The sequence below is a fragment of the Mustelus asterias genome, chromosome 4 (assembly GCF_964213995.1).
Source record: "Mustelus asterias chromosome 4, sMusAst1.hap1.1, whole genome shotgun sequence".
Taxonomy (NCBI): Eukaryota; Metazoa; Chordata; class Chondrichthyes; order Carcharhiniformes; family Triakidae; genus Mustelus; species Mustelus asterias.
Window position 1 is genome coordinate 29565105 of NC_135804.1, and position 576716 is coordinate 30141820.

A 576716-nucleotide genomic window follows, 5' to 3' on the forward strand; every position below is an offset into this window, starting at 1 on the left:
ACTGCAAATTCTGGGAACCCACAATGAGTCAGCCATTTGAAAGCTTAATTCCCTGTTGCAGAACTGGCCAGTTGTGAATTCCAATATGGTTATGACAAGAATTTCATTTGACCAAATACAAGATCCTTCTGAATAACAGCTTAGCCATGATAATGATGAGGTGGGGGATAGCAGCAGAGAAAAAGTTTGCTCATATCTCCACTAAGTATTTAAAAGGCATTACATGGAATATACAGTACAAAAGCAATCAATTTAGCCCATCCAGTCTGAGATAGTACCTTGTGTACTAATGCATAATTACAGGACCAAGGCCATTTTACTATTCATGATTAAGAAGCAAAATCTTGCTGTTTTGTCCAGTATAATCCTTAGAATTTTAACCCTCCCCCAAAAAAATACCGCTTTAATGGGACCACGGTTTTTCCTTGACAGCAAAAAAAGAACCTTCCAATTCTGTGGACTTCATATCGTAAAATGTACAAAATCTAATTTGCTCAGAGTTAAGGTTTTCCAGCTTTTACATTTATTAAGATTCCCAGTTATAACCTTAATCCCACACAGGGTTTTATAAAAAGCAGTCATGCAGCTCCTTTTGAAAACAAGCTTCAGCCGGTCAACTACTGTAAGGAAATTACAGTAAAAATTGAGGGAAATGCAGAAAATACTAACTACAGACCAAGTGTCACATGATGATGTGGCTACTTAAAGTGTCACACTGTCGAACCACGGAAGCATGTAACAGCTGCTCAGAGTACTAAACTATTGTTGTTATAAGTCACTGGAAACTAGCATTTCTACAATTTCCAATATCTCTGTGAACATAAAAAAGCAGAGACTGACTAGATAAATTTGTTAACTCTGTTGATTAATTAATGTAATTAATCTACTTCTAACCATTTGCAGCAAACTCTACCCTTGTTCCAAAAACTATCAAGTTTTCAAGCATAGACAATTAACCCTTTTGGGAAAGAACCAGGATATGGTTCAAGGAATCTGTAGCCCCGTGCATAAAACAGTTTCGCAACCTATTGTGCAGGGACCAATTCTGACCATATGTAGTGGAATCTAGAGATCAATAAGTATTCCATATTTGAAGCAGATAATTACAATTAAACTAATTCTAAATAATATTTAAGCCTTGTTTCATTTTGTTGAAAAGATTAAATCTGCCCAGTTTATTCTTAATCTGCATCCCAAAAGGTAGGGACCAGTTTCAGTTTGAATTCCAAAACAAACTGGAGACAATTTGTACAGGAGACAATCACTGACAATTGAGCAGGGAAAACTGGCCATCATTCTGACTTTGAGAAGGGAATTCATGTACTGTTTGCAACTGGCCCACCCCCATATATTGCATTGTTAAAAGCACACAAATGTAGATCAGATTCAAAATAGCTGACAATTTAAAAAGAGTCCAAACGTAAGTCAAACTCAGGGCTCAACACACATAACTACACAAAGTGTGTCCAGCCAAATTTCCATTGCATGCGGGAGTCTTACTCTACTTCCCTGCAAATAAATTCTAGACTGTGAAAAATTATTGGTTTTGTGTAATGGCTTCAATCAGGCCATTGAGGTTGGCCTTTTGGAGTATGAACTCCCTGATTAAGGATCCAATTGATAGGCCAATCAGGGAGTTTTGCCTTGTACTTAACCGGGAGTGTCAGTTCCTCTGACACCCCCGAGGTAGACTGCTAACTGATAGCACTCTGTGTACTGCTGTTGCTAAGTGATAGCACTCTGTGTACTGCTGTTAGAGTTGTTAATAAAGGGATTTTGGTAAAGGGAATTTTGCCTCCGCAGTCTTATTACATATTGGCACAAATTAAGGTTAATGGGTATGATCATACAGCCATTAGAGACGTGGTTGAAGGAGATCAAAACTGAGAACTAAATACTCAGGGGTGTGAAATTTTTCGTAAGGGCAGGCGGGAAGGCAAGGATGATGTGATAGCTTTGTTAGTATGAGGTGGAATAAGTATGATAGAAAGAAATGATCTTGGATCGGAAGATGCAGAATCCATATGGGTAGAGGTAATAAATATTAAGGGGAAGAAGACGACACTGGTGGGAATAGTCTATAGGGCCCCTGACAGTAGCTATACTGTAGGGTGAATAATAAATCAGGAGATAATAAGGGCATGTTTTTTTTAAAAAGGCAGTACTTTAATCATGTGTGATTTTAATCTTCTTGTAGATTAGGAAAATTAAATTGCCAGAGGTAGCAATGAGGAAGATTTCAGAAAGTGTATTCGGAACAGTTTCCATGAACAATGTGTTGTTGATCCAACCAGGGAATCAAGCTATTTTGAATCTGGTATGTGCATTGAAGCAGGTTTAATAAACAATCTCAGAATACAAGATCCCTGAAACAGTGAACAAGCAAGCTAGCGGTGAACATAAAAACTAACTAAAAGTCTCTATAGACAGGTACATGGGTAAGATGGGTAAAGAGGGATATGGGCCAAACGCGGGCAATTGGGACTAGATTAGTGGTTAAAAAAAGGGCGGCATGGACAAGTTGGGCCGAAGGGCCTGTTTCCATGCTGTAAACCTCTATTACTCTAAATTAGCATTAAATTCGGAAGTGAAAAAGTTGGGTCAGAAACAAACTTAAATATGGGTAATTAAATTTGAAAGCGAGAAACTTGGGTCCGAAACAACTGTGCTAAACTTAAATAAGGGTAATTACAAAGGAATAAGGCAGATTTGGCTGGAGTGGACGGGGAAAGGAGTTTAGCAGGAAAGATGGCTGATCAGCAATGGCAGACATTTATGAAAACAGCTCATGACTCACAACAACGATAGATTCAAGTGAGGAAGAGGATCCTAGGAAGGGAATAAATCAAGCATGGTGAGCCAAGGAAGTTAAGGATAGTATTAAACTGAAAGAAAAAAAAACATACAATGTGGCAAAGGTTAGTCATAAGCCAGAGGAATTGGAAATTTTAAAAACCAAAGAAAAACCAGAAGGGTAATGAGGAAATACATATTCAGAATATTAAGATCGGAAATGCACTACCTGAAAGGGTGGTGGAAACAGATTTGGAGAAAATTGCAAAAGGCAATTGCACATAACTGAAGTGGACTAATTTGCAGAATTATGGGGAAGAGGGTGTGAGGGACTAAACTGGACAGCACCTTCAAAGAGCCGGCACACGCACAGCTGTTTGAATGGTCTTGCTTTGCACTGTAAAAATCTATGGCAGTATTGGTAGAAGTGATCACCACACAATCATTGGGCAAGGTTCCCATCTTCACAAGGGGAACACTCCATAGTGTTCTGCGGCACTACTGCCAAGCTAAATGGGATGGACTTAGAACAGATCTTTCCACTCAAACTTGGTCATCAGTAGCAGCAGAATTGTATTCAACTAATGTAAATGATCCACCTCAGTCTTCTCCCGAGATCCTCAGCATCACAGATTTCTGTCTTCAGCCAACTGGATTCACTTCACATATCAAGAAACTGCCAAAGGCATTGGATACTGCAAAGGTTACAAACCCTGACATCACTCCTGCTGTAGTGCTGAAGATCCTGCTCCAGAACTAGCTGTGCCTCTAGCCAAGCTGTTCCAGTATAATTGCAACACTGTCATCAACTGATATTGTGGAAAATTGTCCAGGTATGCTCTGTCCACAGAGATGAATACAAACCCAATCTGACCAAATATGGCCCCATCAGTCTACTTTCACTTATCAGCAAAGTAATGGAAGGTGTCGATAACAACGTTACAAGATGTACTTATCCAACAACAATCTGCTCACAAATGCTCAATTTAGATTTATCAAGGCACATGGTTCCTGACTTCTTTGCAGCCTTGGTCCACATATGGATACAGAGCTGAATTCCAGAGGTCAACTGAGCATGGCCACCCTTGCAGCATTTGACCAGGTGTGTTATCAAGAAGCCTTAGCAAAATTGGAGTCAGTGGGAGTCAAGAGGAAAATTCACCATGGAGTGGAGTGATACCTAGCAGAAAGGAAGAAGCTTGTGGTTGTTGAGGACAATCATTTCAGCTGCAGGACATCACTGCAGGCTCGTGTCCTAGGCCCAACCAGCTTCAGCTGATACATCTATGACCTTCACTCTATCACAATGTTCAGTACCATACACTCCTCAGATACTGCCAGCCTGCAGACCTGGACAAATTCAGGCTTGGGTGATATGTGCCAAAAAGCGATCTTCTCTAACAAGAGAGAACCTAACAAACAAAAATTGAAGTGGAATGCCATTGTAAGCCATTGTCGTGCAAAGAAAATATAAGTGTGTGGTTGTTTGAGCAGGGGTGCCAGCCTCTTCTAAACTGACTGGCATCTCATTTAAAAATGGAAAGTTCTGGGGCAGACATTTCCGAGAAAAATTCCAAGTGTCCAGCTAGCATGAAAATGGGAGAGTTGCAGATTTGTTTCTTGGCGTGTTTTTACTCCTAATCTTGTGCACATCGTGCATGAAAAAATGGGCTAGACTGTTTCTAGCAACTAGAGGCAGTGGGCGGGGCTTAATTCACCTGCCAGCAGCAGAGGGAACTATTGTGCAATTCCAACAGCAGAGGCCTGACAGAGAGAGAGAGCTGTCAGGCCTCTGCTGCTGCAGCCAGCCTGAACCCACACCATCCAAAAATGTAGCCCCTGGCATCCACCCCACCAAGAAGTCGTGTTAAACTTCTTACTGTGTTTACCCCAGTCCAACGCCGGCATCTCCACATCATGACTATCCACCCCACCAGCCAGATTGATCACTCCCCCCAACAATTGCAACTGCAGAGGGCCTCCCTCACCAATTGCAATGCAGAGTGCGCAGTAGGCCACCCCTCCCACTCTGATCAGGCTGCCCCAGCCTGGCCCCACCCTTCCTGGCATCGCCCCCCCATAGTTCCTGCCCATATGCCCTGCCCCCTCAGCCCCACCCCCTCCAGGCCCCCCTTCGGGCTCCAGGCATTGCCAGTGTGCCAGGCTCGCAGTGCCAAGATGCCAGGCTGGCACTGCCCAAGGGGCACTCCCCCTTGCCCTCAGCCTCCCCGGGGGGCCTCAATGGCCTCTGGTTCCACCAGCGAGGGCAAATGACTGTTCCCCATTGATGGGGAGCCAGTGTTTTCCTCGCCGGAGGGAACCTCTCCCGGCGAGGCCAAAGAGGCAAGTGAGCCCAGACGATTGAGCACCGGGCTGACGAAACAGATGCAAATTCACATTTAAATAGATTAAATAAATTATTCAGCCTCTCACCGGAAATGGGCGAGAGGCTGACCTTGCCGGAAATCCATTTCTGGTAAGGTCGCGAGAGTCGAGAAATCGGGCGTGATCCTGATTTCTTGGATCTCGCGCAATTTTACCGGTTCACCACGCTTATCAATAAAATTCCGCCCCTGAATTTAACCTGGGCACAGATTAAGCAAATTAAGCATGAAACATCAGACTATCATGTCCTGTCATAACAGATAAATATCAAAGTCCTGCTTTGAGTCAAAAACAATGTGCTGCAATATCATTCATAAAGCTCAGAAAAGGTAGATAGGAAAGGTCAACAAATCAGCAAAGAAGCACATTTCCCCAGGAAATCCTAATTGATATAAAAAGACTCTCTCATCACCTGTCACATCCAATTCCAGGAGCACCTTCATAATCCAAATAATCTTTTGGCTCCAAAGACACGTTTTAAAATCAGATTCAAGCCTCACATTATCTGTCTTGGGAAGCTAGAAATTACATCTCCGCAAAAGGTAGCACCATATTTGTTTTAGGATCTGATGAAAATCCACGTCAGGATAATGATAGATTATAGCATTCCCCAGCACACTAGGCAAGGAATTTATCATTAAGCCTTCTGCCATATCTTCTAATGATTAGTTAAGCAGGCTTAGAGTAGACAGGACTGACTTCCCCCAAAGTTTTCCTGAACAAGTTCACTGAAGAGAGCAAACCTGAGAGAAAACAGTTGGAGATTCACAATTAAAAGTGGCGGCAGGCAGTCAATGAGTGACAGGGCCAGCACATTCAAAAGGGGAAAACATCAGAGGATAAAAATGCAAATAACTGGTTTATATTTCTCCAAACTCAGGAATTATGTTTAAACTAGTTTCTGGAAAATTAAATATTTCAATCAGGGTTAATTATAACAGTAAGCGAATTAATATGATTTATGGGGAGCCTTTGGGGTGTGTGCCACTCTCAAACCAGAACATAGCACTTGAAGAACAGCGAGCTTGCGCACACCAGTGGGGGAGACAACGCCAGTGGGAGAGAGTCTGCAGCCGGAGTGAGATTCAGCCAGAGTGAGGGTATCGGAAACTTGGAGCTGAGGGGGAAAGAGGTGCTCATTTTCGGGAGAAGTGGAGAGGAGGACCCGCGAGGGAGACATAAGGGCAAGTGAGAGGTAGGAAGAAATCGAACCACGACATCACAGCCAGCAGGTAAGTGATTGGCTGGTGACTGGTAAGTAGTTTTTCTTTTCTTTCTTCTCTTGGCATTGTAGTTGCCGTTGCAAGTTAACTTAAGGGTTGAGTCATGGCCAGGAGATCCCAGACCCGTGTCATGCTCCTCTTGTGCGATGTAGGAATTCAGGGACCCTTCCAGTGTCCCTGGCCTCCTTCACGTGCAAGAAGTGTGTCCAACTGCAGCTCCTGTTAGACCGCTTGACGGCTCTGGAGCTGTGAATGGATTCACTTTGGAGCATCCGCGATGCTGAGGAAGCTGTGGATAGCGCGTTCAGAGTTGGTCACACCGCAGATAAAAATTACTGAGGGAGATAGGGAATGTGTGACCACCAGGCAGAGAAAGAGTAGGAAGGCAGCGCAGGGGTCCCCTGCGGTCATCTCCCTCCAAAATAGATACACCGTTTTGGATACTGTTGGGGGAGTTGGCTCACCAGGGGAATGTGCCAGAAGCCAGGTTCATGGCACCGTGGCTGGCTCTGCCGCACAGGAGGGCAGGAAAAAGAGTGCCAGAGCTATATTGAAACGGGATTCAATTATAAGGGGAATAGGTATTTCTGTGGAGGCAAACAAGACTCCAGGATAGTATGTTGCCTCCCTGGTGCAAGGGTCAAGGATGTCTCAGAACAGCTGCCGGGCACGCTGGCGGGGGAAGGTGAACAGACAGCTGTAATAGTGCATATAGGCACCAACAATATAGGTAAAAAACGGGATGAAGTCCTACAATTGAATTTAGGGAGTTAGGAGTTAAACTAAAAAGTAGGACCTCAAAAGGTAGTAATCTCAGATTTACTACCAGTGCCATGTGCTAGTCACAGTAGGAATGTCAGGATAGCTAAGATGAATACGTAGCCTGAGGTATGGTGCAAGAGGGCGAGATTCAAATTCCCGGGACATTGGAACGGGTTCTGGGGGAGGTGGGACCAGTACAAATCGATGGTTCCAGTCCTGCAGGTGCAGACCAATGTCCTTGGGGGAGTGTTTGCTAGTGCTGTTGAGGAGGGTTTAAACTAATGTGACAGGGACATGGGAACTGATGCAGGAAGTCAGAGGGAAGTAAGGTGGGGACAGACAGAAAAGGCAGTAAGGGGAAAAGTGGAAGGCAGAGAATCCAAAATGGCCACAGTACAGAGTATAGAGACTGTGGAGAACTCAGTGAATGGGTCCAGTAAGGCGAAGAGAAATGAAACACGGAGAGTGTACAAATCATGACAAGGTAAGGAGCATGACAGGCAAGGCAGATGAACTTAAAGCGTGGATCACTACATGGAACAATGATGTAGTGGCAATTATGGAGTTGGACGAAAGATGGACAGGACTGGTAACTTGATATTCCAGGATTTAGATGCTTCAGGTGATATAGAGAGGGTGGCAAAAGAGGTGGGTGTGTTGCTTTACTGATTAGGGAGAATGTCACAGCTAAACAAAGGGAGGACACCTTGGTGGGATCATGCAGTGAGGCCATATGGGTAGAACTCAGGAACAGGACCGGTGCAATCACACTGTTGGGGTTCTACTACAGATCTCCCAACAGCCAGCGTGAAGTGGAGGAACTGATATGTCGGCCGGTTATGGGAAGGTATAAAAACAGCAGGGTTGCTGTGATGGGCGATTTTAACTTCCCCCAACATAGACTGGGATTCCTTTAGTGCCAGGGGCTTGGACCGGGCAGGGTTTTTTCAGTGTGTCCAAGAGTGCTTCTTGAGGCAATATGTATATATCCCCTTCCTGAGTTGGACTATCTTAAGACCTGGTTCTGGGAAACAAGCCTGGACAGGTGATTGATGTCTCAGTGGGGGACCATTTTGAGAACAGTGATCTCAATTCTGTAAGCTTCAAGATACTTGTAGAAAAGGATAGTAGTCCCAGAGTGAAAGTACTGAACTGGGGGGAGGCTAACTACGACAGTACTAGGCAGGAGCTAGGGAATGTAGACAGGGGTGGCTGTTTGAGGGTAAATCCACATCTGACATTTGGAAGTCTTTTAAAAGTCAGTTGTTAACAATTCAGGATAAGTATGACCCTGTAAAAATGAAGGATAAAGATAATAAGATTTGGGAACACTGGATGGCAAGAGAGAATGGCAAGCTTAGTGAAAAAGGAGGAGGCGGCATACATAAATTTCAGGAAATTGAAAATGGATAAGGCTCTTGGGGAATACAAAGATAGCAGGAAAGAGCTTAAACAGGAAATTAGAGGGGGCAAAAAGGGGCCATGAAGTGCCCTTGGCAGGCAGGATTAAGAAGAATCCCAAGCCTTTTTACGATTTACATAAATGATTTGGAGTTGGGGACCAAGTGTAGTGTGTCAAAATTTGCAAATGACACCAAGATGGAACTTTAGGACTAGGTGGCACAGTGGTTAGCACTGCTGGCTCACAGCGCCAAGGACCTGGGTTCAATTCCCAGCTTGGGTCACTATCTGTGCGGAGTCTGCACGTTCTCCCTGTGTCTGTGTGGGTTTCCTCCAGGTGCTCCGGTTTCCTCCCACAGTCCAAAAGGCATGCTGATTAGATGCATTGGCCATGCTAAATTCTCCCTCAGTGTACCCAAACAGGTGCCGGACTGTGGCGACTAGGGGATTTTCACAGTAACTTCATTGCAGTGTTAATGTAAGCCTACTTGTGAGACTAATAAATAAACTTTAGTAAGCCATTCTGCACAGAAATCAGTACATTTTTAACTGAATTAGTGTTCCAACATCAATCTGCAATAACAATTCGCCTACCTCCAAGAAACTGGTGACCCTCAAATTTGTTAAGGAACTCACCTTTATATTGTGTTCTCCACAAGCTGTGCCCAGACAACAAGCCTTCTCAGGCCTTAAGGAAGAGCAGGCATCATATCAGCACACTTTTTTATGCAAAACATTCCACTCAACTATGATCTTAATTTGTTTTGTTCTCCATTTCCACTATTTTTAAACTTAGCTTTGACATTTTTTTGTAAATGCAACTCAATTTCTAAATAATAAGCTCTGTTTCCATGCCAATTACTTTGACTACACTGAAAACATTCCCCTGCTTCTGCAGTCCAGCTGTTTATGTTTGGTGTGAGAGGAGATAAACCACACCATAAAATATGCCTCCTGAATCCATTAAATCCAATTCAACAAACCATTTTTTTCAATCAGTGAAGGCTCAGAACAATAAATTCTGACCTGGACTTGTCAGTGACTCAACCAAGTCAAACGTTGCAACATTTTTAGAACATAAATCTTGACATTAACAGCATGCTAGGGGTTGGCTAACGTTGTTGGTAAGCTTCCAACATCCGCAGACTGCTCTGCAGCTTGGAGGGAAACACTGACAAAAAAATTGCACAAACAGCATATCAATATATCAATCCAAAGGCAATGTACAATTTTCATATCATAGATCCTTCCTCTCAAGTCCATGAACATGTTATGTTACTCCCCTATTCACTGCACATCTTTCCCACAATTCTGCGGTTGAATCCTGCTTAGCCAGGTTTCCATCCCTAATGATGTATTGAAACTACCCTAATCAAAGTAACATCTCAAAATAACATCCTGTGTGACAATGGTAGACTATCCCTCCTGATTCTTCTTGACCTGCTTGCCGCCTTTGGTATGATTGACCTAACATCCTCCTCCGTCATGTAGTTTTGTGGGACTGACCTCACCTGGTTCCATTCTTATCCATAACTGTAGCCAGAGAATCACCTGCAGTTATTTCTCTTCCTACTCCCCACTGTTACTTCTAGAATCTCCCAAGATTCTATCCATAGTTCCCTCCTATTTCTTATCTACATGCTGACTCTTGGCAACATCATCTAAAAATGCATCAGCTTCCATATATATATATATGCTGACAATACTTTACCATCACCTCTTGATCACTCCTCTGTCTCTGCTTTGTAACATTACTTTCTTGACATCCAGTCATGGATGAGCAGAAATTTTTGTCAACTGAACGTTGGGAAGTTCAAAGTCATCGACTTCTGTCACTACCACAAACATTTGTTCCCTTGCCATTAATTCCATCTCATTCCTAGCTGCCAACTGTCTGACACTAAACTAAACCATTTGCAACCTCGATGTCATAACTGACTCTGGGATGAGCTTCCAAACAGATCCGCTTTGTTATATCCCAAAAGTCAGTGGGTGAAGGATAGAACTGAAGGCAATCTTTAACACTTTATTAGCATCTGTTTACAATGACACAGTTGGAAAAGTAGGCTGAAATTTTCTGGCCATTCACATTGGCGGGAACTTCTGGTCTTGCTGACAGCACACCCCTGCCACGGGTTTCCCAGCAGTGAGGAGTGCATTCAATGGAAAATCCCATTGACAACAGCGGGACCAGAAGATCTCACTGCTGGCCAATGGTAGACACCTCCACTGCCAGAAATACATGGTGTGTTGTGCGGAAAATCCTGACCATGAAGTTAAGATTGTTATGTTTTGGACTCTAATTTGGAGAAAAATGGAGGAATGAAGGCAGGCACATGACCTGTTCTGAAATCTGCCCAATGACAAGCTTGAGTGGTGCGCTTATTGAAGGTTAAAGGGGAGCTGAGGTTATCTTGTTGGGTAGAAGGTTCTTCGCATCTGAAAATAATGACTAGGGCAAGTGTACTGACTGTGGATGGATTGGTAATCTCCAAGTCACAGGAAGATGTCAGGAATGTCAAGTTTTGTAAACAGTCATTCTTTAAGTTTTTTTTAGTTTCAAGATAGAATGGAGTTGGGGGTCTAAAGGAGAACTAATTTGCATGTTTACTTGTATTCAATGCCCATGTGATTCATATTGCCATGGAGATGGGCTTTGAGAGGGGAACGGGCAAGAGAAAACAATTGTACTAGCTGCTTACAGGGTTTTCTTTTTAAAAGGATATCCCTTATCCTCAGGAACAAGTCAATCTCCAAGAATCTGAAAGAGAACAAAAGGATACAGACAGCCAGTCTCCATTGTTCACCACATAGAATGCAGGTCAGAGCTCAATCTCAGTTTGAAGAGGCGATGCGCATCAATTGGACACGAGGCGTATATCGATTAATGGTCTGACTGTAATCAATGACCATCCGGGGTTTGTTCCCGCTCTTGACCACCACAACGTGTGCTCCCCACGGACTAACACTGGGCTGTATGATCCCTTCTTTGAGGAGTCGCTGAACCTCAGATCTAATGAAGAGCCGATCTTCAGTGCTGTAACGCCTACTTTTAGTAGCGATGGGCTTGCAGCCTGGTACCAGATTCTTGAATAAAGAGGGCGTGGTGATCTTTAATGTAGAAAGATTGCATGCGGGGCGCTTTGGACAATTTGGAGACTGCAGCTGTTCCCCTACTGTCAGCGAAGGGAGTGGCCCACCGTACTGTAGGATCACACTCTTCATGTGGACCATAAAGTTTAGTCCGAGGAGAATTGGTGCGCAAAGATGCGGCAACACAAGGAGCCTGAATCGCTCGTAAATTGTGCCTTGCACTTTCAAGGTTACCACACAACGTCCTAGCACAGCGACAGACCGGGACCTTGATGCCATAGAGATTGTCTGTTTGGCAGGTTGAATCTAGAGTCCACACCTCTTTACAGTGTCAGGGTGAATAAAGCTCTCAGTGCTCCCGCTGTCAAACAGACAATAAATTGCACGACCATTTACCTGTATATCCATCATCGAACAGTCAAGCCTGTGGTGCTTAGCCTGGTTCAGGGTGATCGACGCCACCGTTGGTCCGTGAACGTCACTGCAGGCAGCTGAGGTAGATGCTGAGGACCCCTGCTGGTCGCTCATGGTCATCGTTGACCAAAATGGCCGCCCCCATGAATCGCACATGGGTGAGGGCGTCAAACGTAGCGACTCCTGGTGGTCATCCTCCTCCGACTCCGTCGACCGCAATGGCGTCGTCCTGGACTCGCACGTGGACGAACCCCGTGAGTACTTCGATGACGATGGTGATGATCCCCGTTCTGAAGGGTCACAGGCCGCACTGCCGTTCTTGGGCTTCGATCTGCACACCTTCGCATAATGCCCCTTTTTACCGCATAGGTTACAGACTACCGCTTTAGCAGGACACTTTTGTCGTGGATGCTTGGCTCCTCCGCAGAAGTAGCGCCGCGGGCCGCATGGGGCTGCAGCCGTCGTCTGGTCCACATGGGAGCACGCCATAACACTGCACTTCAAGCCCGTGGGGCGAGGAGGGATTTGCGACTGCTCCTGCCACGTTGTCTCCACGTGGTCCTCCGGATACAGGACCAAGCTCTTCGAAGCCGCCTCAAGCATTTCAGCTAATTCCATAGCTTGGGTCAGGTTGAGATTTCCCTTTTCTAGCAGCTTGAGACGGATGTATGAAGACCCGACCCCGGCCACAAACGCATCTCGGGCGAGGTCATACATGTACTGCTCAGCTGACACAGCTTTGCAGTCACAGCCCCTGGCTAGCTGCAAGAGCTCATTGGCGTAATCCTCCATGGTTTCGCCCGACTGCCGACGTCGTGTAGCAAGGAGGTAACGAGCGTGGATCTCGTTGGGAGGTTTCGTATAGCTCTTTTTTAAAAGCTCGAGGGCCCTCGGGTAAGTGGTGGCCGCACAGATCGCGAGGTAGACTGTGTCGCTTACCCTCGCACGGAGGACCCGGAGTCTGTCATCATCTGTGGTGACCGCTGCGGAGGCTGCCAGGTAATCTTCAAAACACTTCAGCCAGTGGTCGAAGGTGTTAGAAGCGCCCACCGCACGTGGATCTAGCGTCAGACGTTCTGGCTTTAGGATTTGCTCCATACTCTCCTTTCTTTTTTTCTTCCGTCGAGAGTTTAATTTTAGTTAATAAAATTGATGCGCATCAATTGGACACGAGGCACAAAGCTTCGGTAAAAGAAGGCTTTTATTAACTAACAATGGAACTAACAGAACTTTAACACACTATCCCAGACTGAAGAGGTCCCGCCCGAGCAGGGGGTCTTATACCTCTCCCAGGAGGCGGAGCCCGACTGGGATGTGCCACAACAGTAACAACCACAGGTGTAACAATCCCACCCTAGCCCAACAACAACATTAGAACAACCCAACAACAACATTAGAACAATCCCACAGTGGGAACCAACGATGGTTCACCACAAGAGGTAACGTTTGTGAGGATTTAAATGAGGCTAGAAGATTTTCCTAACTTTGGCTAGAGGGAGGGATCTCCATAGTAACCCTCACCATTAAAGTTAGTTGGGGATAAGTTACCAGGCTGGAAAACGAGAAAGGAGGCAAGCCATTGGAAACTGAGAATAGATTTGGACTGGTTCCTGGAGAATGAAGTGTCCCCACTAAAGGGACAGAATTACATAGAAAATAGGAGCTGGAGTAGGCCATTTGCCCCGTGGAGCCTGCTCCGCCATTTATCATGGTCATGGCTGATCATCCAACTCAGTAACCTGTTACCGTTTTCCCCCATATCCTTTGATCCCTTTAGCCCCAAGAGCTAAATCCAACTCCTCCTTGAAAACAAACAATGTTTTTGTCTCAAATGCTTTCTGTAGTAGAACATTGCACAGGCTCACCACTCTCTGGGTGAAGAAATTTCTCCTTGTAGTCCTAAATGATCTACCCTATGTTCCTTAGACTATGACTCCTGGTTCTGGACTCCCCTGCCATCGGGAACGTCCTTTTTGCATCTACCCTGTCTAGTCCTGTTAGAATTTTATAGGCTTCTATGAGATCTTCCTCATTTTTCTAAATTCCAGCGAATATAATCCTAACCAACTCAATTGCTCCTCATACATCAGTCCCACCATCCCAGAAATCAGTCTGGTAAACCTTTGCTGCACTCTCTCCATGGCAAGAACTTCCTTCCTCAGATAACGAGACCAAAACTGCACATAATATTCCAGGTGTGGTCTTATCAATGCCTTCCTGCGGGAGACATCCCTGCTCCTGTACTTGAATCCTCCCGCTATGAAGGCAAACATACCATTTTTGCCTTCTTCACCACCTGCATCTTGTTCCCTCATCTAAATCATTAATATACATTGTGAATAGTTGGGTTCCTAGCACTGCTCACTGCGGTACCCCACTCGGCATGGCCTGCCACTTTGAAAAAGACCCATTTATTTCTACTCTTTTGTTTCCTAGGTCTGCCAACCAGTTTTCTATCCCTCTCATTATACTACCCTCAATCTCATCAGCTTTAATTTTACACACTAATCTCTAATGTCGGACCTTATCGAAAACCTTCTGAAAGTCCAACTAAATCTCATGCGCTGGCTCTCTCTCATCAACTCTACTAGTTAGAAACCCTACAGTACAGAAAGAGGCTATTCAGCCCATCGAGTCTGCACCGACCACAATCTCACCCAGGCCCTACCCCCATATCCCTACATATTTACCCACTAATCCCTCTAACCTATGCATCTCAGGACTCTAAGGGCAATTTTTTTTTAGCATGGCCAATCAACCTAACCTGCACATCTTTGGACTTACATCTGCAAAGAAGTCCAGTAGATTTGTCAAGCATGATTATCATTTCATAAATCCATGCTGACGCTGTCCGATCCTGCCACTGTTTTTCCAAGTGCTCTGCTAAATCTTTTATAATGGACTCTAGCACTTTCCCACTATTGATATCAGGGTGACTGGTCTATAATTCCCTTTTTTCTCCCTACCTCCTTTTTTAAAATAGTGGGGTTGCATTAGCTACCCACCAATCCAGAAGAACCGTTACAGAGTCTATCGAATCTTGGAAGATGATCACCAATGCATCCACTATTTCTGGGCCACTTTCTCAAGTGCTCTGGGATGTTGATCATCAGGTCCTGGAGATTAATCAGCTTTCAATCCTGTCAATTTTCTCAACATCATTTCCCTACAAATACTGATCACCTTCAGTTCCTTTCTATCACTCAACCCTCCAATATTTCTGCTATGTTATTTGTGTCCTCCTTTGTGAAGACAGAACCAAAGTATGTATTTGGCTGGTCAACCATTTATTTATTCTCCATTATAAATTTCCTTCTTTCTGGTTGTAAGGGGCCTACATTTGCCTTCACCAATTTTCTTCTCTTCACACACCTATAAAAACTTTTATAGTCAGTTTTTATGTTCGCCGCAAACTTACTCTTGTACTCTCATTTTCCCTTCCTTAACCAATCTCTTTGTCCTCCTTTGCTGAATTCTAAATTGCTCCCAATCCTCAGGTCTGCTGTTTTTTTCTGGCTAATTTGTAAATCTCTTCCTTCAATTTATTATCCCTAATTTCCCTTGTAAGCCATGGTTTTGTCACCAGTTTTATTTTAGTGCCAGACAGGAATGAATAATTGTTGCAGTTCACCCATGTGCTCTCTCAATGTTTGTCACTGCCTATCCATGCCATCCCTTTAAGTAATGTTCCCCAATCCATCATAGTTTCCTTTATTTAGATTCAAGACCCTTGTCTTAGAATCAATTATGTCACTCTCCAGCTTGATGAAGAATTCTATCATCTTATGGTTGCTGATCCCCAAGGGGCCTTGCACAACTAGATTGCTAATTATTCCTTTCTCGGATGGCCTGTTCTCTAGTTGGTTCCTCAGCATATTATCACAGAAAGCCATCCCGTACACACTCCAGGAATTCCTCCTCTATGGTATTGTTTGATTACCTCAGTCCACATGCAGATTAAAGTCACTCATAATTACAGATGTTTCTTTAACACATGCATCTCCAATTTCCGGGTTAATGCCATCCCCAATGCCACCACTACAGTTTGGGGGTCCATATACAGTCCCATTTAACTTTTTTGCCCCTTGGTGTTCCTCAACTCTACCCATACAGATTCCACATTGTCAGAGCTAATATCCTTCCTCAATATTGTGTAACAGTGGAGGGGGAGTTCAGTTAATTAAAAAAGTTAAATGGAGAAACTTACCTACTAAAATATTGTTTACCCATGTTGCATTTACATTGTACAGTAAAAGTCTTAACACTTGGAATTTTATTGTGCGACCTTTTTGGCTAGTCGTTGGAATTCAAATCTCTTTTTAAAAGGTATTGATCTCCATGGGGTTCAAAACAATATACTTTCGAAATATGTTCTTCCTGACCCAACACCCACAGCTTCAAACCGCTCCTAATTATAAGATCCCAAGTTTATCCCCACTAACTGTATACATTTAAATATAACTAATAAATAATTAATATGCTCCATCACCAATACTACCTACTTCCTACCTCAGTAGCATTGCCCAAATCTTTCTCTGCCTCAGCTCGTCAGCTATTAAACCTCAGGGATTAGAATTTCATTTCTAGACTTGGCAATTTTAATACTCTTCTAGGCGGTCTCTCATTTTCCACCATACATAAACTTAAGCTCAAACAGTAATCTGGTAACCATATCCTAATGCATGCCAAGTCCCCTTCACCCATCACCCCATGTTTGCTGATCTACACTGGCTCCCAGTCAGCCAAAACAATCTTAAAATTCTCATTGCTATTCCCAGAGAATGTCATCGATACCCAATGTTGTCCCTATAACCTCCCAATTCCATTCCTAATTACTTACTCATCTGCCTTCGCTCAACTGCATTTGTTGAAATCTTGAGAAAAGATTCTTGTAAACAAATATAATAAGATGATGATTTTTTGACTTGAATCCTTCAGTACCATACTGAGGAAACCTTATAGAGTCTTGATCTTTACAAAAGCCAGATAAATTCACATTCCTCTTAGTTCTGTGAAACTTCTACATACAGACTTGGCCTAGCAACAAGACTGCTGTCGGCTTTGATAGATAATTTTGATTATGAGAGAATACACATCATGTAAATATTCATGAAAGTGGCCAACTTTGAGGATATTCATATTATCTTGTTCTGACAAAGGGTCCATGTCTCAAAATGTTAGCTGCATTTCTCTACTGATAGATGCTGGCAGACCTGCTTAGTTTTTCAAACTTCCTCTAATCTTGTTTCAGATTCCAGCATCGGTGATATTTTGCTTATTATTAGTTATGTGTGTTTTGACAGAAGAGATCAATCTCAATAATAGACATTTTAAGTATATTATGTCTTCATCCAGAACATTACACAATATATCAAACCATTGTTCAGAAATAAGTTGCCATTTTCATACTATCCAGAATGGGTTGGGGTTGATATGCCCCTTCAATATATTGTTTAATCCTCTACTTGCAGCATAAACTGAATGGTAGCCTGGCTGTTACAGTAGTTGGACTCACTCAGGTTGCAAATTCAAATTCCTACCTTGCTACATGACCTGGCAGATATGTGACTACATGTGATTGATACTTAATGCCCTCCCACACACACGGTTTACAACTACAGCCTTGTCAATTTTGCCCAAATATCAGGACACAAAAAGTACATACACTACCTATGTTTGAAAAGGTGGGTCAGCTCACAGGACTTTGTCAATGTTATCCTGAAGCTGGCCACAGAGAGGTCTGCACAAGAGGCAATTTTTTTTTCCTGTATATTTTCCTTCCAGTAAGGAGTCTAACAACACCAGGTTAAAGTCCAACAGGTTTATTTGGTAGCAAACGCCACTAGCTTTCGGAGCGCTGCTCCTTCGTCAGGTGAGTGGGAGGTCTGCTCATAAACAGCAAACAGGGCATATAAAGACACAAACTCAATTTACAGAATAATGAATAATGATTGGAATGCGAGTCTTTACAGCTAATCAAGTCTTAAAGGTACAGACAATGTGAGTGGAGAGAGGGTTAAGCACAGGTTAAAGAGATGTGTATTGTCTCCAGACAGGACAGCTAGTGAGACTTTGCAAGTCCAGGCAAGTTGTGGGGGTTACAGATAGTGTGACATGAACCCAAGATCCCGGTTGAGGCTGACCTCATGTGATCATGTCACACTATCCGTAACCCCCACAACTTGCCTGGACTTGCAGAGTCTCACTGGCTGTCCTGTCTGGAGACAATACACATCTCTTTAACCTGTGCTAATGCTCTCTCCACTCACATTGTCTGTATCTTTAAGACTTGATTAGCTGTAAAGACTCGCATTCCAATCATTACTCATTATTCTGTAAATTGAGTTTGTGTCTTTATATGCCCTGTTTGCTGTTTATGAGCAGACCTCCCACTCACCTGACGAAGGAGCAGCGCTCCGAAAGCTAGTGGCGTTTGCTACCAAATAAACCTGTTGGACTTTAACCTGGTGTTGTTAGACTCCTTACTGTGTTTACCCCAGTCCAACGCCGGCATCTCCACATCATATTTTCCTTCCCCCATCCACTGCGACATGATTGAAAATCATGGCTCAGCATATCAAGAGTTAGAGGCTTGAGCTGTATCCCATCACGGGATACAATGAAGTAATTTCCCAAAACACTGCTGCCTTTAAAGATGGTTAACAGCATTGCCCCTCCAATCCACGCTTTGAAGAGTTTTGCGATACACATACCTACATATTGTAAGCTATTGCTGTGATAGTATTATTAATTTTAAAAAGGATGGAGTAAAAGCATAGCATGAACTGAGTCTTTACTGGTTCACTTACATAATGATGCTAGTGACAATTTGAAGCCTATGGGAACAATTAAATTAAATTTTCCACAGGGAAAACAGATCACTTTGTACTGTGCTGGATTAAAAGTTTGAGAAAATTATTTGCACTTGATGAAAGGGTTTTAAAAATGTGTACTTCCAATTAGCTACTTCAAAATGTATTTATTTAAAACCACAAAATTTAAAAAATAAAGTTTGGGTAATTGCACTTCTGCACAGGATAAAGGTCATGGAAAATTATTTTAAGGGAGAAAGAATGTTCTCTCTTTGCCACCCTTCCCATCGATTATGTATTAGAGCTAAAAAAAAACAAAGTCATAAAATTCACTAGATGCGACCTGGTGGTCACGCCCAAAGGTGTGCTCCAGAAATGACCCTAGTAGAGTTTGAGGGATCAATGAGAGGGCACCTTGCTTATGCAGGCCAGACAGGTACCATGATTATAATCCTGGTACAGACAAGCAAGTTCTTTTTGAAAAATAAAAAATCTGAAATCCCAGCTACTTATTAAAAGAAGGAAGCCACATGATTCCATAGTTTAAAACAAAATAAATTTTCCTAACAAGAGTTAAGCAAAGGAAAAATTAAACGTCATTTTCGCTGACTACATATCGCCAGCACCCAGAGTCAACCATGAATTAACAAGTGAATTGTGGTAATAAAAAAATATAAATTATGCATTGAATGGCAAATACAACTAAGGCAGATATTACAAATTGGTTCAGCAGTCTACTCAGCATAAAGGTTATCAAATTCAGTCACAAAGTCCTTCAAAGCTTTTATCTTCCTTACGAAGAATCACGGCTCCACTCCTTCTAGAAGCCAGCTTGATCCCCAGCCAACAGCAATGCACAACTAACCCAAATTCCTCATAACTGGTCTTCATCAAAAATGGCACACATTTGCAGCTTGGTCTGAATGGTGTAGATCCACCAATGTTACATTAAAGCAATGGACACAGCTGCATCAACTATGTATTAGCTTGTGTTCTGGCTCTGTCTTCAGCTTGCCTGCACTACACCACTGGACTCATCAACTTCAACTACTGAGCTTGGATGGCTCTGGACACCTTCATATATAGTGTCAATCAGTTTCAGTCTCCTCAGAAATTTTGTTTTCAACTTTGATTTCCTTTTAAATTGAGATCAGTTTCATTTCTCTGTTTTCCTCAATGGGCTATTTCAAAAAATACAAGCTTGGCAACAAGCTTGAAAGCTGTCCTGATGAGACCATGATGAAAAGCTTTGATATCATCTTGTTTCAGCAATACTCAAATTCTGTATTATCAAATGACTCTTAGTGGAGCAGAATATGACTTTAGCATTGTGGAAGGACCTACACAGGACAGAGCATGTTATGCCAACTACCCGAAAATTAGGCCCGGAGTCTCCTGGAATTGGCATCAATCTCCCAGTGGCTTTTAAAAGCAATCTGGGAGATTTTATGAAGCATATTGAAACCATGGGTTAATGATTTGGGATAACTGTTCATCAGAACTGGACGGTTGGAAATGGAAATGTCTGTTTTATAAGACTGAGAAAATGAAAAGGGAAAATAAATGGCAACCCAGGAAAGTATCAATGTCAAAAGAAATTGATGGAACTCCTAACAAGTGGGTATGTCAAGAACAGGTCTGACACGTCAAGACAGGTAGTTACTTTTGATTTTTAAACACAATATTCTTTAATTCTAAAATTTAAACACAATTACAGGTATCTACAGGACATACAACGCTCCTTGGATTGCTGTTCTCACTGATCCTGAGATCCACGCTCAGTGCCCTGCGCCGCCATATGCACGCCCTTGATATCTCTCTCCAGCAGCACTGACTCACTCTTTCTCAAAGCTGTCCTGGTCCCCAGTTTCACTTCATTCTTCGTCTTATCTGACGCATTAACAAGAAACTTTTTCTCTTCATTTTAGGCGTTAAGGCTTGCAAGCTCTAACAACTCATCGATACCAACACCCATCCAGGACCCTCCACCTCCTCCCATCCCTTGGATCCCATCCCTTGTCACTTATTCACCATACCCTCTGACCTTGCCCTCTCTGTGGCTGAGCGTTCTGTCCTCAGTAAAGGACTTAGCTTCGTACCCTTACGTCCTCACCTCAATTAATTTTGGGCTCGCCATGATGCTGAACTCTTCTTCTGCCGCCTTTGTCTGTGCTCACTTCTTTGGGCAGGAGTCCTGTCCCCGTTCAGCAGATCATTTCACCCACCTCCAGCATTCCCCCTCTACCTGGACCCCTCCCTCTAGCCTCTTACCTGCTCTGGATCTTTTCATCAAGAACTGTCAGCGTGACATCGGCTGTCTCAATTTCTCTACTCCTCCCCAACATCTGCTTTCTTTCCATTGTCTTTTTAAAGTTTTCTATTCCTCTCATATCTTGTCCAACCACCTACACTTCATTGAGCTTTGAATCTTTTCAACAACAAGGTACAAGAACAGAAATGTTTATTACAATGTCGGGCAAGCTGCTTAGGATTTCTGTCCATTTATTTTCATAGTTGGAAAAATAGTGAGCATCTTGTGCCCAACTCTCCCACCATCTCACTCTAACCATACTGAGACTTTTTTTCCTCCTTCCCTCTTCAATTCAACCAAGCATTCCTCTTTCCCTCTCCAACTCAGTATCATGGGCTTTCTCCTTACAATTCTCTCTCATCGTTCAAATTAGTATTTTTCCCTTCCTTCAGGATTTATCCTGGCACTTTTTGCCATGACCCCACATCCAATTTCCCTGTCACCCTCAGGTAATGCTGCACTCTCTTTTCCCACTACAAAGCACTATCAATGTCTCCCCTCTTGTTCCTGAAAATGCTTTACCAGCTTCTATTCCTTACTCCCTTCCTTTCACAGTCAGCTTCCTTCTTCTATTTATTCCCATTTGTTCCCCCATTTCACTCCCATCTTTCTTACTGACAAGCATTCTGATAAGTTGAAAATATCGGTCTCCGAAAAGGTAGCTTTCCACCATTTGTGAAAGGTAACATCAACTGATATGATTCTGTGTATAGGTTATTTTGATATGCAATTTCTTGGCTCTAGGAAGTTTAATTATATAGTTTATAACCAATGCTACATCTAACACTGTGTCGGTCAGTTCAATAACTACATGAATTTCAAACACTTATCCCACACCAAATTAATGACGAAAAGTTCACAAATTGAAGTATAAAGTTTCTGGGTTGTTTCTTTGATAATGGGGGCCCCACAAGACTGAAGGTCTGCAATGTTCTTCATCAAAATCTCTGATTTCTGGAGAGGGGAGTTTGAAGTTGTGATCAGGACAATATCATCATTGAGGCAGAAAGATTTCAGCTGTTACCACCTTGACAGCTGGTAATGAAAGAGTTTATTTTTCTGGTTGCTTGCTTCAAGTAGGACGCTCTACTAACATTCAAATCACAGTGGAGTGCTGATAACTGGATTCATCTGTCCAAACAAGTCCCATTAATTCAAGATAAAAATGACCGAATCTTTATACCACAGGCCAATTAACCATTCACTATAAAATTCAATCCAAAATGATTCTTTGAAATAGAATTTTTAGATAAAGCAGAGCCAACATGACTGTTTTCCTAAAAGAAAAAGCTAGATTTATCATCACTAAATGCTAATGAAGTGTGGGAACATATGGTTTTCAACTGTGTGACTTCATTTTACATTTGCCAAACAACTAGCAAGTCAGCCACTGGAACTGTTAAAAAGTTGAACAATGGAGAATAAAAATGTTGAGGGAGAATGAAAATGTTGAGGGAGAAGAATACGATGAAGTAACATCACAGGGAATACGTGCTAATGAAACAAACTATTCAGACCAAAAAATGATGCATTGTTAGTTCATATTAGCAAGGAAAGAGCATGTGTGGCATTCAAACTGAGTCATGCTACTTACAATATACATTGCATATTTCAGAACAGAATATACTGCAGGCATGAATTTCTGGGCACAGTAAGAAGAAGTTTCACAACACCAGGTTAAAGTCCAACAGATTTATTTGCTATCACAAAGCGCTGCTCCTTCATCAGGTGAGAGTGGAGAGTTGGGTTCACAAACAGAGCATATATAGACACAGACTCAATTGTAAGATAATGGTTGGAATGCGAGTCTTTACAGGTAATCAAGTCTTTACAAGTACAGACAATGCGAGTGGAAAGAGGGATAATCACAGGTTAAAGAGGTGTGAATTGTCTCAAGCCAGGACAGTTAGTAAGATTTTGCAAGCCCAGGTCAAATGGTGGAGGTTACATGTAGTGTGACATGAACCCAAGATCCCAGATGAGGCCATCCTCATGTGTGCAGAACTTGGCTATCATTACGTGGCACTACATGTAAACCCCACCATTTGGCCTGGGCTTGTTGAGGTCAATCAATGAGAAATTTATGAACTGATAAGAACATCACCCTTATCTTGCTGTAAAAACTCCTGAAAAGGAGTTGAATGTGATGGAATTGGGTTTTCAAACTGTGAACTAATTTCACAATTCTATCTTACTGCCCCCTCTGGTCCTGAAAAGCTGATTTTAAGATTTGTGGAATGTCAGAACAAACCAAACCATTCTCTCAAGTAAGTCTTAGATTTTTTTATCCAAGGCGATTCGAAAATGCTGAAGATGAATTATAGAAGCTGAGGTGAAGCTTCACAGTAATCCATGGCAACATGCCTATTTTTAATTTCAGAAACAGAAGCTAATTCAGAGAATACAAAACAAGAGGGAAAACATGAAAACCTGTGCTTAAAAAACTGGGATGTTCAATTTCATAACTAAAAATTGGCAATTAGTACAGCAAAACAACTTCCACATTAAAATGATTAACTCCACAAAACTCCAGGGCCTAGTTCGATGAAATTCAGTTTAATGAATCAAATCTGTCAGCTTAATTAACCCATAATTCCTCAGTGATCACAAATTTTATCAACTTTATGAACTTGGAGTTGAGGCGAGACTAAATAGCTCATAATTTACAAGGTTATTTCCGTTTAATAGTGGGAAAAGAGCCAAGATTTACTACCCTCCAGTTCTCCGTAAAAGGAACAAGCTAGAAAATTATGGTTCGTGCCTTTACTATTTTTGATGTCATAATCTTGATCAATCCTTCCTTTTAAATAATTATTTCTGCAATTGGCTGTTTTACGTTGAGTATTACAGATTACAGCGTATAAGTCAACCTTTGAAACTTTGAAAAGAAATGGTGCTCAACTATTACACCGAATGTAAAATGTGAACCACTGGTGTTGGTTACCATTTTGAAATGTGAGAAAAAAACACTAATTCAAATTAAATCAATGTGTCACACTTTATTTCAAGAAATGTTTCTACAAGATTAGTTCGAACCACGATCATAACGTTTCAGAAACTGTCAAATTCATCATTTTCAGCATCCGATGCAGAGATTTATCTTATGTCTACAACATCTTCATCAGGATCTCTTTCTGGATCAGTTGTGGTGCTTTCCATTTCATAATCATCCCTCCACAACAAATCCTCACCTCTCTATGCACTGAAATGGATCTTCCACACTTTTTGAATGATCCAATGACAGTTTCTACATTAATAGAATCCCACAATCTGTGACAAAACCACACAAAATATCAAGCGGGATAGCACGCACATTTCCATTTCTGTGAAAGATGTTTTCTCTATCAACCTTCACTTATTCACGTTGCCTTGTTGAGGCACTCATAAAAAGGTTGAACTACAGACATTAGACCACCCCCCAAATCCACCCCTGGGTTTAACTACAAAGAACAAACAAAGAACAAAGAACAATACAGCACAGGAACAGGCCCTTCGGCCTTCCAAGCCCGTGCCGCTCCCTGGTCCAAGCTAGACCATTCTTGTGTATCCCTCCATTCCCACTCCGTTCATATGGCTATCTAGATAAGTCTTAAACGTTCCCAGTGTGTCCGCCTCCACCACCTTGCCTGGCAGCGCATTCCAGGCTCCCACCACCCTCTGTGTAAAATATGTCCTTCTGATATCTGTGTTAAACCTCCCCCCCTTCACCTTGAACCTATGACCCCTCGTGAACGTCACCACTGACCTGGGGAAAAGCTTCCCTCCGTTCACCCTATCTATGCCTTTCATAATTTTATACACCTCTATTAAGTCTCCCCTCATCCTCCGTCTTTCCAGGGAGAACAACCCCAGTTTACCCAATCTCTCCTCATAACTAAGCCCCTCCATACTAGGCAACATCCTGGTAAACCTCCTCTGTACTCTCTCCAAAGCCTCCACGTCCTTCTGGTAGTGTGGCGACCAGAACTGGACGCAGTATTCCAAATGCGGCCGAACCAACGTTTTATACATCTGCAACATCAGACCCCAACTTTTATACTCTATGTCCCGTCCTATAAAGGCAAGCATGCCATATGCCTTCTTCACCACCTTCTCCACCTCTGACGTCACCTTCAAGGATCTGTGGACTTGCACACCCAGGTCCCTCTGCGTATCTACACCCTTTATGGTTCTGCCAGTTATCGTATAGCTCCTCCCTACAGTATTTCTACCAAAATACATCACTTCGCATTTATCTGGATTGAACTCCATCTGCCATTTCTTTGCCCAAATTTCCAGCCTATCTATATCCTTCTGTAGCCTCTGACAATACTCCTCACTATCTACAAGTCCTGCCAATATTGTGTCATCCGCAAACTTACTGATCACCCCAGTTACACCTTCTTCCAGATCGTTTATATAAATCACAAACAGCAGAGGTCCCAATACAGAGCCCTAGTCACAGGCCTCCAGCCGGAAAAAGACCCTTCCACTACCACCCTCTGTCTTCTATGACCAAGCCAGTTCTCCAGCCATCTAGCCACCTCCCCCTTTATCCCATGAGATCCAACCTTTTTCACCAGCCTACCATGAGGGACTTTGTCAAACGCTTTACTAAAGTCCATATAGACGACATCCACGGCCCTTCCCTCGTCAACCATTCTGGTCACTTCTTCAAAAAACTCCACCAGGTTAGTGAGGCATGATCTCCCTCTCACAAAACCATGCTGACTATTGTTAATGAGTTTATTCCTTTCTAAATGCGCATACATCCTATCTCTAAGAATCTTCTCCAACAACTTCCCCACCACGGACGTCAAGCTCACCGGCCTATAATTACCCGGGTTATCCTTCCTACCCTTTTTAAATAACGGGACCACATTAGCTATCCTCCAATCCTCTGGGATCTCACCTGCGTCCAGTGACGAGACAAAGATTTGCGTCAGAGGCCCAGCGATTTCATCTCTCGTCTCCCTGAGCAGCCTTGGATAGATTCCATCAGGCCCTGGGGATTTGTCAGTCTTTATATTCTCTAACAAACCTAACACTTCCTCCCTTGTAATGGAGATTTTCTCCAACGGTTCAACACTCCCCTCCGAGACACTCCCAGTCAACACAATTAAATTTGGGTGCTATTTCTTTTCAAGTGTCTCTTGATTATATGGGATCTGCACATGTCCCAAAGTAATAAGCTACATTCTGCCAAGGCCTCCAGGACAACTATTCCACACATGATTAATTCAAAGCTTCACTCCATCCTCATCCACCCAACCGGTGTCATGGGCACGCAATAAAGTGCCTGCAGGGAAGCTGATTTCCAGTATGGTATTATGTCTGAAAATTACCATAGAATGAAATTAAAGCTATCAGCCATGCAAGCTAATACAATCGTGAATCTCATCTTCTCCTGTCCTGTGGTTTTGTCTAGAACTGCTTCTGAATCTTTCCACTCCAGAGTTAGATGGTTGGGTATATTGAAATTCATGGGCTTTTCATCCATGCTGCTGATGTGCCGTAAGGCTACTTACGTTTTTGCCGCTGTCTGATGAAGAATCCATGGTAACCGGTAATTTTGGCATAGAAGTCCTTGGTAGTCTCAGCGATCAGAGTCATCTGTTGCCACACTAGATATTTTCATTCCATACAGCAGCTATGCCAACTAGCTATTGCTCCGAAATCCTTGCTGCGCTTGAGGGTTGGATTTGAGCCACCTGACGTGCAAATACATATACACATTGCATTTCTCATGATGATCTAACCATTCTGACTATTTTCACAGACCCATTCTAGAGATTCGGCCAGTGGCTGGTCCCTGTTCTCATCACATATTTGGTGTTGGGCATCTTCTTCAGTGCAGATTCCTTATTCTTCCATTCGCGCACCAGTCTTTCACGAACATAGAATTCCATTGCTGCAGCGAGTTGTTTCATGAGTTTGCAAACATATGACTTTTAGCTTGAAACCAGCTTTGTATTTCATTCATTTGGCAGGAGGGTTAATTTCAGTCACCATGCACAGTGTGGGCACGTCTTAAACTTCTTCTTGACAGCATGGCCCGTATCATCTGCTTGATCCCATGAGCCAATTTATAAGTAAAACTCTAAACATGTATTTGAGCTGAAAAATTGAGGCTAACTCCTAATGTGAGTATACATGCATATATCTGCTGAAAAGTGCAAGGTCTAACTGTATGCAGAGCTTAAATTTGCATTTTGGCATCAAAAAAAGGGATTTCTTTGGTCAAATACTAGGAGGCATAGGTTTAAGGTGCAAGGGGCAAGGTTTAAGGAAGATGTACGAGGCAAGTCTTTTTACCCAGAGGGTGGTGGCTGCCTGGAACTCGCTGCCGGGGGGAGGTAGTGGAAGCAGATACGATAGTGAGTTTTAAGGGGCAGCTGGACAAACACATGAATAGGATGGGAATAGAGGGATATGGTCCCTGGAAGGGTAGGGGATTTTAGTTCAGTCGGGCAGCATGGTCGGTACAGCGTTGGTGGGCCAAAGGGCCTGTTCCTGTGCTGCAATTTCCTTTGTTCTTTGTGTCAACCATGTACAATTCTGGTCCCTATTTGCATCTTCCTAAGCACCGCTACATTCTAAGATCTAGAATAATGAGACCAGAACTGGGAGTTCCTAAATATCAGGAGAGGGAATAACATGGGCTCTTTTCTCCGGAAAACAGAAGGTGTGGGGGTAACCTAATAGTGGTCTTTAAAATTATAATGGGGTTTGTTAGGGTAAACCTAGTGACGATGATTTACTTGTGGGGTAGTCCAAAACTAGGGACCATAATCACTAATAAATCTAAAAGGGGATTCAGGAGAAATTTCTTTACCTATGTAATAGTTTGAAGGTGGAACTTACTACCACAATTGAGGCAAACAGCATAGATGCCTTCAAGGAGAAACTAAATAAGAACATGAGGGAGAAAGGAACAGATGAGGTGTGCATAGGGTTAGATGAAGCAGGTAGAACACAGACCAGTTGAACCACTTGCCTATTTTATATATTCTCCTCAGGTATTCCTGTCCCATTTTCACCATCCTCTAAAGCAAAATCCTTTGAAGACTCTCTGGAATTCTGTCACAAACGTACAAGATGCCCCCTTTGTCTACAAGTGATCCCACTCCTTCTTTAGTAATCCTTTTACATCTGCTCATAAACACCCTTGCTTACGTCCCCTTTTTTGCTATTCAGGCATGCCCACATCTTTGGACATGCTCAACAAGCACAGATTCCTGCCCCTGCACCACTGGCCCACAAATTTCCATTTTATGTTAGTCTACCATAACATACTTAAAAAGTATTGTAATTCCATTCCTATTGAAAACATTTCTAAATGAATCCATTGTACAGTGGTCAGGGAGAGAAGCAGACAGACGAGTACTCTTCCCAGATACACAGGAAACTGCTACTGACTAATAGCAGGCGGGCAGAGAAGGAATAATAATGCATTCTCCTCATTTTATTTGAAATTACACATCTGAACACTCACCAACTGGCCATGTTTCTTTACACTTCAAGTAGATTACTACAGATAATTAAAGAAGCGGCCTTAACAAGTACTAGGAAGTAGTCAAGCATCAAATGTTGAAACTACAAAGTATATCTTACAATTTCACTCCTGATAGTTTCATCATCTGTCTAAGAAATTGTCTCCAAATGAGTCAGTAAGCTTATCTATTAAGCAGCTGAACACAGAAAAATAGAACTTCCTAGTCTTTACTGAATTTGCTGCTTGGTAGCAGAGTTGCTTCAATTGGCCTTGGTGCCACTGCAATAGGCAAGGTTCTTGTTCCTGCCTACACTCACTATGAAGCAATGGTTGCTGTACAAATACAAATGTCAGATAAGTAAAAGACAAGGCTCAATTGAGAAATACCAATCCTCCAATACAATGACCATCTCCAACAAGAGAGAATCTAACCATCACCCCTTGACATTCAATAATGGCATTATCATCACTGAACCCTCCTCTCCACCTCCCCAACTATCAGATAAATAGTATGGCTACAAGAGCAGGTCAGGGGGGAGGAATCCTGCGGTGTGTAATGCACCTCCTTACTCACCAAAGCCTGTCTACCATCTTCAAGGTACAGGTCAGGAGTGTGATGGAATACACTCCACTTGCTTGGATGAGTGCAGCTCCAACACAGTCAAGAAGATCGACATCGAGGACAAAGCAGTCCACTTGATTGACACCCCATCCACAAACATTCATTTCATCCATCACCAGTTCAATGGTAGCAGTGCATACCATCTACAAGATGTACTGCAGGAACTCACCATGGCTTCTTCGATAGCAGCTTCGAAACCCATGACCGCTACCATATTCAAGGATAAGGCAACTAACATGTGGAAACACCACCAACTGGAAGTTCCTTTGCAAGCCGCACACCAACCTAACTTGGAAAAATATTACTGTTCCTTCAGTGTTGCTGGATCAAAATCTATAAACTCCCTCTCTAGCACCACATGGACTGCTGCGGTTCAGGAAGGCAGCTTACCACCACCTTCTCAGGGACAATTGTGGATGGGCAATAACTGCTGGCCTAGCCAGTGACACACGCATCCTATGAATAAATAACTAAAAAAAACCTCTCTCCTCCATTTGATTAAGCCACTGGCTTTTGCTCTCAAGGCTTAAAAATTAATAGCAACTTGGATCAAACAAACTAATCACTGTAGAACTGCACCGAATTAAATAGCTGCAAGGATAATGGTCTACAATTTGCAGAGTTTACCAAAAGTTTGAGTTTTAGACATATGACCTCATCATCTCACTACTCATAGTCCAATGGTAAAGCTGCAAATTGTGAATTTACTTTATGTAAAATGCAAATTCAGTGAGAGTTTCTAGTTCTGTTAGATTGGCGCAAGAAGCCAATATGATGGTATAATTATAAGTACTACGCAACAACTTGAGTCATAGGTGTGAGACACTTCTTCCTTTCGTGGGAACACTCCAACAACCTGCATAAAGACCTAGAGCATTAACTTTGTTTCTCTCTCCACAGATGCTCCCAGACCTGCTGCGTATTTCCAGCACATTGTTCTTATCTTAGATTTCCAGCATCTGCAGAAATTTATTTTTATTCTCCAACCGAGATATTCAACTGAGGAAGACATCCATATGCTTGCTGACATGAAACAATGTGAGCAGCATTACAATGACAGAAAAGCTAAGCCAATTCACAAAATATTCTGGTGATGTGTGCAGACAAAACTCTGTGGCTAGAGTACCTGTGTGCCGGAACATGCACACATATGGTGGGTCTTAGAAGTTAAATGATATACAAGGCAGAGATCTCATCCTACTGCAGGAATCATCATCAGCTGATTTATGTTGATCAAATATCTGTAAACAAAATTCCTTAGTTTAAGGACTTTTCTGAAAGCAGGTCCCCAATAGTCCTCTTGTAAACTCCAAAAAAAAATTTACAACACCTGAAATGCATGGTAGTTAAGAACTATTCACCAAGTGCAGATCTGGAAGACAGCATCAGCCTCCGTCTCAACTCAAAGGACTGTTATCGTGCCTGTTTGAGTGGTTTAGGTTAAATTTTAGAGTTCCTATGTGCGTGTCTTCTTTTGAACTGCAATAGTCTTTGCTCTTCTTTGAGGGGTGTACATTTGTAAGATGTACATTGGTTGCAAGTGTGCGGTATCTGATTGATGGGAATTCTCATGCAATTTATCACATAATTCTTTGGTTATCTCTCTCTCACCTCAGATTTGTTAAGCAGCAAACAGTTATATCTCCTAGAAATTATTGTGTTTACTTCTTATTTTATATATGTAATAAATGTCGATACTTTTTACAACAACTTATGGCAATGTCAACTATCTGAAGAGGTATCAATATAATGGGCCATAATTTCTGAGCTCCAGGGCACTATATCTAGGGGGTACCACAAGGATACGCCGGGGAATCTCCTCCACCCCAGACGCTTCCAGGTAAGAATTGCAAGACAATTGGCCAGGCACTTCAAACTTGGAATGGGCTATTGCCTTGCATGTGACCCATTCAAAAATGTGTAATTGGATGGAGACCCAACTCTTATTCCCTACCCTTCCTCCACCAAGCTTGAGACCCAATGGCCACTTACCCCAACTCCCAACAAATGCTCCTCCTCCGCCAGATCCCGGCACGTGCCCGACACACGTCCCTGCCTCCACCAGATCTCCAACACGTCCCCATCTCTATCAGAACCCCAATATACGCCCCCGCCAGACGGCCCCTCCTCCGCCAGACCACCACGACACAGGCCCCCCCCCCTTCTCCACCACACCCGACACGCACCCCCTCCTCCACCACACCTCCGACAAACACCTTTATCCAACCTGTCGGAGTCCTGACACAGGCTCCCAGACTCAGGACACACCCATCTGACCCTCGACACACGACTCTCATACACCCACCCCTCCCCATGCCGCACCAGGCCCGACTCCTAACCCAATTATCTCAGCACTCCCTCAGGCCCACCTCCCAAAACCAACACCCCTGACCCAACTTCCTGCAATGCCCTGCAGCCCGAACTCCTTAAAGACCTTAGACTGAGCTACCCTCAACCATAGGCCCCGGGTGCACTAAACAGATCTCACTCAGCCCAAGTCAGGAAGTCGGACCAGATAGTATATTTTGGGATTTCCTGGTCAGTAATTTCGAGCAGAGTGACAATCTGACTCAATTGCCACCTCTTTGAAGTTGTGGCCTAATATTATAATGCTCACTTTCACTACAGGAAGCAAAATGCAGCAAATAAGTTAGGGGTAGTGAAGATTGAGGAGGGTGGGTGGGAATTTTTCTAGGACAGGAAAAAAGGCAACACTCAGAGTTCCCCCGCCAAATAAATATTTCCCTCTTCCACTCCATTCTCAGAATAATAAAGGAATATTACACATATCTGCACCTTATTCGTTATAAATACCCTGTACACTTTCAATATCTAGTTTTTTTCGCATTTACAGTTTTATATTCGAGGCTCTTTTTGACAGCCAGCTTACATAGGACTACAGAATTTAAAAGAATGAGGGGGGATCTTATAGAAACATATAAAATTATGAAGAGAATAGTTAAGATAGAAGCAGGGAAGTTGTTTCCACTGGCGGGTGAAATCAGAACGAGGGGGCATAACCTCAAAATAAGGAGGAGCAGATTTAGGACTGAGTTGAGGAGGAACTTCTTCACCTAAAGGGTTGTGAATCTGTGGAATTCCCTGCCCAGTGAAGGAGTTGAAGCTACCTTCTTGAATCTTTTTAAGGCAAAGATAGATAGATTTTTGAACAGTAAAGGAATTAAGGGTTATGGTGAGTGGGTGGATAAGTGGATCTGAGTCCACAAAAAGATCAACCATAATCTTGTTGATGGCGGAGCAGGCCCGAGGGGTCAAATGGTCTACTCCTGCTCCTAGTTCTTATGTTCTTATGTACATAGGATATGCAGTACACAAACAGCCATCCAGTTCATGCTCATGCTTGCGCTCCAGTCTTTTTCAGAAACTCAACTGGACTTGCCACATAAACACAGTGGCTTCAAGAGCAGGTCAGAGGCTAGGATGCGGCAAGTAATTCACCTCCTGACTCCCCAAAGCTGTCCACCATCTACAAGACACAAGTCAAGAGTGTGATGGAATACTCCCCACGTGCCTGGATGGATGCAGCTCTAACAACACTCAAGAAGCTTGACACCATCTAGGACAAAGTAGCCTGCTTCATTGGCAGCACATTCACAAACATCCACTCCCTCCACCACAGACGCTCAGTAGCAGCAGTGTGTACTACCTATAAGATGCACTGCAGCAATTCACAAAGATTCTTAGACAGCACCTTCCAAACACATGACCACTTCCATCTGGAAGGACAAGGACAGCAGACACATGGGAACACCACCTGCACGTTCCCCTCCAAGCCACTCATTATCCTGACTTGGAAATATATTGCTGTTCCTTCACAATCACTGGGTCAAAATCCTGGAATTCCCTACCGAACAGCATTGTGGGTCAACCCACAGCACATTGACTGCAGCGATTCAAGAAGGCAGCTCACCATCACCTTCTCAAGGGCAACTAGGGATGGGCAATAAATGCTGGCCAGCCAGCGAGGCCCATGAATAAAAAAAAGTCGAGACTCTTCCGATCTTTCCTGATCTAAATGTACCATCATAACCATCTATTTTCTCCTCTCTCACATGCTTGCATAGCTTCTACCATTCCCAGTGGTAGCATGTTCCACACTCAGGGTAAAGAATTTTCTTCTGAATTCCTTCTTCTGACTATCTTGTATTGATGATAAGTAGTTACATTCTTTTTTGATTTGATTTATTATTGTCACGTGTATTATTGAAAAGTATTGTTTCTTGCGCGCTATACAGACAAAGCATACCATTCATAGAGAAGAAAATGAGAGAGTGCAGAATGTAATGTTACAGTCATAGCTTGATGTAGAGAAAGATTAACTTAGTGTAAGGTAGGTCCATTCAAAAGTCTGATGGCAGCAGGAAAGAAGCTGTTCATGAGTCGGTTGGTATATGACCTCAGATTGTTGTATCTTCCCCCCCCTCCAAAGGAAGAAGGTGGAAAGTGAGGATGTTCAAGGTGCTTAATTATGCTGGCTGCTTTTCTGAGGCAGCGGGAAGTGTAGACAGTCAATGGATGGGAGGCTGGTTTGCGCGGTGGATGGGCTACATCCACGACCTTCTGTAGTTTCTTGCAGTCTTGGGCAGAACAGGTGCCATACCAAGCTGTGATACAACCAGAAAGAATGCTTTCTATGGTGCATCAGTAAAAGTTGGTGAGAGTCGTGGCTGACATGCCAAATTTCCTTGGTCTTCTGAGAAAGTAGAGGCATTGGTGGGATTTCTTAACTCAAGTGTCGGCATGGGGGGGACCAGGATGGTTGTTGGTGATCTGGACACCTTCAAACTTGAAGCTCTTGATGATTCCTACTTCATCCCCATTGATGTAGACAGGGGCATCTTTCCTACTATGCTTCCTGAAGTCAATGACAATCTCCTTAATTTTGTTCTCTCAGCATTCACTCTACCAAAACCTTTCATATTTTTACAAACCTCTTTTAGGGCACGCCTCAGCTTTATTGTTATTCAAGAGAAAAGAGACCTAGCCGGTCAATCCTTTCCTGAGAATGTATACCCATGCATTTTTGATATCATCCTTGTAAATATTCTCTGCATCCTCTCCAGTCCCTCTAGATGCTTTCAAAATATAAAGTTTATTTATTAGTCACAAGTAGGCTTACATTAACACTGCCATGAAGTTACTGCAAAAATCCCCTAATCCCCTTATTTATGAAGACCAGAGCTACGTGCAATACCCCAAATTTGGTCAAATCAAGGTTCAAGACAGGTTTGGGCATAACTTAGCTATTTTTAAATTAAAACCTAGTATTTTTAACAGCACAGCTTTTAGCAATTGGTATGTTTGTACTCCACAATCCATTTTTCCTTCTACCCCACCCAGACTTACCTCTTGCAAGAAATAAATGACCTCCCTATTCTTTCTACCTAAATGTACTTTTTTTTGTGTGAACTGTACTTGCCAATTGCCTATTCTAATTTGTAGTCCTCCTCAGTAATGGCCAACACCCCCATTTTAAAGTTTATTTATTAGTGTCATAAGTAGGCTTACGTTAACACTGCAAAGAAGTTACTGTGAAAATCCCCCACACTCCACAGCCTGTTCGGGTACACTGAGGGAGAATTTAGCACGGCCAATGCACCTAACCAGCACGTCTTTTGGACTGTGGGAGGAAATCGGGGCACCGGGAGGAAACCCACACAGACACGGGGAGAACATGCAGACTCCGCATAGACAGTGACCCGAGGCCGAGAATCTAACGCCGTCATTCACAAATTTAGTGAGCCCTCTTGATTCCAAAGTCGAAATCATTGATGTAACTTGTGAGCAGGGGTGAGATTTCAGCACTAATGCCTGTGGAGCAGGCGCCACTTCCCACCTTCTGCCACTGTGACCAAACTACCGTTTGCACACATCTAATTTTAACCAGTTTTTACTCGTTTTCGGCTGCCTGGCAATAGGGAGAATAGTTAGAAAATGCATCATGTTCACCTACCCCGCCATTAGTGTCTGAAAAAGTGATTCTAAGTCGGTAAAAATACATGAAAGTACTGCAGCTCTCTCTGCACAACGCCGGTCCGCTTTCCACCTCCTGCTCGCCACTGGCGCGTGACAGCACATGCACCATCCACCTGCTCCCTCCCAAAGGAAGATTTCGGTCTCAAACCTCAATTCCTCATCGCAGAATGGGAGTGGAATACGCTACGAGATGTATGCAACAGGATAAAAATTCTGCATTCATTCTCATGCTGCAACATTTAAGTTCTGAGCTTTAATCGAAGTTCAGACTTGCAGCATTTTGTGTCCCGTGGCTGCCAGCGCCAGGTGTCAAGGCAGGAGCCGTCAGGTGAGGTCGCCTCTCAATTTGCAGTCATAGGCGACTGACAAATTCCTCAGAGACCCACAAACTGACCATTGCTGATGTGATTGTAGCCAAGTTACTTGTAACGAATGCTCTTCGAAATAAAAACAATAAAAATCTTAAATAAAAAGTTCTGAAGAAAGGTCAATGGATTCGACGATATGGAAATCACCTTTGTAAATATTCTTTGCACCCTCTCCAATGCCTCTATGTGCTTTCTATAATCTTAGGAGCAGAGCTACATGCAGTGCTCCAAATGTGGTCGAACCAAGGTTCAAAACAGATTTGGCATAATTTACCTAATTTTCAATTAAAACCTAGTGTTTTTTTAATGGCACAGCTTTTAGTGATTGGTCTGCTTGTACTCCAAGATCCCTTTTTCCATCTACCCCACCTGGACTTCCATCTTCCAAGTAATAAAATATCTCCTATTCCTCCTAACTAAATGCACTGCCATGCACATTTCTCCCTCTGCAGGTGCTGCCAGACCTGATGAGTTCATCCAGCATTTTCTGTTTTTATTACAATAGAAATCTTGCAACTTTGAAACAAATGCATCCTTTTTCTCGATCCAATGCGATGGGGGGAGCGCTCAACAAAGCTTCATGCTCTCCTAATAAGTAACAGACACTGACTACTTCCAGCCATAGAAAAATATAGCTTTCTCAAAGCTCTCCAAGTTGCAATAATGGACTGCAAATGTTTAAAGACGTGCTGACAACAATTCGCTCCTTTTCTTCAAAACAATTCTCTATGTACCTACCGACTTATAACATTGTATATGTCTGACCAGTAACGATGCATTGAAATTAACAGATTAATTAGGATTGGTAGACACGTTTAATTGAAAATATTGCAGTCATGTGTAGACGTCTGAAGCAAATAATTGAAAATCGTGTTTCGTCTGAGCGTTAACAGCTCGCAAAATAGTGATGTGTCAACAGTGAACTTAGTATTGTAATCGTCCCAGTTCGAAAGACTTCCGTGCGAAAGTGTGTAAAATAAAACCTATGCTTTATTTAACTTTCCAAAGATTACGATCAGCAATTAACTAACTTTTCCCAATTCTAAGCCAAGCTTAGTTCGATTTCTGACATCTTATGAAATTGCACGGAACAGTAATTTTACATTAATTATCGATCACTCACCCTCTCGCACCTCAAAGCGGTTATAAGTGAAGAACGATTCGAGGGGTTAAAGTGATAAGGATAAATGTATCTGTATATTTTGTAAATTATCAGAAAGGATCCTACATTGCCGTTTTCCGCAGCAGCACTTCAGTGGGCTCAGAACATTCTCTCCGCCCTCACACTGCATTAACTCTCTGTGTACCAAAAGGCTTCTTTCCCGTCCTACTGTCAACTTCTGTTAAACGAGTCATTTATTCGAACCATTTATGCACCTGCAGTTTCTTGCATGTCATTATTTATTAAATATTGCCCGAACTATTTAAAGGTTCATATTCTTATGTTTCAATTTGGTTGAAATAGCCAACATCTCACATCCCGTTTCGAGTGGCTGTGTGCTACCTAAGCTATAATTACGGGTTTGATATTACGGTTCCGAAACTACAGGAAGCTATTCAGCCCGGTGTTGCACTGTAAGACGGGAGGACATCCACCATCATTGGTCCTCTGGCTTTGCTTTGGTGCAACTAACTCCCTGTAACGTCGCAGTAATGTAGCGGCAGAGGTGGGATCTGGTACTACAATCTCAAGACAAGTATGAGTTCGACACTGGGCAGAGGTTTCATTGCTGATGGTTTTGGGATGTCTTTGTCCAGCTCTCACCAGTTTGCCAATATCGCGGCTACAACTGAAGGGAGCCACCCACAAATGCACAGCGAAGACTAAACCCCTCCACCAACACTGCTCTGACCAAGGGTCATCTAGACTCGAAAGGTTGGCTCTACTCTCCACAGATACTGTCAAACCTGCTGAGATTTTCCAGCATTTTTCTGTTTTTGTTTCAGATTCCAGCATCCACAGTATTTTGCTTTTATCTTAGTATTTAACTCACTGCCACTTCTCTTCTAGGAATGCCTTCCCTAAAGAAGTGCTGCTCTTCTCTCCAAAGGGTCCTCTAGACTTGAAAGGTTGGCTCTACTCTCTCTCCACAGATGCTGTCAGACCTGCTGAAAATTTCCAGCATTTTTCTGTTTTTGTTAACTAAACCCCTCCAACTGGGAGTGCAGTGTAACTGACAATAATGGTAGTTTAAAGTTTTTTAAGTTTACTTATATAGCGTCACAAGTAGGCTTAACACAGCAATGAAGTTACTGTGAAAATCATATAGTCGCCACACTCTGGCGCTTGATTGGGTACACTGAGGGAGAATTTATCATGGCCAATGCACCTAACCAGCACATCTTTCGGACTGTGGGAGGAAACCGGAGCACCTGGCGAAAACCCACGCAGACACGGGAAGAATGTGCAGATTCCGTACAATGTCCCAAACTGGGAATTGAACCCAGGTCCCTGCACTGTGAGGCAGCAGTGCTAGCAACTGTGCCACCATGCTCAGTTGTCAGAAAGCTGGCAAATTTTTTTGTGAACACTCATTGCACCAGTAAGAAAGGAAGTCTGCACCTAATCCAGAACCACTTGCAGATTCAACCTTGCTGAGTCGATCACCTGATGCCATATGCTGATTTGAGCATCCTCACCCAAGAACATCGTCCTTGTCCTTCTCCTTCAGAATCCAAGGGTTTCTCTGAGTGTGTTGGGCACTGCATCTTCCACTCCACTCTGGGATGAAGACAACAGGGGATTTAGGGATTTCCAGCAGGCTGCAGGAACCCCAAGTGACCTTTCCAGCATAGCTGTCGTCTTGACTTTAGATGATGTATCTGAGATGATGGGGCAACACTGAATCCCCTGTGGATTTGAAAGCTGCCCATGCCCCTGCCTCTCTCACTCAGCCTTTTTTCTCCATTAGTACCCGAGGTGAGATGGGACGGACAAGACACCTGCAAATAGGACTCCCACTCCAGCCGACTGTTACAAATGAACATATGGAATAATCATATGTTATTTTTTAATGTTTTTGAGATTTTATAATCTCAAATTTTGTGGTATTAATAAATAAAAGTTGAAGTGTAAAAAAGAACCAAGGAATGATTGAAAGTTGCAAAGAAATTTAGGAAAGCCTTGGGTAAGTACAATGGTGAAAGTTTTGAGAGAGGATTGACTGTTATTGATAGCTTGTGAGATGTTATGGCACTTATGAAGAATATCTAACATTGGAGAAGTAGGAAGACGCATCCCAAAACAAGGAATACGGCATTGGAAAGATGCAGAAGAGCACAACATTTTAATAAGACAACCCTTCATTCGCTCCTGGATGAAATGGTCTATGCATTGGAAATGAGAGGTGATCTTCTTGAAACCTGTGGGATTCTGAAGTGGCTTGACAGGGTAAATGCTGTGAGGATGTTTCCCCTCGTGGGAGAGTCTAGGACTAGAGGGCATAGTCTCAGATTAAAGAGGTGCCAATTTAAGACTGAGATGAGGAGGAATTTCTTCTCTCAGAAGGTTGAGAGTACAACCTTGCCACAGAGAGCTGTGGAGGCAGAGTCCTTGTGAATATTTAAGGCTGAGATAGATTCTTCATCAGTAAGGGAATCGAAGGTTATGGGGAAAGGATAAAGTTAGAACCATAACTGTCAGGCACTGTCGTTGACTGTGGCATATGATCAAAGCAGACTGAAGAGCTTTTAAGTCTTCAAACTTTATCTTCTGACTTTTCTTCTAAAGACCTGAAATCACGAGGTCAGTGGTTCCCAAACTTTTTTCACTGGGCCGCACTTTCGGAATAAAAATTTGCTCGCGCCACACCGAATTTTTTATTGATAAGAAATACATTCAAAAACAAAAAAAAAACAACTCCTAGCAGTGCTTGATTCATACCATAGAACACAACTACTTTATAATATCATGGGACATCCAGAAAGTATAAAACAATGCAGCTACATAAAAATATGATTCATTCCCAAAATATACTTGTAGACGAGCCTCTTACATATGTAACCTTAAGTAAGTATACAAACTCAATGAGAGGTGTAAGCTTGTTTTTGTCCGGTAATCTCATTTATATTAGGTCTAATTTGAGACAAACAAACTCTCATCTCCTCATCAACACAAAGAAGCCTTTCTCTTTTCTGGTCTTTGATATTCGTCAGAGCTGAAAATCCCTGTTCACAACAATATGTCGTGGAGAACTGTAGAAGAATAGCTAATGCTCTTGAAGAGATGCGTGGATACTGTTTTTGGTTGTATATCCAAAAAGAGTCCAGTGGCATACTCCCGTGTTTCATTTTCAAGGTGCGATCACTCGAAATGCAGGCCATTTCCTCCTCCTCATCCAATGTCAGACCTGAACAGCTGGAATTCGCAAAGGGGTCTCTAACCCAGTCGAATTTTTCTGTAGACAACGATGGGAAGTAATGATCAATCTTTTCTACCAGTGTTGCAAGATGTTCCTGTATGAGGCCGTACAATTCATTGCTCTTTTAAAAACTTTTTACCAGTGGGAACATTTCGAGGTTATGTTGCATCGCTCTTCCGAGCCAGAGCTGAAGCTTTTTTTTTAATGCAGTTAGTTTGTCTGTAGTTGTGAGGATATTGTCATCGCGGCCTTGCACACTGGCATTGAGCACATTCAACCGGGAAAAGATATTGGCCAAATATGCCAGCTTTGCACACCAGTCATTGTCATCCAGTTGGTGGTACAATGGGTTCCCTTCTTCTTCCAAAAATTCTCTTAATTCGTTCTTCAGTTCCAACACCCGATTTAAAACTTTTCCGCGGGACATCCAGCGAACCTCCGAGTGCAGAATTAGGCATTGATGTTTTGATTCTATGTCTTTGCAGAGTTGAGCAAATAACCGCGCCTTTAGTGGTTTTGCTTTGATGAAGTTCACAATGCACACAGTCTGATCTAGAACCAACTTCAAATCAGCTACAAGGTCTTGGTGATTAATGCCTCTCTGTGTAAAAAACAGTGAGTTGATATTACATCTGGATTTTTCTGTTTGATGAGTGCCGCCAAGCCTCTCACATTCCCTCTCATACATGGTGCTCCATCCGTACAAATTCCAATACAAGAATCCCATGAAATCTCAACTTTTTCCAAATACTCAGACAAGGTTTGGAAAATATCTTGTCCTCTGGTATGTTTATCAAGTTCCTTGCAAAATAGAAACTGTGTGATTATTTCATCATTGTGAATGAATCTGATATAGGCAAGCAACTATGCTTTTCCACTAATGTCGGTCGATTCATCAACTTGAATGGCAAATTTAGAATTCTTCATACTTTCGGAAACACGCTTCTCAATATAAGCTGATATATCAACTATTCTTCTGCGAATTGTATTATCAGACAAAGGAATTTCCATAACTTCTTGCTCAGCATCATTACCAAACAAAGTTTTCACAATCAAGCTGCAGGCAGGCTGAATCAATTTTTCAGCTATTGTATGTGGTTTTGTCTGTTGAGCAATCAATTCAGCCACTTGGTAAGATACAATCTGCATCTTATCTGAGACTGTCATTCGTTTTTCAAAATATGATTGTTGGCATTTCTGCTGTTCCAAAAGCCTTCCAAAATATTGAACATCCTTGTTTGCCAGATTTCCATGTTCTGACAACAGATGTCTTTTCATCTTGCTTGGGACCATATTGGAATTGGAAAGCTTCTCACCACAGATCAAACACATAGGCCGAGATACGTTTTCATCTCCAGTCCATGTGAAACCGAGACTCAGATAGCTATCCATATTATTGTCGACAAACTTTCTTTTTTGGAGGTTGCTTGGGCCTGATACTGGTGCAGAATTAAACGACTCTTCTTCAGCACTCTGTTCGAACAGCGATTCTGGATCACAACGTGGACTCGGATCGTCCTCAGCATCACTTGATGCTCTTGCTCTCACTTTGGAAAAATATCTATCCATGTTTAAATGTTTCTTTGATTGTCCTTGAATCTTCCCGCCACACATGTTTAAATCACGGATAGATGGATTCCTGATTGGTAAGGGAATTAGGGTTATAGGGATCAGGTGGGTAAGTGGAACTGATCCACTTCAGATCAGCCATGATCTTATTGAATGACGGGGCAGGCTCGAGGGGCTAGATGGCCTACTCCTGCTCCTATTTATTATGTTATGTTCTTACTTGCCATCCTCTCTCGCCACACCAGTGTGGCGCGCCGCAACCTTTGGGAACCACTGCACTAGGTCATACGACCTAAAGTATTTCTGGACCCAATGCCTGCCCATCTCCTCCATCACCAGCAAGTAATCAGAGAAAATGAGCAACAGGAAGCATGTGACTGAAAATGCTAGAAATCTGAACAAAGAGAAAAATCTCTAAATACTCAACTAGGCAGGTTCACATCAATGGAGAAATGCAAGTCAATCAGTCAACAATCCAGGTCTAAGTTGCTTCTTTTAATTAATTACCACTTGCAGGAATGCCAAATTTAAAGTTCTGCACTTCTCATCAACATTCACCCAGTTTAACTTAATTACGTCTTTCACTCAACTCTCGAGTTCCATCAACTCTTATCTTTGTCTGCAATCCTTGGGAAGGATACTGACCCTGAATATCCAAGAACAGCTATGATTCTCCTTGGGCATTGCAATCGATGTTATTATTATGAAGGTGGAAGAACAGTACAGGTCAGAGGGTAGGAGACTCAGGCAGCATAGGAAATGAAAGCCACAATGACTCCCCACCCCCATACATGGAACACAGTTATCAGAGAACCTTTCTCAGAAGCTCTGCATCAGAAAATGTTGCTTCTCAAAAGTTGATATTGAGGATTTATTTATTTATTAGTCACAAGTAAGGCTTACATTAACACTGCAATGAAGTTATTGTGAAATTCCCCGAGTCGCCACATTCCAGTGCCTGTTTGGATCAATGCACCTAACCAGCATGTCTTTCAGACTGTGGGAGGAAACCGGAACACCCTGAAGAAACCCATGCAGACACGGGGAGAATGTGCAAACTCCACACAGACAGTGACGCAAGCCAGGAATCAAACCTGGGATCCTGGCGCTGTGAGGCAGCAGTGCTAACCACTGTGCCACCGTGCCGCCTCATCTGTACCTTTAAGAAATGTATTTGGATCATATTTCTTGTGTTTTTAAACTGTTTTAGCAGTTTGTTTTATTATCAGTGCTGTTTTCTGAGTCTGGCAGCCCCGATTGTTACTGCAGCAGCATAATGGATTTTAATTGCTAAAATATTTGTTTTAATCTGGGATGATGCTGGGTTGTTAATTTTGTGTTTTCCCTGGAGTTTTTCAGAGTGGGGCTTGATTAGGTTGATTGACAGGTAAGGTCATATGACTAGGTTGGATTAGGCTCACAGAGAGAAACCCAGTTCTGTTGCTTTTTGGGAGTTGTAGAAAGAAGGAATAGCTCTGAGTCTCTCTGAGGTTTGCCAGAAATTCTTTCTTAGAGATTCTGCTGTTTGAGGATATATCCTTCTCTGGAAATTGTCGCATGGGAGTCAGAAGGCCATCTTTCTGTAACCAGAGGGGTTAAAAAGCTGGAAATCTAGCATTCACGTGAGCATATCTGCTTTTGGTGTTAATTGGATCTGAAGTAGGATTTATGTTGATGGTGATATGACTTAAATTGGAACCATGTTTAAGGATAGCTATTAAGAATTATACTTTGTCATGTTTAAGAATTTTAATTGGTAAAAGATATGCTAATTATTTTTGCTATATTCTGTGTTCTTAAATAAAGTTTGTTTTAATAAAAGCTTCCTAGTGGGCCAATCGAATCATACCTGAAGAGAAACATGTTATGCTCGCCATACTGCTAAAATCAAATAAAGTTGGGGTCTAGACTAACTTCATAGCATACCTTGGAGTTTCTGATCTGGTCCCTAACAACTGCTACATGAAGTTCTCAGGCCATGTTCATCTTCAAGCACTACTTTTTCCCTCTGGAAATTATAGTCACCACAACACTGTCCTCAACTTTTAAGAATCAGGTTCCTTTGATACAGTCACAAGAAGTTTTTACAATTCAAGCCAGGGATAGTAAAGAAATGCATATGCCAGGTCACCAACACCCATTTAGCATGTACAGCCAAGTTACTAACACCCCATAGAACAGAACAGTCCACTTCATTAGCTTCAGCGTTACAGCTAGGCAGCAGGGAGAAAGCACCCCATCATTCTATTTGCTTGTTTCCAATGACATTCATATTGCATTTAAGGCATCCATCCAGCATCCCTCAACTAAGCATGCAATGAGCTGCATTTTTAATCTTGGGTGACGTGTTATTCCACTTTCTGTCATGGGTAATAATTCCAGCAACTGACCAAGCAGAGGTGCAGGTGCTACCAGGCAGGTGCTGGAGTAGATTCCTGCCTGGATAGGTTCTGTGCAGTTCTAGAGCATGTGCTAGAGAGGGTCTCCAGAAATATTATTACGGGCTCTGCATTTCACAATTGGTTATTCAGAAACAGCCACAGTCTGACATAGCTGAAGGATGCAATGGCTTTAATGGTTCTTGAGCTTTGGGGAGTAGAAAATCAGGACAACAAGCACACAGGGGAGTTTTCACTAGCAGCTGAAGAGGAATCAGAGGGCAGGTATTCTCAGGAATATCGAAGTGATTCAGGCTTTGAAATAATCATCAGCTAAGTTAATCAGCACAATTTTATCTTAATTACTAGGTGGAAAACACATTGACGAAGGAAGAGCGGTGGATGTGGTCTATATGGACTTCAGCAAGGCGTTCGATAAGGTCCCCCATGCAAGACTTGTTGAGAAAGTGAGAGGGCATGGGATCCAAGGGGCTGTTGCCTTGTGGATCCAGAACTGGCTTGCCTGCAGAAGGCAGAGAGTGGCTGTGGAGGGGTCTTTCTCTGCATGGAGGTCAGTGACCAGTGGAGTGCCCCAGGGATCTGTTCTGGGACCCTTGCTGTTTGTCATTTTCATAAATGACCTGGATGAGGAAGTGGAGGGATGGGTTGGTAAGTTTGCTGACGACACCAAGGTAGGTGGTGTTGTGGATAGTTTGGAGGGATGTCAGAAGTTGCAGCGAGACATAGATAGAATGCAAGACTGGGCGGAGAAGTGGCAGATGGACTTCAACCCAGATAAGTGTGTAGTGATCCATTTTGGCAGATCCAATGGGATGAAGCAGCAGTATAATATGAAGGGTACCATTCTTAGCAGTGTAGAGGATCAGAAGGACCTTGGGGTCCGGGTCCATAGGACTCTTAAATCGGCCTCGCAGGTGGAGGATGCGGTCAAGAAGGCGTACGGCGTACTAGCCTTCATTAATCGAGGGATTGAGTTTAGGAGTCGGGAGATAATGCTGCAGCTTTATAGGACCCTGGTTAGACCCCACTTGGAGTACTGCGCGCAGTTCTGGTCACCTCATTACAGGAAAGATGTTGAAGCCATTGAAAGGGTGCAGAGGAGATTTACAAGGATGTTGCCTGGATTGGGGGGCATGCCTTATGAGGATAGGTTGAGGGAGCTTGGTCTCTTCTCCCTGGAGAGACGAAGGATGAGAGGTGACCTGATAGAGGTTTACAAGATGTTGAGAGGTCTGGATAGGGTAGACTCTCAGAGGCTATTTCCAAGGGCTGAAATGGTTGCTACGAGAGGACACAGGTTTAAGGTGCTGGGGGGTAGGTACAGAGGAGATGTCAGGGGTAAGTTTTTCACTCAGAGGGTGGTGGGTGAGTGGAATCGGCTGACATCGGTGGTGGTGGAGGCAAACTCGTTGGGGTCTTTTAAGAGACTTCTGGATGAGTACATGGGATTTAATGGGATTGAGGGCTATAGATAGGCCTAGAGGTAGGGATATGATCGGCGCAACTTGTGGGCCGAAGGGCCTGTTTGTGCTGTGGCTTTCTATGTTCTAAAACCTGGTGGACGGGGTGGGGTTGGTATTGGGATTGTTTTTATTTTGATCTTATTTCATTTATTATTATTGTCACATGCATTAGCATACGGTGAAAAGTATTGTTTCTTGTGCGCTATACAGACAAAGCATACCGTTCGTAGAGAAAGAAACGAGAGAGTGCAGAATGCAGTGTTACAGTCATAGCTAGGGTGCAGCAAAAGATCAACTTAATGCAAGGTAGGTCCAATCAAAAGTCTGACGGCAGCAGGGAAGAAGCTGTTCTTGAGTCGGTTGGTACGTGACCTCAGATTTTTGTATCTTTTTCCCGACGGAAGAAGGTGGAAGAGAGAACGTCCAGGGTGTGTGCGGTCCTTAATTATGCTGGCTGCTTTGCCAAGGCAGCGGGAAGTGTAGACAGAGTCAATGGATGGGAGGCTGGTTTGCATGATGGATTGGGCTACATTCACGATCTTTTGTAGTTTCTTGAGGTCTTGAGCAGAGCAGGAGCTATACCAAGCTGTGATACAACCAGAAAGAATGCTGTCTATGATTTATATCATGATCAATGTTACTCCCTATTGACTTAGCGGAGAGTAAAATCAGGTGATATGGAAAATTATCATTCGCACTGCTGCTTCACAGCGCCAGTGACCCGGGTTCAAATCCGGCCTTGAATGACTGTCTGTGTGGAGTTTGCATGTTCTCCCAGTGTCTGCATAGGTTTCCTCTGGGTGCTCTGGTTTCCTCACACGGTCCAAAGATGTGCAGGTTAGGTGGATTGGCAATGCTAAATTGCCCCTTAGTGTCAGGGGATTAGCAAGGTAAATACATGGGATTACGAGGATAGGGCCTGGGTGGGATTGTTGTGAGTGCAGGCTTGATGGGCTGAACGGCATTCTTCTGCACTGTAGGGATTCAATGATTCTATAATGAAGAATATCAATACTTCCAAGGTGGCCATTGTCTCTGTAGACTCTCTGGGGGTGATGTTATCAAAAACATTCTAAGTGTTGAACGAGCGTGAAAATGGAAGAAAATCGCGCTGATTTTTTGGAAAGTTAAAAATCCAATCTTACCAAACGTTGAGGAAAAAAATGAAGCAAAGTCTGCTTCCTGCCAGCTGTGAGGGGCGGGGCCTAAGATCACCTGAAAGCTGGCAGATTAGAGCAGAGGGCGCAATTGTGCATGCACAGATCTCTCTGTTCTGTGCAACAGATCACACAGGCCAGTGGATCGACCCCGCACGAACTGTCTGATTTCTCCCCCGACCCACAAGGGCTGGCCGTATGCCCCCCCATGTGGGCTGGCCAATACCCCCCTTCCCCGAACGGACCAATTGATCACCGCCAGTTGCAGTGTGAGCAGCATTCCCCTGCAGATTCCAGTTGCTCCACTCTAGTTCAGGCCTCACCCCCTTGCTGCTGCCCGGTGAGCACTGCCAGTGTACCAGGCTGGCAGTGCCAGGCTGGCAATGGTGACCCCGCCCATGACCTCCCAGGGGCCTCAACAGCCTCTGGTCCTACTGGCAAGACCATCACGACAGGTCCCCATTGATTGGGACCATACATGATGCTCCCCGATGAAGTCGTTAAGGCAAGCAAGCCCAGACAATTCTGTCCCGGGCTCACTTGTAATATTTAAATTCTATTTACCCTAGAATTTAAATATTGAGATGAGCCTCATGCCATTTTCAGGTGTGAAACTGATCTCACTGGATATCCGTGTTGGTAAGATTGTGAGAGGTGTGAAATTGGTAATGAACCCGATTTTCTGCCCCTCTCGTGATCTTACCAGCTTGCCCCGCCCAGCAGCTGGTGGGATGAGAAGGTAAGATTTCCACCCCCCCCCTCCCTCCCTCCCTCCCCCGTCTCCAGCCTGATGGAATTAAAATGTAGCTATTATAATGATTCAAATGGTAACAGCCATTTTAAGTTTCAGTCCTACTTTAAAGTAATCCTTGACATCAGCAGGTGTGAAATTCCACAGGAGGGCTGTCTCAACATGTTTTAGTTGTAATTCACATTGGAAACGTACACAAGCTTGATCAACTTGCAGTTGCAGACATGTCAGGTTACCTCTGGCAGCCATCTTTATTTTAACAGTTGTGTCTTTATTTTAACAGTTGAAACTACTCTTTTTAAAATAAATGGAGAAACTGAAATTTAATACTGTCTGTAATATGTTACAAATATGTGGTTTATAAGATTATTTTGAGGCTGTACCTTTAAATTTAGGGCAAATGAAGGGGGTCATGCGACCTGTTCCGAAGTCTGCCAAATAGTAAACCTGGGTGATTTGATTATTTGAGATCAAAGAAAGGTTTAGATATTTTTTGCTGGAAACAAGATATATGGTATTTATGCTTGGAGACAATGGCAGTAGTCTCGGAGTTTACCATCAGGCTCTACTTTGAGCCTCCCAAAGTCCCAGAAAGTGTTGTAGGTATTGGCTGAAATTCTGCAGCCCTTCCCGCCAGTGGAATCATTCGGTCCCGCCGATGGCAACCACCCCTGTGAAGCCAGAGGGTGCGGGACATGCATTACTCCATTGACATCAGTGGGACCGAAGATCCCATTACCAGCCAATGGTGGGCTGCCTAAGTCATTGGAAAATACGCTCTGAGGGGAGGCCAAAGAATCCTGCTCAGTGAGTTATAACCAGTTGTGCGATAAAAAGGGAGTTGAGTCAAGGCTTTCTAACCAGCATTACTTTCTAAGATACTAAGTTGATGTGTTCCATGTTGCCATGGGAAAGAAGGCAGAGGAAGCCTTTTTTGAAATCAGGTTACAGTCTTCTCTTCAAATCAATACATTTCGCAGAGGCAGCAGTTCTGTGTGGCCATCAGAGGGGAAAAAACTGCTTTGATCTTGTGCACTCCCACAACTGGATGTTGGATGGAATTGGATCCTGCAGCCTTCTATGGATTCTGAGAGATTTGATCTGGCATGACAAGGGGGAAGAAGAACCACCAGAGTAAGATTTACTGCTAGCGGTGGATTAAAAAAAAACTCTGAAAACTGAGGAAAATGCTTGGAGATGGTCCCTTAAGTTACTATTTAATGAAAGGGGGATATGTAACCCATTGGAAGCTCAGAGTAATTGTGGAATGTTTGCTACAAAGTCTATTATTGCTAGGAGAGTACATTGAATGATAAGTATAAAAGGGAATGTAATTTTTTGTAAATTATCAGTCGTCTATAAATTGAAGATGGTATTTAGTCAATTGTATTTTTTTAGTCATTCGTATAGTAAAAGTTTCAAAATGTGAAATCTTGTCAGGCAATTCTTTCAGCTAGTAAAGTTTTTTTAAAAGTTCAATTATCAATCTCTACACAGATCGTAACAAGTAGCCCAGCATCTAATCCTCTTGTTTGATGGTTGCTGAAGCGAAAGTGGTACTCTTCAGGTGCTTGCAAAGAAAATGCTCTCTATGCCCCTCCATTTCATCATGACAGCATGTCAACAAGGAGGTGTATTTAAAATTTCAGGTCACAGATAATCATCATTGTCCTTCCTTTGCAAACCCAATGTGTATGTCAAGGCACATCTCTGTTGATTCAGAACATATGAAGTGTAATCTCCATAGTCATTACCTGGTAGGTGGGACAAGGTCTATAGAAAGCATTGGGCCATCTTGGTGGATATAGCTGGTTTTTGACTGTTCTGGTATGTGGTCTTTCATGTAATTCCATGTAAAGCATAACAGGCTGTGATTAAGGAGCTTCTAAAGAAGCATCCATGAAATTGCTAATCAGCCCTACACATACTATTGAAACAAATATCAAGGGTCTGTTAGCACATGTTTTGTTAGAAAGAGCAGCCACCACAAGCACTGGGCAGATACTTGTGTACAGATATTAAATGGATGGTGCAGCACATCTCTTGGGTAGCCTGTCTATCATCTCAGTCACCCTGTATAATTTGACTGCAAAAGGTTAGGGAACTTGGAAAATCCATTGCTGCCATGGTTCAAAAACAAAGGACAACTGGCAGAAAGGGCTACAGACACCTAAATGCCAGCAGGAAGAAAACCCCAGAAATGCTCCAAAGACATTAAATTATGAATAACAATGGACCCAGCATTGATCCTTGTGGAATACCACTTACTACTATCCTCCAAAATGAATAATTATTTTGAAGATTGGGCACCATTTTTAAAGATCACCCCAGTTTACAAAGGTTAACCAGGAATCCCAACACAAACCCTCCTGCCCTCCCAGCACTGCCCAGGCACTGGATAGTGCCAGGTGACAGTACACAGGCATGATCCTTTCCCATCTGAGCGATGCGCTCATCTTATCTGCCCTGGGAGGTCTGCGAGCCAGCTACATGCCTTGGAAGGCCAGTTGTGAATCCCGTTGGTCTGCCCTCATGCCGATATGAATGGCCTTTCATACAGGGGGGATGACGATTCAGTAGTACAGGCTGGATAATGAGATGCTAATGTATGGAAATAATGTTCTTGACATTGAATGGCAGGAATCCATTACATCACTGGTGGGTGGCGGGGACAATCGCGTCATGCTATTACATCGGCATGCAACGTGATTTGGGTCTCCAAAAGTATTCTGCTCCCATCATTAAACCAGCCCAAAAAAAATTGGAGCAGAAAATCCCAGCCCATGAGTTTTGAATAAACAAAAATAAATCTTGCAGTCAGAAAAATGAAACAAATTACAACAATCACTTTATACTCTAATTTCATTGTTAATATAAGTTAAAATGTAAATTAACAGGAAAACTGTGGTCAAATACACTATACTGCACAATCATTGGCAGATGCAACCAAGACAGCTTCCATGGATTTCTCAACAACTCATTAGTAAACACAGAGTCAACCAATCTCATTTAAACTATAACTCTCTTATGAGGGATTCCACTCTTCACCTTCAAAGATCTTGCCTTGGAATTATCTTCAAAAGTCGCTCCAACTCGAGCGGCCTTACTGACAGCCCACATCATAGTATTCAGTCTCGTCTCCTGAGATGCTGTTCCCCTGGATGTCCAGGTCTGCACTCCAGTAACAACTCACAAGCAAAACTTCAGCTCTTTAGCCATGGGAAACAGCTCGTTCCTGCTCCAAATGATTATCTCAGCTCCAATGGCCTGCAGCACAAAATCCCTTATGTTCACTACCATCCTCAATCTCCAGGGCTTCTCCCAAGCCCCACAACATAAAGCCTGTTTACTGTAGCCCTTTAAATGCTTGGGGCTTCTTTTCCTTCCCCTGCCTAGGTCTCTTCTCCAATTACAACATTCCTTCCCAGGTCACACGATTGGGTTTTTGCTCCATTTAATTTTTTGCTCTTGAAACATGCACTCAAAACTCCAAAACACTGTGCAGCTGATGTGCAGTCTGTTCCTGGTTCCACATATGTGGAAACTCTCAAGGCATGCTGGGAATTGTCGTCTACAGCCTCCAAGTGATGAGGTAAGTCAGCATCTCATGACACAAGTATCAGACAATGACCATCTCCAACAAGAAAGAATCTAAACTCCCCATGACATTCAGTTGTATTACCATTACTGAATCCCCCACTACCAACATCTTGAGGGCTATCATTCAGAACTGAATTGGACTAGCCATTTAAATGGTGTGGCTACAAGAGCAGGTCTGAGGTTAGGAATTCTGTGGCAAGTAAAAGCCTGTTCACCATCTACAAGGCACAAGGCACTTGCCTGAATGAGTGCAGCTCCAACAATGAAGAAAGTTGACACCATCCAGAATAATGCAGCCCACTTGACTTGCACACTATCCACCACCATAAATATTCTGTCCCTCCACCACGGACACAGTGACAGCAAGTATGTACCATCTACAAGATGCGCTGCAGCAACTCACCAAGGCTCCTTTACAGCATCTTTGCAACCCATGTCTTCTAACAACGAGAAAGACATGAACAATAGATGAATGGGAACACCACTACCTGGAGATTCCCCTTCAAGCCACACACCATCCTGACTTGGAAAAATATCACCTTTCCTTCACTGTCACTGAGTCAAAGTTTGGAACTCACTTCCTAATTGCACAGTAGGTGTACCTATAACACATGGCCTCCAGCAGTTCAATGTATCTCACCACCACCTTCTCAAGGACAATTAGGAATAGGCAATAAATGCTGGCCTAGCCAATGAATTAATAAAAATATCATACATTATTTCCAGATATACATTCTGAAATTTTGCATAGTTCAACACATTTCAATAGATTTATGTATTCAGAATTGGTAGGTAATAAAGACTTGAAGACAGGTAAGGGACAATAGGTCAGTTTTCTCAGTGCCCACTGATTATGAGTGACATTTGGACAGCATGTACTCTTTGGTGTAGTGGTAGTATGGTATCAAGCCTCCCCACCTTATAACAGAACCATGACCTACTCAAACAAAGGAAAGTCGGGTGGAGGAAAAGATTTTGGATGTATTCTCTTGTTATTAGAAATGGAAATTGAATTAGCTTCCACAATGATCAGAATGCAACTCTCCAACTACTTATGGACAACTTTCATATGGAGTAGCGCATGTTGTGCCATATCTCAAGATCCAATGTTATCTCCCTTTAAAATGCACAAAAGCTCACTCACTGACACATCTTCCAGCTACTTTATATAATCTTCCATCAGAACAGCAAACACCGAGACCCTACCTAATTTCTCGGAGTATCGAAGACCACCCACGAAGAAGAAGACTGGAGCTTGCAAGCTCAAGTCACAATCTTTATCTGCTGTAGAATGAAAGTGGACCAACTGAAAATATATTTTTGATAATTAGTTTGCCATTCATGAACTAAGTCCTTAACTGTTCCAAATTATTATGCTGACATCGGTAGTACTATTACAGAAATTGATATCTTCACTAAAATGCTCAGAAAGTTTGAATTTTCCTGACAGGTTTAAACCACAGAAATTTGCTTCCCAATATTGGGGTCAAATTTACAGTGTGGTGAAAAAATAAAGAAGTTAGAGAATTTATAGAGATCTAAATTTAAGTTAATTTGAATGTCAACTTTGGTTTGCTTATATTTCTTCTACGTTGTAAGACTGGCGGAAGTATTTCCATCAATTATTGCTATTAGCAAGGGAGCACTTAGCTAATGTCAGTCATTCAATGGCTACATGACAAAATAGTGAAGGTGTAGGAGCAGCAGAGAGGAATGAATCTGGATGTTGATGGAGTGTTGAGTCCAGTTAACTTTAGAACTTAATGATCACTGTAGCTTTTTTAACACCTACAGATTTGGAAGATTTAAGGATTATGACTGCGTTGTTATTTTGAGATTTCCCTTTTGGAGCAGATCTTGACGATCAGAGCTGTAAACATGTTTTTTTTGTAAATGAGACCAGTGAGGTTCAGTAAATTTAGGAAAACATATATTGCACATTTTTATTAAGCCTATTGGCCTAAGAACATTATAAAATTTTGAACTTTGGATGATATTAACAAACTGCATTTTTAAAAGCTATAAAAGGATTTTTATTTGCACTGCTGTCTAAAAAGTAATCAGAGTTCAGATTACAAGTCATCTTCATCCCTCTTCTGATTTATACAGCTTTGAAGTAAGGCAAATATAGGAAGAGATAAAGTGGTGCAAAGTATTATCCTCATGAAGTTTGAATGTCGATATTGTCGAATAAAATATGAACAGGCGAAATGGCAAAATTCAATGTATTCCGTTTAAATTTTGTAGTCAGTGGCAAAACAACATGTTTGCCTCTAACCAACAAGAAAGCTGCTTGCAAAGATACCTCTATCTCTGTGGCAAAGTCTCCCCTTTTTGCGACATCAGTTTGAATCTGCTGTGAAGTCAAAGGTATCTACAGGCTTGCAAAAGCAGCGATATCATCACGCAAGGTAGGCAGCCAGTCACAATGAGGTATTCTAACAGACATCAAACTAAGAAGTAACAGCCACTGAATCACACTTTTAATTCTTAAATTTTACAGACAGTGAAATGAACGATTGGGACTTAAACATGGAATTAAGTTAAAATACCAAAAACAAACTTAGAAGAAATACTTTAAAACATATAGAAATCTATTACCATAATGGAGATTTTTGACATTCAACAAGTATACAATTATTTTGTCAGGACCAATAAGACCGTTTAGCATTAATTATGAATGAAGTAACTCATTCAACAAGGTGTAATATTTTCAAGTGTTTCTACAGCAACACAAAAGGGATAATGATGGATTTTCTTAGCAGTTCAATGATTTTTAATTGGTTGCAATATATGGGGATGGCACATCCTTTGGAGAAGCATACCATCAATGACACAAACTCCTTAATTTCCCTGTTTAACTGTGCACATCTAGACACTAGAAGCTGCTATCAGTTTCAAAGGAGTATTGACAGCGAATGCTAACAGTTTCGCCATCATTACTACCACAAATTCCTGATCAAAATTTTAGACAAGAATGGAGAGGGAATAGAATTGAGGCAGAACCCATTTTCACTGGACTTCAGCCCCTTTCTGGTCCTAATGAAAAATTCCAATCGGAGGGGAGAACATTTTCCACCCATCTCCTTCCGTGTGAGGTCATACTTGGATGCAGGCCTGGCAGAGCTTTAGGTTGTCCCTAGAATTCTGACTAGCTCTGCCCACTGTACAGCAACTGCACTTGCCAAACAGGTGATGTAAATGGGCATCACCGTACCATATCGAAACATCAATGTCAATAAGATCTATTTCTGTTCTGAGAGTGAACCAACAAGGGCAAATTTCAGGCAATTATTATTTTATTAGTGTCATAAGTAGGCTTATATTAACATTGCGGTGAAGTTGAAAATCCCCTAGCCGCCATACTCTGGCGCCTGTTCTGGTACACTGAGGAAGAATTTAGCATGGCCAATGCACCTAACCAGCACGTCTTTCAGACTGTGGGAGAAAACCGAAGCACCTGGAGGAAAGCCACGCAGACAGAGGGAGAACGTGCAGACTCCGCACACTGACCCAAGCCGGCAACACTTAGACCAAATTGCTTGCATTGCCCTGACAAATCTGTACAGTTGTTATGGTTCAGGTCAGAAACTCCAAAGTGTTTTATGGGGCCCACTTGGATCATATGTTTTGCATCTTGAATTTGGCTAGGATAAGCATGATAGATTTCTTTTCAGATATGATTCAAATGACCCACGAGGGAGCTTTTATCAAACAAAGTTCATTTAAGAATATAGTTAACATGTATAGCAAGAAAGTTAGCAAGAACTCTTGTTAATTGCAAACAAGAAACAAAACAACCACTATAATGTATAACCCTTAACAAATATATCTAATGTATTCCAATTAAACCAATCCCGTAGATAAAAGACCCTTTTCACATGTTTAACACAGCAAAGACTAATGCTCATGTGACATTAGACTTGAGAGCTTTGGATGAAGTTTGCAGTTTTCTGGATAGACTCAGAACAGTCTGAAGTCAGAACAGCTTCCCAAAACACCAGGGACTCTGGGCTAGCGAGTAACAGTCGATACCCCCTTCAGAAAGGCACGACCTTGCTTTCAGCTAACCAGCAGAATTTCCAAAACCAGGGATGGAGAGAGAGAGAGACTTCTTTTCAGATTGATGCCCCTTTAAAACTAAAACAGCAGCTCAAACTGAAAATAAAAGAACTTCTGTCACCTGATCTACCAACCAGGTTTTCTCCTACCAATGCAGTCATAACCGTCCCAGTAAAAATAAACAAACCCCCATTTAAGCAGCAATAAAAACTCTTGTAGACAGTCTGGCAAAAATGAGAAAAAATGAAAAAGTTTGCTTACAGCTGCAGAGTACATGATTTAAAAAAAACATTTCTTAAAGGTACACAGTGCTGTTCTGAAATCAGTCTACTTCTACAGGTGTTCTTGTCGTAATATTACCAGTGTGGGCGCCAACCTGGCCCACTATCCATTTCCGGGATAAATACCGCAGGATGATGGTATGACTTTGGAATATTGCTGCAGAGCCATAGATAGGAATATTTAAACAGTACTAGTGTACAAAATATAGATGGCTTACCTTTCCGCATTGCACTCCACAGGCTTGAAATTCATTTCATGTGCCAAGTAACAAAACACGATGAAATGGTATTCAGCAGCATGAAATGTTCAGAATCCCAGCAAATCTCTTGCTCCACCAAGTTGCTCATCTTGCCTTTAGCACTGCAGTAGGAGGAAAGGAAATGCAAAGAGACCACCTTTTTTTTGTGGCTCTTCTGGCATCAGATGCAAATAACACAGGTGACACAGACAAAAAGCATGTCACCTACTTCTCAACTGCAATAAACAGCACAAGGAGATGAGGATAAAAGCGGAGTGAAAAGTAGGTGACTTTTTGAGCTACAGCAATCACTGCAATTTTTTGAATACATTTGTTAATATTCTTTGAGGACAAGATTCTTTCAGGCAACTTGCATAACAAGTTCAGTGAGATATCCAAATAAGATCTTCTGTGGCTCTGCACCCTGGTAGCTGGTTATCAACAGGAAAGTCTGCTTCTCTCATATATTACCATTTTATTACCAGTTTGATTTCCTGGGTTTTCTGCTCCCCTTTCTCCTCCAACAAATACATTTTAAAGAGGGGAATTCTCAGGAGAAAGAACATTTTGCATTTTGCTCTTCATTTAGGGAAAATCCCCTAACAAGAACATCTCAAAATACTTCATAATTAAGCTGGCCCTTCCAAAATGAACAAAGACAAAGCAAAAAAAGCAATCAGAGGTACTTTCATAACTTTAGCTACAGCACAATGAAGTATGGCAATTAATTCACCTCTAAGACCATGCAAGAGTCATTCCCTGCTGCTGTTCCGAACTAGCCTAGTAGTGACATAGGTTAAACTGATGCATCCTGGAATGTAAATGATAGAATTTAATGCTTGTCTATACATGCTTTTGTCACCACCAGATTCAACAATTCCCAATGTTTTTGCTTTGATTTGATTTATTATTGTCACATGTATTAGCATACATTGCGCACTTTACAAAGTATACCGTTCACTGAGACGGAAAGGAGAGGGTGCAGAATGTAGTGTGAAAATACTTCCTCGTAAAAGGATCTTATTGCAGGGAATGAGCTCACCAGTGTGAAAAAGAATGTAAACTGCAGCATTAGATGGCAAGGGGCCATTTAAGGATTAGAACTAGCCTGAAAGCTGCATCAAAGATCCCACAGGGTGAGAACAGATCCTTCAGCCCGTAACTGCTAAACAAAAACAGAAGGGAGGAAATCTCCACATTGCCCTCTTATTCCACTTAGGATGTTAATTTGGTGGTCCTGAAAGTAGTAGTAAGTGTTGATCGATGTTGATCCAGACTTCACCTCTGCTGCTACTTGCATATGTTCCAATGAGGCTACAAAAATCCTAATCACAGCATGAAGGAGGCAGTAAGCTTCATTGCTTGAATTTACTTGGTTCTACCCATTCAAATTATCGTAATTTTGGGCCAAAGGACGTTTTGCTATCTTTTTAAAAAATCTAATACTCCAATCATAAGGAATAACTTCCAGGTTAAGTATAATATTTTGTGGCTACTTGTTCAGTATTACTGATGTAGAAAATTCTAGGTTTGGAATACTTGGATAAACAGAGTAGCGATACTCAGACAGGAATGTACCTTTGCAAATAACAGGAAAATACTTAATTAGAAAAAAATTTTCTCTGCATGATTTCATCAGAAAACACTGGTTTTTAATGTGTTTTTTTTGGTCAACTAGACACAAAGAAAAATGATCAGAAAAGTTATTAAACTTATGTTTCCATGACTAGTGTTTTGACTATGTTCCTGTTCGACACTATCCATGTTAAAAACACAATGACCATGGTTTCTCATTGATTTAATAAGCTCTTTACAAGAATATTTCTTTAGCGCACGAGTCTTTATCAAGACTGCAGAAAGTGCAAAAACACTATTTGCTGTTTATGACGTGAGTTAAAAGTAACACCATATTGCTACACCTAAACTAAGCAGTAAAATGTTAATTCACTTCGGGCTGAAAGAACTGGCAGTGCTTCACTATTCCTTTTCATAATAATTGGAACAAATTGCCTTAATTGACTGCCATATTTTCCAACCGAAATTAGTTACAAAAAGCTCACTGGTTCTGCCTCCGAAGAGTTAGCAACTATAAATGATAACAACAAAAATAAACTCCCTGAATTCTAGTTATAATGTATACAATTCATAAATACATTTCTTCAAAGTATCTATATAATTCAGTTTTCAAACCAAATAGTTCAGTAGCAATAAAGACACAACTGCAGTTAAACCAGACCCTGTAAAATTACAATGAGTAATACAGATATATATATTTTCCTTGTTTCACACATGGTTAACAGTTGATCCCAATGTCCACAATAGTTAAATTGATGTAGAAAACAAATTCTTCAAATGATTTCAAAGTCTGTTTATATTTCCCAACAGAGCACAGAAATGCTTTATTATTTTGCAATGCGAGGAGCGTCAGGTTTGGCTGCTATAATGTGCGATCGGCAACTTGGCCATAGCTTGTTTTGCACAGGATTTGTTTCTTCTCCCTGCTATTATAGTTCTGTTCATTTAGTTTTAACTGCTGACAGTATTGACTGGCATTTGGATTTGAACAACTTCTCCATTTTCTCCTTGTTGAATCTGAATCGCTCCATGTTCAATTTGCATTTCAGGCTGAATTGTGGCTGCAAGAGTTTCTGTTCCCTAAATCAAAGCAAAGAAAATGCGAATTATGATGTTGAATTCTCAATGAAAACAATTCCTAAAAATATGAATTCTTGTTACTTTTTTTAAAAATTGTACATATATTTTCTATTTTTATATATTTTACACATTTTCTTTTTGTGAACTGTAGTTACATTTCCTTACTCTTTCCCTTCTTTTTTTAACATTTAAAGACATTGACATGTTCACAACAGGGAAATTCATTAAGAATCAAAAGTTATAAAATAGCAAGAAAATAGAACGTTCTCATTTTTTAACATAAAGCATAAATTAGGTCTGAACTTCTGTGCAGAGGCAGAGTTGAATTGCCACTCCTTCCCCAGTTACCCACCTAAAAATCCAGTTGGTCTTTTATCACCAAACTTTCCGACTTAAGTGGTGTGAGAACTGAGAATCCTGCTGTAGCATGTGTAAAGTGTAGCTAACTCAAATCAGAAAGCATTATTTATGTAATGTGTACAGAGAAAATTTGTACTATAAATTCCAGAGGAGTAACACATAGAATTGAGACATGCCGAAGTGAGATTACATTTCAGAAGGTCAATTCCTGAGTGTTCAAGAATGCATTTTGCAGATTCAAACGCAAGGTTGATATTGTTGAGAAATTTGTTCAAATTCACAAAATAGTTAAATATGCAATCCTAAGCATATTGGCTGCGCAATGTTGTTTTAGGTCCCGAACCACTTAAAAAGACACTGGATTAAAATTTTACAAACGGCTTAGCCATGATCCAAGCATACCCATTATTGGTCTTCAGTGCTAATCATGCCGGAATATGTGGAAGTATCTGAAATGGAGTTATAGAGTCATAGAGGTTTCCAACATGGAAACAGGTCCTTTGGCCCAACGTGTCCATGCTGCCCTTTTTTTTAAACCCCGAAGCTAATTCCAATTGCCCACATTTGGCCCATATCCCTCTATACCATCTTACCCATGTAACTGTCTAAATGCCTTTTAAAAGACAAAATTGTACCCGCCTCTACTACGACCTCTGGCAACTTGTTCCAGACACTCACCACCCTCTGTGTGAAAAAATTGCCCCTCTGGACACTTTTGTATCTCTCCCCTCTCACCTTAAACCTATGCCCTCTAGTTTTAGACTCCCCTATCTTTGGGAAAAGATATTGACTATCTAACTAATTTATGCCCCTCATTATTTTATAGCCCTCTATATGATCACCCCTCAGCCTTCTACGCTCCAGAGAAAAAAGTCCCAGTCTAGCCAGCCTCTCATAACTCAAACCATCAAGTCCCGGTAGCATCCTAGGAAATCTTTTCTGCATTCTTTCTAGTTTAATAATATTCTTTCTATAATAGGCTGACCAGAACAGTACACAGTATTCCAAGTGTGGTCTTGTACAACTTCAACAAGACGTCCCAACTCCTGTATTCAATGTTCTGACCAATGAAACCAAGCATGCTGAATGCCTTCTTCACCACTCTGTCCATTTGTGACTCCATTTTCAAAGAGCTATGAACCTGTACCCCTAGATCTCTTTGTTCTGTAACTCTCCCCAACGCCCTACCATTAACTGAGTAAGTCCTGCCCTGGTTCAATCTCCCAAAATGCATCACCTCACATATATCTAAATTAAACTCCATCTGCCATTCGTCAGCTCACTGGCCCAATTGATCAAGATCCCGTTGCAATTGGAGATAACTTTCTTCACTGTCCACTATGCCACCAGTCATGGTGTCATCAGCAAACTTACTAACCATGCCTCCTATGTTCTCATCCAAATTATTAATATAAATGACAAATAACAGTGGACCCAGCACTGATCCCCGAGGCATACCGCTGGTCACAGGCCTCCAGTTTGAAAAACAACCCTCCACAACCACCCTCTGGCTTCTGTCAAGAAGCTAATTTTGTATCCAGTTAGTGGACATCTATGTTTTAAAGACAAATCTTAGAGATGCACTGCTGAATACACGACCTGCTGTCAATCAAAATGTCACTCACTTCAAGATTTATGAGCATTTAGAGAGGTTTAGTATGCTCAAGAATACTCAGCATGGCTTTGTCAAAGGCAGATCGTGCCTTACGAGCCTGGTGGAGTTCTTCGAAAATGTGACGAAACACATTGACGAAGGGAAAGCGGTAGATGTGGCTTATATGGATTTTAGCAAGGCGTTCGATAAGGTCCCCCATGCAAGGCTTCTCGAAAAAGTGAGAGGGCATGGGATCCAAGGGGCTGCTGCCCTGTGGATCCAGAACTAGCTTGCCCAAAGAAGGCAGAGTGTGTGTATAGATGGGTCTTTTTCTAAATGGAGGTCGGAGACCAGTGGTGTGCCCCAGGGATCTGTTCTGGGACCCTTGCTGTTTGTCATTTTCATAAATGACCTGGATGAGGAAGTGGAGGGATGGGTTGGTAAGTTTGCTGACGACACGAAGGTTGGTGGGGTTGTGGATAGTCTGGAGGGATGTCAGAAGTTACAGAGGGACACAGATAGGATGCAAGACTGGGCAGAGAAGTGGCAGATGGACTTCAACCCAGATAAATGCGTAGTGGTCCATTTTGGCATGTCAAATGGGATGAAGGAGTACAATATAAAGGAAAAGACTCTTAGTACTGTAGAGGATCAGAAGGACCTTGGGGTCCGGGTCCATAGGACTCTAAAATCGGCCCCGCAGGTGGAGGAGGTGGTTAAGAAGGCGTATGGTGTGCTGGCCTTTATCAATCGAGGGATTGAGTTTAGGAGTCCGGGGATAATGATGCAGCTATATAGGACCCTCATCAGACCCCACTTGGAGTACTGTGCTCAGTTCTGGTCGCTTCAATACAGGAAGGATGTGGAAAAGATTGAAAGGGTGCAGAGGAGATTTACAAGGATGTTGCCTGGATTGAGTGGCATGCCTTATGAGGATAGGCTGAGGGAGCTCGGTCTTTTCTCCTTGGAGAGACTTAGGATGAGAGGAGACCTAATAGAGGTATATAAGATGTTGAAAGGCATAGATCGGGTGGACTCTCAGAGGCTTTTTCCCAGGGTGGAAATGGCTGCTACGAGAGGACACAGGTTTAAGGTGCTGGGGGGTAGGAACAGGGGAAATGTTAGGGGCACGTTTTTCACACAGAGGGTGGTGGCCGAGTGGAATCGGCTGCCGTCAGTGGTGGTGGAGGCAAACTCAATAGGGTCTTTTAAGAGACTCCTGGATGAGTACATGGGACTTAATAGGATGGAGGGTTATAGGTAGGCCTAAAAGGTAGGGATATGTTCGGCACAACTTGTGGGGCCGAAGGGCCTGTTTTGTGCTGTAGTTTTCTGTTTCTATGTTTCAGCCTCCTGAGAAACAAGGTCTGGGCCTCCCTTGGTCCTGTTTCAATGCTGTTCTAACGCGGGCTGATAATGGCAAACATTTCATGGAATCTTGTTGGGCACTCGATGGGACCCACTTGTATTCTTCTGAAAGCCAGTCAAATCTTGGCATACCAGGCTTCAAACATAAAACAGGTCCCACCGAGCCTTGAAAAAATGGGAAAGTCCAGCATTTGGCTCATCAGCCATCAACTTTGTTCCAAACAAAGAACAAAGAAAACTACAGTACAGGAACAGGCTCTTCGGCCCTCCAAGCCTGCACCAACCATGCTGCCCAGTTGAACTAAAACCCCCTACCTTTCGGGGACCATATCCCTCCATTCCCATCATATCCATGTATTTGTCCAGATGCCCCTTAAAACTCAGGGGCGTTCCAGGCACCCTCTGGGTAAAAAACTTGCCTCGCACATCTCCTTTAAACCTTGCCCCTCACACCTTAAACCTATGCCCCCTAGTAATTGACTCTTCCACCCTGGGAAAAAGCTTCTGATTATCCACTCTGTCCATGCCCCTCATAATCTTGTAGACTTCTATCAGGTCGCCCCTTAACCTCCATCGTTCCAGTGAGAACAAACCAAGTTTCTCCAACTCTCCTCATAGTTAATGCCCTCCATACCAGGCAACATCCTGCTAAATCTTTTCTCTCCAAAGCCTCCACATCCTTCTGGTAGTGTGGCGACCAGAATTGAACACTACATTCCAAGTGCGGCCTAACTGAGGTTCTATAAAGCTGCAACATGACTTGCCAATTTTTAAACTTAATGCCCTGACCGATGAAGGCAAGCATGCCATATGCCTTCTTGATTACCTTCTCCACCTGCGTTGCCACTTTCAGTGACCTGTGTACCTGTACACCCAGATCCTCTGCCTATCAATACTCTTAAGGGTTCTGCCATTTACTGTATATTTCCTATCTGTATTAGACCTTCCAAAATGCATTACCTCACATTTGTCCGGATTAAACTCCATCTGCCATCTCTCCGCCCAAGCCTCCAACCGATCTATATCCTGCTGTATCCTCTGATGGTCCTCATCACTATCCGTAAATCCACCAACCTTTGTGTCGTCCGCAAACTTACTAATCAAACCAGTTACATTTTCCTCCAAATCATTTATATATATTACAAACAGCAAAGGTCCCAGCACTGATCCCTGAGGAACGCCCCTTGTCACAGCCCTCCATTCAGAAATGCACCCTTCCACTGCTACCCTCTGTCTTCTATGACTGATGTGGAGATGCCGGTGTTGGACTGGGGTAAACACAGTAAGAAGTCTCACAACACCAGGTTAAAGTCCAACCTTGGTCTTTAACCTGGTGTTGTGAGACTTCTTTCTATGACTGAGCCAGTTCTGTATCCACCTTTCCAGCTCACCTCTGATCCCACGTGACTTCACTTTCTGCACCAGTCTGCCATGAGGGACTTTGTCAAAGATCTTACTGAAGTCCATGTAGATAACATGCACTGCCCCACCTACCCTCATCAATCATCTTCGTCACTTCCCCGAAAAACCCGATCAAGTTAGTGAGACATGACCTCCCCAACAAAACCATGTTGCCTCTCGCTAATATGTTCACTTATTTCCAAGTGGAAATATGAAGTTCCCTCCATATCTTGTTTCAGTTGGCTTGAAGCAATGACTGTAAACTAAACCAATCAAAACTTTGTAAGGCTGGGAGCTAGAGTATCTGTTTTATGACCTGTTTTATGTTTGGGGCACACCCAGTCAGCGTGGGTGGGAGAGGATGTGAAACTGGTTATTAACGCAATATTAGGCTGGCTGGCCAATTAACAGCTAGAAGTTTAACAACACCAGGTTAAACTCCAACAGGTTTATTTGGTAGCAAAAGCCACACAAGCTTTCGGAGCTCCAAGCCCCTTCTTCAGGTGAGGTTCAGGTTTGTTCACAAACAGGGCATATAAAGACACAGACTCAATTTACATGAATAATGGTTGGAATGCGAATACTTACAGCTAATCAAGTCTTTAAGATACAAACAATGTGAGTGGAGAGAGCATCAAGACAGGCTAAAAATGTGTATTGTCTTCAGACAAGACAGCCAGTGAAACTCTGCAGGACACACGACGGCGCAGTCGCTGAGCAGAAACTGATAGCCAAGTTCCGCACACACGAGGACGACCTCAACCGGGATATTGGGTTCATGTCACACTATTTGTAACCCCCATAGCTTGCCTGGACCTGCATGAAATGCGTTCTGTAAAAGACTGAGCACTGCCAGGGAGGGTAGGCACCAAGGAAAGGAAGCACGTAGACTGGCACTTTCAATGTGCTCCTTCAGGGATCCAGCCACTTGCGGAGCTATCTGAGGGAGATGCTGACTTGTAAAAAATAAATATCAGTGGAAAAACTATGCACAGACCACAGTCCCCAGATATATTTCTTAATTTTATTTGAGCCCCGACTCTCATCCCGCCCTGGCTCAGGTTGAAGCTTAAACATAAAGGCAGCCTTGTCAATCAGCTACCCACCAAACATAAAGGCAGACAGGCAACATAAAATTCCAGTCATTTTCTGTTTAATTAATTTAAATTGGTTTCTTGATTGTCAACAGACATATTTCCAACTTGCACATACACCCGCCAACCGAAATATTGCATGAGGACGCAATGACGTCAGGATGTGCACCCGACGTCTTCTTGCATGATTCTGGGCTAGGCATGCATCCAAACCTTGTGTGTAAGATTCTGGGCCTGTATATCCTGATCCTGAGGGAGTTTTTGGTTATTTGCCTAAACTCTTTCTGGAGTTATGGAAGGGGCCTGGAATAATGGTTGAATCAATACAGGATCACCATCTTTTCATTTGTATATTATTTCTAAACTGATCTGATAGGAATGATTTGTGTATTGTTGGTCTGCAAAGAGTTCTCCTTTGAATAAAAGTGAAAGATTAGGAAAATGGAAATATATTTATTGAGGCAATCATCTGCTTAAGATTGTAATATCAAGGTTCATATATACTCGAAGAACTACTTGGCTGACATCTCAAGGAGTAGGAAAGACCAGTTGATAGATAGACAGATAGATAGATAGATACCCTACAGTGCAGAAAGAGGCCCTTTGGCCCATCGAGTCTGCACCGACCACAATCCCACCCAGGCCCTATCCCCATATCCCACCCACTAATCCCTCTAACCTAGACATCTCAGGGCTTGAAGGGGCAATTTTAGCATGGCCAATCAACCTAACCTGCACATCTTTGGACGGTGGGAGGAAACCGGAGCACCCGGAGGAAACCCACGCAGACACGAGGAGAATGTGCAAACTCCACACAGACAGTGACCCAAGCCAGGAATCGAACCCAGGTCCCTGGAGCTGTGAAGCAGCAGTGCTAACCACTGTGCTACCGTGCCGCCCAAAAGTAAAGTTCAAGTTTATTTATTAGTCACAAGTAAGGCTTACATTAACACTGCAATGAAGTTACTGTGAAATTCCCTAGTCGCCACACTCCGGCGTCCGTTCGGGTCACTGCACCTAACCAGCACGTCTTTCAGGCTGTGGGAGGAAACCGAAGCACCCAGGGAGAACATGCAAATTCCACACAGAGAGTGATCCAAGCCGGGAATTGAACCCGGGTCCCTGGCGCTGTGAGGCAGTAGTGCTAACCACTGTACCACCATGACCACCATGAATTCAGGATTTATCTACAACAGAAGAAAATTAAAAACAACTGAAATTTTACTTACTGAATTATAGTCGAACTTTCTTCATTTTAACTTCATTATTAAAAATCAGTTAAACTTGCCTATGTTGTGCCTGACATGTGGGCTGACATGAATCATTAATAGGCAATTCACTTATTAAGCAAGTGGCATGATTACCTTTTCTCAGATTGACAGGTGATGATCCTAAATCTGGGATTCATCTTTCTAACAATAACACTTTTCTCCTTTATGATGAATAAATTTTAAAGAAACAGATGTTATGCTCTTAACTAATTATTTGTAAAACATTTTATCTTAAATTAACCATTGTCTCAGAGATACATAAGACTTTTTAATGTAAAAAAAATAAACTGATATTAAATTGTGAGGAGGCATTTGTTTCTCCAGTTCAATGTCAGTAGACGGAATCAATTCTTTCAGGCCCTTTCAACACCAATTCATCAGCCCCGTTGGTTGTATATTGAGCCAAACTAAATTGTATATGACACTGACATTCTCTTTGATTTTGTAATTCTCAGTGTATGCCCTATACGTCATCATTTAATTTCACTGTTACAACATTGCTATTTTCCTGCATCAGCTTCTCCTCAACCACGCTGAAACTTTATCTACACCTTTGTCATCCCCATACTTATTTCTTAACTGTCCTCTTGAATGCCACTTGGCATAGGGGGCGATTCTTCCAAAAAAATTCCAAGTGCCGAATTCACATGAAAACTGGAGTAACTCCCGCTGATTTTTTTTTGCGTGATTTTCAGAATGAATCTCCCACACTCTGAGCACTGCAGAGTGCCTAGTGTGATTCACACTGAAAATCAGGGGGTGGGGCCTATTCCTGCAGCACTGAGCAGGCCACTGTCCATGTGCTGATCTGTCAATGCCGAGATTGGCGCAGTGGCCCGCACTGCCAGCCCCGCGACTCCGCATCACTGCCACTCCTACTCCCCCCCCCCAGCCCCTGAACCTCTCTAGGCCAGCCCCGATGTGTCCCCCACCCCCCCCTTCCCAGCCAGCCCCAATATCACCCCTCCCCCACCCCCAATATCTCCTCCCCCCACCCGGATGGTCAGACACGATTACTCCCATCCTTCCTCTCCCATCGATCCCGAATTGCAGAGTGGCAGTGGGACACCCCCACCCACGTGGGCAGTACCAAGGTGCCCCTAGGGTATTGCCAGTTTGCCCCTTCGACAGTGCTAGGGGGCCAGGCACGGGTCTCTAGTGTTTTGAGTTGCTGTGATGACTGAGGGCACCATTTAAAGTGCCCAACATGCCCACATAATGGACTTCAGAGCCATTCCTTCGTTAGGTTTAGACACTGAATTCCCATTAGAGATGAGAGTCCATTTGAAAAACATATGGGGGTTGGGGGAAGGGGGTGGCGATTCTCCCAGCTGGGAGACATAAGCAGGCTTCCTGCTGGGTGCCACAGCCTCCGGCCGCCGGAATTCCACTGGCAGCCTGGCCCCCGGCACTGCCCAAGGGGCAAAGAGGCATTGCCCAGGTGACACCTTGGCACTGCCCACCGGGCATTGGGCAGTGTCAAGGGCGAGGCCTCTGGGGGGCTGATCGGTTTGGATGGAGGGTCCTGCTGCCACTCTGCGCTTTGGGTTAGTGAGAGGGAGGGAAGGGCTGATTGGGGCTGGCCATCGGGGTGGGTGTCAGGGAGATCGGGAGAGCCGAGCAACAGGGGGGCGGGGGGGATCGAGGCGGGCCAGTCCAGTCCAGACACGTCCGGGAGGCCAGCAATCGGGGCGTTGGGTTTCGGCAAGGGCAGCGTTGCGGGGCGCAGGGCTGGTCAGCGATCAGGAGACTGGCAGTGCGGGCTGCTGCACATGCGCCAATCACCACTATGTCAGATCGGCGCATGCGCAGTGTTCCACTCAGCACCATGTCTCCAGCCTCTCCAGCGAAAATAGGCCCCGCGCTCAGATTTTTTATGAGATTCACGCCAGGGCACTCTGTGATGCACAGAGTATGGGAGCTTCATTCGGAAAATCCAGCTGAAAAAAGGAGCCAGGGTCAAGGGTGCAATTCGTACAAGAGAGGGAAACCTCACCTCTCCAAAAGCTGTGGATTCCAGAAAAGCAGAGAACTGTATCTGGTACAAGCAGAATACTGCAGCAACATGGTTATAAAATCAACAAACTTAAAATAATAAATACATTTTTTAAAAAAGTATATAACAATGAGTTAGCTGCAAATCTCTTTATCACGGTCACTTTCCTGTCAGGATAACATGAACTCGGTCTTCTGCTTTAATGGCAGGAGTAATGCTTTCAAGTCTAATGACTTTCTGCTCTTTGGGAATTTGGAGGAACTACTCATTTTCCATGCACTTTACCATTAGATCTCCCAGGGGCTGCATCATCAGCTCATATACATTCTATTTCTGAGTGTGAGTTGGCTTCTCCCCATAAAATCATTTCATACAGTAAAAAAAGCATATTAATTATTTTAAACTTTTGAGCAAAGTATCCTAATTGGTTGCTTAAAAAAGAAATAAAGATAATTGAAGAACCTATGAATTACTTATACTTTCTTGTATTAAACACTATCAGCAACAGTGGAAACATTCTAATATTTCAATATAAATCTGCTTGATCAGATTTCACAATATCTATGCTTCATTCAGGTGTGTCCCAAAAATCTATATATTTATACCTCAATCAATACCACAAAAAACAGATCAATCACTCTTTGGTCTTTTTTTGCTGATTGGGACCTAACTCTGTGCAAACTGACTGTACAGAACTTTGAGACATCCTGAGGACATGAAAGGAATTATAAAAACGTAAGTTACTTCTTTCCACCACATTCTGTTTTATGTAAAATTGTTGGTGTATGGGATGAGACAGAAAGTGTTTCCTAAATTTCCAGCAAAATGAAAACAATAGATGGATATTATAGTTTCATAACTTGTGTAAAATAAGAATTTGTACTTGAATTCTACAAGTCTAGAAAACTACTGTAGATGTATGTCTTCAAGTAACAACGCATTTTTAAAATGTGAAACCAAGCAGCAAATAATAGCTACACATCAAAAAAAAGCAAATCACTCAGTATTAAGAGTAGATTTTTCTGGCAAATGCTGAAAGAAAATAATAGCATTGCACAATATTTAAATTAAATTAAATGGATATTTACTCCAGTGTCAGTTTCACCCATAAAATAGGGCCTGGGGAAAAAAGACGAACTTTAAAGGTAGTGGTTTTGACCAAATTGTTTTGTTTCCTTTTGCATTATGTGCCTTTTGATGGATTTTTCTTAGTGAATTAGTGTTTGTAACTTGTCGATCCCAACTTTTGGGAGTTTTCCCCACCAATATGTGCATCATCTTTCACTGTTTGCTTTGATATTGCACCACAAAGGGGAAGCATTGAAGTTCCTGCCACACAAAGGCATGGCTATATCTTATTCTGATGTTGGTTTGCAATGTACTTAAGTGCACATTATATTTGCCCTCAGGAACAATACGTTAGTTTCTTCTCTGATACACCTATACATTGCATATTCATTGACAGTAACTTGAAAGGGACCAGATTAATAAAAAAAATCAGGATGACAATCATTGCTGTCTCAGCTCAAACTGCAGCAGGCGGGGAAAGTCTTGTTATTGGAACATAAGAGGAGTAGGTCATTTAGTCCTTCGAGGCTGCTCCACCACTCAATAAGATTGTGGGTGGTTTGGTTATCTCCCTCGTTAATTGTATATTAATTATGATTAATTGTATTCAAGTGGTGGGCATTAATTCAAGGTTCACTTGTGCTTAAATATAGCAAGAGGCTGAAAGTTTGGTTGTTGATTGAAGGTGCACAATATGCAATGTGTGTGTCGGTAAGTGAAAACTTGTGTGTAGATAAAATAAAGTTGAGTAAAATCATTTGAGACCTTGGGTATGATAGAATCATAGAAACCCTACAGTGCAGAAGGAGGCCATTCGGCCCATCGAGTCTACACCGACCACAATCCCACCCAGGCCCTACCCCCACATATTTTACCCGCTAATCCCGCTAACCTATGCATCTCAGGACTCTAAGGGGCAATTTTTAACCTGGCCAATCAACCTAACCCGCACATCTTTGGACTGTGGGAGGAAACCGGAGCACCCGGAGGAAACCCACGCAGACACGAGGAGAATGTGCAAACTCCACACAGACAGTGACCCGAGCCGGGAATCGAACCCGGGACCCTGGAGCTGTGAAGCAGCAGTGCTAACCACTGTGCTACCGTGCCGCCCCGTGATCATCCCTTTCCTTTTGCAAGTCACCCCAGGTCCATGCTCAGAGTTACAAGCCATGGCCAGCAGTGGAACGAACAAATTGTTGATGGGGATGGCAGATGAGCTAGAACCTCAAGGCAAACGTCTTGCAGGATCCTTCAGAAAGGTGACTTGACTTTCTTTTAAGAATGCAAAGAAGGCAACAAAACAGCAAAAGTATTTTTTCTCAGAGTCAAACTCAAAATGAGAGGCTCTAAATGAGCAAATGAAGAGGAAAATGCAAGTCAGGGAAGTATGGAGAAATTAGTAGAGAAGCCGCCGTTTAGCAGACCATTATTACAAGTGTATAAACATTAGGCTCCAGTTCTATCCCTCATCACCCGGCACTCTTGTGTTTTAACATCCATCCCTTGTGAATATTTATCATCGGGTGTTGATACTTTCCAAATATGCCCAGACATGGACATATGGGTGAAGTTGCAAAGCTAATTATCGGTGTGGGCAGTCTGTCTCTGATGTCTGTGCACCTCTTTGGCATCCTTCCCTACATCTTCTATGGATGCATCTCCAAAAAATCAAACAAAAAAGTACAGTAATTAACCTACCCATTTAAGCAATTTTTTTGGGAGCAACCAAATATCTCCATCCACTTTAAGAAATCAGCTCTTATTACACAGAACTTATTACACAGGGCAAGTTCAACAAGAGTCCAGAGAAATGGATCCTTGTCTAATTTCTCAGCCCTACCCTTCTGTATTTAGTTCTTATGACCCATTCAATCATTATTTTTGAAACTGAGATAATTTGAAGGAAAACTATTATTAGGAACTTCTTAAAAATCAGTGCCATATTATAACAAATCTTTATAGAAGCAGGCAAGTAACAAATGCAATCAATATGCTAACCACACGGTTTCTATTGTTTAAAAATCTATTAAACCTAATTTATCTTCAATTTTCATTGCAAGTCCATGATTTTTTGGAAGGTAATTAAAGCACAAGACCAGGGAGTCTGGGAGAAGCATTACGTAATTCTTGAAGACAAATTTCAGCCAAGATTTGCACAGACTTTAATCATAATTTAGATTTTCACCCCTGGGATTTCTGATTTAAGTGACATGCGATGATGTGGTTTATGTGCAGTTCTGGGCCCGTGGCAGAGAAAAAAGGCTTGTGCAGAAAGTGTCTTAGTTTGCAGCTGAAGCCTGGTTGAAGTTAGAAGAATTTTGCAGGCTTCTGGCTCTGTTTGAAAGCTCTAAGACTCTTAACAAATGTTAATGCGCAAATGTCTAGGTTTGCTAACTATTTATTTAAAAGTGGATTTGATTTATTCATGAATGGGGCTTATTTGGAACTGGGACAGACAAAAAATAGAAAGTAAAGTTGCTTCCCTTCATTTTTAAATATTGTTCAACTGTTAATGGTCAAACTGCTTCATTTGTTAGAGTTATATTTAAACTGTATTAATAAATAAAGTTTGTTTCATTATAAAAGATCCCTACTTTGTCAGTAGAATCGTTCCTGGAAGTATCCTTTCCTCACAATAATGCCAAAATAGAAAAATTGTTGGGGTCTAGTCTGATGGCCTAAAATATCTTGGGGTTCTGGTCTGGGACCCTAACATATTCTTACAACCAAAGTGAAAACTCTCATTTGTCCACAATGTACTCCACCTGTCACCTTTTTAAGTTCAGAAAGTTTATTTATTAGTGTGACAAGTAGGTTTAAATTAACACTGCAATGAAGTTACTGTGAAAATCCCCTAGTCTCCACACTCCGCCACCTGTTTGGGTGCACTGAGAGAGAATTTAGGATGGTCAATCCACCTAACCAGCACGTCTTTCAGACTGTGGGAGAAAACCAGAGCACCCGGAAGTAACCCACGCAGACTCGGGGAGAATGTGCAGACTCAGCAGAGACAGAGACCCAAGTCGGGAATCAAACCTGGGTCCTGGCGCTGTGAGGCAGCAGTGCTAACCACTGTGCCACCTTGTTGCCCACCCACCCAACCTGTTTATGTCTCTTTGTGTCCTCGCAGTGTTGGTGACTAAAATAGAATGCTTGGCATGCAATCAATCAGTGCTCCATTTACTTTCAAGCATGAATGCATTGATTCTTGTTGACTGAATTACATTTTCCATCATGGAAAGATTGTGCACCCTTCTTGGCTCTGGGCATTTATTTTGCATGCATGATGGGGGAGTTTCTAGAAGTTAATTTACTCTTTAGAAGCTTCCATTAATACCAGCAAACCAATTCAATAATTTTTCATGAAGAAGTGACAGCACATATATGCAAATTGTACTGCATCGCTCAGTTTAGGGGGGAATCATGGGGCTCAGAGCCTTCCCAGTCATCGAAGGCCGCAAACAATTGGGAGCTCAGTGCTGGCAATCTCTGGCAGATATCATGAGAACCACATCATAGATATCATGAGAACCAGCATGGCATGCCAGGAATGTTGCAGCAGCACGGACACTGCTAAATAAACACAGATATGAGGTGAAAAGGTGGCAGTTGAACACAACTGGTTGACTCTTAACTGCCCTCTGTAATGGCATAGCCATTAAGAAACATATTTGGAATCAACACAGGATTAAGGAGTGAAGGAGAATTGTGGAAAGGAAGCAGTTTGTCACAAATATGATTTTAAAAAGTGTTCGATGGTGGAAAACAAGGACTGAAATGGACGATATTACTGCCATGTTTGCATGTTTTGATTTTGTAAAATGTATGTATATTTATTGTAGAGTACTAGTGGTGTGAAACTGAAAGGGTTTGGAAAATGAAATCATCCTTGAACGTTCATGGGACTTTTCTTTTAAAAGGGAGGGAGGTGTGAAGCTTGTGCACCTTTAAGAAATGTTTTTTTAAAAATCATGTCCTCTGCAGCTATAAGCAGCTTTGGGTTTCTTCATTGTTGCTGGGCTGTCTGCTAAAACTCATTTTATTACTGCTTCAATGGTTTAAATGGAGTTTTGTTCATTTGTAAACTAGGTCTCATGCACTGACTTGGAATTTACAACTGGGTGGCAGGTCATGTGTTTTGAACATATTGTTTTTGTGAAATCAAGGTTTCACTTTCAGTTTTGCTGCTAGCTGCTGTTTTAGTTTAGAAGGTGTTTGGACATCAGACTGAAAAGCAGTGTTTCTCTCTCTCTCTCCCTGGGTGTTTTAAATTCTGCTGGCTAGCTGGAAGTCCCCTGGCCATCCTGGAGTGAAAATTCTGTTGTTGGTGGCTTGCTAGCTAGTAACATGAGTCTCTCTCTCTCTCCCTGGTATTTTGAGAAGCTATTCTGACTTCAAGCTTGTCTGTGTGCGTATCAAGAGAACTGCAGCATCCAACCAAAGGACTAAGTTCCAGCATCACATGAGCATTTGGATTTTCTGTGCTAAATCTGTGGCAAGGGTTTTGTTTGGTTGGAACGATATTTAGCTGTTAAGGTTTATACAATATCATGGTTGTCTTTTTTTTCTTGTTTGTAATTGGTAAAAATTATTGCTAATTTTAACTGAAAAGTTAACTTCAATGTTAACTGTATTCTTAAATAAACTTTGATTGATAAAAGCTCCCTAGTGGGTCAGTTGAATCACATCTGAAGTGAAACATCTCATGCTTACCCTAGCCAAATTCAAAGTGCAAAACTTATGATCTAGGCAGACTTCATAAAACACTTTGGAGTTTCTGACCTGAATTATAACACAAGCCACTCAGTTTAAGGGATGGGCAACAATTGCTGGCCTTGCCAGTGAAGCCATATTCCATGCAGGAATAAACTAAAAAGATATGGGGAACTGGCTAAATAGACCAGATGTTGTTTTTATCTGCCCCTCATTGTTTATATGATTATAATAAAAAAGGACAACCAAATGCAATGAAAATTAATTTATATTCTTAATCTTCAGAGACTGATTTAAATTTAAACATGGACTTCATTTACAACGATCCCGTCACAGTCTTTCAGAATTTAACAATGATATACAATAATACATACTTTATGGTCTGAAATGATGCATTATATACATTATACACAGTTTATAAACTGTGACCAATGCCATACTCAAAACCCTTCATTTGAGAAAGTAAAAGTCAGCTTTGACATGAAATATAATGATATCATAATTTAATTATTTTTCTGATAGACTGTCACAGAAACAATGGGTAAAATAGGATAGCACAAAACCATGATTCTTACATATTAATGAGGGTAAGAAATTAACAAAATTACCCTATACTTTGGTCTGTACTTTGGTATATACTATTTTCTTAAGTATTAAAAGGACTGCATTTCAATAATTTCACAGTGGGTAACAGGACTAGTTTATCATATATAAATGAAGAACTGTATAAAATACAGAAGCTCTTTGGCTCCAGATTGAGAGGAAAATAAATATTTTTCTTATGATAGTGTAAACGTTTGGATTGTATTTGTACTACTCGAGTGCTGTAATGATATAAGCTTTAGATTCTTATGGGCGGAGTTCTGCTATACAAAAAGCAAGCCAGTGTCAGAAATACTAGTCGTGCAAATATCAATGGCATACTGCTAAAACTAAGCTATTTTACTTTAAAGATAATAATTGATTCTTGGACTGTAGTCAAATTACAGGCAAAAGTTTCTCAAGAGATGGTCCCTTATAACATGTTCTAGTCTTTTCAAGTAAACTAAAATTAATTAAACATTAAGTGCATTAAACCATGTGTTTTATGCCCGATTTCTGAGTAAGTAGAATAATTTTCAGAATTCCTCCCAAGAGATGAGAAAATATGTTGCTTAATCTATCCACAGATCAGTAGAATAATTGTTGTTTCATCATGGGGTGCACTGTCCTAAACTCTATATGTGAAACAAATGTTAAATTGCAAGTTAATGCATTTCTTGATTTAGGGAAATAAAATAAATGAATGCTGTGACCAACAATGCATTGCTCCAAATTGTAATAAGATGCTGATTTGCTCCTTCATTCCACCAAATTCTTTAGCTAAGCTATGTTGCTGCAGGCATCATGAATAGCGGGCAGGTGCTTCTACCTGTGGAGGGGTGAGGGGAGAGAAATCAGATGAACAAATCTCCACCAAGTTGTTCTCATGCACAGTACTTCGCGTGCATCAATGCTGGAGATAATTTGGAACAGGGTGTTTACTATACTGCCTGGTCACTGGAGGCTTACGGAAGGGTCTATAAACATGGAGCGAGAAGTGGTGGAAGAGAGCTATCTAGAAGATCTGGCCAAGGTGACTAAAGACTCTGGGTGAAAAATTCACAAAATGCCAGATTTGGAGAACCAAAGGTGATAGAAGAGATAAGGTTGGAGCAAATGCAGTGATAGGACAGGCTAAGGAGTGATTGAAGTCAGAGTTGGTGAGATTGTTGCATTACTGGGGGCAGCAAACACAGATTGATATAGTTTCACATAATCTGGAAGTCAAAAATATCCAGAACTGTATACCAGGTGCATAACTGTAAAGCAACTAAATTTTAATGAAACCAAGGAACAACTAACCCAAATGAATTCTGAACTGAATGAGCTGTTCAACACACTTCAGCAAGCTGGGATCTCTTTAAAGGTATAATGTTGATCTGGATAAATACATCATAAAAAACTAAAAAATCAACAAGATCAGTCTAAGCAAATATGATTCAAATGGATTAAAAACTAAACTAAAATGAGATGAAGATGGAAAATGACCAGTACAAATCTGGCAAAGTGATAGGAAACGTGGCCCACTGAAATGTATATAAAGAATGCAGCAACTTGCCAAGTAGGTGATCAGGGGGAGAGGGGGGCATTTTCCACTCAGATTTCCAACAGACGGGTTCAGCGACAGAAGCAGAAAATCTAACATTATGTCCAAATTATGGTGGCACAGTGGTTAGCACTGCTGCCTTACAGCGCCAGGGATCCTGGTTTGAATCCTGGTTTGACTCCACACAGACACAGACATTAGCATGAAATGTAATTTTTTTAAAGTTTATTTATTAGTGTCACAAATAGGCTTACGTTAACACTGCAATGAAGTTACTGTGAAAATCCTGTAGTTGCCACACTCTGGTGCCTGTTCGGGTCCACTGAGGGAGAATTTAGCATGGATGATGCACCTAATCAGCAAGTCTTTCGGACTGTGGGAGGAAACCGGCTTGGGTCACTGTCTGTGTGGAGTCTGCACGTTCTCCCTGTGTCTGCGAGGGTTTCCTCCGGGTGCTCCGGTTTCCTCCCACAGTCCGAAAGACTTGCTGATTAGGTGCATCATCCATGCTAAATTCTCCCTCAGTGGACCCGAACAGGCACCAGAGTGTGGCGGCTACAGGATTTTCACAGTAACTTCATTGCAGTGTTAACATAAGCCTACTTGTGACACTAATAAATAAACTTTTAAAAAATTACATTTCATGCTAATGTCCCCTCCCTCTACCAGCGATGTAATGGGGTGATCTGGGGAGTGAATCCATTTGATATTAAAATTTATATTTAGATTACATTTTACAGCTTTGGAAATAGGCGAATGTAATTTGAATTGTAATAGTTTAAAGTTAGCTATGAGAACTTTCAGGCATGTGGATAAACTGTAGCATAAGACATTGTGTTTATGCTTTAAGTGATTTAGTTAACTTTCTTAAATTGTATTTGTAAAGACATTGTATTTATGCTTTAACTGATTTTGTTACCTTAGATACAAATTGTGCTGCAAACCCTTATACTGGGTAAGAAGTCATCGGAAGAACAGCAGAGGATTGATCTGCCAATACATGTGCCTGCCTGCACCACCCCCCCGCTCACCCACCCACCACTGGACACACGCGCGCACACACACCATACACACACAGAAGAAAGTCAATTCACATTGGCATGAGGGCAGACTGGCGTGAATCCCAACTGGTCTCCAAGATGTGCACCTGGTGACCAGACCTCCGAGGAGCTCAGTTAAGTGTATCGCTTTGGTGGGGGGGGGGGGGGGGGGTTGCTATATTTTTAAAATTATGTCTTGAACGATACGGCAGAGAAAGCTACCAATGGTGCCGGCGGCTCCAACTCCGTTTTTCCTGCCCCCATTGGTCTTTGCTGATATTCAGGAAAATTTCACCCAGAGTCTTGAAATAGGGTGTAGCCGCTGAGCATAATGCTTAATGTAATGCTTAGCATTACAGGGAAAGATTTTTTCAGTACTGAAACAGCAGAAGGGCAATAAAAAAAAGGGTAAAAGATACAAACAAACTTAAACTGAGGTTGAGCATAAAGTAAATATGCTAAATGGTGATTTTGTCCCTAGTATTCACAAGTGATGGCATGAGCAATATGCCTATGCCAAAGATACATTCAGTTAAATCCAATATTTTATTGCCTATCTTATGGAATTCTTAGGTAGGATAAATGGGCTCAAAAAAATAAATCACATGTTTACAAAATCACAAAACCAAATCAATCGGTGATATATATCCATCCTAATGTGATAGGAGAGATTAGAAGATGATCCTTGGGGCATTAATAATAATTTGAAGGAGTTAACTTGTAGAGAGATACCAGTAGCTTGGCAAAACAATTACTGATAATGATAGACTCATTAAACGTGATTTTATTAAACTAAAACAATGAAGATAGTTATCAGGAGCAGACTTGAGGATCATCTGCAAACAATGGTTAATGGCAGTCAGCACCAACTCGGAAGAAAATATCTCACCTGACTAACCTTCCCAACATAAAGTTAAAGTTTATTTATTAGTCACAAGTAGGCTTACATTAACACTGCAATAAAGTTACTGTGAAAATCCCCGAGTCGCCATGCTCCTGTTCGGGTACACTGAGGGAGAATTTAGCATGGTCAATGCACCTAACCAGCACGTCTTTGGGACTGTGGGAGGAAACCGGAGCACCCGGAGGAAACCCACGCAGACACGGGGAGAACGTGCAGACGTGTGACCCATACCGGGAATCGGGTCCCTGGCGCTGTGCGGCAGCAGTGCTAACCACTGTTAAATCCAATATTTTGTTACATATCTTATGGAATTCTTCGGTAGGATAAATGGGCTCAAAGAAATAAATCACGTGTTTACAAAATCACAAAACCAAATCAATCGGTGATATATATCTATCCTAACGTCTCCCACCGTGCCACCCCAAAATATTTGAGGAATTGATAAATATATCTTGTTTATCAAACTTAAAGCAATGGGGATTAGAGCAAACAATGGGAATTGATAAGAAACTGGTGCCGGGTAAGAAGCAATTAGTATTTATTAAATGAGTTATGTTGGAGTGTAATGGAATACTGAGTGAGGTGAGCTAGATTTAGAAATCAAAGACAATGTAGGTTGCTGCTGCAGTGGAACCCTAAACCTCTGCAATTGTAACCCTCCATCCCAGTTCCTGCAACTTTGCTTGTGACAACTCTGGCCCAATTTCCAACAACCCTGTTGTTCACTCGCTATACGATAAGGACAGAGTCTCAAATGATGGTGGCCTCTTTGATGCAAAAATATACCCCAGTGACTTTTAAGCAGATAGTTTTAAAGCACCAAGCAATGTTAAATCTAGTTTGCCCTGGCTACAGAGAAAACCTACGGGGAGAAATCTTATTGAAACTTCAAAAATTCTGACAGGCTTAGACACAGTAGATTCAGAAAGAATGTTCCTGATGGTGGGGGAGTCCAGAACTAAGGGTTATAGTTTGAGGATAAGGGGTAAATCTTTTAGAACTGAGGTGAGGAGAAATTTCTTCACCCAGAGGGTGGTGAATGTGTGGAATTCACTACCACAGAAAGTAGTTGAGACCAAAACGTTGTCTGATTTCAAGAAGAAATTAGATATAGCTCTAAGGGTATATGGTGGGGAAGGGGGATCAGGATACTGAATTTGCTGATCAGCCATGATCAAAATGAATGGCGGAGCAGGCTCGAAGGGCCATATAGCCTAGTTCTGCTTCTAGTTTCTATGTGTTTGAACACCCTTCAAAAGCAGAACTGTGACAGTAATATTTCTACTCCTTTGTGTTAGGTCTTCCAAACATAGAGCTAGAAACTTTTTTTGCCCTCTTTTTAGGTGAAAGGATCACAATTTGTGATCTGCCTGCACCTGGACGTGAGCAGCATGTAAACTTGCTGTTCCTGCCTCATTTATCTGACTGTAGTATGGGGCTACGTGGATCCTTCATTGCTGAAGACCTCTTGACATCCCTGTACTTTGTACTCAGTCGGAGTCTGATCAGCATTATTATTATTTAAAGTTTATTTATTATAAATATTCCAGATACTTTACAATAAAGTTCTTAAAGATCAGTTTAGGTAATTTCAGTGCCTGGCCCTTTAATGATGCCACTGGAGGTCCTATTTATAGCAGAATGCTTGTAGGTGCAGGTGGCTTATGAATATTTGCCTGGATCTGTGTCCAGGTTTGCTATCCTGCTTTCACATTCGCTAGTTCGGCTGTATGACACTCTCAGCATTCTGGCACACATTGGGTTGTAGGAAGTAGCCAATGCTACACTGCACCTATGTGAAGTGGCGCTTGGTTTCCCATCACTGTAGCAATTAGTTTCATGTCCATAAATCTTTGAGACTTCCTCGTCAATATTGACTCTAGAAATGGTGGTGAAGGCTAATAAGGTAAATAGAGAAGACAACCAAAGTAGTGCTAAACATATCAAGTATGCTAGTGAAACATTTGCACATTTAGCAGTAAAGGAACATTCATTAAAGCGCTACATTCCTCATAGATAATTGCTCTCTAAGAATAAACCCAAAAAATACTGATTTTTAAAAAAGCAGGAAATCCTCAGCTGGTCTAGCAGCATCTGTAGAGATAGAAACAAATTTAATGTTTCAGGTCTATGACCTTTCATTAGAACTGAGAAAAGTCAGTCACGTAATAAGTTTTGAGGAAGCCGGGGGGTGGGAAGATGAATAAAATGGAAGATCTGCAATAGGATGGAGGGCAGGAGGTTAAAAGGTTTCATGGTACAAAAGAAGTGGTAATTGGACAGCTTAAGAAACAAAATATGTGTCTAAAGTTTTTGTCACATTATCTCTTCAGCCCCCTTATCCTATAACAAATCTTCCATTTTGTTTTTCTTCCCATTGTTCCCCTTTTTAGTTGTTCAAAACCTATAGCATTATTAACTCTTCTCAGTTCAAATGAAAGGTATTTAGTTCAAGAACATTATTCTCTCCAGAGATGATGCCAGCTCTGCAGAATATTTTCAGTATTTTCTGCTTTCATCTCAGATTTCCAACATCTGCAGTATTTTGCTTTCATAACTATTGCTTTTAAGCTGTTAGCCAAATAAGACTCAGGATAGGGGCAGGTACAGACAGTCTACTCATTGGGACCCCAACTCATTAGCCAGGCGATCTGTCAATCTGGATGGTTAGTGCCCAAAGCAGGCAAGCCGGCACGTAGGCTATCCTGATTTACAGGCTAATCGACCAATGAGTGCTGTTGTTTGAACAACAGCAATGATCAGTTGAGTAGTAGAACGTGTCAGCTTCCTTTCGCACCTCGTGGATTTCTCTTTGTGCCTGGTCATCATGGAGTGCTGTTTCTTTAATCTTGGCTGGAGTACAAGCAGGTTGGTGACAGCTGTTTCAAAGCAAATACTCCTGATTTGATTTCATTTATTATTGTCACATGTATTGGTATACAGTGAAAAGTATTATTTCTTGCGCAATATACAGACAAAGCATGCCATTCATAGAGCAGGAAAGGACAGAATGCAGAATGTAGTGTTTCTGTCATAGCTAGGATGTAGAGAGAAAGATCAACTTAATGCGAGGTAGGTCCATTCAAAGGTCTGATGGCAGTAGGGAAGAAGCTGTTTTTGAATCGATTGGTACATGATCTCAGACTTTTGTATCTTTTTCCCAACGGAAGAAGGTGGAAGAGAGTATGTCCGGGGTGTGTGGGGTCCTTGATTATGCTGGCTGCTTTCCCGAGGCAGCGGGAACTGTAGACAGTGTCAATGGATGATAGCCTAGTTTGCGTGATGGACTGGACTTTGTTCACCACCCTTTGCAGTCTTTTGCAGTCTTGGGGAAAGCAGGAGACATACCAAGCTGTGATACAACCAGAAACAATGCTTTCTATGTGCATCTGTAGAAGCTGGTGAGAGTTGTATCAGACATGCCAAATTTCCTTAGTCTCTTGAGAAAGTAGAGGCGTTGGTGGGCTTTCTTAATGAAAGCATCCACATGGAGGAACCAGGACACGTTGTTGGTGATCTGGACACCTAAAAACTTGAAGCTCTCGACCATTTCTACTTCGTCCCCATTGATGTAGACAGGAACATGCCCTGCACTACGCTTCCTGAAGTCGATGACTATCTCCTTCGTTTTGTTGACATTGAGGGAGAGATTATTGTCATCACACCAGTTCACCAAATTCTCTATCTCTTTCCTGTGCTCACATTTCCCCTCCTCACACATCTCTGCAATCCGCCACTTCTTTCCCCTGTATAATGCTGGCAAGTGGATTCCGCTTCAGGCTCAAATTATCCATTTCAAATCCTCCATTCACTGGAACCAACTCCTGGACCCTGAGCCATTTTGAGATTTAAAACTGGTTCCCTCTGCCTCTCCAATTGGCTCCAAGCATCTGTTGCCATCAAAACCAGCTAGATGTCGGGTTAGGAAGCACCAGATAAGACAGCAATGGTGGTGTGAAGTAGCTGGGCAGGCACCTGTTTTGGCCATAAATGGAATTTGAGTCTACCTTCAAGTTCCTTCCAGTTACCTGGAGCAAAAGGTGGTAAATTGAGATCTGGAAGTCTGATCACCTTTGAGAGCTTTTCCTACCAGGATGTATCATCCTTGTTGTGTGCAGGCTCCATTAGCAAATGCTTCTACCAGATGTCTAATGACAATTTGATTTGGCACAGCATCTACTGCAGATATTTTGCATTCAAGAGAACGACCTAACAGCCCAAGGCTGTAGACATACCTACTGAGAAGCTGAGTAGAATTTCAATACTGTACAAAATAGTCCAGCAGATTTTGTATATAAGAGTACATAAGCAAATATGCAGGCCTGGGCACAATGGCAGTTGTTAAAACTCATTAAAAGATTGCCATCAATGTTCAAAAAAGCTGTGAAAGCTCTTGGAATTATTTGGGTGGTTGTTTTGCAAAGTAAAAATGGGAAAGAACACATATAGAATCCCTACAGTGTAGAAAGATCAGCCTATCGACCCTGCACCAACAACAATCGCCCTCCCCAGGCCCAATCCCCATAATCCCATGTATTTACCCTGCTATTCTCCCTGACACTAAGGGGTATTGAGCATGAACAATCAACCTAACCCGCACATCTTTTGACACAACATGTCAGGGAGCAATAAGGCCTAGGATTCTATCAGACGCAAAGCACCTCGTGCCTCATGTCTCCAGCCCTTCCGGACTTTCCTGCCTCATTGGTACGTGGGTTCTGGGCCCTCAAGCCTTCCCAACTCACTCCAGCCACTTCACTTGATGTTAATAAGGAATTCCACCACATGTTCTGTACCCTATGAAAAATTCTTTCAGCTCCAACTCATCAACATAATGTGGCAAGTACCCAGATCAGTTCAACCCCATTGTGACAACGGTTCCCAATCTAGAGGAACCTAGAGGATGTTTGGTGAGGGTTAAAGACGGATTGGGGTAGGTGGTTGCGGAATTAGGGTCCTGAAAACAGGACAAGCACCAGGATCCATGATTTCTGTCTCTGGCCCTGAAGACAAGATTACAACTATACTGGTCAATGAATTTACCTCATAATAATGAGGAAATAAATTATCTAAGTCTGAATTCTGTTACTCACTTGAGCTGCTGTGGTATGATCTGTTACTGGTGCAAGTTGTACATATTGCACCTGGATGTCACTTCCCTGTAGAGGTGATCCATCTACTCCACTGGTTGGATGTTCAGCAGAAGCCACTGCAATTAACTGTGCGCCTTGCAACACCTACAAAATACAAAAATAATGCTTAAGCACAAGTATATTCAATGTATTTGTTTAATATACTTTCTGGCCAGTGTTTTATTTAAACATCCTTGCCAAAACAGTCGATGAATAAAAGTATGCCATAAACAAAAGTACATGAATGAAAGGTTACTTTCAATATTTTAAGATGCTGATATTCATACATTTGCAAAACATAGCTCATGTCAATGACTGGTTTTGGCTGAGATACATCTTGAATGTGCAGATAGCTACTTTATAAGATAAATAAATTAAAATTAATTTATTAATGTTAACTTGAAACATGAAAATCTTTGTTCAAAGGCTGATTGTGGTTCATAATCATTACAGCACAGGAGGAGGCAATTCAGCCCATCTTGTCTAAGCCAGAAAGTTCCATCGCCTCAATCACATTGCCATGGCACCACAAAGTCCACAGGTCACAAAAGACTATCACAAGGACTGTTATATGGATCATCTATAATTACATGGTTTATTAGCCATAAGAAAAGAAAATCTAGTGTAATTGTTTGAAGAAACAGAAAGAGATAAATATTAATAAAATCCTGTGAGAAACTTGAAACTACGACAAACAACACTAGAGAGACTTCATCATTATGATAATCTGCTTTTCAAGACTGGTTAACAAGTTGTATCTGACATAAAAAAGTTAAATATATAGAATTGGAATCTATTCCTGTTCCTTTTGTGAATCTTGTTCAATAGTTGGAAAATGAAGCGTTTCCAAAAGTTACCATTATACCTGAGTTTAAGCTTGATTTGCCCAGCACTAAAGCACTCATTGCATAAATAGGTACTAGAATAGAACACACTGCCTAAGCAGGGTAGAACAGAAATAAAGCTTCATGTAACTTTACCATCCTGATTACAAAGCAATATTGGCAGAGATCTTAAAAATTACCGAGATAATAGATATGTCGCTTGAGGAGGGATTAAGAGGGAATGGAAAGAAGTTGAGGGAATTTGCAAATCTACTGTTGAAGTACATGAGGTAACTTGCTTATCAATATTTCACAATTTAACCTGGACTTAATACATCATATTTAGAATTTCTTTTACTGGAAAGAGCTGGGAGGCTGAAACTGTGTTACGGTTATATCTAGGTATTCAATTTGGTATAAATATCCTGTGGAAATCTACATTCCCTTCCCAAAACTTGATCTACTCTGTGATGTCCCCTGTTGTTATAGAAGCTTTCCATTGCACATCCAGGTGCCACAACAGGCTCAGGAAACTATAATAAATTAATATTTTATATATATTTCAGCCAGGTTGTTGATGTATTAACAAAAGCTGAGATTTGCAGCAGAGTTCAAATTAAGGATCTATTAAATTATTTTAAGTAAAGTATTCATTTACCTACCTTTAATATAACTTGCTTCTTATATCAATGTTTTATGAGCAAACATGTTTATAAAAAAGCACTTAACTCAAATCCAAATGTTCATAATACAATGGGTATTGGGTAAAGTAATTAAATGCTACAAGCTTCTCGTAGTTCTATTTCCAGACAGGTAGAGGGAGTGGTGAAGCTGAACAATAACCATAACTGATGGCATTAATGTAAAAAGAATGGAAATAAATATGAAAAGAGATGGCCGCGAAAATGAACAAAGCGATCTACAGGATTGATGTCCCAACTGCAGAACCAAACTGGCGCAGTGAGATCAAAATGATGGTAAACCAGCCTTGCACCATCTATTGTCATTTATTCTCTCCTGTCTTCCACATTATCACACCCCTTCCCTTATTTTTTGGTCCTGCCCAGTCTCCTTTTCTGGCTCTATATTTGCTACAAAGCTGTTATATCTCTAGCTTTTTCCAATTCTGATTAAATGCCATTGACCTGAAATGCTAATTTTGTTTCTCTTCGCAGATGTTGTCACATTGTCTGACATTTCTGACATTTTTTTCTTTTTATTTCAGGTTTCCAGCATTTCAGGTTTCAAGTGCTATTTTTCTGTCATTCTATTACAATTAATCTGTTTGGAATTAGGAGTACAGCAGCTTTTAAGGAGCATAAGAAAAAGGAGCAGGAATAGGCTATTCAACCTTTCAAGCTATTCAATGAGATCATCTTGAACATACTCATCAACTGAGCCTCCACATCCGTCTAGGACAGAGAATTCCACAAAGTCACCACCTTCTAAGTGACAAAACTCCTCCTCACCTCAGTCCTTAATGGCCCACCTCTTATTCTGATACTGTTATCCCAGGTTCTGGATCCCCCAGCCAAGTAAAATATTTTTCCTGTATTACCCTGTTGAGTCCTGTAAGAATTATTTTAATGTTTCTTCTAAACTCCAGATGATAAAGGCCCAGTCCATTTAATCTTTTCTCATATGACAATGTGTCCATCCCAGGAATTAATTTTGTGAATCTTCATTGCACTCCCTCTATGACCAGTATAACTTTCCTTAGGTAAGACCACCAAAACTGCACACAATACTCCAGGGGGGCCTCACCAAGGCTCTATGTAATTGCAGTAAGACATATTTAGTCCTATAGTCAAATCCACTTGTAATAAAAGCCAACACAACACTTGCTTTCTTGATTGCTTGCTGTACCTGCATGTTGACTTTCAAGGACTCATGAACAAGGACACCCAAGTCCCTTTGAAGTTCAACACTGCCCAGCCTCTCACCTTTAAGAAATACTCTGTATTTCTGTTTTTCCTACTGAAGTTTACAACCTCACAATTCTCTACATTGTATTCCATCTGCCAAATTTTTGCCCACTCAATTAGTGTCTCCATATCACCTTGAAGTATCTTTGCATCCTCCTCACAACTCACTCTTCCATCTAGTTTCGAGTCATTTGCAAACTTGAAAATATTACATTTAATTCCAACATCCAATTCATTGATATAGATTGTCAATAGCTGGGGCCCAAGTACTGGCCCTTGCGGTAGTCTACTAGTCACAGCTTGCCAATCTGAAAATGTCATTAATTTCAACTCTCTGTTTGCTGTCCATTAAACAGTTCTCAATCCATGCCATGTGCTCTAATTTTGTTTCCTAACGTCATGTGTGGGACATTATCAAAAGTTTTCTGCAAATCGAAATATATCACATCCGCCAGTTCCTCCTCATCTATTCTGTTACTTACATTCTCAAAAAGCTCCAACAGATTGATTAGTGTGGGTGGGGAAGGGGGGCGGGGGGTGGTGTGAGGAGTTCCTTGGAAAGTTGGGATGTGGGGGGTTCCCTGAGCCTGAGGTGGTGCTCTGGATCTTTACAATACAATCATTAACTAGAGGTTAGAAGTTTTGACTATTCTAACTTTTCCTGAGTGACTGTCACTGCAACTTATCGGAACCATCTGAACTTTGCGAGTTAAATCGCATTTTTGATGGTTCACTGAGCAGGGCAATTGCCCAGAGGAAGTTTGCACTTCTGGGCAGTTGCCGTGCAAATACTTACCTGTGAAGTTCCAAGAGGGATTTCCCAGTGCAGCTTTGGGCTACTGCCCAACTCAGATGCTAAGGAGCTCGGAGGTTATGGCCCAGAACTTTTAAAGAAGGCAGCACATAACCATTGAGAAAGAAGGTATACTAATAGCAGACATGAAACCTTTGAATATGAAGGATATTAAAACACCAGCTGGTCAATGAAGGCTGTCCCATTTGGCCATGGTACATTACAACCTCCAATATAAGCTCCCTGCCTCCAACCAACCAGTCACATAATCTCCTTAGAAAAGAGCAAGGTGATGGGGAGTAACATACCCCAAAATCCATCTACTTATAATGTGCTTTGTTGGCCACACTAAGGAACTCATCCAGCTTGCTTCTGAATCTCTGCAGTGAATCCCCAGTCAATGCAAGTTGTCTCATAGTCAATGGATGGGGACTGCAATGCACGGCATTGCAGAGGTGGGGTGGAGCAGGGTTTGAAATGTGTATACTTCAATGCCAGGAGTATTCGCAATAAAGTGGGTGAACTTGCAGCGTGGATCAGTACCTGGGACTTCGATGTTGTGGCTATTTGAGAGACATGGATAGAGCAGGGGCAGGAATGGATGCTGCAGGTCCCGGGGTTCAAATGTTTTAGTCGAAGTAGGGAAGGAGGTAGAAGAGGGGGAGGGGTAGCATTATTGGTCAGAGATTGTATCACAGTGTCAGAGAGGAGGTTTGATGAGGACTTATCTGTTGAGGTAGTATGGGCGGAGATTAGAAATAGGAGAGGAGAGGTCACCCTGTTGGGAGTCTTTTATAGACCTCCTAAAAGTTCTAGAGAGGTTGAGGAAAGGATTGCGGAGTCAATCCTGCTTAGGAGTGAAAGTAATAGGGCAATTGTTATGGGGGATTTTAACTTGACTAATATTGACTGGAATTGTTATAGCTCTAGCTCGTTAGAGGGGTCAGTTTTTGTTCAAAGCGTGCAGGAAGGTTTTTTGACTCAGTATGTAGACAGGCCAACTAGAGGTGAGGCTATATTGGATCTGGTGCTGGGAAATGAGCCAGACCAGGTGCTAGACTTGGAAGTTGGTGTGCATTTTGGTGATAGTGACCACAATTCGGTTACGTTCACCTTAGTGATGGAAAGGGATAGGCATGAACCTCGGGCCAGTGGTTTTAGCTGGGGGAAGGGTAATTATGAGGCTATTAGGAGAAAATTAGGAAACATAGGTTGGACTAGGAGATTACAGGGACTGGGAACGTCCGACATGTGGAGTTTTTTCAAGGAGCAGCTACTGCGAGTCTGTGATAGGTATGTCCCTGTCAGGCAAGGAGGAATTGGTAGGGCTAGGGAACCGTGGTGCACCAAAAAAGTTTCTTTGTTGGTTAAAAAGAAAAAGGAGGCTTATGTTCGGATGAGACGTGAGCACTCGGGTAGTGCACTAGAAAGCTTTAGATTGGCTAAGAGGGAGTTGAAGAGCGAGCTTAGAAGGGCTAAAAGGGGACATGAGAAGACTTTGGCGGATAGGGTTAAAGAGAATCCTAAGGCGTTCTATAGGTATGTCAAGAACAGAAGGTTGGTTAGGGCAAGTTTAGGGCCAGTTATAGATGGCAGAGGGAAGTTATGTGTGGAACCGGAGGAGATTGGTGAAGCATTGAACCAATATTTCTCTTCGGTGTTCACGCAAGGGGACATGAATATAGCTGAGGAGGACACTGGGTTGCAAGGGAGTAGAATAGACAGTATTACAGTTGATAAGGAGGATGTGCAGGATATTCTGGAGGGTCTGAAAATAGATAAATCCCCTGGTCCGGATGGGATTTATCCAAGGATTCTCTGGGAGGCAAGAGAAGTGATTGCAGAGCCTCTGGCTCTGATCTTCAGGTCGTCGTTGGCCTCTGGTATAGTACCAGAAGATTGGAGGTTAGCGAATGTTGTCCCATTGTTTAAGAAGGGGAACAGAGACTTCCCCGGGAATTATAGACCGGTGAGTCTCACTTCTGTTGTCGGCAAGATGTTGGAAAAAATTATAAGGGATAGGATTTATAGTTATTTGGAGAGTAATGAATTGATAGGTGATAGTCAGCATGGTTTTGTGGCAGGTAGGTCGTGCCTTACTAACCTTATTGAGTTTTTTGAGAAAGTGACCAAGGAGGTGGATGGGGGCAAGGCAGTGGACGTGGTATATATGGATTTTAGTAAGGCGTTTGATAAGGTTCACCATGGTAGGCTTCTGCAGAAAATGCAGATGTATGGGATTGGGGGTGATCTAGGAAATTGGATCAGGAATTGGCTAGCGGATAGGAAACAGAGGGTGGTGGTTGATAGTAAATATTCATCATGGAGTGCGGTTACAAGTGGTGTACCTCAGGGATCTGTTTTGGGGCCACTGCTGTTTGTAATATTTATTAATGATCTGGATGAGGGTATAGTTGGGTGGATTAGCAAATTTGCTGATGACACCAAAGTCGGTGGTGTGGTAGACAGTGAGGAAGGGTGTCGTAGTTTGCAGGAAGACTTAGACAGGTTGCAAAGTTGGGCCGAGAGGTGGCGGATGGAGTTTAATGCGGAGAAGTGTGAGGTAATTCACTTTGGTAGGAATAACAGATGTGTTGAGTATAGGGCTAACGGGAGGACTTTGAATAGTGTGGAGGAGCAGAGGGATCTAGGTGTATGTGTGCATAGATCCCTGAAAGTTGGGAATCAAGTAGATAAGGTTGTTAAGAAGGCATATGGTGTCTTGGCGTTTATTGGTAGGGGGATTGAATTTAGGAGTCGTAGCGTTATGTTGCAACTGTACACAACTCTGGTGCGGCCGCACTTGGAGTACTGTGTGCAGTTCTGGTCCCCACATTACAGGAAGGATGTGGAGGCTTTGGAGAGGGTGCAGAGGAGGTTTACCAGGATGTTGCCTGGTATGGAGGGGAGATCCTATGAGGAGAGGCTGAGGGATTTGGGATTGTTTTCGCTGGAAAGGCGGCGGCTAAGAGGGGATCTTATTGAAACATATAAGATGATTAGAGGTTTAGATAGGGTGGATAGTGATAGCCTTTTTCCTCTGATGGAGAAATCCAGCACGAGGGGGCATGGCTTTAAATTGAGGGGGGGTAGTTATAGAACCGATGTCAGGGGTAGGTTCTTTACCCAGAGGGTGGTGAGGGATTGGAATGCCCTGCCAGCATCAGTAGTAAATGCGCCTAGTTTGGGGGCGTTTAAGAGATCCGTAGATAGGTTCATGGACGAAAAGAAATTGGTTTAGGTTGGAGGGTCACAGTTTTTTTTTAACTGGTCGGTGCAACATCGTGGGCCGAAGGGCCTGTTCTGCGCTGTAATGTTCTAATGGCCCTCTGTGAAAAATACCTTGTGAATTCTAAACAAGTTCAGTGTTTAGCTAACTTAGAACATAGAATATTACAGCGCAGTACAGGCCCTTCGGCCCTCAATGTTGCGCCGGCCAGTGAAACCAATCTAAAGCCCCTCTAATCTACACTATTCCAATATCATCCATATGTTTATCCAATAACCATTTGAATGCTCTTAATGATGACGAGTCCACTACTGCAGCAGGCAGGGCATTCCACGCCCTGACTACTCGCTGCGTAAAGAACCTACCTCGAACATCTGTCCTATATCTCTCATCCCTCAATTTAAAGCTATGTCCCCTCGTGTTAGCCAACACCATCCGAGGAAAAAGGCTCTCACTATCCACCCTATCTAATCCTCTGATCATCTTGTATGCCTCTATTAAGTCACCTCTTAACCTTCTTCTCTCTAACGAAAACAACCTCAAGTCCCTCAGCCTTTCCTCATACCATCTTCCCACCATACCAGGCAACATCCTGGTAAATCTCCTCTGCACCCTTTCCAGTGCTTCCATATCTTTCCTATAATGCGGCGACCAGAACTGTACGCAATACTCCAAGTGCAGCCACACCAGAGTTTTGTACAGCTGCAGCATGACCTCATGGCTCCGAAACTCAATCCCTCTACCAATAAAAGCTAACACATCGTATGCCTTCTTAACAACCCTATCAACCTGGGTGACAACTTTCAGGGATCTATGCACATGGACAACCAGATCCCTCTGTTCATCCACACTACCAAGTATCTTACCATTAGCCCAGTACTCTGTATTCCTGTTACTCCTTCCAAAGTGAATCACCTCACACTGTTCCGCATTAAACTCCATTTGCCACCTCTCAGCCCAGCTCTGCAGCTTATCTATGTCCCTCTGTAACCTGCCACTTCCCTCCGCACTGTCTATAACTCCACCGACTTTAGTGTCATCCGCAAATTTACTAACCCATCCTTCTACGCCCTCATCCAGGTCATTTATAAAAATGACAAATAGCAGTGGCCCCAAAACAGATCCTTGCGGTCCACCACTAGTAACTGAACTCCAGGATGAATATTTCTCATCAACCACCACCCTCTGTTTTCTTACAGCTAGCCAATTCCTGATCTAAACCACTAAATCACCCTCAATCCCATGTGTCCGTATTTTCTGCAATAGCTTACCATGGGGAACCTTATCAAACGCTTTACTGAAATCCATATACACCACATCAACCGCTTTACCCTCATCCACCTCTTTGGTCACCTTCTCAAAGAACTCAATAAGGTTCGTCAGGCACGACCTACCCTTCACAAAACCGTGCTGACTATCCCTAATCAAATTATTCCTTTCTAGATGATTATAAATCCTTTCCAAAACTTTGCCCACAACAGAAGTAAGGCTCACTGGTCTATAATTACCAGGGTTGTCCCTACTCCCCTTCTTGAACAAGGGGACAACATTTGCTGTCCCCCAGTCTTCTGGCACTGTTCCTGTAGACAATGACGACACAAAGATCAACGCCAAAGGCTCTGCAATCTCCTCTCTAGCCTCCCAGAGAATCCTAGGATAAATCCCATCCGGCCCAGGGTACTTATCTATTTTTACCCTTTCCAGAATTGCTAACACCTCCTTCTTATGAACCTCAATCCCGTCCAGTCCAACAGCCTGCATCTCAGTACTCCCCTCGACAACACTGTCCCTCTCCTGTGTGAATACCGACGAAAAATATTCATTTAGTGCTTCTCCTATCTCTTCAGACTCCACGCACAACTTCCCACTCCTGTCCTTGACTGGCCCTAATCTTACCCTAGTCATTCTTTTACTCCTGACATACCTATAGAAAGCTTTAGGGTTTTCCTTGATCCTACCTGCCAAAGACTTCTCATGTCCCCTCCTGGCTCTTCTTAACTCTTTCTTTAGGTCCTTCCTGGCTAACTTGTAACTCTCAAGCGCCCTAACTGAGCCTTCACGTCTCATCTTAACATAAATCTCCTTCTTCCTCTTCACAAGAGATTCAACCTCTTTAGTAAACCACGGGTCCCTCACACGACTGCTTCCTCCCTGCCTGACAGGTACATATTTATCGAGGATGTGTAGTAGCTGTTCCTTGAACAAGCTCCACATTACAATTGTGCCCATCCCCTGCAGTTTCCTTCCCCAACCTATGCCACCTAAATCTCGCCTAATCGCATCATAATTTCCTTTCCCCCAGCTATAACTGTTGCCCTTCGGTATATACCTATCCCTTTCCATTGCTAAGGTAAACGTAATCGAATTGTGGTCACTATCACCAAAGTGTTCACCTACCTCCAAATCTAACACCTGGCCTGGTTCATTACCCAGTACCAAATCCAATGTGGCCTCGCCTCGTGTTGGTCTATCTACATACTGTGTCAGGAAGCCTTCCTGCATACATTGGACAAAAACTGACCCCTCTAAAGTACTCGAACTATAGCTTTTCCAGTCAATATTTGTAAAGTTAAATTCCCCATAACAACTACCCTGTTACTTTCGCTCCTATCCAGAATCATCTTTGCAATCCTTTCCTCTACATCTCTGGAACTTTTCGGGGGGCTATAAAAAACTCCCAACAGGGTGACCTCTTCTTTCCTGTTTCTAACCTCAGCCCAAACTACCTCAGTAGACGAGTCCTCATCAAATGTCCTTTCTGCCACCGTAATACTGTCCTTGACTAACAATGCCGCACCTCCCCCTCTTTTACCACCTTCCCTGCACTTACTGAAACATCTAAACCCTGGAACCTGCAACAACCATTCCTGTTCCTGCTCTATCCGTGTCTCCGAGATGGCCACAACATCGAAATCCCAGGTACCAACCCATGCTGCAAGCTCACCCACCTTATTCCGGATGCTCCTGGCGTTGAAGTATACACACTTCAAACCACCTTCCTGCCTGCCAGTACATTCCTGCGGCCCTGAAACCTCATCCATGACCTCACTACTCTCAACCTCCTGTACACTGGAGCTACAATTCAGGTACCCACCCCCCTGCTGAATTAGTTTAAACCCTCCCAAAGAGCATTAGCAAATTTCTCCCCCAAGATATTGGTACCCCTCTGGTTCAGGTGCAGACCATCCTGTTTGTAGAGGTCCCACCTACCCCAGAAAGAGCCCCAATTGTCCAGGTATCTCAAACCCTCCCTCCTGCACCATCCCTGTAACCACGTGTTCAACTGCTCTCTCTCCCTATTCCTTTCCTCACTATCACGTGGCACAGGTAACAAACCAGAGATAACAGCTTTGTTTGTTCTAGCCCTAAGCTTTCACCCTAACTCCCTGAATTTCTGCCATATATCCCCATCCCTTTTCCTACCTATGCCTTGAGTGCCTATGTGAACCACAACTTGGGGCTGGTCCCCCTTCCCCTTAAGGATTTCGAAAACACGATCCGAGACATCATGGACTCTGGCTCCTGGGAGGCAACACACCAACCGTGAGTCTCTCTTGTTCCCGCAGAATCTCCTATCCGTCCCTTTAACTATGGAGTCCCCAATGACTAATCCTCTACTCCTCTCCCCCCTTCCCTTCTGAGCAACAAGGACAGACTCTGAGCCAGTGACCTGTACACCATGGCTTGCCCCTGCTAAGTCGTCCCCCCCAACAGCATCCAAAAGTGTACTATCCCCAATTTCTACAACATTTCTTCTTTCTCCCCCCACTTGAACGGCTCCCTGTACCATGGTGCTGTGGTCAGTTTGCTCATCCTCCCTTTCCCTACCCTTCTGAGCTGCAGGGCCGGACTCTGCGCCGGAGGCACGGCCACTGTTCCTTCCCCCAGGTAGGTTGCTCCCCCCAACAGCACTCAAACAGGAGTACTTATTTTTAAGGGGCACAGCCACCGGGGTACTCTCTAGTACCTGACCTTTCCCCTTCCTAACTGTGACCTACGTGTCTTCCTCCCGTGGCCCCGGTGTGACCACCTGCCTGTAACTCCTATCTATCAGCTCCTCATTTTCCCTGACCAGACGAAGGTCATTGAGCCACAGCTCCAGTACCGTAACGCAGTCCCTTAGGAACTGCAGTTCGATGCAACCAGTGCAGATATGGACGTCCGGGAGGCTAGCTGACTCCAGGAACTCCCACATCCGACAACGAAAACAACAAACTGGACTTTCAATCATAATTCCCCTTTCTTCAAGTACACTGCTAAAACTACGAGATGAACCTAACATGCCTCATAAGAACATAAGAAATAGGAGCAGGAGTAGGCCATCTAGCCCCTCGAGCCTCCCCGCCATTCAATAAGATCATGGCTGATCTGAAGTGGATCAGTTCCACTATAACCCCTAATTCCCTTACTGATCAGGAATCCATCTATCCGTGATTTAAACATGTGTGGCGGGAAGATTCAAGGACAATCAAGGACCCCAGGTCCCTCTGCACAGCAGCATGTTGTAATTTCCTTCCATTTAGATAATAATCCATTATCCAATAATCCATTATCGCCCATTTCCAAGTAAGCCCGTTGAGCCAAAGCCCTTCAGCCCTCACTCTGCTACCTGCTCACTCCGCTGCCTGCTAACGACGCTACCCGCTGGGTAGTGCGGCCTGCTCTTAACCCTCCCGCGCTGAAAAAAAAAACCTACACCCTTCCCACAATACCCCACGGCTACTTCCCGTTTGTACTTTAAAGTTTTAAAACATAAAGCCCGCAAAAAAATGTTAAAAGTCGATCTCTTACCCCAGACTCCTGCAACAAATCACTCCTCTTTGCCTCGCTATGGATGAACAATGGATGAACTTATACTCATGTTTCCCAGTTCTCCCTGACCCATTCATTTCAAATAGTCAAACCACATTGACTAAATCTAATTTTGTCAATATTTTCAACAAATCAAACAAAGATCATTAAAATAATGATTTTATTGGAGGTTTTTGTCATCTATCATGTGAGGAGTCAACATATGAAATAGGAGCAGACGTAAGCCATTCATCCGCTCAAGATAAGATCATGGTTGATCTGTTTGCTTCAAATTCCACATTCCCATTTACCCCCAATAACCTTTGATTCCCGAACAAGAACCCATCTACCTCCACCTTAAATATATTCAATGACCCCGCATCTCCTAGCTTCTGAGGCAGAGAGTTCCAAAGTTGCACAACCCTCAGAGAATAAAAATTCTCCTCATGTCTGTCCTAAAAGGGCGACACCTAACTTTAAAACAGTTCTGGACTCACCCACAAAAGGAAACATTCTTTCCACGTCCACCTTGTCAAGACCATTTAGGATCTTATGTACTTCAATCTAATTCCAAAACTGGACACAGCATTTATAAGTGAGGTTGAACCCAGGTCGTCTGTATTAGTCATCATGGCAGTACATTCTAGCACACTGTTTGTTTTTACAATATCATTTTAGGGTCACAGCCAGACATAACTTAAGTCATTTTAAAAGGTCATTGTCCAGTTTTAATTTTTTAGAAATTAACCCTGAAGATATACTTATTATAAAAATATAGTGTGAGGTCATGGCACCATTAACAACTGCTTCACTTATATCCTTTTTAAAATATATAGTAGAAAATAAAAAACAAAACGTCTTTCTATTGATGGATAGGTGATGAGAGAAGAAACCAGGGTTATTTAAATTAAAAAGTCCTCCTGTTTATAACACAGTTCAGAGAAGTTTCAATTGTCTGATACCTGGGATGGAGGGGTTATCACTTGAGGAAAGGTTGGATAAACTGGATCTGTATGCATTGGAGCTGGAAAGAATGAGAGGTGATCTTATTCATACATAAGAGCCTGAGGGGACTTGACAGGGTTGACTGTGAAAGGATGTTTCCCCTTCTGATAGGAATTAGAACTAGGAGGCACAGTTTAAAAATATTTCTTCTTGGAGTGTCACGAATCTTCTGAATTCTCTCTCCCAGGGATTGGTGAAGACAGGGTTAATGAACATTTTTAAGGCAAAGGTAGATTAATTCTTGACTAACAAGGGAGTCAAAAGGCTGCATGGGGAATGTGGAGTTGAGACTTGAATTGGATCCGCCATGATCTTGTTGAATGGTGGTGCATGCTCAAGGAGCCAAATGGCTCCTAATTTCTACATTTGTATGCATGAATAATTACAGAATTACATGTACTTTTTCCCCTTTGTAGTACCCATGTGTGTTTTTACTCCAGTTGTTTCCACTATTCAGATTGTTTGAAAGCCTATTTTTTCACTTTAAGCATGCTTCAGTTTAGGTCTTATCAAACGAAAATGTGTTTATCTTTTAAAAACATTCTGAGCTATCTATTCTGCCTTAACTAGTCATTCACTGATGGCCATGCACGATATCTTTAGTACCTTTCAGAAGATGAAATTTGTAGAAAATTTGCTTAGCTTCCAAACAAGGATAAAAATGAAACACCCCAATAGCTTTCATTCATCATCCTAATTGAGGCAGAGATAAGGAAAGGCAGATAATTAATCTAGCTAAAGAAACCACATGTCTTCTCTTCTTCCAGAAACAAAATATACATAAAAAACGACTTTGCTTAAGACACAAAAAGACAATTTAGTTTAATGTTAAGGACCATCTCTGTTCAATCCTCTGAGCAAATTCACCAAGATCACAACTAAACTGAACTCAATCTCAGCACACTTGAAATTTCTCCCCTCTAAATCTACAACAATGCAAGTTTATTCCAAGGCGAAGACTACAATTGTTTATTTTTCAAATAAGGAGATCAAAACTGTACACAGTATTCCAGATGTGGTCTCATCAATGTTCTATACATCTCTAGCAATTTTTTCCAACTTTTATATTGCATTCTGTTTGCAATAAAGGCCAACATTGCATTTGCCTTCTTATTCGCTTGCTGTACCCGCATATTAACTTTTTGTGATTCATGCACCAGGTCGCTCTATACCACCAAGTTCTGCATTCTTTCTCCATTTAAATAGTATGCTGCCTTTCTATTCTTCTGTCAAAGTGAACAAGTTCGCATTTCCCACATTACAAACCATCTGCCATCTTTGTGGCCACTCACTTATCCCTTTGCAGACATTCTACCTTTTCTTGACAACTTACTTTCTTACCTATTTTTGTGTCAACAGCAAATTTAGCTACCATTCAGCATTCTTCCAGATTCTCATAAATGGAAATCCTTACTGCCCCTAACTTCCTTTCATTGAGCAATATAGAAGTGTTAAAAATTCAAGGCTGGTTTCACCTAATCACTTGGTGCCACCAGTTTTGAACATGAAGGTGATGCACCTGCAATGTGTGGATGGAGACAGGTCCAAAATTAAACTCACAGCTCATTAATTTGGTCCTTTGTGTGATCAAGGAATGGATTGGCAGGGTTCTGGGGTAGCATGTGATCCCAGGCCATAGTTTGGGCATCGCTGCTACGAGATGAACAAGAGTAGTATAAATAAAATGGAGAAAAGAAAACTTGCAATGAAATTATATAAGTTAGAAGCTAGAGATGAAATGAACAATTCACCAGCAAACAAGATTTATTTTGCAAAGAAAGAATTTGCATACAGTAATATACATATTACATATTCACAATTCTAGGGGAGGCAATGGCCTAGTGGTATTATCACTAGACTCTTAATCCAGAAACCCAGCTAATGTCCTGGGGACCCGAGTTCGAATCCCACCATGGCAGATGGTGGAATTTGAATTCAATAAAAACATTTGGAATTAAGAATCTACTGATGACCATGAAACTATTATCGATTATCAGAAAACCCACCTGGATCACTAATGTCCTTTAGGGAAGGAAATCTGCCTTCCTTACCTGATCTGGCTTACCTGTGACTCCAACGCCACAACTCTCAAGCTCAACTACGGATGGGCAATAAATGCTGGCCAGCCAGCGGCGCCCATATCCCATGAATGAATTAAAAATTACCTTTCAAGTGCAGTCACTTTTCATATGTGAGTAATACTGCAGGAAATTTGTAAAGGTCCTAAAAAGCACAAATGAGATAGGCGGTGCTGCTCTGAGATTGAGTAGTGACAAAATTTCCTTCTATTTATTGATAGTATTATGGGCTCACATTCATTGGAACAGTTTGGACTTTTGTCTAACATCGCACCAGAAATAACATAATACCAAAACTGTAACTGTAACTCAGCAGCGAGACCATTTGTATACTCCAATGTAGATACGTATGCCTTGTTTTACAGCCATCTGGAGAGAGGAAACCGCAGATCTTTCGCAATGCTTGATGCTTCTCCAGTAATACGGGTAGAATAGGGATGGTGGGTTCCCTGTCAATAGATTGGCTACAGGTGATTATTAATTATGGGGAAGGAAATTTTACCTGATATGTTAGCCTCGGCATTGTAGAAGTATTCCCACCTCTGCATCGAAATGTCATGAGCTCAAATGCTATCCAAAGGACTTGAGGACATCTTTGTCAATACTTCAGTGTAGTAATGAGAGAGTGCCACAGAATTGGAGGCACTGTCCCTCAACTGAGACACTAAACTGAAGCTTCATCTGCTCTCTCGGGTGGATGTAAAAGATTGCAAGACACAATTTGAATAAAATCAATGGTGTTCTCCAGGTGTCCTGCCCAACATCACCAAAACAGATGATCTAGTCATGTACCTATTTGCTATTTGATGAATCTTGCTGTCATTTTTACCCACATTATAACAGTGACTGAAACAGCAATTCTTTAAGCATTTGTAAAAATCTAATAGTCATCTAAGTTCATTAATATAAATAGTTCAACAACTTTAATTTATATAGTGCCTTTAAAGCAGCAAGGTAGAGGTAGGTGGCAATGCTCAACAGATCAGAATCAGAAAACCAGTGTTTGAGGAGTATCGTAGAGATATAGGATGCTACAAAGATATGGAGGGACAAAGTCACAAAGAAATTTAAATTTAAGGATAAGAAATTAAAATTTGAGATGTCAGGGACCAATAAGGAACCATTATAACTCTGATGTGGAGTTGCTAGCATTGGACTGGGGTAGGCACAGTAAGTAGTCTCACAACAGCAGGTTAAAGTCCAACAGGTTTATTTGGCAGCACGAGCTTTCGGCGCACCACTCCTTCATCAGGTGAGTGCCTTCATCAGGCACTCACCTGATGAAGAAGCGGCGCTCCGAAAGCTCGTGCTATCAAATAAACCCGTTGGACTTTAACCTGGTATTATAACTCAGCAGTGAGGTGATCAGTGAGTGGGACTTGGTGTGGGATAAGATATGGACAGCATAGTGTAGGAAACAAATTTCAGTACTAGATGAACTATCACAGGCAGGTAATTTTTATGAAGGTAGTCACACGCTGTTCTTATGATGGAGATGGAGTCAGAAAGTCATCTGAAGAGTTGAACAGCATGATGAATTTGCAAAAGGTCTGAGACAATGAACAGGAAGGGAGATGGATTTGGTGGTAAAGTACAAAGTTTGTCTTGAGCATTAAATTAATTAATTTTACCAACCACAAATTATTTTCTCATACTGCCTTATCAATAACGAACAGAAAGTCCTTTAACATGCTAAAACAAACAGAAGCAATCCGCTTTGTTTACATATTTGAAGAAAGCCATGAATAAAATTATAGCAGTAGGTTACACTTGGTTGGATTCTCTGCAAAAGGGAAAGACCAAATCTTTATCTATATATTTTATCACCTTTCAAAAACATCCCAAAGCACAATACAATAAATTATTCTGAACTTCAATCTCTTACGTAGAAAATTGCAGAGTCAAACCAGAATATCATTTCTCAAATGTTTGTGTGACAACCCCCCTGGAATTGCCCACATACCTATCTATGGTTCTATGAACATTAATAAGCTTATAAATATTTTTAAAGCATTTGAAACATCAAGCCTATGCATGACTATCTCAGTCACAAACTCCCACATAATCCCATCCAATATTATAGGAACTTAGGAACAGCATTGGCCATTCAGCTCTTCGAGTCGGTTCCACCATTCAATGAAATCATGGCTGATCTGTGGCCTAGCTCTATTTATCTGCCTTTGGCCTATATCCCCTAACAACTTTGCTTATAATATTACTGGAGACTGTTATTTTTTATATATATCAATAGATATAACAGTTATTATCCACATAACTTTTGATCTCCTTTATGAGGATTTTAGAAATAGAATCTGGAGCCCCACTATGCTTGATTGTGGAAAGAGATATCCAGTGAAACCAACTCCGCTGAAATAAAGTACTGGACACTTTGACTTGGGGACTTGGTGGGGGGCTGGTTTAGGGATTTCTGGATGCTTTTTATAGAACTGATTTGCATTGCTTTAATTATGATTCAGTTTTGTCTATTTCCACTGGAGTTTTGCAAAATAAAAATGCCCAGAAAGAAATATTTTGAAGTCTAATGAAGTCCATTTGAATTGTCACATTCCTTGGCTGGTGTCTGAAAGGAGTCACAGCCTGAGACAGAGAAGGACAGAAAGAGACTCTCACTCTCACACAGAGTTGAAACTCCCTTTCCCAAGTCTTTTCCTTGAGTCGCTAGAATTAACAAACACCCCTCCTTTGCTGTCCCAGTATTAGTTTCATTTTAGCCTTAGGATTCTGTTATTGATATTAGTTGAGTCTTGCACTAATCTATAGATTTCAACTGTTATCGATTTCTTACTGTTTTCCCCGCCACTGATTTTAGTCAATTGCCTTGATAGAATGAAGAACATGAATGGCTTTACTGGTACTATATTTAAATAAATTCATGCCTCATACTGACATTAGAGCAGCTGAAGACTCAGTTTGCACTCACTTTTTGCGGCGTTCTGGACGTTTCCATTATTTACAAGATTGTATAAAATGTCCTTGCTTATGTATGTCCATTCAAAGGGATACTGTGTAAAAGCCCTCAGCGTATAAACATCTGCTATTGTTTAACATCAGTATTACAAAGGTCAGAGAGTCCAAGTATGTAACAGTAGTATTTGAGCAAATAAATGATCAATTTCAACTCTTTTAAAACATTGATTATCTTATAGGGTTTAAGCTGAAACTCCCAATCGTTAAAACAATACAAACAATGACAGACATTAAATAAAACATCTGGACCATATAGCGGGTTGCACAAAATTGCGATACCTTGCATGTCATGTTGTAAACACTCCACTTCTCCCAAAGCTATGTGATGTTTTATGAGAGATGTAAAAACAGCTAAAGCCTCAGTTAATTTGGTTAAAAGAACTAGGATATTCCTCTCCTCCCGCACTCCTTCACTGCCCCAGATAATCAAAGGCAGTCCAGGAAAATGTTACACTACTTTTCCTTTGTATGAGGGGCTTTCTGCCACAGCCAGAAACGGGTCCAGTTCTCACTTGAATCTAATTGGAACCATTTTATTTTGCAAAGTAATGTAAGATGACTCATATGAGTGGCCATTTCTGAAACTTGAACCTATTTTCCCTTCCAGATGTTGACTGACTTGCACTTCCAATATTTTAATTTTTTTGGCTGAAATGCAGCAGCAAAAGCAGACATATACTACAAAACAACACAAATTGATTGAAAGCACTGTAGCACTTTCTACCCTCATCAAGGCCATCACTTACAACATGGGCTGGCTGAGCAGACCTTTCTAGTACTTTCCTGGCCACCTGCAGTTTATATCTACGCCTTAGATCCCCAGTTTCCAAGTGTGTCTCAGACAAGAGCCAATTTTCTGTGGTATCTGATATGGATAGCAACTGATATGGATTGATTAGGTTAGGAGTGTACAGCTGTGTATCTGATAAAAATGCAATATGTTTCTGTTTTCTTGTGGTCTCTCTTGCCCTTGTTGAGTCATGCACTTTGTTCAGAATGATCTATCCACTCACCCCAGCCCTTACAGAGAGGCCAATCTGTGCCGTTCATCACTCTTGTCTACGTAACAGCTAGGTACTGTCTGTCACCCTTCATAAATTTAAGTAATCCAAAACTCTATCCCCATTTCCTAACTCACACATTACCACATTCACCCGTCACCCCTATGCAAGCTGATCAAAATTGGCTCCTTAGACAACATTTAGATTTTCAAAATTCTCATTTTTTGTATTCAAATTTCTCCATGGCCTCACTATTCCTCATCTTTGTAACTTCCTCTAGCCCTACCACTCTGACTTTCTCCCCTCCTTCTAACCCCAAGATATTTGCACTTTTGCTTTCTTTTAAAATCAATACTACTGGCCATATCTTAAGCTGCCTGGCTTAAATTGTGTTGCTTCTCTACATCTCTTTCTGCCTTTAACATTCTCCTTAAAATCTCTCTTTGACCAAGCTTTTGGTCGTCTGTCATAAAAGTCTCCTTATTTGTCTTGGTCTGAAATTCACTGAATCACAATGGTCACAGCTAAACCTTTTGTTTTTTCGTGCCTGTACTGCAATCATGAGTAACAAATCACCTCATGCCAATCACCTGCCTTTCCCCACACCCGCATATTATCCTTTTTTATACAAGAATCCAATTCCCTCTTGAATGGAACCTGCCTACATCACACTTTCAGGCAGTGCATTCCAGACTTTAACCACTTATTGCGTAAAAAGGTTTTTCACGGAGCCCTTTCAAATGCCTCGACTGAATCTGCCTCCACCACTTCCAGGGACTGCATTCCAACCACTCGTTATGTGAAAAAGTCTTCTCGCACATCATTTTTTTTCAACTTGCCAATTAATCAGCACACTTTTTTCTTGGAGCATAATCTCTTGTAATAGTTCAGATTTGGCATTCTTTCGTTTGTCCTGATGAATGCAAGAAACATGCATCAGCAACACGTCCCTTCAGCAGTATTAAAACTCTGTACTATCTAGCAACTGTTTGAATGTTGGCAAGTAGATTGGTACCCAGGCATCGGCTTAGCAACCAAGATTACTTAATGTCTTGGAGATACTTGTCACTTAAATCTATCTGCTGGGAAGAGAAAATTATTGAGGCTACAAATTAAAGTGCCTTGTAAACTCACAAGTTCCATTCTAGTAGATAAAGGAAACTGCTATTTTCCATCTCGCCACTTTATAATCACACATTACCTATTCATGGAATATGATGTAGTGGAGTGAATATTATTTTGGAGCAAAAGATCCATTGAATTCAATAGCAGAGGAAATGCAGGAGGAATTAACTTCTTTTGCAATATCTCATTTACAAATTTCTGCAGAAATCCACGAGTCACTTATGTTTGATAAGTATTTGCATTTACTGAGTACCTATTGCACTACATAAGAAATGAAATAGATTCTGTAAGCTGACCACACATGCTCATGATGCACCTGGTTGGTATCAAAATATTTAATAACTTCCAGAAGATCTGTGTAACAGTAAGAAACAGAAATCTTGCCCAATTTATTCCTCCTGAACTTTCAATATGGGCTCAGCACAAATCAGAGATTGAACCTGAAAGCTCTGTGGTCTGTGCAGCTCAGTGTGATCCATGCAGTATGTAGCTATCATGCTACTGGGTACAAATTAATTTCATTTCATTTTCACCAAAAGCCAATTTTGTACTTACAATATTTTCTCCTCACTTAAAACTTGCTGAGATTTTTGGTCAGATTTATAGATGTACATTTTGTGCACACAAAGTTAATTATAAATGGGGCAATAAAATTTCATTCAGCCACTGTGAGCTTTTAGCCTCCTAAGTCCAAGAAAGCGCACCATCAATTTTATAAAGGTGTTGCAGGTGGGACAATTTTCCATCAAAATCAATAACAAGTAACACAAACAGAAAGTACTAACTGGAAAGTAAAGAGTTATGATAATCATAAAAATTCTGAAATACAATTTGTAATAAATGCTACTAGATCGCTATATTATATTCTGATGCTTTAACGGTTGACTAGGATGCAAAGCCAGACAAAAATATGCCAATTTCTATCCAGCAAGATTAATTTTATAAATTATGCATAACAAACATCCTCCAATACTATTTTCACCATATACATGACAATATAAATTAAAGTGTTAAATCAACCAGTCATTAGATTCTATTTTGCACTATTATTACAACTGCATGTTGCGTATTGTAATTACATTCATGTCTCTTTACATTTGTACATGTAGGTGAACATGGAATCGTAATTTTAATGTGCAACTTTCTCAAATTCTATAGCTTTCCTCAGGTCTGAAAACATGGCATCTATTGAATTTCATTCAGGCATGAAGGTAAATCAAACTACAAATGAATGTTGAAAATTAGAAAAAAAAATACATAGACATGGAACAAATATATCGAAGCAACATAGTTAAAAATGGGAAAAAGAGACAAAAGTCAATGATACAAGTGAAGAGAAATATATTAAAAGAAATGTGATGAAGAAGAACACAACCCAAATCACAGTGAAGTTTAAAGTACATTATTTTGTGTTCCTTGGAAAATACTATTGCTTTATAATCTGAAAGATATACATTGTTATGATGTAAATGAATTGTACATAGAAAATAAACAATTTTTAGATAAAATAATAAATATTTTAAAATGTGAAAATAAAATGTTAATGATATTATAATGACAAGTCATTTCCATCCCGTGTTTGAATTATATCATTGCCATTATCTTGCTGCAGACAAAATTGTTGCACTCCAAAATATAATGTGAACCACTCTAAGACACGATAAAATGCTATATTAATGCGAACCTCATTAAGTAATGATAAACATATTTGCAAAACTTGGTATTCAATGAGGACAATACAAAAAAGAAATGACAAAGATCTTTAACAAAATAATTCAATTTCTAATAGCTTTTCTCCCTGCAAGAAAAAGATCTAGATGCAGAAATAAAATGAGCACCCAAATGAGGCAAATTATATTAATCAACTTAAATTCATGGACATTATTTGGCTCACTAGCCTCAAACTGTTGTTGAGATTTCTACTGGAAGGGAGCTGGGATAAATGTCTCCTTGCTATAATTAAAACATGAAGGCATCTCACTACATCATCTCTGTTCTTTACACAACTGTAGTTTTATTGCAGCTGATAAATACAGTACGCTGTTCCCAGTGGTTCTGCACTGCTTAAAAGATCTACATCAAAGAAATTTGGTAGTATTATAGCTGAACTACAGTTGTTTCAGACATTTTGCTTTAATATACCACAAGTTCATTTCACACTGCTGCCAGACATGCTGCATGGAATTGCAGTAGTCTGCATGAATCGATCTGTAGGCTAAATACATGGATTCTGAGACTTGTTAATAATGCTTGGCTCCTACTCTGAAATGTAAAATATTTGCAAGTGAAAATGGTTTAAGTTCAAATGTACTATTTCAACTGCCTTCATTCCAATTTGCCTGCCGAGTTGTAACAGTGTGGGTGGGTTAAAATGGCAGTTAAACAGTACCTCTTTTTTCCTGATATCCTTCTGTCATTGTTAAAACCATTGTTTTAACTCCCATCTACTGGGAATGTCAAGATCATCCACTGCAAGAAGGTCAGGCCATTACTAACACTGAAATGTTAATGTTTGATGATGTAACTTGATACATTTTTAAACTGTATTGAAATTGTGGTAATGCTGGCAACAAACACAAACCCGAAGCAAATTTTAAAAACATTCTGGGCAAGGAGGAGCAAGGCTACACAAAGGAACCTTGGGCCCAGTGCAACGTGCACAGATTTACCAATACTAGAGCTGAGAGGCTTGCTGCTGACATCCTGAACCACTTCTAGCCATGCCTCGTTGGTCTGGCTCGCTGGAGCACTCTTCCAGGTGGAGGGAAAAATACAGCTCTCCCGTCCAGTACAATCATCGTGAGTGCACACAACTTTGTTCATTTCAGCTGGGATTAGGCAAGCCAGAAAGCAAAAGTAAGGGATTTGTGCAGATTTCTGGTCTTCCACAAGTGTAGGGTGCCAATGACTGCATGCATGTGGCACTCTGAGCTCCATGGCATCAAACTGTCAACTATATGAACTGCAAGGGCTTCCACTCACTGACTGTTCAGCTGGTCTGTGACCACACCTGCAGGTGTGTGTGCAATTCCCAGAGTGTGCGCATAACTCATACATTCCCAGCTACTCTCAGGTCCCTAATCTTTCAAATTTACAGAGGCTGCAGGGTTGGATCCTTGGGGACAAATGCTATCCACTGAAGATGTGGCAGAATGAAGGAGATCATTCATTCTCTTTCGGCACTCGTTATTCTATTCTGAATGGCATTAGTACTCACCACCATTCATGCTGGATTTGTTACCTTGCTGACAGGTTTTCACCCAGAGCACAGGTGGATGACATCATGGCGGGCCTCCACTGTATTGAGCAATTGCTCCAGGCAGGTGTCCAAGAACTTTGGTGCAGAGATTTTCCTGGCAGCCATCATTTCCCCGTAAACCCAGAAGTGTGGCTTGTGTGTTCTGGGGCTGTCTTTAAATATGGTATCCGAGTCATTGAAATGCTGAGGTGATGATGGGTGGGCGAATCAAAGGCAATACGACATGGGAGCTGTGCCTGCAAATTTCTTAAAAGCCGTTGGTGGGCTACATGCCGTGTTTCCTGCCCAACATGATATTTTTCTAATATTTGAGATGATTCCGTTCAGCTCTAAAGGGAATAATCCGAAAAATGTGGGGTTTCCTAGGGCTGGCTGCCCCAATCGCCGTTGGTCCCTTGCTGCTCCCCCTACTATTCCATTTCAAAAGGCAACAGCAAATCTTTTAAATGATCCCTCTGTGGACCTGGGTCTAGCTCCCACCTCTTTCCCATGCCATAGGCCCCTAATTGGGCACCAAACCCAGCTCTGCGTTAATTAACGACTGACGCTTGGAAACTTGTTTTGCATCACTGACACAGTGCGAGGCTAGGTCCAGAAATGTTCCAGAGATCATGTTCCCATCCCAGGAATGAAAATGAACTCCTATGTATCTTAGTTCTGGGCCTATTCACTTGGGTCCACGGTGATCACCTCTTACCAACTGAGATCCCAGTCATCGTTGGATTCTATGCTACTCCTGCGGTTTGGGCAGGCGTCAACGTGACAACATTTAATGAGGCATGGACGTTTTGCATGGGCCTCAATGCTGGTACTGCTATGGGCACTTCTTTCTCATTCACATCCTACATTCCCGCCCAAGGCTAAATCGGTTCTTATATTTCTCAGCAGACCAGACACCACACAATACATTTAATCCAGTTTAAATTCACATTTTGATTTCAATCTGAAAGATATGAATGTTTTCAGCTATTCCAGGAAACCTGATTCTTTTTTTCCCTAATTGCATTTCAATCAAACACTTTGGAATCATGTTATGAAACTAGGTATGTATTCAAAAGGATTTAGTTTTCTGATTACTGACAGCTGAAATCCTGTAGCTTTAACAGTTGGAGAGGCCCCACTTACGAAACATATTTTGATATTATTGTACACAGTGTTCAAACTCTCAAAAACAGATTTTTAAGAAGGATAGCATTTTCAGGCAGGAGAACTGAACTCTAGACCTCGACATTACTGAGCACGTCATTCCATATTCGGAATAAAGCAAACCCCAAATCTCAGTTGTGAAATAGCTGGAAAAGGAAATGGTCTAGTTTCTTGACTTCTCCCCGACTCTTGTCCCCCCTCTCCTGTTCCTCCCCATCCACTCCGCCATTAACTCTTCCTCCAAAGAATGCTCCAGTGGCAACTTTCCTTCCTGCTTTATGGATTGTTAGGGAATGATGAGCCAGTATTAATCTGCCAATCAAATCATCCATGCTTGTAACAATATTCCACATAATTTCAGAGTACATTTAGACTTTTTGAAGCAGTCTAACAAGCTCAAATTTCAACATGGTTTCAAAACATTTTGCAAAGGAAATTGTCCTATCAAGAGAGACTAAATAGTCTGGGTCTGAATTCCTTGAAGTTTAGAAGAGTTAGGGGTGACCTTATTCAAATATGTAAGATCCTGATGAGGCCTGACAGGGTAGATGATGAGATGTTTTCATGAATGGAAGAGTCTTGAAAAGGGGGACATAGCTACAAAATAAAGGGCCGGTCATTTAAAACTGATGTGGATCAAAATTTCTTCTCGCAAAGGGTGGTGAATCTCTGGAATTCTCTGCCCCAGAGGGTAGTGGAGGTTGGATCATTGGAAGTACTGAAAGTGGAAGTGGTTAAATATTTGATGGAACGAGGAATAGAGGGCTATGCGGAAATGGCACAGAAAAGGAGTTGAGACCAGGACAGATCAGCCATGATCGCATTGAATGGCGGTGGCAGGATTGAAGGGCATAGTGGCCTACTCCTGCTTCTATTTCTTCTGTGTTCTTGTGTGTATATCAATGCACCCTTTCTCAAGCCTGAAAGAAACTAAGTGGGATCCAAATTCAAGTTGAAATCACCCATACCTTATTGACCCTGAAAGTGTAACTGATGTGAAATTGAATCAGTGGCTTTTAGTTATTTGATTTGATTTGGTTTATTATTGTCACGTATTAACATTCAGTGAAAAGTATTGCTTCTTGCGTGCCATACAGGCAAAACATAGCGTTCATAGAGAAAGAAATGAGAGAGTGCAGAATGTGGTGTTACAGTCATAACTAGGGTGTAGAGAAAGATCAACTTAATGCAAGGTAAGTCCATTCAAAAGTCTGACAGCAGCAGGGAAGAAGCTGTTCTAGCAGTTATAGGAGCTCAATTTGAAATTGGGCATCAACTAGGGGAAGCTTGGAACTAATTATTCTTGGTCTAGAGCAACTTATCTTGTGGTCCTTAAAGGAGTCAATGAAAAAAGGCACAACAATTTTGAAAATGTATTTGTCGAGTCAGAAGGGGTAGGAATGCTCCTCCTGGCTTCATAAAGCAACTGGCCTCCACTGGTTTGGTTTTTCTCCACTCTTAATTTTGCTTTACTCTCTTATAGACCTCCTTGGGGATTGCTGACCCAAATTAATGCCATCAGTACCACTGAGGGGCTTCTGGGTGCACTTTTGGTGCCTGCAGTTCATTGATTAAATACAAATAATGCCTGGATCCTCAGAAAAAGTTTGGCAATTGTCTGTGCTGATTTGCTATCTGTTTCAGCCTCAAATCCAATTTCTATGCATTAGAAACATACATAGAAAATAGAAGGAGGAGCAGGCCATTCAACCCTTTGAGCCTGAGGGGTTATGTAGTCATTGCCTACTAAATGTTCACGATAGCGATTATATCTACCCTGCTTTAACTGAGGTACCAAATGTTAATTTCAATGCTGAAAAAAGCCCACATCACACAAAGTGATAATACCATTCCTGAAATTTAAGGCATGAATTTTAGGACTGATTCCAACAATGGGCTTCACTAGATGAAACTAGAGTTGAGGAAATCAGGCCTACAATGTTTAAATGTATCCCGACTCACGTTCCTTTGTAATGACCAAATGGGCATATAGGATTGGAAAATCATCCCGTTTGAGAGCAATTGGTAATACCTGCCATGAACTCCCTCTGATGGCTCAATTTATAAACATTACAGTGTAGTATCGAGTAATAAGAGCCAATCATGTGATGGCAGGTGTCATATAAGTATTATGTCTCAAGGTAAAAAGCCAAGGACATGTCTAATGGGCCTGGAACAGTTGAATGTTACCAGCCAGCACAAAGGCCCTGACATTTTATAGAAAGACAAGGAGGGAGATGAGAACTTTTGACATTGTGCCCTGTAACCAAGATAAGGGTAAATTACTGCAGATGACCAGGCTCTGACGAAGAGTCATCCAGATTTGAAAAGTTAGCTCTGTTTTCTCTCCACAGATGCTATCAACCTGCTGAGATTTTCCAGCATTTTCTGTTGCCCTGTAACCAAGCTTGGTTGGGAAGGTGATATTAGTCAATCACAGGCCAACCTGTTGAATATACAACACAGAACTACATATCCAGAATGGAAGTGAATAATTAAACAACTAATGGGAGGAGATGGTTTCAACAACATCCTCATTCTCAATGATGGAAGAGCTCAACACATTAGTGCTTATAAGTCAAGACTGAAATATTTACAACCATTGGCAGTCAAAAGTGTTGAGTCGATGCTTATCTTTGCATCCTCCCACGGTTCTAATCATCACAGATGCCAGTCTTCAGCCAACTCAATTTCTTCAATGTTACAGGGAAACAGATAAGTGAAGAATCTTGGAAGATAACCACCAATGGATCTCTATTTCCAGGGCTATTTCCTTAAGTACTCTTACTCCTTGCAGCTGAAGGACTCTGGGGCTTGACCTGTACACTGTCGCCACTGGATGGCACTTTATGCATATTGTAAATAAAGTGTGATGGTAACAGAAGACTGGCCTCAGCGAGATTATTACATTGGCAATGAGGAGTAAAACAAGTTTTTTTTCTCCCTGCCCGACAATCTTTGCTGTCGAGATAAATAATCCTCCAGTAAGAAAAATGCCTCTTTGGTAAACTTGAAGCCTACAATGCGAGCATAGAAGACAATTCCCAATACGCAGAGCACATGCGGTTTTTTTGGGGCCAACAATATCGAGAAGCAGAAAGTAACCCTGCGGGGTCCCAACCTTCAGTGTAATAAAAAGTCTGACCTATTTGGATGCCCCGACTCCAAAACCTTTAATTAATTGGTAGACTTGGTTAAAGGCTATTATGACCCTAAACCTTCCATAATACTCCAGCGAAACCTATAACATGCCAAGGCGAACTCCTGGGAAATCCACCAAGCGACGGAAAAGGCACTCCCGTGGCGGAGGTGTTAGGGACAAAACAGACTTGAGGTGGGAGAGATGTTATGATGGACACGGGCTATCTTCCCGTGGGCCTCGTAGAGTACGAACTCCCCTATCAGGCGAGTGGAAGCTCAGCCAATAGGGAAGGAGCTGTGGGGGTTTAAAACCAGCTGACTCCACTTAGGCCAGCAGTTGAAGCACTCTGGGGCTTAACTTATACACTGTAGCCACCAGACAGCACTTTATGCATATTGTAAATAAAGGGTGATGGTGACAGAAGAATGACTTCAGCGAGATTATACAGAGTTATTGCCCGATTCAGGAATAGTCAATGGATATCCCTTGTTTGTTCTTACAAAAAATGAAAGTGACATATTTCAGCCCAAAGTGTTTCTGGGAGAATATGAGAAATTTGTAAATGATGCATGGTTTTCCACATCTATAGCTGGTGTTGGTGACGGCATTAATGAGAGTAATACGAATGGTGAAAAGGAAAAGGTTTCTATTGTGAAAGTCTCATTAATTGCTCTCGCAGCTGCTACAGATCCCTGGAGGACTATTCTCAACTTCCTTTGTATTCTGATCATCTACATCTGATATCTCACATTCACCATCTTGAGATGGATAGTTCTTTCAATGACTCCAAAACAACTGAACTTATGCAGCACCTTTGACACAGTTAAAATACCCTAAGGCACTTCACAGAAATGTTATCAGATGCAATCTGACACTGAGCGACATAAGGAGGTATTAAGACGGGTGACTAAAAGCTTGTTCAAAAAGGTATCTTTTAAGGAGTATCTTAGAAGAGCAGAGAGAGGGAGAAAGGTATAGGAAGGGAATTCCAGAGATTAAGATCAAGAAAACTGAAAGTACCCGGCAACTGGGGGAGTAATTAAAATCAGAAGATGCATAAAAGACCAAAATTGAAAGAGAGCAGTGATCTTGGAGGCTTCATGGAGAAGGGTAAAAAAGATAGGGAAGACTTTTAAAACAAGAATAAGAATTTTAAAATCAAGGCCTTGCCTGACAAAGAGCCAAATAGGTCAGCAAGCATATTGCGATGGGCGAGTTAGTCACCAGGGAAGTGGGACTGAGTAAATTGTTGAAGCTGTGGGCTGACAAGAGCCCGTGTCCTGATGGATTTCATCCTAGGGTCTTAAAAGAAGTGGCTAGTAAGATAGTTGATACATTGGTTTTAATTTTCCAAAACTCCCTAGCTTCGCGGAAGGTCCCATTACACTGAAAGATAGCAATTTTAACTCATTTATTCAAAAAGGGAGGGAGACAGAAAGTTGAAAATTACAGACCAGTTAGCTTAACATCTGTTGTAGGGAAAATGTTAGCAGCTATTAGTAAAATAGCACTTGGATGAGATCAAGGTAATGAGGCAGAGTCAACATGGTTTTGTGAAAGGGAAATCATGTTTAACCAACTTATTGGAGTTTTTTGAGGAAGAAACATGTGCTGTGGATAAAGGGGAACCAGTGGATGTACTGTACTTCAATTTCCAGAAGACATTTGATAAAATGTCACATCAGGGGTTATTGCGGAAAATAAAAGCTCATGGTATAGGGGATAATATATTGGCATGGGTAGAAAATTGGCTAGCTAACAGGAAACAAAGAGTAGGCATAAATATTTTTTTTCAGGTTGGCAAGTGGTATTTCACAGGGATCAGTGCTGGGACCTCAACTGTTTATAATTTATATAAATGACTTGGATGATGAACTTGACAGGATGGTTTTCAGATTTGCTGATGACACAATGATAGGGAGGAAAGTAAGTTGTGAAGAGGACATAAAAAGATATAGATAGGTTGAGTGGGTAAAGATCTGGCAAATGGAGTATGATGTGAGAAAATATGAAATTGACCATTTTGACAGGAAGAATGAAAGAGAATATTAGGGGCGGGACGGTGTCACAGTGGTTAGCACTACTGCCTCACAGCGCCAGGGGCTGGGTTCAATTCCGGCCTCGGGTGAATGTGTGGAGTATGCACATTCTCCCAGTGTCTGCGTGGGTTTCCTCCAAGTTCCTCCCACAGTCCAAAAACGTGCAGGTTAGGTTGACTGGCCATGCTAAGTTTCCCCTTAGTGTCAGGGTAAATACATGGGGTTATGGAGATTGGGCCTGGGTGGGATTGTTGTCAGTGTAGTCTCGATGGGCCGAATGGCCTCTTTCTGTAGGGGTTCTACGATTCTATCTAAATGGTGAGAAATTGCAGAGCTCTGAGACTTAAAGGCATCTGGGTGTCCCAAGGCATGAATCACAAAAAGCTAGTATGCTGATGAGGCATGTAATTAGGGTAGTTAATAGAAAGTTATCATTTACTGCAAGGACAATTGAATATAAAATTTGGGAAGCTATGCTTCAGTTATACAGGAACAGTGAGACCACATTTGGAGTACTGTATATAGTATTGGTCACCTTATTTAACGAAGGATGTAAATGCATTGGAAACAGTTCAGAGAAGGTTTATCAGACTAATACCTGGAATGGGTGGATTGTCTTATGAGGAAAGGTTGGACAGGCTAGGCTTGTATCTGCTGGATTTCAGAAAAGTAAGCGGTGACTTCTTTGACAAGATTCTGAGGGCTCTTGACAGGGTGGATGTGGAAAGGATGTTTCTTCTTATGGGAGAATCTAGAACTTGGGGTCACTGTTTTAAATAAGAGGTTGCCCACTTAAAACGAAGATGAGGTGAATTTTTTTCTCTCAGAGGGTCATGAGTCTTTGGGACACTTCCTGAAAAGATGGTGGAACCAGAGTCTTTGAATATTTTTAAGGCAGAGATGGATAAGACTCGTGATAAGCAAGGGGGTGATAGGTCCTTGGGGGTAGGTGGGATGCAGATTTGAGATTACTATCTGATCAGCCATGATCTTATTAAATGGTGGAGCAAGCTCGAGGAGCTGAGTGGCCTACTCCTGCTCCATGCTTGTATGTTCGGATAGGATTTCTTACAAGTTAGGGAACAGGCAACAAAATTATGGATGAGTTCAAGTTTATGGAGTGGAATTCAGGAGGCAGGCCAGCCAAGGACTGGCGTAGGCTGGTTTCAAGTAAAAAGAGCAGGGACGATGTTTTCAGTAGCAGTTGAAAATCAGAGTTGGATGATGTTACACAGGTAGAAATAGGCATCCTTAGTGATGGAGTAGACATCTGATTGGAAGTTCATCTCAGGGTCAATAAGACTAAGTTGTTAAGAAGGACATAGAAAACAACTATTACAGCAGACAGTTTCAGGCTGATCTGACTTATTCAATCAATGGAAGCGCTGCTCCAGAATGCCTATTGTGTTTCCTATCTACATTTAAATATATTTGCCAGCTCAAACTCAAATCCCACAAGCAAAGTTAACAAAAAATGTAACAATGTAGGAGTTTGCACAAAATCAATAATGCATAAAATGAAATTAAGTTGATTAACCAGAAAATACAAACAAAACATTTATTTTGATGAAAATTTTACATACTTTTAAAGGACTGCTTGAGCATTCCAGGCCGCCAAGTATCTGGTGTGCTCATGTAAAAAATGCGCAGCTTGTGTAACTATATACAAGTTGATTTTCAATGGTATTACGATCCCTGAATCTCTCACTGTCTACATCTGCGGGTCACATTTGCCAGACACTGAACTGGACTAGCCATATAAATACTGTGGCTACAAGAGCCAGTCAGAGGATAGAGATTCTGCAGAGTAACTCACCTCTTGACTCCCCAAAGCCTGCCCATGGCACAAATCAGGAGAGTGAAGGAATACTCTCAAATTGTCTGGATAAGTGCAACTCCAAAAACATTCAAGAAGCTCAACACCATTCAAAACAAAGCAGCCTGCTGGATTTCCACTCCATCCATCTCCTTAAACATTCACTCCCTCCACCACTGACAGTGACAGCAGTGTGTACAAGCAAAACTGCAGCAACTCACCAAAATATCTTCAACAATACCTTCCAAACCTCCGACCTCTACCCCTACCACCTAGAAGGACAAGGGCAGCAGAACAATGTGAACCTGCAATCTCCCCACCAAGCCACACAACATCCTGATCTGGAATTATATCATCATTGCCTCACTGCCGCTGGATCAAAATCCTGGAATTCCCTCCTTAACAGCACAATGGGTACACCTACACCACATGGACTACAGCGTTTTAAGAAGACTGCTCACCACCACCTTCTCAAGGACAATTCAGTATGCTCAATAAATGCTATCCCCGCCACCAACGTTTGCATCCCATGAAATAATAAATTGTGGCAAAAATGGAGTGTGGTCATCCTACTTCACAAATGCAAAATGTAGCCTCTTGTAGTCCAGATGTATTCTGTTCAAAATGAATTTTACTTTGGAGAACATCTGCTGGTAAAGCAGATGGTTAAGGGTTAAATAAGATCAAGGCTTGATATATGAAGTATTCATTTTCTGTCTCAAACTCTTTGTGTGGTACAGCAACCACAGCCAATAGATCCTTGTGTTGTTAATTATCAAGGAAGAGAATAGTCCACTTTGCCAAAAGATGAATCATACCTACTCAATATACAATTACCAGTGTTGCAGTGCTGCCCTCTAATGAACTACAGAATAAAAATAAATCCTGAAAGAAGATACCTTTAAATGTTTTCACAATCAATATCCAATTTTACTTTGCTATTATCCAAACAAAAATAATTCTTAATACATTGGGGTAAATTCATCAATCCTGCACGTTCGATAGGTATCACACTAAAACAAAACAGATCGGAAAATTGTCACAACAGGGCTGCAGCCTCTGACCCTTCCTTCCGATACACTATTTATTGTTAAAATGTTTATGCTCAGGAGGATTCTTCTCTGTTAGAAAATTTATCAGTCCATCTGCATTAGTCATAAAATCCAAATGAAAATAACAGATTGGAAGATGACTATTGTGAAATTAACTGTATTATGGTACAATTGTATAATTAACTCCATATAATTAAAAACAGCAATTGATTCTTAATGTATCTTTTTGTCAGTTGGGGGAATGAGGAATGTGGATGTGGGAGAGCGATTGTTTAGTTAGGTATTGTGCAAATTGTGATTTAATTGTTATATTAAAAATCAAAATGTTAATTTCTGTTTTTAAAATCAAAGTTGCTACTCTCGTTCTTTGCAATTTTCTTGGTGCTGTTGGCTTTGAATGCTACCTGTGTACACTGAAAGTGGAAATTCTACTACGGGTTCTTATTTTCAGTATACAGCAACAACATTCTGCACCATTAACACTGGGCTTTGCGTGTACAGTTGTCTGGCACATTAAATGTTAACCTTGGGAGGCGCAGGATGGGAGGTAGGAATAACAAGCAGGACGAGAGAATTGCTTTGTGTCAGCCAGCACTTACAATGCTGACTGACCCTAAAAATGTTAGAAGCAACTTACAATGCTGATAATTGTCATGCATGAAGTACCATATACGCTCCCTTGTAATGGTCAACCTTGCATAAAAGCCAACCGCTGACTATTGGCCAGAGGACAATTCATTTTTCATATTTATCATGTATAAGTTAAGCCCTGGCCTTTAGCTAAAATATCCAAATTCTTAGTATTTACCACCCGCACTCTGATGGAGCCCAACTTGTCCTGGTGGAAGCCTATTCATTGAAAGAATTAGAGAATAGCACACCACTGAAGGCTCCTCATAACTGCGCACATCAACCTGTGGTTCAAGGATACCACTTCACTGGTGCGTACTGCGTTTCTGCCAATCCTGCCCTCTAATATGGCAGCACGGTATCAGCAGGTACACAGCCCAGTTCCAACTTAAAGTCATTCAGATTACACAGCAAGCAAATAATTCTCGAGCAGCAGCTAGAAAATTCAACATACTGAAGAATAACTTGAGATTGAAGGAAACTCTCTCCACAGTTTAGGCAGATGCCTAAGAATAAAGGTGCAAACAGAAGAAAACCTAGCATGTGGTTGTGTTGGGAAAGAAAGCTGCAAAATACAATGACAATTGCCAGAATGGACTCAGTTTCTCAAGGACCTAACTGAATCTTCGCCCTGAAGCAAGCAAAAAACTTAGCATTGCAGATTTCAAACTGAGCATGGATGGTGAACCAGGTTTACAAAGAGAAACAATTTTGTACTGTGGCAGAGACTAAGATTTCACAGCATCTCTCAACAGAGCTTGATGACAGGCTTACTGTATTTCAGAAGATGAGACTCCCAAGAACTTTGACATGCCAGCCAGTCAAATGGTAAGCAACATTGGAGAGAAAAGAGTGCTGGTGAAGATAACTGGCCATGTAAAGTGTTGATTCAACATTCTGCTGTTGTATATGTCTGATAAGACAAAGCTTAAGCCAATGGCGATAATCGATAGAAAAAGCCTCTCAAAACAGCAATTTCCAAAAGAAGAATTCATCCAAATTCATGATAAAGGATGGCTGGACAAAGGTGGCTTGATAATATGGCTAAGGAAAGTTTAGAGTTTCTGACCAAGAGTATTACGTAAGGAAAAATGTCTTCCCCCTAACAGTACTGTGGGTGTACCTACACCTCATGAACTGCTGCAGTTCAAAAAGGCAGCTCACGACCAACTTGTCAAGGGCAATTAGGGATGGGTAATAAGTGCTGGCCTAGTTAGCAAAGTCCAGGTCCTCTGAATGAATACACATCCAGGACCTGGTCAGATCACACCTTGTCGATGTGCTGTTGACGTTAAGTTGCATAACAGGTTTGACCAGCCTCAATACCTTCAAGGATAGCATGAGAAAAAGTGGAATTACTTTATGATTGAAAGAGAGAAGACATTCATCAAGAGAGGCATTCAGGCTCCAACATTAGCAACCCTGTATGAATGGGTTGTGGTAACCTGGAATGAAATCAAAATGTAGATGGTCATCTGGGCAGTTAGTGGGAACAGAGTCCAACCTGGAAATTCTGTGAGAGCAAGAAAATGGAGAGGGTAGATTTCAACCCCTCATGTAAAAGCTGAATTTCTAAGACTAAATGCTTGCCAAAATGTAGGGGACCAACTTTTACATGAGTATACACAATAATGCCATTGTAACAATTGTAACAAAACTGCAAATCCATTAGTTTCCTTAGATAAAATATTTCTGTTAAGAAATAAACTTTTATAGGGCATTTTCAAGATAAACAAAATGCAGCTAAAATTTCATTGCAAACAATTAAGCAGAATGCACAACGTAAATTACAGCCATTGGCATTTTATAATAACTTCTAAAATACCTAGATTATCCTTGAAAATTAGGTTTAGTACAGGATAAAATAACTGCATAATCAATTCATCTCTGTTAGAGGGGGTTTAGAATAACATAGAACATAGAAACATAGAAACCCTACAGTGCAGAAGGAGGCCATTCGGCCCATCGAGTCTGCACCGACCACAATCCCACCCAGGCCCTCCCCCCACATATTTTACCCACTAATCCCTCTAACCTACGCATCCCAGGACTCTAAGGGACAATTTTTAACCTGGCCAATCAACCTAACCCGCACATCTTTGGACTAAAAGTGATTGAAAGAGAGAAGACATTCATCAAAATCACAAACTTTCCTTAGCCATATTATCAAGCCACCTTTGTCCAGCCATCCTTTATCATGAATTTGGATGAATTCTTCTTTTGGAAATTGCTGTTTTGAGAGGCTTTTTCTATATTTTCTATCTTTGGACTAAAACCTGGGACTAAAAGGCTAATAGACTAGAATAGATTAATTTAGAGTGAATATGATATAGATAAATCACAAAGTATCTGGAGTTACAAAGGTACTGTTTGCATAGAAACACATATAACCACTGTTAGAGAATTTAAGCATGTATTTTTGAAACTATATTACATTCCGCATTATAAAATACACCTTGGCCAACTACACACTTCCCCAAGGCATAATGGGATATAGCTGAGTCAAAAGAACCACATTCTTTGAAAAACAAACAGCTATTGAGTGAAGCAAAAGAAAACTCTCCTATCAGCATGGGTCTCAGATAGTACAAGCAATCCCAGAGAGTCAAATGAATAGAGCAATACAACTTCCCAACAAAGAGTTGCTAGGATACAAAGAGAAAGAACTTCATTAACGTATTTCCATGCCATCAGAGAGTAGTGAGTTATTGGTCAAGGCAAATGAAATATACTAATAATGATTGGTTCCTGTCCGTCAGGATGAGCAGAGGGGGTGGGCAAATGATTTTTGAAAATCGTATAATTATAATACCAAAGGCAATGTAATTTAGAATAATTTAGGCTGCCTCAAATTGTTCTCCTATGCGTGCGGACCAGGCCTGGGCAATAAAGTACGTCTTCAACCAAAATTACTGTCTCCAAGAGTTCTTTGTATTTGCTGAGCCGTAATTAAGAAGAGAAATCTCTCATATGAAAGCCAGTATAATACATAGCTCTCTGAAAAAACTCCTACAATCTCACACTTATGTTCTGTTATATATTATTGAGTAACTGAGATACATTAAAAGAATGCAATGCCAGAAAAAATACATCTGGAAATCATTTCAATCAAATATTTATGAAGCTTACGATGAGATTAACGAACATTACATTGATATGCCATTAACCATGATAATAATCTGATTTCCTTGTTGAAAACTGCCATTAATTACAGCCTTTCAAAAATCGTGGCAATCCACCAAATTCACTACAAAGTTATTAAAGACCATCTAATTTGCCAGAAGTGCTCTAAAGTAGCAAATACACATGTGGGAATATGTAAATCAAAAAGTAATAAATAAGTAAATCAAAATCATCTCATAAAACCACTTACCTGACCATCTTGACTAACATGCACCTGGTGTATTTGAAGATTGCCCTATATGTAAAGGAATGAATAAAAAATATACATTAATTAATTTAACAGTATTCATCTTGCAGTTTAGCCCATTCATCAACTTGGTGTTTGTTTTCTCCTTCAGAAACAAATTTGAAGGTACATTCAATGACTGGATAAATGCATTTGGTATATAGGCAGCAAATTAGTCAAGTGATAATGCATCCATTGTTGGACCATATCAATGGTTGCATTTGCATTGAAATTAGCTCAGCAGATTCAACTTTCCCAGGATTTAAGACACTGGTGAGTTAACTGTAATCCAGAGCAGAGAAGCAACCTGCCCGAATTCATCAACAAAATAAAAATTGAAAATGCTGGAAATATACTGTAGGTCAATCAGCATCTGTAAAAGGAAAAGATAAGTTGTTATGCTTTGGGTGTATATCCCTCAACAGAGTTTTCCTTTCCATTATGAAGTTCAGCAAGACCCTGTCCCAAACAAAACATTTCTGAGATAAATTATGAATAATATCATGTTACTTATGTAAGATACTGAAAGGCCAGCCATGGAACTGTCACCCAGCAAAGAGTCTATACATGGAAGAAAGAAAACTGATGAGGAAAATTAAAATTATCTTGCATCACCGGTACAAAGCAAATTGTCTTCTGAGTGAATATATCAATGAAGCCAAGATCCAAGAATAAAATTGCACTTTGTGATTGAACATTCCAGAAACTGTAAAAGCTTAATCAGAAAATGTGATTTGATTTATTATTGTCACATGTATTAACATAGTGAAAAGTATCAAAAATGAAACTTCACTGATGTTCAAAATAAGTTAGTATTAAGTAATAATTAATAATTAAGCAAAAACTAAGTCAATATACCATTGTAAAATCTTGTTGTAAACATCTGACTTCATAAATCATCTGTTTTAGGAAATAACTTTCAGTTAGGAATTGAATTTCAATGCAGATAAATGGAATACTGTTGAGAAACTGGGATGTGGAGATGCCGGCGTTGGACTGGGGTAAACACAGTAAGAAGTTTAACAACACCAGGTTAAAGTCCAACAGGTTTATTTGGTAGCAAAAGCCACACAAGCTTTCGAGGCTCTGAGCCCCTTCTTCAGGTGAGTGGGAATTCTGTTCACAAACAGAACTTATAAGACACAGACTCAATTTACATGAATAATGGTTGGAATGCGAATACTTACAACTAATACCCGAGGCATGGTACATTGGGGAAACTATGCAGACGCTGCGACAACGGATGAATGAACACCGCTCGACAATCACCAGGCAAGACTGTTCTCTTCCTGTTGGGGAGCACTTCAGCGGTCACGGGCATTCGGCCTCTGATATTCGGGTAAGCGTTCTCCAAGGCGGCCTTCGCGACACACGACAGCGCAGAGTCGCTGAGCAGAAACTGATAGCCAGGTTCCGCACACACAAGGACGGCCTCAACCGGGATATTGGGTTTATGTCACACTATTTCACATAAATATTTCTGCTTTTTTCCTCCTGAGTCTTTATCATGCGATCCTAGAATCAGAATTTATGTCACACTATTTGTAACTCCCACAGTTGCGTGGACCTGCAGAGTTTCACTGGCTGTCTTGTCTGGAGACAATACACATCTTTTTAGCCTGTCTTGATGCTCTCTCCACTCCCATTGTTTTGTTTCTTAAAGACTGGATTAGTTGTAAGTATTCGCATTCCAACCATTATTCATGTAAATTGAGTCTGTGTCTTATAAGTTCTGTTTGTGAACAGAATTCCCACTCACCTGAAGAAGGGGCTCAGAGCCTCGAAAGCTTGTGTGGCTTTTGCTACCAAATAAACCTGTTGGACTTTAACCTGGTGTTGTTAAACTTCTTACTGTGAGAAACTGGGAAGCAGACCAAGGATAGTTCCAGTTCAAAGGATAACCTGTGTTTATTTATTTAATAGGGCCAGAGTCAGAAGAGAGAAACCAATAGATGACCCACCTCCGGGCACTTGGTAGAGATAGTATGTTTAAAGTTATTCCAATAATAGATTTGGATTGTTCATGTAGTTTCCAGACCAAAGAAACTTTGTAAACAAGGGGATTCCTTAATGGAATCAGAAAGTTTGGAAAGAGGGCCATTAACTACATTCAAAATAGAAATTGTTCATTGATCATCAATTGTTCGTAGACTCAATGGGCTGTTTTGAAATATGGAAGGCAAATCAGTGCCTGCACCTCATGGTAAGGGATTCAAAAAATGAATTCCCCCAACTTCCTTCAAATTAGAAAGTTTTAAGAAGTTTACAAAACTAATTTGCAATCCAACACAACACAGAAAGAAACATGGGCAATAAAATCAAAAAAGGTTTGATATGAATATGAACCAACTTAGAAATGCAAACAAATCACTTAATTGATCACAGTCTTTAGCCATAAATTAATTATGTGTCAGCATGATGTGATATGGCCTGGAGTGGGAGGAAGTACAGTGAAATGAAGGATAGTGGAAAACATCAAACAACACTGGTACAGTGATCTTGACAATTAGCATCATGGAAAATTCTTGTGATGTAAATGGAAAAGTTTATGTTTGGCTGGATTGGTGTCAGTTTAGCAAGCATCAATCTCAAAACATATAGGCAGCAGTGGGAACATTTCATTATTATCATTTCCAAAGAGAAATTGTACAGGAACATCGGGTGTTTGGGTGATAGAAAATATGTCATCACTGGCAGTACAGTCATGCAAATCAACAGAAACAGTCGTAAAATATACTTCTCTTTAGTCTTATTTTAAGTACTTTGAAGGCATTGGATGATCATGTTTATGCAATATGCTTATTATTTTGCTTGGCAATGTGAAAATGGAATCCAGATCCAATGAATTTAAACAATGCATTTGCCACCTGACAAACTCACAACAAAGACATCAGTGATAATGAGCTGAGTCTTTTTTAAGGCTTGCATGAAAAAACAGATTTGGAAATAAAATATGAAAACAACAAAATTATATATAATCAATAAAATGTTTGCTATAGAAATACTTCAGTTTGTATAAAATCCAGGGCATAATGAAATAAAATTCAATTCTCAAATTTGGCAAATAACCAGAGAAGTAGTTCTGGGAAAAAGAGATGAATAACAATTATTCATAGCTACATGGTCAGATGGAGAACTTCCATCAAACTCAACAGATCTGAAATTGATGGCAAACATCAACAATGTCAATTAAAAGCAAAATACTGCAGAAATTGGAAAACTGAAATAAAGCGGTCTCCTCTAGATTGGGGAGACTAAACGGAGACTGGGTGACTGCTTTGCGGAACACCTTTGTTCCTTCCTCAAGCATGATCCCAATCTCCCGGTCGCTTACTATTTCAACTCGGCATCTTGCTCCGATGCCGTAGGCCTGCTGTGATGCTCCTGCAGTGTCCAACGCAAACTGGGAGAACACACCTCATCTTGCAATTAGGCACATTACAGATTTCTGGACTCAACATTGTGTTCAACAACTTTAGACAGTAAACTTATCCTTCCATCTTACATTCCCCCCCTTTGTAGTTTGTTGTTATTTTTCAGCTCCCTGGCCTGCCTACATGGCCACTTGACCCCTGCTGCTCAGCTGTTCCCATTAACACATTCGGCTATCTTACCTTTTGGCATTATTAGCACTCTTCATCCCTTCATGGCATCATTAACATTCCCTTTTGTCATATGATCATGACATATTTGTCAATCCCTCCTTTGCCCTGACCTATCCCTGTTTTTATCTTCTGCCCCATCTCTACCCCCTTTCTAACTATATAATTCTTTACATTCCTGGCTTTTTCAGTTCCGTAGAAGGGTCATTTAGACCTGAAAAGTTAACTCTCTTTCTCTCCACAGACGCTGCCAGACCGTTATCCAACATTTTCTGTCCATATTTCAACTTACTGTAAACAATACACTCAAATAAATGACTTAAGAGCGGAATATTAGTACTTTGATGTATTTTCTGCTAAACAGCACAATAATAAAATAGGGCAAAATTAATATCGGCCAATTTTGCATAATTCCTATTAATTACATGATTCAGGTAGCACAATAACAAAACACAATATTGTCATTGTGTCTAGTTAAGGAGGAATATAGTTGTATTACATAGATTTATAATAATATGGCAATCTGAAATGCAATAGTGACTGCTGATAATGCACTGCAAGATTAAAGAGAAAAAGAAATCATAGAAACCCTACAGTGCAGAAAGAGGCCATTTGGCCCATCGAGTCTGCACCGACCACAATCCCACCCAGGCCCTACCCCCATATCCCTACATATTTTACCCGCTAATTCCTCTAATCGACGCATCTCATGACACGAAGGGGCAATTTTAGCATGGCCAATCAACCTAACCTGCACATCTTTGGACTGTGGGAGGAAACCGGAGCACCCGGAGGAAACCCACGTAGACACGAGGAGAATGTGCAAACTCCGCACAGACAGTGACCCAAGCCGGGAATCGAACCCAGGTCCCTGGAGCTGTGAAGCAGCAGTGCTAACCACTGTGCTACCATGCTGCCCCTTAGAAGTTACCTAATTAGTTACCGTGAGAAGTGAGAATTCAGGGCAGGGGCCTCAAGCGAGAGAAGATCAGAAAGTTTGGCCATCAAGCAATGAGGATTGTAAGGGTTGCCACCGAATAGGTGATGGCAAGGAACAGCCACCGACAAGTTACCGAATTAGAAGCTACCTAATTGTGAATCAAGATACACTAAAGCTGATATTAAGAGCCACTGTGAAATAGGAATAGCTGAGAACAGTCCCCAACAACAATACCAGTAATAAATTTCTGACTTGGACTTGGATCTTTCTTAAAAACAAAACTGGATGCTGGAAACTGAAACAAAAACAGAAAATGCTGGAAAAATGAGGCAGGTCCAGCAGCATTGTGGAGAGAGATTTCAAGTCCACTTGACCCTCCTTCAGAGCTAGAGAGGGGGAAAAATGTGTCAAAGTATATACTGCAAAAGAGTGGGTGCAGCAGCTGGAGCAGAGTAGAAGGTCAGTGATTGGTGGGAGCTAGCAGAGATTGCAACAAAGATGTGTAGGTCACGAGATAAAGGAGGCATTTCCAGCATTTTCTGTTTTTGTGTTGAATCTTTCTTAGATTATCTGCCCATCAGTAGTATTTTCAGGTAATCCTGAAGGATGTCTGAAAGAGTTAATAATCACACAAGTTTTAAAATCACATTTTCTGCAAGCTGTAAAACTCAGTAACACAGGGAAAGCTATGAAAAAAATCACCGGTTTTGATTAAGGCAGACCCAGTCCATATAACTCCATTATAAGGGAGGCCTCAGTCTCACAGCATATGCACAAGACCTTCATTGAATTATGTGCAGTTGCAATTTGTCAGTGTCTGTTTTAACAAGGGACAATGGGACATGGGAGTTGATGTATCACTGGTTAGAAATAGATAAGTAGAAAGAAATACATGCTTGGTGATATCACCATTAGGTAGATGTGCACAAGTTGTAATTGGACAACTATACTTCTTGTTATGCATGATATAAACCTAATCGACTGCGAGTAGAAATAGATAACTTTTGTGCAAATGTACATCTTTGATTGATATATGCTAAGTTCTTGTAACTGGATTTTAACTATAAATGTCTGTACAATTCCTGGATCAGGGCTCTCCCCAGTGAAGCACTAGTTGGTGCATTGGGGCCAGCCCATACAGTAGCTCATAATAAAAGCCCTGTCTGAAACTCCAAAAGTCTTCGACTGGCTTTCTTGAGAGCGATGATGTGGAGATGCCGGCGTTGGACTGGGGTAAACACAGTAAGAAGTTTAACAACACCAGGTTAAAGTCCAACAGGTTTATTTGGTAGCAAAAGCCACACAAGCTTTCGAGGCTCTGAGCCCCTTCTTCAGGTGAGTGGGAATTCTGTTCACAAACAGAACTTATAAGACACAGACTCAATTTACATGAATAATGGTTGGAATGCGAATACTTACAACTAATCCAGTTAACTAACACAAGGACGGCCTCAACCGGGATATTGGGTTTATGTCACACTATTTCACATAAATATTTCTGCTTTTTTCCTCCTGAGTCTTTATCATGCGATCCTAGAATCAGAATTTATGTCACATTATTTGTAACTCCCACAGTTGCGTGGACCTGCAGAGTTTCACTGGCTGTCTTGTCTGGAGACAATACACATCTTTTTAGCCTGTCTTGATGCTCTCTCCACTCCCATTGTTTTGTTTCTTAAAGACTGGATTAGTTGTAAGTATTCGCATTCCAACCATTATTCATGTAAATTGCGTCTGTGTCTTATAAGTTCTGTTTGTGAACAGAATTCCCACTCACCTGAAGAAGGGGCTCAGAGCCTCGAAAGCTTGTGTGGCTTTTGCTACCAAATAAACCTGTTGGACTTTAACCTGGTGTTGTTAAACTTCTTACTGTTTCTTGAGAGCCAGAGAGTGAAGTACATTATAGCTGAATAGCTATATTTTCCTCCTTGACAATGTCATTATAAACAATTTCCATAAAATAAGTTTAGTGCATTTATCAGTGGTATCAAGTTAGTCATGGATTCACTGGTATTCATGAAGGATGGATCAGGAAATCAAAATGAAGTATTGTTTCAACTTTACCTCGCTATCCTGAGTAATTTGTACTTGTTCTCCCTGTGGTACCTGTGCGATATGCAGATGTCCCTGTACAGCCAGTAGGCAGAAAAGGCATGGAGAAGGAAGAAAAAAAGTATTACTAACTGAAACAAATTCAAGGATCTAAAGGGCTTGCTTGCAAACAATTCAAATTAAAAGTTACATAGAATTTCCTACTATTTAACTTCATTGGTATATAGACAAGGTACATTGGTTATCACCAGTAAATAAAATCCTTGCGTTATAGTTTTCAGTAGGAAATTGCAGGCACATGCTACTGATAAGCCCTTTTAACTTAACCATGGCTAACATTTACCTAGACAGCCACTCAATAGCCAAACTTCCTTATTTCCTCCTGCTCGACAGCTAAGCTTCCTGACCTCCTCAAGGTTAACAGCCAAGCTTCCCAACTTCCTTTCACTTGATGGCAGACCACAATCACCTCCTCCTGCTTGATGCCCCTCTCCTGAGCCCTTAGGAGTGAGAATTCAGGGCAGGGGTCTCAAGCGAGAGAAGATCAGAAAGCTTGGCCATCAAGCAATGAGGATTGTAAGGGTTGCCACCGAATAGGTGATGGCAAGGAATAGCCACCGACAATTCGGAGGAGGCTAGGAAGCTTAGTCGTTGAGGGGGTGATGGTTATGAAGGGCTGCCATTGAAAGGGTGGAGATTGGGAAGCTTGGCCATGGAGCGGGAGGAGGTCAAGAAGGGCCACCATCAAGTAAGAGGAAGCCAAGAAGCTTGGTCACCAAGCAAGGAGGTTGGGAAGGGCCACCATCAAGCAAGAGGGGGTCAGAAAGGGCTACCATTGATTGGGAGGAGTTGTAGAAGGGCCACTATTGAGTGGTAGGAGGCTACTAAGCTTGGCCAAAGAGTAGGAGGAGATCAAGATGGGCCATCATCAAGCAGCAGGAGGTAAGGAAGCTCGGCCATTGAGCATGGGATTGGCTAGGACTTAAGTGCTGGAATCCCTCAGGATGACCAATCCTATCAGAGTGTTAATAAGTTTATATGCAGGAAACCACAATGGTACATACATTATTGTAACAGGCCAACTTGTTCTGGATCACTGAGAAGAAAACCATGCTGTAAATTTCCCAGAGGTTTCTATATGCAAAAATATTTCCAGTTATGGCAGAAAGTTTACGTTCGAGACAAAAATCAGTGATATACATATCATCACAATATACTCATTGTAAATTAAGGCCATATCATGTTCTTGTGACAATGTGCCGTGGCGACCAATTAACGAAATGGTTCCCCTACAGCATGGGCAGTTTTCTTTTAAGCTGCTCAAATCAAGCTATCATTTTTGACTTGAGTCAATCCAGTTGGCTTCAATTAGTACCGTTTCCAATTCAAAGAATCGTTGAAGCAGCTAGATGTTAACTGGCTCCACTTGATTCAGCAGGAGAGTTAAGGGATTGGGGATGGGAGTGAATAAAGGGCTCGAAACAAACACCAATTTCACAAAGCTACATCGATAGCAGAGAAACATAAAAGATTTATTGCACAAAAGGAGGCCGTTAAGTTAATACTGATGTCTGTGCTGGGAAGAAAGAGGCTTCCAATGTAATGCCACTTTCCAGCTCCTGATCTTATAGCACTTTAGGTTATGCCACTTCAAGTGCGCAGCCAAATTTTCTTTAAACAAAAAGGAGATTTAATTGCTGCTTGTGGCAGTTTTCTCTGTGCAAGTTGTTGTTTTTGCATTCTTTTCAGTGGACTGAGTGTGTGGCCAGACTGGTAACGGCAACTGCTACAGCAATGGTAACAGTCGCAATGAGAATCACGCATGCTGGAAATTTTAGCCACGTTGTGTTAAACACAGATGCAGGTCTGAGAAGGCTGCATAAAATCATGACCGGTCCTGTGAGATGTGACCTGACACTTCCTGTGTTGACCAAATAAGGAAAGCTGTTTGGACAAGTACTTGACATCCCAGAACCATTGATTCCACATATGGTGACACTTTGTAACTTACATGCATAAACATGGTATAAACATTTGGGAATTGTTTACGAGTAATTCCATTGGCTATAATTGAACATTGTGATCAGTTTCCAGAAATATCATCAGCTGAGGGCCAGAGAACTTTCTGGAAGAGTGTGCAAAGTTTAGGATAAAAGAAGTACTTTGAGTCTTTGTTCTCAGCAGAACCTTGAGAATCACATTCACAATGAAGATCATCTTCAGAGAAGGACAAAGGAAGATCCATACCCAAGGCAAACCTGGCCAGTTTGCTCAAACAGGAGGTATTTGTTTTCAATCAAAACTTAAAGTCAAAAGAGTTAAAGTTAGAGTTAAAAGTTAAACTAGAGTTAAAAGGGTAAGAGTTAAATGAGTTAAAGTTAAGGTTGAAGTTAAATGAATTATGTTGAGTGAGTTAATATCTGAGGAAAAGGTCTAAGTATTCCAGTTAGATAACAAGAGCATCGATGTCAAGACCAGCATTTATTTCCCAACTCTAATTATTGTTGTGAAGGTGGTAACGAGGAACCTTCTCGGACCACTGCAGTCCATATGGTGTAGGAATACTGGGGAGATAATGGCCCAGTGGTATTATTGCTAGACTATTAATCCAGAAACTCAGCTAACGTTCTGGGGACCTGGCAGATGGTGGAATTTGAATTCAATAAAAAATATCTGGAATTAAGAATATATTGATGACCGTGAAACCATCGTCAATTGTCAGAAAAACCCATCTGGTTCACTGATGTCCTTTAGGGAAGGAAATCTACAGTATTTACTTGGTCTAGCGTACATGTGACTCCAGAGCCACAGAAATGTTGCTGACTCTCAACTGCCCTCGGGCAACTAAGAATGGGCAATAAATGTGATGTGGAGATGCCGGTGTTGGACTGGGGTGAACACAGTAAGAGTTTTAACAACACCAGGTTAAAGTCCAGCAGGTTTATTTGGTAGCAAATACCATTAGTTTTCGGAGCGCTGCTCCTTCGTCAGATGGAGTAGAAATGTGCTCTCAAACAGGGCACAGAGACACAAAATCAAGTTACAGAATACTGATTAGAACGCGAATCCCTACAGCCAACCAGATCTTAAAGATACAGACAATGTGAGTGGAGGGAGCATTAAGCACAGGTTAAAGAGATGTGTATTGTCTCCAGACAGGACAGCCAGCAAGTCCAGGAGGCAAGCTGTGGGGGTTACTGATAATGTGACATAAATGGTGTTGGATTTATGTCACATTATCAGTAACCTCCACAGCTTGCCTCCTGGACTTGCAGGCTGTCCTGTCTGGAGACAATACACATCTCTTCAACCTGTGCTTAATGCTCCCTCCACTCACATTGTCTGCATCTTTAAGATCTGGTTGGCTGTAGGGATTCGCATTCTAATCAATATTCTGGAACTTGATTTTGTGTCTCTGTGCCCTGTTTGAGAGCAGATTTCCACTCCATCTGACGAAGGAGCAGCGCTCCAAAAGCTAATGGTATTTGCTACCAAATAAACCTGTTCGACTTTAACCTGGTGTTGTTAAAACTCTTACAATAAATGTTGGCCAGCCAGCCACGACCATGTCCCACGAATGAATATTAAAAAATCATAATGCTACTAGGAGCTCCAGGATTTTGAACCAGTGGCAGTGAAGCAACGGTGATATAATTCCAATTCAGGATAGGGTGTGGCTTGGAGGGGTACTTGCAAGTGCTGGTGTTCCATGCAACTGCTGCCCTTGTTCCTTTAGGTGTTAAGAGATCACAGGTTTGGAAGGTGCCGTAGAAGCTGTCTTGCTGAGTTACTGGAGTGCATCTTGTAGATGATATATACTGCTGTCACTGTGCATCAGTGGTGGAAGTAGCGAATGTGGTCGATGGAGGACATTCATGCGGACTGCTTTGTTCTGGATGGTGTCAAGCTTCGTGTTGTTGGAGCTGCACTCATCCAGACAATTTGAGAATTCCATCACATTCTTGACTTGTACCATGGATAGGCTTTTGGGAGTCAAGAGGTAAGAAGTCCTAGCTTCTGACCCGCTCTTTGCGCCTCAGCGTTTATATGGCTAGTCCAGTTCAGTGCCTGGTCAATTGTGAGCGATTCAGGGGTCGTAAGGCAATTGGAGAGCAGTCCAAAACACTCCTGACCTGTGCCTTGTAGACAATTGTCAGGCTTTGAACAAAGAACAAAGAACAGTACAGCACAGGAAACAGGCCCTTCGGCCCTCCAAGCCTGTGCCACTCCTTGGTCCAACTAGACCAATCGTTTGTATCCCTCCATTCCCAAGCTGCTCATGTGATTATCCAGGTAAGTCTTAAACGATGTCAGCGTGCCTGCCTCCACCACCCTACTTGGCAGCGCATTCCAGGCCCCCACCACCCTCTGTGTAAAAAACATCCCTCTAATATCTGAGTTATACTTCGCCCCTCTCATCTTTGGGAAGACAGGCGAGTTACTCATCACAGAATTCCCAGCCTCTGATTTGTTCTTGAAGCCACAATATTTATATGGTTGGTCCAGTTCAGCTTCTGGTCAATGCTAACCTCGCAGGATGTTGAGAGTAGGCAATTCAGCAATGGTAATGCCATTAAACACGATGGGGAGATAGTTGCACTGATTCTTGTTGGAGATGGACAATGCCTGGCCACTTCTGTGGCATGAATGTTACTTGCCACTCATCAGCTTAAGCCAGAATGTTATCCTGATTTTTCTGCATATAGGCACAGACTATTTGAGTGCCTGAGAAGTCACAAATGATGCTGAATATTGTGCCAGCAAACATCTCCACTTTTGACCTATGATGGAGGGAAGGTTATTGATGAAGCAGTTGAAGATGGTTGGGCCTCGGACACTATCCTGAAGAACTCCTGTACTGATATCCTGGGATTGAGATGCTTGACCTCCAAAACACACACCATCTTCTTTTGTACCAATCAGAGGAGAGAATCCAACCTCCCTTCCTTCCCCCCACAACTTGCTTCCATTGATTTCACTGATTTACTCGGGCTCCATGGTGCCACACTCGGTCAACTGCTGCCTATAGTTCAAGGGCAGTTCTCTCCTCACCTTTGGAGTTCAGCCTTTTTGGCCATGTTTGGCCATATTTGTGGAGCCTCCTCCAGTGCCCATCACCTTGTGGCAGGGCTGCAGTGCTAGGATCTGAAATGTTGTTTGTGGGATTGCTTGGCCCTGTCTATCACATCCTGCTTCCATTGTATGGCATGCAAGTAGTCCTGTGTTATAGCTTAAACACATTGACACCTTATTTTTAACTATGCCTGGTGCTGCTCTTGCTAATCGTATACAGTGCCTTATGTGTGCCCAGTTGAAATCTATCTGAAATCTATCTCATTTAGCCTGATAGTTGTGGCACACAGCACGACGAAGGGTATCCTCAAAGGGAAGATGGGACTTGGTCTCCACAAGGACTGTGTGGTGGTCACTCCTACCAATACTGTCATTGACAGATGCATCTGCAAGAGACTAATTGAAAAGGACAAGGTCAAGTCGTTATTTCCCTTGTTGATTCTCTCACCACCTGCCACAGAGCCAGTCCAGCAGCTTTGTCCTTTAGGACTCAGCGAGCTTTATCTATAATGGTGTTATCGAGCCACTCTTGGTGATGGACATTGAAGTCCACCACCCAGAGTACATTATGTATTTTTATCTCACTCAGTGCTTCTTCCAAGTGATGTTCAACATGGACAAGTACTGATTCATCAGCAGATGGAAGGTGGTAAGTAGTAACTGGCAGGAGTTTTCTTGCCATTGTTAAATCTGATACCATGAGACCTCATGGGGTCCGGAGCTGATGCTGAAGACTCCCAGGGTCCCTGCCAACTGTCTATCATTGTGCCGCCCGGCACCTCTGGTGGGTCTGTCGTGTCGGTGGGACAAACTCAGGGTGATTCTGGGCCCTGTGAATTCCAGACATGTGACAATGTCAGGTTGTTGCTAGACTACTCAATGGACAGCTCTCCCAATTTTGGCACAAACCCCCAGATGTTAGTAAGGAGGACTTTGCAGGGTTGACATGGCTGCCATTGTCATTTCCATGCCTAAGTTGACACCAGGTGGTCTATTTGGTTTCATTCCTTTTAGATCTTGTAGCAGCTTGATACAAGCAAATGGCTTGCTAGGTGATTTCACAGAGCAGTTAAGAGTCAACCACTTTGCTCTGGGTAATCACATGCAGGCCATACCAGAGAAGGATGGCAGATTTTCTTTCCTAAACGAAATTAGTGAACCAGATTTTTTTTATGACAATCGGCAATGGTTTCATGGTGACTGTTCCTGAGACTAGCTTTTAATTCCAGATTTTATTGATTGAATTTAAATTCCAGCAGCTGCTGTAGTGTGATTTGAACCTGTGCCCCCAAGAATTTCCTATAGTAAAACAGTGGCTGCATTTCAAGAAGTAGCTCACCAGCTGTAAAGTGTTTTAGGGCATCAAAGGCACTGATTCCTTCTTTCAAAGAGGCTTCTACAGAGGACTAAGTGCAGGGAATTTGGTGAGCAAGGGAATTTTGTGTTGTAGGGGAAGAGGTGCTGTTCTGGCATTTAAGAAAAGACAAGCAGCAATCGGAGAGTGGAAACAGTAGATAGTGAGCACTGAGAATTGAGGTCATGAGGGAATTATTAAAATTAATTGTTTAAACGTTGTACTAATTGGATTCTAAGAGAGGGAGTAGTTTTTCTCCCCCAAGGTTATGTATGTGCAGCTGAGAACTGTTGCTTGCAATGAGTCATGGGGTACCACATGTGTAGGAAGAATCTCCAGCTGATCAAGCTCAGTGTTTCCAATCTTAATAGGCAGCTGCTGTCACTGCAGAGCATCAGGGAGCCTGAGGTTCCCCTGGATCATACATTCCAGGGGGTCACCACTCCACAGGGAGCAAGAGATCATGACAGGAGATGGATGGTCTTCCAGAAGAGCAGGAAAAGGCAGAAAGCAAAGGAGTTTTCAGACGTGTGCCATTTCCAAACCTATACTCAACAGGAGAGAATGCTGAGAGTCAAAGAGTACAGACCAGAAACGCAGTTGCTATAGGAGATTCTATCAATAATAGGACAGACACGCATTTCTACAACCATCCATCATGAGTCCCACATGGTGTGTTGTCTCTGTGATACCTGGACATCACAGAGAAGGGGCAAAATATTCTGCAGGGGGAAGGGAATGAATCAGAAGCTGCGCTACAAATCAGGACCGATGACATAGAGAAGGCAAGATATTGCGATATTTTGGTTAGACTTTCAGTAACTGGGGAAGAAGTTAAGAAGTAGGGCCTTGAAGGTAGCAATCTCTGTATTACTCCCTGTGCCACTTACTTTAAAGTAGATCCTTGAATGACGAGAGACAGAGAATACAATGAAACAAAAAACGTGGGGGAAGGTGAGCACATAATGCACATCAGGTGAATTCTTCACATGAGAGCCAGGCCAAATACAATAACTGAGAAGGAAAGTAAAGAGGAAAATATGACTGGTAGAGTGAAAATATGAGTACAAAATGCAGTTAATATTAAAGGAACCTAAAAATCATCTACCGGCATGTTTAAGTGGGTAGTAAGAGGTAGAGCGGGACCTATTAGGGTCAAAGAAGGTTGGACGCGATTTTCTCGGCCCGCTGCACTGCTCAAGTAGCACAGCGGGTGGGAAGTGTCAGCTGGGGGGTTGTAGCAGGGTTCACGACTGGCATCCAGCCAATCACGACTTTCCTGGGCCATTTTTTATTGTAATCAGCCTCACGCCGGAAAACGAGACTGATATTTCAATATCACTAGCATGCCCGGGACGGACCGTCTGGGAGAGGTTCCCACCAGTGGGGATTAAAGCTGGTCCCCAACAACAGGGACCAGGTGTGATGACCTTGCTGGTGGAGGCGGAGGCCATTGAGGCTCCCCTGCGAAGTCGTGAGCGGGGCGGTTCCCCCATAGGTATCCTGGTACTGCCTACTGGCCACTGCGCCTATCAATGGGGGTGGACAGTGGATCGCTGTGCACTGCACTCTTTATTAGGGAATGGTGGGGTTAGGAAGGCCGGGATAAGTCGCCTGGTACAGTTAGCTTGAATTCCACCTTGGTAGGGGAAGCAGAGCTGGAGATTCCCAAAATACAGGGAAGTGCCAGTGGATTGGAAAGTAAGAGATGTAACACCCTTGTTCAAGAAAGAGAATAAGGGCATTCCTTGTCGCTGATGGATTCTCCTGTCACTCCAACAAATGAATGTTCATCAAATTAAAAGAAAAATAACTGGTTTACAGACTAAGTTGGTGTTGTGTCATGTCTGACATTAAGCCAAGTCTCAATTTACTTCACCAATTGTAAATACTGCATACTCGCATTGGGATGCTGCAAGACCCGAGGTTGGTTTTTCAATTGTCTTTGCATACGAGTTTGGGGCACCCTGTGGTGCAAGTTCCCATGCTCAGCTAGCTATAGAGTATACAAGAATCCTCAATGCAGATTACATGACCAACCCAGTGAAATGGAGCTCTGATGAGCATACTCTCAATGCCAGATATGCAGCACTTTGCAAGAACCTCGATGTTTGGGATTTTGCAATTAGATCTCAGGTGGATAAAATGGAATGCTTTAGTTAATAAAAATAAAATACTGCAGATGCTGGAAATCTGAAATAAAGACAGAAAGTGCTGGACCTCAGGTCTGATAGCATCTGTGGAGAGAAAAGGAGTTTCGAGTCCGTTTGACTCTTCTTCAAGGCTCTGAAGAATCATATGGACTGGAATATTTCAAGTTGTTTTGTGTGATGCCGGTACCTTGCCCAAGATCTCGCACCAATAAAGAAGTGATCTAAGAATCATGACCGCCTGGTAGACTTTGATCATTGTTCTGAGATAAATCTAGCCACTTTCCAAAGTCTGGGAGTGAGCCTGCTAAATTCTGAGCTTGTTTTTGTCAAGCGATGTTTGATTTCATCATCCAGCATAATGCCATTGGAGAGGATACTCCCAAGATAGCAAAGTTCTGTACTGGGCAGAGCAGTGTTGTTGGTGATAGGTCTCAGAGTACATGGCATGGGGTAGGTTAATTCAAGATCTCTGTCTTCTTCAGACGGCCAAAGTATTTTGAGGCTGCAAAGTGGTCAACAAACAGCCATATGTCATCAGGAGTCTGTGATATGAGAGCAGTCATATGTGAACAAGAGTTCACTCAGTAGCTGTCCAGTAACCTTTGTGCAAGCCTTGAACTATTGCAAGCTGAAGAGGTTGCCGTCTGTCCTGAATTGAATGTGTATTCCTGAGTCAAGATTTTTGAGTGCATACTGGAGCATGGCTGAGAAACAGAGCTAGGACCAATACACAGCCTTGCTTGGTGCTGTTAGTGATAGGAAAGGCATCTGATAATGCAACACATTGCTCATGCTATCATGAAATGAAAAAATGACACTCATTATCTCTTCAGGACAGCCATTTTGTACAAAACCTTCCACAGGCTTTCCCAATTTACTGCATCAAAAACCTTGGTCAGGTTGACGAACACCATGTCGAGGTTCAGAACTGTTCTTGAATTTGAATTGATGTCAAGATAATGTCTACTGTTCCCTGTCCTGCACACAAGCCACAATATGATTCTGGGTGCAGAATCATCCATGAGGTGAGTGGCAATCCAATTAAGAATAACCCTTGCAAGAATTTTTCCTTCTGTTGAAAGAAGTGTTATTCCACGATGATTGCCACTGATGTACTTGCTCCCTTTTCTATTTATAGATGTGAGTTATGGCAGCATCCTTACAGTCTAGGGGCACAGCGCTTTGGTTACAGATTAGGCAGAAAAGGCTGGCGAATGTGCTAACCATGCAAGTCCCCCTGGACTTGAATATTGCGGGTGGAATGTCAACTCCGTGAAAGCTGCCTGTAAAAAAGCTGCTTTATGGTGTCTTTGACTTCTCCTTGAGAAGGATCAAGAGCAAGTTATTCCAGAGTGTGGTGCTGTGAAAGTGGCAATGGTTTCATTGCAGACTATGGATTGTTGATTTAGGAGATTGCTAAAGTGCACTACCCAGAAAGAGAGAGAGAATCTCTTACCTATTTGTTAGGAGTTGATTGCCATCTGCAGAAAGTATGGGTGCCATACCCTTGGTTTTGGGGCCAAAGACTGATTGCAAGCCTTCATATAGAGCCTACAGGTCATTTTTATCACTAGCTGCTTGAAGCACATCAGCCTTACTTTCCCACCATCGGTTTTTCATTTCTCTTTATTTGGCCTGCATCATGCGTTTTGCATGATGGAATCTGGTTTTCGTTGCTGGTGATTTCTTGTCAGTTACACAAGAGCCATAAGCATTGTGCACTTTGTCTAGAAAATTACCCATGTCTTGGTCGTTCCTGTTGAACCAGTCTTAGTGCTTCCGTTTAACGAATTCTAGGATCTCAGTTGTCGTACTGGAAGTAACATCTTTTAAACTTTTACTTCTGACAAGCAGATAGTCAGACCGGCATTCTGCACTTCGAATGAAGTGGGTAGTGCACACATCCTTGAGATCACTCTGTCATATGGTAACATAGTCCAACATGTGCCAATATTTGGATCTAGAGTGCATCCACATTGATTTCAGTTTGTCTGTTTGCTCGAATACTGCATTTGTGATTAGATCAAACTTGCTGCACTTAGGAAGTAGGAACTGGCCACTGGGGTTTCCTCTCCCAATACATGGTGTCCAGGTACTCTTTTTCATGTATTACAATCTCCAAGCATAATGAGTCTTGGAGTCTTTGTCTTGGTGGGGTACTCTTACTGAGTCTTGCTCAGGTCAGCATAAAATGTTTCTTTGACTTTGTTTGTATATATCACTGTTGGAGCAGAAGCAATAATGAGCGCTGCATGCTGGTTAATGGCAATACTTCCAAAGAACCTATGAATTAATCATTGATCCCCGTAGGAAGTGAGTAAAGCTTGTGTGTCAGTCAAGCCCAAGCTTGACTGTCAAGTCTGGTCCTTTGACTTGTCAGTCCAGTAAAATGTGTAGCCTGCACCAATTTCAACGTGAGATTCCTCAGTGAGCTTTGTTCTGTTTCAGGAAGCTATGTTGATGTTGCACCTGCCCAGCATTTTGGCCACGAGGGCTGTTCTGTGCTCTGATCTCATATTGTTGTCTAGAAGTGTTCTGACATTCCATGACCGAGCTTTATGCAAAGAATTGCAAGATCAAGGATTAGCCTCGACAGTCACAAATCAGTTTTGCCATTCAATTAGAAATGGCGTGCAAGTTGACTCATTTCCTACGATGGTCAGCGATAGACTCATGATTCTTCATTGAAGTCTTGCCGGTAACCAGCATGCAACAATCATTGGTGTCTATGCTCCAACAATGACATATATAGGTGAGGTAAAAGAAGCTTTCTTGATTACCTCAGCAAGATAGTCACAAAAGTACCCCATCAGGACAAACTCATTATACTTAGTGATTTCAGCGCAAAAATGAGCACAGACTGTAATACATGTAATACCTGCAATAATATACACGAGCTGTTCTACATTCTGATCTCATATTGTTGTCTAGAAGTGTTTTGACATTCTATGAACCGAGCTTCATACATTGACTAGTAGTCTTGTTCTTTACACTTTGATCGCCCAAGTGGATGACCAGCCAGCAGTGATAACCTGGCAGGTATAGGGAGAGCACACTGTGTTTAGGGTTCCTTTTCTTCTCTTTAGCTGGATTGTAACTAGACTTTAATGTCAATGGTAGGTAAGGTTTTAGAAACAATAATCAGGGAAAAAATTAACAGGCACACAGAGCGGTTTGAGTTAATTAAGGAGAGCCCGCATGGACTTGTAAAAGGCAGGTCATATTCAATGAATCTAAGTGAAATTTTTGTAGAAGTAATGGATAAGGTTGATGAATTAATGCAGTGGATGTCACTGACATGGATTTTAAGAAAGCGGTCAACAAAATACTACATATAAACTGATTAACAAAATTAAAGCTCATGAAATAGGAAGGCCATTGTCAGCTTGGATAGGAATGAGTTGTGGTAAATGCTTGTTTTTCAGACTGGAAGATGGTTGACAGTGATGTTCCCCATGGGGAAGTCCCAGGATCATTGTTTTTATACAAGTATAAATGTCTTGGACATAATACAGCAAAAGTTTCAAAATTAACCAGTCATACCAAACTTGGAGGTGTGCCAGAGTGAGTATGATACCATTCAACTGCAACTGGATATAAAAAGATTAGCAGAATGCGCAACAAGTGGCAGACAAAATTTAATGGGAATAGAGGTGTACAAGAGTTTTGGGCAAGAGAAACATGCAGAATGCAAGGAAGAACTATTTTACACAGAGAGTGACAATGAACTGGAACTGTCTACAGGGTGGTGCATGCGAAGATTATCTATGATTTCAAAAGTAAATTGGATAGGTACTTGAGGGAAATAAACTGGCAGGGCTATATGGGTACAGCAGGAGAATGGGACTTACTGGATCGCTATACCAAAAATCAACATGGGCTCAAATGTTCAAAATGCCACAATGACTTTATGACATAAGCTCTATGTTATTGTGAGCACAGGTAAATTCTTCAATCTCACATTTGTCAGCAGGAAATCTGAATTCAAAGGGAGCATGAACTAAATGTATGGCTACAACACTGGACTATCAATCTCTGACTCATGGGTTGATGGAATCTACCTTATGATTTATAAATTTTCCTGAGGTATGATCGGGTGTGGTCTGCTGATGCTGCACTTGGTTGAGGTCATTGGGTTGCATTTAAGCTTCATTTTTATATGAAGCAATTTTTAAAAGCGGCATCTCGGCCTTTTGGCTAAGATGCAAATGAGATCAAGCCTTGGAGGAGGAAACCTCCGCCTACTCCAATCAGCTTGGCTCATGTAGATCAGGCCCAATATAGGGTAGGGGTTGCATACCCTGTCTTGTCAGCTTGGATCAGAAATGTCTCAACTTATTGAGACTCTGAATTGGACTTGATTTGATTGAATTGGAAAAGTAAAAAAAAATCTTGAAAATACTCACTACTTGTTGAACTTGTCCATCCTCTCCTATGCGATGAATATGAACTTGCTGAGCATTTGCCAATGCATAATGGAGTGTTTGTGCCTGATTCTGCTGTAAATCTCCAGATGATGACACTGATCCTTGCATTCCCCCTTCAACAAAGAGAAACACAAATAAAAATGCATGTAAGGAAAGTGTTCAGATCTATTGTGGATTAAATCAAAAGTATTTAATGTTATTATATCAGATCAAATTTATTTTGTTTATATCCCTGACGTTTTGTCTTTTGCAAATTTTCAAGTACAGGCTAACTCCTATACTTTATCCATGGTTTTCCTAAATTACCTTCTCCAGCAAGAAAACAAATGGGCATGTGACACAAAAACAAAAAAATACTGGAAAATCTCAGCAGGCCTGACAGCATCTGTGGTCAGAGAATAGAGCTAACATTTCGAGTCTAGATGACCCTTCACCAGGCTCCCCATAGATGCTGTCAGGCCTGCTAAGACTTTCTAGTATTTTCTGTTTTTGTTTAAGATTCCAACATCTGCAGTATTATCCCATGTCCCAGCCAAATCCACTCTGAATCCAATGCTAAAAGGTGCATGAGAACTGTTCATGGGTGACCATCATCTAGTTTCTGTCCCTTGGTGAGAAACTATCTGACCATCCACGAGACCTTAAATGTTATCATTCCTCAGAAGGTGACAAATAAAAATCCTGCTCCCATAAACATTGAAATTTAAAACCATTATCATTTCCTCTAAACAACTTATTTCCCTATAAATTAGAAATATACATGTTTTTCGTAACATCATCTGCCCATCTATTCCATTTATAAATATTGTTGGCTCCTGGTTATGTGCGAGGTTATTCACTTTGGTGGAAAGAATTGCAAAACCGAATATTTTTTAAAAGACATGGAACTTGCAAATATGGCTGATCAAAAGGAATCGGATGTACACATACACGGAATGGTAATGACCTGAAACTCATTGTCTACGAGGGTGATGGAAGCAGAGATTACTGTGATTTCAAAAGAAAATTGGATAGGTACTTGATAAAAAATAAACTTGAGGGAGTCCAGAGTTATCGTGGCGACGACAAAATGGAATTGAGACCACAAGCATGGCAGAGCAGGCTTGAGGAAAGAATGGCCTACTCCAGCTCCTGAGTACTATGTTCCTATGAATGCAGCAAGTAAGAATGCCGGTACAATTAGCAATTAGGAAGGCAAGTTACATGTTGGCCTTTATTGCAAGGGGATTGGAGTACAGTAACAAGGAAAGCCATGCTCCAACTTTGCAGGGCTTTGGTGAGACCATACCTTGAGCACCGTACCGAGTTTTGGTCTTCATATTTATGGAAGGCTTTATTTGACTTGGATGTGGTACAGTGAAGACTCATTAGAATGAGGGGTTGAGAAAATTTGGCCTGTACTCTAAGAATGAATGGTGATCTCATTAAAACATGCAAGATTCTGAAGGGCCTTAGCGCAGAAGACACAGAAATTGTTTCCCCTGGCTGGGGAACCTAGAACATGGGAGCGCAATATCAGGACAAGAGGTTGACTGTTTAGGACTGAGATGAGGCTTCACTCATGGGGTTTGGAATCTTTAGAATTCTCAATACCAAAGGTTGTGGATGCACCATTGTTGGATATACTTAAGGCTGAGATAGACAGATATTTTGATTCTGCATGGAACCAAGAGATATGGAAGTGGACAAGGAGGTGGAGTTCAGGGAAAAGATCAACTATTGCTTTATTAATTGGTTGGGCAGGCTTGACAGGCCTTGTGGTCTTTTCCTTTCTATTTCTTATGCTGTTTATCAAATTCATGATCTATTGCCACCCCCACTGTCAATTTAATTTTTACTTCTTCCCTCTTAATTCCAGAGTATTTTATTGTAGCTATAAAAGATGACTAACACTTTGCATGTTAGTCAACATATTGCACAACACAAGCAAATTTTGCTCACGTTTTATCTTCTTAACATTTATGTTTTCTCTATACCTTTATTTAAACCTCACTGATGCCACTATATTCGGTCCACACTCTAAACTCCATTCTCTAGTTACAGGCTTCGTTGTGAGAATAAATCAGTCGTTTCACAACATTAACGTATTACCACCTATTTCGACCTACTTAACAGCACCTGACCATGTCAGCTCATCTGCTGCTGAACTCCTCAGTCTTGCCTTCATTACTTCCAATTTTGGCTAGTTTAAGGCTGCCCTCAATAAACTTGATGTTATCCAAAACTCTGCTGCGTTTGTCTTAACTTGCACCATCCTGTTCACCTTTTGCCCCGTGCTTGTGACCTAAGTCAGGCGCAATAGCTCATCAATTGGCATGCTTACCCAATGGGGCATTTACAATGGCTACTTAATTACTTATACTTCCATAAATACTCTGCAATGCCTGAATAGCAACACTCAACATTTGCTAATGTTTAAAAGCTGTAAAGTTAAGATTCCAAGATTTTTCCAATCTCCCATTATTTTACATCTTGTTTCTGCAAGAGATCCCTCACTCTTTTCTACGAGCCTCAAGATTTCATTTTGTCAAACCTAAAATTCATGCAGTATATAATCTTGCTGTTTATAAAGCAATTTTCCTGGATTACTTCATCATCAGCTTTTTAATGTTGGCTTTTCTATTTTTCCAATCTGCCTCTTGCCAATTACATGAAATCCATTAAAAACATTTGTATTTTTTTTATTTAGCTTATTTGTAATATATTTATTTAATTGCACTTTGAATATAAAGTAAAGGCATCTAATATTTAATTAAATGCAGATGTTTACAAAAACCAGCTAAAGAAAACAGAGACTGCGAACATATCAGCTAAAAGGTCATAGACAATTATGGAAGTAATGGGATAAGCTTTTGCAGCAATGCAAAAGTTCCGAGAACTGCAACAAATACATTGGGCTACTGAAAGATTGGTCACAAAAGGTTTACTGATAGAGATATTAAATGAGTACTTCATATTAGTCTTCACTCCCCAAGATGATGTTTGACTATTAGAATTGAATCATTTTATGAACAAATCAAATAATATTAAAATAGATGAACAAGTGTTGCTGGCTGCCTGTAAGGTTTCTTCATGTGGCCAGCTCTTCAGTATTTTCAACGTACAACTGGACTACTGCTCAGGTACCACAGTTACTTAATGCAGAGGCTTCCTAATTTAAATAGAATGTGGGACATTAAAATGAGCCTGGCCAAGTTTTTGCAAAGATATCCTATCTAATAGATCTTGGATAACATACTGGACACGCTGGCTTCAAACTACTCATTAGTGCAAACAATACATCATATGTCATACATCAGCCTCGTTAAATTGCCCATCTATTGTAAGGAAATTTCAGGAATGATCCTCAATGCTAATTGAGTGATCCTCAATCCTAAATCCTCGATTTAGCTGATCTTGACTTGTGATAGGGCACAATGTCTGTAGTTGACTGCAGCTCCATAGAAGGCTGAGAAAATTGGCCAGGGTTAAAAAATGTTTTATGTTTCCTGTAGGAGGACATTTTCCATACTATTTTCCCAGGCTCCAGCTGAACTTACACTGAGGGGGCGATCTTACCATCGCGCCCCGCCAGCCGATGGATGGGGCAACCCAGTAAGATTGCCAGAGAACTGAGAAATCAGGTTCGCACTCAATTTCTCGCCTCTCGCGATCTTACCGGCACCGGATACCTGGCGAGATCAGCCTTGTGCCCGAAAAGGGCACAAGTCTGATCTCAATATTTAATTCGTATTTAAATACAATTTAAATATTATTAGTGAGCATGGGATGCTATCCTCTGGGCTCACTTGTCTCTGTGGCCTCGCTGGGGAAGGTTCTCTCTGGCACAATTGCACTATCTGCTGCTGTCAGTGGTTTTTGGGTGATTTGGGCCCCTCCCACTCCCCCTGTTGGTGGATTTCATGTTTTGCCTAATTTTGCAGACTAAATTAGAAAAGATTTGATTTTTAAGTTGCTCAAAAATGCAGTGCGATTGTCTCCTGTTTTCACACTCGTTTGGCACTTAGAATATTTTTGGTAATGCCTCCTGCATTTTTTTCATAGAAACCCTACAGTGCAGAAGGAGGCCATTCGGCCCATCGAGTCTGCACCGACCACAATCCCACCTAGGCCCTACCCCCACATATTTACCCACTAATCCCTCTAACCTATGCATCTCAGGACACTAAGGGGCAATTTTAGCATGGCCAATCAACCTAACCCGCACATCTTTGGACTGTGGGACGCAAAGACAACCCCTGGTTCCGACATCAACACTGATGACATCAGTGCGAAGACAAGAACGGCAGTGGTTCCCACCAGTGTGAAAAAGAAGATGCCAGAGGTTTACCATCATGCGTTTCTAGAGTGAACACCTCCAGACCACCTGACTTACTAATAGTGACTGATTCAATGACTGTTGTTCATGTTGAACTTGTTTTGGGAACGTTTAGATTAAGGGGGGGGGAATTTTATGTATTTGTCTTTGTTTCTATTGGCTCATTGTGGAGCCCTTCTGTAGTAATTTGCATACAAATGTGATGTCATAAGATGTTAGAGCGGGAAAGAGAGAGAAGCAGCAGCCATGGAAGTGATCACAGACTACTCTGAAAGAACTGAAAAGCCTGTTGCCAGAGAAGACTCAGGAATGTTCTATTTTCTGGGAAGAAGCTGAGAGATACAAGGGACTGCAGCACTGAAGAAAACAGTTGCATGGTTGGAAGAAATCTTGGAAATTATTATATTTCCAAAGAAATTTACAAACAGATGAAAACCAAAAACATTGAATGCCAAGCAAAGGTAGAAGTTCTCACTAAAGAGCATGAGTTCTTTCAAAAACAATTGGCAGAAGTGCAAGTACAGAGAAATTATACTCTGCCAAGGAAAGACTGATGAGTGCAACGAATCAGCTTTCATGTACGATTGACAAATTTGTTAAGGAAAGGTGAGAACTGATGAGAACATTGAGGTGTCACTCACAGGAAGCTGAACACTTAAAAAAAGGACTTGAAACGCTTACTTAAATGATGAACTTGTGTAAAAAATACAACAAAAATAGGCCTTCAATTAAAACTTCATGAACTTCAAGCATCAGACACCTCTAGTAAACATTGTGGGAAATACCTGGAACAAGAGATGGAATCTCTAAATAATCAGAACATTTGCTTGAATATGGAATTAATACCCAAAATTGACAAAGTTGTTGAAATCCAATCCAACCTGAACAACATGATGGATAAGGTGTACAGTAGGGAAGAGCAAATCCAAAGAAGAGATTCAAATCCAGAGAAGGAGAATCCTAAGAAATGCATTGAGGATCTAACAAATGGCCTGAAAGGGTCTAAACAGCAGTCAGTGACCAGGCAAGAAACATTCCGAACAGAACTGAATACCCAGGAGAAGTTGTCAAACTTTTTTTATGAACTCCACAGATAACTCTGAAACAAAGACAACTCAACTTACCAGAGTAGTTACCAAGCTGAATGAAAAGACTCAGAAGTTCCAAAAACAACTTTTAAAAAAGCAGTATTTAAAAAACTAGCTAAAATTGTGAAATAGGTGTGAATTAAGGTTCCATTGTTGAAACCTGAACATCCATATATATCGAGATGGTGCACAGGACGAAAGAAGAGAAAGAAGCATCAAGGAAGCAACAAGCACTGATCAAAGCAACCGCCAAACCGACAAACTGTGGTTCACCATGAAGCAACAGAAGAGGTGAAAGCTTACCCAAACTTCAAGCCAACCAAAAGAACCAGAACCAATAGAGCTGCCTTCTCCTCCAACAGAACGTCAAACCAGATATGGAAATGTTACAAGGCCTATAGAGCTCCTGAACCCGCAAATTCAAGGATTTGAAGAGGGAAATGGAGTGCTAATAATACTATAGTAGTGATAAAGTAGTAATAGCAATAATGTGGTAACAGCAATGTAAATACATGAGATTAAAAACAATGTAAGACATGAAGTAAACTTGAAATCCAATCCAACCTGAACAACATGATGGATAAGGTGTACAGTAGGGAAGAGCAAATCCAAAGAAGAGATTCAAATCCAGAGAAGGAGAATCCTAAGAATAGGATATACATTGGTTAATCTCTTGGAGGGAGGTGTAGTGTAAGGGTCTGGCACATACAAGGTTAATATAGGACTGAGTATAGTACTGCCTACACAATAATGTAAGAAGGCATATGACCCAGACCTCGGGCCAGTGTGGTGTTAAGCAGAGATGAGCAAAAACCTAGATATGGAGATAGCTCCTTGTCTGTACTCTTTACTGTATATAGTTACAAGTAGTGAATGAACACTTGCTGTTAGAAGATTATGAAGGCTTCTTTAAGAGACACTGTTTTCCCAATAAATTTAGCCTGCCACTGTGGCTTGTTAAATTTCTGCTCAGCTTCACTCAGGGGTTTTATCCTCATTATAATTCCAAGCAAAAATAAGATTGCGGTATGTGAAAATTTGCAAAGGCCATTTTTGTTAATGCTTTATTTACAAAAACAAATAAAGTGTGTCTGGGAGCAGAACTATTTGGCTGGTCATTTTTTTATTAGATCATCATTATCTAAATAATTTCCTAAACACTAGCAGAAAACAGATCTTTACATTCAAACTTTGTAAAGACAACTAGGCCACCAGTAAGCGATCAAAGTACCTTAATGAGTGTCTCTATTTCTATTTCTGTGAGCTGCAGCCATGCAGTTTTTATGAAAGATTTTTTTTCACTTGTCGGGTAAGCATGCATAAAAGTCAGTATTTCAAGAAATACATAATATGACTCATAATATGTCACTGCAGTCCAATTATTTTGCAGAAGATAGATTATGGACTCAAGTCCCTGAAGCAAGACTAAATCTATGAACCTCTCTCCCCCAACCCCCGCAACTGAGAAGCTATGATACCACCAACTGGGCCAAATATGAACTTAAGTAATGTTGGTGATTCAGAAACATGTGGATTTCAATAGCTCAGGGTTGAACAGAACACAAACCTTTTGTTTTCTCCACAAATCATCTGTTTCAGCCTGAATATTTAGGTAAGGGATGGAATTGGAGACAATGTATGAAATTTTGGCAAGATCCAAATGAGATAGCTATAGTCTTCCCAAAGTTCAAATAAGGAAAATTCTTACATATCCATGTTCAGACAGAAATAGTTGGAAGTTCAGTGCTGCAGAGGGAAAACAAGAATGTTGTAAACTGATATGTAAATGAGGGAAAGAGATCAAAGATGGAAACTTTGTGTTCCAGATCTGATGTTAAAGGACAGCAGGTGAAGCCATTGCTGGAGATGGGCTGACTCGGTTACGACAAGAAAAACAATCACTTGAGGAGGGGTCCAGAGGAGATGGACTTGGATGAAAGAAAGAAAAAGAGCGCAGAGATTGCCCATATTGAAGTACACAAAGATAATAAGAATGACTGCCAACCATGTTGCTGATTGTGACTAAAGCAGTGCTATGGATAGTGTAGAAACCAAACTGAAGCATTTTAAAGGAATAAAAGGTGAAATGCGAGTTAGGTGGCAATGATATGTTCAACTCTATCTTTTAATCCCAATTTAATAAATGCTACCTCAAACCCATTACAGTTCAATTTATATAGTATAATTTATATGGAATAAAGTCAGCAAAGCAACACAAGAAAACTTACCTTTTGCACATTTTTGCAAGGTCCAAAATATGTGATTAATATAAATATGTAAAAATTGACTAAATAATTGCTTTATTGGATTAACACATATATTCTGCTTAAGTATGTTTTAAAAATTCAAAAATTAAACAAATAATTAGGAAATGTGAAATCTCTTTCTTTGATAATGTTTATGTGTTATATTTAGGTACCTGTTCCACTCATAACAGAAGATGAGGGTGTCCTTCGGGCAAAACCTTTTACTGCCAAGCTTTGACCACGCTGCTTTCTGCGCCATGCTGTTCGACATTTAGAGTCTATGCTCTGTTTAATTCTGTACCAGTCCGATTCAGTGATTCCAAATTTGTGGAAAAGGTGACCTGCAAGTATTAAAAGTCGGTTAAAAAATATAATTTTGTACGAGATGCACATGATTACAGGTCAATTTGTATGAAACATATCACTGCATAGAATCATCCACCAGTGGTACCAAACTATATGGCAAAGTCCTAAACTGGTGCACAAGTTCAGGTAGATCTCACCCAACTTGCCTCCCAAACCCCTCCAAGTCCCTACTTCAAATTTCGCTGAATGCCATGGGCCTGAAAATCCAGCATGAGTGCACAAAACAGGCAGTGACTTCTGTCCCTGGCCCTACCAGAATATCGAAGATGAAGGCACTGTCTGAAAATTTTCACATCTTCAGTAGTGGACAGTTGCACCAGCCTGGTCACATTTTTGATGCCTGCTTAAACCAGGAGGGAAGAAAGAGTGGTGGAAACATGACACATGACACTGGCATGCCACATGGGTTCCAGCAGCTCCAAAGTGTTTTATTAAACTTTTGGTCAATCAATCCCCTTACAGATTGTGCTGGCAGTGGCATCAAGGCTAGGTATGTTTCAGATTTGAACACAAAGATGTTCCAAACCCACAGAATGAAGCTATTAGCAACAAAAGAGCCCAGCAAAAATTACACCAAGACCATCAATCTTTGTTTTCACAGGAAAATATAAATAGAATTGCAAAGTGTGACCGCTAAACACCTGCAAATAGGTAGGAAATTAACACTAACTACATCAACTAACAATGGCCCGAATTGTAAATGAATGGAATGAGTAACAGAATCCCATACCCAAAACACTGACAAAAGATCCTGGCATTTCATGTCATAAACAAGTTTTGACTTATTCAATAACTACAAAACAGTGGACTTGGTCATTTTTATTATTTATTTTCTTGACAGTCTTCACCAAGGTAATTGAAAAATTCAATAATTGTAGCAATCTGAATTCTCTCAATGACATGTGATATAGTTAGTGGTTAAAATGTAGTATACATCTACAGCAACTTGATATTGGCAACAACAAAGAAATGTACAACAGGCTTATTCAGTTAACAGCATTGTGTTGGCTTAGTCTAGTCATGGTCATGCTGACAAAGACGAAAATATGGGCTATATTAGTCAGATGACCTGCTCCAAGGATCATCCAAATAATAGTCAGACATCCTCTATCATGAGAGCTGAAACGGGTCCAAAGCCTCAAGTCAGAAACTGATCTACATTTCTTCACTAGTCTTTCTCCTTAATGGAAAGTCTATGGAGCATTCCTTGCCAGTTCGAATAAAAGTGGGAGCCAAGTACAATTTCTTCAACTCATGGTTGCACAAGTCAGAAATACTTCCTCTAAAGTCAAGAGAGAGACAGCAGATTGTTGAGCTTGATTTATTGCTGAAAGAATGTCTTAAGGTGTTCACTTTCCTTAGGGAATTAACCATAACTCAGTACATTCACAAAGATGCTATTCCATCATGTACATAAAACCATGCCATATGTTTCTCAGCAACTGTTATGAATTTGATATTTTTCTGTGATCAAATGGTATGAAAGGTGCATGGAACACCTCACTCCCCAACAAGTAAATTTATTGCTTAAGTTACACCACCCAATAAACCAGATGAGAACTAACATAGCTGTGTTTTAAGCGGAAATTAAATAAACGTACAAGGGAGACGGGAATAGAAAATTGAGAGGTTATAGTTTTCTTTTAAATCCCTGTCCTGGTCCCTCCACGCTGATGCTATTGTTAAGAAAGCCCACCAACCCCTCTACTTTCTCAGGAAGCTAAGGAAATTTGGCATGTCCACTATGACTCTCACCAACTTTTACAGGTGCACCACAGAAATCATTCTTTCTGGTTGTATCACAGCTTGGTATGGCTCCTGCTCTGTCCAAGACCGCAAGAAACGACAAAAGGTCATGAAAGAAACCCAGTCCATCACGCAAACCAACTTCCCATACAGTGACACTGTCTACACTTCCCGCTGCCTCAGAAAAGCACCCAGCATTATTAAAGATCCCACGCACCCCGAACATACTCTCTTCCATCCTCTTCCGTTGGGAAAAAGATACTAAAGTGTGAGGTCACGTACCAACTGACTCAATAACAGCTTCTTCCCTGCTGCCATTAGACGTTTGAATGGACCTACCTCATATTAAGTTGATCTTTCTCTACACCTTAGCTATGACTGTAACTCTACATTCTGCACCTACATTTCCTTTCCTGCTCTATGTATGGTATGCTTTGCCCATATAGCGCGCAAGAAACAATACTTCTCACTGTATACGAATACATGTGACAATAATAAATCAAATCAAAGATGGGAGAAGTCTCATGTGGAGTATTAAAATCACCTTGGGTCGAATGGCTTATTTCTGTATTGTACATTCTGTGTAATTCTACGCAACATGGATCATATTGTGATAACTAGAGTATTGGCAGCACCAGATTTGAACTCTATTAATTTTACTGAAAGATTGCTCTGAAACGGTTTGCTTTTCACAGAATCATAAAATCCTTACAGTGCAGAAGGAGGCCATTTGGCCCATCGAGTCTGCACTGACCACAATCCCACCCAGGCCTTATCCAATTACCCCATGCATTTACCCTTGCTAGTCCCCTGGCACTAAGGGGCAATTTAGCATGGCCAATCTACCTAAACCACACATCTTTGGATTGTGGGAGGAAATCAGAGCACCCGGAGGAAACCCATGCAGACACGGGGAGAATGTGCAAACTCCACACGGACAGTGACCCAAGCCAGGAATCGAACCCAGGTCCCTGGCGCTCTGAGGCAGCAGTGCTAACCTCTGTGCCACCGTGCCGCCATCTTTTATGCCCATGTGAAATTAGTCTATAACTTTACTAATATGGTTCATCATAAAATAGTTTTCTTTTAAATGCTGCGACATTCTGCTCAAATGTCAAAATGCTCATTATCATAAATCCATTCATAGTAAGCCTAATTCTAAAATGGCTGATAATCATCTACAATGCATCAGATACCTCCAAATTTAAAACTACCTATGCATTTAATCTTAAATTGACCTGATACCATGAAACAATTTGCAATTAAACACACCATTATTTATGGTAAATTGGACAGTAAATTCTGGGGAATATACATGGGCAGTTAAAAACAAAAATCTGGAAGTTGTTATTCAAGATGCCTAAGTTTCCCAATGATTTCTTGTCATCTGGCTATCACTCAAAAGTATTGAGCAGCATGAAGTTCCTCAACTAAAGTCACAGATTCAGACTAAATTTGCCACAGAAAGTTAGGTCAAATCACACTAGTTTATGTATTCTTTTAATGGAGGTGAGTGGGGGAAGATGATGAAAAGGCATGTAAGAGTATCCTGAATTATAAAGTAATAGGGTTTTTATTATGAATGTAATAGCAACGTTATTATTAATGCACAAGTATCTTGGTTAATGTCATAGGACTCTAGGATTCATAGTTAATGAAAATGTATCTGGGCTCTGATTATTAGTGTAATAGCAACCTGATTATTAATTTTAGAGGATAATTATTGACACAATTGGTAAATGACTTTAAAGAAATAGGATCCTGATTATTGATGCAATTAGACTCTGATTATTAATTGAAATAATTATAATTCTTAAAGTATTAGCATCCTGGAAGCAATAAGCAACTGATAATTAATGCAATAGGAACTGTGTTATTTATGTAATTAGAATCTGATTATTAATGTAATAGAATCCTGACTATTAATTTAATAGGATGCTGATTATGTAATAAAATCCTGATCATTGATGAATTAGGCTATTAATGTAATAGTATCTTGATTCTTAAGCAGCAGTGTCCGAAATCTTAAGTAACATGACCCTATTATAATAGGAACCTTGATTATTAATGCAATAGAGTATTGAGGTAATGAGTATTGAGTATTGAGATAATGGGATTCTCTTTATTACTGCAATAGGATTACGATTTTTAATGTGTACAATCATGATTAATGTATCATCCTGATTATTGAAGAAGTAAGTTTTCAACAAAAAAAACATCTTTTTGCAAGCTTTTTTTTGCAGCAATAAGGCCACCGAGATTGGTCCAACAGACATTTCCCACCAACAAAGAAAACTGCTGTCAAAGATCACTGAACTCCACAGCTGCCATTGCTGTGTGAAGTTCACAATGGCAAAATCTCATCTCGTGACCCCCGCTAGGAGTTGCAACAGTTGGGAAGCTCTGTTGTGGGGGGCCCCATGTCATTTGACTGTCCTCTGACAGCAACTTGTCATGCTAAGTCTCATGGAAAATTTATGGACAAATGCCCAGTCTAACGAACAGCTGGCAATGTGCCTTCGACATTCGCAGCAAAATTCAACCCAATAATTTGTTTTTCTAAACTGTCATATTAAGGACTCAACAGTAATGTACAAATCTCTTCGTAGTTTTAACAAAATAGATGGGACATCATTGTATCTGTGACACTGCCATCGATTCCAGGCGTGAATTGTATATTTTTCCCAGCCTGATGGAGACAGGCTATGGGTTGCATGCAGTGGGGAGGGGAAATCCCGGAAACTGACAGTGGATTGGGATGCCCTATTCCGGTTTTCTCCCGGGCAGAATCAAATGCAAGCAGGGAGCACCACTGTATCTGTCGATGAGTAATTGAGAAGTGGCTGAGGTTGTTAAAAAGGGAATTAGGATGTGCTTAAACCCTGAATCAATGATTACCCAGCCAGGGGGCCCGGTTCCAATGTGTCAGCAATGAGACAAATGCACAGCTTTTTTCAAGGAAACTGACAGGCTGGCAAAGTTTTGATCAGTTGCAATGAGAGGTTGCTGTTCAAAGCACTTCTCTCAGAGAGTGCTTTCACTGCTTGACAGATGATGACCAACAATGTTTCATCTGTCTTGACTTCCTCACCATTAACTGCACTTCCTTGCTGCCAGCCTTCAACATACTGTGTTTACCCCAGTCCAACGCCGGCATCTCCACATCAAGCCTTCAACATGGCATGGGAGAAGACATGGAGTTTCATCTTCCATCTCTGCTGAGAGGCAAGAGAAGAGGCCACACACTGCCAACTGCTCCAGCAGCTCCAGCTGAAGCAACACCAGCTACCTTCTTCTCAATTGAATGCCTTTCCACACGACAAATACCATGGACCCCAAGATCCACAAGAACAACAACTAGGGGAGGAGCAGGCCATTTGATCCCTTGAGCCTACTCCACCATTCAAAAGATCATAGTCAATCTAATTGTGCCTTCAAATCCACTTTCCTATTTACCCCACTAACCCTTGATTCCCTTTTCAATCAAAAATCTAGCTTCAAAAATCACACTTGTTAACTGTACATTTAAATGGTGTTAATAGTAAACAGTCTACATTTATGATCGCAGAGAAGCTGATGAGTAGTGTGGCCACCATGGAAAATGTTATATTTCATATTATGGAAGAATACTTGCTATTGAAAATCAACAGGTCAAAATTTATACCAAAAAAATTTGAAATCATCTGTGGCCCACTGAATTTCTCTCCTTGCAGGAATGATTTTGGAGATAAGTTACTACAACAAAACTGAGGAAATGGCGAAATATTGGTTGAACAATAAACAAATAAATATCCTGGTGCTTACATCGAATTCCGTAGATCATTAAAGGATCCAGCTGCTTTTTGCCATGTTTTCCTTGCCCTGAAAGATTGGATACAGCTTGTATTTCACGATGGAACAGGTAGTCTAAGAGCGTCAATGCCATTTTTTCAGCTGTTCTGCAATTTGTGGCAACATGCAGCATATCGGCAGGAGTGATAGGACATCTGACACGCATCTCAGCATTATTCTCATCCCCAAGCCAGGTTCCATTAGGGAAATCCTCTGGAAAAAATTATAGAATTCAAAATTCAGAAATAGTAGGCAAACAACACAAATTATCAGCAATTCTGAAATTGTCAGATCTTAATTTAAAGTACATTTGTAATTTTTTGGGGACAACAAAAGCCTGTCATCACAATTTCACATATGTCAACTTAGAAAATTTATTAAAAAGCTAGAACTGCACAATTGTTAACTCAATCCCCATTAAAATGGTCAACTCAAGTAACAACCAGCAACTCAAAAATGTCCTTGACCATAGGCTCTGACTAGGACCACTGTTTTAATATGAATCACATGTAGGTGTTATACTTGAATGATGTAATAACATAAACAGTAAGTGAACCTTGATTTTCCAAGTAAGTTGAAGGTAGTTGATCCATCACCTCTAAGTTCTCAACTACGAAGAAGCAGTGTTTCAACCTGCCTTATACATTACAACTTAATATGCCTTGCAAGGAAGAAGTTCTACGAGAAAGATGCACCATTCGTGCCCAACTAAGGAAGTTAAGGGTGAAATCAAATTGAAAGGAAAAGCGTACAATGGCCTAATTCTGCTCCTGTCTTATGGTCTATTGCTAAGAAGACTGGGAAAGGTTTGGAAACCAGCAAAGGATGACTAAAAAAAAGTTAGAATGAGAGAAAACTAGAAAAATATATCAACAGTCAAAGCTTCAAGTACATAAAAAGAAACTATAGTTAAAGTGAGCATTAAGAGGGTGAGAAAAAAAATTAATAATGGGAAATGAAGAAATGACAGAGGTTTTGAACAAGTATTTTATATCTGTCTTCACAGTAGAAGACATAAAAAGAATAGTTGAAAATCAAGAGATAAAGGGGGAGGAATTTAAACAGTCACGTGAAAGGACACTTTCCACTTGCCCGGATGAGTGCAGTTCCTACAACACTTAAGAAGCTCAACACCATCCAGGACAAAGCAGCCTGCCCGATTGGTATCACTTGCACAAACATTCACTCCCTCCACCCCTGACGAACAGTGGTAGCTGTGTGTACCATCTACAAGGTGCACTGCAGAAACTCACCAAGCCTCCTCAAGTAGCACCTTCCAAACCCATGACCACTACCATCTCGAAGGAGAAGAGCAGCAGATACTTGGGAACACCACCAGCTGGAGGTTCCCCTCCAAGTCATTTAGCATCCATGGAAATGTACCACCATTCCTTCACTGAGTCAAAATCCTGGAACTCCCTCCCTAACAGCACTGAGGCTGTACCTATACTTCAGGGACTGCAGCAGTTCAAGAAAGCAGCTCACTACACTTTCTCATGGGCAACTAGGGATGGGCAATAAATGCTCGCATAGACAGCGATGCCCACATCCCATAAATGAATTTTTAAAAAGTACTAATAATCTTCAGCCTCAAATTTACTAATACTTTTCACAATTCTCTTATTTCAGGCCACTGCCAAGGTCCATTGACTTCGTGCGAGGAACTTAAGAGTTTTATATCCTCTATCTCTATTCTTTCCCAAGAGAAAATGCCTGTATAAAAATGTCCAAAATAATATCTTATCCTTCATTCCAATTACAGCGTTAAATTCATCACTGAGTTGCAGCAGATAATTAAAGATTTCAACATTCAGGAAACACTGACCAGCTGAAATAATGCTCTGAAATCTACTTTTAGACTTCCAGCTGAAATTCTACCGTAATGGTAAAGCAACATCTTTCGGATGTTGTATATATTGGACCATATTTCCTCAGCTTACTACATACACATTGATTTGCAACAAAATACTAAAAGTGACAAAAAAGTTTGATTTTTCAGTTTTATTGACGGCAGTACATATTTGCTGCATTGGGTACTTTCAATGAATAAGCTTATTCAGAGATCTTTAATTACCCATGTAAATATTTAATTACATGTTCTGCTGTGTTTTTTTGTTAAGTGTCTCATATTCGCAATTTATTTGTCAGTAGGTGAATTCAGTGGGGGAATGATTCTCCAAGCCCGCTACCTCCAATCGCGAATCGCAATGGCCAGGAGAATCAGGAGTCCGCAGAAAAGCAGGTTTTGCGCCTGCGATGCTCCCAGGCTTTGCTGTCAGCCCCGATCAGGTTCCTGCCCATAGCAGGAAACCACCAATTTAAATATAATTAGCGGTCTTGGAATCCGAGTCAAATCGCTATTCATCTGCTTCCCAATGGGAATTGCAGCAGCCGGGTTTTCGTACAGGTCCTCACAAGCAAGGACTTGGGAGTGCTGGACCCCAAGGGTCAAGGAAGCACCACCAACCCCTTAGCAATGATAGGCATCTTCCCCCACCCCACACACACAGGCATGAGGTTTATCTGACCTGACTCGACCCCCCCCCCCCCCCCCCCCCCCCAACTCAGGCTCCCTTATCCCCCTCACACAGCCTCCTTTTCCCCTGAGACCCTTCACCCAGCTTTCCCTTCTCTTTCAGATCCCCCCACTCAACTTCCCTTCAGGTCAAGCATCTTGGCAGTGCCAACAGTGCACTGCCCCCTGGCACCAATACCCTGGCAGAGGCGGCTTGAGGAGGTAGGTCCAGTGACCATTTTCACCTTTGCTGCTACCAAACTACAAAGAAAGGATCCCTCAAGGGTTCTTGGGGTTGGATGGTCTTGGGCTGGGGGAAAGGGTTAATGTGTTCAGCATGCAGTGCTTCGCAAAAGATTCAGCTGCCATATTAATGGATTTCCATCATCCTTCAATCATCTGTGTTTATTTTGATTTCTCTTCATGGTTGACTGCACTTCAAGTGCCCCATTGATCCTGACTGCTATGTAGACAGAGTGTAATCTTGATTGACAGACTGTGCTTTCGCTTGCTTTTTGAGGCACCGCATGTTGAATGTGAAAGGCTTCAAATGCAATGGAGGGGCTTTCAACGATTTCTGCCTGTTGGGAAGCCTCGGCAACTTCAAATCAAAGTATACATTGGGACTCAGTGCACAGCTAGGCAGACTGGAACACGCCCGCCCATGCCCCCCCCCCCCCCACACACAACCGTAAAAGTGACATCTCCTCTCTGTCAGAGGACTTCAAACGGGTCTGCTGTCACCTGCAGTTTCTGACAGTGAGAATGGAAAATCTCTGCTGCAGAATGGAGTGCTGCGATGATTTAAAATCCTGCCAGGTGACCCAGGGGCATGGAGGTTAAAGTGACCGGACCACTTCAGAATTTGCACAGCTGACAGGCAGGAATGCAGATGTTGATCATAGGGTTGCCTGAAATCATCATGCCAGGGGTGATCTTCAGGTTTGCTAGGGATAGGAGGGGCAGTCCAGCCACGATACCCCCATCCCAGTGGAGAGGTCAACCCCTTGCTCCCAGCCCAAGACCACCCAAACCCCAGGACCCTGGAGGAACCCTTCTTCTGCAGCCTCACAGCAGCAGGAGGGGCAAATGACCACTGGGCCTACCTCCTCGAGTCTCAGCAGGGCCCAATGCGCCAGGGTAGAGTGTCAGTGCCAGAGTGCCGGGGCAGTGCACTGATGTCACTGCCAAGGCACGTGGCCCTAAGAGTTTGGAGGGGTCTGAGGATGAAGAGGGAATCTAACAGGGAAAGGAGGCCTGAGTGGGGGTCTGAAGGAAAAAGGGGGGACTGAGTGGGGCATCTGACGGAAAAGGAGGTCTGAGTGAGGGTCCTGGGTGGGGGGAGAGGGGGGGGTCAGGTAGGTTCACCCTTTTGCCTGCATGTTGTGGCAGGGGTGTTATCCATTATTAATGGTTGGGGGACGTGGAGGATGCCCATTTGTAGTGCTCCCCAGATCAGCATGGGGGCCAGTCTCTGAGCATGGCGACTGGGTCGCGATTTAAAAATGGTGGCCTGGTCTCGGATCAGCGGGGCTGGCCAGCAGATTGTCCATTATTCATAAATTAACATCTATCAGGTGGAAAACCTTCCAGGTTTCCCGCTGGCATAGGCACTTAGTCCCAAATTGGGAGAATCACGGGCAACATTTTACATCTCTCCAGCCATATCACCATTTAAATTAGATTGTTTGCTAGCTTTGTCAAATAACATGCTTTAATAATTTAGGAAAACATCCCAAAGATGAATTCTCACTCAAAGGCTTTGCAAAAAAAAATTAATAACAGCTGTGATCTGACTGTTGTAATACAACTGAAATTTGTCATCGCAGTAACAGCTTGCATTATGGCATGAAAATAACAGCTTTTGAAATAAAGAATAAAACAAAATGTATTTAGATGTTATATGCAAGTCAGTGCAAAATCAGCCACATTTTTTTTCAGCAGTGTGAGATATTATACTCCCTCCATCCAACAACAGGAATAAGGAAAGAGGGAAGGGGAGAAGTTCAAGCATTATTTATATAGTCTGCAATTTTAGAGAAAAAAAATCAAAGATTAGCTCTTGCTTCAATCAGTAAGGATATGAACCAACATTGTGATATTGAACTTTTGATGTCAGCAAATATAATTTTATATTATATCAACATCAAAGATGCAGTGTTATACAACAACAATGCATCTTACAGTTGAAGTCACTGCCTTCAGTTAATTTTCTTGGTTGTCCCTATCAGGACAGGAATCAGCCTGTTTCATCAGATTTTGAGGTACTTCTTGCTGAGTTTTAAAACAACTTATATAAGCCATAATCACTCTACTAAAATAAAAGCCCTGCAATGTAATACATTTCCACAGAAATTCTCATTGAATTAAAATATCAACCAATTTAATCAGGATAGGTTCTTCACACTTCATAGAATCATAGAAACCCTACAGTGCAGAAAGAGGCCATTTGGCCCATCGAGTCTGCATCGACCACAATCCCACCCAGGCCCTACCCCCATATCCCTACATATTTACCCGCTAATCCCTCAAACCTATGCATCTCGGGACTCTAAGGGGCAATTTTTAGCATAGCCAATCAACCTTAACCCGCACATCTTTGGATTGTGGGAGGAAACCAGAACACCTGGAGGAATCCCATGCAGACACGAGGAGAATGTGCAAACTCCACACAGACAGTGACCCAAGCCGGGAATTGAACTCAGGTCCCTGGAGCTGTGAAGCAGCAGTGCTAACCATTGTGCTACCATGCTGCCCAATTGTACAATATGCCCACTATTCAAAATGATACCTTGCACAGATTTGAAAGATTATTTGGATGACAACAAATAGAAATCACTCTGGTGATTTTAATGGGGAAATTCCATTGTGTCAATGCAGCAATGACACAACCTTATTATGAGATAAAATACAAAACAAATGTCTGCAGTCACAAAGTCTATAATCAACATTTTTTTAAGTTTCAAAGAGGACAAAAGATGCTTGAACAAGACAAATTATTGTTCAGCTATCTCTATTAATAACAATTAATGTAATTATATGAATACTGGGCCGATAGTTAAGGAAAAAGAAAATGCCTGCATAACACTTGCCAAAGCCATTTCTTATAGGCTTGAAATTACGACTTTGTTTCTTTACCATTATTTCCACACAATCTTAAAAATATTTGGAAGTCAAACAGGAACTTGGTAGCGTATCTGTCATTGATGTGTTCACTTTTATGCCCTGATGCATTTGTGGAACAAAGTCAAATCAACATACAAAATGAACGTTAAATTAACAAATATTTTATCTCTCCATTTTGATTCTTGCTGACTCTACACATTATGATAATCTTGTGTACCTGTATAATTCCAGTATCATTGTTTCGACAGCAATTTCAAACAAATTACATGGTAATTTAAGATTTGACCTTAGTGAACATAATACAGGTATGGTGTCTCAAAACAAGCAACCTCAGGATTGAGGCTGTGCCAGATTTCAGGTTGGGTGGTTTGAGCCATGGCAGTTCATGTCAAGCCAGATCGAGTGGTGTCAAGGGTCACTCGCAGCAAGGGAATAGGTCAACACACCAGTGTCAAAAGAGTAAATTAGTCAGACGCCAATGCAGCACCTAGTCAAATTATTCAGGTACTTTTTAAAAAATTTTACTCAATTAAATTTGATGCATGTGTCATGGTTGCGATGTGAAGAAAAAAAAATATATAGAATTATCAATCTGGTGAAATGATGTGACGACAATAATCTTTCCCTCAATGTCAGTAAAACTAAGGAGATAGTCATCGACTTGAAGAAGCACAGTGGAGGACACGCCCCTGTCCACATCAATGGTGATGAAATCAAAATGGTCGAGAGTTTCAAGTTTCGAGGTGTCCAGATCACCAATAACCTGCTCTGGTCACTCCACACCGGTCCTGTGGTTAAGAAAGCCCACCAACACCTCTACTTTCGCAGGAGGATAAGGAAATTCGGCATGTCCACTACGACGCTCACCAACTTTTAAAGATGTGCCACAGAAAGCATCCTTTGCGGATGTATCACAGCTTAGTATGGCTCCTGCTCTGGCCAAGACCACAAGAAACTCCAAAGGGTTGTGAATGTAGCCCATCACACAAACCAGCTTCCCATCTATTGATTCCATCTACACTTCCTGCTGCTGCGGAAAAGCAGCCAGCATAATCAAGGACCTCACACCCTGGACTTACTCTCTTCCACCTTCTTCCATTGGGAAAAAGATACAAAAGTCTGAGGTCATGTATCAACCAACTCAAAAACAGCTTCCCTGCGGCCATCAGACTTTCATAGAAACATAGAAACATAGAAACCCTACAGTGCAGAAGGAGGCCATTCGGCCCATCGAGTCTGCACCGACCACAATCCCACCCAGGCCCTCCCCCCACATATTTTACCCGCTAATCCCTCTAACCTACGCATCCCAGGACTCTAAGGGACAATTTTTAACCTGGCCAATCAACCTAACCCGCACATCTTTGGACTGTGGGAGGAAACCGGAGCACCCGGAGGAAACCCACGCAGACACGAGGAGAATGTGCAAACTCCACACAGACAGTGACCCGAGCCGGGAATCGAACCCGGGATCCTGGAGCTGTGAAGCAGCAGTGCTAACCACTGTGCTACCGTGCCGCCCCTTTCGAATGGAACTACCTTATATTAAGTTGATCTTTTTCTGCATACACATAATACACACTATACATTCATCAGCTGGACTATTTTATAAAGGGCCCGATTTTGCCAAAACTTCGCGCCCGTTTTCGGGTGCAAAATCGCGGTAAAGTTGGGCGTCGGGCCTATACCGCGATCTGCACCCGATTCCAAGCAGATCGCGGCTTTACCGACACCAGATTCGGGCGCGGGTCTGGCCCACGCCCGAATCAGGCTGCCCGACGATTCAAATGCATTTGCATGCATTTAAATTGACTTAATGAACCGCGCGCCCAACTCTACCGCCAAATCCCACTTTACCGTCTTCTGGCCCGTTCCGAATCCGTGCTTTTAGCAACCTGCAGAATAAAAGTCCGAAGCGGATTTCTATTCTGCAGGGGAACCTCCGAAGCCCTCTCTGCCCTTGTGAAGTCACCATCCTCCTCGACCATCCTTCGCGGACCCCCCGCTAACCACCCCGGCAGACCACCCCCCCCCCCCCCCCCCCAACCCATGGTCAGGCCCCCCTGGGATCCGACCCCCCGGGGAAGCAGGCCCCCCCCCCCGGCAGAGCACACCCCCAACCTACCTCGATCGCTGGTCTCCCTCCACCATCCTTCCGTTAGCAAGATAAGCTGTCTGTATGTTCCTCAGCTAGATCCACTTTGGTCAAGACAAAGATGGTCCTTCTGCCTTGTGGGTCCATCTGGCTCACCAAGTCAGTTACAATACTGCGTTCAGCATCTACTGAACCATCTTGGATACAAAGGATAATGAATTGTACTGGTCGATCTTCCTGGTGTTATCAGTACTGTAACAGGAATGGCTGCTGACACCAAGGATATAATTTTTAGCATAAGCAAGGCTTACATGCAGAACCCTAATGCCATTATCCTTTGTATCCAAGACGGTTCAGTAGATGCTGAACGCAGTATTGTAACTGACTTGGTGAGCCAGATGGACCCGTCACACCCCCCCCACCAAGAGGGTGATCTGGGTCAGAGAGCCGCTCTCTCTGCTTTTTTCTCCCTGCCTGGGCGCGCTGCTTCGGATTTTTTTTCGAATTGCGCATGCACAGTTCAGAGCTCCGATCATTCCAGCAGCGCTAAGCCCCGCCCACAGCGCGAATCGGACCAGAGCCGGCAAAAAGCGTATGGGCGCGCTGGAAAGAGGATTCCAGGCTCGGATCTATTTGACGCCCAAATTCGGCACTTACACTCAAAATGGTAAAATCAGGCCCAAAGTCTTTTTTTGTACTTTCCCCTATGGACAATTGCTGAGCTGACAAGCTGGTCACATGCTGGCTTCCAGATGTTTCTGAGCCGTTTCAAAAGTGCACAGAGGCAAACCCCTCCAACGTCTGGAATGTAACCCTCTTTGTATCAGATAAACATTCTAGCCAAGCTAACACAATGGCCAAATATGCGGTCTGTCTGCTCTAGCCTGCTTCAAACAAAGACTGCCATTCGCACGTACTAATCTCCAATAGCGGTGCTAATGACCTAAGCATTAACTGTTTTAATACAATGGTTTCAACAAAAGGACCTTGTCTAATACCCCAAAACCGGTATCACCTGACCGAGACTTGGGCAATCTGAATTCTATTAATTGTACAGACACGGGGAGAACATGCAAACTCCACACAGGCAGTGGTCAAAGACAGGAATCGAACCCAGGTCCCTGGCGCTGTGAGGTAGCAGTGCGAACCACTGTGCCACCATGCCACCCTTAACGTTACACCAAGCTAGCCAGGAAGTCAGCCAGATTTGAGACACTTGGTATTGTGTTAAATTTTTGCATTGATTTTGACTATGAGACATTTCAGTACCAACAGCAACATACGGATATTGGTGGGATAAACCAAGGGTTAAAAATTACAGGGTTATAATCTAATAATAAAGGACAGATTTACATTATCCCATCCATCTTGATACTAAAGGATTGTGTGCAATGTGGACATATGTTCATTCATAAAAACAGATTATCTGGTCTTTATCATATTCCTGTACATGGGAGTTTGCTGAATACAAATACAGGCAGCATGGTGGCACTGCTGCCTCACAACACTAGAGACCCAGGTTCGATTCCACCCTTGGGTGACTGCCTGTGTGGAGTTTGCACATTCGCCCCCTGCCTGCATGGGTTTCCTCCCAGTCCTCCAGTTTCCTCCCATAGTCCAAAGATGTGCAGGTTAGGTGGATTGGTCATGGTAAACGTGCAGGTTACAGAGATTGGGCAGAGGGGAGGGCCTGAGTGGGATGCTCTTTCGGATAGTCGGTGCAGACTCTAACAGCCAGATGGCCTCTTCCTGCACTATAAGAATTCTATGGCTCTATGGTTGCCACATACAAGTGATTACACTTCAGAAAGGCGCTATATAAATGCAAGTTTTTCTTGATTCAGAGACCACCAGGACCAAAAGATTTTTAGGATAGGGTCAGAAGATAATTGAACAGGGTGGGTTTGATGTAGTACATAGCATTATTTACAAGTCGGCAGAAGTGAGGAAAAAGGAGGTTTATGATGAGTCGGTAAACAGAGAAAATACATTGTTAATATCCAGAGATCAATTGGAACACAGTTACTTTCTTGCCCTGCAATTCACTGCAATGGTGAGACTGGCGATTGACATGATAATCTTCCAACATCATTTGGTGGAAAGTAAGTAAAATACACCACTGAGTCGAGCAGTGACTCAGAAGCAGCACAACCTAGGACCTTCTCTGCTGTTACATGAAGGAATAAAGATATTGGAATATTCTCTCCCAAAATAGTTCATGACCAAGCTGTAGTAAAAGTAAGTGGTTTATGTAACACATAGTAACTCTACTGTATTCTACTTGCGATGTAATAAAAGTTACCCAATAAAACAGGCATTGCATTACTGTACTCTTTAAATTTGAAGCCTGCCAGGTCTATCGAGACAAGCAAGACACCCAGGAGCAACGGTTTATCAACTGAGCTGTATTCGATTTGATTAGCCCAGGCCTGCAGGAAGTGTACAAGAGCATGCTTCTGGTTGGCAGCATGCCAGCATCCATTAGGAAAGGCATCATTACCCTCATTCACAAGCAGAAGAGTGAGAGGGAGGATATCAGAAATTTCACTGCTTAATATGGACTACAAAATTCTGCCTAAGATCAGCACCAATTGGGTCAAGTCTTCTCTTGAGTTGCTGATCCACCCTGATCAGACCTACGCTGTAACCTGACAGCCTTACACTTCACGAGAACTTTAAAACAAGTGCCAAGATGTGGCTTGATTGGTGGGGAAGAAGGCTGTCCATGTCACAGTGGTAAGCACTGCTGCCTCACACAGGACCTGAGTTCAATTCCTGGCTTGGGTCACTGTCTGTGCGGAGTCTGCATGTTCTCCCCGTTTCTGTGTGGGTTTCCTCCGGGTGCTCCGGCTTCCTCCCACACTCTGAAAGACGTGCTGGTTAGGTGGATTGGTCGTACTAAATTCTCCCTCAGTGTACCCGAACAGGCGCCGGAGTGTGGCGGCTAGGGGATTTTCACAGTAACTTTACTGCAGTGTTGATGTAAGCCTACTTGTGACACTAATAAATAAACTAGAAAAAAAAAAGTAACAAGACAGGCAGGACTAAATAAAAAAGAGCAAAAAGGTAATGGAAAAACAATTATTAGAATCAAGAAAGAGAAGATTCAGAGAATAAAGATCAAGAATTTAAAAACTGAAAGCAATATCACAATGGAACAATAAGTGAGAAAAATCGTACTGAGAATACAGAACCAGAAACCAGCTATGCTCAAAAAAAACATGAAAAATGACAAAGTAGAACAGTAAACCAGGAAAATAAGCAAAACCTTCTCTTAAAGGACCATTTCCATATCAAGACAAAACAGTTCAAGTGCACGAGTGTGAAATTGGCCATTTAACTCAACTAACTGGAATTCAGAATGTACGAAAACCTAGCACTCCCAACCTTTCAGTTTAGCACCAACCAGGCTCCGCGGATACAATATTTTATTTGTTGATCACCTGTCAGTATTTTTTCTTCTTCATTTATTAATACACTAGAAAATGGCATTTAAGTGGATGTACAATGAGGATATTGTTTTAGATTGGGGACAGAAAAGGAAAGAACTTGCAGTCTAACCATATCAAAAATCAGAAACAATTAAGGACCCGGATTAACATTGAACAATACTTCATGGCAAATCTCCTAGCATATATTTTGGAATATTTCTCCTTGTCCTTCAAAGACTATTTTCTAACAGTAAAGGTGAATTTGTGGAACTCGCTGCCCCATAGCGTGGTGGAATCTGAATCATTAAATGGTTTCAAGAAGGAGTTCTCTAATAAAAAACAGGTTGAAGGGATTTGGGAACAGGTAGTGAGGTGGATTTCAGGCCAGGGGAGAGATCTTATTGAATGGCGGAACAGGCTCAAAGGTTCTAAATTTGCCTACTTCTGCTCCTAATTCCTACGTTTCTTAATTCCTTTTTTGAAATTAACTAAATTTTGCTTTGCTTGCCCTCACAACAATGCTATTGTACACTGCAGAAAATATTTTACGCACTTTAGCATTAATGCAAAGCATAGGCATTGTACTTGATTTTGTTGGAGCAGCTGGGGACCAGACAATTGGCCAAAAGACTCAGGACATCCCACTCCAGCCATTTGGAACCCCAACCATATTTTAGACCCATTCAGCAACGACTTAGTTGCATGTCTTAAAAAGGCTGGAACCCACCTCCAAAAGCTAATGGCCAATCGGAGAGCTGGCAGTGCCACTGGGAGCATGGCCATAGCTGGAACTGCATCTGGCCCAGAGGGCCCAGTGATGGGACTGTCCTCAGAGGAAAGTGAGTCAAGGATTGCCAGGAGCCAGTCAGGCAGGTGCCAGAGGATAGGGGTGGGGGGGTATCAGTGAGGGAACGGGGAGGTGTTCTGGCAGGTGCAGCTAACAAGTATCATTAGAAGGACGCCCCCAGAAGGAAGAGGCCCTTGCCATGTAAGTGACACAATTGGCTTCTGAATGCTGTCCTTCACCTTCCTTTCAGCTTGCAAAATGCCATGGCAGTAGACACTCCACCCCCCAATCTTCCCACATAATTTTATTGAATCTCCCTGCCTCCCAGGCCATTATGCCTGTAAGGGTCCAGTAGATTACTGCATATGAACCAACCTGACAAAACAACATCTGCAGGATTCAAAAATTCCTTTGAGCTTCAAAGGTTCTATTCTCATTCTATTTGGCCAGAGATGAATTAAGTAAACTAAATGTTGCCAGTTAGACTTGTGACTTCCAGGAAAGGAATCCATACAATAAAAGGAAGTCCAAACTGTTCAGGAAGGTAGTACAGAAAAATCACCATGTGAGCATATTGCTACTAGTAAATGAAATTTTAATAGGTAAGCTCATTAACCAATTTCAAAACATTTAACTTTTCTGCTGTATGACATTTGAACATTTCTTCATATTTTTTGTCATTTTCATTCCCTATCTTCTTTATGTTGATCCCTGCTAAATAGCATTTCACAAAGAGAGGCAGGCATTTGTATGACAAATTGTCCAGAAGGATCAAATAATACCTTAGCATCATTTAAAGTCCATGTAATGAATGCAGTTTGTCATATTTAATTGTATTTAAATTTTGGGGGTGAGGCATTGTTGCAAATATACAGTTAGCACCTGAAAAATTCTGCACCCATTTTATACATTCAATATGAACAGGTTTGTGCATGCGCACATTTGTGTGCGTCCATAGACATACACTCATATGACACAAATAGTACTAAACATAACACACGATCACACAATGTTTTTGACAGACAAACAGACAGAGAGATCCTTCTCAGTGGGAGAAACTGGGGCAGAATTTTATGCTCCCTGGCCAACAGTTTGCAGGCGGAAGGCTTGTAAAATTAATCAGATGGTCTTTTCATTACCCTCCCTGACTTGACAGTGGGACAGGTGAGATCTAGGCCTATGCACTTGACCATACTGCAATTAGGACCTTAAATAGGGAATTACTGACGAATTAAAGACCCTTTCTTGCCTGGTCTCAATTTTGAGATAAAAGTGGGAGAAGTTCAAAAGCGGGGTGGGGGGAGCAGAAAGTCAACCTGCTCAGGCATCGAGTTAGAAGGAGGGGGCACCTCCCTCTGTGGCCTCCATTCTACAATGGGTGTGCCACACCCCTGCACAAGGTTTTTATAACAAATGGCTAATCCACAAAGCCAGCTTTACACACAGGCAGCTAGTTGTAATCAACTCTGATGTCTCTTTGTTAGGTACTTCAGTGGAAGAGACAGGGAGCTAATGTTAAACTTCATCTTACAAGCAGTGGACAAAAATAGAGAAAGCAGTGGGTTAATATTTTCCTTTGTAGAATCCAATGAAGCAGAGATCAGGAAATGAAACTCAGGCTATGTTCCAACTCCCACATCTGGCTAACTAGTTCTGTATCCAAGTGTGTAAATAATGTTGGAGACTGAGATACCCAGACAGTCCTGTACATTACAGCAGTACAAAAAAAAAACACCTGGCTGGATTTGAGCTCCATCAGATGTACATTCCAGCTGAACTGCAATGCATTACCACTTGCCACTGTCGTAACTATGTATTTTGCATTTAATATTTTGAAGATGCATTCTCAGAAGATACTGTGGTTGTCTGGTTAGGATGTTTGATCAATCAAAATTCTTCAGACTTAAATCCTGCACTGATTGTGTTTGCCAGTTGTTTTTGCTTCGTAAATTTAATTCAATTTACACCGTGACACTGATAAACAAGAATGATGTGAAGCAAATGTTTGGAACCTATCATAATCCCTGAAACTAAGAAAATAAACATGAGCTGCCATCAGTGTAGCTATGATAGCAAGAAATCTCATTGTGTAGTTCCTTGCATGTAAAAAAAATGCCATTCAAGATTCAAGAAATGTGAAAAACTAGATAGACGACCACAAACAGTTCAAGAACAAAGAAAAAGATTGTACGTACACAGTTTTCTGGAAACTTCAGTTTAAAGTACCAACATGAAAATAGCATGGCTTTACGAGCTATAGGCAGGACCTTGTTTCCTACTATTTCATGCCATCCTACCTTCCAACTGCTTGCCTTTATTTGAGCAATTCTAGCTGAATCAAGCAACAAAATTACAAAGTGGATTACCAATAGCACAAAAATTCAAAATTACAAATTGTTACAAACAGGATGGGAGAAGTGCATTGTGACTAGCCCGCTCCACAAGTCACACCATTAGTTTAAAGGTTTGTTTACCTTCGCTACTGTTACCCAGAATAAAACAGGCTTTAACATAGAAAATAGGTGTAGGAGTAGGCCATTCGGCCCTTCGAGCCTGCACCACCATTCAGGCTTCTTTCAGTAAACAACAAATTTATTAGTTTATTATAAAATCAGTCTTGTCAAATAGAAAGGCAAAGCTTATTAACTTACAGTGTGAAATATGGAAGTATAGTAATGACTTTTTTGCAATACCCCAAGTCGCACAAAACACATGCACAAACACCCAAAGAGGCAATAAAATAATAAGAGGAATTCTGCCAAAGGTCAAAAGTCAATGGCTCAAGGGAAAAGGAAAGATGGTGGAGTCCTTGAAATGGTGTCTGGGTTATACGGTTATAGCACCAAGCACAGATACTCAGTGCTAATTTGTGAAACAATTGATAACTCTAGCATTACTTTCTAGGCAGCCTCGAAGAACATTTGCAGGTACTCTACACTAGCACGCAGAATAACTTTAGAGAACTTGTATTTACTTCTGGTTGTGGACTGTCTCTGGACTGCAAAAAGGCTGTTGTCTTCTTTTCACAAGCAGTTGGTCCTTCTTGTAATCAAAGCTAAACCAAAGACCAACGTTTAAACACATTTTTCTAAGCATGTTTTTTTTCCCTCGAGCCAATAATGTACATAGTCCACCAGGGTCAAGAGTTTTCCAGCTTCTTTAAAATTGCTAAATTGCCTTTCCTTGGAAAGGATATTTTTTCCATTATAAGTAATCAGAGTCCTGCATTACATCATTGGCAGAGTGTGTCAAATGAAAAAGACGTGTAACATTACAGAAAACTTCCTGTATTAATTTCTGTGCTACTGGGCCCTTAACAGGTGGAGTGTTCTTGAGATGGATGTGACAGAGAGGTCTGAGACAACAAGAGGTCAATGTGTTATGCATGCCTTGACCTGATGTCATGACAAGCCCAATGAGATAAAAAGGGCATGCGAGGACAGGTCAGCAGAGTGATAGGAGCAACAAGACTCAATTGTTTACAATTGAGAAAGACTCAGGAGAAAGGCATCTGTATGAATGACTGTTAAGTCCCCCTGGCACATGTGTCATTCAATCATGTCTGCAATTCCTCAGGTTCTTTGCCTGGTCTGCAGCCCCTCCAAATCTTCCTCCCTGGAGGAGTAAGCTTCACACCTAAGGGGTTTCTTGCCCTCTCTCCCTCACCCTCCCTCTTTCGGTCATTCTCTCTGCAATCGCTCAGCATTTAGATAATATGCTTCTTTTTTATTCTTCCTGCCAAAATGGACAATTTCACATATTATAGACCATTTACCAGATCTTTGCCCACTCAGCAAACCTGTCTGTATCCTTTTGTAGCCTCCTTTTGTCCTTTTCACAACTTACTTTTCAACCTTTGTGTCATCAGCAAATTTAACATGGTCCTATTTAACATGGTCCCTTCATCCAAATAATTTATGTAAATTGTAAAGAGTGAGGCCCCAGCACTGAATCCTGTGGCACACACCAGTCATATCTTGCCAAACAGTATTTATGCTGCTTCACAGCACCAGGAACCTGGGTTCGATTCTGGCATTGGGTGGCTGTGTGGAGTTTGCACGTTCTCCCAGTGTATGTGTGAATTTCGTCTGGGAGCTCCGGTTTCCTCCGACAATCCAAAGATGTTCAGGTTGTGTGGATTGGCCATGCTAAATTGTCCCAAGATGTGTAGGTTAGGGGGATTAGCAGGGTAATTAAGTGGGGTCACGGGGATACGGCAGTAGAGGGGGCCTGGGTTGGATGCTCTTTTGGGGATCCAGTGCATACTTGATGGGCTGGTTGACCTCTTTCTGCACTGAAGGGATTCTATGGTTCTATTCTATGGTTTGTGTTAGCTAGCCAATCTCCTATCCATGCCAATATGTTATCCCTGTACCATGAGCTTTTATTTTGCGCAATAACCTTTGGTGTGACACCTTATCAAATGCCTTCTGGAAATCTAAATATATCAACTTTTAAACACAGCACATGGTACTTCAAAGAACTCCAATAAATTGGTTAAACATGATTTCCCTTTTACAAAACCACACTGAATCTGTCTGAATATATTGAATTTATCAAAGTGCCTTGCAATAATGTCTTTAATAATAGCTTCTAACATTTCCCATGAAAGATGTTAAGCTAACTGGCTTTTTGATTCCTGCTTTCCCAATCTAATGGAACTTTCCCCGAATCTAGTGAATTATGGAAAATTAAAACCAACGCATCAACAGTCTCACTAGCCACTTCTTTTAAGATCCTGGGATGAAATCTACCAGACCTTGGGATTTGTCAACCTGCATTTCCAATTATTTGCTAAGTACCACTTCCCTGGTGATTGTATTTCCTTGAGGTCCTCCCTCTTTTCCATTTCCTGGTTTACAGCAATTTCTGGAATGTTACTTGTGTCCTCTATAGTGAAGACTGATGCAAAATATTGGCTCGATTCATTTGCCATCTCCTTATTTTCCATTATTAATCCCCCAGACTCACTTTGTTAACTCTTGACTTTTCAAAATATCTATAGAAATTCTCTCTTTTCTTTATATTTCTAGCTAGCTTTCTCTCGCATTCAAATTTTTTCCTTGTACTAATCTTTTAGTATTCTTTGCTGCTTTTTATATTCTGTCCAAACTTCTGACCTGCCAGCTATCTCTTCACAATTAAATGATTTTCTTTAAATCTGATACTAGCATTAACATTTCTGGTTAACTACGGATGGTGGGTTCCTCCACCCACCTTGGAATTTTTCCTTCTCATTGGAATGTACCTGTGTATTCTGAAATATTCCCTTAAATGTCTGCCATTCTCTCTTCGGAAATCCCTCAGAATCGAGTTGACTTGACACTAAAAATGAGTCCCATACGCAACCTACAATGGGGCAGATGATGGTTGGAGGAGCAGGTGGATGGGGTGCCTGGATTTGAAGGCCGGGGTGGGAGGGAGAGGGGCTCCTGGTTGAGGTTGCCTGCTTTCTGTCTGTAAGAAGTCTAACAACACCAGGTTAAAGTCCAACAGGTTTATTTGGTAGCAAACGCCACTAGCTTTCAGAGCGCTGCTCCTTCGTCAGGTGACCACGGCACCACACAACCCTGCCACAGCAACCTCTGCAAGACATGCCGGATCATCGACATGGATGCCACCATCTCACGTGAGAACACCATCCACCAGGTACACGGTACATACTCTTGCAACTCGGCCAACATTGTCTACCTGATACGCTGCAGGAAAGAATGTCCCGAGGCATGGTACATTGGGGAAACCATGCAGACGCTACGACAACGGATGAATGAACACCGCTCGATAATCACCAGGCAAGACTGTTCTCTTCCTGTTGGGGAGCACTTCAGCGGTCACGGGCATTCGGCCTCTGATCTTCGGGTAAGTGTTCTCCAAGGCAGCCTTCACGACACACGACAACACAGAGTCGCTGAGCAGAAACTGATAGCCAAGTTCTACACACATGAGGATGGCCTCAACCGGGATCTTGGGTTCATGTCACACTATCTGTAATCCCCACAACTTGCCTGGACTTGCAAAATCTCACTAGCTGTCCTGTCTGGAGACAATACACATCTCTTTAACCTGTGCTTAATGCTCTCTCCACTCACATTGTCTGTACCGTTAAGACTTGATTACCTGTAAAGACTCGCATTCCAACCATTATTCTGTAAATTGAGTTTGTGTCTCTGTATGCCCTGTTTGTGAGCAGATCTCCCACTCCACCTGACGAAGGAGCAACACGCTCTGAAAGCTAGTAGCGTTTGCTACCAAATAAACCTGCTGGACTTTAACCTGGTGCTGTTAGACTTCTTACTGTGTTTACCCCAGTCCAACGCCGGCATCTCCACATCATGACTACCATTCTCTCTGTCTGCCAGGCCCCTGCTGCTGAAAATGCGCATGTGCGGCATCAGAGGACTGCACATGCACAGTAGTTCCCTCTACATGCTGGCTAGCAAATTAAGCCCAGCTCACTGCCTGCAGCAGCAAGAAATAGTCTAGCCCATATTTTCAATGACTAAGTGCATAAGATTGGATTTGAAAACTTGGCCAAAAAAACGAATCAGGAACTGTCCCATTTTCACACTAGGCGGACGCTTCGAATCATTCTTGTAAAATTCCACCCAAAATGTTCAGTCCCTTCCTCGATGCTTTTCCTCCAATTCAGGTGGTCTTGGGCCAGGGATCCCAGGTGTCGGTTATAATGTTGCACTTCTTCAAGGAGGCTTTGATGGTGTCTTTGAAGGGTTTCCTGTACCCTTGCTGTGTCAAAGCTCAGAGTAGAACGCTTGTTTCAGAAGTCTTGTGTCAAGCATACGGACAATGTGGCCCATCCAGCGGAGGTGATCGAGAGTGGTCAATGCTACGATGCTAGGATGTTGGCCTAAGCCAAAACACAGATGCTGATATATCGTCCACATCTCTGAGCCATAGAGGAGGGCAGGTATCACTACTGCACTGTATACCATAAACTTGGTGCTAGGTCTGAGGTCCTGGCCTTCAAAAACTCTCTTCCTCAGGTGAGCAAAGGCTGTGCTAGCACACTGAAGGCAGTGTGGAATCTCATTGCCGATGTTAACAGTAGGATCCCAAGGTATGGAAAGTGGTCCACATTGTCATTGTGGATTTTGGATTTCCCTACTCCCCCCTCTGCCAATTACACCTCCCAGAGGTCTGTGTCATTTCCAACCCTAGCGTTGAAATCGCCAAAGAGGATCAGCTTGTTCTCTGTTGGGACTCAGGCCAAGGATTATTCAAGGCTGGAGTAAATTTCTCTTTAGACTCAACGGTAAATTCCAGTATTGGGATGTACACCCTGAGGACTATAGTGCACAGGTTCTGGGCTAGAGTGAGCTAAAGGATCATGAGGCATTCGCTTATCCAGCAAGGGGAGTCTCTGAGATGGCCAACTAGATTGTTTTTAATGGTAAACCGAACCCCATTGAGGAGGGGATCTTCTTCTAGTTTGCCTTTCAGAAGAAAGAGTCACCACCAACTTGTTCCTTGAGCTGGCCTTCCCCTACTCCCCGTGTCTCGCTTCGGGTGGTGCTGTCAATGTCAAAAGGCCTGAGCTTCTGGGCAATGTTAGCAATATGACATTCCTGTCTGTCGCTGTTGGGGTTGTCCATGAGGATCTTGACAGTTCCTGCTCCTGAACATCTGCCACTGCATTTCTATTAACCTATCCTGTAACCTAAACTGCCAGGTCACTTTTGCTAACTCTGCTTTCATGCCCTCATAATTAACTTTATTTAAGTTCAAAATACTACTCTTAGGTCTACTCATCTGTATCTTGAACTGAATGTAAAATTTAATTCTATTATGATCTATGTTATGAAGGGCGCCTACTATTAAGTCATTAATTAATCCCATCTTGTTGCCAGGTCTAGTAAAGCCTGTTCCCTGGTTGACTTCAAAATGTTCCATTCTAATAAATTATCCTAAAGATATTCCATGAATGTCATCTATGCTATCTTTGCCCATCTAATTTTTCCAATCTATATATAGGTTAAAATCCCCCATGATAATCGCCATATCTTTCTGACAACCGCCCATTATTTCTTCTTCGATATCCTATCCTACTATATGATTACCGTTAATATGCTTCTATATCCTGATTTCCTGAATTTGGGTCATCCCTCACTATTGTGAGAATATCGTCTATAAATAACAGAGCCACCCCTTCACCTTTTTCTAACTTCTTATCCTCCCAGAATGTCACATACACTTCAATATTTGGGTCCTAATCTATGCCATCCTGCAGCCAGTCTCTGTAATTGCCATTAGAATATACTCATTTGCCTCTATTGGCACAATCAGTTCATCTGCTTTGTTTCAAATGCTACTTACATTCACATACTAAGACTTCACACACTGAGACTTAAGTTTTGTCTTTTTATTATTTTTGTAAACTCCAGCCTTATGTTTTCATTTACTCTTAGATTTACACTCTCTGTCCCCTCCTGTCATGGTCTGTTTATCATTTCCCATATCTATACCTTCCTCCCATACCATGTCTCTACTCTCTTTGATATACCACATCTTCGCACATTTACACTTGATCCCTTAGTTTTAAACCCTCTCTGCTTCTTATTTATGCAGTTCGCAAGAAACTGATTCCAGTATAGTTCAGGTGTAGAGCATCCCAACGGTATAGCTCCCACTTCCCCCAGTACTGGTGCCAGTGTCCCATGAACTAGAACTCACTTCTCCCACACCAGTCTCTGAGCTATACATTCATCTCTCCAATCTTACTTGCTGCATTAATTTGGTGCCTAGCTCCTCAGACAGGCTGTACAGAACCTTTCTCCTGGTCTTGCCTATATTGTTGGTACCTACACTGGATCCTTCCCCTCTCCTTCTAAGCTCCTCTCCAGCCTTCAGCAGATATCTCAAACCTGGCACTGGACAAACAACATGGGCGAGATTCTCCGGCTTCCCAGCCAAATATTTCCCGCTGGCAGGAGGTGACACGTTGTTTGCTAGCAGCAAGATTCTCTGATCCTGCCACTGTCAATGGGAATTCCCATTGACGTCACCCCACACGGATGGGAGAACTGCCAGTGGGACTGCGCTGCCACATAGCTTTCTGGACTCTCACTTGTTGTTGCAGAGAACAATGTCAATACCTCTCACTAAGGGCAGCAGGGTGGTACAGTGGTTAGCACTGCTGCCTCACAGCGGCAGGAACCCGGGTTCAATTCTGGCCTCGGATTACTGTCTGCGTGGAGTTTGCACATTCTCCCCGTGTCTGCATGGGTTTCCTCTGGTGCTCCAGTTTCCTCCCACAAAACAAAGATAAGTTAGGTGGATTGGCTATGCTAAATTGCCCCTTAGTGTCAGGTATGCTAGCAGGGTAAATATGTGGGGTTACGGGAATAGGGCCTGAGTGGGATTGTTGCTGGTACAGGCGCGCTGGGCCAAATGGCCTCCTTCTGCACAGTATGAATTCTATGGTTCTATAGCTATCATGTCGTCTACCACCAGTACATTTTTTTTTGATCTACCCACTTGAACAGCTTTGTGTTCCATGGTGCCAGGCCAGTCTGCTCATCTATCCTGCAGACCTTGCTTTCATCCACACAGGTTGCAAGAACCTCAAACCTGTTGGACAATTGTAAAGTCTGAGTCGCTCATTCCCATCTGCTCAGTCCCTTTACCTGCCTCAACCATGATCACATCCTCCTGTGCCTCACCACTATCCAAAACAGACATCCTTCCACATCTCCTGAAACAAGGTGTCCAGGTATTTCACAGGAGGGGCTGATTACCAATCCTAGGCCTAATTTGATTGTTCATATGTTCACTGTAGTTTGATTTATTTCCTTGAAATGCACATTGAATTTCGAAAGTAAACAAATGCCTTGAGGGAAACAAAGTGAAGGATGCATGGGAGAGCTAGGAAGGATAGAAACAGCATGCAAATAAGTACGTTTCTGGCCTCACAGTACTTGACCAGATAGCAAATACGAACAATGAAGAGTGGAAAGAGGGCTACGATTGAATGAGTAACATCGCAGCAAGGGAGAAGTGAAGAGACAAAATTAAGCACTTTGTTCTAGGTGTAAAAGATGGGGAATGGTGAAATCAAGGAGATAGGAGGAGAATGCAGTGGGAAATCAAGACATTGGGAACCCATTGGGCACAAAAGTGGTCAGGCATGAGGTCCCCCGCTCCCACTCCAAATGCAGCCTGCAACTCTTGATAGCTCCTTTCTCCATCATAGAACACACCAACTTCCAAACGGATGGGAAGAAGAAAATAAAGAAACATGCAAAAGAGAAAAAGAGCAAACATGTAGACATCAGACACTGTCAGAAAGTGACTACTGAAAGCTCTCAGACCTGCAATATTAATTCTGTTTTTCTCACAAATGTGGCCAGACCTGCTGAGTATTTTCAGTATTTTCTGTGTTTATTTCAGAAAGTGACTATCTTGAAATTTACTGTGGTCACTGCTACCAGGGATTCAAGTTTTTTTGTATTTTCCTCATGCACATGTAACAAAACATTAACAATTCATGACATGGGAAATATGTACTTTATTTACACAAACTGCGTTATTTTCAAAGATGATTTTTCTTCCCCAGTTTAGACAAAGTTATGCCTACCTTCAGAGTTCAACGTGATGAGCGTAACATTTGGTGCCAAGTTCTGACCACCTGACTGACCACTATTCGAAATGGTGTCACTTGTTTCAGATCCACTTTCAACATCTTCAGTGTGACTATCTTCATGGCCAGGAACCTTCACAATTATTGTGTTCTGTCTCCTCCCTGGCATTGAACTTTGTTGTCCCAAAATAGGAAAAAATACACAAAGTAATAAAGCAACTTATTAGACTACATGTTACTGACATATGAAAAGATTAAAAATAATGTTTGGGACTCTATAGTTAATCCTGTAACCCAGTTTGCAACTTATTAGCAACATGCTAAGATAGCTCGTTATTTGTCAGTAGGTAAGTACAGTAAACCTGATAGAATATTTTATAAAAGTACATATAAAAAATCTGCTACTTGGTAGATGTATTTATTTTTCAATTACATGGAAACATGCCATTTTAATTCTCTCCTCACACCAGAGATCACAGTAGCCACATATGTTATTATAAAGGGAATATTAATTAAATGAATTTAAAATAACTTAACTTGCATGCGATACACAAGAGAATGGTGAAAATATTGTGCTATTAATGTTTTAAGAGCACCTTAAGTATTGTGAGTTATGATGTCCATGTCACAAATCAAATACTTTTCATAAATCATGCTCTTTGGCTTTGCACTCTACTTAGTCAGTACACATGTTTTACTTTAAATCTTTTTTTCGGCATTAAAAATGTTTGTGAAAACAGCATTATATGGTAATAGAATTCGATCAGACTGTTACATTGTGAAACACAATATATAGAAGCATTAAAAAATTACCATTTAATAATAATAAAGGCAAACCAAGTTTCAACTTCATAACGCATTAGGAGCTAAAATACTAATATTAAGTGTGAATGACCTGGCTTCATAATGTGTGTAGGAAGACTAAAAAAGCTATTTCTAAAAATAAGTTACAACTGGTCTGGAAATTAATAACCAAGGATCAAAGAAAACCTATTTAAACTGACATCTCTTCCAGTTCTTTTAAATTATGGGTAGAAACTTCCGTTCTGGAGTCTAATTTGGTGGTGGGTGGGCAAGTGAGAGATTTCCCCTAGGGATAAGGGATCTTGCATTGTTCAATTCATTACATATGCATTCACAAAGGGCTTGACAATTCTCGAGGTGGGGGCAGGCACCACTGCCCATCACTGCCTCATGGCGTTGAAGATCCATATTTAAAAGGGCACCCAGACAGCCATTATTTCAATTGAGGGACCGAGTGGCTTATTTCTGCAGCTATTTCCTATGTTCCAATGCTTCAGAGCAGGAGCATTGGTCTGGCTGTGATTCAAGATTTCACAAGACCAGAATATCACAGAGAAAAAAATCATGTGGCCCTATCAGGCTGTTCCAACAAAGGTGAGAGGTGCTCTTTGCTGGTAATGACAACTGGAGGCCCTTCCATTTTATACCGTGGCGGACTGGCTGGAGGTCACTGCAGAGGTTAACGGCTGGGACACACACATGAGAACTGCTCAGTAGTGCAGCCAGGTTAGGTGGCATAGTTTACTCACTGCAAAGTGATACCCAAAAGAGCAACTAAAATGCCTACTCCTGCTCCTGTCTTTCCATCTTCCTATCAAGCACAGTAAATGTGCAAATGCACAGGGACATCATACAGGAGTTTGGGTTGCAGGACCCAGCAACAGATGGGGCATGTGCACTGAATTTGTGCTAGTCGCTGCATGTTCGCAATGTTCTGTGAGTTGCAGGGCATCCTGCTTGTTAATCCCTTGCTGGGGAGGGCTCAGGAGCTGACATTGGCATGATAATGGAAATGGTGGCAGCAGGTCCAGCCGAATGCACAGTGGCTGCCAGATATGCACTCAGATCTGCACTCCATCACTAGTTGCACAATGCAATGCACCAGTGGCTAGGTGAGGGGGGATGGGGCAACTTCCACTCCCTTCTCTTCAAGAAGGCATGGAGGTGCCATCAACCACGCACATAGAGGAGTGATGCCAGCCATGCAGCCTAGGAGCTTCAGCCCAGGGCACTGCAAAGGTGCCCTGCTACTCCATCTCCCCTCTACCAGTGACCCCATCGCCTTCAGCAGGTCAGATTGAGGAGGACACACGTAAATCGGAGCAGGAGATCCTTAGCAGGCCAGGACCCTCGAGGTCTTGGGTCACCAGAGGACACTCGTCTAAGTCATCACATTCAACAGGGCACAGCAGTCAGTAGGCTGCCTCGACCTCCACTGTGGATGTCAGGCTGCATCAAGAGACAGTAATAGAAAAATAAAGAAATTTTGAAGACACAAAGGTGTACAAACTTTGTATATACTTCAGGCACTTTTAAATCTAAGTTCACTCACAGAATTTGGAAGCGTCCTGGATTCCACCTTGCTGCTAGTTGCTACAGTGGTCATGGCCATTTAAGGATATGGAATGTGAGCTCCCATCAAAGTCTGATAACAAACTCCCATAGATTCATTTCTCTCACATTCTCAACAGAATAATTACTCAATAATCCCACATGTGTATGATTAATCTCTGCTTATCATTTACGAGTGTGCGGCCTGGGCAGGTATCATGTAAGCTATTACTTGCAGCTCACCATGTTCTGACATCTGAAAATGATGTCTGTGTAGGATATTCAATAAGGTCTTTGCAACGCCTGCTGCTGTTGCCCCGGTGTGAGACGTGGGTGAATGCCACGAGTACTCAAGGGGAGTTAAACATGCTATGCGAGTGGCAAAGAACACTGTAGATCAATGGTCGCCAAATAGTCCTGGTGTGTTGAAAAGTCAATTGCCATTGGCTGCCAAAAATGCATAGGATTTGGGCTTCTTGTGACAACAAGCGAGTCAGCTCGCAGATGCTAAAGCATGAATCAAACTGGATGAAGACATAATGAGGAACAAGGAACCAGAGACCTCCAAGAGGGCAAAGCCTATCATTTCCACCAGGAATGAACAAAGAACAAAGAACAAAGAACAATACAGCACAGGAACAGGCCCTTCGGCCCTCCAAGCCCGCGCCACTCCCCGGTCCAGGATTGAATCCTGAATCCAGGATCCCCGCCCAATTTTCCAGCCTATCTACATACCAATATCCTATCCACCGAGCTGTCCCTCACAGCTACGATGCTTTGTTCATTACAACCTATTAACTTACCCCCACCCCCCCATTCCAGACCATGTGATCTCCAGGGAGAGGCGAAAACCCAGAGTGAAAAACCCCAGGGCCAATATGGGGAAAAAAAATCTGGGAAATTCCTCTCCGACCCCCTGAGGCGATCGAAACGAGTCCAGGAGATCACAATGGCCCCGATCGGAAAATGCTTCCCAACCCTAGTCATTTCCACTTCCACGAACACCATATGAATTCCCTGCCCCCGAGACAGGTTCCCAACTATCCGCAGTCTCACTCTGTACTGGCACCAGCAAGATATTCATAGAATGAAGCCTTGAAACGAGAAACCAGGAACAATTAGCCCGCGCCGCTCCCTGGTCCAAACTAGACCACTCTTTTGTATCCCTCCATTCCCACTCCGTTCATATAGCTGTCTAGATAAGTCTTAAACGTTCCCAGTGTGTCCGCCTCCACCACCTTGCCCGGCAACACATTCCAGGGCCCCACGACCCTCTGTGTAAAATATGTCCTTCTGATATCTGTGTTAAACCTCCCCCCCTTCACCTTGAACCTATGACCCCTCGTGAACGTCACCACCGACCCGGGGAAAAGCTTCCCACCGTTCACCCTATCTATGCCTTTCATAATTTTATACACCTCTATTAAGTCTCCCCTCATCCTCCGTCTTTCCAAGGAGAACAACCCCAGTTTCCCCAATCTCTCCTCATAACCAAGCCCCTCCATACCAGGCAACATCCTGGTAAACCTCCTCTGTACTCTCTCCAAAGCCTCCACGTCCTTCTGGTAGTGTGGCGACCAGAACTGGACGCAGTATTCCAAATGCGGACGAACCAACGTTCTATACATCTGCAACATCAGACCCCAACTCTTATACTCTATGCCCCGTCCTATAAAGGCAAGCATGCCATATGCCTTCTTCACCACCTTCTCCACCTGTGACGTCACCTTCAAAGATCTGTGGACTTGCACACCCAGGTCCCTCTGCGTCTCTACACCCTTTATGGTTCTTCCATTTATCGTGTAGCTCCTCCCTACATTATTCCCACCAAAATGCATCACTTCGCATTTATCAGGATTGAACTCCATCTGCCATTTCCTTGCCCAAATTTCCAGCCTATCTATATCCTTCTGTAGCCTCTGACAATGTTCCTCACTATCTGCAAGTCCTGCCAGTTTTGTGTCGTCCGCAAACTTACTGATCACCCCAGTTACTCCTTCTTCCAGATCATTTATATAAATCACAAACAGCAGAGGTCCCAATACAGAGCCCAGCGGTACACCACTAGTCACAGGCCTCCAGCCGGAAAAAGACCCTTCCACTACCACCCTCTGTCTTCTATGACCAAGCCAGTTCTCCACCCATCTAGCCACCTCCCCCTTTATCCCATGGGATCCAACCTTTTTCACTAGCCTACCATGAGGGACTTTGTCAAATGCTTTACTAAAGTCCATATAGACAACATCCACGGCCCTTCCTTCGTCAACCATTTTGGTCACTTCTTCAAAAAACACCACCAGGTTAGTGAGGCATGACCTCCCTCTCACAAAACCATGTTGACTATCGTTAATGAGTTTATTCCTTTCTAAATGCCCATACATCCTATCTTTAAGAATCTTCTCCAACAACTTCCCCACCACGGACGTCAAGCTCACCGGCCTATAATTACCCGGGTTATCCTTCCTACCCTTCTTAAATAACGGGACCACATTGGCTATCCTCCAATCCTCTGGGACCTCACCTGTGTCCAGTGACGAGACAAAGATTTGCGTCAGAGGCCCAACGATTTCACCTCTCGTCTCCCTGAGCAGCCTTGGATAGATTCCATCAGGCCCTGGGGATTTGTCAGTCTTTATATTCTCTAACAAACCTAACACTTCCTCCCTTGTAATGGAGATTTTCTCCAACGGTTCAACACTCCCCTCCGAGACACTCCCAGTCAACACATCCCTCTCCTTTGTGAATACCGACGCAAAGTATTCATTTAGGATCTCCCCTACCTCTTTGGGCTCCAAGCATAAGTCCCCACTTTTGTCTCTGAGAGGTCCGATTTTTTCCCTAACAACCCTTTTGTTCCTAACGTATGAATAAAATGCCTTGGGATTCTCCTTAATCCTGTCTGCCAAGAACATTTCGTGACCCCTTTTTGCTCTTCTAATTCCCCGTTTGAGTATTTTCCTACTTTCATTATACTCCTCCAGAGCTCCCTCCGTTTTTAGCTGCTTGGACCTAACATACGCCTCTCTTTTCCTTTTGACCAGTCCCTCAATTTCCCTGGTTATCCACGGTTCTCTAATCCTACCCTTCCTATCCTTCTTTTTTACAGGCACATGCTTGTCCTGTAGCCCTAACAACCGTTCCTTAAAAGACTGCCACATACCAGATGTGGATTTACCCTCAAACAGCCTCTCCCAATCAAGAGCTGCCAATTTCTGCCTGATCCCAATAAAGTTAGCCTTCCCCCAATCCAACACCTTACCCTTGGGACACCACTCATCCTTTTCCATCACTATCCTAAAGCTAACAAAATTGTGGTCACTATTTGCCACATGTTCCCCAACCAAAACTTTGAAGACCTGACCGGGCTCATTCCCCAGCACCAGGTCCAGTATAGCCCCCTCTCTAGTTGGGCTGTCCACATATTGTTCCAACGAACCCTCCTGTACACATTTTACAAATGCCTCACCATCCAGAGTCCCTGCCCTCAGCGATTTCCAGTCTATACCAGGGAAATTGAAGTCTCCCACTACAACAACCCTATATTTCCTGCACCTATCCAGTATCTCCTGACATATCCATTCTTCCACTTGCCTTGGGCTGTTGGGGGGCCTGTAGTACACCCCCAACATAGTGACTGCGCCTTTCCTGTTTCTAAGCTCCACCCAGAGTGACTCGCTACACGACTCCTCCGAATTGTCCTCCCTCTGCACCGCTGTAATATGCTCTCTAACCAATACCGCTACTCCCCCACCTCTTTTGGCCCCTCCTCTGTCTCGCCTAAAACACTTGTACCCTGGAATATTCAGCTGCCAGTCCTGTCCCTCTTTCAACCAAGTCTCTGTCACCGCAACCACATCCAAATTCCTCGTGCGCATTAAGGCCCCAAGTTCGTCTGTTTTACCTGCTACGCTCCTTGCATTGAAGTATAAGCACTCCAGACCCCCAGGCTCAGTGAGGTCGTCCTCCCCCAGAGTGCTCTTCTTCTTTGCCAGCCTTGTCCCAGCCCCAAGCTCATCCCCAGCCACCACACTTATAGACCTAATAGTTTGATCCCCACCCCCCTGCCATACTAGTTTAAACCCCCCCGAACTGCATTAGCAAAGCTCCCAGCCAGGATATTTGTGCCCTTCCAACTTAGTTGTGACCCCTCCCTCTTGTACAGGTGCCATCCTCTCCTGAAAACCTCCCATTGGTCTATGAAAATAAAGCCCTCCCTCCTGGACCAGTCCTTTAGCCAGGCATTCATTTGAACCAACTCCCTATTCTTAGCCTCACTGGCACGAGGCATTGGGAGCAGCCCAGAGATGGCCACCCTAGTGACCCTACTTTTTAACCTATTTCCCAACTCCCTGAATTGCTCTCTTAGGACCCCCCTACTCTTCCTATCTACGTCATTTCCACCAATGTGTATAATGACATCCGTTTCTTTATCTTCCCCTTTTAAAATGCCTCCTATCCGCTCGGAGACATCCGTGACCCCAGCACCAGGTAGGCAGACTACCATCCTGGAGTCCCGTTCGCCCCCACAGAATCGCCCGTCTGTCCCTCTAACTGACGCATCCCCCACCACTATCGCTCTCCTAACCCCTCTCTTCCCTTTCCGGGCCACAGAGCCTGACTGTGTGCCAGTGACCTGGTCACTGTGTCTTACCCCTGGAGAGGCACACTCCTCCACACTATCTAAAACAATGTACCTGTTTTGGAGTGGGACAACCACAGGTGACCCTTCTTCTAACTGTCCACTCCCCTCCCCTCTCACACCTGTCACCAAGCCCTTCCTATTTTGAGACCCCTCTGGAGACCTCCCTTGTACTTTACCCTTCTGCCCTTTACTCCTCCTAACTGTGACCCACGTGTCATTCTCCCGATGCCCCGGTGTAACTAGTTGCCTATAACTGCTGTCAATTTTTCTCCCATTTTCCCTGACTAGGCTAAGGTCAGCGATCTGCAGCTCCAGTTCCCTAACACGGTCCCTCAAGAGCTGCAGTTCCACGCACCTGGCACATATGTGAACCTCTGGGAAGCTCGGTGTTTGCAGGAACTCCCACATCGGAAGCACTGAACTGGCCGATCACTCATACCTGCCCTTATCCTTTATAGGGTTGGGTAAAAAATAACTAGCCTTGCCTTGCCCTTTTAGCCCAAGCCCTGTGAGCCAAAGCCCTTATAATGTACACTCTGCTACCCACTCACTCCACTGCCCGCTCCCGACGCTGCCCGCTGTATAGTGCAGACGGCTTTTTATGCTCCCGACAAACCCCCCAAGTAACGGCCTTTTATACTAAGACTCAACCTCCCAGAATCCCCTTCAGCTGACCTCATTTCCTCAATTCAAAACCCTGAAAAAAGCCCGCGAAATATACTAGGAATACCCTTAAATGAATAAATGAATAATTAAATGGGAATGTGAATTTCTTTTTAAGAATGTCAAAGGCAAGACTATGGCCAAAGATTTCCCGTTCCATCCGCCAGGGGAATCATAGCGGATGAGACAGAAAATTTGGTGCTCCATTTAAAGGTCCATTGAACTCAGATGGGAATTTCCAGTTTTGGGGCGCACGCAGCCAGAAAATCCCACTCCATTTGTTTAATTTGTCAACAGAGGGTAGCCTCGAGTAAAAGAGGTAATCTGGAACTGCATCACAAGACAATGCATGTAAAATTTCAAGAAAATTTCCCTTTACACAATGCCATCTGGCAAAAATAGTTGGGTTAAAGTTATCGCCCTCAGCTAAGACACCCCCAACTTATAGTGTTGGATTATACAGGGCACAGCAAACAATGATAGTGCAGACACACTCTGTGGGGAGTATTGGTATTGGAGAGCCCCACCTGAGCAATCCAAACATCTGAATATCGAAGGCGATTGACATCAGTGGAGGCCGTTAAGTGGGCCCCCACTGGGCGCCACAGCCTCTGCGAGTCTCCGACTGCTGTATTGCCGGCACCGTCAGCACTGCGCCAATGATCTCCATATTTAAATCACAATCCCCCCCCCACCCTCCCCGCCAGGAGTGTTTCATTCTAACTGGGTTTACAACAGCTCCCCACTAGTGGGCAGCCTGACCCCACTGGAGAGAACAGAGGCCATAGAGACTCCCAGGAAGTCAGGCCCCCTGGGGGGGGGGGGGGGGGGAATGCCGAGAGAGAGGATGCTGGGATGCCGAGCAAGTCAGCAATGCAGGGTTACCACGCACGCACCGATCTGACAGATCGGCACATGCACAGTGGCCCACTCAGTGCTATGCTGCCGGCCTCTCCAGTAGGGAAAGGCTCTGCCCTGGGATTTTTAGTGTGATTCATGCTGAGGAACTCTGGGAGATTCATTTTGAAAGCCCCACTAAAAAAACCAGCAGGATTTACTCCAGTTTTTACGCGAATGCGACACTAAGAATCTTTTTGGGAGAATCCCAGCCAGCATCTTTCAGAGGTCTATCGTCTGCTCAAACATGAACCTTGCAGAGGCATGTGCAGCATTGTACTCTTCCTCTGTGGCACCCTGAGGGTGGCAAAATGGTGCCATCAGCTGAAATTTCCAGGGACGCATCTTATCTCCAAGGAGCCGGCCCTGCAATCGCTGAAGTCCTTCAAAACCTGTGACACCTAGGAGTGGTTCAGAATGTAAACAGAGGCCTTTCCGATTGATGTATGCGACTGATTGTTGCCAAGGAGCTCTCAAGGTCACATCTGTACAGTCAATCGCCTGTGGCACATGCAAGAAACTTGCATTTTCTGCAAAAACAAATGCTGTTGCAGCCTGGCCTTTGGGATGCAGACAAAACTGGGGACAGATTGGTGCACTCTCCTGAACAGGGCATCTGTCCCAGATGCACTTGTATGTCACTGACCAGGACTTGCCACACAGGGCCCTAGTGGAGCCCTGGAAGGAACCACTGGCCAAGGAAAGGTGGCGGTGACTGTTAGGGACCAGATCAGAAACTCCAAGGCATATTGTGAAGTTAACCTAGACCCTACCTTTTCATGATTTTGGCATTGGGGTGAGCATAAGGTATTTCACTCCAAGTATGATTCATTTGATCCACCAGGAAGCTTGTATCAAAACAAACTTTATTTTTAACAACACAGTTAAAATATATCAAAAAGAATTAGCATAACGTTTACCAATTGGTAACACTTAAACATGGCAAGGCATAATTTTTAATAACGAGCTATCGCTAAAGTTCCATTATAAGCAGTACCCCATAGATATAAATCCCTTTATAAATCAGCACAAAAGCAGATATGTTTATCTGGTGCTAGATTTCCAGCGTTGTAACACCTCTGGACAGAGATCCAGACAGGCTCCTGTCATCTGACTCTCACACAGCAGAATCTTAGAGAAAGAGATTTATTTGCCGTCAGATCCCAGTCTCAAAGCTCAGAGAGGAAATGAGAGGCACTGCTCTCCAACAACTCCAAACAGCATCTAAGCTTGATTTTTCTGTGTAAGCCTAGCTCCACCCAGTCACCTGACTTTCCTGTAGATTAACCTAATCAAGTCCTACTCTGCAAAAACCTCAGAAGAACACTAAAATAACAGAACATCATTAGTCCAGGTTAAAACAAACATTCCAGCAATTATGCTGCTGCAGTAACAACACGGAATGCTGGACACAGACTCAGCTGCACCGGTTAGAACAGACTGTTTAAAAAAAAATCCTGCACAGAAACATGACTCAAATATATTTCTTAAAGGCACAGTATTGTCACAGTGGCTTTTAATGCCACCGGCAGGATTGTGTCCAAATATTTGCGTTGCAGATCGTCATGGAGAAGCTGGCAAATGTGAGCAAACACGTTCGGGGACGTCCTATGCCGCTTGTGGCATTGCCTTTCACTCATCTGCACGGATAGACCCGTGCTTGAGCTAATGCTTGCTGGCGCACTGACACCTGGTTGCCAGCATCCTGAACTTTTTAAGGCCCCGCTGCCTCTTGCTGTTCAGGCCATTGCTGCTCCTGGCCTTCTGCCAATCTGCACTGGGCCCTCTTCCTCACCTGGATGAGAGTCAGTAGAAAGACAGGGTTGCCTGGAGCCTGCAACATCTAGGCTTCTGTGGATCTATGAATGAATTGAAAAATCAATGTAGTGAGGATATTCTTTGCAGATTTGCCTCTATTTCAGTGCCACCAAGCCAGTGCTAGCCCTGCGCCTGGCTTCCATCTAGACAGAGAGTCCCCTCCACACCTCTTTCAGGTGAATGACATTCTGGAGGGATAGAGATGCGTGTTGCTTTCGTTCTTACATGACTGTGCATGAAGTCATTGCTCTTTGACCAGGGTGATGATTGCTTTGTGCAAGAAACTTCCCTTAGACGCTATTCGGCTTGCCTCCATTATGTTCAAGATTCCATAAAAAAGCCTTGACAGCATAGAAAGACTTCCACATGAACCCTTGTCAGCAATGACCATTTACTGGGTAAAAAGAAGGCTTGGGGTCAGAGGTTTGCTGCCATCCACTAGGCATGCCCCTTCAGGGCACTCACCTCTCCTCCCTTCATCCCAGCCTCTGGCAACAGCAGATGGAAAACTGCACAGAATGAACACTGGTTGCTCCAGATATCGTTGGGATCTCGATGTTATAAGATTCAAGAGTCAAGGAGGAAAACCTGCTGCCGTTTGGGCTTTACCATTGAGATGAGAACACAACCGAGTATGTTTCTCATCCAGTTACCTGAGGATCATAAGAGTGCCCCTTTTGAGCTCCACCCAACTGTAAAGACCCTCTTCCCACTCCGAGGATTCAAGGAGATATTTAAGAATGGCATACATCACAGATCAAACATACTGCACCACCCTGTAGCCTCCTAGTCACCTGCCAACCTCACCCCTCCCCCACCCCTCTCTCACCACCAGCCTTGAACTTGCAACTAGCATCCTTTATATGCCTTCCCTTCGAACTCAAGTCCATTATGGTTCCCACGCCTACACTGACATCTCCCATTATTTGAGCCACATGTTTTATGTGTTTCCGCCCCCTCCCCCACATTAAACTTTCAGCTATCCAACTGTTACCCTTAACCTGCCACCCTTCTGCACCCCACTCCCCCTATCACTGTAACTATTCCCTCCACTGCCCGGTCCCCTAAGTTTAACCACCATAGATAGCATCAAACCCATCCTCATCCATCAGGCAGCAGAAAATCCAGTCTTGGGGATTTCACACCGTGAGAAACAGGAATGCAATTTTTTAAAATATCTGTAAGGAGCACTGGAAGGAAGAGAATCAGATGTTTCTCTGATGAGGCCAAAGAACTTTTTCTACAGGAAGCCAAGATTATTTCAGCAACCCTCTTCAGCAATGAGCACAAGATTATGGTATTATTTTGCAGACTGGACACATCGCTACATTCATGAATATACACCAAAAAGGACCATCCCTCTCCAACCAACCCTGCCTGGAAATGCTCTCTCCCATCCAACCACATGACCCCCAAGACCCAAAAAGCAAAGTCTTTCTTTCCATCCACGTCCCTGCACCTTCGGCATTCCCTAGCAGCTTCCCTCTCTGCCCCAGATGGCCTTCCTTCCTGCCCCTGGGTTTTCCAGCACCCAATCTCAATAGATGCCGTCTACAGTGGGGTCCTTGGAGTTAAACTGAGGGAACTGGGTAGTGCAGGCTGACGTGTGTAAGCAGTATCAAGCAGGTAAAAGCATGGTTACACATTTCAAAGTAGTGAATAAACACAACCTCGCCAGGCATATAGCAATGATATGCAATTGTAAATGTAAACATTTAAATTTCTGACTGCCGGGGAACTTAATTTGGAAGGGGAGCCTAATTCTGTCAGGCTGGCCTTTTAAAGAGCGTGCATGACTTGCTAATACACAAGAACACTACACAAGATATAGAAACATGAGTAGGCCACTAGGCCCTTTAGGTCTGTCCTGCCATTCAATACGATCATGGCTGATCTATGCCGGCCTCTACTCCTTTTCTATGCCATTTTTCATTTGAATACATGCAAAAGGGCTTCACAACTTTGTTCATCGGGAAGCGCAACCTGCCTTTAAAGAGAACATAACTGCAAAAGTTCATCCCGCCATCAGTAAACTGACTTTTGGCCTCACGCCAAATTAGGTTCCCTGTCTGTCAAGCTTCCCGCTGTTGGTGAGCCTGGAAGATGCCACACTATGATTTTATAGCATGTCCTATTTGGAGTCAAAAAGAATAAAAGAAGAAACCATCTCAAGTTTGATTTACAATGCCTTAAGGCCTTCTAACATCAAAGTAAATTTCCACCATACCTCTAAGGTTAATAATTTCATATTTAGGCAGCTACGAGTCCATCAGTAATGCACTACCAGCCAAACTATAATATTATTTGCCAACAATCCTGTTATCCAGTGTACTTACACAATCTCTATCCATGATAAATGTTCAAAGCACAAAATGCCTGCTAATGATGTCATTCCACTGATGAAGAATATCACCAATGTGCGAAATTCCAGGTTTTTTTGCCTGATTATGACTCTGTAAGATCTCACTGCCCACTTTATATAAATGCTATACAGATTTTGAAAAAGGTTGCTCAGAGTTGCAACAATCATCCAGATCAAAAAAAACCATATTCCACTGTTAACTAAAATAACTTTCCAACCAAGATCTCAGAATTAGTAAGAATATTTAATTTTTTGCATGTATCTCAAGTGAACAAACAGTGACCATAATTGCCCTGATGGCATATCCTCAGACAAAAGTCAGGAAATGCAAGAAGATTATTTGCCCAATTTTTAACACAGTGGCTCCAGCCGAATGTTTGGGGAGAGCCTCATCATCATGTTCCAGGTTCCTGATGTAAAAATGCAATAAATTCATCCATCAGACAGCAGAAAATCCAGTGTTGGTGATTTCACACCGTGAGAAACAGGAATGCAATTTTAGAAAATATCTGTAAGGAGCACTGGAAGGAAGAGAATCAGATGTTTCTCTGATGAGGCCAAAGAACTTTTTCTACAGGAAGCCAAGATTATTTCAGCAACCCTCTTCAGCAATGAGCACAAGATTATGGTATTATTTTGCAGACTGGACACATCGCTACATTCATGAATATACACCAAAAAGCATGAAAGGGCAGGTTGTTCCTACAGCTGTGGAAAGGGTCAAAATATATAGGTGTTGTTGTATTTTAGAATTTAGCCATTTTATTATACAAGTCAACAATGTAAATTATTTTAAGTTACATGTATTTTAAAGTTATTTTCTTTCCCAATCACTATTTCCTTTGGCCCTGTAAGTCTAATACTTCTGTCATTCAATCTCTCCCATCTTCCAGCCTATCACAGACATCCTTTTATGTCCTTGTCCCAGCCACCCCTTGCTCAACATATCTAACTTTTCCCAGCTCTGATGAAAGGTAACAGACCTGAAATTTGATTCTCTCTCCACAAACGCTGCCTGCCCTGCTGGGTACTTCCAGCATTTTCTGTTTTCATCTTATAACTAATAACTATATAGGGAGCCAAAAATCCTTGGGGTGTGCAACTAAGTGGACCAGTAAGTTATGGTTATTGCTAATTAATCTTGATACAACAAGAAAATGAAGTGGAATTTCTAAATTTCACTAACTTGCTGAGAATATTGTCCATGGTGTCTGTTCCTCTAGATGAAGGTTCTTCCTGTCCAACAACCTTGGAACCAATTGGGTTTTGACGATCACTATTTAATATTACAGTAGTCTGTGGTACCGTGCTGCAAGAAATAATGTCAAGTGAAAAAATAATATACTTGAACACAGTCATACATAAAAAGATCATAATGAAATAAAGTGAAGATAGAGTGTATTTAATTCCATATATACACAGATCAACATTTTGAGAAATATGTTCACTCATTAAAAATAAAATATATTGAGTTGCTGAACTGCTTCAATACTGATATTTCACATTTCTCTCCCCTCTAAACCTCTGCCACTATAACAATGCAGACATTTGTTTTGCCAGCCAGAACTACTTCAGACCTCCTTGACCAGGTTTCAGATAATACTTTTCACAACTTGCAATTTTACAGTTTACCGGACATTCACTAAAAAGTAATTTTGTTATTTAATTTTCATCAGGAATTCATTTGAGGATCATAACAGGTGATGAACTGATTGTTTATTTAAACTTTTAAGATAGCACAAAACATAAGAACACCATGGGGAGTTGCATTGTGAAGAATTCAGAGAAGTAATATACCAACCCACAATCCACCCAGCCAATGGCAGGCAGGAGTGGACCTGGGGGCTTTAAAGGGTGAAAAAGTTATGAAACCCAACCACAAGCCTAAAAACACGGTCTATTTCCAGTTTAACTACAGCAGGTTTCGAGTCAGTCAAGTAACTTGCTCTGGAGAGGCAAACCAGTAATTAAATGAGGCTCAATGCCTCAGAACCTGGGAACCATTTGAATCTAATAGCTACGAGCCAACTTGCCCAAGGGTCAGGAAACCCAGCAGCCAAAACGTAGGAGGTGCTAGATGCAGAGGATGTGCTTTTCCAGTCCTTCTTGTGGGCCAGGAGGAGTACTTTCCTCAGCCCCTCAAGCAAACATGCCACAATTCCTCCCCTCCATACAATTGGCTCAACTCTACCGTGTGTGGCAGTGGGGAGGGGAGGCGTGGGAGGTGGGGGGATGATGGTCAGAGAAACCCAGGAGTTGCAGAGACAGCCAACGCAAGACATTTGGTTGTACTCTCCATTCAAAGATCACAGCCAGTGGAAAATATAGATCTGTGTAAAGAATAGTTGTAGAAACAATTCAATTTGAAAGTTGATGAAGCCAGGGAGTAATGTGACATTTTACAAAAAGACTCTTTGTACGATGATTGTACAGTCATACAGCACCTCTTGGATAAATACAAGGAGACAATTGGCTCAATTAAGGGAGTTTAAGTGAAACTCAAGACTAAGCCTAATAGTCAACCAAAAAGTCTCAAAGCAAGGGCGGTGCCATTTGTAATTTATTCCAAGGCCGAAGAAGAATTAGTACGACTTGTTAACAACAATATGTTAGAATGAGTGACTGGGCTATCCGTATTGTACCTGTCGTGAAGCCAGATGGTTCAGTTCATATTTGTGGTGGTTTTAAAACAACCATCAATCTAGTGTTGTATCCTGATCGATATGAAGATTTGGTTGCTAAGTTATCAGGTGGGCAGAAATTCAGAAAGATTGATTTTTCATAAGCATAGTTACAGATTAATGTAGCTGCTGAATCTCAACCATTGCTTACCATCTTAACTCATAAAGGTCTTTTGTATTACAAAAGATTGCCTTTTACAATAACATCTGCACCACCCCATTCCAAAGATCAATTGATCAGATTTTAAGTGGTCAAATTATAGATGGTAAAGGCCAACATAAAGTATCTAAATAGATGGACGCTCTTTTGGAAGCACCACGACCGATGAATGTGACGCAATTGAGGTCCTTTCTCGGATTAATAAATTATAATGGCAAATTTATTCCAAACTTAACCATATTATTGAAGCCATTGCATAATTTGTGAAACAGTCATGGGACTGGATGACAGAATGTGAGAAAGCATTCAAGGATGTCAAAGATGCTTTGCAGAAATCTGAAGTATTGGTTCATTTTAATCCAAAGCTACCATTTGCCTGTGACGCTTCACCTTATGGAGTAGCAGCAGTAGTTTCACATATTATGCCTTTGGAAGGAGAGCAACCAATTGCTTTTGCTTTGCGTACTCTAACTAGTGCTGAATCTAGCTATGCTCAGCTAGAAAAAGAAGGATTGAATATAAAAGGTACAAAGAATATATGAAGAGATTAACATAAAAGAGGGAACTAAAAAGCCTTTAATAAACATGGAAATAATAAAAAAGGAAAAATGAGGTCAATTTAACACCATGGAGGAGATATTTTCGCCGAGGCAGAGGGTACGGTTGAAGTACTAAATAAGTAACTTACCTGGAAGGGGAGGCTATCAATGTAGCAGTAAAGGAGGGGTTGAAGCAATATTGGATTAAATAAAAATAGATAAAGAGGCATTTAAAAGGTTGAAAAGCTTCCAAGTAAGAAAATGACTTTATCCAAATGAGAGCCATCCTAGGCAAAGGGTGGATATTGTGGAAGTTCTAGCCACAATCTTCCAATCCTGTTTTGACACGAGGTGGTACCAGAGGACTGGAGGATTACAAATGTTATACAACTGCTTTAAAAGGGGGGAGATAAACCTGGCAACTACAGGCCCATCAACATAACATCTGTCATTGGAAAACTTTATATGTAATAACCTGGGGCAGAATTAACTTTTATTTGGAACAGTATAGGCTAATAGATCAAAGTTATAATGAATATGTTGAAGCCAAAACGTGTTTGGCTAACTTAATCAAGTTATTTTGTTAAGTAACAGAGAGTGTTGATGGAAGTAGTGCTGCAGTTGATATTGTGTAGATGGACATTCAAAAGGTGTTTGACACAGTACTGCATAATAGGCTTATGAGCAAAATGAAAACTTGCAACATTAAAAGGACTGTGGCAATGAGCATATTAAATTGGCTAAGTGCCCAAGAGCAGAGGGAAGTGAAGTAGAAAATGTAGAGAGTAATAAAGTTATTTTTTTCAGCTATTTCCAAGTATGATGGCCACTACCTTTTTGATGCATATATTAATGACTTATGGGCACACAGGGCATAATTTCAAAGTTTGCAGCTGACACCAAACTCAAATACAGTCAACTATGAGAAGGACAGTAGCATACATCAAGTGGTCATATACAGAATGGTGAAATGGACAGACAAAACATGTTTTAGTGATGTGTGAAGTGACACATTTTGGTAGGAAGAAGAAGTAAAAGTAGTCCAAACTGACGGGTACAATTTTAAGGAGGCGTGCAGCAACAGAGTTACCTGGGACTACATGTACACAAATCTTAGACGGTGATAGTACATGTTGAAAATGTTATTAGAAACACAATGGGATACTTAGCATTATTATTGAGGAATAGATTATAACAATTCATGTTCGCCAGTTAAGGGAAAAACAACACATTATTTTCAGATAAAAGCTATAACAGAGGTTTGCAGCCTCATGGTTGTAATCAGCTCCCTGGAAGGTTCAATAACAGAAACCCAAGCCCTCCAGAGCGATCCATCAACCTGCTCCCTAACTGGTTCCCCAAGTCATGTGATCCTTACTCTGTAAATTGATTCTTAAAGGGACAATCATCACATCCCTCCCCTTCTAAGTCCTTTTATACAATTTACACAGTCCAAGATAAGTAAACATTTAGTACATGAATTTAGTCAATTGTAAATTCTGAATCCTTGTGGAGCAGCATAATTTCTTTGTCTGGGGCACTTCCACAGGATTGCTGTCAGCCGAAACCTGTATTTAACTTGATCAAAGATCACAAAGTGTTTCTTTAAATTTTCAGCAAGGATTACAAATCAGGTGATTAAAGACTCTGGTGCTAAAAGTTGGTCCTCAAAATAATTCATACTATGTGCAAAGTGAAGAAAATGCAATTAAAATTGCTGTGACAGATTGTCTTTTATGCTAATTGGCTCTTTATATCTTTGTCCTTTGGAATCCTTTTTGAGTCCTTTCTGATCACCATCAGTTTCAATCAAATAATCGTAGCAGTAACTGATCTAATACAGTTTATAACTACAGTTGTAGAAATTATGCTTTAGATACCAAATGACATTGTTTATTAGTAACAAAAATGGGATATCAGAAAAAAAGACAAAATTCACAGCAAGCCTGTAGCACATATTCAACCTTATATAGACACTCCATGTGTGGTTTAAAAACTCCCACCTTTCACACTCTCATGAAGACAGTTAATAACTATCTGGATTTCGCTGCTGTACAGCAGTCAGCTGCTTCAAAACAATAACGCACTTCTGTGTTGCATACAAGTTGCGTGCAATACATTTTCCTGAATACTTGTTTCCATAGCACAAGGTTTACCTGCGAACTTTGTTCCATGTCTGTGTTGCACCCAGAGGAGATCCTGCCACCATGGGGACCTGGATAGGACTATTTTGTTTATTAAGAACCAAGTCTATTTTTTCTTCGATAGCTTTACAAGTTGCTTCCACAGCCTGGATTTTAGCTTCAATACTATCCAGACGCAAACAAATGGCCTGATTAATATCAAAGAGAATGGACTGTAAAAAAAAGAAGAAAAATCATTTTGTAAAACACTGAGAAGATTGTAATTTGTGACTTCCACTTTGGTTTTATGAATAAATATTTGAAAAAGGATAATTTTATATCCTTGTCGAATTACCAACTTTTTAAGTGGGTTTGCATTTTATCTGTTCACTTTCAATTACGACACTGACTTTCAATTATGACAGTGTATCAGTTTATTTTGTTTAAATGGACAAATCCATACTAAACTTTTACTTTTGACATTTTTACAATAGCCTTAAGTGCGGAATGCTCAACATCTATGAAAGGAATATTTGAAAAGTTGGAAACCTTTCACAAACCAGGCCAAGAACTGAATAAATGAGAATTTAATTCCCAAGTAGAAAGCATGTATAAATTATAAACATTTCATGACAAATTCTCAATATTATTTTCAATAATGTGAAAATATTACAATTAGTACACACAATTAAGCTAATTGAAAACCTGAAGTTCACAAATGTACACTATAGGATTAAAGAATAAATAAAATTGTCCAAACATTTCACTGCCTTAAAGTAAAAATATAATGCTCAAATGCCCCATAAGGCCGAATAACCTATATGAAATATCTATACATTGGAAATTTTTTAAAAACATAGAATCCATAACCATCAGGTTTTTATTTAGTTTTAAAACAAATGCATCAGATATTAGTACTTTAATCATAGAAATCTGCAATTATTTCACCAAAAATATTTTGGAAGATTATTAATTAAGCAAGACAAACAGCTTTTCTGTACTCGACACTTACAAGTGTCCCTCTTTGCTGGATATGCAGCAACATCACCATCTAGTGGTTACAATTGAGTATGGCACTAGTTATGAAAGCAATACCAATATGACTGACCCAGAATTTGCTGGGAAAGTAATGTGTATTTCCTGGCATTTGCCATTATTAGAGCATAAAATGTACAGTAGTTGTGCAAAAAAAGAGAAACAGTATGAATCGCTGGACACCGCTCTGCCATTAAAAACAAAAGAACATGATAAATAGGAGGAGGCCACTCAGTCCTTCAAACCCACTCTGCCATTCAATTAGATCATTGCTGCACTTCAACTTCAACATCATTTTCTTGCAATATCCCTTGACGTTTTTAATATATAGAAACTTATCGATCTCAGTCATGCACATACTCAGCGACTGAGCCGCCGGAGCCCTCTGGGGCAATGAATTCCAAAAATCTACCACCAACTGAGTGAAAACAATTTCTCCTCATCTGAGACTATGCCCCCCTGATTCTGGACCCGCCCCCCCCCCCCCCACCCCCCTACATCTACCTTGTCAAGCCATGTAATAATTTTGTATGTTTGAATGAGATCACCTCTCATTCTTCTAAACTCCAAAGAATAAAAGCCCAGTTTATTTATCAGGCTAGCCCTCTCTCCCACGAATTAATTAATTTAGTGAACCAAGGCCCACAGAAACAGGGGCTCACTGTCAACCTTAAACTACTGGATTTGCACGGCAAATATGCATTAAGTTCACTTACTCAAAATTATGATAGGTATTTAATAACATCATGACCTTTTTATGTTGGGATTTATGTTCCTGTAATGCCATTCAACATTTGAGGTCAAGAAAAGGAAAAGTGAAACGAGGAAGTCTCACTCCTACCAGTAGTGAATTGTTGCTGGACAACTTTTACATCATTACTTTTCTGATGTCTATTTGTCTTTCTGGCTCAATAAATAGTCTTTCCCTCTATTTATTTGTCTTTCTACATATAATTAAAACAAATTTCATCTTATTTCCTTTTCCATTGTTTCTCCATTTCTTTCTCTATTGATGATTTGGATTAAGGAAATTCACTGGTGGTCCCATCATTCACCAAAGTCCCAGATGCTCAATTATCAAATTTCACTTCCAGGAAAGTGCACAAAAGGGTTTTGCGTTGGAGAGTGAGGAAATTAATTTAGTTCATATGACAAGCCATGAGTGCCCCGATTCTAGAAAGTTTTTGGGCTCCTGAAACATTATGAGAACACAATACAACATAGACAATGGTGTTAGCTATGGCTCAGTGGTGGTGCTCTCATCTGAGCCGACATGTTGTGGGAGTTCAGCCCTGATTCTAGAGACTTGAGCAAGTAGCCTACAGGATAACTGAAGGTTCTGTTTTTTGAGTTCAAATTTTATCTATTCTGAACTGGATAAAGTCCATATATCTACCAATGGGGTAGACGATGTTCACAGTATGTTCAGTGCATGATCAAGGGCAAGGATACACAGGTAAAGGGCATTGATTGATTATCTAAAAAAAGACTCTGGGACACTGAGTGTTGGTGATGGAGGAGACAGATATACGTGATGCTGTATTCTGTAAATAAATGTAGAATTAAGTAAAGATTGGTTTCTGATTTTCTACTTTACCATTTAGCTTCAAAATGAATTAACAGAAAAATCATTCTACCTATTGCCCAAAATGGCATTGACAATGATTTGGGAACAATATTAACTTCATCTTTTTGACATGTAAGTAAGTAGTCAATCCCAAAACCTAACATAATTAGAACTAATTCAAGCTACACTGTTCATTTTAACTGAACATCTTAACATTTTCACGGAATTAGCAGAATGCAGACTTAAGCTTCTGATTCCCAAAGCAGTTCTGTGTTTCATCTGGGCCATCAATTTATTCAGGAGTGTAAGAAATATTTCGCTACAAGGAGGAAAGGACTTGGTGAAGTATTACCAGAGACCACTCGGTGAAGCTCAAAACAATAATGCAGAGCCATTCTCTCTTCAGGTAATGATGTGTAAGCCAAATAAGAGGTGATTAAGTTATTTGTATATTTTATTCCAAATCAGGTCCCAACTTTTTGCAGACTCCTGACTGCAGAGATGAGTTGCAGTTAACGGTCTCCAAACAGTAATGCTGTACCAACTTCAAACTTCAGAAAATGGTGCTCACTTCCAAAATATATTTTTTCACAGATTTAAACATTTGAAATGTAATTCAATAATAACTTTCAAACAGTAATTCTGCAGAATCTAAATTTGACAAAAGTATACCCTTTTCTGACATTACCTTTATTGTTGCATCTTGGATTGGCTGCCCATTTGAAATATCTACACGTTGGCGTTTAAGAGCTGGTTGTTCAATCCCATCCTCAGACTGATGATTCTCCAAAACTTCTGAAACTGATTAAATCAATTGTACATGTTCAGTATTAAGTTTCTTTGCCTTCTGTATCACATAGGCACATATTGTGGAGTCTTGAAAGCTGTATATAAAATTTGTTGCTCTCGTTAATTTGCACAAATATTGGCAACAGAACTAGTGCAGGAGTATCCTCTGGGCCCCACAAAGAAAGTTCAAGTTTGCCACTTCCACAGACATGCCGTTAACCTGTCCCTCCTGCCACTTTCCACAAATCATATGATTCATGCAGGTGCGCCTGGCAAGCAACAGAGCCATTTACATAGCCTTAGCAGGTAGCCTCCAGACAGTATGATTTTCTATCACTTCCTGCTCATCTCCCACCATACAGCAGATGGAAAATCAACAAGAGAATTTAAATGCAAACTAGGAGTAGTATATTCTCTTATTTCGGGTGCAGCCAGTGAATTTCTAACTGATATAGCTGCTCACACATTTACAACAGGCTCAGAATTAAATTCATAACCACCGATTCATCATTGTGTGAAAGTATGAAAACAAATCTGACCCCAAATGACCAGACACACTGTGGTATGAAAAAATTGTCACTGTTAAGGACATCAATCTTAGCAGTGTACGATGAATTGGTTTATACAGGGATAAAATTTATGTAGTGCAGGGATATTTCATCACAGCACAATTATTATTAATTCTGTTGCTGCAGCGTGATTTAACATTCAATGTAATTTCAATATTTTAACAATAATAGAAATAGATTTTTGACTCAGCATTCAGGTTATATTTTCTGTGTAGGACCTCATGTTCTGTTACAAAAAATGAGTTATATTTTTCTCCGTGTATGTAGTCGAGGAAAACATTTCACAGAATAATTGGAAACCAATAGCAGTTTAGTGTTTTTTTACTGACAGGAGGTCAGTATGACCACGAATGACACATTGCCAGGCACTTTACCTAATGACAGGGAAGAAAATAACTGCAGATAAACCAGGCTGCTGTTCTGTACCTTCTAAGTTCAGATCCAGCTATGTTTGTTGGATCTGAACTTAATGAAGCAATGATAATTAAAGTGATCATTGTTCAGCAATGATTCATTGTAGTCCGGACCTGTTACAAATTAAATTCCTTCCTTTGCCCATGTTATAGTGCAAGTGCTCTGTTGTCAAAATAAAGCTACAAGAAAGGTTTTGGTAACATTTTGATAAATTATGATAGCTATTGTTTTCTTTTTAATAGGCAAACATATTTTTCTACAGAAGTTAATGACCAGGATGTATTTGCTACTGGTCTGTGTTTGATCCTTTCAAAACAATGGCTCTCAATCCATGAGACATCTACTATCATAGTGATACACTTTGGCAGAATTCGTATAATAAAAGTTAAAACCAAAATTCATTTTCATTGTTCTACATTCACTTGTCTAATCCTATGATATATATTTTAAAACAATCTGTTTGAAATTACTACCTGTGACTGAAAAATTCAGAATAAACATTCCACAGAAATTCACTATTTCAAAGAAAGGCTGTAGTTCAATCACATTTTCAGGTGGAGATACTTTCAAATTTCCTTCAATCTCCTCCACTAACACTTGCTGGCAAGCCTGTAAAAGGTCCGTTCTTCAAAATGTTTGTCCACCATTTAATTAAACAGAGATTCACAGGTTTATGGAACTGCTACATTCCAATCTATTATATAATCTCAAATACTAATATTCTGATTCAATATTAGCAGGGGACATGGGGTACATCCTATTTAGTTAACTCTACAATAATCTAACCCTTTATCGTCTAGTATCATCATTTCAGCAGAATTATTTTTAATTAGAGGAAAATATTGAGCCGATGTTGCAGAATCCATTTCTTATATTTAATTTAGCCTTCCAAGGCACAAACAGCTCTTCAGGGTTCAAATACAATCTACTTATTTAATTCCACAGGTCACTGTCCTTTTTTTCAACCGTGACTTTTCCAGCTGTTTAACGGCACAGAAGACAATAAGCTAATCTCTTTACATCAATAATATATCTGGACTTCAAAGATCACAGATGCATCAACTTTTATGGTGGCAGGCACCACCTTTCCAGAACAAGCAACGCCTGTATCCTAGATATTTTCACAATTTCAAGAGAAACAACAAAACAGCTGTGTGATAAAGAAGGTTGGGTGAGGGGATAAATAAAATGAATTGGATGAATTATTGTATCAGGGCAAGAGTTTTCAGTATGTTTCCGGTCCAATGAGGAAGAAAGAACTGCTCGATCCAGTTCTAGGGAAAAAAATAGGTTAAGTCAATCAAGTGTCAGTAGCAGAAGATTTATAGTATTATTTATATTAGCTAAGGAAGAAGAAAAGGAGAAATCCAGAGTAAAACATATTTAATTTGAAAAGGACCAATTTCAGGGGGGGAGAGAATGGATCTCGTTTGAGCAAACTGGAATTGAAGGTTTGCAGTCAAAACAATCAGCTGTCTTTAAAGAGGAGGTGGTTGGCTAGTCGAGGTACATTCTCACAAGTGGGAAAGCCAGGACTAACCAAACCAGAGCTCCCTGGATGATGAAAGAGATAGAGAAACGAATCAGAAAAAGGGTGCATATGACAGATATTAGATTGGAAATACAAGTGAGAACCAGCCTGAATACATAAAGTTCAGAGAGGATGTGAAAAAATATTGAACAGAGTATAAGAAGACACTGGCAGTCAATAGAAAGGAGGACACAAAGGTCTTCTTTAGGCATATAAATAGTAAAAGTGTGGTAAAAAGAAAAAGTGGAGTTGATAAAGAACCAAAAAGGAGGCTTACACATGTAAACACAAACATGGCTGAGGTATCAAATGAATAATTTGCATGTGTCTTTATCATGGAAAATGGTGCTGCCAACTGAACCGCAAACTCAGCTTTTTATAGTTCAGATGTTTGAGAGGTCAGCTATTTTCCCATCATGCTTTGAAGAAGTCTTGCTGTTAGCCATGTGCTTACACCACAGAATCCTTACAGTGGAGAAGGAGACCATTTGGTCCATCAAGTCTGCACCGACTCTCCGAAAGAGCATCTCTGAAAGGCCCAACATCCCTGCCCTATCCCTATAACCCTGCACATTTACCATGGCTAATCCACCTAACCTACACATCTTTGGACACTAAGGAGCAATTTAGCAAGGGCCATCGACCGAACCTGCACATCTTTGGACTAAATTTGGTAGACTCATTTGGTGCATCCCCAATCACAAATAATAAAAATGAAATCCCTTTGTCCCAATCATGAGGGTAATCTTGGCTATAAGCTCTCACCTTGGTTTTCAAAGTCTATTGCCACCTCTCTAGTGCTCTCTGGGACTCTGGTGATAGGCTGATGATGTGGACTATCTGATCGCCAGACTATTCATGATTTCTTTAGTCCTGACATAAAATTTGACCCTTGGTCTGATCGGATTTCCTTTGATAAGCCATATCTTGTAAAGAATTTGGTTGACTTCTCTTCTACTCTCCAAGCGGTAATGGTTCTTAAGGATATGGCTTCAGAGAATCAGGTGGATATATCCACAATAGTTAGCAAATATTGATTCCCACTTCTTATTCTCAGTAATGGCCCTATGCAGTTGATTAAGACCCTTGTAAAAGGTTCTTCAAATGCTGATGTAGGGATCAAGGTGCTGGCTTGATAACTGATTATGGCTTCCCTATTACAGGACAGAGGTGACAGGTTCGACAAAAGGTGACTACATCCTTGTGTAGTTGGACCAATAAAACTGTCTTCAGATTTTGTCTTCTGTTTTCTTTATTCCGTGGTGTCCCCCTACTACAATCTTATGAGCTATCCTCAGAATCTCTTTCCTGTACTCGGAAATACAATTTGGCGTGCTTTTGCCCCATTGGTGCTCTGCACTAACATATGGCGATCGCCATTTTCTCATTAATGTGCTCTCCTCAGATGATTGTCTGTGTAGAGTTTGCACGTTCTCGACGGGTCTGTGTGGCTTTCCTCCGGGTGCTCCGGTTACCTCCCACAATCCAATGATGCGCAGGTTAGGTTGATTGGTCATGCTAAATTGCCCCTTAGTGTCAGGGAGATTAGCAGGGCAAATATGTGGGGTTACAGGGATAGGGCCTGGGTGGAATTGTTGTTAGCGCAGGCTCGATGGGCAAAATTACTTCCTCCTGCACTGCAGTGATTCTATGATGCTATGATTCTAACCTGATCTCATTGGCCTCACAACTCTTTTATTTTAGCTTATGAATGTCACTACGTAATCCAGAAAAAAAACTCAGAATGGTCTGTCTGTAATTTTTCTGTGGCTAGATTCTCTATTGGCTGTTCGACTGGCATAAACATCTGTGATCCCTGCTCTACCATTTCCCAGAATGAATTGAATGTCTGCAATGGGCAAGGTTTCTACCATGCCTATCACTACTTTCCCCTGTCTTCAAGCTACTCTTTAAGCTTATTTTTACGAAAGGAATTTATTTTGTTTCCCCATGAATGCTGCTGACCAAAACCTTCTCCTTCAATGTCCATTTTGGACAACAAATATCTTTATCCCACAACATTAGGGATTATGCCTGTATCACATAAACTTTTAATCTCTTTTCCCATTCTGTCCTGTCCATTGCACACAAAATCTTTAAGTACATCCACCACCTGCTACTCACCTTGCCTCTACAAGCTCTGCACACATTTTTGTCCCTAGTGTTTGCCCGTTCTCTTTGTGTACCAATCCGATTGGCTTCTCTTATTCTCCAGTGTCTAGATTCATTTTTCCCTGTTTAAGACTGATAACCTCAATTTCTCGAATGTTTAATCTCCAGCATAGTGAATTTGTGTGGCCCAGTTTATTACAGTGAAAACACCTCACCTTTTTCACCGTGGCGGTACGATGGCACAGTGGATAGCACTGCTGCCTCACATCGCCAGGGACCCGGGTTCGATTCCCAGCTTGGGTCACTGTCTGTGCGGAATCTACACGTTCTCCCCGTGTCTGTGTGGGTTTCCTCTGGGCGCTCTTGTTTCCTCCCACAGTCCACAGTGCAGGTTAGGTGGATTGGCTGTGCTAAATTACCCCTTATTGTTAGGGGGACCAGCTAGGGTAAATGCATGGGGTTATGGGGATAGGGCCTGGGTGGGATTGTGGTCGGTGCACACTCAATGGGCCGAATGGCCTCCTTCTGCACTGTAGGGATTCTATGATTCTATTTTCAGATCTCTCACCCCTCCTTAGAGTTTCCGACCACTCCCTCTTGCTGGCCTGTCTTTTCTTGTACCTTCCCAGTTTCTAGCTTTCTCCGATTTAGATGTGGGTCTAAAGGAAAGCTTTGGTCTATGAACCAACTCAGTCATCCGCAAGCTATAAGGCCTCCTTGGCAATTCTAACTTTCTGTTCCACAACATGAATTTCAATCATTGTAGGCAACAAATCTTTAAATTCCTCCAACAGAATTATTTCTCTTAGGGCTTCATAAATTTCTTCTATTTTTAGTGCTCACACCCACCTATCAAAATAACTTTGCTTAACCCTTTCAAATTCAATGCAAGTCTGTCCAAACTGTTTTCTTATAGCTCAAAACTTTTGTCTGTAAGCCTACAACCCCAGCTCATAAGCACCCAATATAGCTTTCTTCACCGTCTCATAGTCCCTAGACCTTTCCTCGGACAGAGATGCAGACTTCACTATCCCTACCTACAAGTTTAGTCTGTAAGAGTAGGGTCTAAATGTTTTGTGGCCATTTCATTCTGGAGCAGAATCGATGGGATGAATCGTCTATTCTGCTCCTATGTCTTATGGTCAGTCGCTTATTTCCCCAAAAGATATGACACACAGGATCCACTTCTCAGCCAGGTCTCAACATTGATGGAGCTTGCATTATTCATCCTATCATAATATTAAGTGCACTTGTATAGCATTGTGATTTAGGAAATTTAGAAAGTGACAAAACTGTGAAAGGGGATAGTATAAATGGAAATTAAATTATCAACCACAGTTAACAAGGGATAAACAATACAGTATAAAAACCAGGATGGCATTTTTTATTTGTTCAGAGGATGTGGACACCGCTGGCTAGGCCAGTATTTATTGCGCCCCCCCCCCCAAATGCCCTTGAGAAGATGGTGATGTGCTGCCTTCTATATAATGTTATTATTCTATTATTGTTTAGTTTATTTATTAGTGTCACAAGTAGGCTTACATTAACTCTGCAATTAAGTTACTGTGAAAATCTCCTTGTTGCCACACTCCAGTGCCTGTTCATATACGCCGAGGGAGAATTTAGCATGGCCAATGCACCTAACCAGCATGTCTTTCAGACTGTGGTAGGAAACTAGAGCACCCGGAGGAAACCCATGTGGACACAGGGAGAACGTGCAGATTCCACACAGACAGTGAGCCATGCCAGGAATCGAACCCGGATTCCTGGCGTTGTGAGGCAGCTACTGGTGCTAACCACTGTTCCACCGATTGGTCTGGAAACTGGATCAAGAGAAAATTATTTAAGGTTTGAGATCATAGTGTGAAAAATACACAGCTGGCTGCTTTTAGTTAATTCAGAATGCTGAATGGTTTAATCAAGAACATTTTGAAACCAATTTGCTTGGAAATCTTTAATTTGCACATTAGTGTCATAGTCAACTATCTTAATTATAGCATATTCAAATAACACCTGGATCGCGTTAATGAAATTGTTTTAAGAATCAAAGCTTCAAGGAACATACCTAATCTCAAAGTTTGATAATATTTCTTAGTTTTCTTGACTACTATCATAACTTTTCTTCAATAAAATTTATATTTTTCAATTTATTCATGGAATGTTAACCTTTTCATTCCTGCAAAATTTAACACTCTTAGAGATCACAGCAGGTGATGAAAATATGTTCTATGAAAAGATAATTTAGTACTTGAAGCATTTAAACCCCAATCCAGGATTATTTTTTGCATGTTTGGTTAAGATAAACATTATCCTATAGTTTACCTGCTTGATCTTCTGTTAGGTCATCAACTGCAATCTGAACCACATCTGTCAAATCGTGTTCTGACATCATCTAGTTACAACGCAGCATCAACCTCCACTCTCGAGACCCACTAAAGTCTGCAATCTGTAGCAGATTAAAAACAATGATAATTGTCAAATTAACATGAACATTGTCTAACCTTTATTTCTGAGACCAATTGTTGCATTTCAATTATAATACTTTTAATACATGTCTTCCACCATGAGCAATGCACTGCATCATCTGCTGGTCAGTCAGGCTGAAAGACCAGCACCAGCAGCAATGTTCAAAGTCAGCATTAATGCTTTTTATAAACATTCTCTTTGGCCAGTATCCCTAAAGAGCACAAAAATACTTCATGCTAAATATCTGTGTAATGAGACAGGAATAATTAATGATCTTGCAGTTAGGGATCCTCACGGAAGAAGTGATCACAGTATGGTTGAATTTAAAACACAGATGGAGTGTGAGAAGATAAAATCCAATACCAGTGTCTTGTGCTTAAACAAAGGAGATTACAAAGGGATGAGGGAAGCGTTGGCTAAGGTAGACTGGGAGCAAACACTTTATGGTGGGACCATTGAGGAACAGTGGAGGACTTTCAAAGCGATCTTTCACAGTGCTGAGCAAAAGTATATACCAGTGATAAGGAAGGACTGTAGAAAAAGAGATAATCAGCCATGGATATCTAAGGAAATAAAGGAGGGTATCAAATTGAAAGAAAACACATACAAACTAGAAAAGATTAGTGGGAACCTAGAGGATTGGGAAATCTTTAAAGGTCAACAGAAAGCCATGAAAAAAGCTATAAAGAAAAGTAAGATGGATGATGAAAGTAAAACTAGCTCGGAATACAAAAACAGATAGCAAAAGTTTCTACAAATATATAAAACAAAAAAGTGTGGTTGAAGTAAACATTGGTCCTTTAGAGGATTAGAAGAGGGATGTAATAACTGGAAATGAGAAAATGGCTGAGGCATTGAACAGGTATTTTATGTCGGTCTTCACAGTGGAAGATACAAATAACATGCCAAAAATTGGTGACAGGAAGGCTATGGCAGGTGAGGACCTTTAAACTATTATCGCAAAAGAGGTAGTGTTCGGCAAGTTAATGGGGCTAAAGGTAGACAAGTCTCCTGGTCCTGATGGAATGCATCCCAGGGTACTAAAAGAGATGGCGGGAGAAATAGCAAATGCACTGGTGGTAATTTACAAAAATTCGCTGGACTCTGGGGTGGTTCTCGCAGATTGGAAAACAGCAAATGTGATGACACTGTTTAAAAAAGGAGGTAGACAAAAGGCAGGTAACTATAGGCCGGTTAGCTTAGCTTCTGTGATAGGGAAAATGCTTGAATCTATCAAGGAAGAAATAGTGAGACATCTGGATATAAATTGTCCCACTAGTAAGACGCAGCATGGATTCATGAAGGGAAGGTCATGTTTGACTAATTTGGTGGAATTCTTTGAGAACATTACATGAGCAGAGGCCAATGGGGAACCTGTGGATGTGGTGTATCTGGGTTTCCAGAAGGCATTTGACAAGGTGCTGCACCAAAGACTGTTACATAAGATAAAGGTACATGGTGTTACAGGTAATGTATCAGCATGGATAGAGGATTGGTTAACTAATAGAAAGCAAAGAGTGGGTTAAATGGGTGTATTTCTGGTTGGCGATCAGTGACTAGTGGTGTGCCTCAGGGGTCAGTGTTGGGACCGCAGTTGTTCATGATTTACATAGATGATTTGGAGTTGGGGACCAAGTGTAATGTGTCAAAATTTGCAGATGACACTAACCTGAATGGCAAAGCAAAGTGTGCAGAGGATGCTGAAAGTCTGCAAAGAGATATAGATAGTTTAAGTGAGTGGGCAAGGGTCTGGCAGATGGAGTACAATATTGGTAAATGCGAGTCATCCATTTTGGTCGGAATAACAGCAAAATGGACTATTATTTAAATGGTAAACAATTGCAGCATGCTGCTGTGCAGAGGGACTGGATGTCCTTGTGCAAGAATCACAAGGAATTGGTTTGCAGCTGCAGCAGGTAATTAAGAAGGCAAATGGAACTTAGTCCTTCATTGCTAGAGGGATGGAGTTTAAAAACAGCGAGTTATGTTGCAGCTGTATAAGGTGCTGGTGAGGCCACACCTGGAGTACTGTGCACAGTTTAGGTCTCCTTACTTGAGAAAGGATATACTGGCACTGGAAGGGGTGCAGTGAAGATTCACTAGGTTGATTCCGGAGTTGATTTATGAGGAGAGACTGAGTAGACTGGGACTATACTTATTGGAATTCAGAAGAATGAGGGGCGATCTTATAGAAACATATAAGATTATGAAAGGAATAGATAAGATAGAAGCAGGGAAGTTGTTTCCACTGGCAGGTGAAACTAGAACTAGAGGGCATGGCCTCAAAATAAGGGGAAGCAGATTTAGGACTGAGTTGAGGAGAAACTTCTTCACACAAAGGGTTGTGAATCTGTGGAATTCCCTGCCCAATGAAGCAGTTGAGGCTACCTCATTGAATGTTTTTAAGGCAAGGATAGATAAATTTTTGAACGGTAAAGGAATAAAGGGTAAGTGAGTTGAGTCAATGAAAAGATCAGCCATGATCTTATTGAATGGCGGAGCAGGCTCGAGGGGCCAGATGGCCTACTCCTGCTCCTAATTCTTATGTTCTTATAAATACAACCCACTCACGTGACGAAGGAGCAGCGCTCCGAAAGCTAGTGGCATTTGCTACCAAATAAACCTGTTGGGACTTTAACCTGGTGTTGTTAGACTCCTTACTGTGTTTGCCCCAGTCCAACGCCAGCATCTCCACATTGTGACTATGTCACCCATTGAAATAGAGTAAAAGACTGCTGAGCAGGCTTTCTTTGGATTGCTTCTAAAGAGAAGTTTGCATTTTTGTCGTTACAGAGCACCTTTTTGAGTTGAGAGCATCTTGCAAATATTACGCCTGGAACATCTTGCAAATATTCACACTTATACCCCAGTTACGAAATTTTACAGAAATCTGCATTTTGCAAAGCTACAATTTCTTGGTTTCCGAAATCACGATATAATACAAATCACCAAATATTATGACAGGTTGAACTGGTGCATTAATGTTGAGACTAGGATGAGAAATGGATTCCGTGTAACGTATGTTTCTAGGCAAAAGGCAAATGCTCAAAAGAGGGAGTATTTATAGTTCTCTAAAAATCTGCATTGACTTGTTCAACCACGTCTTTAATTGATGAAAGGGCGTAATCCTTCACTGCACTTGATATAGTAAGAATTGCAAATGCTGGGGTAGCTTCATTCGTATTGCTCCTCACCATCATAAAGTCATGAAGGAATTTTCAGTTTTGTTAAGTTGCTGTTTGGCCAGATATTGCCAGCTAATCTGGCCAAACAGTGACTTGACTCACTTTTCAAATGAAAGGGAGGGACTTGATTCACAGTTTGACTACGAAAGCCTTACTATTGGAGGTGTGTCCTTACCACAAGTTTAAAGTTTATTTATTAGTGTCAAAAGTAGGCTTACAATAACACTGCAATGAAGTTAGTGTGAAAATCCCCTAGTCGCCACACTCCAGGGCCTATTCGGGTACACTGAGGGAGAATTTAGCATGTCCAATGCACCTGACCAGCGTGTCGTTCAGACTGTTGGAGGAAACCGGAGCACCCAGAGGAAACCCACGCAGACACAGGAGAACATACAGACTTCCCAGACACTGACACAAGCTGGGAATTGAATCCAGGTCCCTGACGCTGTGAGGCAGCAGTGCTAACCACTGTGCCATCGTGCCGCCCTAAGCAAGTACAGTCCCCATATTGATATCTTGCAAAAATAGAGTTAGCCGATGGAATTGAATATTGTGTACAATTTAGTTTTTCATGTCATATTGACATAAGTTACATTAAATCTAAAATCTATGCAAAATTTAAAGATAATGATATTATGTTACTGCATTTACAAAGCTCAGTTTACAGAACATTTCCAGCAACGGTTCATCTTCCATATCCATTACCCCGGAGACCCCCAGTGGTCAATCCTTGATTCCATTCTTTCCATTATCTTTAAGTTACTCCCTTGGTGGCATTATCCAGAGACAGAGAATCTGGTTCCATATGTATGCCGCAAACATGCAACTCCATCACTACATCATCTCTCGTAACCCTTCCAGTTCCTGTTCTCAGAGCAGCTTATCCAACATGCAGTTTTGAAAGAGGCACAATTCCCTCCGGTTGACAATGGGAAGGCCAAAGCAATCATTTTGGCCACTCTATCAACGACATTCCTTGCTACCAATTCCATACCCCTCCCCAGTTATTATCTCAGACTAAATCAGACTTTGCAACCTCAGCATCCTATTTAACCTGAAGTTTAGTATAACATTGAATGTACCCTTATCTCAGTCTATCTGCTGAAACATTCAGCCACTACCATGCCCCATTCAAAACGCTGCTGCATGTGTCATATCCTGAACAAAATCTCACTCACGCAGCACTTGCCCTCATTAACCTACATTAGCAATTCCCAGAGTGTTTCGAATTTAAACTCTCAACCTTATTTATCTCTACCCTACTCTTAGTCCTTAAAAAAACTCAAACTCTGAATCCTTCCTCCCCTTAAGTTACTATATGTTGTCTCCAACCACCTAGATCCTACATAATGGAATTGTCTCCATAATGTGAGAATGGATTTTTAATGGAGAATATTGTGCTATTTTGTAAAGAAGGATATGTGTGTGTGTAAATGTGTGTGCGTGTAAATTATTTAATTAAGCTGGAAAAAGATTAGTGATTAAACTTTCCTGGTCAAGTGGTTTATAAGTAAATAAGCTAAGTTTAGAAATGTGCATTAGGAGAAACATAGGGATCTGTTGTTTTCAGCTGTAAGTTTCAAAGCAAAGTAAAATGCTTTTATAGCTTGCAAAGATTTCGTAAGTGAACAAGGTTATTCAATTGTATTTGACCTGACAGTAGAGGCCATAAAAAAACATGAAAGATTTTTATATTTTGGTGAAAGCTAAGTTCAAAGAAGTGTTGCGGACAATGGAATCATAGATGAAAGGTAAAAACAATATTTAAGGAAAGATGTTGAGATCTTGGATGTTGGCTGTCTGAGGGAGACTTGCAAGAAACAGCTCTTGGAAAAGAGGTTCAGTTTGAATCAACCATCCAATCAAGCCAGTAAAGTCTTGTTCTGATGTCTTAGTTTTCCACAGTAGAGCAGGAGATTTGAGAGATTGTGAGGCATTCCTTATTGCTTTGACTTAGCGTAATATCACTGGATTTTTGTAGTTAAACATCTGTAAGGGATTGTTTCCTGGAGGATGTTTACTTGCGGTCTGAATAAGTAGGGGCAATTTTTGGAGTCAAATTTTAACTGTGTAACTGTAATCTTATATGCTTACTTTTTATTTTCTTTTTGGTGATTAGTCTTCTAATTTTAATAACCCAGGAGTGTTACTAGATTTTGTGCTTTTCGGAATACATGAAAAAGGGTATGGCCCAGTAAGCCAAGTTTCCTTTTGGAATTTGGTTTGCTCAGTAATTAATATCCGTTGTGGTCATAACACACTAAACCCTTCTGACTCAACACCTTCCTTTCCTTCATGGTAACCTAGCTCTTTGGTCATGCCTTATATTTCCTTATTAATCTTGCTATCCATTTTTAAATAGGTCTCTGTGAAGAATCCTTATTTATTCATAAATTAAATTTTGCAAAATTACTGTATCAGAAAGCAAGTGAGAACTATAGGATCCCTATGTTCCCTAACAATTCAAAAAAGGCACAAGCCTTTTGTTCCTTTTGTTTGCAGAGAACTGGGCCCTGCGTATGAATGTATGCCGATTGTAGTAAGCATAAGTGAGCTATGTTATGAGATTGACTGATTATTTTAAATTGTTAGTGTAACCAGTCTAGACTGATTGTAGTAGTCTAGGCCGATTGTAGTAAGCACCAGTTTAGACTGGTTACACTAACAAACAACTTAAAATAATCAGTCAATCTCATAACATAGCTCACTTATGCTTACTACAATCGGCATACATTCATACGCAGTTCAGTGAACAGGCTATCTCAAATTATCCTGGAAAAGCAAGGAATCTCAAAAATATAAAGAGGTTAAGGAAGCTGCTTCACAATATTGCTATGTAGTGACTAAACAAATGGCATTTTCCATCAACGGGATGCTGCCATCAGTCCAAAAAGACACACAATTGAGCAATGGCATGCGTGAATTTCAGTGCCGATGCAATGCCAGATCTTTATGCCAACGCAATGCCAGATCCTTAGACATATTCCCAGCAATTGGCTGATCAAATCCAACGGAATGTTCCTTCAGGCAAAGTAAAGATCCTACTCAACCAGCCCTTGCTTACAAAACTCAAAACAAAACATCTGTTGCTGGATTTGATTCTATAATTGAACAACACTTGCTCAACAATCCTGATTGCACTAACAGCTGTATTAACAAACAATTTAAGATAATCAATTGAGTTTGAAACATGGTTCATTTAGACTTGCTAGAAGCAACATACATTCATACACAGGGATTTGTTCTCTGCAAATAAGAGAAATATGTTCAAGCCTTGTGCCTTTAAATTACCAAGAAGCTTAGGGTGTACATGGTTCCCCACTGTTTCCTCCATGGCAATGCCTCAGCGAATCAGAGTTGAATTGCCAATCAGCACCTTTTTTTTCCTGTAATATAAATTGTGACCATCTGAAATTTGGCATTTTTGCATTTGCCCTTGTGTCACTCTTTTCAATAAATTGTTCACTTAACTGCAGTTAAATGAGAAGTGGATGCAGATGGCAAAAAATAGAGACAAAACAGGGCATTATGGACAGCGTGATGTCAGCAGTTGGGCAAATGGTAGAGTCCATTATGAAAGGTTCAACAGCAGAGCGCTTGGAATCCAGTGGCAGGATCAGACAAAGTCAGCATGGATTTATGAAAGAGCTAATGCTTGTCAAATCTCCTGGAGTGAACGAGGGGGAGCCAGTGGATACGGTTTGTTTGGACTTTCAGAAGGATTTCAACAAGGTCCCACATGAGAGATTAGTAGGACTGGCATATGTGGAGAGATTGAGTCAGTTAGAATTATATCTGCTGGTGTTTAGAAGAATGAGGGCAATCTCATGGAAACCTATAAAATTCTAACAGGACTAGACAGAGTATATGCAGGATGTTTCCAATGGCAGGGGAGTCCAGATCTAGGGGTCACAGTCTAAGGATATAGGGTAGACTATTTCTCCATGAGGAGAAATTTCTTCACTCAGAGTGGTGAGCCTGTGAAAGCAGTTGAGGCCAAAACATTGTATATTTTCAATGAGTTGGATATAGCTCTTGGGGCTATAGGGATCAAATGATATGCGATGAAAGAGGGAATAGGTTACTGATTGGATGATCAGCCATGATCATCTTGAATGGTGGAGCAGACTCAGAGGCCTCCTGCTCCTATTCTCTATGTTTCTATGTAAATGAAGTTATTTTTAAAAGGACATTTAAAAAATTAAAAATCCCTATGAAAAGGAAAATATATCTTCAGAAAAAACATTAGTTAAACGTGAACTTAATTAACTTACCAACTGACACAAGAAGCACTATAGAGTTATAGACCAATATTCATTAATATGGTGAACAATTCAAGAAGCAGTTAAGGATGACAAAGTAGGATAGTAAAACGCTAGGATGAATCTAGATGGTAGCAGAACAAATTCAGGACTATTTGTTTTTAACTATCAAAAGATTAGAACTGTTCCTTGCTCAGCAAGCAGCCCGAACACCCAATAGTTTTCATGAAGATAATTGGATGTGGTGCTGGGCAACTAAAAGGGGTCAAGATTGAAAATCCAGCAGGGCCCAATGATCCCAGCATGGTTAAAGGTCAGAAATCTTCTGTGATGCGTGGATGGATATTTTCAACAGCTGCAAATTGGCACAGAGAGAGATGATTTATTCAAAGCCAGGATTGGTCGAGGACTGGGCACTATACAACACACAACAAAAACAGGAATCTCAGACTAGTGTTTTAAACTTAAATAAGGGCACTTACGAGGACATGAGACAGAGCTGGCTAAGGTGAACTGGGAAATTAGGTTATGGAAGAGGTGCAGTGGCAGATAATTATGGAGATATTTCAGAATTATCAAAAAAGATACATGCCAGTGAGAAAGAAAGACTTCTTTTCATTAATATGGTGAACAATTCAAGCAGTTAAGGATGACAAAGTAGGATAGTAAAACGCTAGAATGAATCTAAAGCCTAAGGGAAGGACACACCATCAGTGGCAAACTAAGATGTTAAAGATAGTACCAAATTGAAAGAAAAAGTGTATAATTTCACAAAGATGAGTGGCAGGTCAGAAGATTGGACAGAATATAAAGAACAGCAAAGAATGACTAAAAGATTTATGAAGCGGCACAGTAGCACAGTGGTTAGCACTGCTGCTTCACAGCTCCAGGGTCCTGGGTTCGATTCCCGGCTCGGGTCACTGTCTGTGTGGAGTTTGCACATTCTCCTCGTGTCTGCGTGGGTTTCCTCCGGGTGCTCCGGTTTCCTCCCACAGTCCAAAGATGTGCGGGTTAGGTTGATTGGCCAGGTTAAAAATTGCCCCTTATAGAGTCCTGAGATGTAGAAAGTTCCCGAGGTTGTAGAAAGGTCCCATCAGATTGGAAAAAAAATTAACGTGACTTTATTAAAGAAAGACGGGAGACAGAAACAGAAAACTACAGACAATTTGGCTTAACATCTGTCATAGGAAAATTGCTAAAATCTACAATTAAGGAGTTTATAGCAGGAAGTTAGAAAATCTCAATGCAATCAGGCAGTCAACATGGAAAGTTTGAGGAAATAACAATCAATATGAACATATTTTATTCATTTACAGGATGTGGATGTCACTGGCGAGGCCAGCATTTGTAGGCCACCCCTAATTGCCCTTCAGAAGGTGACAGTGAGCTGCCTTCTTGAACCGCTGCAATCCCCGAGATGTAGGTACAGCCACAGTGCTGTAAGGGAAGAAATTCAAGGATTTTCACCAAGCGGGAGTGAAGTGATGCATTTTCAAATCAGAATGGCAAGCGACTTCGAGGGGAACCTCCAGGTGATGTTGTTCCCAAGTATCTGCTACTCTTGTCCTAGATGGTAGTGGTCGTGGGTTTGGAAGGTGCTGTCTAAGGAACCTTGATGAGTTCTTGCAGTGCATCTTGTAGATGGTACACAGGGCTGCCACTGTTTGTTAGTGGTGGAGGGATTGAATGTTTGTGGAAGAGGTAACAATCAAGCAGACTGCTTTGAATTGGATGGTGTCGTGCTTGAGTGCTGCTGGTGCAAGTGGAGAGTATTCCAGTACACTCCTGACTTGAGCCTTGTAGATTGTGGACAGACTTTGCGGGGGGGTCATGAGATGAGTTACTAGTTCCAGGATTCCTAGCCTGCTCTGGTAGTCACAGTATTTATATGATTAGTCCAGTTCAGTTTCTGGTCAATGGTAACCCCCATGATGTTGATAATGAGGGATTCAGCAATGGTAATGCCATTGAATGTCATGGGCTAATGGCAAGATTCTCTCTTATTGGAGATGGTCATTGCCTGGTACTTGTGTGGTACAATGTCACTTATCACATGTCAGCCAATGCCTGGATATTGCCCAGGTTTTTCTGCATTTGGACATGAACTGCTTCAGTATCTGAGGAGTCGCAATTAGTGCTAAACACTGCACAGTCATCAGCGAACATCCCCACTTCTGACCTTATGATGGAAGGAAGACCACTGGTGAAACAGTTGGATGGTTGGGCCTCAGACACTAACCTGATGAACTCCTGGGGTTATGTCCTGGAACTGAGATGATTGATATCCAACCACCACACCCATCTTCCTTTGTACCATGAAGGGTTTGCCCCGACTCCCATTGACTTCAATTTTGCTAAGTGTTCCTGATGCCATATTCAGTTAGATGCTGCCTTGATGTCAAAAGCAGTCACTCCCACCTCACCTCTGACATTCAGTTCTTATGTCCATGTTTAAAACAAGGTTGTAATGAGGTCAGGAGCCAAGTAAGCCTGACGGAAACCAAACTGACCATCCGTGAGCAGGTTGTTGCAGAGTAAGTGCCGCTTGATTGTGCTGTTGCTGACCACTTCCATCACTTTGCAGATAATCGAAAGTACGCTGATGGGGTGGTAACTGGCTGAGTCAGGTTTATCCTGTTTCTTGTGTACAGTGCATACCTGGGCAATTTTCCACATTGCCGGTTAGATCCCAGTGTTGTAGCTGTACTGGAACAGCTTGGCTAATGGTATGGCAAGTTCTGGAGCACAGGTCGACAGGACAATTGCCAGAATATTGTCATAGCCTTTGCAGTATCCAGTGCCTTCAGCCTTTCCTTGATATTAAATGGAGTGGATCAAATTGGTTGAAGACTGGCATCTGTGATGTTGGGGTAACCCTAAAGGAGGCCAAGACAGATCATCCGCTTGGCACTTTTGGCTGAGGATTGTAACAAATGCTTCAGCCTTATCTTTTGTGCTCATCCATCATTAAGGATGGGCATATTTGTGGAGTCTCCTACTCGAGTGAGTTGTTTAATTGACCACCACCATTCACTTGCCCCCCTCAGTGCTTCCTCCAAGTGGTGTTCAGCATGGAGGAGTGCTGATTCATCAGCTGGGAGTGGATGGTACATGGCAATCAGCAGCAGATTACGACTGGGGCCAGAATGGATTTTGAGGACTCCGAGGGCAAATCCCTCCCAACTGTGCCACCACCTCTGCTGTCCTCCCAGTAGGATATACCCAGTCTGGGACATTATCTTTCTCAGACGGTTGCTTGACTAGTCCATGAGTCAGCTCTCCCACTTTTGGCACAAGCCCCAGGAGAACTCTGCAGGATCGACAGGCTAGGTTTGCTACTGCCGCTTCCGGTGCCTAGGCCGATTGCAGGTGTCTTGTCCGGTTTCATTCTTTTTGTATACAACGGAGTGGCTTTCTGGGGCATTTAAGAGTAAGAGTTTTAACAACACCAGGTTAAAGTCCAACAGGTGTATTTGGTAGCAATGCCATTAGCTTTCGGAGCCCTGCTCCTTCATCAGATGAGCAGGGCTCCGAAAGCTAATGGCATTTGCTACCAAATAAACCTGTTGGACTTTAACCTGGTGTTGTTAAAACTCTTACTGTGTTTACCCCAGTCCAACGCCGGCATCTCCACAGCATTTAAGAGTCACATGTCACCAGACAAGATAAGGATGGCAGTGTCCTATTACGATAACCGTTTCATGGTGAGATTCGAACCCAGGTCTCTAAAACCCTGGGTTTCTGGATTACTAGTCGAGCAATAATACCACTGCGCTACCACCTTCCCAGGGAACTTGTGGATATGCTGTACTTAGAATTCCAGAAGATATTTTGCAAGATGCCACAAAGGTTACAACATAAAATAAGAACTGGGCGGGAAATGTGCTATACATAGTGCCAAAGTGATGGGAGTAAATAAAAATTTTGCTTAAATTTTCACAAAACAGGTGTGCATCATAGAACCACCAGGAATAGATATATAACTTATAGTTGTAATTGTTATAGAAAATTGGAATGACATTATTCAAATTTAAGGTACACACATCACAGGATTAAATCATTTGTGGATTAAAGGATTCTAAGGGAAGCTATTAAAGACATAATGGAGATTTAGAAAGTATTATTCCAAAGTTCTCTGTAAAAGCAAATGATAAACATGACAACCTACTTCAAGAAAGGAAGCAGGAAATAATAAGCCAGACTAATTATTTTTAGAAAGCAGGTAATGCTTGACCAATCTTACAGAATGGTTTAAATAAATGATAAAATAATGAAAATGCAGTAAAGATGTTTTTATGGATTTTTTAAACAAAACTAAGGTACCACACTAAACTAAGGGGGACATGGTCAAATGAATATAGAGAGGGGTGGAGCATAAAACTAAAGACTAAAGATAAATGTAAGTTTTTCAGACAGGCAAAATCTGATGAGAGGTATGATATGGGAATCTCTTATGGTGGCTCTTATTTACCATTCGTGTATATGATATATGTATAAACAATCTAAGTTGAGTATGAGAATAAAAATCTCAATGACATTGAATCATCAGCATATGGAGGCTAAAGTGAATGTCTATTAGAGGCTATAAAGTGTAATAAGTCGACTGTTTTAAAATGAATGCTTGAATAATCACAAATCGACCTGTTATTGGGGTGGAGAGGTTGACCTACCATTAAGATATGGATAGGCAACTAAATATTAGTCCAGAGGCAAAACATCCAATTATGCTGTGCAGTGAAAAATGTAGATTCATGCCTGCCGTTCTTCATAATGGTTTTATCCCCTTAGTTAGTCTGCCAGGAAGTACTGGTGGAGACAAGACATGTCCCCAAGAAGACAGGCCTAAAAACAGGAACAAAGTAATTAGAAAAAAAGGATAATAAAATGAAAGTTTGGTTTGATCACAAATAACTCACAAAAAGACAAAATCAACAATTTAAAATTTATTGTTAGTTTTGCAATGTCAACAATAATTCACAGAACACTCTTGGAAGTGGACACTGAAACAAAACTGCAAAGTATTCTTTCAAGAGTGAGGAGGTCCTAAAGAGTGAGTACAAAGAGCTTGGAAGGAAGTTAAAAAGCAGGACCCCAAGGGTAGTATTCTCAGGATTGCTACCTGAGCCACATGCCAGTGAGGGCAGGAGTAGGATACTTGGGCAGATGAACACGTGGCTGAGGAACTGGTGCAGGGGGCAGGGTTTCCAATTCTTGGATCATTGGGACCTCTTCTGGGGCAGGTGGGACCTGTACAAGAGAGACGGGTTACACCTAAACTACAAGGGGACCAATATACTTGCAGGGAGATTTGCTAGTGTTATTGGGGAGCGTTTAAACTAGATTTGCAGGGGGATGGGAACCAGAGTGCCAGAGCAGATAGTGGAGCAGGGGTAAAAAGACAGGTTAGTTCAAGCAAAATCACAAATGGAAGGGTTGAGTGTGGTGGAAATAATCTTTTGAGGTGTGTCTATTTCAATGCCAGGAGTATTGTGGGGAAGGCAGATGAGCTGAAGGCGTGGATCGACACATGGAAATATGACATTATAGCCATTAGTGAAACTTGGCTACAGGAGGGGCAGGACTGGCAGCTCAATGTTCCAGGGTTCCAATGTTTCAGGCGGGGTAGAGGCAGAGGGATAAAAGGTGGGGGGGGTGGCATTGTTGGTCAGGGAAAATGTTACAGCGGTACTCAGGCAGGATAGATTAGGGAGCTTGTCTACAGAGGCCCTATGGGTGGAGCTGAGAAACAGGAAAGGTATGACCACATTAATGGGGTTGTATTATAGACCACCCAATAGTCAGCGAGAATTGGAGGAGCAAATCAACGGAGAGATAGCTGACAACTGCAAGAAACACAAATTTGTGATAGTAGGGGATTTTAATTTTACACATATAGATTGGGACTCGCATACTGTTAAAGGTTTAGACGGGGTAGAGTTTGTAAAACGTGTTCAGGAGAATCTTCTACATCAGGATGTAGAGGTGCCAACTAGAGAGGATGCGATATTGGATCTCCTATTGGGAAATGAGTTAGGGCAGGTGATGGATGTGAGTGTGAGGGAACACTTTGGATCCAGTGATCATAATGCCATTAGTTTCAACCTGATCGTGGATAAGGATAGATCTGGTCCTCGGGTTGAAGTTCTGAACTGGAAAAAGGCCAAATTTGATTAAATGAGAAGGGATCTGGGAAGTGTGGATTGGCACAGGCTGTTCTCTGGTAAGGATGTAAATGGAAAGTGGGAAGCCTTCAAAGGAGAAATTTTGAGAGTGGAGTTTGTATGTTCCTGTCAGGATTAAAGGCAAAGTAAATAGGAATAAGGAACCTTGGTTCTCAAGGGAGATTGTAACACTGATTAAGAGGAAGAGAGAGTTGTATGAAATGTACAGGCAGCAAGGAACACATCAGATGCTCGAGGAGTATAAAAAGTGCAAGAAGCTACTTAAGAGGGAAATCAGGAGGGCTAAAAGAAGACATGAGGTTGCTTTGGAAGACAAAGTGAAGGAAAATCCAAAGAGCTTCTATAGGTATGTGAGGAGCAAAAGGATAGTGAGGGATAAAATTGGTCTTCTTGAAGACCAGAGTGGTAGACTGTGTATGGAATCAAAAGAGATGGGGGAGATACTAAATGGTTGTTTTGCATCCGTATTTATTGAGGAAACGGGCATGGAGTCTACGGAAATAGGGAAAACAGGTAGGGAGGTCATGGGACCTTTACAGATTAAAGGGGAGGAGGTGCTCGCTGTCTTGAGGCAAATCAGAGTGGATAAATCCCCAGGACCGGACAGGGTATTCCCACAGACCTTGAGGGAAGCTAGTGTTGAACTTGCAGGGGCCCTGGCAGACATATTTAAAATGTCAGTATTCACGGGGGAGGTGCTGGATGATTGGAGGGTGGCTCATGTTGTTCCGTTGTTTAAAAAAGGTTCCAAAAGAAATCCGGGAAATTATAGGCCAATAAGTTTGACGTCGGTGGTGGGCAAGTTATTGGAAGGTGTGATAAGGGATAGGATCTACAAATATTTGGATAGACAGGGACTTATTAGGGAAAGTCAACATGGCTTTGTGCGTGGTAGGTCATGTTTGACCAATCTATTAGAGTTTTTCAAGGAGGTTACCAGGAAAGTGGATGAAGGGAAGGCGGTGGATGTTGTCTACCTGGATTTCAGCAAGGCCTTTGACAAGGTCCCTCATGGGAGGTTAGTTAGGAAGGTTCAGTCGCTGGGTATACATGGGGAGGTAGTAAATTGGATTTGACATTGGCTCAATGGAAGAAGCCAGAGAGTGGTTGTGGAGGATTGCTTCTCTGAGTGGAAGCCTGTGACTAGTGGTGTGCCGCAGGGATCGGTGTTGGGTCCACTGTTGTTTGTCATCTATATCAATGATCTGGATGATAATGTGGTAAATTGGATCAGCAAGTTTGCTGATGATACAAAGATTGGAGGTGTAGTGGACAGTGAGGAAGGTTTTCAAAGCTTGCAGAGGGATTTGGACCAACTAGAAAAATGGGCTGAAAAATGGCAAATGGAATTTAACGCAGACAAGTGTGAGGTATTGCACATTGGAAGGACAAACCAAAGTAGAACGTACAGGGTAAATGGTAGGACTCTGAAGAGTGTAGTTGAACAGAGGGATCTGGGAATACAGGTCCAGAATTCCCTAAAAGTGACGTCACAGGTGGATAAGGTCGTAAAGAGTGCCTTTGGTACATTGGCCTTTATAAATCGGAGTATCGAGTATAAAAGTTGGAGTGTTATGGTAAGGTTATATAAGGCATTGGTGAGGCCGAATTTGGAGTATTGTGTACAGTTTTGGTCACCTAGTTACAGGAAGGATGTAAATAAGGTTGAAAGAGTGCAGAGAAGGTTCACAAGGATGTTGCCGGGACTTGAGAAGCTGAGTTACAGAGAGAGATTGAATAGGTTGGGACTTTATTCCCTGGAGCACAGAAGATTGAGGGGAGGTTTGATAAGAGGTGTATAAGATTTTGATGGGGATAGATAGAGTGAATGCAAGCAGGCTTTTTCCGCTGAGGCTAGGGGAGAAAAAAACCAGAGGGCATGGGTTAAGGGTGAAAAGAGAAAAGTTTAAAGGGAATATTAAGGGGGGCTTCTTCACGCAGAGAGTGGTGGGAGTGTGGAATGAGCTGCCGGATAAAGTGGTAAATGCGGGGTCACTTTTAACATTTAAGAAAAACTTGGACGGGTTCATGGATGAGAGGGGTGTGGAGGGATATGGTCCAAGTGCAGGTCAGTGGGACTAGGCAAAAAATGGTTCGGCACAGACAAGAAGGGCCGAAAGGCCTGTTTCTGAGCTGTAATTTTCTATGATTTTCTATGGTTCTAAATATCAGTATTTCAAATGATTTAGAGGCATAATAATCAACAGGACTTCTTTTTTTTAAATTTAAATCATTATTCAGAATATTTTTCTAGTTTTAGTCGATTTTCAAAATATTATTGTTTGAATTGGGTTCTGGCTGTCATCATAGAAATCATAGAATCCTACAGTGCAGAAGGAGGCCATTCGGCCCATCGAGTCTGCACCAACCACGATCCCACCCCATGCTCTCTCCCCTTAATCCCACATATTTACCCTGCTAATCCCCCTGTCACTAGGGTCAATTTAGCATGGCCAATCAACCTAACCCGCACATCTTTGGACTGTGGGAGGAAACCGGAGCACCCGAAGGAAAGCCACGCAGACACGGGGAGAATGTGCAAACTCCACACAGACAGTGACCCGAGCCCGGAATTGGACCCGGGTCCCTGGCGCTGTGAGGCAGTAGTGCTAACACTGTGCCATCGTGCCGGCCACTGGAGGGTACTCATTAGGAAGGGTTACCGATGGTCAACTTTTATTTTTCAACTTCAATTAGGTCAGATGTCCACTCTGCCTGTCCATGCTGTCAATCAGAAGGCCTTTTCAGATACAAATGATATTAAAAGCCAGCCAGTTAAATGAATCTGCTCATTGACCGGAAAGCCAAAATATCCAGTCGGGTATTTGCTACTGAAAAGCAGCCAGCAGTCCCAGGAATGGGTTTAGTTTTCAAAGATAAGCAATGGTACCCTGTGCATGTGAAACTGATGTGGAGATGCCGGCGTTGGACTGGGGTAAACACAGTAAGAAGTCTGACAACACCAGGTTAAAGTCCAACAGGTTTATTTGGCAGCAAAAGCCACCAGCTTTCGGAGCGCTCGCTGCTCCTTCGTCAGGTGAGTGGGAGTTCTATTCACAAACAGGGCAAATAAAGACACAAACTCAATTTACAAAATAATGGTTGGAATGAGAGTCTTTACAGGTAATCAAGTCTTAAAGGTACAGACAATGTGAGTGGAGAGGGCGTTAAGCACAGGTTAAAGAGATGTGTATTGTCTCCAGACAGGACAGTTAGTGAGATTTTACAAGCCCAGGCAAGTCATGGGGGTTACAGATAGTGTGACATGAACCCAAGATCCCGGTTGAGGCCGTCCTCATGTGTGCGGATCTTGGCTATCAGTCTCTGCTCAGCGACTCTGCGCTGTCGTGTGTCGTGAAGGCCGCCTTGGAGAACGCTTACCCGAAGATCAGAGGCTGAATGCCCGTGACCGCTGAAGTGTTCCCCAACAGGAAGGGAACACTCTTGCCTGGTGATTGTTGAGCGATGTTCATTCATCCGCTGTCATAGCGTCTGCATGGTCTCCCCAATGTACCATGCCTCGGGGCATCCTTTCCTGCAGCGTATCAGGTAGACAACGTTGGCAGAGTTGCAAGAGTATGTACCGTGTACCTGGTGAATGGTTTTCTCACGTGAGATGATGGCATCCATGTCGAAGATCCGGCACACCTTGCAGAGGTTGCTGTGGCAGGGTTGTGTGGTGTCGTGGTCACTGTTCTCCTGAAGGCTGGGTAGTTTGCTGCGGACAATGGTCTGTTTGAAGTTGTGCGGTTGTTTGAAGGCGAGAAGTGGGAGTATGGGGATGGCCTTGGCGAGATGTTCGTCTTCATCAATGACATGTTGAAGGCTCCGGAGAAGATGTCGTAGCTTCTCCGCTCCGGGGAAGTACTGGACGACGAAAGGTACTCTGTCCGCCGTCTCCCGCGTTTGTCTTCTGAGGAGGTCGGTGCGGTTTTTCGCTGTGGCGCATCGGAACTGTCGATCGATGAGTCGAGCGCCATATCCTGTTCTTATGAGGGCATCTTTCAGCATCTGGAGGTGTCTGTTGCGATCCTCCTCATCTGAGCAGATCCTGTGTATACAGAGGACTTGTCCATTGGGGATGGCTTCTTTAACGTGTTTAGGGTGGAAGCTGGAGAAGTGGAGCATCGTGACGTTATCCGTGGGCTTCCGGTACAGTGAAGAGCTGAGGTGACTGTCCTTGATGGAGTTGCGCATGTCCAAGAATGCAACCGATTCCAGAGAGTAGTCCATGGTGAGTCTGATGGTGGGATGGAACTTGTTGATGTCATCAAATAGTTGTTTCAATGATTGTTCACCATGAGTCCAAAGGAAGAAAATGTCATCGATGTATCTAGTGTATACCATCAGTTGAAGGTCCTATGCGGTGAAGAGGTCTTGTTCAAACCTGTGCATGAAGATGTTGGCATATTGAGGAGCGAATTTGGTCCCCATGGCTGTTCCGTGTGTCTGGATGAAGAACTGGTTGTTGAAGGTGAAGACATTGTGGTCCAGGATGAAGCAGATGAGTTGTAAAATTGCATCTGGAGACTGGCAGTTGTCGGCGTTGAGTACTGAGGCAGTTGCACCAACGCCATCGTCTGATAGCAAAGTTCCGCACACGTGAGGACAGCCTCAACTGGGATCTTGGGTTCATGTCACACTATCTGTAACCCCCATGACTTGCCTGGGCTTGCAAAATCTCACTAACTATCCTGTCTGGAGACAATACACATCCCTTTAACCTGTGCTTAACGCTCTCTCCACTCACATTGTCTGTACCTTTGAGACTTGATTACCTGTAAAGACTCGCATTCCAACCATTATTTTGTAAATTGAGTTTGTGTCTTTATATGCCCTGTTTGTGAATAGAACTCCCATTCACCTGACGAAGGAGCAGCAAGCGCTCTGAAAGCTAGTGGCTTTTGCTACCAAATAAACCTGTTGGACTTTAACCTGGTGTTGTCAGACTTCTTACCATGAGAAACCGCTCAGACTGTCAGGAAATTTCCACAATACATCAGAGTTTGTCAAAGAGTACAATACTACTTTGTCTATAGTTCTCAGGCATAGCATAGGCATTCTGCAATCAGCTGTACGTTGAATCACTAGAATCACTGCAGTGCAGAAGGAGGCCATTCGGCCCATCGGGTATGCATAGAACCACCTTTTTAAATCGTACTGAGGCTCTAACCTAGATACCTTGGGACACTAAGGGGCAATTTAACATGGCCAATTCACCTAACCTGCACATCTTTGGAGTGTGGGAGGAAACCCACACAGACACAGGGAGAATATGCAAACTCCACACAGACAGTGACCCAAGGCCGAAATCCAACCTGGGTTTCTGGTGCTGTGAGGCAGCAGTGCTAACTACTATGCCACCGTGCCACTGGACCTTCTTATAGTTTGTGACAACAGTAGTAGCATCTCTCAGGAATGTTCACATTTAGGCCATGTGGGCTCTCTGTGTTCAGCATGTCCTCCAAACTAGGCAAAAATTAGTAACAAAATGATGATTTCAATTGGTATGTTTCCGTTAATCTGCTTTGCACAGCTCAGTGGTAGTACTGGGTCACAGTCTGGTAGCAATAGCATTCACACTGTGGGATTAGAGTATGTTGCCATATCAGAGGATGACATCACATCTGCACATTTGCCACCCCATTAACCAATGCCTACCTTAATGCCAGAAAGGCAGCTAAGCCAGACTGCCATAGCAGCAGTTGAGCCCTTGAGTCTGAAGCTATGCACTGAGACTGTTCCTGTAGCTGGTGATCCTCCAGTGTTAGTTGAAATGAATAGCAATGCTCATGCTTGGGCAGAAGCAGTTTATTAAAGGATGGGAGAACTGGAACAGATGTTGGGTATGACAGCAAATGCAGTGTTTTTTCAGATGAGGCACTTTCCCATGAGCTCCTGTCAAATAGCTCTGGACGCAGGCATCTATGAGCACCATCTTCTTCCTTGTCTGCCACTGTGCCATCAACATCCTCAATCACATCATGCTAAGAGGAGCTACTTGATATCCTCGGTGCAGAACAATGTCATATAGCAGAGATGATGAATATCTGCTTCAGGGTTCATGTTTGCCTGTTTATTCATATTTACTTCATTTTAATTGAATGTTCAAGTAGAATATAGATGCTGTATATTATTTTAGTTTTAAGACTTGTAGGGAGAAGAAATTAGCTAAGGCAGATATATAGAAGAGAACAGTTACAGAACAGGCTAGGGGGAATTGGAATTGTAAGCACAGCAAAGCACTGGCACATTGCCACAGGTTCTGATTGATTTAAGGATTGAGGCCTGATCAATTTGCGAACCCGATTAATCCAGGTTTTGGACTGGATTAGGTTAAAGGTTAAAAATTTGATTAGTTTAAACACAGTTCTCACAAGTCCTTTGTCATATAACAGAGAATAAGTGGGTACTGGCACCCAGGCATGGTTATAAGAGTGTATAAAAATGTGAAGCGACCATCAACCATTCTCTTTAAAGCTGTATCCCCTGTATGCAATCCTTTATGGAATAAATCTTTGTCTTGTTTGTATCTTCTGCTGTCTGTGTCATGTGTCTTTTAATACTTCACTGTAATTAGCGTAGTCGGTGGGATAATCTGTGACCAGACACATCAAGCAGGTGAGTACCATTTATTTGCCACCCAAAGTTAGGGGGCAGGTTTGATGACTGGACAAACAGACCACTAAGATTGAAATGGGAGGTGGCAGGGTGAAACAAATCATTTCAAACAGAGCCGATGCCACCAGGGGAGATCAGATTTGTTGCAGAACAGAAGTCAAGATCACTGTGGGGCTGAGGCTGAAGACAAAACCAAGAGCAATCGAGAACTTGAAGTTTCTATGCGTCCAAGTCACCAACAACCTGTCTTGGTTCCTCCATGCCGACACTATAGTTAGGAAAGCCCAGCAACACCTCTACTTTCTCAGGAACAAAGAACAAAGAACAGTACAGCACAGGAAACAGGCCCATCGGCCCTCCAAGCCTGTGCCGCTCATTGGTCCAACTAGACCATTTGTTTGTATCCCTCCATTCCCAGACTGCTCATGTGACTATCCAGGTAAGTCTTAAACTATGCCAGCGTGTCTGCCTCCACCACCCTACTTGGCAGCGCATTCCAGGCCCCCACCACTCTGTGTGTAAAGAACGTCCCTCTGATATCTGAGTTATACCTCGCCCCTCTCACCTTGAGCCCGTGACCCCTCGTGATCGTCACCTCCGACCTGGGAAAAAGCTTCCCACTGTTCACCCTATCTATACCCTTCATAATTTTGTACACCTCTATCAGGTCTCCCCTCATTCTCCGTCTTTCCAGGGAGAACAAGCCCAGTTTACCCAATCTCTCCTCATAGCTAAGACCCTCCATACCAGGCAACATCCTGGTAAACCTTCTCTGCACTCTCTCTAAAGCCTCCACGTCCTTCTGGTAGTGCGGCGACCAGAACTGGACGCAGTACTCCAAATGTGGCCTAACCAGCGTTCTATACAGCTGTAACATCAGACTCCAGCTTTTATCCTCTATATCCTGTTCTATAAAGGCAAGCATACCATATGCCTTCTTCACCACCTTCTCCACCTGTGCTGCCACCTTCAAGGATTTGTGGACTTGCACACCTAGGTCCCTCTGTGTTTCTATACTCTTGATGGCTCTGCCATTTATTGTATAACTCCCCCCTACGTTAGTTCTTCCAAAATGCATCACTTCGCATTTATCTGGATTAAATTCCATCTGCCATTTCTCCGCCCAATTTTCCAGCCTATCTGTATCCTGCTGTATTGTCCGACAACATTCATCGCTATCCGCAAGTCCAGCCATCTTCGTGTCATCCGCAAACTTGCTGATAACACCGGTTACACCTTCTTCCAAATCATTTATATATATCACAAATAACAGAGGTCCCAGTACAGAGCCCTGCGGAACACCACTGGTGTGGAGATGCCGGCGTTGGACTGGGCGGTGTCTATCACTGGTCACAGACCTCCAACCGGAAAAAGACCCTTTGACTGCTACCCTCTGTCTCCTGTGGCCAAGCCAGTTTTCTACCCATCTAGCCACCTCTCCTTGTATCCCATGAGCCTTAACCTTCTTAACCAACCTGCCATGTGGGACTTTGTCAAATGCCTTACTGAAATCCATATAGGCGACATCCACGGCCCTTCCTTCGTCAACCGTTTTTGTCACTTCCTCAAAAAACTCCACCAAATTTGTACGGCACGACCTCCCTCTTACAAAACCATGCTGTCTGTCACTAATGAGATTGTTCCGTTCTAAATGCGCATACATCCTGTCTCTAAGAATTCTCTCCAACAACTTCCCTACCATGGACGTCAAGCTCACTGGCCTATAATTACCCAGGTTATCCCTGCTACCCTTCTTAAATAACGGTACCACATTCGCTATCCTCCAATCCTCAGGGACCTCACCTGTGTCCAATGAAGAGACAAAGATTTCTGTCAGAGGCCCAGCAATTACATCTCTTGTCTCCCTGAGCAGTCTAGGATAGATGCCATCAGGCCCTGGGGATTTGTCAGTTTTAATGTTACCTAAAAAACCTAACACTTCTTCCCTTGTAATGGAGATTCTCTCTAACGGGTCAACACCTCCCTCTGAGACACTCCCAGTCAACAAGTCCCTCTCCTTTGTGAATACCGATGCAAAGTATTCATTTAGGATCTCCTCTATTCCCTTGGGTTCTAAGCATAATTCCCCTTCTTTGTCCCTGAGAGGTCCAACTTTTTCCCTGACAACTCTTTTGTTCCGAACATATGAATAAAATGCCTTAGAATTCTCCTTAATCCTGTCTGCCAAGAACATTTCGTGACCTCTTTTTGCCCTTCTAACTCCCCATTTGAGTTCTTTCCTACTCTCTCTGTATTCCTCCAGAGCTCCATCTGTTTTCAGTTGCCTGGACCTAACGTACGCCTCTCTTTTCTTTGTGATCAGATCCTCAATTTCCCTGGTTATCCACGGCTCTTGAATCCTACCTTTCCTATCCTTCCTTTTTACAGGCACATGCCTGTCCTGCAGCCTTATCAACTGTTCCTTAAAAGACTCCCACATGCCAGACGTGGACTTACCCCCAAACAGCCTCTCCCAATCAACGGCCACCAATTCCTGCCTAATCCGGCTATAGTTAGCCTTCCCCCAACTTAGCACCCTACCCTTAGGACAACACTCGTCCTTGTCCATTACTATCCTAAAGTTACTATTTGCCACATGTTCCCCTACCGAAACTTTGACGACCTGACCGGGCTCATTTCCCAGAACTTGATCCAGTTTAGCCCCCTCTCTAGTTGAGCTATCTACATACTATTCCAAAGAACCTTCCAGTACGCATTTTACAAATTCCTCCCCGTCCAGACCCCCAGCCCTAAGCACTTTCCAGTCTAAAGCAGGGAAATTGAAGTTTACCACTACAACAACCCTATTTTTTCTGCACATATCCAGAATCTCCTGACATATCCGTTCCTCCACTTCCCGTGGGCTGTTGGGTGGCCTGTAGTATACCCCCAGCACAGTGATTGCACCTTTCCTGTTTCTGAGCTCCACCCACAGCGACTCATTACATGACCCCTCTAAATTGTCCACCCTCTGCACTGCTGTAATATGCTCCCGAACTAACACCGCTACTCCCCCACCTTTTTTAGCCCCTCCTCTGTCTCGCCTAAAACACTTATATCCCGGAATATTCAGCTGCCAGTCCTGTCCTTCTTTTAACCATGTCTCCGTCACCGCAACCACATCCAAATTCCACGTAAGCATTAAGGCCCTAAGTTCGTCTGTCTTACCCGTTACGCTCCTCGCATTGAAGCAGATGCACTCCAGACCTCCAGGCCCACTCAGGTCATCCTGCTCCAGAATGCTCTTCTTCTTAGCGAGCCTTGCCCTGGCCCCCAGCTCGACCCCAGCCTCTTACTGACCTACTGTTTTGATCCCCACCCTCCGCCACACTAGTTTAAACCCTGCCGAAACACTCTAGCAAAACTCCCAGCCAGGATATCTGTGCCCTTCCAGTTAAGGTGTAGCCCATCCTTTCTGTACAGGTGCCATCCTCTCTTGAAGACTTCCCAATGATCTATGAATTTGAAACCCTCCCTCTTGCACCAGTCCTTTAGCCACGTGTTCAATTGTAGAATCTCCCTGTTCCTGGCCTCACTAGCACTAGGCACTGGGAGCAGTCCAGAGATTGCTATCCTAGAGGCCTTATTTTTTAGCCTAGCACCCATCTCCCTGAATTGCTCTCGTATGACCCCCCTGCTCTTTCTACCTACGCCATTTTCACCAATGTGTACAATTACATCTGTTTGATTACCTTCCCTTCTTAATATGCTTCCTACCCTCTCGGAGACATCCAGTACCCCGGCACCAGGGAGGCAGACTACTATCCTGGAGTCTCGTTCGCGCCCACAGAACCGCCTGTCCGTGCCTCTAATCATCGCATCCCCCACCACTATTTCTCTCCTAATCCCCTTCTTTCCCTTCTGGGCCTCTGAGCCTGTCTCTGTGCAGGCGATCTGGTCCTCGTGGCTTATCCCTGGAGGGTCATCCCCCTCCACAGAATCCAAAACAATATACCTATTTTGGAGGGCAACCACAGGGCATCCCTCCACTGACTGCTCACTCCCTTCCCCTCTCCCATCTGTTGCCCAGCCCTTACTATTATGGGAGACTGCCACTGGGGTACTTTCTGGTACATCACCCTTATGACTTTTACCCTTCCTAACTGTGACCCAGGTGTGACTACCTGCTTATAACTTCTATCTATTATTTTCTCATTTTCCCTGACTGAACTGAGGTCATCGAGCCGCAGCTCCAGCTCCCTTACACGGTCCCTCAGGAGTTGCAGTTCCATGCATCTGGCACAGATATGGACCTCTGGGAGGCAAGTCGTCTCTAGGAACTCCCACATACCACACCGAATGCAGCAAACTGGCCTCTCACTCATACCTGCCATTTACTTTATAGTTTTGGAAAAAAAAACAACCTTCCTTGCCTCCGCCTGTTTTCACCGAAGGAGGCTAAGGAAATGCGGCATGTACGGTACAACTCTCACCAATTTTTACAGATGCACCATAGAAAGCATCCTTTCCGGATGTATCACAGCTTCCTATGGCGCCAACTCTGACCATGACTGCAAGAAACCACAAAGGGTTGTGAACGTAGCCCAGTCCATCACGCAAACCATTGACTCCATTTACACCTCCCATTGCCTCAGAAAAGCGGCCAGCATAATCAAGGAGCCTACACACCCCAGACATTCTGTCTTCCACCTTCTTCCATCAAAAAACAAGATACAAAAGTCTGGGAACACGTACCAACCGACTCAAGAACAGCTTCTTCCCTTCTACCATCAGACTTTTGAATGGACCTACCATACATTAAATTTGGGGGGGGGGGTTTCTGCGATCTACCACATACGTCATCATCTCCTTGATGTGTCCAGCAAAGAAACCTCATAGGTTGGACCAGTTCACTGTTGAGTATACCTTCGTCAATGAACTAACATTAAAAGATTTCTGCATTGCAGTTATTCTCACAATTACCTTTAATGAGCTGGCACCTAAATATCAGATAGTCACAGTAATGGACATAGATAATGGGTTCTGGGTGATATCCCTTGTCAAAAAATCTCAAGGGAAATTGGAGTTTACCTTAGGCAACTAACAACATACTTGGACACAGATGCCACAAGTAATCCACAACAGCCCAACGATATTTCACCAGGTCATGAGTGGTGTCCGAGAGTACTAGATTTAAACACTGTATGATAATATAATCCTACAATACCTAGACGATTTACTTATAGCCTCTATCACACAGAAAGGACATGTTGGAGCTACTACAGTTACTTTGGAGGCTCTGGCAAAAGCTGGCTTTAAGGCAAACCCTATGAAAGGCCAGGCGAAAGTTCAGATTTGGGATACAACATAGAATAGGGAAAACAACCGATGCCCAGAGATCAGAAGGAGGTCATCGACAAAATGTCCCGACCGACTAATTTGCGAGGAGGAATGAAGGCCCTGGACTCTAACTTTGTCGCAATTATATCAAGGGCTTGTCACAGGTGGCCAATCCAATGCAGAACCTGGTGAAAGCAGCCCTGGACCCTGTTGAGTGGAGAAAGCAGCAAGAGTTTTAACAACACCACGTTAAAGTCCAACAGGTTTATTTGGTAGCAAATACCATTAGCTTTCGGAGCGCTGCTCCTTCGTCAGATGGAGTGGAAATGTCCACAGGGAAATGATGGAGTGGAAAAGATGGAGAGAAAGGCCATGATGTGGAGCTATCAGCATTGGACTGGGGTAAGCACAGTAAGAAGTCTCACAACACCAGGTTAAAGTCCAACAGGTTTATTTGGTAGCACGAGCTTTCGGAGTGTCGCTCCTTCTTCAGGTGAGTGAAGAGTTGTGTTCACAAACAGGGCATACATAGACACAAACTCAGTTTACAAGATAATGGTTGGCATGCGAGTCCTTACAGGTAATCAAGTCTTAAAGGTACAGACAATGTGAGTGGAGAGAGGGTTAAGCACAGGTTAAAGAGGTATGTATTGTCTCCAGCCAGGACAGTTAGTGAGATTTTGCAAGCCCAGGCAACCCAAGATCCCAGTTGAGGCCGTCCTCATGTGTGCGGAACTTGGCTATCAGTTTCTGCCCAGCGATTCTGCGTCATCGTGTGTCGTGAAGGCCGCCTTGAAGAATGCTTACCCAAAGATCAGTGGCTGAATGCCCGGGACTGCTGGAAAAAGGAACAGGAAGGGGCGTATTCTCACCTAAAACAAGCCCACGATATTTCACCAGGTCATGAGTGGTGTCCTCGAGTACTAGATTTAAACACTGTATGATAATATAATCCTACAATACGTAGACGATTTACTTATAGCCTCCTATCACACAGAAAGGACATGTGTCACCCACTCTCGGACTACCTGATTTTGGGAAGCCATTCCATCAATTTGCCAATAACAGGGACTACAATAGTGCAGTCGTAGCCCTGGAACATGGTGTCAAGGTGAGGCTGGTAGCATATTCCTCAACAATGCAATCACCAGTAATTTCCATAATGCCACAGTGTGTTGCAGCTATTGACTGTGCTACATGTGCAGTCTGAGTGAGTGAAGCATTGTAATGGGAAAATTATCTTAAATAAAAGTATAGAACTGCTAAACACTGGAAGGTTGAAGACTGTCTCAGACGGAAAGGCGGCCACTTGGGAAGCGGTATTATTGTCCAGAGAGAAACTAGTGCAGATAATTCAGAATATGGGTCATAATCGTGCTGAAGGTATCCCAGATATTGGGAAATTGCATGAGTGACCCAGGGTACACTTCCCGCTGCCTCTGCAAAGCAGCCAGCATAATTAAGGACCCCACGCACCCCAGACATTCTCTCTTCCACCTTCTTCCTTCGGGAAAAAGATACAAAAATCTGAGGTCACGTACCAACCGACCCAAGAACAACTTCTTCCCTGCTGCTGTCAGACTTTTGAATGGATTTACCTTGCATTAAGTTGATCTTTCTCTACACCCTAGCTATGACTGTAACACTACATTCCGCACTCTCTCGTTTCCTTCTCTATGAAGGATATGTTTTGTCTGTATAGCGTGCAAGAAACAATACTTTTCACTGTATGTTAATACATGTGACAATAATAAATCAAATCAAATGGTGAAGTTCCATGCAGGATAACTAAGCATCCTTTGGATAACATGGACCTCTCCTTGTTTGTGGACAGGTCATGTCAATACGTGGAAGGGCTCCCCAGGAGAGGATGGGCCATGGTAGATACAAAAGTAGGAGGCTGAGTCAAAGGAAGCCTTCCCAGGAAATTGTCCACCAAGTGGCAGAGTTGATAGCATTCACTGAAGTCTTGAAGTTAGGGGAGGGCAAGCCAGTGACTATATACATTGATAGGTGTTATGCATTTGGGGTAATCCATGATTACATGGCAGCATGGACTAGATGGAGACTATGCAATTTTCAGTGGCAGACACGTACAACACTAGGAAGTGATCAGACAATCAGGTCAGGCAGCCCAACTGCCCAAACAAGCCAAAGTGGTCAAGGATAAGGCCCATGAAAAGATACAGGGTGAGGTACAAAGGCAAAACACTGGCAGAACCTGCCACCAAAGCCGCTGCTGATGAAAATTTGCAACCAGCTGAGGAAAATTTGCAATCAACTGAGGTGGCAGCATGCAAGATAAAAACAGAGAAAGGGAGCGCAAAGGCAGTATAGGCAGAAAGCAGTCCACAGGAGAGGTAACGGTGTGAAAAAACAGGTACAATTGAAGAAAAGTATAGCATATGGAGGAAGCAGCATCCCAGTGCATACAATGGAATCTACTCCAGCTAGATCACAGAAATCGGCACTCAGGGCACACTACTTTGCTAGCATGCCTTGAGTGATGTTGGTCGTCGTCAAGTACGGGACAAGGTTGTAAGACAGTGCCAAAGATGTCTTGCATGTGTTCAGCATAATGAAGGAAAACCCGTAACAGTGAAATTATCCCATCAGCTGTGGCCTCTCTGAACACCTGTAATTGGGCTTCAGAGGACCACTGCCTCCGAGGCAAGGCTTACTGTCTACTCATAACAGACCACTTCACAAGGTGGCTCGAGGCTTTTGCTACTAAGAATAGCATAGCTAATACCATGGCATGAATATTTGCTGAGGAAATAATACCTATGTGTGATGTCCCCTTGCAAATAGACTCTGACCAGGGAACACATTTCATGAGAAAAGTTAACAGATAGCTACATGGATGGGTATAAAACAGAAATTTCACATCCTATACCACCCTCAGAGTTCAGGCAGGGAGAAAGGATGAACCATATTCTCAAAAAATCATTGGCAAAGGCCATAATTGAGACTGGGCAGATGTGCTAGCCAGCATCCTGATGAAGCAAAAGGCAAAGCTTTTTGAACTAATGACACCATTTGAACTAATGAAAAGATTGGCAATGGGATTTCCAGAAAGGTTGATGTGTGAATTGGATGGGAACGTCTAAGTGGCATTGTTCCCATGTATCTCCTCCCCTTGTCCTTCTAGATGGTAGTGGCCGTGGGTTTAGAAGGTGCTAAGGAATCTTGGTGAGTTCCTGTCAGTGCATCTTGTAGATGACATACATGCTTCAACTGTGCGTCAGTGGTGGAAGGAGTAAATGTTTGTGGATGGTGTACCAATCAGCGGATTCTTTTGTCCTGGATGATATCCAGGCTTTTCAGTGTTGGAGCTGCACTCATCCAGGCAAGGGCAGAGTATTCCACCACACTCCTGAATTCTATCTTGTAGATTATGGACAGGTTTTTGGGAGTCACGAGGTGAGTTACTCGCTGCAGGATTCCTAGCCTCTGACTTCCTCTTGTAGCCACAGAAACAAGAACAGATGATGCTGGAAAATCTCAGCAAATCTTGCAGCATCTGTAAGGAGAGAAAGCAGAGTTAAAGTTGAGTTCTTTTGGCTCTTCGTCAGAACTGGAGGGAGAGTGTGTCAGATATTAAAATGTAGCTGAGAGAGATTGCAACAAAAAGTAGCAACTTAACAAGAGAGCAAGATGTGAGTTAAAATGGCAAGCAACAGGAAGGTTGGAGTCATGCTTGGGAACCAGGTGAAGGTGTTCCTTGCACCTTGCTCTCATGCCCACATGTCTGTCCTTGGTCTGCTGCAATGCTCCAGGGAAGCCTGGCACAAGTTGGAGCAGCATCTCATCTTCCGATTGGGCATATTGCAGCCCTTGGGACTGAATGTTGAGTTTGTCAGCTTTAGATTGTGACCTTTCTCCTCCATCTTAAACATCCCATATATGTTTTGACTTAATGCAAACACACACACACGTACATTAACTCTGCTTTCACTTCTTTCAGATGCTGCCAGACCTGCTCAGTTTTCCAATATCCTCTGTTCTTGTTTCAGATTCTAGCATCTGCAGTATTTGGCTCATTTATTGCAGCCACTATATGGCTAGTCCAGTTCAGTTTCTCACAACTGATAATGATAGTGGGGGATTCAGCAATGGTAATGCCATAGAATGTCAAGGTGCCATTCGGAGGTTCGGAGAATGGCAGGAATGGACTAAGAGAAAAAAACCAAACAAATGCACATAGAATCAAGACTAGATGTTACAAAGAGACAGAAAAACACTAAATTAAAGGCTCAGTATCTAAATGCGCACAGCATTCATAACAAAGTAAACAAACCGATAGCACACATTTAAGTATGATCTGATAGCCATTATGGAGACCTGGCTGGAGGGCAAGGATTGGGACCTGAACACTGAGGGGTATGTGACATAGTAACCTAGGTAAAAGTAGTGAGGTAGCACTGTTGATCAAGGATGGCATTGGTGCAATCGCTAGCGATGATCTTAGTTCAGGAGATCTTGATGTGGATTTTGTTTGAGTGGAGAAGAATAGTAAGGGAAGGAAGTTCCTAGTGTGGGTTGTCCCCTAACAGTTACCACAATGTGGGGCAAAGTATACAATAAGTAATATTGAGTGCAATAATCATGGGTGACTTTAATCTACATATAAACTGGAAAGATCAGATTGGCAGTAGTAGCCTGGATGGGTTCTTAGAATGCTTTTGAGATAGATTCTTAGAACAGCAGATTCTGGAATCAACCCGAGAACAGGCTATTTCAGATTTAGTATGGTATAATGTGACAGGATTAACGAATGACCTCAGAGTAAAGGCACCCCCAGATACCAGCAACCACAATATAATTGAATTTTACGTAAGTTTTGAAAAGGAGAAGAGTGCGTCTAAGACAAATATTTTAAACTTAAATAGGGCAATAAGGGCAGCTATACACGCATGAAAGCTGATTTAGGTGAAGTGAACTGGGATAGACAAATAGATATGCAGTGACAAACATTTAAAGAGAAGACTGATTTAAACATCCATAGAATTTTATCAGGAGAAATAAATATTATGGACCGGGTATCAGGCACTGGAACTCCGAAGAATTCTAAGAATGACAGAGAGCTAATGATGATGGAAAAATTCCACAACAGCACCCCAATACCTATCAGGTCACACTTCGAAGACCATAAAGTTTCTAATGCAAGGCAAGTGGCAGTTCTTCCAGATGGGTCTGATACTACTTAAGTGGTTAGGAGCAGCAGATCTCCAGTTGTAAAACCACAGGGAAACGGGAGGAAAAGAATCTAGCTTTGGGGACGAGAAGGTAGAAGTTATTTCAGTTAATGAAAATGATAGTAAAGGATAAAATTGCAAAGAAACCAGTATGCTTTTGAGAGATATTTTATCTCTCAAAGGTTGCTACATGTGGCCAAAGACAGGGCATATAAAAGAAAATTGTTGAAGCAGAACACCTTAGGGATGCTTAAGGAATCTCCAGAAAAGGAAATGGGTGTTAAATCACTGGCATTGATGCAAATAACAGAAATTTCCATTAAAAAAGCTGCACCAGAAAGTGAAGATTGTGGGAAATCCATTGCAGTTAAAGTTTTGACCTTCGGAATAGATAGGGATGCAAAGCATTGTAAATGGGAATTCACTCAATCTTTGTCCAAGAAAAAGCGTAGGAAAATTATCCTGAGATAATCATCCTGAGGTTTGACTGTTATTGTTCGCGAAGGATTGCGACCTTTCTTCATTCAATTTCTGTACAACTCCTGTACCCAAATCCTCTCACTATGAAGACCAACATATCGTTTGCCTTCTTTACTGTCTGCTGCATCTGCATGCTTACCTTCATTGGCTGACATACAAAGACACCCAGGTCTGGTTGCACATTCCCCTCTCTCAATTTATAGCCATTGAGATAAAAATCTGCCTACCAGTTTTTGCTACCAAAATGAATAACCTCACAATTTTCCACATTAAAGTACATCTGCCATGCATTTGCCCACTCACTCAGCTTGTCCAAATCACACCGAAGCATCTCTGCACCCACATTTGAAGATATTACATTTAATTTCCTCATTTAAATCATTATTACATATTGTAAATAGCTGGGGTCCTAGCACAACTCTGTGCAGTACCCCATTAGTCACTGCCTGCCATTTGGAAAAAGACCCATTTATTCCTACTCTTTGTTTGTCTGCCAACCAGTTTTCTAAGTCGAAGAAAAACAAGACTCATCCAAACAGGAGTCATTAAACCAGTTAGTACAAGTGATTGGGCTACACCCATAGTGCTTGGACTAAAGCCTGAGAGTTCAGTAAGGATTTGTGGAGATCTCAAGATGATGATTGACCCAGCATTGTACGCTAATCAAAGACTCATTGGCTCCACAATCTGAAGACCAGAAATTCAGTAAAATAGATCTATCACAGGTATACTTACAAATGAATGTGGCTGAAAGTTCACAATCGTTACTCATTATTATGGCACTCAAAGGTCTGTTTCGATACCTGAGATTGCTATTCGGGATAACATTCCTGCTCTATTCCTGAGATGTGGAGATGCCGGCGTTGGACTGGGGTAAGCACAGTAAGAAGTCTCACAACACCAGGTTAAAGTCCAACAGGTTTATTTGGTAGCAAATACCATAAGCTTTCGGAGCAATGCTCCTTCGTCAGATGGAGTGGTCTCTGTGTCTGTGCCCTGTTTGAGAACAGAGACCACTCCATCTGACGAAGGAGCATTGCTCCGAAAGCTTATGGTATTTGCTACCAAATAAACCTGTTGGACTTTAACCTGGTGTCGTGAGACTTCTTACTGTGCTATTCCTGAGATCCATTGATCAAATTCTGCATGGGCTAAATGGTGTACAGTGCTATCTCGATGATATCCTCATCAGAGGTTCAAATGAACAAGAGTTCTTGAGGAACTTGAAAGCTACATTAGAACATCTGCAAAAACAATCTCCGGATCAAAAAGGAAAAAGTATGACTTTTTCCAAGACATCCGTAAACTACTTGGGTCACATCATTGATAAAGATGGCTTCCACAAGGAACCAAAAAAATGATGGCAATTTTAGAAGCACCATGTACTCAAAATGTGACGCAACTGAAATAGTTTCTAGGATTGATTCATTACTACGGTGAATTTGTTACAAATTTAGCAATGCTATTGAAGCCATTACACACTTTGCTATGTGTCAAATAGGCATAGGACTGGACAGAAGGTGGTGAAAATATTACTAAGAGGTAAAAGAAACCTTAAAAGACGTCTGAGCTACTGGTCCATGTCAATTCCAAGCTGATGTTACAACTTGCTTGCAATGCATCACCCTATGAGGTAGTTGCAGTCATCTCGCACATAATGCCCCCAGGAGAAAAGCAATTGATAGACTTTACTTCATGAACCTTTACGAGTGCAGAAGCGAATCATACTCAGCTGGAAAAAAGAAGCTTTGAGCATCATTTTCGAAGTTCAACGAATACTTGAAAGGAAATGCTTTGCAACACATCACGTTGGCTCCACACCATCCATCCACAAATTGGTTGGCTGAACGATTTGTACAAACACTCAATCAAGGCATCAAAAGGATCAAAGTGCATTGTCAAGATGGGTAAATAAATTCTTGATATCATGCAGAAACACTGCACACGCAATGAAACAATTCACCAGCAATGCTGCTTTTTAAAAAAAGTTCAGAACAAAGTTTGATCGTTTGATAACACTTGGTACTTCAGCGATTGTCAAATGACAAGAAAAACACATTGCTAAGAGGGAACAGAACTCTAAAAAGAGGGTATTAACTCGAGGAGAACGAGTACTAGCAAGAAGCTACACTACCAATGAAAATTGGGTACCTGTCATTATCCTAGCAAAAACAGGTCCAATATTTTACACCATACAGATGATGAGAGTTTGGCGACGTCATACTAACCAGAATCTAGCTCACAAAGTCAAATCACTGAAGTTTTACAAGAAGTACTTTATCAGAAATGTTATAGTGATACCTCTGAACAGAAACAAATCAAGATTCTGATGCTGAAAGACATGCGACACCAATGGAAACTAACACCAAAATAGTTGCACAAGAGTCAGAAGAAAAAGAGGATATTTGAAAAGATCTCAAGTAGCAAAATTCCAGAGTGTCAAGTACAACCCAAAAGGAATAGACATCCAACTGAGAAACTGTCTTATTAATCATATATATCAGAAATAATGATGCAAAATAATGTATTCTACCGTTTAATTCGATCTGTTGTTGAAACGTTAAAAATTGTTATAGAGTCATAGATATATACAGCACGGTATCTGGGGACTAAAGAAGTAAAAGGGGAGAGGTGTTATGTGCTTAAAGTGGCTGCATCTCTGCTGGTATAACATCACATGGTCTGTCGTGGCATAAGTAGACGGATTCGCAGACTTTTAGGGTTCTTCCATCTTGGACCTGGAACAAGCAACATCTCCTAAATAAACCTGCATCGTGTTTAACTGAAACTCTCAAACCTCATTACTTTTGTTTTTTTGTGGTAACTCCCAGTTGATACATAACAATTTTCGTCACAGAAAGGACTGAGACCTCAAGTCTGATCCTAAAGGGTTAAATGACAGTTCACACTGAATTAAATATCCTCCCAGTGCTAAGATAGCACAAGAATTAACCATGCCTATCAGTGTTGAGATACAGGAGACAGCTGAAAAAATCCAGGCAATTGGACTGAATTCAAAAGACCAGTTACCTCAAAATGATTGGAATAAAGTAATTTGTGTGGAAGGCTCAGAAGTCTTAGAAAGAAAATTCAAGATCCAAAATGAGGAGTGTGTTGATATTGCTTTGAAATAATTAAATGATATTCAATCTGAATGAAATCAGGAAAAACAAAAGATCAGACCAAACAAGAACATCAAACCTTTCTGCTTGGGCATAAAAAGCATATGAAAGATGTTCTTTAAATGGCCAAGGAAGATTTTATCAAAAAAGGAACAGGTTGTTGGCACAAAGCCATTTTTAAACTTATCTCAAAGAGAGAACTTAAATACTTTGAGTCCAGAAAATGAAATGAAAAATGAAGATATGATTACAACTAACGAAGAGGGCGATAATGTAACTATGAACTTAACTCAGGCATTCTTTGTGGAGTTTAATGATGAGAAAGCTACAGACTAGGACACCAAGGTTCGAAAGCTGAAACTGTTTAAAAGATGGAACTTGAAAATTCACTTGTGTGTGACAATGAGGAATTGGATTCTGCAGGTGGAGTGTGGACTATAATTGTCAGAAAATCTTCCAACAATATTGTAAAAATATGTTTCACCTTAAACTGAGAAGAGAATTAAGCAGTGCTGATGGACTTGAGAAATTCATTGGCTAATGGGAGAGACTATTATTGCGTGTAATACTCTTCACTTGGAGGGTTTAGCCTTTGAATTCCTTCAAAAGCCACCTTGATTTGGACTGCCTCAATGATTGCTCTCTTCCTGATGGTTCAATCTCCTCTCCTGAGGTTGCCTTCTACAGGATTCTCAAAGGTACACTTCTGCCACTCACTACAGGTACATTTCCAACTCTTTTGCAAACCACTAGCTTAATCTAGCTGTCATTGACCCAGGGTTTCTCCGGATGCCAGTTTCCTGGCTGCACCAAACTTAGGATGTTTAAGATGTACAACATATTACATAGGTTGTTGTATCCCAAATGGCAAATTAGAAAACATATGGTGATGCGTCTTCATTTTTGCTGGCAGGGAGTTGTGACAAATATCTAGTTCATGGAACATTCTAACATTTTAGAGATGTTTACTTTGAGGAAAATTGTTGTGAAGGTACAGTAACTAAAATGCTGGGCTTTAGAGACTGCCAGTTCCCAAGATGATCCGGTTTTTTTCCTAGTCAAGAAAAAATTTAGTCATAAAACAGCAGGGGGCTTATTTAGCTGGAGAACTGGAGGTGTGTTGTCTGCAATGGTTGCATATACGCACACTCGGACCAGAGGTATTTTGTTTTAGGGGTTAGAGCTAAATTGGGTTAAAAACATTCAGTAAACCCTGAAAGGCAATGTCGTCATGGAGATGGATGAAACTTAATAAGACTCTCTGTGCATTTGTTAGGAGAGGGGGTCAGTGAAAGTTTGGACCTTGTGTGATTTGCTGTTCACAGAGAAGCCATGGGAACCGCCAGCATGTTCCAGTCAGTTAGGGCTCTGGGGAGCTCAAGAATATGGTCGAAGGTCACTGATTCTGTGCTGGAGACAGTTTAGGCTCAGAGGTGCTCTGAAGCCACTTTTTGCTCAGTGCAGCCAGGAACGCGTTCAGAGAAACCCTGGGGCAGTGACAGCTCAGTGAAGCTAGTGGTCTGCAAAAAAGAGTTGGAAGTGTGCCCGTAGATAGAGGCAGGAGTGTAGCTTACTGAATTCCATGGAAGGCAACCTCAGAAGAGATGGAACCATCAGGAAATGAGGCCGTCCGAATCAATTTGGCTTTTGAGGAAATTTAGAGGCTAGATCTTCCAAAGTGAAGAGTTCAATCTTTCATGAGGGAAACAGATTTTTAACAATAATTGGTGACTCATGGTGGGTATTGACATCTGGGTAGTTGCTGAGAAATTCATGAATGCTGCATCTGCCATGTAATATGGTCAACCACTGTTTGCCTGTAAGGGGTGAAAATCATCTAGTTCATCTAGTGGGGGAGCATCTTGGGGATAGTGATCATAACTCTATCTCCTTTACGCTAGCATTGGAAAGAGATAGGATCAGGCAAGCTAGGAAAGTGTTTATCTGGAGTAAGGGGACATATGAAGCCATCAGGCAAGAGATTAGAGGCGTAAATTGGAAGGAGGCATTCTCGAGGAAAAGTACTGAATGAAGTAAGGTGGCAGATTTTCAAGGAATGTTTGTCTGGAGTTCTGCATGACAACGTTCCAATTAGACAGGGAGGTGTTGGTAGGTTACCGGAACCGTGGTGCACGAAAGCTGCGCTGAACCTAGTGAGAAAGAAAAGGAAAGCGTACAAAAGGTTCAGAGAGCTAGGTGATGATAGGGATCTAGATGAGTATACGGTTTGTAGGAAGGGACTTAAGAAAATTAGGAGAGCCAGAAGGGGTCACGAGAAGGCCTTGGCTGGTAAGATTAAGGAGAACCCTAAGGCGTTCTATAAATATGTGAAGAGTAAAAGGATGGGATGTGAAGGAATAGACCTATAAAAGGTGAAGGTGAGAAAGTCTGTACAGAACCGGAAGAAATAGCAGAGGTGCTTAATGAATATATTCACGGTGGAAAAATACCTGGGTGGTTGTACTACAGGATTGAGGTGGACTGAAAAGATTGAGTATGTGGACATTAAGAAAGAGGATGTGTTGGAAATTTTGAATAGCATCAAGATAGATAAGTCACCGGGACCAGATGGGATGTACCCCAGGTTACTGTGGGAGGCGAGGGAAGAGATTGCAGAGCCTCTGGCGATGATCTTTGCGTCATCGATGGAGACGGGAGAGGTTCCGGAGGATTGGAGGATTGCGGATGTGGTTCCTATATTCAAGAAAGGGAATAGGGATAGCCCAGGAAATTACCGACCAGTGAGTCTAACCTCAGTGGTTGGTAAGTTGATGGAGAAGATCCTGAGGGACAGGATTTATGAACATTTAGAGAAGTTTAGTATGCTCAAAAGTAGTCAGCACGGCTTTGTCAAAGGCAAATCGTGCCTTACGAGCCTGGTGGAGTTCTTTGAAAATGTGACTAAACACATTGACGAAGGAAAAGCGGTAGATGTGGTTTACATGGACTTCAGCAAGGCGTTCGATAAGGTCCCCCTTGCAAGACTTCTCAAGAAAGTGAGAGAGCATGGGATCCAAGGGCCTGTTGCCTTGCGGATTCAGAACTGGCTTGCCTGCAGAAGGCAGAGAGTGGTTGTAGACGGGTCTTTTTCTGAATGGAGGTCGATCACCAGTGGAGTGCCCCAGGGATCTGTTCTGAGACCCTTGCTGTTTGTCATTTTTATAAATGACCTGGATGAGGAAGTGGAGGGATGGGTTGGTAAGTTTGCAGACGACACGAAGGCTGGTGGGGTTGTGGATAGGTTGGAGGGATGTCAGAAGCTGCAGCGTGACATAGATAGGATGCAAGACTGGGCGAAGAAGTGGCAGATGGACTTCAACCCGGATAAATGTGTACTGGTTCATTTTGGCAGGTCAAATGGGATGAAGGAGTATAATATCAAGGGAAAGACTCTTAGCAGTGTAGAGGATCAGAAGGACCTTGGGATCCGGGTCCATAGGAATCTTAAATTGGCCTCGCAGGTAGAGGAGGTGGTTAAGAAGGCGTATGGTGTGCTGGCCTTTATCAATCAAGGGATTGAGTTTAGGAGTCGGGAGATAATGATGCAGCTTTATAAGACCCTCATCAGACCCCACTTGGAGTACTGTGCTCAGTTCTGGTCGCCTCATTACAGGAGGGATGTGGAAATGATTGAAAGGGTGCAGAGAAGATTTGCAAGGATGTTGCCTGGATTGGTTGGCATGCCTTATGAGGATAGGCTGAGGAAGCTCGGTCTTTTCTCCTTGGAGAGATGAAGGATGAGAGGTGACCTGACAGAGGTGTACGAGATGTTGAGAGGTATAGATCGGGTGGATTCTTGGAGCCTTTTTCCCAGGGCTGAAATAGCTGCTACGAGAGGACACAGGTTTAAGGTGCTGGGGAGTAGGTAGAGAGGAGATGTCAGGAGTAAGTTTTTCACTTAGAGGGTGGTGGGTGAGTGGAATCGGCTGCCATCGGTGGTGGTGGAAGCAAACTCGATAGGGTCTTTTAAGAGACTTCTGGGTGAGTACATGGGACTTGTTAGGATTGAGGGTTATAGGTAAGCCTATATATAAGCCTAGGTAGGTAGGGACATGACCGGCACAACTTGTGGGCCGAAGGGCCTGTTTGTGCTGTATTTTTTCTATGTTCCACAGTTTTTATCTCACAAAGTGCCCAGTTTATTGGTGTCCTCAGGTATTTGCTTAAGGAACTCTCTTTTGCCTCCCATGAAATAGGAAACTTTTCATAGTCCTGGTCAGTTTGGCTTTCTTCAGTACTTCATCAATATGCTTTTGATGAATTATAACTTCAGTACAGTGGATCATATACATTATGCAACTTTTATCTCTTTCCTTTCTCCCTCAATCTGACAGTAAAAAATCCAATCCTAATATAGGATCCATGCCACATTAACTAAAAGCCTATAATCAAAAGTACAAGCTAAAACTAAACATTTGTGCAAGGTCATATAATGCATTTGAAAAGTCAAGTCCAAGACTGCAATTTAATACCAAGATTCCAATGACAAGTGAATATCATTTGAACACCAAGATTAAGTTACAGCTGCTATTTTCAACAGTAGAACTGCAAGGAATGTTCAGAAACTGCACACGAGAACTAAATAATTCATACCATTGGGTAGACCAGAATATTCCACTGCATCTGATGCCCCAAATATTTAACAAAGAAACACAGAAAATGCTGGGAGTAGGGGAAGCATCTTTCAGTCCATTCTTTACAAGATACTGACGCTTGTATTTGCTTTCAGCAGATTGCATACATTATGCAGACTGTTACAGTACAAACTTAATGGAAAAAAATGTAATTTCCAATTGATCGCCAATAGCATTATCATGGGATGCTCTCCCTACTCAGCAGCAGGCGCGCGAATGTCATTTGTTAATCTACCAACTATGCATGTCCAATATGGACACCAACGCAGACATGCGAAAGAAAACGCCCTTAACCCGCAAGCGTAGATACAAGATTGTCCAAGGTTCTGTTCACAATTTACACGTTTTACATGGGAAACATTTGATACTGGGTTTGTCTAACTTACCTTCGTTTTTCGTGAAGTTATAATAATCCTGTGATCATACAAGGGCTATGCTTTACACTAGGAAAACGGAGAAAACCCTGCATGACCGTTTGTTACAATATTGCAATTACTAGCAAGAACAGCCTCTACATTTCGAAGCTCTAGTAATACTACCATACATTAAGTGTAAGACTCTATTGTCCCATTTATGCCGAACTTGTAGCAGTATCAATCGGGTACTTCGAGTACCTAACTGTACTGTTGTTTTAGTTACAGCTAAGTTAACCGATTTGGTTACAACTAAATAAAACAGATTCACAATTAGCTAAATCCAATATGCAACATCAGACGAAGTTATTCTTAAATTTTGCATACGTGAATTTCATGCTATATTTGCGTTTATTATCAAAATAAACTGAAGGACTGATCTGGATGCCAGTAAAAGCGTCAGGAATTATGACACTTATTTCCAGGCCTACACATAATTAGGTCTGTCAGCTACATAAAGCAATTCAGTGTTTTATTTATATCATCGCTGAATCTTTTGACGTCTGTGTTGTTCTATCAATGTAATATCGGCGTGTAACTGAACATTGCCGGTGTGGGAAAGGCAAAATATATTTATTTTCCGAAATAAGAATTGAATCCGCGCTGCCGAAAAGAATTGTTCACACAAAACACATGATAGGTAGAAAAATAATATAATTATGCTCAACCTTCGTGATATAGGCCTCCTCATAAATAAACCAAGCGACTCTGAATACTTCAACACGTTTACTCAACAAAGAAATAACTGGTAATGGGTACAAGCAAAATGAACATCTAAATTCTCAGGCGGCCCTGTCCCTGTCGCCACCACCCTCAATTTATAACCACTTTGCTGGAGGACAAATAAACGAGAATTAAAAAGTCAGGCGGATCTACTGTAGGCCTCTCCACCCTCGTGGTCCGACTCTCATTTATGAGGGAAAAAATGTAATCGGCATTTTTTTTCTCTCCGTAGTCATTGCGCTTGACAAAGTAGCAGGCCAGCGGAACCGAGTAAGAATTTACAGACGAGAGCCGCACTATCGCGGTGGTTATTACCGTTCAGTTCTCGTTGCTTGTTTGTTAAGATCCGATAATGGCGTCCTTCCTCGCGAGAGAATCCCTTCCACACAGCAACGGCCGCGCCGGGGAGGAGGAGGGGGGAACACAAAATGGCGGCGGGCCGCGCGGGCGCGACAACTGCTGCCTCGCGCAGCTGCTCGCTCCTTCTGCCCAACCGTCCACTAACCGCCATCAGCGAGAGGTTTTGGGGGGGGGGGGAGGCGAGGGACAGTGAGTGAGAGGGGTTGTCGACAGTCAGTCAGTCCCTCGCTAAACTCCTTCCTCATCACACACTTAATGTCGTCCTGAATTTATTCACCATATATATCCTTGATAACCTTATCGTCAGAAGATAGTTTGCCTCCCTCCCATTTTTACATTTTTTATAAATTATCTCCAGGAAAAGAAGCAGCCCCGCCGCGCTAAAACAAAAGAAGTCTGGATTCCTATACTGACACGTTTAACGGGTGAAAATTGGCATTTGCTGTTTTATTACGTTTGTTTTTAATCGCGCGTTGTGTATGCAATTGAACGTCTCAACGGAGCGGACCAAAGTGAACAGGGCAATCCATTAATATTCACAGCTAAATATAATTTTATTTAATGTTTACACTTTTGGTAAATTTCGAAGTTTTCCCCGTCAGATTCTGAAAAAAACAGAAAATTAAAATTTTGATTGGGCGAATTTTTTTTTTGCTGCCTATCATCAAACTGAATTTTCTCACGAGTTCAGTTCGGTAACAGTTGTTTTCAGTACTTTCAGCGCTCGTAGTTAACATCAGATAACCCATAGGTGTTCATTGAAACCATAGAAAAGTTACGGAGCAGAAAGAGGCCATTCAGCCCATCCTGTGCGCCAGCCAGGAAGAAAAGAACTAGCTGCTCATTTTATCCCCACTTTGCAGCACCTGGTCTGTAGCTTTGCAGCACTTTAGGTGCAGATCCAGGAACCTTTCAAATGAGTTGAACGTTTCTGCCCCAAGCAAAGTTTTAAAGTTTATTAGTCATAAGTAGTCTTACATTAACACTGCAATGAAGTTACTGTGAAAATCTCCTAGTCCACACTCCAGCACCTGTTCAGGTACACTGAGGGAAAATTTAGCATGGCCAATGAACCTAACCAGCACGTCTTTCAGACTGGAGGAAAACCGGAGCACCCGGAGGAAACCCACATAGACACAGGGAGAATGTGCAGACTCCACACAGACAGTGACCCAAATCGGGAATCGATCCCGCATCCATGGTGCCGTGAGACAGTAGTGCTAGCCACTGTGCCACCCGCCACAAATTTAGGAAGTAAATTGGAGAATACCACCATCACCCTCTGGGTGAATGTTTTCCCTCATAAACATAAGGAACAGGAGTATGCCATCTCGCCTCTCGAGCCTGTTTTGCCATTCAATAAGATTATGGCTGATCTTTTTGTGGACTGAGTTCCACTTATCCGCCTGCTCACCCTTAATTCCTTTACTGTTCAAAAATATATCTATCTTTGCCTTAAAAAGATTCAATGAGGTAGCCTCAACTCCTTCACTGGACAGGGAATTCCACAGATTTACAACCCTTTGGTTGAAGAAGTTCCTCCTCAACTCAGTCCTAAATCTGCTCTCCCTTATTTTGAGGCTATGCCCCCTAGTTCTAGTTTCACCTGCCAGTGGAAACAATCGCCCTGCTTCTATCTTATCTATTCCCTTCACAATCTTATATGTTTCTATAAGATCTCTCCTAATTCTTCTGAATTCCAAAGAGTATAGTCCTAGTCTACTCAATCTCTCCTCATAGGCCAACCCTCTCGACTCTGGAATCAACCTAGTGAATCTCCTTTGCACCCTCTCCAGTGCCATAATATCCTTTCTCAAGTAAGGAGACCAAAACTGTACACAGTACTCCAGGTGTGGCCTCACCAGCACCTTATACAGCTGCAACATAACCTCCCTGTTTTTAAACTCCATCCCTCTAGCAATAAAGGACAAAATTCCATTTGCCTTCTTAATTACCTGCAAACCAACTTTTTGTGATTCATGCACAAGGACACCCAGGTCCCTCTGCACAGCAGCATGCTGCAAGTTTTTACAATTTAAATAATAGTCCATTTTGCTGTTATTCCTACCAAAGTGGATGACCTCACATTTACCAACATTGTACTCCATCTGCCAGACTCTTGCCCACTCACTTGGACAGTCTATATCCCTTTACAGATATATAAATGTCCTCTGCACACTTTGCTCCGCCCCTCATAGAACATAGAACATTACAGCGCAGTACAGGCCCTTCGGCCCTCGATGTTGCGCCGACCAGTGAAACCAATCTAAAGCCCATCTAACCTACACTATTCCAATATCATCCATATGTTTATCCAATAACCATTTGAATGCTCTTAATGTTGACGAGTCCACTACTGCTGCAGGCAGGGCATTCCACGCCCTTACTACTCTCTGAGTAAAGAACCTACCTCTAACGTCTGTCCTATATCTATCACCCCTCAATTTAAAGCTATGTCCCCTCGTGTTAACCATCACCATCCGAGGAAAAAGGCTCTCACGATCCACCCTATCTAATCCTCTGATCATCTTGTAAGCCTCTATTAAGTCACCTCTCAACCTTCTCTCTAACGAAAACAACCTCAAGCCCCTCAACCTTTTCACCATACAATTTTCCCACCATACCAGGCAACATCCTGGTAAATCTCTGCACCCTTTCCAACACTTCCACATCCTTCCTATAATGCAGTGACCAGAACTGTACGCAATACTCCAAGTGAGAGGCTCGGAAGTCTGCAGAAAGTAATTCACCTCCCGACTCCCCAAAGCCTGATCACTCAACAAGGCACAGGTCAGGAATGTAATGGAATACTCTCCACTTGCCTGGAATGACACCAACCAGGACAAAGCAGCCTGGTTGAGTAGCACCCCATTCCTCAACTTAAACATTCACTGCCTCTACTACCGGGGCACAGTGGCAGCAATGTGCATCATCTACAAGATGCACTGCAGCTACTCAGTAAGGTTCCTTTGACAGCACCTTCCAAACCCATGCCCTCTACCACCGAAAAGGACAAGGCCAGCAGATGCATGGAAGCATGACCGTCTGTAAGTTCTCATCCAATTCACACACCATTCTGACTTTGAGTCACAGAGTCAGAGGTTTACATAATGGAAACAGACCCTTTGGCCCAACTTGTCCATGCCGCCCAGTTTTTACCACTAAGCTGGTCCCAATTGTCCGCGTGTACCCCATACCCCTCGATACCTATCTTACCCATGTAACTGTCTAAATGCTTTCTAAAAGACAAAATTGTACCCGCCTCTACTACCACCTCTGGCAGCTTGTTCCAGACACTCACCTGTGTGTAGAAAAATGTCCCCACTGGAACCTTTTGTATCTCTCCTCTCTTACCTTAAACCTTTGCCCTCTAATTTTAGACTCCCCTACCTTCAGGAAAGTTGTTGATCAATCTTATCTATGCCCCTCATTATTTTTTAGACCTCTATAAGATCACCCCTAAGCCTCTTACGCTCCAGGGAAAAAATCCTAGTCTATCTAGCCTCTCCTTATAACTCAAACCATCAAGTCCTGGTAGCATCCTAGTAAATCTTTTCTGCACTCTTTCTAGTTTAATAATATCCTTTCTATAATAGGGTGACCAGAACTGTACACAGTATTCCATGTGTGGCTTTTCCAAGTGTGGTTTTATCAATGTCTTGTACAACTTCAACAAGACGTCCCAACTCCTGTATTCAATGTTCTGACCAATGAAACCAAGCATGCTGAATGCCTTCTTCACTACTCTGTCCACCAGTAACTCCACTTTCAAGGAGCTGTACCCCTAGATCTCTTTGTTCTATAGCTCTCCCCTACGCCCCACCATTAACTGAGTAAGCACTGCCCTGGTTCGATCTACCAAAATGCATCATCTGGTATTTAACTAAATTAAACTCCATCTGCCACTCATCAGCCCACTGGCCCAATTGATCAAGATCCCTTTGCAATCCTAGATAACCTTCGTCACTATCCACTGTGCCACCAATCTTGGTGTCATCTGCAAACTTACTAACCATGCCCGATAAATTCTCATACAAATCATTCATATAAATAACAAATAACAGTGGACCCAGCACAGATCCTTGAGGCACACCCGCTGGTCACAGTCTTCCAGTTTGAAAAACATGTCCTCTCTAATCCTACCAATCATCTTAAATCGTGCCCCTTGATAATTGACCCCTCTGCTAGGGGAAACAAGTTTTCCCTGTCTACCCTAGCAAGGCCCCTCATCATTTTGTACACCTCAATTAGATCACCACTTAGCCTCTTCTGTTCTCAGAAAAACAGCCCGAGATGTACAAGAACCTGTTTCCACCTGTGGGAGGGGAAGCCTGCTCCCACTGGGGTTTGTGAATACATGATGTGGAGATGCCGGCGTTGGACTGGGGTAAACACAGTAAGAGTTTTAACAACACCAGGTTAAAGTCCAACAGGTTTATTTGGTAGCAAATGCCATTAGCTTTCGGAGCGCTGCTCCTTCATCAAACAGGGCATACAGAGACACAAAATCAAGTTACAGAATACTGATTAGAATGCGAATCTCTACAGCCAACCAGGTCTTAAAGATACAGACAATGTGAGTGGAGGGAGCATTAAGCACAGGTTAAAGAGATGTGTATTGTCTCCAGACAGGACAGCCAGTGAGATTCTGCAAGTCCAGGAGGCAAGCTGTGGGGGTTACCGATAGTGTGACATGAACCCAGGATCCCGGTTTAGGCCGTCCTCATGTGTGCGGAACTTGGCTATCAGTTTCTGCTCAGCGATGCTGCGCTGTCGTGTGTCGTGAAGGCCACCTTGGAGAACGCTTACCCGAAGATCAGAGGCTGAGTGCCCGTGACCGTTGAAGTGCTCCCCCACAGGAAGAGAACACTGTTGCCTGGTGATTGTTGAGCGGTGTTCATTCATTCGTTGTCATAGCGTCTGCATGGTTTCCCCAATGTACCATGCCTCGGGACATCCTTTCCTGCGGCGTATCAGGTAGACAACGTTGGCCGAGTTGCAAGAGTAGGTACTGTGTACCTGGTAGGTGGTGTTCTCACGTGAGATGATGGCATCCGTGTCGATGATCCGGCACGTCTTGCAGAGGTTGTTGTGGCAGGGTTGTGTGGTGTCGTGGTCACTGTTCTCCTGAAGGCTGGGTAGTTTGCTGTGGACAATGGTCTGTTTGAGGTTGTGCGGTTGTTTGAAGGCAAGAAGTGGGGGTGTGGGGATGGCCTTGGCGAGATGTTCGTCTTCATCAATGACATCTTGAAGGCTCCGGAGGAGATGCCGTAACTTCTCCGCTCCGGGGAAGTACTGGACGACGAAGGGTACTCTGTCCACCATGTCCCGTGTTTGTCTTCTGAGGAGGTCGGTGCAGTTTTTCGCTGTGGCGCGTTGGAACTGTCGATTGATGAGTCGAGCGCCATATCCTGTTCTTATGAGGGCATCTTTCAGTGTCTGGAGGTGTCTCTTGCGATCCTCCTCATCCGAGCAGATCCTGTGTATACGGAGGGGATAGATCCTTGTCCGTAGGGGATAGTTTCTTTAACGTGTTTTGGGTGGAAGCTGGAGAAGTGGAGCATCGTGAGCTTATGTCACACTATCAGTAACCCCCACAGCTTGCCTCCTGGACTTGCAGAATTTCACTGGCTGTCCTGTCTGGAGACAATACACATCTCTTTAACTTGTGCTTAATGCTCCCTCCACTCACATTGTCTGTATCTTTAAGACCTGGTTGGCTGTAGAGATTCGCATTCTAATCAGTATTCTGTAACTTGATTTTGTGTCTCTGTGCCCTGTTTGAGAGCAGATATCCACTCCATCTGACGAAGGAGCAGCGCACCGAAAGCTAATGGCATTTGCTACCAAATAAGCTTGTTGGACTTTAACCTGGTGTTGTTAAAACTCTTACTGTGTTTGTGAATACACCCAGCTTCAGGAAAGACTGGGACATCGAAGGGACATAGAAACTCGACAGTGCAGAAAGAGGCCATCTGGCCTATCAAGTCTGCACCGACCACAATTTCACCCAGGCCCTACCCCCATATCCGGACACATTTACCCGCTAATCCCTCTAGCCTACGCATCTCAGGACACTAAGGGGCAATTTTAGCATGGCCAATCAACCTAACCCGCACATCTTTGGACTGGCTCTCCAATCATTTCTAATGGCTGCGATTTTCAAGTCTTGGCAACATTCTTATAAATCTCCGCTCCATTCTCTCCAGAACAATTATGTCCTTTCTGTAATGTGACCATTTGTAAATTGGACAACAACATCCTTGCACTTCAAAATATACTCAAGACCTACACACTTGTTCGGATAAATACATTGTGCACTTTGACTTGTCATACGCATGTATAAGATATGGTTTGATCTCCAGTATCACTGCATGCAAATAAAGGCTTACAAATTTCAAGTACCACATATTACATGGTGTTAGAAGTGAATTGTCATGATTTTACAGGATTTTAACACTCTTTGGATTGGGGCATGTCAGTTGTAAGACTGACAACAAATGTACAAAACATTTAAGGATAATTATGCCAGGTGGAGTACCAGCAGGAATATATGAGTGCAATTTTGAGTGGAAGTTTGACCTGGTAGGGCTTGGCCATGCTCCCACAGATGAGTTGGATAACCATATTAAGAAGCCACGGAAGTCCTCCCTTACCCAAATGCTCATTTCACACAGGAGCCAAGTCACAAAACTGTTAACTACAACTTTGCACAGGACATCACAACTGTAGCTTTGTATGTTATTACGCCATTGAATTATCCAATACCTGCTCTTGTGTACATGAAGGGAGATTTGGAAGGGAACCCGCAATTCTTCCAGTCTCAATGGCTGAATTATGAGATTGCCACAGTATTGGACGGGGAACACAAACAGGTAAGAGTAGCAACTGTTATTAATGGTTGGGGTAGGAGTGTTACATGCTGTATAGAACTTTAGATCTCACTGAGAAGAAAAGCAAGACATGAGATTTTGGAGGCCGTGAGGTCCCACTTTCAACCTTCTGTGTCATTTATGAAGGCCATGTCTTTAATACTGGACCTCAAGGAGAATATTGATTAGTACGCTTGTACTGAGACATCTAGCTGAGTTTGAACAAATGATGAATGATCTGATAAGAGACAGGATTGTCATAGGAACAAACATGAACAAAAAAATTTGGTGCAAAAGGAGGTCATTTGGCTCCTCAAGCCTGCTTCACCATTCAAAGAGATCATGGCTAATCTGATTGTACCCTCTACTCCATATTCTGCTTACTCCCCAATCCTGCTGTGAAAGCAGAACTGCTGAGAGGAGAAGCTTTCTCAAGAAAGCTATTGAGATATATAGAAGTTCTAAGGTAGCTAATCATCAGCTGAAATGTATTGATGGGAGGAGAACTGATGAGGTTTTGCACTATACAGAGAGGCAATCTATGTCTGCCAAGCACAAATCAATTATGAAAAGGAAGAACAATTTCCAGAAAGGCCAGCAGAAAGATTAAGGTCAGAGTAATATTGTGAATGACACAACAAGGAGAAAAGGAAGCATGCTCAGCAGGGGGGAAGGCTGCTGTAACTGCAAGATGCTCAACCATTTTGCACATGTGTTTTGCTATAAAGGAGAAAAAAAAACCTGTAATGATGCCTGCTGGAGACATGTTGGACAATATATCATTTACACTCGAGAGCAGGTTGGTGCCATCAAACCGTGAGGTAGAAAGTGGTTTGTGACTGTTGGAATGATGATTACAGAAGGAGAGCATCAAGTTGATGTGGTGTTAGAAAGTCATCGCTTTAATGTGCAATATCGTGAGCTTTGCAGACAAACATGAAGTTGCTCAAGGTGGTGACCCAAATATGTAGCCATTGAAAGTAAAGTTTGAGGCTCTATGATGGAACGATACTAAGCCCTAGAGGACAAACTAAACTGAGAGACCAATGCAACAGGAAGAAAGAAGAACTTCAATTCAGATAATAATTATGTAGCAAACTCTGCTGAAACATGCCAAAAGCTTGGATTGGTAATCTTCCATGTACAAGAAGAAATTTTCAGTATTTTGCCTGGCAGTAGACCATTGACTGCTGATCAGATTACAAAGATATGTTCACTGGTCTTGAATGCCTTCCTGGTGAATATCAACTTGAATTGGATGAGACTGAGACCAACTCAACTCCTTCCATGGATATTTCCAACCATCCTCGAGTCTAGCCTGGAAGATAAGATAGAGGAACTTGAAAAGGTGGGACTAATTAAGAAAGTGCAATTCCAACAGACTAGATTAGCAGCATGGTTGCAGTGAAAAAATCTGGAAAGCTGAGAGTGCAAAGGACCTCATTAAACCTTTGAAGAGATCTCACTATCTTCTATCAACCATTGAAAAGATTCTGCCTCAGTTTCCTAAGGCCAAAGGTCTTTACTACCTGGGGTACTAAGGATGGATACTGACAAGTGAAGTTGGCTGAAAGCAGCAACTTTCTGACTACATTCTGGATGCCATTTGGGAGGTTCAGATGGTTGTGCATGCCATTTGGCATTTTTAATTTTCCAAAAGAGTGCCAACATGGACAGGATGAGATAGCAGTCTACCAAGACTGGAAGTCCAAAGATGTGTGGGTTAGGTTGATTGGCCAGGTTAAAAAATTGCCCCTTAGAGTCCTGGGATGTGTAGGTTAGAGGGATTAGCGGGTAAAATATGTGGGGGTAGGGCCTGGGTGGGATTGTGGTCGGTGCAGACTCGATGGGCCGAATGGCCTCCTTCTGCACTGTAGGGTTTCTATGATTTCTATGATTTCTATGATTGTTGATGATCTTCTATAGATATGAAGATACAATGGAACACGTCATTACAGATCATGATTGGAATCTATTTAGACAACTATACAGAGCTCTCCAGATGGATCTGAGCAAGAACAAGTTGCACCTGAAGATGACTGAAGTCAAATACATAGATCAGGACTGTTAAATCACCTTGTCTTATTCCTGATAAGGTGCAAACAGTAGCAGAAATGTAATCGCCAATAGATAGGAATGCAGTTTAATACTTTGTTGGATTTTTGAACAACTTAGCTAAGTTCTTGCCAATTTGTTGTCAGAATGTGAATGTCTACATAAGCTCACTGCATAGGTTATTTTGTGATATTGGGACATAGAAGAAGAAACAGCCTTCACTTGTGTCAAGCAACATACTGTCAAGATCTGCACTCCCTTTGAAGCAAGTTGATGCTAATACAGTGTTAAATCTTCCAGATTCAACAGCATGACATGCTCTAGAAATTATCAACTCAGCAGGGACATTGAAGTTGACAAACAAGGGTCATGCTCAAATCAAGCAAACTTGTAATGAACATCAAGCTGAGCAACCTAAAGAGTTGCTCATGACATTCCAGACAGACCATGGATGAAGCTGGAGTAGGCCTCTTCACTCTGAATTGAACTGGTCAAAATCAACTATTTTCAAGCTATTATGAATAAGACCAGCTGGTGTCAACAACTTCTGGTGAGATCATAGAATGCACACTTCAATCATCATGGAATTCCTAACATTGTGATGAGTGGCAGTGACCTTTAGTTCACAAGCGAAGATCTCAGACAAATTCAGCACTAAACATCATGTCCCACTATCCCCAGTCAATTGGAAGGCTGAGTCAGCAGTGAAAATTGCCAAAAGCATTATCAAAAAATCTACTAGATCCAGCACAGATGTGTACAGTGAATGTTAGAGTGGAGAACCACACTCACTGGACGCAGGAAAATAGTCTGTCCAGCGACTAGTGACTCAGATAGCTCTTCCAATAATTAAAAATTACTGAAGTCAAAAATAGTTGCAGGAGTAAAAGATAATATCATAGGGAAACAGCAGCTATATGTCACTTTGATAATACTGCCAAATTGTTGACAGATCTTAAAATTGGAGAGCCAGAAAGAGTGCAAACTTTGAATGCCCTGAAGAAAAATCAGCCTGTTTTGCATTTGTATGGAGAAGTTGTCACCCTGATTGTGCATGGTGAAGGTGCACACCCAAATCTCATCACAACTGCAAATATCTACATTCAACTGGAGACACTGTTTCTTCACAGCAAACAGCTGAAGGGAGAGATCGGATTTTGCCAACTAAACAAGGAACCAAACAACCATCAGCCCCAGAGGTCAACTGTATTCAAATGAATGCAATAAATCACTAGTAACACTCACCATAGTAACAACACTAGAGAATCAACATCAATGAAGGAAACACCAGAAACCCAACAAAAATGAATAGCAACTATTGTGTAGCAGAAAGCATTCTGGTTTCTTTAAGGATCATGTGTGAAACTCTCATGTAGGGTTATCACTTTTTTAGAAAACAGGAAGTTACAAAACTTAGCTTTCAAACAAAATAAAACTCACAAAATAAAACTCCTGGTTTACCACGATGCTGCCGAGATTATAGGGTGAGAGCTATAAAGAGAGGCTGAATAAACTAGGGGTTTTTTTTCTGGAGCGGCGGTGACTGAGGGGAGACCTAATAGAAGTGTATAAAATTATGAGAGGCATAGATAGGGTTGAGAGTCAGAATCTTTTTACCAGAGTTGAAATGTCTAATACTAGGGGGCATGCACTTAAAGTGAGAGGGGGAAAGTTCAAAGGAGATGTGAGGGGCAAGTTTTTTACACAGAGAGCGGTAGGTGTCCAGAACACGCTGCCAGGGCTGGTAGTGGAGGCAGATATGATAGGGGCATTTAAGGGGCTTTTAGGTAAGCACATGAATATGGAAGAAATAGAGGGATATGGACCAAGGGCAGACAGAAGGGATTAGTTTAATTTGACGTCATGTTTGGCACAACGTCATGGGCTGAAGGGGCTGTTCCTGTGCTGTAATGTTCTATATGTGGATTAATTTGCAAACCATTTTGCATGGAATTTTTTATGAAAATGGGGTGTTTGGATTAATATCTTTGTACATTTTGGCTTGACATACACATAGGAGATGCTAAGATTTGAACTCTGACATCAAGTATGGAACTAAGGGCTCTTGCCACTTTCATGTACCACATGGAACAGTGTATGTATTTTGGTTGTGGGGTATAGCTTCTGGTTTTCAATACTGTCAGACCTTGGACACAAGAAAATCATATTTTAAGTTGTGCAAGTATAATTTTTATTAATTTAGCTTTAACTTTTGGTTTGGGGAAGAGTGGCAGTATTGATCAAAGGAACTGTGTACTGGAGACGAGTGAATAGTTGAGGGGTGAAATAATTTAATTAAACAATAGAGGAGCAAAGTTACAGGTGTATTACAAAAAGATGCAAGAATTACAGAGTAATTATGATGTAGGTCTTTAAATATCCTAACATGGATTGGAGTAGTAACAGCATGAAAAACAAAGAGGTGCATTTTAGGACCTTGTCTTGCCCATTGTTAGGCAAGGCGAGGTGGTGAGATTGCGTGAGAGGCAAAAAATCTGGTTTGTGCCTGTTTTCTTGCTTCAATCTTACCGGCCCTATTTTGTCAGCGAAATTGGTTTCATGCCCAGAAAGGGTGCAATATTAATGACACGTTTTACATGTCATTCGCAAGTCCTGGTTCACTTACACTTGCCTCCTTTCCGGTCAAGCCTCACACCAGCGAGAATCACATTGGTCTCCATCAACGGAGACCAGACATGATGGCCTCGTCAGGGGCATCAAAGGCCATTGACACACACCTGGAGGTCAGGGTTATGGGTGGACAGTGCCCATGGGGCACTGTTAGGGTGCCCAGTGGGCACCAGGCACTCTAGTACTGCCCTCTGGGCACCATAGCTGTGCTGGGGGGAGGGAGGGGTTAGTGTCGGTGGGGCACTGCCGCGAGAGGCACGGGGAGGGCTCTGCAGGGGTGGTGATCAGCAGGGGTGTGGAACTTTGCAGACGGGGAGGAGATTGGCGGAATGGGCTAGCTCTGAATGGGTGGTCTTCGGCAGGGGAAGGGGAGCTCTGCAGGGGTGGTGATCGATGGGTAGTGGGAAAATCTCTGCAGCTTGCGCATGATGGTGGGGAGGGGAGAATCAGTGGGGTGGGGGGGAACCCTGCAGGAGTGGTGAATGATGGGGGAGCCTCTGCAGGTATGGTGATCGGTGGGAGAGTGACTCTGCATACAGTGGGTGATCGGTGCAGGGAGGAGCTCTGCAGACAGGATTGATCGGAAGGGTGAGGGGAACTCTGCAAGAGTGGTGATAGGCGGGGGGAGTCTCTGCAGGGGTGGTGATCGTTGGGGGGGTATCTCTGCAGGGGTGATAATTGGTGGGGTGGATCTCTACAGAAGGGGGTTGATGGGCGGGAGGGGAATCTCTGCAGGGGTGGTGATTGGCAGGAGGGGAGCTCCACAGGGGTAGCGATCAGCAGGGGGAGGGGATCTCTTTATACAGTGAATTGGAGTGAACAGCAGGGCCTTATATTACCTGCTGCTTACAAGGTGGAAAGCCTCCCTTTGGACCTCCAGCTTTGAGAGCCTGTTAAGGCTTTATGCAGGGAGCTAACAGCCTCGGTAGCTCAGTTGGTTGATAACTGAACATTGTTTTAAATCCTACATGAGGTAATTCAATTTCTTCTTCAGTATTTTTTCAAAATGCTGTTTAATGGATTTTTAACAAAAGAATTGCAACATTGCTCCACACTCTGAATTCATTGTGTTCTCAGCACCCTACTCTGCACCTTGTACACCTCTGACTGTGTGGCCAAATTCCTCTCCAACTCAATTTTCAAGTTTGCTGATGACACCACCATAGTGGGTCAGATCTCAAACAATGATGAGACAGAGTACAGGAATGAGATAGAGAATCTGGTGGACTGGTGTGGCAACAATAATCTCCTTCAATGTCAACAAAATGAAGGAGAATGTCATCAACTTCAGGAAGCATCGAGGAGAACATGCCCCTGTCTACATCAACAGGGACGAAGTAGAAAGGGTCGAGAGCTTCAAGTTTTTAGGTGTCCAGATCACCAACTACCTGTCCTGATCCCCCATGCCGACACTATAGATAAGAAAGCCCACCAACGCCTCTACTTTCTCAGAAGACTAAGGAAATTTGGCATGTCAGCTGCGACTCTCACCAACTTTTACAGACGCACCATAGAAAGCATTCTTTCTGGTTATATCACAGCTTGGTATGGCTCCTGCTCTGCACAAGACCACAAGAAACTACAGAAGGTCGTGAATGTAGCCCAATCCATCATGCAAACCAGCCTCCCATCCATTGACTCTGTTTACACTTCCCGCTGCCTCGGCAAAGCAATCAGCATAATTAAGAACCCCACACACCCCAGATATTCTCTCTTCCACCTTCTTCTGTCAGGAAAAAAATACAAAAGTCTGAGGTCATGTACCACCAACACAAGAATAGCTTCTTCCTTGCGTCCATCAGACTTTTGAATGGACCTATCTTACATTAAGTTGATCTTTCTCTACACCCTAGCTATAATTGTAACACTATATTCTGCATTTTCTTGTTTCCTTCTCTATGAACAGTCTGCTTTGTATAGCGCGCAAGAAACAATACTTTTCACTGTATGCTAATACATGTGACAATAATAAATCAAATCAAAATCATTGGAAGCTGGGAACCTCATTTACTGAAATTTCCAGATTGTTTATCTTCATTATTCACTAGATCAGGGGAAGCATGATTTACAGAAGGAACCATTGATAAATTATAGGTAAAGTGGATACAAGAACTTTTAATTCGTTAAGGACTACACAGATGCACAAAATGGATAACTTTAACCTTTAGGGCGGCATGGTGGCACAATGGTTAGCACTGCTGCCTCAGTGCCAGGGGCTTGGGTTCGATTCCCGTCTTGGGTCATTGTGCAGAGTCTGCACGTTCTCCTCGTGTCTGGGTTTCCTCTGGGTGCTCTGGTTTACTCCCACAGTCCAAAAGACGTGCTGATTAGGTGCATTGGCTATGATAAATTCTCCCTCAGTATAGGGTTAAGTTGATTAGCCATGCTGAATTGCCCCTTAGTGTCAGGGGGACTGGCAGGGTAAATGTGTGGGGTTTATGGCAGATCGGGCCTGGATGGGATTGTTGTTGGTGCAGGCTCGATGGGCCAAATGGCCTCCTTCTGCACTGTAAGAATTCTAGGTACCAAAACAGGTACCAGAGTGTGGCAACTAAGGGATTTTCACAGTAACTTCATTATCGTTAGTGTTAATGTAAGCCTTCTTGCGACACTAGGAAATAAACTTTTAAAGCTTTATTGTTAGTCTGTATCAATCCAACTTCTTGGTTTAAATGCAGCAGCTGAACTCTGAGACTGCATTTAATTAGTTGTAAAGCAATTTAGGATGCCACCAAACTTGAGAGATTCGAGAAACTGGATTGTTCTGCATAAAGCAGATAAAGTTTAAAGTTTATTAGTGTCACAAGTAGGCTTACATTAACACTGCAATGAAGTTACTGTGAAAATCCCCTAGTTGCCACACTCGGCATTTGTTCGGCTACACTGAGGAAGAATTTAGCATGGCCAATGCACCTAACCAGCATGTCTTTCAGACTGTGGGAGGAAACCAGAGCACCCGGAGGAAACCCACACAGACACGGGGAGAACATGCAATGACCCAAGCTGAGAATCGAACTTGGGTCCCTGGTGCTGTGAGGCAGTGCAAACCACTGTGCCACCGTGATATGGGTTAAGAGGAGATTTGGTGGAGGTGTTCAAAATCACAAGTGATAACCAAAGAACACAGATGTTCAGTGATTGGCAAAAGAACCAGAAGAGACTTAAATAAACATTTTTTACATGTTGAGCTGTTGTGATCTGGAATGCATGGCCTGAAAGATCTTGGGTTAGGTCAAATCTTGAATACTAAAAGGAAAGGAAAACCTGCTTTTATATAGTATATTTCCCAACTTCATGGCATTTCAAATCATTTTACAACCAATTAATTCGGGAAGAGTAGCGAAGTGTTTATGTTACCGCATGAGTAACTGCAGGAACCTTGACCAATGCTCTGCAGATGTGAGTTCAACTACCTCCATTACAGGTCAAATTCAATTAATTAAATAAATCTGGAATAAAAATCTAGTATCAGCAAAAGTGACCAAGAAACTGCAGGATTGTCATTAATATCCTTTAGGGGATGAAACCTATCATTCTTACCCCGTATAGCTTACAAGTGATTCCAGACAGCAATTTTGTTGACTTTTAGCTGGCCTCTAAAATGGCCAAGCAAGCCATTCACTTGTATTAAGGCACTATGAAAATATTGGATAAGAATAAAACTAGATGAACCACCTGGCATTATCCTAACCATGGGGGATGACAAAGTCACACACAAATCAGTAAGCCCTGTAAACTCCTCCTCACTAGCATCTGGGGCTGGTGCTAAATTTGAGGAAGCTGTCCCATAGATTAGTCAAGCAACAGCTGAACATGACAATGTAAAAAATAGGAGCAGGTGTAGACAATTGAGCCCATGGAGTCTGCTCTATCATTCAATAAGATCACGGCTGATTTGATTGTGGTCTCAACTCCACTTCCCTGCCTGCATCGCATCACCCCTCCCCACCACCCCATAACCCTTGATTCCCTTGTAAATCAAAAATGTGTCCAACTGAGCCTTGAATATATTCAATGACCCACCTCCACTGCTCTGTGAGGCAGAGAATTTCAAAGATTAACAATCCTCTGAGAGAAAAAGATCCTCATCTCTGTCAAATGAGAGACCATTTGATCTGAGGTTATACTCCATGGTTCTTTATTCCCCCACAAGAGGAATATCTTTTCAGCATCTACCCTGACATGCTTCTTCAGAGTCTTATCTGTTTCAATAACCTGAGAACATAGTTTCCCCTTGCTGGGTGAATGGAGCACCAACACCACTGAAGCAGCTCAACACCATACAGGACAAAATATTTTACATCACTTTGCTGATGATTGAGAATAGATTGATTGGACAGTAATTGCCAGCATTAGATTTATCTTGCTATTCTGGACAGGAGGACAGGGCATATCTGGGTAATTTTCCACATTGTCAGGCAGATGCCAGTGTTGAAGCTATACTGAACAGCTTGGCTACTTTTGAAGCACAAGTCTTTGGTACTATTGTTGGGATGTTGTCAGGACCCATAGCCTTTGCAGTATCCAGTGCCTTCAGCCATTTCTTAATAACACGTGGAGTGAATCAAATTGGCTGCAGACTGGCATTTGTGATGGTGGAAACCTCAGGAAGAGGCTGAGATGGATCATCCACTCACGTACGTCTTGCTAAAGATGATTGTATTGCATTGAATGGTATTCTGTGAGGAGTGACTCACATGACTGCCCAAAGTTCTGCCATCACCTGCGAGGCACAAATCAAGAGGCGCTCACCACTTGCCTCACTGACTACAGCTACACAACATACAAGGAGCTCAACACTATCCAGGACAAATCAATCTGCTTGATCGGTACCCAATCCACCATTTTAAATATTCACTCCCCCCACCATTGATGCAATATGGCTGCAGCCTGTAACAACTGCAAGATGCACCACAACAACTCATAAGGCCTCTTCGACAGCATCTACAAACCCACAACATTTGCTACTCAGGAGGGCATAGGCACATGGGAACACGTCACAAACCATTCTGATTTGAAAATATACTGCCATTTCTTCATTAACGCTGCATCAGAATCCTGCATTGTGGGAACATGGTTTGCACAGTTGAAGAAGGTGAGTCACCACCGTTTTTCTCTGTATTCCTCACAACAAAATGAATCATTTCCAACTTCTCTGCATTATATTTTAACTGCCACCCACCTGCTGCCAATTTGAATAACTTATGTTGTTTTGAAGTTTTACACTGTCTTCTTCACAGTTCACAATACTTCCAATTTTCATGTTGCCCTGTACAGCAAGATCTAGGTCATTAATATATTTCTGGAAGAGCTGGAATCCTAACACTGATCCCTGGGAAAGTCTACTTTATACTTTCCTCTAGTCTGAGAAACAACCATTCACCACTACTCTGTTTCCTGCTTCTCAACCAATTTTGTATCCATACTGGCACATTGCTGGTGCGCATTCACTGCCCAATACTCAATCATATAGATTAAAAATACAGGATAAATGTTTCATTATATCTAAATTAAACAACATTGAACTGAATATTAATATTATATCATGATATTAGTCAGCAGGATTCCATCCTGCTCTGCCCAAGACTGCAAGGATCTACAAAAGGTCGTGAATGTAGTCCAATCCATCACACAAACCAGCCTCCCATCCACTGACTCTGTCTATACTTCCCGCTGCCTCAGTAAAGCAGCCAGCATAATTAAGGACCCCACGCACCCTGGACATTCTCTCTTCCACCTTCTTCCTTCGGGAAAAAAATACAAAAGTTTGAGGTCACGTACCAACCGACCCAAGAACAGCGTCTTCCCTGCTGCTCTCAGACTTTTGAATGGACTTACTTTGCATTAAGTTGATCTTTCTCTACACCCTAGCAATGAATGTAACACTACATTCTGCACTCTCTCGTTTCCTTCTCTATGAATGGTATGTTTGTCTGTATAGCGCACAAGAAACAATACTTTTCACTGTATGTTAATACATGTGACAATAATAAATAAAATCAAAATATAAGAATAATCAAAAATGGTGGAATTTAGCAAATTGTATAAGGCAGAATTGGCTGTACTTTGCCACAAATGTTATTTACTTAGTGAATTTATTGGTCAACAACACCCTAGCATTAATAATTTCTTCCAATTCTACTGCAAACACTCTGTATAGTAGCATGAGATTAAGATTTTTCTGAAACAGTAGGATTGTCTCAGTTGGTTCAGTAGTAATGCATCTCTGAATCCGAAAGATGTGTGTTTAAGTTTCACTCCAGGTACATGACCACATTAACTGGTACATCAGTGGAATACTGAGGGAGTGCAGCACTGTTAGTGGTGTTGTCTTTCAGACAAGACATTGGCCTGGTAAGAGGCACAGCAACTTCTGGAACATGCATTGCAGCACCATCCTGCACTGCTCCGCTGCACTCACTAGCCTCAAGATTAAAACATAAGAAATATGCTGATTGCTCAATAATAAAAAAAGCTAAGTTCCCTTCAATATTTTAGAGTTGGTGTTTCCAGTCAGGAAAACCCTCCACAGTCAGTTTGTCAATACTTAATGAGGACACCAGCACTGCTTTCAACTTCAAAACAACCATTAGACACAGATTTTTCAACTCTCCTCAAATTTATCTGAACATGTAACATGGTCTAACTTTTTAAATGTTTCAAAGTATGTGACTTTCCCAAAAGATTTATCAGACATTTTACATGTATCTGCCCTTTTAACATAATTTATCTGACTTTTAAAATATTTTTCAAATTATTCTTATCAAAGTTATTTGACCTTTTAAAATAATTTTAATTTATCATTTTTTGAAATGATTCTTTATCAAATTTATCTAGTTCCAATGACTTTACATGACAAACAGTGGAGCTCCAACAACACTCAAGTAGCATAATATTATCCAGGACAAAGCATCCTGCTTGATTGGCATTCCAACTGCAAACATTCACTCTCTCCTTCACCAATGTACAGTAGCAGCAGTGTGTACCACCCACAAGATGAACTCACCATGCCTCCTTACACAGCGCTTTCCAATCCCACGACCACCACCATTTAGAAGGAAAAGCACATGAGATGTAAAGTGAGCTGATAAGGCGGATGCATAATTTGCTTAGCGGTAGGAAACAGAGGGTAATGACAGACAGCTGCTTCAGTGACTGGGGGCCAGTGACCAGTGGTGACCTGTAGGGATCCATGCTGGGCCCCCTATTGTTCGTCATTTATATAAATAACATAGATTACTATGTGGGGGGTAGGATCAGTAAATTTGCCTATAACACAAATATTGGTTGGGTGTTAACAGTGAGGTCTTGGGTTATAGGAAGACACAGACGAGATTGTCAAATAGGCAGATAAGTGGCAGATGGAATTTAACCCTGAAAAGTGTGAGGTGATATATTTTGGAAGAAGTAATTTGACAAGGAAGTATACTATGAAAAGTCTGACACTGGGAAGTTCCTTTGGAATATTGTGAGCAGTTTTGGGCCCCATATAGAACATAGAACAGTACAGCACAGAACAGGCCCTTCGGCCCACGATGTTGTGCCGAGCTTTATCTGAAACCAAGATCAAGCTATCCCACTCCCTATCATCCTGGTGTGCTCCATGTGCCTATCCAATAACCGCTTAAATGTTCCTAAAGTGTCTGGACTCCACTATCACTGCAGGCAGTCCATTCCACACCCCAACCACTCTCTGCGTAAAGAACCTACCTCTGATATCCTTCCTATATCTCCCACCATGAACCCTATAGTTATGCCCCCTTGTAATAGCTCCATCCACCCGAGGAAATTGTCTTTGAATGTTCACACTATCTATCCCCTTCATCATTTTACAAACCTCTTATAGAAACATATAAGATTATGAAGGGAATAGATAATATAGAAGCAGGGAGGTTGTTTCCACTGGCGGGTGAAACTAGAACTAGGGGACATAGCCTCAAAATAAGGGGAAGCAGATTTAGGACCGAGTTGAGGAGGAACTTCTTCACACAAAGGGTTGTGAATCTGTGGAATTCCCTGTCCAGTGAAGCAGTTGAGGCTACCTCATTGAATGTTTTCAAGGCAAGGATAGATAGATTTTTGAACAGTAAAGGAATTAAGGGTTATGGTGAGCGGGCGGATAAGTGGAGCTGAGTCCACAAAAAGATCTTATTGAATGGCGGAGCAGACTCGAGGGGCCAGATGGCCTCCTCCTGCTCCTAGTTCTTATGTTCTTATAGAATATACATAGGTGTGTGTGTGTATGGCTGTGTGTAATATATCTCCAATCTCCTGAAGCAAAACGCGGAGGGCAGCTTGAGGTGACAGAGCTACTTTAATGAATGAATCTCCCCTCGACATTCCCTCATTCCCGATCCCTGGGCCGGATTCATTTACGAACTCTGGGAATCTTGTCTCCCAGGGGAATCCCGAAGATGATCTGCAGCAGCTACGGAAGGATGTGCTGGCCTTGGAAAGGGTCCAGCGGAGGTTCATAAGAATGATCCCTGGAATGAAGAGCTTGTCATATGAGGAATGGTTGAGGACTCTGGGTCTGTACTCATTGGAGTTTAGAAGAATGGGGGGGATCTTATTGAAACTTACAGGATACTGCGAGGCCTGGATAGAGTGGACGTGGAGAGGATGTTTTCACTTTTAGCAAAAACTAGAATCAGAGGGCACAACCTCAGGCTAAAGGGACGATCCTTTAAAACAGCGATGAGGAGGAATTTCTTCAGCCAGAGAGTGATGAATCTGTGGAACTCTTTGCCGTAGAAGGCTGTGGAGGCCAGGTCATTGAGTGTCTTTAAGACAGAGACAGATAGGTTCTCGATTAATAAGGGGATCAGGGGTTATGCGGAAAAGGCAGGAAAATGGGGATGAGAAAAATATCAGCCATGATTGAATGGCGGAGCAAACTCAATAGGCCGAGTGGCCTAATTCTGCTCCTATGTCTTATGGTCTTATCGTCTTAAGTTCCAAAGAACAAAGGGATCTTGGCATGTTTGTCCATAGATCTCTGAAAGTGGAAAGGCAGGTTAATAGGGAGGTGAAAAAGGCAAATGGCAAACTCGTCTTTATCAATTGCGGTATAGATTATAAAAGCATAGAGAACATTTTGGTGAGGCCAAGTTGCAGTACTGATCGCCACATTAGAATCATAGAAACCCTACAGTGCAGAAAGAGGCCATTTGGCCCATCGAGTCTGTACCGACCACAATCCCACCCAGGCCCTACCCCCATATTCCTACATATTTACCCGCTAATCCCTGTAACCTGTGCATCTCAGGACACTAAGGGGTAATTTTAGCACCCTCAATCAACCAACCCGCACATCTTTGGACTGTGGGAGGAAACCGGAGCACCTGGAGGAAACCTACGCAGACACGGGGAGAATGTGCAAACTCCACACAGACAGTGACCCAAGCCGGGAATCGAACCCAGGTCCCTGGAGCTGTGAAGCAGCAGTGCTAACCACTGTGCTACTGTGCCGCCCATTATAGGAAGGATGTGATTGCACTGGAAGTGGTGCAGAGGAGATTCACCAGGATGTTGCCTGGGATGGAACATTTAAGTTATAAAAAGAGGTTGGCAAGGCTTGGGTTGTTTTCTCTGGAGCAGAGAAGACGGGGGGGGACATAATTAAGATTATGAGGGGCATGGACAGGTTGGATAGGGAGCAGCTGTTCCCCTTAGTTGAAGGGTCAGTTTCGAGAGGACACAAGTTAAAAATGTGGGGTAGGAGGTTTAGGGGGGATTTGAGAAAAAACCTCTTTACCCAGAGGGTGGTGACAATGTGTAATGCACTGCCTGGGAGGGTGGTGGAGGCGGGGTGCCTCACATCCTTTAAAAAGTATCTGGATGAGTATTTGGCATGCCATAACATTCAAGGCTATGGGCCAAGTGCTGGCAAATGGAATGAGGTGGGCAGATCAGGACCTTTCATGCGTCGATGCAGATTCGATGGGCCAAAGGACCTCTTCTGCACTGTAATATTCTGTGATTCTGTAACAAGGACACATGGGGCCACCACCACCTAGAAGTTCTGCTTGGAAACCACTCACCATCCTGATTTGGAAATATATTGCCATTCCTTCATCTTCAATGGATTAAGATCCTGGAACTCTCTCCCTAGCAGCACAGTGGATGTACTTACACCACATGGACCACAACGGTTCAAGATGGCAAGTCACCACCACCATTTAGGAATGGGTAATAAATGCTGGCTGGGCCAATGATACCCACACCCCCATGAATTCATTTTAAAAAGCTTAATCTTGACAGATAGTATGAATGTGACTTATATTCACTACAAACAATGATCTGTCCTTTTCACCGAATTTAAGTAACAAAGCAGGGTCAGTCGGACTAGCTAAATTGCTATATAGAAGCGGAACATGACAGGCCGAATGGCTGTGCTGTAACCATTCTATGATTTTCCCTGTGACAACACATATTTATGTTGATGTTTGAATGTCTCTGGTCCTGACTCATTGACTTTGGAACGCATGCGCGGTTCATTTGAATGGGTGGGTTTTTGCAGGATCCACGCATTTTGCCGAAAGATAAGGAAGATCAAATCGAAGCGCACAACATTTTGCAGTAGATGTATTCTTACATAAACTGGTTGCACCAGTTGCAATTAGGGTTTGATTGTTTCGAATCAGGTTGCGACACGACGATCGAGAATCCGAAAGCAGTCTCAGCTTCCGAGTGAAACCAACATGGTGTTTTCATTAAAGGCGATTCTGGCTTTTCCGAAACGTTTCCCAATAAGGGATCACTGGATCCCGGTGAGAAATTGCAATCTTGCCTCTTGCACTCAAAACATCAATATAACAAGTAAGTGATCACGAGACATTTCGTCGATTTTCTTGTTCTGAACAGACTATCTTTTCAAATTTACATTGGGTGAACATATTTTAAGTACACATTCATTTGCAACTTTTAAAAAAAATCTGAAATGTTTTTTTTCTAATTTAAATCAACTCCGTGTCCAAAACGTAAATTTCAAACATTTATTTTAAGACTTCATATTTTGCTTTTGTGGTAACATCTGTAAGCGTGACATGCATTTTTGTTTGATGATACGTTTATTCCAGGAACGTTTCTTCTGTGAAATGCAGATGTTAACTTTTTGGTTAAATGTTTTTATTCGTCTTTGCTTCCAGAACAGCAAGAATGTCAGAATCCTGTGCCTGTCCCAAGTGGAGCCCGACAGTCTCCCATTGACATAAACACTGCTGTTAGTGTGTACGATCCGCAACTGAAACCACTAAAAATCTCGTATGATCCGAGTAATTGTCTTCTACTCAGGAACAACGGCTATTTTTTCCAGGTGGAATTTGAAGACTCCAAAGACAGCTCAGGTTTGGAAAATGAACCGATTTGTCTTCTGAAAGTTTTAATGTTTAAACACATGTGTGATCAAGGCGCCTCAGAGCAACGTTGTAATTGGTGTATTTCCACTCAGTCCTTCCGACTGGACTCAAAACAGACAGCGTTCTGTTTACTAAGCAAGAGTGAAACTTGCTTCGGTGATAGTTCAGTGTTTGCATGCAAGCTCAGAGGGCCACCTTCAGCAGTAAAGTTTAAATATTTAACTGGTCCAAGGAAAGTGAGTGGATACATTCTTTAAAAAATGATCTCTGATATGATTCATAACTTCGGAAATTATAAGCTATCTTGCACACCTTTTGTGCATAGAAACATGGAAAATTTAGGGCACTGGTTGCCATTCAGCCCATCGTGTCTGCTGACAAAGAAGAGCTAATCCCACTTTCCAGCCCTTTTTCCATAGCTCTGTAGATTACAGCGCGTCAAGTGCACATCCAAGTATTTTTAAAATGTGATGAGGTTTTCTTCCTTTCAGGCAATGGTTTCCAGACTACATCATATGGGTGTAAAAATCTTTCTTCAACTCAGTCTTATTCTGCCCACCTATTACACCTATTTGGAGTGGCACAATGGCACACTGGTTAGCACTGCTGCCTCACAGCTCCAGGGACCTGGGTTCGATTCCTGGCTTGGGTCACTGTCTGTGCAGAGTCTGCACATCCTCCCCGTGTCTGCATGGGTTTCCTCCAGGTGCTCCGGTTTCCTCCCACAGTCCAAAGGTGTGCGGGTTAGGTGCATTGGCCATGCTAAAATGCCCTTTAGTGTCCTGGGATACGTAGTTAGAGGGATTAATGGGGTAAATATGTGGGGTTATGGGATAGAGCCTGGATGGGATTGCTGTTGGTGCAGGCTCAATGGGCTGATTGGCCTCCTTCTGAATTGTAGGGATTCTGTGATTCTTTACTTTAAATCAATATCCATTCCATCATTCCCAAAACGACATGTTTGAATCCCAATTAAGTTTCCACCCCGACATAGAACCAATGGAGAGGCATTAGAGGAAGATGGTGTGGGTAACTGTGTCAAAGGCTGCAAACAGGTGGAGAAGCACAAAGAAATCAAGTTTATTTTTGTCACACCATCATTCTCTAACATCTGCACTGTCATCCAGCTTGCTAGGACTCACCTGGTTGCATTCTCATCTATCTAATCATAGCCAAATACTCCCACACCTTTACCTTTGGTGTTCCCTAAGGATGTATCCTTTGTCTCCTATTTCTTAAATACGTGCTGCCCCTCAGTGACATCATCTGAAAGCACAGCATTAGTTTTTGCATGAATAGTATTTTGAATAGTATTTTATACTATTCTATAATAACCACCTTTCACAGCGTCGGCCAATAAAGCAAAATATCCGTTCTGCTTTCTTAAACAGTTTATCCACCTATCCTACCTTTAGAAATTTGATGACATGCAATCCAAGGTTCCTTTATTCCTCTGCAATTTTCTGAATTAGGGACTGGTGAATGGGTGAGGGCAAGATCAAGTAGGCTTTCCCTCTTGCTGGTTCTCTCACTACCTGCTGCAGGCCTTATCTTGCAGATTTTGTTCAGGACTCTGCCAGCTCAGTCACTGATGGTGCTACCAGGCTAATGTTAGGAATCAACATTGAAGTTCCCACCTGGAGTATATTTTGTGCTCTTGCTACCCTCAATGCTTCTTCTTGAATTTCTGTCTACATCTCCCTATCAGATTTTTGTGAGGAAGAATATGAGGAGGAAATGAGAGATCATAATGAGAGAGGCATGATCATAATGCCTACACTGATCTTTATTCATCCAGTAATGCTGACAAACCTGAACACATGACAATTTCTGCATTTGTTGCTTGTGTTTCAGGAAATAACTACAAATTATATAATTCCCTTCAACTAGATCTGAAAAATTCCATGAAGAGAGAGATTCTCCTTGTTGCCATTAAGGTGATCAATGCCTTAAACCTTTATGTGACCAGATCCTTTCATGCAGCCTAACAGCATATTAGCCAAATACGTTAACTAAAGATGCACTCATACATCAACCTTTGGCAGGGTAAATTCTCTCATCACTTTCTCTATTGAAAGCAGCTAACACCATGATATAGTTCTACACTCTTTCAGAATGGTAGCCATTCCCAAAGTGTAGTTCATTGACAATTGCATCACTGTGCTATAAAGTGTTATATATTCCCCAATTTCTGAATGAAATAATGTTTCCAAGTTAAAGTTTGAATTTACGCCTTTCAAACACAGGCTACTTCTTGGAAAGGTACAGCAACTAGTCATGTTCTATATTCCCTGGTCGCTTTAGAATTTTAAAACAGACTGTAATTGGCTAGATCTTCATTTGTGTGCCAATACCATGCACAGCTCAATCAGTCCTGTCCGTAGTGAATATACATGACAGATGCTTGTCACTGTTGCAGAGTGTGATACAGCATGCTTCCAAGTCCTTGAAGCCAATACTCAAGTATCCTTTACACAATTGTCCTTTGTTTTATCTTAACCACTATCAAGACCAAGATATTCCTTCATAATCTTATTTCACCACATTCTAAGTGAGCTCAGCTGAAATAAAATTAACCAATAATATGAGGATCCCACCTGCATATGGAGTGAACCAGCTTCACCCATACCAGGCGGTGGTGTGAGCATGGACCAGTTGCATGGAAGCCACCAGAGCGCTGGAGACGTGTGCCCAAGAATTCTAAAGGCAAGTTGATCTGGACCTTCTGCAGACCTTATGAAAGTGAAAACACTGGAATCAAGGTGGAGATTTTGTTGGACATCCACCAAATCTTGAGAGCCAACCAGGTTCCTCAACTTCTCAATTATTGCACAATGGTTTAGAGTACCAGAGTGATCCCTCACCTAAAGTTGAAAGTACAGTTGAAATTCACAACCAAGAACTGTCAATGGAGCGAAGATGAGTGAACACTTCTGAAAACAAACATCGGTGTATACCAGTCTGTGGAAGCATGCACATTCATGAGGTGAAGCAGCACATCACCGGCAGATGATAAGGTGAAATAAGTGGCCTGGCACAGGCTTCTTGACTCTGCCACCACCACGCACACACACACTAATGTTGATGTTGAGGCGGCTCTGGTTGTCTTCATGGCCTGAGTGTTGTGCACCCACCACATAAACCTACTTTGGGAGGTAAAATGCAAGATAGATTCTACATTGTAACTTGGAAAGGCAGCATGATAAGCTAATTGGTCTTAATTGTTTGCTGTTTAATCAAATTTCGTTAACTTTGTTGTCAACTGAAAGTTTTAACCAAGAAAAGTAATATTTTTCTCACCGTTTAAAACAGCCTTTCCTTGGTTCAATATAGTTTCTGCATTTAATTTTAATTTTAATCTTGTCCGGCAATGGAGGGGTATGTTGTTATGTTAATAGTCACTTGGAATTCTTATTGATTAACCAGGCCTTGTGCAATGGCAAGTTGACATAACACGGAATGATCTCTGGTTACAAATATTGAGTTAAACTTTCAACAATTTGGTAGAGTCATCAGTTCCATAATTAGCTAGTAGGCAAATTCCTAATTGTTTTTGATTGTCTCTTGCCATTATTATAAAGTTATGTTGGCAGTTCAGACACCAATACGAGATTGATGATCTGTAGTATTGATTATTTTTACTTTAAAAATAATTTGTGCTGCCTTTTCCTTTTTCCTAACTTGCATCTGTGTTTACTTGTATCTGGCTGCACTAGTTATGCAATATATGTGGTTAGTTTAGATCAGCAGAATAAGTCTTAGCCAACAGAACTCTCTGTTGCAGGGGTTGCGAAACCAGAGAAGAGCCGAGGCTAGGTGGGGGTGGCCCAAGAAGAGCCAAAGCCGGGCAGGAAGGCTGGGGGGTCATTGGGCTCAAGATGAGCTGGGGGGCTGTCGAGATGAGCTGAGGCAGGTGCTGGGGGAGGGGTCCAACAAGAGTCTGGGCGGCGGAGCAGGAAGAACCAAGGGGGCCGAGAAGAGTCGAGGGTGGTGCTGGGGGGGGGGGGCACAGAAAGGTTGGGGCTGGCACAGAGCCTGAGAAGAGCCAGGGCTAGAGAGGTTCTGAAGCCATGTGGGCCCAAGAGGAAGGTGAGAATTGGTGGGTGAGAGTGGATGATTGTGTGTGAGAGTGGGTGAGGGTAAAGGAGTGAGTGTGTGCTCCCATTAAAAGTGACAAAAAAAGGTAAGACTTGGAAGTACTTGTTAAATAACAAAACATTTTTATTACAATAAATGTATAAATGTAAGACATAGAAACACCTTCTAACTTTGTTTTTGTATGAACATAAGAGCAATTTAGCCCCTCGAGCCCGCTCTGCCATTCAATACAATCATGGCTGATCCCATCTCAGCCTCAATTCCACTTTCCTGCCCGTTCTTCATAACCCTTCAACCCATTAGTAATTAAAAATCTGTCTATCTCCTTAAATTTTCTCAGTGTCCTGGCATCCACCACGCCCTGGACTAGTGAATTCCACAGATTCTTTGAGAGAAGTAGTTTCTCTTCATCTCCATTTTAAATCTGCTACTCCTAATCCTAGAACTATAATCTCTTGTTCCAGATTGCCCCACAAGAGGAAGCATCCGCTCTATTCTACTTTGTTAATACTTTTTATCATCTTATATACCTCAATTAAATCTCTTTCTTCTAAATTCTAGAGAGTATAGGCCTAAACTACCCAATCTCTCTCAGAATAGAATAAAAGTGTCATAGAATCCCTGTAGTGCAGAAGGAAGCCATTCGGCCTATTGAGGCTACACCAACAACAATCCCACCCAGGCCCTATCCCCATAACTCTACATTTTAACCCTACTAATCCTCCTGACACTAAGGGGCAATTTAACAAGGCTGATCAACCTAACCCACCCATCTTTTGACTGTGGGAGGAAACCGGGGCACCCGGAGGAAACCCACATAGACACAGGGAGAACGTGCAAACTCCACACAGTCACCCAAGACTGGAATTGAATCCAAGTCGCTGGTGCTGTGAGGCAGCATTGCTAACCACCCTCTTCATACGACTCTTCATCTCTGGAATCAATCTAGTGAACCTTCTCTAAACGGCCTCGAGTGCCACTATATCCTTCCTCAAATAAGGGGACCAAAACTGTATGCAGTACACCTGGTGCAGTCTCACCAATGCCTTGTATAGTTTCAGCAGCACTTCCTTACTTTTATACTCTATTCCTTTAGCTATAAATGCCAAAATTCCATTTGCTTGCCTCATTATCTGCTGTACCTGCTTACCAGTTTTCTGCGACTCATGCACGAGGACACCCAGATCCCTTTGCACCGAAGCATCCCAAAGTCTCTCTCCATTAAGATAATAAGTTGGTTTGCCATTTTTACGGCCAAAATGGATAACCTCGCACTTAACCACGTTAAACTCCATCTACCACATTTTGGTCCATTCACCCTATCTTTCTATATCCATTTGTAAATTTCTTATTTCCCCATTGCAACTTATTATCCTACCTATTTTAGTGCCATCTGCAAATTTGGTTATAGTACCTTTATTCCCTGTATCCAAGTCATTAATATAGAATGGAACAGTTGGCGCCTGAGGACCGAACCCTGTGACATCCCACTGGTTATCTTGCCAACCAGAAAAAAGACCCACTCTCCCGACTCTCTGTCTTCTGCCAGTTAGCTAGTCTTCTATCTAAGCTAATAAATTATCCCTAACCATACATTTTCTTACCTTGTGAATTAACCTTCTGTGCAGCACCTTAACAAACACCTTCCTGAAGTCCAGGTATCTACAGGATCCCCATTATCCACTTGGCTTGTTATATCTTTGAAGCGCTTTAGCAAATGAGTCAAATGTGATTTACCCTTCATAAAAACATGCTAACTCTGATGGGTCACATTATGACTTTCCAAATGTCCTGTTATTACTTCAATAATAATGGATTCTAACAATTTCCCAGCAACAGATGTTAAACTAACTGGTCTAAAGTTTCCTACTTTCTACCTCCCTCCCACCCTTTTTGAATAGAGACATTACATTGGCATTTTTTCCAATCCACTGGAACCTTTCCTGCATCCAGCAAATTTTGGAATATTATAACCAATGGATCCACTATCTCCGTTGGCACTTTCTTTAATACCCTCGGGACTTGTCTGCCTTCAATCCGAATAATTTGTTGAATACTATTGCCCCATTGATGATGATTGTTCTGAGTTCCTCCCTTTCTATTACCTCTGCATTATCTGTTACTATTGGGATGGTACTAATGTCCTCCACTGTGAAAATTAAGGTAAAATATTTATTTAGCGTTTGTGCCATTTCTATGTTCACACTAACTCCCCCGTGTTCATCCTCCAATGGGACCGACATTCACTTTAGATATTTATAGAAGTTTTTGCTTTTTTGAAAATATATTTTGTGCTAGTTTTCTTTCATAATTTACCTTTGCTCTTTTTATTACTTTTTTAGTTCCCTTTAGAACATAAGAAATAGGAGCAGGAGTAGGCCATCTAGCCCTCGAGCCTGCCCTGCCATTCAATAAGATCATGGCTGATCTGAAGTGGATCAGTTCCACTTACCTGCCTGATCCCTATAACTCCTAATTCCCTTACCGATCAGGAATCCATCTATCCGTGATTTAAACATATTCAACGAGGTAGCCTCCACCACTTCAGTGGGCAGAGAATTCCAGAGATTCACCACCCTCTGAGAGAAGAAGTTCCTCCTCAACTCTGTCCTAAACTGACCCCCCTTTATTTTGAGGCTGTCATTAATTTGAGGTCATTTTGAGGTTGTCATTAATTTTCTCACTTAGCCATGGATGAAATTTTCCCCTCTTACAATCTTTCTTCCTCTCTGAAATAGTTGGGAGGAATTGAATATCTCCTTAAACAACTGCCACTGCTCATCAACTGTCCTATCTTTCAGCCTTCCCGCCCAGTCCACTAGGGCCAAGTTTGTCCTCATGCCTATGTAATTACCTTTGTTTAACTCCAGGATGCGAGTGTGGGACTCCAGATTCTCACTCTCAAAAGAATGTTGAATTCTTCCATACAATGATCACCCTTCCTTAAAAGATCCTTAACTATGAGGCCACTAATTAATCCCTCTTGTTACACTGTACCAAGTCCAGAATAGCCTGCTTTCTGTTGGTTCCACAATAATTGCTCCAAGAAACAATCTCTAATAGATTGAATGAACTATCCCTTGAGACTACCCTAGCCAATTTGATTAATTCAGTCTATGTGCATATTAAAATAACCCTGATTATTGCTCCCAGTATTTCCTGGTTTATTCCTTGCCCCAGTGTAGAACAACTGTTTGGGGATGTTTGGATTACTCCCACCCAGGGATCTCCTTCCTTTGCTATTTTTCATTTCTACCCAGACTGATTCCACATCTTGACCTCCAGTGACTATATCATTTCTCACTACTGCACTGATCCTTTCCTTCGCTAGCAAAGCTACACTACTTCCTTTTCCTTTCTGTCCAGGCGCAAACCGGATTTTTGGCCTTGCACACCATCTTACCGGCTCACATTGTAACATCCACACACTGTGATGTAAGTGTTTATTGAATTTTGCATTTTGTTTTTGCTTGACTTGTGTTAGTGTCCATTTATCCATAAATAATTAAACCACTTGTGTTCTGAATAACCTTTTTTGACCCAGCTTGATAAACACATCCATGTTATCAGATCATATGACTGTGTGCCTTTAAGACTGTGTCCTTGAACATTTAACTTTGTGGGGGTCTTTGATGAGAATAACATCTTAAAAATCTCTTCATAGATTTCAAACAAACTTTAAATCTCCTCAGTCCCTGTGAAATGCTGGCTAAGATCTTTCAGATCCCTGTGGACTTGTTTCCACAGTTATTCACATACTATCACTGACAGAGTGCACTCATACCATTTAGGCCACTTTGCATTTTTCATTTCAAATTTGTAAATCTGATAATGTAAATTATTTCATTTTTCTTCTGTAAGGGCTTTAAAACTGAATAGGGGGATGGTTCTGGAGGGGGATACATAGACTTACCAAGCAAAAGGATATGGTAGCATTGCAAGTCAGCTGTTCAGGTAATGATACCCAGAGTGTGACAGGAAGGGACAGAGTGTACAAACATTTTAAAAAGCAGCAAATAGGGTCAAAGGGGGGAAAAAATGATAGAAAGGCAAAATTAATGGCTCTTTCCCTAAATACACATCATATTCGGTACAAAATAAATGAATTAACAGCACAAATTTAGAGTAATGGGTATGATCCTATAGCCATTACTGATACGTGATTACAAGTAGAATAAAACTGGCAACCAAATATTCAGTGGTATGTGACTTTTCGTAAAGACAGACAATAAGGAAAGGCTGGTGGGCTAGCTTTGTTAGTACGAGTTAGAATAAGTAAGCTAGCAAGGGAAGATCATGGAACTAAGGAATAACAATGGAAAGAAAGCACTGGCGGAAGTAGTCAGTAGCCTCCCTAACATCAGCTATACTATAGGATGGAGAATAAATCAGGAGATGAGGGCATGTTAAGAAGGCAGTACATTAATCATGGCTGACTTTAATCTCCACGTGAATTGGGAAATTCAAATTAGCAGAGGTAGCCATGGGAAAGAATTCATAGTGTGTATTTGGACAGTTTCCAAGAACAATATGTTGTGGATCCAACCAGGGATCAGGCTGTTTTGTATCTGGTAATATGTAATGATCATGTGGAGATGCCGGCGTTGGACTGGGGTAAACACAGTAAGAAGTTTAACAACACCAGGTTAAAGTCCAACAGGTTTATTTGGTAGCAAAAGACACACAAGCTTTCGGAGCTCTAAGCCCCTTCTTCAGGTGAGTGGGAATTCTGTTCACAAACAGAGCATATAAAGACACAGACTCAATTTACATGAATAATGGTTGGAATGCAAATAATTACAACTAATCAAGTCTTTAAGAAACAAAACAATGTGAGTGGAGAGAGCATCAAGACAGGCTAAAAAGATGTGTATTGTCTCCAGACAAGACAGCCAGTGAAACTCTGCAGGTCCACGCAACTGTGGGGGTTACAGATAGTGTGACATGAACCCAATATCCCGGTTGAGGCCGTCCTCGTGTGTGCGGAACTTGGCTATCAGTTTCTGCTCAGCGACTCTGCGACAATGACTCTGTCATTGATGAAGACGAACATCTCGCCAAGGCCATCCCCACACCCCCACTTCTTGCCTTCAAACAACCGCACAACCTCAAACAGACCATTGTCCGCAGCAAACTACCCAGCCTTCAGGAGAACAGTGACCATGACACCACACAACCCTGCCACAGCAACCTCTGCAAGACGTGCCGGATCATCGACACAGATGCCATCATCTCACGTGAGAACACCATCCACCAGGTACACGGTACATACTCTTGCAACTCGGCCAACGTTGTCTACCTGATACGCTGCAAGAAAGGATGTCCCGAGGCATGGTACATTGGGGAAACTATGCAGACGCTGCGACAACGGATGAATGAACACCGCTCGACAATCACCAGGCAAGACTGTTCTCTTCCTGTTGGGGAGCACTTCAGCGGTCACGGGCATTCGGGCTCTGATATTCGGGTAAGCGTTCTCCAAGGCGGCCTTCGCGACACACGACAGCGCAGAGTCGCTGAGCAGAAACTGATAGCCAAGTTCCGCACACACGAGGACGGCCTCAACCGGGATATTGGGTTCATGTCACACTATCTGTAACCCCCACAGTTGCGTGGACCTGCAGAGTTTCACTGGCTGTCTTGTCTGGAGACAATACACATCTTTTTAGCCTGTCTTGATGCTCTCTCCACTCACATTGTTTTGTTTCTTAAAGACTTGATTAGTTGTAATTACTCGCATTCCAACCATTATTCATGTAAATTGAGTCTGTGTCTTTATATGCTCTGTTTGTGAACAGAATTCCCACTCACCTGAAGAAGGGGCTTAGAGCTCCGAAAGCTTGTGTGTCTTTTGCTACCAAATAAACCTGTTGGACTTTAACCTGGTGTTGTTAAACTTCTTAATATGTAATGAGGCAGGTTTAATAAACAATCTCAGAGTAAAAGATCCCTGAAGAAACAGTGACTGTGGTAAAATTTAACATTCAGTTTGAGAGTAAAAAACCTGGGTCACAAACAACTGTGCTACACTTAAATAAGGGTGATCACAAAGGAATGAAGGCAGAGATGGCTGAAGTGGACAGGAAAGGAGTTGAACAGAAAAGACAGTTGATCAGCAATGGCAGACATTTATGAAAATAGTTCATGACTCACACAAAGATAGATCCCAGTGAGAGAGGAGAATTCTAAGAAGGGGATAAATCAACCTTGGTTAACCAAGGAAGTTAAGGATAGTATTAAACTGAAAGAAAAAAAACATACAATGTGGCAAAGATTAACGGTAAGCCAGAGGATTGGAAAAATTTTAAAAAACAACAAAAGATGACCAAAAAATTAAAGTGGAAGAAGATAAACTAGGAAGGTAAACTGGCAAGTAATATAAAACCGGACAGTAAGAGCTTTTTAAAGATATAAAAAGGACGAGAGAGGCTAAAGTGAACATAGGCCCCTTTGCGAATGAGACTGGGGAAATAATAAGAACCAAGAAATGGCAGTGGAATTAAATAAATACTTTGCATCAGTCTTCATAGTAGAAGACACTAATAGCATTCCAAAAAATTCTAAATAATCAAAATGCAAAAGGGGGTGGGGAGGAAATAAATACAATGACAATTACCCGAGAAAAAGTACTCGAGAAAGTGGGGCTAAAGGCCAATAAGTCCCCTGGACCTGATGAGTTGCATCCTTGGGTATTAAAGGAAGTAGTTACAGAGATAGTGGATGCGCTGGTAGTAATCATCCCAGAATCCTTAAATCCTGAAAAGTCCCAGATGATTAGAAAACTGATAATGTAAAACCCTTAACCAAAAATGGAGGATGACAAAAAACAGGTAATTATAGGCCAGTTAGCTTAACATCTGTCATTGAGAAAATGATTGAGTCCATTGTAAAGGATACAATAACAGATCATTTAGGTGTACGAAGTATAATCAAGCAGTCAGCATGGCTTCATGAAGGGGAAATCATGCCTGACAAAGTTATTAGAATTATTTGAGGTGCTAATGAGCAGCATAGATTAAGGGTAACCAGTAGATATAATATTATTGGTTTTCCAAAATGCATTTGATTTGGTACCGCACAAAAGATTAGTTAATAAGATAGGAGCCCACAGTTGGAGTAGTATATTCGCAAGGATAGAGGATTGGCTAACGAATTGAAGTCAAAGAGTTGGGATAAGAGGATGGCAATCTGTAACTAGTGGAGTGCCACAGGGATCAGTGCTGAGGCCGCAATTATTTACAATATATATTAATGAATTGGAGGAGGGAAGTGAATGTTTTATTGCAAAGTTTGAGGATGACACAAAGATAGGTGGGAAGGCAAGTGGTGAGGATGAGACAGAGTCTACCGAGGGATATAGACAGGCTAAATGAGGGCTCAATGGGCAAAAGCCTGGCAGATGTAATATGATATAGGAAAATATGAAGTAATGCAATTTGGTAGGAAGAATAAAGAAGCTGAATATTATTTAAATGGAGAAAGACTGTCAAAAGCTACAGCTCAGGGACTCGGGGGTCTGCATGTAAAAATCACAAAATCTAGCATCCAAGTTCAGCAGGTAATTGGGAAATCAAATGGAATGTTGGCCTTCATTTTAAAGGGAACAGATGATGAAAATGGAAGTCTTGCTAAAACTATACAAGACCATGGGCCTGATGTTACCAAAACTTTGCGCGAAATCACAGTAAAATTGGGCTTCGGGCCTATACCGTGATCTGCACCCAATTCCGAGCTTTACCGACACCCGATTCGGGCGCGGGTCCGGCCCGCACCCGAATCGGGTGGCCTGACGATTTAAATGCATTTGCATGCATTTAAATCGACTTAATGAACCGCGCGCCCAACCCTACCGCCAAATCCCACTTTACTGTCTTCTGGCCCGTTCCGCATCCGCGCTGTAAGCGACCTGCAAAATAAAAGTCTGAAGTCGTCGCTGCAGCTTCTGAAGAGCGGGGTCAGAGCCTCCAACGACTCTTTGACCCAGGTCATCCTCTGGTTGGGGGGGTGGGGTGGGGGTGGGAGGAGGAGGGGGGCGGGACCCAGATCATCCTCTGTTCGGGGGGCGGTTCCACTGCCAGTCTGCGGCCGATCGGTAGGGAGGGAGGGGGCAGGGGGTTCCGCCACCACTCTGCGGGCGATCCCTCCTCCCCACCGGAGGAACGAATCCCTCCTGCCCGAGTGGACGTGCGGCCATGCCATCCCACAAAACCTTCAGGATGAAGCGATTCCTCGCTAAGAAGATGGAGCAGAACCGGCCGATTCCACAGTGGACCCGCATGAAAACCGGCTACAAGATCAGTATGAGTCTAAGAGGAGACACTGGAGAAAGACCAAGCTGGACCTGTAAAGGGACACACCATCACTGGTACACTACCAGCCACAGCCATCTCTCCCGCTCTCTTGCAGGGAAGAGTAATCTTTTTTTTCTTTCGCGCCCAGGCGTGCTCTGTCAGATTTTTTTCAAACTGCGCATCCGCAATTCAGAGCTCCGATCCGTCCGCCAGCGCTAAGCCCCGCCCACAGCGCGAATCGGACCGGAGCCGGCAAAACGCGTATGGGCGCGCTGCAAAGAGGATTCCAGGCGCGGATCTACTTGACAGCCAGTTACCTATCCAATCGGCCAACTTTCCCTCTATCCCACACCTCCTCACTTTCATCATAAGCCGACCATGGGGGACCTTATCAAACGCCTTACTAAAATCCATGTATATGACATCAACTGCCCTATCTTCATCAGCACACTTAGTTACCTCCTCAAAAAATTCAATCAAATTTGTGAGGCACGACTTGCCCTTCACGAATCCGTGCTGACTATCCCGGATTATTCCGCATCTTTCTAAATGGTCGTAAATCCCAACCCTAAGGACCTTTTCCCTCAATTTACCAACCACTGAAGTAAGACTAACCGGTCTATAATTACCAGGGTTATTTCTATTCCCTTTCTTAAACAGAGGAACAACATTTGCCATTCTCCAGTCCTCTGGCACCATCCCCGTGGACAGTGAGGACCCAAAGATCAAAGCCAAAGGCTCTGCAATCTTATCCCTTGCCTCCCAAAGAATCCTAGGATATATATCATCAGGCCCAGGGGACTTATCGACCTTCAGTTTATTCAAAACTGCCAGGACATCCTCCCTCCGAACAACTATTTCCTCCAGCCTATTAGCCTGTAACACCTTCTCTTCCTCAAAAACATGGCCCCTCTCCTTGGTGAACACTGAAGAAAAGTATTCATTCATCACCTCGCCTATCTCTACTGACTCCATACACAAGTTCCCACTACTGTCCTTGACCGGCCCTAACCTCACCCTGGTCATTCTTTTATTCCTCACATAAGAGTAAAAAGCCTTGGGGTTTTCCTTGATCCGACCCGCCAAGGACTTCTCATGTCCCCTCCTAGCTCTCCTAAGCCCCTTTTTCAGCTCATTCCTTGCTAACTTGTAACCCTCAATCGAGCCATCCGGACCTTGTTTCCTCATCCCTACATAAGCTTCCCTCTTCCTTTTCACAAGACATTCCACCTCTTTCGTGAACCATGGTTCCCTCACTCGGCCATTTCCTCCCTGCCTGTCAGGGACATTCCTATCAAGGACACCCAGTATTTGTTCCTTGAAAAAGTTCCACTTTTCATTAGTTCCTTTCCCTGACAGTTTCTGTTCCCATCTTATGCCCCCTCATTCTTGCCTAATCGCATCATAATTACCTCTCCCCCAATTGTAAACCTTGCCCTGCCGTACGGCCCTATCCCTCTCCATTGCAATAACAAAAGACACCAAATTGTGGTCACTATCTCCAAAGTGCTCTCCCACAACCAAATCTAACACTTGGCCTGGTTCATTTCCCAGTACCAAATCCAATGTGGCTTCACCTCTTGTCGGCCTATCCACATATTGTGTCAGGAAACCCTCCTGCACACACTGCACAAAAACTGCCCCATCCGAATTATTTGACTACAAAGGTTCCAATCAATATTTGGAAAGTTAAAGTCCCCCAAGACAACTACCCTGTGACCCCCACACATATCCATAATCTGCTTAGCAATTTCTTCCTCCACATCTCTATTACTATTTGGGGGCCTATAGTAAACTCCTAACAACGTGACCGCTCCTTTCCTATTTCTAACTTCAGCCCATATTACCTCAGTGTGCAGATCCCCCTCGAAGTGCCTTTCCGCAGCCGTTAGACTATCCTTGATTAACAATGCCACTCCTCCACCTCTTTTACCAGCTTCCCTACACTTAGCGAAACATCTATACCCCGGAATGTCCAACAACCATCCCTGTCCTTGTTCTACCCACGTCTCCGTAATGGCCACAACATCGTAGTCATTCAAGGCTGAAAAAGACAGATTTCTAATCAGTAATCAAGGATTATGGGAATAAGGCAGAAAATGGAGTTGAGGATAATCAGTTATGATCTCATTGAATGGTGTAGCAAATTTGATGGGCCAAATAGTCTACTTCTGCCCCTGTGTCTTATGGTCTTAGGGTTACAGACAATGTATAGGTTTTGAGAGCCAATTACCTTCTGTCATCAAAGGATTGAAGAACTGAAATAATGGCCTTTCAACTCTTATGGACTATTGAAGATTTCTGTACTGTAGTAGAAAATCTTATCTAAGGAAAGATATACTTGCATTAGAGGTGGGAAAGTGGAGTGGAGGATTAACATATCAAATCAGTCATGATCTCATTGAATGATGGAGCAGACATGATGGACCAAATGGTCAACTTCTCCTGCTATGTCTTATGGGTTCCAGACAATTACCTCTGTCTTCAAAAGATTGAAGAAATGAAATTGTGGCTTTTCAAATTTTGTGGACTGTTGAAAATTTCTGTACTGTTGTAGAAAAACCACTTAAACCCATTATCAGATAAAACTGAAATTCACATACACTTTCAACACCAACACGGTCATTTGCCATCAATTTCAGTCAGGCAGGAATGAAGGTGGGGTCCGGGGGGGGGGGGGGGGGGGGGGTGGGGGGGCGGGGGGGAGGATGTGGGGATGTGGAAGCCTCCAGGGACACAGATAGTGGATAGCAATCGAATCACAACTCCAAACCTCCATCTTCCCAGGTGATTGGTCCTGGCTGACGCAGGCTCATCTGATGTCTTTCTGTGCTGCCAAGCTAATAGTCTCTATATAGAGTCTCAAGGGTAGTGGAGACAAGTGGTATAGTGTCAGAGGGAGGCTTCTTGCACATGACTCTCATTACCTGAGTCAAAGAACAGTCTGTCCATATACAGTCATGTATGAATAGGAGAAGCATCCATTTCTGGTCTTTCTGGAATATCTGACATCTGGAAGTAGTGTGGTCAGATTGCCATGTCTAGACGGAGGCTATGTGAAGGGCATGCTGAGGCACTGCAGGTTAGCAGGTTAACTGCATCATCAATGCAGTTTATGTTGTTGTGTAATCTTCTTTTGAAAAGAGAAGATACCATTTGAGCATTCATTCAAATGGCATGATGGAAATGTGAACCATTTCCTTGGCCCAATTACATATTTGATAGCACATCCCAAACCACCCATGGTCTTGAAAAGACTGCAATCTGGAAACTTTAAAGCCCTCTTCTGCTGATTCTCATTGTCCATATGAAAAGTTATGATAGTGTGAAGATTCCTGTGAACTTGCCCCCTTCTATATGGCCTCCTAGAACCTCTGTATGCTTCTTCATCATGTTAATGGAAAAATCCAAGTTCAGGGTACACAAGTGTACTTCGAATGGAGATGAGAATAAAAGAAGCAAAAACAATCCTGGCTCAAGCCTCCCCAGAGATATCTGTTCAGGCAAAGAAACACCAATCTTCATTAGCAAAGCACAAAATACCTCCCTCAGTGCAGTAGTTGCCTCAGGGACACTTTGCAGCTTCTCTTTTTGTTATTGATGTAATGACAAATGTTATTTAAGACAGGCATGTAGAATAAGAGAAAGGTTAGCCACATTTTTTAAAATCTCAATTTAAATGTTACCAAGCTGGTTTGAGAAGGCATTCTTGTGTGCCTTGAGGAAAGAGTAGATTTTTGGGGAGATAATTTAGGTGCAGATTCATTTTTGTGGCAGATTTGAGATGGTAATCTTTAACAATGCATCATCCTCTCCTTTAATTTTCCAAAATCAAATGGAGTTCCAGGTCTAATTCGCTATTGTTTACTTTTTGAATGTATTGGAACATTTTTTTAAAAAACAAGTGATTTTATAACATCAACTTGCATTACAAGATTGTAATTCATATTGTAAGTGAGTTAGCTCATTCAAGTGTTAGTTTATCATTTCAAGTTTGGCAGAACAATGAGCAATGATGCTGGAGAAAATAAGAAATGCATGTCAGTACTGGTTGTTAGTGGCATTCAGAAAGGATACAGCCAGTGAGATACACTATTCCCATAGAGACCAACCTCCATGGATTTTATCTGTTTCCTTTCTGTGCATCTGTGCTCCAGGTCCCAGATTACCCAAGAGCAAAAGCAAAGAGCAAAATCTACCAATATACATAGGCTATATATAAAATATGGTGTGTTAACTCAATATGCATTTGCTTTTAGTTAAATGTTTGCTTTAAAAATTACGATAGCAACATAGCCTAAAATAGAAACCTAACTTGAAATGTTATGTCGCTGTTTTCACTTGCAGTTATTAGCAGTGGACCACTGAAGAACCAATACCGATTGAAGCAATTTCATTTCCACTGGGGTTCAAAAAGTGACCGTGGATCAGAGCATACTGTCAACAATCAGGTGTATCCTGCAGAGGTATGGTGATTTAATTCTGCATTTGTTTCCTAAAATTCTTTTCCAAAACACAATTCAAAATAGCCCAGAATATTCAGAATTGAGAATTTGGTTAATATAGTGATTTCCCCTCCTTATTGGTGCCAAGGTCCAAATGGTAGGGCAAACTAGAGTGCAGGTTCCTCCACTGTTACTGCATACTATAGGCAACCTAGAAAGGCCATTGTCACAGGATGAGACACAGGTTAACGCTAAAAGCAGATAAAATAATTGCAGAATTTTGACCTGAAGCAAGAGGTGGTAGCTTACTGATAATGTCACTGGACTAGCAATCCAGAGTAATTGTCTGGATATCAGTGTTCGAATCCCACCACAGTAGATGGTAAAATTTGAGTCAGATTAAAAATCTGGCATTAAAATTCCAATGATGACCATGAAAACATTGTGAATTGTCGTAAAGACTCACCTGGTTTACTAATATCCTTTAGGGAAACAAACCTGTCATCCTGACCTGGTCTGGCCTACATGTGACTCCAGATCCACAGCGATGTTATTGACTCTTAAAATGTCCTCTCATTCAGTTCAAGGGAAAATAAGTCTGGGCAATTATCAACTTTCTTAAGATGCCCACATCCCACAAATGAATCGGAAAAAAGAATTTATTGCAGAATGCCAGTGGAGAAAATTATTTCCTTTCAATGGAAATATATAAAGATTTGTGGACCAGAATTTATCTCATTATATTCATACCAGCTGAAGAAGAGCTATCCTGTCTAACCCAACTCTTGGTTCATAGCCCTGTAGATGCCTATATTAAGTTTTTCTGTCTCTATTACTCTTTCATGGCATTGAATTCCAGATCCGTATAATAACTATGGATGAAAAATTGTTTTCCACTACTCCCCTCTAAACTTTCCGCCAGTTATTTTAAATCTATGTCCCCTGATTCTGCCAACAGAAATGTCCTTTCTACCAACTCTCTTAACACCCATCTCGCTACCTACTCTCTAGGCCTCTTATAATTTTATATCTCAACTAAATCTCATATCAAGTTTGTTCCAGAGAAAACAAATTCATCCTATCTAATTTTTGCTCATAGCTAAAATTCTTAATTCTTGGCAACATCCTCATAAATCTCTTCTGTACTCTCTCTCCATTGTGATCACACCCTTTCTGTAATATGCTCAATTGTACTCTAGCTTCAGTCTGTCTAGTGTTTTATCTATCAACCACACAGTCAATTTTCATATTATCTGAAGACTTCTTAATTATGCTCCCTACATTTAAGTCTAAATCATTGATATAAATCATGAATAGCAAAGGACCTAGTGAGCCTGCAGAAACCCACTGGAAACAACATTCCAGTCACAGAAACATCTGTCGACTATAACCCTTTGCTTTCTGCCACTGAGTCAATTATGGATATAATTTGCCACCTCTTATTGAATCCCATGGGCTTTTATTAAGTCTACCATTTGGGACCTTGCCAAAAATCTTGCTAACATTTATGCAGATTGCAGCAAACACACTACCATCATCAACTGTTCTTGTTATCTCCTCAAAAAATTCAGTAAATCTAGTCAGACACAACCTTCCCCCAACAAATCTATGTTGACTGTCCTTGACCAATCATTGACTCTCTAAATGGCAATTTATACCAGGCGGTATTTAATGGAGGTAACGCCAGATTTTCCTGCAAGCTAGAGATCAGGCAAAAGCCCTGTGTCACCTCTTTTTAGGAAAGGTCAGCCATACTAAGTGTCACTCAGGCATTTAACTGGATGCAGTAGGCCTTGCCCTGGATCAAGGACCCTGTGGAAATGTAGCCCAGTGAAAGCTGCTGATCAATCAGAGGCTGGCAGCTCTGTTGAATGTCAGCACCACTGTTGAGGTGGTGGCTGCAGCTGGTATGACACTCACTCTATGCAAAGATATCATCACTGGCTTCAAGGTGAATGATGGCAGGCAGGGGGTCATGAGGGAAACAGGAGTCAGAAGCAAGGTCAGAGGAGTAGCTCTCAATGGTCTCCTCCCTTTCTCAATGCCAAGTCTGTGCATCGGGCACTGAGTGCCTTTGAACGAGGAATAGTCCCCACACCTCCCGAGAGCCTGCAAGCAACCCTGCATCGGTTTGCTTGTTGTGTTCCACACATAGCGAGCCACCACCCGGTTAATTCAAGTGGTAGGATGAGATTGACAGTGGGGAATGAAAGCGTCCCATTTATTGTGCTGCTATGGATTTAATCAGAGTGGAGTCAGGAAGACAGCATGGGTCCCTCCTGCTATGTACCCCGCCATCACCAAAATGGCATTAAATTCTGCCAACCATCACTTAGATTTTGTTTTAACAATTTTCCCAGCACTGACTGGCCTGTAATTATTTGGGCTACCCCTTCCTCTTTAAACAATGGTACAAGGTCAGTAATCCTCTGCTGTAGCCAAAGAGGAGTGGAAAATGATGATTAGAACCTCTACTATTTCTCCTTTCAGCATCATAGTATGCATTTCATTCTAACTCTGTTTCCCATTCGTCCATCATCCATTTTCTCACTGATCTACATTTGCTCTAAGTCTGACAATGAATTCATTTCAATATTCTCATTCTTTTTTGCAAATCCCTCTATGTCTTTACTCTTCCCTATCCCTGTAACCTCCTCCAGCCGCCAATCCTCTGAGCTCTTTACACTCCTACAATTATGTCCATTTGCGCATCTCCCACTCCACTTGCAGTGCCTTCAGCCTAAGCTCTGAAAGTCCCCTTTGAACTTTCTGTCTGTTCATTTCCTTCTTTTAAGACCTTGCTCTTTGACCAAGCTATTGGTGACCTGTTGTAACATTTCCTTCAGTTCCTTTCTGCTGATTTTTATTAGTACTCATGTAGAGTGCCTTGGGACATACTACTACTTTAAAAGTGTTATATGAATGTAAGTTCTTGTATTTATTGATTTGTACCTTTTATAATAAGTAATATGCCTGTCAGCCAACTTGGGTTGTTACCGTACATGAAACAGAAGTATTTTCCCGTTGTGCAGGATGAAACTTGCTGAAACAAACTTCATTATTACCAAATTCAATTTCAATACCGAATATGTACATCACTACATCAAACTATTGGAAGAGGAAAATAAGTATAACTTTGTGATGTGAATAGATCTTTAAGCTTTATTTGTTTTTAAAATGTCTTAATTGGTGACTCTTCTGTTACCTGTAATGTGTGATGCATTAAAATACACAACTAGACAATGAAGGGTGGCACAGTGCCGCCCTTCACGGTGGCCAGGGACCCGGGTTCAATTCTCGGCTTGGGTCACTGTCTGTGCAGGGTCTGCACGTTCTCCCCGTGTCTGCGTGGGTTTCCTTCGGGTGTTCTGGTTTCCCCCCACAGTCTGAAAGACATGCTGGTTAGGTGGATTTGCCACACTAAATTCTCCCTCAGTGTATCCGAACAGGTGTCGGAGTGTGGCGACTAGGGGATTTTCACAGTAATTTCATTGCAGTGTAAGCTTACAAGTAAGCTTACGTGACACTGATAAATAAACTTGATTTAACAAACTTTTGTTCTTGCTATTTTAGCTTCATTTGGTTCACTGGAATCCAGTAAAATGCAACAACAGTGATGAAGCCATTCTGTCTGAAAATGGCCTTGCAGTTATAGGAGTATTTCTAAAGGTAAAACTGAGCACTTACTTGTGATTTAGATTATTACTCATCTGGAATTATAACAATAGATTTTTCTCTGTGGACACTCAGTGATCACCTCACAGTCCTGTGCCTGTAAAGTTATAACTTGCACTGTGTAGCCTAGACACACTCCAGACACAGGCTTGCCCTTTGTCTCGGCTATGTGGTTACAAATCAGGCTAAAAGTCCTATCAGAGCTGCAGACCTGAGATTTGTGCTCCTGGCTGTCAATATCAGAGCCTACGGAGAGCAATGGCAACAAGAACCCAAGTGCTTCCAATCTTTTGGAAGTGGAGAAGGTCTTAAGTTTCAAACCCATTTGCCAACCTTTACTTCAGCCTGGCACTAGGAACCCAGTTCCCCTATCTTCCACTCTGCATGTGTCTAGGAGTAGGGCCTTGTGCCATGATTCTTTGGCTGTCCAAGGATTATAATTGGAAAAAGAATGATAATAGCAATATTGGACTTACACCTACCATAGGATAATCCTCAGAAAATCCCAGTGTAGAGAATGCTAGCAGACTTGATGCAAACGCCTTGTATCTGTATCCCATTTCATTCTTTCCTGTGCCAGGGATTTGCCAACTGCCATAGTGCAGGAAAGAAGAAAGTCTACCCTGTGCAAACAATCTCAATAATAAAAGAAACTGTGCTCCAACAGAGTATCAACATGCAAAAGAATTGTGTAAGAGATATATTTTTGATTGGTACATAATGAAGTTTTTATTGATATTTTCTTTTATTAAAAGCTTGGAAAAAGGCATGATAATCTACAGAAACTTGTGGATGCATTGCCAGCTGTTAAACATAAGGTAGGTGGATGACTAGGTTCAGTTAGTTTTTCTTTCTTTCACTTGCAATTATTCCCCCTTTATGTTATTGACGTTCTCCCCAGTTGAAAAAGCAGGGGTGGTTCTGACTGGACAGTTGGATAGGGTATATTCAAACAGTTTAATTCAAGTATATTATTGCTAAGGAATCACAGTCACAGTCTTAATTCTTCCAGTTTCTAAAGTGAAAATTTAATACTGGCGCCAAATATTGGCGGCTATCAAAAAACTTTATTTTATCATGTAGATTTTCTTGTGCATTCACCTAAGGTGGGGACATCAGTGCAGGATAATTTTCCACTATTCACAAGTATTTTTACTATCCAACACTCTCAGTTATATCCCATAAAGTCCCTTCTGCAATGTCCCAACAGGATTACTTAATTTCAACTTCACCTGATTAACTATTTTTTTGAAATATTCCACTCTCATTCAATTGCAGTAATGGGGCTTTTTTTAGTAAAATCTTAAAAGTGCCCAACAATCGCTGCACACCAGGTACTGACTTCTCCCAAGGGCTGCTCAGCAGCTATACATTTAGCATGCATTACCTAATCTAATCTAGTGATGAAAGCTTGCATTCCTGTTGTGTACAAGGTTTATTTAGGGCCTTAAAAAACATGTAAATTTGATTGCATCATATGGCTGAAATGTTTGAATAGCACTTCATGACTCGGAGCATGTTTAAAGTGACTGCTGAAAGGAAGACCCTTCCCTGATGCTGTTTTTGTGGCCTGATTTGTTATGTCCTTAACTGGGATTTTCCAGTCCCACCCGAAATAAACGGGCTTTTGTCTGGTTTGTCAAATTTTCTGTCCCACCCACAATGATTCCTAATAAGGTGGAACTGGAAAATCCTGGCCCTTCTGTTTATTTTTCATCTATTTTAGTGTGTCTTTGCTGTTGAGCGGTTTAACCCTACCTCTTAAAGCTGCATTCTATCTGCCAACTTTGCCAATTTTCCAAGGAATCTTGCATATTGCCAAATCCAGGTTTTTGTGTGTTTCCATGTTATTTAGGAAGAAGAAAATTGTCAGGGAGGGCATGCAACACCATTATATTTTCACCTTCATAATTTAGTTAGGATTGGCCCAGATGCTCCCTCCTATCTGTACAGCATGAGACAATCCTCTGCTTGGGCATATCCAAAGAGAGTCTGTATGTATGCGGAAATTGTGATTCCCAAAAAGGCTGTCACCAATTTATCTGACCTGTTCTTAAATATTGGCATGATCTCTGCTTCAATCACTCACTCAAAACATTCCAAAGCCACACAACCCAATGCAGGTTTTTCCTGTTCTCTGTCTGAAACCGCTTATGTTTAATCCTGTATCTTTGTACCCTATCAATGTATCCCTTCAGAGGAAGGGCCTCCATTCCATGTATGTGCTGCTGGTATATTGCCATTGCACGTAAATGCTTACAACCATAATTCCTTCATTTTATACCAATTTACAGTGCCACAATTATTTTGAGTGCCAGAAAGACCATGAGGGAACCATGGATATCACTTAAAGCCATAATTGCTTACTTCTTTAAGATGTCCAACAACAAGACCTGAATGTGATGCAACAAGACAACATGCCAACAGGATTCTGGTGAGACACTTGATCTGCTTGCACTGATCAAGGCTATTACAATACAAGCCAGCCAAGGTGTCCAAAGTTATTGTCGTCTGCTGTGTGTTGCACAACTTTGCTCCACAAAAGACCTTTGCCATGGAACAAACATGAATACAGGTAGCAGCAACCAAAGGAAGAAAACCCTGGCCAGAAGACAAAATTCATGACTCAACAAGAATTTCATAGCAGAATCAGCTAAGCACCTGAAGTACCATTATGCAACAATAATCTGCATGTGTCCAATACAATAGCCAAATAAAGCATTGCCTCCATTGCCTCATTCATACATCAACATCCTGAAATACCTTTGTATTACACTACAGCTTAAGGTGCCCCATCCCAACTCAACTTTCTTATAGCATTCAAGTGTAATTCCAAAATTATGGACTACCTATCTATTCACTTTGATTTCCCCTTCATGAGCACACCATTAACTTTATTTTAAGGCCAAACTATGTGCTACTTCATGTATAACTGGGTGATTATACAGTCATTTAAGGAGAAAGATGCAACAACAGAAAATGCTGGGAATACACAGCAAGTCCAACAGCATCCGTGGAAATAGAAACAGAATTAGCATTTCAGTTCAAAGATCTTTTAATGATTGGACTTCAGTAAGAAACATTAACCGTAATTCCGTCTAAAACAGGGAATGGAGGGAAGGAAATGACCCCAATAGAAAATACAACAGCCGCTACATTGAAGGCAAGACGCTACAAAGGACAAAAGAAGGGGAGAAGGGCCAAAAAGAAAAGAAAGGGAATAGAAGGAAAGCGGAACACACCCGCCCTCCACTCAACAGTAGATTGGGGGGACACCTCACCTGCTTTCAACGTTCCAAAGCCAAAAAAAAGGGATAAGGGAAGAAGGGCGAGAATCCAAAGCAAAGCAACCGGCTCCCCATCTGGAATGCAACCCCCGTCCAACCTCTATGAATGGAGGGACCTTCCTCCACCCTCCAGACACCAACACAACCAACTCGGACATACAAACTCCTCTCCTCGACTGACCCCTAAGAACCATGTAGACCCGAAACAACTCCCCAAACCCACTGAAAAGCCTCCCACCCTATAAAAAAGAAACCCTCCAACCCCCTACCCACCTATCAACACCCCTGTCAAGGAACCTCCAGGTGCTCTCCCCACCTCCCCACCTAGCCTTCCCCCAACAACCCACCTACTACCTCCCAGGAAAAGCGTCCTCAATCCAGAGATTTACTGAGCAACATGCACACAAAATCTCCCCAGCTCAAAAAAACAAACAAAAAGGAATCCCTTTCCACAGAACCATTCTCCAACACATACACCATCTTGATATCCACCCCAACCCCCGGGAACACAAGACAAGTCCCCAACCTAACAGCCCTCTCCCCTTAATACACACCACCTCAACAACCACCCCTCTCCAACTACCTAACATACAGCAAGACCCATGCACCCAGTACCCTCGTCCACCAGGGACCCCACCAACACCCCCCCTTTTTTTCCTTGTCCCCCTGACCCATCATCTCTCCCACATGTACAACAAAAACACCCCTACATACCTGACAAACAAAAGAACCCCCACTTTCCTATTCCACCCCCCCGTCCACCACCCCCGTCCACCACCAAAAGACTAAAATGAATAAAAAGGAAAAGCTCCAGGGGACAAGACGACAATAAGTCACATATAAGGGCAAGGCACCTCAAGGGGCAACAAGGGTTGGACGTCAGCCAAACGAAAAATGGCAAAACAAGTAGAAAAGACAACATGTCCTCTCTCAGTCCGATCCCAAAAACCTGACTATATATGTGACATGCCACACCCACCCCCAATGATACAAAGCCAACAAAATAAGAGAGAAAAAGACCGAGAAACAAAGAATATAAGAAAAAGAATCCAGAGAAAGACCAACACATCCCACTCCCCAACTAAACCTTCCCAACTCAATATCCTGGTGCCCCCCCAGCCACATGCCACCCTCTAACAAAAGGACCACTAGACCACACCCTCCAGACCAGACTACCCCAAGCAGAAAAGGGAACTTGTCCTATCTCTGTCCGACCCCAAAATTCAGAAATGCTGCCAGACTTTGTGAACGTTTCCAGCATTTTCTATTTGTATCTCAGATTTGCAGCATCCACAGTATTTTACTTTATATTAATGAGAGATATATCGAATATCTCTACACAAGCTAATAGAAATCGCGGGGGCCGGGGCGGGGGGGGGGGGGGGGGGAGGGGGGAGTGGTGGCAGGGTGGTGCTCTTAAATGCTGTTCACGCCACGCTCCCGCTACAACGAAGTTGGAAAATTTGGCAGCCAGCCAAATCTCTGTTCACTGCCACCGGCGTGAAAGTGGTCATATTCTGATCTAAGTCTTTGGAAAACATTTGAAATCCAGAATTCAGTATTCAATTAGTGGGCATTTAGCGATGGATGGATTAACAGAGGATTGCCATTCTGAATTTGTTGAAAACAAGTTTAATATAGCACATTGAACAAATGACTGAATAGGTAAAGGAAATGGAGTGAACAAAGTGTTTATGAATTTTCAGAAGTCTTTTCATAAAATGTTTCACAGACATGTGCAGCTGAATAATGCGCTCCATGATCGGGAGCATTTCCCACTTTGTGGAGCGTATTTTGGGACATAATGATGTTAGGATTTCTTTTGTGAGAGAATCTAGAATTAGGGGTCATTTTTGAAAGTAAAGGGTCGCCCATTTAAAACAAAGTTGAGGTGAAATTCTTTCTCTGAGGGTTATGAATGTTTGGAGCTATCTTACTGAAAAGGCTGTGAAGCAGAGTGTTTGACTATTTTTGAGGCAGTGGTGGATATATCCTCAGTAAGCAAGGGGTGATAGGTTCTCAAGGTGGGGGTGGGGGATTGGGGGGGTGCAGATTTAATCCTATCGGATCAGCTATGATCTTATTGAATGGCGGAGCAAGCTAAAGGGCCAAATGGCCTACTGCTCCTTGTTTGTATGTCCATTCATGATATCATTGCACTGATTTACAATAGTACCATACGCAGGTGGGTCAAAAAGCTGGTAATCTGACCGTGTTATTTAAATGGCAATTTCAAACCCAGTGGAGTCAATTAGCTACCTATCTCACTGGAATAATAAGGCCTGAGAACAATAATACACCATTTTTTAAGGGCAAGCTTGTCTGGATGGGTTTGGAAACTGCAGCTGAAAGCAGAGTCTCAGCTTTGGAGTTCAAACTCTGCTGACTCTAGGGGTGGCTCATTTCAGTGGGTAGTTATGTACTGGATATTTTGTCATTAGACTTTCTCATTCAGCGGGCTCTTTTGATTGTTCATTGAATATCCTCCTGCACGTAATCCATGGGATGAGGTGAAAACTCTGAGACAGATGGGTATTGTGGTCTTTGTTGGAGATACAACCTCCAGTGAAGAGGAGGAAGAGAAGCAGGGTGAGAGGAATGAGGGATCACAAGGAGGCTTCAAATGCTGTGGGTCCTCAGGCAGGGGACAGAGTAATGCCATACCCCAGTGTTCAGGAAGAGCCCAAAAAACCATTTAGGAGAGACCTTTTGCTGTCCCAATAGTATACAGGCAGCAATGAAGCTATCTGCAACTGAGTGAGATTCAGTGCAGAAGACAACTCAGGCTTTGAAGAACAATAATGGGTTTAGTAAAATATATTCTCTCCAACTCCCAGTTGCAATATATGAGAGTGCTAAAGCCATTATGTCCATAGCATCTTCATCATTACACATATTTATGCAATTCTTCCTATCCTCGCTTAATCTTTGATTTCTTACCTCAACCTTCAAACACAAGTCACACAGCTACAACTACCAATAAGAACATAAGCATGGGGGAATGTGAGTTTTGTGTTTATTCCCAAGTCTTCAAGGCATATCAACACCATTAAAGAAACATGTCATCCATATGCCCCTATCTGTGACTAATGTGGAAATTTACAAACATGTTTACGAGTGTGCTGGCTCAGTGATGCCCCTCTCTCCTGCAGCTGCATTTGGGAGAGGCATCTGATCTACCACCTGTATGATTATGGCTGGCATTCTCTGTGCGGCAGTGGCCTTGACCAGCCAGCCACTCCAGGACACTCTTGCTGAGACACGTGCGAGTCCTGAGTCACTGCAGCAATGATCATGGCCAGTGTCAGTGACTGATGAATGGAGAAGATGTTGCCCCCATCAATAGTGCCTTGAGAAGAACTTCCAGATGGAGGCAACTGCAGTTCATTCCCTGCCACAAGGACTGACTGGTCTTCCCTGCCAATCGGAGGGAGCTGGGTGGCTGACCATGTTTCCATACTCCCAATCCTGCTCCAGGGCCAGGAGCACATCCCAACGATTGCATCTGCAGCGTGCTCAATTTGCCTGTCCAGGACAGTCACTAGTCTGTCTATGGAGGAAGCTTGGCGATCCGAAGAATGGTGATCGTTGCCCTCATGGCATTGGTAGACATCTTCACAGTCTGCGCCACAGCACACAACCCCTCTGCAAAATCTTCACGAACTTCCTACTGAACATCTAGCATTTGCCACCGTATGGATGACTCCAGAGGTTCATATCCAACTTGGAATCAGTCTCTGGATCACCTTGGATACTCCTCCGATTGCCTGTGGCCTGCTCCACCACACTCCAATAGCTGCATGTGTGAATGAAGTGCCATCATCAGTGTGTTCATAACCCCTGACTGATGCAATGAACCCTACCCACGTGCTAATATCTGCAATAGGGCTGGATGCAGAGAAAAGATGTTGCACCTCCTGAGGCTTCCTTGAGGTTTGTTGCACTGCTTCACCTGTAACAGAAATCAGTCAGGGAGTAATTGAGTATCAGATTATTTAACCCCCTCTCCATCACATGGTTCACATAAACCTTTTCACGGCCTGACATGCATAAATGAACTCTGAAGACCCTGCGAAACCTTGGACAATGATTTGAAGCTTCTGATCGTGAAGCTTTTTAAGGTTCCAATGTATGAATTCTATTCACCAAACACATTGCATATTTCCTAACCTCCTTTCAACCAACATTAGCCATCTCCTCTTATCATGCAGTCTGATACTTTTTGACATCCCAATAGAACCAAACCTCCTTCTAATCACGTCACTGTCTATACTCCAGGAAATGTTTGGCTCTGGCAGGGCAAACATTTCCTCCTCAAGGGACTTACATGTTGGGTATAACCCCGCCTGTACGGGCTCGCTCTTGGGTATTGTGGGCTTGCTTCTCTTCCCAGTACTCAGAATTAGCTGATCATGTCTGCCCTCAGCTGCACGCAGGAGGGCACCACTTTGCCCCTTTTGGCTCACCTCTCTCTATACTGCAATGGTGCAGGCATCTATCCATGGAAATTAGTTATTAATGTACAACTCTTCCATGTCAAAAGGTGGGAGGCTTGCCGATATATAAAAATGTTGCCACCTATGAAGCTTGAAATAGTTAGCAAACCTAAGCTCAAATTACAATAGACTTGCCTGGAAAGACTGCAAAACTCTGAAATTTTCACAATTTTTCCTCTTCAATGAGCATATGCTAGGATACCTGACACTGACCTGTGCCATGGGGCCCTTTATAAAGCTGGCTATGACCTTGTTCCTGGTCAAGACCTGCAGCCTCTCAGACTAGACATCCCTCTCCATGCAGCACACATTGGGTGGGCTGATGATTTGTAATCCGCTCTTGCCACTAATTGGCAGCAAAAAGTATTATCAGGCTTGAAACAACCAGAAGTTGGAATTTCTGGGTGCAGAACCCGCTATCAGCGCAGGACCGTTTTATTCAGCCCATGATGTGAAGAAATGTCCTAAAAAACTTTGACACAGAAATTTTTTCAACAATTTCAAACCTACCACATGTCACATCTCATTATCGGATTAGCATGTGCCTGACAGACCTGGGGTCATATCCTGCCAATTACATGCCATTTAACTAGGTCAGTACTTGGAATGAACAATGACATGATAGAAAATTATTTAATGATGAACAGGAAATGAAGGAATGGGTCTAATGGATGTTGCTTGGATTGGAGAAAGGTAGAAAGTAGTGTCCACCAGAAGTCATGCTGTGGTCAGTTTTGTTTTTGAGAGGTGTTCACCTGTGAGTTTGTGTTTGAAATTTGAGTGTAAGCAGCAAAATATCAAAATTTGCTGATGATGCCAATGATGTGCATGTTAGGTGGATTGGCCATGGTAAATTGCACCTTCGTGTCCAAAGATATGTAGGTTAGGTAGAATAGCCGTGGTAAATGTGCGGGGTTACAGGGATAGGGCGGAGGGTAGGGCCTGGGTGAGATACTCTTTCGGTGAATCAGTGCAGACTTGATGGGCCAGATGGCCTCCCTCTGCACCATAGGAATTCTATGGTTCTTTGGACACAAAAGTGAGGTTTGGCAAATAGCCAATAGGACATAGGCTAATGGACAGTCAGGTGGCAGGTGTAATTTAAAGCAGAGAAATATGGCAATATATTTTGGAAGGAAAATGAGGAATGGAAGCATAAACTCTATGGAAAGATACCAAAGGGTGTGGAGATTTAATACATTTTCTTTGGAAGTGTGAGAGAAAACTAATCCATTCATAGAAAAGGCCAATGGCAATTACAGGTTTTTGCATTAAAAGCATAAAATATAAGCATTTTGCACAACGTTTGACTATATTTAAAGTATTATGCACAATTTTAAGCACCCTACTAGAGAAAGCAAAGACTTTTTCCTTTCCTAGCAAAGTAATTGATGAGTATTCATAACTTTAAATTACTGCCTAAAAAATTGAAGAAGGTTAGGAGAAATTTATTCAGGAACTATCTTAGTTAAGCATTTAGTCTTTTGCGAAAGAGTTACTGAGGTAATGCATTTGAATCTATACCTTTTTGCGCAAAATAAATTAATGTTAAATGTAACAAGCAACTCACCAAAGCTTCTTCAATAGCAGGTCCCAAACCTGTGGCATCTGAGGACAGGGGTAGCAAGCACATAGGAATGCCATCACCTGTAAATCACACACCATCCTGACATGGAATTAATTCTTGGAATATGGGCATTGCTAACAAGGCCATAATTTATTTCCAATCTGTAGTTGCCCCTAAAGATGAGCCTCCTCTTTGAACTTTTTCAGTCTGTGTGGTGAAGATATTCCACCATGTTATTTGGATCTTGACCCGGAGACAATGAAGGAACATTGATAGATGTCTATGCCAGAATGGTATCCGACTTGGAAATGCTGGTATTCTTATGTGCCTGCTACTCTTGTATTTTTAAGTAGGAAAGATTATGGGTTTGGGAGGTTCTGTTGAAGAAGCCTTGGCTAGTTGTGACGAAACATCCTGTAGATAATATACACCGCAGTCAAGGTGCGCAGGTGGTGAACGAATGGATACGAGGCAGCAGAATGTGTAGATTGGAGTCAATGGATGGGAGGCTGGTTTGCATAATGGACAGGGGTACATTCACAACCCTTTGTAGTTTCTTACCGTCTTGGTCAGAGCTGGAGCCAAGCTGTGATACATCAGAAAGGATGCTTTCTATGGTGCGTCTGTAAAAATTGGTGAGAGTCATAGCGAACATGCCGAATTTCCTTAGCCTCCTGAGAAAGTAGAGGCATTGGTGGGCTTGCTTAATTATAGCGTCGGCGTGGAGGGAGCAGGACAGGCTGTTGGTGATCTGGACAGATAGAAACTTGAAGCTCTCGACCATTTCCACTTCATCACCGTTGATGTAGACAGGGGCATGTCTCCACTATGCTTCCTGACGTCGATGACTATCTCCACCATTTTACTGACATTGAGGGAGTAATTATTGTCGTCGCACCATTTCACCAGATTCTCTATCTCTTTCCTGTACTCCGTCTCATCATTGTTCAAGATCCAACCCACTACGGTGGTGTCACCAGCAAACTTGAAAATTGAGTGAGTGGAATTTGGCCACACAGTCATAACTGTATAAGGAGTATAATAAAGGCCTGAGGACACAGCCTTGCAGGGCACTGGTGTTGAGGATAATCATGGAGAAGGTGTAATTTTCCTGGACATTGCTGAGCATCTTGAGTGTTGTTGGAGCTGAAACCATTGAGGGAAGTATATTGCATCACACTCATGACATATGCTTTGAGGAAAGTCTTTGGGAAGCCAGTTGCAGCAGAATATTTGGCTTATAAATACTTTGTTATCCTGAGTATTTATGGGTTTGTCCAGTTAGAATTTTGGTTAATGGTACAGCTGCAGGATGTTGATGATGGGAGAGTTTGGCAACGATGTTGTGATGTTGAGAACCATGGGGAAGTGGTTATTCTCTCACTGATCATTACCTGGTGGTTGTGTGGTGCATATGTAACTTGCCACTTATCAGTCCATGCCTAAAGGTTGTCCAGATCTTGCTGCGTATGGTCATTGATTCTGTCATTATCTGAGGAATTGCAAATGCAGCTGAACACAATGCAATCATCAGCAAACAACCCCATTTCTGACCTTGTGGAGGGAAGGTCATTGATGATGGAATTGAAGATAGTTAGGCCTTGGATAATGCCATAATATCCTGAGAGTGAAATGATCGGCCTCTAACAACCACAACCATCTTCCTGTCCACTAGGTATAACTTGAGCCACTGGAGAATTTTCCCTATGGAGTCCATTGTCTTCAGTTTTACTATGGCTCGTTCCTAGAGTCCTTGGATGACACTTTCGATAGAATGCTGCATTAATTTCAAAGGCCGTCAATCTCATCCAGACCTCTACCAGATTGATGTTCCATGCTAGTTAATTGATACTTTTAAGCTCTACCAGCATGAGCAATTTCTTCATAAACTTTCTGTCCACTTCCAAAAGCCTCTCACAGATGCATCTCCACTCTATTAACCTACTCATCTCCCAGGATGAGAGAGAAGCTCCGGAATAATCTCGGAACAAGTCTCAGGATAACCATCCCCCCTCCCCAACCCCTTCTAGTGCCTGATGCTGCACTAAATTCTTTTTTAAAAAATGAAACAGCATCTGAAGCAGAGAGAATTATGGAACTGTTGGATCAATAAAGAGGGGTACACATACAATGGCCTCCTTCTATGCTGCAAGGTTGTGTGGAAAAGGTGAAACCTGCATTCTTCTAATTCTGGCCTTTTGAACATTTCCTATTTTTAATTGCTCTGCCATTGTAGCCATACCTTTAGCTTCTTTTGGTCCAAAACCATGGAATTCCCTCCTTTAACCTCTCTACCTCTTTTTCCTCCTTTATGATGCTTCTTAAAGCCAATTATTTTGACTAAGCTTCTGGCTATCTGCCTTATGATTGCATTATATGGCTCAGTATCTAATTCTACTTTATAAAACATACTTCACAGGAGAATTATATTGTGCATTTAATGTAAATACAAGTTGCTGATGGTGATGATTATTATTAAGAAATACTTCCAGTGGGATCAATCCTGCAGTATAAATAGGGTAAATAAATTCTGCTTCCATTTAATGACCTCAGTTTTAATGAGGATGTTGTTGGAATGCCATGTCAATTGTTGCAAAGTTGTGTTTGAGAAGTTGGAATTTGATGTTGATAAAGATGTAAAAAATTGTAAAAATGTTAGAGGGGAAAAAACATTATGTGGTCCCTTTAAAACCTGGTGTTTGCTTCAGTGCTGGGAAGTTTAAAATGCAAAGTACACACAGAATTCAAGCTGAAACCTTTGTATCAAAAAGTCAAAATAGTCTTGACAAGAGAACCTGTTTTTTTTTAAGGTTTTGCCCAATCAATTTAAAGCATTATCAGGAACCTGTAACATTTGAATTTGATGGTGTTGACAAAACCAGACTAATCCTATTGTAGGAAAATTGATAGGTCATCACAGGCATAAAAGAGTGCAAAAGGGAAAAATGAGAGATAGCAACTGCCACTTCTCAATCTCGAGGGGGAAAGAGCAGCTCTCCACTCTGTCAGCTTCAGATATCTTTTAAGAGAACGCACCACCTAACCAGCAAAAGGTACCAAATCAGAAACTTAGAGACAGAGAAATCAACCAGGAAACTCCAGAAGGTTCCGAAAGACACAAAACCTGGTTGTATATTTTTTGAGTGACTAAATTCTATTATTTTTTGTTAATGAATGGGCATTGCATTTATTTGAACAACATTCCATTAGAATCTTATTTTATTCGGTATGTTACATGTTTAGTTAAATAAATAAATTGCAAAGTGTTCCTTTTAAAGTGAGTGTCAAGTATTTCTGTTAGTTGCCCACTAAATGTTACTGAAGAACAGTTCACAACTTCCCACACACTTAACAGATTACAAGGCTAGGCATTCCTCTTTGGGGGAATTCGGTGTTACGTCTCAAAAGGGGACAACCTTCGCATCGTAGCACAATGCATTGAATATAAAGAGTTGTAAAGACACATGTCCATTTCACCTCGTCAGGGCCAATTATAGGGAGAAGAAACCCAAAACAAAATATATATGCATCCCTAAAATTACTTTTCACTTAATAAATAATTTTCAGAAACATCTGGAACAGAAGAAATAACCTGATGTCATAAATAATCAAGAAATCATAACATGAAAATGGTTATCTTTCTTTGCCCAAAATGTAGTTAATTTGTGTACCAACAGGACGCAGCAGTTGATTTCTTTAACTTTGATCCCGCCTGCTTGATTCCACGTTGTTCAGATTACTGGACATACCCTGGTTCTCTGACCTCGCCACCTCGAACTGAATGTGTCACCTGGGTTATTATGAAGGACCCCATCGAAGTTAGTCTGGAACAGGTAACATTTTTAACTGCTTCTTAATTGCAACATACATGCGTTCCGAAGACGTTGTAGAACACCATCCTAAGGCCACAATTGGAGTAATCAGTGCAGTTTTGGGCAGCTACATAGAAACATGATGTGGAGATAGATGTGTGACATAGAAACGTACATAGAAAATAGAAACATTTGGCCCTCCAGGCTTGCTCTGTCATTCATTATGATCATTGCTGATCTTCAAATTCAATACCCTGAACCTGCCTTCTCCCATATTCTTTCAGCCAAAAGAGCTATATCTAATTCCTCCTTGAAATCACACTAAATTTTGGCCTCAACTACTTTCTGTGGTAGTGAATTCCACAGATTCACTGCCTGCCAATTACTCCAAGGACTTCCCTGTGAGCTTTTTTATTCATTCGTGGGACATGGGCATCACTGGCTGGCCAGCATTTATTGCCCATCCCTAGATACCCAAGGGCAGTTGAGAGTCAACCATATTGCCATGGCTCTGGGGTCACATGTAGGCCAGACCGGGTAAAGATGGCAGATTTCCTTCCCTAAAGGACATTAGTGAACCAGATTGGTTTTTCCGACAATCGACAATGGTTTCACGGTCACCAGTAAATTCGTAATTCCAGATGTTTTTTGTGGAATTCAAACCCAGGTCCCCCCAACATTCTGGATTAATAGTCTAGCGATCATACCACTAGGCCATCGCCTCCCCTAGTTACAAACCAGACATGGTCCAAACTGCAATCAGCAGATGCACCAATGGCTCGCAGGGCTTCTTTGAGCCCTAACTGCCTGGAGCCTGCCAACAGCTCCAAAGGTTTCCCTATCAACTGCCAACCAGATGAAGTCCAAACTGCAACCAACAGCTGCATCAGTAGCCTGCAAGGCTTCTTACAGCCGTAACTGCCTTGAGCCTACTAACAGCATCACCCTTTTGGTATCCAGCCTCTTCCCCTGCTGCTGAACACTTGCACTCTTAGTAAATACACAGGTAAATTGAAACCAGAGAAACTCCTGAAGCTCCAGTCATCTTCATGATGACAAAGCTTGCTCTGGTCTATCCTCAAACTGACTTCCAAGCCAATTATCCCTCCTTTAGTTTCTCTAACTAAGAAAGCCCATCTCCTGTTTTATGGCTCTGAAATAACTTCTCAGAGGCTAGGACCCCTTTACCAGATTCCTTTTATTTACAAACTCAATTCCACTCCTAAAAGTGCTTCAGATGTAAAGTCAGAATCTAGAGTGTCAGTAGCCCTGACACTCCTCAATATATACACACAGGTGGGACTCCCTGATTGGGCAGGTGATCAATACCAATCTTTTTGGTGCAGGTGATCATTACCTCAAACAGGGAAAGAGTTACTCCAAGAGGCCAACCTCATGGGTCATTACAGGCCTCCGAGTGTATCGTTAACACCTTCCGTGCCTGCTGGGCACCGCAGGGACTGGGGTGCATTATTGACCCCTTTATCACATTTTGATTTGATGTTTTAAGTTTCCTTTCCACTTTGTCTTTTGTTTCGGGCAGTTCCCCTTCTTTGGGGAGCTGCCCATTTTAATTTGTCCCCTCGTTAATTTGATTTAGTTTATTTAGTTGGCCCAAAAAGATTGGTCATTACAGGCTCCATCTCATCTAATTGTTAACTCCTTGTGAACAGGGCCACAAGCTTTTAAGTGTAATAGACTCTGTGGCACTTTAGTTGCATTTATCCCATTTTCTACGGTTAAACTTTCCAGAACTAAACATTATCTCTAACATGAACCAGGAACTAGATATTTGTCACGTGCGTTTAAATGACGAGTGATGAGAGGAGGTTTGTGTGGAATATAAACACCAACGTGGACATGTTGTGCTGAGTGGTCTGTTTCTGATTGTAAATACTTTGTAATTAATACAAATTAGACCATCTCACAGAGACCATCACAGTTAGCAAGCTACATTCCACACTGGTCTCTTCACAAACATTAAATGTGTTTCTTATTTGTGCATACTAGAAGTACAGTTAGTGGGATGGATGCACTACTTGTTGATATCCGGTTCCATGAAATCTGTTGCATGAGAAACCACAACAGACAGGAAATGAGCTGGACGTGAAATGCATAGCAATCTTTTGATACGATCCCAGCTCATGTTACTACTGGACAGTCATGGCCCAGAGTGGAACCCCAGCTCAATAGATCATAACTTTTATTTTTTGCTTAGAGATGTGGATGTATAGAGTTATAGGTTTGCCAATTAACTTCTAACAAAGAATGGGACATTTAATAAACAAGAAAGGATTTACTATAATACACCACTTCTTCACCCAGCTATACCTTTACAGGTATATACAGATTTCTATGGATTGCACAAGTTAAAAAAATACATCTTATATTCTAATATTCTCCATAAGTCCACAGCCCATGTAAACTAATGGGCGAAATGTGGTCATACGCACCAAATGACAGATGCCAGCCAAAACAACTTTTGTGTATTTCCCATCAAATCCTCTCCAGATGCTCGCTACACTGTGAACCAACTGGTCTCACTAAAACTCTGGATGCAACAGGAGGGTTTCTAATCTCCACTTGCGAAAACCATACTTTGAAATCTTCTCCCAAACAAGCTTTCTCACAGATACCTTCACCAAGGATCTACATCCAGGATTTCACCTCTCCTTCCAGTATTTCTCTGCCTTGGATTGTCATGTACATTCAAGCTTCCATGCAATCTCTCAGGTACCCACCCATGCCACAGAATGCCACTGCCTCACAGGCTGTATTAAGATGTCACCAACCTTAGGATTACTTCATATGTCTGGCTTCTCACAAGCTGAATTCTCCAGGTTTGCATTTTGCAGCTGTCTTTGACTAGGAGCCTCTCTCTATCCTTCTCTTTAACTTCAGTGAATAGTACCTTGTTTAGATTCCGGTTATTTGTCTCCTTTACCTCAGTCTTCCTGGGACCTCTCTGTTCATTACCTGGTTTTTGGAACTATCTGTTCCTTAGCTTCTGGGACTTGCTTTCTGCCCTTGACTCAATGGTCAGCCTCTGTTAACAGTGTCTTTGATTGCCTATTTCCAAGTGAACCCAAAAATGCTTTTGCTGTTCAATATGAGCCTGTGGCTGCTAAGCACCAGCCTAGTTCCCTTTTTAAACCCTGTTTACTTTCATGTTATAAAACCTCAATTACAATGCACGCAAAGTTTAAAGTAAAACTAAAAGCCATAGACTTGAAGGTACCTGTTTTAACATGAAACTAACTGAAGTTTTAACCATTTCTTAACACACAAGTACAGAAATACATTGGATGTATTGGATGTAATTTTTCCGTCCCGCCTGCCACAGTGGATGGGATATGGACCATGCTAAGGTCCATTGACCTCGGGCAGGATTTTCCGGCTTTTAAGCGAACACAGCTGGAAAATCTCGCCCATTATTTCTAATATCCAGAAAGCAAATATAAATTGTTTAAATCAGCTATATTTCTTAACAATCTGTTGTTTTGAAATTTACGTAGCTATTAAACTCTGTACAGTAAGCAGCAAATCCTGAGTTCTAAGTACTGTTCTTTGCCATGTAAGATTATACGATTTGTTTTAAAGTTATGATTGCACACATAGCACCTATAGCATTATTAGTTGCAGTGATGGAATTCAGGTCTCACAACCAAAATGCAGACTTGTTTGTAAAAAAAAACTGCTGGTTACCTGAGAATATCAGATGATTAATGAAGATTTAAAGAACTCACAGTATTTCTAATTTTGGCATTCAGAATCTTCCTGTTTGTTATCTTCGTATATATGGTAAGGCTGGGAGAATTAGATGGGCTTTTTGTGCTGGGAAAAATACCTATAATATCACCAACTAGACATCAGCAAGGCTTATTGGCTGACAGACTCACTCAGGATCTCATGCTGATTGTGATTTCTTTACGTCAGTTCAAAGCATTTTTGTCACAAGTTTCATGCTTATCTTAGAACCTAATGTAACTTTAGTTACTCAGGTGAACCTTTATGAATTATGCATGGGAAGCAATTCCTGGAGAAGATTTAGAGGAGCACCAATGGAATGATACCTAATTTTAAAGCCCTTGGTTACCATGACTATCTGAAAAGGGAGTAAAATCAGAAACTGTCATTGCATTTAAAAAGTACTGGAATATGCATTTGAAGAGTCTACGAAACTGTGGACCAAGAGCTAGAAAATTACATTAGGCTGGGTAGCTCTTTTTTTTGACCAGCACAGACAGAATGAGCCACATAGCCTCTTTCATTCTTCTCAATTCCTGTGAGGCTATAACAAGCATAGCGAACTGAAGCTTTTAGTTCAAGAAAAGCAAAAGTGAAGATTTCAATGCAATTTAATAAAAGCCTTCAAATTAACAAAACGATTACTTTAGTGTTGATACCCTATTCTAATTCTGTAAGCACAGGAGGAGGTGGTACTTTTCCCAAATACACATTGTTCATTACCCATTCAGCATCCTGTGATACCCTGGTCTACTCCTCAGTCACCCACGATACCCTGTTCCCTTCCCACAGTAACTTTCCACATGAGTTCAGGAGATGTAACACCTGCTTTTACCTCTTCTTCACAATCGAAGGCCCTAAACACTCCTTCCAAGTTGAAGCGGTGATTTACAGGTACTTCTTTCAATCTAGTCCTCCACTGTGTTCGCGACATACACTGTAGCCTCCTTCAAACTGGGAAGACCAAACACAGAATGGCTGATCGCTTTGCAGAACATCTCTGTTCAGACCGTGAGTATGACCCTGAACTTCTGGTGGCCTGTCATTTTAATTCTCCGCCTGGCTCTCGCGCTGATATTTCCATCCTCGGCCTACTGCACTGTTCCAGTGAAGCTCGACATAAGCTTTAGGAATAGTACCTCATCTTTCACTTAGACACAAAAGAACTTTCTGGACTCAACATCAGTTCAACAATTCCAGATTGTAAACTCTGCCTCCATTATTTCTTTTTCTTTGTTTCAGTTTTTTTTTCTTTTGGCCAGCAGCACAACTGTTCCAGGCACATCTATTGTTTCTTTGTTTCTTTTCTTGCCCCATCTCCATTTATTTGTCCCTGTAGGACATTTTTTTTCTGTCACTAGTCTTTTGCCTTATCATATTTTTGTACTCGTCCTACCCATCCATGCTCAAAACCTGTTACATTTTTAACTTTTTCCAGTTCTGATGAAAGGTCAGAGACGTGAACTGTTTCGCTCTCTGCACAGATGCTACCTAAGTTGCTGAGTTTTTCCAGTATTTTCTGTTTCTATTTCAGATTTCCAGCGTATTTTATTGCAACATACAAGATTCTGAGGGGTCTTGACAGGGAGAAGTCCACAATTCCTCTTCTGGGAGAATTTAGAACTGGAGGTCACTGTTTCAAAATAAGGGGTCACTTGTTTAAGACAGAAATGAGGAGAAATTGTTTCTCTCAGAGGATCGTGAGTCTTTGGATCTCTTCTCCACAAAAGATTGTGGAAGCAGCCTTTCAAAATTTTTAACAGAGGTAGATTCTTGACAAGTAAGGGGGTGAAAGGTTACCAGGGGTTCACAAGAATGTGGGGTTGCGGTTACAATAAGATCAGCCATGGTATTACTGAATGGTAGAGCAGGCATGATTTCCAAGTAGAATAAAATCCTGTCACAAGAAGTAAATATGATAAAACATTCTATTTATATAGAGCTATCAACATAGTGAAATATTCCAAGGTACTGAACATAAAAATTGATATTGAAGGACATTTTTGATCTGATGGCTATTAGCTTGACTAAAGAGGTTACATTTTAGGAACTGGCGTAAAGGAGGCGAGAGGGTGTCACGGTGGTTAGTACTGCTGTCTCACAGCACCAGGGATCCGGGTATGACTCTAGCCTAGGGTGACTGTGTGGAGTTTGCACATTCTTCTCGTGTCTGCGAGGGTTCCCTCCAGATATTCTGGTTCTCCCACGATCTAAAGATGTACAGGTTAGGGTGATTGGCCATAATAAATTGCCCCTTAGTGTCCAAAGATGCGTAGGTAAGGTGGATTAGCCATGGTAAATGCAAAGAGTTATGAGGATAGGGCATGGGTGGTGGACCAGGGTCAGATGCTCTTTTGGAGAGTCGGTACAGACTTCTTGGGCTGAATGGCCTCTTTCTGCACTGTAGGGATCCTATGGATTCTATGGAAAGTCCTAATGAGGGAATTGCAGAGCTTAGGAGGTAGATGGCTGAAGGCATAGCTTCCAATGGTGGAGTAAAGCAGGAAGGTGGGTACAAAAGCATCCTGAATTGAAGGATTGCAAAGTGCATGGAGGGCTGGAGGAGGTTACAGAGATTGGGATGGTAGGGACCATAGAGGAATTTCAATACAAGGAATAGAATTTTAAAATTGAGCCTCTGATGGACCAGAAGCCAATGTAAGTCAATGAGCATAATATTGAAACAAACTTTGTGCAGGTTAGGATAATGGACAGCAGAATTTTGGATGTACAAATTTATGGATAGTGGAAGATGGGACATCAGTCAAACCACCATTGGAATAATTAGGACTAAAGATAACAAAAGCATGGGAAGGTTTCTGGAGATGGACAGTTTATGGTAGTGGGTTTTTATGGTGGGAGAGACTACAGGGTTGGTATGTAAGTTTGGTTGAATTATCCAGACAGCCTTCCCATCAACTTCCTGCCCACCCCTGACCTGACCTCACTTTTATGGGAGGTGGACGAGGCCCAGGGTAGCCCACACACCCTTACTCCAATTGAGGCTTGAACAGCCAATTAATCGTCACTTCCCACCCAACCTCAATTTTGAGCTGACAAGAGGAGGTCAGGTGGTGGTCAAGCAAGTTACCCTATTCGAGTCTCAGGCAGGAAAGGGAGCGCACTTCCCTAAAGACCTCCTTTCCACATCAGGTGCCCCTCCCGACAAGTTCTGGAAACCCTCCAGTTGCTTCTTCCACCCCCAGTCTTTCTGTTAAGGTGCCCACTCTTCCACCCCTTCCAGGTCTCATCGCACCTCTCCCCACCTCCTTCCCCCCATCTTTAGCTGGTCGAGGACTCTGAGACTGTTTGTAGTCCCAGGTGGCACTACTAGGACTATGGAACTGTTGGCCAGTCAGATGATCCAGCAGCTCTGTGAAACTGGGAGGGGCAAAAATCTTGTGGAGCATTAAATGGCATGGGGCATCCCTATCAACACTGACCCTGCCACCCATTAAATTCTGTCCTTGGAGATTAATCACACAACACGAATGCAGTAAATCTGACTAGATTGTAAGAGCATGTGGTATCAATCAATATCTGCAGCAATAAATATTCTCAATGTAAACGTTTCTAGGTAAAGTAATTATAGGCATCTCTCTCCAACAGAGAGAGACAATTGATTATATAACCTTAGGGGAGATAGGCCTCCTGTTGACATCATTAACACCACACTAGCCATCTAGCCAACAGAGCTAATCAATCCCCAAACATTTATTAATATCTAAATATAGATCATATATCTTCTCAGTGCTTCCATAATTGTGTATTTAATCAAGACTTGTGCAATTTGGATTTTCACCATTGCTAACAGGGTTAACATGGTGCTGTACCTTGTTATATATGTACACAACCACTGATATACGGAGACTGAAAAATTAAGTTTTTTTCTGTTGCATGATACTTTAGTAGATGTCTTGCAAATTGCATTCTGTGATTCTGTCCTTTCTTTCATGAACTCCACAAATTGCTCTGCTTGTGTTGTCTTAAGAGGAGGCCACTTTCTTGTAACTTTAAAAAAATTATTTTACAGCTGGCTATGTTTCGCAGTTTGCTTTACACATCTGCTGGGGAAAAGCAAAAGAATATGGTGGACAACTATCGACCAGTGCAACCTTTACTGAAACGGACCATATATTCAACAATCCCATCTTTCAGAAACAGTATTTCCCAATAGAATTTGGAAAATTGTTTGAGCGAACATACCTACAAGCCTTACTTAAATTTTAAGGATACTAATTTACTTTTATATCTGGGTAAACTAGAAAAAGAAATCACTTAATTTTTTTTTGACACATACATATAGAAATTTCAACTGTCCTTTAAAATGCGTAATAGACATGTATAGCAGTGTTTTTTTATCATTCAGTATGGTTAGAAATTATTGGGCTATTTCTTATTATCCTGTATAGTTAAACTTTATACAGTCATTAGGCATTTTTTAGTCATTCAATAAGCATAAACAATGTTTGTTTATGTAAAGAACACTAAGTTAAACTGCTCTGGTTGTTTACTTTTTGTTGAAAGATGGTAAACAGTATGTTTTCTGGAACACTTGGGGTTTACTACAACGATCTCTGATTTTCAACCTCAACTGCTTAAAGGCAGATGTAATGTGTAAGTTTATGATGCTTATTATTGAAAATTGAAGCATACCTTATAAAAATGAGACCAAATGGAGTAAAATAATTGGTAGTTAAAATAATATATACACAGTGGTGATGTTTTGGTGCTACAAACTACTATGCAACAAGATAACAGCCTGAATAGTAATAATCTACTCAAATTGTTCTTTCCTGATCTCGTTTATATTTTGCAACAGGGTAAGTGCCTAATCTCAACTGTGCAATTTTAGAGGGATGATTGAAGATCAATATATGATTGACACTTTTATGCAGCTTCTGGCCGCCATCTCAAAAGTTATATTGACTGTTCTACAGGACCAGGAAAATTGAAAGATGGTGGAGAAAACAATATATGTACAATTTATGCATCCCTAATAAAATTCTGAGGTGTTTATCCACATGCAGAATATTATTCTAGTCTGAGTTGGTGCAAAAGTGTGACACTAAAGATAGCTCACATCTTGAGATGTGGGCTGGGATTTTCCGCTCCTCTTAGTGTTGGGAGGCTTTGGCAATGGGAGCGGAAAATATCAAAAAAGTAAAAGTTGCGTTTTACATCAACGTGAAAGTTTGACTCAGTTGTGGCCTGCCCTCTCAGTCCCTTTCCTGCCATTCAGTGACGAGAATATCATTTTAATACATTTTGCATCTCATTATCGGGCCCATAAGCCGGAATCGTTTTCAGGCCATCAAAAAATACATCCACAGCGGTGTGATATCAGAACAGTGCAAATTATGGCTGGCTTCAAAAGGCCTGCACTGGCAAACACCTTCTGACGGGAACTCGGAGGTAAGCGCAGTACTTGCAAAGTGGCTCTGCGTATTAAGGGGGTTGACTCAGGGGTACTGGCCCTGACTTGAGTGCCAACTGTGACTCAGGGATGCTGGCTCTGACTCAGAAGGTGTCCAGCTTTTGACTCAAGGGTGACCAGGCTTTGATTCGGGGGTGAACGGGTGTGATTCGGTGACCAGGCTTGATGCAGGGTGACCGGACTAGCACTAGAGGGAGACAGGGGTAACACTGGAAGGGAACTGGGGGATTGACTCCAGGATACAGGGGCAGAAGACTCCAGGTTTAAAGTTTATTTATTAGTGTCACAAGTAGGCTTACATTAACACTGCAGTGAAGTTACTGTGAAAATCCCCTAGTCGCCACACACCGGTGCCTGTTTGGGTACAGTGAGGGAGTATTTAGCGTGGTCAATGCAGCTAACCAGCACATCTTTTGGACTGAGGCAGGAAACCGGAGCACCCAAAGGAAACCCACCAGAAATAGGGAGAACATGTAGACTCCATACAGACAGTGACCCAAGCTGAGAATCGAACTCGAGTCCCTCGTGCTATGAGGCAGCAATGCTAACCGCTGTGCTACTGGGGAGGAAGACTCCAGGTTACAGGGGGCCTCGTCAAGAGAAACTGGGAGGAAGGTTCCAGGGTACCTGGGGAGGATGAAAGACTCAAGGGTACTGGGGGGAGAGGGGGATGGCATAGGGGTGGCAAGGGGGGCTGAACGGGGGGGGGGGGGGGGGGGAAGGGTAGCAGGATGTTAACTCTGGGAAGACCAAAGGGGTGTTTGGGGAGGGGGGGTACTGGATGGAAGATAGTCAAGTGTAAAAACCTGTTCCTGAGGATGGCTTCTGCTGCCTGGCCACAGATTTCTTGAAGGAACCTCACCGAGGGAAGAGAAGCCTGGGGCAGTTTGATAGGTGAGTGTGGAATCATCATGGACTTTCAGTTCCATTCAAATCTTGGGGGGGTAAAGGGACTTCTGGAGGCAAGGCTTATGGAAGAACATGTCAGTGATATGCCATTGCAGCTAAGACCATTCAGCTGTAACTCAATTGACAAGTCTGGTATCAAGCTAGTCATACTATTAGTACCACTTCCCTGGTGATTGTAATTTTCTTGGTTACTCCTTCCCTCCCAATTCTTAGCTTACAACCATTTCTGGGATGTTACTTGTGTCCTCTATAGTGATGACCAATGCAAAATATCAGTTCAATTCATCTGCCATTTCCTTATTTCCATTATTAACTCCCCAGGCTCATTTTCTATAGGACTAACACTGACTTTGTTCATTCTTTTTAAAATATCTATACCACAGTGGTTAGCACTGCTGCCTCACAGCGCCAGGGACCCAGGTTCAATTCCAGCCTCGGGTCACTGTCTGTGTGGAGTTTGCACATACTCTCCGTGTCTGCGTGGGTTTCCTCCGGGTACTCCGGTTTCCTCCCACTTTCCAAAGATGTGCAGGTTAGGTGGATTGGCCATGCTAAATTGCCCCTTAGTGTCAGGGGGATCAGCAGGGTAAATCCATGGGGTTACGAGGAGGGGGCTTGGGTGGGATTGAAATTTGAATTTCTATTTGATTAGCGGGCTGGGGACAGTAGCATTTCCCCCCCACCGGGAGCGGTTCCCACCAGCAGGGTTTACAACTGCTCCCCAATAACAGGGAACAGGCATCCTCTCCCCGCTGGCGGGAACAGAGGCCACTAAGGCTCCTCAGGAGGCCAGTGCCAAGGGGGGGGGGCATATTGTGGGGTGATTGGTGGGATAGGGAGGAAGGAGGCGATCAGGACTTGTCATCAGGGGGATGGGGGTCAAGGCTGGCCATGGGGTGGGGGAGATCTGGGCTGGCAAAGGGGGTTCTGGTAGGCCAACAATCTGGGGGGGGTCCAGCGATTGAGTGGTTCCGGGGAAGGCCAGTGATCAGGAGGCTGGTCATTGGGGGAGGGGGGGGGCAGTGTTGTACCTGTTAATTCTCAGATACTTTCAACCAGTTTGCTTACTCTAAGGTTTCACCCCGGTGTCCTTATTTGCGGGATGGACAAAGGACAAACACAAGTAAAGGTTCAACAAGTTTATTAATAATAACACTATTAACCCTTAAATTACCCACATAAAACAAGAGGATACCCCAGATTCAAGTATGCTACCCGGAAAGATGGTTTGGTTAAAACTGCAGGCTCAATATTCTGAGTCCCTCTGGTCCTTCGTCACGAAGGTGAGTCTCGATGGCAGCTTCTTCCTTCCTTCCTTCTCTGGTCAGTCTTCCGAATGGTCAAGGCCGCCTCCTTCATCGCGTCTTCGCTGCTGTGTGTCTGAAAATGTGTCCCTTTATCCCCCTGCCTGCTTGCCTTTCCAGAAACTTCTCTGGCTTCTGGCCAATGAGGTCCCAGGAGGGGGTTCCAATACCCAGTGGGTTTCTTGATGTCTGCTTGACAGGACACCAGGGTCCGCCCCCAGGTGTCCCATCTCAATGCTGTTGCTTACATGTAACTGCAGGAACTTCCGGTGACAGAAAGTCTGGCCGGATCTGCGCTTCTAACAATAGGCCAGTGCATTTCAATGAGGTGCAATGATCTCCTGCTAAGTATCAGTAGAGTGCAACGACCTTTGATGGGTGGTTGATGGGTCAGGCCCAGACACGTTTGTGTACTTGTACAATTGGCCTGCCTGGAGGATTGACTGTGTTTGATTTTAATATGCCCAATTCTTTAGGATATCCAATTTTATCAGCCTTAAAACTAGGCCCTGTTTATATCACCACAGCGGGAGGCAGTGCACATGCACAGGTCTCTGTACTGACAGATCAGCGCATGCTCAGTGGCCCACTCAGCACTATGCTATCGACCTCTCGGGTGGGATGAGGCCCGCCCCCCATTTTCCAGTGTGAATCAGTCTATGGCCCTCTGCATTGATGTGGAGATGCCGGCGTTGGACTGGGGTAAGCACAGTAAGAAGTCTCAGAACACCAGGTTAAAGTCCAACAGGTTTATTTGGTAGCACAAGTCACAAGCTTTTGGAGTGCTGCCCCTTCAAAGAACAAAGAACAATACAGCACAGGAACAGGCCCTTCGGCCCTCCAAGCCCGTGCCGCTCCCTGGTCCAAACTAGACCATTCTTTTGTATCCCTCCATTCCCACTCAGTTCATATGGCTATCTAGATAAGTCTTAAACTTTCCCAGTGTGTCCGCCTCCACCACCTTGCCTGGCAGCGCATTCCAGGCCCCCACCACCCTCTGTGTAAAATATGTCCTTCTGATGTCTGTGTTAAACCTCCCCCCCCTTCACCTTGAACCTAAGACCCCTCGTGAACGTCACCACCGACCTGGGGAAAAGCTTCCCAGCGTTCATCCTATCTATGCCTTTCATAATTTTATACACCTCTATTAAGTCTCCCCTCATCCTCCGTCTTTCCAGGGAGAACAACCCCAGTTTACCCAATCTCTCCTCATAACTCAGCCCCTCCATACCAGGCAACATCCTGATAAACCTCCTCTGTACTCTCTCCAAAGCCTCCACATCCTTCTGGTAGTGTGGCGACCAGAACTGGACGCAGTATTCCAAATGCGGCCGAACCAACGTTCTATACATCTGCAACATCAGACCCCAACTTTTATACTCTATGCCCCGTCCTATAAAGGCAAGCATGCCATATGCCTTCTTCACCACCTTCTCCACCTGTGATGTCACCTTCAAGGATCTGTGGACTTGCACACCCAGGTCCCTCTACGTATCTACACCCTTTATGGTTCTGCCATTTATCGTATTGCTCCTCCCTACATTATTTCTACCAAAATGCATCACTTCGCATTTATCAGGATTGAACTCCATCTGCCATTTCTTTGCCCAAATTTCCAGCCTATCTATATCCTTCTGTAGCTTCTGACAATGCTCCTCACTATCTGCAAGTCCTGCCAATTTTGTGTCGTCTGCAAACTTACTGATCACCCCAGTTACACCTTCTTCCAGATCGTTTATATAAATCACAAACAGCAGAGGTCCCAATACAGAGCCCTGCGGAACACCACTAGTCACAGGCCTCCAGCCGGAAAAAGACCCTTCCACTACCACCCTCAGTCTTCTGTGACCAAGCCAGTTCTCCACCCATCTAGCCACCTCCCCCTTTATCCCATGAGATCCAACCTTTTTCACCAGCCTACCATGAGGGACTTTGTCAAACGCTTTACTAAAGTCCATATAGACGACATCCACGGCCCTTCCCTCGTCAACCATTCTAGTCACTTCTTCAAAAAACTCCACCAGGTTAGTGAGGCATGACCTCCCTCTCACAAAACCATGCTGACTATCGTTAATGAGTTTATTCCTTTCTAAATGCGCATACATCCTATCTCTAAGAATCTTCTCCAACAACTTCCCCACCACAGACATCAAGCTCACCGGTCTATAATTAACTGGGTTATCCTTCCTACCCTTCTTAAATAACGGGACCACATTAGCTATCCTCCAATCCTCTGGGACCTCACCTGCGTCCAGTGACGAGACAAAGATTTGCGTCAGAGGCCCAGCGATTTCATCTCTCGTCTCCCTGAGCAGCCTTGGATAGATTCCATCAGGCCCTGGGGATTTGTCAGTCTTTATATTCTCTAACAAACCTAACACTTCCTCCCTTGTAATGGAGATTTTCTCCAACGGTTCAACACTCCCCTCCGAGACACTCCCAGTCAACACAACCCTCTCCTTTGTGAATACCGACACAAAGTATTCATTTAGGATCTCCCCTACTTCTTTGGGCTCCAAGCATAATTCCCCACTTTTGTCCCCGAGAGGTCCGATTTTTTCCCTGACAACCTTTTTGTTCCTAACGTATGAATAAAATGCCTTGGGATTCTCCTTAATCCTGTCTGCCAAGGACATTTCATGACCCCTTTTTGCCCTTCTAATTCCCCGTTTGAGTTCTTTCCTACTTTCTTTGTACTCCTCCAGAGCTCCCTCCATTTTTAGCTGCCTGGACCTAACATACGCCTCTCTTTTCTTTTTGACCAGTCCCTCAATTTCCCTGGTTATCCACGGTTCTCGAATCCTACCCTTCCTATCCATCTTTTTTACAGGCACATGCCTGTCCTGCAGCTCTAACAACTGTTCCTTAAAAGACTCCCACATGCCAGATGTGGATTTACCCTCAAACAGCCTCTCCCAATCAAGTGCTGCCAATTTCTGCCCAATCCCACTAAAGTTAGCCTTCCCCCAATCCAACACCTTACCCTTGGGACACCACTCATCCTTTTCCATCACTATCCTAAAGCTAACAGAACTGTGGTCACTATTTGCCACATGTTCCCCTACCAAAACTTTGAAGACCTGACTGGGCTCATTCCCCAGTACTAGGTCCAGTATAGCCCCCTCTCTAGTCGGGCTATCTACATATTGTTCCAAAGAACCCTCCTGTACGCATTTTACAAATTCCTCCCCATTCAGAGTCCCAGCTCTCAGCGATTTCCAGTCTATACCAGGGAAATTGAAGTCTCCCACGACAACAACCCTATTTTTCCTGCACCTATCCAGTATCTCCTGACATATCCGTTCTTCCACTTCCCTTGGGCTTTTGGGGGGCCTGTAGTATACCCCCAACATAGTGACTGCACCCTTCCTGTTTCTAAGCTCCACCCAGAGTGACTCGTTACACGACCCCTCTGAAATGTCCTCCCTCTGCACTGCTGTAATATGCTCTCCAATTAATACTGCTCCTCCCCCACCTCTTTTGGCCCCTCCTCTGTCTCGCCTAAAACACTTGTACCCCGGAATATTCAGCTGCCAGTCCTGTCCCTCTTTCAACCAAGTCTCTGTCACCACAACCACATCCAAATTCCTCGTGAGCATTAAGGCCTAAGTTCGTCTGTCTTACCTGCTACGCTCCTTGCATTGAAGTATAAGCACTCCAGGCCCAGTGAGGTCATCCTCCCCCAGAGTGCTCTTCTTCTTTGCCAGCCTTGTCCCAGTCCCAAGCTCGTCCCCAGCCTCTACACTCGTAGACCTAATAGACCTTCATCAGGTGAGTGGGAGTTCTGTTCACAATCAGGGTATATAAAGACAAACTCAATTTACAAAATAATGGTTGGAATGCGAGTCTTTACAGGAAATCAAGTCTTAAAGGTACAGACAATGTGAGTGGAGAGAGGGTTAAGCACAGGTTAAAGAGATGTGTATTGTCTCCAGCCAGGACAGTTAATGAGATTTTGCAAGCCCTGGCAAGTCGTGGGTGTTACAGATAGTGTGACATGAACCCAAGATCCCGGTTGAGGCCGTCCTCATGTGTGCGGAACTTGGCTATCAGTCTGCTCAGCGACTCTGCGCTGTCGTGTGTCGTGAAGGCCGCCTTGGAGAATGCTTACCCGAAGATCAGAGGTCATATGCCCTGTGACCGCTGAAGTGTTCCCCAACAGGAAGAAAACACTCTTGCCTGGTGATTGTTGAGCGGTGTTCATTCATTCGTTATTGTAGCATCTGCATGGGTTCCCCAATGTACCATGCCTCGGGACATCCTTTCCTGCAGCGTTTCAGATAGACAACGTTGGCCGAGTTGCAAGTGTATGTATCGTGTACCTGGTGGATGGTGTTCTCACGTGAGATGATGGTATCTATGTCGATGATCCGGCACGTCTTGCAGAGGTTGCTGTGGCAGGGTTGTGAGGTGTCGTGGTCACTGTTCTGAAGGCTGGGTAGTTTGATCTGGACAATGGTCTGTTTGAGGTTGTGCGGTTGTTTGAACGCAAGAAGTGGGGGTGTGGGGATGGCCTTGGCGAGATGTTCATCTTCATCAATGACATGTTGAAGGCTCCGGAGAAGATGTCGTAGCTTCTTCGCTCCGGGGAAGTACTGGAATGGACACAGACATCAAGTTTCTACAAAGATGCAAGAAAGCAGACAAGATATCGAAAGGACTACAGATCATGAACCCACTCAGGTCAACCTATAACACAGACTATGCTGAGAGACTTTGGCGTCGCACCTCTCTCACACTCCTCAACCATCTCATTCACCAGCTCGACAGCAAACGCTGCATCCTGGGAAACCCAGATAGAGTCCATATTCTCAACTTGCGCTCAGGACGCAGACCAGCTGCGAAACTCTGCCAAGCAGACGAGCTGCGAAACTCTGCCAAGCAGACGAGACAAAGAAACTACACCATCTACATGCACACCGAGAACAGGAAACTTGAGAAACTCGACATCACCACCAGCAGCAACCAAGCCTCCCCTGGTACCACAGTAGAAAACAGTACCACTGCAGGAAAGTCCATTGTCAACTTGTCGGACTACACACTTCAACCAGATGAAATCGAAGTTCTCAGCCAAGGGCTCAATTTCTGCCCCACCACCAAAATAGACCCCATCAGTCTTGCAGCGGACAAAGAGACTTCATCAGGCGAATGAGGTTCCGGGAGTTCTTCCACAAACCCCAAGAGGGCAACAGCGAACACAATGAGACAGCCAATGAACCGGAACAGCCGACAGAGAGATCCGCAGTGCAGCAACCGAAGAGGAAAGAGTCGAATTGGACTCCTCCGGAAGGCCGCTGCCCTCAACTCGACATGCATGCCCAAGCCGTCAGGAGGTGCGTCAATGTCAGATTCATCAGGCGCACTCCCAAGACAGCCCTGAACGTCACCCAAGCACAACGCAACGCCATCCATGCTCGCAAGACCAACTGCAACATTGTCATCAAACCAGCAGACAAAGGAGGGGCCATCGTCATACTGAACAGAACGGATTACTGCAAAGAAGTGTACCAACAACTGAATAACGAGGAACATTACAGACAGTTACCCACAGATCCGACCAAAGAACACACCCGTCAACTCAACAGACTGATCAAGACCTTTGATCCGGATTTTCAGAACACCTTTCGTGCGCTCATCCCACGTTGGAGATCTCTACTGCCTCCCGAAGATACACAAGGCCAACACACCCGGCCGTCCCATCGTATCGAGCAATGGGACCCTGTGCGAGAACCTCTCCGGCTACGTCGAGGGCATCCTGAAACCCATTGTACAAAGAACCCCCAGCTTTTGTCGCGACACTACGGACTTCCTACAGAAGCTCAGCACACATGGAGCAGTTGAACCAGGAGCACTCCTCGTCACAATGGATGTCTCAGCACTCTACACCAGCATCCCCCACGGCGATGGCATTGCTGCAACTGCCTCAGTACTCAACGCCAATAACTGCCAATCTCCAGATGCAATTTTACAATTCATCCGCTTCATCCTGGACCACAGTGTCTTCACCTTCAACAACCAGTTCTTCATCCAGACACATGGAACAGCCATGGGGACCAAATTCACACCTCAATATGCCAACATCTTCATGCACAGGTTCGAACAAGATCTCTTCACCGCACAGGACCTTCAACCGATGCTATACACTAGATACATCGATGACATTTTCTTCTTTTGAACTCATGGTGAACAATCACTGAAACAACTATATGATGACATCAACAAGTTCCATCCCAACATCAGACTCACCATGGACTACTCTCTGGAATCGGTTGCATTCTTGGACACACGCATCCCCATCAAGGATGGTCACCTCAGCACTTCACTGTACCGGAAGCCCACGGATAACGTCACGATGCTCCACTTCTCCAGCTTTCACCCTAAACACGTTAAAGAAGCCATCCCCTACGGACAAGCCCTCCATATACACAGGATCTGCTCAGATGAGGAGGATCGCAACAAACACCTCCAGACGCTGAAAGATGCCCTCATAAGAACAGGATATGGCGCTCAACTCATCGATCGACAGTTCCAATGCGCCACAGCGAAAAAGAGCACCGACCTACTCAGAAGACAAACACGGGGCATGGTGGACAGAATTCCCTTCGTCGTCCAGTACTTCCCCGGAGCGGAGAAGCTACGACATCTTCTCCAGAGCCTTCAACATGTCATCGATGAAGACAAACATCTCATCAAGGCCATCCCCACACCCCCACTGCTTGCCTTCAAACAACCATACAACCTCAAACAGACCATTGTCCAGATCAAACTACCCAGCCTTCAGGAGAACAGTGACCACAACACCTCACAACCCTACCACATCAACCTCTGCAAGACGTGCCGGATCATCGACACAGATGCCATCATCTCACGTGAGAACACCATCCACCAGGTACACGTTACATACACTTGCAACCCGGCCAACGTTGCCTACCTGATACGCTGCAGGAAAGGATGTCCCGAGGCATGGTACATTGGGGAATCCATGCAGACGCTACAACAACGGATGAATGAACACTGCTCGACAATCACCAGGCAAGAGTGTTCTCTTCCTGTTGGGGAACACTTCAGCGGTCACGGGCATTCGGCCTCTGATCTTCGGGTAAGCGTTCTCCAAGGCGGCCTTCACGACACACGACAACACAGAGTCGCTGAGTAGAGACTGATAGCCAAGTTCCGCACACATAAGGACGGACTCAACCGGGATCTTGGGTTCATGTCACACTATCTGTAACACCCACGACTTGCCTGGGCTTGCAAAATCTCATTAACTGTCCTGGCTGGAGACAATACACATCTCTTTAACCTGTGCTTAACCTTCTCTCCACTCACATTGTCTGTACCTTTAAGACTTGATTACCTGTAAAGATTCGCATTCCAACCATTATTTTGTAAATTGAGTTTGTGTCTTTATATTATTGAACTAGAAAGAGTGCAGAAAAGATTTACTAGGATGCTACCGGGACTTGATGGTTTGAGTTATAAGGAGAGGCTGGATAGACTGGGACTTTTTTCTCTGGAGCCTAGGAGGCTGAGGGGTGATCTTATAGAGGTCTATAAAATACTGAGGGGCACAGATCAGCTGGGTAGTCAATATCTTTTCCCAAAGGCCGACCTATAACCCTCCATCCTATTAAGTCCCATGTAGGGGAGTCTAAAACTAGAGGCCATAGGTTTAAGGTGAGAGGGGAGAAATACAAAAGTGTCCAGAGGGGCAATTTTTTCACACGGAGGGTGGTGAGTGTCTGGAACAAGCTGCCAGAGGTAGTAGTAGAGGCGGGTACAATTTTGTCTTTTAAAAAGCATTTAGATAGTTACATGGGTACAATGGGTATAGAGGGATATGGGCAAAATGCGGGCAATTGGGATTATCATAGATAGAATCATAGAAACCCTACAGTGCAGAAGGAGGCCATTCGGCCCATCGAGTCTGCACCGACCACAATCCCACCCAGGCCCTACCCCCACATATTTACCCGCTAATCCCACTAACCTACGTATCTCAGGACTCTAAGGGGCAATTTTTAACCTGGCCAATCAACCTAACCCGCACATCTTTGGACTGTGGGAGGAAACCGGAGCACCCGGAGGAAACCCACGCAGACACGAGGAGAATGTGCAAACTCCACACAGACAGTGACCCGAGCCGGGAATCGAACCCAGGACCCTGGAGCTGTGAAGCAGCAGTGCTAACCACTGTGCTACCGTGCCGCCCAGTTTAAGTGTTTAAAAAAAAGGGCAGCATGGACAAGTTGGGCCGAAGGGCCTGTTTCCATATTATAAACCTCTATGACTCTGACTCCATATGCCCTGTTTGAGAACAGAACTCCCACTCATCTGATGAAGGGGCAGCGCTTTGAAAGCTTGTGGCTTGTGCTACTAAATAAACCTGTTGGACTTTAACCTGGTGTTCTGAGACTTCTTACTCTGCATTGCACAGTGTTGGAGATTATTTCAGGTAAGTACACTCAAAAAATGAGTGGAAAACTCTCCTGTGTCCCCACCATTGGGCACTTAGTTTTATTTTGGGAGATTCCTAGCCCTGGTCTCCAGAAGTTGGTTACCAAGTGCCCTTGGCACCCCAGGACTTTAAAGAGAATTGTTTTTGCAATTAAATTTTTACATCTTTTTTTCTATTTTAACCTCTCCACTTTTTCCTACCTTATTCTGAAGATGTCGGGAAAAGAAAAAAACTTGCATTTATATAGCACCATTCAGCACTGCTGGGCAACCCAGAGTGCTTTACAGCCAATTCAAGGAACAAAATGACGCAAACTATAATACAGTTCACTGGGTGTTGGATGTCCTTCAGTACTCTGTCAAAGTTATTCAAGCCTTCGTCAGAGGGGCTATTTGATCTTGCTGCAAACCCAATTGAGCCCAATTCTAGTTTCAACTGGTGTCCACACTCTTGCATTTTCCAGTATGGAGCACTAGATGGCAGCTTTCCACTTTCTCCAGTGCAGTGGTACAGTCGGCAATTGTACAGCTGCTGCTCATTCTAAATGTTATTAGCCTGCTAGTTTATGATTGGTGCCATTTTAAAAATGAAGCATTTGTTAATTCTTTCACCAATTTGCGTCTATGTAAACTTGTTAAGTTAATAGTTCTTTATTAGGGGCAACTTTTATTTGATGTGAAGCATTGGGTACTCAAATTCCAATCTATATTAAAACAGCATGTGAATAAATCCTATTCTGACCTGTAGTAGACATGATTGGGAATGTTGAACAGCTCATCATACAGCATCAAACTCTAGATAGTGTAATTGCTATATAAACTTAAGTTCTTTAACATTTTATTCATAGAAAACATAGAAAACAGCACAAAACAGGCCCTTCGGCCCCACAAGTTGTGCCGAACATATCCCTACCTTTTAGGTCGACCTATAACCCTTCATTCTATTAAGTCCCATGTACTCATCCAGGAGTCTCTTAAAAGACCCTATTGAGTTTGCCTCCACCACCACTGATGGCAGCCGATTCCACTCGCCCACCACCCTCTGTGTGAAAAACTTCCCCCTAACATCTCCTCTGTACCTACCCCCCAGCACCTTAAACCTGTGTCCTCTCGTAGCAGCCATTTCCACCCTGGGAAAAAGCCTCTGCGAGTCCACCCGATCTATGCCTCTCAACATCTTATATACCTCTATTAGGTCTCCTCTCATCCTAAGTCTCTCCAAGAAGAAAAGACCGAACTCCCTCAGCCTATCCTCATAAGGCATGCCACTCAATCCAGGCAACATCCTTGTAAATCTCCTCTGCACCCTTTCAATCTTTTCCACATCCTTCCTGTAATGAGGCGACCAGAACTGAGCACAGTACTCCAAGTGGGGTCTGACGAGGGTCTTATATAGCTGCATCATTATCCCCGGACTCCTAAACTCAATCCCTCGATTGATAAAGGACAGCACACCATACGCCTTCTTAACCACCTCCTCTACCTGCGGGGCCGATTTTAGAGTCCTATAGACCCGGACCCCAAGGTCCTTCTGATCCTCTACCGTACTAAGAGTCTTTCCCTTTATATTGTACTCCTTCATCCCATTCGACCTGCCAAAATGGACCACTACGCATTTATCTGGATTGAAGTCCATCTGCCACTTCTCCGCCCAGTCTTGCATCCTATCTATGTCCCTCTGTAACTTCTGACATCCCTCCAGACTATCCACAACTCCACCAACCTTCGTGTCGTCAGCAAACTTACCAACCCATCCCTCCACTTCCTCATCCAGGTCATTTATGAAAATGACAAACAGCAAGGGTCCCAGAACAGATCTCTGGGGCACACCACTGGTGACCGACCTCCATATAGAAAAAGACCCATCTATACACACTCTCTGCCTCCTTTGGGCAAGCCAGTTCTGGATCCACAGGGCAGCAGCCCCTTGGATCCCATGCCCTCTCACTTTTTCGAGAAGCCTTGCATGGGGGACCTTATCGAACGCCTTGCTAAAATCCATATAAACCACATCTACCGCTTTCCCTTCGTCAATGTGTTTAGTCACATTTTCGAAGAACTCCACCAGGCTCGTAAGGCACGATCTGCCTTTGACAAAGCCATGCTGAGTGTTCTTGAGCATACTAAACCTCTCTAAATGCTCATAAAACTTGTCCCTCAGGATCTTCTCCATCAGCTTACCAACCACTGAGGTTAGACTCACTGGTCGGTAATTTCCTGGGCTATCCCTATTCCCCTTCTTGAAAATAGGAACCACATCCGCACTCCTCCAATCCTCCGGCACCTCTCTCGTCTCCATCGACGACGCAAAGATCATCGCCAGAGGCTCTGCAATCTCTTCCCTCGCCTCCCACAGTAACCTGGGGTACATCCCATCCAGACCCGGCGACTTATCTATCTTGATGCCATTCAAAGATTCCAGCACAACCTCTTTGTTAAAGTCCACATACTCAATCTTTTCAGTCCACCGCAAGCCCACAGTACATCCACCCATGTCCTTCTCCTCTGTGAAAACCGAGGCAAAATACTCATTAAGCACCTCTGCCATTTCTACTGGTTCCGTACTGATTTTCCCACCTTCACCTTTTATAGGCCCTATTCCTTCCCGTCTCATCCTTTTACTCTTCATATATTTATAGAACGCCTTCGGGTTTTCCTTAATTCTACTTGCCAAGGCCTTCTCATGACCCCTTCTGGCTCTCCTAATTTCCTTCTTTAGTCCCTTCCTACAAGCTGTATACTCATCTAGATCCCTATCTTCGCCAAGCTCTCTGAACCTTTTGTACGCTTTCCTTTTCTTCTCGACTAGGTCCCGCACAGCTTTCGTGCACCACGGTTCCTTTAACCTACCAACCCCTCCCTGTCTGCTCAGAACATTGTCCTGAAGAACCCTAGACAGACATTGTAAGCTAAAGTTTATTTTACCAAGTGTGAGACTACAAGATCTGGACAATATCCAAGTTTGAACTGACAAATGGAAAGTAACATTCACACAAGTGTTAGGCAATGACCATCAACAACAAGAGGATCTAACCATCGCCTCTTGACATTAAATGCCATTACCATCGCTGAAACCCCCACTATCAACATCTGAGAGTTACCATTGACCAGAAACTGAACTGGACTAGCCATATAAATATTGTGGTTACCAGAGCAGGTCAAAATCCTGTGTCGAGTAACTCTCCTCTTGACTCCCCAAAGCTATCCACTGTCCACAATTCACAAGTCAGGAGTGTAATGGAATAATCTGCACTTGTTCAGATGAATGCAGCTCCAACAACACTCAAGAATCTTGACACCATCCAGGACAAAGCAGCTCACTTGACCGCTACCCTTCCACAAACATTCAATCCCTTCATCACTGATGAACAGTGGCAGCCGTGTGTATGATCTACAAGATATACTGCAGGAACTCACCAAGGCTTCTTAGGCAGCACCTTCCAAACTCATGGCTATTACCATTTAAAAGGACAAGAGCAGCAGATACCTGGGTGCACCGTCACCTGGAGGTTCCCCTAAAGTCACTCACCATCCTGACTTGGAAATATTTTGCTGTTCCTTTACTGTCACTGGATCAAAACCATGGGACTCCCTCCCTAACAGCACCTACAGTATCTACATCTCAGGGACTGCAGCAGTTCAAGAAGGCAGCTCACCACCACCTTCTGAAGGGTAAACTAGGGATGGGCAACAAATGCTGATCTAGCCAACGATACCCACATCCCATAAAATGACAGTTTTGCTCTGATTAGCACTGCAACATTCAGGCCATTAATTACTGGTCCTTAATGGTTAGAGTCGGTTTATATAGAGGAAACAGTCCCTTTGACCCAACTTGTCCATGCCACCCAGTTTTTAGCCATTTTTAGTTCCAATTTCCCATGTTTGGCCACCAATCTTACCCGTGTAACTAAATTCTTTTCAAAAGACAAAATTGTACCCGCCTCTACTACTATCTCTGGCAGCTCATTCCAGACACTCACCCCCTCTGTGTGAAAACATTGTCCCTCTAGACCCTTTTGTATCTCTCCCCTCTGACCTTAAACCTATGCCCTCTAGTTTTAGACTCCCCTATCTTTGGGAAAAGATGTTGACTATCTACCTTATCTATGCCTCTCATTATTTTATAGACCTCTATAAAATCACCCCTAAGCCTCCTACACTGCAGGGAGAGAAATCCCAGCCTATCCAGCCTCTCGTTATAACTCCAACCATGAAGTCCTGGTAGCATCCTAGTAAATCTTTTCTGCACTCTTTCTAGTTTAATAATATCCTTTCTATAATAAGGTGACCAGAATCGTGACACCATTTCATTTGTTATAACTGCATAAACCCAGGAGTTTCACAATTAGTATTAATTTGCAAAGATTGGACAATCACAGAATAGCTATTTTAATCTGGAAATTTGTGTGGTTTTGTTTTGCAAATAGTGGTGAATGCCAGTAATGTGTCATTCGAATGATGCAATATCTCAATGATTTCAGGCCCTCTATATACGTATATTTGTGGCTCAAAGTCAATTATTTTCATTTTTATGCACATAATTGTACTTTCCTTTTGCATTTTCATAGAATCATAGAATCCCTTTGGCCCATCAAGTCCATACCGACCACAGTTCCACCCAGAACCTATCCCAGTGACCCCACACATTTACCCTGCCAATCCCCCGACACAGTAAGAAGTCTCACAACACCAGGTTAAAGTCCAACAGGTTTATTTGGACCTCACCTGACGAAGGGGCAGCGCTCTGAAAGCCAGTGGCTTTTGCTACCAAATAAACCCGTTGGACTTTAACATGGTGTTGTGAGACTTCTTACTGTGTTTACCCCAGTCCAACGCCGGCATCTCCACATCATCCCCCTGACATCAGGGTCAATTTAGCATGACAACCCACCTAACCCGCACATCTTTGTGCATTTTCTTCAGAGCTAGCCAACTTTGAAAAGAACTGAAGTAACTGACAGTGGAAATGTTGTTTGTTCTGTTTTCTCTTGCCACAAGCATAGGCTGAGAGAAAGTACTTGGATTTCCTATAGAGCGACTCCTAGCGAAGCGCAGGATGATGATTAAATGTTGCATCATTCAGGACCTGGTGCTGAGGTGAATGGAGTATGACGCTTTGAGGAGGAGGGGGAACACTGAATTTTTCCCCCGAATTGGGCTGTTAAAAGCGAGCAGCGAAGGAGATCGCGGTTGTTATGCGAATAGAGGCGGCAGCTGTGGACAGAAAGAGCAGCAAATGAAGAGGGAGTGAACGCAGCTCCAGTGATAGCATTTCTCCAGAGGCTGCCGGCACTGAGCTCAGCTCCACACATGTCTAACCTCAAGAAGAGGGGCTCGGCGCGGGAGGCGGGGGAAGAGGATGGCCAGGTGAAGGAGAGCATATTAGGGGAGAGTGTGAACGGGGAGCCGGGCCAGCCGGGGAACGGGGACAGCGAACCCGCAGAGCCCGGGGACGTGGCCCTGAAGCGGACCATCACCCTGCGGAGCGGCGTGGCCATCATCGTGGGCACCATCATCGGCTCGGGCATCTTCATCACCCCCACCGGGGTGGTGCGGCAGGCGGGCTCGGTGGGCTTCTCCCTCATCATCTGGTCCATGTGCGGCGTCTTCTCCACCATCGGGGCGCTCTGCTACGCCGAGCTGGGCACCACCATTATCAAGTCGGGCGGCGACTATGCCTACATCCTGGAGGTGTACGGCTCGGTCGTGGCTTTCCTCAAACTCTGGATTGAGCTGCTCATCATCCGACCCAGCTCGCAGTACATCGTGGCGCTGGTCTTCGCCACTTATATCATCAAACCCGCCTTCCCCGACTGCAGTGTGCCCGAGGACGGAGCCAAGCTGGTGGCTTGTCTGTGCATTCGTGAGTACAGCAACAGCAGCACACACTTCATTCATACACATTTAACACACACACTAAACCCTGCCACCCGGCTGGGCATGCTTTCTAAACTCTTCACAATGCTTTTTTAAACTCGTTACTCAATGCTTTCTGAACTCGTTACACAATGTTTTAACTCTTTACAAAATATTTTCTTAATTCTTTACACGTTTTCTTAACTCTTTACACATGTTTTCTTAACTCTTTACACAATGTTTTCTTAACTCTATACTCAATGCCTTCTTAACTATTCCTAAGAGCTTGCAAATTTAATTTGACTTTGTCAAAAATCAGCATTGAACATTTTCACTGACTTGTAATTTTGATTGACGTACCTAAAATAGCACACACGTTGCTAAGTTGCACAATTACAAGTTACTAAAACCCCATTATGTTTACTGCGCGTTGTTGTGTGGATTTTCTGTACAAAACGTTTCCTTTCTGAAGTGTAGGCATGTTTGAATTTTAAGCTGATTTTATTCTGGTCTTTCCTTTATTGGTTCATATTGCTACACTGGACCACGTGCTGACTGCCCGCTTTCTGCTTCATTTCCGCCATTCAAACATATGTTTCCACATTTGTTCAGTCTCCTTATTTAAAACTACAAACATCAAATGAATCCCACCGGGCCAGTGTTTGATTTTCTGATGTGATCTGTTGCTCTTTGCCAGTGTGCGCTGTGACAACACATACCAGGTTACACTCGCCCTTCTATTGTTTTTCCATCTGACCCAGCTCACCACACCAATGTTCTGGGGACTCTGGTTCGAATCCTGCCACGGCCAAAAAAATCTGGAATTAAGAATATACTGACAATCATGAAACCATTGTTGATTGTTGGAAAAACCCATCTGGTTCACTAATGTCCTTTAGGGAAGGAAATCTGCAGTCCTTGCCTGTTCTGGTCTACATGTGACTCCAGACCGACAGCAATGCGATTGACTCTCAACTGCCCTCTGAAATGGTCTAGCCAAGGGCAACTAGGGATGGACAATAAATTCTGGCTGGCAACGACACCCATGTCCCACAAATGAATAAAAAAAACACATGCTTTGGTTTGCCAGCTACACTTGAGGCCTTCACTGACCAGGGGGTACTGCATGATCTATACAGAGGGATTGATTTTGATACTATCCAGGAGAGGGAGAGCTTGTGGCACAGTGGGTAGTGTCTCTGAGCCAGAAGCTGTGGATTCACAGAAGGAAAGGTGCATTCATAATGTGGATGAACAAGTTAAGTATCAAGTTCTAAATCCGTCCAGATTACCAGAATCTGCAGAGGACAACAGCAAGCACTGCTTTACGTTGCCAAGCACAACCATGGACCAATACATGGAAGCCCATGGTTGCCAATGGCCTCTAAGAGCGTGGTACCTGAAGAGAGAGAAAGTATCCAAGAACATTGTTAGATTATAGTCACATTAATAGTCAGTCACATATGGATTCAGAACAGGTACAAATTATGCTCTGATTAAGATAATTTAAAATCAGTTTTGAAAAATGTGGTCTCAATCTCAGCAAATTATTAAGCTGCTGGAGCAGCAAATAGGATGGAAATAAGGACAGTTAAAGTCATTTATGTAAATTGTGCCCTTAAGCTTTGTGGGCCAAAAATCCCTTGACCACTAGGAATCTCCAGAATCTTTGCCAAGTGTCATTGTGAGTTTAAGCAATTAAAATTGGTAGGTTATTGGGTTGGGGACTAGAGGGAGGAATCACAGATATTTTTTAGTGGAAGATGTACATTCTAGTTACACCAGCAAAGACTTTTTTATTGTCAAGTAGTACATAGCAAAATAAGTAAACTAATATGTTATTTGATGTGAAGCCATCTTAATCCTGCTTTGAAGTTGCCGTGCAAGTAACTCCCAGGACAGGAAACCATCAGGGATTTTTCTGTATTTCAAGCCCTGGCCTTGAACTTGGTTATGCAGCAACTGTTACAATGCTTCAATTCTATATCAATGCAGCTCCACACTAGAGTGCTTTACATCCTTGGTTTAATATGGTGGGACCTGATATCCATTTAGTAGTTGAACTTTTGCTGTAGCCTACTTCACTTTTTTCTGTTCATTAAATTCTGACAACTTCTCTAAATTTATCAAGTTCTTTGGTACTTTAACATAGTTTTCATTTTATTTATAGTATAGCTAGCTTCTCTTTTACATTACTTACTAATGCCTCATCTAGATTACATACCTTAGTTTGGTGGAGTCTTTGAACTGGTGAGTTGTCCAGTATCCCACATGGTGCATTGTCTCAGTTTAGAGTATCAGATAACTACTTCTCATTGGAAGGAAAGGAAGCAAGATAATTTTATTGTTTCTTGCATGTTTGAAAGTAATAGGAAAAAATAAAATCATCAGTATGCTCCAATATTTGGCAAAAGGCAGAATCTGGATTTGCAGCTTGGAGAACCTTGTCATGGCTGTGCTGTGTTAAGTCAGTAAGAAGTCTAACAACACCAGGTTAAAGTCCAACAGGTTTATTTGGTAGCAAACGGCACTAGCTTTCTGTGTAAAGTCAGCCATATATGGACTTCGACCCCAAACCACCAGCTCTTTAACCATAACTCTATCCTTGCATGTCAGTTTAATTCTAAATTGTAGCGGTCAGTGATATATATCACTTCCAAATCAGAGTGAACCTTTTGGACTGCAAAGTTTCAATTCAATATCAATACCAAGGATGACAAATAAAAACCTGTGTTTTTAAATGTATAGTTGCCCGGAAATAAAGGCAAAATGTCAAGGACATCATGTTTCTTTTTTTTTTAAACCAATTTTCTCTTCTCAATTGAAGGAAAGACCAGTATATGGATACCAACAGATCTGTTCTTAATCCCAGGTTATCAATGATGAATCCCCAGGGTCTGATAATCTACATCCCAGAGTACTTAAGGAAGTGGTTCTAGAAATAGGGGATGCATCTTCCAGGATCTATAGATTCTGGAACAGTCCCTACAGATTGGAGGGTAGCTAATGTCAGTCCAATATTCAAAAAGGGAGGTAGAGAGAAAACAGGGAATTATAGAACAGTAAGCCTAACATCGGTAGTGGGGAAAATTCTCGAATCCATTATCCAGGACTTTATAGCAGAGCATTTAGAAAGCAGTGGCAGGATCAGACAGAGTCAGCATGGATTTATGAAGGGGAAATCATGCTTGACAAATCTGTTGGAATTCTTTGAAGATGTAACTAGTAGAATTGACAAGGAGGAGCCAGTCGATGTGGTATATTTGGACTTTCAGAAAGCATTTGACAAAGTCCCGCATAAAAGATTATCGTGCAAGATTAAAGTGCAAGGGATTGGGGGAAGTGTATTGAGATGGATAGAAAACCGGTTGGCGGAGAGGAAACAAAGAATAGGAATTAATAGGTCTTTTTCAAATTGGCAGGCAGTAATTAGTGGGGTGCCACAGGGATCGGTGCTGGGACCCCAGCTATTCACAATATATATTACTGATTTGGATGAGGGAACAAAATGTAACATCTCAAAGTTTGCAGTTGATACCAAGTTGGGTGGGAGGGTGAACTGTGACGAGGATGCAGAGATCCTTTAGCAATTCAATGGCAGATGCAGTACAAATTTGGATAAATATGAGGTTATTCACTTTGGAAGCAAAAACAAAAAAGCAGATTACTACCTGAATGGCTGTAAATTGGGAGAGGGGAGTGTGCAATGGGACCTAGGTTTCCTTGTGCACCAGTCGCTGAAGGTAAGCACGCAGGTGCAGCAGGCGGTAAAGATGGCAAATGGCATGTTGGCCTTTATTGCGAGAGGTTTCGAGTACAGGAGCAGGGATATGTTGTTGCAATTATACAGGGCCTTGGTGAGGCCACACCTAGAGTATTGTGTGCAGTTTTGGTCTCCTTTTCTGAGGAAAGATGTTCTTGCTCTCGAGGGAGTGCAGCGAAGGTTTACCAGGCTGATTCCGGGGACTGATGTATGAGGAGAGATTAACTAGATTAGGAATGTTTACACTAGATTTCAAACGAATGAGAGGGGATCTCATAGAGACTTATAAAATTCTAACAGGACTAGACAGGAAAGGTAGATGCAGGGAGGTTATTCCCGATACTGGGAGTGTCCAGAACCAGGTGTCACAGTCTGAGGATCCGGGGTTCACCATTTAGGACGGAGATGAGGAGAAATTGCTTCACCTAAAGAGTGGTGAGCCTGTGGAATTCAGTACCACAGGAAGTAGTTGATGCCAAAACATTGAATGTATTCAAGAGGCGGCTGGATACAGCACTTGGGGCGAATGGGTTCAAAAGTTATGGGGAAAAAGCAGGATTAGGCTATTGAGTTGGACGATCAGCCATGATCATGATGAATGGCGGAGCAGGCTCGAAGGGCCAAATGGCCTCCTCCTGTTCCTATCTACTATGTTTCTATGAAGTGTTTATTATGATTCTTTCACATGTGACTGATACTCAACTGAGAATGCAGTCTGGCAACAATGTTGAATACAAATATTAATGCAGGACTTTGAGGCAAAGTACTACATATGATCTTTAAAATTATCATTTCTAAGTAGTGGAATAGCATACATATGTGAGACAAATAGGTTGCAATCATGTACATTCAGTTAAGTGAAACTAACAAATCACTATTTATGGATGCTGGTGTGCAATGATTTGAACCTGGTCAGCATTGTGGATTACTGCATAATTTTTGAGGACTTTACAAGGATTGTGTTAGTGTTCCTGATAACTGAACGATGTCCTTTCTTAAAGCCTTGCACAGAGGCAACAATGGTTCACCACATTTCTACTGTCGACCTTAAGTGGACTGGGACTGTGTAGATAAATTAGTAAAATAACAAGACCATCTATAAGTGAAACTTAAAGCATGTATCTTTATGTTTTCCATATTGCTGCATAATATGCTTGAGCTGGAAGTTCAGATTGGAATTGTAAATTATGTTATTATAGATGAACTGCAGAGGCCAAAAATGACTATACTCCTTCACGTATCTTCATTAAGTTGAGTCCACAAAAATTAAGGCAAATATATATAGATTATACAATTCGATGAATAACTTCTCATAAAACCATGAGTTGCAGTACAAGTATATTTTTTGCAAAACAAATTAAGCAGGAAGTTTCACTAGTTCTATATGATTAACCCCTTCAAATAGCAAAAATACAGGATTGCTGTGCTGATTAATTTGGAGAAACACATGAGCCAGATTTTAACCCATTCTACCAAATTGCACAATGGTTCAAATTGGGCCCACAATTTTAATTCACATTTTCCCATGTAATTTTCTTAATTTCCCTTGCTGCATAAAACAAGACAGCAGGAGACACTCTCAATGCCGTACACAATCACAGCTATTTCTGGTTATAGTAGATGCATTATAAAGGTCAAGGAACCAAAATGTGCAAAGATGAAATACCGTTGAATATTTATTTTGAAGCTGTACACTTTGGGTTAGAGTCATAAGAACTCAGTTTACAAGATATTAAGCAACCACATTGATAACATGGAACAAAGATTAAATGTATAACATTTCAATTTTGATTGACATCTTTAGAAATGGACCAATTTTAAATAGGAGTGGCACAGTGGTTATCCCACTGGGTGGATGCTGTTTCGGAGAGTCAGTGCAGACTCAGTGGGCTGAATGGCCTCTTTCTGCACTGTGGGGATTCTACAGTTCAAAGGCACAGCACTACTTTAAAATAGCCATTTTAAGTATTTAAAGTTTGAAGGAGAGTAGCTTTAACAGACACAAGGATTAATATATTTGAAATTCAGTGAATTCAGATGTTTCTACAAGTGGCCAAGATTGCTTTCACTTGTAACAAATCAGCTTGAGGTGAATTTGCATTGCCATTGTAGACATTAAAATTTGAGGATAAAAGTACCCTAGTTAGTGCAAGTTTAGTCAGTATTCTCAGTCTTTTATGAAACCTTTTTTATCTGCAGCCTTCTAAGCTGTTTATGGGACAGCAGAATGCATAGGTGATTAATAATACTAACTGATGCACCATCAATCGAGCAAAGACTAGTTCGTATGCAAGAACAAATAGGCTTTTATTAGCAAAAGACTTGGAGCACACCCATGCCAATGAACTGGTCCAGACTGAGGCAGGGGGGTGGGGAGCAGTCGCCTTTATACCTGGACCAGGGGGGGAGGAGTCTTGGGTAGGGCCGGCAGGGCTGTGTCCAGGCATGTCACATATACAGGTAATAAGCTAACAGTGGTTTACCACACTAACATAAAAAAAAACTTTGTTTTAGCAAGAACACATTTGTTTCCATTTTAGTGGATATCACAACCTTGTTCAATATTTTTCTTAGTTTGTTATTAATGATGCAGACTTGTCAATAGGTTGAAAATTCAACCTTCATTCAATTCATTGGGTGTGTGTAAGGCGGAGCTCTCTGAGTCTGATGCAAGCGTGACCCTGTCTTGCACAACAGCATAGAATTACTCATGTAGATCAAAGTAAAATAGTACGTTGCAGTTGTAGTTAACACAATCAACATATACAATGAGTAGTTGGTATGAGCTTTAAGTCTACTGCAACTATATGCATCAGTAAACTTTTTCACAAGACTGCATTTTCTTCTATTTCTTTGGAATTTGAATTTTAGTAGAAAAGGTCACATGTTCCTTCTCTTCATTTTTTATTCATTAGAAGGCCTGTACTTTGGTTCTCTATCCACTAAACAGATATATATTTCTAAATAAATAGGGTGTAACACCATGTATTTTACCATGATGTTACTATAAATCTAAGTATGAATTCAGAATTATATGTTTTAAAACTTATTTGTTTTTGAAATGTGGGCATCAGTGGCAAGACCAGCACTTTTTAAAAATATAATTATTTTTCATATAAATTGGTCACCTAAGACCATAAGATACAGGAGCAGAATTAGGCCATTTGGCCCATTAAGTCAGGTCCGCCATTCAATCATGGCTGATATGATACTCATCTCCATTCTCCTGCCTTCTCCCTGTAACCCTTGATCCCCTTATTGATCAAGAACCTATCTATCTCTGTCTTAAAGACACTCATGACCTGGCCTCCACAGCCCTCTGTGGCAATGAGTTCCACAGATTCAGTGAGGCGGAAGAAATCCCTCCTCATCTCAGTTTTAAAGGAGCGTTCCTTCGCTCTGAGGTTGTGCCCTCGAGTTCTACACTCTCCCAGTAGTGGAAACATCCTCTCCACGTCCACTCTATCTAGGCCTCTCAGTATTCTGTAAGTTTCAATCAGATCCCCCCTCATTCTTCTCAACTCCATCGAGTATAGACCCAGATTTCTCAACTGATACTCATATGACAAACCCTACATTCCTGGGATCATTCTTGTGAACCTCCTCTGGACCCTAGAAGATTATCTCAGATTGCAACAGGATCTTGATCAATTGGGCCAGTGGGCTGATGAATGGCAGATGGAGTTTTATTTAGATAAATGCGGAGTGATGCATTTTGGTAGATCGAACCAGGGCAGGACTTACTCAGTTAATGGTAGGTGTTAGAGAGAGTTATAGAACAAAGAGATCTAAGGGTACAGGTACATAGCTCTTTGAAAGTGGAGTCACAGATGGATAGAGTGGTGAAGAAGCTATTTGGCATGCGTGGTTTCATTGGTCAGAACATTGAATACAGAAGTTGGGATGACTTCTTGGAGTTATACAGGACATTGGTAAGGCCATACTTGGAATACCTTGTACAATTCTGGTCACCCTATTATAGAAAGGATATTATTAAACTAGAAAGAGTGCAGAAAAGATTCACTAGGATGCTACCAGGACTTGATGGTTTGAGTTATAAGGAGAAGCTGGATAGATTGCGACCTTTTTCCCTGGAGCGTAGGAGACTTAGGGGTGATCTTATAGAGGTCTATAAAATAATGAGGGGCACAGATCAGCTAGATAGTCAACATCTTTTCCCAAAGGTAGGGGGGTCTAAAACTCGAGGGCATAGGTTTAAGATGAGAGGGGAGAGATACAATCGGGTCCAGAGGGGCAATTCTTTCACACACAGGATGGCGAGTGTCTGGAACAAGCTGCCAGAGGTAGTAGTAGAAACAATTTTGTTTTTTAAAATGCATTTAGACAGTTACATGGGTAAGATGGGTATGGAGGGATATGGGCCAAACGCGGGCAATTGGGACGAGCTTAGTGATTAAAAAAGGCAGCGTTGACAAATTGGGCTGAAAGGCCAGTTTCCATGCTGTAAATCTCTATGACTCTATCACTCCCTCCAAGGCCAGCACGTCCTTCCTTAGGTATGGGGCCCAGAACTGCTGACAATATTCCAAATGGGATCTGACCAGAGCCTTATACGGCCTCAGCAGAACATAGCTGCTGCTCTTGTATTCAAGCCCTCTAGAAATCAATGCTAACATTGAATTTGCCTTCCTAACTGCCAACTGAACCTGCATGTTAACCTTAAGAGAGTCCTGAACCAGGACTCCCAAGTCCTTTTGCTCAGTTAATTGCATCAAACCTTTCGATGAAATGAACTGTACCTTTATTTCTACTCTTTATTTCATAGCTATACATATAGAATCCAATATGTTAAACATGTTGCCATAATACCAGACAGTAAGTAAAATTGGAGTGCAATAATTTGGAAGAGCTTTGAAGATTTACATTGTTTTCTGGGTAATTGTCTAATGAAGATTTTTTTTTGTATTCAGAATACAGAGAATCTGACATTAAGTCTGAAATGTTGGTGACAGTGCATTAACAGTGCTACTTTAAAATTGTGTATGGTGTGGCCTCATTCTTACCCATTGTTTTTACTCCTGGTTATGAGCTTCTTAACTACTTACCTCTGCAACACTTCAACTGATGGCCTACTTAAAAGGTATTAAATCTCACCTTACAGCAATCTTGATTCACAGGCAAGAATGCTGCTGTTGAGCCAAATTTTCAACAATTAAAGAAGTGTAATCTTACAAAGATGCAGGAATTTAGAATTTTTTAACTGAACTTTGGTTGGGCAGCGCAGTGGCACAATGGTTAACACTGCTGCCTCACAGGGCCAGGAACCCAGGTTCGATTCCCGCTTGGGTCACTGTCTGTGTGGAGTTTGCACATTCTCACCGTATCTGTGTGTGTTTCCTCCGGGTGCTTCGGTTTCCTCCCACAGTCCAAAGATGTGCGGGTTAGGTTGATTGGCCGTGCTAAATTGCCCCTTAGTGTCAGGGGGACTAGCTAGGGTAAATGCATGGGGTTATGGGGATAGGGCCTGGGTGGGATTGTGGTCGGTGCAGACTCAATGGGCCGATTGGCCTCTTTCTGCGCTGTAGGATTCTATGACTTCAAAACAAAGCAATGGCATTGCACCCAGGAGTCGAGACCAGTTGCAATCCTTAGGTGAAGCAAAGTTGAATGATAATGGATATTTCCATTTGAAATTATGGCAAAATGCTTAAAATATTGGATTCTAAATGTGAAATGTGTTTGATTTGATTTATTATTGTCACATATATTGGTATACAGTGAAAAGTATTGTGTATACTGTTGAATGTGTAGCTGTGAAATCAAGAGTAGAAACAAAGATTCACTTCATTTTATTAAAATATGTGATGCAATTAACCGATCAAGATGGCCAATTTATTTGAAAAATAATTATTTTTAAAAATGCTGGCCTTGCCACTGATGCCCATATTCCAGAAACAGATAAATGTGCAAAATTAATTCAGTTTCTATTTTATAAATCTTACTTTTAGATTTTGATTACAAATTTATATTTAAATATGTCATACTGTGATTATACACTGGCACAGTGTTACATGTTGTAGTATAGGGCCTTGATATAATGTATTGAACAAGTTACATTAGGAATTTCATTACAAAATTTGACACAATTTAAAAAGACAATTTTGATAGGGAATGCAGGCAAAAATAACATTTTAATATAAAAGATAAATGATTAAATATAAAAAATAAGGACGTAATGACTTAAAAGGAGAGTTTGAATTAACTTGTGCCCCTTGGGAAGTTGACCTAAATGCCATCTTTCACCTGATGACTGCACGTGATTCTTGGTTTCCCATGTGCAACATCACACAAGATCAGCTTGTTAGTTATGTGCATTATGAAATGCTGTCCCAGAATCACTATTAACTTTCAGAAAATAATAGTGGTGGACAGTAACAAACAGTAGTCATAAAACAAGCAACCTAAATACAAAGTGAATACCAATTTAAAAAAAATTTTTTTTAAATATTTTTCCAATTCAATCAAATCAAATGCAATTCAGAGTCTCAACAAGTTGAGACATTTCAGATCCAGGCTGACAAGACAGGACGGGAGACCAAAACCACCCTGTCCTGGGCCTGATCTACATGAGTCAAACCGATTGGAGAAGGGGGAGGATCCTCCTCCAAGACTTGAGCTCATTTGCATCTTAGCCAAAAGGCCGAGATGCCGCCTATAAAAATTGCTTCATATGAAACATATGAAGCCTCAGCGTAACCTAATGACCTCAACCAAGTGCAGGCGATCCATACTACACTTGATCTTAGCCAAAAGGCCAAGAAGCGATACCAATTGATCCAGAAGAGTTTCTGCCCTACACTTTCCAATGATGTTCAGTGTAAGCTCGGAACTGTACCTCACCTCTTGATTAGGCACTTTACACTTTCGTCGGAACTGAACATTGACTTCAATAATTTTTGTGTTCAATGGCAGCTGTTAATGTTGATTGTGTTTACCCACAATCACATTTGCCCACCCTCCAGACTTTACTTATGTGTTAACCACAGCTGCACCTTGCTATCTTACTTTGATCTATATGAGTAATTCTATGCTGTTGTGCAAGACAGGGCCATGCTTGCATCAGACAGGTCCGCCTTACGCACAACCAGTGAATTGAATGAAGACTGATTCTTACAACCTATTGCCAAGTCTGCATGTTTCTTGTCCTGTTATCTCCCTTTTTGCCATGCCCAGTCACCACTTTTGCCATTTTGATTTGTCTTCCCCTTTCTACCTGCCCCCTTTTGCATGCTTTGCATAAAACCTGTTACATCTCTAAGTACTCCCAGTTCTGATGAAGGATCATCAATTGAAACTGTAACTCTTTTTCTCTCTCTCCAAAGATGCTGTCAGATCTGCAAAATATATTTCCAGTGTTTTTTGTTACTCAGATTTCCACCATCCAGAGTTTTTTTCTTGTGCTCTGGTATTTATTTAGCCTGGCATAAATTTTGCATGACTTAGATCTCCCTTACTTGAAGCAATACTGAGGCACTTGTGTAGCCAAGGTTTTGTACTCCAAATGCAGTTGTTTGTATCGAAGCATACTTTGCTTCACTTCAGTCCCTGATCCAGCTAACTTGAAACCAAGTCCACATGGAGTGGTTTAAAATTGATATTTTACGATTTCTTATGACAACTTCTCCAAAGATATAAGATGTTAGCTCAAGTAACAATCAAACTTCCAACTTGCATAAATTTAACACAAAGCTTGTTTCTTGAAGAGAGAATTGGCTCCTGGAAGGATTGGAGTAACATGTAGACTAATATCTGGTGCATTTCCATTAAAATGATTACACAGGTAGCACATAATCTGATAACATGCCCAACAAAAATAAAAGCAGAGAGAGTAAATAAACGCCTGGGTGTACATTTCTTTTGTAAATGGCTTAATCACAGGTTTCATCCTCCTCTTTTCCCTTAGTTCCTTGCCCTTCTACAGATGTATTCATTGAAGTTCTGCAAATCGGAGAATAACTACAGGACAGAAAGAGGCCAATTGGCTGGTCAGGTCTGCGCCACCTCTCTGAAAGAGCAGTTGGCCATTCCCAAGCCCTTTGCAGATTTTGGATTTTTCAATTTTTCAATACCCTTTTGAAAGCCACCATTGAATCTGCCTCCACCACCCCTTCAGGCAATGCTTTCTGGATCTCAACCACTCGCTACATTAAAAACATTTTACTTCTTGTCGTCGCAGTTGATTCTTTAGCCAAGCATCTTTCTCCTCTGGTTCATGACACTTCAGCCAATGCGAACTGTTTCCCTATCTACTGTGTCTCAGCCTCTCATAATTTTGAATTTTCTAAAAATCATACTTCGTTTCTATCAATTCAACCTTCTCTTTAAAGAGATCAATCTGTGTTTCTCCAATCTGTCTACATAACTGAAGTCCCTCACCCTGGAATCATCCTTGTAAATCATTTCTACATCCTCTCCAAAGCCTTCATATCCTTCCCAAAGTTGAACACAATTGTCCACTTGAGGCCAAATCAATGTTTCATAAAGTTTAATCAAAATTCCTTGCTTTTGCACTCTAAGGGCTGGATTTTATGCCCCACAAAACTGGGTGTGTTTTTGGTGGGAGAGTATGTGAATACGAGGAGTGGCTGGCCTACCTCTTTCTCCCATCCCCAAGCTATCCATGACAACATAGGGGGTAGGCCAGGGCCACATTTGATAGCTCACCCACCATATATAAATAAATAACTACAGGTCAGCTGAGCTTGTTTACAAGCTAATTGACCCCAATATTACACTGTCTCTGCCAAAACATGGTTGGCGTGGGCAGGCAAGTGGGTGTGAGTAGCCATTTCTTTCAAAAGCGTTTCAGTGCAGGGAGGATGAGGGGTTTTATCTTCAGGGAGTGCCCTTAATGCATTGGGGGCAACCCCCAAATCCCCAACCCACTCCCTAAGGTGCCTGATCCCTCCCCACCCAATACCCCTGACTTATCTGAGTATAGGTTCCACTGGGGACTTCATACTGGTGGGCCTGCCTGCAGTCTGAATGGCTGGCAACTCTCGAGGAGGTGAGTTCCTCCCATTGAGGGGGGCAAGTCCCACATTTCCCTTGTTGATGCCACTTGCTACAGGATGGACTTTTATTTTATTGGTTGGCTGGTTCCCAACTGATCTTTTATTTGGGCTAGGATGCTCAGCAGTATGTCAGCCCTGCAATTTCATCCCTATATTTGTGTTTACAAAGTCCAAAATCTAGCCATTTGCTTCCTGTCACTCAGTCAACTTTATATCCTGTTCGGACTGGTTAAGGACTGATGCCAGAACTTGCCTTTTCCCTCCTCAGTTGATTGCATCAGGATTTTTTGTAACTTGTAAGGGTGAAGGAATTAATTAGGTGTCTGTATTTAACTGTTTACATGCTGATTTGCAAAGAGCGCAAGTCTGACAGGATTTCTTGAGTTGGAAAAAAAGGACTAGTTTTTATTGAACTAAAAATCCACCCAGATAAAGAATTAAAAATATTTGAAAAGGTAACCAACGTGTCCCGACCTTCACAGCACACACCCAGTGGCACAAGTATGCAAAATTGCAAGTTGTACAGCTGAGGGGGTTAACTTTTGGCTAAATTAAGATTCAATGAAAAAAGGCAAAAAAAGGAAAATTCACAGTTTATGAGTCCTACACTGTCGTTCATAGTTGAGGCCATTTCTTTTACAATGGTCCTGGTTTTTTCCCTGGAAATGGTGTTTTGGGATTTTGAGTGTTAACCTCTGTATGCCAGGTGTGTCAGGTAACCTGTGGCAGCCATCTCAATTCAGCATCTTTGCTTGCTTCAAAAGTCCTTTTAAAGAAGTTTATACATATATCTTAGCAGCCGATGAAATGGAAGGTTAACATTCCACATGCACGCATTACATTGCCATGACAATCCATGATATCAATGTCCATTTTATTCCACAGGCTTCAACTTTGCTGAAAAGATATTATATGGCACTATATCAGATTGGAAGACCACAATGTCACACCAACCATATTACTCTCATCAATTCTCTTTGTTATCTTATCAAAAAACACAATCCAGTTATTTCATCATGGTTTGCCTTCAACAAATTTAGTTGTGCTTTCCAATCTTTGATTCTGGTTGTCCTGCTTCACGTCTGAGTGCCTTCCTTCATTTAAATAGTCTTGCTCTAGATTGCTCCTTTGTCCTTTTCCATTGCTAATCTAAATCTTATGACTCTGTGATCACTGTTTCCCTACTGACCCATCTCATTCCCAGGAACCAGATCCAGCAATATCTCTTGTTTTGAGCTGGAAACCTACTGATCAAGAAAATTCTCCTAAATATACTTCAGAAATTATGTTCCCTCCCTGCCATTAACACTGTCAATATCCTGTTCTGTATTATTCTTGTCCAGTGAATTTATTCATTGACTGCCTGAGCCATACAGTTCAAGAAGATCCCATTGCACTTGGTAAGAGCACAAACTTAAGACAGATGGCCAGGCATCTATTTCTTATCATAGAATGATAAACTCAATATTCAACAGCAGGATTTTGCGAAGAAATAGATGCCTGGCCATCTGTCTCTATTGATACAGTTCCCAGATGACCTCATTTTGAATGCTTGACTGAGCTTCAAGACTCACAAATAGGTTACGTCAGCGAGGGTTCTGTTTTGATAGGTGGAAATGGAGTGTTTGGTTAATGGCTCTGTCTGATTGGCATTTTTATAGGGTTGTAGGAGCTGCAAGTTTTTTTTAAAAGCAGATTTCTAAAAGGGTGTTTCTTCTCCTTCAGCATTATTATTATATGGCTGATTGGTTCTGTACATACTCCATACTCGGTGAGTGTTCATGGAGGGGGGCATAGAAGGACCGTGCAGGGTACATGGTGAGGGGGCTGAGGGCTAGTGGGCCCAACAGCTTTTAAAACAGCTGGGACCCGGCTCCCATGAACTGGCCCTTCGGATCAGCCGTCCTTGATGCTCACAGTCCATATGACTGCCTTCAGTCTGCTTCGGGTTGGACGGGGCCCACTTCAATCCCACCCCAGCTTCCTGGAGTGAAAACGGTGTGTGAGGGGATCCTTTATATCAAGGTGGGTCTGCTGAGTTGGGAAATTTTCCGATTCAAGCCTGGTAGCAAAAATCCAACCCATTTGTAGTATGTATGAACAAATATCACATCATTCGGTTTAATTTATCTAGTGAGTCTTCATTGGAGCAATGTCAGTGTGTAGATTGATCGTGAATGTGTGTCTTGTTCAATGGGTATCTATTGTATTTAAATAAAAATCTTAACAATTAATGTATTGACAACCTTTTCCTCTTCCTTCCAGTGTTTCTAACAGCAGTGAACTGTTACAGTGTCAAGGCAGCGACGAGAGTACAGGACATCTTTGCTGCAGCCAAGTTGTTGGCCCTAACTGTTATCATTATTTTGGGCTTTGTCCAGATTTTTAAAGGTAGGTCTGACACAAATTGTAATTGTACTCTCAGTCTGTTCCAGTTACACCTTATCCCAAATAAAATTGGACTGTGCTTATCCTGAGCAAGTTATTTTGAAAAATATAATTCAACCTACTTTAAACTAGCATTCTGGATGAATCAAACAATTGTTTGTTGACTGTAGTAAATAGGAAGTCCCGCTTTAAAAGTGCTCACATCTTTCCTAGTTTCTCTCCAAACTCCTCTCATGCCCTCTTAGGTCACTTAGACAACATGTGCTCAGTCTCCTTCTCCCTCGATCCTGCTGCCAATAAACTACTGAGCATCCCTCCTGATCTCCATGTTAGATGAAACTGTTACTGCTTCTCTATCTTCAGGCTTCACCCCTCTCTTCAAACCAATTTGCCGGAATTTTACCACCTCGCCCGCCCAAGGCTCGTAACACCCCTCCTGAGACCAATGGAGAATGCCGTTCTGTTAACCTCGCCCATCCCGATTCCGGTAAAATTCCGGCTATTGTCGTCACTCCTCCTCAAAAAAAAACCCTTGACCCTTTTTGCACATTGTTGCAAATGCCGCCCTATCACCAAGCTCCTTTTACATTACAAAGTCCTTGAACATGTTGCTGACTCCTAAATCCATGCCCATCTTCCCTGGAACTCACGTTTGAGCCCCTCCAATAAGGTTTTCACCTCTGCTTCAATGCTGAAATTACTATCAAAGTCAGCAGTGACATCTTATGCAACCGTCAAAGCTAAACTTCCCTCGTCATCTTTCATGACCTGTCTGCAGCCTCTGCCATGGTTGACTGCATCATTCTCCTCCAACAGCTCTCCACTGTTGCCCAGCTGGGTGGGATTGTTCTTGCCTGGTTCCATTCTTATCTATTCTAATTATAGTCAGAGGACCAACTGCATTGGTTTCTCTTCCTGCTCCCACACTGTGAACTTTGACATCCCCCAAAGATCCATTCATGGCCCTCCCCCTTCCTGTATCTCAACTACTTGCTGCCCCTCGGCAACATCATATGTAAGGTGTTAGTTTTCACATGTATGGTGACGATTTCCTGCTCTTCCTCAATACCACCTTTCCCCTTACTACATTATCAGACAGCTTATCTGACATTCAATAGGGGGTCGGTTTAGCTCAGTTGGCTGGACAGCTGGTTGGTGATGCAGAGCGATGCCAACAGCATGGGTTCAATTCACGTATCGACTGAGGCTATTCATGAAAGTTCTGCCTTCTCAACCTTGCCCCTCACTCGAGATGTGGTGATCCTTGGGTTAAATCGCCACCAGTCAGCTCTCCCCCTCAAAGGGAAGAGCAGCCTGTGGTCATCTGGGATTATGGCAACTTTACCTTTACTGAATGAACAGAAATTTCCTCCATTTAAAAATTGGGAAGACTGATACCATTGTTTTCAGTCACCGATCTAAACTCTATTGCCAAGTTGCCAACTCTATCCCTCTCCTTGCAATACTCTGAGACTAAACCAGTCTATTTTCAACCTTGGTCATGCCACCAATAAGACCTCATGTTTCCACTTCTGTTATAGAGTCATACAGTACAGAAGAGGCCCTTTAGCCCATCAAGGCTGCACCTACAAAATTAGTGTAAATCTACGCTAATCCCAATTTCTAGCACTTGGCCCATAGCCTTGAATGTTGTGGCACTTCACACACTCATCCATGGACTTGTTAAAGATTTTGAGGTTCTCCACCTCTACGACCCTCCCAGGCATTCCAGACTCCTACAGACAAAGTCTTAGTCCTGGGTGGCTAAGATTTTCCTCAAATCCCCTTGAAACCTCTTATCCCTCACCTTAAAATTATCCCCCTCATTATTGAATCTTCAACTAAGGGGAACAGCTGCTTCCTATCTAGCCTGTCCATGTCCTTCATAATCTTATACACCTCAATCAGTTTCCCCCCTCAGCCTTCTGTGCTGTAAAGAAAACAACCTGAGCCAATGCAGCTTCTCTTCATAGCTCAAATGCCCCAGGCAACATCCTGGTGAATCTCCTCTGCACCCTCCAGTACAATCACATCCTTCCTATAGTGAGGCGACCAGAACTGCACCAGCTATAATGTAACCAACATTTTGTACAGCACCATAATCTCTCTGTTCTTATAATCTATGCCACGACTGATAAAGGAAAGTGTCCCGCCTTTTTAACTGCCCTATTAACCTGTCCTTCCGCCTTCAGGGATCTGTGGACAACCCCCCCCCAAATCCCTCTGTTTCTCTGAGTTTCCTAGTGCCCTGCCTTGTCTTGTTACTCCTTCCAAAGTGTATCACCTCACACCTTTCAGGGCTAAATTCTATCTGCCACTGATCTGCCCAGGTGACCGACCCGTCTATATCTTCCTGCAACCTAAGATCTTCTTCCTCACTATTAACCACCCTGCCAACCCTCCATGGCATCGCTTGATTTTGTCCCTGTCTCAGCTCATCTGTTGCTGAGAGGGGGATCGTTCATACCTTTGTTACCTCTAGACTTGACAATTCCAGTGCAGTCCTGGCTGGTCTCCCACATTCTATCATCTGTAAACTCGCAGCATGTTTAGTTCCCTTACCCCTCCATCTGTTTGCTGACTTACATTGGCTCTTGGTTGAGCAACATCTTAATTTTTAAATTCTCATCCTCCATGGCCTTGTCCCCATCCTGCTTCTGTAATCGTCTCAAGCCCCACAACTCTCCAAGATATTTGTGCTCATTTAATTCCGGTTTCTTGCACATCCCCTATTTGAATTGCTGTTACAGGTGCCTCAACCCCAAGATTTGGAATTCCCTCCCAAACCTTTTCCACCTTTCTAATGTACTTTCCTCCTTGAAGACACCCTCTAAACATACCTCTTTGACCACAATTTTGGCCATGTTCTTTAATATATTACGTGACTCGGTGTTATATTTTGTTTCATAATGCTCCTGTGAAGTGTCTTAAGTTGTTCGATTATGTTAAAGGTGCAATATAAAAGTAAGTTGTTGTATATTAGTTGCCTATATGTTTAATTCAACTTTCTTAAGACCAGTAACAAACAAAATAATAGAATTTCATAATTTATGTTTGCATTTGCTCTTGTAAATGAAAACTGACTTCCACTCCACCACTTTGAGAAGCCTGAACTGAGTTCACTTGTCTTAAAAATGTGACTTCACAAAGGACCACTGTGTGTTAAAACTCAAAACAGTGTGAGTGTAGACATCTTGGATGAAGTCTTACATTAAGGGCGGCACGGTGGCACAATGGTTAGCACTGCTGCCTCACGGCGCCAGGGACACCGGTTCAATTCCTGCCTTGGGTCACTGTCTGTGTGGAGTTTACACGTTCTCCCCGTGTCTGCGTGGGTTTCCTCCGGTTTCCTCCCACAGTCCAAAGATGTGCGGGTTAGGTTGACCGGCTGTGCTAACTTGACCCTAGCCTCAGGGGGATTAGCATGGTAAATGTGTGGGGTTATGGGAATAGGGCCTGGGTGGGACTGTGGTTGGTGCAGACTCAATGGGCCGAATGGCCTCCTTCTGTATTGTAGGAATTCTATTTTATCTCCTTGATATTCAGTGCGTTGCTGAAGAACTGTTTTGCATGATCCCAGATGGTGTTTCACATGATTCATTCTGTGACACTGGAACATTGTGCAGCAGTAAAGAAATATGAATGATTTCAGGGGCATGTGACTTTAGTGGCATTATATGCCTGTAGCAGAGTTTTGGAACGACTGCTTGGAGCTGTTAATTCATTGCAGCTAACTTCTGCGATGAACAGATGAATGTTCTTAGTGGAGGAAGTTTTGGAAATAATAACAGGTTTCAAAAAATAAGCCCCAGTTGTCAACATATTGTTTTCAAATGCTTCTTTCGTTCCTATTGTACTTTAAAACTGAGAATATTAAATTATTTCAGTTTACTTGACAAAGAATCACCTAATGTTTGCGATCTAATATAAAATAGCAATAGTAACAGCCACTTAGGACTCAGTTTCACGCTCCTCTGCTGGCAGGCTGCGGCTGAAGGGGCAAAACATTGAAGGAACTGGGTTCCCACCCTCTGCAACCTCGCAGCGATTTTATGCTGGGATGGGCAAGGCCTCGGATGGGACTCCCAGCCTTGTTCCAATCCCACTTTGAAAATCTGGCCCATGGGATCAAAACTGGTTTCGTCTGGCCTAGACACATTGGCACGACTCTATAGAGCGTATTTACTTAGTATTGGGTTACTGAGGGAACATTGTCAGCTGTTCCTCTTATCTACATCAGTTCTCTGCTGTACATTCATTTCCCTGATCAGTGAAAAATATGTTTGATACATTTGTACGTGGATCATTATATTGCTACAAACTGCAACCAAAGCTTGTTATCACAGAAGTACTGGGAGTTACATTTTAATCAAACATTTCAGGCACGGTCTCGGGCAAGCTAGCAGTTAGCTGAATGCTCTCATTACAGTTAATATTTGCTGCAGATTTTTTAAAAAAGTAAGGTAGGGACAATGTTGTCAGAATAGCTGGTGTCATGAATGATGATGTTTACCAGGCTCTGTCATTGCCACGGAGACTCATCGACGGCCAGAGTTGCCACCCACCAAGAGGTGACATTGCAGCAGGATGATGAGGCCAATGGGATTTCAGACTCTCAGGAATAGAAAGGGGTTGTAGCTGAAGTACAGGCCGGCATTGGTGTGAACATTCCTGTGTCAGAGAACATTAGTAAGAGTTTTAACAACACCAGGTTGAAGTCCAACAGGTTTATTTGGTAGCAGAGGTATTTGCTACCAAATAAACCTGTTGGACTTTAACCTGGTGTTGTTAAAACTCTTACTGTGTTCACCCCAGTCCAACGCCGGCATCTCCACATCAGAGAACATTACCCAGGAATTTTTGCGAGATGCCATTGGAAAAGTTGTACACCAAAGAACACGCTCTGCAGTGGTTGCATTGGAGTCCCCTCCCAGCACCTGATAACTTTCTTCGGTATTCCTCGACCAACACTGTCTGCTCCAAAGATGAATAAAAATATGAATATTTAGTGGTCTAATAAGGGCTCTAATTCTAATCACCGTGCTTCAGTTTGGTGGCTGATTCTATAATTTACAGGTTTGTCTAAAGAGCACCGGTGCCACATTTTAATCAGATAATGTAAGCACACCCTCAGCCACGCTAACATTTCACTGACTGCCGCCATTGCACTTGGTATTTGCTTCAACTATTTAATATTGAAAACTGAACCTGAAATGGTCCAGGCGTCTTTGTGATCTGCTCAGGTAGGAGTAGGGGATACACACCATCTTCATGCTGGACCTGGAGATTTGTCCACTTTTAAGCCTGCCAACACCTCCAATACTTTGTCACTGCCTATGTCAATTTGCTCAAGAACCTCGCAGTCTCCCTGAGTTTCATGCCTTCATCCTCATCCTCTTGGGTGAAGACACTCTACCAATATCCCCTGGCTCCACCCATAAATTGCCCCTTGATCCCTTGCGTGACTGGCGACCCATCCATCGCCTTCAACATTCACTCTCTCCCCCAGGACATTGTGGCTGCAGTGCGTACTATCTACAAAGATCATTGCAGGCATGCTGAGGATTCTTCAGCACTTTGCAAACTCATGGCTGTTACCACCTAGGGCAGCAGGTGCATGGGAACACCACCACTTTCAAGATCTCCTCCAAGCCATATATCATCCTGACTGGGAACTATATTGTCGAGTGTGTCGCTGGGTCAAAATCCTGTAACTTCCTCTCTAACTGCAGTGTGGGTGTATCTGCATAACATGGATTGCAGCAGTTCAAGCAACCAGTTCACCATCACCTTATTGAATGCAATTAGGAATAGGCAATAAATTCTGGCCGAGACCGTGATGCCCACATCTCATGAATGAATAAAAAAAGAACGTTGATCCGTGTGACTCTGTTTTGGGGTTTCACTGCAGAGCGATGTGAAGATATTCTCTCCTTTTTACAGTCCATGTGAATAAGTTAAATAATTGCAGTGTTAGCAAAAGTTATCCTCCAGTTGCTTGGTCTGCTGGTACAGCATAAAAGGATTTGCATTGATCTTTTACACCTTGAGCAAGTACTCTCCTAAGAGAGCATTGCCTCCAGCAGGGAAATGATGTGATATCTTTGGTCGACCTATTTTTCACTATACACATCGTGCTACTTGTTCCTCCGAACACGAATAGTGAATCACCCAGCCTGTGCAAAATTCGCTGCCTATAGTAACTGAAGTGCTAGAATATGAACTGTTGTTTGTGGAGTGTTTGACACAAGCTGTATTATTATCTGCTGCCCTCATCTTGAGAAGAACCTGTACAATTACGAAAAATAGGAGGAACGGTGTTAGATTCCCCATACAGTGCCTGAAAAGAGAGATTTAAATCTTTGTTCCTTGTACTGCTTCTGTTGTACCTACTGTGATGAGAGAGTTTTCTAGGAGTAAGCATAAAAAAAGGAGGATTCTTGGGACTTGGCGACACCATGCCTCTAAACCTGCCAAAATCCTTAAGGCCGAGGCCTTTTTGTCTTGCTTCCTTCTGTGATTGTTTGCTACATTCACTTGGCAGTACTCACGACCCCAAACACCAGTGCTTTGTCTTCCCTCTCGCTGTGAGGGTGTTGCAAATGTAGCAATTATTGTGACAGTAATTTTTTGATCAGATATTAGAATTGCGGTGCACCCTGCCAAAACTATGCCCTTCAGCTTTTCCCCAAAGTAGCATTGTTGCGAAAAGGGGATAGAAGTCATAACCATGCTTTGCATTTGCATATTTAGATTTGTTCCATGCATGCTTGGAATAAATATTCATGTTGAGTACATCTAACATTCCTTGATCCTGCTGAGGCACTTTTGTATTTGCAAACTGTATTACCTTGCATTGCAATTCCTATCCATCTATATTGAAATTGTGATTCAATTGGTGGGTGAGGTTCAACGTCCGAACATTCCTTCATTCACTACTGCTACCAGAACCTATGCCAACTTGTCTGAAAGGCAGCATTTTTTCCATTGCCTGCATTGCGCACATTTTCAATGCTGATAATACTCACACATTTATCATTACTCTTCTGCAACTAGATTTTTTAACGAAAAGGCAGTGATGAACAAGCATTCTTTAAGAGCTGCTGCAGTTCGCTAAAATTATGGCCACCAAACAATGGTCTCCGCCCTCCATCCCACCCTTATGAAATTTAGGGCGATGGACGTATTGCACAAAATTTGGTGAGGCCAGTCCTGTACTAAGAATAGATTCTCTTCTCGGGATTCCTTTCTTTCTTCAATGGAAGTTTCCTATACCTGCATTGTAATATTTGTGACTTGCACCCTCAGATCTCACCTAATAAATGTTGAAGTCTGTTAGCCTTATGTAACAGTTACCCATGAGGATCGTTAACTTTGGAATGTTAATTGTCGGGTGGTTGGATATGCAGCCAAGCTACCAGAGGAGCATACTTTTTGTAGGAAGGATTAAAATGTATCTCGAGTTTGGTTGGGCACTTGATCATCTGCTAACCTTGTGATTCAGTTTTCTCTCAATTGGCCCTAAATCATATGGACATTGTTCAGTCAGACTTTTGGTTGAATTGATCAATGTTTGAGGAACTATTAAGCATGTGATGCGCTGAATACAATACAGATTTGAAAAATGTAAAAAAAATTATTAATCACTTTGTTCTTTTTTTCTTGATGCCTTTTTCATGCCAAGAGGAGATTTTTCATTGATTCTGCTATGAAAGTTCATCCTTTTTTGTTTGAAGAATAAAGGATTAATTCCGATTGTAATTGGATTCACAAGCATTTATCATAACTACTCTTGCAAAAGTATAAGTCGATCCCATGATTTTTGGCCAAAGGAAACCATAGTTTTTAATTTACCTCAAGTAAAAGCCAATCCTTGTTTCTCAGGGATCAAAGCCCAAACATTTTAGAAACAAAGTATAGTCCTGGAGATGTTAATGATTCCATTTCTGTGTCAATGTATAAATATTAATGAAAACAAGTACCAGTAACTTTTTAAGTTTTATATGATTTATTCAAATGATTAAAGTATTAAGTTATGATTGATAATTAATATGAATTCTTTAGTGTTGCTGATTTTTACTTTATTCCATTGCAACAGTCTTTTTTGTGTCCAAATCAAACAAGCATGTCAACCTGTCAAAAATATTACCAATTTAAATTTGACCCCGATGATCTTTGGCTGAAAAGATTGGTTTCAAAACTCTAACTTTTCTGTGAGTATATAGGGTACTGTAACTGTGTTCAGTAGCAATTTTGTTGTTTTTTTTTCATGGGATCAAGTTTGATCTCTCCCAGCTACTCACATTGCTCTTGTAATTATTCTCCTTGAATTGTTACATTTAGTGAGTGATTTTAAATTATATTTTTGTTCTCATCACGTCTTCCTGTTGAAATCACTGAAATCACATCAGCCAAGCATAATGTGAGAGTTAGGAGAATGTGATTCAGGGTCCATTTTCTAGTAGTTTCAGGGACAATTTATTGGTAACAGGTTTCGTAGAATCATAGAATCCCTACAGTGCACGAGGAGGCCATTCGGCCCATCGAGCCCCCTGCACCAACAACAATCCGACCCAGGCCCATCCCTGTAACCCCATGTATTTACCCTGCTAATCTCCCTGACACTAAGGGGCAATTGAGCATGGCCAGTCAACCTAACCCGCATATCTTTGGAATGTGGGAGGAAACCGGAGCATCCGGGGGGGGGGGCAGGGGGGCAATGTAAGAATACGGTGCCAGTTATTCATATCTGCCTTTTGTCTCATAAAACTATTGCAAAGTGTTTGTAGAGTTGCAGAAAAATTGGAAATGCGGGCTCCATTTAAAATACAGTGCGGCGATTGTTCTGGTAGAGTTTCTCATAACCTCTGTCATGACCTTTGTGCCGGGGTTGTTGGAGGGGGTGGCGGCACTGAAATCTTTTGTTAACTGTGTTGAACTTGCGAATAGTTTGTACTGGTGAAACAAAGTGCAAACTGGGCTCTAATGAGTTCTTTTAAAATGTGTTTACAGCAATCATGCCCATTTGAGAGCAAGAAACATGTTTGCTGAAGGACCCACTGTTAAAATGACCCACTTCTTACACTGGAAATCTTCAGCAGTAGCTCGTAGTAACGGACAATTGTCTGTACTTGGAGTCAGGATGGTTCATTCTGAAGGACCAGTAAATTCTTTCACTTGGCCTACTCTGCTTTGCCAATACAAATTGGGCTGAGCTGGTAATTTGGTAACATTTCTAGCTGATTTTGATTTTTTTTTAGGAATGAACAGGTTAGCTTTTTGTATGTTGATAATTGTTTTCTTCATAGCATATTAAACGTTTTACGGACACCTGATTTTAAAAAAAATTGTTGGTGTTCACAGGACGAGACAGCACCAATGTTCCACACATTCGTGAGTTTCTGATGAGCATTTCTGGTAGGGACATGTTCGGCACAACCTTGTGGGCTGAAAGGCCTGTACTGTGCTGTAGTTTTTCTACGTTTTTCTATTACTCTATTGGACACGATTCAAATTGAGTTTTTAAGTGCGACGCTGTCAGTTTTATTGCACTTTTCAGTTGTTCAGGACAGACCTCAGATCATTGTTTTTCTAAACATTCTCAAACACAGTCATCTAAATTTACATAGCACCTTTTAACATAGAAGATTGCTTCACTGATTACAATTGGGGATACTGGGGCAAAATGCTACGGCGGAAATCAAAAGGTGAAGAAACCCCAGCCAAAGAGAAGAGTTTTGTGATGAATGTTAAAGATAGATGGAGGGTCGAGAGAAAGAGCTCTGGGGAGTACGATCAGTATATCAAAGCCCTAACATCCGTGATGGGATGAAGGGAGAGGGACTGTACACAAAGCTTAAAGTTAAGTAGTCAATGGGGTATTATAGGGCTGAGGAGTTTGCAGAATTAGGCTGGGGCAGAACTGATCAGTAATTTATAGATGTGAACAATGTCTCGAACCTGAGTGGTGGCATTTTAGACAAGTCAGAGCAAATAAAGGGAGGGAATTGGGAGGCCAGTGAATAGGATATCAATATAGTTGAATTTAAAAGCGACAGATGCACTCAAGGATTTCAGTGGTGGAGGAGGGTTTGAGATTGTAGCAGATAAAGGCATTATTGCAGATTTGGAATTGAGCAATCTCGATTGAATATAGTGGGGGTGATTCTCTGATCTCGCCACGCCGTTAGTAGGTCACACCAAACGGTTTGCGATTCGCTTGGCCCCTTCCTCATGGTGCAAATTGGATCTGATTAGCATATTTAAAATAGTATTTAAATATGGGTAGTCCTTTCAAATCCCAGCGCACGGAATTCACCGGCCTTCGGGCGCGGTGCGATAACGGCAAGAATCACTACTTGTCTTCACTAGCGGAGACCTGGCGCGTTGATCACACTCGGGGGCTTGGAGGCCATTGAAGCCCCCGAGAAGCTGGGGGCACGGCTGGGCAGGGCCCAGCTGGCACACTGACGGTGCCCAGCAGTGGTCACCAGAATTTCACCCGCTATGTGTGGTTTTAAAACCACTCAGGGTGGTCAGAGATGAAGATCGAGGCAGTGATAAAGGAGAATTATGTTGGGGATTTCACTGTGAAGCTAATGGAGGTGTGCTAATCAGGGTTTGATGTTAAAGAAGCAAACTGACAATACAGAGACAGTCAAAGGCAGTGATGGAGAGTTGGAGAGGCAGATTTAGAATCCAACAGTGCAGAAGGAGGCCATTTGGCTCATCAAGTCTGCACTGACCACAATCCCACCCAGGCTCTATCCCCATAACCCCACGTATTTACCCTGCTAGTGCCCCTGACACTAAGGGCATGGTCAATCAACCTAACCAACACATCTTTGGACTGTGGGAGGAAACCGGAGCACCCGGAGGAAACCCATGCAGACACGGGGAGAATGTGCAAACTCCACACAGACAGTGACCCAAGCTGGGAATCAAACCCGGGTCCCTGGCGCTGTGAGGCAACAGTGCTAACCACTATGCCACCGTTGTGTCGGCATAGATCTGTATGTTAACACTCGGTGAATGATGCAATCAAGGGATGGTATGAATTTTAATCAGTCAGGCTTTCAATATAGTTCACTTATTCTTGCTAGAAGCTACAAATATTCATATGCAGGAATCTGTCCTCTGCAGGCAAAAGGAATATGTCCAGGCATTGCGCTGTTTTTGGAAGGTTTGCAGCAGAAACTGTTATTCTCTTTGAAATCTGGCATTCTTGCATCTGGCCTCAGCAGGAACCATAACTTCCTTGGAAACATAGTCAGCATCAGATTGCCACTCCGTACCCACTTACATATGTTACATTTCTTCAGTGCCTGTCTTACCCGACCTTCTTAACTCGGGCTGGATGAGATCCAGGCAGCGCAGGAGTCTCTGGGTCCAGCATCAGAATCTAAAAGAATCAGAGCGAGGGTGGACTTGCCTCCTTTTGTTTACGGCACTGGCTGCCATAAAGCAGGGGTGGGGACTACTATTGGGGTTGGTGGAGGTGGAGCCCCTTGTGGGGTCAGCTGTGTGGGGGAAGGCCCTGGCAGGGATCGATCCAGGTGTTTAAAATAGTCACGCTAAAATTAGAAGTGGTTTTATTTCTTTTTTCAGAGTAACTATAAGCATAACACTGGCAGAACCATCCAAAGTTAATGATTTAAATCACTTTGTTGGATGGTTCTCAGCGCAGTGCAGTTGCTCAGGGGAAGTTAGTGCTTTTGGACAATCACCACATAAACCCTTACCTGGGAACCTCCAAGAGAGATTCCACAGCATATCTTTGGGTTACTCCCCAAATCCGATGCTATGGAGCCAGGAAAGTACGGACCTTTGTCATTTTTTTTCCTGTACTACTAAACAACTATTTATTAATTTAAAAATTCTATTATGTGCAAGGAATCAACAGTGCTAATGTATAGACTCATTTTCCAGATGGTAAGGAAAAGATCCTGATCCAATTTAGGCTCAACAAATATCCAAATGAATGTTATGTAATTAAAGAAAATATTGTATTGGCTAGAGAACAAAAGTTAAGAGTTGTGTTGTAGTACAATTAGCTAAAGAAAATAATTGGAGAATTGAATAGAGGTGGGTACCTCATGTCATTTTCTCACACTTGCTTCCCATTAACTGATCCTATCTCCTGTGATTAGAATTTTTTTTTTGTAACCAATGAGCTGCATACTCAGCGGAGCACTGATTGCCCTGCTTGTATTCATTCATTTAACGCCTTCAGCAAATTTGGCACCAAACTCCAATTCTATTTAGCAAAGCTGGAACTGCATTATAACTACAAATCTCGGGTCAACAGTTAAACAAGCATGACCCAAATGAATTAATCAAACAATTAAAAGCGAACTAAAGAAGTAAAATGACCTTTAGAAAACTTGTTGAGGAAAGGTGGCACAGTGGTCAGCACTGCTCTCTCGCAGCGCCAGGGACCTGGGTTCAAATCTAGCCTTGGGTTTCCTCTGGCTGCACCGGTTTCTTCCTGTGGTCCAAAGATGTGCAGATTAGGCGGATTGGCCATGTTAAATTGCCCCTTCGTGTCCCAGTCTGTGTACAATCACTTTTAAGCAAACTGTCTAAATAGACTTGCAACGCAGTCTCAAGAAGACATGGGCCAGAACTTTACCATCCTGCCCGCCACAGGAATTGGAGCAGGGCAGGGGCGAACCATGGAACGGTCCGTTAATCTCAAAATTAATTTAAATTAAGTCTGTCTCCTGAAATCTGCATAATTTAACAATGGGTAGGTGAAAATTTGAGTACTGCTATTTTCGGGACCGACAGAATGTATTCCAGTGTCATGCACAGTGCGCTGTACTTTATACACAGGTGAACATTTTCTGCAGGCTAATAAACTAATGCATGTTTTTTCAAATGGTGGGGCAGTGATTCTTTTCTTTAATTGCTCCTGGGATCTGGGAGTCATTAGCAAATTCATCCCAAATTTCTCTGGCAAAACTGCCACTTGACCGGCTGTGGACTTTGGGGTGTAGGTACAACTACAGTGCTGTTGGGGAGGGAGTTCCAGAGTTTTGAACCACTAACAGCGAAGGAACAGCGATATAATTCCAAGTCAGAATGGTGTGTGGCTTGAGGACGAATTTACAGATGATGGTATTCCCATGCACAGTTGCCCTTGATTTACTAGGTAGTAGAGGTCGCTGGTTTGGAAGTTGAAGCATTGGTGAGTTGCTGCAGTGCATGTTGTAGATGACGCTACTGCTACTACTGCTGACAGCGTGTGCTGGTGGTAGAAGGATTGAATGTTTAAGGTGGTGGATAGATTTCCATTCAAATGGGGGCTACTTTGTCCTGGATGGTGTAGAGTTTCTTGAGTGTTGTTGGAGCTGCATTCATCCAGGCAGGTGGAGAGTATTCCATCCAAACTCTTGACTTATGGCCTACATAAGACTTTGGAAACTCAGGAGGTGAGTTACTTGATGCAGAATTTCCAGCCTTTGCCCTGCTCTTGTAGCCACAGTATTTATATATTTACCTGGATGATACAGTTAAGTTTCTGGTCGATACTGACCATACCCCCCTCCCCCAAGGCAAGGATGTTAATGTGGGACATTTCAGAAATGATAATGCTGTTGAATGTCAAGGAGTGGTGTCTAATCTCTCTCTGGTTGGAGATTGTCATTGTCAGGCACGTGTGTGGCCAGAAGAGGCACTGCAGCTAGCTGCCTGGAACTAGAAGGTGTAGGGAAGACCGGGCTCTCAAGGGATAGATGTGTGGGGGGGAGGGGGGACATCTGGGGGTCAACAGGCCCTATTGGGAGGGCACCTGCAGTCACAAAGGGGGCCTCTGATGGAGGCTGTCCCGCACCTTCTCACCCAAGGTTAAATTTTGTTCGATTTCGGGTTTCCTGCACCCAATCGATCATCCATCTGACAGCCTAAAAATCGAGGCTGGGAGCGAAAAGGCCCTTAAGCGGTTGTTAGGTGGCCACATATGACCTTAACTGGGGTAAAGACAGGTTTCCCATCCAGAGCCCTGCCTGTCCTGATATAAAATCGCAATCAGGTCGGAATGGGAATCCCGGGGAGAATCTTATCCATGTCCACCGGAAAGGAGCATAAAATTCACACTAACAAAACTGGCTGAGGACTGGCATCTGTGATGCTGGGGACTTCAGGAGGAGGCCCGGATAGATCATCCACTTAGCACTCCTGGCTGAAGATGGTTACAGACCCTTCAGCCTTGCCTTCACACAGATGTGCTGGACTCTGCCAGCAATGAGGGTGGGAATATTCTGGGAGCTTTCATTCCTTAATTGACAGAACTCTCACCATTATTCTGACTGGTTATAGCGCAACGACATCTGATCAGTTGGTTGTGGGATCACTTAACTTTATCTATAGCATGCTGCATCTGCTGTTGAGCATGCATATAGCCCTGCATTGTAGCTTCACCAGGTTAGCACCTAGTTTTTTAGATATGACTGGAACTGTCCCTGGCATGCTGTCCCACACTCCTCATTGAACCAGGGTTAGTCCCATGGTTTGATGGTAATAGTAAAGTGAAGGATTAGCCAGGCCATGGGGTTCTAGATTGCAGTTATGTTGTGGGCGCGAAGCCAACCCTGTCGGCAAAACAGGGCCGGGAAGGGGATTTCCAACCTCGCGCACTATCTTCCTGGCCTACCACACTGATGGACTGGCACAGTGGGCCAGTAAGATCGTGCCCCACAGTTATCTGTTTCCACGATTGTTGAACTTTTCTCTTTTTGATGCCATTTCACGAAGCCAGGAATAAGTTTGTTTCGCAGGCACCTCCGTTTTAAACATTTTAGCCAAATACAATGGCTTTCCTGTTCCCAGTGAAGACATACGGGGATCCGATTAGTGCAACTCTGATCTTGCAGACATGGCTGGAAAATTAAACAAAGGAAATTGCCGAGTCATCACTACTCATGTTCTTGTGTGGATGTGAACAAGATGTTTTAAGCAGTATTATCTTACACCCATGGCAAACATTCTTGAAATGTCTGTAAAGTCACACTGCTCCATGAACTTCAGAGAAATCTATTAAAAAAAGCATTAAATCTACAGCTTGTGATAGAATTATTAGACGTCAGCTATCATCTAATGGTCATTGCAGCATTGCTTCAACACCGAGAGATTTGAGCAGATGCCAATCATAAAGCAGCAAATACTCACAAATGTGCTCTGGCTGCTCTATGCTCATTTCATTCCGAATTTTACATCATCTTAAAACAGGGAGGAAGAACTACCCGTGGTGAGATTAATTTATAACTAAATCAAACTTGACTGCTATGTTTATCTCCTGGGAAACATGAGACACATTTAATGAGATGGTATCTGCTGTTAAGAAGCTTTTGGAAGAGTTCAGTGGGTGTGATATTGGGCTTGGTTGTACTTGTTTTTTTGGGTGCTTCGAGTGCTCCTAACAATTCCAAAATGGAGTCTGCGGCACATACATGTGCTTGTACACACACCATGAGGTTGCTATGCTGCCTACATTACACTGGACGGGCGCAGGGTAATCACACATTGTAATTTCTGTGCCAAGTCTATCCAACTTAGTCTCCTTAGGCCACCCTCCGAAGCGTGGGGGGGACGACGACATAAAATTTAGATTTTAAACTGCTGGGCCACATTATCCTTTGATTGATGGGGCTGCTTACCTGATTGTGGCAGTGAGGGGCAATACATACTTATAGGGAAGAATTTCCTGAATTCTAATTAGAAAATGCACTCTTTGGAAATTATAGCTTAAAATTAGACTGCTCTCGAGACTTCTCATGTTCCACTGATCAGGGTTGAATTTGCAAGAATACCAATTACAAGGAGAACAATAATTTATACTGCTCGAGAAGTGAGTACTGATTGGTTGGCAAATGGACTCTGTTAGGTGGAGGAGTTGCCATGGAGAATGTGCCAGACAGCATTTGACTATCAAGCACTCATTTCAATTCAAACCAGGCAGGCTGACTCTGGTCACATCATTGCCATGGGGAATGGACTGGGAAATGGCTGTTCTCCAGGTTTTTATTAAGTTGAAAAAGGCACAATACATGGCCATGCTCCTTCTGTCTGCAAAAGACCAGGCCTCATGTACACATGTATGTAGCTTCTAACATGCTAGCAAATTTCTAGATTCTAAGACACTTCTATAGAGGCCTTCTTTGAGGAGATGGAAGAATGCCTGATAGAAAGAAGCTGCCACACTGACTCTGTGGCACACTGGGAAAAAAATTGCAGTGGTAGTGAACTCTTGGAGTATTGCAATGCACTAGGACCACAATTTGATGCAGGAAATACTTCCATAACTGACCAGAGCAGCGAGGTTGAATACAGGTTTCCGTCTCTTGATTTCTCCACAGCCCGCCTGGCTACTGCACAAACCTGCCCAGCACTTTGTCTGCCCGGCCATTCCAAACATTTCCATCCTCTCCTCCAAATGCAAATAGACCTTCTGCTACTATTCCTTTCTTTCAACTCGCATACATTCTCCTGTGACTCACTGCCTTCGCAACAGGCAGTGACAGCATGCTGTTCTCACCAGATAACAAACGAGAAACACTAATCTGCTGCTTGCACTTCTTCAACCCAGCCCTACACTTCCAATTGAATAGCATTCTATCCTGCTTGTAACTCACTCTCCTTCTGCGTGTCCACACTAAATAAAGTATCACCACGTATGGACATCTCTTTTCAAGAGCCATTCACAAACTCTCACCTCTCCCCACGAGGAATGAATTAGCTCATAATGCAAGGGAAGTTAGCTAGTATTTGGGCTCCTTCACAGATGAAACAGGCAGCTCTGGAGATGATAAGGCCACCCAGAGCAAAAAGCATCAGATTAGATGAGGCTTGGATGGTGGGGTGACACTGAGTAAGGTGTCTGCCTATCATTTTAACCTCATATCGACCTCTAGCAATCCAGTTCAGGCAACTTTTCAACTTAAAGCTGCATAGTGAAGCTATCATCGCCTCTGACTGTCCAGCCTGTTGGTACACCTAACTCCTATCCCTTCCAACGTTCTAGAGGTTCTTCCCAGCAGCTCGACCCTGTAGAAGAAAACCTCCAGAAAAGGCACGTTCACACATTTCATCCCTCGCAAGCACCAGCACAGAGACTAATGAGTCCCTCAAATGGGGGAAGGGTTTTAAAGTTTATTTATTAGTGTCACAAGTAGGCTTACATTAACACTGCAGTGAAGTTACTGTGAAAATCCCCTAGTCACCACTATGCGGCGCCGGTTTGGGTACACTGAGGGGCAATTTAGCATGGCCAATGCACCTAACCTGCACATCTTTCAGACTGTGGGAGGAAACCAGAGCACCCGGAGGAAACCCATGTAGACACATGGAGAACATGCAGACTCCGCACAGACAGTGACCCAAGCCGGGAATCAAACCCAGCTCCCTGGCGTTATGAGGCAGCAGTGCTAATTACTGTGCCACCATGCTGCTCAGGTTATAAATGGAATATCAGATTGTCATTATCAGTAAAGTGAGGTCAAGATGAAAGATCAGCCATGATCTTATTGAATGACTGAGCAGACCTAGAGACAGCTGCTGCTCCTGCTTTCATTTTCTTATCGATGATACGGTTCTACGTAAATGTCAGTTTAATGATGTGCCATGTTAAAAACAAACACATTAAGGGACAAGACAAAAGTAATTGTTCTGTCATGGAAAAGTTAGAAAATGCATTAACACTTATGGACTGGAGGAATTTATTTTTTGTGTATTCATTCACGGGATGTGGGTGATACTGGCTAGGCCATTTATTGCCTGTCCCGAATTGAGAAGGTGTTGGTGAGCTGCCTTCTTGAAACACCACAGTCTATGTGATATGGGTACACTCACAGCACTGTTAGGAAGGGGGTTCCAGGCTTTTGACAGAGTGACAGTGAAGGAATGATAACATATTTCCAAGTCAGGATGCAATGTGACTTGGAGGGAAACTTGCTGGTGGCGTTTCCATGCATCTGCTGTCTTTGTCCTTCTAGGTGGTGGTGGCTATGTGTTTGGAAGATGCAGTCGAAGTTTCAGTTGATGTTAGCCCTGAAGAGATTTTAGTGCCAGAATTTAGTGCTTAAAGTTGTATTGCTATTTTCATTTTTTTTTTGTTTTGGACAACTTAGTTTGATCTCTGTTTTTTAAATCCAAATGTTTTTCACCCTGGTTTTCTTGACCCTCCATTGATTGCAGTGGCTCACGTTGGCAAAGGAGTGTATTTGTACCCTGTTGCCTGAGCCACTGAAAAAAAACTCCACTCCCCTGGATCTGATTGAAGCCTGTTTTACAGCAAGTCCACTCTGTGTGAGAGACTTCTCTGGCGATACAGATCCAGCTCTTCACTAAAGCATTGTTTTAAAAGCAAACTTATCAGCAGCAAGGCAAATAGTTCAAGTCTTACGACTCTTGATACTGGAGTGTAAATGTGAAGCAAATAATATTGTGAACATGCTTTTCCCATCAGTATTCGTTCATTGCCATTTAGGGTGAGGTATGATAAAATGATTCTGCTGCCTGTGAAGCTAATTAACACATTTAAGAAAGGGGGTGGAAAATAGAGAGCATTTAGGAAGGAATGGGAAGTGGAAAGTTAAAAAACTACATAAAGGCACCACCAGCTTAGCGCATTACTTTATGCAAAGATAATGATGAATTGATCCTGCCTTTTCATTCATTCATTCATCAGTAAGTTCAAAGTACAGTTAACAGAAATATTTCTATTTAAAAGTTTATTTATTAGTGTCGCAAGTAGGCTTACATTAACACTGCAATGAAGTTACTGTGAAAATCCCCTAATCGCCACATTCCAGCGCCTGTTTGGGTACACTGAGGGAGAATTTAACATGACCAATGCACCTAACCAGCGCGTCTTTTGGACTTGTGGGAGGAAACCGGAGCACCCGAAGGAAACCCACGCAGACATGGGGAAGTCACTGTTACGAATTGATTAACTTGTATTACAACAGGGTTTTTATTGTTTGTTAATTTGTTATTTTCTCGGGGATTTCCTCAGAAATTTATCAGAACCAGGTTGCAAAATGTTGGATTAATTATCTGTACTTGGTGACCTCCCAAACCACAGCTAACATCAGCCAGAGGATTCTGCTGGTTCCTCAATTTGTGTATTTAATTTCTTCACCTTTTTAAGAGTGCAAAATCTGTCGCAAAAATATTACTCAAGATGCTCCAGGTTAAAGGGAGGTACCTGGAATTTGCCATTTAAGGTGAGGTATGATAAAACGATTCTGCTGGAATCTAACTATCTTGTAATTGAGTTTGTGTCTATATACACCCTGTTTGTGAAACAAATCCTACACTTACCTGATGAAGGAGCGACACTCCGAAAGCTCGTGCTACCAAATAAACCTGTTGGACTTTAACCTGATGTTGTGAGACTACTTACTGGAATTTAAGACCCTGGAGGAAGGGTTCATGATTAATCAAAACTGGCAAGCCTGGGAGTTGGCAGACCTTGGCTGGAATCTTACTACAGTCCACGCCGGCGGGATTTTCCCATCCCACTGCAGTGAACCGAGATTTGGCTGGCTGCCAATTTCTCCAACCTTGTTGCAGCGGGAGAGTGGTGTGAAGGGCAGCTAAGATCGTGCCCCTTGTGTTTGGGGAACAAGGTGGAAGTACACAGCTTTTGCAGGACGGAAAACGGCCTGGTCTTTGGCAAGATAAATTTATGGGCATTAGAAGGTTAGCACTGTGAGGAAGATCCTGCGGTTTGCCACTAATATTGGGTGGGGTGACTGCTGAGATCTGCTGCCCACAAAAGATAGGAGAGAAGATAGCATCCTGGAAATTGGGGATAGGGGGACATGACTTGCCAGCCCTGTTCCATCAGCAACATGGCCAAAGCTGTATCTTCCAAAGGCCCCCTGATGAATGGCTGGAGCATCTCGCTGAGTCAGATGATGGGACATTTTAATTTGGTGCATAATGGAACCCAGTGCAGTTTCCAGTTGGCTGTCCAGCTGTAGAGGTGCCCAGAGGGTAGGTTTTTACCATCCAGTTTTGTGGGTAGCAGTGTTGCTCTGGGCTCCCAAAAGAAAGAACCTGGGCCACTGTTGCATTGGAATCACCCGACCATTGCCCCCAACAGCCCTGCTAACCAAGGCAAACCTTTTCTCAAGCCTGAAAGTTGACAATGTACTGCTGTAATGTACTTATTCAACACTGCTGGTCCTCAAGATGCTCCAGGTTAAAGGGAGGTACCTGGAATTTGCCACTTAAGGTGAGATATGATAAAATGATTCCGCTGGAATCTAATTATCTTGTAATTGAGTTTGTGTCTATATACGTCCTGTTTGTGAAACAAATCGTGTACTCACCTGATGAAGGAGTGGCGCTCCAAAAGCTCATGCTACCAAATAAACCTGTTGGACTTTAACCTGATGTTGTGAGACTACTTACTGGAATTTAAGACCCTGGAGGAAGGATTCATGATTAATCAAAAATGGCAAGCCTGTCTGCTTCCTAGACCTGCCACTCCTAAACCATACAAAAGTGGAAATCAACCGTGGTATGGGTGCTGGGGCCTTGCAGCACTGGAGGGAAACTGTCTAGTTTTACAGTAAGAATGGAGGGCAATTAGTTATGGCAACTTCATATTGCGATAATAAGATTTCGGCTTCCTGTTCATTATCCAAATCCTTTGGGTCAGGCGTTAATAGTTTAAAAATCGGAACCTGACTTTTACCCACCCACTTCTGGGTCTTACGGAGGTGGGGCAAAGGAGTCTGCTCCCAGGAACTGGGTTGGTAATTTAACAACAACAGTCTGTGTTCATATACCACTTTTAAAGAGCAAAGCATCCCAAGGTGCTTCAAGGGATCATTATCAAACAAAGCTTTCCTTCGTGCCACATAAGCAGATAGGAGGACGGGTGACCAAAGAGGTAGGATTTCTGAGGAACCCGGTGGCTGAAATGAGGTGAGGACAGCTTTAAGGAGAAGGTAAGTATTTTTACAGCATATCTTGTGGACCATGAAGTGAAGGTCTCCCAACTCCTAAGATCCACCTGTCAACCATCACCCCGCCCTGGATTCGTGGATCAGTCTGACCTGCTCCAGAGTGCTTCCTGTCTGACTGGAAGTCTAGCCTGTCAATCAGGCTGACCTTTGGCAGGGAACCTTTCGGTAACAGAAGAAGCATGTTATAGGTTAAACCACCCAAGCCATGTCAAACGTCCTCTGAATAGCAGCTTAATATAATTGTTATGTTAGCAGAGGCATCAGTTGATTTAAAGTAAATCCCCTCTCTAAAACAATAGAGGAATGTTGGATCTCTTACGTAACTTTGTTGTTTTTGACAAGTTTCTTATCTTCTTAACTATATTGTTCAAAAGTAATCCTAGACATGTTTTTTCCAAACAGGAAATACTCCGTATTTGAAACCCGACCGGGCCTTTGAAGGGACAACAACAGATGTCGGAAAAGCAGTGTTGGCAGTGTACAGCGGCCTTTTTGCATATGGTGGCTGGTGAGGCTGTTTGATGTGATATGTAGTTAGTCTTTTACGCAAATGTCGCTTTGGTCCGAGCTGATCAGGCCATAAGCAAGTTTACTGCATTCAGATTACATGTAAATCTTAACATTTCTCACCAGTCCTTTAACTTCTCCAACGAGTTTAACCAATAGAAAATGATGGGATTTATTTATTTATTGGTCACAAGTAAGGCTTACATTAACACTGCAATGAAATTACTGTGAAATTCCCCTAGTCGCCACATTCTGGTGCCTGTTTGGCAGGCACCTAACCAGCACGTCTTTCAGACTGTGGGAGGAAACCGGAGCACTCAGAGGAAATACACGCAAACACGGGAAGAATGTGCAAACTCCACACAGACAGTGACCCGAGCTGGGAATCGAACCCGGGTCCCTCGCGCTGTGAGGCAACAGTGCCAACCACTGTGCCACCCCAACCTCAGAATTTTCAATCTCAGAAATGTTAAAAGTGGCATCTTTTGTAACAGTACTGAAAGAGGAATGCTTGCAGGTTCAAAGAGGTTTTGGAGCTTTAACTGCCACGTGGCAGCTCCCCAGCAATCGTACCCAAACCTTACGAAGGCGCACCTGCTGCACATTGATGGAATGAAAAACCATGCAGTTTGCAAATACTCCTGGTTGAACTGGGAGTGAATGGATTGCTATGTCTATTCAGTTTGATGGACCCCTGCATCTGTCAGCCAGTTGGAGAGGCAAACTTGAGCACTCACTCATTTTGACTGACACCATCACAGGCAAAGTTCAAATAATTCCTTTATGTCCCATACTCTGTATTTGTGGGCCATTCACGGAGAGATCCTGGAAGTGCCTCCAGCAAGGAGCTACCTGACATGATACCCTGAGCCTCCTGAAACATTGCTGTTCTGACAAGTTGAGGGAACTCAGCCTCTACCTATACAAGCTGTGTCGACGACGTTACCTCGCGTGAGCTGCATCCCTCTGCACCTCTCCTCCCTCAAGTGCAGCTGGTCACATTGCTGCGTGTCTGGAGTTCAATCCAAGGCAGCCAAGCTGCCACCTGTGCTGATGTGATTCAGAAAACCTTCCAAGTGTAGAGAGTAAACTCTTAGTAGTAGCAATGTGAGCAAACCATTTCCTACTCGTAGGCAGGAGACCAGCTGAGGGAGAGCAGATGGAGGAGAGACGATGGTTTTGTGGTAATATCTCACAGTGACCCAGGCTAATGCTGTGGGATATGGTTTCAAATCCCACCGTGGCAGCTGGTGGAGTTTAAATTGGATTGATAAAATCCAGAATTAAAGCCAATATTAGTGATGGTGACAATTAAACCACCGTTGATTGTTATAAAATTCCATCTGTTTCACCAATGTCCTTTAGGGGAAGGAAATCTGTTGCCCATACCTGGTCTGGCCTACACGTGACTCCAGACCCACGGCAATGTGGTTGACTACCAACTGCCCTCTGAAATGGCCTAACAAGCCACTCAGTTTAATGGCAATTAGGGATGGACAACAGATTCTGGCTTTGTCAGTGATGACCATGTCCCATGAAAGAATAAAGAAAGAAAAATGTATTGTGTGTTTATTGTAGTATTTCCAGTAGTTTTCATTAACTCCCTCAATCGCCATTGTGTTCTCGTCTTGCTTTAGTGGCAATTTTTCAGGAAGCCCAGCTCAGGAAATCCGTGAATACAGTGTTAAACCTAAAACTTTGTTGAGGCTTTGCAATGTGCTCTTTGTGACCTTGGGACTGCAAATTTGTAAAACTTGCCCTGTTTTGCACGTAATTTTGTTCTGATTTTATCTTGGCCTGAATTATGTTTGTTAAAATTTAATGTAACTTTCTCTTCATTGTAGGAATTACTTGAATTTTGTCACGGAAGAAATGATTGAACCATTTAAGTGAGTGCAGCAACATTTCTGGATTAAACATGATGTTACTCTTTAGCCACATTACATCTTAGATGAAGTTGTTGCCCATCTTCTCACTCTTGAGTATCTCTCTCGCCACATTGTCAAAGTAGAACTTAAACAAAAAACAGTGAAGTCTGTGTCTGACCATTGTTTCACAGTCCTGTCAAAAAGAGAAGGATTAAGTCAAATTGTTAGTCGAAATGGAATACAATTAACCTCTATCCTGGCAAAACACAACTGATGTCAACTTTTTGCAATAATTGGTATTGATAATGAGTAACATTTTGAGTCTAAGAAATAATTTTGCAGCAGTAGTTTGCGCAGCATTGAGTTTACGGTCTAGGGAACCATATTTTGATTAAGATTTTAAAGTTTATTCCCCTGATTAGGTAATACGTTGATCCAGACTGGAAACAGATAGGTACCTCCTTCATGTGAGAACTTTTTTCTACTTGTCATATGTACTGTTACAAACATCAATGCTTCAGGTTTTCAAGGATAGAGTAGACATGATCACATCTATTCCTTGAGCAGATTAATCTTTTGAATAAATTGACTGGCACTGAACTTAATTACACCTCCTTAAAAATTTGGAATGCAACTTTGGCCTGGAATTTGTGGTCAGTGAAAGCAAAAGTGCTTGCCCCACTGACCTCAATGAAAGCAGCCCACAAAGATGTAGCAATCTTCTCTCGTCAGTTTCACATTTTCAAACCTTAATTTCATTTTGGCGCCAGCTGTATTAACAAGCTGGTTTTGTTGTTCTCTTAATCTTACAGAATGAAAAATAAAGGTTTGGACATATAATATATATATATGGGATTAAGGTAGAAACTGACCCATCGTCAACAAACCTAAAGAAAATTTGTGGGATTTAACTTGGAATGGAGAAATTTGATATTTCACAAAAGTGAATTTTGTTTTTCAGCGCCAAAGAGGCTGTTCAGCCGTAATTATGACTTAGCGGACCACTAGCAACCCAGTAAACCCATTCAACAAGGCAAAAAGCGTTTTTTGTAGTGAGACTAAAAACACAACGAGTGGAATCTCATATCAAGTCACTGATTTCTAATTGATTTCTATCTGCGAGAACTTGAACAGCATATCGAGGGGCAGGAAATCATCCTCAGCAACCTCTGGGTTCTGCATTTAACTGCACATATGCGGTCATTAGAAGATGCTGTCAGTTTCACAGAGCAATGTCAGAGACAGCTGCCAGTTTCACTGTCATTAAAACTGTATTTTTACCCTAAATGTCAATCGAGTGAAACATCACCACAATTTGCACGATGAAGTGTTAAAGAGGGCCGACCATTCGGACTACTTGAGTGAGCTGGTTCCTGACCCTTTATAGTTTGTTAGGAGATAGAGTTTGCTTCAGCAGTGCCTTAAAGCATGTCCTAAACATAATCGCAAAGATTTTGTGGCTTTGTTTATGCCCTGATCTAAGTTCTAAGAGCTGTTTTTTTTAACACTTTTTTTTGTAATCTAATAGTGGGGGTAATTTTAACCTGACCCACTGGGCAAGAAACAAATGGAATCCAATATTAATGAAGAGTAAAATCAGGAGATAGGTTAACACCAGAGTTGCCAATTTCTCAATGAATGAGTTAGGTTAGATTGAAATCTTTTGAGTGTCAGAACTTTCATGGAAGAATCATGCAATCTTAAAGCACAGAGGGAAGCCATTCGGTCCATCATGCCAGTCCCACTTCTTTGAAATAAATGAGCCAATTTAGTCTCACTCCCTCAGCCTTTATCCCATCACACTGCAAATTAATCCTCTTGAAATACATGTCCAATTGCCTTTGAAAGTTCCTATAAGATCTGATCATTCCATTACCCTTTCGGGAAATGCAGTGCAAAATTGATCAACTTCCCATGAAAACTAATTTGTCTTCATTTCTCCTCTAATTCTTTAGCCAGTTATTTAAGTGAACAATCTCAGCTTCTACATTCTCCTGCACATAACTGGAGCCTTTCATTCCTGGCATCCTATTGTTAGGCCTCCAAGGTGCACAGTCCAAGACTTTGACACTCTTCCTGAAGTGTGGTGCCCACAGTTGTACACAATATTCCAGCCGTGGCTTAAACAGAGATTTTTAAAGAGTTAGCACAACTTCTTATGCACCTAATTTCATAGCTGAGTGCAGTTCAGTGTAACTGTCCTTGAAAATCAGTGATGTTTCCCATTATTATAAAGGTTCCTTCAGCTCCCCAACCTGTTAATTGATTTATAGCACCTCGGCCTACTTAGCTTTTGAGCAGATTGAGAAAACACAGTAAGTTATAATTGGCTTTAAAGCTATTGAATAAAGGCAGTTATCCCAAAGCTCAAAGAAAATAACGTTCAACAAAAGAGCTAAACATTCTTGTTTGCTACAAAACTGTACTGGGTGTTTATGTAGGTCCATTGCTTATTAATTTAATTCCTGAATGTTAGTCTTGAATCTTTGCCTTGTGCAGTGTGAGCAATGCAAACTACACTGTTTTATATTACATGTCCGTACATAATCACCATGCTGCGAGAACTATACGATAATTGATTTTTGTGCCATAAACACCCAGTACAGTTTTGTAGCAAATAAGAATGTTTAGCTCTTTTGATGGAACGTTATTTTCTTTGAGCTTTGGGATAACTGCTTTTATTCAATAGCTTTAAAGCCAATTATAATTTACTGTGTTTTCTCAATCTGCTCAAAAGCTATGTAGGCCGAGGTGCTATAAATCAATTAACAGGTTGGGAAGCTGAAGGAACCTTTATGGTAATGGGAAACATCAAGGACAGTTAGACTGAACTGCACTCAGCTTTTTTGTGCCTGTTGCTGTAAAAAGATCAATATGATCTTCATGAATATGAAATTTTATCGAGCATTCTTATCATCAGTAATCTTCTTTTGTTCCTCAGGAATTTGCCTCGTGCTATTATCATCTCCATGCCTATAGTGACAGTCGTGTACGTGTTGACCAATATGGCGTATTTTACTACCTTGTCTCCTGAGTCAATGCTACAGTCAGAGGCTGTTGCTGTGGTAAGTGGTTAGAGGTGAATGATCATGAGGTAACCCAATAGTTTTAAATATTCCCGCAATAGGCATGTTACCTACAGTGGTTAGAGAAGACTAACCCTTTGCATAGTTTCCAACTTGCAAAATAGGGATGTGGGATGTATTTGACTATTTTCATGTACATTCCACTTGCATTTAAATCTGCATTTTGACTCATTGCAGACATCCTGTAAGTTGTCCTCTACAAGAATGGCATAATCTGCACTGTAGATAGTTCCACAACTTCCAGATTGCGTAATTTACATTCAGGGAGAACTTGGGTTATGTGACAAAAAAGTTGAATTTCTATTCCGGTGCCTGGCATTTGTTTTCAAGATTCTGTTGTGAGGGAGATTAATTTCCTGTAACAAAGAAATCAGGTAAAATAAAAATAGAAAATGCTGAAAAATCTCAGCAGGTTTGACAAGTTGTTTATTTATTAATAGTCACGAGTAGGCTTACATTAACACTGCAATGAAGTTACTGTAAAATTCCCCTAGTTGCCACACTCTGGCGCCTGTTCGGGTCAATGCACCTAATCAGCACGTCTTTCAGATTGTGGGAGGAAACCCACGCAGACATGGGAGAATGTGCAAACTCCACACAAACAGTGACCCAAGCCGGGAATCGAATCCGGGTCCCCTGGAACTGTGAGGCAGCAATGCTAACCATTGTGCCACTGTGCTGCCCCGCACCTGTGGAGAGACAATAGAGTCAACGTTTTGCGTCTGGATGACCCTCAAAGGATTTTCCAGCATTTCCTATTTTTGTTTTAGATTTCAGTATCTGCAGTATTCTGCTTTTGATCAGGTAAATAGTTGTTTCCTGTTTTTCCTCCTCAAATATCCCTTTTCTTGAGACAATGAACCATGTTGGAAACTTGCATAGTAGAGTCTGTCTCTCAGCTGCACAATTATTTTGTTCTACCTCCTGCACTGCATAAAATTCTGACAATAAAATAAACTGATATTCACAATCAAAAGTGGATGAAAACATTTTGGTATGAAAACAGAAAGTGCTGGAAATTCTCAGCAGGCCTGGCAGCATCTATGGAGAGAGAAACAGAGTTAATGTTTCAAGTCCAATTTGACTCTTCTCCAGAAAAACTTTGTTCTTATTTCGGATTTCCAACATCAGCAGTATTTTGCTATTATTTGAGAAACATTTTGGTTCTGTATTTCCTAAGTTAGGTACTCTTCAAAGTAAGCATTTAAACGCAAAATCAAAATTTGTTTTTACAGTAGCCTTTTATGCTGAATTATTTCCAACCTGGAACTGAGCTGTATTCTCTGTTTATTTCAAGACCATGTTTTTCCTGGTTTGTGTAGGATTTTGGAAATATCCACCTGGGAGTAATGGCCTGGGTTGTCCCTGTATTTGTCGGACTCTCCTGTTTTGGCTCTGTCAATGGATCGCTCTTCACTTCATCAAGGTAAACCGATAAAATGTTGTAATTTTATATTTAGCATTATTACAATTAATAAACATCTACATTATAAGCCTCTTAAACACCTTGTTATGGATTGGTAAATCATTGCTCCATTCTTGCAACCAATAGTGCTTTTTAAAATAATCATTAGATTAACAAGCACAATAACCACATCATCTACACTATCTGAGACACAGAATACCATAGAATCCCTACAGTGCAGAAGGAGGCCATTCGGCCCATCGGGTCTGCACTGACCACAATCCCACCCAGGCCCTATCCCCATAACCCCACATATTTACCCTGCAAATCCCCTGACACTAGGATCAATTTAACATGGCCAATCACCTAACCCGCCCATCTTTGGACTGTGGGAGGAAACCGGAGCACCCGGAGGAAACCCACACAAACACGGGGAGAACGTGCAAACTCCACACAGACAGTCACCCGAGGCCAGAATTGAACCCGAGTCCCTGGCACTGTGAGGCAGTCCCGTTTACGTGGTGGGATCTCGATATTTTGATGCTGCACTGCAGAAAGCAGAGACATCAGACAAAGATAACCATCTCTGATCTTGATTTTCTTCCCTCTTCCATTGTTGTTGTCATTAATGGGGTCATTAATGGGGTCACAGTGGAAGCCTGCTAGAACACATTTAGATGGGACAAGACACAAGGTTGTTATCTTTCCCTCTCTGCCAGCCTCAGAAAGTAACCTTGTTTAGCCCTTTACAGAAATTGTTGTTTACCTCTTGGGGACAGTTCTGTCTCTTTAATTTGGGCTCCTTCACCTCTGGTGCAGCATGGGTAGCGCCACTGCATTTTCTATCCACAGTTGATTGTTGCTGGCATTGACCCCACTCTGATTCTCTTCAAGCGGTGAAAGTGCCTTGGAAAGAAATTCAGACCGAAAAAGTTTTAAACTACTTTTTTAAAAAAGTAATTTGCTTCTCTGCAGATCTGGTGCTCGTGTGGTTATTTGTCCAGGTTATGCAGGCTGTACAATTGGTAGCAATCTGGAACTCTTGATTCAAAGATTTGTTAGTCCAGTTCCCACTTCACCATATCATTTAGGCTGACACTTTGGTGCAGTATTCACAGAGCTCTATTTTGTTGAACATACTGGCTGGAATTCTACCGCCCCACCCGCCACTGAATCGGAGCGGGCAAGGAGCAAACAACGGAAATGCCCATTGACCTTGGGTGGGAATTTCCATTTCGCTTGAGCGAGGCCATAAAATCCCGCCCACTGTCTTTTGGGTGAGATTTTGATCAGAGGAGTTGTCTACTTGCTTATGTGGGCATGTAACTTCCTTGACATTATTTGTTGTGGCCAATTTTCTTCTCTCAAGCAAAGCGTCAAAGAATCATTCATTTTTCTGTTTATGAGATTCTGGAACAAATTGGCTGGCACTTTCCAATATAACACCTGTTACACTTCAAACGTAGTCCATTTATTGTGAAACAATATAAGACATTCTGAGGAATTGTTAAGGCTTAATATCAATACGTGTTCATTCTTTTCTGTTGAAAAGTCCACATGTGCGCCTTCACTTCTCCCATTGAGCAACCACTGGCAATCTGGGTTGCAGAGAATCCAGTTCTGCTGCCAAATATCTCACCAAGATTAATGGCAAAGGAGTGAGGAAGGTGATGGAAGTACTTTTCAAAACAGTAGTAACAATGGTAGCTAGCACGAGCAGCAAGTACAAAAGGGGATGGGAGCCCTTGTTCTATTCCAGAAAGCCAGTTGGTGAAGGCAATACTGGAGCCAATCGTACCTCAGTATAAAAAATAATTTGAAGAATGAAACGTTAAATACATATAGCTACTAACTCAGTCAGACCATAATTTATAGACTTATCTCTTTATATTCTCTTTTAATATAAACTATCAAAATATAAACTATAAAAATCAATCAATTAAACTAATAAGAGACCCTTTGATGTCTGTCTCTCTATATGTGTTCAAGTGAAACTCCAATTAATGTCCTCCACCTGCTTACCATTAACCATAACAATATACGATTAACAGCCTATGCACAAGCATTGCACTAGACACATTTAACAGAGGAGGGGGCTGTACTGTAATCCATTTGGAATGGCCACTAAAGGGAGGTCACATTGTACACATTGACCTGTATCCACAGATCAGCTCCTGTCTAATGTTATCTTTCCTAGTGCCCGCCTTTCTTCACTCCTTCTTCACCCCCTCATCTGTTGTTGGAAGATAATTGTGTCGATGGCATCTGACGAAGGAGCAGCGCTCCGAAAGCTAGTGGCATTTGCTACCAAATAAACCTGTTGTTAAAACTCTTACGGAAGATAATTGTCCAGCCTTATTACATCTGTAGGATATTCACAGCACTTTGCATGAAGTGTGGTCACTGTTATACAGACTGAGATGATAGCTAATTGTACACAGCAAGGTTCTTTGAACATCAGTTCATATCCATGAGCAGTAGTCTTGTTTTTTTTCTGCTAACCAGAAAAGATGTCATTATTGGCCAGAGCACTGGAAGAAATTCCTGCTATTCTTGGAACAGTGCCACGGGATTGTTGGTTTGCATGCACTTGGAAGCTATATGACGCATCTGTTTTCTATCTTAACTGAGGGATATACCACCAGCAATAGAACACCCACTCAGTATTGTACTGAAAGGTCAGCCTAGAACAGGTTTTATGTGTCACAAGTTCTGGACATGCCTGACCTTGTATTCTGTTCAATTTTTTTGTTGTTGTTGTGTAAAACTGAAAATCTAACTGGCAGTTGTGCGACAAGTAAATCCCTATAGGTGTAAAACATTAATATGCAACCAGACTTAAAAACACAAGTGATATTCAGCCTGTTCAAATACTGCTGGCATAGGCAGGGGATTTCATCGCAGCTTCGGAAAATACCAGTGACGTTAAGCTGAACTTTAATTTTATTGGATCCCCAAGGAACTCATTTGGGATTTGGCTGTGCATTCAGCAACAACTTGCATTTATATAGACCATGGTAAAACATTCAACGGTGCTTTGCAAGAATGTTATTCCACAGACTTGGACAGCGAGTCACTGAGGAGGTATCAGTGCAGCTGGACAGAGCTTGGTCAAAGATGGAGGTTTTGAGGGGCATCTTAAAGGAGGAAAGAATGGAAGAGAAGGGAATTCCAGAACGCAAGGCCTTGGCAGCTGAAGGCACGGTCGCTAATGGTGGAATAGTCAAGTCTAAAGGTGACAAAGACTGGATGAGGATTTCAGCGGCAGCTGAGCTGAAGCAAGGGTAGAGTCCAGCTGTACTGCATAGATGGAAATAGGAAATCTTGGGGGAATCACATGGAAATGTGGTCAGAAGCTCATCTCGGGATCAGTGTAAGACGAAGATTGTGAATTATATGGTTTAACCTCAGACAGTTGCCAGGGATTGGGATGGAGTCAGTGGCCAGAAAATGGAATTTATGGCAGGGTCTGAAGACAATGGCTTAAGTCTTCCCAGTACTTAATTGGAGAGAATTTCTGCTGTCCAATACTGAGGGTCAGACAAGCAATCTTGACAATTCAGAGACAGTGGAAAGGTCATTTAAAGAGGTGATGATGAGGTAAACTTGTTCAGTGCCAGCGTACACATGGAAGGCGATGCTGTAATTTCGGGTAATGTCATCAAAGGTAGCATACAAATGAGAAGCAGCAGAGGTCAAGGCCTCTCCTTGGGAGACATCATAAATAATGGTGCATGAGTGAGAAGAGTAGCTATTTGAGCTGATTCTCTGGCTGTGAGTGGATGGAGAAGAATGAATCAGTCAAGGGCAGCCCCGCCTAGCTGGACAATAGTGGAGAGGTGTTGGAGGGTATTGCAGACAGTTGGAGAATCAACATTTCCCAGGAAACTGAATTCATCTGTTAACAAATGTTTACCTTCCCTGCTGTACATTTTAGTGATTTTTTTTTTCCTCGATATATTCTTTGTTGTTGCAGATTATTCTTTGTGGGATCACGAGAAGGTCACTTGCCGAGCCTCCTGTCTATGATTCACCCAACACATTTTACTCCCTTGCCATCATTGATATTTACTGTGAGTATCGCTTGACTTCACTGTGCAAAGAAATGGACAATTCACTGCTAGGGAATTGTTTGCTTAAGTTCTTTAATGGGCCTACGGAGTACAAAACCGACCCTGTTCTATTACTCAAAACAACTTCTGCATTTACGTTACTAAGCACATGAGGCTTTTCAAATAACTGCCCTAATTTTGAATGATTGCAATTATAACTTACCAAAACAAAATGGCAGATTACCTGGTCTGAAGCAATTTTGAAACCTTCAATTTTGTTAGTGCCATTTGGGTCTCGATTTGAGCCAGATTAAGGTGCCCCTGAATGTATTAGAGCCTGCCAAATGCTATTTGCAGTACTGGAATTGTTGATTTCATAGAAGCGATTGCCATAAGTACATTGTCAAGTGGTTATACTGTTACTCAAGAAAAAAAGTGGGTACAAAATTGCTGTTGAGATTTTAGAAGAAAAGATGGAATTTGAGGTTTACGAGGTTGAGTAAAATGATACATCTCTATGCCAATTGCACGTGCTTGCACTAAGTTGTGAACAAAACCAGTGAATATCTATTTAAAAATTGTGCAGCTCTCAGGATTAAGGATTTGTTTAAAATGTGTGCTGTCTTTACATGCAAGTGTAGCGTGTCTTTCTTTCCCCCAAACTCGTGCACCACAGAGGTACAATGGTTTTACTGCAGACAACAATGGGCATTTATATTATGTCTTTAACTAATTAAATGACCCTAAACAATTCATAGAAGTGTAAGGAATACAGAAAGGAACATTCGGCAACGGGAAAAACATGGTCAGAGGAGAGGCCTAAACGAGGAAGAAAGAACTGGCAGAAGGGCTCAGAAGGGAATGTGAGGCACAAGAAGAAGCTGAAGCCACGATATCAAGTAGCTGGGCAAAAAGAGAGAGAAGGAGAGAGATGCTTAAGAGGCCCATGTCAGAGGAATAGAGAGATCGGGCAGAAGGATCCACAAAGAAACAGGACAAATCCAACCCAGCCAATTATTGTCCAATCAGTCGACTCTCAGTTATCTGTAAAATGATGGAAGATGTTGTCAACCGTGCTATCAGCAGAAACTGTTCACCGACTCTCAGTTTGGGTTTTGTCAGGGCCACTTAGCTCCTGATACCCGTTACACCATTAGTCCACACATGGACTTGAGTTTAAACTCGTGAGGTGAGAGTGAATACCCTTGACATTAAGCCAGCATTCAACCGAGTGTGACATCAAGGAGCCCTACCAAAACAGGAGTCAATGGCTCAGATGGCTCTGTAAATCCAGCCCCGGAGGAAAAGCCCAGAAGTTGGGGCTTTCAGGTGCGGAAGCAGCCAAGTGCAGAGACGGACTGGCTGAAAAGCCTACCTTGGTGTTCTGACATTGTGTGAAAGATTGAAAGAAAGAAAACATATAACATTCTTCCAGCTCTCACCTATCACCTCCCATACCCTCCATGTGCCTCATTCTTGCTGACCTATGCCACCTCATACTTTCCACCAACTGTTCATGGATCTCCATACCTTCCATGCCCACGTACCCACACCATAGCTCATCATACTTCCCATACCCTCCCCTTATCCCTTTTGCCTTTAATAACTCCCAAGCCAACTTAGTACCAAATCATGCAACTTGCCTAGGTATCCACCATGGGCAAACCTCAGTGGTCATGCTGACAGAACAAAGCTAAATAGCTATTGATGTGTCATAATTTAAAAAAATACTCATTGATTTAAAAAAAAATTCAATACATTGAAACTCCTTCAACTAATCTCTTAAAACAAGGGGTCGTAGTTTTAAGATAAGGGGTAGTAGATTAAAAACAGAGATGAGGAGAAACTACTTCCCTCAAAGGGTCGTGGATCTGTGGAATTCACTACTCTAGAATGTGGTGGATGCCAGGACGTTGAGTAAAGTTAAGGAGGAGAGAGACAGATTTTTAATCAGCAGTGGGTTGAAGGACTATGGAGAACAGGCAGGAAAGTGGAGTTGAGGCTGCGAAGGTCAGCCATGATCGGATTGAATGGCGAAGCAGGCTTGAGTGGCTGAATTGCCTACTCCTGGTCCTAGTTCTTATGATGCTCTTTTGGAGAGTTAGTGCAGACTCAATGGGCCGAATGGCCTCCTTCTCCACTGTAGGGACTCTGTGGATATCTTGAGAGTTCTTTGCCATCTTCACAGTTCTTTCACAGCTTTGACAGTTCCAATGAGTTTATGCTCTTTTTAAGCACATTCATGTCTATTTTTAACGATCATAAAGGGCACCTGAGCCAAAGGGTATCTGATCTCTCGCATTTGGTACCTTACACCCACAAAAGGGTAGCCTGGCTGTCCAAACAAATGCACAAGGTTCGGACCTGCTCTTCCCTGGTCTAATCTGCACTCCGGGTTTCAGGCACTTAGCTCTCCTAAATCGCACATGCAGTGATAGCTGCTGATATATATGGGCAGCTGTCTCTGGGAACCACAAATGTGAAATCTAAAACTCTGCAATTTAGAGCCTATCTGTCAACATGAAAATCCCGAAAGGGAGTGTTATGGTAAGGTTATATAAGGCATTGGTGAGGCCAAATTTGGAGTATTGTGTCCAGTTTTGGTCACCTAGTTACAGGAAGGATGTAAATAAGGTTGAAAGAGTGCAGAGAAGGTTCACAAGGATGTTGCCGGGACTTGAGAAGCTGAGTTACAGAGAGAGATTGAATAGGTTGGGACTTTATTCCCTGGAGCGTAGAAGATTGAGGGGAGATTTTATAGAGGTGTATAAGATTTTGATGGGTATAGATAGAGTGAATGCAAGCAGGCTTTTTCCGCTGAGGCTAGGGGAGAAAAAGACCAGAGGGCATGGGTTAAGGGTGGAAGGAGAAAAGTTTAAAGGGAATATTAGGGGGGGGGCTTCTTCACGCAGAGAGTGGTGGGAGTGTGGAATGAGCTGCCGGATAAAGTGGTAAATTTAACATTTAAGAAAAACTTGGACGGGTTCATGGATGAGAGGGGTGTGGAGGGCTATGGTCCAAGTGCAGGTCAGTGGGACTAGGCAAAAAATGGTTCGGCACAGACAAGAAGGGCCAAAAGGCCTGTTTCTGAGCTGTAATTTTCTATGGTTCTATGGAATAAGGGGGAAATCTCCACTGGTTGTGTTCATACCTGGCACAAAGTAAGATGATTGTCATTGGAGGTCAGTCATCTCAGTACTGGGACATTGTTGCAGAAGTTCCTCAGGGTAGTGTCCTCGGCCCAAGCACCTTCAACTGCTTCACAAATGACCTCCCTCCACCATAACGTCAGAAGTAGGGATGTTCACTGATATTTTCACAATGGTCGGTACCATTTATGGCTCCTGAGATACTGAAGCAGTCAGTACGTGTCCATGTGCAGCAAGACCTGGACAACATTCAGGCCTGGGCTTTTAAATGACACGCAACATTTGTGGTACACAAGTGCCAGGCAATGGACATCTTTAGCAAGAGAGAATCTATTCATTTCCCTGTGAAATTCAGTGACATTACCATCACTGAACTCTCCAATATCTACATTCTGGGGATTATCATTAAATTAAGCAGAAACAGAACTGGAGTAGCCATATAAATACTGGGACTACAAGAGCAGGTAAGAGACTAGAAACTCGCCTCCTGGCCTCCAAATTGCCTGTCCACCATCTGTAAGGTACAAGTCAGGAATGTGATGAAATACTCTCCACTTGCCTGGATGGGTGCACCTCCAACAACACTTGAGAAACTCAACACCATCCAGGACAAAGGAGCCCGCTTGATTGGCACCCCATCCACAACCTTCAATATTCGCTCCTTCCACCATCAACCCACAGTGGCAGCAGTGTGTACCATCTACAAGATGCACTGCAGCAACTCAACAAGATTCCTTTGAAAAGCACCTTCAAACCCTACGACCTCTGCCACTTAGAATGTTAAGGCCAGCCATGCATAGGAACACCAACACCTGCAGGTTCCTCTCCAAGCCTCTCACTATCCTGACATAGAATTATATCACCATTCTTTCACTGTTGCTGGGTCAAAATCCTGGAACTCCCTCCCTAACAGCACTGTGGGTGTACCTAAACCACATGGACTGCTGTGGTTCAAGAAAGTGGCTCACTACTACCTTCTCAAGGGCTGTTAAGGATGAGCGACTAATTCAAACCTACGCAATGAAGTTCACATCCTGTAAACAAATTTTTAGAAAGAATTAGGTAATGCAATTACTAAATAAAGACAAATGGAATGTATCGCTGATCAAAATCAAAAGGAACATGAAAGAATGTTGGTTGGATGGAACTGTTGCAATGAAGGATATGTTGGTTGCAAAAGGCTGTTTGTGTGTCCACTTTACTACAGATTAAATTGCACAACAGAATTGAGTGTGTGCATCAGCTACATAGCGACAGTGAATCTGATTTGCTATTGACACACCGCAAAGAGGCTTCTGAAAAAATAGATTGAATCCCGAAACACTTGATCGAACCTTCACATGTACATTCACGTAGCATACAAATGACAGGCTGAAAATATTAACTTTTCCACTGAAACAGTCGACCCTAAATTGATTGTTACCATGATTGACAGCTCTGCTTAATGAAACAATATAACTTTGGTGCACATTGCCCCTGTAAAGTCACTGCCTGCCCAACTGTGAAGTTTCAGTGGTGAGACTCTGATCTTCACTTTCTGGCCTTCCAAATACACTGTTAGAGAATTATTCTACAGTCCAATCCACTTGAGTTCTATGAGGGTTAACCTCACAAATTGTTCCCATTGCACACAATTCCTGTTTTGGCAAATGGTTTCCCTGATAGAAAGTTATAACTCTGAACATATTGTTCTTTTCGGTCAGTGAAAGAAACAAGATGCAAGATAAAATTCCCTGGCACATAAGAAACAGTCTGATGCAATTTTTGACAAGAACCAATCTGTTTGAGTACTAAGCAAAGATTCTCTTGTTCAGGGTGGTGCATGCTGGTGTCAGATTCCAACCCGCCTCACTGAGATCCCTGCAACCCTGAGCTATTTTCTTGTATTGGGTGTCATTTGTTACACAAGTTTGGCTTCAAGACTGAATCCTCCCACAATACGGAGCTCTCACCCGCTAGGATCAGAAGACGTAACAAGTTGTTTAGTAGGATCACTGCTACAGCACCAGATGAGGTAATGGTGGTGTTCGTGTCATTGGACCAGAGGCCCAGGCTGGGATGACTCTGGGGGCACGAGTTCAAATTCCACCACCACAGCTGGTGGAATTTAAATTCAAATTAACAAATTCTGAATTAAAAGGTAGACTCAGTAAGAGTGATCACGAGGCCATTATCAATTGTTGCAAGAACCCCTCTGGTTTAAAAATGTTCTCGGGAAAGGAAATCTGCCATCCTTACCTGGTCTGGCCTATGTTTGACTCCAAACTCACTCTGTGGTTGACTCTGAAATGGCCAAGGAATCCAACCAATTCTATCAAAACTGCTAGGAGGTCTAAAAGCAATTAAACCGAATGGAACATCCAGCATCGACCAAGGCACTGGAAACAACAGTATAACATCTAGCCCTGTCCACACTGGAAAGTCACCCAAACTAATATCAGAGGCCCTGTACCAAGATTGGGAGAGCAGTGCCACAGACGGGTCAAGCAATAGCCTGGCATACTCATGGTATCATACGTACAGACAGTGTCCTGGACACCACCATCAGCACCCCTGTCCCATTGACAGGACAAACCCACCAGAGGTGGCGGCGGCACTGTGGTATACAGCCAGAAAGGAGTGGCCCTGTGAATCCTCAGCATTGACTCCGGAGTGCATGAAGTCTCATGGCATCAGGTCAAACATGGGCAAGGAAACTTCTGCTGATTACTACCTCCTGCGCCCCCAGCAGCTGATGAATCAGTACTCCTCAATGTTGATCACCACTTGAAAGAAGCACAGAGGGTGACAAAAGCACAGAATGTTCTCTGGGTGGGGGACATCAATGTCCATTATCAAGAACTGCAAGGTGGCACAGAGGTTAGCACTGCTACTTCACAGCGCCAGGGACCTGGGTTTGATTCCAGCCAAGGCTGACTGTGTGGAGTTTGCATGTTCTCCCAGTGTCTACGTAGGTTTCCTCCGGGTGCTCTAGTTTCCTCCCATAGTCCAAAGATGGAGGTTAGGTGGATAGGTCATGCTAAATTGCCTCTTAGTGTCCAAAGATGTAGGTTAGGTAGATTAGCCATGGCAAATCCACATGGTTACAGGGATAGGGCCGGGGGTGGCGCAGGGGGTGGGCCTGGGTAAGACACCATTTCAGAAAGTTGGTGCAAGCTTGATGGGCTGAATGGCCTCCTTCTGTACTGTGGGGATTCTATGGTTCTAATGGCTCATTAGCACAAATATCGAGCAAGCTGGCTGAATCCTAAAGGACATAGATGCTAAACTGTGCCTGTGGTCGGTGATAAAGAAACCAAAAAGAGGGAAAAACAACTTGACCTTGTCTTCACCAATCTACATGTTACAGATGCATCTGTCCATGACAGTATTCCTGGAGTGACCACCGCACAGTCCTTGTGAAGACCAAGCCCATCTTTGCATTGAGGATAACCTCCATTGTGTTGTGTGGCACAACCACTGTGCCAAATGGAATAGATTTCACATAGGTCTGGCAAACTCAAAAGTGGGCCATCAACAGCAGCAGAATTGTACACATCCACAATGTATAATCTCATGGCCCAGCATATCCCCCACTTTACCACTACTATCAAACCATCGGATTCAATGAAGAGTGGAGGAGAGCAGGAGAGCATGCTGGGAGCAGTGTTAGCTTGATGAAGTTGCAACATAGCGCTGCTTGCATGCCAAACAGCAGAAGCAGAATGCAACTGACAGTGTTAAGTGATTCTATAACCAATGGAGCAGATCTAAGTTCCACATCTAATATCTAAGTAGGAAATTGTGAAGGGCAACTAATCAGCTAACTGGTGGAGGAAGTTGCATAATATCCCCATCCTCAGCATTGGGGGAGCACAGAACATCAGTGCAAAATACAAGGCATTTCCGGCCTTTTCAGCCAGAGGTGCCAAATGGACGATCCATCTCCGCCTCCTCCTGAAGTTCCCAGATGCCAGTCTTCTGTGAAGATAATTCATCCCACGTGATATCAAGAATCACTGATAGCACCGGAAACTGCAATGGCTGTGAGCACTGATAACATTCCAACATAATATTGAAGACTTGTGCTGAAGTACTCGCCATGCCCTTACCCAACTTGTTCCATTATAACTACAACACCTGCCAATGGTATGTCCTTTCCACAAAAATCCTGACAAATCCAACTTGACCAATTAGCACCCCATCCATCTACTCTCACTCATCAGCAAAGTGATGGAAGATGTTGGAGACAGTTCTGCCAAGCGGCACCTACTCAGCAGTAACATGCTTACTGACACTCAGCTTGGGTTCCACCAGCGTCGCTCAGCTCCTCAACTCATTACACCATTGGTCCAAACATGGGTAAAAGAGCTGAACTGCAAAGGCGGGTTGAGAGTGATTGCACTTGACATTAAGGCAGCATTTCACCAAGTCTCATCAAGGAGTCCCAGCAAGACTGGTCAATGGGAATCAGGGGGGAGGCCCTCTGCTGGTTGGAGTAAGATATCGCAGAAAGGAAGATGGTTATGTTGTGTGACAGAAAGGTGAGTATGTGAGAAAAACAGGTGAATGTGTGCCTGTGTGTATGTGAAAGAGGGGTATGTGTTGTGTGTGAGAGAGAGAGGTGAGTATGTGTGTGTGAGAGAAAGTTGTGTGAGAGAGATGTATGTGTGAGAAGGACGGGTGAGTGTGTGTCCATGAATGCGTGAAAGAGGGATGAGTGTGTGTGAGAAAGAGGTGAATTGTGTGCATGTATATATGTGTGTGTGAGAGAACGGTGTGTGTATCTGTGTGAAAACGAGAAGTGAGTCAATGTGTATGAAAGAAAACTGAGAGTGAATATGTGTGAGAGAGGTGTGTGTATGTGTGTGAAAAAGAGGTGTGAGAGATTAGTGTGTGTGAGAGACAGAGGTGAAAGTGAATCTGTCCACAAGAGAGAGCAGTGAGAGTGTTTGTATGAGGGAGATGAGTGAATGTGTATGTGAGAGAGGTGTATGTGTGTGTGTATGTCTGATATGAGAATCCAGTTCTCCAGCAGCATCGCAAACAAATTTGTGAGCAAAACAAGCAGCAGCACTCCTCCCATTAAGTATGACTAAAGTAAGACTGAAGTACCTTGAAGAGAATTTTTAAATTATAATTTAAAATATTTTTTATTAAACTTTTAATTTACTTACAAGAAATAGAAAATGTAAAATTGAATTTTGTGATGATTGCTGCCACCTCAGGGTATCTTCACTATGAGGTCATAAATCAATTCTTACATGTTGCATAGTATTTGGTCTAGTATACCCTGTTCCCATGTTGGCACCAGAATGTACTTTCTAAGAAACTATCCTGAAAATATTCTATGAATTCATCATCTAGGCTACCTGATTTTTCCAGTCTATATTTAGATTAAAATCCCCCCATGATAATTGCCATACCTTTCTGACAAGCTCCTATTCTTTCCCACCTTACCATATGGTTACTGTTAGGGGGTCTGTACATCACTCCCACAAGTGATTTCTTGTCTTTTATCATTTTTCATCTGTACCCAAACCGTTTCTACATCCTGGATTCCTGAACTTAGATCATCCTCCTCTATTATGCTGATATCATCATTAGTTAGCAGAGCTACCCCTCCACCTTTTCTGAGCTACCTGCACTTCCTAAATGTCACGTACCCTTCAATATTCAGGTCACAGTCTATGCCACATTGCAGTCGTCTCTGTGATGACGATAGTCATACTTATTTATTTCTATTTGTACAGTCAGTTCATCTGTTTTGTTTTGAATGAATTTAGATACAGAGCCTTTAGTTTTGTCCATTTATTATTTTTGTAATGTCTAGCCTTGATTGCTGATTTACTCTTCGATTTGTACTCCTTTCCTGTTACAATCTGTTTATCATTTCCCGCCACAATATTCCCTCTTGCCTTGTCTCTGCTCTTTATCATATTTCCAGATTGGATCCCTTTCTCCCACTATATAGCTTAAAATCCTCTTTACATCCCTAGTTATGTGGCTCGCTAGAACTGCACAGTTAGGATGTAAACTGTCTCAATGGCTCAACTTTACCCAGTACTGGTGCCCCATAAACCAGAACCCACTTCTCCTGCACCAGCCTTTAAGCCACACGTTTATCTCTCTAATTTTATGCCCCCCATGCCAATTTGCACATGGCTCAGGTAATAATCCAGAAATCATTACTTTTGAGGTTCTGCTTTTTAATTTAGTGCCTAGCAGCTCAAACTCTCGAGGCGGGATTTTCTGGCCGCACTCACCCCAAAACTGGAAAATCCCGCCCAACGTCAATGGACCTTTGCTTGGTCCGTCCCCCCACCTGCTACAAAAAATTCCTGTCGTGGGCGAGATGGAAAAATTCCCCCCTCTATGCATAATAATCCTGGGCCTCAGATAGGTGCAATACCGGCAGCAACCACTGCCTTCCTAGTGGCTCTGCTGCTCAATGGAGCTGCTGGCCACTGATTGGGTGGGACCTCCTTGCTCCTGGGGAAAACACACAACTGTCCAGTTAAATGGCTGAATGGCACATGGTATTGTGGGTGAGACCTTATCACCTCCACTAAATCCTGCAGGACAGCTCCAATAATCCCTGATTTAATAGTACATACATAAGTAAGTTTGGCATTTTGAGAGAGAGAATATTGAGCCAAGTTGATTCAATCAGAAGTGAAGGAAGTTTATAACTTAGAGTAAAATGCATTTCCACTTAAACAAGGATTAGAATATCAATAAATCAGTTTTGTGACCTCAAATATATATTTTTACAACACATTATTATAGTGAATTCTTTCTACTATGATTTTCTTTGCTTATGAGTATTAGTGAAAAAGCATAAATAAGTGTAAAGAAATGGTTTTTGCTTTATCTCCTTTATCCATTTTTTTTGCTAAAACTTAGTGGATAAAGGAAAATACAACTCACGTGACCCAAGAAGTGGCTGCATTAAATATTTCAACAAAGTTGAAATTGGGGCGGCACGGTAGCGCAGTGGTTAGCACTGCTGCTTCACAGCTCCAGGGTCCCAGGTTCGATTCCCGGCTCGGGTCACTGTCTGTGTGGAGTTTGCACATTCTCCTCGTGTCTGCATGGGTTTCCTCCGGGTGCTCCGGTTTCCTCCCACAGTCCAAAGATGTGCGGGTTAGGTTGATTGGCCAGGTTAAAAAAAACAATTGCCCCTTAGAATCCTGAGATGCGTAGGTTAGAGGGCTTAGCGGGTAAATATGTGGGGGGAGGGCCTGGGTGGGATTGTGGTCGGTGCAGACTCGATGGGCCGAATGGCCTCCTTCTGCACTGTAGGGTTTCTATGATTTCTATGAAAGTCACGCTGCAGTGTACTGGTTAGTCAGTCCATTGCTCAGTGCGTTTACTGGACTTGTTCATCACCTGTTGCAAGTACTGATGTTAGGCCCAGCTTATATTTCCAGTCATAACCATACAGCCATGACCTACAGGCTCCGAGTTCTACATTCTTCCGCCTTTGTACAATAGCATGTGGTTTTACTGGAGCCATTCCAGATAAAGTGCTTTATTAAAAATAGGTTTGGTGACTCAGTGGAAACATGATGATGATTCTTTTAATTCCAACATTACAGGCGCAAGTGTTAGAAGTCTGAATCCTGACTGCAACTTGTCAACCTCCAGTTCTAATGGAGATGGCTTGGAAGAGATGGGCCATGTGACCAATCTACTCCCAGGAGGTAGATTGGCACTAGGCTGCATTCCTCATTTTATTCACCATTTGAAATTTAATCCTGACCAACCAAGTTTGCCACAGCTTAGGAAACTCAGTAGCTAAATCAAGGAAAGGGTATGACACTTGCCACTTGGCGCAGCTGCCAAGTGAAAAGGCTCAATGTATCTGGCCAACCCGCTTTTGATCTTTCACCTGCCAGTGAGACTTCCAACTTTTCCCCTTTCCAAGCCACTGTTTATTTTTCAGTTTTATCACCCTGCTTCCTTATCCAAATCCCACTCAGAGACAGACCTGCCCCAGTCAAGATAAGAAACTACTTGGTTCCTGTGTCTCTTCCTACTACTTCCCACCCGACTAGAAGCCAAGCTTGTCACTCTGGTGGCTTTGTGGGTGGGGAACATGTCGGCATGTCATACAGCTGGTGTGGCGTTCACTTCCACTTCCGCATTTCCTGCATTCGACCAGACATCACACACCTGCCTTCCCAACCTCCCCTCCTCCGCCCCAAATTATTTCACAAAAGAAGAACCTGATTATATCTTTAAAGTTCTGTTCTTCCCCTGTTGCTAATTAGTTTTTTCTTTGGTCCTGTTTTTACAGTGCTGGATGACTTTGATGTATGCATTCTCAGTCGACATTTACTCTGTCATTAACTTCTTCAGTTTCTTTAACTGGCTGTGTATTGCATTAGCCATTATTGGAATGATGTGGCTGCGCTACAAGAAACCAGAAATGGAGCGACCTATCAAGGTAAATGAGCAGCTACAATTTTGATCCATTTCACATATGTACATCTGCAGCTTTGTGCATTATACCAGAGGATTATCTTACTTGTGGCTGTAATATTATCAATTCATGCTATTCATTGGTGAAATAGCTAGGATGTTGAAACATTGGCTTTCTCAAGAATTTCTAATTCAGCGTAGGGCAGCACGGTGGCACAGTGGTTAGCACTGCTGCCTCACAGCGCCAGGAACCCGGGTTCAATTCCCGGCTCAGGTCACTGTCTGTGCAGAGTCTGCACGTTCTCCCCGTGTCTGTGTGGGTTCCTTCCCACAGTCCAAAAGACCTGCTGGTTAGGTGTGTTGGCCATGCTAAATTCTCCCTCAGTGTACGTGAACAGGCACCGGAGTGTAGTGACTGGGGGATTTTCACAGTAACTTCATTGAGGTGTTAATGTACACCTACTTGTGACACTAATAAATAATCTTAAACAATTTGTAACTGTTAAAACATAAAATACCACCCAACCATGGGGGGTTGTGTTTGGTAGAAAAGATACGGTTTCCCACAAGGAAGAAGAAGACTAAAGTCTCAAGTCAGATAATCTGTGCCACTTCTGCACAGCTCCTGGCAGTCATTTGCCGAGCTGCTTTGAAAGAGGCTTGGGAGCAAATCATCTGTTGACTTCAGCCCGGGCCTGATGCATGGCAGAGGTCAAGTAGAACAGAGAAGCACTTCAGAATCAAGGCCATCAGTGGTCATACCTAAGGCAAATGATTTGGTACAATGTATCCACCTTTTAACAATTCTTGGAAGTATGTGTATTTATCTCATGGAACAAGACTGTCAAGCTGGCTCTAACAAGATGTAAGCTTTTAGATGTTTATTCCTTATGGGTGGTTGCTTCTACCTAATTCTGCCCTTCCTGCTAAGCAAGCAGCCGAAAAGACTTGCAGAGTTTGAAGTCATAAAAATACCAAATCTTTAATGGACCTCATCTTTTTTAATTTTGAATTGTGTTAGCTGTTCTTTCTTTGCCTTTCTTACCATTTTTTCTTTTACCGGGAGTAGAACAGTTTTTGTACGATTAATGTTACGATAGCTCATGAAGTAAATCACTTAATCTGATTTTGTCCTCAGTCTGAAGACTATGAGAACGAGAGGGGTTGTGTTGCAGGAACAAGGCATTGTGTTTGATCATTGGGGTTGGGCTCCATTACCATGTGTTGTGTGTATAAATCATATTCCAATTCACAAGAAGCAAGGGCCCACTTAAGAGTGCTCTTTGGCACTAGACCAGAGAAAAATGAATGTTGTAAAGCCTAGAAAGTTATGTGGCCTTCTCCTTTAAATGATGGTGGCACAGAGGCACATTGTTGCCTCACAGCGCCAGGGACCCGAGTTCAATTCCAGCTTTGGGTCACTGTCGGTGTGGAGTTTGCACATCCTCCCCATGTCTAGTGTGGGTTTCCTTCGGGTGTTCCGGTTTCCTCCCACACTCCAAAGATGTGTGGGTTAGGTTGATGGCCATGCAAAATTACCCCTTAGTGTCAGGGGGATTAGCAGGGTAAATACGAGGTGTTAGGGGGATAGGGCCTGGCTGGGATTGTTGTCAGTGCAGGCTCCGTGGGCCAAATGGCCTCCTTCTGCACTGTAGGGATTCTGTGATTCATGAGAGAAACATTTCAGTTCCAGCCTTTTAGAGCAAAAGGTTTGAAAGGTTCATTGAAAATATTCAAATTAGAATTGTGGTCATAAAGGATATCGGCAAACAAGTATTTTACAGTTTGTTAATGGCTCCCCTCCTTTCTACGATACAGCTTTGTTTTACAATATTAATCTGGTGCTTGAGTGAATTTCAGCCATTCTTCACCAGCCCCTTTGTATTAAAACTGATTTGTGGGGCTGCTGATGGTTTTTCCCACTGGCACGAACTGGTATAAATTCAGTGATGCTTATGCCGAGCTGATCTGCTCCCAGATTTGAGGAGAGAATAAATGTAGATGAAACAGCAAACTGAGTCAAATAGAAACTCATGAATAATGAAGATTAAAATATATTTTAAAACGGTTTTACATCTTTCTTCTCTCTTGCAGTTCAACATCCTGCTCCCAATCAGTTTTGTGCTCGCCTGTATCTTCTTGATTGTTGTATCTATATGGATGACCCCTGTGGAATGCGCCATTGGATTGGTCATAATCTTGTCCGGACTTCCAGTCTATTACGTTGGGGTTCACTGGCAAAACAAACCCAAGTGGCTCTTGGACGCAATCTGTACGTATGACCGCAGTAAGGATATAGGATTGGGGGGGCGGGGGGGGAGAGACTGACTTGACAGTAGATTAGTTGCACACTTAAATTTTTGTTTCAGAAGTGTTAAGTAGCCTAACCCTTTAAACATCAACCTCATGCTTTGTTTTGAAACATAGAAGATAGGAGCAAGAGGAGGCCATTTGGCCCTTCGAGCCTGCTCTGCCATTCGTTACGATCATGGCTGATCATCCAATTCAATAGCCTAATCCTGCTTTTTCCCCATAACCTTTGATCTCATTCGTCCCAAGTGCTATATCCAGCCCCTTCTTGAATACATTCAGTGTTTTGGCATCAACTCCTTCCTGTGGGTAATGAATTCCACTGGCTCACCACTCTTTGGGTGAAGAAATGTCTCCTCACCTCCGTCCTAAATAGTCTACTCTGAATCCTCAGACTGTGACCCCTGGTTCTGGACTCTCCCACCATTGGGAACATCCTCCCTGCATCTACTCTGTCTAGTCCTGTTAGAATTTTATAAGTCTTTATGAGATTCCCTCCTGATTCAACTGAACTCCAGTGAAAACAATCCTAACCTAGCCAATCTCTCCTCATACATTAGTTGTTGTGACTTTTGTGTGTTTGAGGCTTAAGACTGAAATGAATAACTAAACAAAGAAGAGGTTTCATGCTGTGCCATGAAGTGATAATTCATCGGGAAACCCAAGAGATTTTCTTTTGAATGGGATAATATGGATGTGCTTCATTCTGCTACATGACTGCACCATTGGCTACATCAGTGGTGGGTGACCTGCTACCCAGGGGCCACATGCGGACTCATCTGGGTTCTGAGAGCAGCCCACGAGACATTTTGTTAACTGTTGCCGATGCGCAGGGTTGCCATGTTCCGCTGGTTTCAGTCTATGCAGTATTTTTCCTACTGGTATGACTGGAGTGATATACACATAAAGCAAGATGCATGCTGATCACACACAGTATTGACTATGCGAGCTGTGTGCTCTCTCTATACTCAAAGTGTATATATTTCTTTTGTTTTTAACCAATTCTATTAATATATGAATGATTAAACACTTTTTATAACTCATTATGAAATTATCAGCATGTATTAAATTGTATTCAATCTTATTCATAGGGTCATGGTTAGTCACCAAGCCCAATTTCAATCTTGCAGCCCACTAAGATGGAAGGCCACTCACCCACTAGCCTGTCTCTGGGTTAAATGGCCGGTAGTAGTAACTGCATTCTTGCTTGGTCTTGGAATTATATTAAATAGGAATATTGGAAGTCCTCATCAGGTCAGGCAGTATCTGTAGAGGGAGAAACAGTGAGCATTTCAGATGGATGACGTCTGTCAAATCCAACAAAAGGTCACTGAACTGAAAAATTAACTGTTTCGCTCGGCGTGGATACTGTCAAACCTGCTGAATACTTGCAGTATTTCCTGTTTTTAATTCAAATTTCCAGTGTCCTTGATGTTTCATTGTTGCCTGAACTATATCAGAGTGGTGGTGGCTGCCGGTCAGTATTGGCAGTGAAGTATCCAGGACCATTTTCTGGCCCATCGGAGTGGTGAGCTACTGCATTGAATGGCTATTCTCATGCAGCTCACAGATTTCAGGCCAGCACGATATCAGAGAATCCAGCCAACAGCAAGATGATGGTAGTGTGAGGGGGTGGTGGGGAGAGGAGCAAGTTGAAGAACCTGAGGAGACAGTCATACCAGTTATTTTTGTTAGGTTAGGAGGAGCAACCTTGCTACTTACGGTTAGATAGAAATCCTCTTTGTAAGGCCGCTTCAGTTACTATCACCAGTAACACTGGTCAGAGAGCGTACGCTGCCAATCCAACCGTTCTGTCCAAAGATAGCAATCAGTATCTTGTACACATCATAAAATCATAGGCAGAGAGATCTGGGCATACATGTCCATCGATCACTGAAAGTGGCAATGCAGGTGGATAAGGTAGTCAAGAAGGCATACGGCATGCTTACCTTCATCAGTCAGGGCATTGAGTATAAAGATTGGCAGGTTATCCTGCAGCTGTACAGAACCTTGGTTAGGCCTCATTTAGAATATTGTGTACAATTCTGGTCGCCACACTACCAGAAGGATGTGGATGCTTTGGAGAGGGTACAGAAGAGGTTTACCAGGATGTTGCCTGATCTGGAGAGTATTTGCTTTGAGGAGAGGTTGGATAAACTCTGTTCTCACTGGAATGACAGATGTTGAGGGGTGACCTGATAGAGGTTTACAAGATTATGAGTGGCATGGACAGAGTGGATAGTCGGATGCTCTTTCCTAGGGTAGAAAAGTCAAGTACTAGGGGACATAGGTTTAAGGTGCATGGGGAAAAGTTTAGAGGAGATGTGGGCAGGTTTTTTTACTGGAACGCGCTGCCCAGGGATGTGGTGGGAGCAGGTACGATAGCGGCATTTAAGGGGCAACTAGACGAATACATAAATAGAATGGGAATGGAAGGATGAGGACTTCATAAGTGCGTACGGTTTTAGTTTAGGCAGGCATCATGATCGGTGCAGGCTTGGAGAGCTGAAGGGCCTGTTCCTGTGCTGTACTTTTCTTTGTTCTTTAACCTCAATTGCTAAATCTTTTTGACTGAAATGGGCTGGTGCATTGGCTGCCATGTGTTAGGCCCTTGTAAAAATGGCAAGGTCTAGACAAGGGTTGGCGTTTATAGGATGATTGTTTACATGTACTGTTTTGAGGCTGTACCAGCCTTGCTAACTTGCACCCTTGAAAACGTATGTTGTCACAAGCACATTGTTAGTTTATCAATAAGTAACTGGATTTCTTTTTCTTTCTTACAGATTCTACAACTGTCCTCAGTCAGAAAGTTTTAGGCGTAGTACCTCAGTCTTAATTAAACAAATTAAGCTCCTTCAGAAAAAGAACGCACAAGAGTTTCAAGCAAAAGAAGCATTGGTACATGCTCCAAAGTCAACATTTTATTTTTGGAAATATTTCTGAAATCTTCAATATGAGGATTGGTCAGCCATTTTAAAATTGGTTGAGAAAGCAGCAAATGATCCTTTCATTGGAAAGGGATTTAATGGTCAAAAACTGTATGAATGAAGAGTATGTAGTGTGTGTTTTTAGTGTTTGCACATAAGTCAAACTACTCAGTTTTGTTTGTTCTTAAATTTGATAACACAATTCTGAAATATCCTCATCTCTGCAAACATGTCTGGCGAACAGTCCTGCCTGTGGACAGGGCTAAAATCTAAAAATTACATGGGAAAGATTGACTTTTAGTTAGGACTGTAGACAATCTTTGTTTATAAAATTAGATGGTTTGTTCCTATAGATGTGCGAGATTTAAAGGAAAGGCATTTTGTGAGCTTTACGCCCCTGTGGTTCCTTAAATTCAGAAAGTTCTTGCAATATTCCGCTGTATTGCAATCTATTTTATTTTATAACTAATATGCCAGTATGTAACTATATAAATCAGTGGCTGACAACTCCAAGTAGTTATTCAATAAGCAGCTGAACTATATGATACAGAAGGCTCAATCCCTGATCTGTGCTGCCAGCTGATGTCACAGCATTACAGATGCCCTCATCATCCCTAGTGTCAAAGGGTAAAATTGGTCACGGTTCTTTATCAGCTTCTATTGACGGTGGGTGGTGAGGTTAAATGTCAAGTGATTGCAGTATTGAGCTTCGCTCTAATGGTCCCATGATTGAATAGCTTGCTGACACTTGCAGTCGAGGTTCATTTATAAAACAGAGATCCATTTATGGAAGGTTCTGGAGGGCAACGACTGCTCCAAATCCAATCTGAAAGAATGCTTCAAGATAGCACCCAATGATGCTTCATGTTACCCTGACAAAATCACTTGAGGTCAGTGAGAGAACATTTCATTCGCATGGACCACAAGTGCCCAAGGGCTCACCTAGCACACTATCCACCATTACCACACGGGATATCCTTCCAGGCTGACTTGAGCTCAGGATGGCGTATCCCTGTCTCTGCCACCATGGGCCTGGTGAGGGGTGGTTGAAGGTTCTGTCCCATACATGGCAGCTGACCCCACACAACCCTGTGTGATTTCAGCCTTAAAAAATAAAACATGTAAATACAAAGACCTTGCATCCATCAGTTTTGAAGGAACTTGTTTTGTATTTATTTTATTGAGTTAGCTTTTTTATATCATCAATGCCTGCTGAAGATGTCTTTTAAAATATATTTATTATTGTCAGGAATTAGCTGATTGATTCCTTAACCCAACCAGTCCTGAATGATATAATATTTTCTTAAGAGGGATTCCCCCCAATGGCAGCCAATGTCCTTGAACCGTTGAAGCTGTTCTTTGAACTATCTCAACACCTCAATGTTCTTCCGAAGGTAGCAGGAACAACAGTAAATTTATCAGCGTTTGTCTTTAAGTTGTATTTGCTTAATATTTGTAATTAATGTGAAAATATTCCAATGTAAAAAAAAAGTTAAACATCTCAGCTAGAAAACCAGCAGTAAGTTGGCGGATACACATTTAGTCACAAATCTCCACAGTTTAGAACATGTAAAAGTTTATGGAGCAATAATCAGATTGAATACTGCACCCCGCTGCTCATCTTTTGTATTATGTTTACTGTTAAGACAAGTCAAAACAATAAGTGAGATTTTTGGGTAACTTAAGTATGCAGATCCTTAAAGGGAACTCAGCAATAGAAAATATGCATTTCACCGTTTATGAAGCAGTATTGTTTAAATGTGTGTATACTGGCTATGAGTAGCAAATCATTCCAGCTGCTGTGTGTAAGGTTCAGTTCTGATTATTGACGTCGATAGTGTTAAATGAATGCCACAGGATCGAAAAGTTGGTGGAAATTGAGGTCCTTTTGCTGAAAATACATTAATAATGTTATTTAACTGCTGTAAACTGAAATGGGAGAAAGTTTTTTTTTGTTCTCTTGTTACAGAATCATTCTTTTGATGATTCCACGTAGTTGGGTGATGTTGATGTATAAAATGCTGCAAAATAGTCTGGTGTTGGAGAATATTTTGGTGACCATTTTCATTTTGGTTTTCATTCTCTTCAACAGCAACCTTAGATATGTTCAGTTCCTTAATGGAGTTATTGCTTATACCTGCTGTTATGTAGAATGCTGCAAGTCTACTTGACAGAATAGAGCCAGTGCCTGAATGGACTATTCCTTTCATAGTAGCAAATAATAATGTACCTTTTTTTTCATGTCAGTTGTGGCTTAGTTGGTGGCACCCCCGCCTCTGAGTCACAAGGTTTGGAGGTTCAAATCCCACTCGAGAATTGAGCGCACTATCTAGGCTGACACTCACAGTGCAGTACTGAAGTAGTGCTGTACTTGTTGGAGGTGCCGCTTTTCGGATGAGACGATAAATGATGATCTGGTCACGATCACATTCCTGCATGTGGGAACTTGCCGTGCACAAATTGGTTGCTGCATTTCCTACATTACAACAGTGACCACACTTTTTTAAATGTACTTCATTAGCTTTAAAGCGCTTTATGTCCTGAGTTTGTGAATGAGGCTTTAGAAATGCACCTTCTTTCTTTCCTTTTGTTAAGAATGTGAGCATTTGCTACTTCTGCATCTGCAAAATCAGTTTTTGCCGCTTGTATGTTTGAACTGTTAACAAATCTAGTATTATCTTAATCTGTTAATGCACAAAACAATATTTTATGTGATGTGAAAAATGTTTCTATTCCATTTTACTGTTTTACACTGAAGTTTGACAGTTTCTACATTGAAAGTACTATGTAGATGTACAATATTTAAGGATGGTCTAAGACTTGTTTTCTGAAACTGATGGTTTAGTTTGCCATTAATGAAATGGAGCCTTCAATTCACAATTGGTATAATTCACCACTGGTGTTGTCATGTTATACAACAATGGAAAAAAAAACAACAATTTGTGGTCTTCAAATTGACAAACGCAGATTTAATTTAACTGCGATATGTTTTAATTCATGGAGATTGTTTACATTTTTAAAATAAAGCTGAAAGGGGATGAAGATCCAGAGAGGGGAGTGGATTGAAAAGAGGGAGTAAAATTTCTTCCTGCTGCTGGAATACAATGTTACACGTAAATTATTGTTTATTTGCTTTTAAAGAAAATATTCTGAACTTTATGGATATATGCTAGGCCGTTTCCTGAGTTTAAGACGTTGATTTAAGACCAATCTGAATGCTCCTATTCTGTGATCTGCTCCGAGACAAGTACGGCAGTGCCCTATCCCAGTGTCACTGAAAATCTAGCTAGGAGGGTGTTGTGTGTAAAGAATAGAAAACTTTCTGTTTCGAAGTCGAAGTATATTGAAGTTAGCCATTTTTAATTTTCTTGAGAAAATTAGGCACTCTGAAAAAATGCCTTGCCTAATAATTTCTGTATATCGCTACATGTGGTTCAAATTCTTGTCAGTACAGAATGTATTTGAATGTTTGAGTTTTTAATGTTTGCAGTATAAGCAAAGATGTTCAGAATTGTTCTTTCCCCCAGTAGGAAATGATTGGTCAATTAAGGAATTATTTTCTCTCCCTTTTTCTATCTAATTGGCTACATCTGAATGATGCTCCTCTTAACTCACAGAAACTAGTGAAAATTATTTTTTTAAATGAAATCGCTTACCTGGGCCTCTACGATGCTTCTATTAGTTTTTGCTCATGGTCCAAGACTACAGAACATAGAACACTACAATGCAGTACAGGCCCTTCGGCCCTCGATGTTGCGCCGACCAGTGGAACCAATCTAAAGCCCCTCTAATCTACACTATTCCAATATCATCCATATGTTTATCCAATAACCATTTGAATGCTCTTAATGTTGACGAGTCCACTACTGCTGCAGGCAGGGCATTCCAAGCCCTTACTACTCTCTGAGTAAAGAACCTACCTCTAACATTTGATTAGCTCACAGTTAAAATTAGACCACCACTCTGGAGTGGGAATGTCTGTAAACCAATCCCCTACTCACCATCTTAATCCCTGTCTGCACTGTTACTGCCAGGAGTGGGAGGTTAAAATAACCCCTTGTGAATGGAAAAATTTCCATTTGGTTGAGTTTTTGTATGAGTACTAGTAACTGGAGTCCTATTGCAGTGTGTCAGTACCAACAGCAGAGGAAAGGCGGACATAATGAAGGGAGGAGGAGGAAAGTGTGCTAGCCCCTTTTGATGACTCTGGGTGAATTATAGAATCTACAATGAAGAAGGAGGCTATTCGGCCCATCGAGTCTGCACCGACAACAATCCCACCCAGGTCCTATCCCTGTAACCCCACGTATTTACTAATCTCCCTGACACTAAGGGGCAATTTAGCACAGCCAATCAACCTCACCCACACATCTTTGGGACTGTGGAGAAAACCGGAGCACCCGGAAGAAACCCACGCAGACACGGGGAGAACGTGCAGACTCCGCACAGACTGACCCAAGGCCGGAATTGAACCCGGGTCCCTGGCGCTGTGGGGCAACAGTGTTAACCACTGTGCCACCCAATACCATATAGCATGGTATCGAGCCATTCAAAGGAGGAAAGTTGATGGTAGGAGATTCAGTGGCGGTGTATGGAAGGCATATTTCCCCAAATTACTGTGTTAGCTGTGCCTTTGAGTCAGAAAGTTATGAATTACATGTTCCACTCCAGGATTTCGACACAAAAATCCAGGCTATCGTTCCAGTGATGTACTGGAAATGTTGAGGGGTGACATTGGATTTTCAAGGACAAAACTCAGACCCTCAAATCAATGGTCGGGGGGTAGAAGGGGATGAGTAGGGATGTGGCAAAATATTTGAGAACAAATATTTTTAAAGGCAGGCATCTTGGGTGCCTGTACTACTCTTTGCATCTATCATTTGGAGGCTACTTGGAGAAATTCCTCTGACTCCAGGATGTCAGCTGTGGAATTTCTGGAGCTCATAAGTATTGAGCTTGCTGGCCCACAAATCTTTGACCCTTTTATATTTTACCCAAGTTTTTAGTTTCACACATCTTGCTGCTCCAAACATGAGAACTAATGGTTCAGAGAGGCATTTAATATGGTTCACATTGTGGAAAAAGTGATATTCTGTAAGTTATTTGAATAAATGTAGAAGAGACGCATAATGTTTAGATTCTGTTTCTCAATGCAAAATTAAATTGTAATTAATGTTGTTCACAGATATTTTCATACTATCTTTAGTTTAAATATTTTTCTAGAATTCATGGTACTAATTTGTAGTACTTGGGTACTTTTTTCAGGTTTTATATGTGTACAATTTATCCTTTAAGATGTGCTTACTACTATCAATCTCTTGTGTTGTAACATTGCTTTGCAATGTTTTGACATATTTTATGAAATCTCTTGACATATATGTAAAATGCTGTATACCGGCTGTAACCAGGGGCGCTACAGTATTGATATTTGGTATGTTTCTAGAATCCATTAGTTTTTATGCCAATACTTAATGACTTGCATTTTACACATTTAATTTTGTATTAACACAGAAATGGGGAAATCCAACGTGTTGTGCAAGATTGTTTCTTCCTGGACTGTCACAAAGGAGAAGTTTTAAGCTGCTCATTTTCCCAATACTTAGGTTACCAGTTTTAATTGATTTCTTTCACAAGCTACTACAGTGTCATTAGATCAGGAACTAAAAGTACTTCAATCAAACAGGAAGCGGGAAATCAACAAATAGTCTTTATACCTTCACCACCACACTATCTTGCTTCATGTATTTTCAGGATTCTACGATGGGAGATTATTTAACACTGGAAGTGTGAAGTTATTTTAATTTGCACTTTTTCCAATTTATTTATTGCAGTCGATTAACAAAAGTCTTATATAGTGGTTATTTTATGTGAAACAAATTCCACAATTGTTTATGATCTCCAAAATGTTGTTATTTTGTTTGTAACAAGATCATACTTAAATCTTGAAATCTTCGACTATAAAAAATTCTTGTCAATCAATAACAGTACTTCATGGTGATGCATTGTGATTTTAGTGACTTTACCACAAGTTGAAAAATTGTTGTCAACTATTGGAATGATAAAATATTTATTCACACACTGATTTGCTTGTGTCAGACTCTGATTTATTGAAAGACTACTGTCAGAATAACGCTCCAGTTCTTTGAGCTTTTTAAAAGCGAACTTATTTCCTGTTTTAAAATAGTTACTCATTACCTGTCGTATTGTTTCACTGGCCTATAAACATTCCTATGGTTTCAGACCTCAGTACCACTTCATCATTAACATGAATGTTTTCTCGTGTGATAACCCCCCCCCCCCCCATATAATTACAAGTGTGCCTTTCATGTAATTGCTGATGTGATCCTAAGATTTTATTTTTCCTTGCATACTTTATGACACCATAACTATTATCAAACTCAAAAACTTTTGATTCCTCAAAGCAATCAGGCCCAGCAATGAATTCAGTTAGTCAGGTAACCCAGAAAATTTACTTCTGTCTTTCTGTACGAACCCAAACAAGCATTAGTTGCTCACTTGCTTGCAAATAAACATATTTAAATAATCCTGCAGTTAAATTGTTCCACATAGAACCGGTTTTTCAGGGAGTTTTGCAGCACTAGAAATAGATCTTGCAATATTTAAAGGTAAATTGAAGAAATCTGAAGCTGCCTCTAAAAATACATAAGTCATCATTGAAACTTCCGAAAATAAGGCACTCGCAACATTTCCCCTCTCCTTGATCCCCCTCATCTTTCCTCATGATCCTGACCACCAGGTACTCCAAGACCTTTGATTCACCACCGCTGCTCAAACTTTGACTGCTGACTTTGTGCTGCCTCCTTCCCCATCACCACCTTCACTAAGATAAAGTCGAATATTTGGAGCTTCTCTGACCTCACCATCTTGGGAATAATGTGAGGGAGTTGAGGATGAACAAATTTAACCCTTAATGGCTGTTAGCAATTTACGTCGTGAGATAAATGCTTTCACGTTCAATGGTACTGATGGTCTGAGAATCTTTTATTTATGCGAGTTCACTCACACTGCCCTAAGCATGGAGTTGCACATGAGTTAAACCTGATGAATGTGATCATACAACCCTCATATCCTGAATTGGATAATCATTCCTTTTGTACATGTATGTCTATACAATCTCTGAAGGCATTGTAAGATAACACTGGGTGAGGTGAGATTTGATCTTTAACCATTAAGTTGCTTTTTTTTCATAGGATTACAAGCAGCAGATGGCAGGTATTGAAAACAGGTTAATATTAAATATAGCAGCGTAATGTCACTGGACTAGTAATCTAGGGGCTCAGGATAATGCTCTGGGACCATAGGTCCAAATCCCACCATGGCAGCTAATGGAATTTGAATTCAATTGTAGATATGGAATCGAAAGCTTAGGGCTGAATATTATGGGGGTTTAGAGGGGTGTGTGTGTATGGCTTTCACCCTTCATCCCCAGAAGCAAAGTCGGTGTGGAACTGACCCACTCTACACTGGCCCGCCCTGCAGCCTCAAAGGGCTGTGGGTGACCTAAACAGGGCCAAGTATGACTTCCGATCTCTACTGGGGGGGGGGGGGATGTCCTGACCTCAGGAGATGCTGGCCAAATGTATTAGCCGGCAGCTCCATTAGTCTAGACAGTGTCAAGAGTGCATTCATGGGTGTTGCTAGGAATGCAATGGGGTACAAGAAGGAGCAATGTATCCATGGAAATGGATAAGTCCAGATTCTTGGCCATGGAGGTTAGGAAGGTGGGGTGGGGGAGTGTTTAAGACTGCAGATGGGTAGGAAGAAAGAGGTGATGCAGTTGGGGGGGGGGGGGAAACCCCTCCAATTTGCAAAGGGTCATCCTTGAAGATAGAAACCCATCCTACCTTCCCGATCTTTGAAGAATTATTTATTTTAACAATTAGGCTACACACCCTTGCCTGACTGCCCATGCTGAATATTTTTTGGCATGGAAAATGTATTAATGTGGTAACACGCCTAATTGATTCTTGGTTACCTCTTTAAATATAGGGGATGGGTTGTTGATTTTGGTGCCCGCCTTCCTCTAGGGAAGGAAATCTACCATTCTCGCCTGGTTGGGCCTACATGTGATTCCAAGTATGGTTGACTCTTAACTGTCCTCAGAAATCCCCTAGCAAACCATTCAGTTCAAAGGCAACTAGAGATAGACAACAAACTCTGGCCTTGCCAGCAAAGCTCACATCTCATGAAAGAATAAATAAAAAGAATCAATTCATATATTCAGGGTTAAGAACCTGCTTTATAAAAAAGCCAGAAATGACTAAAGGGATAAGAAACAACATAAAACTAACAGAGTATAAAAAGTGCAAAATATAGAACAGTTCCTTAGAAAGGGAGAAATAAAAGCACAGCAAAGGGTGACAAAACATAGTAAGAGCTACAAAATTGGTGTATAAAAAGAAACTTGCATGGGACATCAAAACCAACACAAAATCGATTATATGAGGATAAAGAGGGTCACTTGACTGGAATGAAGACATAACCAAAAACAGTTTCCTTGATTTCTGCAATTTACCCATATAAAACTTACTAATATTGGGATAAATGTTCGGCTTTTCACTATCAGTGTTTTGGGGTATATTCTGATGTTCAACATACATTCAAAATGAGACAAACACATTCAGAATGAAACAGGGCCTGTTGCTTTATCAACTGCGTGGTCCAATACCATCACATGGTGACTTCCTGTGCTGAATCTATTTCTGTTTGGACACTTGCTGACTTACACTTTCACTGGAGTTGCTAGACTGTTCAGAGTTGCGTTCCTCAGTTGCTACTCTACAAATCCCTGTTGCCTTCAATCAAAGGTTGTGGAATGTTGAATCAGCTACTGACTCGAGTGACAGAATTGTGGCTCCGGAAACCTGTTACACCCAGTTGGAAGCCCTAAACACTCAGTTGCTGACAAAGGTCAATGACATGGAGAATCGCAGCAGAACACTTGTTTTATTGTGGGCCAGCATTTATTGCCCATCTATAATTGCCCCTGAGCAGGTGGTGGTGAGTTGCCTTCTTGAACTGTTGCAGTTCATGTGGTATCGGTACACTCACAGTGCTGTTATGAAAGGGAGTTCCAGGATTTTGATCCAATGGCAGTGAAGGAACGGCAATATATTTCCTAGTCAGGATGGTGTGTGGCTTGGAGGGGAACTTCCAAGTGGTGGTGTTCCCATGTGTCTGCTGCCCTTGTCCTTGAAAGTGGTCATGGGTTTGGAAGGTGCTGTCCAAAGAGGCTTGGTGAGCATCTTAGAACCCAAGAATCCCAACAGTACAGAAAGAGGCCAATCGGCCCATTGAATCTGCATTGACTCTCCGAAACAGCATCACACCCAGGTCCTCCTCTCTGTCTATTCCCCATAAACCCCATGCATTTACCATGGCTAATCCACCTAGCCTACAAAACTTTGAACACTAAGGGGCAATTTTAGCATGGCCAATTCAACTAACCTGCGCATCTTTGGACTGTGGGGGAAAACCAGAGCACCCAGAGGAAACCCACGCATACACAAGGAGAATGTGCAAACTCCATACAGACAGTCACCTGAGGCAAAAATTGAACCCAGGGCCCTGGTGCTGTGAGGCAGCTAACCACTGTGCCACCGTGCAGCCCATCTTGTAGATGGTACACATTGCTGCTGGAGTATGTTGGTGGTGGAGGGAGTGAATATTTGTGGAAGGAATGCCAATCAAGTGGACTGCTTTGTCCTGGATAGTGTCAAAATTCTTGGCTGCAATTTAACAGCCTCGATGATTGCAGGTGCAAATTCTTCAATGGCTGATAAATTTCACAAGTGGCCAAAAACACGAATCGCACTGGCGAGAGCAGTTTGAGATATTCACCCCCCCCGCCCTCCCCATTCACCCAGTGGATGCGAATCACTACTGGTTTTCAAAAACAAAAACCAGACGTGATGACCATGGCAGGGGCACACAGTAAGGTTTAGCCCCGAGGTGGTATGGGACATGGATGGGAATGCCTTGGCACTGCACCCTGCTGGCTTGTGGGAGGGGTATGTGCTTTCATTGGGATGGTAGAGGGGGCAGTGCCCCGATCCTGGAGGGGGGTGTCACCCTGAACCTAAGGTGGGGAGAGTCGCCTCAATGCTAGTTGGGGGCTGGGTTGGGCACGAACCTGGGAAGAGGTTGGGGGGGTTGCCACTGATTGGTGGGAGGGAGAGTCGCACTGATGCATGTGAGGGGGGATGCCCGATATTTGTGTGGTTGGGGGGGGGGGGGAAGGGGAGAGGGGCGGTGCTCCGACAGTAGCATTGTGGTGAGGGGTGCCTCGATGCTTGGTGGTGGGTCCCAATATCCACTGTGGGGGGGGAGGGGCTTACATTTCACTTTGATCAGTGCACCATTTAAAGGGGGCACACCAATCCCAGCTTTGCTGACACGTTTAGGCTCCACATCCCCCAGCTGGCTGTGTGATCCTTGCCAGCACTTCGAAATTGCACAGAGTGCCATTTAATCAGCTGCAGAAAGGCATCAGTGAGGCTGGTGAGTTTCGCACAGCTTTTCTCACCTGATCCAGCACTCTGTAATTTTGGGAAAATTCTGCCCCTTGAGTGTTAATGGATTCTCTGGGCGGAATTCTCAGGCCGCGCTGGTCTCAAAGCCAGAAATTCCTGTCCAACCATCAATGTCATTTCACATTCTCCGTAACCCACCCGCTAAAATTCCAGTAGCGGGCGGGACGGGAGAATTCCGGCCTCTGTGTCCGAGGCTGTGGAACAGAGAAATGCTACAACATTGAGTGAGGCCAAGATATTCATCTACCCTGAACTCAAGATGGGTTTTGTCTAGCATCGTGGAGAATACAGAACTAATAAAGCCCAACTTTGTGAAATTGGCCTTCTCTGCCCTTGCCTGCTGTGTAATTTTCAATGGAGTGAATTAGATTTTCAATTCACTGGGTGGAATTTGTCTCCCTCTTGGCAGCTTGTTTGGTGGTGATGGGAGGTGGCGTGTGGGACCTTATGGTCCCACTGTTGTCAACAGGGTTTCCCACTGAACGCACCCCTTGCCACTGGGAAGCCCGTGGCGTGGGTGCGTCATCTCTGGGACCATAAGATCTCGCCAGTGTGAACAGCAGCAAGATTTTGACGACTGAGGCTTCTGCCTTTATCAAGAACACAATTGTACCTGGTCCGTTCCTCCATCACCCCTAACTCATCATCGTCTTCTCATAGCAACCTCCCATAACTCATAGAAGGTGCCTTTTTATCTCTTTCCTCCTCACTGTCCAATGGTCCACAAACACTCCTTTTAGGTGAAGCAGTATTTCACGTGCACCTCCTTCAATTTGGTCTACTGTATTCATTGTTCCCAATGTGGTCTCCTCTACATTGGGAGAGATTAAAAACAGACTGGGTGATCGCATTGCAGAACACCTTCACTCAGCCCGCAAGCAAGACCCCAGCTTTCCTGTTGCTTGCCATTTCAACTCACCATCTTACGTTCATGCTCTCTTGACCCCATGACCTCCTACCATAGTGAGGGCTTATTGGGAGCAGATATCATATTGTCTACATCATATCCTTCGAGCTGAATTTGTGCTTTGAATGCTCTTATTTTATTCCTTCATTCATGTACAGAACTCTTATCTGGGTAACTATTTCCATCTTGCCCATATAACATGCTGGCCTTTTTCTCAAGATTTATGACTTATGATATGGATTTTCTCCTCCAACCAACTATCCAATTTAAATCCTACATCACTATCCTAACCTACCCTTTCCATAAGGGCATGGTTCATCTCCAGTTTAGGTGAAGATCATTCTATCTACGCAACCTCCTCTTGCCCCAAAATGATTCCAGTATCTTAAAAATCTGAAATGGTTCCTTCTACACCATTCTTCCAATCATGCGTTGACAATCCTTACCTTAATGTCCTACTGTTTTGTCCAGCATGTGGTGACTGGAATAGTCCAGAGCTTACTATCCCACAGATTCTTCTCCTTAATCTCAAATTTAATTTTTAAAAATCTCTACTCCCATCTATCGAATTTGTTCCCACATGACCTTGTGGACGGAGAAAGAATGGCTACAACAATGATTTAACAACAATAATTGCAACAGTGGCTTTAAAATGGCTATTCTGGCTGAGAGTGAAGCATGCCAGGATTTTTGGGCAACTTATAGTTAAAACCAGATGCAGGTCATAAAGTTGTTCTGGTCTGGGAGCTGTGATCTGAAGCTTTGTGTGTTGGCCCAGATAAGAGAAATTGTTTACATGAACCCAGACATTGTGGCTTCGATTTATATGGCCATTATGTGTGGAGCATGCAGTTTGAACTAAGCGTAATGACGTCGTTCAAAAGTAATTTCATTGGATGTTTGAGCCATGTGATCAGTTTCTGGTTACATCGTTGGCTGGATGACAGAGAATCTTCTAAAAGCAAGTGGAGGATTTGTGGATAAAAGACATGTGCAGCCTTTGTTTGTTTTGACTAACCATCGCAAAACATATACCCTGAAGGATGCTTCAGAGAAGAAGATAGATTCTCCATCGAGGATATTTCTTGGCTAAGGTTCTTCCTAAACTCGGTAATGCCTATTTTCAGTTAAATAATTAAAGTTGATGTTCAGTTAAAATAAATGTGCAGTTAAGAGTTAAAGCTCAGTTGAGAGTTGATGTTGAGTTAGAGTTAAAGTTCAGTAAAGAGTTAATGAGTTGCAACTGTTCTTTTGAGTTGGTACCAGAAATACTAAATAAGGAAATAGATGAATTACTGTCCTTGTTTGACTCATTAAACTAGAATGCTTGCAAGCTGTTTAAATTAAAAGCTGGACAACAACCTCTATTGTGCCTTCCCAATTTACAATCTTTAGTACTCATTCTGTGATGTGTGTACCAACAATCACTATTCACCTATGGTAACTACTTGTAATATTTTCCCCAGGAGTATCGAGTTGCTCCTCAGTGCCTTGTAGTCATGGTTATCCTCCTTTGCGTCACCCTGTTATCCACATCACCAGTGCCTAGATAATTATATCTATTAGACAATCCAGCTCCACCTCAGTTGGTGCTTCCTTCCTTGTCTGCTGATGGTCACACCAGCTGCTCTACTCCTATCAACCTGTGCTGTTGGGGAGTGGAGGGGGGGGGATAATCACTGGAATATTTGCCCCAAAAAACCTTTTGTGTCCAGTTGACTCTCAAGCTGTGTAACGTTCTACTTAAGGAGAGCAACCTTTCTACACTTTACACATCATATATGCACTCTGCATGGTCATCGGAATCACGCTATGCCAAGTGATGTAAGAGACCACGATCTTCCAAACTTACCAATCATAGCAGCTGTGAGTGTGTTCATTGTTGGAGTTCTGCTTAAGTCCGTTTTTCATTTTGTCTCGCTACTCCCTTCACTGTCAGCCTCTTGCCAAAAACATAAAATGTTTTATGGCCTGCGGTCATTGTCACAGCCACTGGCGCTGCCATCTGCGCTTTGCTCTGAGGTTGCAGTTATGGCTACAGCTGGTGGTAGATTTTATTGAGGATATCTCTATTTGAGCAAAGGCAGTGCCAGTAGCTATGCTGTTTGTTGTATATTGAAGAATGATGCCAGGCGGCACGGCGGGTTTAAAACAATGGAACTTTATTTACAAGTGTGTGTTCTCTTACATGGCTGCTTCTTCTCTGCCTGTTTCCTGCACTTCTGGTGAATACATGAATGCATTAATACAGCAGAGCTCAATAAGCCAAAAGGAATTAATACAGATACATATTTTCTTCTCGCCTTAAATTTTTTGTCTTTCCACTAACATCATCAGTGTTTGGTTTGAACGGTGTTACCATGGGAACTAAAGGTTGTTTCTGTGTCTGATGAATAGATGAGGTATTGCTTTTCTCAACAGTATCTGTTGGTGTCGGGATTATAGGAAGCTTAATGTCAGGACTTTGTCTAGTTGAATCTGGATTCTCAGCAGGTTCTGATTCTAGCAGATTTGTCCTCCCAGCCAACAAGCTGGTTCACATGTCTCCTCCAGATAAAGTCACCTCTGGTCTAGACAGTATAAGAGACAGGTCTGGTCTGCGCAAGGATCATAAAGAACAAAGAACAATACAGCACAGGAACAGGCCCTTCGGCCCTCCAAGCCCGTGCCACTCCCTGGTCCAAACTAGACCATTCTTTTGTATCCCTCCATCCCCACTCCGTTCATATGGTTGTCTAGATAAGTCTTAAACGTTCCCAGTGTGTCCGCCTCCACCACCTTGCCTGACAGCGCATTCCAGGCCCCCATCACCCTCTGTGTAAAATATGTCCTTCTGATATCTGTGTTAAACCTCCCCCCCTTCACCCTGAAACTATGACCCCTCGTGAACGTCACCACCGACCTGGGGAAAAGCTTCCCACCATTCACCCTATCTATGCCTTTCATAATTTTATACACCTCTATTAAGTCTCCCCTCATCCTCTGTCTTTCCAGGGAGAACAACCCCAGTTTACCCAATCTCACCTCATAACTAAGCTCCTCCATACCAGGCAACATCCTGGTAAACCTCCTCTGTACTCTCTCCAAAGCCTCCACGTCCTTCTGGTAGTGTGGCGACCAGAACTGGACGCAGTATTCCAAATGCGGCCGAACCAACGTTCTATACATCTGCAACATCAGACCCCAACTCTTATACTCTATGCCCCGTCCTATAAAGGCAAGCATGCCATATGCCTTCTTCACCACCTTCTCCACCTGTGACGTCACCTTCAAAGATCTGTGGACTTGCACACCCAGGTCCCTCTGCGTATCTACACCCTTTATGGTTCTGCCATTTATCGTATAGCACCTCCCTACATTATTTCTACCAAAATGCATCACTTCGCATTTATCAGGATTGAACTCCATCTGCCATTTCTTTGCCCAAATTTCCAGCCTATCTATATCCTTCTGTAGCTTCTGACAATGCTCCTCACTATCTGCAAGTCCTGCCAATTTTGTGTCGTCCGCAAACTTGCTGATTACCCCAGTTACACCTTCTTCCAGATTGTTTATATAAATCACAAACAGCAGAGGTCCCAATACAGAGCCCTGCGGAACACCACTAGTCACAGGCCTCCAGCCGGAAAAAGACCCTTCCACTACCACCCTCTGTCTTCTGTGATCAAGCCAGTTCTCCACCCATCTAGCCACCTCCCCCTTTATCCCATGAGATCCAACCTTTTTCACCAGCCTACCATGAGGGACTTTGTCAAATGCTTTACTAAAGTCCATATAGACGACATCCACGGCCCTTCCCTCATCAACCATTCTGGTCACTTCTTCAAAAAACTCCACCAGGTTAGTGAGGCATGACCTCCCTCTCACAAAACCATGCTGACTATCGTTAATGAGTTTATTCCTTTCTAAATGCGCATACATCCTATCTCTAAGAATCTTCTCCAACAACTTCCCCACTACAGACGTCAAGCTCACCGGCCTATAATTAACCGGGTTATCCTTACTACCCTTCTTAAATAACGGGACCACATTAGCTATCCTCCAATCCTCTGGGACCTCACCTGCGTCCAGTGACGAGACAAAGATTTGCGTCAGAGGCCCAGCGATTTCATCTCTCGTCTCCCTGAGCAGCCTTGGATAGATTCCATCAGGCCCTGGGGATTTGTCAGTCTTTATATTCTCTAACAAACCTAACACTTCCTCCCTTGTAATGGAGATTTTCTCCAACGGTTCAACACTCCCCTCCGAGACACTCCCAGTCAACACATCTCTCTCCTTTGTGAATACCGACGCAAAGTATTCATTTAGGATCTCCCCTACTTCTTTGGGCTCCAAGCATAATTCCCCACTTTTGTCCCCGAGAGGTCCGATTTTTTCCCTGACAACCCTTTTGTTCCTAACGTATGAATAAAATGCCTTGGGATTCTCCTTAATTCTGTCTGCCAAGGACATTTCATGACCCCTTTTTGCCCTTCTAATTCCCCGTTTGAGTTCTTTCCTACTTTCTTTGTACTCCTCCAGAGCTCCCTCTATTTTTAGCTGCCTGGACCTAACATACGCCTCTCTTTTCTTTTTGACCAGTCCCTCAATTTCCCTGGTTATCCACGGTTCTCGAATCCTACCCTTCCTATCCTTCTTTTTTACAGGCACATGCCTGTCCTGTAGCCCTAACAACTGTTCCTTAAAAGACTCCCACATGCCAGATGTGGATTTACCCTCAAATAGCCTCTCCCAATCAAGAGCTGCCAATTTCTGCCTAATCCCACTAAAGTTAGCCTCCCCCCAATCCAACACCTTACCCTTGGGACAGGAATTAATTTCTCTAGCAGTAATTCCTAGCCAAAACTCCTTGTCCTTGGTGGAAAACTCTATGCTTTGCTTTCTAACCATTCCATTTGTCCTTATCGGTGCTATTATACGATTTCTTTAGTGTTCGGAGGTTTCAACAGATCGAATGCCTTTCGTAGTTGTCTCTTCAGCATTAGTAATGCAGGAGAGGTCTTGGTCATGAATGTGCGGTATTCCTGTGCACTAGTAGGAATTTGTTAAGATGTTTGATTGGCTAACCTTGTTTCCTAGTTTCTCTCAAAGTATGTTTCATGGTTTGGATGAAACATTTTGCTAGTCCATTAGTAGCAGGATAATGCAGTGTGGACCTAATATGTTAAATATTTTACATTCTCTTGTTAGAAACTTCTGAATTCTTGTGAGACAAATTGAGGTCCATTGTTGCATACCAGCCATTGAGGCAATCCTAAATGACTAAATACTTCTCCTAGATTCTCCAATGAAGTAGATTTCATCACGGCGATCTCTGGCCACTTAGTGTGAGCATCAACTGTTTCTAAGAACATATGTCCTTCGAAGGTCCTGCAAAATCCACACGTTGCCATGCCTCTTCAGGCCATTCCCATGGATGCAGCAGTGCTAAGGGTGGCAGGTTTCTTACCTTCACTCAGGAAGAACATGTTCCAGCTTTCTCCTCAATTTTCGCATCCAATCCAGGCCAACAGAAATAACTTCTTGCTATTTCCTTCATGTGTACAATTCAGCAAAAGCTTAAAGAAAGCTTTCTCAATGGTGACAGAATGAACACTCTGAGCTCCCATAGAAGATATCTTGACTGTACTGACAGCCCCAATCTCCTAGAGTAAGTAGTGTTTCAAGTTAGGTGTTAGTTCCGAAGTCTTTCCTCATAAAATCAGATCCATCACTTCTGAGAGCACAGGATCACTCTGAGTGTGTTTTCTCACTTGCCTTGAAGTGACAGGTGTGTTGTCTACTTGTTCAAAGTAGCTGCTAATGACGGAATTCCTGTGTGTCGTCCAAAAATGGTAGTGAGTGACGATGGTCCGTCAACAATGTAAATTCTCTCTTTTTCAGGAACTGATGGAATTTCTTTACTCCAAAGATGATCCCTCATGTTTCCCTTTCAATCTGTGTGTAGTTACTTTCAGCCTTGCTCAAGGTTCAAGTCATAAAAGCAATAGGGCTGTTACTTCCCTTAAATTTCTGTGTCTGTGCACTATTGGAGAACAGATATCCACTCCATCTGACGAAGGAGCTGTGCTCCGAAAGCTTATGGTATTTGCTACCAAATAAACCTGTTGGACTTTAACCTGGTGTTGTGAGACTTCTTACTGTACTTCCCTTAAAAGCAGACAGCCTAGTCCACGCCTCACAGCCAGGAGGCTAGCCAAGAGATTAGAACCCATTTCACAACCAAGGGATCCTGTGATATCTTTTAACTCTCAGTTCCTCATAGGGTTTTACATGACTCCTCACAATATTCCAAAAAATATATACACAAACCGGTGTTTCAAGTTGAGTCACATCAGCGTGACACCCTTAGTGTGTTCAAACATGAACTAAACAAGTGTTGAGGCTAATGTTACTAATCTCAAGACAAAGAACAAGGGACGCTTTAAATCACCTGTTTATGTCAAAACTGCTACTGTTTCTTTACTAAATTGCCAAAGCAGTACTTTCCTCCATGACCTTGAACTGACATCACTTTGGTACAGAGTTGACTATCATTAGCAAAAAAAACATTGGCCGGAATTTGCCAGCTGTTCACGCCCTGCCGAACAGCAGGGGCTGTGAGCGAGGACGAAGAATTTGACGCTCGGCCAAATCTCCTTTAACTGCAGCAGGACCAGAAAATCCTGTTGACGTTAACGGCAGGAAAATTCAGCCCTTTGTCTTTAAAACATGTCTGACTGCTCAAATTGATACACTGGCAAGGAATCAGATTCATTTCTGTAATTGCAAGGTGAGAAATAAGGGCAAACTGATAATTTTACACCATCCTGCACTCCTCAATCAGTACTCTGCAGAGGCAACAAAGATTGCTTGTGAGAGATAATGCTAGACTCATGGCTTGAGTTCCAAGCGTAAACTTTCCACATCGCCATTAAGCCAAATATATTTTGCAAGAATGTTAATAAAGGGAATTCATTGGTGGGTGGTCATAGGTCAAGTCTTCACTTTACAAAGAAATAATCCCAGGGTTAAGAATTCTACCAATGTGACGATAACTCCACAACTTAAAATCCTGACCTGAAGATGTAATTTTGGTAACCAATACATTACTGGTTTATGTGCAGATAACCATGCTCTATTAAAGTGTTAATTTGAATTGTATGTAGTTTGTAACATTGCCTAACTTAGTACCTTCATGAGGCAGAATAAGGCAGAATGAGTCAAAGCTCTGTTTGATTTTATTAGGAGAAATCCATCTCTTCTGCTGAAAACGCAATTGCTGATCTTTTTTATTTTGTGTCCAGTGCATCAGGTACAGTTGTAATCAAAGACCTAATGTACCGTACACTCTGAGAAAAGCAGATATTTTGCCTCCAGCCCCGGATCACAATCCAATCATTAAATCTACAGCATTTCTGTGAACAACAATTCCAGCTAGCCTTCATAATGCTATCTGGGTTTCTGGTTGATTAGAACAGCATAAGATAGATAAGAATGATAGGTTATAATCCATTTTTGTTTCATCCAACTAATAAGAACACCAACGGGCCCCAAATGAAGTATCCAAAGGTTTTTAAATTATACCGGGACCTTTGTATCAACTGTCCAGTCCACTTGATATCTTAATGATGTTTTGTGGAGGATGCACTTCCGAGCATTGATGTAAATTTGTCTTTCGTCTCTTTGTCCTCCTGTCATGCTCAAACTTTTCTTTGGATATAGTGTTTATCAGCTCATCTGTCTCTCTAAATCACCTTCTTTTACAACCATAATATCCAAGTTGCTCCAAATTCAGCTCATAATTGAACCTTGATCTCCAAAAAGACTTTTCAAAAGTAATTCCCACTTCCAGTTAATGACTGGAAGGATGACACAAGGTCTCATGTGTTAAGATTTTTACTGTAACAAAAGACTAAAAGCGCTATTGACTAAACCCTATGTTTGTCGACAACCTATACTTCAAGCCTTGAAGATCCTGAGGCGTATTGACAGGGTGGACATGGAGTGGATCTTTCCTCTTGTTGGTGGTGAATCTACAACTCAGGGTCACAGTTCAAAAATAAGGGCCAAAATTTTCCAGCCCTTCCTGCCAGCAGGATCTTCTCATCCCACCGATGGGGACACCTCGCTGTGTGTTCCCCAGCAGCAGAGGGTGTGGGGCAAACAAATCCCCATAGACACCAGTGGGACTGGAAGATCCCTCTGCAGGGAGGGATGCCGCCAGAAACTATGGCGGGGAGGTGGGGCAGAAAATCCCACCCTATGGATCATTTAAGATGGAAATGAGGAGAAATTCTTTTTATCTCTCACAGCAACTCTCTTCCTCAAAAGGCAGTGGAGTCGGAATCATTTAACTTTAAGGCAGAGCTAGATAGATTCCAGATTAACAAGGGGATGAAAGCTTATTGGGAATAGGCAGGCAAGTGGGATTGAGGCTACAGTAAGATCAGCTATGATCTTTTGAATGGTGGAGCAGGCTCAAGAGGCCAAGTGGCCTCCTCCTGCTCCTAATCCATATGTTCATATGTCAGTAGGCCACTAAACAGAACAATTCCATTTTTCTAATAGCACAACTGAAAACACTTCTTCAATATATTCACTGCCCTTTAAGTAGACATTCAATTTTCCCAGAACCAGCCCAAGGCGATTTTAAGCTCCCAAGGGTTAGCTTTGTTTTTTTTCTTTCTCAGCCTAGGAGCTTTTGATCTGAGAATTGTCTTTTATAGCGAAGATTTTTCCCTTGGGATTCTTCCTTTAGCACAAGCGAGGCGAACCTTCCAGCCTCGTTTTCGCTCCTTATGAATTCAGTCTTTTCTATCTGAGTGTGATCTCCTGCCTGCATTCCTGTGTGGTGAACTACACTGAAGCTTGCTGCCGATAGCTGCTCTTCCTCTCCAGGATCCTGGCAGACTAACTTGCCTAATTGTTACAGGGATATCTTAGAAACACTTCCTCCTCAAAGACCGTTTCCTTGGCAAAGTAATTCACATGGGCCATAGATCCAGGTAGAAATGTTGATTAGTTATCCTTCAGAACCTAACTCCTCTATCATGGAAGCGAATGGATAATTTAAAGCATGACTGTTTACAATTCAAAATTCGCAACACTTTTCTGGGACTTTGGACTCTCACAATTTATCCACTGTTAGCACATAGACTGCTGCCATTGTTTCCCAGCACAAACACCTTGTAGCTTCTTCCCAATAAGGCAATCCAGATCCCTTTAATCTCTAACAATCAAATCACCCAGACTTACTCTCAGTCAGACTGCAGAACAGGTCACATGACTCCCTTCATTTTACCCTAAATTGAAGAAACCATATCAAAACATGATCTCATTAATTATATAATGGTACCATCGATTGATGCTAAGGATCTGTCTTACAGCTTTGCTTTGCACTGTCTTCAGGTCTTGAGTATCTCATTCATGTCTCAGTGACCAGAATTGAACACAAGGGAGTAGACTTTAACCATTGGCTGTCTGGCAGATAGTACCCAATAAAACTGAGAGGGGAATGAACTCCATTCAGTTGGCCGCCAGAATTACAATTGGGGTTTCTACATGGATCATAGGATCCAGTTTTGAATGTCGAGATGCCAACTGCCTGAACCAAGAGCCCATCCAGGTCTTAAAATATGTAGGTCAGGGCTGGGTACCTTAAAAGAAGTGGAGGGACAGAGAGATATAAAGAGGGAATTCAAGTGATTATGATGGGCCGAATGGCCTCCTTCTGCACTATATGGTTTCTATGATTCTACGATTCTATGACTTAGACAGCTGACAGTAATGGGCAAAGTAAGTGTTGGACACACACAATATCCCGAGTTGGAGAATTGCAGAATTGGAGGACTGGAAGAAAGATTCTTGTAAGATTGGAGGAGGTTACAGAGATAGGGAAGAGTGAGATCAATTCTATCCAAAACTACAATGCAAATCTGAGTTTGCATTGTGGTTGTGAATGGATATGTTAGAAAAGTAAGTGACCATGAAAATCCCAGGGCATTTTGCTGTATGTAGTGCTGTGATGTTAAAGTTAAATTACTGATTGGGCAGGATTTCATGCAGCCTGTCGGATCTGGCTTTGTGGCGATTCCATTTAAGATCTCTTCCTGCATCTCATAGTTCCTGGAATAGGTGGCTAGTCTGTCACCAGGGGCTTATAGCTTGAGGGGAACCACTCCACATCAAGCATAGCTGACCAGGATTCTCTCCTGCTCTTACCACCAGCCACTGGCATGTTTGGAAGGATTTGCAGGTTGGAACACTCAGGTGTTTGCTAGGTGCCAAGGAGCCTGCACATTTCCAGAGGCGAATGTGTTTCTTATTCCTGCTGGCAGGAAAACTGAACCCGTTAATCGGCCGACACACGGAACCTGCCCACTGTCTAATGAGATTTAAAGATCAATATCCCAGAGCGCACCAGGATTTAGTGACAGCCCAGGGATTTTCTCTAACTCGCACGGGTTTCCCCTGCATCCTGAAGGCTGTCCAGCAAACCTTGTTGCGTTTGCCAACAGCGTCCTGCAGCGGCCCCTCTGTCAAGAATTTTCACAGTAACTTCATTGCAGTATTGATGCCAGCCTACTTGTGACACTAATAAATAAACTTTAAACTTTAACTTTGAAAACTTTAAACTTTAAACCAAGTACCCGACCAAGGGACCCCAACATCAGAAAGAGGGGGTGCCCACTGAGAACCAACCCCAGCCTTTGCATCCGATCCCTCTGAAAACTACAAATGATGAGAATTAGCAAAAGGAAAATCTCTCCGCTTCAAATCTGTAAGTTTAAAAATACTTGAATTAGCATAATTGGCACGCAACTGGTGGAAAATGTAAAACTGTACATGTCCATCCAGAAAAGTTATTGACATCTAAGCTGACAACTTTTAAATGGACCCAAACTGCGTAGAACAGTAAGGTAGCCTTTGTGAATGTGTTTGAACAGAATTAATTATCCCTTTCCACCTTGTATACAAAAACTACTGTGGAAATTGGAATCATGTCAAGCCATCAACAAGACGCCACGTCTCTCTACTTATATGCTTTTGGTAAGATTAACATTTGAAAAAGTAAGCTTGTACTTTGTTCATCAGAAAACCACTGTTGTTTCTCATATTGGAAAGCCTTGTAACTTGCTCTCTACTGAAAAGACTATAAACCCCATGACCCTTTCTCCTTTACAAGGGTGCCCGCAATTGATAAGAAATTTGGCCCATCCGAAATAGAACAGTCAAAATATTGGTCATTATTTTAGATTCGTCCAGCAGGGAGCCAGAGCTGAAATGTTGGGTCAATTGTCCTCCTTTTAGATATAGATCATAGATACCCTACAGTGCAGAAAGAGGCCATTTGGCCCATCGAGTCTGCACCAACCACAATCCCACCCAGGCCCTACCCCAATATCCCCACATATTTACCCACTAATCCCTCTAACCTACACATCTCAGGACACTAAGGGGCAATTTTAGCACGTCCAATCAACCTAACCCGCACATCTTGGGACTGTGGGAGGAAACCGGAGCACCCGGAGGAAACCCACACAGACATGAGGAGAATGTGCAAACTCCACACAGACAGTCACCCAAGCCGGGAATCGAACCCAGGTCCCTGGAGCTGTGAAGCAGCAGTGCTAACCACTGTGCTACCGTGCGCTGTGAATATCTATATCTCTGTTTTATGAAGTACATTAGAGTTGCTTTCATATTAATGGTTCTGCAAATTTAAGCTGTTATTGTTAAATACAATACAGTGCACTATTCAGGAATTTGGAAACAAACTGAGATTTAGCAAGATAAAATAACAGCCTCAACGCTGTGACATTTACAATGAGTGACCTTGTTGTTGGGGAAGGAAATTTCAGATATATTCTATATTAAGATACAAACTGAGTTAGACCAAGCAATTTTTGTGCAAAACATGTCCAATAGTGTTGTTCAAAAAAATCTTACATCTGAAAGCTTATTGAAAAAGTACATTTGTTTGAAAATATTGCTGAATCAACTTTAGAAATTTCAATTGTACTTGCGTGCTGCCCAAATTGCAGAATTAGAACAATAGAACCATAGGAATGATACAGCACAGAAGGGGGCCATTTGGCCCATCTTGTCCATGCTGACCCAAAGACACTTGGGTGCTCTTTTTAATTCCATCTCCCTTCCACGGCCCATAGCCCTGCAATTTACAGCATTTAAGGTGCAGATCCAGCTACTTTTTAAATGGGTTTAGGGTCTCTGCCTCCACCATGAACTCAGGCAATGAATTCCAGACACCCACCACCCTCTTCATAAAAAAGGTTTTCTTCATGTCCCCTCTACTCCTTCTGCCACTTAGCTTGAATCGATGACGCCTGGTTTTTGAACTCTCTGCCAAGGGAAACAGGTTCCTCCAGTCTACTGGAGTCTGCGTGGGTTTCCTCATTGCCTTAAATGCTGTAAATTGCAGGGCTATGGGCCGTGGAAGGGAGATGGAATTAAAAAGAGCACCCAAGTGTCTTTGGGTCAGCATGGACAAGATGGGCCAAATGGCCCCCTTCTGTGCTGGCCAGCGTTTGTTGCCCATCCCTAGTTGCCCTTGATACAACTGAATGGCTTGTTAGGCCATTTCAGAGAACAGTTGGAAGTCAATCACATTGCTGTGGCTCTGGAGTCACATGTAGGCCAGACCAGGTAAGTATGGCCAATTTCCTTCCCGAAAGGACATTCGTGAACCAGATGGGTTTTTCCAACAATCGACCATGATTTCATGATCATCAGTAGATTCTTAATTCAAGATATTTTTTATTGAACTCAAATTCCACCATCTTCCGTGGTGGCATTCGAACCCGGGTCCCCAAAACATTGGAGTTTCTGGATTAATAGTATAGCGATAATAGGCCATCACCTAGTGGTATTATCGCTAGACTATTAATCCAGAAACTCCAATGTCCAACTCCAGCAACTGCTTGCAGCAGTGTTGAGCTCTTTGTGAGCTTTATTTTTCTGCTAAATCTTCCCTCGTATTTTCTAGACAACGATGGAGGTCTAGATTTGGCAGTACCATTCTTATTTTTGGAGTGAGACATGTCTGCTTTTTACCCTAAGGATCTCACTTATTAGTGCTTCCCATGATTTACCACTGATTTATCCTTTAGCAGTCTTGTCCAGACCACCTCAGCCAAATCACCTCTCAGTCTTGTAAACTTTGCCTTCCCCCAGTTTAAAACATTTATTCCTAATTTATCGAGGACTTTTTCCATAATAATACTAAATCTAACCGAATTGTATTCACTTTCCCCGATACCTTCACTATGAAATCATGAATTCATCCTATCTCATTGCACAGTGGCTGGTCTAGTATAGCCTACTCTCTGGTTGGCTCCAGAAAGTGCTGTTCTAAGAAACTACCCTGAAAACATTCTATAAATTCCTCACTTAGGCTACTTTGCCCATTTGTTTTTTCAAGTTTTTGTGTAGATTAAAACCCCTCATGATAATTGTCGCACCTTTCTGACGAGCTTCCACTATTTCTTCTTTGATACCCCATCCTACCTTGCAAATATTGTTAGGGGACCTGTGTACCACTCCCATAAGTAACCTCTTGCCTTTATCATTCCTCATTTCTAATCAAACTGCTTCTATATTGGGGAGGTGATGGCCTAGTGGTATTATCACTAAACTATTAATTCAGAAACTCAGGTAATATTCTGGGTTCAAATCCCACCGCAGCAGATGGTGAAATTTGAATTTTAAAAAAATCTGGAATTAAGAATCTACTGATGATCATGAAACCATGGTCGATTGTCAGAAAAACCATATGGTTCACAAATTTCGTTTAAGGAAGGAAATCTGCTGTCCTTACCTGGTCTGGTCTACATGTGACTCCAGAGTCACAGCAATGTGGTTGACTCTCAACTGCCCTCCCAGGGCAACTAGGGATGTGCAATAAATGCTAGTCATACAGTGATGCCCATGTCTCACGAATGAATGAAATATATCCTGATTTTCAGAACTAAGGTCAACTCTCTCTATTGTATTAATGTTGTCTTTAATTAACAGAGCCACCACTCCACTTTTCCTAACTTCCAATCCTTCCTCAATGTGCCATACCCTTCAATATTCAGGTTACAATGTATGCCATCCTGAAGCCATGTCTCTGCAATGGCTATTAGATCATACTTATTTATTTCTATTTGCACTATAAGTTTATCTGTTTTATTACAAATGCTATATGCATTCATACACCGAGTCTGCATTTTCCTGTTGTTTTTCTGCTTTAGTGTTGCAACTTTACCAACATTATTTTAACATTATGAAGCATTTGGTCATCCAGCTGCCTAAGACATCTTCAAGACATTCCAGTGTGTACTGTTTATCCAGAAGGAACTCTTCCAGTGTGGACAACAAAAATATAACAAAACTTACTTCAACTTATAAATCAAAGAAAAGGTTTAATAAAGAAGCTTCATTACTCCAAACCTGAGGCCACGCTCTGGGCCATTCCAAGCAATTTAACAATTCCCAACAGATTCTTATTTATACTGAGTCAGCTGGTTAGTTGATCATCACATCATTCTGTCATTGGTTACATGGTTTACTGGGTCAGCTGATCCTTACAGCTTGTTACCATTGGTCACATTACAACAGATCCAATGTTATCACCGGTTACATTCTAACATGTACCATTCCCATGATAGCTGTAGGCTAAAATATCCTATTTATTTCACTTTACTGATTCTAACTAACCTGATGTATATTTCTAGCATTTACTTTATTTATTGATTTTTTTCAATATTTACAGCTTTGCCTTTTTACTTTATATACCGTCCTATCCTTACTATTTACAGACCCTAGAAACTGCATAAGGGAAGTGCCATTTTTCCCTTAGCCATTCACAATTCTGTTTATTTATTTTATTTTAAAAAATTTTTTTTTAGTGTCACAAGTAGGCTTACATCAACACTTCAATTAAGTTACTGTGAAACTCCCCCTCATTGCCACACTCCAGCGTCTGTTCAGGTACACTGAGGGAGAACTTAGCATGGCCAATGCACCTAACCAGCACATCTTTCGGACTGTGGGAGGAAACCAGAGCACCCAGAGGAAATGCATGCAGACACAGTGAGAACGTGCAGACTCTGCACAGACAGTGACCCAAGCCAGGAATCAAACCCGGGTCCCTGGCGCTGTGAGGCAGCAATGCTAACCACTGTGCCAGTGTTGAAATGAATTAAGATGAGCAGTTCTTGAAAACAATTCACAATTTAAATTTGTTAATAAAATTGAATGTTCCCTGAATCACGTTACTTTCTGTGCTACCCACCATCCACATCATCAATGGTGTCTTTATAATGCCATAACTCTGTAATTTAGCAGCAGAAACAACCTTTCTTTAAGTACATGAAATGCATTCAGAATTTTCTTTCTGTGAATGATGTCTCTCTTCCTGAAAATGCTGACTCCTTTCTAAGGTATAATTCCATGGGGAGGAGGCATCCTTTAGCATGTTGCACAAGCAACCATTATTCAGTGTCAGTAACCTTCGGCAGGCTTGGTACTGCACTTGGAGCCAGATCAGGGGCAAGGGGCGGGTGGGAGGGGTATGCACATGGGGTGCAGTTTTTGAATCAGGTATAACTTTCTCCAGCTAGGTGATAAGGAAACCAATGCCATCAGCTTTAACCCCCACTGCAAACTCTGTACGTTGCCACTGACACTACCGACACGCTTATGAGTGACACCTCAAACACTGGGAGTATTCGCAACCTCAATATTGTGTTTGATTAGAGGCAGAATGTCTTCCCTCAATATATTCTCCATCACAAGGATACTTTGCTCTGTTTCCGTAACTCAGCAGCTATCTTAGCCCATCTGTGGTTGAAAATCTCACCCATTGCTTTGTTATCTCCAGACTCAAGGTTTCAATTATTACCTGGCTCCCCTCCCATCTGCCATCCTCTGTAGACTTCAGCTCATCTAAAGCTCTGCTGCCTGTACTCTATCCAACACCAAATCCTGCACTCCCATCACTACTGTCCTCTCTAACTCACAGTGGCCCAGATTGGTCTGTAAAGCCCCAAATTAAAACTTTTCATCCTCCTATTCAAATCCCTTCATGGCTTCAACCCTCCTTATCATTGTAACCTTCTCCAGTGTTACAAACCCCTGTTCACATATCCCAAACTCTCCATTCCTCTCAATCCAGGCTCTTGAACACCATTCAGTCCCCTTATGTCTCCATCAGTGGCTGTACTTTCAACTGATTAGTACTCATGATGTGGATATGCTACCCAAAACTCTTCTGCATCTTCACCAACTTCATTTCCTTTAAACCCTCTCTAAAACCCACCTCTGATGAAGCTTTGGCCACACTTCACATCCATTTTGTTGGAGAAATATTTATGAAGCATCTTGGGAATTCTTTCTTCATTAAGCATGCTATATAAATGCAAGTTGTTGTTGTCTTAAAAAAGTTTCTGGCCATTACATTCAATACATTCAAATATCGCTAGTAAAGATGAGGATTGCATGGTGGCGACCTCTTAACCCTAAAGAACTGGTGACTAAACTGATTTTTGGGGGATCTGTTTCCTCTCTCCTATCTTTCCCCTTTCCTTTATCCCCCAGAAGTGTCTGATTCATTTTGTGAGGCACTCAATAATACCTTGAATGGCCTTCCACTCTCCCCTTCCACCACTTACCGTTTCTCCAATTGAATGCCTCCTCTGTCCCTCTGCTTTACAATAGGAGTGTCTAAATATTCCACACTCCCTTGTTGCATCTTTTTCATGTTCTGTGATGTTTATTAGTTGCTACCCAAGGTAGCTTTTTAAAAATGAATAAGGAAAGGGTTTTCCATTGGGTTTGTTTGAAAGCTCTTTATGACATTATTCAGCGGTTGAAAAATGCAAAAGAAAAGGCCTGAAACTTAACAACCTGCTGCATTTCACAGCTTTTGCAAATTATTAACTTTCCCTGTGGAAAATCAAACAATTCATTTCTTGCTATTTGTTTATTAAGTAAATGTTAAAAGAGGCACAATTGTCTACTGAGGTACGATGTAATCTGGATCATACCCTACCTCCATTGAAATACACACTATACAATTTAAACACAGTTTAAAGTTTTAAAGTTTATTTATTAGTATCACAAGTAGGCTTACATTAACACTGCAATGAAGTTACTGTGAAAATCCCCTCATTGCCACATTCCGGCGCCTGTTCGGGGACACTGAGGGCGAATTGGCATGGCCAATGCACCTAACCAGCAGGCCTTTTGGACTTGTAGGAGGAAACCGGAGCACCCAGAGGAAGCCCACACAGACACGGGGAGAACATGCAGACTCAGCACATGAAAATAAATGGTGCTTTTTAAAGCATATGTATTTCTTGATTTTGAGGATTTTCTTTCAGAATCAAAGGTCATGTGTACTCCGAAAACAATATATTATCCTGTAAATATGGTTTGAAATAATAGTGTGCTTAACAGTAATAACATATTCCTTCTTGTAGCATATTCTGGCTGGGATTTTCCACCTCAATGCCCCTGATGCATGTCAGAAATACATAGCAAGAAATACAGCACCTCCAGCCTGGAATTTTCCTAACCTCTATTTTAATGTAAGAAAATCATGGACCAGTTGGTGCAGGTTTTCCTGAAATCTGTTTCAAGCATTTGCCAAGAGCGGGGAAGTAGAAAATTCCAACCTTTTTGCCTTTGCTGGGGCAAAGGGTTGTCAGTTAATCCCTTTTCTCAGAAGCAAAGGACACCAAGCGACATCTTTCAACAGTAAATAAAACTGTCAATCATAATAAACTTCAAAGATCCGAGGCTGGTCTGTGAGAAACTGTTTCCAACCAACCATGCAGATAGTTAGCAGGAATGTTCCAGTGAAATGCTTACACCGAGAATTTTTCTAATTAAAACATGAGCATTTAAAGAACCCTGAAAAGCAGTGTCGTTTTCTGAAGCCGGTTTGAGTTTATGACCAAATGCACTGACTTAGAATGTACTGCATCCAGACTGGTATTTATTTAAAAAGAACCTATTCTAATCTCAGAAATATCAAAAAAGAAAAAGAAAGAATAAATCAGCAACAAAGCACTCATTCTTTTCACACTGGACAATGGATCGCTGGAGACTAAAGTACTTAAAGCCTCATGTAGACTTTTCTTGAGTGAATTGTAAACTAGGAGAAGACATCTACACTAGAAGGCATGTGTAACCATAGGGATCGTGGTGGAGATGTGTTATGAGAAAGTTAAAACAATACTCAGATGCTTGAATAAAGTGGGGTGTTTCAGTCTGGCTATAATAAGACACAGTAACCTGCTGAGTAATAAATAACTTTGCCATTTAGAGACACATTTGTATTTAGATAAGGAGGCCTAGCTTTATTGCTAGAGACAGACAGCATGCCTCCATCCCTAAATCCTCCCAAGTGGTTGAAGCTGAACAGGTACTTGCTATTGTTGGACTGAGTAATACTGAGGGCAATAGCGGGACAAGGTGAACCTTGGTTTTAGGTTTTGCTTCCTTGTGGAGATCAATAGAACAAGAAACTCTTCTGACTCTGAAGAAGAGTCGTATGGACATAAAATGGAGTGGAATTTTCCCAAAACTAATTGACTGAGGACCGGATTCTCCAATCTTACCCACAGCTGGATGGCATGGTGGCACAGTGGTTAGCACTGCTGCCTCACAGTGCCAGGGACCCAGGTTCGATTCCTGGCTTGGGTCACAGTCTGTGTGGAGTTTGCACATTCTCCCCATGGCTGCATGGAGTTCCTCCGGGTGCTCCGGTTTCCTCCCACAGTCGGAAAGAGGTGCTGGTTAGGTGCATTGGCCATGCTAAATTCTCTCTCAGTGTGCTCAAAAAGGTGCTGGAGTGTGGCAACTAGGGGATTGTCACACTAACTTCATTGCAGTGTTAATGTAAGCCTTGCTTGGGACTAATAAATAAATTTTAACTTTACTTTTTAGCTGGGATTCTCCAGTCCCGCTGCAGTGAATAGAGATTTGGCTCCACGCCAAATTCCATCCTGTCATTTTGGGCAGGAAAACTGGTGTGATTTTTGCCTGGCATGTCCTGAATCAGATTACTATCTTTCCACACTTACTCATTTTTTTGGGAGAGAAGCGCGTTTTGTATCGATTCTGAGAAGGAGGGGGCGAAACATGCTGGCGAGGCTGGCTTCACAGAGTTCGGGCACTCTTTTTAAAGGGAGTTCCAATCTCAAAGTGAAGTTGAGAAACACCCCCTCCCTCCCCCACGGGCATCGGGAACCCCCCTTCATGGAAGACATGTTTCCCCATCCCGTTCCCCAACATAGATTGCCGGCACTGAGGCATTGGGCCCTCCTAATGAGTTCCCTTCATGCCCTCCACTTCAAGACGTCATTCATGCTCTATCCCCTTCCTAACTCCCTTCATGCCACCTTCATGCCCTCCCATGACCCCTTAATGCTCCATCCCCTTCATGACCCCCCTCAGGCCCCATCCCTTAGGCCCCATCCCCTCAGGCCCCACCCTGTTGGCACTGCCCCAGCATGCTGTCAGCACCCATCTGGCATTGCAGGGTGCCAGGTGCACTGGCAGGTGGGCACTGCCAGGGTGCCAGGTGGCACTGCCAGTTTGGGCAATGCCAGGGTGCCAGGTGGCACTGCCAGGTTGGCCATGCCAGATGGGCACTTCCCAACTATGTCCCCAACCACCCGGGGGCTTCAATAGCACCTGAGCTCCCAGGGGTGGCCATCATGCCTGGTCTCCATTTGTGGCGATCAGAAGTGATTCTTGCCGGGGTCCCACTGTGCCCGAGGATCAGCAAATCCTTCACTGGGCGGGGACTAGATTACATCTGGGCACAGTGGATGGGAGAATCCCACGGGAGTTCATGCTTGGCGTTAAATGCACCGGACGTCTCCTTCGCGATTCTCTGACTCCAGGCCATCTCAAAGCAATCTGCACCGGGCGCAACGTGGCTGGAAAATCACAGCCATTAACTCTGTTTCTTGTTCCATGGAATGCCGCTGGACTTGTTGAGATTTTACAGCATTTTCTGCTTTGATTTCAGAGTTCCAGAATCTTCAGTGACTTGATTTTATTAAGAAGACAAAGTATGTTAGAATGACGGCAGTAACAGAGCTTCAATGGCAAGGTAATGTGACTGAAAAGCTGGGTACTGTAGTGCCGTTAGTGTCAGCTCCAGGAGCCCACAGGTGCTGAAAATAGCCAATTCACTTCTGGTCACTTCTGGAATGGCCCATCCCTCAGTGCTTGACCTTAAATGTTCGCTCCCTTTACCAGTGACAGCTGTGTCTACCATCTACAAGATGCATTGCTACAACTCACCAAGACATCTTCAACAGCACGTTCCAATCCCACGACCTTTCCCATCCAGAAGGACAAGAATGGCAGACACATGGGAACACCACCACCCACAAGTTCCCCTCCAAGCCACACACCACTCTGATTTGGAACTATCTCCCATTTCTTCACAGTCACTGGATCAAAATCCTGAAACTCCCAAACAGCACTGTGGGTGTACCTGTGCTAAATGGACTGCAACAGTTCAAGAAGGTGGCTCACCTCTCCAGGCAACTAGTGATGGGCAACAAATGCTGGCTTGCCAGCAATGTCAACTTCCCATGAAAGAATTAAAAAACCCATGATAAATGCTGGCTGCTTGGTGACAAGGGCTGCCCTCTCTACATTTGGCTCCTCTCCACAACCTGACCACATATGGACAGTGCTGCGCAATAAGGGCCAGGCCGTAACCAGGAATGTGATGGAGCAAATCAAGGCAAACAGGCAGAGTCAACATGGTTATATGAAGAGGAACTGTGGATAAAGGGGAACTGATGGATGTATTGTACTTAGATTTCCGGAAGATATTTGATAAGGTACTTCATCAAAGATGATTGCAGAAATTTTAAGCTCAGGGGGTAGGGGGGTGATATATATGTAAGGGGTGATATATTGGCATGGATAGAAGGTTGGTTAGTTAACTAACAGGAAACAGAGAGTTGGCATAAATGTGTCTTTTTCTGGTTGGCAGGATGTGATGAATTGTGTGCCACAGGGATCAGTGCTGGGGCCTCAGCTTTTTACAATTATAAATGACTTGGATGTGGGGACTGAAGGTATGGTCCTGAAATTTGCTGATGACACAAAGATAGGTAGGAAAGTAAATTGTGACGAGGATGCAATGAGTTTACAAAAGGATTTAGATAAGTTGAGTCGGCAAAAGTCTGTCAAATGGAGTATAATGGCAGATGTGAAATTGTCCATTTTGGCAGGAAGAATAAAATAGAAGCTTATTATTTAAATGGTGAGAGATTGTGGAGCTCTGATGTGCAGAGGGATCTGGGTGTCTTAGTATGAATCACAAAAGTCTTGTATACAAGTACATAGAACATAGAACAGTACAGCACAGAACAGGCCCTTCGGCCCACGATGTTGTGCCGAGCTTTATCTGAAACCAAGATCAAGCTATCCCACTCCCTATCATCCTGGTGTGCTCCATGTGCCTATCCAATAACCGCTTAAATGTTCCTAAAGTGTCTGACTCCACTATCACTGCAGGCAGTCCATTCCACACCCCAACCACTCTCTGCCTAAAGAACCTACCTCTGATATCCTTCCTATATCTCCCACCATGAACCCTATAGTTATGCCCCCTTGTAATAGCTCCATCCACCCGAGGAAATAGTCTTTGAACGTTCACTCTATCTATCCCCTTCATCATTTTATAAACCTCTATTAAGTCTCCCCTCAGCCTCCTCCACTCCAGAGAGAACAGCCCTAGCTCCCTCAACCTTTCCTCATAAGACCTACCCTCCAAACCAGGCAGCATCCTGGTAAATCTCCTCTGCACTCTTTCCGGCGCTTCCACATCCTTCGTATAGTGAGGTGACCAGAACTGCACACAATATTCCAAATGTGGTCTCACCAAGGTCCCGTACAGTTGCAGCATAACCCCACGGCTCTTAAACTCCAACCCCCTGTTAATAAAAGCTAACACACTATAGGCCTTCTTCACAGCTCTATCCACTTGAGTGGCAACCTTTAGAGATCTGTGGATATGGACCCCAAGATCTCTCAGTTCCTCCACAGTCTTCAGAACCCTACCTTTGACCCTGTAATCCACATTTAAATTAGTCCTACCAAAATGAATCACCTCACATTTATCAGGGTTAAACTCCATTTGCCATTTTTCAGCCCAGCTTTGCATCCTATCTATGTCTCTTTGCAGCCTACAACAGCCCTCCACCTCATCCACTACTCCACCAATCTTGGTGTCATCAGCAAATTTACTGATCCACCCTTCAGCCCCCGCCTCTAAGTCATTAATAAAAATCACAAAGAGCAGAGGACCAAGCACTGATCCCTGTGGCACTCCGCTAGCAACCTGCCTCCAGTCCGAAAATTTTCCATCCACCACCACCCTCTGTCTTCGGTCAGATAGCCAGATACCTATCCAATCGGCCAACTTTCCCTCTATCCCACACCTCCTTACTTTCATCATAAGCCGACCATGGGAGACCTTATCAAACGCCTTACTAAAATCCATGTATATGACATCAACTGCCCTACCTTCATCAACACACTTAGTTACCTCCTCAAAAAATTCAATCAAATTTGTGAGGCACGACTTGCCCTTCACGAATCCGTGCTGACTATCCCGGATTAATCCGCATCTTTCTAAATGGTCGTAAATCCCATCCCTAAGGACCTTTTCCATCAATTTACCAACCACCGAAGTAAGACTAACCGGTCTATAATTACCAGGGTCATTTCTATTCCCTTTCTTAAACAGAGGAACAACATTCGCCACTCTCCAGTCCTCTGGCACCATCCCCGTGGACAGTGAGGACCCAAAGATCAAAGCCAAAGGCTCTGCAATCTCATCCCTTGCCTCCCAAAGAATCCTAGGATACATTTCATCAGGCCCAGGGGACTTATCGACCTTCAGTTTATTCAAAACTGCCAGTACATCCTCCCTCCGAACATCTATTTCCTCCAGCCTATTAGCCTGTAACACCTTCTCTTCCTCAAAAACATGGCCCCTCTCCTTGGTGAACACTGAAGAAAAGTATTCATTCATCACCTCGCCTATCTCTACTGACTCCATACACAAGTTCCCACTACTGTCCTTGACCGGCCCTAACCTCACCCTGGTCATTCTTTTATTCCTCACATAAGAGTAAAAAGCCTTGGGGTTTTCCTTGATCCGACCCACCAAGGATTTCTCATGTCCCCTCCTAGCTCTCCTAAGCCCCTTTTTCAGCTCATTCCTTGCTAACTTGTAACCCTCTATCGAGCCATCTGAACCTTGTTTCCTCATCCCTACATAAGCTTCCCTCTTCCTTTTCACAAGACATTCCACCTCTTTCGTGAACCATGGTTCCCTCACTCGGCCATTTCCTCCCTGCCTGACAGGGACATACCTATCAAGGAAGTGTGGATTGGCACAGGCTGTTCTCTGGTAAGGATGTAAATGGAAAGTGGGAGGCCTTCAAAGGAGAAATTTTGAGAGTGCAGAGTTTGTATGTTCCTGTCAGGATTAAAGGCAAAGTAAATAGGAATAAGGAACCTTGGTTCTCAAGGGAGATTGTAACACTGATTAAGAGGAAGAGAGAGTTGTATGAAATGTACAGGCAGCAAGGAACACATCAGATGCTCGAGGAGTATAAAAAGTGCAAGAAGCTACTTAAGAGGGAAATCAGGAGGGCTAAAAGAAGACATGAGGTTGCTTTGGAAGACAAAGTGAAGGAAAATCCAAAGAGCTTCTATAGGTATGTGAGGAGCAAAAGGATAGTGAGGGATAAAATTGGTCCTCTTGAAGACCAGAGTGGTAGACTGTGTATGGAACCAAAAGAGATGGGGGAGATACTAAATGGTTTTTTTGCATCCGTATTTACTGAGGAAACGGACATGGAGTCTACGGAAATAGGGCAAGCAGGTAGGGAGGTCATGGAACCTTTACAGATTAAAGGGGAGGAGGTGCTCGCTGTCTTGAGGCAAATCAGAGTGGATAAATCCCCAGGACCGGACAGGGTATTCCCATGGACCTTGAGGGAAGCTAGTGTTGAACTTGCAGGGACCCTGGCAGACATATTTAAAATGTCAGTATTCATGGGGGAGGTGCCGGATGATTGGAGGGTGGCTCATGTTGTTCCGTTGTTTAAAAAAAGTTCCAAAAGAAATCCGGGAAATTATAGGCCAGTAAGTTTGACGTCGGTGGTGGGCAAGTTATTGGAAGGTGTGATAAGGGATAGGATCTACAAATATTTGGATAGACAGGGACTTATTAGGGAGAGTCAACATGGCTTTGTGCGTGGCAGGTCATGTTTGACCAATCTATTAGAGTTTTTCGAGGAGGTTACCAGGAAAGTGGATGAAGGGAAGGCGGTGGATGTTGTCTACCTGGATTTCAGCAAGGCCTTTGACAAGGTCCCTCATGGGAGGTTAGTTAGGAAGGTTCAGTCGCTAGGTATACATGGGGAGGTAGTAAATTGGATTAGACACTGGCTCAATGGAAGAAGCCAGAGAGTGGTTGTGGAGGATTGCTTCTCTGAGTGGAGGCCTGTGACTAGTGGTGTGCCGCAGGGATCGGTGTTGGGTCCATTGTTGTTTGTCATCTATATCAATGATCTGGATGATAATGTGGTAAATTGGATCAGCAAGTTTGCTGATGATACAAAGATTGGAGGTGTAGTGGATAGTGAGGAAGGTTTTCAAAGCTTGCAGAGGGATTTGGACCAACTAGAAAAATGGGCTGAAAAATGGCAAATGGAATTTAACGCAGACAAGTGTGAGATATTGCACTTTGGAAGGACAAACCAAAGTAAAACGTACAGGGTAAATGGTAGGACTCTGAAGAGTGCAGTTGAACAGAGGGATCTGGGAATACAGGTACAGAATTCCCTAAAAGTGACGTCACAGGTGGATAGGGTCGTAAAGAGTGCCTTTGGTACATTGGCCTTTATAAATCAGAGTATCGAGTATAAAAGTTAGAGTGTTATGGTAAGGTTATATAAGGCATTGTTGAGGCTGAATTTGGAGTATTGTGTACAGTTTTGGTCAACTAGTTACAGGAAGGATGTAAGTAAGGTTGAAAGAGTGCAGAGAAGGTTCCCAAGGATGTTACCGGACTTGAGAAGCTGAGTTACAGAGAGAGATTGAATAGGTTGGGACTTTATTCCCTGGAGCGTAGAAGATTGAGGGGAGATTTGATAGAGGTGTATAAGATTTTGATGGGTATAGATAGAGTGAATGCAAGCAGGCTTTTTCCGCTGAGGCTAGGGGAGAAAAAGACCAGAGGGCATGGGTTAAGGGTGAAAGGAGAAAAGTTTAAAGGGAATATTAGGGGGGGCTTCTTCACGCAGAGAATGGTGGGAGTGTGGAATGAGAATAAGAAAAACTTGGACGGGTTCATGGATGAGAGGGGTGTGGAGGGATATGGTCCAAATGCAGGTCAGTGGGACTAGGCAAAAAATGGTTCGGCACAGACAAGAAGGGCCAAAAGGCCTGTTTCTGAGCTCTAATTTTCTATGGTTCTATGGACACCCAGTATTTGTTCCTTGAAAAAGTTCCACTTTTCATTAGTGTCTTTCCCTGACAGTTTCTGTTCTCATCTTATGCCCCCTAATTCTTGCCTAATCGCATCATAATTACCTCTCCCCCAATTGTAAACCTTGCCCTGCCGTACGGCCCTATCCCTCTCCATTGCAATAACAAAAGACACCGAATTGTGGTCACTATCTCCAAAGTGCTCTCCCACAATCAAATCTAACACTTGGCCCGGTTCATTTCCCAGTACCAAATCCAATGTGGCCTCACCTCTTGTCGGCCTATTCACATATTGTGTCAGGAAACCCTCCTGCACACACTGCACAAAAACTGCCCCATCCGAACTATTTGACCTACAAAGGTTCCAATCAATATTTGGAAAGTTAAAGTCCCCCATGACAACTACCCTGTGACCCCCACACATATCCATAATCTGCTGAGCAATTTCTTCCTCCACAGCTCTATTACTATTTGGGGGCCTATAGTAAACTCCTAACAACGTGACCGCTCCTTTCCTATTTCTAACTTCAGCCCATATTACCTCAGTGTGCAGATCCCCCTCGAAGTGCCTTTCCGCAGCCGTTAAACTATCCTTGATTAACAATGCTACTCCTCCACCTCTTTTACCAGCTTCCCTACACTTACTGAAACATCTATACCCTGGAACGTCCAACAACCATTCCTGTCCTTGTTCTACCCACGTCTCCGTAATGGCCACAACATTGTAGTCCCAAGTACCAATCCACAACCCAAGTTCATCTACCTTGTTTCGGATGCTCTTTGCATTGAAGTAGACACACTTCACCCCACCTTCCTGTCTACCGGTACCCACCCTTGACCTTGATACCTTCCCCAATACCTCACCACCCTCAACACTGACTTCTGGACTACAACTCCTTTTCCCACTCCCCTGACAAATTAGTTTAAACCCCCTGAAGAGCCGTATCAAATTTCCCTCCCAGGATATTGGTGCCCCTCTGGTTCAGGTGCACCCCGTCCTGTTTGTGCAGGTCCCACCTTCCCCAGAATGTGTTCCAATTATCCACGTATCTGAAACCCTCCCTCCTACACCATCCCTGCAACCACATGTTTAACTGCACTCTCTCCCTGTTCCTCAACTCGCTATCACATGGCACCGGTAACGTACCAGAGATGACCACATGTTTTGTCTTGGCTCTCAGCTTCCAGCCCAGCTCCCGAAATTCCTGTTTTAAATCCCCGTCCCTTCTCTTACCTATGTCCTTGGTACCAATGTGTACCACGACTTGTGACTGTTTCCCCTCCCCCTTAAGAATCCGGAAAACACGGTCCGAGACGTCACGGACCCTGGCATCCGGTCGGCAACATACCATCCTCGAGTCTCTTTTGCTGCCACAGAACCTCCTCTCTATCCCTCTAACTAACGAGTCCCCAGTAACTATTGCCCTCCCGCTCTCCCCTTTACCCTCCCGAGCCACAGAGACGGACACAGTGCTGGCGATCCTCTCACTGCGGCTCACCACTGGTATGTTGTCCCCCTCAACCGTATCCAAAGCGGAATACTTGTTGCTAAGGGGAACGACACAGTAAGAAGTTTAACAGCACCAGGTTAAAGTCCAACAGGTTTATTTGGTAGCAAAAGCCACACAAGCTTTTGTGTGCTACCAAATCTACCAATATCTGCTACCAATATCTGCTACCAAATAAACCTGTTGGACTTTAACCTGGTGTTGTTAAACTTCTTACTGTGTTTACCCCAGTCCAACGCCGGCATCTCCACATCAAGGGGAACGACCACAGGGGATCCCTGCACTGACTGCTTCCTCCCAGCCCCTCTCACCATCACCCATCTATTTTGTAGAATTAGTAATAAGGAGAGCTAATAGAATGTTATGGTTTATTGGGAAGGAAATTGATTACAAAAGCAGGAAGGTTATGCTTCAGTTGTATAGGGCACAGGTGAGACCATGACTGCGATTTTCCCAAAATAAATCTAAGTGCCCTAAGAGTGCAAAAACAAGAGGTTTTCCTGCCCATTTTTTGGGCGAGCTGATTTTTGATAATTGACCGCATTCTATGCAATACAGAGGTTGTCAGGAGAATCAGACCAATCGAGGAGGAACGGATCTTAATCCCACTGGAGAGGCCGGCAGCAGAGTGCTCAGGGGACGATTGGGAATACACACAGAGTATTATGTACAATATTGGTCTCCTTATTTAAGGAAAGATATTAATACATTCAAAGCCATTCATAGAGGTTTACTAGACTAATATCTGGAATGGACTGGTTGTCTTATGAGGACTGGTTGAACAGGTTAGGGTTGTATCTGCTGGAGTTTAGAAGAATAAGAAGTGACTTGATTGAAACTTTTAAGATCCTGATGGGTTGTGACAGGGTGGATGTGCAAAGGATGTTTCCACTTGTTGGAGAATCTACAACTATGGGGCCACTGTTTAAAAATAAGGGGTTGCTCATTTAAGACAGAGGTGGGAAGAATGTTTTTCTCTCGGTAGGTTGTGAGTTTTTGGAACTCTTCCTCAAATGTGGTGGAAGCAGAATCTTTGAATATTTTTAAGGCAGAACTAGATAGATTTTTGACTAACAAGATTGGGGGGGGGAGGCGAAAGGTTGTTTGGAGAAGGCAGGAACGTGGGGTTGAGGTTACAATCAGATCAGCCATGATCTTACGGAATGGCAGAGTAGCCTCAATGATCCGAATGGCCGACACCTGTTTCTAATCTGTATGTTTGTATGTCCTATAGATATAAACGTCAGCATTCTATTAGCCTTTTTGATATTTTATGACCTATTCATGACATCGTAAGGCTCCACAGGCACCTCCAAGCCCTTTTGGACTTTGACTATTTCTGCTTTTCCCCATTAGGAATTGCCCTGTCTATTCTTTTTTAGATGCAAAGTGGATGAATTTATTTGCCCACATTGAAATCCAATTGACAAAGCTTTGCTCATTTACAGTACTTACACTGTCAATACTATCAATATCAGTACTTACACTATCAACAGCTCTTTGTGATTTTATGCTTCCATTGACTCAGCGTGAAGGAGTTCAGCTGCAATCTGACACAGAGTATTGTGCAGATCTTGGAGCCCTTCATAGAAGTGGTCGCCAACTCTATGATAGCATTTCTGAACTCAGCCATGATGCAGCAGGTGGTGACTGCTGTCTTATATTTCATTATGACACAGACAGAAGCTACGCAATGTTCGAGTACCACACTGGAAGCTCAGGTTGAGATCATGAGATTCCTGCACTTTGCCACACAGGTTCAGACTGCTATCGTCTAAGTTGTGGATCTCTGAGCTCAAAGGGGCACTGAGGCACTTGCTGCAGCCAGCAAATAGTCTTAAGACATATTACTACAATTGCTGAGGTGCCATCTTCAGCTTCCTGGTTGTGCAAGAATCTGGTTCTCTTACTCACAGAATCCCGACAGTGCAGAAAAGGCCATTCAGCCCATCGATTCTGCATTGACACTTTGACAGTGTATCTTACACAGACTCTGTCTCCTGCCCTATCCCTGTAACCCCATACATTTACCCTGGCCAATCCATCTAACCTACACATCTTTGGACACTATGGGGCAATTTAGCAGGCCAATCCACCTAACCTGGACTGTGGGAGGAAACCGGAGCACCTGGAGGAAACCCACACAGACATGGGGGGAATGTGCAAACTCCACACAAGGCCGGAATTGAATCCGGGTCCCTGAAGCTGTCGGGCAGCTGTGCTACCCACTGTGCCACCATGCCGCCCGCTCAGAATGACAGCATTCGTGCTTCTACCACTGGCAATCCACCCCAGTTGCCCCTCAGCCAGCCAGCCCAAACTGTTGCCCCCCCACCCTGTGTCCAAGGTCAGGCTCTCAAGGCCCAGAACTGGAGAAGGTCATTCTAAGCGGTTATCCACAGCTCTCCCTTTGAAAGTCAGCAGCCAGCATTCTACAAGCCATGCTGAACAAGCAATTGTACTTCCACAAACTTCTCCACAGCAGATGTAAGTCGAAAGCACCAGATCTGCAAAAGTGCATGACTGTCCCTTTAACTAAGGCGAGTTGGGGTTTCCTCATGCAGTTGAATGAATGTTCAGCTGAGAATGATAAACACAGGTGCTCACTAAGCCTGTGATCAGCAGTGCTGCCCCCTCACCTCAGGCATTTTGAAAACAGAACATGAAAGAAAGATTCTGCCCCAAAGAAAACAAAGCAAATGTTGCAGCTTAAAGTTGAAGTTTAATGCCTCAGGGATCTTTATGGTCACAGGGACGGTGCAGTGCTAACTCTGCTCTAAGGTTAGTATCATGTTGAAGGAGGTGGTACAGTTCCTTAGTGAACCAGAGCCCTTCAGGCATTGCCCCTGACTCATTAATTATGAGATGTGCTCAGTGTAGAACTCTCCTGCCCCTCCTCTCTCTACACAGCTTTCACCGTTCTGTGGCTCCTGCTCCATTCTTGGTTGTACTGCAGACCCAGAGGCAGGGCCCTGACAGTCTCCATATCTCTTGTAGATTATGGCTGACAAAACCTTTTGCCACCCTGAATGGATGTACAAATTTACCAGCAGATTTCTCAAGAACAAGCAATCTCCACAATCTTCCACAAACTTCTCCACAGCAGATGTAAGTCAAAAGCACCAGATTCGCAAAAGTGCATGACTGTCCCTTTAACTAAGGCGAGTTGGGGTTTCCTCATGCAGTTGAATGAATGTTCAGCTGAGAATGATAAACACAGGTGCTCACTAAGCCTGCGATCAGCAGTGCTGCCCCCTCACCTCAGGCATTTTGAAAACAGAACATGAAAGAAAGATTCTGCCCCAAAGAAAACAAAGCAAATGTTGCAGCTTCCTGGGCAGCACTTTGAGGGCAGTATCCTCAATTGGGGCAGTACCCTCAATTGGGGCAGCATGGTGGCACAGTGGTTAGCCTCACAGCGTCAGGGACCCGGGTACAAATCCGGCCTCGGGTGACTGTCTGTGAATGTTTGCACATTCCCCCTATGTCTGCATGGGTTTCCTCCGGGTGCTCCGGTTTCCTCCCACAGTCCAAGGATGCGCAGGTTAGGTTGATTGGCCACGCTAAATTGCCTCTTAGTGTCTGGGAAATTAGGAGGGTAAATATATGTGGGGTTACCGGGATAGGACCTGGGTGGGATTGATGTTGGTGTGGGCTCAATGGGCCAAATGGCCTCCTTTTGCACTGTAGATTCAATGATTTTAGGTCTACTTCTAGTGTCTTCTGCCAGCTGCTGCACACTAAAGAATTCAAATTTTCAAGGCAGGGTCTCTTTAAATGTGGGAAACTGACACTCTAAGAACATCTGCCTCTTTGGAAATCCCATGCTCGCGTGTAGGAAAGTAAATCATTCTTCCTTAATGAACCAACTGATTACAACAGACTTCTTCATAAACAAATTGAACAATTTAATGCATTACAATAATGACTCCGATAGTCTCAACAGGCAAACGTAGCAACAGCCAGATCAGATCAACCAGCAATCAATCTAACCCACAAATAGTTGATAATCCCTTTAAATTGGGCTGCTGGAGCTCCTTGCTGATACTGAATTTGGGCTCAGTGAGGCAGGATTAAGAGAAGGGGTCAGCTGGAGTGTGGAGATCCAACATGACATTGCCGGTGCCAGGTCACCATTTCACACTGACTTGGGGTCATGATCTCCCTGCTTTGCGTTCTTTCAGTGGCCAGTCACTGCTCATGTTCTCATCGGAATGTTGTTTGACATGATTCATTCCTGAATTCTACACACGCACCATGCATATCATTCTGGAGCTCTGAGGGCACTCATAGCACCCAGTGAACAGATCCTAACAAATCCAATTTCTTGCCTGACATTTCTTTCCAAGTTGCTTGTTTATTTCAGAGGTTTCCCTGAGGCATTGGTTCTGCAAGTGCAATGATAGTGACGCTATTTCGATGAGGTGGGAGGGAATTAGTGTATCTTCCATTCTCATTCTCCTCCGTTTCTGATGCGGATGGCCCAAATATTAATAGTGGCTTTGTTCTTTGTGCATAATCCTTCCACTGGAGGGTCAGCCGTCGTCTTATTGAATGGCATGGATCAGGCTCGAGGGGCTGAACGTCCCACTCCTGTTCCTATTTCATATGGTCTTATCCGGATGAAAGTTTAAAGTATGTTCTATCTGACTTGTGCTCAGGTGGAGAGAAAATTGGCCTTTGTGATTTTTCACCTTTTAAAATATTTATTCAGTACTTTCCTGAGCAGCTGGGTAAATTCCTCCTGTTATTTAATAGGTTTATATGCTATGACGTGGTTTCAAATTATTTACTTTTGGAATGGACCGTGCGTCTCAGCTCCTGTCTGTGTTGTTCAGGTGATGACGGGAAAGTTATAGAGTCCCATAATGATTTGATTTGATTTGATTTTTGTCACATGTATTAATATACAGTGAAAAGTATTGTTTCTTGTGCGCTATACAGACAAAACATTCTGTTCATAGAGAAGGAAACGAGAGAGTGCAGAATGTAGTGTTACAGCCAAAGCTAGGGTGTAGAGAACGATCAACTTAATGAAAGGTAAGCCCATTCAAAAGTCTGACAGCAACAGGGAAGAAGCTGTTCTTGAGTCGGTTGGTACGTGACCTCAGACTTTTGTATATTTTTCCCAAAGGAAGAAGGTGGAAGAGAGAATGTCCGAGGTCTGTGGGGTCCTTAATTATACTGGCTGCTCTGCCAAGGCAGCGGGAAGTGTGGATAGAGTTAATGGACGGGAGGCTGGTTTGCGTCTCGGATTAATGCACCAATGTGTATCATCTTTGAGAGTTGTTATAGCACAGAAGACCATTCAGCCCATCATATCGGCACCAGCTCTCCCAAAAGAGCAATGCACCTAGTGCCACTACCTGTCTTCTCCCTCTACCTATAACCCTGCACATTTTTCCTTTTCAGATAATAATCCAATTCCCTCTTGAATGGCTTAATTGAATCATCCTCCATGACACTTCCAGGCAGCACATTCCAGTTCTGAACGACTCGCTGTTTGTTCTCCTCATGTCTCCATTGTTTCTTTAGGAATTACCTTCAATATGTATCCTCTTGTTCTCCATCGTTCCACCAGTGGGAACAGTTTCACCCGATTTCTATCCAGACCCTTCATGATTTTGAATATCTCTCTCAAACCTGTTCTTGACCTTCCTTTCCCCAAGGAAAACAGTCCCAATTTCTCCACTCTACCCATACAACTGAAACTCCGCGTCCCTGGAACCATTCTCATTCATCTTTTTTTGCACTCTCTCCCCGCCTTCACATCTTTCCTAAAGTCTGATGCCCCAGACTGGACACAATGCTCCAGTGGGAGGCTAAACAAGTGTTTTTTAAAAGTTTAATGTCATCCTCTTGCTCTTGAACTTTATGCCCCTATTAATAAGGTTCATTGCTGTAATATTATAGACATCAATTTGAGAAATGCTGAAACCCCTTGGTGGAACTTAAAGGCTGGAATTCTCCGGTCTCGTCGCCACTGCTGACAGTGAGAATGGAGAATTTGATGCTCAGCCAAAACTTCATTCACTGCAGCAGGATCGGATAATCCCAGCTGCAGGTGAGGTTGGAGAAGTATTTGGCAAACTGTTCCAAGCTGTTTCAAAAAGGTCTGATTTAGAAATCCCAGTGACCATTCTTGCTGATAAAATCATGCTGGTGGATTAGGCTTCGCAGGAATTGATAAGATCCTGAAGTCAGTGTCTGAAAAAGATTTATGGCAGTTTTCCCATTCTCAGGCACTGACACCATGGGCAGGATTTTACAGTCCCCCCACCGGTTGTGTTTTTGATGATGGGTCACATGATATATTAAAGTGTGGCAAGCCCGCCACCTTCCCATCTGCCCCCAAGCTGTCTCTCATAACACAGGTCGATGGGTCGGCACTGAGTTTGGCAACCTGTATGCCATTATCAAATCAATCATTGAAGGTCAGTTGAGCTTGTTACCAAGGTAAGATGCTGCCCATGCCTTAATACGGTTGGTGCGGGCAGACAGGCAGGAGTCGGCAGGCCATTTTTTTAAGCAAACTGCTTAAAAGGTGGAAGGAAGCGGGATAGGTCCTTTGGGGGTACCCTGTGTACATTGGGAGAACTCCTCCCCCTCCCAATGGTAGCCCCCCACTTCTCCCCACCTGACCTCCAAAACCCTCAACCCCCCCCCCCCCCCTTGCTCCCCTCCAGGTTCCTGAGTCCTTTCCCTTCCAAAACCCTAAGCTGACCGCTCTCCATGGTGGCTGTGTGCTCTTCACCTCTGGACTTACTTGCAATCCCGGCAATGGCCACCACTGGGCCCTGGCACTGCTGGAGTTGCTGGACAATCAGGGTGAGATTTCCTCCCATTGAGGGGCAGGGGACCCACTCTCACCTGGAGCCTGTCACCTGCAGCCTATTGTTGCTGAGTGGCGGCCTTGTCTAATCTGTCTTAAATGGCATCTGACATTTTTTCTAGGGGGCGCGAGCAATACAACCCCCCTCCCCCCACCCACCGTAAAACGCAGCTCCATGATTGTTTGTGGGTTGGGTGGGACTCAGGTGGTGACCAAAAGCAAAATAACAAAGAGTCGACACCTTTTAAGATGGGTTCACACCTGTAGCCGCACAATTTATTTTACCCCTCAACAATTGCAAGGGAAAATTGCTTAGTCTTGAAAATTACATGTTGCTGAAAACTGTACCTACTCCATCCCAGCCCCGTGACACTCCTCCAAACCTCTGCACATAACTCACTGCCTGTGGCAGTTTTTCCTATGCCTGTAATTTTGATATTTTTCCCAGTTCCGACACCTGCACCTTCTGAACTAATTGGATCAGTGACGAGTATGCAATGGACATTTTTTGAGACCCCTCACAGCATTATGAAGCACAAGAAATAACGATTGATCTGAACTGTAGTGACATACTAAGGCAATTATTTCATGCTGTATTCATACCTCAGCTTTAATCGCTCTAAAAATGTATAATAAACTTTGCTTTATAAGGTAATGTCTTCAAAGATGCCCCTGTCGCATTTTAGCTATTGATCAATGTGGTTGACTCTCAACTGCCCTCCAAAGATGGGTAATAAATGCAGGCTAGCCAGCGATGCCCATGTCCCATGAATGAATTTTTAAAAATATTATCAAGGACTCTAGGTTCATCACAGATTTTGCAAATAAGATGTGGCAAAAATTTGAGAATTTCTCTGGTTTCGCAGAATCTCTTAAGATTAGGCTGATGGGATTCTGTTGTTTGCATTTTTTGAGGTATTTTTTTCATGAGATTCACTGCCTGCAGATGAAGGGAGTTCCGAAGAATCTATAGGCGTTGGCTCCTTTCATTCTTTGAATACTATGTGTGTCCAAGCTGAAAATACAAAACAAAAACACCTGAACTGATTAAATGAATTTGCTAAGGAAAAGCAGTTGATTTTGATGGGGATATGGAGCACTGTACAGTAAGTACTGAGTAATGCAGGTTGTGTGGAGGAGAAACCAACGATGCAACAGGACCGGAATTTTGTCTGTAATCAAAGAAAGATCACAGTTTTTTGAATGCCTCATTGATTTTTCTCCTGAGTTTCTCGCAGCAGTGTGCAGGAAATGAGACATTAATTCCTGGAGATTCTAGGAAAATCCTGTTCAAATGTAGACTTGTCATGGTGACAGGGCATCTTGCTGTCTTGAATAGTTCCTTGTAAGAAGTTTAACAACACCAGGTTAAAGTCCAACAGGTTTATTTGGTAGTAAAAGCCACACAAGCTTTCGGAGCTCCAAGCCCCTTCTTCAGGTGAGTGGAAATTCTGAATTTCCACTCACCTGAAGAAGGGGCTTGGAGCTCCGAAAGCTTGTGTGGCTTTTACTACCAAATAAACCTGTTGGACTTTAACCTGGTGTTGTTAAACTTCTTACTGTGTTTACCCCAGTCCAATGCCGGCATCTCCACATCTTGAATAGTTCCTTCCAGGGAGCGGGCAAAGCTTCAGACCAGTTCGTGTTCCTGTTAAGACTTCAGGCACTTTAGTGTTTTTCTGGCTCCAGTGTTGATAGTCGGGACAAGGAATCATTGTTTATTGACACCAGTCCTCTGCACTGAGATGGAAACTCAAGAGAGGGACCAGATTGAGTCTGGACAAATAATTGAGAACATTGTATAGGCTCATGAACAATGGACACAGAATCCAGTAATGAAGTTCTGAATGTAGAACGGGAACTGGTAATAGAACTGGAGAAGAAAAAGCTTTGTTTCATGTGTAACCAACAAGATCATTTTGTGGAAGAAATTTATTTCCTGGTGAAAGGAAAACCAGGTCTGAAAAACATCATGGTGCATTGTCTGATAGCAGCATACGTAACCAAGCCAGCACACCAGAGTCAGAAACATTGAAAGAGGGCAGGTTTAGGTTCAGGATCAATAAGTGCATCAGAAAACTGTTTGGATTGGCATTGGTGAGGCAACTGAAAGTGTGGTTTCATGAAGCAGAGTGTGAGGCAAAGTTTAATTAAAGAAAAATAAATTTGTATTCATGTATCACCTTTCGTGGCCATATGAAGTGTCAAAACCCAGCACAATGAAGCAAATGAAATGCTTTTGAGGTATAACAGTCACTGTTGTAATGTAGAAACATGACAGCCAGTTCTCACACGGCAAGCTCCCACAAATAGCAATGTGTTAATGACCAGGTAATCTGTTTTTTTGATGTTGATTGAGGGGTAAATATTGGTCAGGACACTGGGAAAACTTCCCTCCTCTTCACCAAAATTGTGCCATAGGATCTTTTATGTCTACACGAGAGACCAGACAAGGCCTCAAGTTAAAGTGCCATCCAAAAGACAGCACCTCTGACATTTCAGCATTCCCTTCGTACAGTACTGGAGTATCAGCCTGGATTTCTGAGCTGAAATCTCTGCAGTGAGTCAAGGGTGCTTGTGACTAAGGCACAGCTGACACAGCCATGTTTGATGGCATAATTGATGGCATGGGCCAGTGGACCATGAAGGAATTAAATATATTATGGTTTGGATCATTGTTTTAGTTTAGTTTATTTATTAGTGTCACAAGTAGGCTTACAGTAACATTACAATGAAGTTACTGTGAAAATCCCCTAGTTGCCACACTCAAGCACCTGTTCAGGTACACTAAGGGAGAATTTAGCATGGCCAATGCTCCTAACCAGCGTGTTTTTCAGACTGTGGGAGGAAACCGGAGCAGCCGGAGGAAACCCACGCAGACATGGGGAGAACATGCAGACTCCGCACAGACAGTGACCCAAGACCGGAATTGAACCCGAGTCCCTGGCGCTGTGAGGCAGCAGTGCTAACCACGGTGCCACCTTGGGAGAGAATAGTATGATCACAGAGTACTGTTGGTAAAATCTGTGAGAGATTCACTGGAATTAGGTAGGTGAAAGACTTTTAAGTCTAGACGTTGACCACAATATGAGACTTGACATTTCACCAAAGAGGCTGCCACCTCTTGTAGCATAGCTGGAACCAGGACTTGGACAGCACTGCTGTGGCGGTCACGGTCTATGCGACCCTAAACTTTAATGTCACAGGGTTTCTCCAGGCTGCAGCGCAGGTGACATATATCACAGTTTGTTGTGCAGCAGTGTGTCAGGGAAGGGATCAGGAGCTTATACACCAGGAGGATCAATAAAAGACAGAGCATGGCAAGATGAGAGAACACTGACTTTTTTCCTCATGTTAGGCTTCGATGTGCTGGCTATTTCCAGACATGGCTCATGACTCCTGTCAGGTACCCGGCACAGATAAGAGTACAGCTACTCCGAGAACCATGCCACCATTAGAAATGTCATTGTGTGGACCATCGATGCTTACCTAAGTAAGCGTATTCAGTGATAACAATTTATTTGCTTTATATAACATTGACCATGAAAAATGTTAGCTGCAAAAAACCCATGCTTATTATCTTAACGTGGTCTGATTCGATCTGCTGAAGCCAAAAATATCTATTCACATTATTACTGGCACATTCAGTAGGGACAATGACAGCAAACCTATCTGTTTCCCTTATCTGTTAATATTTGTCTTTGACGCAGTCGGTTCAGCCAACATCCTACTCAAAAGTAATTTCCTCTCTGCAGTTTGAACTTACTGGGAACTTCACCTACATGGTGTGTGTTGACTGGGCAGTGTGTTCGGCTGAGTTTCATAGATTTATACAGTCCCTGCAGTGCAGAAGGAGGCCATTCGGCTCATTGAGTCTGTGCTGACAACAACCCCGCCCATGCTCTATCCCCGTAACACCACATATTTACCCTGCTAATCCTCCTCTGACACTAAGGAGGAATTTATCATGGTCAATCAACCTAACCTGCACATCTTTGGAGTGTGGGAACACGGGGAGGAAACCCATGAGTTTATCAGAATTGAAGACAAAAGATGTTCTTAGACTTGCAGACTGTGCAAAAATTGCATTTATTTAGGTTACACTATTGGGAGTGAACAACATGATGACAGAGAGTAATGTTCGTGAAATCTGTGAAAGATTTACTGCAACTGGGAAGCAAGAAAGCTTCAAACTAAGGCTACACATTGATATAATTTTAAATTAGTAGCTCAGCCATTAAGAAGGATATAATTTAGATTTCATAATGAGATAGATGAAAAGCTGGACCAGCTTTTAGCTGATGAAATAATTGAGCCATGGATGGCCTTAGTCCTTTAATGATGCTAATGCAGATGTGTGGATATCCACCATGCTCATGCTGCAGTGAAAATAAATCATTTCTTCTGCTGGAGGAGACCGGGGGATTTTTATGGTGGTAAACTGTATTCAACGCTTTAGCATGAATGTGCAGGAAACCCAACAGTAGTTCAGCATTTATGTGATGTGCAGAACCTTTAAAAATAGGGTTCGTAGAATGTGCCAAAGTAAAATGTGGTACCTGCTGTTGGGCCGACAGTTGGAAGGGTGATCATTCCCCCCATGGAGCGATTGGCTTTGCATGTTTTAACTGGGGGTTAATTCAGAGCAAAATCAATCAGGTGCTGGACTTTTTATGCTGGGTCAGGTTCCCAAGAGGTGGCTTGACACCACTGCCGGGCTGGGCAGCAGGTTCCCACCCCCACCACAGGACTTGGTCCCAAATGCGAAAATTCCGCACTAAGTGTTCAACACCAGGGCCAGAATTCTCCATCCTCACCCATGGCTGGGATTCTCCAGTCCCGTTACTCCGAATGGAGATTTGGCTGAGCGCCAAATTCTCCGTTCTTGCTGACAGCAGTGGCAGGGCACATGAGACCGGCAGATCCCGGCCCAAAGCTCAGGAAGAGGGGAAGAATGTTGATCAGGAGGTGACTGTACGAAGATGTGTAGCTGAATTTTGTGAGTTCCAGCAACTGAAGGGTGATCGGACCAGAGATAGGATTCTCGTAGGAAAAAGGGATCCTGTCATGAGAGCATGTCTGCTGACAGAAGAGAAATTTACTCTCAAGGAAGTCTTTGGGCCAGATCCATTCTACCCACCACATGAAACATGAGCCGGAATTCTCCAGTATCACACACCCTGCTCGCCAAATCTCCCTTCACAGCAGCGGGACTGGAGAATCCCAGCCGCATGCAAGGTTGGAGAATTCTGGTCATGGTGTCAGGAATGTGATTAATCATCAGGTGCAGAGTATTAGAATTATAGAATCCCTACAGTACAGAAAGAGGCCATTTGGCCCATCGAGTCTGCACTGACCACAACCCCACCCAGGCCCTACCCCCATATCCCTACATATTTTACCCACTAATCCCTCTAACCTACGCATCTCAGGACACTAAGGGCAATTTTCTTTTTAGCATGGCCAATCAACCTAACCTGCACATCTTTGGACTGTGGGAGGAAACCGGAGCACCCGGAGGAAACCCACGCAGACACGAGGAGAATGTGCAAACTCCACACAGACAGTGACCCAAACCGGGAATCGAACCCAAGTCCCTGGAGCTGTGAAGCAGCAGTGCTAACCACTGTGCTACTGTGCCGCCCACTGGGTGAATTGATGGGTGAACTGATGAAGCTTTGATTTCTGCAGAGAGGCAGTTCAGGCCTTTCAAGCACAAGACAATGAAGAAAAGGACAAACTGTTACAGAAAGATTAAGGCCAGAGTACCGGATGTAAATATTCTGGAGGACAGCACACAAAAGAAAAGGAAGTATGCCCAGCACAGGGAAAGCGGTGCGTTAACTGTCAGAGACTGGATCACTTTGCACACAAGTGCTTTGCTGGAAAGAAGGAAAACCAGCCCATGTAGATGTTTGCTGGAGAGATGTTGGACAATGATTCTCGCAAATCTCTCTGGCTCCATCAGGTCTCAAGGGAAAATATGGGGTTTGCAACTATTGAAATGATGAGTGTCAGGTTAATGTGAAATGTCAGATAGACACCACTGCTACATGCTACATCATGAACTTTGCAGACCTGCGTGAATTTGCTCAGGATGGTGAGCTGAAAATGAAGGTAAAGTTAAAGCTATATGATGGAACAGTGCTCACCCCAAAAGGACAAACTAAGGTGACAGCTCAACGCAATGGGAAGAAGGAACATCTGCTGTTCCAGAGAGTAGACATTAAGCAAACGTTCACCATCTCAGCTGAAACAAGTCAACAGTTCAGACTCGTAACCCTCCATGTACCAGAAGCGATTTGTACTGTTTCACATGACACAAAGATATTGACTGCTAAACAGATCCTAACGAATGGAAAGATGGTTTCAGGTTTTGGATGTCTTCCTGGTGAACACCATCTTGAAGTGGATGGAATTGTGAAACCAAACTCAGCGGGTGGGATTTTCTCAAGAAACGTAACAGCAAGAAAACAGGAGTTTTCCGTGTTGGTCATTTCGGCATGCTCCACATTGCAATCTTTCGACACTTAGAATAATGAAAGAGGCTCCAGGCGATTCACAATGTACCCTCCCACACCCCCCCCCTGCCCCCCCATCCCCTCCCTCCCCACCCTCCACCAACCTGGTCACCCTGCTCCCTTTGCCACTGATGCTGGGGCATATGATAACACAATCATGCAAAATTGCAAGCTGAATAATGGCAAATGATGAAACAGGCAGGTCCCAACCTCTCAGAATGATTTCTTTACCACTGCGAGATTGATGCTGTTTCCAGTAAATTCCTGACCATTCCTGGAGGGTTACCAGCCCTCTGCATGCAACTTCTTTTTCATTTTATGGAAAAGGGGGACACTTGGAATAATGTCCTTGTGCACTGTTGCCTCTTGTGTACCGTGGCTTGCCGTAGTCACATGGCGGTTGAGGTCCTCTTGGGTGAAACAAAGTCTTTGGGCAGAAGACATTTTAACCGCCCACATGGAAGAGAAATGTAATCAGTGGCAAGCATTTGCAGCTGGTGGCAGGGTGATAGCTGACGATATATCAATGAATGGTGTTGCTAAGAGAATATAGAAGAGGAGGGAGGCCAAGAATAGATCCTTGGGGAATCTGGAGATAATGTTGTGAACAGGAATAGAAGTCATTCAGGGTGCAAGCCCACAATTACAGCACGCCATCTCTAATACTTCAACTTCTCCAGACATGTAAATAAAAAATGATACTCGAGCCCCAAGCAGCTCACCATGAGATATTCTTGGAAATGGATGGAGTTAACCAGAGTCAGACAGCTCTTGAGAATCTGATTGTAAATACCTAAGTTGCAAAACAGGTGATCAGTAAAGAAGCAATAAAAACCTTGAAAAAAAACCCATGGAAAAAATAAAATGACCTGGCAACAGGTGCAAGAGAATCAGGTCCTTTAACGGCAATAAAAGAAATAGTTTCCCTGCAGTGTACATTTTATTTGATTGTTAAGTGTTTGGAACATTGCAGAGGCATTCCAGCCAGATTATGGGGCCCAGTTCTAACTTAAATCTGTTTGGAGATTTTAATGAACCCAGCACTCAATATGTGTACAGTCCCTTTGTACGATAAGTATATCTGGCACATTCTGATGTGCAGTGGCCTCAGAACCCCAGAATACAGGTTCTGTCATCCAAGCTGCAGCCATGTTGCTGATGCTGATAATTGCCTCAACACTGATTTCTTTTGGAAAGGCTATTCATGCACATGATCCAATAGAGGGTTTGTGACATTGGCTCTACCTTCAGATTCAAATAGCTCATTTGATTATACCCCATCGGTCAGAATTATAATTACATTAGGTGAATAAAATACAACCGAGAAATAAAAATAAAATGCTAAAAACATGTTTTAATACTAATTGTTACATATAGTTTTGAGGACGTATAATCATACATCTCCATTTGATGGTATTTGCAGATTTAAAGAATTAACTCAACCTACTGATTAAGTAGGCTACACATATGGAAAATAATCTTGCCCAATAAGCCGCACAGTACAGTTGCCATCAGCTGACAGTAATGTGCTTCTGAAGCTGCCTGAAATCCTAATTAAATTGCATGCTGCAAATACAACGTTGGAGGAATGAATGTGTTTGGTGTGTGACTAGGCAACGCACATAGTACAAGCTTGACACAGATGGAATGAGCCTACAGCAGAAATAATTACTGAAGAAATCAGTGTGTCCCAAGTTTTAACTTGTTGAGTGCCGTACAGCAGTGCTGAAAGAAGATCCGACAATTAAAAATTCTTCCTTCTTTATAGATGTGTATTTTATGTACGTTCTGATTTGTTTCGTTGTGATCTGTTCCTCCTGTCCTGAACTATTTGGGAGCAGTAATGGCACAGCGCACCGGGGATGCATTCAGCCTCACTATATCTTCAATGCTTGAAGTACTGGAGCTGGAGCACTCAAGCATCACCATCATATGGTTGGCACACTTCAAGCTCACCATCATACACAGGGCCAGATAGAACATGACATCCAGATGCTACTAATGCCTTAAAGACACCTGCAGCTTCAGTGAGAGTCCCATTGGAAAGCTGAATTGAATTTAGGTGTTGGGGCAGAATTTTGACCTGGACATTTTCAGATGGACAATTCTTAAATGAATGGACGCATGCCGAAAGCTGCATTTTGCACCTTGACGTACTTTAAAATGATTCAAACATCCATTCCCCGTGAATCACCTTGAATTACTGTGACAGCAGCATCGTCCTAAGCAGCGGTCTGAGTTCTCTACAGTCTACCTTGGAGGGGGCTGGTAAGAGGATTCCACCGAGGGGTGTTAGAATGTAACCGATGATAACATTGGATCTGTTGTAGTGTGGCCAATGGTAACAGGCTGTAAGGATCAGCTGACCCAGTAAACCATGTAACCAATGACAGAATGATGTGATGATCAGCTGACCAGCTGACCCAGTATAAATAAGAACCTGTTGGGAATTGTTAAATTGCTTGGAATGGCTCAGGGTGAGGCCTCAAGTTTGGAGTAATGAAGGTTCTTTATTACACCTTTTCTTTGATTTATAAGTTGGAGTACGTTTTGTTATATTTTTATTGTCTATACTGGAAGAGTTCCTTCTGGATCAACAAGGGGATCAAGCGCAGTTGAAGGAACAGCAGCAACAAGATGTGGGAATGAAAATGATGGTGCAGCAGTAGGATTGACTCTGAAGTTTGTCTGTTAATTCAGGTCGGGTGAGCAGTTGAAAGGTGAGGGACACAAATTCTTACCCTGCTATAGGGACTCTAGAGTTAGCCAAGCAACAACTGCCGAAGTAGCAAAATACTTTTTACACGTGTTCGATAAAAATTGATCATACCAATCAGTCCCTTAAGACATAGAGTGCCAAAATGAGAGCCCAGGAATTGTTTTTTAATTGGGGGCAGTTAGCCCTGATCTGCGAAAACTGGAGATTTAGGCTGAATTTTACATTGAAGTTGGGGATCCCCGATGTGAAAGTCAGGAGTCCACCTCTGCCTGGTCACTCATAGGGAATACATTCCCAGTGAGCCTTGCAGCCAGTTAACAGTTGTAAGGGATGCCCAGGACGGGGGCCTTCCAATTGACCAAGATGCCCAAAGAGGAGCAGGAGGCACCTCTCTCCCTTGCACAACAATCATTTAGGCAGATTTCAGCTGCTGAGCAGGACATATGGCACCGGCTTCCTCTGCTGTGGTAAAAATCCCAGCAGCAGCAAAGGAAGGCCCTGAAGTGGCCATTCATTGGGGACTCAATTATCCCCTGGACGAATGGGCTGCTCCAAAGCCTTCCCCAGCCTTGGTAAAATCATAGCAGGGGTGGGTAGGCAGTGGGCGCTACACCACTGCCATGGCGCCCACTTTCACCATGGCATCATGTACTCGAACAGCTACTCTCTTCACAGATCTCACACACCCAATAGCGGGGGACACTTATCAACACTCACTCTCTCACGGAGACTTTCATATCACCGCCATTCTATCTGTATTGTTGCTCACGCACCATCCCCTGGGCCTTTGGAGGAGGGCTCACCACACTGAGGGAACATGCATTTAACCCAACCTCTGCTCCATCCTCTTTCTTGTGTCTTCGTACAGGCCAAGCTGCCATACAACAAGCGAGAGTGAGCCCAGACCGGGGAAGGGGCAGCAGAGATACTCCCATTGACCGATTCAAGGACGCTTCAGCCGACCTTGCTGGAGAAGACAGGGATGGCTCCGCCGGGGAACGGAAGCTTGGTTTCTCCCAACATCCTGGTATGAATCACAGCTCCATCACTCCATCAATCGTAGTGTGTCAAATGTACTCTGATGTCTCTGAAGCCTGTCCACTAAAACTCTTCTTTCTTGCAGGCACCAGCAGACCGTGGACATCCAAGCAGCAGGAGCTCCAGCCTCCAAAACACAACCGGGGATGAGGGGGCTCACGCAGGTCCATCAGAGCACTCACTCACACCCTCCACCAGTGCAGAGACACACACCTCGATGGGGTAAAGCTCTAGATTAGACTCAGGGTTGCTTTCTGGAGAACACTTCACTGACACATCCCCGCAGCAGTCAGAGGAAAGGACAGTCCAGGTCTCCGGCTCTCAGAGGGCAGCTGGAGACCAGCCAGCTGCTCAGTCCTGTTCAGATAATGAGCCTCTGGAAGTTGTTGTCAGCTCACTGGTGGAGATAACACAGCAAGCAGCGGAACATCGGGCAGAGCTGCAACAGACTCAAGCAAATGATGGAGGAGTCTGTCCACGCTCTGTCTGATCACATGCCTCTGACATGCGAGCACCTCAAGGCCACTTGGAAGATTGGCAACCATCATGGAGACCCTGATCCAGCAGGTTTGGCTGGCGTTCAGCCCTGCCCTCCATGGCCACAGACTCTGGTGGGGCACCATCACGATGTAGACAACATGGCGAAAAGGCACCTCGACCTCCCTCCAGGTGCCCTATCTCCTGGTGGAATCAGGCAGGGGCCCTGGCACCCACAACGAGGATGCTCGTCAGCTGGACACTCCCAGGGCCTGCACTCAAGACACTCCATGGGTGTGTAGTCTTTTAGAGTCTTCTCTGCCTGTACCCACACCCATTCCAATAGTGCAGGCTGCCACGGGTGCTTCTGCCCCTGAACAGGAGACTCTTATCAGTCCAGGGCCCTCAAGGCCTCAGGCCACCAGAGGACGTCTGCCAGGGTCAACGCTGGCATCAGACATACCTGTCACCAGGCTGTCGCCATCTCTGCTGTGGATGTCGGGGTTGCACCAAGGGATAGTGTAGGGTTAGGAAAGTATAAAATTTGCTCTCATCTTTGGTTCACCTTGTGTGTTATCACTGTAAATAAACTGCACCTAATGAAAATCATTGGAATGTAATGTTATTGTTCCGGTGAATTGAAGGCATTGTGATTTTGCACTTTGGAATTCTCTTAATCTTGAGGTTTAGTCATCTTACCACTTGTGTGACAGTGTCCCATTATAAGATAAACATTCACGTGAAGTCAACCTCAGTGCAACTAGTCTCTGGGTCCTTGTGTGTTGTCAGGAAGACGTATTTAAATCTTTATTAGAAGTGTATGATTGGAAAGTTTTGAACCATTATTGCTCAAGGGATAGTAATGGTTGAGAGTAGGTCATCAGCATTGATACTCCAGTGGGATCTGGATCTCCTCAGTATTAGTGTCTGAACCCTGGACAGGCACTTTAGGATGAGAGTGTTAGATTGGTCCATATCTCATTCACGGCAGCGTTTTCATCATTAGATGCTGTCAAAAGCATCACACATTGCTGTCGTTTCTTAGTGGACTTGAAGTTCACAGAGTGAGTGCATTAGCAGGTCACTGGTAAGCAAAACTGAGGTCTTGTCCTCGTGAGTCATGAGTTCAGAACAGGCACGAGTGAGTGCTGGACTTGTGCTCTCAGCAGTGGTTCAGCTATCCCCTCAGATGACTGGGAATGGTTTGGAGGGCTACAGCAGTTGTGTTCTGATGACCTCACTTAATTTACTTTTCCTGGAACCTGTCAGTTATTAAAGTATGGTAGGCACATCCCCTCCTACGTCTTTCTTCCTCCAGGGCATCAGCGCGCGCATATTCCCTCAGCATCTCCTTGGGCTTCCTGGACTTCATCATCTGATGAGCTCCCAGGCTCCTCCAGTTCATCCTGTGGGAAGGGCTCACCTCTTTGCCTAAGCAGATTGTGAAGGACGCAGCAAACTGCGATCATGTGGGAAACCCTCTACAGTGTGCATTACAGAAAGCCACCTGATCTGACCGGCATTTGAAACACATCTTCAGAAGTCCTGTGTTCTGTTCTGTAAGGGAGCTTGTAGAGCTGTGAGCAGCATTGCACCTCTCCTCGACACGAGTTTGAGGGCAGCGCACTGGAGTCATCAGCCAGTGTTTAAGTGGGTAGTCCTTACCCCCAGCAACCAGCCCTGCAGACATTCCAGTCCATCACAAATCCCAGACACCTGAGTGACTGACGATGTGGGAGTCATGGCAACTCCCATGGTAACATGCACACGTGCAGGACGTGCTTGTGATGGTCGCATACCAGTTTCACGTTGATGGATTGATAGCCCTGGCGGTTAATAATCACTAAGCCTGTAAAGCCACATGGGTGGAACCTATTCCACCTTGCACTCTTGGGAAGCTTGAGATAGCTGCGAAGCCAATGATCTTTGCGCCTGGCTATCTTCATCAGAGCAAACCTGACATAATGATGGGCCTTCCTGTAAAGGGCAGCGGTCACCTCCTTTATGCATTGATTGTTGTGGACTGAGAGATGATCTACAGGTCCCCTGTTAATCCCAGAAAAGACACAGAGGCAAAGAAATTGAATGTTGCCATCACCTTCAAAGCCACTGGCAGTGGAATCTTCCAACCCCATGTGGCATCAGGGCTTCACAAAGAATGTGGCATATGTGATGAAGCAGGTTCTTGAACAATCAAAGGCACTCCCGGCACTGCCTCTCATTCATTTGTAAGTAGGAGACCCTTTGATGATAAACCCTTGATGTGGCAAGGCGCCTCTGCTGTCTGGGTCCTTCCTCCTCACCCTCCTGTTCATGTTCACTCTCCCCTTGGCCATGTCCCCCAGGAGATGCCTCCTACTGGAGATGTGCACAGCAACACCTCTCTCTCTCCGTTGGTTCCTCCAGTGAATGTGGATTCTGAGAAACACAGCATTGAGCCTTGGATACATTAGTCCTTGTACCTTTGTTCTGAAACTAAACATCGAAGACATCAGTGGTTAAAGGATGCAGAAAGGGAAGTTCTGATTGACAGATCTGTGGGAGATGTGGGGTTGCACAGCTTTGGGTGCCTTGACTGCATTGTGCCTGACACAGCCTTACCCTGAGATGCGAGCACACACAGAGAGGTGAGCAATATTCCATCCCAGAGATGTGACATCTGGAGCTCTCTGGGGTGAGAAGGTGTGAATAAAATTATTAAAGTAAAGTAGCTCCGCGCTCCATTCCTTGAAATGGCACCAATCAACTTTCAAATGTGATCCATTTGACCACTAATGAATGGTACTTATTGTTAACCAGTGACTGCCTTTCACTGATGGGATGGCAGATATGATGCAGCTATGTTACCTTCACTATTGCCTTCACTCTCCAAAGCTGCATTCCTATCTTGGACTCTGTGAAACCTTGATCTCAAGCTATTGTGATCTGCCTCTCCCTTTAACAGCACTGAGTGAAATTATTGGCTTTCAGTTGCTTCCTGGTCAACGTATCTCTGTCGTTTGGAACTGACCTGGATCCTGTCTACTGTAGCGGCACCAACAAGTGAGTGTGCATCCCAAGAAGGAGCTCCATTGCTCAGTGCAGCGGTCTTCCCACACTACCTCATACTGCCTTATGTGTGGCATGGTGGCTCAGTGGTTAGCACTGCTGCCTCACAGCACCAGGGACCCGGGTTCAATTCCAGCCTTGGGTGACTGTCTGTGTGAAGTGTGCACATTCTCCCCGTGTCTGCGTGGGTTTCCTCCGGGTGCTCTGGTTTCCTCCCACAGTCCAAAGAAGTACAGATTAGGTTGATTGGCCATGGTAAATTGCCCCTTAGTGTCCCAAGATGTGCAGATTAGATGGATTAGCAGGGTAAAGGAAATGGGGTGGAGGCAGGCCTGGGTAAGTTGCTCTGTTGGAGTGTTGGTGCAGACATAATGGGCCAAATGATCTCCTTCTGCGCTGCAGGGATTCTATGATACCCTTGCCAGAGAGAACTCATTCTTTTTTGCATGACGCCATTGTTCTAGGACCTGAATTTCAGAACTGCATTCTAACCCCTTCCCTTACTGTCCATGTGTCTCCGGTTTACCTGGAGCCTCACCAAGTGCGGGCTGAATTGCCTCCTGCTATTCCTCCCCCCACTAATACTGGACCCAATCTGTTGTGGTGGACATTCTGACCCTCCCCCCCCCCCCTCACCCTATGAACCCATCACCTGCAAAATGCCCAAGCCCCAAGTGCACCCCTACCCACCCCATCTGGAGGTTGTGAGCTGAGACTCCCATGAGTGCTCCCCGTCTTTCCTATATACAGGCTGTAGATGCCCCCAGCGAGCATCACCATTCCCTCTGCACAATTGTACAGAGCCTGTCAAGCCCAGGGTCTTCGACAAAGCATAGCCCTGCACACCAATCTGTGCTTGTTTCCTGTGGAGCTCGCATCTCTTGTCTCACCTGCAGCTGGGGGACACCTTGCTTCCAATGATTGCTCCTGCTACATGCTTGCTACACATCTGCACTGTCTCTGACTTCTGACTGTGAGGTCCACAAAGTCTCTGGACTGCCTGCCATCTGTGACTCCTTTCCATTTCACAGCAGGATTATCTGCGCTCTGTGACTCTTGTCTGCCAGCCCCTGAACTAAAACAGGAACATTGACATTGTTCCCCTTTACAAAGAGAACTAAGGACAAAAGTGATCGTCCCAAACCACACCACCCCTGAATTCTGAGTCTGGTGCGAACCATCCCACGCTAACGAGCCCCCATCCCATCCCCTATTCTGGAGTCTGTGTGCATCCCCTTGTTTGTCAACATTTCGTGCACCCTTGTTGGTGTCCAGCTTCCTAGCCCTCTATCTTCTCTTTGCCTTCCACTGTTCATCATCTTCATCCTGCCTCCTTGCCCTTCCTCTCCTGCCCTTGCACAGCCCTCCTTCCTCATTGTCCCCCTTGTCTTTGTCAGCCCCATCCACACCAGACAACCCATAACCAGTCGAACATTAATCCATTGGAGTGGAGGCAGGATGAGTCCCACAGCGCAGTGCTGTTCAGACAGACAATGGTGTCAATTATAGGAAGCAGAAGACCCCTGCACTCCCCAATCCCAGGTGCAGTACTAACCCAACTCGGTCAAAGGGGAGGGTCCATGAATCTAGCAGCACAGTGCTGTCCATATATATGATGCTGGCTTGGAGCTGGAGGGCACGAATCGGTCTGCCCCAGCAGAATGGCATTCAGCGCAAAAGGAGTTGTGTAGTGCTATAGCAGGTGGGCTATGTATGTTGCACTCAACTCAAATTCTTAAGTGAACTGAGGTCCACCTTGTGTACGCCACTTTTTTCAAATGAGTTTGAGGCTGAAGTAATTTCCTGCTGGCGTGATGCAAGATTGGAAGTTGAGATTCCGACAAGCAGCTGTTTGAATGAGGATTCATGATATGCAAATAAAGAAAAATAATGTTCATGCGGGAAAGCTGTCCTGCTAATATGGGAGAATTGCAACATGCTTTTCTGTTGCTGGGTTTCTGGCTTTTTGTCTTCCGCTAGATTCTCCACTCCCGCCCGCCACCAAACCTGCCGCAATAAAATAATTGGGAGAATTCCACCCGCAGTTTTTCCAGCATTTTATGTTTTTATTTCACACCTTAAAGTAATGGAACCAATCATTAAAATAAACTGAAGATAAAACACATTAAAATAACTGACTGTAAAGTGCTTTGGGACCCCGTGAGATTAAGAAAGGCAAGCCATCGTCTTTTCCCAGCCAACTTTAACTCAGAAGGGAACAATCCTGCCTGATCGACCATCTTGACTTCTTTAAGGGAAATGACATCCCATAAGCACCATTAAATGGTACATCTTGATTCCCAAAAGACACAAGTATCGAGGGAAACACTCTTGCAATAATAAAACAATTATTGTTAACTGCTGACTTGTTTGATTTTAAATGTCCGTGCTTCTTATTATACCATCACTGAGAAAAAATGCAAACATCTCTGAAGTACTGAGTATTAGCAATTGTGATGAATATTCCAGTATGTACTTAGAATTTTAAACACGGCCCTTTGTTCTCTGAAAAGCCTGTACAGTTTTGAATGGCCGTGTAATGGGATTATACATAATCCAGGCATTAGTTATGGCCAAGTGCTACTGCCAGAGCTCTGAGTTCTTCTAATTCCCACCATTTACTTCCACAGCTTTTCCCCCATCAGCTCTGGATGGACTGAGATGAGTGAAACCGTCTCTCATTCAATTAACTTTTCTTTGGTTTAGACCAATTAGTGCCAGCTTAACTCTGGACTACTTTTCCCATATTCTGAAAGTATCTTTTTGATTCTGTCTGATTATTTTGTAGGCAAATCATCAACTCTCTGGCGCAGAGCAATGGTACTTGAATCTTGTATTCAGCTGACATTGGGAAGGAGACATTTGTAACCAAGAGATTTCCTTTGCTGCAATTTGGTCTCCACTGCGCTGAACCCTTTGTCCTTCCTTCACCACCAGCAATAATCATGTTGAAGTATTTCCAGGACAACACTGGTTGGTCATTTGAATGACAAAAGCTGTCCATGGGGTAAAGTTTGTATCCTTCTTGCCAACAGGATTGTCAGCCAGCAGTGTTCATTCTCTTCATCACATTCGCACTCAGGAGGATGAATTTATGTTGTTGTTGATCAGTTGATCCTTTCAGACTTCTTGAACTTCACAGCAATGTCTGCTCTGTTTCTAAAGCTTAATGTAAAAAAATATTTATTTTAATTAAGTTCAACAGGGCGGCACAGTGGTTAGCACTGCTATCTCACAGCGCCAGGGACCTGGGTTCGATTCCCAGCTTGGATGACTGTGCGGTGTCTGTGTGGGTTTCCTCCGAGTGCTCCAGTTTCCTCCCACGTCCGAAAAGCTGATTAGGTGCATTGGCCATGCTAAATTCTCCCTCAGTGTACCCGAACAGGCGCTGGAGTGTGGCAACTAGGGAATTTTCATAGTAACTTCATTGCAGTATTAATGTAGGCCTACTTGTGACACTAATAAATAAATTTTAAACTTTGCAATTATAATTCAAAGCGAAGAATTATATGCATTAACACAACATTTGTACTATGCAGTAACAGTATCTATTTCTTCCATTGACCATGCATGCTCAAAGGCTGAACACACTTCAGCCAATATTTCCTACTGGGGTGGTAATCTTGATCTATCACTTATCAAAAGCTACTAAAAAATATTCAACAATTTTTTTGCTGAGCTGGCATTAGTGGTGACAAACCTCTATAAACTCTGCTGTCTGTTTCCTTACTTACTCCAAGTCCTGTTCAGCCATCAGTCCTGTATTCGCTGACTCTCATTGGTTCCAGTTTAGGCAAAAGTTTTAAAGTTCATATCATTGTTGTCAAATCCCTCCATGGCAACACCGTTCTCTAGTTCTGAATTCTCTTCCAGCCTCACAACACTTTGAGAGATCTGTGCTCCTATAAATCTGGCCTATGCAGCTTTGTTCCACCATTGGTGGCAGGGTCTTCAGCTGCCAAGGCCCTAAGCACTAGAATCTCCTCTTTGGACCTCTCTGCTTCACTTCCTTTCTTTCCTCCTTTAGGACACTCCTTAAAACTTCCCTCTTTGACCCAACCTTTGGTTACCTGTCACCTGTAGGGGAGGCGATGGTCTAGTAGACTTTCTGGGTGAGATCCCGTTTGTGCCAACAGAAAGAGGCTGGGATGATTGCAAACCGTTTGGTGCCAGGCACAAAACCCTAGCTCCGCATGCAATTGGCCAGGGTTGGCGTGATCTGCCCCAGGTGCTGCGAGGCTGGAAAATCACAGCCAGAATTAACGTTTCAAGTCCATATGACCCTTCTACAGAACAGTAGAAGTTCAATATAGGTGTCATATAGGCTCGAAACATTGAACTGTTTCTCTCCACAGTTGCTGACAAACCTGCTGAGTCTATTCAGTATTTTCTGTTTTTATTTCAGATTTCCAGCATCCACAATATTTTGCTTTTATTTTAATGAAGACAAAGGCTGGAATGTTACGACTGTTCACGCCAGCGGGATTTTCCCATCTCGCTGCAGTGAATGGAGATTTAGCTGGGCGCCAAATTCTCCGACCTCTCTGCAGCAGAAGCGTGGCGTGAATGGCTGCTAAGATTACATCCAAAGAATGGTCTCTGCCATGATGAGTAACCCCTCAAGAGCAGTAATTGTTAATTCTATCCATTTGGGTAATGTTTATCATGCTTCACTAACAGTCATTTCACTGTTCCCGACTATGGAGAAAGCATTGTATTCATTTGATTGCTAACATGGAGTTGGAAATAATGTATATTGAGGTAGAAGCTTTGGATTGGGGGAGAGCAGATTTTAGTAAAATAGGGCAGGATCTGGCACACTGGGAATGACTACTTGTGGGGAAATCGATGGAAGAGCATTGGGGACGTTCAAAAAGGAAATGGGGAAGGTATAGGCTCAACATGTTCCCTTTAGAGTGATAGGAAAGAATAGCAAGCCCAGAGAGTCAGGGATGACCAGAGATGTTCAGAATACGATGAGAAGGAAAAGAAAGGCTTTTAGCAGGTACAAGGGGAGCAAGTCAGCAGAGGCCTTAGTGAAGTACAGAAAGTGCAGGGTGGAGTTTAAGAAAGCAATTAGGAGAGCAAAGATGGGATATGAGAAAGCTCTGGCTGGTAAAAGTAGGAAAGAGGATAACCAAGGAAAGGGTAGAGTGCATTAGGGAGGAAGAGGCTAATGTGCGGGTGGAGCCAAAAGATATCGGTAGAATGCTGAATGAAGACTTCACATCCATCTTCACCTCAGAGAATGAGGATAAAGATATGGAACTCAGGGAGAGATACTGCAAGCTTCTTGAGCAAATTGACATTGAGAAGGACAAGGTATTGGAGTTGTTAGCAGGCTTAAAAGTAGACAAATATCCGGGTCGGATGAATTGTGCCCCAGGCTGCTGCGGGAAGCAAGGGAGGAGATTGCAGGGGCTCTGAGCCAAATTTCTAATTCCTCTCTAACCACGGGGGAGGTGCCAGAGGACTGGAGAATAGTTAATGTTGTTCTGCTATTGAAGAAGGGTGTAGAGAAAAGCCAGGGAATTACATAAGTGGTAGGGAAAGTATTGGAGAAAATTCTGAAGGAGAGCATCTATCTCCACTTGGAGAGGCAAAGCATGATCAGGGATAGTCATCATGGTTTCGTCAGAGGGAGGTCATGCCTAACAAATTTGATTGAATTTTTTGAAGAGGTGACCAGGTGCGTAGATGAGGGTAGTGCAGTTGATGTAATTTATATGGATTTCAACAAAGCCTTTGACAAAGTCCCTATTGGGAGACTTATAAAGAAGGCAAATGCACATGGGATACATGGTAATTTGATCAAATGGATTCAAAATTGACTTAGTTGTACGAGACAGAGGGTGATGACAGAAGGCTGCTTTAGTGACTGATAGCCACTGTCGAGTGGCTATCAGTGGATCTGTGCTGGGTTCCCTATTATTCGTCATTTATATAAACAACAAGGATGGCTATGTGAGAGGTAGGTTTAGTAAGTTTGCGGATGACAAAAAGATTGGCCAGGTGGTTAACAGTGAGGCGGAGTGTCTTGGGCTACAAGAAGATATAGACGGGATGGTCAAATGGGCAGATAAGTGGCAGATGGAATTTAACCCTGAAAAATGTGAGGTGATACACTTTGGAAGGAATAATTTGACAAGGAGGTATTCAATGAACAGCATGGCACAAGGAAGTTCTGAGGAAAAAAGGGACCTTGGCGTGTTTGTCCATAGATCCCTGAAGGCGGAAGGGTATGTTAGTAGGGTGGTGAAAAAGGCATATGGGCCACTTGCCTTTATCAATCGAGGCACAGATTACAAAAGCAGGGAGGTCATGTTGGAGTTTTATAGAAATTTGGTGTGGCCACAGCTAGAGTACTGAGTGCAGTTCTGGTCGCCAAATTATAGGAAGGATGTGATTGTACTGGAGGGGGTGCAGAGGAGATTCAACAAAGAACAAAGAGAACAAAGAACAGTAGAGCACAGAAACAGGCCCTTCAGCCTTCCAACCCTGTGCCGATCATGATGCCATAACTAAACTAAAAATAAAACCTTCTGCCCTTACTCGGACCATATTCCTTTATTTCCTCCCTATTCATGTACCCATCCAGATGCCTCCTAAATGTTGCTAATGTGCCTGCTTCCACCACCTCCTCTGGCAGTTCATTCCAGGCACCCACCACTGCGTGAAAAATTTCCCCCGCGCATCTCCCTTAAACTTTCCCCCTCTCACTGTGAACCTGTGCTTCCTTGCAATTGACACTTCCACCCTGGGAAAAAGCCTCTGACTATCCACCCTGTCTATGCCTCTCATAATTTTATAGACCTCTATCAGGTCTCCCCTCAGCTTCCGTCTTTCCAGTGAAAACAATCCTACTTTATTCAACCTCTCCTCATAGCCAACACACTCAAGACCAGGCAACACCTGGTGAGCCTTCTTTGCACGTTCTCCAAAGATTCCATGTCCTTCTGATAGTGTGGTGACCAGAACTGCACGCAATACTCCAAATGCAGGCTAACCAAGGTTTCATATAGATGCAACATGATTTCCCAACTCTTGGGAATATGCCCCGAGCAATGAAGGCAAGCATGCCATATTTATTCTTAATCACCTTGGCCACCTGTGTTGCCACATTTAGGGAACTGTGGACCTGCCCGCCCAGATCCCTCTGGAATGCAGGATGTTGCCTGAGATGGAGCATTTAAACTATGAAGAGAGGTTGGATAGGCTTGGGGTTGTTTTTGTTGGAGCAAAGTTTTTAAAGTTTATTCATTATTGTCACAAGTAGGCTTACATTAACACTGCAATGAAGTTGCTGCGAAAATCCCCTTGTCGCTACACTCTGGTGCCTGTTTAGGTACACTGAGGGAGAATTTAGCATGGCCAATGCACCGAATCAGCACATCTTTGGACTGTGGGAGGAAACCGGAGCATCCAGAAGAAACCCACACAGACACACAGAGAACATGCAAACTCCACACAGACAGTGACCCAAGCCGGGAATTGAACCCAGGTCTCTGGCGCTGTGAGGTAGCAGTGCTAACCACTGTGCCACCGTGCTGCGCCAAACTGAAAACTGAGGGGGCGACCTGATCGAGGTGTACAAGATTATGAGGAGCATTGACTGAGTGGATAGGGAGCAGCTGTTTCCTCAGTTGAAGGTCAGTCACGAGGGGACACACGTTCATGGTGAAGACAGGAGGTTTGGGGGGATGTGAACAAAGAACAAAGAACAATACAGCACAGGCACAGGCCCTTCGGCCCTCCAAGCCTGCGCTGCTCATGTGCCCAACTAGACCATTCGTTTGTATCCCTCTATTCCCCGAGTCTATTCATGTGACTGTCTAGATAAGTCTTAAACGATCCCAGCGTGTCCGCCTCAATCACCTTGCTTGGCAGTGCATTCCAGGCCCCCACCACCTTCTGTTAAAATACATCCCCCTGACATCTTGTGTTGAACCTTGCCCCCCTCACCTTGAACCCGTGACCCTTTGTGTTCGTCACCTCCGACCTGGGAAAAAGCTTCCCACTGTTCACCCTATCTATGTCCTTCATAATTTTGTACACCTCTATTAGGTCGCCCCTCATCCTCCGTCTTTCCAGGGAGAACAACCCCAGTTTATCCAATCTCTCCTCATAGCTAAGACCCTCCATACCAGGCAACATCCTGGTAAACCTTTTCTGTACTCTCTCCAAAGCCTCCACGTCCTTCTGGTAGTGTGGCGACCAGAACTGGACGCAGTATTCCAAATGTGGCCTAACCATCGTTCTATCCAGCTGCAACATCATATGCCAACTTTTATATTCTATGCCCCGTCCAATAAAGGCAAGCATGCCATATGCCTTCATCACCACCCTCTCCACCTGTGCTGCCACCTTTAAGGATCTGTGGACTTGTACACCCAGGTCCCTCTGTGTATCTATACTCCTGATGGTTCTGCCATTTATTGTATAGCTCCCCCTTAAATTAGATCTACCGAAATGCATCACTTCGCATTTATCTGGATTAAATTCATCTGTCATTTCTCTGCCCAATGTTCCAGCCTATCTATATCCTGCTGTATTCTCTGACAATGTTCATCACTATCCGCAACTCCAGCAATCTTTGTGTTTTCCGCAAACTTACTGATCACACCAGCTACATCTTCCTCCAAATCATTAATATATATCACAAACAGCAGAGGTCCCAGTACAGAGCCCTGTGGAACACCACTAGTCACAGACCTCCAACCGGAAAAAGACCCCTCCACTGTTACCCTCTGTCTTCTATGGCTAAGCCAGTTCTCCACCCATCTAGCTAGCTCACCTTTTATCCCGTGAGATTTAACCTTTTGCACCAGCCTGCCATGAGGGACCTTGTCAAACACTTTACTAAAATCCATATAGACGACATCCACGGCCCTTCCCTTGTCAATCGTTTTTGTCACCTCCTCAAAAAACTCAACCAAATTTGTGAGGCATGACCGCCCTCGTACAAAACCATGCTGTCTATCGCTAATGAGATTATTCAGTTCTAAATGCGCATATATCCTATCTCTAAGAATCTTCTCCAACAATTTCCCTACCATGAACGTCAAGCTCACCGGCCTATAATGATCCGGGTTATCCTTGCTACCCTTCTTAAATAACAGGACGACATTTGCTATCCTCCAATCCTCTGGGACCTCACCTGGGTCCAGTGAAGAGACAAAGATTTCTGTTAGAGGCCCAGCAATTTCATCTCTTGCCTCCCTGAGGAGTCTAGGATAGATGCCATCTGGCCCTGGGGATATGTCTGTCTTAATGTTTCCTAAAAAACCTAACACTTCCTCCCTTGTAATTGAGATTTTTTCTAACGGGTCAACACATCTCTCTGAGACACTACCAGTCAACATGTCCCTCTCCTTTGTGAATATTGATGCAAAGTATTCGTTTAGGATCTCTCCTACTTCCTTTGGTTCTAAGCATAATTCCCCTCCTTTGTCCCTGAGAGGTCCGATTCTTTCCCTAACAACCCTCTTGTTCCTAACATATGTATAAATTGCCTTAGTATTCTCCTTAATCCTGTCTGCCAAGGACATTTCGTGACCCCTTTTTGCCCTTCTAAGTCCCTGTTTGAGTTCTTTTCTACTTTCTCTGTATTCCTCCAGTGCTCCATCTGTTTCTGGCTGCCTGGCCCTCATGTATGCCTCTTTTTTCTTCTTGATTGGACCCACAATTTCACTGGTTATCCATGGCTCCCGAATCCTACCTTTCCTATCCTTCCTCTTTACAGGCACATGCCTGTCCTGCAGTCCTATCAACTGCTCCTTAAAAGACTCCAGATGTGGATTTACCCTCGACAAGCCTCTCCCAATCAACAGCCACCAAATCCAGTCTAATCCGGCTGTAGTTAGCCTTCCCCCAATTCAGCACCTTACCCATAGGACAACACTCATCTTTTTCCATTACTATCCTAAAGTTTACAGAATTGTGGTCACTATTTGCCACATGTTCCCCTACTGAAACTTTGATGACCTGACTGGGCTCATTCCCCAGTACTAGGTTCAGTATAGCCCTCTCTCTAGTTGGACTGTCAACATATTGTTCCAAAGAACCTTCCTGTACACATTTTATAAATTCTTCCCCATCCAGGCCCCCAGCCCTAAGCGATTTCCAGTCTATACAAGGGAAATTAAAGTCCCCCACTACAACAACCCTATTTTTTCTGCACCTGTCCAGAATCTCCTTACATATCCGTTCCTCAACTTCCTGTGGGCTGTTGGGAGGCCTGTAGTATACCCCCAGCATAGTGACTGCGCCCTTCCTGTTTCTGTGCTCCACCTACAGTGACTCGTTACCTGACTCTTCCAAATTGTCCACCCTCTGTACCGCTGTAATATGCTCCCTAACCAGCATTGCTACTCCCCCACCTCTCCTAGCCCCTTCTCTGTTTCACCTAAAACACTTATACCCCGGGATATTCAGCTGCCAGTCCTGTCCTTCTTTCAACCAAGTCTCCGTCACTGCAACCACATCCAAGTTCCGCGCAAGCATTAAGGCTCGTCTGTCTTGCCCATGACGCTCCTTACATTGAAGCAGATGCACTCCAGACCTCCAGGCCCACTGAGGTCATCCTCCCCCAGAATGCTCTTCCTCTTAGATAGCCTTGTCTTGGCCCCAACCTCGTCCCCAGCCTCTATGCTTATTGACCTATTGTTCTGATCCACACCCCCCTGCCACATTAGTTTAAACCCACCCGAACCACACTAGCAAAACTCCCAGCTAGGATATTCGTGCCCCTCCAGTGAGGAAAAACTTTTTTACCCAGAGGGTAGTGACTGTCTGGAATGCACTGCCTGGGAGGGTGGTAGAGGTGGGTTGCCTCACATCCTTTAAAAAGTACCTGGATGGGCACTTGGCAATTCATTACATTTAAGGCTATGGGCCAAGGGCTAGTAAATGGGATTAGGTAGGTGTTTTTCAGGTAGGTGTTTTTCATATGTTGGTGCAGACTCAATGGGCCGAAGGGTCTCTTCTGCACTGTGTGATTCTGTGACTCTGACATGTTAGAGCTATGGGAGGCAGTGAGGTCCTACAATTAACGCCAACAAATTAAGTAGAGGAAAAGCAGACAGGGGTCAAACCCCTGATCATTATTCAGTAGGAAGTGAATTGATGTGAGATGCAACTGTCTAGCTGCAATGGTCTCCACCCTCTCCCCCACACATCTACCCTTTTAATATCTCATCCACACTGAACCCCACAGCCAGCTCTTAAACAACTTCACAACTAGTCTGTAAAGAGTTGAACACACCCCTAAAGTGTGTGCAAATGTTGACATCTTTTTCACTCAGACAAACCAGTCCCTCCCAATTTGTCCCTTAATGATGCTGCAATCCAACATCATAACACCATCAAACTGTTGTTTATATTTATCCAGGCAGAACCTAAAATGGGATGTCCACGTCATGTCTATTGTTAAGTGAACTGCCAGCTGTCTGAACATGCTTTGGAAGATGAAATACCATTCCTTCCCAAAGGATAATTTTGTAACCGTCTTGTCATTTTTTTTCACCCCGTACTGGAATACGGGGGCACCTAGTGGTCGAACAGAAGCACAAAGAAAGCCATTGAGAATGTTCAAAACTGTGGCCGAGAAACACCAAGGCCAGGATTTTCCACCCCCGCTGCAGTGTATTCCCCCCGACATGGCGTATCCCTCCTGCCGTGGTATATCCCTCCCGGTACAGCATATCCCCCCGCTGCAGCATGTCCCCCTGCTGAAGTGCATCCCTCCCACTGCAGCGTATCCCCCCTGCTGCATCATATCCCCCCGCTGCAGTGTATCCCCCCTGCTGCTGCATATCCTCCTGCTGTGGCGTATCCCTCCCACTGCAGCATATCCCCCCCGCTGCGTCATATCCCCCCCACTGCAGCATATCCCCCCCACTGCGCCATATCCCCCCCACTGCAGTGTATTCCCCTACTGCTGCATATCTTTCTGCCATGGCGTATCCCTCCCACTGCGGCATATCCCTCTTGCTGCAGCATATCGCCCTGCTGCGCCGTATCTTTCCCACCACGACGTATCCCTCCCTGCTGCAGTGTATCCCCCCCGCTGCAGCATATCCCCCCTGCTTCAGCGTATCCTTCCAGCTGCGGTGTATACCCCCCCGCGCCGCTGCAGCGAATCCCCCCCCCCACCCGCTGCAGCATATCCCTCCCACTGCGGCGTATCCCCTCCACTGCAGCATATCCCTCCCGCTGCGGCGTATCCCCTCCACTGCAGCATATCCCTCCCGCTGCGGCGTATCCCCTCCACTGCAGCATATCCCTCCCTGCTGCAGCATATCCCTCCACTGTGGCGTATCCCTCCCTGCTGCAGCGTATCCCTCCCTGCTGCAGCGTATCCCTCCCTGCTGCAGCATATCCCTCCACTGTGGCGTATCCTTCCCTGCTGCAGCATATCCCTCCCTGCTGCAGCATATCCCTCTCTGCTGCAGCATATCCCTCCCACTGCGGTGTATCCCTCTTGCTGCGATGTATCTCTCCCTGCTGCAGCATATCCCTCCCTGCTGCAGCATATCCCTCTCTGCTGCAGCATATCCCTCCCACTGCGGTGTATCCCTCCCTGCTGCTGCTTATCCCCCCGCTGCGGCGTATCCCTCTGATGCGCGACAATCAAGCACATGGAACAAGGCTTCAGCTATTGAAGGCTTTTATTAGCAAACAATGGAACTAACTAACACGAGTACACCAGTTCAGACTGGAGGGGTCCCGCCGGAGCAGAGGGTCTAATACCTCTCCCCAGGAGGCGGGGCCCGACCGGGATGTGCCATAACAACATTTACCACAGGTAAACACCCTAACCCAACAACATTATACAACCCCCACAGTGGCAACACCCTAACCCAACAGTAACATAGAAACAACCCACAGTGGTAACCAACGATGGTTCACCACATTCACCCCTCCTTTAAAAACAAAGGCCGGCGGGGTGCGAAAACAGGTCACATATGTACAAAATTCACAAGTCCAGACGGTCTGGAGGACCGCACCGTCACTGTGATCTCCTCAACACCGGTTGCGACACCGGAGCAGGTGCTTGCGGTGGCGTTCTCTCCAAAACAGCGTCCGGCTGTCCCCTCGAGGACTCCCGGGCCGGTTGACCCTGGTGAGGCGATGGTGCAGGGGATCCTGGAACCTTCTGTGGTGGCGCCGATCTCCGAGTCTCAGGCAAGCTGTACATGGGAGTATAACTGTTATGCACTGGTCCCGGTGCTGACCGCGCCACGTCTGGGGAAGAAATAAGTGATAGGGGATTCGTGACAGGGGGTATGGGAGCGACAGGAGTTGCTACGTCCCCTGCGGGCGCCAGGTCTCGAATGGAGACTGTGTCCTCTCGCCCATCAGGATATGCCACATAGGCATATTGAGGGTTGGCGTGGAGGAGTTGGACCGGTTCGACCAAGGGGTCGGACCTGCGGGCCCTCACATGTCGCCGCAGAAGGACGGGTCCTGGGTACGTCAACCAGGCTGGTAAGGAGATCCCCGAGGACGACTTCCGAGGGAATGAGAACATCCTCTCGTGGGGAGTAGCATTGGTTGCCGTACACCGGAGGGAGCGAATGGAATGAAGCGCATTTGGAAGGACCTCCTGCCAACGGGAGACTGGAAGGCCCCTGGATTTCAGCGCCAGTAGGACAGCCTTCCAGACTGTAGCATTCTCCCTCTCCACCTGTCCGTTACCCCTAGGGTTGTAGCTCGTGGTTCTACTAGAGGCAATCCCGTATGAGAGCAGGAATTGCCTCAAGTCGTTACTCATGAACGACGAGCCCCTGTCGCTATGTATGTAGCAGGGGTACCCGAACAGGGTAAAAAGGTCACTGAATGCCTTAATCATAGTGGCAGTCGACGTGTCCGCACAGGGGACAACAAACGGGAACCGGGAGTATTCATCTATTATATTGAGAAAATAGACATTCCGGTCCGTTGAGGGAAGGGGGCCCTTAAAATCCACACTCAGCCTCTCGAAGGGGCGAGTGGCCTTGACCAATTGTGCCCGGTCCGGTCGATAAAAGTGCGGTTTGCATTCCGCACAAATCCGACAGCTTCTTGTCACTGACCTGACATCCTCCACCGAGTAGGGCAGGTTGCGGGCTTTTACGAAGTGGTAGAGTCGGGTGAGTCCAGGATGGCACAGGTCATTGTGGAGGGCCTTCAAGCGGTCCTCCTGCATGATGGCGCATGTTCCGCGCGAGAGGGCATCCGAGGGCTCATTGAGCTTCCCTGGACGATACATAATATCGTAATTATAGGTGGAGAGCTCAATTCTCCACCGCAAGATCTTATCGTTCTTGATCTTGCCCCTCTGCGTGTTACTGAACATAAACGCCACGGATCGTTGATCCGTGATCAGGGTGAACCGCTTCCCCGCCAGGTAATGGCGCCAGTGTCTGACGGCCTCCACAATGGCCTGAGCCTCCTTCTCCACCGCTGAGTGCCGAATTTCGGGGCCTTGAAGGGTGCGGGAAAAAAACGCGACGGGCCTGCCTGCCTGGTTTAGTGTGGCGGCTAGGGCGAAATCAGATGCATCACTTTCCACCTGAAAAGGGATGGATTCATCCACCGCGTGCATCGTGGCTTTCGCAATGTCGCTTTTCAAAGCCTTGAAGGCCACTTGGGCCTCCGGCGTGAGTGGGACGGTCGTGGACTTGATGAGCGGACGAGCTTTGTCCGCGTAGTTGGGGACCCACTGCGCATAATACGAAAAGAAGCCGAGGCATCTCCTCAGTGCTTTTGTGCTAGCGGGCAAGGGAAGTTCAGTAAGGGGGCGCATACGGTCTGGATCAGGGCCGATGACCCCGTTTTCCACCACGTATCCAAGGATAGCTAACCTGCGCGTACGGAATACGCACTTCTCCCTGTTATAGGTCAGATTCATGCGAGATGCAGTGCGCAGAAAGTTTTGGAGATTCGTGTCATGGTCCTGCTGGTCATGGCCGCAGATGGTGACGTTATCCAGGTACGGGAAGGTAGCCCGCAACCCGTTCTGGTCCACCATTCGGTCCATAGCACGCTGGAAGACCGAGACCCCATTGGTGACACCAAATGGAACCCTAAGAAACTGGTATAGACGACCATCCGCCTCAAAAGCCGTGTATTGTCGGTCCTCTGGGCGGATGGGGAGTTGATGGTAGGCGGACTTAAGGTCTATGGTAGAGAACACCCGGTACTGCGCAATCTGATTGACCATATCAGAAATGCGCGGGAGAGGGTACGCATCCAGTTGCGTATAACGGTTAATGGTCTGACTGTAGTCGATGACCATCCGAGGTTTGTTCCCGCTTTTAACCACCACGACCTGCGCTCTCCACGGACTAGCACTGGCCTGTATGATCACTTCCTTGAGGAGCCGCTGAACCTCAGATCTGATAAAGATCCGGTCTTCAGCGCTGTAACGCCTACTCTTAGTAGCGATGGGCTTGCAGCCTGGTACCAGATTCTTAAATAAAGAAGGTGTGGTGATTTTTAGTGTGGAGAGATTGCATGCGGGGCGCTTTGGGCAATTTGGAGGCTGCGGCTGATTCCCTACTGCCAGTGAAGGGAGTGGCCCACCGTACTGTAGGATCACACTCTTCATGTGGACCATAAAGTTTAGTCCGAGGAGAATTGGCGCACACAGGTGCGGTAACACAAGGAGCCTGTATCGCTCGTAAATTGTGCCCTGCACCTCTAGGGTTACCATACAACGTCCTTGGATCGGTACAGACCGGGACCGTGATGCCATGGAAATTGTCTGTTTGGCAGGTAGAACCCGGAGTCCACACCTTTTTGCAGTGTCAGGGTGAATAAAACTCTCGGTGCTCCCACTGTCAAACAGACAATACACAGTACGACCATTTACCTTGATGTTCATCATGGAATTATCAAGCCTGTGATGCTTTGTCTGGTCCAGAGAGATCGACGCCACCGTTGGCCCCTGGGCGTCACTGCATGCAGCCGAGGTTGATACTGAGGACCCCTGCTGGTCGCTCCTAGTCGTCGTTGACCATGATGGCCGCCCCCATGAATCGCACGTGGGTGAGGGCGCCAAACGTAGCGACTCCTGGTGGTCTTCCTCCTCCTCCGTCAGCCACGATGGCGCCGTCCTGGATTCGCACGTGGTTGGACCTCGTGGGTACTGCGACGCCGAAGGAGATTGTCTCCGTTCTGGAGGGTTACAAGCTGCACTGCCGTTTTTGGGCTTTGACCTGCAAACTTTAGCATAGTGCCCCTTTTTACCACACTGACTGCAGATCGCCGGTTTTGCAGGACACTGTTGCCGTGGATGCTTGGCTCCGCCGCAAAAATAGCATCGCTGGCCGCCTGGAGCTGCCGCCGTCGTCGGATCAATATGGGAGCGCGAGCCCGTGGGGCGAGGAGGGATTTGTGCTTGCTCTTGCCACATTGTCTCCACGTGGTCTTCGGGGTACAGAGCCAAGCTTTTCGACGCTGCCTCCAGCATCTCAGCCATCTCCATCGCTTGGGTCAGGTTGAGGTTCCCTTTCTCTAATAGCTTAAGCCGGATGTACGAGGACCCTACCCCTGCTACGAACGCATCTCGGGTGAGGTCGTACATATATTGCTCTGCTGACACATCTTTACAGTCGCAACCCCTGGCAAGCTGCAAGAGCTCATTGGCGTAGTCCTCCATGGTTTCGCCCGACTGCCGACGTCGTGTAGCGAGGAGGTAACGAGCGTGGATCTCGTTGGGTGGTCTCGTGTATCGTTACTTCAAGAGCTCGATGGCCCTCGGGTAAGTGGTGGCCGCACGAATCGCAAGATAAATCGTGTCGCTTACCCTCGCGTGGAGGACCTGGAGTTTGTCGTCGTCTGTAGTAACAGCTGCAGAGGCTGCCAGGTAGTCTTCGAAACACTTCCACCAGTGGTCGAAGGTGTTAGCGGCACTGACCGCACGTGGGTCCAGCGCCAGACGCTCTAGTTTTAATATTTGTTCCATACTCCCTTTTACTGTTGAGAGTTTTATGTTTGCTAATAAAATTGATGCGCGACAATCAAGCACGTGGAACAAGGCTTCAGCTATTGAAGGCTTTTATTAGCAAACAATGGAACTAACTAACACGAGTACACCAGTTCAGACTGGAGGGGTCCCGCCGGAGCAGAGGGTCTTATACCTCTCCCCAGGAGGCGGGGCCCGACCGGGATGTGCCATAACAACATTTACTACAGGTAAACACCCTAACCCAACAACATTATACAACCCCCACAGTGGCAACACCCTAACCCAACAGTAACATAGAAACAACCCACAGTGGTAACCAACGATGGTTCACCACACCCTCCCACTGCAGCGTATTCCCCCCCCCCCCCCGCTGCAGTGTATGTCTCCCGCCGTGATGTATCCCTCCCTGTTGCAGCGTATCCCCTCCCCCTGCTGCAGCGAGTCTCCCCTGCCGGTAGATGTGGTGAGCCACTTAACTCTCCATTCAATTTGGTGGACCATAATGTCCTGCTGGGTAAAATCCTGGCCCTGAGAACAGAGGTGATTAACCCTGCCATTCCTTCGTAAGATCGTTGCCGGTCTCCAAATCTTATTACTTGTTACCTGCAGACAGGTCTCAGATGGTGGCATGGTGGCACATACAGTGCACGGGACCCGGGTTCGATTCCCGGCTTGGGTCACTGTCCGTGCGAAGTCTGCACGTTCTCCCCGTGTCTGCGTGGGTTTCCTCCAGGTGCTCCGGTTTCCTCCCACAGTCTGAAAGACGTGCTGGTTAGGTGAATTGGCCATGCTAAATTCTCCCTCAGTGTACCCAAACAGGCGCTGAAGTGTGGCAACTAGGGGATTTTCACAGTAACTTCATTGCAGTGTTAATGTAAGCCTACTTTTGACACTGATAAATAAACTTTAAACATGGTGGCAACTTGGTGCAGGATTTAAAACAGCTGACTGAATTAACATGTAAAACAACAAGATCTAAGGTCCACAAAATAAACCAAGTCTAATGACTGTTAATAAGGTAAAGACTCTAATCGATCTGTTATTCTTGATATGTTGTTCTTTCTACTATATTTATATTTTACTTGGAATGACTAGTTGTAAAGTTTGCCTCAATTAGGCCCTTGGCCCTGACAGAAGTTAATTTAAATAAACCAATCTTTGAAATTAAATTGAATTGAAATTGAACAGTTCAAACATGAAATTGTCCACTTTTGAAAGCTACTGGAGGGTTTCCAGTGGGCCTGAATCTACAGCAAGCAATTGATGCTTTTAGAGTACAGGAAGAAAGGGAAGAACAAAGACAGAAAAAGGAAGGGAGAATATGTGACTGAAAATAGTTTCCTAAAATGATGGAGAACTCAGTAAAGATACAAGAAAGTTGGTTCCCTGGGAAACTTGCTCAACTAGCCTGACATTTTTAACGTTGCGGCCAGATATTCTGGAGGGTGAGAGGACCTTGTGCTGAAACGCGACAGGAAGATGATCAAGCCTCTTCGACAGACAATTAATTCCTGTTTTACTGGAAAATTCTAATTTTGCAATGCACCGGAATAATGGGTCTTCAGATCCTCTTCCAGTACCAGGAGGCAGTGGATTACAAAAGGTCAGTGCTGGCTCTGGACTGTAGCAAACGGTAGCCTGGCCTGGCAGGAAGGGTGGAACACCATGGCGTTGGCAGTGGCAGTCAAGAACATGGTGAGGACATACCACTTGAGTGCCATCACAGATATGGCATCGAGCAGAGCAGAGGTGGTGAGAGGCCTGGAAACTGAGTGCAGCTACATCTCCTTGGTCTCCTTCACTCAGGCTTCAAGACCTCCAGTGAGGAGGTGTATCAGAGAGGGAGGGAGTTGCAGCCAGCAGCAAAAGAAGTTACCCACCAAAGAGAGTGCATGGTCAGAGGTTCGGCTCCCTGCAAGGTTGAGGCAATGGTGTCACTTATCAAAGGAGGCTATCATTGATGGAAGAAGAGCTGAGCCTTATGGGATAGTCAGCACCACAGTCAATGACTGTGGTTCTGACTATCACTGTGGCACTGAATTTCTACATATAAGGATCCTTCCAAGGATCAACTCGAGATATCTGTGAGATCTTCCAGTCTGTGGCTCATTGCTGCAACATGATGATCCCTCTTCAAGAAGCCTAGCTGATACGTAGGCCTTTGTACCAATCCGGACAGTCAAGCTGAGATAGTCAGAGGCATCGCTGAATTCCTCCACATGCAAGGCATCATTGACTGGATGAATGTGGCCATCAGCCATCATCTCCCACAGTTGAGAGAGCAGCCTTCATTAACAGCAAAGGCTACCATTTGCTCAATGTACAGCCTGCCTGTGATCACCACAAACAGATCTTCAGGTCTGTTCATGGCTCCAGGAAAACAGCCATAACACCAACGTACTAAGGCAATCGGAGGTGCCAGACACTTTTATGTCTCTCATTGACCTTCAAGAATAGTTACTGGGTGTTATGGCTTATCCACTGAAGGCATGGCTACTAACACCTGTAAGGTACCAGGCATAGATGCAGAGGAGAGACACAACTCCTGCCATGGCACAACTCAAGTGAATAGAGCCTCCAAGGATGCAGTTCAGGTTTCTAGGTAGATCAGATGAAGCCCTACAGTATGCCCCTGCAAGGGTCTGTCAGTTCCAGTCAATGTTTGGGATCTTTATTCCGACTAGTCACCCATCACTCTGAATACTGGGCAATTTTGATAAGCAGTAATAAGTTTTTAAAGTAGGAGCATAAGTAGAATAACAAAATTGGACTTAGCAAGGCAATAGTCACAATCTATTCCTCTAAACACTGACTCCAGGCTCTCTGGTTGATTGGGGCAGTATCTCCTGCTCTGTCCTTGTTGTTGCTGCATTCTTGTTAACCATAATCTATCTTCTCTTCTCTTGGTTGTGCGTTGAGGGTCACAAGACTGATCAGTTTATCTTTGAGTAGGGTGAAACCTTATTTTAGCTAATCTGATGAGTTTACTCATATTGTGTTTTATTGTTGACTAGATTAGTTTATCATTATTCCATTATTGTTCATCACTGTATTGTCAACCTACCTGACCCTCAGGCAAGATCTTTTTGTTTATTAACCAGAAGACCCTTTAGTTAACATAGTTAAAATAACACAGTTCTTTAACTTTGCTATTGTCTTATAGAATTCAGCAGAAGAAAATGCTTATCCAAGTTTCCAGTCATTCAAAGGTCAGAATACTCCACGACCCAAGTTTTTACAACAGCTTGACATTTCTTTCCACCATCCATTTACCAATCTTACATTGAGTAAATTATTTGAAATTATGCCTCACTTTTCAGCACTTTCTGAATTCGTCCTTCTATACTAACCTACAGGCCTGTTGTATTGTTCTGGTGTGCTGTTATTCCACACAACCTGGCACTGCACAGAGAGACTTTGAACAATGAGGAGATCCTGAAGCGCAATGCCTCTTCCAACAATGAGGATATAGAGGAAGATAATGACCAGGCGCTGCATGATGAACTTTCCCAAAGACCGGAGGTACGGCACAATGTGATACAGGCAAGGGAGACTTGCAATGTCCTACAGATGATTGTTACTAACAGATCTATGCAATCTTTACAGCTTTCTGCAGATCTTTTCCCATTTCCCTTATTGTCCTTACCATTGACCTGCGCCCAGTCAAACATTAGACTGGGTCATGGAGAATGCATGACCTCGCGTGGTGTGGTCCTTCCCATTGCGCATTTTGAGGGAGCTAGGACATTGTTAAAGGCCCAGCAACCTGCAAGAAATGTTGCCTTGCAATATTCCACATTGATTGGAGAGCATAGGATTGCAATGTTGCATGCATTAACAACAAATTGACCTGTGAACCCTGAGTACAGCTATGTACTCCTCTTAAGTCAATTAAGTGTGCTCCAAGGTAGTCCACCAGATGTTCCTGCCCCTCACACTGCAGGTCCAACATCTGTCACCTCGATAGAGCTATCTCAACAGCCTGAAGCTCAGCATCGCCCCAAATTCCCACGGTCCCCCAAGGTGGTTTCAGCTGTCAAAGTCTCCGACAGCTGCTGGTCACCTCTATGCAGTGCTCTGGTTGGACATATTCTGGAAGCGATGCCATGAGAAGCCGGCAGCATGGCGCAGCAGATTAGGAGTTGGCGCTATGAGCTGAGAAAATACAAATCCTGCCCCATTCTCCTCTCACTGCTATTGATGCGCAATACTTGGGAGGTGAGGAGGAAAGATACTGAAACATCAGCATTAAGAATATCTCAAAATTAACTGAGCTGCTGCTTACTCTCTGGCACATCTGTATCCAGCTGCTACTCCCGGCCTTCACCACAACTTCTGGCGTTTCACTTGACAAGACACATCACCAATCCTCCCGGCAGCAGTATCCTTAGGGAGTTGCCTGCTCTCCACCCAGGCTCGTGCTCTCAGCCATGCCATCGGGCCCTACTTCCTGGTTCAGGGCTGATGATGCTTGTGGACAAAACTGGCCCGATTCACTGGGCGAGATTTTCCTAGAAATCAGCAAAGGCTGATGGTGGGCGGGAAAAGTGGCGCTGAAGTCGCCGGCAGCAATGGCGACTTTCCCCAGCACTTAATCCAGAACTTCGAAAAAATAAATCAAGGGCAGGTCCCATGATGTATTGCTGATGGGGCAGCCTTTGATTTGCCCACCCCACCAGCAACTCGAAGAATAGGGTGCCATTTTTAAATGCTGCCCCAGCGCAGAGACAACAAAGAGATTCGCCCTGGAACGCCCATGTACCGGCCCTCGGGGACTGTCACCCCGCACTGCTCCTGGGAATAGTGCCTGAGCAGTGACAGGGTAAGTACCAAGGGGCAGTTGCCAGGCAGTGCAAGAGGACAGTGCTGGGGGCAAAGGCGAGGCAGTGCCTGGGCAGCCCGAGTGGTGCCGAGGCAGTACCCGGGCATGATCGTCTTCCCCCTCCCCGAGCGCTCCCATTCCTGAACCAGCCCAAAATGATCAGGAGAGGAAAATCCAGGCCACCTAATGGCGCCAATGAAATGTTGTTTTGAAATCCCCCCGAAGACTTTCTTTGGCCAGCTGGAGATTGGTACTGATTAAAAAAGGTTCCAGGCATTCCAGGAGGGTTGGCAACCATAGTCTTTAACCATCTTGGTACCCACTGCCCAGTCTCACAAGCAACACGTTGAAAGGCTGTTTAGCAGCCACGTTGAGCAAGATTTCTAATGACAGTGGAAGCATGCCATGTGAGCAAACGAGTTATCCACAAATTTTATCACTGTGTCATTGTGGAAAATGGAATTACAAGCAATAAATCCTCATGTTAAGATGTTAGAATTGCCTCAATGGCCATACTAGGAAGGAAATCCTATACACAAAAAAAGAAAATAGCCCGGATTACAATCCAACAACCACACTTGAAAAAAGCATGTTCTGTCGAGAGAATTTGGTGCTTTCAGTTATAGCTCCTCCCACAGTTGATGAGCTATTAATACTGACCATTCAATTTCAGACTCAGACATGAACCACCATTTGGTCTCTATTTTAAAGAACCTTCCAGGCACCTGAAATGTTATCTCAACACATCAGCAAAGTGCTTCAAGATTACTTGGGCAAGACCTTACTTGTTCTTGCATTTTTATTATATCCCCAGGAAATGCAGGGCTGGAATTTTACCATGGGGGTGGAACATGGAAATATCCGTTGACCTTGGGCAGGATATTACGGTTTCGGGATGAGCGAGGCCATAAAATCCCGACCCAGAAGTGTTCATTTTTTTTCCTATGATACCATGCAAATGTCATGGGCAATGGCACAATTTGATACCTATTCTGAGCTTTATCTTTTGGTCAAATCTTGGTAGAGCTATAAACCACCTTAAAATTAAAGCATTGAGATAGATGTCTGGGCAGCAAGCATTGATTTGCATAGTACAAAATTTGCAAAATTCTTACATGCAGCCGCTTTGCAGTATGCTGAATATATAAGTTGCTCTTTCACTTGTTATCTGCTGTTTACACAGGCATTGCTTATCAGATGTTTATAAAGTTCATTTATTTGTCACAAGTAAGGCTTGTAACACTGCAATGAAGTCACTGTGAAATTCCCCTAGTAGTCGTAGTCTGTTCCTGTTTGGGTCGATGCACCTAACCAGCACATCTTTCAGAATGTGGGAGGAAACCGGAGCACCCGGAGGAAACCTATGCAGACACGGGGAGAAGGTGCAAACTCCACACAGACAGTGACACAAGCCAGGAATCAAACCCGGGTCCCTGGCGCTGTGAGGCAGCAGTGCTAACCACTGTGCCACCATGCGTCTACTTTTGTAAAGGGTACCAAACTGCTCTTGGTGCAGTGTGATGAGATGTGTGTGTCAGCCATAGTTTAGTTAGTAGCACTTTCACCTCTGGCTCACAAGGTTCCAGATTCAAGTCCTAATCTGGGTTTGGAGCACAGATGCTCCAGAATGCAGGAATGAGGGAGGTGCTATATTTCTGATGAGACATTAAATCCAGGCCCCGTTTTCCCTTGAGCTGGATTTAAAAGATCCCATGGCATTATTTTGAAAAAGAGCAGGGGAGTTAACCCCTGTGTTCTGGCCAATATTTAACCCTCAATCAATAGTGCAATAGTGTGGATTGTCTGGTCATTATCACTTTGCTGTTTGTTGGGGCTTGCAGTGCACAAATTGGTGCCTCCTACATTGGACAATGACTGCACTTCAAAAGCACATCACTGGTTGTGAAATGCTTGAGACATCCGGTGGTTGTGAAAAGTATCAGATATATCCAAGGCTTTCTTTGTTTTCCATTATTTCTTTTATCCTCCTCTTCCTCTTCCAAAACATACAAGAACAAAGGGATTCACATGGGAAAATTCACTGTGTTATTGTTAATAAAATGGCACTACCCAATAATTGCCCTGACCTACCTGAATATAGAAGTGACAAGAAAAAAAACCACAATAAATTCTCCTTGCAGCCTTCAGACATGTTGCTTAAAAGCAATTCAGGTAGCAGCTCAGATCCTGTTCCATGAACAGGATCTTGCTCCCATGGCGAGATGTAACAGCAATATCCTGACTGCAACACCAGGAAATTGCACAAAGCACATTCATTTTATTGGGGCCTCAGTGAGAAATGAAACTATCAAACTAGTGTGTGAATGCAGGTGGGTGCGAAATAAGCAAAGGATATCATGCCAATTCTGATTGGAAAAGGCTATCAAATAGAAATCACTTTAAATTTTTTAATAGTTACCTTCGGCAGGGACCCAGGTTTGATTCCTGGCTTGGGTCAGTGCCTGTGCAGAGTCTGCACGTTCTCCCTGTGTCTGCGTGGGTTTCCTCCGGGTGCTCTGGTTTCCTCCGTTCGAAAGAAATGCTGGTTAGGGTGCATTGGCCATGCTAAATTTTCCCTCAGTGTAACCCGAACAGGCGCCGGAGTGTAGCGCCTCGGGGATTTTCACAGTAACTTCATTGCAGTGTCAATGTAAGCCTACTTGTGACACTAACAAATAAACTTTAAATTTTAAGAAGTTTTTGATATATAAATATATATATAGTACATCGGGTCATCACATGATTATGTGGATGACATGGTCACGAGGAGTATCATGGATGTGGAGCTTGGCAGAATTACCTAGGACCTCAGGCAGAGTAGGTGTTAATGAGTGTTCGTATGTTAAATTAATAAATCTCCCGTGAGGCACATATCTGCTGATCAGTTGCCTAATTGCTTTTGAAAGGCTTATAGAAATAATATTTGATCTTTTATGGCAATTACTGCTCTTTTTCATAATCTCAGATCCTTTAATTCCCCTTTTGCTTTTCATTTCTCTCCTTTGGAATGCCTCCTTCATTCAAATGAATTAAGCTTTATTTTTATCATATGCCTTCTTTCTAAACTTGTCTGCCTTAATAAATCTCTTATTTTGTGTTTTCAGAACAGAATGTAAAAAGTGTAATTTGACAGAACCTGAATTTTAACACTGGGACATGTATACAACTCATGTGACTGTCGGGCCAGGGGAGGGAGGCGACACCAATGATGGGATCCAATGGAGGCCTGGGCCATTTTAACATCCACAGTGGAGGGTAGATTCCTGCGTGAACACCATGAGAATCACAAAGTGGCGAGCCCATAGCAGGAATCTGTATGGTAGGAGGCTGCTCCTGTGGCCTGAGGGAACTGTCACAGAATTATGGCAAGTAGTCAGGCAGGAGGAAGTGGGGTAGCGGGTCCAGAAGTGATCATGTTCAGGAGAGCATAAGGGACAAAGAACAGGGGGAGGGGAGACCCTAGACCCAAGATTACTGCATGAGATTCAGATGAGCACTCCCTAAAAGGCAACTTCTGGTCACATCACTACTCACTCCTCGGTTTAACCAGCAGGCCTGGCATGTGAATCCGGAATAAAGTGTTGTGCCACTGCAACAGTAAGCTCACATGAAAGCTGACCATCATTGCTCTCTCCAGGTTCCTGCCCTTTCATGTCCCACTTATCCATGGAAATCTCTCCCTTCTCCATGTCTCCTTGTGGCATGTGACCTCCCCTTTGGAGTGCCAGGTTGTGTCAGGTGCAATAGACCACGATGATGCAGGACAGCCTCTCTGGAGATTACTGCAAAGTCCCACCTGAACAGTCCAAACTTCAGAATACCAATCTTCAGGATACCAATGGTTTGCTCAATGACAGACCATGTCACGGAGTGTGTTGTGCTTTATCTCTCCTCCGAGGCACTTTGTGGATGTACGGGTGAAACGAGCCATCTGTTCAGTGGGTACCCCTTGATCACCCAGCAGCCAACCCTGTAAGCATTGCAGCCCCTCAAACATCTGAGGCACCTGGGAGTGATAAAGGATGTAGGATTCGTGAGAACTCCCAGAGTACCTGGCACTGACATGCATGATGTGCCTTTGACAATCGCAAACCATTTGAACATTGAGGGAGCGGAACCTTTCCTGTTAATGAACATCAGGAACTGCTGTCAAGGGGCCCTTAAAATTACATGTGTGCAATCGATTGTACCCTGCACTCTTGGGAGGCCGGAGATTGCCGGAAATCCCAGAAATCTAGTAGCCTGGTTCGCTTCATCCATTGTGAAGTTTATATAATGATGAGCCTTCCTGTAGAGGGCATCTATCACTTCCTTTATACATTTATGTGTTGGGGCCTGAGAGATTCCATATCGATCCCCTATTGTTCCTTGTAATGAACTGCTTGCAGAAAAATTGAATACTGCCGTAATCTTTAGGGGAACTGGCAGACAATGGCCTCTCGAACCATGTGGCACCATGTCCTCCCACAGAATGTGACACATATGTGCCACCATCTCTTAACAAACATCAACAATGTGCGGCATTGACTCTTGCTCATCTCTAAGTAGGAAAGGCATCTTTGGCATACCTTTGGTTGTGCAAGTCACCTCCATGGGATAGGTCTGACCTCCTCAGCCTCTGGGGCATTCCTGGGCCATGCTCCTCAGGCTGCGGCTCTTCTCCAACTGTCTCCAACGGCACTAGGTCCTTCTTTTCTCCCTCAATCTAAATGCTGCCATCAATAAAGCAGCATTGACTGTAGCCTCCACTCTGTAATCTTCTTTCTTCCTGTGGACTGAAAGATCTAAGAGATGAATGTTTCTCTCCCAACAATTGCAGACCTCCCACTCCCTGCCAGAAAGCCGCTGTCATATCCCTGGGCTGGGCTTGCGCTCCCCACCTTTGCCCGTTCCATCCCTGTAGCTGAAGTGTTGCTTCACTGATCAAAGGCATCTAAGAAGCCATCTCAACAACATGACATCTCCTTCCCATATTGGATGGAAGAAGGTTGAACACAGAAATGTAATTTTGAGCCTCACTAAAGACACTCATAAGCTGACTATTTTGGATTTGAATTACCCCTGCCTTGTACTTTTGGAATGATTGGATGCCTTGTGATCTGTGACCCATGTTGAATGGACAATGCGGTTTTCAGGATTTGATTGAGCTTCTTGTAGATATCCAGAAGCTGTGCTCCCTTAATGGCTGGCTGCCTCTTCCTTTCTCACATTCCTCTGATGGTTAAGTGCTCAATGAGACCATCTCTAATGTGACCCAAATGCCGTGTGTAATCTCACACAAAAACACACCTTGAGTTACTGATTCCAACTCTAACTTTTCAATAAAGTTGTCATAAGTTCTCTCAGCTGAGCCTTCATCTCCATGTTGACATTTGGATAGGTTTGTGATTGCCCAGTGAAAGGTTCCTGGAGTCCAGATGTGGACTCCTCAACACTGTCTCAGACTCCTCCCATGGTAACCTTTATCTAGTTTCATGCATGCAGCATCACTGATTTGGGGTTGCAACATGATGCGGCTGCACTTCCACTTCCAGACTGGCTTCGACCCTTACCCTGTCACCATTCACCTGATCACCCTGGAACCCCGCCATGTGCAGGTACCCCTCCCTCTGGTCACTCTCCCACCTCCCTAGTAACTCTGGAATTCATAGTGATTGCAGTGGACTTTCCTGCTCCCCCTGCCGCCACTGAATGCATCATTGTGATGCCCCCATGCCTCAGTGGACCTCACTCCTCCCCATCTAGAGGCTATGTGCATGGTCAAGTTCAGAGGTGCCCCTGTCCAGCCCACCGGCAGGAACTTTGAGTCCCCCTTCCATTACATTTTTCCCATTTACAAGCTGCAGATACCTCCCATGACCATGACTAATTCAGTACTGAGCTAGCCACCCCAGGACCACCATATGGGAGGGACTGACCACACCCTGCACACCATACTGTGTATGATCCTCATTGAACAGACAGGACTTGCCCTTCATTATTGCAGGATCATGACATTAGTTCCATGGACAGCCCTATAGCGTGACCCAGGAAACCTTTAATCTGCCTTTAATCTCTCACCCCAACAGTTTGGTCCACAGAGCCCCAGGGTTCCCTTCAATACCTCACCCCAACCATTTGGTCTCAGTTTCAGGACTATGACTGTCAGACACTCATCCCTCCATTTCCTTCAGGACTCTCTCCTCGATTCTCCAATCATGACTCTTTGTATCTTTTCCTTCTTATTCAACCCTTAAGCTCTCCAGGCATGAGTCTACGTGTATCATGATAATGTCAGGCTCCTGCACCCCCATCCCCAGTCATCCCAGTGCTTGCCATCGCCCTCCCATGTTCCTATCATCCTCAAGTCTCTGCCTATCTCCCCCACCACCCACCACCTACACAAAGCATCCCCGCTGCCCCCCCCCCCCCCCCACTTCCCCCCGTCCACCCCCGTCCACCCCAATTGTCTGGTAAAATACAGCCCTGCCTGTGCCCCACAGCACCCAGTGTGAACAGCCCTGACTTGAATGAATGCTTTTGATTTGATGAAAGCTACTTTTCACTATTAAGATGAAAGATGACTTGTCACATCATATACAGTTACTCTAGCATAAGGCTTGTGTGAGTTTGGGAAGAGAGGAAACTGGCAAATTATTTTTGTATACTTTTACAAATTAAGTTTTTAGATGAACTTTTCAGACTTCTTCCAAAAATGGCAGATTTGTAATTAAAATGCAATGAGATCAGAAATGGCATGTTCTTTATTAAATCAGATACCAGAATTACAGTAATAACCTTTCCAAGTATGAATCATAATCCTTGTTAGTTCGGCACTCATTGTTTTCATTATTTTTATTAGTTCCTATGCATCTCACCTGAAGAATTTATTATTGTGTTAACATTTGGGTAAATTTTCAATGTGCTGCTGATACAGAATAGAGCTGAAAATCAGCTGGTTTCTTTAATAGGTGGCTATCTGGGGCATCTAACACCATCAACACCACCATGAACCTGCAACCTTACATATCCATAGCAGCACCAACCGCAATCTATGCCAGCGAGACATGGGAGACATGCAACTTATGCAAATATGTCACATAAGTTGGATGTTTTTCACCAGCTCGGCCAATGTAAGATTCTGGGTATTACATAGAGAGACAGCATCACCAATGAAGAAGTACAACAACAACTGGTCAGAGATGATTGCAGGACATCATAAAGGAGAGATGATTTTGGCTTGCAGGGCATGTATTTTGCCTCTTGGATGTGTGCCATGCCAAAGCCACGGTAGAATGGACACCACCAGAAGGAACAAGAAGACAGTGGTGTTGGCATTTGAATTCTATATTAAAACCGAGAGTAAGAAAATTCTTGCCAGAGAATAACCTTTTGGCAAAAAGGACAATCACTAAATTTGAATGCAACCTAGCAACGTTTATTGGACAAGAAAGATTAATGCTTAACATTCCACTGTCATGGCACAATACACTGGCCGAAACCCTGCCACCTCTCCAGCCCAGAATCAGGGCAGGCGAGGTTCCCAGAATGGAAATCTCCTTTGGCCTCGGATTTGACGATCTCACCTGAGCAAGGCCGTAAAATCCTGCCCTTTGTCTTTCCTGCGGATCCTAAGATTTCTGGGATCCATGTCTTCTTCTTGGTTCCTTGAACCTGGTTTCTTGACTCACTACATTCTTCAAGGTTTTAATTTAGTCAACTTAAGTCTAACACACATGCAAAACCCCTTTTGCAGCTTTAAGACTTCAACTCTAATTCCCAGTTTACCTTAACTGCTGTAGCTGCATGGGCGGGATTTTACTACCTCGCTCATCCCGAAACCATAAAATCCCACCCGGGTTCAACGGACCTTTCCATTGTCCACCCCTCTTCCGCTCCGATTCCCATGGTGGGCAGGATGGTAAAATTCTGGCCCATGTTTCACTTGCTGAGTGCATTCCCCTTTCTCTCTCAAGCTGATAGCAATTACTTTCGCCCTAATATTGGATTCTAATACTGACCTAGATTCTTACAACACTCCCCAATCTATGACAATTACGTTAGTTACTTCTGGATGTAGCATAAGGGTCTGGCACATACAGAGTTAATGTGGGGCTGAGTACAGTACCATTTGCACAGTGATGTAAGAGAATTCATGGCCCGCACTTAGGTATCAGTCTAATTTTAGACAGAGACATGTGCACAAGCAAGCATGGAAACAGCTCCTAGCGTGAATCCTTTACTACAAATTTGTAAATAGTTCTTGTAGTTAATAAATACATACAATTAACCTACTTAAGATTATAAAGACTTCATTAAGATTTACCGAACAGTATCCAACACCCTACAAACCAGGATTCTTATGGCAATTCCAAGCTATGACAATTACCCATCAACTGATATTGTTCCACACAAAATATTAACTTCCTAGCAATTTCTCTACTTGTAACTCCTAACTTTCCCAATTGCCAAAGCCTCCTGAGCAAGTGTCCCTAAGATAATGCTATGCCCTGGCAAGGGCAAAGACACTTTGAAAGTATTCTATTTTTATACCTTTTTTGTAGGCAGATTTTGCAACGTTCAGCCCAGGTTGTGCACCTGTGCCAACACAATTCATAACTTCTCACAGATAGTTGAAATTCTTGATGAATGGGAAGAGTGTTTCCAGCTTCCCTACAAAAACCTAAGCGTAGTTTGTGCCCTATAGCTATAACTCTTGCCCAATCGGATGAGTGCTTCTTGCTTCCTTCCAATACTAACCTGAACTTGATCCCTTTACTTATAGATTCTAGCCCTCAGGCCATTCTTTGAAATAATCAACATCCCAGTTTTAGCTTGTTTTCTGCTAATGCCGGACTCATGGGAGCCCAAACATGCAAATATCATTGTTCATGTTTTTTCTTAAAACTACACTACAGTTTTTGCTCTTAATTAAATTAAAGACTTCTTGACAGGATTCCAATAATCTCAAATTAGCTTTCCATCGCTAAGCTTATGTATGGTATAGTTTAATAACACGAGCCTTATTAATTACACAAATATGTTAATGAGGTGAAGGCAGACGAAAAAAGTCCTAGCAAAGTACATTTAAGGAGGACCTCCAAGAGTGGGGCACTACCTGGCCTGGAGTGAAAGAGATTGCCATGTTCCGGGGCCCATGGCAGAGTCATGTTGCCCATTGTCTTGCATGGGGCAAGAGGAACTAAGTCTAAGTAAGATCTGCGACACCAGTGTTATGTCTGGTTAGAAAATTACAATTCTACCCCTTTCACTTTACTAGAAAGATGAAAGTATTTGGCAAGGCAAGCATTTATATTTTCCATCAACACTGTGGTAAAATTGATTATTCTACATCCGATGCTGCTCCATAATTAGTTAGCAGGAGTTGGCAGCAATCCTGCCATTATTTTCTCCTGAGGCATTGTTACCAACAAAGATCCCATTCAGCAACTTGACTGGGAGCTGCTGGATCCTTGTGATATTTAGTACAATTGAGCATAAATAACAGCCAAGATCACATTATTAAATAGTCTTTGCATAGGAACTATATAACCAGCAGTTCAATCAGGAGATCTATGATAAACCCATGCATCAGGCATTCTGTAGAAGGGTCATTCAGAACAAAATGTTAACTCTGTTTTCTCTCTCCATAGATACTGCCAGGCCAGCTGAGTTTATCCAATATTTTCTGTTTTTATTTTGGATTTCCTCCACCCACAGTATTTGCTTTTATTCTATACATCTATCCATTATATACAAAGATGGTAAGGGATTCTGAGATTTTAAAGATATTGCACCAATGGGTAGTGCTACTAACATATACATGATGGACAGAGATTTGTGGGTGCCATTTAGTGTTGAGTAACTTCTCCCGTGTTTGTAACTTTCCCTTCCCATTTGGCTACACAAAATATTCTTTGGGCAAAACAATGAGTTTAAAAGTGAGGCGTCACTGAGATGAACAGCAAGCCTCGCCTTCTGGCTCGAATTAAAAAAATAATGGAGAAATATTAAAACTCCCACATGTTTCTCAGGTGTTTGAGAGCAGCAGATACTACCACAGCCAACACGTCTTTTCCCAATTTCAACAAGAAGCACATGACCAAGTAAATGGAACATTTACTGTATATTTATTGTAATATACTTGAGCACCAAATTGAATTATACCAAAAATCTCTCATCAGACCCCAGCAGTGAACAATGAACAGCATTGGAGCAAGCAGCATAAAAGTAAAGTGAAAATCTGGTGAAAGGCACTATCAGACCCTCCTAGTTCCCCCAAAGGGAGTGCCCATTCCCCACACTAGAAAGAATTGATAACTGTAGCCCACCCCTCAAACGCATGTTATGTGTTCTACCTGTGAGTTAACATTACATGGCAGCCTCCCTTTATACTAATCCCTAATCTCCAACTCCCATTTGACGAAATCAAAGATGGTAGTATAAACTGGGAGCAGCAAACCCTGGAAAAAACAAAGAGTTGCATAAACCAAAAACATTGTTAAAATTGGGGCCAATACATCTTAGTTTAAGTATTATAAAATCAGGGCCTATACCTCTTTTTATTCATCTATGGGATATGGGCTTTGCTAGCTATTGTCCATTTCTACATGCACTTGAGAGGGTGGTAGTGAGCTGCCTTTTTGAACCCACTGCAGTCCATGTAGTGTAGGTGCACCCACGGTGCTGTTGAGAAAATGCCAGGCAGTCCATCCTGTTTCATTCCTCCTTTTTTTAGAATTAGTAGTGGTATGATACAACTGAGTGGTTTGCTAGGCCATTTCAGAGGGCCATGGAGTCACATGTAGGCCAGACCAGGTAAGGATGACATTTTTCCTTCACGAAAGGATATTAATGAACCAGATGCATTTTTCTAACAATCAACACCGGTTTCATGTTCACCATTACTGAGACAAGCTTTTAAATTCCAGATTTATTAATGGAATTTAATTTCCAACAGCTGCCACAGGGGATTTGAACGCTTGGCTCCAGAGGCATTAGTCTGGGCCTCCGGATTACTAGTCCAGTGACATTACCGCTGCACCATCACCATTTATTTATATAAAATCAGCACCTATTATTTTTCAATTTCCTCCACAGTGAACTACTTTTACAGATCTAACTATTAATTCCAATTGCAGTACATTTTTTATGAAGAACATAGAGGATATGTACTATGTTTCTTATTTAATCAAAAGCAGAGACCACTTTACACAGGTTAAAATATTATCCAGACTGATTTATAAATAAAATAATTCACTGAAGCAACTGAAAACTATTTTACATTACAATTGATTATTTGCATTAGAAATTACAGCTATGATTAAAATTATTCTGTTTACTGAGTATCTTCCAGCAAACCCTTGTAAAACATAAGCCTGGATTTTCCGTCCCAAGTTGGAAGCGCAGAGTCGGGACATTATCAGGCTCCGCAAACCCAACCTGGGAGAAAGTGTCCCAGAAGTTGGAATTTTTGTGTCTGAATGATGGGATTCTCTGGGAGTTGAGGGTGGGCGACCCTGGAATGAGTTCAGAGGCTGTTAGGTGCAGAGGAGGGTTGGGCAGAAGACCAGTCCATGTGCTCTGGCAGAACTCATCCCTCACATCTCATCACCCCCTACACACACACACACACACACACATAGACGCACACACATAGACACACACACACATACACACACATAGACACAGACACACACGCGCGCGCACACACACACACACCCTATGTCTCATCCATGGCAGCATGCCTCCCACACATTCTTCCATGGCCCTTTATAGCTCTTATTCCACCTCATGTCCCCCATTCACCACCCCATGGCTGCTCATACTTTCCATGCCACCACATTCCTCCCACTCATGCCCCCTTGGCCCTATACCAACCGAGTGCTAAGGTACCAACCCACATTCTACCATCCTTTGCCCTTGCATCTGCCATGCCAACTCACCCAGTATCCACCATGGCCAGACCTCAGGAGATATGCTGAGATCAAATAAAACAAAGTTCTAAGTACCTTTTATAAACTTTGGACAGAATTTTTGCAGTTATGGAGAGCCTCTTGTTGTGAATATGGAGGAAAAGACCAAAAATCAGAAGTCCCAGTTCCAAAAATAACACCTATCATTTTTGTGGAAGTGAGAATGGGCCTGGGTTGGCATTTGTACATGAACTTTCACAGAGGCAGCTGCCCACATAAAATCAGCAGCAGCCCCGCTCATGTTTAAATTTGGAAGAACATTGTAATACTATTCAAGTAATTCAATAAGAGTTTTAACAACACCAGGTTAAAGTCCAACAGGTTTATTTGGTAGCAAATACCATTAGCTTTCGGAGCGCTGCTCCTTCGTCAGATGGAGTGGAAATGTGCTCTCAAACAGGGCACAGAGACACATTTGAGAGCACATTTCCACTCCATCTGACGAAGGAGCAGCGCTCCGAAAGCTAATGGTATTTGCTACCAAATAAACCTGTTGGACTTTAACCTGGTGTTGTTAAAACTCTTACTGTGTTCACCCCAGTCCAACGCCAGCATCTCCACATCAGATAATTCAAGTCAGAACAGAGAAGTAAACATTTAAACACTATTCTTACTATGAGATATTCTTTTCAATTCTCCAGCAAATTGTGATATAAATTTGTCACTGGAGTCTAATGTTCTAATTTATGACATTAGGAGTCAAATGTGCCACTCCAATATACTCTGTCTAGGTCACTGACTCAGTGAATTTACAGCAATACTGTCCATCAATTTGTCTGTTCCTATTTCCATAAACAAGATTTGTTTTGGTCCAATTTCAGACACGGAATTGTCTTTTGTTTGAGCTAGACCACTGAAGCTAAAATGCACAAGTGACCCATAAAAATCAGGACTTTCTAAGCTTTCCCCCGAGTAACTGTTAACAACCTTGGATTAGGCCTGTAAAATAGGCTGCTGTCTCACCCTTAGGGAGGGATTAAGATCTGCTGACTGGCACATGCAGTTATGGGGCTGTCCGGAACACAAAACACTTTCATTGTTTAAGCCATTGTACTAAAAATTTTTAAGAATGGAAAATATTTCAACCAAAGACCATAAGACATAGGGAGAGAAGAAATTATATGGTTTATAATTCTAGAGCTACCATTTATAAATAATTAAAAATCGAGTCAGATTATAAAATTTGAATTAATTACTTGCCTCAATAATAGTTACATAGAATCAAAGCAGTTTCGAACATAATGGGAGGCCGTTTAGCTGGTTCTTTGATGGAGTAATATAACAAACATTAAATTTTCAGCCTATTGTGTGTGATCCCTGAGAACCTTTCTGATGTAAAGTTAACTGCCATTTGGGGTTTATAAACTGATTGAACATATTGTTATAACATTGTGAGAATGGAATGTTCATGTATCCTTCAAAATAAACAATTCTCATGCACCATCTGTGCAGAATGACTCCCTGCTTTTTCATGACAAATAGCATTAGAGTTACTGAAATTGGTGTGAAATATTTTGACAATCGGAGTGTTCTTAGAATGCTCAAGGCATGCAGGGGCCAGGCATTGTGTAAGCAGTTACTTCAGCAGCCGATAAGTTCCTTGCGGTACCTCATTTTGATAATGTGCTCCAATCACCAAAGATACCCTCAGTGAAGATTTTGTGATTGTTCTCAATATTCAAACGTTGGGCAGAATTTATGCTCCCCACGGGCAGGTTCGGAGACAGGGGGAGGGACCCTAAAATTGCATGGACAGGATTCCATCTGGGATCCCGCCCTCCTGACCCAGATGCAATTTCACAGCGGGTCGGGCAGGGCCTCAAGGCGGGAATGGGAATCCCACCCTTAAAGTTTATTTATTAGTGTCACAAGTAGGCTTACATTAACACTGCAATGAAGTTACTGTGAAAATCCCCTAGTTGCCTCACTCCAGTGCCTGTTCAGGTACACTGAGGAAGAATTTAGCATGGGCAATGCACCTAACCATCACGTCTTTCGGACTGTGGGAGGAAACAAGAACACCCGGAGGAAATCCATGCAGACAGGGGAAGAATGTGCAGACTCCACACAGCAGTGACCCAAGCCGGGAATTGAACCCAGGTCCCTGGCGCTGTAAGGCAGCAGTGCTAACCACTGTGCCACCCATTCCCCTATTAAGGCCAGTTTATTGCCACTTAAGGGTCTTGTCCCACCCAGTCTCAATTTTCAGGCTGGCAGGTGTGGGTCAGAGCGGTGTGGCAAACTGATAAATAGATGAATGGGGGTGTGCATCAATCTGAAGGCCTCTTCAGATTTGTGGCACCCACCTTTCTGGGACCTGGGAGCTCTGGCCTTCCAACTTCCCCTGGCCTACTCCCTGATGCTGAGATCACTCCCCTCCCAACCCCTCTGCCGTCCCACCCTTGGGACCCCTGAGACTTGCCTAAAGAATGGTCCTGGCGCTTAGTTCCAGGCAAAGTGCTGCAGTACCTCTCCTGGCCACTACAGCACTGTATCTGGACAGGCTGGAGAGCTGTTAGCCAATCTTATTGGGTGGATGGAAATCTTGCTTACTGCCAATCAGAGCTCAACTGAACATGAAATTGCAGTGGTATGTCAGGGTTGGCGGGTGTGGGTTATGTGTCAACTCTCAGGATGGCGAGCGCTCTGAGAGAGATCGCCCGATAGCAACTTTGGTTGTAAAAGATTGGGGTGCCCTTTTTAAAAGGCATCTTGATACAGGAAACTAAAAATAGGAACTCCTTCCCGAATACTCCCCCTCAACACAACCCCGCCCATGGAACACCCACCCATGCAACAACCCCCCCCCCCCCCCCATGAAACAACCCCCATGGCACTGCACCTTGGCACAGCCTGGACACTGCACTCTTGCACTTCCACCTGGCATTGCCCGGGCACCATTCCCTGGCACTGCTGTTCAACATTGGAATTCCTGTCACATCAATGGCAGGGGGTGGGGACAATCAACATGTAACTCTTACCGTTTTAAACTGAATTTTGGGACTCCTAAGGAATTTCCCACTCCTGCTGCTGATCCCAACCTCTGAAAAGGGAGTGCAAAATCCCCCTCAAAGTTAATGTTTTGAGTTAACAGATTGATACAGACTTGAAATGTTAACTCTTGTTTCTCTTTCCACAACTGCGGCTGGACCTGCTGAGATTTTCCAGCATTTTCCGTTTAAATTTCAGATTTGCAGCATCTACAGTATTTTGCTTTTATTTAAGGATTGGATTAGTCCCACTCCTTTAAAACTTGAAATTGACATGGTTCTGTTTTTATCAATCATTTTCTTTTTGGGGGAAGCCACTCTCATCCCTTCATTCACTAGCTCCAGTCTTTGTATTCAGCGATGTATAATCACAAATTTTATTGTTTTATCACTATTGTATTGACTCTTTTTTGCTTTAAGAATCTTATTGTTGTCTCAGAATTAACTTCCAAGAAAAATTAAACTCAACATGGACTTAAGCTCATATTTTTTCTGTCAATTGGTTTTAATTTTTATTTTCCCATGTCCAGCTTCTGTTTTGTCCATGTGTCCTGTTGCTTGTTCAATTCCTAAATCAAACAATCTCCCCTCTTATTTGCTTTCAGTCGTTAGGTTTTCTTTATCATTGCCGTCTGAGTAATTAATAGAGCAGCTTTTGCTGAGTTTGTATTTCCATTGAGGTCTGTCCATTAAACACAGTTGACTATGTAAAAGATGTATGTACGCGGACATAATTACAGTACAAACAATGCCAGATGTGGTATCGGAGTTCCTTGTTTGGTAGCTTTGAATTAGTTTGCTTTCATCAATGGATCTGTTTGTGTGTGTGTGTGTGTGTGTGTGTGTGTGTGTGTGTGTGTGTGTGTGTGTGTGTGTGTGTGTGTGTGTGTGTGTGTGTGTGTGTAGATTGGATATATATCTTTGCTTAATTTGATGAACAAAAATTGAAGATATGCTATGGCAGTCTAACCAAAGTAATAAGAACATAAGAACATAAGAAATAGGAGCAGGAGTAGACCATCTAGCCCCTCAAGCCTACTCCGCCATTCAATAAGATCATGGCTGATCTGATAGTGGGTTCAGTTCCACTTACCCGTCCGCTCCCCATAACCCTTAATTCCCTTAATGGTTAAAAATCTATCTGTGACTTAAACACATTTAACGAGGTAGCCTCTACTGCTTCATTGGGCAGAGAATTCCAAAGATTCACTACTCTCTGGGAGAAGAAGTTCCTCCTCAACACTGTTCTAAATTGACTCCCCCGTATTTTGAGGCTATGCCCCCTAGTTCTTGTTTCCATTGTAAGTGGAAATAACCTCGCTGCTTCTACCCTGTCGAGCCCCTTCATTATCTTATATGTCTCTATAAGATATCCCCTCAACCTCCTAAACTCCAATGAGTACAGGCCCAGTCTACTCAATCTCTCCTCATAAGCTAACCCCCTCATCTCTGGAATCAACCTGGTGAACCTTCTCTGTACCCCCTCCAAAGCCAATATATCCTTTCTTAAATAAGGGGACCAAAATTGTAATACTTGGCAATACATCCTGCTATATGGGATGTCTACACTGACATAGGTGTCTTGTTGTGCAGTGAGTAGCAACCCTGCCTGTGGGCCCGGGGCTTCATGTTTTAGCCTCACCACTGCCCCCCACCAGTCCCATCCCCCAGAAAGACTGACAAGCAAGACTGGTCTGAACTGGTCTTGTGTACCTTAAAATGGAACTCCAGTTTGAACCCATACTAGTCATTTCCAGGTTTTACAGCGTTTTTCCTTTAAAATTTATTTGTTAGTGTCATAGGTAGGCTTACATTAACACTGCAATAAAGTTGCTGCGAAAATCCCCTAGTCACCACACTCTGGTGCCTGTTTGGGTACACTAAGGGAGAATTTAGCATGACCAATATTCCTAACCAGCACGTCTTTGGGAGGAAACCGGAGTACCCGGAGGAAAGGCACGCAGGCACGGGGAGAATCCGTGCAGCCTCCGCACAGACAGAGACCCAAGACGGGAATTGAACCCTGGTCCCTGGTGTTGTGAGGCAGCAGTGCTAACCACTGTGCCACCGTGCCACCCCGCCTTCTGGCTTATGGCCAAGGAAGACGCATTCATAATGCAGCCAAATAGGTTGATTAGCAATCTGCAAATCCTTTCAACCCATGCCAATGATATGTGGGCAATAAATTTACACAAGTAACAGTCACCACTGAGTTATGTCCCACCTACTGAATGTTGTTCTTTGGTTAATATATTGTGCTGTTTGTGAAATAGCTTTGTGTTATTCATTATAAAAAATAATTCAAATCCATGTGTCTTGACATCAGCCCTGTGATGGAAAGAATGTTGGAGCCTCTACCATCACTGTCCATAGCTCCAGACTACAACATATAGGTTAAAGTGCAGCTTGCCACTGCAATACAGACTCCCTGAGTGAACAGGCACCACAGTGGCATTATGTGTTGTGCAAACATGTCGGTATAAAGTGAGTGTGTAGGCCTCCATTATTCAATCACTGGTTAAATTCACTAACCCAATATAATAGTATGCTCAAGAATACTCAGCATGGTTTTGTCAAAGGCAAATCGTGCCTTACGAGCCTGGTGGAGTTCTTCGAAAATGTGACCAAACACATTGACGAAGGGAAAGCGATAGATGTGGTTTATATGGATTTTAGCAAGGCATTCGATAAGGTCCCCCATGCAAGGCTTCTAGAAAAAGTGAGAGGGCATGGGATCCAAGGTGCTGCTGCCCTGTGGATCCAGAACTGGCTTGCCCAAAGGAAGAAGTTTAACAACACCAGGTTAAAGTCCAACAGGTTTATTTGGTAGCAAAAGCCACACAAGCTTTCGGAGCTCTAAGCCCCTTCTTCAGGTGAGTGGGAATTCTGTTCACAAACAGAGCTTATAAAGACACAGACTCAATTTACATGAATAATGGTTGGAATGCGAATACTTACAACTAATCAAGTCTTTAAGAAACAAAACAATGTGAGTGGAGAGAGCATCAAGACAGGCTAAAAAGATGTGTATTGTCTCCAGACAAGACAGCCAGTGAAACTCTGCAGGTCCACGCAACTCTGAAGCTCCGAAAGCTTGTGTGGCTTTTGCTACCAAATAAACCTGTTGGACTTTAACCTGGTGTTGTTAAACTTCTTACTGTGTTTACCCCAGTCCAACGCCGGCATCTCCACATCATGATTGCCCAAAGGAGGCAGAGTGTGTGTATAGATGGGTCTTTTTCTAAATGGAGGTCGGTTACCAGTGGTGTGCCCCAGGGATCTGTTCTGGGACCCTTGCAGTTTGTCATTTTCATAAATGACCTGGATGAGGAAGTGGAGGGATGGGTTGGTAAGTTTGCCGATGACACAAAGCTTGGTGGGGTTGTGGATAGTCTGGAGGGATGTCAGAAGTTACAGAGGGACATTGATAGGATGCAAGACTGGACGGAGAAGTGGCAGATGGACTTCAACCCAGATAAATGTGTAGTGGTCCATTTTGAAGGAGTACAATATAAAGGGAAAGACTCTTAGTACTGTAGAGGATCAGAAGGACCTTGGGGTCCGGGTCCATAGGACTCTAAAATCGGCCCCGCAGGTGGAGGAGGCGGTTAGGAGGGCGTATGGTATGCTGGCCTTTATCAATCGAGGGATTGAGTTTAGGAGTCTGGGGATAATGATGCAGCTATATAAGACCTCGTCAGACCCCACTTGGAGTACTGTGCTCAGTTCTGGTCGCCTCATTACAGGAAGGATGTGGAAAAGATTGAAAGGGTGCAGAGGCGATTTACAAGGATGTTGCCTGGATTGAGTGGCATGCCTTATGAGGATAGGCTGAGGGAGCTAATAGAAGTATATAAGATGTTGAGAGGCATAGATCGGGTGGACTCTCAGAGGCTTTTTCCCAGGGTGGAAATGGCTGCTACGAGAGGACACAGGTTTAAGGTGCTGGGGGGTAGGTACAGGGGAAATGTTAGGGGGAAGTTTTTCACACGGAGGGTGGTGGGTGAGTGGAATTGGCTGCCGTCAGTGGTGGTGGAGGCAAACTCAATAGGGTCTTTTAAGAGACTCCTGGATGAGTACATGGGACTTAATAGGATGGAGGGTTATAGGTAGGCCTAAAAGGTAGGGATATGTTCGGCACAACTTGTGGGGCCGAAGGGCCTGTTTTGTGCTGTAGTTTTTCTATGTTTCTATAATACTAGTACAGGAATGTCCGATTCGCTCAGCTGGCTGTCCTGACTCAAAAGGCAACATGGGTGCCTCCAACATCTGTTAGAAGGCTAAAAAAGGGTCAGGTGGTGATAGCTTAGCATGGTGACACAGCGGTTAGTACTGCTGCCTCATAACACTAGGGACTCTGGGTTCAATTCCAGCCTTGGGTCACTGTCTGTGTGGAGTTTGCACATTCTCCCTGTGCCTGCGTGGATTTCCTCTGGCTGTTCCAGTTTCCTGTCACTCTCCAAAGATGTGCAGGTTGGGTTGATGGGTTAAATTGCCCCTTAGTGTCAGGGGGATTAGCAAGATAAATACATGGGGCTATGGGGAGAGGGCCGAGGTGAGATTGTTGTCAGCGCAGGCTTGATGGGCTGAATGGCCTCCTTCTGCACTGCAGAGATCCTATGATTTTCTATGATAAAGTCATACAAGATCCCCTCTCCTGTTTTCCATCCAGTAATACCTGTTGGAATGCACAAGTGTGCAGACGTGTAAGCAGAATCATGTTGTCTACAACGCAAATGAATACAGCACTGCATCTTCTGGAGCACTGTAAGTGCTGGTCCCGCATACCACATCCGCAAAGTTGTACTTTTGGCAATGACATCAAAGAAACAAGGTTCAGAGCCAGAATGAACTCTGATCCTGACACGCACATTGTTTGTTTAAGATATCCCCACATCTTGACAGAATTGTTGCTCAGTAACAGCAAAAAATTTCAGAAAGTAAAACAAAAGTACTAATGATAAATAGTTTAATTACATAACTATTTGTGATCGAGAAAAAATGTTTTTGTTGCGTTACAGGAGTTTGTGGACTTTTTATAATTCACGGAGCTCAACATGCAGAAGCTGAGAGGCCGTGGTCCAGATCTAACTCATCTTGTCTGCAATGGTAGAGCGAAAAGCTTTAATTTTCTTTTGAAGGAAGCATATCCCTCCTTCAACTTTCCCAACAGAGAAAAGTAAAAATTGAAACTCCAAGGAAGATTTCTTTAAAAATAAATTAAATTCATGTCTGTGGGTGTCATGTGAGAGACACTTTTATCAAATGTGTTTTGAATACTGCAACCGAGCAAGCAGCACCTCCCTGAGGAGAATGTGCAATGCTACACTTGTTTCAGATATTTCCTTATTACACCAAACTATCACTCATGTCAATGCTTTGAACCATATAAATATACCGCAACTTACTTTGTGTCATGTATTTTAGTTTAATCTCTCTTTAAAATTAATCTAAAAAATACTTCAAAACACATGGATCCAAATTATTTTTATAATGAACTAAAAACATTAATTTTTTTGATAAACAGCACAGTCTATTAAACACAAATAAAAAACAGATTTGCTCGGTAGGACATAACTCAGTGGTAACTGTTACTTGTGTAAGTGTATTGCTCACATTGTCCAACATTACATATGGTACCAGAAGTGCTGAAGACGGTGGAGCCATTAGAAGAGAAGAACTCTTGGGGAAGCTGAACGGAAGATTTAAACACATGAAAATAATAGTTTAAAAACCGTCTCCACCAAAACAAATGCAGCTCCTAAACGGAAATTGATTTTCCATTATGTTACAGGTTGAAGAATTGAACGGGGATATGCAGATGTAATTCAGCCATCATTTTAAAATCATTATTTTTATAAAATAATTTTGTAGAATCCCTACAGTGCATAAAAGGCCATTCAGCCCATTGAACCTGCACCAACAACAGTCCCACCCAGGCCCTGTCCCCATAACCCATGTGTTGACCCCACTAATCTCGCTGACACTAAGCAGCAATTGAACATGGCCTATCAACCTAAGCCACACGTCTTTAGAAGGAAGCCGGAGCAATCCCACACGGACACAGGGAGAATGTGCAAACTCCAAGGCCAGGTTTGAACCTGGGTCCCTGACGCTGTGAGGCAGCAGTGCTAACCACTGGGCCATCCTTATGATGAAAGCAAAATACTGCAGGTGCTGTATCTGAAACAAAAACAGAAAATGCGGGAAAATCTCAGCAGATTTGACAGCATCTGTGGAGAGAGAATAGAGCCGACGTTTTGAGTCTGGATGAACTGGCAGCCATCTTTCAAATTAACGGAAGGCAGAGGCAGTAGGAGTAGAGGCAGAGGCCTGGCACCTGTGGCAGTTTGCCCCAAGGTACTTGTAGCACTTGAGGTGATGCTGGAGGCAGTATGAAGGAGGTGAGGGGGTCTTGTTCCAAGAGACTGGCAAGGAGAAGGCCACTCAGCCAAACTAAAGATACCCAGCTGGAAGTGGCAGATCACGTATGCAGCACCTGTGTCGTTCGGAGGTACGGTGTCACGAGGGGTTTAATGATCTTCGTTGTTCTAGCATGATGAGTGCAGCATAACAAACAAATATGTGGTATGTGGTTTTACAATGTGTGTGTGCCGCCAGGTTTACAGCAACCAACAGACGCACTAACTGATCAGCCTGAGGGAACAAGGTGCTTCTGAACATGTGAGAACTATGTGTCCATGGTGATCACTCGTCCATTAGCAAGGTTCAAAGCCTTAGAACTATTGTTAGGATCTCTATAGAGACTGATAACTTTAAAAAAAGATATTTCCCAGTGACTTAAAGGAATGGCACAACCAGACTTCCAAGTTTTAAGACTTTCAAACAAATGAAAAGGCCCATTGACTAAACAATACCTACTATTGTTACCTAATGCACTAAACTACATGATGTACCATCAATCGAGCAAAGACTAGTTTGTATGCAAGAACAAATAGGCTTTTATTGGCAAAAGACTTGGAGCACACCCATGCTGATGAACTGGGTCCAGACTGAGGCAGGGGGGTGGGGAGCAGTCGCCTTTATACCTGGACCAGAGTGGGGAGGAGTCTTGGGTATGGCCGGCAGGGATGTGTCCAGGCATGTCACATATACAGGTAATAAGCTAACAGTGGTTTACCACACTACACAAAAAAGATAAGGGTGGCACAGTGGTTAGCACTGCTGCCTCACAGAGCCAGGGACCCGGGTTTGATTCCAGCCTCGGGTCACTGTCTGTGTGGAGTTTGCACGTTCTCCCTGTGTCTGCGTGGGTTTCCTCCGGGTGCTCCGGTTTCTTCTCACACTCCAAAGTGGGTTAGGTTGATTGGCCATGCTAAATTGCCCCTTAGTGTCAGGGGATCAACAGGGTAAATATGTGGAGTTATGGGGATAGGGCCTGGGTGGGATTGTTTTTGGTGCAGGTTCGATGGGCAAAATGGCTTCTTTCTGCACTGTAGGGATTCTATGATTCGATTCTATATTCCCTTTTAACTTTCAACATGATCAAAGACCACACACCACACTTACACTTCACTGCTAACTCTCTACAGAATTTCAATTTTTACATGAGTCTAACATCATTCCCAGTTTCTAACTTGTTCATTTCTCCTTATTTTGCTGAGTTATAACATCGGGCCTGATTTTACCAAAACTTCCCGGGTGCGAAATCGCGGTAAAGTTGGGCGTCGGGCCTATACCGCGATCTGCACCCGATTCCGAACAGATCGTGGCTTTACTGACACCTGATTCGGGCGCGGGTCCGGCGCACGCCCGAATCGGGCGGCCCGACGATTTAAATGCATTTGTATGCATTTAAATCGACTTAATGAACCATGCGCCCAACTCTACCGCCAAATCCCACTTTACCGTCTTCTGGCCCGATCCGCGTCCGCACTGTAATCGACCTGCAAAATAAAAGTCTGAAATCGCCGCTGCAGCCTCCAAAGAGCGGGGTCAGAGACTGCAACGGCTCTCTGACCCAGGTCATCCTCTGGCACGCGCTGGACCCGCACCCGAGTCAGGTGTCGGTAAAGCCGCGATCTGCTCTGAATCGGGTGAAGATCGCGGTACAGGCCCAACGCCCAACTTTACCGCGATTTCGCGCCTGAAAACAGGCACGAAGGTTTGGTAAAATCAGGCCTTAGACTCAAAATGATAACATTCCCCCCATCGAGTGAGCATCAAAAAGCCCTTCTCTAAGTTACAGAGAAATCCTGAAATGAATATCAGCAGTAGGACCTGCTCTGGGAATTCCTTCTTCGCACCTCCCCTCCACCCAGTCACACTGGGCTGAATCTTTTGGATTTCTTAGATTGCTGTGGGATGCATCCCTTTGACCAAAGACCAAATTTTCCTCTTGCAGAATGGGGAACGTACTCTACTCTCATAGATGCAGTCCTTTGTCTCTTTGTGAGACCTCTCTCTCTCTTCCCACCCAACACCCCACCACACAAGGAGACAGGAGACTATGCTTGAGTGAGTCAGAGACCAAGTGAACAGCGAATTTGGTTCTCATTGGAATTCAGTTCTCATTGGAATTCAGTGCATGGGGGATAAAGAGATATTTTAAGTAATGTTTATTTCAACTCATTATAAGGTTTATTAAATAAAAACTAGTCATAGCATGAATCAATTCCAGCCTCCCGGACTACCTGGACCCAGTACAGTTTGCCTATCACCACAAAAGGTCCGCAGCAGACGCCATCTCCCTGGCCCTACATTCAACACTGGAACACTTAGATAACAAGGACACCTATGTCAGACTCCTACTTATTGACTACAGCTCAGCCTTCAACACTATTATTCCCACGAAACTCATCTCCAAACTCCATGATTGGGCCTTTGCACCTCCCTCTGCGACTGGATCCTGAACTTCCTAATTCACAGACCACAATCAGTAAGGATAGGCAACAACACCTCCTCCACGATCATCCTCAACACCAGTGCCCTACAAGGCTGTGTTCTCAGCCCCCTACTATACTCCTTATACACCTATGACTGTGTGGCCAAATTCCCCTCCAATTCGATTTTCAAGTTTGCTGATGACACCACCATAGTGGGTCGGATCTCAGAGTACAGGAATGAGACAGAGAATCTGGTGAACTGGTGCGGCAACAATAATCTCTCCCTCCATGTCAACAAAATGAAGGAGATTGTCATCGACTTCAGGAGAACATGCACCTGTGTATATCAATGGGGACGAAGTAGAAAGGGTCGAGAACGTCAGGTTTTTAAGTGGCCAGATCACCAACAACCTGTCCTGGTCGCCCCATGCCGACATAGTTAAGAAAGCCCACCAACGTCTCTACTTTCTCAGAAGACTAAGGAAATTTGGCATGTCAGCTACGACTCTCACCAACTTTTACTGATGCACCATAAAAAGCATTATTTCTGGTTGTATCACAGCTTGGTATGGCTCCTGCTCTGCCCAAGACAGCAAGGAACTACAAAAAGTCATGAATGTAGCCCAATCCATCACGCAAACCAGCCTCCCATCCATTGACTCTGTCTACACTTCCCGCTGCCTCAGCAAAGCAGCCAGCATAATTAACAACCCCATGTACCCCTGACATTCTCCCTTCCACCTTCTTCCATCGGGAAAAAGATACAAAAGTCTGAGGTCACGTACCAACCGACTCAAGAACAGCTCCTTCCCTGCTGCTGTCAGACTTTTGAATGGACTTACCTTGCATTAAGTTGATCTTTCTCTACACCTTAGCTATAACTGTAGCACTACATTCTGTACTCTCTCGTTTCCTTCTCTATGTCATCTAGGTCAGCACTGGCATTCACAACTTCCCACATACTACAGGGTACACAATCCAAGTGACCAAATTGCCCTGCCATGCCTTGACTTCACTTACGTTAACTTTATTTTATGTTGGTTTATTTATGTTAATTTTGCTTGGCCTTTATTTGATTATTGTCACATGTATTAACATACAATGAAAAGTATTGTTTCATGCACGCTATACAGTATGTTTTGTCTGTATAGCGTGCATGAAACAATACTTTTCATTGTATGTTAATACATGTGACAATAATCAAATAAAGGCCAAGCAAAATTAACATAAATAAACCAACATAAAATAAAGTTAACGTAAGTGAAGTCAAGGCATGGCAGGGCAATTTGGTCACTTGGATTGTGTACCCTGTAGTATGTGGGAAGTTGTGAATGCCAGTGCTGACCTAGATGACAGCAAATGCATGAAGCTTCGGAACCTGAGCTCCGGTTTTTGGAACACAGGTGGCGGCTGGATTGTGGCGCATCCGTGAGAGCTATATGCATAGCACCTTGGGAGAGGTGGTAAAGCCACATGGACACAGAAAGAGAATGGGTGACTGCCAAAGATTCATCCAGACTCAAAATGTTGGCTCTATTCTCTCTCGATGTGGAGATGCCGGCGTTGGACTGGGGTAAATACAGTAAGAAGTCTCACAACACCAGGTTAAAGTCCAACAGGTTTATTTGACACAAACTCAATTGAGTTTGTGTCTTTATATACCCTGTTTGTGAACAGAACTCCCACTCACCTGACGAAGGGGCAGCAAGCGCTCCAAAAGCTTGTGGCTTTTGCTGCCAAATAAACCTGTTGGACTTTAACCTGGTGTTGTGAGACTTCTGACTCTATTCTCTCTCCACAGATGCTGTCAGACCTGCGGAGATTTTCCAGTATTCTCGGTTTTTGTTTCAGATTCCAGCATCTGCAGTATTTTGCTTTTATGTTAGTACAGTTAATTTTATCCAATGTCCTGTTGCAGGAAATTCAATGATGGGAGCTGCAATGTGGCCACTGGCCGGTTAGCGGCGCTGTGGAGAGTGCGGGGCCCGAAGCCGCAGGAGGATTGTATCTGCGCATGCTTGATATTTCTATTGTTTCTCGACTGAATTGGCAAGCCAAGAGCCGCGCTGGCGGTTGGATTTACAAACGTGAACGTTTGACGCCGCGCGAGCGTCTCGGAGCCGCCTGCGTTTGACCCGGATGTATTTATCTGTGTGTGTTGGGGGCCTGACCGCACGTGGTGAGCACGCTCCGGCCAGCAGTCAGAGGGAGTGAGAGGACTGGGAGGGTGGCACCATGGGCAAAAAGAATAAAAAGGACAAGAAGGGAAAGGGAGCTGATAAAACGGCGACCAAAATGGAGAAAAAAGTCTCCAGACGGTCGAAGAAGGAGGAGGTGAGGAAGGAGATTGGGAGAGGAAGGAGAGCCTGAGTTATATGGAGACTGTCATTATGTCCCTGATTTCAGGCCTCAGAGGTGGCTTATTGTCGTTGGCAGTAATAGTTGTAAAAAAACCTTTCTTCAGGATTTATTAATTTTAACAGTTATGAAGGACGTGGTGGAGGTGGTAGATGGAATAAAGTCTTATTCTAGGGGATCACATCAGTCTAATGTGGCTCTGTTGACAAGTCTATTTTATAATATGTACATACTGAAAATCAATTTATTGCCTTCGCAACACTTTTTTTTCTATTGCTGTCTGTGTACCAATAAAATAAACCCATAGGGCCAGTTACTGTTTTCATTTTAAGGAGCTAACCCTGTCTTGAGGTCAAGGTGGGCACAGGGATGTGCCAGCCTTTGCACAAAAGCTCCACACAGGAAAGTCTGAAATCACTGGTTTGTGCTGCTCTGTATATAGGCTCTATAATCCACAGCTGGACAATAGCTTCTTTATGCTGTCCAGCTCTAGATTGACCTCAACAACAGGAGAGAGCCCTGAGGCATTTAGAACAACATTTTAATGTAGTTTTTAGAAGTACCATGGGTTCCAAAAAGGGCTTTCAAACACCTTTTACAATTAGATTTGGCATAAACTACTCCCAACGGCATGGTCTTGATTTTGGAGTTACTGTTTTAGTGTTTTGTCGTAGAAACTATTTTGCAGTAGAGCAAGGTTGGCATTATTGTCGTCAGTAATAGTAGAAAACACAATTAGTGAACTTTTTTCTTGACTTATTAAATAAATACTCATGAAATGTGTGGTGGATGCGGGGATGGGTGTAGATGGAATTTAGATGTGTTTAGGGGTCCACCTACCAAATTTAAGAACAGAACAAAGTTGTGAATTATTAAAGATCTTCTGGTCCATCAATGGTTGTTGCTCCAGTAGATTATTCTTGTATCTAATTGTGATTTGAATAATCCCATTATTTTTTTATTAAGATTCATAGATTGTTCCAGATTTAACTGTCAAGGAGGTTTAGTGGAAATTCCTGAAACATAAAAATTCAATTTTTAATTAGTTTAACACTTGCATTGTGGGAACATCAGTGATAAAATGTATTAATGGATTTTATCAATAGAAAAGTAAACTCCAAACATCTAACTTTAATTCCATCCTTGCTTGTCCTTTTCCCCCATCTCATTTTTGGACCTCTGGCTGATCAAGATTAAATTTATCCTCATAGCCAAAATTATTTGAAACTACACTGAAATTTATAATACCCAGCTTCATGTTAGCCACCTGTGTTTTGAAGACAGTTTGCATTTCCACTTGCAAATGAAAATCAGCACTGACCAGGTTGCCTCAAGTTTGTCCATTGGTGTCCTTGCTGTAAGAGATTGGGAATTCCTGCAAACATTTTTGTGGCCATGGAAAACACAGTAAGAATTCCAGCAACTCCAATCTTGGAAGAATATAAGAACGATAAGGAACAGGACTTGGCCACACAGCCTCTTAGGCCTGCTCTGCTATTCATGGTTGATCTGATCTTGGCCTCAACTTCATTTTTCTGCTGGCCCCCTAAAACAAATGACTCCCCTGAAGTTGTGCATCGATATGTACATATAAATTAGGAATAGGAGTTGGCTATTCTATCCCTTGAGCCAGCTGTGTCATTCAATAAGACCATGGCAGGTCTGATTATGGCCGCAATGCCACTTTCCTGCCTGCTGTCTGCCTCCCCAATATCCTTTGACTCCCCTTATTAGTCATGAATCTAACTTCCTGTGCCTTAAAAATTATCAATTACCTTGTCCCCACCGCTTTCTGGAAAAGAGTTTCACAGACTCACGAGCCTCTGAGAAAATAAAAGAAATCTGATCTCCAAGTTAAATTGGAGATCTTTTTTAAAACTTGTGTCCCCTAGTTCTGATCTCTGGGACATCCTTTCAGCATCCACTCTGTCAAGTCTCCTCAGGATAATATATGTTTATTCTTCCAATGGATACAGGCCCAAACTATCCAACCATTCCTCATAGGATGATCGCCTCATCCCAGAAATCTGTGAACCTCTGAAATACTTCTAATGCAATTATGTGATTTCTTAAATAAGGAGATGAAAACTGAGGGGGAATGAACAAAAAAATAAACTTGGAGTTAGAGTTTGATAGCGGAAAGTGCTTTCAATACTTTCTCCCCCTTCAGGATCTCACATACTTACATTTTTTTCACTCTTGTACAAGCAAAAGAATGTTTGGTAAATCTGAAAATTGTGTCAGAAGGATTTTTTTCCCCCCTACGTTTCCAGATTTTTTGCAAGTTGTTGAATTTGTAAAGCAGAAAGATTCCTGAATGTAATGAAAGAAATCTGAATAATATTTTCTTTGTATCAAAAAACACACAACATTTCTGTTGTTGCTAATTACTTCTGCCCAAGTACTAGTTTCTATCAAATCTTTTTAACAACGCCATAATTTTGCTTGTGGTCCATTTTTCCCTTTGATTTTTACCAGTAATTTGATGCTGAAATTGAACACGTAAAAAACAAATTTTAATTTGGTGATTTAAAAAAAAAATCAGACATGCAATGTTCAATACTTGCATTGGATATTGCATGGGCCGTAAGCTTATATTCAAGTTTGTTTGAGAGTTGTCAGCTTTTTTGAAGCAGTTGATTATCTTTCATTGGTTTTCTATGTAGGCAACAGAGGAATGACTGGGAATTCCATGTTAATTTTACTAAGAATACAAGGTATTCATAAAATCATAGATTCTATGAACATATGGACATAGATGGAATAGAAAAATGAAAGGTGCCACACTTGTGTACCTACTGACTGATGTTTGTGGTAAATTTACTTTCATATAAAATCACTACAGCACAGAAAGAGGCCATTTGGCCCATTAAGTCTGTACCGACCACAATCCCATCCAGACCCTATTCCTGCAACCCCACGCATTTACCCTACAAAATACATAATACAAAGCAAAATACTGAAATTGAAACAGAAATGCTGGAAATTCTCAGCTGCATAATTGGCAGAGAGAAGCAAAGCTAACATTTCAGATTGACCTTTGATCAGAACTAGAGAAAGTTGAGGTGTAACAGGTTTTACACAAGTGAAGAGGCAGGGAAAAGGGGCACGAGAGGAAACAACAAAGGGGATGGTCGGTGATAGGGTGGAAGGCAGGCGAGGTGAAGGATTGAGATTCACTGTACAGTTGAATGAAAAGCTGTTGACCGGAATGTTTTTTGCTTCACAGGCGCTGTTAGACCTGCTGAGTATTTAAAAAAAATTTGTTTTTATTTCAGATTTCCAGCATCCATAGTATTTTGCCTTTTGGAAAGGCTGATGGTGCAAAGCAAAAGGGATGGAGGGGGAGTGTGATAATGGGACAATAGAAAGAAATGTTGAGACTAGTAAAACCATTACTAACAGCTGCTATCTTGAGAGAATGGTTTTGATCTGAAATTGTTGAACTTGTGTGCCAAGAGTAAAAGTGTACAACCAAAGGATGTGGTGCTATTTAGTTAATTTACTGTGGAACATCTTTGGAACAGTAAAAGATGCTGAGGAGAGTGATTTCATAGTGAGGGTGGGATGAAGAATTAAAATGATGGGTGACCAGAAACCTGAGGGCACCCTTGCAGACTGAAGTCACCCAATCTACATTTGGTGTTCTCAATATGGAGGAACCCTTCTCTTTCAGAATCCCAAAGGGACACTTGTGCTCTCTTCAGTCCCCAATATCTGCTGCTCTTTTACCAAATTTCCTTTGAGAAGGTAGTGGTAAGCTGCCTTCTTGAACTGCTGCAGTCCATGTGGTGTAGGCACACCCACTGTGCTATTATGAAGAGCATTCCAACATTTTGATCCAGTGACAGTGAAGGAATGGCAATGTAGTTCCAAGACAGGCTGGTATGTGGCTTGAAGGGGAACTTGCAGGTGGTAGTGTTCCCATGTGTCTGCTGCCCTTGTCCTTTTAGGTTGTACAAGTTGTGGGTTTGGAAGGTGCTGTTGAAGGAAGCTTGGTGAGTTGCTGCAGTGTACCTTGTATATATGAAACACTCCACAACCACTATGTGTCGATGATGGGGGAGTGAATGTTTAAGTTGGGGGATGGGGTGCTGATCAAACAGGCTGCTTTGTCCTGGAGGTTGTCAAGCTTCTTAAGTATTGGAGCTTCACTCATCCAAGCAAGTGGGGACTATTCCATTACATTCCTGACATGTCTCTTGTAGATAGTAGACAGGCTTTGGGGAGTCAGGAGGTGAGTTACTCACCTCAGAATTGCCAGCCACTGACCTGCTCTTGTAGTCACTGTATTTGCATGACTGATCCAATTCAGTTTCTGGTCACTGATAACTCCCACAATCTTGGTAAGGGGAAATCAGTGATGGTAATGCTATTGAATGTCAAGGAGAGATAGGTATATTCTCTCTTGTTGGAAATGGTCATTGTCTGGTTCTTGTGTGGCACAAATGTTACTTCTCACTTATCAGCCCAAAGTTGGATATTGTCCAGGTATCGCTGCATATGGATCGCGACTGCTTCAGTACCTGAGGAGTTGTGAATGGTACTTAGCATTGTGCACTCATCAGCAAACATTACCACTTCTGACCTTATGATGAAGGAAAGTTAATTAACAAATCAGCTCAAGATGGCTGTGCCTAGGACACTATTCTGAGGAACTTGGGCAGCAATGTCCTGGGCCTTGATGCTACGCTCAGTCCAAACATTCCTTCCAAATGAAAAAGCACTTGTGCTCCTTTCAGTTTAGTATATTGTTTTCATTGCTCACATTGGGGTGTGCTATACATTGAGGACCACTGATTGGGTAATGATTTTACAGAATACCTGTTCAGTCTGACATTGAATTTACAGTCGCTTATCACTTTAATTAACTGCCCAAATCCTACTTTCATTCTCTGTCGTCAGCTGCCTATACTGTTCCAGTGGTATTCAACATTACTTTGAAGAATAGCACCTCATCTCTCGATTAGGTCTTCTGGACTCCATATTGAGTTCAATGATCTCAAATTGTAATCACTGCCTCCATTTTTTCAGACCTTATCACAAACCTTCCCTTTTGTTCTCCCCCCACCCCCCCTTTCTTTCCCTGTCTCAGTTCTTACTCAAAAACCTGTTACATCTCTAACTTTTGACAGTTCTGGCAAAAGGTCATCAACCTGAAACATTGACTTTGTTTCTCGCTCCACAGATGCTCTCAGACCTGCTGAGTATTTCCCACATGTTCTGTTTTACATGCATTCATATAGCAGTTTTCAGGACATGAGGATGTCCCAAAATGTTTTACAGTTAACTGTGTGCTTTTTTTGATGTGTAGTGGCTTATGTGGCAATGTGGCATTCAATTAGGGCACAGCCAGGTAGTCCCACAAATCACAATGAGATTGTCATCAGATAGTTTGTTTTGCTGATGGTGGAGGAGCAGACATTGACCAGGATACAGAGGCGGACACTATTGCTTTTCAAAGTGACGCCATGGGATCTTTCATGCCAACCTAAGAGAGCAGGTGCTTCATCAGTACTGCACTCAGATGACAGCTTGGATTATGTGCTGAAGTCCCTGAAGTGGAATTTGAAACCACAACCCTTCTGTCTCAGCCAAGAATGCTACCTCTGAGCCAAGGCTGACGCCTCCTGCTGTAGTCATTTATTGGGAGCAAGGTACTGGAGGATCTGTAATAAGAGGAAACCCATGTTGAGTTAATCCTGAATAAATCAGAATTCTGTTGTGCTGTTTCTTAATTGTATTTTAATTTTTATAATATTGTTGGTGTTTAAACACATTGCAAGTTATTGTTGAAGTTCCGAAAAGAGCGTTTGCTAAAGATATTCTGTTTGCTCTTCTCAGGAAGATCTAGAAACACTAATAGCTGAATTCAGGCAACTTGATGCAAAAAAGAGCCAAGTAACAGAGGTGGCCTGTTCTCTTCCTTTGCCACGGTAAGTAGTGGAAAGAGAAAAGTTATGTTCTTTGATTCCACTGACTATTCTGTACTTCAAATTAGCCTTTGTGTCACTTTTTTTCCCTCTTTCTGAACAAATTACTCAGGTCAAAGTACTACAGCACCACTTTTCTATAAAATAGTTACAAATACAACAAGGAACAAACAAAGAACAGTACAGCACAGGAAACAGGCCCTTCGGCCCTCCTTGCCTGTGCTGCTCATTGGTCCAACTAGACCATTCGTTTGTATCCCTCCATTCCCAGACTGCTCATGTGACTATCCAGGTAAGTCTTAAACGATACCAGCGTGTCTGCCTCCACCACTCTACTTGGCAGCGCATTCCGGGCCCCCACCACTCTCTGTGTAAAAAACGTCCCTCTGATATCTGAGTTATACCTCGCCCCTCTCTCCTTGAGCCCGTGAACCCTCGTGATCGTCACCTCCGACCTTGGAAAAAGCTTCCCACTGTTCACCCTATCTATACCCTTCATAATTTTGTACACCTCTATTAGGTCTCCACTCATTCTCTGTCTTTCCAGGGAGAACAAGCCCAGTTTACCCAATCTCTCCTCATAGCTAAGACCCTCCATACCAGGCAACATCCTGGTAAACCTTCTCTGCACTCTCTTTAAAGCCTCCACATCCTTCTGGTAGTGCGGCGACCAGAACTGGACGCAGTACTCTTAACCAACGTTCTATACAGCTGCAACATCAGACTCCAGCTTTTATACTCTATACCCCGTCCTATAAAGGCAAGCATACCATATGCCTTCTTCACCACCTTCTCCACCTGTGCTGCCACCTTCAAGGATTTGTGGACTTGCACACCTAGGTCCCTCTGTGTTTCTATACTCTTGATGGCTCTGCCATTTATTGTATGACTCCCCCCTACATTAGTTCTTCCAAAATGCATCACTTTGCATTTATCTGGATTAAATTCCATCTGCCATTTCTCCGCCCAATTTTCTAGCCTATCTATATCCTGCTGTATTGTCCGACAATGTTCATCGCTATCCGCAAGTCCAGCCATCTTTGTGTCATTCGCAAACTTGCTGATAAAACCAGTTACACCTTCTTCCAAATCATTTATATATATCACAAATAGCAGAGGTCCCAGTACAGAGCCCTGCGGAACACCGCTGGTCACAGACCTCCAGCTGGAAAAAGACCCTTCGACTGTTACCCTCTGTCTCCTGTGGCCAAGCCAGTTTTCTACCCACCTAGCCACCTCTCCTTGTATCCCATGAGCCTTAACCTTCTTAATCAACCTGCCATGAGGGACTTTGTCAAATGCCTTACTGAAATCCAAATAGACGACATCCACGGCCCTTCCTTCGTCAACCGTTTTTGTCACTTCCTCAAAAAACTCCACCAAATTTGTAAGGCACGACCTCCCTTTACAAAACTATGCTGTCTGTCACTAATGAGATTGTTCCATTCTAAATGCGCATACATCCTGTCTCTAAGAATCCTCTCCAACAACTTCCCCACCATGGACGTCAAGCTCACTGGCCTATAATTACCCAGGTTATCCCTGCTACCCTTCTTAAATAACGGTACCACATTCGCTATCCTCCAATCCTCAGGGACCTCACCTGTGTCCAATGAAGAGACAAAGATTTCCGTCAGAGGCCCAGCAATTACATCTCTTGTCTCCTTGTGCAGTCTAGGATAGATGCCATCAGGCCCTGGGGATTTGTCAGTTTTGATGTTACCTAAAAACCTAACACTTCTTCCCTTGGAATGGAGATTCTCTCTAACGGGTCAACACCTCCCTCTGAGACACTCCCAGTCAACAAGTCCCTCTCCTTTGTGAATACCGATGTAAAGTATTCATTTAGGATCTCCCCTATTCCCTTGGGTTCTAAGCATAATTCCCCTCCTTTGTCCCTGAGAGGTCCGACTTTTTCCCTGACAACTCTTTTGTTCCTAACATATGAATAAAATGCCTTAGGATTCTCCTTAATCCTATCTGCCAAGAACATTTCGTGACCTCTTTTTGCCCTTCTAACTCCCCGTTTGAGTTCTTTCCTACTCTCTGTATTCCTCCAGAGCTCCATCTGATTTCAGTTGCTTGGACCTAATGTACGCCTCTCTTTGCTTTGTGATCAGATCCTCAATTTCCCTGGTTATCCACGGCTCTCGAATCCTACCTTTCCTATCCTTCCTTTTTACAGGCACATGCCTCTCTTGCAGCCTTATCAACTGTTCCTTAAAAGACTCCCATATGCCAGACGTGGACTTACCCCCGAACAGCCTCTCCCAATCAACGGCCACCAATTCCTGCCTAATCCGGCTATAGTTAGCCTTCCCCCAGTTTAGCACCCTACCCTTAGGACAACACTCGTCCTTGTCCATTACTATCCTAAAGTTAACAGAGTTGTGGTCACTATTTGCCACGTGTTCCCCTACCGATACTTTGACGACCTGACCGGGAAGGACGAAGAAAAGGCTAATGAGCTCACTGTCTTTCTGCCCTTGTTTCAGAACCTGATTTGACTACTAAAGGAGAGACCGAGCATAAAGAAGGACTTTCAGTATATACTGAAAAAAATACTTCAAATAATTACCTGGAAGGACATAAAATCATACATTTTGCAGCACGGTAATAGATTATTTGGCCCTCCATACCTGTGCTGCCTCTCTGAAGATCCTAACCCTCACGTCTTTCTTGTCAAATGTACCCTTTTTTTAAAAAGGTATGATTTTGTGTCACATCAGTGTTCCTGGTAGCATGTTGCAAACCTGAAAGGCCCTTTATGGAACATATTCCTCTTAACTGCCTTCATTTTTATGCTCCTCCTTAAAACTTATCCCATATAATTATCAAGCCACTCAACAGAACCATAGAACCATCGAAATAGAACTCCAACAGTGCAGAAAGAGGCCATTTGGCCCATCGAGTCTGCACTGACTTTCTGAAAGTGCATCCCACCCAGGCCCTCTCCTCCATCCTATCCCCGTAAGCTTGCTCAATAGTATCGCCTTACCTAACTCAATTAAACCTTTTAATGAATTTGAATTTTAAAAAGTTACATAGGATCCACAGCACAGAATCAAGCAATTTGGCTGAACTGTCTATGCTGCTCCTTATATTCAACATTACCTTTTTCCCCATCTCATTCATGCATCAAGTTTCCTTCCCTTTAGGTGCATCAAAGGTATATGCTTCAATCATTGCATACAGCATCAAGTTCCACATCTTCAAATGGTAACATTGATGGGGCAGGAGCTGGGATCTTCTGGTCAGGACCATGAAGAAGAGAGGCTCAGCTATGATCTAGGGTGGAGGGAAGTTGTAGTTGAGGTTCAAGGGATGGTGTAGGCAGTTTGTGCTGACAGTTGAACTGGCGTAGTGGACAAGAAAGGCCTAAGGATTCCCTGTGAGGTTTTGAAGAGCTCTCTGGAATGACATGGGAGCTGTTCCCTCGTTCAGCCATTCAACCATAATGGAGGTCATATCCTTGTATCATCATCCGCACGTTTAAAATAGGACCCCGCATCCTTCCTGCAAGTGTCCCACTCGGTTTGAAAGTGGTGAGTGACTGTGCCTCCCACCCAGCTTTCACCAGGCGGAGGCAGCTAAAGTCAAGCTTCAAGTTTCTGAACTCTAGTTTCTGAAATGTTTTTGTATTCCAGTCATGTTTTGTTATTTGCTCATTGGATGTGGGTGTGCTGATTAGGCCAGCATTGATTGTTACACTCTTATTGCCCTTGAGAAGGTGGTGGTGAACAGCCTTCTTGAACCCCTGCAGTCCAAGTGTTGTGGGGCACCTACAGTATTGTTAAAGAGGGAGTTGTCAGATTTTGACCAGGGAAAAGCTTGGGAATTACAGGCCAGTGAGCCTAATATCTATAATGGTAAGTTGTTCGAGGGTATTCTGAGAGACAAGATCTACAAGCATTTAGAGGGGCAAGGACTGATTAGGGATGGTCAGCATGGCTTTGTGAGCGGTAAATTAATGTCTCATGAATTTGATTTGAGTTTTTTGAAGGGGTAACCAAGGAGGAAGAGATGAGGTAGTGCAGTCGACTTTGTCTCCATGGACTTTAGCAAGGCCTTTGACACGGTACCTACCGCATGGTAGGTTGTTGCATAAGGTTAAATCTCACAGGGTCCAAGGTGAGGTAGCCAATTGGATACAAAATTGGCTTGATGACAGTAGACGGAGATTGGTTGTAGAGAGTTGTTTTTCAAACTGGAAGACTGTGACCAGCGGGTGTGCCTCAGGGATCTGTGCTGGGTTCACTGTTATTTGTTATTTATATTAATGATTTGGATGAGAATTTATCGGGCATGGTTAGTAAGTTTGCAGATGACACCAAGATTGGTGACACAGTGGACAGTGACGAAGGTTATCTAGGATTTCAAAGGGATCTTGATCAATTGGGCCAGTGGGCTGATGAGTGGCAGATGGAGTTTAATTTAGTTAAATACCAGGTGATGCATTTTGGTAGATCGAACCAGGGCAGTGCTTACTCAGTTAATGGTAGGGCGTTGGGGAGAGCTATAGAACAAAGAGATCTAGGGGTACAGCTCCATAGCTCCTTGAAAGTGGAGTCACTGGTGGACAGAGTAGTGAAGAAGGCATTCAGCATGCTTGGCTTCGTTGGTCAGAACATTGAATACAGGAGTTGGGACGTCTTGTTGAAGTTGTACAAGACATTGGTAAAACCACACTTGGAAAAGCCACACTTGGAATACTGTGTACAGTTCTGGTCACCCTATTATAGAAAGAATATTATTAAACTAGAAAGAGTGAAGAAAAGATTTACTAGGATGCTACCAGGACTTGATGGTTTGAGTTATAAGGAGAGGCTAGATAGACTAGGATTTTTTCCCTGGAGCGTAAGAGGCTTAGGGGTGATCTTATAGAGGTCTAAAAAATAATGAGGGGCATAGATAAGATTGATCAACAACTTTCCTGAAGGTAGGGGAGTCTAAAATTAGAGGGCAAAGGTTTAAGGTAAGAGAGGAGAGATACAAAAGGTTCCAGTGGGGAAATGTTTCTACACACAGGTGATTGGCTGGAACAAGCTGCCAGAGGTAGCAGTAGAGGCGGGTACAATTTTGTCTTTTAGAAAGCATTTAGACAGTTACATGGGTAAGATAGGTATCGAGGGATATGGGGTAAACGCAGGCAATTGGGACCAGCTTAGTGGTAAAAACTGGGCGGCATGGACAAGTTGGGCCAAAGAGTCTGTTTCCATTATGTAAACCTCTGACTCTGTGACTCAAAGTTAGAATGGTGTGTGAATTGGATGAGAACTTACAGATGGTCGTGCTTCCATGCATCTGCTGCCCTTGTCCTTTTAGGTGATAGAGGGCATGGGTTTGGAAGGTGCTGTCAAAGGAACCTTACTGAGTAGCTGCAGTGCATCTTGTAGATGATGCACATTGCTGCCACTGTGCCCCGGTGGTAGAGGCAGTGAATGTTTAAGTTGAGGAATGGGGTGCCACTCAACCAGGCTACTTTGTCCTGGTTGGTGTCATTCCAGGCAAGTGGAGAGTATTCCATTACATTCCTGACCTGTGCCTTGTTGAGTGATCAGGCTTTGGGGAGTCGGGAGGTGAATTACTTTCTGCAGACTTCCCAGCCTCTCACCTGCTGTTGTAGCCACAGTATTTATATTCCTGGTCTAATTCAGTTAATAGTGGGGGATTCAGTGATGGTAATGCCATTGAATGTGAAGAGGAGATGGTTGGATTCTCTCTCGTTGGAGATGGTCATTGCCTGGCAATTGTGTGGTGGAAATGTTACTTGCCACTTATCAGCCCAAGCGTGCATATTGTCCAGGTCTTGATGCATTTGGATACAGACTGCTTCGGTATCTGAGGAGTTGCGAATGGTGCTGAACATTGTGCGGTCATCCTCGAACATCCCCACTTCTGACCTTATGGAGGAAAGGTCATTGATGAAGCAGCTGAAGATGGTTGGGCCTGAGGAACTCCTGTAGCAATGTCCTGGGACTGAGATGATTGACCTGCAACCATCTTCCTTTGCGCTAGGTATGAATCCAACCAACCCCATTGATTTCAGTTTTATTAGGACCCCTTGATGCCACACTTGGTCAAATGCTGCCAAGGGCAGTCATTCTCATCTCACCTGTTCAGTTCAGCTCTTTTGTCCATGTTTGGATCAAGGCTGTAACAAGGTCAGGAGTTGAGTGGCCCTGATGGAACCCAAACTCCGTGTCAGTGAAGCAGCTTTTACTGAGTAAGTACTGCTTGATAGCACTGCCCACAGTACCTTTTGCTGATGGTTGAGAGTAGACTGTTAGATTGATTGGGTTGGATTTTTTCTGTTTTTTGTGAACAGGACATATCTGGGCATTTTTCCACATTGTGAAGTAGAAGCCAGGTGCTGTAGCTGTACTGAGGCAGCTTTGCTCGGGGCCTGGCCAGTTCTCGAGCACAAGTCTTCAGTACTATTGCCTTATTATTTCTCTTGTGTCTGTTACGACTGACTTAGTTTGATTAGTTTATGCTTCTAAATAAACAAATTGCTTGTCTTTGGAGCAGTTTGGATAATTGATCTGTGTTATATATTGTGATGGTAAACTTGGCTTGAACAGTTACCCAAAATAGACCGCACACCATTTCCCAACATTAGCATCTGTCATTTTAAAAAACTTGCATATTTGTTATTATTGTTAACTTAACATTTTTAATTTTTTTCTGACAGGTTGAATGCATCATTGTCATCTTACCCTGAGAAAGATGAATTAATTCTCTTTGGGGGTGAATATTTCAATGGCCAAAAGGTAAAGTATTCACTGTTATATAATGGCATAACTTTGAGGCTTGCTTTGGTCGGTCAATAAGAAAGAAAAATCTTGTATTTATATAACCCTTTTCAGGGCTTCAGTTTATCCCAAAGTAATCTATAGCCAAAGAAATACACTTGAAAGTGCAGTTAGTTGCATTGTACTTCAGGTAAACGTGGTGGGCAGTTGCACACAAAGGTTCCACAACCAGTAATGAGATGTCTGACCAAATAATATTTTTACTGGTGTTGCCAAAGGAATGAACTTTAATTAGGAAACCAGGTGAATCCATTCTTTGAATATTTCAACGGGGTCTTCCGTGTTTCAGCTTTAATGTTGCATATGAGGGGGAGCACCTCTTAAAATGCAACTGTGCCTCAGTACTGCGTGGAAATGTCAATCTAAGTGTCTGGAGTGAAGCTTGAACTCGTAACCTTCTGCCTCAGAGGCAAGAATACTACCACTGAGCAGTGGCACGGGATTATAATCATTGAATCATAGAATCCGACAGTGCAGAAGGAGGCCATTCGGCCCATTGGGTCTGCACTGACCCCAATCCCACCCAGACCCTATCCCCATAACCCCATGCATTTACCCTAGCTAGTCCCCCTGACACTAAGGGGCAATTTAGCATGGCCAGTCCACCTAACCCGCATGTTAGATTAAATCTTTCTCGAGCTGGAGTGTGCAATGACTAGCTTTTTCTATCAATACAAAATAATAAATAACTTGTAAGAAGTACTCAAAGTATAGTTCATCCATATAACCCTCTAAAGAGTGAAGAATTGATGTGTTTTGGATAACTCACAATACTGTCTTACTACATAAATGACAAGTCATTTTGTTTCAAAATGATAAATTATATGGAACACTTTTAGATGTGATAAAGCAGGATATTAGTGCATGTATTATGACTACAGGTGTATAATATTTGGGCAATTCCACAAAAATGTGTGGGCATTTCCAGCTGACATTTGAAGTTGTCACAAGTGATGGGAGTCTCAAAAAAGATTTACTTTTTTAAGTGGTCTGCAAAAGATGAGCCAAGACTTATAGTTAGTGATTCCAGCTTATAGTTCTGCTGACAGAGGTTGAAGCAGCAGTCTTCAAAGAGTCCCTCACACTGAATCATATCTGATAGTGAGATGGAGATAAGTCAGATGAGTAACTCATTTAAATTTTGTAATGCGAGGTGTACAGTTAGTAATATATAAATGATTGAAGTGTAACCCAAATAACTAGACAATAAAGAACAAACTATGTAAAGCATTTATCGCACCCTTCATGACTTCAAGACATCCCAAACACGTTATATCAATGATGTACTTTTGAAGCGTAGTCACTAATGTAATGTAGGGATAAATAATGTGTTTCAGGGATGATTTGGAATATATTGTTTTCTGGGATAGGAAAGAACAGAATGTAAGATTGATATTAGGGGTTAGTTATAAACTTGACTTAGCAAAGTTAACTAAGTTGTCCTACAATTGAATTTTGAGGAAGGTGGGAAGACAGTTTGTTCCGTTGAATGCATTTTCATGTGAATATATGAAAAATGATGGACAGGGGAAACCTGCTGTTCCATATAATGGTGATGTCTTGTGCTTCACATAAGGTACACACCGAGAATCCAATTCCGCCTCTTCACTGTTCATATGCTGCTGAACCCCATCCATGTATTTGTTATCTCCAGATTACACTATTCCGATGCTCTCCTGCCTCCCATCTGTTGTCTATAAATTTAAACTCATCTGCCTTTATCCTAACTCACACTAATCCTAGTCACCCATCACCCCCATGTCCACAGATCTACAGTAGCTCCTATCCACCAAAGTCATGTTTTAAGATTACTCATTCTTGTATTAATCCACTGCTTCCTTACAATCAAGCTTTCAATATCTGGAGCCTCGACTGGAATTTTGTCCCTAGACCTCTCCTCTCTTCTTTAAGGTTCTCCTTAGAATTTACCTCTTGGACCAACATTTTAGTTACTTGTTTTAATTATCCTTCTTTGGATTGGTGTCAATCTTGTTGTTTTACATTCATGTGAAATGCTATGTAAATTCAGTTTTTGAGAATAAATTCTAGCATCAAAATTGAATGGTTCATGGCTCTTGAGACATTTCTTAAAAAGGGAACAAGGAGATCTACCTGTCGCAGATCTGTCTGCCAGTGGCGGTGTTGGTGGGTCGCTGCACAGTCTGCTCTTCACATTGAGTGCACCATCCATGGTGTTATGTGATACTACTACAGTGCCTAAATCAGATAGATTAAGAGCAGCTCTGACACCTAAAAACTCAATATCCAAGAGACACTGTGGACCATTGGTGGCAACAGAATGGTATATCACCATGGTGTAACCACAAAACCAGGCATAACCACAATTTCTTCATCACCATCAAGTCCGATATCGAACTCTGGTTCAAAATGGGGTGTAATAGAACATGAGGAAGAGCAACCAGGGCAACGTGTGAAAATGAGCTGCCCAACCTGTGAAGCTGCAACAGAGCATCATATGCAAGCTGGTTATCAAATACAACAGAGTGAAATGATCCCATAAACAACAGATGAGGTCCAAAACTGCAGTCCTGCCATATCCAGTCTGAATGTGTACAATTCAGCAGTTAACTGGAGGAAGAGGCCTCCTGTCCTGAGCGATTTTAAAGCTTCGGCATGTAAATCCAAAAGACAAGGCTAAGGTGTATGCAACCATGCTGAGCCAAGCCGAGGGTGGATGATCTTTCTCTGTCTCCTCTGGAGGTCGCCACCACAACAGATGTCGGATTCTGAAGAGGGTAATGGTTTGCATTCTCAAATATTGCAAAATAGCCTTTGCAGTCTAGAAACTTTATGATGAATTGATGCTGGAAGAGAGGAGCATTTTGATGTTATACGTTTGAGTCATTGGGTGGGATTTTACAGCCTCGCTCGTCCCGAAACCGTAAAATCCTGCTCAAGGTCAATGGACCTTTTAATGGTCTGCCCCTCCTCACCTGCTCTGATTCCTGTGGCGGGCAGGATGGTAAAATTCCCACCATTTTATCTCACTTAGAAGACTTCCAAGTGGCAAGTTGCATTTGTCACATGTGCCACAGGCAACAGCCAAGTGGCTTTACTATAACCTTTTCTGAACTTTCACCCTCTGAATTTCTCGTTTGTGATCTCATTGTCTGTCGAATTTGTAAAACTGATGGCTGATCTAAACTTGTCAGTTTCCTGCCAAGTGGGTTAGGTTTAAATTAGCCCAAAGTGTTTGTCTAGATTGAGAGACAATTAAGAGTAAATCTGTTAAGCTGTTCTGCACTCAGAAGCCAAAGAGTTGTCTCTGTCTTGTTCAGTTGGAAACGTTGCATGGTGGAATGAGGTGGAATAACGATATATAGGTGATGATACTCTTGTTAATCTTTTCCTACTATTGCAGACTTTTCTCTACAATGAACTATATTTGTACAACATCAAGAAGAACTCATGGACAAAACTGGAAATCCCAAATCCACCAGCTCCTCGCTCTGCCCATCAGGTAAACTTGGGTAAAGAAATGTAGTCATGATGTGGAGATGCCGGCGTTGGACTGGGGTAAACACAGTAAGAAGTTTAACAACACCAGGTTAAAGTCCAACAGGTTTATTTGGTACAAAAGCCACAAAAGGTGTGTGGCTTTTGCTACCAAATAAACCTGTTGGACTTTAACCTGGTGTTGTTAAACTTCTTACTAAAGAAATGTAGACAGTGAGAGAGCAAGGGTGTTGTTTATTTCCCTTAGAGATTTGGACCTTCTAGCAATAATGAAGGTATGCAAGCAAGTTGCTGATCATGCATAATATTTATCAGTGAAAAGATGTAGTATTTATTTTATCAAAGTGGGGACTCCAAGCAATTTTTTTCATTTGCTTTCATTTCAGCTTGATCCAGTAATAGTGGGTCTGGCAGTTACATTTTAACTTGATCCCAAGTAATATTTTGAAAAATATGAGGGGAGAATCCTCACTTTTTCAGAAAATGGAAGTGTGAACAGTTACATTTGTCTGATGCACTTGGGTCTTATCATTCACCGCTCAACCAAAAAAGACCTTTTGCCTCACATTCTGAATATATCAGCGTGAAATTATGGTCTTAATCTATATGTAATTGTTGACATATTTCATTAAGTGAGAGCTAAGCTTCACTCTTGCCAATGGAGATTTTACTTGTCTTAGTTTTGTGGTACTTCACTTAGTTTCAGATCAGGCTCTTAGAAGACTGAGTTTAAATTAAAGGTACTGTGAAAGATTTATTTTATATATAAGAAAAAATGGTACTCTTTCACTATGCAGTATCTCTACTGCCATGCTTTCTCTAATAATGCATAAAGTTCAGTGTAACACAGGATGTTGTAGAAATGTTAATGTAACATTTATTTTGTTACTGTAACAGGCTGTGGTGGTTTCTCAAGATGGTGGACAACTTTGGGTGTTCGGAGGAGAATTTGCATCCCCGAATGGTGAACAGTTTTACCATTATAAGGACCTATGGGTGCTGCATCTTGCAAGTAAGACATGGGAACAAATCAAGTAAGAACTGTTTTGTACTTGATTACACTATTATAGAAAAAAGTTTCTAATTTTGTTTTTACTATGTTAGTGCTATATTAACCATTCTTTTACCAAAACTGAATCATTTAGTCTCAGCACAATTAGGCTCCTGCCACTACAGACACAATACCATCCTGCAACAGTTCTTTTGACACTTTGATTGAAAACTGGTCTTTGCTATTGTTTTTCAACTAATCAGAAGCTAAAGACTGGATTTTCTGGACCAGACACTGGCGAGGAGCGTTGCAGGAGGGACGGGAATATTTACCATCCCACCCATGATTATGCCTGCTGGTGTTGGGGCAGGAAAATCACTGTCTAAATTTTTTCATGAGACCCGGCTTCCCAAACAGTTGATGGGCATCAGGAGGTGCAAATATGAGGCTAGAAGAAAAGATATCCATAATACTTGCTGCTTTTAAAAAATATATTTCAGTAGGCTTTAATCTGTCTTTCATTTGCGTTAAGGTAATTTATTTTACTGGTTTCCCTGCTTAAAGCTCATTTAAATAGCATGCTCTCGCTTTAGCATAGTTGGTAAATTAGGAACATTCCCCAATAGCACTGCCACTATTTTCATTAGTGCTCAGTTTTTGTTTATACAATTTACTTGATGCTTCGTCATTTCCCCCTCTGACCCTCCCACTTGCTGTCTCTCCCACTCACCAGTTCTTCCTCCAGCCTTCCCACTCCTCGTGCCTCCTGCCTACTGTCTCTCTCTGACCCTCCTGCTCCCTACCTTCTACTTGCAATTCCACTCTCTGGCTCACTCCCTTCCTCTCTCAGCCCTTCCCTGGAATGAATGTTTCCTTCTTCCGAACAATGAGCAAGAGAGAGCAGGAGAGGAAAGTACCAGGCACTGCCTCTTCCGTAGAGCTCTGTTCCTCATGTTATCCTTGTGAGGCTGCAATGCTCAGGCAGCTGGCAATTCTGAGCATAAAAGAGGAGAGTAAGGGTGAGGAAGGTGGGATGTGTTGGAAAGCAGGTGGTCCTCTGTCACTACAACTGTAGTTACTATTTCATGGTTTTCACGTGTGAAGACTGCAGTTGGCCTTGGAGGATACCCTAGCGTGGCACTGGTCCTTGTAGGCCCATCTTTAGATTGCATCACGTGGGTGGTAGAAATCTAGACTGGCTAACTGAGAAGTACCACCAAGGTCCAGGATGAGAATGAGGAGCGAGTGAAGGTGCATAAGACTGTCTGTCTTCCAGTGTGGCCTCTGTATCAATAGCTCTGTGGCACTCTTGCTCATAATCCTCAGAATCATCTGTTCAGGGGCATTGAAAGGATGCATTCTTTAGGATCCTCTGCCTCTACCACCTGTTGTAGATGACCTTGTGCAGGAGAAAGGACAGAATATCAGTGAATGTATGTCAGTGTGTTTGAATGATGTGCCTGAATAGCTAGAGGCAGTGAGAGGTTGGTGTGAGGTTGAGTGCAAGGATGTTTGGGGTGAATTCTGAGTATCGGTGTATGGTGCTAGTTGAGTAATGAGGTGTGGTGCATTGAGCAGTGGGTATGAAATGTGATATGCAAATACATTTACTCACCTAATCCACTTGAGTGAGACTATTAAAACTTTTTGTAGCGCTGCTGCTGGGTTCGTGGTACTGTGCTGTCACCCTCTTCTGAAATCTCCGTCCTTTGGTGTGCCATTGTTTCTCCCCGAATAGCCAAAGACAATGATTCCGCAGCCTGTAGTGCATATGTGCAAATTCCCTCTGTGAGGCTGTGCCTTTCAAAAAGGAAAGGCTGCCTGGAACAAGTGGTTTCTGAACAAAGCTGCTTGGCCCCCTGGGGTTTGCTACATGGGAGCTGCTTGTGGCTATGCTATTTTCATGGGAATCAAGTGCCTAGACAGATTTTGTGCGTTACCAACCTCGTTTCCAATGTGCAAAGTTATGTCGCAAATCGCAGCTCCTGCGCCAAATATTGATACAAATTAATTTTGTGCCAGTATGTCTGCTGTATTATCCCAAAATGCTGTTTCTATTCCTGGTTTAGAAAATTCACTGTTAGTCAAGCTTGATGTATTAACGTTTGTACTGGGTGCTATATTTTCAGTTCCTAGATATTTTTCCATTACATTGCATTATCTTCCCTCCTGCATCGATTAGTCTATGGTTCCCAGGAATTGTTTCCCTTTGTAGGAGAGTCTAGGACCACGGTATAATCTCAGAATAAGGGGTTGTCCATTCAAGACAGAGATGAGGAGGAATTTCTTGTCTGAGAGAGTAGTGAATATGTGGAATTCTTTACCACTGTGTGTTTTAAAGGCTGGATCATTCAGTATGTTCAAGGCTGAGATAGACAGGTTTTTAATCAGGAAGGGAATCAAGGGTAATGGCAAAATACTGCAGATGCTGAAATCTCAGCAGGTCTAACAGCATCTGCGGAGAGAGAATAGAGCGAACATTTCAAGCCTGGATAATGAAGCTCTGATGAAGGGTCATCCAGACTCAGAATGTTGGCTCTATTCTCTCTCCACAGATGCTGTCAGACCTGCTGAAATTTTCCAGCATTTTCTGTTTCTGTGAGGGAATCAAGGGCTATGGGGACAAGGCGGGAAAGTGGAGTTGAGGATTACCACACCAAGTCATGATCTTGTTGAATGCTAGAGCAGACTTGATGGGCCGAATGGTTGACTCCTGCTCCCTACGTCTTGTGCAGCATCCTGCGCTGTGAATGAGCTTATCAACAGGGCAACCTGCCTGCACAATTTGTGGATAAATTGATAGTTTGGTTCGTAATTTGGACTTCCCTATGAAAAAGTGTTTAAAAAGTGGCACCATCATAATGGAGTTAAATTTGATTATTTTTTGCTGATACCATTGACAAGTAAGATGCCACATGTGTGTTTTTAAAAAAATATTTTTATTGAAGATTTTTCCCCTTTTTTATAAACAACTCAACAAACCTTCAAGAATTATTACAGCACAGTACAATCATTTTTCCACATATACAAAAAAGACCAGCAAATATCATTACAATTGGTTTGGAATATCAGTTGTCAATTACACTTAGTGATGATTATTGTAATTGTTGTAATCAGCACTTCCTTTTATACAGATAAGGAAAGGATATTAACCAGAGTGGGGATATGAGGCTAACGGAACGAAAGAATCAAGCTATAAGCACACGGCACAATGGCGTACACTCTTACCCACAGGATAACAAGGACCGAGCTACATAGCATAAGGCAACCCCATGGAGTCAAATACAACCAATCGGAGCCTAAAACAGCATCCCAAAACCTCTAAACAATAAAAGGATACCACAGAAAGAGAACATCAGGATACAACCCCAAACCCAAGACACGGTATTACAGTGTACACTCACACACACTTGATAGCAGGAGCAGAGCTATACAGCCTTTCAGGAAGAGTGCAGATAAAAGAGAGGCCAGGTATTTAAACTTATCCTTGGACCCCACAAATAACAGGACACCTTCCATTAGGGAACAAACTGATAAAATAATCTCCAAACTGAGTAAAAATTTTCAAAATAGCTGCTACCCTTTCCTACACAGCCAAAGTTAAGTAAGGGATTTTGACACAGATAAAAGAGCCAACTATGGCAGTACTGTACCTTTAAGAAATGTACTTTAGTCATGTTTCTGCACAGGATGTTTCTAGCAGTCACTTCCATTTTATCAGAGCCGTTGTGTCTACCAGCATCCTGTATTGTTGCAGCAGCAAAATTGTTTCTAATGGCTAGGATGCTGTTTTTAATCTGAACGAATGCTGTTCTGATGTTTTCCCCTGAGATTTTGCAGAGTGGGGCTTGATTGGCAGGTATGATCATGTGACAGGGAAGCTGGGCTTACACAGAATATTCAAGCTGAGACGCTGCTTTTGAGTAAAAACAGAGCAGTGTTTCTTTTCCCCTTCTCAGAAGTCTGGAAGCTGCCAGAGACTAAGTTTACCTCTGAGGTTTCGCTGTTTTGAGGATATATCCTTCTCTGAAAATTGCTGCCTGGATCTCTGTCCAGAAGTGTTAAAAAGCTGAAAATCCAACATCATGTGAGCATACTTATTTTTATGCTAATTAATTCTGAAGAAGGGTGTATGTCTATGGGATATTGCTTTAAATTGAAACAACAATAGCTAGCTGTTAAGGATTATACTTTGCCATATCCAAGTATTTTAATTGGTAAAAAGTTATACTAATTATTTTTGTTATATTCTAACTGTGTTCTTAAAGTTTGTTTTGATAAAAGTTTCCTAGTGGATCACTTGAATCATACCTGGATTCACCTTAAAACCAAAATCAAATGCAAAAATTGAGGTCTAGGCTAACTGCATAATATACCTTAGAGTTTTTGGTCTGGGCCTTAACACAATAAGCTAAGGATTTTCACACCATGCTTGGGGTCACCTCAAAATAAAACTTGCTCATCTCCAGTCACATCAGAGATGCTTTTCACGATTCTCCAGCAGCTGGGAAATTTAATCCATTTACCCACCAACCAGAAGAATCATCATCAAGATACCCACAGACATGATATCTCGGGAAAAGATACAAACCTCCCCCTGCTGACAAGATGAGGGAAACCCCATGGGATCAAATGTAATAAATTGAAGCCCATATCAGCACCCCACTGGCCCAAGAAATGAAAGGAAACCTTAGAGAGAGAGAGAGAGAGGAACACCAGCATAAGACCATAGACACTGTTAGAATGCAAACCAATGATAGCATTGGATCTGTTATAATGTAACCAATGACAAAATGATGTGGTGGCCAGCTGACCCAGTATAAATTAGTAGTGGTTTTGGAATTGGGGGAAAGTGTGGCCTCAAATGTTGGGGTAATGAAGTTTCTTTATTAATCTAATCTTTTTCTTTGATTTACTTTCTGAAGTAAGTTTTTTTTATTGCTTGCAACTGAAGTATTCCTTTTGCTGGATCAACAGAAACAAGATATGGTTTGACAGTGTACATTCCCACATGTAGGATATCCAAATTAAGAACATGGCTACGTAATTTCAAAGGAGAAACTCGGATAATGCAGAACCCCAGTATTTGGATTCACACTCAGACCCTGCAAACAACGGAATACTCCTCCTCCCTCCTCCGAACAGGATGATGTGCTCATTGTACAGCCCAGGAGCCAAACTATCAAGTAGCCACTGCCACAATTCCAGCTATGCTGGAGATGCCAATGATAATAAAAACCCAGTCTTTTCCAGGATATACAATCTTTACCTTCATCGGAGACCAACAAGGATTTTCTAGCCCCAAACTAGCAAAAAAAAGAAAAACGCAGCGTCATTAGTTCTAAAGGGGGTTTTCCTCACCCACTCTGAGGACTTAGAAGGCCATACCCACCACCTCTATACTAAACCAGTAACCCATCACCCTGCTGTGGTGTTACAAGTATTATCCATAAATAAAGGATGCCATATGATATAAGCTGCCATTATAAATGCCCGGATTACAATGCAAAAGAAAATGGATAAATATCACACATCCCTGATGCCATACAACCAATACAGCACGCATAAAACAAAGGAGACCAACTATCAGCCCACAAGCAATGAAAATATCACTGTATTACAAACACTAGATCCAGGAGTTTGGATTTGTCACAGGGCCAGAAAGAAGCAGGGTGGGCAGACTCCCTTACCCACCTTGCTCCCCTTGTGGCACACACAAACACCAAGATTGAATGTAAACGGTATTGCATCTTAAACTAAGGACTCCCTCGTTCAGCTGCTAGAGCAAGCCGATGGATGAATTCCATTACGAATAATTGGATATCCCCGGCTTTCAAAGACTGACAGGTGACATATGCCTCAGTGCACATATATCAAACACCCTTGTCAGGATAAACAGGTTAAAAAAAATGAGGCTTTAATGTGTTGAGTTTAAGAATAAAAAGGGACAGTCACACTACTAGGAGTATACTACAGACCCCCAAATAGTGAGAGGGAGATAGACAGGTGTAGGAAAAGAGGGCAATACTAGTAGGAGACTTTAACTATCCCAATATCAACCGGGTTTCACACAATATAAGGGGCATTGAGGATGAAAAACTCATTCTGTGTCTGGGAATTATTTTTTTAAACGGTATGTGACAAGCCCAACAAGAAGAGATGCAATTCTGGATTTAGTCTTGGGAAATGAAGATGGGCAAATGGATGAAGTGACAGTGGGCGACCATATCGGGGACAGTGACCATTGTGAACAAGGCCCCACCATGGCTGTCTTCAACTTCCTTGCTCAAACAAGGATTTTCTTGACTTTACTCAGTTTCCCATCACTCCAACCTAACCAGGATTTTCCAGGAACATAGCATGGAGTATACATTCCAGGATTAGATAATTCAGTGTCGTGCATCAGGATAAATGAAATGATTAAAAGATGAGTAGTGGTAGAGCTTGTGAATTTGCAGCCATTCCTGTGCTTATATTCTCCAGTTTAGTGTTTTTTAATTTGACGTTAATTTACAAAATGCGCAGAAGAAAATAGAAGCCATGCAAAAGCACTAAGAAACATTTGCTTAGAGTAGATGGTGCCACCTAACATAACAATACATACTTGTTAATGAAATATCATTAACCAATAGATGCAGCTGCATTTAATTTTTATTTTATGTTCTCTGAGTAATGTGGTAAGTTCAGTGGCAGTTAGAGGTCTAATGAATTTTGATATTGCCCCATATCTAAGTAAATGGTCTGAGTTTTAAAAATCCAGCATTCTAAATTTGAAATGTTGGTTACAGCATCAACACAGTTCAGTACCTCTGCCATTTGATGAGATTTTTAGTGAAGAGAATAGAAGTAAGCTCATGTAAAATTGAACTTTTTTTTGGTGATAGGAAACAACTGTGAAATTAAGGTATACAATCCTCAATCCAAGATCTTTTACAAACCTGATTTCCAGTCCTGTATTGCTGTAGGCTAATCATTCCCACCAGGAATAGAACCTAGGCCCAAGGAGCAGCCAATACAAAATACAATTATAAGGCCCACCTGTAATGGGGATACCTCCTTGGTGTTGATTCTGCCATTCAGGTGACACGGCTTGAATCACTGACTCACTTGACATTTCTTGTCAGCCAGCATACAAGCACCACTGTAAATGCATGGACAGTAGAAGTAATCCACCCCTGTTTCCCTTTGCATGTGAAGCTAGGATTCCTAAACTTAGGAAAGGCATCAGTTCAGATCATTGACGGAGTTCATATGGGGTCAATGGCAGAGATTGTTGCTCTTTTGTGAATGTACTCGATGGAAAAAGTACTGGTGGGCTTAACATTGTTTTCTGATATTGAAACCTTGCTAATCTCTTGTTTTTAAAAAAATTCTCTGGATAGATTTGAAAATCGCAGGGAACAATATAAACTTGGCTGCACTGTCCCCAAGCAAAAGAAGCGCAGCTTCTGTTAGTGGGTTTCTAGGTGACGTTTAACTGCCAAATATTTGTGCAGTAAAATCTTCTACAACAGTGTTGGGAATGTAAAACCCACTGCCACATGGAGTGATTGAAGCAGATAGAATTGATGCATTTATGACCGGCTAGATGCATATTTGGGGGAGAAGAATATAGAGGGAAACGGAGGTAAGGTTAAAAGTGGGAGGAGGCTCATGTAGACTATAAATGTTGACATAAACCAGTTAAGCTGAATGACCTGTTTCTGAGCCGTGTTTGTATGTAATCTGCGAAACAGATTTACTGTGTTTAAAGTCATTTGGAAGTTCCAGATTGCCACTTTGCCGTTCATTTTTACAGAGTCTGTCTATGAGACAGGATTGCAGCCACAAATGTATAAAAAAACAGCCTATTGTAAATCCCTGTTCAACGTAGTGTAAGTTACTTCCATTTAGATTTGAATAAATGCAGTACCAGCGTCAGAACACCTGTACTGCTGTAAGCCTAGTTAAATATTTGAATTACTGTTCTTTGTTAGTCCCTTAAGTTGCTTGGAGAAGCCTTGCATTGGAACAAGTTCAGGTCTCCAGGAGATGTGTGGGCGGTTGACAGCCCTGAAGACTTGTTTGGTTGGAAATAATATAAAAATAGCTTGTAATTTGCAATGATTCGGAGCTCTTTCCGGTTGGCTGTTGAAAATTGTTTGCATTGCCATCAGCTGCTTGACAATGCTGCACTAATTGCATTGTTCCTGCAAAATACAAGCAACTGAATGCATGAAATGCCAGATTATAAGCAAGGAAAAATAAACATTAAAAAATTGATCATACTAGCAAAATAATTTTTGAAATGCTATTCCATGAACAGAAAAAAAAATTCAGGTTCAGAAGACTGGAAGATATTCACAATGGAGTAGAGTTTCTCCTCCTTCACACCTGTCATATCTGATAACATAACCCAGTCTGAATTGACCGAACCAGTGTAAAAGTTAGGAGAATTTTAAATGTAAATGAGTTATGCCAGAAAGATTTGGGCTCAAGTTTCTGCAATCTTTTATGCAGATTCAATTCACGTGAATCAGGTACTGTCCACAACACTGGCCACGTTGACGTTCTGGGTTTGTGCTGTTTGCATTGGCTGAAGATGTATCTTCAGATTTGTGCTCATTTTCTTAGGTGCACAGACACTAGCCGATAGAACTTATTAATTTGCTAAGGAACCAATTAGTATGCACCAATGAAAATGATGGATGATTTAATATAGTTTTCTAGAAGTCATTTTAAACAAAAACAGAAAATGCTGGAAAAACTTAGCAGGAATGACAGCAATCTGCAGAGAGAATAGAGCCAATGTTGAGTCAGAACGACCCTTCATCAGAGCTAAAGACAAAGAAAATAGGACAAGCTTTATACTATGAAGGTGTGGGTGTAATTGGGCACATTCCCTTTATCCAATTAGAAGGAAGGGGAGAATATTAAAATGATCCCATTCCTATTGCATTCCCTTTTGAGTTGCATGCTTAGACATTGTATCTTACCTTCATCCCATTATCCGTCTTTCATCCTCTTCGCACTTTTTATTCTTCCCCATCACTTGATCATTCTCTACATCCTAGTTATGACTAACACCACATTCTGCACCCTCTCTTTTCCTTCTCTGTGTATAGTATGCTTTGTCTGTATAGTGCACAAAAACAATACTTCTCACTGTATACTAATACATGTGACAATAATAAATCAAATCAAAATCAGTCGACCTAATATTTCCTCATATGAGCTGCCATTCCCTCTTTGTCAAGGAAATCATTTGTTAGGTACCAGATCAGAAACCAAGGTATATTGTGAAACCAGACTAGACCCCAACAATATTCAACTATGGCATTAGTGTGAGGATGAGATGTTTCACTCCAGTGTGATTCTACTGAAAAAGAAAGCTTTTATCAAAACATTTTATTTAACAACACAGTTAGACTATAACAAATGAATGAGTTTAACCTTTAACAATTGAGCAATACTTAAACATGACAAGATACAAGTTTTAACTGCTAGCCTATCGCTATGAATTCCAATTCAAGCAATACTCCTCTCAGACTCAAACCCCTTCAGTTACTTAGCAAAATACAGGCATACTTGCTGTGACATAGTTACCAGGCTTTGGAGCTTTCAGAGAAGGCTTTTCAAGAGAGAGAGAGAGCGCCAATTCTTTTAAAGAAGAAGCAACCCCCTTTGTTTTTAAAAATGGAACTGAAAAAGTATTTCTTCCCTGCAAGCTTAACTCCTCTCATTAACCACATGACTCTATACCTAGTCTGAAATCCCAGGAGAACCTAAATAAACAGAAGGTCCATTAACTCTGCAAAGTAACAGATTCCGAGCTAAAATCAATTATTATCCTGAGCTCAGCATTTGAGCTGCATGCTTTCATAGTCAAATTGACTCCTATAACAAATCACTGCCTCTTAAAGCAACCTCTTAAACCTAAAATAACACACTATCATAACACGTTTCTTAGAAAAGGAGACTACAACTGCACACACTACTTCAGGTGCGGCCTCATCAAGGTCCTGGACAGCTGCAGTAAGACATCCTTGCTCTTGTACTCAAACCTTCTTGCAATGAGACCAGCATATCATTTGCCTTCTTAACTGCTTGCTTTCAGTGATTGGTGCACTACGACGCCCAGGGTTCCCTTTGTATGTCTAACACTTCCCAACCTATCACTATTTAAATAATACTCTGCCAATCTGCTTCTCCATCCGAAGTGATAAACTTTGCATTTATCCACATTATACTGAATCTAAGACAACACACACCCATTCTTGGTATTTGTCCAGTAAGCCTCTGAACTGCTTCTAAAGCATTTACATCTTCCTGTAAATAAGGAGACGAATATTGAACACAATACTTCAAATGTGGTCTCACCAGTGCCATGCACAACAAAAGCATACCTCCCTACTTTTGTAATCAATTCCCCTCACAATAAACGATAACATTCTGTTAGCTTTCCTTATTACTTACTGAACTTGTATACCAGCCTTTTGAGATTCATACCAAGACATCCTGATCCCTCAGAGCTTTACAATCTCTCGCCATTTAGATAATATGCATTTTTATTTTTCCTGGCAGAATGGACAATTTCACATTTTCCCACATGATACTCCATTTGTAAGATTTTTGTCCATTCACTTTGTTTATGTCCCTTTGCAGCCTGCTGATGTCATCTTTGCAACTTTCCCACCTATCTTTGTGTCATCAGCAAATTTAATAAACATCCATATGGCCCCATCATCCAAGTAATTTATATATATTATAAAATGTTGAGCTCCAGCATTGATCCATGACACTCATTATACCCTGCCAACCAGAAAAAGACCCATTTATGCCTACTCTCTGTTTCGAGTCAGCTAGCCAATCTTCTATCCATGCCAATATGTTACCCCTACATCATGAGCTTTCATTTTCCGCAATACCTTTGATGCAGCACCTTATCAAATGCCTTCTGGAAATGTAAGTACAGTACATTCACCAGTTCCTCTTTATCCACAGCACATGTTACTTCTTCAAAGAACTCCAATACATTGATTTCCCTTTCACAAAACTCTGTTGACCCTTGAATTTTTCTAAGTGCCTGCTACAACATCTTCAATAATAGCTTTATACATTTTCCCTCGGACAGATGTCAAGCTAACATGCCCGAGTTTCCTTTTTTTCTGAATTCTTATTAAAATATTTGTAGAAACTCTTATTGCCCATCCTTATGTTATCTTTTTCTCATACTCTTAATTTTTCCCTCTTATTAATCTGTTTGTCATTCTTTGCTGTTCTTTATATTTTGCCCAGCCTTCTGACCTGCCACACCTCCTTGAACATTTGTATGCTTTTCCTTTAGTTTGATACTGGTGGGTCCATCCTTGGTATTTTATTTTCACTGGAATGCATCTATTCTGTGTAGACCTGTTTGCCCTGGATCACTCTGGTATCCAGGACTTCCCATATGCTGCAACCATGACACATTACCTGTCTTGCCATCCTTATGTGCTTTAATAATTACTTAACTATTTTATTCAATTGTTTATTTTCCTTTTTTGTATTAATCTTACCACAAATTCCTGTACTATTTTCAATCTTAAGAATAGAAGAGACCTTAACCACTTACTGGATGCTCACCAAACAGTTAGCTTCTTCTCCTTTAGTAGAACAAGAACCAATTCCTGCAGAGTGAAAAATTAGAAAGGACAAAAGATTACCTCACTCCCTTCCTAATCAAACTCCCTCAACTCACCAAATTCTCGCACTTCAATGAGGTCACGCAGATGAGATTTATATAATTTAGTTGACTGTTTGTCTCTAAATATGTCTTAGCCTAACTTAATTTATTCAGTGGAAAAAGGAAGACCCACTGAATTTGGAAGAGAGATGGTAGAGCTGGGAGAAAAGCTGATATTTTGGAGATGTGCCTATGAGATTTCTGCAATTCTTAAAAATTTTACAGGCGAAGGTCCATTGTGGTTTAAAATACTTGGCTGGGTGAAAGAAATTGTGTGTAATTTGTTATTTAAAGCAAAATTGTAAACATCAATGTAAAGAATGCATTTACATTCTGGCTATAAATATTGAGTAGTGGAAATTATCCTCCTTAGTGACATCATACTTTCCAACAGGAAGAAAGACTTCTCACTTAGGGTGGATTTTTGTTTCCAACAAGCCACCTGAGTTGCACTATTGTGAGTAGTAGTGCAGCTAAACAGTTACTCAGTATAGATGAATGATTCTGTAGGAAACGACAGCAAAGCGTAAACATTGAAAACCTTTAAAGGAAAATCATTCAGATTACATTAGAACGGATTTCTTCACAATTTCACATTGTAACCATGTTGTTTGGCTCTTAATAAGAATAATTTAAACCTTTGTTTCTATGCTATTTATTCATCCGTGAGAACCCAGGTTGGATACAGCAGCTTTATTGTATGCAGTATCCATATCAAGTATTTACAGCAGCGTGGAGGTGTGGCTGTAGCTTAAGGCATCCCAGATCTAGAGACAAAGCACATGCTTATGTCTGTTTTCAGGAGCTTATCTTTCCTGGAACAGGTCACAAGCCTGAAGCTAAAGGTTTTAACTTGAGGGGTGCCACTCTGCATCAAGCATGACTGACCAGGAGATTTTTCTGCTCTTACCACCTGCCATAAGTGTGTTGGAAGGTTTTACAGGTTGACAATCAACATGTTTGTCTGTGTTATGAAAGCGTTTTTAGTGGCTGACCAGCCTTGGAGTGGGACTGAAACTCAGCTTTCTGTTCAGGCAGCGAAGCTACCCACTAGCCCATAATACTTCCCATGGGTATAACCTTAGAGCATTAATAAATTGAGTCATTTTCATCATTTGAAGTGGTATTCTGGTCAGTCTAAATGATTCAACGAAACATAGTTTTTGTTCTTGGATGATATTGATCACTTGTATAACTTTAGTATGGATTAGTAAAAGGCTGGTTGTTTCCATTTAAACTGTGCCGTGATGTTGTCTTCTTTCCATTATGAAAATCTTAGCAGCTGCTCTCTTGCATCATCCATTTCTGGCAGCACAGCTGCCTCACAGCGCCAGGTTTGATTCTGGCCTTGACTGCATAGAGTTTGCATGTTTTCCCCATGTATGTGTGGGCTTCCTCCAGATGCTCCAGTTTCCTCCCACAGTCCAAAGATGTGAAGGTTAGGTTGATTAGCTATGCTAAATTGCCCCTTAGTGTCAGGGGGGCTAGCATGGTAAATGAGTGGGGTTACAGGGGTAGGGCCTGGGTGGGATTGTTGTCGGTGCAGGCTCGATGGGCTGAATGGCCTCCTTCTGCACTGTAGGGATTCTATGACTCCTGCTATTGAATCGTAGGCATAGCTTGTGGGTTGGAAGCTATTACGGGTATTTTGGCTTCACTATGTTTCATGATACTTCGACTGTCATGTAACTATTTTGTCTTAATAGGGCAACAGGTGGACCATCAGGAAGAAGTGGACATCGGATGGTTGCTTGCAAGAGACAGATCCTAGTGTTTGGTGGATTCCATGAGAGTACAAGGTAATTTACATGCAACGTGAGGCAATTGTCTTACGGTATAACAGGTGATTTATCCAATGAGAATATTGAAGTGCCCATAATTTATTCAACAATCACTTGCAAGGTACCATAAAATCTGATCATAGAAATAACCAGGAAGTAATTTGCAAATATACAAAGGAATGTAGAGCCACCTGGGCCTCTTTTAGACTACAGTGCCATTCACCTAATGACTAAGGAATTCTTCAACAGATAAGGCTTGCATTACTATAATATGGAACATATTTGCATGGGTCTGGACAGACAGTGTTTTGTAATGCTTTTTTGTAACCTAATTATTTTAAAATATAACACACAACATACTTGTATTGAGCAACCAGAACTTTTTGCAGCAGGGACCATTACACCTAGATGTAGTATGTGCATGTCTTCCATCATTGGAGCCACCTGTTCTTTGCAATTGCTTTCAGGTTATTGTAGACGATGGCAGCATTTATTGGCCATCCCTAATTGCCCTTGGGAAGGTGATGGTGGATCACCTTTCTGAGCCACCTCATCCTTGTTGTGAAGAAACTACGATAATACTGTTCAATACAAATTTCTGGGATTGTGAGCCAGCGACAATGTAACATTGGCGATATTTGTTAAGCAGGGATGGTTTGCAATTTGGTGCGGAAACTTGAAGATGGAGTTTCCATGCACTCCTGCCCTTTTCCTTCCAAATGGTGGAGACTGCAGGTTTGGGAGGTGTTGTCAAAGAAACCTTAATGAGTTACTGTGGTGTATCCTGGAGCTAGTACATGATGCAATCACAGTAATCTGATGTTGCAGGGAGTGGATGATGAGGTCAGTGGATGGGTGCTGATCAGATAGACTGCTTTATTCGACATAGTGTTGAGCTTCTAGAATTTTATTAGAACAGTACCCATCTTGACCAATTGGGTATATTCCATCACATTTCTGACTCAGGCCCTCTAGTGGAATTAGAGGCTTGGGAGAGTCAGGAAGTGAACGGTTAGCCACATAAAGGCTGAGAGAGAGTGCCAAGTGAACAAGGTAAGGTAGAGGGAGAAAGACAAATAAAGAGAAATTAGAGATAACAGCAGTTGAAGAAAGCGAGAAGGAGACTGAGCAAATGGGATGAGATATTGAAATTAAGAAAATGCAACTTGTCTTGTCCAGTGACTCTTAAATGTGAAATAGGTTGGGAGTTGGACAGGGTATCTTAACAAGAATCAAACTGAAAAATGATTTAGTCACGTGACCCATTCCCACTCCATTATACTCAAAACAAAAAGCTAGACATCCCTGCTGTGTTCATTGCATGTGAGTCTGTTAGATGACCTGGCTTTATCTTACCCTTCATTCCCTGAAAGTGTCTTTATGCCGACACCTGATAATTCCTGATGGAAAGCTCTGGACTTGAAGTGAAGGAACTAAAGGCCATATGCCCACATTGTACCATAAACGCTTTCAGCTGTTAGCATGCCTCCTATTGAATGTGTACTATCTACCTTAACATTGATGATTTTTAAAAACTCACAAAAGGAAAGTTTTACCAGGACAAATTCCCACTGATGATTTATTTCAGGGAATTATACTGTGATGTTATTTCTATGGGAAGAATTAATTGCATTTGTGGAGGAGACAGCTTATCTCAACTGACATTAATTGCACAAGTTTCATTTGGGATAAACAGATCCAGCACTCGCTTTGCTGTGTCCTACTTGTATGAAACATGTCCAATTTCTGTATTGTGCACTTAAAAATTAACGATTTTTAAGTATGAATTCTTTTGATACATTTACTTCACACAATATAGCATCACTTTAGTGGCATTGAATGTTTAGTGATATTTGTGCACAACAGCAGTTGCAGTTTCATTGCATAGTGAGGGATTGTGCAATCATGACTGATCAACATGTGACTTTCATTTGAAGCACCTTTTATTTTTGTAGAAGTTGTGCTACATCGTTTTTAAACACGTGCTTTAATGATTACGTGTCTAACTGATTCTCAATAAAAGCTCAAGGTTGTCACTAGGATTTATCAGTCAGAATTCAAGACTTGTATTAGACTTTCAAAATACATAAAATAAGACTTAAAATACTACCATAACATGTTAATTCCTTTCATTGGGAAGAATATTAAAATAAGTATAATTCACATTTCTCTTTCACCCAACCCCTGTGACTTCAAAGATAAGTGTTTAAGTTTGCAGTTATCCCAAAAACATTTTAAAATTTGGAAATACTGTTGCAAATTTGGGGCAATATGACGAGAATGAAGATGCCTCTTAAAATGAGGGCATTACAATTAAATCTAGATAATATCAATGTGTGGTATGCATTAAATTGTTCTATAAATCAACATCAAACAGTAAAACAGACATAGTTGATTCATAGTCCTTAGCAAAAGTGAAATCATGAAGTTAGAATTATTTCAGTTTTACCAAAGTATGGAGATATTCCACTTCCAATAATGTAAAATTGAATGTTTTCCAATCTTTGTAGTAATAGGAATATCACACAAATATGGGATAGTGTAATATTGGTGATAGTGAACCTGGAAAAGCATTTTTCTATTTCAATTGTTATTTACATATTTTCAAACCCAGCAATGGCTCATTTTATCTTGAAATTTACAAAACATTCACTTTAAGGAAGAATTGATATTTCTATTTAACTGCAATTATAAATGCAATGGAAAATATAACGTTAAAAGGATTAGCTGCCCACCACTTTGACAGAAGGTTTAATAAACAATTCTGTGTTTCAGGGATTTTGTTTACTACAATGACATTTACTCCTTTAACCTGGATACACTCACATGGTCAAAGTTATTTCCCTCTGGGACCGGTCCATGCCCGCGGTCAGGTTGTCAAATGGCTTCCACTACAGATGGCAACGTAATCATTTATGGAGGTTATTCAAAACAGGTAATTCATCCATCTTTAGGGATCTATTCAGTTTAGCATAAAACAAGAGAAATAGTTATATCATAATAATAACTGCCTTGAAGCATTTATAGACATTAAGTAATTTTCCTTTGACTGATTTGGTTAGAAATGTTTGATCAGGAAATAAACATTTCTTGTAACACAGTCGAGATTCTGGATATCAAAAAACAAATCAAATTTTGAAATAGTCACTGATGATTAATATTTTCATCATTTTAAAAGGTAGCTAATAGCAATGGGAAATCTGATAAGGCCAGAGGAAAAAATATATAGTCAGCTTGGGGAAAGCAGCAGCAGTCTTGGGATAGTGATTGATTGATGAAAATAATAGGCTTTCCTGATGAGAATTTGTTTCTATTTTAGTTACTGGTAGCCTGTAATTTGAACGTTTGGTAAGTGGTGCATCTTTATACAGCAATATTGTTTTCTCACCTATGCTTAATTTGATTAATGATTTAAACATAGACATGATGGAAAGTCTGGCAAATTTCAGCAAGGGAGGTGGTAAGAGCATTACAATTCACTTGGTGTTGCTGAGTTAGGCAAGTGTATAACAAAGGAGATAAGCCCTGAGGAAATCCCTACTATCGTATTCAAGACGTGCACCAGAATGAGCTGTTCCCTTAGCTAAATTGCTCCTGTAAAGCTATGACACCTGAATCTACTTAAAGCACAAAATAGGATAAATATCCTATTGATGCCCTCCTAATGATCAGTAAATTGAACAGAATAGAACGGTGGAAGGAATTATCCATTGTGACATTGACTCACTAATAATCTTAAAAATTGGAACTGGTTAATAAAGATAGTGCCTTGATATTATGTACATGAGCAAAGGTGGAAGTAGCTGAGAAATTGGATAGCATAAGAACAGAAGAAGAGGAAGCACTTAAAAGCTTGACAGCATTAAAAATTGAGAACTACCTCAGTCTGGATGGAACACAACCTAGATTATTGAAGAAAGAAAGAGTGGAAATTGTGAAAGCACTGACCATAGACACAGAAACGGACAGACAATTGGAGTGTTGCAGATCCTCAACTGTGGCCATAAAGGGGGAAAGGGGTAAAACAAAGTAACTCCAAGCCAGTTAGCTAATATCAAGGGTGATAGACCTTTTGAGGCAATAATCCATTAACAATATTTTTAAAAATGAAAGGAAACAGTGTCAGTGTTTAACTTATCACGGTTTCAGTTCCAAATAAGCAACATTCTCTTACAAACTTAAAATTCCACCTTATATACAGTTAGCGACCATAAAGATACTTGCTCTAAGAGATGTAGACAGTCTCAAACCTCTTTGAGGTTTTGATTTTCAGAACAGCTTGAAGACCTGTTCTATAGACAAACCCCAGCCAGAACTGAAAGCTATTGTTTCTCTGCTACAAACCTGGCTCCTCCTATTAACCACATTATCACATGACTCTGTCAATCAACCTAATCAAAACCTCGGGAAATCTTCATCCATAACAAAAATCCATTAACTCTCTCCTAAGTAAACACAACATGGTTAAAATGAGTAATTATCCTGCTCTCCCAACAGCTGAGCAGTATTCCTCCCAGACATACCGACTACCTGTAGAAAAAAACTGAATCTTAAAACATTCCCTTAAATACAAGGCAAATTGTGTTGAACTAATTTAGTTAATCTTTTCAATGAGGCAATAGAGAGGATGGTTGATATGTACATGGATTTGCAGTAGGTGTTTGATAAAGTGTGATATAAAAGGCCCATCAGCAAAGTTGAAGCCTAAGATGAAATGGGCAGACATGTGGCAGACGCTATTTCTTTATGTCACAAGTAGGCTTACATTAACACTACAATGAAGTTACTGTGAAAATCCCCTAATTTAATGCAGAGGAGGCTGAAGTAATTTATTTTGGAAGGAAGAATGAGGTGAAGCAATATGAATTAAATTGTGCAATTTTAGGGAAAATAACCTCAAAAATCTAGGAAGGTGTGTTAATATCCAATCATACTCAAAAGGGAAATTGTCTTTGTGAAAAACATGCTTTGGAGAATTGAAACCAGCAAGGAGATAGTTGTCATCTTTATCATAAATAAATCTGCGAGTGACTTTAATGCATTTCGATGGATTTTATGTTGTTGTACATTTATACATGTGTCAAGAATTGATTTTAAAAGAACCTTACTATTACAATCTAGTGTTCATTGCACAGTATATCTTTGAAAATTACCTGAATAAAATAATGTTTTATTTGTACAAGATGATAGAGCAAAATACATTAGGGTTTGTTTAATATCTTTTGCCAAAACATTGGAACAAAAGTTACTGATTATTAAAATAATACAATACAACCTAGTACACAAGAACAGCCAGTGATTAAGAAGGCAAATAGAATGTTGCCATTCACTGCAAGGGGAATTAAATATGAAAATAGGGGTGCTTTGTTACAATGTACAGGGTGCTGCTGAGACAATATTTGTAGTACTTTGTACAGTTTTGGTCTCTATTTAAGAATGGATAAAAATGCATTAGAAGCAGTTCAGAGAAGGTTCACTCAACTTATCTCTGGGATCATTGGAGGTAGGGTGGGGGGGGCGGGTGTTCATCTTATGAGGACTTACCTAGTGAACAACCAAGTGCCAAATAAAACTAACCCATGCCTGCTAGTCTTGAACTTAATATGAGCTTAGATATGAATTAGGAGCACACCTGGGCCACTCAGCCCCCTCAAACATAGTCTGCCATTGGAATAAGATCATGACTGATCTTAACCTCACATTCCCACCTACCCCGATAGCCTTTGACTCCCATGGTAGTCAAGAATCTATCTATCTCTGTCTTAAAAATATTCAATGACCCTGCCTCCACCACTTTGTGGAGAAAAGAGCTCCAAAGATACTCAACCCTCAGAGAAAAAAAAGTGTCCTCATAAGATGAACCCCCCCCACCCTGCCCTACCTCCAATGATCCCAGAGATAAGTTGAGTGAACCTTCTCTGAACTGTTTCTAATGCATTTTTATCCATTCTTAAATAGAGACCAAAACTGTACAAAGTACTACAAATATTGTCTCAGCAGCACCCTGTACACTGTAACAAAGCACCCCTATTTTCATATTTAATTCCCCTTGCAGCGAATGGTAACATTCTATTTGCCGCCTTAATCACTGGCTGTTCTTGCGTACTAACGTTTTATGACTCATGTACCAGAACAGCAAGATTCCTCTGTTCCTCAAGAGTTCTGTGATCTCTCTCTGTTTAAATAATATGCTGCTTTTCTATTCTTCCTGCCAAAGTGGATAATTTCATATTTTCCTACATTATACTCCATCTGCCAAATTTTGGGCCAATCACTTAACCTATCAATATCCCTTTGCAGAGTCCTTACTTTCCTACCTACCTTTGTATCATCATCAAATTTAGTACTCATGTATTCAGTCCCTTCATCCAAGTCAAATTGTAAATTGTTGAGGCACTCATCACACCTTGCCAACTGGAAAATAACCCATTTATGCCTATTCTCTGTTTCCTATTAGCTAACTAATCCTCTATCCACACTAATGGTAAGGTCACCATGGTTCCAGATGATCATAGGCTGCTCTTCTCTGAGGGGGAGAGCTGACTGTTGGTGATTTAACCTGAGGTTCAGCACACCTCAAGTGAGGGGCAAGATTGAGAAGACAAACCTTCATGAATAACCTCGGCCAGAATGGAAATTGAACCTTTGATATTGGCATCGCTCCGCATCACTAACCAGCTGTCCAGCCAACTGAGCTAAAAACCCCCCCACCCCCCGATTCTAATATGATTCCTTCACACCATGAGCTCTTTGTCATCACCTTTGATGTGACATCTTGACAAGTGCCTTCTGGAAATCTAAGTACAGCACCACTATAGGTTCCCGTTTATTTACTTTGCTTGTTATTTCCTCAAAGAACTCCAATAAATTAGTTAAACATGATGTCCCTTTCCCAAAACCATGTTGACTCTGCCTGTTTGCATTGAGGTTTACAAAGTGCTCTGCTATAACCTCCTTAATCATAGATTCCAGCAACTTTCCTATGACATGTTAAGCTAACTGGCTAGTAGTTTCCTGAGTTTCTTGCTTTGTCTCCCATGATAGGAAAAGGTAGATTCTGGGTAGATGAAAAAACATTCTGCCAAGTCGGAGTTGGTTTATTTTTATCATCATACTGATGATCCCTCTCTGGACCATAATTTCATATGCAGGACCTTGGAAATCACAGGTGAAATCTCAGCCACAGTTGTAAGCTTTACATGTCACGCAACTGACAGAAGGTAACAGCAGGTGCTATTCATTGTACATCTTTGTGATGACACTGTTGCAGAACCTTCAGCCATTCCTATTGAGCTAAAGTACTTTCTCGTTAACCTTTTAGCTTCATATACATTCACGTATTTTAGCCTGAAAATCTTTCCTTTCCAATTAGCTGCTCTTTATTTGTGAACATAAATTAGTACAATAGTAGGGGAAAGCAGAACCTGAGTGCACCACAGGGATAGTGAAAATAATAGCCTCTTACTGAATGCCTTGAAAATCACAAGTGAAGCAGAGATCAACTCTAGTCCCCAGAATGTAGAGGCATACAAAGCTTTTTTTTCCAGAAGTATTTAAGTTCCATTAGTATTGCGAAAATTCACATGTACTCTGAAAGAAAATTATGGCAATGACCATTTGTGTAGATGACACAATGAGTCATGAATCCGAAAAGATGGTTTAAAATTAAGGCTTTGGAAATTGCAATTTGCAGGTTTTCATTTATTTTGACCATTTTTAGCTGAGTTGATGTGATTTACTTTCTCTTAATTTGAATGTTTTATGATGCCAAAATAAATAGCAATGTTTTCCCTTTACTGAGAGGTGGAGTGTTCTGTAGGAAAAGCAACAGCCTTCACAAACTAGCATATTATGTCAATATTGTGACCTGAAATTGAGAGTCCGAAGCAAAACTTTAATTGCTGTTAAAGGCTAGACTTTTACATAGCATTAAAGAAGTTACTTGAGTCATAATTTAAATTATTGATCTTTGCACTCGTCCAATATGATTAGTAACATCAGGATTCACTTGGCCTCCATGCCTGTCTCTGAACCTCAACTTCAGTTCATTCTCCATGCTGACTCTACCTCCACCACAACAACTGCATCCCACCATGAGACCTGAGTTTAACTCTGAACATCCTATTGTCTCCTCCTTCTCTTCCACATGAATGACCAGGACATATCTATACTAATCTTGCTACATTACCACTTCTATGTAAATTGGGATTTCTTGTGCCCAACGTTCGTGCATGTTTAAGCTCACCCTAAAATCGGAACAAATCATTTTTTTTCCCCTCTTTTTTTCTTTATCCCAACTTGGCTGGCCTCTCCTGTTATTGTGCTACCTGACTTCCATTTCTCCCCTCTTTAGTACTCTGCTCTGTGAAATCCCAAGCCCAATCCTGTACCATTCCTCAACCTTCCTACTCAGCTTCAGTTATTCCAGACTTGACTCCGTTTAATAAGCTCACTGCTCTATCTATTCCACTTGTCGTATTCTGCCAAGGGCTCATCACAGCACTTTTCCTACCTCTTTACAAGCAGCAATTCCCTCTGCTCCATGCTATTCTCTAGTCAACCTCTCCCTCTCAGTGTACTTGCTGAGTACTAATCTTGCTGGCTGTTTGGAATCTCAGTAAGAAGTCTAACAACACCAGGTTAAATTTAAATTGTTATTAGACTTCTTACTGTGTTTACCCCAGTCCAACGCCGGCATCTCCACATCATGTTTGGAATCTACCAGAGGATCACCTATTACCACTCCTCTGTACATATCTCTCCAGAATAGTTATTCACTTGTGAACAAAGTCCATGCCTTTCATCAGCTTACATTACATCAATATCGTGATCTTAACAGAAACATGGTTAATGGGTGATAACTATTTGGCTAGTCCGAAAATCTTCCTAGCAGGTCTCTCATCTTCCACCCTCGCTACACTTGATTTCATTCAAAATTCTGTTGCCCATATCCTAACTTGCACCAACTCCTGTTCACCAATCATCCCCGTTTTCGCTGACTTACATGGGCTCCCCTCTCTGGTAATGCCTTAATTTTAAAATCCTCATTTCATTTTCAGAATGATGGCTTATCCCCTCTTTGTAACCTCTTCTAGCCCTGTGAGACCTGTGCATTGTTTTAATTCTGGGCTTGCATGTTTTTTCAATTTTAATTGCTGCACCATTCATTGGTGGCCATGTCTTCAGTTGTCAGGGCCCCAAGCTCTGCAATGCTCTCTTGAAACCTTGCTGCTTCAGCACCTCTCTCCCCTTCTTAAAGGCACTCATTAAAAACTTGCTGTTGTGTTATTTAAGACAGTCAATACAATATTAAAGTATTCAGTAGAGCCTTCTATTCTCACTAACAACTGACTTTGATATTTTGACCACTGTTGAGTACCACAGTTTGCTTTCAGAGTTCCCATAAGTCATCGTATTTAGTGCTAATCTACTTAAAATAACTAAAACAAATGCAATAACTTTTTCCCATTCTGTATGAAATTGTGGGAACACTTCTGATTTTAATGGAACAGGGGAGAAGTTAAAATACTTGAAGTGACTGAAAACACTGGAAGATAGAATGAGAATTTAATTACAAATGAGCTATGGCCATATTAATAAACATATTAAGGGAAGCTTTTATAAGTGAAACCGGCAGGTTATTTAATTTAACAGAACAATTGCAAATGATGTAATAACCTAAGCAAGCCTGTCAATTAGTGAACCTCATGCATGACACTCCATCTGTTTCATAAAGCAAACCGCCATTGGACTATCTTGTGTTGCATTCAGTTTGGAACATTTCCCATTCTCTGCTCCACTTTTAAACACTGATTGTGACCAGCAGCTTTGAATGCTGTTTTGTGAATAAATGCATATGCACATTCGTCTGACTGACCAGTGACTTATGATTATGTATTTTGGATTACTGTTTGAAAAAAAATGGTACATTATCTGAATATCAACACAAGAATGTCAGTCTTGAGAATTGAAACATATTAATGCTGCATGACATCTTTGTTTGGCAGATTTCTACGTCACCTGTTAACTTGAATGATAGCCACTTCATAGGTTTTTTTAAAAGGAAACACAACCGAAAGATTCTTTTTGTTTAAAACGTGTGCATAGTGCTGGATAACCAGTGTTTGAAACATGCTTTTACATTTCTAGTGCCTTATTATTAAAGAGAATTAAATAAAACAACTTGTTATAAATGGGAATGATAATTCATATTTCCTTTATGTAGATATATTTGTATATTGATTTTTTGTCTGTATCAGATTACATCAATCATTTTCATATTTGAACTCAATTGTTTTTATTGCCACTTTAGATAAAATTCAAATTTTAGAATCACTTATTGGTTGTGTATCACATATTGTATCATAGTTTTGTGTACAAACTAAAGGGCACAATTTTAATGGGGTTGCAGGATCAGAGTGTCCTGGGGATATATATAGTCAAGTCTTTGAAGCTGCTAGGACAGGTTCATAAAGCACACGGGTCCTCCATTTTATAAATAGAGGCATGTGGGACCAAAGCAAGGCAGTTAGGCCTTGGCTGAAGTATTCAATTCTGTACACCACACAATTAGGAATGATGCCAAGGCCTTACAGAAGGTGCAGAAGAGATTTATTCAAATGGTACTAGGGAGGAAAGACTTCAGTTACATGGAAGAACCAGAAAAACTTGAGTTTGATCTTTGTAAAGCAGAAGAGGTTAAGGGGTGATTTGATATAGGTGTTTAGAATCATAGAGTTTTGATAGAGTAAATAATGGCTGAAGAGTCCAGAGCAGAGGCCAAAGTTTTAAGGGAGTTGGTATGTGAACCAGAAGTTGAAAAAAAGTTATGCAGCGAGCTGTTATGAACTGCATTGCATGAGAAGATTGTGGAAGCAGATTCAGTAATAAACTAAAAGGGAATTGGATTACTTAAGTGCAAACACTTGCATGGCTATTGAAAAAGAGCAGAGGAATGGGACTATTTGGATAGCTTTTACAGAGAGCCAGCTTGATGGACCAAATGATCTCCTTCTGTGCTGTATCACTCTGATATAAATCGATTGATTTTTGGACAATAGAATATTGAGCCTTTGGATACTGCCTTACAGTAAAGTCCTTTTGGTAAAAATTGCAGCTTGTTGCACCACAAGTAATTGGAGGATGAGACTTCACAGTGGATTATATTTTTTTCGATCACAAAATTCTTGCGATGCAAGGAACATAAATACATGAAAGATTTGTCATCAATGAGGTAAGAAAGAACTTTCCATAGATCAACACTTTCCATTTCGTATTTTAATGCTAGTAGTAAAGAAAACAGAAAAAAAGCATATTACCAGCATTAAAATAATGCTGATTGAACCAACAGTGTCATCTGAATTTTTCACGCTTGGCTTTCAGTCTCTAACAGTAGGCTGTATATTATAATAGAAAGGGAAAGGGAGAGAGAATCACAGTAACTTAGCATTGAAAAGCTCCAGTAAAACAATATCATAAATGCAAGCGAGAAACAGAATATGCTGGAAGTACGCACCAGGTCTGGGTGTATTTGTGGAAAAAGAAACGGAGTTTATGTCATTAGGGTGGCACGGTGACACACTGGTTAGCTGCCTCACAGCGCCAGGGACCCCCACCCAGGTTCAATTCCGGCCTTAGGTGACTGTGAGGAATTTGCATGTTGTCCCCTTGTCTGCGTGGGTTTCCTCCATGTGTTCTGGTTTCCTCCCACAGTCCAAAGATTGTGCAGATTAGGTGGATTGGCCATGCTAAATTGTTGCTTGGTGTCTGTCCCGAGATGTGTAGGTTAGGGGAATTAGCGGGGCTACGAGGATAGGCTCTGGGTGGGATGCTTTGTTGAAGAATTAGTGCAGACTTGATGGGCTGAATGGCCTCCTTCTGCACAGTAGGATTTCTATGAACTCTATTTCTTGGAAGATGAGACTTCACAGTGGATTATATCAGAGTGATACAGCACAGAAGGAGATCTCCACAGATGCTGATCCGCTGAGTATTTCCAGAATTTTCTGGTTTTATTTCAGATTTTGAGCATCTGCGGTATTTTGAATTGAATGCAAGTTCCTGAGTTGTAACTTGAGGTGAGGTCTCAGTTCTTTTGTGAGCAGCTGTGTATCACAAAGCAAAGAGATGACTAAGAGATGCTGATAACGGCAAGTTTAAAATCATTTGATAGTTCTACAGAATACTATTCCCCTTCAGGTTAAATCTTCTGGCATTTGCTATTTCTGCAAGGGGTGGCATTTGCAGATCACATGTTGCCCCTACATTATTTTTGATTTGGTTGTTGCAAACTTGCAAAATACATATAGCCATGACTTTTTCTATATTCTTTTAATCACATAGAAGACAAGTATTTTCACACACAGATTTAGAATGTTTGTGTATTTCTTGTATTCCTGTTTTTTGAAAGATTTACAAAGCCTTTTATGGCATTTTTGTTATATGATAGATTATTTTGAATGTTGATAACCTCCATCGTTTTTGCACTGATGCTCTTTCTCTTTGATAAATTGTTTGCAACTTTTCTAATATTGCTATTGCCCATAACAATGTGTTAAACTAACATATGGGCTTTGGGCTAAACTAGACACGTGGCATATAATCCTTCCCTATTCACTCCATGCTTTTTCAGTAAGATTCCACTTTTATGCAACACTATTTTGACTGCTAACCTGCCAGGCCATGAGGATTTTGTTAGTTATATTCCTATTTAACCTACATTTTCTAACATGAATGAGAATACTGTATAAGTGTACCATAAGAAGACCGATTTTCAAATTTTGCAGGTTAATATATTAAATGTTCATGCAAACCCTCCTCAGGCTGTAATTCATCAGCAACAACAAGAAACTGTAGAAATTAAAGCATAGACTCCCAGTGGATTGGAAAGAGTTGTTGCTAGGCAACTGGAGGCTGTGACAGATGATTGCTGAGAAAAGGGATGACAGCTGAAAGTAGCAACGTAGAATCAGAGAAAATTTGAGGCACTGAAGGAGGCTATTCAGCCCTTTTGTTTGTGCTGGCCAAAAAGAACTAATGATGTGGAGATGCCGGCGTTGGACTGGGGTAAACACAGTAAGAGTTTTAACAACACCAGGTTAAAGTCCAACAGGTTTATTTGGTAGCAAATGCCACTAGCTGGATGGAGTGGAAATCTGCTCTCAAACAGGGCACAGAGACACAAAATCAAGTTACAGAATACTGATTAGAATGCGAATCTCTACAGCCAACCAGGTCTTAAATATACAGACAATGTGAGTGGAGGGAGCATTAAGCACAGGTTAAAGAGATGTGTATTGTCTCCAGACAGGACAGCCAGTGAGATTCTGCAAGTCCAGCAGACAAGCTATGGGGGTTACTGATAGTGTGACATAAACCCAACATCCCGGTTTAGGCCGTCCTCGTGTGTGCGGAACTTGGCTATCAGTTTCTGCTCAGCGACTCTGCGCTGTTGTGTGTCATGAAGGCCGCCTTGGAGAACGCTTACCCGAAGATCAGAGGCTGAATGCCCGTGACCGCTGAAGTGCTCCCCACAGGAAGAGAACAGTCTTGCCTGGTGATTGTCGAGCGGTGTTCATTCATCCATTGTTGTAGCGTCTGCATGATTTCCCCAATGTACCATGCCTCGGGACATCCTTTCTTGCAGCGTATCAGGTAGACAACTTTGGCTGAGTTGCAAGAGTAGGTACCGTGTACCTGGTAGATGGTGTTCTCACGTGAGATGATGGCATCCGTGTCGATGATCCGGCACGTCTTGCAGAGGTTGTTGTGGCAGGGTTGTGTGGTGTCGTGGTCACTGTTCTCCTGAAGGCTGGGTAGTTTGCTGCGGACAATGGTCTGTTTGAGGTTGTTTAAAGGCAAGAAGTGGGGATGGCCTTGGCAAGATGTTCGTCTTCATCAATGACATGTTGAAGGCTCCGGAGGAGATGCCGTAGCTTCTCGGCTCCGGGGAAGTACTGGATGACGGAGGATACTCTGTCCACCGTGTCCCGTGTTTGTCTTCTGAGAAGGTCGGTGCAGTTTTTCACTGTGGCACGTCGGAACTGTCGATCGATGAGTCGGGCGCCATATCCTGTTCTTATGAGGGCATCTTTCAGCGTCTGGAGGTTTCTGTTGCGATCCTCCTCATCCGAGCAGATACTGTGTATACGGAGGGCTTGTCCGTAGGGGATGGCTTCTTTAACGTGTTTAGGATGGAAACTGGAGAAGTGGAGCATAGTGAGGTTATCCGTGGGCTTGTGGTATGGTGAGGTGCTGAGGTGACCGTCCTCAATAGAGATGCGCGTGTCCAAGAATGCAACCGATTCCGGAGAGTCGTCCATGGTGAGTCTGATGGTGGGATGGAACTTGTTGACGTCATCATATAGTTGTTTCAGTGATTGTTCACCATGACTCCAAAGGAAGAAAATGTCATCGATGTATCTAGTGTATAGCATCGGCTGAAGGTCCTGTGCGGTGAAGAAGTCTTGTTCGAACCCGTACATGAAGATGTTGGCATATTGAGGTGCGAATTTGGTCCCCATGGCTGTTCCGTGTGTCTGGATGAAGAACTGGTTGTTGAAGGTGAAGACATTGTGGTCTGGGATGAAGCAGATGAGTTGTAAAATTGCATCTGGAAACTGGCAGTTGTCGGCGTTGAGTACTGAGGCCGTTGCAGCAATGCCATCATCGTGGGGGATGCTGGTGTAGAGTGCCGAGACATCCATTGTGACGAGGAGTGCTCCTGGTTCAACTGCTCCACGTGTGCTGAGTTTCTGTAGGAAGTCCGTAGTATCGCAACAAAAGCTGGGGGTTCTTTGTACAATGGGTTTCAGGATGCCCTCGACATAGCCGGAGAGGTTCTCACACAGGGTCCCATTGCCCGATACGATGGGATGGCCGGGTGTGTTTGCCTTGTGTATCTTTGGGAGGCAGTAGAGATCTCCAACGCGGGGAGTACGTGGGATGAGAGCACGGAGGGTGTTCTGAAGGTCCGGATCAAAGGTCTTGATCAGAGTGTTGAGTTGACGGTTTGTTCTTTGGTCGGATTTGCGGGATTTGTAGTGTTCCTCGTTGTTCAGTTGTCGGTACACTTCTTTGCAGTAATCCGTTCTGTTCAGTATGACTAAAAAGAACTATCCAGCCCAATCTCACTTCCCAGCTCATGGACTGCAGTCCCATAGGTTATAGCACTTTAAATGCAGATCCATATATTTATTAAATGCAATGAGGGTTTCTGGCGGTACCACTCTTTCAGGCAGAGAGTTCCAGAACCCCCCCTCCTCTGGGTTAACGATTTCTCCTGAACTCCCCTCTAATCCTTCTATCACTTACTTTCAATGTATGCCCCTGGTTATTCACCTCTCTGGTACGGGAAATAGGTCTTTCCTATCCAGGTCCCTCGTGGAGAGAGGGAGTGGGGGCTGGAGGAGCAACAGGGGCACGAGAGAGAGAGAAGAGTGAGGGCTTGAGAGAGGGGCCAGGGCCATGGGGATTTCTAAAGTTCCACGCCCTTTAAGATTCACCTCATCGACAACCTTGTAAATAAGGCCTGAGCCATTTGCTCACTGTGCAAGCTTGATGCTGAAATACAGTGTATCAAAACCATCCTGTGGGTTAATGGCTACCCTGACCAGATCACCGCTCACTATATATTGTGCAAACTCATGAATGGGCCCAATGCTGCCAGTTTGTCCCTGAAAAGTGCCCAGCCTTCCATAGATTACCCTGGAAGGATATATATTTCTCCATACATTTGGTTTTTTCATGTCTCCAATCCTTGGAAATATATTTGGTTCTCTGATTAAAATCATTGATGTATATTGTCTCAAACATTTGAGTAACACATGAAGATAGCCATTGCACACTGTTACTATGCAATAACAACACGAGTGGCATTCTCTGCTAACAGGATACTGCTGTCAAGCCAAAAATATGTTCTTCCTATCACTCAAATGATCAATGTGGTCAATGAATTTCAGTGCTGGTGTAATGCCAGGCCTTGCATCCTAACAATTGGCAAATCGTATCAAACAGCATGTCCCTTCAGCTGTTTGCAACAGGCAAATAACTGACCATACCCAACCAGCTCGTGTTTGTAATACTCAAAACATAGTGGCCAACATTAGATGTGATTCTGTGATTGGATACCTGTTAAACAATCCTGATCATGCTAAATTACATTGAAAACCAATTTAAGATTGTCCATCAGGCTCTCAATGTGGCTCACTGACACATGTTAGAAGCTATGTATATTCATACACAGGGCTGTGTCCTTTGTAGTCAGAAGGAACATTTGCATGATTTGCATTTTTTTCATCTAAACAATATTTGTGCAGGGTTTCCCAAACTTTTTCAGCTATGGGCAGTATAGTGACACAGTGGTTAGCACTGCTGCCTCACAGTACCCGGAACCTGGGTTCAGTTCCGGCCTTGGATGACTGTCCATGTAGAGTTTGCACATTCCCTGTGTCTACGTGATTTTCCTCCAGATGCTTTGGTTTTCTCCCACAGCCTAAAGATGTGCAGGTTAGATGGATTAACCATGGTGAATACATGGGGTTACGGTCCTGGGTAAGATGCTCCTTTGGAGAGTCGGTGCAAACTTAATGGGACAAATGGACTCCTTCTGCACTGTAAGGATTCCAGGGGCAGGAGTAGGCATTTGAGCCTTTCAGCCCTGCTCCACTATTTAATACGATCATGGCTGATCTCATCTTGGCCTCAATTCCACTTTCCTGCCCATTCACCATAGACCTTCAAACCCTTCCTAGTAAAAATCTGTCCACCTCTTCCATAAGTTTACTCAATGTACCGGCATCCACCCCACTCTAGTGAATTCCACAGATTCACAAACCTTAAGAGAAGAAATTTCTCCTCTCTGTTTAAATCTGCCACCCCTTATCTTATTTGGCAATGGTAAGAACTGCTGCATTTTAATTTGGTAACCTTTTTAAAAAAAAAAATTACTGGAATTAATTTTCATTGCACATTTCCTTCATAAATGGTTTACATCATAGAAATGAACCTGGAGAAGCGAGTGGCACCATACCTAATCTTGTGTGCTTGACAGATTTGTAGGTTATGGAGAACTCTTTCTAACCAGTTCTTACTTGCATTTGAATTGGGAAGAAAAGTTAACAAGGCAGAACCGTACCAGATATTTCCTATTCTTTTGCAAGAAGCATCTTAATCATCGCACCTTTTACTTTTTGTGAATTAGTTGATGACCTCTATCCATCATTAAAATTTGAGGCCTTAGCAGAGTAAAGCAGATAGGTTATACATTTTACTGTATCAGTGAGGTGTACTTTTAAACAATTAAGTTCCTTTTATTACTGTTTCCTCTTTCTGCTGTGGCTGCAAAACACAATTGGAGTTTATAACCTGATATTGTTCCCTTGTGTAAAGTTAACAGATTACCTAATTAATTTTAAAATATCTGAACATTGATTTGCTCTGTTCTTAAAATAGGTTTGATATGCATCTTATTGGCCATTTATAATCATTCAGTCCGTAAATACTAAATTGATGCAGCAATAACTAATGCACTATGTTTATTTTGAAGATCAGTTTGTTCAATGTCATCTATAGTTGCAAACATTGAATTGTCAGCTAATTACACACTGCACACTCATACATTACACACCAATATGTTAGTTAATTACTGCAACATTCTTGGATATACTGTAGTTTTTGAAGTAATGCAGAATATATCATTCCTGTTGTAATACTGTGTGGAGTATTTTCTCTGACATGTTTCTGTGGCTTTAATTGTACTGATCCCTATAAACAAATTGCTGTTGTCATACACTGTGGACAGAATCACCCTAGTCCTATGGAAGCAGGATATGGGACGACAGGAATATCGGATGGGAGGGTATTGGGTCAGTGGGCCAACACATACCCACCTCTTGTTGGAGGTAGGGTGGAAGAGGAAAGGGCTACCTGAACTGCCCCCCACTGAGGCCAAATCCTGGCAGGTACCTGGAGGTAGCTTGTGGGAGACTGGCCAGGGGCCCACAAGATCTACTGCACATACCCCCAGTGGAGCCACATCTGTCCACATCCTATGTAGAGGTTTCCTCATTATAAGGGTAGTTAGGCAGCTGTGGCCAGTTTATGTAAACAAAACTGAGACATTTTGAGGGGGCTGCTCAAGATGGAGGCACACTCAGGATCCCTTCCTATACCACCTTCCTCTACCAGTGGAGCTGCCATCCCTCCAAGGCTGCAAGCTCGCTGGTTGGATCTGCAGCCTCAGCCTTAATTAGACGGTGGACAAGTTGCAGCCAGTTAGGAGGCCTTATTCCAGAAGATAGCACCAGCAAGTAAGCTGCCAGAAAGTGTAGGTTCAGGACCTGGAAATCAGAAATTATTTTTAAAGATGTGAGTATTTGATCCATTATTCCCTATGAAAAATGGGCATGCAATCGAAACTTCCTTTTTAAATATTGATGTGATACCTTTGTGGCTGAAAACTTGTTGGTTTTTTAAAAGAAATTTCATGGGATGTGAGCGTTGCTGGCATGGCATGCATTTTTTGCCCATCCTTAATTACTCTTAAATAGGTGGTGGTGAGTTACCTTCTTGAACTGCTGCAGTCTATCTGGTGTAGATGCACCCACCGTGCTGTTAGAGAGGATGTTCCAGAATTTTAACCCAGCAGCAGCAAAGGAATGATGATGATGATGAGTAGTTTGGAGGGAAACATAGTGTTCCCATGTGTCTATTGCCCTTGTCCTTCTAGATGTAAGAGGTTTATCAAAGGAGGCTTGGTAAGTTGGTATAATAGATCTTGTAGATGGTGCACACAGCTGTTACTGTGCACTGGTGGTGAAGCAAATGATTGAAGTGTTGAATGGGGTGCTAATCCAGAGGTGCACTGAGTGATGTTGAGGTTTCTTGACTGTTATTAGAGCTTCATTCATCCAGGCAAGTGGAGAATATTCCATCACACTCCTGCCTTGTAGATAGTGGACAGATTTTGTGGAGTCAAGTTACACACTTGGACTCCCTCGCCTCTCACTTACACTTGTGGCCACAGTATTTATATGGCTGGTTCAGTTGAGTTTCTGGTCTATGGTGAGCCCACAGATGTTGATGGTGGGGATTCAGTGATTGTAATGTCATGGAGAAATGGTTATTTTCTCTCTTGTTGGAGATAGTCAGTGTCTGGCATTTGTGTGGCACGAACATTACTTGCAACTTATCAACCAAAGCCTGAATGCTGTCCAGGTCTTGTTGCACTTGGACACAAATTGCTTTAGTAGCTTGATGAGTGGCACATAATCTGAGTTGCAATTATCAGCATACATCTCCAAGGTCATTGATGAAGCAGCTGAAGATGGTTGGGCCTAAGACACTACACTGAGGATGTCCTGCAGCAGTGTCCTTAAACTGAGATTAGTCTCCAACCACAATCATGTTCCTTTGTGCTAGGTAAGACTTAGTTTCCCTCTGCGCTTGTTTCAGTCAGTAATATTTCCCTCCCCCCAAGTTCACACCATGTGAACAGGCCCCTCCTAGTTCTGATTACCCACTGGTGCAGATCCTGCCAATCCACTGTAATATTTTATGCCAGCTATAAGTCCCTCCTAAATGGGCCCATATCTTCTCTTTACCCCAAACTAGCTATCCTCAGCTGTGCACACCACTGCTGGCTCTCCCAGAGGAGCAATGTTAATTACCCAAACCCCTCTCAACATCAACCCTTCTCCCTGGAATAACATTCTACAAATGGGTATATGCCACAGACTTGCAGGGCACCAACTTGAAAATTTTGCTGGGCCCATTGCCTACTTCAGCCCTAATATGAAATTGGCATGCCGAGTTAGTTTGCTCAGACAAAATGCAGCCAAACTAGCAGACCTTAAAGGGGGCATTGAGGTCATACAAATTAGCAACAGGATTGACTGTTTAGCACCTTGAGCCTGCTGTGCCATTCAATAAGATAATGGCTGATCTGATTATAACTTCCTGCTCACCACCAATAATGTTTCAGCCACTTATTTATCAGAAACCAATCTACTTCTGCCTTAAAAATATTCAAAGAGTCTGCTTCCACTGCCTTTTCAGGAAGAAAATTCCAAAGACTCATTACTCTCCAAGAAAAATAAAATTCTCCTCATCGTCTTGAATCAGCAACCCCTTATTTTTAAACAGTGACCCTTAGTTCTAGATTCTCCCAACCGAAGAAACATCTCTCCACATCCACCCTGTCAAGACACTCAGGATCTTGTATGTTTCAATCAAGTCTTCTCTTGGACTTCTGAACTCTAGTGAATACAAGCCTAGCCTGTCCAATCTTTCCTCACAAAGCAACCTGCCCATTCCAGGTTTTAGTCTATTAAACCTACTTCTAATGCATTGATATTCTTCCTTAATTAAGGAAGCCAATACTATATGCAGTTCTCCAGGCGCAGTCTCACTTGTGTCCTGTATGACAAGCATAACCTCCCTACTTTTATATTCAATTCCCCTTGCAATAAGAAATGACATTCTATTAGCTTTCCTGAATTCTCTGCTCACCTGGTGGCATCCATGTGTCAGTGGATAAGTGCTACTATCAGATGTGTACCCTTGAATAGGATATTAGGATGTAGATAGGCTGGAAAATTGGGCGGGGATCCTGGATTCAGGATTCAATCCTGGACCGGGGAGCGGCGCGGGCTTGGAGGGCCGAAGGACCTGTTCCTGTGCTGTATTGTTCTTTGTTCTTTGTTGTTCTTTGTTCTATGAGCCACCTAATTGAATATCCTGGCCATAACTGGCCTTTTTAATTGGTCTATTCCAGATTCTGTATGGAACCCATGCCTTCTCAATTACAGATTAACCCTTAATGAGTTGACAACAAACTGGCCAACAGAATTAATTTGGTATTGCACTGAATTGGGCAGGTTTCACTGAATTGGACAGGCTGTTGGGTCCTGTTCCTCCCCCTCCTCAGTAAAATCACTATCTGTCGGAATGGTGTCAGGGAATTACTCATCAGCATCCTCCATTCCTACCTCTCCATCACCTTATCTTCCATCATTCCTCGTTGCGCTGCTGTCATTTTCCTTTTTCCTCTTGTGTCTCTCTATCCCTTTTCCTTGCTCAGACATCTATCTCCTATTCCCATTCATTATACTTTCCTCTTTCTAGCCATTTACATGATATGCTTTTTTATTCTTCCTGCCAAAATGGAAATTTCATATTTGCTCACATTGCAATCCATTTGCCAGATCTTTGCCCACTCACTTAACTTATCCATATTTCCCTGCTCATACATCCATCTCCTATTTCCATTCATTATACTTTCCTCTTTCTAACGAACCCCTTTCCCTGCTCTAATTCTCCATTCTCTGACTCTCTGGCTCAGACATTTGGTTCCCTAAACTCTGGAGTTTTGGCACAGTGGATGCCATTTTGCACTATTCTGGTGCAGGTTGTGCTGGATGTCAATTTGGTGCAGTCCAAACAAGAGGTATCCTTTACCCATGTCAGAAGCAGGCCACTAACATATGCATATGCTCCTTGCTGTTTTAGCTTTGCCCTTATTATCTAGGGAGAGAATCTAACCATCATCCCTTGACATTCAATGACATTCCCATTGCTGAATTCACCATTATCAACATCCTGGGGGTTACCGTTGACCAGAAACTTAACTGGACTAACCATATTAATATTGTGGCTACAAGAGCAAGTCAGAGACTAGGAATCCAGTGGTGAGTAACTCACTTCCTGACTCCCCAAAGCCTGTCCAAAATTTACAATGCACAAGTCAGGAGTGTGAAGGAATACTCTCTCCATGCCTGGATGTGTGCAACTCTAACAATGAAAAGCTTGACACCATCCAGGACAAAGTAACCTGCTTGATTGGCACCCCATCAACAAACATTCACTCCCCCCACTAACATATAGTAGCAGTGTAAACAATCTACAAGATGCACTGCAGAAACTCACCAAGCTTCCTTAGACGGCAGTTTCCAAACCCATATTACCTTCGAGAAGGACAGGGGCAGCCGATACATGGGAACGTTCTCCTCCAAGCCACACATCATTCTGACTTGGAAATAAATCGTTTTTCCTTCACTGTCACTGGATCAGAATCCTGGAACTCCTTCCCTAACACCACATGTACTCAGTGGTCCAAGAAGGCAGTTCACCATCACCTTCTCAAGGGAAATTAGAGATGGGCAATAAATACTGGCCTAGCCAGGGTAGGTAGACCACATCCTTTGGATGATTTTTTAAAAATTTCCTTTGGAAAAACATATGCTAAGCAGCATGGAGTGAAGGAAAGTCTGGCACTCACCTTATCACCCCACTACAGGTCCCGAGATCTCTGACAACCTGACTCCACCCTTCAGAATTCCCATCTGAATCACTTCCTTGAACCCTTGTCCCTTCTCACTCTGACACTCCAAGGCCCACCCAACTATGCTACAGACCCCCAGATTTCTTTCCAGACCTCTCAGCCCCACTGCCTATCCCCCTCCTTGACTGCGCTTCGAAGGCCAACCAGTAATACTGGAGATCCCTGCAATGTTCTTTCCTAGCCTCCTATTCTGCCCCACCAACTGCACTTCAGTGCCCAGTTGTTCTGCTCCAGACCTCCATAATCTACCTAATGATTTACTTGAGCATTGGCGCACAAACCTGTTTGGGCTCCTACTCTTGTGCCATCAATGTGATGCTGAAATGCAAGGCCCGTCCAAAATACCATATCCCTCCAAACTCCCCATTTGAGTGTGGGACTTGGGTGAGTGAGGTGCCCAAAAATGGATGGTGATGTATTTGCAGGTCCCTGCCTCTTATCACCAACATACACACACACACACACACACACACAGTCTCACACACACGCACAGTCTCTCACACTCACACACACAATCTCTCTCACACACACACAGTCTTCCACAAACACACACACACAGTCTCACACACACGCACAGTCTCTCACACTCACACACACAGTCTCTCTCACACACACACAGTCTTCCACAAACACACAGTCCCCCCCCACACACACGCACACAGTCTCTCTCTCTCTCTCACACACACACACAGTCTTCCACAAACACACACACAGTCTCCCACACACACAGTCTCTCTCTCTCACACACACACACAGTCTTCCACAAACACACACACACACAGTCTTCCACAAACACACACACACACAGTCTTCCACAAACACACACACACACAGTCTTCCACAAACACACACACACACAGTCTTCCACAAACACACACACACAGTCTCTCACACACATACAGTCTCTCACACACACACGCACGCAGTAACATTGTATAGGTAATGTCTCGTTTATCTCCACAGAGCTGCTAACATCTGCTTCCTTTCCACTCTGGAAGTAAGAATGCTCTTCCATGATTCCTGCGTACTTAGTATTTGAGAGCAAGTGTGCAATACAAGTTGCATTAGCCAATAATTATGTATTCTACCTTTTGAAATATTGTGAGAAATACATTTACAGAAATTAGCTAGGTTGGAATTGAAGAAAGTGTATCAATTTATAACTAACTTGTACTTCTCATGAGCATTTGGTGAGTAGTTGTAAAGAACAAAATTTAGTCACAAAAGAGCAACATGTGGCTTCTGAGTGCTGACTGTAGTGAGTAACTGACTAATATTTTCAATTTCATGTTTGGTTGCTGGGAAATTAATTGAATTAACAGGGAAGGAACAGATATCAGAATCACTGGACAGAATTAATTCAGAACACCCCATCTATTAAATGGAGAACCAGTTCACTCCAGTTATAAAAGCATTGGAGTTTTTCGGGAATCTGTGATTACGTTCAACATTTTGTAAGCTGAAGTAAGAGCCCAAGCAAAGGTGGAAATATTGTTTTATGATAAAATATTCAAATGAAGAAATATCTAATTGAAATGTGTTGTGAAATATATTCCAAAATGTTAGCATAATGTAACTGTCAATGTCACAGCAATTGCTTAGAATTTTGATTACATTATACAAGTTCAATTTATTGGAAAATTCATGATTTATATGTTTTTGAGGATTGTGAACATTCTCAGTATCCTTCAATTCCAGAATACTATCATAAATCACACTAGATTCAAGCAGAAAGTACAATAAAATAAGGCAGGTTTAATTTTTTTCACACTTTAATCTTACTGAAATTAGCAGTTTACAGATCATTATTAATGGTTGCCATGACATTTTGGAAGTCAGCACTAATAGTAAATTAGAGGTTAAAAATAAAGTCAGCACATTTTACCTGCTTTCTCTTGCACATTTTATGTTTACAGCAGGCAGGACAATCTTAACTACAGGCTTTGGCTGATCTGTCAGTCTGAGTGGGGGCCTGCTTCAGTGGGGGCAAACAGATGAGGCTGGTGTTACCTGTTTCTTTGTCCAGTTCCTAAGAACTGCTTTACTTTATCAACTGACGTAGTAGAAATGAAATTCCAGGTAATCCGTAAGCATGATTGGGAATGGAGTATTCAACCGAATAATTCTTTTAATTTTAAACTATGAAGCAGTTTCACAAGAAAACATTTTATTACCTTAGGGCATAAGCACCCAGTTACACATGTGAAGATATTAAGATATACTTGAACTACTAACTAGCTGATGAGTATACTTATCCAAATGGAGCAAGGAAATGTTCCCCTCAAAATTGCAAATATTTATATGTTTAAAAAGTTAAATCAAGTTTAACATTTTTGAAATATTTGTGTTGTGGTTTTCTTCATGCAGCGAATAAAGAAAGATGTGGAAAAGGGCCTTGTTTATACTGATATGTTTCTCTTGAAAAATGAAGGAAAAGAAAGTGCAGGTATGTGTATATGGAGTGGTTTGTTTGTTACCATATCATAGCAACTGTTAACTGATGTAGCAACAAGTATACTCCAGTGTTTATGCTCCACATGAGCCCCTTCTCACGCTCCTTCATCCAACCCCATCAATATATCTTTCTACTATTTTTTCTCTTATCTGCTTATCTAGGTTCCCCTGAAATGCATATGTGCTGTTTACCTCAATTCATTGTGGTAGAGAGTTTCACATTCCAGCCATTCTTGGAGTAAAGAAGTTTCTCCTGAATTTCTCCTGAAATGTATTGATGACTTTCTTATATTTATGTCCCTCTGGTCTGGTCTTGCCCACAAGTCGAAACATTTTCCATATTCTGACAAACCCTTCTGGGGAAGGAACTTAAGACCAAGGTGAAGAGATTTGTTTTTACTCAGAGGGTTGTAAGTCTTTGGAATTCTCCACCCCGATGGCTGTGGAAGCTCAGTCATTGAGTATGTTTAAAGCAGAGATTGACAGATTTTTAAATACCAATTATATAAAGAGATATGGGGATAGTGTGGGGAAAAAGGATTTAGAAGTGGATGATCAGCCGTGATCATATTGAATGGTGGAGCAGGCTCGATGGGCTGAATGGCCTCATCCTGCTCCTATGTTCTTAAACTCTGCCAGCACCTCTCAGACTTGTCTTTTCAAGAAAAAGGAACCACAGCCTTTTCAATCTTTTATAATAGGTTTGACCTCTTAATTCTGGTGTCATTCTAGGAATTTGTTTTGTACTTTCTCCAGTTCCTCGATATCCTTCTACTAATATGGAGACTAGAATTGCTCTCCCAGTGTAGTCCACTAAGGTTTTATACAAGTTCAGTGTAACATCTGCACTTTTCAGTTCTATCCCCTTCAAAATGAACCTTTTTGTTTGCTTTTTATTAACTTGTATTGCTATTTTCAGCAATCTGTTATCTGTATGCCAAGGTCCCTTTGTTCCTGTACCTGATTTAGGCACTTATTTTCCAAAGCGTGTGTTACTGCCATATTCTGCCTACCAGAGTGTAGTACCTCACAAGTTTGAAGTTTATTAGCCAGTTATTCAGCAATTCTGCAAGCTTATTAATGTCTTTCTGTATTTTATTGCAGTGCTTCTTTGTATGAGCTATATCCTGACATAAAGGCGTCACCTGTAAATTTTCAAAGTGTATTTCAGATTCATGGGTCCAAATCATTTATATAATTGGTGAACAGCACTGATCCTGGCACCAATCTTTGTGAAACACTAACTACTTCCATCATTTGCCAATTTTGTAGGCAGATTGCTATCACCCAGCTACTTGTACCCAACTCCAAAAGCTCTGACTTTCACGTTTTCATTCTAACTGGCATGCGATTTTTATATACATGAAGTTCAAACTTTTAAAGGACAAATAATATTGCTTGTCGAGAGCCAAAATTCACACAGAAAAGATGCATTGTGAATTAGATATAAAACAGAAAATATCTGAAAGATTCAGCTGGTCTCCGTTTAGAGTCCATATGACTTTTCTTCATACGGACTTGAAACATTAACTCTGTTTCTCTTTGATGTGAAATTACTATCAGATCAACCATGACCTTATTAAATGATGGAGCAGGCTCGAGGGGCCAAATGGCCTATTCTTACCCACATGTTCCAAATCTGAGACCTCTACCATCTAGAAGAACAAGGCCAGCAGATGCACAGGACCACTACCACCTGCAAGTTCCTCTTCAAGCCACGCACTTTCCTCACTTGGAACTATATCACTGTTCCTTCACTGTCACTGGTCAAAATCATACTACTACTATCCTGACTGTTGTAGTTGTACCTATATGACACGGACTGCAGCTGTTAAAGAAGGCAGCTCACCTCCATCTTCTTAAGGGCAATTAGGGATGGGCAACACTTGGAGGTGAGCCTAGCCAGCGACACCCACATCCTGTGACAAAGATATTTTAAAAATATCCTGGATTTTGACTCTAGTTGGATTAAATTTAATTATGGGCAATGACAAGGTATCAGAGATAATTTAAAAACAGACCAGCTGAAACTCAGAACATTTTTTCTTTGGGTTTGTTCAACAGTTAAAGCATTGGTCACCTTGACGAAGTGTTTAATTTGTTCTAGGCAAACAGTTATCCTTTATAATTCATGTACCTAATACTATTTGATATGAATTTGTTTGTTGATCTCAAAGCCACAATGTATTTATCCCTTGTTTTTCCTCAGACAAATGGGCCTGGGTTCGCATGAACCCTACAGGAGTGAAGCCATCACCTCGATCAGGATTCTCTTTGGCTGTTGCCCCCAATAACCGTGCTATTCTTTTTGGCGGTGTGTATGATGAAGAGGAGGAAGAAGACATTCAAGGAGAGTTTTTTAATGACATTTATATTTATGATATAGTAAAGAATCGATGGTTTGCTGTGAAGTTAAAGGGACACAAAGGGGAGAAGAAAAAGCGAAGACGTGGAAGAAAAGAGGAAGAAGGAGCAGAAATGAAAACTGAAAAGCAAGATTTGCAAAGTTCCACAGAAATAGTGAAAGAAGTTGTTACTGAAGATGGTACTGTCATGATTGTAAAACAGGTCATCGGCAACCCTGAGGCCAAAGCAGATACAGAAAGTGAGGAGGAGGAAGAGGAGGAGGAGGGGGCTTCCGAAACTGGCCCCATCATTGAGCCATGTCCCCGGTCCAGTGCCATGGCAGCTATTAAAAATGGTCTATTTTACATCTATGGTGGAATGTTTGAAGTGGGAGACAGACAGTTTACTTTAAATGACCTTTACTGCATTGACCTGCACAAGATGGATGAATGGAAGGTTCTGGTGGAAACTGATCCAAGTAAGTTTGCTATTTTTACTGCAACAAAACAAAATCATCCTCATTTTAACAACCAGTTTTTTCTTTATTGCTTTGTGGAATGTGGGCATGGCCAGCTTTGGTTGCCCATCCCTAACTGCTCTTGAACTGAGTGGCTTGCTAGGCCATTGCTGTGAATCTGGAGTCACATATAGGCCAGACCAGGTAAGGATGGCAGATTTCTTTCCCTAAAGGGTTGGTGAATTTTTACAACAATTTCTCATAGTTGTCATTGTCATAATTACTCAGAATTATAGAATCCTGACAGTGCAGAAAGAGGCCAGTTGGCCCTTCAAGTCTGCACCAACACTCCAAAAGAGCATCTACCCCTGCCCTATCCCCCAACCCCCATGCATTTACCATGGCTTATCCACCTAACTTGCACTGCTTTGGGACACTAAAGGGAAACTTAGCATGGCCAATCCACCTAACTTACACATCTTTGGTCTGAGAGAGAAAACCAGAGCACCCAAAGGAAACCCACACAGACACGGGGGCAATGTGCAAATTCCACACTAAGACAGTTGCCCAAGGCCAGAATCGAACCAAGGTCCCTGGCACTGAGAGGCAACAGTGCCAACCAATATGCCACTATGCCACCCAGACTAGCTATCAATACCAGCATCATTAATTAAATGTAAATTCCACCAGTTGATAGGATTTGAACCCAGAGCATTAGCCTTGTCCTCTGAATTATTAGTCCGGTGGTATTATCACTTCACCATTTTCTCCCTCATTGATATTTGATATGAATGCACTATGGAATGAATTTTGTTCTTGTGGTGGTTGACTCTTAACTGCCCTCTGAAATGGCCGAGCAAGTCTTCCAGGGATAATTAGGGATCAGAAACAAATGCTGGCCTTTCCACGCTGCTCGCATACCATGAGCAAATTTAATAGAAGGAAGGGCAGCCCATTATCTGTGTTGAATACTGCACAGTGGGACTTAGTGGTTTCTGAGAATGTTGATAATAACAGAATAGCTTATTGCACATAATGGAAGTTGGAGTAGTCATTTACATGTGGAAATCGTTGTGGTAACAAGTTATACCAGTTGTTTAACACTAAGATTCAGGTTATGTTTCAGGATTAGTAGCAAATGGAATTTACGGATTCGTGTCATTCTTACAGAATATAACTACTTTGGGGAATATGTCTAGAGTACGTCTTGGGATTCATTGAAATGTTTGCAGTTAGACTACGTGTCTTCTTAGTGGAGGAGAAAGTGGCCAGGGAAAATAAATTGGAAAATCAATTATTTCCTGAAGAAATAACCTGAAGAAATTGCTGCGCGTCTGTTGTGCTCCTCTTGCTTAAGACACAAGGCCACATCAGAGTAATATCTCACCTATTTAAATTACTTGAATTTGGAAATGCAATTGTGAAGAGCTCATTCAGCTGGTATACACTTCAGTATGCGAAGGAAAATCAGATCGGCCCTGAATAATGGCATAACATGTAATGGTCTAAAATATGTCTGATTCACTGATGAAAGTTTTTTTTTCAAAGATTGTATTTTTCTTTCACTTGCCTTTGCTTTCTTCAGAGACCCAGGAGTGGCTGGATGAAGAAGAGTCAGAGGATGAGGAAGAGTGTGAAGGAGCTGCAGGAGGAGAAGAGGAGGAGGAGGAAGAGGAGGACGATGACAGCAGTGAAGAAGAGGGTAAATGATTTGAATAAATCTACATTGTTTGCATGTATTTGGGTAACTGACCTCTGTGGGTTACTTTGAAAGGTCAGGTCCAAGGTTCCTGAAACAATATGCCATTGTGACTCTGGTAGCACTCTTGCTTTTGTATCATGTACCCTTAGGTCCAAAACTCACTCCGAGTTGACCGCATAATTACGACTGACATTTCAGTGCAATACTGAGGGAATGTAACATTGTTGGAATTTATGCCTGACTGTTGGAGCAAGTTGCACTTTTTGTGAAAACTAAAAGGTTCAAGTGATCTGATCAACATTCATCACTCAACCGAGGTCACCAAAACAGATTAATTGGTCATTTTTTTCATTTGTTGTTTGATCCCGTACTTTGTGCAAATTGACTGCCAGGTTGCCACTAAACAAGAGTGACTACTCTTCATTGATTGTGAAGCACTTTGGAACATCCTGAGAATATGAAAGGCATATTTTCTTTCCTGTATAAATGCCAGTTTGCTTGTTTAACAACTTTATTTTTTTCTATCAAAGGACTATTCCCCACTATTGAGAATTGATCAATTTCTGTTGTATACTCACCAATACAATCTGTGGGTAGGTTTTCCAAATGATGTTTTACTGTATTGTAGGAAAATTAAGCTTGCAGTATAATTTTTTACTGCAAGAATTTTACCTTTCAAACTGAATCCTCGACATGGCGAGATTTTAAATGACTGTCATTTGAGTGACGTGCAAAAGACTGATTGAATGGTGTGAGCAAAGTCCAGCAATCCAGCAAATTGGAATACTGCGTCCAGTTCTGGTCGCCACACTACCAGAAGGACGTGGAGGCTTTGGAGAGAGTACAGAGGAGGTTTACCAGGATGTTGCCTGGTATGGAGGGGCTTGGTTATGAGGAGAGATTGGGGAAACTGGGGTTGTTCTCCTTGGAAAGACGGAGGATGAGGGGAGACTTAATAGAGGTGTATAAAATTATGAAAGGCATAGATAGGGTGAACGGTGGGAAGCTTTTCCCCGGGTCGGTGGTGACGTTCACGAGGGGTCATAGGTTCAAGGTGAAGGGGGGGGGAGGTTTAACACAGATATCAGAAGGACATATTTTACACAGAGGGTCGTGGGGGCCTGGAATGTGTTGCCGGGCAAGGTGGTGGAGGCGGACACACTGGGAACGTTTAAGACTTATCTAGACAGCTATATGAACGGAGTGGGAATGGAGGGATACAAAAGAGTGGTCTAGTTTGGACCAGGGAGCGGCGCGGGCTAATTGTTCTTTGTTTCTCGTTTCAAGGCTTCATTCTATGATCATCTTGCTGGTGCCAGTACAGAGCGAGACTGCGGATAGTTGGGAACCTGTCTCGGGGGCAGGGAATTCAGATGGTGTTCGTAAAGCAGAAGTGGAAATGAATAGGGTTGGGAAGCATTTTCTGATCAGGGCCAGTGTGATCTCCTGGACTCGTTTCGATCGCCACAGGGGGTCGGAGAGGAATTTCCCAGATTTTTTTTTCCCCATATTGGCCCTGGGGTTTTCACTCTGGGTTTTCGCCTCTCCCTGGAGATCACATGGTCTGGAATGGGGGGGTGGGGGTGAGTTAATAGGTTGTGATGAACAAAGCATCGTAGCTGTGAGGGACAGCTCGGTGGATAGGATATTAGGATGTAGATAGGCTGGAAAATTGGGCGGGGATCCTGGATTCAGGATTCAATCCTGGACCGGGGAGCGGCGCGGGCTTGGAGGGCCGAAGGGCCTATTCCTGTGCTGTATTGTTCTTTGTTCTTACCTTTCAATTTTGGGTGTGTAGAGAGGGATGCAGATCGTTCTTGACTGTTTGAAGACCTCTTTTAAAATAATTTCCTTCTGTGTTTTGCAAGTTAAATGTTTGGCATCAAGTTTGTGCTGATATTCTCAGGCGCTAGACGGCTAAATGCTAAAAATAATTAGATCAGTTGCTTCAAAATGTTTGGGTTCTCAAATGTATGGACTCTGAAAAGACAGTTCTAGCAGTGACAGTCTTCATGGATGCTTGTACTCTGGTTTTACACTTTTTCTGTAATGGTTGGGTCTCTGTTGTCCATGTATTTATGATACAAAACTTAAAAGTATTGTAAACTGTGAGAAGGACTGTGTAGAACTTCAAAATGATATAGGAAAGTTGGTGGAGTGGGCAGATAGGCAGCAGATGAAGTTTAATGTGGAGAAGTATGAAAAATGCATTTTGACAGCAAGAACTTGGACAGACAATATAAAGTTAAGGGTACAATTCTTAAGAGAGTGAAGGAGCAGAGAAACCTGGGTGTATATGTGCACAGACCAAATTTCTGATGTTCCTTGCATGGAAATCCTTGCTGTATGTTTCTCAGATGTAGCATCCATATTATTTTGGGCTTAGCATTGCTAATCAGGCAGCTGGTCTTACATATACTGAACTTCAGTTCAAGGACTGTTCTGAGATGTAGTAGGGAAGGACCTTTTCAATCCTTACTAATGAATCCCTCTAGAAGGCTTGAGTTTTTGGACTCCATAAATCTATCCTGGCTCTTAAATAGTAATTTTCTTGCATTTTAACATTCTCCTACTCTCATAAAACTGTTTTTCAGGCAACTGATTGATTTAGGTTTATAAAATTGAACTTTCAGGTAATTGTTACTGATACACGCATCTCAAGATATCATTAGGTAACAAATAGTATTTATTTACTTGTGAATCAAGCTATTTTGGTTTGCTCTTGTCAGAACATTTTAAAAAACAAATAAGCATAAGGTAACATTTTGCAGTTTGCCAAGTAAAAGCCAAACCGATGCATGGGTAATTTTATTAGATTTATTTGTATCTTTATATTTAGCTGAAATGGATTTACAAGTCCAAACCGACATCTGCAAACTAAGTATTTTTAATTTAAATTTCAATAAGAAATGATTTACATTTTTTTATTGTATAATTGGTAACATGGATTTTATGACAAATACTTCCGGGCCAGGTTAGATTCATTTAAGCAACAAATACGGCAGGGTGGCAAAGTGGTTAGCACTGCTGCTTCACAGCGCCAGGGACCGAGATTCAATTCTGGCCTCGGAACACCGTCTGTTTGGAGTTTGCATGTTCTCCCCATGGGTTTCCTCCCACATTCCAAAGATGTGCGGGTTAGGTTGATTGGCCATGATGAATTGCCCCTTAGTGTCAGGGGGAGTAGGAGGGTAAATATGTGGAGTTACAGGGATAGGACCTGGATGGGATTGGTGTCTGTGCAGCCTCGATGGGCCAAATGGCCTCCTTTCGCACTGTAGATTCTGTGGAAAAAAAATTAAAAACTGAATAATTCATTTGTTATTTAGGGTGAATTTCACCCTAATTTCAAAGGGTGAAATTAGCACTCTACACTTTTTCCATCACCTAGCTTTTGAAGATTCTTTAGGGTTACTGTTAAACCCAGTTCTATTTAATAATTTTGGTCACAATATATTTAATGAGAGCTTCTGAAATGTGAAGATGTAACAAAACTTGTAGTGTTTTGAGATTAAGAGAGAATCGAAGTTGTTAATCTTTTCTTTTGCTTTGTCAGGGGATGACCATCCTCCAGTCCAACCAGCAGAACCTTACTCAGAATATATGTCACGTACAGAGTCATACTGGATTCAACTGGCCAGGGATAACATGGGCCAGAATGCCAAAGAGAAAAAGACTTTGAAGGTGGCACAGGCAATGGCAAAGACGTTTTATGATGACACTGTCTGATGGTCAAAGGTTATGCAGAACTGAACCCCTGCCAGTATTCACTTGTTAATATACTGACACTGCTGCCTTTGAACTGCAAAGTTCATTGTTCATTTAATTAATTGCAATTATTTTATCTTTTCTATTTTGTCAGCCTTGAAGCCAATTTCAGACAAATTCAACATTGTTACCTTTGCTGTACATTTTTTTCCTGAATCTTAAATTACAACAGAGGCATTAGCTTTAGGATCTCAGCAATTCATTGCTTTATTATGATTATATTGCTTTCTTATTGAGTTCTTCATTCAAAAACGTCTTGCGTTTTTCTAAATTCTGAATGGAAAAGTGAAGACTGTTTGTCATTGTCCCCCTTCACTTTACTGTGATAGAAAAGAAAAAGAAAAATAATCTCCCACTTGTTGATCAAATTTAATTCTTTGCATATGTATTTCTGACACAAGGTTGTAACAATAAATGGAAACTGCGATTTACACACAGCAGTTAAAGACAAAGAAATCAACAAGAAAATAAACTTAAATGGTATTTCAATCTTAGGCTTAACCAGTAAAAGATTCACCAAATATTGTTCCATTTGCCTCTTGCGAAGGACCACTTTCACACTCCTTCAGAACCCAAATATGATATTATTAGGAACATGTGTAAGCCATTTAGCCCTCAAACTTATACTTTCCATCCTTATCTATTGCTCGTGATACCTTGAAAACATGATCAAATCACTCCTTAACTGTCTAAATTTCCTGGAACATAACCTTAGTTAGTGGAATCTGTCGTTCTAATTTAACCTTTGCTGTCAAGGTATAATTCTACCATTGATTTGTATGGCTTAAAGGTCAGCATTCCATTAGTCTTTTTGATTCTTTTCTGTACCTGTTCATGACATTGTAATGATGTGTGTACATGGGCCCCCACATATCTTGGGTTTCTACTCTTCCTAACTTTACATTATTTAGAAAGCATCTTTTTACGGTTCAAAATACATGACTTCACACTTGCCTGCATTGAAATCCATTTTCCACAGTTTTGCTCACTTACTTCAACTATCAATACTTCTTTGTAGTTTTATACTTCCATCTACACTTTAAGTAATTTGTCAAATATCAGCCAGGGCAGTAGCAATTTATTTTGTATTTGTGTAGCACCTTTACTATAGTAAGATATGCCAAGACGCTTCACAAGTGTATTAATAAACCCTTTGTTCAAAGTGGAAGTGGATAAATATTTGATAGATCGGGAATAGAGGGCTTATAGGGAAATGGCACAGAAAAGGAGTTGAGACCGGCTTAGATTAGCTATAGTCGGATTAAATGGCGGGGCAGAGCTTGAAGGGCCTGGTGGCCTGCACCTGCTTCTATTTATTGTGTTCTTATGTTGCTAATAAGCTCACTGAATATAGCACGAGCCACCTTGTACTCTCTGAGTGTCTTTTACAAGTAAAACTGACAAATCTCATCTCTCAGACTATAAACTGAGTCACATTTATTAGGAAGCACAATTGTCATAAACTGTAACACTAAAAAGCAAACGGGTAATATGCCAGCTGACAACAATAGGGTTGTTTTGAAACTGCTGGATGGGTACCAATGACGATTATTGAACACTCGAGGTACACGATGAGGATCAATTAAGATTTCTTAAATAGCATTAGCAGAAAAGATGACTTTCAACTAATATTGACCATTCTGGTTTTGGAAACAAAACGCTGCTATGCGAACATTTCATTTTCTATGTTTTTACTAAGAATGTAAATAGGAGTATTCAGCCTTTCGAGCCTGCAAAGCCTTTCAATAAGATCATAGCTGATCATCTATCTCAAATACACCTTTCCCATAATCCCCAAGTCCCTTGATTCCATTATTCAAAAATCTATTGATTTCTGTCTTGGATATACTTAACAACTGAGCAGCCAAACCTCTATAGGATTCAGAATTCCAAAGATTCACAACTCTTTGAGTGAAAAATTTCACCTCATCTTAGTCCTAAATGGCCAACGTCTTATCTAAGACTGTGATACCTAGTTCTAGACAGGCAGGGAAAATATCATCCCAGCATGTACCCTGTCAACCCATTAAGAATGTTATATATTTAACTGAGATCATCTCCCACCCTTCTAAATGTCAGGGAATGTAGACCTAGTCTACTCAATCTTTGCTTCTAAGGACAAAAATAAAATACTGTGGGTACTGGAAATCTGAAATAAACAAAATGCTGGAAATGTTCTGCTAACACCTGTGGAGAGAGAAGCAGAGTTATCATTTCAGGACTTGTGACCCTTCTTCAGAACTGTTCATTATATTCCACCTACTACATTCTTGTCTGCTGACTTAACCAGTCTAAATCATTTTGCAATCTCTCTATCCTCCTCACAGCTTACATTTCCACCAAACTTTCCTGGTCCAAGTCACTGAAGTTACCAAAATTTGTCATGTGAGGGGCTCTGACGGAAAACTGGCAAGCATCTCGACAGAAACACAGCCGAGTTTTCAGAACAGATTTTCTGAACTTAGTGCACAGAAAATCTGGGGCCATGGTTTATACTGTTGCTCGGCAGGACGGTGTCTGATAGAGCTGGCAAGTCCAGTTCCACAGAGATCGTGGCACCATTTTTAAAGGGTGCCCCGATCTGTGTTTAAAATATACATCCCAGACTCTCGTGGGATTTTGCACCCACATCAACGTTTAAATTCCACCCCCCCCCCCCCCCCCCCATAGAATGCGAATAGTTGAGGCCCAAGCACTATTCTTTGTGATATACATCTCGTTGCAGCTCGCCAGCCTGAAAAGGTCTATTTATTCCCATTATTTGGGGGAATCTTACCAAAAAATGGCAGAATGTTGTTTCTGGTAAGAAAACCAGAGTGTTTCTCTCCACAAGCCGGTTTTCTCTCCAGATCGTACAAAAATCAGTAAGAAGTTTAACAACACCAGGTTAAAATCCAACAGGTTTATTTGGTAGCAAAAGCCACACAAGCTTTCGGAGCTCCAAGCCCTTTCTTCAGGTGAGTGGGAATTCTGTTCACAAACAGGGCATACAAAGACACAGACTCAATTTACATGAATAATGGTTGGAATGCGAATACTTACAGCTAATCAAGTCTTTAAGATACAAACAACGTGAGTGGAGAGAGCATCAAGACAGGCTAAAAAGATGTGTATTGTCTCCAGACAAGACAGCCAGTGAAACTCTGCAGGTCCAGGCAAGCTGTGGGGGTTACAAATAGTGTGACATGAACCCAATATCCTGGTTGAGGCCTTCCTCGTGTGTGCGGAACTTGGCTATCAGTTTCTGCTCAGCGACTCTGTGCCGTTGTGTGTCGCGAAGGCCACCTTGGAGAACGCTTACCCGAATATCAGAGGCCGAATGCCCGTGACCGAAAAAAAATCAATGAGGCGTGTTTCCTGCTGTCACGCGGGGCAGGAGGGGGCCTCAAAACACCAGCAAATCCTGGCTGTAAAGATCGGGGCACCATCTTTAAAGGGCGCTGATCATATCTGGAGTAAACCCACCACCAGCCCACCACGGAGGTTTCAGGAGCTCCCCTCCCCACCCCCGATCGGAGACGGCACTTCTCTCCAGCCCCCCTTCCCAATGGTCTGTGCCCCCCTCCCAGCTAGAGACAGCATTCTCTGCTCCTCCCTCTGCTCTATAACCAAATCTGAATGGATCCCCACCACCCCTCATGAGGCTCCCACTGGGGCCCACCCCTTGGCACAGTTTGGCATTGCCAGGTTGGAATGGGCATGGTGTCAATCTGGCAATGCCAACCTGTGCCGGGGGCATTGCCAGGTCACTGCCTGGCCATGTCCCTCTCCCCTTTATACCCCCGGGGAGAACCCCACGGCAGGTTCACATCTAGGTGAACTTGTAAACCATGCCAACGTGATGACACGTCATTGCAGTTTCAATATACAGCGAAGGGGAGGGTTAATTATATTAAAATCCATATAAATTCATATCGATCGAGTTTACACCTATTATGGACCTGATTAAGTCGTCAACGAGGCACGGGGAAAATCCAAGATCATGATCTCGCCGGCGAGATCAGTGTCTCGTGAACAGATGGCAAACTCGGACTTCAGATCTCCCCTTTGTTTTCCTGTTCATCCTTAATCTATGCTAATATATTACCCTCAATTCCATGAGCTCTCATTTGTGTAAGAACCATTTTTCTGTAAGAACTCTTCTGATGAAAGGTCTCTCCACAGATGCTACCTGACCTGCTGAACATTTCCAGCATAATTTGTTTTTGTTTCAGATTTCCAGCATCGTCAGTGTTTTGCATTTGTGTGGGGTTTATAGTTAGATTATGATGGTGTTCCACAGGAATCCGTAATCTAACTGGAACTACAGTCAAATATAGTTCACCGTTTATGTTAAAGATTTGGTCTCGGCATTCTGAAGTATGATTTGAAAATTTTTGGATGATACTAAATTGGGAATTGGAGATAATACACAGGAGGACTGCGACGAAACAAGAAAGCCATTAAACTTGCAAAATGGATGTAAATTCTGTAGTTCTAAGTTCTGTAGAAGGGTTATGTGGACTTGAAAGAGTAACTCTCTCTCTCCACAGATGCTGCCAGACCTGAGTTTATCCAGCATTTTCTGTTTTTATTTCAGATTTCTCAGCATCCACAGTATTTTTTTATATTAAATTCCTTGATGGTTTGCAAGGATGTTCTTCAGCATCTCTTCTTCACACTTTAGGGATAATGATTCTAGTTCCTTTGTATAAGATGCCATCTCGAGCATTGCACTTGATCTCCCACATACCCAATTCTTGGCGGCACAGTTGCCTCTTGCCTCACAGCGCCAGGAACCCGGGTTTGATTACTGGCTTGGGTCACCGTGCAGAGTCTGCACGTTCTCTCTGTGTCTGCGTGGGTTTTCTCCCACAGTCTGAAAGACGTGCTGGTTAGGTGCATTGGCCGTACTAAATTCTCCCTCCGTGTACCCGAACAGGTGCCAGAGTGAGGCAACTAGGGGATTTTCACAGTAACTTCATTGCAGTGTTAATGTAAGCTTACTTGTGACTCATAAATAAACTTTTACTTTCTTATAGCCTTTCAGGCAATCCACTCAGTTTCAGCTGCACACTCCTGACACCATGGATGGGATTTTCTAACCACGCTCGTCCCAAAACCAGAAAATCCCACCCGAGGTCAATAGACCTTTACATGGTCCGTCCGCCCACCTCCCCTGCCTGCTACAATTCCTGTGGTGGGTGGGCGGGAAAATTCCCTCCATGCCTATGTGGTGTGTAGAAATGGCTTCTACCCAAGATGACCTCAGAATTCACAGGACTATGTCAAGCTATAGTACAAAACAGTAGCCTTTGGACGTTTTTTACATTCATGGTACTATATAAACGGAGGTTATATGTATGAAACAACATTTGAAATTTTGTCAGACATTGCCTTTAAATTGGTATATGCAGTTTCCCTCTATGGTATATGGAACATGTGCATGTTACTATAGAAGCAACATGAACCTATCTGGTTACTTGCCGGAGATATTACCCTGCTTTATGGAGATGCTGTGATTTAACTATATTTGTTTGAGACATTGCTTAATTTCAAAAAAATTCTGACGGTAGATTTGTTCAGGAATATTTGTCCTTAGATTAACAAATATTGATTTTAACGGTCATGTGAAAGACTTATTTCAAGAGTTTGACTCACTCTGCTTTTGATTTCAGAGGATCACTTGCAATGACTTCTTTTCTGATCCCACACTAGTGTGTTCCAAGTATCTATCCTTAGCCTCCCTCCTATTTCTAATTTACATACTGCCCTTCAGTAACATTGTACAAAGGCATTCTGTTGACTTTACATGTATGCTGAGGGCCTCCAGCACTATCTCACCACCACCCCTCTCCTCCACTATTGCTAAATTATCAGACTGCTTATCTAACTAACATTCGGTACTGGAAATTTCCTCCAATTAAATATTGGGAACACTGAAGCCATTGTTTTCGGTCCCCGCTCCAAACACTGTTCCAGAACTACCAACTCCATCCCATTCCCTAGCAATAGCCTGAGATTAAGACAGTTTGTTTGCAACAATGATGTCAAATGGGGGAGGGGGCGTGTTGGGGTGATTGGGTCTGGCCGGGTGGGGGGGGAAACATTGGAGCTGGCCCAGAGAGGTCCAGGAGGCAGCGATGAGGGGGATGTTGGCAAGGGCAGTGATGGGGTTGGGGGGGGGGGGGGGGGGGTCGCAGGGTTGGCCAGTGATCGCGAAGGCCACTGTGTATGCACCGAACTTGGCACTGACAGATCGGCGCACGCACAGTAGCCCACTCAGCGCTATGCTACCGGCCTCTCCAGCGGGAATAGGTCCCACCCCCTGATTTTCAGTTAGGGCACTCTGCGGTGCTCAGTGTCAGAGATTCATTCTGAAAGTCCCGCTCAAAATAAACAGGAGTTACTCCCGTTTTCATACAAATTGGGGACTTCGAATTTTTTGGGGAGAATCCCGCCTGACTTTATCCATGTCACTGCTAATCTGCTGAAGTAACCCTCATTTGTGCCTTCCTTATCTCTCGATGCGACCATTCCAACGCACTCCTGGCTCCCTCATTCTACCCTCCATAAACATGAGGCCATCCAAACCTCTGAGGCCCCATTCCCCTATTATCACTGCGTTCACAAGTTACATTGGCTCCCAGTCAAGCCATGACATGATTTTTAAATTCTAATCCTTCTTTCAAATCCCTCCATGGACTTGCCTTTCCCTGTCTCTGTAATTTCCTCCAGCCACGCACCCCCCTGAGAGCACTGCGTTCCTCTGATTCTGATTGCTTGTGCATCCTTGATTTTAATTACTTCAGCATTGGCGTCCCTGGCTGAAGATGTCTGAAATACCCTTCCCATATCTTTCCATCTCTCTTCCTGGCTTTTCCCCTTTAAAACATTTGCTAACACTTATCAACATTAATCTTTTATTTGTGCTACCTTTCAAGGTGTTACTTTATTACCTCTCACTTCAGTTGTTTGCTTCTGGTCTTCTGTCTGGTGCTCCAAACCATGAATTGCTGTGATGAAGGATTTCACCGCTGGGGAATGAGAGGCTTTTTCCATTCACTGAATAGTGGGTTGCAGTCTGACTTTAATGGAATATGCACTATGATTTTACAACTTCTAATAGAACTTAATGACATAGAAAATGTATTTACTCATTCATTGTTTTATCTTCTTCGAGATAATATTGCAGGAGAGGTTTTGTTATTTGACTGAGAAATGGAAGCTTGCTGTTTGGTGATGGGACTTCTAAATACTGAAGGTCAATGACAAATTACTAAAGAACATCAATTTGTCCACTTATTTTGACGTTAGTGTAGCTTAGCCCATTTAAAAAACAAGTATTTTGTTCAGCAATTTACTCAAAGGTTGTTGCTTAGGTTGTGTGCCTATTTGCTTGATGCAGAAGGACATTGCATATCTATGCAGCCGACTTTCATTAGCTTGAGTTCAAGTGTGATCCAGCATCTTTTGAAGAAGTCATGTGCCCAGTTCAGCGTGTCACCAACTTTGACACAACCAAATACAACTGCGTTGGCATTCTTTAGAAATCTTTGAGGACTAGGTTTGTATGGGTCTTCGTAATTATATACCAGATGAAGGAAAACATCTTGCTGATTAACTAGTCATGCTGACAACTTGATGACCACACAGCTTTGTGCAATAGAGGTTTATTATTTATAAATAAATTTATTTATTTATTAGTCACACATAGGCTTACATTCACACTGCAATGAAGTTACTTTGAAAATCCCCTAGTCGCCACACGCGGGCACCTGTTCGGATACACTGAGGGAGAATTTAGCATAGCCAATCAACCTAACGTGCAAAACTTCAAAATGTGGGAAGAAACCGGAGTAAAGAACAAAGAAAATTACAGCACAGGAACAGGCCCTTCGGCCCTCCAAACCTGCACCGACCATGCTGCCCGACTTAACTAAAACCCCCTACCCTTCCGGGGACCATATCCCTCTATTCCCATCCTATTCATGTATTTGTCAAGATGCCCCTTAAAAGTCACTATTGTATTTGCTTCCACTACCTGCCCCGGCAACAATTTCCAGGCACCCACCACCCTCTGTGTAAAACATCTGCCTCGTACATCTCCTTTAAACCTTGCCCCTCACACCATAAACCTGCGCCCCCTAGTAGTTGACTCTTCCACCCTGGGAAAAAGCTTCTGACTATCCATGCCTCTCATAATCTTGTAGACTTCTATCAGGTCGCCCCTCAACCTCCGCCGTTCCAGTGAGAACAAAAAATGAGCACCCAGAGGAAACCCAAGCAGACACGGGGAGAATGTGCAGACTCCACACACACACACACACACACACACACACACTGACCCAAACTGGGAATTGAACCTGGGTCCCTGTCGCTGTGAGGCAGCAGTGCTAATCACTGTGCCGCCCCACTGCTGCAACAGCATCTCATTCATCATGGTTTGTGTAGGTTAGACATGATTGTTCTGTAATTATCAGTGTCTGATTTGACTTCTTGGGCCTGATGTTATCATCGTGTTGTACCTGTTTCCGGGTGCAAAAACTTGGTAAAGTCAGGCGTGAGGCAAGTAGCGTGATCCACGCCCAAATGGCCGTGATCGGGGCCACGCCCAAAACAGGCGTGACGGCCATTTAAATGCATTTGCATTCGCCCATCCAGAATCATCACAAAACAGACATGCTCTACAAAAGCCCGATTCGGGCGCTCCAGTTCGTGAGGAGGTAGGCGCCATGCGTCTGACAGCTCTCTGCTTGAGATCGTTGTGGGGAGCAGATGGGTTCGATGGCTCTCTGCTTGAGAGGAGGGTGGGAAGGGGGGTCCGCTGCCACTCTGCCTGAGATCAGTGAGTGGGATTCACTGCCACTCGGCCTGTGATCAGTGAGGGGGAAGGGGAGGTCCGCTGCCACTCTGCCTGAGATCAGTGGGGGGAGGGCCCCACGATTGGTTTGGGTGGTGGAGGGATAAGGGGGTCAGTAATGTTGTGGGGGTGGGGCAATGTCTGTGGGGGCGGCATTATCCAGCCTGGGAGCGATGTGGCAGGGGAGCAGCATTCTATCAATTTTTTTCTGCGCATGCGCAGTTGGAGGTGCCGATTGGTGCTTCAGGATTTTGGGCGCGTTAAGCCCCGCACAGGCTTCTGCAGCGCGATTCAGAATTGCTGATATTGTTTCAGGCACAGTGCGTATGGGGGCGCCTGAGAACAGGTCTAAAAGTCGGATCTGAAACAGTCCCGGTTTCAAGTCCACCCAGCACTTAGAATCAAAATGGTAAAATAGGGCCCACAGAGTTGACATAATCATAGAATCTCTCTAGTGCAGAAGGAGGCCATTCAGCCCATTGAGACTGCATCAACTCTCCGAAAGAACATCCAGGCCCACCTCCCTGCTGCATCCCCATTACCCCGCACATTTAGCATGGCTAATCTGCCTATCCTACACATCTTGGGATGCTAAGGGATAATTTACCATGGCCAATCCACCTAACCTGCACATCTTTGGACTGTGGGAGGAAACCCACACACACACACAGAGAATATACAAACTCCACACAGACAGTGACCTGAGGCCGGAATTGAACCCAGGTCCCTGGCACTGTGAGGTAGCAGTGCTAACCACTGCGCCACCGTGCTGCCTCTGATTGCATTGTAGTGCTAATTGCATTCTGAGCAGCAAACACTGCTTAGTACACTGAGGTGAAAGGAGTAAACATAAATTGCTATTTCATCTTGAAGGAGTATTTGAGCAAAGCCAGCATGGAAAAGTGCCAGGGAATGGACTTGAGGCTATTAGGAGTGATTGAGGAATGGACCAGTGTCATGGAGAGAACGTTCCTTTGGAATGCTGAAAGGGGAGGGGAGTGGAAGGTGTGTTTGGTGGTGGCATCAGCAAGAGCTTTAAGACCTTGCCTGATAGGAGTTGGAAGTGTAGAGAGATTGGATTTCCATGGTGAAAAGGAGATGGATAAGACCAGGGAATTGGAAATTGTAGGGAAATAAACTTGCAAGGCTATAAGGATAGAGTGGGGGAATGGGACTATCTTGATTGCTCTACAAAGAGCAATGGACCAAACAGGCTCCTCCTGTATGGCACTGACTCTATGACTAGTGAACAGTTATGATGTGGAGATGCTGGTGTTGGACTGGGGTAAGCACAGTAAGAAGTCTCACAACACCAGGTTAAAGGCCAACAGGTTTATTTGGTAACACAAGCTTTCGGAGTGTCACTCCTTCAGGTGAGTGAGGAGTTGTGTTCACAAACAGGGCATATATAGACACAAACTCAATTTACAAGATAATGGTTGGAATGCGAGTCTCTACAGGTTATCAAGTTTTAAAGGTACAGACAATGTGCCACTCACAACTGTTAATCTGCTCAATCACTTCCTCATCTCCACTTTAGGTGCTTTTGTCCGCGGTAAAATGCAAAGGCCAGAATTCTCTGACAGTTGGCTAGTGGTGGATTCTCTAATCCTGCCAGCAGTGCACTCCCACCACGTGTTTCCCAGTGGTGTGGGGCGGCTACAATAGGTAATCTCATTGAAGCTGCAGGATCAGAAGATTCCACTGCTAGCAAACGGCGCGCCGCCTCTCACTGCTGAGAAACCCGCTGATGGGAGGCCAGACCTTTCCGGCCATCCTCTTTCCCAGCATAATCGGCTCTGCCATTATAGCCCCATTTTCATGTCGTTAAGCCCACGGGACACAAATTTTAAAGAACATGGCACATAACAGGTTGAGCAAATCTGGCAGGACCACATGAAGCACTATCAGGTTCTCTGTTCCCTACCAAAACTGTTCACTAGTCATAGGGGGTGATTTTACCATTGCGTTGCGCCGGTTTTTGGGCGAGACATGGTGGTAAATTCAGGAGTAAAGCGCTTAGCGCGATTGGCGCTGGTTTTCATGACCTGCGCCATTTTACGAGTGTCGGATTGCCAGCGCAGTCAGCCTCTCACCGGAAATGGGCGAAAGGCAGGGTAATGCATTCAAATTTATTGTAATGATGTTTTACGTCTGTTTAGCGAGCCCACTGCTCAATCGTCTGGGCCCGCCCCCCTTTATGACATCATCGGGAAAGGTTCTCGCCGGCGAGGAATAGACATGCTCCCCATGAACGGGGAGCAGTTGACTTGGCCTCGCCGGTGGAACCTGAGGCCATTGAGGCCTCCCCAGGGAGGCTGACAGCAAGGGGGGTATCCCTTGAGCAGTGCCAGATGGGCAGTGCCACCCTGACACCTGGGCAATGCACACCAGGCAGTGCCAGAGGGCGAGGCTAATGGGTGGAGCGGCCAGTGGGGGGATGGGCTAGTGGGGTGGTGCCAATGAGGGTGGGGTCAATGGGGAGGGGCCAATGGGGGCAGGGCCAATGTGGTAGGGGCTAATAGGGAGAAGCGGGTCTACAGCTTGCAGTTCATTATTGCTTGCTCTGTAAAAAGGTTCTTCCTCGCATTGCTCCCCGCATCTCTTGCCCAGAAGCTGAAATCTTTGCCCCCATGTCCTTGCAAGATCAGGTAATGGGGATAGTTTTTCTTTCCGAGGTGACTTGATTGAAGCCTTTACGATCATGAGGGGTCTTGAAGGGATGGATGCGGACAGGATGTTTCCCCTTGTTGAACAATCTAGAAGGCACTTTAAAAATAAAGGAGTGCTCATTTAAGATAGAGGTAAGGAGAATTTTTTTTCTCTGAGGGTAGTTGGTCTTTAAAACTGCCTTCCTCAATAGGCAGTGGAAGCCAAGTCTCGGGGGGGGGGGGGGTTTCACACCCACATTCACCATGAATGTAGAGATGTGAGTGCAAAATCCTGCAAGAGTCAGGAAAGTAGAGATATTGTTTCTCGATTTTCCCCACCCCCTCGCCAGTGATATAATGATCTTCCCACCCACCAAAGGCAGGGACCTCATTTCAATAAATTTTAATATATTTGCATATTATTAAAGGGCCTCCCAGATACATGATTCCCCCCTCATTAAATATTCATACTTCGGCAATATGACATTTACAATAGCTATATAAGTATGGGAATCAGTCGTGGGGAACCCACCGGGGGTGTCAAGGTAAGCATAGCCCCCTGGGGGGTGGGGGGGGAGGGAAGAAGGAGGTGGCACACAGGTTGGCACTGCCCTGGGGTGAGCCCTCTGGGGAGCATTAAGTGCCAGAAAATCTGGTCTGAAAACTCTGTTGTAAATCTGGAGATGCGTTTTCAGTTTTCAGTCAGAGCCTGACACTCAGACAAATTTTGCTAAAATTCCGCCCCTTGAATATTTTTAAGGCAGAGGTTAGATAAACAAGGGAGTGAAAACTCATCAGGGGTAGGGCTGGAGGTTACAATCAAATAAGCCACAATTTTATTGAATAATGGAGCAGACTTTAAGGGCCAAATAGCCTACTCCTGCTCCTAATTTGTATGTTTGCATGTTCTTACCTTGTCTAAAACCAATCATAATCTTGTAGACCTCGATCAAATCTCCCCACAGTCTCCTTTCTTCCAAGGAGACCAGCACCTTCTAGCTAAACTTTCCCATCCCTGAAATCATTCTAGGAAATCTCCTCTGCATCCTCTCAAGGACCGTAACATCCTTCCTAAGATGTGGTAACCAGAACTGAACACAACATTCTACTTATGGCCTAACCGGACTTTATAAAGGTTCAGCATATCTCTCCTGCTTTTGTACTCAGTACCTCTATATATGAAGCTCATTATCCCATAGGGTTTGCTAATTACTTTCTCAATTTGTCCTTCCACCTTCAAAGATCCCCCACGTCCCTATGTTCCTGCACTTTAGGCTTGTACCATGAAATTTGTATTGCCTCTTCCAGCTTTTCTGCCAAATGCATCACAGAATCAGAATCACAGATTGGTGACAACATAGGTCATTCAGCCCATTGTGTCTGTACTAGCTCTCCAATGGAATGATTTACCTAATGCCATTCCTGCTTTTATTCCTATGGCCCTGCACATTCTTCTTTTTCAGATAATAACCCAATTCCCTTTTAAATAACTTGATCAAACCTGCCTCCACCACAATCAGACAATGCATTCCAGATCCCAACCACTCCCTGCTTGAAATTCTTTGCCTCATGTCATCAATGCTTCTTTCGCCTTATCTTAAATATGTGCTCTCTTGTTCTTGATCCTTTCACGAGTGGGAGCAGTTTCTCCCTACTTACTTTGTCTAGACCCCTCATGATTTGATATACCTCTAACAAATCCCTCCTCAACCTTCTCTTCTCCAAGGAAAGAAGTCCCAACCTAGTCTATCTGTGTAACTCAAGTTCTTGGAACCACTTACAAATTTTTTCTGCACCCTCTCAATGCCACATCTTTCCTAAAGTGTGGTGCCCAGAACTGGACACAATACTCCGGGTGAGGGCAAACCAGTGTTTTATACAAGTTTAACACAGCATCCTTGTGTTTGTACTCCATGCCCCTATTAATAAAGCCTAGGATGTTGCATGCTTTATTAACCACAGTCTCAACCTGTCCAAGTACCTCACGCTTGTCTGTATTAAATTCCATTCTAGCCTATCCATGTTCGGTTGCAGTCGATTGGTATGAGCCTCACTGTTTGCTACACTTCAGGTTTAGTATCATCAGCAAATTTTGAAGTTTTATTCTGTCTTCCACTATCCAAGTCTCATATATCTGTCAAAAAGCAGTGCTCCTTGCACTAACCTTTGGGAACACTACTGTCCACCATCTTCCAGTCTGAAAAATTAACCATGACCCACTGTTATTTGTCCTTTGTTTCCCACTCCAGAATCATTGTGGAATGAAAGTATTTTTTCTCCCACTACCAAATGTGTCCATACAACCCTCTCCTCTTTCTTCACCACCTTTGCCACGAGCTTCCTTAGTCACTCAGATGGACACTATCTGTTCTGCTGCCTCTGCCTCCCTTGGCCCCACAAGCCAAGTTCCCTAAACCTAAACACAAATTTTCTCTAAGCTTTCTCCTATCATACTCTCTTGGAGCTCATTTTGTCCATGGGACTCACTTCTTCCTTTCTTGACCCTCTTCCCAGTGAACTATTGATTGCACAGATCTCCATGTTGGCTTCCTTTGTAAATGGCTCCCTCTCCTCAGTCATTGTCTCTTTCACATTCAAATCAGTTGTCATCAGTACCCGACCCCTCAAAAAAATCATCTCTTACCACACCCTCCTCCTAAACTGCTGCTACATCCCCAACCTCCCTTTCCTCTCCCAAGTCTTTGAATGTGTATTGTTCCCAAACCTGTGTTGTTCTTTCCTGCTACTCCATATTTGAAACTTTCCAATCAGATTCCCACCCCTGCCTAAGTTACAAATGATATCCAATGTGACTATCTCTCCCTCTCCTTTTTGACCTGTCTGGAACCTTCTTTAGAAATAATTTGCCTTTTCAATATTTATATTTGTATCTTCGAATCTTGAATCTTTTGATATGTTTTGGAACTTATCGTGTAGGTTAATAAATTGAAGGTTTCAATGATTGCAATCAATCAGTCATGTTGGCCCCACAAGCCAAGTTCCTTGCTCCTTTTAAGCTTCTGGACTGAGATCTAACTCCAATTCTGGGTCCTCTAGCTTCTGGTGAGATAACTTTGAGCCATTCGGTCTATTGGATGATGGAAAACCGCAATGAACTGGACAAAACTACAAGAGAATTCATAAATACTCAACTTAATTTTTGACGTGATTAAAAGGAAGAAAATGTAAACACCAGAAAACTGGAATAAAAACAAAAAACCACTGATTCAAAGTAGGACAATCAAAATCAGAAAAAAGAAAGTCAAACTAACATTCTGGTGTCAATCTTATCCTTGACCTGCGACATATTTTTGACATTTTTTGGTTTATGTTGTATCTGAATTTTTTCTGGATGAGACCACAGTAGGATAAATAATGTGTCACAAGGAATACTTTTTCCCTAATATATATAATTCCAATTTTCTCTGCCTTGCAATGTTCCAACCTTTCTTGGATTACCGTTGAAATTGATAATTTGTTCAGTGACCAATTGCTTGGTATTTACTGCATGAGGCAAATTCCTGCTGATTTTCCCATTCAGTTAAGTTTAATTATTAGTCATAAGTAGGCTTACATTCACACCGCAATGAAGTTACTGTGAAAATCCCCTAGTCGACACACTCCAGCACCTGTTCGGGTACACTAAGGGGGAATTTAGCATGGCCGATTCACTTAACCTGCACATCTTTGGACTGTGAGAGGAAACCAGAGCATCTGGAGGAAACCCACGCAGACACAGGGAGAATGTGCGAACTCCACACAGACAGTGACCCAAGCCGGGAATCGAACCCGGGTCCCTGGTGCTGTGAGGCAGCAGTGCTAACCACTGTGCCGCCCCATTCCTCCCATTTGTGAGAGTTCCTAATGACACAATTTTCGCTACTTTTTTTATTACTCATTCATGGGACATGGGCATTGCTGGATGGCCAGCATTCATTACCCATCCCTATTGCCCGAGGGCGGTTGAGAGTCAACCACATTGCTGTGGATCTGGAGCCATGTGTAGGCCAGACCAGGTAAGACGTTAGATTTCCTTCCCTAAAGGACATTAGTGAACCAGATGTTTTTTTCCGACAATGGTTTCATGGTCATCAGTAGATTCTTAATTCCAGATATTTTTTATTGAGCTCAAAGTCCACCATCTGCCGCAGGATTCAAACCCGGATCCCGAAAACATTAGCTGAGTTTCTGGATTAATAGTCTCGCGATGATACCATCACCTCCTTACTTATTATCTGGAAAAACCAAATTGCAAATGCCAGCTGGAACAGGGATTCATATCAAAGTCTCTTCAGTTGCATCACCAAAAACTCCAAACATGCATTTCTAATGGTTAGATTGTGGTTTTGAACCAATGTAAACAGGAGATTTTCTTCATTTCCAAGTCATAGTTGACTTCATATTTTAATTTGGTTGGAAAGTGGAATAAGATTTCATTCTGAGGCAATGTTGTTCATTGTTCTGAATATCCAAAAATATAAAGATTGAAATAGTATCAAGTGAATTCTTTCAGTGCTGTCTTCTGATTCAAATAGCTTAGCTTGCTAACTAGCTGGAACATTCTTCTAAGAATAAGCAGACTAATCATCATGCTATGGAGAATCAGTAATGTCATATTAGATTATCAGAATAATCTTGTGGGATGAACTAGCTAATAAAGTACTGATTATAGGCCCAGGCTGGGACTCTGTAGGAACACTCGAGCTTTTCACCCAGGTCAAGGTCAAAGTGCAGGAGGCACCAACAGGCGTTAGCACAGAAAAGAGAGAAATTTCTGAAA

At 42.7% G+C, this 576716-nt stretch overlaps 4 protein-coding genes, 1 long non-coding RNA gene and 1 pseudogene across 11 annotated transcripts; 3 read left to right on the plus strand and 3 right to left on the minus strand.

The window, feature by feature from the left end:
* Positions 1–57320: 57320 nt before the first annotated feature.
* banp (BTG3 associated nuclear protein) lies at positions 57321–243598 on the minus strand. 6 transcript variants are annotated; one of them, XR_013497607.1, is made up of 14 exons: positions 243399–243512; positions 202840–202963; positions 195791–195903; positions 192534–192733; positions 188184–188306; positions 174258–174433; positions 151686–151925; positions 145943–146110; positions 138097–138230; positions 126175–126244; positions 125123–125185; positions 118481–118525; positions 82226–82369; positions 57321–58192 (listed from the first exon to the last, which is right to left on the minus strand). XR_013497607.1 is itself a non-coding variant. In XM_078210743.1 (14 exons), the coding sequence occupies exons 3-14, from the start codon at positions 202907–202909 to the stop codon at positions 58064–58066; spliced, it is 1605 nt and encodes a 534-aa protein (XP_078066869.1). In that variant the 5' UTR covers positions 202910–202963; positions 215101–215272; positions 243399–243469; the 3' UTR covers positions 57321–58063. The 6 variants fall into 6 exon arrangements, 5 of the variants coding, with proteins under 5 accessions (XP_078066869.1, XP_078066868.1, XP_078066867.1 ...); XM_078210743.1 differs by lacking the exon at positions 126175–126244 and adding an exon at positions 215101–215272 and having other exon boundaries at positions 243399–243469; XM_078210742.1 differs by lacking the exon at positions 126175–126244.
* A 21883-nt stretch (positions 243599–265481) lies between these two features.
* Positions 265482–308802, plus strand: ca5a (carbonic anhydrase Va). 2 transcript variants are annotated; one of them, XM_078210748.1, is made up of 7 exons: positions 265482–265822; positions 266152–266349; positions 283098–283216; positions 286769–286864; positions 287626–287688; positions 299898–300053; positions 307813–308802. In XM_078210748.1, exons 1-7 carry the CDS (start codon positions 265705–265707, stop codon positions 307954–307956), a joined length of 894 nt encoding a protein of 297 aa, XP_078066874.1. In that variant the 5' UTR covers positions 265482–265704; the 3' UTR covers positions 307957–308802. The 2 variants fall into 2 exon arrangements, with proteins under 2 accessions (XP_078066874.1, XP_078066875.1); XM_078210749.1 differs by lacking the exon at positions 299898–300053.
* Positions 308803–324970: 16168 nt separating this feature from the next.
* On the plus strand, positions 324971–395701 carry slc7a5 (solute carrier family 7 member 5). The gene is made up of 10 exons (XM_078210747.1): positions 324971–325752; positions 340809–340934; positions 362312–362417; positions 364261–364305; positions 367226–367349; positions 368693–368796; positions 372752–372848; positions 384258–384407; positions 386477–386654; positions 389476–395701. The coding sequence occupies exons 1-10, from the start codon at positions 325200–325202 to the stop codon at positions 389526–389528; spliced, it is 1536 nt and encodes a 511-aa protein (XP_078066873.1). The 5' UTR covers positions 324971–325199; the 3' UTR covers positions 389529–395701.
* Positions 336116–336295, minus strand: LOC144493234 (U2 spliceosomal RNA; annotated as a pseudogene).
* Positions 362585–393528, minus strand: LOC144492584 (uncharacterized). Its single transcript, XR_013497608.1, has 4 exons — positions 393276–393528; positions 388415–388503; positions 369542–369681; positions 362585–364477 (listed from the first exon to the last, which is right to left on the minus strand). It is a non-coding gene; the product is annotated as an uncharacterized LOC144492584 (long non-coding RNA).
* A 100749-nt stretch (positions 395702–496450) lies between the features above and the next one.
* On the plus strand, positions 496451–560816 carry klhdc4 (kelch domain containing 4). The gene is made up of 11 exons (XM_078210740.1): positions 496451–496652; positions 502521–502612; positions 509304–509382; positions 512807–512905; positions 513799–513935; positions 527303–527395; positions 530153–530312; positions 552084–552162; positions 554380–554994; positions 556559–556675; positions 560232–560816. Exons 1-11 carry the CDS (start codon positions 496554–496556, stop codon positions 560402–560404), a joined length of 1743 nt encoding a protein of 580 aa, XP_078066866.1. The 5' UTR covers positions 496451–496553; the 3' UTR covers positions 560405–560816.
* Positions 560817–576716: the final 15900 nt, after the last annotated feature.

What these genes read in the sequence shown, in the direction of transcription:
- banp (XM_078210741.1), bottom strand. Translation starts at nt 202,909, where the DNA reads ATGATGTCAGAACACGATTTGACAGATGTGGTTCAGATTGCAGTTGAT. An exon ending in ACATGGAACAAAGTTCGCAG is followed by an intron (nt 188,307 to 192,533) that starts GTAAACCTTGTG and finishes TATTTCTTGCAG; the next exon opens with CACGGTACCACAGACTACTG. An exon ending in ATCATACCACAGCAGCTCAA is followed by an intron (nt 58,193 to 82,225) that starts GTGAGTAACAGA and finishes GCTTTGATTTAG; the next exon opens with GGAACAGAAACTCTTGCAGC.
- ca5a (XM_078210748.1), top strand. Translation starts at nt 265,705, where the DNA reads ATGGTGTTTTCATTAAAGGCGATTCTGGCTTTTCCGAAACGTTTCCCA. An exon ending in TCAAAACATCAATATAACAA is followed by an intron (nt 265,823 to 266,151) that starts GTAAGTGATCAC and finishes CTTTGCTTCCAG; the next exon opens with AACAGCAAGAATGTCAGAAT. An exon ending in TTATAGGAGTATTTCTAAAG is followed by an intron (nt 286,865 to 287,625) that starts GTAAAACTGAGC and finishes TTTTATTAAAAG; the next exon opens with CTTGGAAAAAGGCATGATAA.
- slc7a5 (XM_078210747.1), top strand. Translation starts at nt 325,200, where the DNA reads ATGTCTAACCTCAAGAAGAGGGGCTCGGCGCGGGAGGCGGGGGAAGAG. An exon ending in GGTGGCTTGTCTGTGCATTC is followed by an intron (nt 325,753 to 340,808) that starts GTGAGTACAGCA and finishes TCTTCCTTCCAG; the next exon opens with TGTTTCTAACAGCAGTGAAC. An exon ending in AGTCAGAGGCTGTTGCTGTG is followed by an intron (nt 367,350 to 368,692) that starts GTAAGTGGTTAG and finishes TGGTTTGTGTAG; the next exon opens with GATTTTGGAAATATCCACCT.
- klhdc4 (XM_078210740.1), top strand. Translation starts at nt 496,554, where the DNA reads ATGGGCAAAAAGAATAAAAAGGACAAGAAGGGAAAGGGAGCTGATAAA. An exon ending in GACGGTCGAAGAAGGAGGAG is followed by an intron (nt 496,653 to 502,520) that starts GTGAGGAAGGAG and finishes TGCTCTTCTCAG; the next exon opens with GAAGATCTAGAAACACTAAT. An exon ending in TGAAGGAAAAGAAAGTGCAG is followed by an intron (nt 552,163 to 554,379) that starts GTATGTGTATAT and finishes GTTTTTCCTCAG; the next exon opens with ACAAATGGGCCTGGGTTCGC.